The sequence below is a fragment of the Lampetra fluviatilis genome, chromosome 6, assembly GCF_964198595.1.
Source record: "Lampetra fluviatilis chromosome 6, kcLamFluv1.1, whole genome shotgun sequence".
In the NCBI taxonomy this organism is placed as follows: Eukaryota; Metazoa; Chordata; class Hyperoartia; order Petromyzontiformes; family Petromyzontidae; genus Lampetra; species Lampetra fluviatilis.
This window is the reverse complement of record NC_136280.1, coordinates 18,067,978-18,644,693: the sequence shown is the minus strand read 5'-3', so window position 1 is coordinate 18,644,693 and position 576,716 is coordinate 18,067,978. Positions and strand designations below refer to the sequence as shown.

Here is a 576,716-nt window from a genome sequence, read left to right as displayed (position 1 = left end):
AAAAAACCTAAGAAGATATTTTCACAACCTGTGCAGGAAATTTGGCTGTGCCTGAGTCTACAGGGGGAATGAATCAATGTAGGTGAGGCTAGGGTCGAGGTAAGACGCAATTCAAGATCCATAAACTCCATGGTATTCCACAACAGAGGGTGAGATTGAATGGTCGGCTTTATCCATGGGCATAAATTACACCGTGACATGCATTTGGCAGTCTTCTAATGCCACACAATTTGAATGACAGACTGGTGTAAAAACATTATCATAAAAAACGGGAAATTAGATTTGCTGATAATTACCACTTACAAAACTCTCCAGTAAAACATTAAATTAACAAAAAGTGCTCCATTGATGAACACGATTTCAGATGAAAATGTACGCTGAAATTACTTTCGCACCATATGCAGCCAACCATTCTAATCAGAGGTGCGGGGGAAGGACAGAAAACTATTCCTAAAAAGCATTTCGAAATGAATTAGTTTTCAATATATATTTAAAAGTGCGTAGCTCCAGTGGCTTCCTAATATCGGAAGACTGTTCAAGAAGGCCGCAAAAACGGATCTGAAAGCGTGTGATACAGTGACTGTCTTTCTAAATGGTTGGCCAAAAGCAACTGTGTGAATGACTGGAGTTTGCAAGATGGTTTATTCTCCTTAGCGAGATCAGCAAGGTATTGTGGTTAATTTGTAACAAGCACTTTGTGTGTATAATAAGTACAACATTATAATGTATCGTTCAGCAATCGGAAGCCAATGCAGCTCAGTGAGCACTGGACAGACATAATTTAATCTTGCAGTACCCATCACAACACATGCCAAATTATTTTATACACGCTGCAGTTTGGTAATGTGTTTTCCGGACGTCCCATAGAGTAGTGAATTGCAATAATCAAGCCTTGTCGATATTGTAATACACGCCACCCGTGTTGTTTGTGTCACGATTCAATCGTGTTAGAATGTGTCATAGAGCCTTCATATGCAGATTGTAGGACCTAACAATATTTTGCACGTGGTGATCAAACGGCATATTCTGGTCGAGTATGGTGCCAAGGCACTTTAGATAAGCAGAAAACTGAATCCTGAAGTCTGCGACCGCCATACCTCATCCTCCCACATTTGTTTCCCCTGAGCTTGAGTGCCAACCCGCAGAACCTCCTCTCTTTCTGGATTAAGCAGTATTTTGTTTCATACAATCTACACATGCACAGCTCACGTGGAATCTTTGACTTCACTGCAGTGTACAATTGCGTATCATCAGCATATTGATGGAACTTGATGTCATAAGATGAGGTGACATCAGCGATCGGAGAGACGTATGTTGAAAATAGGAAGAGTCTGAGGATGGACCACTGTGGTACGCCAAATAGACATGGCATAGGCGACGACTGTTCGTTACCCAGCTTGACGAACAATGATCGACCATGTATGTATGACTCAATCCACCCCAGTGCCATACCCAATACATCGAACTTTTACCATAGCAACCCGATGAGTATGTCATAGTCGATGGTGACAAAGGTGGCTGAGAGATCAAGGTCAACCAACGCTGCAGCACACCGGTCATCAATGATCTTGTAGAGGTCATCAGTGATCTTTAGCAAAGCTGTATCAGTGCTGTGGAACTTCTGGTATGCCTACTGCAATGGGTTGAATCTGCCCCTCGCAGCGACGGAGGGAAGTAACCTCTTCAGACATAGGCGCATTTTAAATTGTACTCAGGTTTGAGATCGGGCGATAGTTTGCAGGGTCACTATGGCTCTAGACAACTTTTTTTTCAGGCGCGGTGTTACCTGTGCCATTTTGAACCAGTCTGGGAAACAGCCCTTGCTCAAAGAAAGATTTGCCAGTTGGTCAATAAATGTCGCAGGCACGTCCAAGCATGATTTGAGAATCAACATGTGGATGTAGTTGAGTGCAAAATATTATTTGGCAGCTGTGTGATGAACATCAACACCTCTGCCATCCACGTTGGTGCCAGGGTCTCGAGTTCTGCATTGGTTCTAGGTTGATGAAACTGAGATGGCAGACCAGGAGAATGCGTTGTCTTCAAGTTATAAACTGCCATCTTGATCGTCACTATTTTATTGCTGAAGAATGTCGCAAGTACTGTGCACATACTAGGTTGACTAGTTTATGGGTGGTTGAAGTACAGCAGGACCCTTCACGATGCGTCACAGAGCACAGGGGTCAAGAGCCAACTCATTGACTCACAGAGCATAGAACGATCTGTGAGACTCAATAATAAGTCGGTTGTCAGATCTGCAGGCTGCTCTGTAAGTGAGTCAGACAGTTTCAAAACCAATTTTGTTCCAAAGATGCTCCAGCCCACTCATTGTCTGCTTTGCAGCGATCGCCTCTGGTGATAGCAAGTTACTGTGCGCTTTCCCCGTTCTCTTTGTGCTTGTTCAGATGGGCAAGAGTTTATCAAGAACAGCAGTGATGACATTTTTAAATTGAGCTGCAAATTAATCGACCATCGATGCAGGATTTAGACATACCGATGATGACCAGATCTCGTGATGGAAAGCATCGTGATCCAGTCACGAGACTGTGATCTGAAATACCCATGTCTTCAATAACACTTTAGGTCACAGTTACGGCATTGGCAGATGTGAAGATGTTATCTGGTATATTTTCCCAGTTATGTTTCGCTGCTAACGTGCTGGGTTAAACTGTGACTCTTAGCAAGATCACTAGCTGTTGATTTTACCACAATAACCAGTCGGTCCGGGACAGTTCAGCTCACCACAGATGATGTAGCGACTCTAGCGAGAGCCAAGTGATCCACACTCCAGCAGACCAGAAAGCTCGGGAAAGAATTTCCACAGTAGTGAAAACGGCGGTCGATAGATGACAACGAACTTAAGCCCCAGTATGCTGTTTGTTATTTTCACAAGCAGCAGCTGGAATAATGTGGTTGTTCATTAGTCGCTCAGAACTTTCACGCAGATGTCTTCATGGTGAATCAGAGCGATCCCACCACCATGCGGGTTTCTGGTGCCAGGCTTCCCACGACGGTGCTGATGTACAATAACATATCCGTTAGGTGCAGCCTCACGCTTAATTACGTCCGGTGAGTCGTCATATACCCAGGTTTCGCAAAAGGCCAATATTGTCGATTCCACAATTGTTGATAAGATCGTGGATCAGCACCGTCTTGTTGACTTTTGAGCGTGCAATGACAAATCCAAAATTGAGGAGCCCTGGTCCGAGGTTTGGCTCGATACCCAACATCAGCAGCATTATGGTGATGAAGCTGCTCTTTTCCATGATCGTGTGGATGTAGGGCAAAAAGAAGAACTGACCAGATCTGCAGCACAACCATGTGTGAGGCATTACAACAAGTGACTAAAACGGTCGGGTAGTGGTCAGCATTTCCACAGACGATCGTAGCACAGTGGGAGCAGAATTCGAGTCGCTTGAAGTGTAAAATTCAGCCAATCAGCACTGCCTTCTGCACGTTGGATGCTGGGCCGAGTCTGCTGGCGAGTTCCATCGCAGTATCGGCAACGTTTTGGTGAAATGGAACTGGTTTTTCGATCCAAGCCAAGAGAAGTTCCCGGTATGCCCCCCATTCTCCAGGAAGGAGTGGAGGCATCACTTTACCAGACCGCTCAGCTCACTTAGCCGGAGTCCCGCGAGAGCAGGGCCCAGCCGCAGACAGCCGGGCAGCAGCAGAAGCAGCAGAAGCAGTCGCAGCGTCGCCATCGCAAGGTGTTGTTGTTCTTGTTGTTGCTGTTGTTGCTGCTGTTGTTGTTATTGTTTTTGTTACTGTTGTTGCTGCTGTTCTTGTTGTTGCTGCTAGTCTTGTTCTTACTGCTGTTGTTGCTATTGTTGCGACTGTTGCTACTGTTGTTGCCGTTGTTGTAGCTACTGCTGCCGCTGTTGGTGCTGTTAGTGTGATTGGAATGCTTGTGTGTGATTGGAATACAGTGAGTTCTCAGAATGTTGTGAGTGATCGGAATGCTGTGTAAATGAAATGCCGTGTGATTGGAATGCTGCGTGTGATGGAAATGCTTGTGTGAATAATGGGCAAGTGATCACTTACTCAGCAGAGCTATTGTCTGATATCCAGCTACTTCCCAGCTCAGTTGAGGAAGCAGCTACCATCCCATCCGACATTAGGTAGTCATCCCCAGCATCACCATTAAAGTTTCCTGTTGAAAAGAAGACTAAATTCACATGATCCATAAAACAAATGGGTAAATAATAAAGGTACAGCCCTGTAATTCCTTGCTCATGCCAATGCTGGAAGCTGTACTAGGAACAGCTGGATTTTCAACGAGAGATTTCTCATGGATTCATCACACCGGTTGCACAAAGTACTTTGTCAAATTTTCATGTAACAAAATAATAACGACATCTTCAGGGCAGGGTCTCACCGCAGAGTCCACAGAGCTGCCCAGCGTACTCCATTGGTACAGACACCTCCACTTGATGGTTCCCATCGAATCGAACCGTGAGGCTGAAGTTGGTCATGAGCACGAGGTATGAGCCGCTCAGAGACACGTGCATCCCCGGTAACACCAGTGGGGGCGTCACCCGCTCCCCATCCAACTGTAGATCATAGCACATGAGTGATTCAAGCGTTAAGCAAATAATGATTCCCCTTTATAATGCTTGTATATCCCAGTGGTCTTTGGTTTAATATACGTTTGATTATTTCTGGTAAAAAAGTATTTTCATGACTTCTGCTCAAGAATTGGGCTTTCGAGACCTAAGTATTGTACCCTATTCTCTTATTGAGAATTTGTGTATAATTGAAGCCAAATCACATCAAGCCACATTCGATTAACACAAAACCTCACATTACTTTTGAGGCTGGATTCCTTGTCTCTCTCATCTATTAATAATTCTAAATATATTAATGGAAATTATTTATCAAAAACAACCTTGATTCATCTTTTAGTTTCGGAGGATCCTGCGTTGAGATGTTTGAACAGTTATATAAATAAGGAAACCAGAGAAACGGACCTGCCATCTATTGGCCACCTCACAGTGCCATGCCTACAGCACCTGGCAATCCCTATGGGTCACCCATCAAAATGCTAACCAGGCTCAAGCTAAATCCAGGCCTGCCACACCCACTTCCACTTATGCTCGTCTCGTCTGTCCTCCCCAATATTAGTTTGTTCCATCACCTCTGCTTGAGTCCACACAATGTGTATGCATAATGGTATTTTACATTTAACTCATTTGTTACTATAATCTCGGCGCTAACACGAGGTGTAATACTAACCAGGAGGGCGTGCTGTAAAGACAAGGTGACCCTGTGTCCGTACACGTCCACGTGAACATCTCGGACATAAGACACGCTTGTAGAGCCACGGCGGTCGTTTTTCGTCTCCACGTTGAAGTGGGGCAGGGAGGAGGAGATGTTGCACAGCTTGGCTGTTGTGTAGATGCATGCGCCCATGAAGTCGTAATAGAGTCCATCAAACGTCATGTAATGTGGGTCTCCCTGTATCACGCATCTTGTAGTGACTGAAAGAGATTTTAGAATTTTATGTTCACTTCCCGGTGACCATTCTCCCATTCTCTCCAAAGTGATGACCAACTTACCCGTGCAGCCATTTTAATTATCCCGAAGGGGTGGTTCGAAACATCGATCAATGTGATCCTTATGCTCAACAATATACACATTGAATCGTGTTTGTAAAAATGTATGTTTTTCTATTCGTGTATGCTTAATGTAATGGGTTCGCATCATCCCTACAGTAACGAGTGGTAGGCAATAGCATTCACTGTAGTGTTAAATAAAAAGTATCTATAAACAAATGGAATTGCAACCATGAATCTGGGCAAGTCATGGAATCGCAGGGGTTGAATCATTCAACCCTTATCCGTGGTGTCAGGAGGTTGATTTTATTTTTCCACCTCCATCACTGATTTAACGAGGCTGCAACCGCCATTTGGTTTGAATGCAGCCGCAGGACACAACATTCAAGGATCATAAATTACAAACGCTGTGAAAAAGGTAAGATAATTTCAGTAAAAATGTACCACTATAACTTGCAACTCAAAGAGAAGTTTGAAAACCACATCTTTCCTGTGATATCGACCACATAGTAGCACACTGCTATTTGTGTGTTTTAAATTAAATGAGGTCTGTATGCACTTTCCATAGGAGAAGGTATGAGTTAAAAGGTATGAATATGAAATGTAAATATCCACTCAAATAACAAAAATGTTTCTAATTCATAAAGAATACTGATTTTACATATTAACTACGAATGCGCAGGGGCGGTTTCTTCATTAGGGCGATTGGGCGACGCACCACCAATGTCATTCAACCACAGAGTCACGCTAGCCGTCACTGTCAGCCTCTGGATATAGTCCAATCAGCGTCATGTCACGTTCTGTGGAGTACCGCCTCTTTTGGGGCGATTTCACTCCGGCTGAGAATCGCCCCGAGTGGCCCCATAGACTTACATTCAAAGATGTTTTTTTTCGAACGGGGGCGCTCCAATGCATTCTCTATGGCTTCCGGGAGGGCATGCACTAACGTGCTTACGTCATCATACGTGCTAACGTCATTATACGTAAGCACGTTTCATCCAACAATATAATTTATCGCTACCTAGTGGAATCTTTAATAAAATAAACTTGAGTGGTTTGTTTTAATAGTGAGTATATAAACAAACAAGATGTATTGTAAGAGTCACTTTATTTTTCATTAATATTAAAGAAGTGAAGTTGCCTTTACATGCTTAAGCTGTTAATTTATTCATTGCATGGGTGGACCTTATCCTTATCAATCATCCAGACATTTTCCCGCCCTGAGAGATTTTGCAGGAGCCGCCACTGCGAATGCGTATTTATAATTGTTTTAAAGTGGGAAATGTTAAAACATCAATCTATAATATTTTATATTTATCTCAAGATATTACATTTATTGACAATCATCAGCCATTGTCTATCCACTACTGGATGAAGGCCTCCCCCCGCCATCACCAGCCCTCATAGTGCAGTGCTGCCACCATCCATCTCACGAATGCACCATGAGCTCATCGCTCCATCTCTGCTACGATCTTCTGCTTGGCCAACTTCTCTCATTTGGCTCGCCCACCAGCCATGCAGGGATGTGTCTTGCCCTAACCCATTTACTTTTCTTAATTTAACAAATTAATGTCTCCAATTTGTTTATTCCCTGATCCACTGTGTGCCTTTATGTATCTCAGTATTCTAACTATGCAGCTCTCCGTGTTTCTCTGTACATTTTACATTACCAATGAGGGTTTCTATGGAAGCACATGCATAGTTTTAACAATGAACATTTTAGTTAAGAGGAAATTATATGTAGTCTCGAATTACCAGGACGTGGCAGAGCTACTGTTGCTGTCGTCGTTGTTGTTATATCTGTGATAAAATAAGAAAAAAAAGACATCAAGTCACAAAAGATTTCCACTGATATAAAAATAAAGTTACCTTTTGCTAAGTCAGAAGATGAATTTTTCAACATTAGATTAGAAAAATTAGGGCATAAACATCATACATTACAAACCATCTCAGAGTTATTCTTTAAATTAACAAATAAAGTTGCAAAATGGGCCAAAGTTAAATATTAACAAAATAAAGATTATACAATTGCTTCCAATTATTGTTGGAGAGGTAAAACTAGAAACGAGAAAACAAAGTATATTTATGGCAACTGCTGAAGGTGGATCATGTTTCAAAATGATATGAAGAGAGTGCTTAGAAGCCAAAGAGCCAGAGCAGCATGGAGAGGTTTTGGAAATTTTATGTTGTCAGTATTGCCTATCTTGACATGTATTGGAAACATGGACCCATTGACAAACAAACATAACAAAAGCTGAAAAGTGTGCAAAGGACGGAGAGATGCATGCTGGAAATGTTACACTGAGAAATAAAAAGAGGGACACATTTATGAGAGAACAAACTTAAGATGAAAACAGGATATGGGCTTTATTTTATGGATATATGATTAATTTCTGAGTGAGATGGATATGAAGATGGAGATGTATGAAATATTAAAATGCACACGTCATTACAAGTACCCTTATTGTAACATGTAATACATTTTCAGGATATGGACGTAAATAAATACCTAAATGGATAATCTGAAAACTTAGCGCATATTGTAAACTAAAGATGTTGGGTTACTCTGAGGTAGCAGTGAATGTTGCAGTGAAAACTGGAGTTGACTGCTGTTTCATAACATAATCCCACGTAACAATAGTTAATAAAAAAAACATGCAACGTAAGTATTAGTGAAATATCATAACAATGATCAAGTGAGCACTGAGGTAGTGATATTTTTTACAGCATTAACAATTCCACATTCCAACGGAAGGGGCCAGTCTCAAAAAGTTACAAGTACGGTCGATTTTCCACCTTCTGAATGTGAATCGCATGGCCTGGTGATGCGTAGAATGAAAAGAAGAAATGTATCAAAACTTACAGTTTTTCCCACATAGAAAGCGAACTTTGTAGTTGAGACATTGACCATCCACTTGATGTGCATTGAAACACTGAATTCCATTGTCTGCGTCATAATATGCCAATACTTGTCCTGTTTCCTCAGCAGGAATACCTTCCACTGTCATGCCCTATTTGTTTGCAGAGTATACATGAGGAGATAATGCATCAATTAGTGACATAAATGTGTTTTTCTTGAAAAATATGATCATGAAAGAGTTTTGTATATACTTTGCACACACCTCTATTTTTATGCGATTAGAGCAGGGTTGACCCGGATAATGGTATTCGATCGATACAACATCTTCAAAGTCACCAACCCCAGATGGCCGATCACCGTTAAACCACTGTGTCCACTCCCCATCTGCAATGTAAGATCCATTACAAGCATATGTTGCAGTAACCATTATTTATTATTTTATTACCAGTCCAGTCTTTATGGGATACAGTGTTTCCGCTTCACACGCATAGATTTTTTTCTGGGTGCTCTGGTTTCATTCTACACGTAAACACTCATTAATTGGCTGATACTGCCTTAATATATAGAGGTCCGCAGAGCTTGGACAATTGTTGGCACCAGCTCACTGCTGCCTTGCCGCTTGGCTGTGGTTCTTCACGCCTCTGAGTCGTTCTTAATTCGAGAGCGAGTGAATATGATGTGTGCCGCGTTACAAGTTGAAATTATTTATTAGTATTACCATCATCATTATGAGCCATGATAAATATACTGGTAGATAAAGGGCACAAGGCATCACCGTCTCTCATTCCTGCAACGCAAAAATCTCTCAATCTTCACCGTGGACATCGTCTCAGGCGCATTCCCTCCCTTGGCCACCACTCCATCATTAATCTTGACTATCGGCCATCAAACCTTTTCGTGATGTGTCCTGCCCAAGCCTGTTTACTCTAATGAGTGCAGTATGTCTCTGATCTGTATATGTTCTCTAATACACGTGCTCAATTTTCTCATCCAGCAGTGGATTTACAAAAAGGCTGTAAATGTGCACACTGAATCTATGCGAGAGAACTACATTTTCAAACTATCACACCATTACCTCTCCTAAGTTGCCATCCAATCAATGATAAACCATATCTTCATAAAATCATTTTCATCATATATGATTGGATGTGGACAGTCCGAAAACATATATGACAAATCTTACCAGGAGGTTTTGGAGTAGTTTTTGAAGTAGTGGAAAAAGTTGTTGTGTCAACAGCTGTGTGGAAGAAACAGAAATAAGAAATAAATAATTGCTAATGGGTGGCACGCACCTCAAAAAGCCACCTGTCTGAATAAGTTCCACTTTCTGGAAGTGTAGAAGAGCGGGCCAACTTGAAGGGTTATCTCGAGTTCCCTCAACTGAGGGCCCTTCTACCCGCAGTCGCGTGAGTATGTAATGTCAGGGCTGCACTTCAATACTACTAATTCTGGAAAGATAAAATCAACATTGGTGATTCTGGTCCAATGGTAACTCTATAAGCATAAGTGATATCGGTTATCCCGTGGATGGTAAGTTGGTAGATAAATCTGCTGGCTCCCATGTTTGGTTAGCCTTTGTTATTTTGTTATTCTGTTCCCAATTATCTTTGGGGATAATTGATACATGTGCAATAAAAGGAAAACAGGTCTGTAGTCAGTTTTAAATAAGGAAATGAGACATTATTCTAACTTCAAGTCCTTTTTTAGTTTTTAGTCAGGTCTCAAAGCATGGCAAAGGAATTCTGAAAATGAGCACTGCTTATGAGAAGAGGATGTGCTCTTAGTTGGTTGCATATTTCATATTTTGAGTAAGGTGTGAAGGTGTATTTTGAAGAGGCATTTTGTAAGATGCCCTGTATTAGCTCGTCAATGAAATGTGCACTTTGAATGTATTGTAATTATTGTACACAATTCCTTTATTGGATTACCATAAGATGGGGAAGCAGTTATTGTTGAAGTGGAGACTGGAGTTGTTGTCTCGACAACTGTGATTCAGAATATGCAAATAACACATTAGTAAATTATAAAAAGTAATGTTTAGTCAAATATCAAATCAAATTTCCAAAATGAGCATTTAGGTAGTGCTGACCTGTCTAGGGCACATCGATCAGGGGACTCCAATCCTTTGGTTTAAGGCATGCCTCAAAGCGTACCTATTTCTTAACGACGTCTCAAAATTAGCTTTGCGTATGAGAAGGGGATGTGGTCTTTTTTGATTGGATGTGCGTTTCAGTTTCGAATTAGGTATTAAGATGTATTGTAATGTACCTTGTAGTGGTTCTTCAATTGAATTTGCAATTTAAACGTGTATTGTACTTGTTATGCTCAATTACAATAATTAATATTTCCCTTATTGTAGCATGGAATACATTTTCAGCAAATGGGCTTTTATAAAAAAGTAAATGCATAAAGATTCTACTGAGTGCACATTGGAAATTAGCTAATGATGTAAAGTTTTGGATCACCTTGAAATGAGGTGGCAGTAATTGCTGAAGTGAAGACTTGAGTTGTTGTGTCAACAGCTGTAATTCGCGAAATAATTCGAAATAACAACAGTTAGAAAATAAAACATCCAGAGTGTACTGGCAGTCTATAATGTAGACTGTAGCCTAGTTTTTAAGCTTGGTGAGCGTATTGGCTACAGCCTACATTATAGACTGCCAGTACGCTCACCGAGGTTAAGAACCAGGCTACAGTCTACATTGTAGACTGCCAGTACACTCACCCAGCTTAAGAACCCGGCTCCAGTCTACATTAGTGTTTTTATTTTTTTATTTACTTTCTTTTTTATTATTCTTTTTTTATCTACGTGACTTTACCGAAAGAACCAAAGAGTATGAATTCCTGCAGTCACGAAAGTTTTAAGTCATAATGTAAGTCAATGTATTTCGAGGACGATCTTGCATATAAGAGTCTGCCATTTTGATTGTCGCGTAGGTTTCCCTGAACGTCTTTATAAAGTAGAAAATGTAATGTTAAATAAAGTTAAATATTTAAAATATGAAAAAAATATGCATTTCACATCGTTTTGGTAAATACATATGTGAGGACTCTTTAATAAACTAAATTCATTGGGTTGATTTTTGACAAGTTGTGGACCGAGTGAGAGTAGTCACCTCCATAGTAAGAGATGAGGATGCACTGGAGCACAAGTAGAAGCAGTGCCCTCATGCCGTGCGAAGCGGTGGACGAGTGACTCAGACGATAGCTGCATATCGCACAATCCAGCACACAGGACAATGGATGTTTAAGAAATATGACTTAACTGAAAGTAGAAATCTTCTTGGTTCTTTCGGTAAAGTCACGTAGAAGGGAAAAAATAAAATAATAAAAATAAAACAGGGAAATATTAATATTATTTCCCTTCTACGTGACTTTACCGAAAGAACCAAGAACCAACAAGATGAATCCCTGCAGTCACGAAAGCTTTAAATTGAAAGTAGAAACTAAGTTTCACCACCTACACTGAGCCAAGGCATTTGTTTTAAAGCGACTGTCAGCCCGCAAAAAATATTCACGCACTGCCACTTACCAACAACATGTTTATCAAAATTATAACTTTTAACACCTAAATTTTGAAGAAATAAAAATGTATAACTTGCCTTTAATTGCCTAATAAGTTATGCAATGGGCAGTAAAAACACAAGGTGTGCTGTAATATAATTGCGTCTCCAACGGTTCCTCAGCCTTATAAAGAGATCTGTCTTTAATCTGAAAATATTTCAAGAAACTAGGATAAGTCTCATTTGCAAGAGTAGCCTGGGTAACCGAATAATTATAAAAGAAAAAAAAAGAAAATCAAAGAAGCCTCTACTTTAATTGCATATGAAGAGAGAAGCAGAAGAAAAAATAGATTCACTGTCACAGTAACATTAAAATAGATTTCCTGAAAGCTTTATTGGATAATTAATGCCATACAATGCAGACAGATTAACTATAGAGTATTTTCCGATAACATGGTCACCATAACAATTATAATAATTTTCACAATTTACTGTCTTCATACCTGGGTTGCTACAAATTTATTTTTGCACGACACGATCTTCATGTTTACGATATGACAATTATCATTCATTTCGGTTTCCTAAAGCTTTGTAATTGTATTTAGAATTATTAATATTTTGGTATTTTTAGGTTTTTCCAATACTGTACTTTCAATACATACGAAAGTTATTCGAAAGATCTTACTCAACATTACTCTCCCATAATTCCTCTAATTATAGTAACTTTACGATACATAAAGCTTACGTTGTCAGTTATACGAGAAAGCATAAAAAAACAAGACCCACAAAATCATGCCAATTATTGCAGAAAACGTTTTGTAAAGTACTGCTTTAATTGCTGAAATCTACGTATGTTGTACATTTATAACTGTTGTGTGTTTTCAGAAATACAGGTATTGTGAAATAAGTTTTTTTTTATATAATAGCAATGATAATCACATGAAATTATAATTTACAAAATGGAAGATATGATTATCGTCGAAGATTTGTTATAACATTAATTGTCGTTTTTCCTTATCACCGCAACCCAAATGAATACTATGGACAGATTTAGATGCTGTGCAGAAATAACTAGTTACATAAATGAATATAGAGGAAACATCAATGCAAATTCTGAGATTAGCCAAAATTACTAAGCACATATACAAGTAAAATAGAAACGGAGAAATATTGTTAGCCAATGACAGTGAAATATGGGAAATGGTTGAAGTATTCTACGTAAAAAACATTATCCTCATAATTGCATGTCTTGGATAATAATAATCAGAATAATAGTGAGTCATGTTCTAATTTAATCCTGTCATCCGCAACTCCTTGAGTCATACACATAAGCAGGACCAGTGCATTGTGTGCAATACTGTAGTTGCACAAAAGACGCTCTGTTTATGTCTTTCCTGTCAGGATATGGTCACGAAAACACATTCCAGTGATAATATGAAAAATGTAATGATTTTCATTGCTCAAATATGCTTTGAAAGTCTGCTGCATTACTTTATTTTATATCCAAGTTACAGTCAGGGAGGAAAATTAATAACATATTTTAATATAAGAGACGCAAGGAACTAAATTCCTTCCCTTAGCTGGCATATAATGTGTAAGTGATGAACATGTAAGATGTGTTGTGTTGTCTACAGGATTAAACTTCTTCACAAATTTTCTTATCTGCATCCACATCCATCACTTTCTTCATTTATTGCATACAAGAGGAGTTTCACTGCATACTTTGGGTCAACAGTTACATTGAAACATTTTGTTTTATCTAAAGGTGTATAACATTATTTCACAATGGCTTTTTACCGTATTTCGATTGATGCAATGTCCTTTAACTGCCACTTTTTACAGTGTAACCATAAGGTTTTATTTAAAACAACGGTGTGTCATCTAAACAGTGTACCTTTTGTACCATAACCAGACAGATGGCGTTCAAGTATTGCCCTTCAATTGCTACTTTGTTCCCCCCTCTCGTAGATCAGTTGGTTAGTTAGTAGCTTGGTCCAATATTGAAAGTGTCACAGACATTTGGAGAATCATTCATACGGTTTGAAGTAAACTAAAATATATAATTTCAACATTTTGTTATGAATATGTGTTATTTATGTACTTATTACTTTAAATTGTGCATTCTTAAATGTGTTGTTATAGCGATAAGTCAAATAAATATCTATGTCTGTGCTCTCCGGTTGCTATGGTGTTGCCCAATCGTGGCCAGCTGGCTCCCAAACTCAATCACAAAGCTTTGGAGAGGCACCGCACCACCCACCAACCCTGCCTCGAGCACAGTATTATCGGCGTGCACTCACGCACAAGAGTTCGAGTTGTATGCTGGTGAAACACATCGCAATTTCATGAACATTATTTTACAGAACACAACCATAATTAGCAGCAAAATTGTTTTTTTATTGTAATCTAAATGCAGAGTATAACTGTGACATAAGCCTTCATAGCAAAACATCAATACGTGACACGTTTCAGCAGACTGTTAATTCAGAAAACTGAGAAAAATGTACTTACCTATGCACTTTTCCAACAATACTGACCAAATGCCTTTGCAATCACGACTGCTTTTTAAGCGAAATGTCCGCGACTTATATTTACACTTGAGCGGTTTGTGAACCACACCCTCCTGGTTATTGCACACCATAAAACTGACGTGAAAGATAAACATGCAAATTATTGTGCAATCCTCATGTGGACATCTTACACACGTCAACCGCAAAAGGGGTCAAAGTGGCGAGGCACCTTCTGAATAACCCAAAAACTAAGAGAGAAACCCACGAAGTGAGGCACAGAAACATTAGCAATTAACTGGTGAAGACATCGCGGTTATCATGAGTTTTTTTTCTAGCAGAAACAGGCTACTTTACACTTGATAGTGATAACCCACATCGTAAATTAAATACCATATAATATGTATCTTATATAGTTATGAGTTTCCCGCTTACTCCTTATAGAAATGCTGTACATAAAGACACCCCTTGTTGAGCTTGACACATACACACACGTCCTGAACCAACGGCAGAAGCCGCTGCACGAAAACAAATTGGACCGAATGAGATATTTTCAGGTAAGCAACAAAAATTATATTTAAAACTACTTTTAAAAATACGCTTTAATGAAATGTACCGTACGAGTAATGGCAGAACTCCAGGAAGTGGCCACGAACCTTGCCATAACGTAAGGGACCGTGGTGATTTACAGCCAACGTGAGTTGAGCGTGGACAAATAAACATATACAAATATTCTTTAAAAATACTGTATATATATTTTTTATGATAGAATATAGTATTGTCATCAGTATGACATACGTATACCAAGTTTGCAGTCGATACATTGGGAAGTGGGTTAAAATTGAGTTACAAGAGTTGAGGATACGACAACAGGGTGAGTTAAATAAAAGCGTGTAAAATAATAATAAAAAACGTGAACATCCTTTGCCACGAGACACGCAGAAATATGCAAAACGGAGAATTGCGAGTGATACTGGAGACTTGTATGGATTTCAGTGCAGTACATATTATCAATGTGATATCAATTACGTTTGTCAAGAGCGAGGATTGTAAGATGTCTTCATTTCAATGTATATGAGTCTAGCAAATTAGACTCATATGAATAATAATATGAATAATATTGGTTGCGGAAGCCTTCGTGTTAAACATAATAGAGGTAGACTGTTGTGGGTTTACTCTCCAACACTCCGGTGTGCTGAACTAGTAAAGAATAGGATTGTTTTGCTTACGTGACAAACCTTACTAATTGGCTGTGTCGGGTGGTGGCGGGTTTAACGACATTCATATTTACATGATCTAACCCAAAAACCTTTAATATGGATCGACTCACGTTGTGTTGTAAGGTGCTGTGTTGTAAGGCGCTCTAGCTCGTGCCCAGCCACCGCATGCCAAATTAGCTTCTGTTCGGCTGGATAGAGGTGGCTAAATTGCTGCAGCACAGGCTAGAGAAGAGATGAACTGATGTGGTACAGAAGGATGTGGAGCTGATTGGACTTGCGGATGACCGGTACCAGCAATGAAGGAGGTTCGTGAAGGACGCTGCTGATGCGTTGGAGGCAGTCACCCTCCAACAACAACGGAGGGCAGAGGAGCGACCCTCACAAAAAGTATGGAGCGCCGGGTGGATAAAACGCAAAGTTGGCACAGTGGGGAGCACAGTTGGTGAATCTGCCAAGTCATCTCAGTCAACCCATGGCACCTGAGTCTGTTCCCGTACGTGCCAGCGTGCCGTTGACACTTCATGTGGCTTCAAAGTGCACCTCGCATGCCACAAGCGCCGTGGTGACATCACCACCCATGAGCGGTGAACAGCGGCTGATGTTCTTGGAAGGGGAAAGTGTAGCACGCAGCAGCCGTGGACAAGAAGTAACGATGGAGCGACTTTACAATGTCCAAACTCTGAGAGTAATCTAAGATTGCAAATAACAGCTTAACTGTTAAGACAGGTGCTGCGTTTGTTTTTTTGAGTTGTTTCTACATTGCACGTTAATCTCAGCTGCAGGCCGTGACAAAAATAACCGTTCTTCAGTCACTCATGCTTCCTGCCCTGACTTAGGAGTTGAATTACATAACCTTGACCTTCACACAGCCCAATACAACCTCTGTGTTATGAGAATAGGGTTCCCATTTTTCTGGCAACAAAACAGGTGTGAAGATGTTAAAACACCAAACTGAAACCTTTTAAGGGAATCATGTCTGCATTAACCACAATACTTGTGGTCAGAATCAGTGGCGGCTCCTGCAAAATCTCTCAGGGGGGGCAAATGTCTGGATGATTGATAAGGATAAGGTTCACCCATGCAATGGATAAATTAACAGCTTAAGCATGTAAAGGCAATTTCACTTCTTTAATATTAATGAAAAATAAAGTGACTCTTACAATACATCTTGTTTGTTTCTATCTCACTATTATTACAATCCACTCAGTTTTTTTTATTAAAGATTCCACTAGGTGGCGACAAATAATATTGTTGGATGAAACGTGCTTACGTATGATGACGTAAGCACGTTAGTGCGAGCCCTCCCGGAAGCCATAGAGAATGCATTGCAGCGCCCGCCGTTCGAAAAAAAACATCTTTGAATGTAAGTCTATGGGAACACTCGGGGCGATTCTCAGCCGGAGTGAAATCGCCCAAAAAGAGGTGGTACTCCACAGAACGTGACATGACGCTGATTGGACTATATCCAGAGGCACAGTAACGGCTGAGATTGGCGGTGCGTCGCCCAATCGCCCTAATGAAGAAATCGCCCCTGGTATATAGTAATGCAGTATTTAATTTAAAGTTGGGTTTGTCTATGGCAGTATATAGTACGGGGTAGATCCGTGTGATGTAAGGAAAAAGTTTAGCTGGAGGCATATTATATTTTTTGCGACATATAATTGTAATGTATGACTTATTGTTAGTAGCTCAGCTTATTGGAGAGTATATTTAGTATATTGATGATATTGATGTAGTTTATATTTTAGTTTTTTACGTGGTGGTTTGGCTGCTGCTGCTCCTTACTATAAAAATTCCTTCCCTTAATTACTTCTAACCCTACCTCCTCCCTTTGTTGCTGCTAATCCTACATAATGCACGGGCATAATATGACTTTGAGACCCCCCCCACCTCCTACGCATTCCACAAGTAGTGACTAATCCCATATCTGAATTTTCCATAAATATGCTAAATTCATCTGTTGATATGCAAATTCCTTTGTCAAGGCGCCCTTCCTCCCCTAACCCAGCTTAAATATACGCTGCCAAGCTTGGTGGTGTTCATTCAGATGCTGTCTTTCCGACAGACCTGTTCTTCACCTGAGGACGGCTGCTTGCGTTGTGGCCGAAACGTCGTGAGAATTGTATTTTATGTTTTATTTGTATTATTTTATTATTTCCCTTCTACGTGACTTTAACGAAAGAACTAAGAAGATTAATCCCTGCAGTCACGAAAGCTTTAAATCGAAATATATGCAGTCTTTGAAACTGATTGGTCCACATCAGTGACAGCTTTCTTTTGAGCCTCAGTGTTAGTGAAAGGGGTCTATTTACGACACTGACGTTTCAACTTTGCATTTCCATTTTTAAAATGTAACAAATTTTAGAGACTATAAGCACTTTCAGCTGATTTCTATGTATGGTTGTGTAGCTTGTAAGGGACGGTGCAATAAAAATGGTGCCCTGTGCGAACATTGTATTCAGACCCTGTGCTTTTAATGGTTTCAAGAATGGCAAGGCATACAATTTTCAAAATAAATATTCCATTTATATTTTTTAAATGTTTTCCAGAAATATTGAAAAGGAGACTTTGTTGCCGCAAATTCTTATATCGCATGTAAATTCCAATATCGCCCATATATTGATATGGGCATCATCATGCCTGGAATGCCCCACAGCACACCCGCACGGAGCTGAAAGACACTCATGTATACATGTCTAGTACATGTGTAGAGATACTTACATGAGATGAGGTAGAGTTACTTACATGATATGAGGTCCCCACGAGGGTCTGACGTCATCAGGGAAAAGGGGAGAGAGGGGTGACGTCAGCGGGAGAGGCGGAGGCTGGGGGCGTGAGAGTGCCGCGAATAAAGTAACGTTGTACTCACTTTATTTACGAGACATGTTCACTCGAACAGATGGAGACCCCACTGCAACAGCCCCGAGTCTCCCGCGCATCTCCCTTGATACGGACCGAGGCCACACCCCCTTCCCGAACCTTCTCGCTGGCTCTGGACGCTCGCTCCACCAGCAGACTCGACCGTCCTCTTCCGTCACCTGACCACGCTCCAATTCTCGATCATTCCCGTAGCCACCAGTCCCTTGGTACTGTAGGATGACTCCCCTGTCATTACCTCCCACAGCCACTTGTCCACTCACACCGCGGGTAGACTCTACTGTCATTACATCACTCCCCACCCTTCTTAAAAATGTAGCCGCCCTGGCTAATACCAAGACTTAAGAGACATGTTTTTTCAACAATTAGGGCAGAATGACAAACATCCGCATCGAAAAGAACCTGCCGCTCGACTATAGAAACCAACAATAACAATACAATATGACGAGTGAGTGGTGCAAGCCACTTCACACGAACAACAACTGCACTGGGGTACACGTAAAACAAAAATTTTGGCTTTAGAAATTGAGAGTTCACTTCGTGGTTTGGAGAGCCGCTATCGCAGCCGTAAAGTTCTCTCGACCGAGTTCTTGACACTGGACCATTGCACGTGTTGGAGTCTTGTGGGCCTCTGAGACTCAGATGGTCGCATACTGTGGGCGGCACAATGCATTCCCCGGGTTGCACGACTGCCCTAGCATGTCGAACACACCATACCCCAGCCACACAGTAGTATTTTCCCTCGCCACAGCATGTGCCTCCGACACCCACCCGAGCGTAACCTGCAGCAGCACGGGTACGTCCTGTCTTTGTTTCTTTGAAGCCATACCCAGTTGAACCTCTATGGGGGGCTCGTGCTCCCGCCCGTACATTAACAAAATGGGGAAAACCCCATAGAGGCGTGTGGAGCCATCCTGTACGCTGCCAGGACCTCTGGGACATGCAAGTCCCAGTCCGTGTGTGCCTGATTTACTGCTTGACAGAGCATGGATGTTATCGTCCTGTTCAAGCGTTCTACCATTCTATCCGTTTGAGGATGGTTTGGTGACATTCAAATATTTTTAGTACCCAAAGCGTCAGACACCTCCGTGCAGCAGCTGAGATGAAAAATTTCGACCCTGGTCAGTGAGAAGCTGCTGTGGGGCATCCTTGTCCAAAACGTAGCCTTGTAGGAACGCGTCAGCAAAGGACGCAGCTGTTTGGTCCGGTAACAGCCAAGCCATTGGCCACCTGGTAAAATATTCCACCCCACAAGGAGATATTTGTTTTCCTTTTGTGAACAAGGAAAGGGGCCTAGGATATCTAGCGCGGCCAATTCGTTGATGCAGGACACCGTGATGGACTGCAACGGGGGCTGAGACTTTTGCAACGGGGGATTCCAGCTTGTGCACTCCGCACAACCGCGACCAGGTGATGGACATCGGCCGACATTCCAGGCCAGTAAAAATCCTGTTGCAAAGTTAACAGCGTCTTACGACGTCCAAGGTACAGCAGCTTAGTGTCATGCACCGCACACATCAGCTTACCCCATAGGAAAGTGGGGAGCACCAGACATCAATGTTGGGTGACCTAATCCCACCGCATCAAAAGTCCCTCATGGATAACAAACCGTGAGACTCCCGCAGAGGCAGGGGTATCCTGGTTTGTTTCTGCGTGACGCCGCAAAGCCAACAATGAACCGTCCTCCATCTGCAGCTGTCCCCATTCTGCATGTGTGAGCCCCAGTGTGCTGTCTCTATGCACATCCACCCCGGTGGGTTCTGCCTCCCCCAGCAAAGCCGCGACTGCCGGCGACACAGATGCAGGTGATTTATACTGCATCCTGCCCGACGCACAGTTCCCCACGAGGCAGCCAATTTAACGCGTCCGCGTTACTGTGTCTCGCGCCCTTCCTATAGACCACATGGAAGGAGTACTCCTGCAGTATTTCCAGCCATCGTGAGAGCTGGCTGGCAGATTGGTCTACACTATGGAAGTACTGCAGGGCCGCATGGTCAGTGCGGACCGCAAAGTCCCTGCCATATAGGTTGGGCACTTGGGCTGTACTATTGTATAAAGCAGACCGTTGCCAGCAGCTCCCTCCAAGTAACACAATGCCACTGTTCAGCCAGTGTCAGAACGCGACTACCATAGACAATGACCCTCTCGACTCCTGAGATAGGACAGCCCCTATACCCAGGTCACTCACGTCCATGTCTAAGATGAAGGGCAGGGAGAAATCAGGATAGGCCGAAGGGGGTGCGTTGGAGAGGCAGTCGCATAGTTAGAGGGGTCGGCGGCAGGAGGAGAGAGAGGGGGGACAGCAGCAGGAGAGAGAGGGGGGGCAGCAGGAGGAGAGAGAGGGGGTGGGGAATAGATAAACGGTGGCAGGGGGAGAGAAAAGATGTGTTAGTGAATGTGACTCAGAGAGCCGAGAGAAGCTGCTAACATAGGCGGGCAGGAAGGGGACATCACAGCCAGTTATGACCTAAACTGGTTAATAACGTCCTTCCAATGATTGCTCAGTTTGTACCCATCTTTTCGGTTGAAATTGTGCCTGTGTTTATATATCTGGATGGCTTCATGGACAAATCTTTGATGGTAGCCCGAAGGTTTGCAAAGTACCTTGGTCTTGGAAAAAACAATATCATGTGAACACACCGCGTTAAAACAGTGATCAGCCACGGCAGAGGTGTTAGTTCTTCCGTGTTTCAAATCTGCCTTGTGTTCGCGAACACGGTCCAAGACACGTTTCGTTTCCCCAATGTAACTGCTGCCGCAGACACAACTTAGTTTGTAGACACCAGGGTATAGAGTCAGCATGTACTACTGTAGTGATAGCAGGTACCACCACAGTCGGTATGCACTGCTGTCATCATAGCAGGTACCACCACAGTATGCATTGCTGCAGTGAAAGCAGGTACCACCACAGTATGCACTGCTGTAATCATAGCAGGCACCACCACAGTCAGTACGCACTGCTGTTAGATTTTTAAGGGTAGTTTTGAAATATTTTTAAGACCCAGGCAACGTCCGGTACTTCCCGCTCGTATAATATAAAACGATGCAATTCACAGTGATTTACTCCGCTACACCTGATGCGGTTATTGGGCTTGACCACCTAAATGTGAAATTGTAGTTGCTCTGCATATACATCAGGCATAAGAAAGAATAAGACATCAATTTCATCTCAAGACAAAACTTTATGCACTGTGGCACTCACGCCCAATGGTTGCCCCTGTTACTTGAATGTTAATGATTCACCATTAAGGTGTCTGTTGAATGTCCTAAACGGCAGAATGGTTAGGTGCATGTGGCAATGTGTAACATTTGGGTTTTGCCATTGTGAGTGTTGAGCGTGATACATTATCATACAAAACAAACATTGTAATAAAAAGTTTTCACAGTATATTCATTCCCACCTTCCAACGGATTTAGAACTGTCATGGTACTACCTTTTTACCGTGGAGATAAGAATCTTAGCAGCATTAAACCGCGTACAGCCAAAACATCACCCCGTGTTCCGGAAAACAGACCTCATCAAGTACACCTTGTATAGCTGAAACACGCATTCATTAAAGCCGCGTTGGGCAAGGTGTTCCTGTATTTTCGATTTCTCATATTATTCAGTTGTTATTGTGCTAATTTCCATTTGCTTCATTTTAGCATTCATTTTATGTTTTTTGGTTACCTTGGTCACTCTTGCAATAAGACTATCCTGGTCTCTTGAGTTCTCACCCAGTTAAAATAAATTTACATTACTAGTTATATCAGGCCCCCCAGAACATCCCCACACCATCAGAATCTAGATCAGATGGCCCCCAGGAGAGTCCTCAAGCTGCCAAGATACAACACAGCCCCCCACCCTGGGAAGCACCACAGACTCTGGGAGAATGGCATCAACGGCATCAACGGATATAATAAGGTGAAACAGGCAGGAGGAAATGGTCACGGGTGGGAGATAAAAGGTGTAATGACAGGGAACGTTTAAAAAAAATACTAAATGTTAACATTGCAAAACAACTAAAATGAACCTTATGGCGGTACCCCGGAGTACCATAATACTCAGCTCTCGCATAATGTTCGTGATGCAGTCATATTTAGTCTGTTTCTGGTCGGCGATGTGGAAATCGACTCATCTCGACGAGCTGCACATGATGCACTATTCAAAGTTGAATTTTTCGATAACGGATTTTTTTATGCGAATGTTTGGCGTTTCGACATCGCGGAGTAGCACTAATTTCGGATTGATTGGTACCCCAGTCGCGGAGTTAAGTACACCCCAGAAATAAAATGTTTAATTTTCTCAGCCATTTTGTATTATTTGGTACCCCGGGGTACTGCCATAAGGATCAAATAAGGGGTAGTGGGTGGGGGAGGGGTAGATCATTGGGCAAGATAGTCGTAATTTAAGATCCACAGCACCATGATACAATTAAATAGGGTATATAAAGGCTGCAGGGAGCGGGGGTACCCTCAGCATGCCCAATTTTCTCAATATGCATCCCCCTACTCATATCCCCCGACTCATACCCCAATATGCATCCCCCTACCCACACACTTTAAATATCATACGCCAGCAAACCAAGGTACTCTACAAAGGCTGGTGGACATGTGGTTTTGAATTGATTGTGGGACAATGTTCAGGAAGGGAGTTCTATAATATGGGGGAAATGTTTTTGAAAACAGGTGGCGGCAGTACCAGACATCAGAGACATCAATTGTAATGAGCTAACCCTAAACAGTTGGGGTATTGACAGAATACTTTGATTGCTGAAGCAAGGGCACAGAAGTAAAGCGAGATGAGATAGGCATTTTGCAAAAAACCCAATGGAGAACCTTGAAGATTGCAAGAGCGATTCTATTATTGATCAAGGGTTAGATTGAGAACCTGTGGATGAGACTAAGGATTGTGTGACATTCCAACATAGGGTACCACTCTATTAATGGGATTACCAACGTTGCAATGGGATTCAGAGCTGCAGGATGAAGGCCATTGCACCATATATGCGTGATGCCTTGGTACAAAGGTCAGGGAGAGGACGTACTGGACAATGGTACAAGATACGATTTTATGCACGTAAAGCAAAGTACACAGAGTGGTGTTAGAAATGTAAATGTATGCAAATCTCTCACCTTGTCAGCAGTACTCACAGTTTAAAATATTATTGAGGATACTAGCGGTTAGTACCCGGCGTTGCCCGGGTGAAAAAGGCAGACATGTAGTTACACACGCAAATCCATTGATACACACACATAGAGTTACACGCACAAATGGACTCACACATACATATATAGACTGAACAACAACCGCCAATCGCCACTAAGTGGCGGTGACATCACAATAATGCTTGTGCCAGGCTATGTGCACCTTGAGGCCACGTGAAGTGTCGAACGCCCGCTGGCAAGAGGTCACGGGGCACAGGTCGACTGACTGAGACGACTGGCTGATGCACCACCTGTGGCCCCTACTGTGGCAACTTTCTGTGCTTTAGCCACCCGGCGCTCCGCTCGTTGTTGTGAGCGTCGCTCCACCGCCCTCCGTTGTTGTTGGAAGGTGACTGCCTCCAACTGGCCAGTAGAGTCCTTCAGGAGCCTCCTCCACAGTGGCCGATCTTGACACGTCTGGTACTAGTCATCCGCAAGTGGACTCAGCTCCAAGTCCTCCTGTAGCACATCACTCCATGTCTTCTCCAGCCCGTGCCGAGCCCGTTTAGCCCCCTCAATCCGGCGGAACAAAAGCTGTTTAGGCATGCGGTGGCTGGCCATGTGGGCTACATGACTCAGGCAATGCAGCCTTGCCTGCCGGAGGTCACCGATGGGACTTTGTCCACATCTTTCAAGGATTTGTGAGCTCCTCACACAATGCAGCCTGGTTAAACCCAGGATGGATCGTAGGCAGGCCAGCCTAAATGTTTCTAACCGGCGAAGATGTTCCATTAGGGGGGTCCAAGTTTCGCAAGCGTAGAGAAGGGGTGGAATGACCGTGGCCGAGAAGACCTGAAGCTTCGTACGGAGTGATAGACCAGGTAGCTTCCACACAGCGTTACGCAGCCAATGAAAAGATACTGCAGCTCGACTGATTCGGCGTGAGACCTCTGCTGTTAAACCGGAGCCGGTCATTAGCACACTGCCCAGGGAAACTCTCCACTGTCTCCACATCTGCCCCATCACCAATTGGGAGTTGTGGGGGTGGAGTGTCCGATGGTACAAAAAAGCCAGGCAGGTGCTTAGCTTTGGTTGGGCTGATAGTAAGGCCCCACCTGTTGGTGGCAAGCTCCAGGTTTAGCAGCAGCACCTCAAACTCCTCATCCGAGTGAGCAGCCATTAGCAGATCATCGGCATACATAACGTGGTTGAGCAATAGGGAGCCATCCCTTGACCGCACCCGGGCATCGATCAGCTTCCCCATTGTATCTGTAGCAGATGGGAATTCTTCCAGTACAGGCATTGAAGGCTCGACGAACTACGTGGTCCAATGTGGGAGTCAGAGGACATCCCTGTTGCACCCCAAGGTGTAAAGGGAATGGCTCTGACTCACGGCCACGTAGTTAAGATGCAGGGCCGCTCACCATCATGAAGGTCCTTAAGGATGGTGATGAGTGGGTTCGGGACTCGGAAAGCACAAAGAGCAACCCAGAGGCCAGGCCTACTGATGGTATCATAGGCCTTGAGCAGGTCAATAAAGTACACGCATGGACTAAGATGCACACATGGACCTACAGACACGCAAAGAAATGGAGTTATACTGACTAACATGGAGGCATGCACACACAGCGACTAACACACACGCACATGGACTGAGACACACACACACATATGGACTGACACACACACACAAATCGATTTACAGACAGACACACATATGGACTCACACACACATAGACATGCACTTGAGATACGCACACATGGAGTTACACACACATATCGACGTACACACATACAGCGACACACACACACATACATAGAGTGACACACACATTGCCTTACACACACATACACATGTGGACTGTCACACAGACATCCACTTGAGATATACACACATGGAGTTGTACACACATATATGGACGTACACACATACAGTGACTCACACACACACACCGACTCGCACACGGCAATACGTGGATTAAAACACACATTGACGTAAACACACATATGTACTTACACACACATGAACTTACACATACATGGACTGACACACACATAGCCCAACACACACATATGGACTGTGACACACAGATATCTACTTTAGATACACAGACATGGATTAACACACATATGGACTCACACACAGACGCATTGACTTACACACACACATCGAGTGACACACACATGTATAGACTTACACACACATGTGGACTAACACACACACATATGGACTGACATACACATCGACGTACACGCACACAGATCGACTGACACACACATGGACTCACACACACACATCGACGGGCACAGCAATCCCCGATGATGACACAGCTATCAGTATCGCAGTACTACGTATGAGTAAATAGCGTGACGTGAGCGATGGAAACAATAGAAATGCATTTAAGAAATAAGCAGAAATCATAGACTGGCAGTAGACTGTGGCAGCGTTATAAAAGCGCACCAAAAAAAGGGGAAATTGAGCAGCCCAAAAATCTAAAAAGAGTTTTGTGTACACAAACATAATTATTGTAACATGTCAACTTGTTTCATAATGGTGTAATACACGACTGGACCACGATGTCTGGCTCAGTGTCCTTTATTCGGTTCGTGCTGTACACCCACACGGCTGTCTTTACTCTGTAGCTTCTCCACGGTGCTGACTCCAATGTCGGCCCGATCCACAACAGCAGCCCCGCTGCTGTTTCTCTCACACAGCCCCCCTTGGCTGTACTCGCTGCAACTCCTCTCTCTCCACAGCTCTGACAGCCTCGTGCCGTCTCTCTCTCTCTCCGCAGCTCCTCCTGGCAGCCACACCGCTGCCTCTAACACGCAGCCCTTCTGGCTGTCTCCTCTGCAGCTGCACACCACTCCGCAGCTTCCTCTTGTTTTCGGGGTTGGCTCCCGATGGCCGTCGGGCCCCCCCCTCTTCTCACTCGCCCGCGTGGCCTCACTCTTTTCCGCTCACACCCCGACTGCCTTCCCCTTCCGGTTTACCCGCTTAAGGACCCGAACCTTCCACCCACGTCACATGACTCCACCCCCCGTGACGTCACATCCGGAAGGTCGCTTACGCCCGCATTACACCACCCTCCCCCGTAGAAAAATCCCAGCCGACCTCGGCTGACCAATAGCAAATCGTAATGCGGCGAACCGAGCTTCCCCCCCTAAAGGACACTAAGCATACAATGTAACAGCAAGAACAACAACAACAACGCAATTAACATCAACGAACGTACAAAAAGCATGCAATAAATACAACTGTAAGAAAAAAAATAACAAGACAGCAACAATCAACGAAACGTAAGCGATTTGGAACGTGTGCGGGTCGCCGGCCCGTCCCGGACGGTCGGCGGCCCACTCGCAGAACGGGAACGCGATGAAAGTCGAGGAATGACAGGGGGTAATCCCCCTGTCGCAGCTGGAAGTCCACCGACGTCCCGTGTCCCTAAAGAGTTAGTCTTGGGCTTGTCCTGTGACCGTGCCCGCAGCTGGGTCGGAAGGGCTGCAGGGCTCGAAGGTCCCGCAGACCTGGCAGGCGTCCTCCGAGCAGGGCCCCTCGTCCCCCGCAATGTCACGGCCGGCCTGTCTGGAACAGGTACGACAGGCGCTCTAGCAAGATCAATGGACGCAGGCAGGGGAGAGTCAGCAGCAACAGACCCCGGCAAGGCAACATTGGGGGATGACGCATCATGTAAGGGAGCAACATATGGTTTCAAGCGCGACGTATGCACAACCCAGCGACGAGACCCAATCTGGACGCGTGCTGACTGTGGGTTGGGAACCGCAATGAGGCGTACGGGACCATGCCAGGGTTTGTGCAATTTCGGCGAGGTCCCCGGACGTACCTGTGGACAATGAAGCCAGGCTAGGTCCCCAACCTTCCAAGGGCACTCCCCCTCAGACCGTCGCGCATATCGCTCGTTCCGGGCCTGGGCTTTGGCCGTAGCCACGCGGGCATTCTCCCGCGCCTCCGTGACTCGGCGAACCGTGTCCTGAATGTATTCAGGAAGTGGTTTACGAGGTCCCTTCACCCCAGTTCCCAATTGCACATCCACCGGCGGCACGTTTTCCCGACCATACATAAGGTAAAACGGCGAATATCCTGTAGCTGCATGAGGCGTCATCCTGTACGCCGAAAGCACCCCGGGGATGTGCAGATCCCAATCTGATTGTTGTTCACTCACGGTATGGCAAAGCATGGCAGACAATGTCCTGTTCAGCCGTTCAACCATACCATCCGTCTGCGGATGGTATGGGGATGTCCGTACTTTCTTAGTCCCAAGGCCCGCGCACACTTCCGCCAATAATTTAGAAGAGAAATTCCTGCCCTGGTCCGTGAGGAGTCTCTCAGGCGCCCCCTTATCCATAATATACCCAAACAAAAAGGCGTCGGTAATGGCCGCGGCCGACTGATCGGGCAACGGCCAGGCCATCGGCCAACGGGAGAGGTACTCAACCCCTACCAGCAAATATTTATTACCCCTCGCCGATGGTGGAAAAGGTCCCAATATGTCCAGTGCCACCAATTCATTGACTCGAGACACCTGAATCGACTGGAGAGGCGGCACGTAAGGATGTTTCGGCGGCTTACGTCGTGCACACGCAGGGCACGCGCGCACGTGCCCTACGACATCTGTCGCCATGCCGTGCCAAAAATAATGACGTTGCAACGTCAACAAGGTCTTCTGCACCCCTAAATGTAAGAGAGTGTCACAATGGAGGGTTCTAATCAACTCGAATCGCAAGGACGTTGGTACCACCAGGCGCCAACGTTCCTGGAACCCCTCCCGCCACATAAGCAGACCATCTCGGAGCGCGGTTTGTGGCCCCATAGCCGTACTCGGACTCCCATTGTCCCTAGCAGACCGCTTCCGCAAGGACACCAATGACTCATCCATCATCTGTTCCCGGATCCAGACAGACCGCGGCAGATTCAAAACCCCGTCAGCCGGTCCCGGTTCCATCGGAGTGTCCGACTTCTCGACGGCCAACGTAAGCGGCTGAGGGGGGTTTGGAATCGGCGAACACCTATGCGTCCCCGACTCACATTTACAAGGGGCGCGCCCCGGTAATCTGGAAAGTGCGTCAGCGTTCGCATGGCGCACTCCCTTCCGATGTTGAATTTGGAAGGAAAATTCCTGTAGCGTGTCCAACCAACGTGCCAACTGTCCGGATGGCTGGTCAATTTTAAGGGCATATTGCAAGGCCGCATGATCCGTACGCACAATAAAAGAACGACCGTAGAGGTATGGTCGAAATTGCCGTAGGAAAAAAACAACCGCCAATAGTTCTCTGCGAGTGACACAGTAGCGGGTTTCCGCAGGAGACAAGACTCGGCTACCATACGCCACAACACGCTCTACACCCCCTTTAGACTGTGATAACACCGCCCCAATACCTGTGTCACTCGCGTCCGTATCAAGAATGAATGGGTGATCGAAATCGGGATAATCCAATGTTGGGGCCGTGGCCAATAGATCACGCAGACTCCGAAAAGCCGCCTCCTCCGGCTGTCCCCAAACAAACTTCCGTCCTTTACCCGTAAGGAGATGCAAGGGCCTCGCAATCGTCGCAAAACCCGGCACAAATCTTCGGTAATACGAGGCAAATCCCAAAAACCGCCGAACATCCCCCACGGTGGCCGGAGTCGGCCAATCCCGGACGCACGCCGTCTTTTCCGGATCCGTGGACACTCCCTCAGCACTCACAATGTGCCCCAAATAGCGGACGGACCGTTGCAGTAGGTGACATTTCTTTGGTTTGAATTTCAATTTGGCAGAACGCATCCTCGTGAACACTGTCTCCAGCCGCGTCAAATGTTCATCAAATGTGCGGCTGAAGACAATAATATCGTCCAAATATATAAGACACGTCTCCCACTGCAACCCCGTCAAAACGAGCTCCATCAATCTTTGAAATGTAGCAGGGGCCGCATTCAATCCCATCGGGAGACAGTTGAATTGAAATAACCCCTGCGGCGTACGGAATGCGGTTTTCTCCCGTGAGGACTCGTCAAGGGGAAGCTGCCAAAATCCCGAAGAGAGGTCCAGTGTGGAAAAGAACTTAGCCCCCGACAATGCGTCGAGGGAGTCATCCATACGCGGCAGGGGGTACGCATCTGCCACCGATATCTTATTCAATTTGCGGAAATCAACACAAAATCGCAATTTGCCATCCTTCTTCTTAACCAAGACGACTGGAGCGCCCCATGGGCTGTTAGATGGCGATATAATGTCCGCGGCCAACATGTCTTCCACTGCCCCCCGTACGTGTTCTCGCTCCGCAGGACTCATCCGATGCGAATTTAATCGAATAGGGGCAGCATCGCCCGTCTCAATGTGATGGTAAAGCAACGAAGTGCGGCCCAAATCCAAATCATCGGAGCTGAACACATCGGAATATGTCAACAACAATTTACGCAGCGCACCACGTTGCTCCATGGACAGGGAAGAATTTCCGTCACATAATTGAGCAACCCAACGATCATCCGAACTCCTTGGCTCGGAAACCCCAGCAACAACTCCCCGGCTATGTGGACAATCATGGGTCGCAAACGCCGTAGTGGCATGTGCCACAACCGTACCGGCCGGGACACAGACGTTTTCTCCCCCCGCATTAAGCACCTGTAAAAACGGTAATTGATCCGGCCGGACGATGGTCTGTGCCCCCACTAACGCCAACCCGGTTGTTATCGTGGCGGACGGTGACAACAAGACCCCTACTGCTCCTAGCCGATCAGGCAGGGGCTTCCGATACCGCAAGGGTATAAGCATCTGTGTACCAGGTGGGATGTCCACAGATGCGACGGACAGCGCCTGCACTTGTACGGCCGAAGCAGGTCGCCCCCAGGGCGACGGCAGAAACGAGATTTGACGGCCCCCCGGCAGCTCAATACAATTCTCATTGATTTTGATCAAAATGGGCATCTTAGCCAAAAAATCGGTGCCTAACAAACAAGGAACCGCCAAAGTTCTCGATATCAACACAACACCCGAGGCCGACACATCCCCAATAGATATCTTAGCATCCACCTGACCCACGATACCCATGCTACCCCCGTTCGCAGCGACGCACGACCCATAAACCGGACGCACAGCCCCCGGCGGGATGCCCAACAGATGGAAAATGACATCCGAAATAATAGTCGCAGACGCGCCGGAGTCGACCAAAATGCGTACGTCCACCCCTTGTATAGACCCCGGTACAGTGGACGAGCCCGTAGCGGCCGCGACGACTCTCCGTGCCAACTTGCGCCACTGCGTGACCGAGCGACAAGGCCCCGTCGAAGGGCATGCTTTAACCACAACGTTAGGATGGCGCAACGACGGTGATGGGTGAGGTGTAAAGCCTTGCCGAGTGTCTGGTGCGTGCCGACATGCCTGTTTCGGAGGATCCTTAGCCGACTTGACCGGTGCCGAGGCCTCCTGCTGCGGCGGAGCCGGGAAGCGGGCCCAGCAGTCTCTGGCGTAGTGGCCCCTACGCCCGCAGCGGAAACATTCGGCCTCGTTGCGCCGAAGCGCAGGCCTCGCCTCCTGACGGCCCCGTTCTGGTAGCGCCGCGCGCGGTCTCGGCCCGCCGCGTCCCGTCCATGGAGCGGAGGCGGCCGTCAGTTGTTGAGGGCCCCGGTCATCCGGAACATAGACAGCCTGCGCAGGGTTCCACCCCAGCGCATCCCCTTCTTTGACGGGCCCCCCCGTCCACGCCGTCACTTGTTTCCAGCGACGGAGGTTGAATTGCGCATCGAGACACTTAGCAGCCGTCCGGGAAGTTAGCTTCTCATGCCCACACACAGGCATGGGGATCCCTAGATCCCGAGACAGCTCCAACATTTTCCCTAATATGAGAGGCTCGAGCAGGTCCTGTGGCGTCTCAGGATAAGCTGCCATGGCCAGCTCCAGCACCGCACCCCTGAACGCCACGGGCGACTCCTCTGGTGCTCGTTGTCGTTGAGCGAATCGCCGATGCGCATCATCTGGTGGCTCATAAGCATCGGCCATTTCTTGAAAAACACCACATAAAGTTGCCTTCTTATCGGTCGTTATGGAACGGAAGAATCGGACAGATTCGTCGTCCAGGAGAGTCGGCAACACCTCCAAAGCCTCCGCATCGGTCCATCTTGCCGTGCGTACCGCCGCCAAGAAGCGGCAGGCGAACGCGCTCCAGTCCCCACCGACGGAAAATTCTTTAACCGTTGTAAGGTGGCGACTCCGACTCCTCTTCCCGCCGTCTTCCAATGGTGGTGGTTGTGATGGCAAATTCAAAATGGCGTCGGCCCGCGGCGTGGCCAAGATGGCGGTTTGGCGCCACGGAGCGCGCAAAATGGCGGCCTCTTGCAGCGTGGGCAATGGCGGCGGCAGGACAGGCAACGTGGCGGCCCGCGGAGCACCACTTGCATCATCCATCGTCCCTGGCGCGACGAGATGGCATAGATGCGCCAGGACGTCCTTAAGTGCCTCCAGTTGTACCGCCATCGCTTGCCATCGTTGATCCGCGTCTGATGATGTCGACGGACCCGCCACCCCGCCAACATCCTCCACTCCCGTTCCCGTGGTCGCCTCAGCCTGGCTCTCCTCCACCACCCCAACAGGATCCGTGGTTGGAGGGAGTTCGTCGTCGTCGGACGAAGAAGCCGATGCAGGCGCCGGATTAACTTTCTTCCTCACTTGTTTCGACATGCCGTTGCACTTCCGACACCAGTGTAATAAACGACTGGACCACGATGTCTGGCTCAGTGTCCTTTATTCGGTTCGTGCTGTACACCCACACGGCTGTCTTTACTCTGTAGCTTCTCCACGGTGCTGACTCCAATGTCGGCCCGATCCACAACAGCAGCCCCGCTGCTGTTTCTCTCACACAGCCCCCCTTGGCTGTACTCGCTGCAACTCCTCTCTCTCCACAGCTCTGACAGCCTCGTGCCGTCTCTCTCTCTCTCCGCAGCTCCTCCTGGCAGCCACACCGCTGCCTCTAACACGCAGCCCTTCTGGCTGTCTCCTCTGCAGCTGCACACCACTCCGCAGCTTCCTCTTGTCTTCGGGGTTGGCTCCCGATGGCCGTCGGGCCCCCCCCTCTTCTCACTCGCCCGCGTGGCCTCACTCTTTTCCGCTCACACCCCGACTGCCTTCCCCTTCCGGTTTACCCGCTTAAGGACCCGAACCTTCCACCCACGTCACATGACTCCACCCCCCGTGACGTCACATCCGGAAGGTCGCTTACGCCCGCATTACACCGGTAAACAATGAACCTGAGTAGTTGTCTTCACAAAAACATAATTATTGTAACATCTGTGAACTTGTTTCATAATGTTGAACAATGAAGCTGAGTTTTTATCCGCACACAAACATTATTATTGTAATGTTTGTCAAGTAATGTGTTTAACAATAGTAAGCAATGGACTTGAGTTGTTAGCGTAAGAAGCAAGGAACTTTGTACTTAACCATAGGCATGTTAAGGCCTTGTGCCATGCGTAGCCCCCATCATGGCCTACATTGGCGAGGCGGCGGAGTTGGCACGTTGCCAGGCTAGGGGCTGGGCCGCTACCCCCCCCTCCCCAGCATCCCCTGCCCGTGCAAGAATAATGCTATGTAAGCAGTAAAATATTATTATCTACGGAGTCTGTAGCATAAACTGGACGCATCGTGTTGGGGGGGGGGGGGCGAAGAGGACATGCCACTGTGAATAAATATCTGCAGCGTGATGGGTGTATGTGTTGGCTGTAAAACGCGAAAAATAAAATGTCCCCCGTGAGCTGGAGCGAACGCGCATCACTTGGTAGGGTCCGCCCCCCCTACGCAATTGGCGTCACTTGGTACGGTCGATGTCGTGCAATAAGTAAATAATGAATAATAGAAACGGCACAAATGTGTTAATTAAACTACTTTAAATTTTACGGATGGGAAAACGGAATAGCTTATTCCCACCACGGGGCTTAGGGCGTGCCGCCTGGCAAAATATTTCGGTCTTAAACCCCACCGTCCGAGAGCCAAATCCCCCGCAAGCGCGAGCGCACGGAGATTTTGATATATAAGAACTAGCGGTTGGTACCCGGCGTTGCCCGGGCGAAAAAGGCAGACATGTAGTTACACACGCAAATCCATTGATACACACACATAGAGTTACACGCACAAATGGACTCACAAATACATACATAGACTGAACAACAACAACCACCATTCGCCACTAAGTGGCGGTGATGTCACAACAACGCTTGTGCCAGGCTATGTGCACCTTGAGGCCACGTGAAATGTCGAACGCCTGCTGGCAGGAGGTCACGGGGCAGACCCAGGTGCCACGGGTCGACTGACTGAGACGACTGGCTGATGCACCACCTGTGGCATCTACTGTGGCAACTTTCTGTATTTTAGCCACCCGGCGCTCCGCTCGTTGTTGTGAGCGTCGCTCCTCCGCCCTCCGTTGTTGTTGGAGGGTGACTGCCTTCAACTGGCCAGTAGCGTCCTTCGGGAGCCTCCTCCAGTGGCCGATCTTGACACGGCTGGTACCAGTCATCCGCAAGTGGACTCAGCTCCAAGTCCTCCTGTAGCACATCACTCCATGTCTTCTCCAGCCCGTGCCGCACCCATTTAGCCCCCTCGATCCGGCGGAACAAAAGCTGTTTAGGCATGCGGTGGCTGGCCATGTGGGCTACATGACTCAGGCAATGCAGCCTTGCCTGCCGGAGGTCACCGATGGGACTTTGTCCACATCTTTCAAGGATTTGTGAGCTCCTCACACAATGCAGCCTGGTTAAACCCAGGATGGATCGTAGGCAGGCCAGCCTAAATATTTCTAACTGGCGAAGATGTTCCATTAGGGGGGTCCAAGTTTCGCAAGCGTAGAGAAGGGAGGGAATGACCGTGGCCGAGAAGACCTGTAGCTTCGTACGGAGTGAATAAGCAGGTAGCTTCCACACAGCGTTACACAGTCAATGAAAAGATACTGCAGCTCGACTGATTCGGAGTGAGACCTCTGCTGTTAAACCGGAGCCATTAGCAGATCATCGGCATACATTACGTGGTTGAGCAACAGGGAGCCATCCCTTGACCGCACCCGGGCATCGATCAGCCTCCCATTGTATCTGTAGCAGATGGGAATTCTTCCGGTACAGGTATTGAAGGCTCGACGAACTACGTGGTCCAATATGGGAGCCAGAGGACATCCCTGTTGCACCCCAAGGTGTACAGGGAATGGCTCTGACTCACGGCCACGTAGTTTAGACGCGGGGCCGCTCACCATCATGAAGGTCCTTAAGGATGGTGATGAGTGGGTTCGGGTCTCGGAGAGCACGAAGAGCAACCCAGAGGCCAGGCCTACTGATGGTATCATAGGCCTTGAGCAGGTCAATAAAGCACACGCATGGACTAAGATGCACACATGGACCTACAGACACGCAAAGAAATGGAGTTACACGGACTAACATGGAGGCATGCAAACACAGCGACTAACACACACGCACATGGACTGAGACACACACACACACACACATATGGACTGACACACACAAACACATCGACTTACAGACACACACACTTATGGACTCACAAACACATAGACATGCACTTGAGAAACGCACACATGGAGTTACACACACATATCGACGTACACACATACAGCGACACACACACACACATAGAGTGACACACACATTGCCGTACACACACATACACATGTGGAAAAAGACACCCACATGGAGTTAAAGACACGCATGGCTCTACAAGCACACACATATGGACTCAAAGACACACACATGGACTCACACACACACATCGACGGGCACAGCAATCCCCGATGATGGCACAGCTATCAGTATCGCAGTACTACGTATCAGAGGTGTGGACTCGAGTCATGTGACTTGGACTCGAGTCAGACTCGAGTCATGAATTTGATGACTTGCGACTCGACTTGGACTTGCATAACAATGACTTTGTCCCACCTCTGCTACGTATGAGTAAATAGCGTGACGTGAGCGATGGAAACAATAGAAATGCATTTAAGAAATATGCAGAAATCACAGACTGGCAGTAGACCGTGGCAGCGTTATAAAAGCGCAGCAAAAAAAGGGGAAATTGAGCAACCCAAAAATTCAAAAAGAGTTTTGTGTACACAAACATAATTATTGTAACATGTCAACCCGTTTCATAATGGCAAACAATGAAGCTGAGTTGTTATCTTCACGCAAACATAATTATTGTAACATCTGTGAACTTGTTTCATATTGGTAAACAATAAAGCTGAGTTTTTATCTGCACACAAACATTATTATTGTAATGTATGTGTAATGCGGGCGTAAACGACCTCCCGGAAGTGACGTCATGGGGGGAGGAGCTACGTCACGTGGGGGAGAGGGTTCAGGGCTATAAGGGGAGAAACCGGAAGCAGTAGGGGAGTGAACGGAGACTGGGAAAGTGTGAGGCCACGCAGGGCGGGGTGTAAGAGAGAGAGTGGCGAGATCGCCACACATACGGAGGGAGAGTGGCGAGATCGCCACACACACGGACCACGAGGATCGGCACCGTCGGCCAACGGTGACCGACCCCCGGGGCAGCAGGAGCAGCGAGGAGGCTGCAGAGAGCAGCGGGTCTGCAAGGGCGGAGTTGGGCAGCGTGAGTCTGCACGACGAGACAGCAGCGGGGCTGCTACGAGGGGCTACGTGAGCGACAGCAGCCTGGGGCTGCAGAGTGAAGAGTATATAGAGGAGTGAGGTGGCTACGTGAGCGACAGCAGTCTGAGGCTGCAGAGTGAAGAGTATATAGGGGAGTGCCGTGAGGGAAAAGAGATCGAACCCAAATAAAGGACACAGGACAGAGAGAAGCGTCCGAGTCTTTTATTACATATGTCAACTAATGTGTTTAACAATAATAAACAATGGACTTGAGTTGTTAGCGTAAGAAGCAAGGAAATTTGTACTTGGCATAGGCGTGTTGAGGCCTTGTGCGATGCGTAGCCCCCGTCCTGGCCTACATTGGCGAACAACGGAGTTGGCACGTTGCCAGGCTAGGGGCTGGGCCCCTACCCGCCCCCCCCAACATCCGCTGTCCGTGCAAGAATAATGGTATGTAAGCAGTAAAATATTATTATCTACGGAGTCTGTAGTATAAACTGAACGCATCGTGTTGGGGGGGGGGCGAAGAGGACATGACACTGTGAATAAATATCCGCGGCGTGATATGTGTATGTGTTGACTGTAAAACGCGTAAAAGAAAATGTCTCCCGTGAGGTCGAGCGAACGCGCATGACTTAGCAGGGTCCGCACCCCCCCACGGAATTAGCGTCACTTGGTACGGTCGATGTCGTGCAATAAGTAAATAATGAATAATAGAAACGGCACAAATGTGTTAATTAAACTATACTTTAAAGTTTACGGACGGGAAAACGGAATAGCCTATTCCCACCACGGGGCTTAGGGCGTGCCGCCTGGCACTCCGAGAGCCAAATCCCCCGCAAGCGCGGGGGATTTGGATAAGAAAAGAAAAGATTAGTATGCACTCTTCTGTATTAAGAAACTTTAATATCTAAAAAAACCATAACATTCTAACATGCGAACTCTTATGCTAGGAATGCCAACACAGTACCCCTGGAGATGTCCTCCTCACTGATCCGTACATTTAACCCTCAATAGTTGCGTTTGTTAACTGGGTAACAGAACAATCGGCTAAATCCTCAGAGTAAATTGACCGTACATGGCGACAGGAAAACGTCCTTAAAAATGAATGTGACAATATTCATACGAATGTAGTGGTGGTGTTGACATGCGCCGACTGTGACAGTGATGGATCACGGGGCGGCGCGGGGTGCGGGGTTGGGCACGCGTTGTGGGCGTGGTGTGGACGCGCGCGCCGGGAGTGACAGATGACGGGGCGGCGCGGCGTGGGTGGTGAGGCACGCTGAGATGTGGGAAAACAGGATCGTAGCCAGCGCCAAGTGATTGGTCGAATAGGATGGGTGCTCGCAGCGACGTCCGCAGGTGGGGTATAAAGGGGGACGCGCGAGAGCACTCGGGGAGAGTTACCCAGTTGAAGACCAGAAGACGGAGCTGAAGACCTAGTGCCCCGAGACCCCTAGTCCCGCCGTCCTTGTAGGGACCGGGGCCCTGTGTGGCTCGGAGGCGAGACTGTGGGACCCAGGGTCCGACGCCCACGTGGGTCGGGCTGGGGACCCACAGTCAAGACGGACACCCCGGGCAGGGAGTGTCCCGAGTAGCTCAGTGGGCGTTAGTTGCCAGGGTAGCTAAGTGGGTGTTGGTCACCCGAGTAGCTCAGGGGCGTTAGTCGCCGAGTAGCTAAGTGGGTGTTGGTCACCCGAGTAGCTCAGTGGGCGTTAGTCGCCGAGTAGCTAAGTGGGTGTTTGTCACCCGAGATACTAAGTGGGTGTTTGTCACCCGAGATACTAAGTGGGTGTTTGTCACCCGAGATACTAAGTGGGTGTTTGTCACCCGAGATACAAAGTAGGTGTTAGTCACCTGTGAACGAGTTTGGTAAAATATAGAGTGTGTTACCCGTGAAGTCGTCTCCCGCCGAGTTACTACATTACAACTGGCGTCAGAAGTAAACCTGTCTTCAAGAAGTATGGACACGAGGAAGACTACCCGTACCCACGAGCGAGGTCGGGACGACGACGGCGTACCGGGGACACCAACCTCGGGAGGAGAGGACGAGGAGTTGCCGCCGATGCAGCACTTCGCGGTGATGGCCGACGCTCCGCTCGCCTCCGACACCAGCCTCCAAGATGCACACTCCCGGTTGGCGGAGTTGCTACTCGCCGCCGCCGCTGTCTTAGCGGACATCTCCGTTCCGGCGAGCGGAAAAACGGCTGCGGGGTTGGTGGAGAAAGCGACGTTGGAGGGATCCCGCCAAAAGGCGCTTCGCGCCAAAAGTCTGGAAGTTGCCGCCGTTTTTGAGGGGCCGCCATCGATTGGCGGGAAGCACGGACACCACGTGGCCGGAGACCTCCGCTCAGCGCAGCCCACGTCATCAGCGCGCGCCGGAGCTCTCCATTTTGCGCCTGACAACCGAGCCGACATTTTACACAACTACAGCGGAGCGCGGGAAAATCTCTCCGACGTCGACGACGATCGGGTCCTCCAGCAAAGATTGCCCGCGCTGTCGGCGTTCAAGGCGGATGGGGGCGACTGGGGAGCCTTCAAACGAAGGTTCCTCGCTCATCAGGAAATGTCGGGGTGGTCCGACACCACTGCCCTGCGTGCGTTGCCAGCGATGCTCGACGACGACGCGCTTGCAGCCTTCACATCTGCTGCAAGGTCGTCCCGCTCTACGCTCCAGGCCGCACTACACCTGATGGCGAAGGTGTTCGGACCGCCCTCCACCTGTCGCCACCAGTTCTACGATCGGCGGAAGGTGGCTGGAGAAACGACGCTCGCCTATCGCACGGCACTGCTCGCCTTGGCGGACGCAGCTTTTCCCCGCATGGACAAGGAGGGGAAGGACGCCATGGTGACGGAGCAGCTGCTGGCGTTGGCCCACGAGTTGGGGGTCCCCATCAATGTGGCGGACGAAATGGATATCTGCTCCCTGGCGATCGCCACGAGCATTCACGCGTACGAGGTCCTCAAACGCAAGCCGGGGGTCGTCTGCAAATGGGCGGGGAACGCGGCACTGGCCGCCACGATCGCCGAACCTCAGCCAGCTGCGGATCAGGAGCAGGCCTTCGCTGCATCGCGTCCGGGGGAGTGGAGAACGGGAGGTCGTTCGCCCACACGTTCATCCCGCAAGCTGGAGCAACCGAAACCTACGACGTCCCTCGTCGTCTGCTACAACTGCGGCCTTCGGGGTCACGTCGCAGCCGGGTGCCGGGTCCCGCGTCAGCGCGCCACAGGACCACGTCGGGACGACGACCAGGCCCACAAGTCATCCCAACAAAACCCGGCAAGTCGCGGCACCTCACACGTTCGGTCCACAAACACGGCACATTCGGGTCGCCGCTTGGCGGTGGGGGGTTCGCGGCTGGGTGCCGGGGGTTCACTTCGGCGAGGGGGGTCCGTACACGGCCCGCAAGCAGTCGAGTGGTCCGAATTGACCCACAGGATAGTGGCTGCGTCGGCCGGGTCGTCCGTGGTAACGGGGTTTATTGACGGGGTTGAGGTCCGGGTGCTTGTGGACACGGGTGCGTCGGCCACTATCATCTCGGACCTTATTTATAACATTCTTCCCGTCCAAAGTAGACCCCTTCTGCCAGTGGACGTGCCATTTTATGCGGCGAATGGGGGATCCCTGGGGATCATCGGCCAGATTCGGGCGACTATTTGCATTGGTGACATCAAATTGGCGGGCCCTATTTTTGTATCATCATCGCTGGCCGTTCCCTGTTTGCTAGGTACGGACTTTTTGTCCAAAATGCCCATCAAAATTCTCATAGATCAGGCCTGCATTGAGCTTCCGTCAGGTCGGCGGGTTGCGTTCTTGACGAGCCCTACCAAAATACGCACGGTTTGTGCGACGGTGCAGGCGCTGGCAACTCAGACTGTACGGGTGCCCCCGGGATCGCAAATGTTGGTACCCCTTCGGTTGAGGAAACCACTCGAGGTGGGTGCGGAGGCACAGGGGGTGCTGTTGGGGCCGTCTAACAGGGCCAGAAGGGGCCTCGACTTAGCGGTTGCTCAGACCATGGTGAGAGGGGACAGTGAGCCGTTCGTAATGGTCCTGAATACGGGGTCGCGGCCGGCCGTAATTGCGCAGGGAACGGTGCTGGCTCACGCCGCGCCGCTACCCGTTGAGGAACGGCTCGTGGCTCAAGCAGATTTCACTGTCGAGTCGCATCCTCCAAGTGATGAGGGGACAGAGTGGTTGGACTCGTTGTGTGCCGGTTCTGCTAACTTGTCCAAAGTGCAATTGGGAGCATTGAGGGGTTTGCTACTCGAGTTTGCTGACGTGTTCAGCAAACATAAATACGATATCGGCTGCACGGACCTGTTGCGCCACCACATAGCTACAGGGGACGCGGCCCCTATTCGTCAGAATCCCTTCCGGCTCAGCCCAGCCGAGAAGGAGCATGTGCAATCGGCGGTTAATGATATGTTGGCGGCCGATATCATTTCGCCTTCTTCTAGTCCGTGGGGTGCTCCTATTGTCCTAGTTAAAAAACAGGACGGGTCCTTGGGGTTTTGTGTCGATTTCCGCCGCTTAAACAAAATCTCGATGGCGGATGCGTATCCGCTCCCCAGGATGGATGAGTCGCTGGATGCCTTGGCGGGAGCACAGTTTTTTTCCACACTCGATCTGCTTTCCGGATTTTGGCAATTGCCACTCGATAACGAGTCTAAACCTAAAACCGCTTTCCGGACACCTGGTGGCCTATTTGAATTCAACCGTTTGCCCATGGGCTTACATTCCGCTCCCGCCACGTTCCAGAGACTCATGGAATTGGTTTTGTCGGGCCTCCAATGGGATAGTTGTTTGATTTATCTCGACGATATCATCGTCTTCAGTCGGACTTTTGAGGAGCACCTCCAGCGACTGAGAGCGGTGTTCCTCAGGATGCGTTCCGCTAAGCTTAAATTTAAACCGGCTAAATGTTTTCTGCTTCGGGAATCGGTCAGGTATTTGGGCCATATCGTGAGTCGTTCAGGGATCTCGACGGACCCTGCTAAGACGCACTGCGTCAGCTCATGGCCAACGCCAACCTCGGTCACGGAGGTTCGCAGTTTTATTGGTTTCGCCTCCTATTACCGTCGTTTTGTCAAGCAGTTTGCCACCATAGCCAGGCCCCTGCACGCTTTGACGGCTAAGGGTGTGCGGTTTCACTGGGGGGTGGAAGAGGAGGCTGCGTTCTGCTCCCTTCGTGACGCCTTGGTGCAGGCTCCCCCCTTGTGTTACCCCGATTTCACACTACCGTTTTTGCTGGACACAGATGCCAGCAACACGGGTATCGGGGGGGTGCTCTCACAGGTGGTCGGGGGGGTTGAACGGGTGGTCGCCTACGGTAGTAGAGTTCTTTCCCCCGCCGAACAACGCTATTGCGTGACTCGTCGTGAATTGTTAGCGATTGTGTTTTTTACACAGCAATTCAGGCCGTATCTTTACGGCCGTCATTTTACGGTCCGTACGGACCATGCGGCTCTACAATACGCTATGCGCGTGGCACAGCCATCGGGCCAATTGTCCCGATGGTTGGAGGTCCTTCAGGACTTCCAATTCACGACGATTTACCGCAAGGGATTGCGACACTCAAATGCGGACGCCTTGTCGCGGTTGCCACCGTGCACGGACTGCACATGTTTGTTGGGATCGGCGCGGTGCAAACCCCCGGTCGCCGGCACCCCGGGAGTTGCGCTCGCCGCCACTGACACCCCGGGAGTCGACGCCCCCACGGGGAGGGATTCGCTGTTGTCGTTGCCCCTCATTGAGTGGGGCCGTCTCCAAATGTCCGACAGCTCCCTACTTGCGCTACGTCGAAAAGTTGGCGCTCCCGAGGTAGGGGATGCGCGGGTCGGTTCCTGGGTGTGCAGACAGGGCCTTTTGATGAAGTGGGACAACATGTCCCGGCGTCACATGCTCGTTGTGCCTGTTGCTATGCGGGGTAGGGTCGTTCTGGCAGCTCATGAACGGCTCATGCATCTGGGTTTTCACAAAACGCTCGCCCTAATCCAGCGAGACTATTATTGGCCGGGGATGGGTAACGACGTGGCGAATATTCTTAAGGGATGCGTAGGGTGCGCCAAAAAAAAACCGCCACCATTGGCAGCTAATCCACCGCTGCAATCCATTCAAGTTTCGCGCATAAACGAATTGGTTGCGTTGGACATCTTGGGGCCCTTTCCTGCTACACCAAGGGGAAATAGGTTCCTGCTGGTTGGCGTAGAATACTTCACCCGATGGCCCATGGCATGGCCACTCGCCAACCAGTCGGCTGCAGCGGTGGCGGACGCCTTCGTCCAGGGTTATGTTTTGGACAAGGGCGCCCCCGAACGCTTGCTGACGGATCAAGGAAAGAATTTTTCGAGCGTTTTGTTGCACGAGGTGTGCGACCTGTTGGGTACAAAGAAAGTGCGTACTTCCCCCTATCACCCGCAGACTGACGGGATGGTTGAGCGTCTGAACAGGACGATTACGTCTATGTTGTGCCAACAGGTCTGCGACGATCAGGTTGATTGGGACTTACAGGTGCCGGGGGTACTCGCGGCCTATCGAATGGCCCCTCATGCGGCGACGGGGTTTTCCCCATTTTTTCTTATGTATGGGCGGGAGGCCGATCCGGCCATGGACGTCCAACTGGGGATTTCCCAGCCACGTGCAAAATCAAAATTGGCAGACCACATCAAATTTAATATCGCCAAATTGACTGAAGCGCGGGAGGCGGCGAGGTTGAATTCGCGGTCTCGGCAAATCGCGAACGAGAGATTGCATGGGCGGAGGGTGCATACGCATGATTGGAAACCAGGCGATAAGGCCTGGCTGCATTGTCCACATGCACCGTTGGCTACGTCCCCCAAGTTGTTGAGACCTTGGAGGGGACCGGTGGAAATTGTGCGGGTTGCACGACCCCAGAGTATACAGATTAAATGGGAAAAACGCCGTTGGTACGTGCACCCCTCCCGACTGAAGCCCTATGCGGCACCGTGTGACCCCGTTCTGTGCCGTAACGACCGGGCGTGTGATGTGACCGTCGACTCGGGGAGGGAGGTGTCGCAGGCTGATCCTCACGTGTCACCACCTGACCCACCCCCAGGTGCCTCGGGCTTGACGGCTGCTGACCGTCGGGAACCTGAACCCCGCGGCACGCACGGGTCCTCGATGCCTGGCCGATGTCTTCCTGAACTGCCGGCACCACCGGACGTTCAACCGCGTCTGGTGCCGTACGACGGACCGGCAAGGCGGACTCGGGCTAGGGCACAACAATTTTCATGAAGACATTTTTTTTTCGACACCGAGCTCGCCCGGTGTTCCCCTCTGCCGGGGTAATGTCCCGTTGTAGGGACGCTCGGAAAGAATGGGACGCTGCACGAGTCGAGAAAAAAAAAAAAAATTTCCATTTATTTTTCTTTCTGCATACACATTGCTATTGTCACTCGCCGGATTGTATATATTGTTCTATTGTCGCGGTGGCATTGGTTGATGGTTGCGGATGGTAGTGTTCGCGTCGTGTTGTGTTGTGTTACGGGGCACACAGGGGGGTTTGTATATTTTTATAGCAGCCGGGTCGGCTGCGAGCTATGTGGTAGGGGGTGATGTAGTGGTGGTGTTGACGTGCGGCGACTGTGACAGTGATGGATCACGGGGCGGCGCGGGGTGCGGGGTTGGGCACGCGTTGTGGGCGTGGTGTGGACGCGCGCGCCGGGAGTGACAGATGACGGGGCGGCGCGGCGTGGGTGGTGAGGCACGCTGAGATGTGGGAAAACAGGATCGTAGCCAGCGCCCAGTGATTGGTCGAATAGGATGGGTGCTCGCAGCGACGTCCGCAGGTGGGGTATAAAGGGGGACGCGCGAGAGCACTCGGGGAGAGTTACCCAGTTGAAGACCAGAAGACGGAGCTGAAGACCTAGTGCCCCGAGACCCCTAGTCCCGCCGTCCTTGTAGGGACCGGGGCCCTGTGTGGCTCGGAGGCGAGACTGTGGGACCCAGGGTCCGACGCCCACGTGGGTCGGGCTGGGGACCCACAGTCAAGACGGACACCCCGGGCAGGGAGTGTCCCGAGTAGCTCAGTGGGCGTTAGTCGCCAGGGTAGCTAAGTGGGTGTTGGTCACCCGAGTAGCTCAGGGGCGTTAGTCGCCGAGTAGCTAAGTGGGTGTTGGTCACCCGAGTAGCTCAGTGGGCGTTAGTCGCCGAGTAGCTAAGTGGGTGTTGGTCACCCGAGTAGCTCAGTGGGCGTTAGTCGCCAGGGTAGCTAAGTGGGTGTTTGTCACCCGAGATACTAAGTGGGTGTTTGTCACCCGAGATACTAAGTGGGTGTTTGTCACCCGAGATACTAAGTGGGTGTTTGTCACCCGAGATACAAAGTAGGTGTTAGTCACCTGTGAACGAGTTTGGTAAAATAAAGAGTGTGTTACCCGTGAAGTCGTCTCCCGCCGAGTTACTACATTACACGAACATCAATAAAGAAACGTGTGCCTAAGGCAAAAGCAGACCTCAATGAATGTATTGGTAATATTATGCAATTAACGAAATGCCTTGGACCAATGGTGTGCCTGCTTGTCTAACAAATGTATATCAATTGGCTAAGAGCTTTAATAAATTCGCGGGCAAGATGCTGTGATCAAAATAAATATTTTAACACAATATTATCTCTGTGTGTGTAGATTCGTAACATAGATGTTTATAAATATTTAGTTTCATCAATGAATTCATTGGTACAGATTATGCAATTAACAACAAGAATGACTAAAATACTTCTAAACGACCGTATCGACGTAACTCAATGGGCAGCAATGCTTTCCACGATCAGCTAATAGTTGACCACCCTTTTTGAAACACAAGGAGAACTTTGTATTGTTTCCGTGCTCCACTTTTTGAGATAAGGAGTTCCCTGCCAGGCGGTGGGTCTCTTTCTTGGCTGCAGTTGCAGGCCTCTCTTGCATGCACGTTGCTCGTCTTTGAAGGTTCCCGATTGCGCTCGCAGCTCGTCTGCTGCTCGCCAGCACCGACACTTTTCCTCGGTTGCGCCGGTCACGTGCTCTCTCTCCTTCTCCATGCTGTCCTTCGGCGGTGCATGATTGTGCTCGCAGCTCATCCGTTGGTCGCTGTTCCTCACTCTTGTCTTGGTTCTCTGCTGACGCTCGTCGGTGTGTGTGTGGGTCGAACCCTCGGTGCTCTCGCAAGCGCTGACACTTTACCTCTTGGCTACGCTATTCAGGATATTTTCGTTGCTCCGTTCTCTCTCCCTTGGCGGCAGCTGCCAGCTTCGCACAGGCACCCGGTGGTGCCTCTCCCGCTCTTACTTCAGGCTGCTCTGGGTCAGGATCTTTCCACGTGCTATCTCCGGCGGTGCACGTTTGCGCTCGCAGCTCCTCACTTACTCTCAGATTTCATAAATTGTATTCACACACTTCTTAGTTTATCGCAACTCTTATCGCTTAGTACAATACAACTTATCGAAATCCTTGACTCTGCAAACGACTCAAAACATCAGGATGAATTTAGAATACAACTTTCAGTGATACTCTATCGATCAGTGCCGAACTCAGCACCTAGCAACACCTCGCCCCTCTTCTCTGCGAGATACGACACCCATGGTTGATCTCGAGGCAATGCCCTGGAGCCTGCCCCTCGCAGTACTAAGTTGCATGATCTGTGTTCTTTCTTATATGTGAAATTCGCCCACCTCAGCTTGCCTTCTCGCTCTCAGCCTGTGGGAACAGCTGTTTGTTCGGTGTGTGTGTTTGTTCTAATTTTATTGAAGTAATCTAAGTCTCATCAAGGCCTGGTTCCTGTCACCTTCCTCAAGCCATCTCACCATCTGTGGAAACAGATTGCCCCTAAGTCTGTTTTTCTAGTTTTTCAACTTTCTGCAATAATTAATTGAGAAGGAGGGTGTTGTATATGTCGGGTCTTGAAAAATGTATAAAAAATAATAAAAATTAAATGAAGATTGGAAAAATGCGTAATTATCGGAAATTATGCTAGTTTATATAATGATGTTCATATATTATGATAATTAGGGAGGTGATCGTATTTAGTTATGCAAATGTATGCGATTATACTAATGTATTCGGTTATTATAATTAGGCTTAGCATCGTTGTCTAGGGTCGTATTATCAATCGGGACAATACAATTAGTTGTATGAAGTTATCCAAGTGTGATGTAATTATGATAAATTATGCTCGGCTTCATTGTCTAGGGTAGTATTATCAATCGGGACAATACAATTATTCTCGATTTAACATTTGCTGATTATGTCTTAGTGTGTTTATGTCAGGTCTCCAAATTCAAATCTCAACGCAGGATACAGTTCTTATAAATAAGATTATTAAGCATGAACTCAGGAAGGAACCACTCATACACTTGTGTTAAGCAATTTTCATTTCTAAACCAAAACATAACAACTCTAATACGCAAACTCTCATGCTTGGAATTATCCACAGTAAATTTAACCATCAACGATTACGTTGTCAAACTGGGCAACCGAACAATTGATTAATTCCACTGGGTAACGTGAGCATATACGGCGATAGGGAAAGTCCTTAAAACATCCATGCGACGATATTCATACGAAAGGCAATAAAAAGCAAATTATTATATCCCGAAGGCAAAAGTATACGTCAATAGATTAATCGTCAAGAGTATATAATTAACACAATGTCTTGGAACAATGGTGTGCGGCGGTGTGTGTGCCCGCATGCTTATCTTTTGGCAAGGCTTCAATTATTTCGTGGGCAAGATTCAGTAATCAAAATAAAGGTTTAGCACAATATTCTCCCTGTGAGCGTGTAGATTCATAACAAAGGTTTCAAAAGTTTAGTTTACATTGATGAATCTATTGGTAATTATTATGCGATTAAAATTAAACAAAAATTCATATAACGACTAATGTGCTTATAATGACCGTATTCGTATCACTCGATGAGCACCAATGTCCTCACGATCAGCTAATGGTTCATGCACTCCTATAATGAGTCTTTTTATTAATGGCCCAGGTTTGGTTCCTGTGTGTGTGTGGATTGTCCCTTGATAAATTATTTGTATTAAGCAGACGCCGGGCGCTGCGTCGTGAGCTTGTGAGGGTGGGGAGCGGCATACAAACAGCTGCTTGCTCTCTCTCTCGCTCGTATCCGCTGCTGGATGACAAGTCGGCACGACGCTCGCCGTCGGCGGTGCGCGATCATTCCGTCGTTAGATAGCGCGCACAGCTCGTCCGCTTGCAGCTGACACCCTTGCTCGATGGCGCGGCTGGCGCTGTGATGCTGGCTTGGTCGATGTTTGGCGCTTTCTGCCCTTTCTCGAGGATGATTGCTGGAATTCTCGTCAGCTCAACTCGAACTGCAGCGGCTCGTGGGAGCTTGCACTCAGGGCAGAATAGCTTTCGAGTGATACTTCTTCAGTCAGCGCTGAATTCGCACTGGGTAGCACATCGCTACTCAGTGAGCCTCGCCATCCTGGTTGATTGCTGGACCTTCTTCTGTTGCTGGAGTCTTCTTCTGCTGGCAAGCTTCTTCTCTCTCAAGGCTTCTGTGTTGGTGGTTTGTGTGGTCGAGGCCACGGCACTCTCTCTGGCGCTGCTTGTCCGCTGGCACTCACTCTCAAAATTTGTGAATTGTATTCGCACACCTCTTAAACAACTGTGAAAGCTTACTACAATACAACTTGTCGCAATCCTTGACTTTGCGAGTGACTCAACACATCAAGATAAATCTTTTATCTTATATATAAAAGTCTCCATGCGCTCGCGCTTGCGGGGGATGTGGCTCTCGGACAGTGGGGTTTAAGACCGAAATAATTTGCCAGGCGGCACGCCCTAAGCCCCGTGGTGGGAATAGGCTATTCCGTTTTCCCATCCGTAAAATTTAAAGTAGTTTAATTAACACATTTGTGCCGTTTCTATTATTCATTATTTACTTATTGCACGACATTGACCGTACCAAGTAACGCCAATTGCGTGGGGGGGGGGGTGGACCCTACCAAGTGATGCGCGTTTGCTCCAGCTCACGGGGGACATTTTATTTTTCGCGTTTTACAGCCAACACATACACACATCACGCTGCAGATATTTATTCACAGTGGCATGTCCTCTTCGCCTCCCCCCCCCCCAACACGATGCGTCCAGTTTATGCTACAGACTCCGTAGATAATAATATTTTACTGATTACATAGCATTATTCTTGCACGGGCAGGGGATGTTGGGGAGGGGGGGGGTAGCGGCCCAGCCCCTAGCCTGGCAACGTGCCAACTCCGCCGCCAATGTAGGCCAGGACGGGGGCTACGCATGGCACAAGGCCTTAACATGCCTATGGTTAAGTACAAAGTTCCTTGCTTCTTACGCTAACAACTCAAGTCCATTGTTTACTATTGTTAAACACATTACTTGACAAACATTACAATAATAATGTTTGTGTGCGGATAAAAACTCAGCTTCATTGTTCAACATTATGAAACAAGTTCACAGATGTTACAATAATTATGTTTTTGTGAAGATAACAACTCAGGTTCATTGTTTACCATTATGAAACAAGTTGACATGTTACAAAAATTATGTTTGTGTACACAAAACTCTTTTTAGATTTTTGGGTTGCTCAATTTCCCCTTTTTTTGCTGCGCTTTTATAACGCTGCCACAGTCTACTGCCAGTCTGTGATTTCTGCTTATTTCTTAAATGCATTTCTATTGTTTCCATCGCTCACGTCACGCTATTTACTCATACGTAATACTGCGATACTGATAGCTGTGTCATCATCGAGGATTGCTGTGCCCGTCGATGTGTGTGTGTGAGTCCATGTGTGTATCTTTGAGTCCATATGTGTGTGCGTGTAGAGCCATGCGTGTCTTTAACTCCATGTGGGTGTCTTTTTCGAACGGATAACGTCAAAGTGTTTATGTGTGTGTTAGTCCATGTGTGTGTGTGTCAGTCGATCTGTGTGCGTGTACGTCGATGTGTATGTCAGTCCATATGTGTGTGTGTTAGTCCACATGTGTGTGTAAGTCTATACATGTGTGTGTCACTCGATGTGTGTGTGTAAGTCAATGCGTCTGTGTGTGAGTCCATATGTGTGTTAATCCATGTCTGTGTATCTAAAGTAGATATCTGTGTGTCACAGTCCATATGTGTGTGTAGGGCTATGTGTGTGTCAGTCCATGTATGTGTAAGTTCATGTGTGTGTGTCTTAGTCCATATGTGTGTGTGTAAGTACATATGTGTGTTTACGTCAATGTGTGTTTTAGTCCACGTATTGCCGTGTGCGAGTCGGTGTGTGTGTGTGAGTCACTGTATGTGTGTACCTCCATATATGTGTGTACAACTCCATTTGTGTATATCTCAAGTGGATGTCTGTGTGACAGTCCACATGTGTATGTGTGTGTAAGGCAATGTGTGTGTCACTCTATGTATGTGTGTGTGTCGCTGTATGTGTGTACGTCGATATGTGTGTGTAACTCCATGTGTGCGTATCTCAAGTGCATGTCTATGTGTGTGAGTCCATATGTGTGGGTGTGTGTGTCTCAGTCCATGTGCGTGTGTGTTAGTCGCTGTGTGTGCATGCCTCCATGTTAGTCAGTATAACTCCATTTCTTTGCGTGTCTGTAGGTCCATGTGTGCATCTTAGTCCATGCGTGTACTTTATTGACCTGCTCAAGGCCTATGATACCATCAGTAGGCCTGGCCTCTGGGTTGCTCTTTGTGCTTTCCGAGTCCCGAACCCACTCATCACCATCCTTAAGGACCTTCATGATGGTGAGCGGCCCTGCATCTTAACTACGTGGCCGTGAGTCAGAGCCATTCCCTTTACACCTTGGGGTGCAACAGGGATGTCCTCTGACTCCCACATTGGACCACGTAGTTCGTCGAGCCTTCAATGCCTGTACTGGAAGAATTCCCATCTGCTACAGATACAATGGGGAGGCTGATCGATGCCCGGGTGCGGTCAAGGGATGGCTCCCTATTGCTCAACCATGTTATGTATGCCGATGATCTGCTAATGGCTGCTCACTCGGATGAGGAGTTTGAGGTGCTGCTGCTAAACCTGGAGCTTGCCACCAACAGGTGGGGCCTTATCATCAGCCCAACCAAAGCTAAGCACCTGCCTGGCTATTTTGTACCATCGGACACTCCACCCCCACAACTCCCAATTAGTGATGGGGCAGATGTGGAGACAGTGGAGAGTTTCCCTGGGCAGTGTGCTAATGACCGGCTCCGGTTTAACAGCAGAGGTCTCACGCCGAATCAGTCGAGCTGCAGTATCTTTTCATTGGCTGCGTAACGCTGTGTGGAAGCTACCTGGTCTATCACTCCGTACGAAGCTTCAGGTCTTCTCGGCCACGGTCATTCCACCCCATCTCTACGCTTGCGAAACTTGGACCCCCCTAATGGAAGATCTTCGCCGGTTAGAAATATTTAGGCTGGCCTGCCTACGATCTATCCTGGGTTTAACCAGGCTGCTTTATGTGAGGAGCTCACAAATGCTTGAAAGATGTGGACAAAGTCCCATCGGCGACCTCCGGCAGGCAAGGCTGCATTGCCTGAGTCATGTAGCCCACATGGCCAGCCACCGCATGCCTAAACAGCTTTTGTTCCGCCGGATCGAGGGGGCTAAACGGGCGCGGCACGGGCTGGAGAAGACATGGAGTGATGTGCTACAGGAGGACTTGGAGCTGAGTCCACTTGCGGATGACTGGTACCAGACGTGTCAAGATCGGCCACTGTGGAGGAGGTTCCTGAAGGACGCTACTGGCTAGTTGGAGGCAGTCACCTTCCAACAACAACGGAGGGCGGTGGAGTGACGCTCACAACAACGAGCGGAGCGCCGGGTGGCTAAAGCACAGAAAGTTGCCACAGTAGGGGCCACAGGTGGTGCATCAGCCAGTCGTCTCAGTCAGTCGACCTGTGCCCCGTGACCTCTTGCCGGCGGGCGTTCGACACTTCACGTGGCCTCAAGGTGCACATAGCCTGGCACAAGCGTTGTTGTGACGTCACCGCCACTTAGTGGCGAATGGCGGTTGTTGTTGTTCAGTCTATAGATGTATGTGTGAGTCCATTTGTGCGTGTAACTCTATGTGTGTGTATCAATGGATTTGCGTGCGTAACTACATGTGTCTGCCTTTTTCACCCGGGCAACGCCGGGTACTAACCGCTAGTATAGAATAAAACTTTCAGCGATACTCTGTCGGCTCGTGCCGAGCTCAGCTCTTAACAACACATCGCCTCTTCTTTCTGTGAGACACGACACCCATGGTTGATGTCGGTGCCTGCTCCCTTGCAAGACACCCTCGCAAGCCTCCGTCGCAAGACTGCTGCCCCTGCTCCCTCGCAAGACTCCCTCGCAAGCCTCCATCGCAAGACTGCTGCCCCTGTTCCCTTGCGAGACTCCCTCGCACGCCTCCGTTGCGAGATCTGTGTTCGTGCTTAAAAATGTATAATTCCCTCCCCTCTTCCTCTCTTTTCTCACAAAGGACCCGAATTTCCTTTGATGTCGCTTTGCTGTGGGGCTGTGGGGGGTGTGTCCGTGGGTGTTCTGATTCATTAAGCCATCTGTTAAGTCTCCTTCCCCAAGCCATCTTTTCATCCGTGTGTAGTGGTGTTAACTACTCGTTGTTCGCAAACTGTGATCGTAAACAAGGTTCTCCCGCTCAATCAAACGGTCAGGGTCAAATGGGGTGAGGTAGGATCCAAACGCCAGATTGGGAAGGACCAATTGGAGGGTTACACAAGGTGGCCGGGGATTGGACAACCCGGCCACGAACAGGTATAAAAGCCAGAGCGCTGAGAGCTCTTGGCCCGTTCTGCTACACGAAGACCCAAGTCGGCCGAAGATAAATAGGACCCTGGACCAAGCCTTCCAGCCCTTCTCAGGGCTGGGGCTCAGAGTAACCAGTGGTCAGGGGAGATAGGTCCTGGATAGGACCCTGAATTCCCAGCCTTCCCGTCCTTGTGAGGGCGAAGGTCCTGAGCGACCAGAGGTCGGGGACCCGCTGGGCCAGCGGCGGGTCAGTGTGCCTCCCCTAGGTCCAAGCCGGAGGACGCTAGGCTAGCGGGGAGATTAGATAGACAGCAGGTCCGGAGGCTGGTCCTCCTTAGAATAGGACCTAAGCGTGAGTGTGGAGCTGTACAAGGTCCGGAGGCTGTATCTCCTCAGGGTAACGGGTGAGGGGACCATATACCCCTTTTTATGATAAGGACTGTGTAATAAGACAATAAACAGTGTGTGCCATAAGAAGTTATATGTCCGTCCTTTACAACACTACAACTGGAGTTAGAAGATGGAAACAGACGAACGAACCGCACGCGAAGTCCGGACGACGCAAGCTCCAACTCGCCCGTGGGTGCTGAGGGCGGCGCTGAAGACGCCGGCGTGCCGACAGCTGCCCCACCACCAGCGGTGCAGCCGATCGCCGCGAGCGGCGGCATCCAGGCTGCTCACGCCCGTCTCGCCCAGCTGCTGCATGCTGCAGCGGCCATCCTGGAGGAAATTATCTTGGGGGCTGCGGGCGGAGCGGAGCGGCCGACGGCAGACATTCCCGCCATCACAAACCCGGAACAGGTCGATTCTCCCGCCGATGGGTCACGTGGTTCCGCCGGAAACGGAAGCCACGTGCATGCTGGGAACTCCGGTGGCCAATCACGGCACACCGCATCATCACAGCGCGACGCTGCCTCTGCGAGACACTCCAGCAACGCCACGTCATCACGGCTGCGACGCCGTACAGTAAATGTCGTGGATCAAGCGATCGCCGCGTTCGGGACCGAGTCCGACCTAGATGAAGAGGACGACATGGCTGCTCTACAGCAACGTCTGCCCGTCTTCCGTGAATTCTCGTCCACAGGGGGCGATTGGGGGGCATTTGAGTGTCGCTTCCTCAGCCACCAGGAGATGGTGGGCTGGTCAGATGCACAGGCACTACGTGCACTACCAGCCACCTTGGACGACGACTCTCTCGCTGCGCTCATTTCCATTCCCAAGCGACAAAGAGCGACACTACAAGTGGCACTTCGGCGGCTGTCCGATGTCTACGGACCTCCTTCCACCACACGCCACCAGTTTTACGAGAGACGGTGCAAGCCAAGAGAATCGCCATTGGCGTTCCGCACCGCGCTACTCGCCATGTCAAGAGCGGCTTATCCCCGCATGGACGATGAAGCCATAGACAATCTTGTCCTACAGAAGCTGGTGGAGATGGCGCGGGGACTGCGCCTTGTCATCCAAGCCGTGGATGATGAAGACATGTGCTCATTGTGAGCTGCCCGGAGCATCCATGCTCACTTGATGCTCGACCAGGACGAGCCCATCACCGCATCGGCTACGACATCAGGGCCTGCCAGCAGGGACGACGATCGCTCTTCAGATCGGGTCTTCTCAACGTCCAGGGCGACAGGCCGGCGATCACCGGATCGCACCAGATGCCACGACGACCAGGAGCGGGGACGGGCCTTCCCCCACAGCGACGTGACGTGTTTCAACTGTGGCCGCTGAGGCCACATCTCTTCCGACTGCCGTGCACCTCGTCGGCGCTCCTTCGGATCCCAAGACCGGGACCACAGGGCACCCAGCGCACAGCGGCATAAACAGGCGAGTCGCGGCACCCCTCACACTCGGCCCTCACTCACACCTTACACACCACAACGCACCGTTGACTTCGCTCGGGTGACTTCACGGCCAATTCGACCTGGGCAGTGGTCGGAGCTGGCCCATAGAGTGGTCGCAGCGACAGCGGGTTCCTCGGTGGTTTTTGGTTCAATCGAGGGTGTAGAGTTTCGTGTGCTCATCGATACCGGTGCATCTGCCACTATCATTTCCGATTTGATTTATAACATACTGCCAGTGCAATGTCGACCATTGCAAAAGGTCTCTGTTCCGTGTTTTGCCGCAAATGGAAGTTCTCTGGGAATTATCGGGCAAATTCGGGCGCAAATTGCAATTGGTGATATTAAATTGGCCGGTCCTGTTTTGGTCTCTTCTTCCCTCGCGGTGCCATGCCTCCTGGGAACTGATTTTCTTGCCAAAATGCCCATTAAAATACTCATCGACCAGGGATGTATTGAACTCCCGTCGGGCCGCTGGATGGCATTTTTACCCGCAGCCACGTATTCACAGACGGAAAATGCCTCCATGCAGGCTTTTACGGCTTGCGCTGTACGCATTCTGCCAGGGGCACAAATGCTTGTACCCTTGCGGTTACAAAAACCGCTCGCTCCCACCGCCTCGGTAAATGGCATTCTGTTGGGGCCCTCCAACACAGCAGTTAAGAGCCTATCATTGGTGGCCGCACAGACTCTCGTAGCAGGCGACAGGGAGCCATTTTTACAATTTTTAAATGTTGGTCTGTCCGAAACCGTCATTCCACAGGGGACAGTGCTCGCTCATGTGACAGTGGCGCCTCTGGGGACCGAGGTTGTTGGACAAGTATCTGACAGTCGGCAGCCTCGCCCTCCTCCTAAGTTAGACGACGCCCTCTGCGCGGATGCCGGCGATTTATCCGGTTCACAGCAGATTAAATTGCGGGCTCTTTTGCGGGAATTCTCGGATGTGTTCAGCAAATCACAATTTGATATTGGCTGCACCAAGCTGCTGCATCACCACATTGATACTGGTGACGCTGCCCCTATCCGCCAAAACCCGTTTCGGCTCAGCCCGGCGGAGAAACACCATGTGAAATGGGCAGTTGACGACATGCTGGCGGCTGATATAATTTCTCCTTCAACCAGTCCCTGGGGTGCTCCGATAGTGCTGGTCAAAAACACGATGGCAGTATATTTCGATTTAAAGCTTTCGTGACTGCAGGGATTCATCTTCTTGGTTCTTTCGGTAAAGTCACGTAGAAGGGAAGTAATAAAATAATAAAAATAAAACATAATAAAATAAAATTATTCTCATGACGTTTCGGCCACAACGCAAGCAGCCGTCTTCAGGTGAAGAATGAGACACTGCCAAGCTAGGAGCTTATATATAAGCTGGGTTGGAGGTGGAAGAAGAGCACCTTAACAAAAAGAATGTGCATATCAAGAGGAAATTAGCATATTCATGGGAAATGCGTAGGAGGTGGGCGGGGGGGTTTCAAAGTCATATTATGCCTATGCATTATGCAGGATCAGCAGCACCAAAGGGAGGGTGCAGGGAGTAGCATTAACAAAGGAAAGGAATGTTAATAGTATGTAGCTGCAGTTACTAACCAACCACGTAGAAAACTAAAGTATAAACTACATAAAAAACTAAAGTATAAACTGCATAGCATCATCAGTATACTTACTATACCCTAAAATAAGCTGAGTTACTAACAGTAAGTAATACATTACAATTCTACGTCGTAAAAATTATATAATATGCTTCCATCTAAACTTTATTCTCTTACATCACACGAGTATACACCGTACTATATACTGCCATAGACAAACCCAACATTAAATTATATACTGTATTGCTATAAACCACCCTATACCTTATACATTTTAATATAACACTATGTATTATTCTACCCACCCTAATGTGTATCATACTGCTATATGTTTACTATACAATTACGATACCATATATTACTTTTTACATTGTATTAAGCATATAAATGTTATACTATTTGTTATTATACACTGTACCATTGACCGTCGTGTCAATGGGTGAGTCGTGGGGCGAAACTTGCAGCGGAGCAAAGAATCCATTCCCTGCGGAGAATACAATGCCAGTGAGTGGAACGCGGTTTGAAAGTCACCGTAAACGTGAACACAATCAGTTAAGATCCGAAATGGTTTATTACGTCCTTCCAATGATTGCTAAGCCAGAATAAAATTTCCGTGGCTGACGCCTATCCTCTTCCATGTATGGATGAGTTATTGGATGCTCTGGCAGGAGCACGTTATTTTTCCACGTTAGACCTTCTGTCGGGGTTTTGGCAACTTCCCCTCGACGAAGCGTCAAAACAAAAGACTGCTTTTCGGACACCACAGGGCCTTTTCGAGTTTAATAGATTGCCCATGGGTCTCCACTCGGCCCCAGCGATGTTTCAGAGGCTCATGGAGCTGGTCCTCGCTGGGCTCCAGTGGCACTCATGTCTAATCTATCTTGACGACGTTATCGTCTTTGGCCGCACGTTCAACGAACACATTGAACGGTTGCGCGCTGTTTTCGAAAAGATGCGAGCTGCTAACCTGAAATTCAAACTGCATAAGTGCCACCTTCTGCGTGAGTCTGTGTGCTATCTGGGCCACATAGTCAGTCGCTCGGGAATTTCCACAGACCCTGAAAAGACAAAATGTGTCAGCCAATGGCCTACCCCCACCTCTGCGGGGGATGTTCGCAGCTTTATCGGATTTGCGTCGTATTACCGACGGATTGTGGCTGGTTTCGCTACAATCACCAAGCCACTGCATGCTTTTACGGTGAAAGGGGTCAAATTTAATTGGGGAGACGCTGAACAGGCCGCATTTGACTCCTTGCGGAACGCTCTCGTAGCAGCACCGCCCTTAGTTTACCCCGATTTTGCGAAACCATTTATTCTGGACACTGATGCCAGTAACACCGGAATCGGCGTGGTACTATCCCAAACCATAAATGGCGTTGAGAGGGTCGTTGCCTATGGAAGCAGGGTCGTGTCCCCTGCAGAGCAACGCTATTACGTGACCCGACGTGAGTTGCTGGCCATTGTTTATTTCATACAGCAATACAGGCCATACCTGTACGGTCAACGGTTTACCGTTCGCTCCGATCACTCTGCGTTCCAATACGCTTTGCGCGTTGACCAACCGTCTGGCCAGCTCTCCCGATGGCTCGAAGTCCTCCAGGATTACAATTTTATGGTTATTTACCACAAGGGTACACAGCACAATAATGCCGACGCGCTATCTCGTCTTCCGCCAGAATAAAAATGCGCGTGCTTTACGGGTTCTGGCCGCTGCAAGCCGCCAATGGTACAGCCGGTTGCACCTCCTGAAACATTTTCTGCCGCATTTCCCTCCGATTCTGTGCTGGAGGCGGACCACGAAAGTCCGCCAGCGAGTGACGACTTGCTGGGGATAACGCTGGACGAATGGGGTCGGCACCAAATGAACGACGCGTCATTGTTGCCTCTGCGTTGTTGCGCATGTGATACGACCTCACGTTTGGGTAAATTGAACTCTTTTGCTATACGGCGCGGTCTGCTCATGCATTGGGATGCTGATTCCTGCCAGTACAAAATTGTGGTGCCTTCGGCTATGCGGTGTACGGCCGTGTGCGTGGCACATGAGCGATTGTCGCACCTGGGTGTGCACAAAACCATGGGTTTGCTAAGATTGCAATTTTACTGGCCGGGCATGCTTCGCGACGTGACTGATATTTTAATGGGCTGCACCCAATGTGTGCAACGAAGCCGCCAGCGAAGCCGGCATGCCCACCACTGCAGCCCATCTCGGTATCCCGTGTGAACGAGCTGATTGCTCTTGACATTTTGGGGCCTTTCCCTACAACGCCTCGTGGTAACAAGTACCTTCTGGTTGGAGTTGAGTATTTTACACGGTGGCCTATGGCCTGGGCCCTCCCCAACCAGTCGGCAGCAGCTGTCGTGGACACCTTTGTTCAACAGATGGCATGGTGGAGCGGCTGCATAGAACCCTCACCTCTATGCTGTGCCATCAGGTTGATGAATCCCACGTAGACTGGGACTTGCAGATCCCAGGGGTCCTCGCTGCTTACCACATGGCGCCACATGCAGCGACGGGGTTCTCCCCGTTTTTCCTAATGTATGGCAGGGAGGCCATTCCCCCACTGACGTTCGGCTTGGGATAGAGCAGCTTCCACGGTCATCGAAGCTCGCTGATCATTTACGCTTCAATCTCCGGAAGCTGTCTGAGGCACGTGATGCGGCGATTGAAAATTCCGCCTCCCGCTAGCGGGCCAATTCGAGGTTGCAAGCCCCTCGCACGTCCATGCATCGGTGGGCACCAAGTGATAGGGCATGGCACATTTCCCCCAGGTACCGGTGTCCACATCGGCAAAGCTCCTTAAACCATGGCGGGGTCCGGTTGGAGTCGTCGAGATTGTACGACCACAATGTATTAAAATCCGTTGGGGACGGCGTCGCTGGTTTGTGCACCCTTCTCGCCTGAAGCCATTTGTTGCTCCGCGTGGCTCTGCGTCAAACTCACAACACGAGGGCCGAGCGTGTGATGTGTCCGACGACCCGGATGTCGCCCCATTGGTACCTAATCCACGGCGCAGACGTGTCATTTCTTCCGCAGATGATGCGGGACTGATGGAGTCGTGCGAGCCGCGTTCTGCCGCTGGGAACTGGGGGGCGCCACGAGTCTCCGCAGAGAGGCCTCAGGACCCACCCAAAATTTTATCAGGCTGCCTGACCTGCCCGACATTTTTGCCAGGCTGCCTCACCCGCCTGCGCCTAGAGTCTCCGCAGAGAGACCTCCTGACCCACCCAACATGTTTGCCAGGCTGCTTGACCTGTCTGCACCAAGAGGCTCCGCAGAGAGGCCTCCTGACCCACCCAACATGTTTGCCAGGCTGCCTGACCCGTCTGCACCAAGAGGCTCCGCAGAGATGCCTCCTGACCCACCCAACATGTTTGCCAGGCTGCCTGACCCGTCTGCACCAAGAGTCTCCGCAGAGAGGCCCCCTGTCCCTACCGACATTTTTGCCAGGCTGCCTAACCAGCCTGCAACCCGGATGAGGACACCCATCCCCTACGATGGGGCCGCGAAATATACGCGGGCTAAATCGCGTCGGTTTTCATGATTGACCATCGTTTTTTTCTGTAGCGGAACACTGCATGGGTTGTTGCGTCGCGAATGTCGTTATTGGTGATTTTCTCTCACCGTGTACATATGTTGTGTTATTGGGGGGGGGGTATTTATATTGGGTGTTCTTGTGGTTCTTGTTGTTTTTTTAGCACACACATCGATTCATTGATGGGGGTTTTTTTCTTTGTAACAGCCGGGACGGCTGAGGCTTCCGAAGGGGGGGGGGGGGGGGGGGGTGGGGGTGATGTAGTGGTGTTAACTACTCGCTGTTCGCAAACTGTGAGAGAGCGGATCGTAATCAAGGTTCTCCCGCTCAATCAAACGGTCAGGGTCAAATGGGGTGAGGTAGGATCAAAACGCCAGATTGGGAAGGACCAATCGGAGGGTTCCACAAGGTGGCCGGGGATTGGACAACCCAGCCATGAACAGGTATAAAAGCCAGAGCGCTGAGAGCTCTTGGCCAGTTCTGCTACACGAAGACCCAAGTCGGCCGAAGATAGATAGGACCCTGGACCAAGCCTTCCAGCCCTTGTCAGGCCTGGGGCTCAGAGTAACCAGTGGTCAGGGGAGATAGGTCCTGGATAGGACCCTGGCTCCCAGCCTTCCCGCCCTTGTGAGGGCGAAGGTCCTGAGCGACCAGAGGTCGGGGACCCGCCGGGCCAGCGGCGGGTCAGTGTGCCTTCCCTAGGTCCAAGCCGGAGGACGCTAGGCTAGCGGGGAGATTAGATAAACAGCAGATCCGGAGGCTGGTCCTCCTTAGAATAGGAGCTAAGCGTGAGTGTGGAGCTGTACAAGGTCCGGAGGCTGTATTTCCTCAGGGTAACGGGTGAGGGGACCATATACCCCTTTGTGTGATAAGGACTGTGTAATAAGACAATAAACAGTGTGTGCCATAAGAAGTTATAAGTCCATCCTTTACAACACTACACGTGGAAAACAGATGCCCAACTGCAATAAAACCCTCTGTGAGAGCCACTTCCTTTGCCCCGAGTTTATTATTTAATGGCATTTTACGACCGCCAGATGCTTGGTGCTTGTGAGGGGTAGCGAGGTTAAATGTTTTGGTTTTATTATTTATTATTTTAAAATATATATATATTGGCCGAAATATTCTTAATATGAATTTCGGGAAAAGGCCCATATATACAACATTCCGCCCTTTTAAAAATGATCAGTGGTCAATTTGGCCACGGGTTATTTCTAAACAAAATAAATGCCTTTTTCAATTACGAACTCTCAATTGTCAAGTTTTGGCTGCTATTTTCCTTACAATGCGTGCGTGCGTATCACAAACTTAGCATGGTTACATTTGAAATAAGAAAGAAAAACATCAAGGCAACATGTTATCCCTCATAGCTACTGTGATTTTTGTTTTAGTTCCTGGGAAACGCTAGGTAGCGGTTTCGAACATAATTGTGCGTTGTCTTTCTCATGTTACCTCCTTGCCACAGTTTTACCAAGTTATGAGTGTCTGTTTTGCTACTTTTGATTAAGGGTTTTGATTTCCACACAATGTCTTTCAGACTTGATTCGTTTATGGCATTTTCATGATTATTAACAATATTCTCATGGCCCGATATTTTAGAGCAACCATTTACCCTTTTACGCAACATCACAACATTATCATCCTGGTTCATCGTTTTTATGGCTTTTGTCAATTTATCACGAATTGCTTGTTTGTTTTTGTAGTTTCTCATGTCACTCTTTTTCGCTGTGGGACTGTGTGGCGTGAAGTTGGGTTGTACATAACCAGAATTCGCACACGCCACTAGTTTCTGTGCTCGATTGTCAGTGGCAATTGCCCTCCCCGCGACAACATGCACATTTGTTGACTCATTGAGTCGATTCGATTCCATGCCCCGTTGTGTCTCCCTTTTTGTGCTTGTGAGTGTGCTGGGTTTCAACACAATTTCTGATACGTCATGGATCTTCATCTCCTCCATTTCAGCACTCCGATCTACATCCATCCTCAATGTGCCAATGCACAATTTTTCATTCAAAGGCTGACGCCCGCATTCCTCAGGGAGTGTCTCTGTGGCACATTCCCCTGCACCCTCCGGAGTACAATCGCGCAATTTTGCGACACACTGGGCGGCTTTTCCCATTACCTGGCGATCCGTTTTTTTCCTCCTCCCTGCGGTTTGTTATCATCTGTCCGATCACACCTCAATGCAGTTATGTTTTTACGTTCGATAGGTGTGTCAATTACGGGAGCAATGCTTGCGTTTTCTACAACATTATCAGAATTGGTACTCGATGCATTTAGAGTTTCCCAATTATTATTACTCTTTTGGTGTGCCTTTCCACTAGCAGCCTGCTTGTGTTTTCCACGGGGCTGTGATCTTGCTTTAATTCAGCGGGTAGTGCGCTCACTGGCAGCTCATTCTCAATTAATGTGGGTGATTCATCACGTGTTTGTGCCGCATTTTGTATCTCAGTTAAGCCCATTTGTTTTTCCTTATTTCTTGTTTCTCTACTCGGAAATGGGCAGATTGTGTTTGACCTTCCGTGTGCCGTCGCATTGGGTACTGATATGATTTTGCTCTTGACCTCCACATCCTGCGATTCTCGTAAATACTTGGCTTTGTGGTCGCCTCCAATTTGTGTGCTACCCTCTCGCTGGATTGTTATCTGGCCATCTGTGCGTGGGTGCTTGCTCCTCTCTGCATTGTGGGGCTCGGTGCATTGAATGCCTCACGTGATTTTATTTCCCTCTGAAAGGCTGGGTTCATTATCCCTCTCCCTGTGTGTTGGATCCGAATTATGACTCCTAGTTTTATGTAGCATTGTCATGTAAGCCCTATTCTCTATGCGGTGTAAGGAGGCTGTCTCTGGGTCCAAAACAATTCCCACAATTTCTGTAATCTCTGGACTCACGGATTAAAAAAACATAATTTTTAACATTTTGTCACCTTCGTGATACTGATCCACATCGCCTGCGTAGTACGCTATTTTAAATCGTAAGAGCTAATCTCGTGGCTCCTCGTCTAAGCACTGGGTCATCGATTTGACAGCATTAAACCCCTCAGACAGTGTTGAATATTCTCCAAACTTCCGAATCATTGCCAGGCTCAGTTGTTTGAAATCATTCCTAACCTTGTATGGTAGCGACCCATGGTATAGAATGTTCATGAAAACTTCTCTTCAGCAAACTTGCTTTCTCATCCCTTCTCTTCAGACCTCTGATCATTGCCTCCGCTTCTTCTGTTGCGATGTGAGTGTGTATATCTCTGTTCCTATTGTGTGGATCAAAATATGGAATTCTGACGAGAGCTTTGTCCATCAATTTCAGAGTCTTACCACTGAATGAGTATTCGGAAAGTTGGTCGTCGTCAGAGGAGACAGCGTCAGATGAACTATCACTCCAATTGTGACGCTGCTTAAAATAACTTCTGTAGTGTATTTTTGCGCCTATAATGTGTGTCAACTTTGCTTGGTGATTCCTGCCTGTCTCGTGGCTTGTGTTCCTTAGGTTTTCTATGTTAGTCTCGTGATCCTTGCTCATGTGTTGGTGTGTGCCGTCCCTTCGGCCTGTGCTTATGTGGTGAGTGTTTTTGAGCTCGGCTTTCCTGTCGCACACTGTGTGTATGGTGTCTGCTAGGTGTGGCGCTTCCGTTCCGAGGCCCTTATTTGATGCTTGATTTATATTTGTCTCGTGCCTCGTGCCTGTCGTGATGTCTGTGTCTGTCAACTGTGTTGCGGATTGTTTTGTGTTGGTGGTTTTTTTAACACGTAGGTTTTCGCCACCAATATTATTCATAATCACCGTTTTTGGGTTTAAATCATGTTATTTATAAATGTGTCGTAACCCTCCACCACCATTCTGGCGAATTGCCCGATGATGCTGGATGCAATTACCAGCGAAACGTCGTACTCAAATTGTAAATATTGTGGTTTCACGCTTCAACACACCGGTGGGCTAAAGCAGTGAACTATTTGTCTTTTGTCAACGTGACACTTTTTTACTGATTGGCCGTGTCGGGTGGTGGAGAGTTACGACACATTTATAAATAACGCGATCTAAACCCAAAAACGGTGATTATGAATTGGTGATTTTTGCGTAGCATGCGTCTCTCTGGAGGGCTGTCCCTGATATCTGTGCTGTGTTGGTCGTGTTTGAGTGGTGTGCGTCTTTCTAGTGAGCTGTCTCTGCTGTCGTGCTCGTGTTGCCAAGTTTCCGCAACTTTGAAGATGTTGTCTCCTTCTGACTTCGGGGTGGTCAGTCCCACTTGTTGCCTGCTGCATCTGTATTTCTCCATCCCTTCTCTCGAGTTGCGAGGGGGTTTCTTTGTCAAAGTTATTTTGATTGATAACCATACTTTTTGTGTAGTCTGTTCCTGTACTACGGTCACATGCCCAAGAATGTGGTGCACTGCTACCTTCGTATTTGTTCTGTTAATCAAGGTCTGTGAGTTTCGCTGGTGACACTAGCAACGATTCCTTCTCCCTTACAAGGGTGTGAGGACATATTACCTCGTCTATCAGAGACAGTTTCTCGCCCGTTTCCTTTTCGAATTTTTCCTCATTCCACAATCTCTGTCTGCCTGTATGAGAAGGTATGAATCCTGTCCTGCTTTTTTTGCAGTTTTTACATCGTGTTCGCCTTCGTCACATTTTATCCAGTCCTTAAGTAGTTCCTCTCAATGTGTCTCAATGTCATCGATACAGCTCCCCTCCCATGTGTCTCTCTGCCTTGTCTGCTCTGTAGCAAACCGGCCTGTACGTTTTAATACGAGTTCCCAATATTCCGCAATCCATTCAAAAATTCCTCTTAATCCTAGCATGTCATGTGTGGCATAAGCTACTCTGGTATTCCACTTCAGAGTGCATATAAAAACAATTGTATCACAGAATGCAGTCATTTCGACTCGAGCTACTCTGGTATTCCGCCTCAGAGTGCGTATATAACTTTCTTATCACAGGATGCAGTCAGTTCGACTCGAGAAAATCATCTTAATCCAACTGTCTTTATTCTAACCTGCTACTCTGGAATTTCGCCTTAGAGTGCGTTTTTTTGTTTTGTTTTATGCCCGTTTACAATCACAAGGCAATGTTATATCACAATACTCTGGTTAACACAACAGTGATGCATTCCTTAATTCATGCATAAACTGTCTGTGAGAGATGCCGGACGAGCCAACCCCATTATGTTGCATATGTCGGGTCCTGTAAATATTTATAAAAATAATAAAATTTAAATGAAGATTGGAAAAATGCGTAAGTAGCGAAAATGACGCTAATTTATGTAAAATATATTCATATGCATTGATGCGAATGTATGTGATTATGCAAATGTCAGGAGTTATGATAATTACGCTTAGCTTCTTTTTCTAGGGTCGTATTATCAATCGGGATAATACAATTATTCTCACTTTAACATTTACTGATTATTTCTTAGTGTGTTTATGTCAGGTCTCCAAATTCATATCTCAACGCAGGATACAGTTTTTAGAAATAAGATTATTATGCATGAACGCAGGAAGGAAGCACTCAGATTCTTCTGTGTTAAGCAATTTTAATTCTAAACAAAAACGTAACACTCTAATATGCGAATTCTCATGCTTGGAATTATCCACAGTACCACCGGGGAAGTTTCCCTCATTGTTATCCGTACATTTAACCATCAACGATTACGTTGTCAAACTGGACAACCGAACAATTGATTAATTCCACCGGGTAACGCGAGCATATACGGCGATAGGGAAAGTCCTTAAAACATGCACGCGACGATATTCATACGAAAGGCAATAAAAAGAAAATTATTATATCCCGAAGGCAAAGCCTGGGGTTGTCATTCAGACTCTGTCTTCTCGACAGACCTGTTCTTCACCTGAGGACGGCTGCTTGCATTGTGGCCGAAACGTCGTGAGAATTATTTTATTATGTTTTATTATTATTTTATTATTTCCATTCTACGTGACTTTACCGAAATAACCAAGGAGATGAATCCCTGCAGTCACGAAAGCTTTAAATCGAAATTTAACCGCCACTATGGGGTGGGATTCCACAAAACTTTAAGATCCTTCAACAAGCTCCGGGATAAGAAGGCTCAGCTAATCGAGTCTCTCACCTTTCTGAAGAGATGCCGCGACTCTAAGGTAATACCAATCGCATTTACACTAACTTCTGCTGCTGTAACTTCTTCTAATGCTAAACGAATTCTGTCTAGAACTAGCTTAGCTCTTATCTCAGAGAAAATCAGACTTACGATCACCGAACTAGATCAGTTAGATAAGACACTCTACAAATCACACTTATCGTTGACTGCAACAATGTCCACATCGGATTGGGAACATGTAGACAAAATGACTGCCTCTTCAGCTGCCGCTATGTCGACCAAATGTAAGGACAACTTGATTTCCAAATTCAACCGCCTCTCAAACAAGAGACCGGACCCACACACTGAAAAGCTAGACGTTAACAAAGTTGTAATTAATCGCAGTAACAGTTCGATTTCTGATGGTCTGAAATCCGTTTTAGCCAAAGGACTAAACTTTGCAGTCACACGTAGACACATACCAGTTAATGATATCATTGCCCGAGTAGATGTGGCTCTCAAGGGCCTGAGTCACATCGCTGCAGACGTAGCAAGATCTGAAATCGCTGCAACCCTCAACGCTAAGATGCCAGCTAGTAACATCAGCAAAGATGAGCGTTTTGAATTAGTTCAATTAAAAAAGAGGGATGACATTGTCATCCTCTCAGCCGACAAACGCAATGCCACTGTCATCATGGACAAAATAGAATACAACAACAAATTCAAGAACTACTCAACGATGGCAGCTATACAAAAATAAAAAGAGACCCCACCAATAGCCTCGTCATTATAACCAACAAAATCATTTCTGTTTCAACCGCATTAATTGATCAAACCAAACAGTTCTCGTTGAAACCTTCTGCAGCCAGGCCACCAAGATTATATGGCTTGCCAAAGATACATAAAGAAGATACACCTCTTCGTCGCATTGTCTCGACTATCAACTCCCCCACCTACAAACTGGCTCGTTTTTTGTCTGAAATCCTGCGGCCTTTCACTGGAAAAACCACCTCTGCGGTACTAAACTCTACTGACCTGGTATCGACAATCAAGGGAATTTCCCTGTCCCCAGACGACCTGCTTGTCAGTTTTGATGTGGTTTCCTTATTCACCAAAGTTCCTGTACCTGACACCATCGCAATCATTGAAGACTTGGTTAATCAAGGACTGAATACGGGGGTACCCCCTCTGGTGAGACACTGCTTAACCAATACATACTTCACCTGGAATGGAACTTTCTACAAACAAACTGAGGGCACCCCAATGGGCTCCCCCCTATCTCCGGTTATAGCCAACGTTTTCATGGAGAAATTTGAGACTGACGCCATCCAGACTGCCACTCTACGCCCGACCTTATGGAAGAGGTACGTAGATGACACTTTTGTCATCTGGCCACATGGCCGGCCTGCTCTAGACCAATTCCTTGACCACTTCAATTCCATACACCCAGCCATCAGATTCACCATGGAAGTCGAAAAAGATGGCAAGCTACCCTTTATGGATGTTGTGCAGAATCACGAACATCATTGCTTTCGTCGAGTGCCAAGGAAAAATAGGAAGGTTTTTTTGTGGAGTTTTGCAAATGCTGATGCAAATTGTCTCCCATTTCTTCAATCCTCCGTGTAATTGTAGGTCCTGAAAGACTCACTTTACTAAATAAATCGGCCTTCTCTGGACACATCTCTTTGGCAACAGAAAGAAGGCATTCTTTAACAAATTCTCCCTCTACGAATGGTCTGCCAGTGCACGCTATTAGCTTGGCAACTTGAAAACTTGCTCGCAGTGATGAAATATTTAGCTGCTTCTGCTTCACAAAAGTATTTTGCTGAGTTGTTAATGTATTTTTCAGTTTTAATATTTTATCTTTTCTCACTTCACAATCATATTTATCTTTATGTTGAGTTTCATAGTGTTGACGTAAATTGTATTCTTTGAACACAGACACTATATTCTGGCATATCAGACACACAGCTCTTTCCTTGTACTGCATGAAAAAGTAATCATAAGTCCACTGTTCTTTGAATATCCTACACTCCGAGTCAATCTTTCTCTTTCTTGACATCACTGTTTCCTAGGGAGTCAAAATTGCTATTAGTAAAATACCATATATATACAGCGCTACAAAAACAATATACCAGCAATAACTTTGCCCACACAGAGACATACAGACTGCACTGCCCATCAATGAAGTCTGATTGGGGGAACTCCGCTTTTACCCCAGGCTCACACTGGTGCGGCTGCCATTAAAAAGTTAATTACACCTGCAGTTTTGTTCACAGATCGCAGTGCGATCTGCGAACTCGCATAGGAATCTGATCGCATGGGGGAGAAGACCCATGCGATCCGATTCCACTGCAGGAAAAAAGAAGGCACGTGCCTTTTTTCTTCCGAATCTAATGCAAGTTCAGCCATACAAGCATATGGCTGAACTCGCACTGCTCAGAGATCGCAACAGTATGAACCGGAGCTTACACAACATACAACATATAACCTCATACAACTGAATAGCAATCAGTATATAAATGCACTTACTGTCATTTAAATTGGGTTTCCTACTCCTCGGCTGTCTGTCACTGACCAGCACGGGAAAACAGCAGGCAGCCCCTCCAGAGATCAGAGATCACTCTGTTATTACCCCTCTATCATTTACTCAGCGGTGCGTGTGCTGGGGATCTACATCCCCAGCACACAGGAATATCACTGGGAGTGGAGCCGAGGGGCAAGAGAGGGAGCTGAGGGAGGGAGAGCCAGTCAAGCGCAGCCAGGGGAGGGCTGGCAGCCTTAGGCCTGGGGGGCAAGTCCAGTCAATTGGCCCATTGAACCATTCACCAGCGCAGCCCAATGAGTGCCCACCGCCGCAGCTCAATCAGTGCCCACCGCCGCAGCTCAATCAGTGCTCACCAGCGCAGCCAAATCAGTGCTCGCCACCGCAGCCCAATCAGTGCCCACCACCGCAGCCCAATCAGTGCTCACCAGGGCAGCCCAATTAGTGCTCACCAGCGCAGCCCAATTAGTGCTCACAAGCGCAGCCCAATTAGTGACCATGGGCCGGATAAATTTCCTCGGCGGGCCGCCTGTGGCCCGCGGGCCGTAGTTTGAGGACCCCTGCTCTATACCATAGAGCCCAATGCATCTCCGACCAGGAACACATTGCCAGTGAACTCAAACACGTACGCCAAGCTCTTAAGGCTAATGGTTACTCCGACTATACAATCCGCAAAGCCATCACTCCAAGCATCGAGAAGGATCCTAATAGGGGTTTTCCCCTTTTTTCTGGCAACAAAACTGATACCTTTTGCAAGGAATCATGCTTACATTAACCACAATACTTGCAGTCAAATGCAAACAAAAAACAATATTCGGATAATTTATGCATTGTCTTTGAATCTGATTGGTCCACACCAGAGACAGATTTCTTTGGAGCCTCGTCTCATATGGTGTTCGACGTTTTGGCGTCATCTGGTCGAACACCATATGAGACGAGGCTCCAAAGAAAGCTGTCTCTGGTGTGGACAAATCAGTTTCAAAGACAATGCATAAATTATCAGAGTATTGTTTTTTGTTTGCATTTGACTGCAAGTATTGTGGTTAATGTAAGCATGATTCCTTACAAAAGGTATCCGTTTTGTTGCCAGAAAAAAGGGGAAAACCCCTATTAGTATATTTTGGTACTGGCAAAGGAGGTCCCATGATGAGAAGGATCCTGTTGAGGAGCGTTTCAAAACCATCACCTTACCCTACATTGCTGGGGTCACAAAAAAGATCTCCAAAATCCTGATAAATCACAAGATCCAGGTTTGATTCAACACAGTACATAAAATCCGTGATCTGGTCCCGTCTGTAAAAGATGTGGTTCCAGACATACAGTACCCTGGCGTCTACAAACTAAGTTGCCTCTGTGGTAGCAGTTACATTGGAGAATCCAAACGACATGTCTCGGACCGCATCCGTGAACATAAAGCAGACTTGAAACACGGTAGGACAAACAACTCAGCCGTGTCAGATCACTGTTACAATTCAGTGGGCTCACGTGATATTGACTTCTCCAAGACAGAAGTTCTCTGCAAGCCATCTGGCTACCATGAGAGATTCGTTCATGAGGCGATCCACTTATACAAACACAGAGAGAATTTCAACCGAGAAGATGGATTCTGGCTCAGCAATCATTGGAAGGACGTAATAAACCATTTCGGATCTTAACTGATTGTGTTCATGTTTACGGTGACTTTCAGACCGCAGTCCACTCACTGGCATTGACTATATATCTTGTATTCTCCGCAGGGAATGGATTCTTTGCTCCGCTGCAAGTTTCCTACCACCACTCTCCTATTGACATATTTCGTTGCTTCCTCTTAGTATCTTTCACGCGACGGTCAGTGGTATAGTGTATAGCGGATTGTATAATAATAAATAGTATAAAATTGTAATGTTTTATACAAGGTATAAAGTAATATATAGTATCGTAATTGTATAGTCAATATACAGCAGTGTGATATACAGTAGGATAGGTAGAATAATACATAGTGTAATATTACAATGTATAAGGTGGTGTATAATAATACAGTATATAATTTAATGTTGGTTTTGTCTATGGCAGTATATAGTACGGGGTATACCCGTGTGATGTAACAGAGTAAAATTTAGCTGGAAGCATATTATATTTTTTGCAAAGTAGAATTGTAATGTATGACTTACTGTTAGTAGCTCAGCTTATTGAAGAGTATATTTAGTATACTGATGATACTATGTAATTTATACTTTAGTTGTTTACGTGGTTGTTTAGTTACTGCAGCTACATACTATTAACATTCCTTCCCTTTATTAATGCTGCCCCTACCCCCTCCCTTTGATGCTGTTAATCCTGCATAATGCACGGGCATAATGACTTTAAACCCCCCACCAAACCTCCTACGCATTTCACAAGTAGTACTAATCGCATATCTGCATTTCCCATAAATATGCTAAATTCCTCTTGATATGCAAATTCTTTTGTCAAGGCGCTCTCCCCCCCCTCCAACCCAGCTTAAATAGACGCTCCAAGCCTGGGGTTGTCATTCAGACTCTGTCTTCTCGACAGACCTGTTCTTCACCTGAGGACGGCTGCTTGCGTTGTGGCCGAAACGTCGTGAGAATTATTTTATTATGTTTTATTTTTATTATTTTATTATTTCCATTCTACGTGACTTTACCAAAAGAACCAAGAAGATGAATCCCTGCAGTCACGAAAGCTTTAAATCGAATTTCAAAAGTATACGTCAACAGATTCATCGGCACAATTATATAATTGTAATAAAGGACTCTCTCTCAGATGTCGATCTCCGTTGTCCTTTATTGGGTTCGTTGAATCTCGATACCACGGCGTCTCGCTCGGGATCGCATCCCGCTCGATGACCTCTCCACAGCCCTCGGCTGCTCCCGTTATACAGTCTCCCTGCTGCTCCAATATGCAGTCTCCCTGCTGCCCCGTCAGGCAATCCTTGCAGCCACACCGCTGCCCCGCTATCTAGCGTCACTGCTGCCCCTTTCACAGCTAGCCTCTGTTGTATGTGTTGGGTTATGAAATTTAGATAAAAATAATAAAAATTATTAATTTTCCGAAAAATGCGCAAATCGCATTAATTATGTTAATGTATGTATTAACATGCATAAATTATGATAATGTGTGTAATTATATGCATAAATTATGATAATCACGGAGATAATCGTAGTAATTTATGCAGATGCTTGCGATTATATTACTGTGAGCAGTTATGATAATTAAGCTCAGCTTCGTTTATCCAGTGTTATATCAATCAGGATAACACGATTATCATCGATTAAACGTTTACTGATTATCTTAGTGTGTTTATGTTATTTTAGGTCTCCATTTTCATATCTCATCGCAGGTAACAGCTCTTATGAATAAGACAGTTTTGCATGGACTTGGAAAGAAGCACTCGAACAGTTGGTGTTAAGCAATTTTAATTCTAAACAAACACATGACACTCTTATCCGAAAGCAAGTATACGTCAATAAATTCATGGGCAAGATTATGCGATTAACGAAAATGAATGACTAAAATACTTCTTCATTGGCGAGATTATGCAGTTAACGAAAATGAATGACTAAAACATTTCTTATTCATGTAACTCGACGGCAGCAACTGCTTTGCACGATCAGTTGATATTGAACGCACCACCTCGAAATGGCAACCCTTTTTGAAATGCAAAGACAATTTTTTTTGAAAGTCTTATTCGTGTGCGTGCTGTGTGTGCGTTGTCCCCTTTTAAAATTAATGATTTCTTAGAGCCGGGAGTTGTGTCGTTAGCTTGTGTGGTGTGGGAGGATACAAACAGCGGCCAGAAGTTTTCTCTGGGTTTGGCGTGGCCGCATCAAGTTGTGCTGCTCCCTCGCTCGGCGTGTCTCTGCTTGTGCGCTCTCTCTCTCTCCACTGCTGGACGACGAGTAGGCACGACGCTCGGTGATGCCCGGTGACGTCCGAGTCGTGCTGCTCTTGCGCTCTCTCTCCCTCTACTGCTAGATGACGAGTTGGCACGACGCTCGGTGACGCCCGGTGACGTCCGAGTCGTGCTGTGTTGTGGCTCTCTCCTTGATCGTTGCCAACTTCACACGGACACTCGCCCTTGCTTCAGGCTGTGTTGACTTGTGGCTCTGGACGACGCGGCTGTGCTCACTGGGTGGTGGTCGGTCTGAGTATCAAACACACTGCGCATTCGATGGCGCTTTCTCTCTCTTGGTGGCAGCCCCCGGCTTCTCCACTGCTCGATTGATTGTTGAGTCGGCACGATGCTCGCCGTCGCTCTGGACGTCTTGTCTGTTCACACTGGTCGTTGGTCGGTGTGCCCTCAAACACACGGCGCATTCGATGGCGCTGTCCTCTTCCTCACAGCCGTTTGACCAGGCTTTCTCCACTGCTTCGCGCTCTCTGCTTTGCTCGCTTGGTCGACGCTTGGCGATCTCCGCCCTTTTACAGGTTGATTGCTTGTCGTCACTCGTCACTCTCTCTGCTCCGTGCTTCCCTTGTTCGTGCAGCTGCCAGCTTCACTCGCACTTAACTTCGTTCTGCGAGAAGCGACACCTGCTATCGGCATCGGTGTTTCTTTTCCTCACGACGCTCCGCCATCCGGAGCACGGCTGAAACCCAGCCCCGACCCAGGTTGAACTCAGACTTCTGCGACTCGAACGACCCCTCCTCGTTCCATCTCTCCTCGAGGCACGATCTGTCCCCGCTCTCTTGCGAGCCCCGTCGCAACGCCGCGTCGCAAGCCGAGTTGCGAGACTGAGCGCGACTCGGACAGACTGCTCATTCAGGCTGTCACCTTAACGATGTCTCGTCGTCCCATCTCTCCTCGAGGCACGATTTGCCCCAGCTCTCTTGCAAGCCCTGTCGCAACGCTGCGTCGCAAGCCGAGTTGCGAGACTGAGCACGACTCGACCCAGACTGCTCTCAGACTGTCACTTTAACGACGTCTCGTCGTCCCATCTCTCCTCGAGGCACGATCCGCCCCCGCTCTCTTGCGAGCCCCGTCGCAACGCTGAGCGCGACTCGGACAGACTGCTCATTCAGGCTGTCACCTTAACGATGTCTCGTCGTCCCATCTCTCCTCGAGGCACGATTTGCCCCAGCTCTCTTGCGAGCCCTGTCGCAACGCTGCGTCGCAAGCCGAGTTGCGAGACTGAGCACGACTCGACCAGACTGCTCGTTCGCTATGTGCGCCCGTGCCTAACTCAAAACGTGACTCCCCTCTCTGCGCATTCTTTGCGAGAGAAAACAAACAGAAAAAAACAGATGTCTTTGGAATGTCAGGCACCGATTCCCTCCTGTGACCTTTTTGCTCCCTCCTTGCTTGCCAGACCCCGCTGGAAGACAAAGGTGGCTGAGGAGATGTTTGCAATACATTTATGTGGTCCTGTGTGTCATATTTATTCTTGAATTATATTTTATGAGTTCCTTCGGTCTTAGTATCGTGGTTATCATTCGTCTATGTTTAATGAATATTCGTAATGATCCTCGTCACATCATTATTTTGGGGCTTCGCCAAGTTTAGTTCTCCAGAGATTGGTGTTTTATTCTGAGTTATATTTTAATGTCCTGAGGTTAAGTGTAACTATGTTTCCACTTAAGCTTTCTGGAATTCGTACTCTTTAGTTTTTAGGAAGGTCATGTAGATAGGAAACATATAATTCTAAATAATATGTATGCGGTGAATACGAGTAATATAAGATAATTACTAATAAAAAAACCTATGGTTTGTAGGTTAATTCTCTTTGTTAAGTTTCTACTTTTCGGTAAGGAAAATGTTAAGAAAACGCGAGTGGCAAAAGTAGTTTTTTTCTGCTCAGCACCCCCTCCGTGCATCTCAAGATGTCTTGGGAGGTCAGGCCATCGGTCTTTGTCCATCTGGATGTCTCTGACCTCTCTGTGACCGACTTCTTACCAGTTTAATGGCCGTTTCACAGATTCCTGGTGTGCTTGTAGTGGGTTGTTTTCATTATTTAATTAAAAAAAATATATATATATATAGATATAATAAAAAAAATATTATTTTTTCTTAATTATTCTTAATATTAATAACGGAAAACAGGGCATAGATACAACACCTCTCACTGCTCCCGTTAGCTCTCTTTGTCTGACACCGATGGCTGTCAGTGTCGACGTCTCCCACCACGTGGCGACCGCGCCACACTCTCCGTCTTGCCCAGCGTGGCCTCCTCGTATTTCACTCCGTCTCCACTCCCCCTTCCCCTTCCGGTTCTCTCCCTAATTCCTCTCCCCCACGTGACCCTAACTCCACCCACTCCCCACGCGACCCAGACTCCGCCCCCCCTCAATCCTTGCTCGCATTACACGACCCCCCCCCCCCCTTAATGAAAACCCAGCCGTCCCCGGCTGCAATAATTACAAGAAAATAATGCGAGCAATATTGGAACCATCTGGCATCACTGGACAACGGAGAATATAAAACGATAACAAGAACAAGAACAATAACAATCAACGAAAGGAAAGGGATTTGGAATGCGTGTGGGTCGCCGGCCCGTCCCGAACAGGCGGCGGTACCCCCACGGACCGAGAAAGCGACGGGGTCTTAAGATCGACGGGAGTAGAACCGCCCGCCGCTGTTGGAGGCCCATCAACGCCAAGGTCCCGTCCCCCAGGGAGACCCAAGTCCGGGGTCTCTGGCAACCGTGTCTGTGGTGGAGTTGGAAGGGCAGCGGGGCCAAGTGGCCCCATCGCCATGGTAGGCCCACCCAGAGCAGGACTCGCCACATCCGCCTGCGTCACGGCTGGTTCATCTGTAGAAGGCACGACAGGCGCGCTTGCAGAGTCAACAGGCAAGGGCAGAGGTGCGTCGGGCGCAACAGACACCGGCAAGGCAACATCAGGGGATGACGCATCCATCCGCGGGGCCACGTAGGGCTTCAGCCTAGACGTATGAACGTACCAGCGCCGCGATCCGAACCGAACTCGTGCGGATTGCGGGTTAGGGACTTCAATAAGCTTAACCGGCCCCTGCCATGGTTTGTGAAGCTTAGGGGAGGTCCCCGGCCGCAACTGCGAGCAGTGCAGCCATGCCATGTCCCCCACTCGCCAGGGGCATGTACCGGTCGAGCGCCGGGCGCAACGCTCGTTTCGCGCCTGAGTCTTGGCAGTAGCCAACCGGGCTCCCTTCCGTGCCTCGGCGACGCGTCGAACCGTGTCCTGAATGTATTCGGGGAGGGGTTTAACAGGACCCTTCGCCCCCGTACTCAGCTGTACTTCCACCGGCGGCACATTCTCGCGGCCGTACATGAGAAAAAATGGAGAATACCCAGTGGACGCATGAGGCGTCATCCGATACGCGGAGAGTACCCCAGGTATATGCAAGTCCCAATTAGCTTGTTTCTCGTCAACCGTGTGACATAGCATGGCCGACAGCGTCCGATTAAGGCGTTCCACCATGCCATCCGTCTGCGGGTGGTAAGGAGACGTACGAACCTTCTTGGTTCCCAGAGCAGCGCACACTTTCGCCAACAATTTGGAAGAAAAATTTTCGCCCCTGATCCGTGAGTAGCCTCTCTGGCGCCCCTTTGTCCATCACATATCTAAATAGGAAGGCGTCCGTGATAGACGCCGCTGACTGGTCGGGTAAGGGCCAAGCCATCGGCCAGCGGGAAAGATATTCCACCCCGGCCAGCAAATATTTATTACCCCTAGCGGATGGCGGGAAAGGTCCCAAAATATCCAGCGCCACCAACTCATTGATTCGAGACACTTGTATAGACTGCACCGGCGGCACGGAAGGGTTTTTAGGTGGCTTCCGCCGGGCACACTCGGGACACGCACGAATGTGTCCGACGACATCCGTCGTCATGCCGTGCCAGAAGTAGTCTCGCTGTAATGTTAACAAAGTCTTCTGCACCCCGAGATGTAATAAAGTGTCGCCGTGCAGAGTCCGAATCAATTCGTACCGTAGCGACGACGGTACCACCAGACACCAGCGGTCATGCAATCCCTCTCTCCACATGAGCAAACCATCTCGGAGATCGGCCCCTGGCGTTCCACCGGACAGCAATCTCCCCGCCCCCTTCGCAGCCCGACTCCGTAAAGCCCCCAACGAGTCGTCAAGCAATTGTTCGCGAATCTATACCGAGCGCGGCAGGTTCAGAACCCCATCGGCCGGTCCTGGGCACACGGGAGCCTCGGGCCCCTCGACAGCTGACACGACAGGCCGAGGGGGTAGCTGAACGGCGTACACCTATTCGTACCCGACGCGCAAGCGCAAGGGGACCCCTGCGGTAATCTGGAAAGTGCGTCCGCATTCGCGTGACGCGACCCCTTCCGATATTGTATGTCGAAGGAAAATTCCTGCAGGGTCTCCAACCATCGTGCCAGTTGGCCAGATGGTTGGTCAACCCTCAGGGCATATTGCAGAGCCGCATGGTCCGTGCGCACAATAAATGACCGGCCGTAAAGATACGGCCGATATTGGCGGAGAAAATGGACAATAGCCAATCATTCGCGGCGAGTGACGCAGTAGCGGGTTTCTGCCGGGGACAGCACATGGCTACCGTAGGCTACCACGCGCTCCACGCTGCCTTTGGAATGTGACAGAACGGCCCCAATCCCAGTGTCACTAGCGTCCGTATCCAGAATAAACGGTCTATCAAAATCCGGATAGTCCAATGTCGGCGCCGTTGCCAACCGATCGCGTAGGCCCTGAAACATCGCTTCCTCCGGCGGACCCCAACTGAACCTCCGACCCTTACCCGTAAGGAGGTGCAAGGGCCTAGCGATCATAGCAAAGTTCGGGACGAACCTGCGATAGTATGAGGCGAACCCCAAGAAGCGACGTACGTCCCCAACCGAGGCCGGGGTTGGCCAGTTACGGACGCATGCCGTCTTCTCCGGGTCCGTGGCCACCCCGTCCGCACTGACTATGTGTCCCAAATAACGCACGGATCGTTGCAGTAGGTGACACTTTTTTGGTTTGAATTTTTAATTTGCGGAGCGCATCCTAACAGAAACCGTCTCCAATCTCTGCAAATGTTCATCGAATGTGCGGCTAAAGACGATGACATCGTCTAAATAAATCAAACATGTCTCCCACTGCAAACCCGTTAACACCAGCTCCATCAACCGCTGAAAAGTGGCGGGAGCCGCATTCAAGCCCATCGGAAGGCAAATAAACTGAAACAGTCCCTGCGGCGTGCGAAAAGCCGTCTTTTCCCTCCAGGACTCGTCAAGGGGAAGCTGCCAGAATCCCGAATAGAGATCCAATGTTGAAAAAAACTTCGCCCCAGACAAGCATCGAGGGAATCATCCATACACGGAAGTGGGTGCGCGTCTGCGATGGACACCTTATTCAATTTACGAAAATCGACGCAAAATCGCAGTTTCCCATCCTTCTTTTTCACAAGGACTACCGGCGCGCCCCATGGACTGTTAGACGGGGATATAATATCAGCGGCTAGCATGTCCTCCACTGCCCTGCGAACCTGATCCCAATCCGTCGGGCTCTACCGATGCGAGTTCAACCGAATCGGAGCGGCATCCCCCGTATCAATGTGGTGGGAAAGCAGGGAGGTGCATCCCAAGTCAAAATCATTCAAGCTGAACACTTCGGAATAACTTAGCAACAGCGCGCGAAGCGCAGACCGTTGCTCTCTGGTCAGGGTTGAATTCTCCCCGCATAACTCGGCAACCCAACGGTCATCCTGCCCCATTGGCCCCGAAACTCCCCCTACCATGTCCCGGCAGACCCGGTTGTCATGGGTCGTGAACGCGGTCGTGGCGTGAGCCACAACCGTTCCGGCCGGGACACTGACATTCTCTGCACTCCCATATAGCACCTGTAAGAACGGGGGCTGGCCCGGCCGGACAATTGTTTGTGCCCCAACCAGCGCCGAGCCGCCCGTTATAGCCGTGGACGGCGATAACAGAACCCCCGCCGCTCCCTCAATGCCAGGTACTGGCTTCCGATATCTCAACGGGATAAGCATCTGCGAACCAGGTGGAATGTCAACAGATACCTCGGACAGCGCCTGCACCTGGCAAACAGGGGCAGACCGGCCCCATGGCGACGGTAGGAACGAAATTTTACGCCCCCCCCCCGGTAATTCAATGCAGTTTTGATCAATCCTTATTTGAATGGGCATTTTTGCCAGGAAATCAGTCCCCAACAAATAAGGTACCGCGAGGGACCTAGAGATCAACACGGTCCCTGAAGCCGACACCCCCCCGATGGATATGTTGGCGTCCACCTGGCCCACAATGCCCATACTTCCCCCATTTGCCGCTATGCATGAATCATAAACCGCTCGCACTCTCCCTGGCGGAATGCCCAAAAGATGGAAAATGACATCCGAAATAATGGTCGTGGACGCACCGGAGTCCACCAAAATATGCACCTCGACCCTCTGAATGGAACCCGGTACCGTGGACGACCCCGTAGCGGCCGCAACTACCCTGCGTGCCAATCGGCACCATTGCGTCAGCGAGCGACACGGGTCAACCGGAGGCACCTTGTTGTTAACGACACACGGACCGCGCGGCGATGTTGATGCATGAGGTGACAGGCCTTGCCGGGTGTCTGGTGCGCACCGACTTGCCTGTACTGGTGGGTCTTTTTGCGCGGCGTCCGTGGTCGAGGCCTCTTGCTGGGGCGGCCCCGGGATGCGAGCCCAACAGTCCCTGGCGAAGTGGCCCTTACGGCCGCAGCGGAAACACTCCACGTCTTTTCGACGCGCGGCACCCCCCCTGTCCCGACGCTCCCGCGCCGGCGGCGCGGACCTCGGCCCCGTCCCCCCCCGAGCAGGCCACTGGGCGGAGGCGGCCATCAACTCCTGCGGACCCTTGTCGTCAGGAACGTAGATCGCCTTCGTAGAATCCCACCCCGTAGCACTGCCTTCAATGACGGGCCCCCCCGTCCAAGCCGACACCTGCTTCCAAGATGGCAAGATGGCGGCTTCCCGCCGTTCTTCTTTGGCCACGCCCAAGATGGCGTCTTTGTGCTGCGTGGTCGAGAGGGCTGATGGCAATGGCAAGGCCCCGGCCCGTTGTTCCTTGCCGGGCCTCCCCGAAGTCGTCGCCGGCGTCACGAGAACGCACAATTGTGCCAACACCGTCTTCAGCGCCTCCAGTTGCGCCGCCACCTTTCGCCATCCCTCGTCAGCGTCCAGTCGCGCGGATGGGCCCACCGAGGCGGCCACGTCCTGCACGGCTGGAACCCCGCTCGTCCCCGCTCCACTTTCCTCCTCCATCGTGGGTAGCGCCACCGCTGGAGGGAGGTCGTCGGAAGATGTTGCCGAAGATGGTGCAGGGACGGTCTTCTTCCTGAGCTGTTTTGACATGCCGTTTCACTTCTGACACCAATTTAATAAAGGCCTCTCTCTCAGATGACGATCTCCGTTGTCCTTTATTGGGTTCGTTGAATCTCGATACCATGGCGTCTCGCTCGGGCCTGCGTCCCGCTCGACGACCTCTCCACAGCCCTCGGCTGCTCCCGTTATACAGTCTCCCTGCTGCTCCAATATGCAGTCTCCCTGCTGCCCCGTCAGGCAATCCTTGCTGCCACACCGCTGCCCCGCTATCTAGCGTCACTGCTGCCCCTTTCACAGCTAGCCTCTCACTGCTTCCGTTAGCTCTCTTCGTCTGACACCGATGGCTGTCGGTGTCGACGTCTCCCACCGCGTGGCAACCGCGCCACACTCTCCGTCTTGCCCAGCGTGGCCTCCTCGTATTTCACTCCGTCTCCACTCCCCCTTCCCCTTCCGGTTCTCTCCCTAAATCCTCTCCCCCACGTGATCCTAACTCCACCCACTCCCCACGTGACCCAGACTCCGCCCCCCCTCAATCCTTGCTCGCATTACATAATTAACTAAATGTCTTGGGACAATGTGTGCGGCCGTGTACACCTGCTGATGCGAGATGCTTATCTTGCACTAAGGCTTCAATTAATTCGTGGGCAAGATTCTGAGATCAAAAGAAAGGTTTAACACAATATTATCCCAGTGAGCGTGTAGATTCGTAAAAAAGGTTTCAAACATTTAGTTTACATCGATGAATCTATTGGTAATTTTGATACGATTAAAAAGAAGAATAACGACTGAGGTACTTATAAACGACCGTATTCATATCACTCGATGAGCACCAATGTCTTCACGATCAGCTAATGGTTCATGCACTCTTATAATGAGTCTTTTTATTATTGGCCCAGGGGCATACAAACAGCTGCTTGCTCTCTCTCGCTCTCTCGTCCGGGCTGGTTTGCTGTTAGCTGCCGTCTCTCTCCGCTGCTGGATGACGAGTCGGCACGACGCTCGCCGTCGGCGGTGTGCGATGATTTCGTCGTCAGATAGCGCGCACAGCTCGTCCGCTGGGCCGCCGTTTCTCACTCTTGCTCATTCTCTTTGAGACAGCAGCAGCAATATTGCGTGTCCGCTGCCGGATGTCTTGGTTCCCAGCTGGTGCAGGTCGGTGTGTGTGGTCGAACACACGGCGCTCTCGCTGGCGCTGAAACTCTTGCTCACGGGCGGCTGGTTGAGCTCTTTCCACTGCTCTGTGCCCTCTCTTTGATCGTGCTGCTGCCAGCTTCATACGGACACCCGCCCTTACTTCAGGGCTGCGCTGGCTCAGGCTCTTTCCACTGCTCCGTTCTTCTCTGCGAATGCACGATGGCTCTCGTCGCTCGTCTGCTGGTTGCTGGTCTTATGCGATGATCGCTTGGTTGATGCTTGGCGCTTTCCGCCCTTTCTCCCGGATGATTGCTCCCGGGGGCTCGTTAGCGCAACTCCAGCTGCAGCTGCTGGCATTCACTCTCAAAACTTGTAATTGTATTCGCACACCTCTTAGACGACTGTGAAAGCTTAGTGCAATCCAACTTATCGCAATCCTTGACTTTGCGAGCGACTCAACACATCAGGATAAATGTAGAATAATACTTTCAGCGATACTCTGTCGAATCATGCCGAACTCAGCTCTTAACCGCACATCGTCCCTTCTCTCTGCGAGACACGACACCCATCGTTGATCCCGAGACCGTGCCCTGGAGCCTGCCCCTTGCAAGCCTCCTTCGCAAGCCTCCGTCGCAAGACTCCCTCGCAAGCCTCCGTCGCGAGAATACTGAGACTGCACAATCTGTGTTCGTGCTTAAACAAAAACGTGAAATTCCTTCCCCTCTTCGCGCGTCTTCTCACAAAGGACCCGAATTTCCTTGGATGTTGCTTTGCTGTTGGGGAGGGGGGAGTGGTATGTGTGTCTGTGTGTGTGTTTGTTCTACTTTATTGGGGGTAATAATTTGCTTCCTCGAGCCATCTTTTCATCCGTGGAAAAAAGATGCCCAACTGCAATAAAACCCTCTGTGAGAGCCACTTCCTTTGGCCCGAGTTTATTATTTAATGGCATTTTACGACCTCCAGATGCTTGGTGCTTGTGAGGAGTTGCGGGGTTAAATGTTTTAGGTTCATTATTTATTATTTAAAAAAATATATATATTTGCCGATTTATTCTTAATATGAATTTTGGAAAAAGGCTCATATATACAACAGGGGGGTTCCCCCTGTCTGGTTGCGTCCCCCCCCCCTCTTCCTTCACGGTCGGGGGTGTAACATTTTTTCTCTCTCAAAGAGGAGCGCTGTGGCCTTTGAAGTCGTGGAAGTAAAAAATATGATTTAATCTCTTATAGCTTGATATTGTACTACTTTTCGCAGTTTTAACTCTGTAAGTGACTCAAGGTATGTTTTGGGCAATGTTTATAGTGCTTCCGTCGTGGTTTGGAATTCTTTCATGGTGTTTGATATCTCAAGGGGAGGCGCCCTCCCTGCATCTGTAATTTATTGCTACCATGTGCTGCTGGGAGACAAAGGCGGTTTGGAGACTCTGATTTTATGGAATACACTAGCGGTTAGTACCCGGCGTTGCCCGGGTGAAAAAGGCAGACACATGTAGTTACGCACGCAAATCCATTGATACACACACATAGAGTTACACGCACAAATGGACTCACACATGCATATATAGACTGAACAACAACAACCGCCATTCGCCACTAAGTGGCGGTGACGTCACAACAACGCTTGTGCCAGGCTATGTGCACCTTGAGGCCACGTGAAGTGTCGAACGCCCGCTGGCAAGAGGTCACGGGGCACAGGTCGACTGACTGAGACGACTGGCTGATGCACCACCTGTGGCCCCTACTGTGGCAACTTTCTGTGCTTTAGCCACCCGGCGCTCCGCTCGTTGTTGTGAGCGTCGCTCCACCGCCCTCCGTTGTTGTTGGAAGGTGACTGCCTCCAACTGGCCAGTAGCGTCCTTCAGGAGCCTCCTCCACAGTGGCCGATCTTGACACGTCTGGTACCAGTCATCCGCAAGTGGACTCAGCTCCAAGTCCTCCTGTAGCACATCACTCCATGTCTTCTCCAGCCCGTGCCGTGCCCGTTTAGCCCCCTCAATCCGGCGGAACAAAAGCTGTTTAGGCATGCGGTGGCTGGCCATGTGGGCTACATGACTCAGGCAATGCAGCCTTGCCTGCCGGAGGTCACCGATGGGACTTTGTCCACATCTTTCAAGGATTTGTGAGCTCCTCACACAATGCAGCCTGGTTAAACCCAGGATGGATCGTAGGCAGGCCAGCCTAAATATTTCTAACTGGCGAAGATCTTCCATTAGGGAGGTCCAAGTTTTGCAAGCGTAGAGAAGGGGTGGAATGACCGTGGCCGAGAAGACCTGAAGCTTCGTACGGAGTGATAGACCAGGTAGCTTCCACACAGCGTTACGCAGCCAATGAAAAGATACTGCAGCTCGACTGATTCGGCGTGAGACCTCTGCTGTTAAACCGGAGCCGGTCATTAGCACACTGCCCAGGGAAACTCTCCACTGTCTCCACATCTGCCCCATCACTAATTAGGAGTTGTGGGGGTGGAGTGTCCGATGGTACAAAATAGCCAGGCAGGTGCTTAGCTTTGGTTGGGCTGATGGTAAGGCCCCACCTGTTGGTGGCAAGCTCCAGGTTTAGCAGCAGCACCTCAAACTCCTCATCCGAGTGAGCAGCCATTAGCAGATCATCGGCATACATAACGTGATTGAGCAATAGGGAGCCATCCCTTGACCGCACCCGGGCATCGATCAGCCTCCCCATTGTATCTGTAGCAGATGGGAATTCTTCCAGTACAGGCATTGAAGGCTCGACGAACTACGTGGTCCAATGTGGGAGTCAGAGAACATCCCTGTTGCACCCCAAGGTGTAAAGGGAATGGCTCTGACTCACAGCCACGTAGTTAAGATGCAGGGCCGCTCACCATAATGAAGGTCCTTAAGGATGGGGATGAGTGGGTTCGGGACTCGGAAAGCACGAAGAGCAACCCAGAGGCCAGGCCTACTGATGGTGTCATAGGCCTTGAGCAGGTCAATAAAGTACACGCATGGACTAAGATGCACACATGGACCTACAGACAGGCAAAGAAATCGAGTTATACTGACTAACATGGAGGCATGCACACACAGCGACTAACACACACGCACATGGACTGAGACACACACACACATATGGACTGACACACACAAACAAATCGACTTACAGACACACACACATATGGACTCACACACACATAGACATGCACTTGAGATACGCACACACGGAGTTACACACACATATCGACGTACACACATACAGCGACACACACACACACACACATAGAGTGACACACACATTGCCGTACACACACATACACATGTGGACTGTCACACAGACATCCACTTGAGATATACACACATGGAGTTGCACACACATATATGGACGTACACACATACAGCGACTTACACACACACACACCGACTCGCACACAGCGATACGTGGACTAAAACACACATTGATGTAAACACACATATGTACTTACACACACACATGAACTTACACATACATAGACTGACACACACATAGCCCTACACACACATACACATATGGACTGTGACACACAGATATCTACTTTAGATACACAGACATGGATTAACACACATGTGGACTCACACACAGACGCATTGACTTACACACACACATCGAGTGACACACACATGTACACACATGTGGACTAACACACACACACATATGGACTGACATACACATGGACGTACACACACAGATCGACTGACACACACACATGGACTAACACACATACAAAAACACTTTGACGTTGTCCGTTCGAAAAAGACACCCACATGGAGTTAAAGACACGCATGGCTCTACAAGCACATACATATGGACTTACACACACACATCGACGGGCACAGCAATCCCCGATGATGGCACAGCTATCAGTATCGCAGTACTACGTATGAGTAAATAGCGTGACGTGAGCGATGGAAACAATAGAAATGCATTTAAGAAATAAGCAGAAATCACAGACTGGCAGTAGACCGTGGCAGCGTTATAAAAGCGCAGCAAAAAAAGGGGAAATTGAGCAACCCAAAAATCCAAAAAGAGTTTTGTGTACACAAACATAATTATTGTAACATGTCAACTCGTTTCATAATGGTAAACAATGAACCTGAATTGTTATCTTCACGCAAACATAATTATTGTAACATCTGTGAACTTGTTTCATATTGGTAAACAATGAAGCTGAGTTTTTATCTGCAACACAAACATTATTATTGTAATGTATGTCAACTAATGTGTTTAACAATAATAAACAATGGACTTGAGTTGTTAGCGTAAGAAGCAAGGAAATTTGTACTTGGCATAGGCGTGTTGAGGCCTTGTGCGATGCGTAGCCCCCGTCCTCGCCTACATTGGCGAGCCACGGAGTTGGCACGTTGCCAGGCTCGGGGCTGGGCCCCTACCCGCCCCCCCCAACATCCGCCGTCCGTGCAAGAATAATGGTATGTAAGCAGTAAAATATTATTATCTACGGAGTCTGTAGTATAAACTGAACGCATCGTGTTGGGGGGGGGGGGGGCGAAGAGGACATGACACTGTGAATAAATATCCGCGGCGTGATATGTGTATGTGTTGACTGTAAAACGCGTAAAAGAAAATGTCTCCCGTGAGGTCGAGCGAACGCGCATGACTTAGCAGGGTCCGCACCCCCCCACGGAATTAGAGTCACTTGGTACGGTCGATGTCGTGCAATAAGTAAATAATGAATAATAGAAACGGCACAAATGTGTTAATTAAACTACTTTAAAGTTTACGGACGGGAAAACGGAATAGCCTATTCCCACCACGGGGCTTAGGGCGTGCCGCCTGGCAAATTATTTCGGTCTTAAACCCCACCAACCGAGAGCCAAATCCCCCGCAAGCGCGAGCGCATGGAGACTTTTATATATAAGAAGATATTATCTTGGTCGTGTGTGAGTGACCTGTTTCGCATTGTATTTCTTCTGGATGACCCTCGGTCTAATACTTCATCATTATTATTTGGTTTATGTTTAACCAAGATTTGTGATCTACCATAGTTGTTACCACAGGTATTCCGAGGGTTTTGTTAACCTTTGTTCCCCGTCTGTATCCAGGGATCTGTGCTTTTATTCTGGAGTTATATTTTGATATCCTGAGGTTGGGGATATAACTGAGCTTTGATTTAAGCTTTCGTGGCTGCCGGAATTCATGTTCTTTCGTTCTTTCGGTAAAGTCACATCGATAGAAAGTAATAATCAAAGCCACTAATGTATACTGCAGTCTGGTTATTAATCTGAGAGTGTACTGGCAGTCTATAATGTCAATTTATTCTTGTCGCTAAGTTTCGAACTTTACCGTTGTAAAAATAATCACGCCAGTTGTAATGTCCGATTGCCCTGCTCTGCGTCCATGGAGATCTGAAGGGGGTGGTGCAACGACCATGTCAGCAAGTTTCAATTTGTGACCAAGCTGTTCCTCCCACGCCAGCTAGTCTGGAGATTTGTTTGTGAAACTGTCCAAAACGTCTGTGGAGGTCGTGTCATATGATCATTTGACAATCTGGAGATTTCCCAGATTGTCATTAACCTCTCTTTACACTGAGGTTTATTATTTAATCGCTCTTTATGACCTCCTCCCTCCAGTTGCTTGAATGTGGCAAGGCAGCTGGGGTGTGAGGGGTGGGGGTGTGCCTCACCCTATCATGCCCTATGCTACACCCTGATTGATTATTATTTTTGTAATGCGAGCGTAAATGGGAAGGCCGGATGTGACGATCTGGAAGGGAGGAGTCAGGGTCACGTGGGAGAGAGGTTATAGAGGGGACCCCGGAAGAGATCAGGGCCAGTCGATGGAGTGAAGAGGCGAGACCACGTTGGGTGGCCACCGCGCCATCAGCCACGTGGCTGATGGGGCTTGGCACACCGTCAGTCAGCAGTGTGCGGAGCGAGGGCAGAGTGTGCGGGGCACACGGAGCTAGCGGAGCGGCCAGCGGAGCGTGCGGGGTGCACGGGGCTAGCGGAGGGGCTAGCAGGGCGTGCGTGGCACGCGAGAGGAGACGCTGGTCCCTTGTCGGGACCAGCGGGGTGAAGGATGAGTGGAGGAGCTGAGGAGAAAGGGAGTGCGCGGGGCTCGTGAGAGACGATGCTGGTCCGAGGAGGAGGCCAGCGGGGTGCGGAGGAGAAGAACCCAAATAAAGGACGAACGGAGACTTACATCGCCTAAAGAGTCCTTTATTACATTTTTAAAACATATTGACAGAATTATTCTTAATATATATATTTTTAAAAAGGCCTATATATACAACAGAATTAGCTCCTTGGAGGTTCCGGAGGGAACTTGAAAATGGCCTCACCTCCTTAGACGAAAAAATTTGGCCCTGATCGGTAAGGAGGTGCTCCGGGGCCCCCTTATCCAACACATAGACGTTAAGGAATGCCTCGGTAATAGCCACAGCTGACTGGTTTGGAAGCGGCCAGGCCATTGGCCATCGAGAAAAATATTCGACCCCCACCATTAAATATTTATTTCCTCGTGGTGTGGTCGGAAAGGGTCCGAGGACGTCGAGCACGATGAGTTCGTTTATGCGGGACACAGCAATCGATTGCAATGGCGGACAGCACATTCTCAGTGGGGGTTTCCAGCGAGCGCATTGCAAACACCCCTTCAGCACGTTGTATACATCTCCCAACATTCCGGGCTTGAAGAAGTCGAGTCTGAGGGTTGCGAGTGTTTCTGTACACCAAGGTGCATCAGCCATTCGTGTACCGCCAAAATGACCCTACCCTTCAGGACAGTGGGCACCATGATACTGTAGCGGCGCAACCCGCCATCCCAACGCATTAATAGACCCCCTTTAAGGATCACAGGGGCCAAACCGCGTCGGTTCATCCCCTCTTTAGCGTTCGCAACACGGTGCCTTATCTTAAACAAGGAGGCATCCTCCACCTGGAGGTGTCCTGTGGGGGTCGCTGGCCCCCGAGATCCCTCCCTCTGTACCGCTAACAGCCGGGTTAACCTCATTACTCGCCCCCTCGCTGCTAGGCGAACCGCTGCTGGGTTCTTCACCCATGGGGTGAGAGCCGTCGCTCGAGGATTCCCCTCCCCCGCGGGTCCACGTAGTAGGCATGGTTAATTACGTACGCGCACACCCACACACAGTTCTGCGCGGCACTCACTCAACACTGACCACTCACGTTAAGATCGCGCACCTGTATTATACACGTAGTGAACGTGCGCGCACACACGCATACAGCTCCACACGCGATACCCACTCTTGCGGCGCTCTGCGCAGCGCTCGCCGCCCGCTGGCCACTCACGTTAGGATCGCGCACCTGTATTATACACGTAGTGAACGTGCGCGCACACACGCATACAGCTCCACACGCGATACCCACTCCTGCGCCGCTCTGCGCAGCGCTCGCCGCCCGCTGGCCGCTCACGTTAGGATCGCGCACCTGTATTATACACGTAGTGAACGTGCGCGCACACACGCATACAGCTCCACACGCGATACCCACTCTTGCGCCGCTCTGCGCAGCGCTCGCCGCCCGCTGGCCGCTCACGTTATGATCGCGCACCTGGGGTACGCCGATTACGCACGCCGCGAGCTTACGCATACACAGTACCACACGCGTTCACACTTATAACACGAGATCACACGAGGCCACGATCAGCTATTAATGATGTATTGTCTGCTACCTGGGACTGGTTGTTGAGTCAGTATGAATCGACGAGGCTGCCTACTCTACTATCCCCGGGACCTATTCCCTATTTATCGTTCACGAAATACTTTTACCTCCTTACTCACGGTTTGAGGCACTCGACGTTCCATGGGTTTTCCTCGCTGCTTGCCTCGACACGTCGCAAGGACGTCCGGAGGGCAGAGCTGGGGCCGTCTTGGACGCTGGCTTCTCGGAGTAAGAGAGAGCTCTACCTCGCTATGCTCCCTTTTATCCTAATTCCCGGACCCAGGCCCCTACCCCCTTCCCACGTACCGTGCGCCTTCGGTATGCTAATTAATCCTCTGTCCGCGCGGCGTAAACTCTAAACAATGGCTCGCGCCCCCCTTGCACGAGCACGGCGGCTCCGCGGCGCCTCCACGGCGCTTTTGTTATGCTAATCAATGAGCGACCTGCGCGGCGCAAATTCCAATCAATCCCTTTCTCACGCAGGCCCCCCCATTATTGCAGTTCATACGGCGGCGTCCGTCACAAAGGTGCGCCGTGGGAATTTGTGCACGGCTCCCCGCGTGACCCCACTCTCCCGATTACTCATACTAACAGCCTTATCCTTTAACTCCCCTAACAATGGTGCCTGCGTGCCCGAGCGTAATTATTCCGTCCCTCCGCTGCCTGTGCGGGGGGTGCCTGATTATGCAATTCAGATGCGCTGCGTGTTTTCTAATGATGCTCCTCCATCACAATGCTTATTCCCTCTGCCTGCCCCGTCGATACTTGCGTGTGTGGGGTGTGTGGGATGCGTTTCACCCGCGGTGGCCGAGTGGCCCCTCGCTGCGACCTTGCAATCTTAAGGCCGGTCGCAGCGCCGCGGTGCAAAGTAGCGTCGGGGGAGGTCGTCCAATTCCCTGGTCGCCGGAAACCGTGAAAGTTTAATCCCGATAAGGGCTTCTCGGATAAAAACCGGTCGGCCAGGTGACCTCCCCTCGGAGCTCTATGGGGGGGGGGGGAAATGCGTGCGGGTGTGTTCATGTGAGGTGAGGTGAGGGGGACGCGGGGTCGGCTCCGTCGCTTGGTGGTGGCGAGGTCGTAGATGGGGCGCCTGCTGAACGGCTTCGTGGCGGCGGCATCACATAGCCCCCCGAGGTGCTGGTCCCCGTCCCGGGATGACTGGAGCACCTTGCTTGAGCCGCGCCCACGAGGAAACGCTGCGGGGTCCGGGGGGTCCGTCCGGACCTCGTGGCTGGTCTCGGGGCGGGTGGCTCCGTCCTCTGCAGCTCCTGCGGCGGCCTCCTCCTCCACTCCAGCGGCTCTCCCTGTCCCTCGGTACCTGCGGGCTGGGGTACAAACTCAGAAGCGGAGGGGTTTAGGGGCCGTCGTCCGCGCCGTCCCCTGGCGGGGTCGGGGCGCCTCGGGACTGAGGGTCCGGCGGGGCCCATGTAGTGCGCGAGGCCCTCGAGCCCGGGTGGGGGTCCCGTGGGTCCGCGGTACTCCAGCGGCGGGGATCTCCTCCGCCGGAGCTGCTCTCCATGATTTTAAACGGCGGACGTTGACCACCGTTTCGCGTCCTCTCTCTCCACCTTGGATCAATACCGTCCAGGGGGAGATTTTCCGCACCACGGTCCACGGTCCCCGCCAGTAGGTCGTCAGCTTCCCCACCTGTCCGGTCCCGACGCGAGGGGTGGGTAGCCATACCTTTTCGCCTGTCGAGAAGAGGGGGGGCTCCATGCGGGGGCGGGTGCTCTGCTCCTGTCGCCGATGCGCAGCCTCCCCGTGCGGGTAGGCCCGGCCCCGGACCCCTCGTAGGGTCTCCATCAGGTGCTCGATGGGGCGGCTCCCTTCCTCCGTTTGGGGTGGGGGAACGCCGAACAGCAGATCTGCGGGTAAACGAGACTCACGACCAAACATCATTAGGAACGGGGTTTGTCCCGTCGATGTGTGCACAGTGGTGGTGTAGGCGAACAGGGCGTAGGGGAGGTGTTCGTCCCAATCCCGTTGATGTGCGGCCGTCATACGTTTGAGCTTCCCCGCTAAGGTCTGATTCATGCGCTCCACCATACCGTTCGCCTGGGGGTGGTAGGCTGTGGTTCGGTCCTTCTGGATTCCGAATTCTCGGCACAGCGCTTGAAACAACTCAGCCTCGAACTCGCTACCCTGGTCGGTGAGGACTCGTTCGGGGATCCCATGCTTAAGTACGTAATGCTCTACGAATGCTCGGGCCACCACCAAGGCCGTTTTATCAGGGATGGCCACTGCCACGGGGTAGCGGGTGAAATACTCCACCGCTATGAGGATATACCGGTTGCCTCGATGGGATCGTGGGAATGGTCCCTGTAGGTCGATCCCGACCAGCTGATTCGTGCGGCTGACGCGGAACGGCCTTAGGGGTACCTGGTATTGTGCCGGTTTCGGCCCGCACTGCTGACAGGCGCGGCAGCCCTGTACCCAGGCGGCCACGTCTTGTGCCAATTTGGGCCAGAGATACTGGCGACGCAGGATCTCTCGAGTGCGTCGTTCCCCGTCATGGCCCCCGAGCGGGTGGTTATGCACCAGCCGTAGCAGCTGGGGTCGCACCTGGGCAGGAACACAGACGCACCCCTGCTGGCCGGCCTCGGTTAACTCCCGTACCACTCCGTTCCGCACACACAACCGGGCATACAAACCGCTCCAGGGTCCTGGTAGGGCGCTCTTCTCCTCCCGCAGCGCCGCCTCCACCGCCGCCAGATCCAGATCCCGCTGTTGGGTCTGTCTCAGCTGCTCGTCGTTCAGGCCCGGGAAGGCGCAGCCGACGTCCTCTTGGATCCGTCCGATCAGGGCGGGGTGGTTCGCCGGGCCCCGAGCCGGGGGTCCCGCGCTTGCCGGGCGGCCGACGGGATCCTCGGTGCCACCTGCGGGGGTCTCTGTGGCGCACACTGCACTCTCTCTCGCTGGGGGGGGATCAGTGGCCGCGGCCTCTTGGGGGTCCGTTGCCTGCAGGCAGCGTCCCCCCGTGAAACACGGGCAGGCCTCCTCCGCCCTTGTCTCGGCGTACACCGTGGGCCGCCTCGACAAGGCGTCCGCGTTTGCATGCGTCCGGCCAGCCCGGTACTCGATTTGCAGGTTGTACTCCTGCAACTGCGCCAGCCACCGAGCCATCTGCCCCTGCGGCTCCTTGAATGTAAGAAGAAACTGCAGAGCATAATGGTCAGTGCGTACGCGACATTTCCTGCCATACAAATACGGCCGGAACTGCTTACATGCGAAAATCACGGCGTACAACTCTTGGCGGGTCACACAATAGTTCAGCTCGGCCCCACTCAAGGTCCGGCTGAAGTACGCGATTACTCGTTCCGTTCCGTCCTGCACCTGTGATAACACCGCGCCCAGCCCGCTGCTGCAGGCGTCGGTGTCCAAAATAAAATCGGTGGTAAAATCGGGGAAAGCGAGGGTGGGGGCGTGGGTGAGGTGGTTTTTGAGAGTGGTGAAGGCCGTCTGGCAGGCCCCCGTCTACTGATAGGGGTGCTGAGGGGAAGTGAGTTGGGTGAGGGGGCGTGCAATCTCGCTGAATCCCTTTACAAATCGACGATAATAGGTGGCAAGCCCCAAAAATGATCTGATCTCCGTCAGATTCCTTGGCCGTGGCCACTCCACTACGGCGCGTACCTTCTCCGGATCGGTGTGCACGCCTGCCTCGCTGACGCGATGCCCGAGGTACCCCACCTCGCGTTGTGCGATGTAACACTTACGTGGCTTGAGCTTGAGATGAGCCGCTCGCAGTCGCTGGAACACCTCTCGTAACCTGGACCAGTGCTCAGACAAAGATCTACTGAACACTATCACATCATCCAAATAAATCAGGCACTGTTCCCATTGCAAGCCCCGCATCACCAACTCCATCAGCCGCTGGAACGTCGCGGGCGCATTGGTGAGTCCGAACGGGAGTACTCGAAACTAGAATAGTCCCATCGGGGTGGTGAATGCGGTTTTCGGCCGATCCTCCTCCGCCATCTCCACCTGCCAGTACCCGGACGCGAGGTCGAGGGTGGAAAAATATCGCGCTCCGGCGAGGCTGTCAAAAGTGTCGTCGATGCGGGGTATGGGGAAGGCGTCGCCGAGCGTGACTGCATTTAATTTACGGTAATCGACGCAGAACCGCGTTGACCCATCCTTTTTCGTTACTAGTACCACCGGGGCTGACCAGGGGCTCGCCGAGGGCTGAATTATGTTATCACGAAGCATGTCCCCAACCGCCTCTTTGATCTGGGCGCGTTCGGGTGCGCCCACTCAGTACGCAGGGAGTTTGATGGGTCGGGCTGCACCGGTGTCAATTTGGTGCTTAACAAGGTCAGTCCGACCCACGTCCGAGTCGTGTTCACTGAACACGTCGGCATACTCCTGCAGTAACTCGCGCAGCCGATCGGCCTCTCCCTTAGGTAAATCTGCCCATGGTACATGTAACGCGTCGAGTAGGGAAACGACCTCGGCTCGGGGAGTCGGGCCGACTCGCCAGGCCAGGTCCTGGTCACCCTCAGGACGACCGGGGTCCTCAGCTCAGCCCAGAGTGCGAACACCGAGTCGTCAGAGTGGCGTGCGTGCAGGGGGTGTACGGTGGCTATCGGGGTGCGCCGTCGCAGTATCGCTGGGGTACTGTGAGGGTTAAACATCCGCATAAACAATCGGTCCCCATCTGCGTTTACCAACGTGGCGGATCCCACGACCCCATACCGTTTTGCCAACTCCGGGTGAGGGGTTAGCATTACCTCCCCTGATGGTCGGAGCGCGGGGTCGGTGAGGGATGTTGCCACCGGCACCAGCATCTCGGTGAGCGGCCCGATGGTGACTGCCGTCGCCAGGATAGCGGCCACAGGTGCGAAGCGGGGGCGCGTTGGTTCTCGTCCCAGGAATGGAATCCGCTAGCCGTTGCTCTCCATGGTGGCGCATTGCTGGCGGGTTGCACGTTGAGTCCCAGCTTTTCTAAGAGGTCGGTACCTGCAATACACTCGTGACACAACGCACTCGACACGTAGAACTCCTGGGTGCACACCTGGCTGCCTATGCGGACCTCTAGGGTGGCTCTCCCCAGCAGCCCCATTCCGGCTCCGCTCGCCGTGTGCAGCGCGCGGTCCGGGGCCTGCAGGTGACGCACGTCGACCCCGATCGCGCTGCAGTGCGCTGCACTCACGAGCGAGGCCACCGCCCCCGTGTCCAGCAGGATTCGGGTACGCACTCTGTTTACCTCCCCTTCCACCAGCGACGTGGCCCCCGTGATCCCCGCTACCAGCTCCCGTAGCCAGTCGCCAGGAGTCACCGTTTCTGTGGGCGTTGTTGCTGGAACCTGTGTGGAGATCACTCGCTCGCCATTATTCTCATTATCGTCTATTTGTATCGGGAACGCGTCGATTGCACCCCTAGTTGGTCCGCTCACTAGGAGGTGTTGGAGTTTAACCCCCGCGTCTGCCTAGCTCGGGTGATTTCAGGACAGTCTCTCACTAAATGCCCTCGGCGATCGCACATATAACATGCCCGAGGAGGGGGGGCAGCTCCGTAGTGGGCCCCCTGCCCACTCCCTCCCCCCCCATTATGCCGCTGTCCACCCTCCTCCTCTAGTCGGGCTACCCTTCCAGATAACCCTCCCACCGTGGCGCGTAGGTCCCCCATTTCGGATCGGATGGTCTCAACGGAGGATTGCAGTTTGGTCATATTTTTATTCGTTTCCTCGCGTGCTTGGGTTATCATATCTCCCACACCGGCCTGTAACCCGGCTACCCACCCCGGGGTGGTCTCGCTGGGTCTCTGGGGCTCCCTTGCCCATCCCCTTACTGCGACGGCGGGCTCTTCCTCCTCGTCGGAGAGTAGGCTCACTACGGCGCACTCTCGTCCCCTCCCTCGAGGATGCGCGCGCTCACCCGAGAGTTTCTCGCATTTGCGCGCGCGCTCGACGAGGGTGTTAAAGGAGAGGCGTGCACCGTCTACATTTGGTTGCCACCATGGGGTGCGTGCCAAATATCGCTGGATTTTACCGGCGGCGAGGCCCTCAATTATTTTGGCCTCGTACTCTGGGTATGCGAGCTGCGTCAACATGCGTACATCCTCGGCGTAATCTTGTAGATCCTCGCCGGGTTGGCGACGGCGTGCCTCTAAGGCCGTCTGCACATCCTCCTCGTCATAGGCGCCGAAGCGCCGTTCGAGTTCGCACATTAATTTTTCCCACTGAGTTTGTGCGCTTGCGGGCAAAGCTTCCACAAAGTCAGCTGCCCGCCCATCTAAATGTATCTCTAACTGCTGCAACGCCTCCTCATCCGACCACCCATTAACCTTTTTAGCCCCCCTGATGCTGCGGGCAAACGATTTCCATGATGGAATTCCTTTGCCCGTAAATGTGCATTTGATTTTAACCTGGGTTGGGGGGCCTCTTTCCCTTGGGGGTGCGGGGGATCGTCCCGTTTCTGACACCATTATGTGGGGGTCGCTGGCCCCCGAGATCCCTCCCTCTGTACCGCTAACGGCCGGGTTAACCTCATTACTCGCCCCCTCGCTGCTAGGCGAACCGCTGCTGGGTTCTTCACCCATGGGGTGAGAGCCGTCGCTCGAGGATTCCCCTCCCCCGCGGGTCCGCATAGTAGGCATGGTTAATTACGTACGCGCACACCCACACACAGTTCTGCGCGGCACTCACTCAACACTGACCACTCACGTTAGGATCGCGCACCTGTATTATACACGTAGTGAACGTGCGCGCACACACGCATACAGCTCCACACGCGATACCCACTCTTGCGCCGCTCTGCGCAGCGCTCGCCGCCCGCTGGCCACTCACGTTAGGATCGCGCACTTGTATTATACACGTAGTGAACGTGCGCGCACACACGCATACAGCTCCACACGCGATACCCACTCTTGCGCCGCTCTGCGCAGCGCTCGCCGCCCGCTGGCCGCTCACGTTAGGATCGCGCACCTGTATTATACACGTAGTGAACGTGCGCGCACACACGCATACAGCTCCACACGCGATACCCACTCTTGCGCCGCTCTGCGCAGCGCTCGCCGCCCGCTGGCCGCTCACGTTATGATCGCGCACCTGGGGTACGCCGATTACGCACGCCGCGAGCTTACGCATACACAGTACCACACGCGTTCACACTTATAACACGAGATCACACGAGGCCACGATCAGCTATTAATGATTTATTGTCTGCTACCTGGGACTGGTTGTTGAGTCAGTATGAATCGACGAGGCTGCCTACTCTACTATCCCCGGGACCTATTCCCTATTTATCGTTCACGAAATACTTTTACCTCCTTACTCACGGTTTGAGGCACTCGACGTTCCGTGGGTTTTCCTCGCTGCTTGCCTCGACACGTCGCACGGACGTCCGGAGGGCAGAGCTGGGGCCGTCTTGGACGCTGGCTTCTCGGAGTAAGAGAGAGCTCTACCTCGCTACGCTCCCTTTTATCCTAATTCCCGGACCCAGGCCCCTACCCCCTTCCCACGTACCGTGCACCTTCGGTATGCTAATTAATCCTCTGTCCGTGCGGCGTAAACTCTAAACAATGGCTCGCGCCCCCCTTGCACGAGCACGGCGGCTCCGCGGCGCCTCCACGGCGCTTTTGTTATGCTAATCAATGAGCGACCTGCGCGGCGCAAATTCCAATCAATCCCTTTCTCACGCAGGCCCCCCCATTATTGCAGTTCATGCGGCGGCGTCCGTCACAAAGGTGTGCCGTGGGAATTTGTGCACGGCTCCCCGCGTGACCCCGCTCTCCCGATTACTCATACTAACAGCCTTATCCTTTAACTCCCCTAACAATGGTGCCTGCGTGCCCGAGCGTAATTATGCCATCCCTCCGCTGCCTGTGCGGGGGGTGCCTGATTATGCAATTCAGATGCGCTGCGTGTTTTCTAATGATGCTCCTCCATCACAATGCTTATTCCCTCTGCCTGCCCCGTCGATACTTGCGTGTGTGGGGTGTGTGGGATGCGTTTCACCCGCGGTGGCCGAGTGGCCCCTCGCTGCGACCTTGCAATCTTAAGGCCGGTCGCAGCGCCGCGGTGCAAAGTAGCGTCGGGGGAGGTCGTCCTATTCCCTGGTCGCCGGAAACCGTGAAAGTTTAATCCCGATAAGGGCTTCTCGGATAAAAACCGGTCGGCCAGGTGACCTCCCCTCGGAGCTCTATGGGGGGGGGGGGGGGAAATGCGTGCGGGTGTGTTCATGTGAGGTGAGGTGAGGGGGACGCGGGGTTGGCACCGTCGCTTGGTGGTGGCGAGGTCGTAGATGGGGCGCCTGCTGAACGGCTTCGTGGCGGCGGCATCACAGTCCCGCATCCAAAACGTTGAAACCACCGGGGGGTCGAGCGTCAACTGACGCCACGACAGAGGGAGGTAACCCCGTGTCAACCAGCTTATATCGCCCCGCACCCGTGAGACATGCACACCCGTCACTCAGTGGCAGTCGCGACAGCGCATCAGCATATACGTGATGAAGACCCTTCCAATAAGAAACATTAAATGAGTAGTCCTGAAGGACCTCCATCCATTGAGAGAGCTGGCCAGATGCAGATGGCTGTTCAATATGCAGAGTGTACTGGAGAGCCACATGGTCCGTGCATACCTCAAAACTCCTACCATAGAGGTACGGACGGTACTGTTGGACGAAAACCACTATAGCCAGCAATTATCGGTGCATCACGCAGTAATGCTGCTCGGCCGGCAACAACACTTTACTCGCATATGCTACCACGTTCTCCACCCTGTCCATGACCTGGGATAACATAACGCCATTTCCGATGTTACTGGCGTCCATGTCTAGGACGAAAGTTAAGGAAAAATCATGGTATAGAAGAGGAGGTTCGTTGACAAGACCATCCTGAAGCATGACAAAAACAGCCTCCTCTCCCCCATTGAAATTTCTGTCCCTTGGCCGTAAGAGCGTGGAGAGGTTTCATGAAATGGTGATAGTAAGAGGCGAACCAAACAAAACTACGCACGTCACCCACCGACTTGGGTGTCGGCCATGTGCATAAGCGCACACAGCCTTCTCTGGGTCCCAGGTACCGCACTGACCATTGCAGCAAATGGAATTTCTGTGGCTTAAATTTGAGGTTCACAGCCCGCATTTTAAGAAAAAGTGCACGCAACCGTTGCAAATGCTCCTGGAACGTACAGTCAAAAACGATAAGGTCGTCCAAGTAGATCAGACAGGAGTCTCCTTGGAGCCCTGCCAACATCAGCTCCATGAACCTCTGGAATGTGGCTGAAGCCGAGTGGAGACCCATCGGAAGCCGGTTAAATTCAAACAACCCTTGCGGTGTTCGAAACGCGTTTTGAACTCTCATTTAGAGGCAACTGCCAGACCTCCAACAGCAAGTGAAGGGTAGAGAAAAACAGCGCCCCCGCCAGAGCGTCCAACGAATCATCCATTCGTGGGAGCGGGCACGCGTCAGCCACGGAGATCTTATTGAGTTTGTGGAAGTCAGATGTCAAACCACAAACTCTCATCCTGTTTTTTTGACAAGAACAAGCACCACGACCTAGCAAATGGCCAGGACAGCCTTGGACAACCATCCCTGCTGCTGCCCATCAGCGCAAATCCAAGTTAAATACTGTAGACAGTGAGAGTAGGCCTTTTGCATTTACTCAACCAGATGCAACACCTCCTCTGTCAGCCAAGGTCTCTGGGGACGATTGGACTGTGCACCAAAAGCAGCCATTACAGCTACACGAGCAACAGTCCTAAACCTCGCCTATTTACCCTTGTTATCAGGAGAAGTTGGGAACGATGCCAAAACGAACTGCAAGTGATGATGAAATTCTCACTTGCAACTTTCATCAGTAAAGTCACGTAGGTATAAAATGAAATAAATTACGACGTTTCGGGTGCAACACAAGCGCCTGTCATCAGGTGGGACAACCACAGCAAGAAACAATTGCTGAAGTGGGCAAAAGGGCTGCTGTAACAAGAGGCTATATAGGTAAGAGAGGGGGGAGGAGCCAGGGAGGAGAGATAGAAAGGGGGTGTGGGGTAGAGGGATTAAAGGGCGAGCATGGCAAAATGCCAGGGGGGGGGGGGGGAGCAGGGCTGGGAATGGGAGGCTGAAGAAGCTGGAGATGCGGATATGAAGGCAACACCATAAAGCAGTTAAGGTTTTACTTGGTTAATAACATCCTTCCAATGATTGCTCAATTTGTATCCATCTTCTCTGTTGAAGTTATGTCTATGTTGAAATATCTGGATGCCTTCATGACCAAACCTTTCATAGTAGCCGGAAGGTTTGCAGAGTACTTTGGTTTCAGAAAAAACAATAACATGAGACCCACCCACACAGATTCATATCTGAAACCTGATTCCCACCACCATCCAGCACAGAAGAATGTCCTCATCAAAACACTACACCATAGGGCCCACTGCATTTCTGACTAACACCACCTAGCCAGCAAACTGGAACACGTACACCAGGCCCTCAAGATGAATGGGTACTCGGACCGCATTATTCGCAAAGCTGTTTCTCAAACCATGGAGAAACCATGAAGAAACAACCTCCTGAGACGCCGATCAAAACCATCACGTTACCATATATAGCAGGCGTTATTAACCAGGTAAAACCTTAACTGCTTTATGGTGTTGCCTTCATATCTGCATCTCCAGTTTCTTCAGCCTCCCACTCCCAGCCCCGCTCACTTCCCCCACCCCCCCCCCCCCGGCATTTGGCCGTGCTCGCCCCTTAATCCATCTACCCCACACCCCCCTCTCTATCTCTCCTCCCTGGCTCCTCCCCCCTCTCTTACCTATATAGCCTCTTGTTACAGCAGCCCTTTTGCCCACTTCAGAAATTGTTTCTTGCTGTGGTTGTCCCACCTGTTGATGGACGCTTGTGTTGCGCCCGAAACGTCGTGATTTAATATATTTTATTTTATACCTATGTGACTTTACCGAAAGAACCAAAGAGTATGGATCCCTGCAGCCACGATAACTTCAAATCTAGATTGAACTTTCATCAGCTAGCAGAGATCAGGCCACTGTGAGTTTCAATGAGGTCCTGGATGTACACCCACATCTGGAGTGGAATAATGCTAGGCGCATCTTACAGATAAGAAGGGCGTATCAGCTCCACTGTAGGTCCTGGTGTCAAGGACATGGGCCTGCATATGCTCTTTCGTCACTTGCTTGGACCCGGCGTGCATCCATTATGTAGTGTCGATATGCCGATGCCAGAACAGCGTGTTGGTAATTACCAGTCCATGGGCTGTACAAAGGTCTAGCAGCCTCCTACAGTTGTTATTAAGCTTATTTTCGACAATTTATTAATGTGTTTGCCTGTTCGGCAACTGGCAGCATCATGTCACAAACAAAAAGATAGAAAAATCGGCCAAGATGTTCCTAATGCAAACCGCCCAGGGGGGGGGGGGGGGGCAGGATATTTATGAAATGTGCGCATGTGGTAAACACAAACATAACACCAACACATATTTAATTACAAAGCAACATATTTTATCTCCTGATACATGACATCAGCATCCAAATAAATCACTAACAGATGGAGCAACATCTTAAGGGGGATGACGCACGACTTACCATACAAAACCGTAACGTTTTCCCTGAGTCAACCTTGCAATGTTCATTACAAGCTATGCCTCCATTACATTGTTCACCTTCAGTATGCCTCCCAGAAAAAAAAGACTATGCGCAACAAAACTTCGTGCCACTCATCGAATAACAACAGTCACATCAAGAGCTGATGAAAATACAGAGCAGCAACAAGCAAAACAACAAAAAAGCAGAGCAGCTATGGCTGTGAGCAGAGCTAAGTATACCTCAGAACAGCAACATGCAAGGCGGGACAATAACAGAGCGGCTATGGCACCAGCACACGGAAATACAACTCTTGAAAATAAATAAGCAGGACGGGAGACTAACAGAGCAGCAATGGCTGCAGGCAGACGTTATGAAACGCCTCTACACCAATATCAGAATTTATGGTAAGCGTCGCCACAGTTTGAGTGATAGTTCATCTGACATTGACTCCTCTGACGATGCCCAACTTTCAGAATACGCCTTCAGTAGTAAAACTCTTAAATTGATGGACAAAGCTCTCGTTAGAATTCCCTATTTTTATTCACATAAATAGAACAAAGACATACACACCCATATCGCAACAGGAAGTTGGACGAGAAAGCAAGTCTGCTGAAAAGAAGTTTACATGAACATTCTACACCATGGGTAAAGTCGCTACCATACAAGGTTAGGAATGATCTTAAACACCTGAGCCTGGCAGTGATTAGGAAGTTTTGTGAATATTCAACTCAGTGCGTAGACGAGGATCCGCGAGATTACTTCCTACAGTTTAAAAGAGCATATTATGCAGGTGATGTTGATCAATACCATGAAGGTGACAAAACGTTCGAGACTATGTTTTTTGAATCCTTGAGTCTAGAGATTACAGAAATTGTGGGAATGGTGTTGGACCCAGAGATGGCCTCCTTATGCCACATAGAGAATAAGGCTCACATGGCATGTCTATATATAATTAGGAGCAAAAACCCGGGCAAAACACACAGGGAAATCAGAGACAATGAACTCAGCCATCTCGAGGGAAGTAAAAATCCCGTGAGCAGCTACAGCACCCCACATGTGAGGCATCGAATACACCAGGTACGACAATACAGACAGGAGCAAGCACCCACGAACTACCAACAGAATTACACTCACAGGTGGCAAGGTAACAATCCAGCTAAAGGGTGGCACACAAATTCTAGGGGACCACAGAGCACAAAAACAGGTAATTATAGGAATCGCAGGGTGTAGAGAACAGGCAGGAAATCATTCCAGGACCCCATGCCACAACCCACTCAAGGTCAAACACAATCTGCCCATTCCCCATTGATACTCCCACCGGCGATACCAGGAGGGAGTACAGAAACAGGAAAAAAAAATTGGCTCAACTGAGATCCAAAATGTGGCACAAACACGAGGTGAATCACCCACATTAATTAAGAATGAGCTGCCAGTGAAAGCACTGCCCACTTAATTACTGCAAAATGGCAGCTTCCTTAGAGAATATTTTCAGGCTCGTGGCAAGACAAACCAGGAGGATAGCAATGATTGGGAAACTTTAAATGCATCGGGCATCAATTCAGATAATGTGGTGGAGAACGCAAGCATCACTCCAGTAATTGACATACCTATCGAACATAAAAACACATCTGCATTGATGTGTGATCCAACAGTGGATGATGACAAACAGGCGGTAGTGGGAGTTAAACCTGATCACCAGAGGGACGCAAAACACAAAAACATAACTATCATAACACACACATAGAACATGATGAGCGTGGGTTCAAAGGAAAACATAACTCACACACACAGAACATGATGAGCGTGAGTTGAAACACAACAAACACATCTCACACAGCAACCACACAGAACATGATGAGCGGGAGTTCAAAAGGAAGAATTCCCCAACCCACACACACACAGAGGATGGAAACTGCATGTCGAGCAGGCTAATTGGAAAAGTCGCCCATTGTCTCGCGGATTTGCACGATTGTACTATGGATGGGGCCAAGAAACGTGTTACAGGGACATGCCCTGAGCAAAGCAGGCCTTTGGATGAAAATATTTGCACTGACACCTTGATGATGGATATAGATCGGCGTGCTGAAATGGAGGAATGGAAGATTCATGACGGATCAAGCCAGCACTCAAAAGCACAAAAGCGGGGACCCAATGGGGCACAAAATAAAATCGACGCGTCCACAAATGCGCATATTGCCCCGGGGATGGCAACTGACAGTCGAGTACAGAAAACCGTGGTGTGCGCCGATTCTGGTTATGTGCAACACAACTTCACGCCACATAGTCCCACCTGGAAAGAGAGTGACATAAGAAAATACAAAAACTAACCAGTGAACCGTGGGCAATTGATCAAATCCATAAAAACGATGATCCAGGAGAACGATGTGATGATGTTGTGGGAAAAGGTAATGGGTTACTCTAAAGTGCCTGGCCATTGGAATGTTGGTAAAGAACAGGAAAATGCCATATAAAATGGAAGTCTGAGAGACGTTGCGTGGAAATTAGCATGTCAAATTAAATCTACAGAGGATGAAAAGAAGAATCCCAAGCATGCAACACTCATAACCAAAAGTGGCAGACTCGGCCGACACTCAACTTGGTAAACATGTGAGGTGACATAGAATCGGTCACGTAGCAGCATAGCGCTGGCTGCTGGCAGGGAAGGGATCTGCAGCTTACAGCAGCCCTGACTGACAGCAGGCCACGTAATAGACCAGAGAGGGATCTAGGGGAAAGGTTACGGAAGGGGCATATCGAGAACCCGCTAGTAGGTTCCAGAAGGGGGCGTGGCCGAGGGCGCATGCTGACAGTATAAGAGGGGCCCTGGGAGGTGATCTCGTGGCTGTCGTTTGGAGTGGGATCCCGTCGTGCTTCTGGAGTCTTCACCATCGTCGCCGTCTTCACCATCTCGGCGTCGCCAGTCAGGCAGTCTACCAGCTGTCCTGACTGGGAAACGTAGTTACTAAATGTTACTGTAAGGCCATGTTAATAAACAGAGTGCCTCCTACTCTTAGTGTCTCTACGATATCCCCAACCTTACTACAGCTTTGGAGACCTTCGGGTACTCGTTTCTCCAAATTCTTAACAAACATGCTCCATTTAACACGTAGGCTTTCGCGACCAATATTATTCATAATATAGGTTTTTGGGTCAGATCGCGTTATTTATAAATGTGTCGTAACCCTCCACCACCGACACGGCCAAACAGTAAAAAATCTGTCACGTTTTCAAAGGACAAAATAATTCACTTCTTTAGCCTACCGATGTGCTGAAGAGAGGATCAACAGCATTTTTTTATTTGAGTACGACGTTTCGCTGATAATTACAATCAGCTTCATCAGGCAAGAATGGTGAAGCTCTCCTGTTGATTCCCTTCTTAAATAGAACAGCCTCAGGGTGACGTCATCATTTAATTCAATTCAATCTGGTACAGTGATTCGAGGCAAGGAGGGGGGGTATTGTAATTATATAGATTGGTAATCATTCAATTGTTACTCATTGGTATTTGTTTCCCTTATAAGGAATTGTAATTGTATTTATTAGATAATACGCTTCCAGGTCGCACTAAGCCTGTAGCTGTCAGAGCGATTGAAGTTATTTCTGTTTCTCTCAATTTCAATGGATTTCTCTAATTAGTCTTGGCCAGTAATAATTAAATTTCGATTTTGGCTTAGCAATCATTGGAAGGACGTAATAAACCATTTCGGATCTTAACTGATTGTGTTCACGTTTACGGTGACTTTCAGACCGCGTTTCCACTCACTGGCATTGTATTTCGATTTAAAGCTTTCGTGACTGCAGGGATTCATCTTCTTGGTTCTTTCGGTAAAGTCACGTAGAAGGGAAGTAATAAAATGATAAAAATAAAACATAATAAAACAATTCTCACGACGTTTCGGCCACAACGCAAGCAGCCGTCCTCAGGCGAAGAATGAGACATTATCAAGCTAGGAGCTTATATAGGTGTAGCGAGGAGGAGCGCCTTAACAAAAGAATGTGCATATGAAGAGGAATTTAGCATACCAATGGGCAACGTGTAGGAGGTGGGCGGAGGGGTTTCAAAGTCCCATTATGCCCATGCATTATGCAGGATCAACAGCACCACGGGGGGGCGCAAGGAACAGCGTTAATAAAGGAAAGGAATGTTAATGATATGTAGCTGCATTTACCAAACAACCACGTAGAAAACCAAAGTAAAAACTACATAAAAAACTAAAATATAAACTGATACTTACTATACTCTACAATAAGCTGAGTTACTAACAACAAATAATAAATTAAAATACTACGTCGTAAGAAGTATAAAATATACTTCCATCTATACTTTATTCTCTTAGCATATACAGTACTATATACTGCCATAGATAAACCCAACGTTAAATTATATACTGTATTGCTGTAAACCACCTTATACTTTATACATTTTAATATAACACTATGTATTATTCAACTCACCCTAATGTGTATCGAAATGGTTTATTACGTCCTTCCAATGATTGCTAAGCCTGAATCCATCTTCTCGGTTAAAATTGTCTGTTGGCTGGAGACTTGCAGCGGAGCAAAGACTCCATTCCCTGAGGAGAATACAAAAGATATATAGTCAATGCCAGTGAGTGGACTGCGGTCTGAAAGTCACCGTAAACGTGAACACAATCAGTTAAGACCCGAAATGGTTTATCACGTCCTTCCAATGATTGCTGAGCCCGAATCCAACTTCTCGGTTGAAATTGTCTCTGTGTTTGTATATGTGGATCGCCTCATGAACGAATCTCTCATGATAGCCAGATGGCTTGCAGAGAACCTCCGTCTTGGAGAAGTCAATGTCATGTGAGCCCACTGAGTTGTAACAGTGGTCTGCCACGGCTGAGGTGTTTGTCCTACCGTGTTTTAGATCAGCTTTATGTTCACAAATGCGGTCTGAGACGTGTCATTTGGTTTCCCCAATGTAGCTGCTACCACAGAGGCAACTTAGTTTGTAGACGCCAGGGTACTGTATGTCTGGAATCACATCTTTTACAGATGGTACCAGATCACGGATTTTATGTACTGTGTTGAATCGGACCTGGATCTTGTGTTTAATCAGGATTTTGGAGATCTTTTTTGTGACCCCAGCAATGTAGGGTAAGGTGATGGTCTTGAAAGGCTCCTCAACCTGATCCTTCTTGATGGTTGGAGTGATGGCTTTGCGGATTGTGTAGTCGGAGTAACCATTAGCCTTAAGAGCTTGGCGTACGTGTTTGAGTTCACTGGAAATGTGTTCATGGTCGGAGATGCATTGGGCTCTATGATATAGAGTCTTGATGAGGGAATTCTTCTGGGATGGATGGTGGTGGGAATCCGGTTTTAGATAAGCATCCGTGTGGGTGGCTTTCCTGTAGACAGAGTGGCTCATTGAACCATCAGGTCTCCTTTTGATTAGGACATCCAAAAAGGGTAGCTTGCCATCATTTTCGACTTCCATGGTGAATCTGATGGCTGGGTGTATGGAATTGATGTGGTCGAGAAATTGGTCTAGAGCAGGCCGGCCATGTGGCCAGATGACAAAAGTGTCGTCTACGTACCTCTTCCATAAGGTCGGGCGTAGAGTGGCAGTCTGGATGGCGTCCGTCTCAAATTTCTCCATGAAGATGTTGGCTACAACCGGAGATAGGGGGGAGCCCATTGGGGTGCCCTCAATTTGCTTGTAGAAGGTTCCATTCCAGGTGAAGTATGTATTGGTTAAGCAGTGTCTCACCAGGGGGGGTACCCCAGCATTCAGTCCTTGATGAACCAAGTCTTCAATGATTGCGATGGTGTCAGGCACAGGCACCTTGGTGAACAAGGAAACCACATCAAAACTGACAAGCAGGTCGTCTGGGGACAGGGCAATCCCCTTGATTGTCGATACCAGGTCAGTAGAGTTTAGTACTGCAGAGGTGGTTTTTCCAGTGAACGGCTGTAGGATTTCGGACAAAAAACGAGCCAGTTTGTAAGTGGGGGAGTTGATAGTAGAGACAATGGGACGAAGAGGTGTATCTTCTTTATGTATCTTTGGCAAGCCGTACAATCTTGGTGGCCTGGCTGCAGAAGGTTTCAACGATAACTGTTTGGTCTGATCAATTAATGCGGTTGGAGCAGAAATGATGTTGTTGGTTTTGGAGACGAGGCTGTTGGTGGGGTCTCTTTTTATTTTTGTATAGCTGCCATCGTTGAGTAGTTCTTGAATTTTGTTGTTGTATTCTATTTTGTCCATGATGACAGTGGCATTGCCTTTGTCGGCTGAGAGGATGACAATGTCATCCCTCCTTTTTAATTGAGCTAATTCAAAACGCTCATCTTTGCTGATGTTGCTAGCTGGCATCTTAGCGTTTTTGAGGGTTACAGAGATTTCAGATCTTGCTACGTCTGCAGCGATGTGACTCAAGACCTTGAGAGCTACATCTACTCGAGCAATTATATCATTAACTGGTATGTGTCTAGGTGTGACTGCAAAGTTTAGTCCTTTGGCTAACACGGATTTCAAACCTTCAGAAATAGGACTGTTACTGCGATTAATTACGACTTTGTTAACATCTAGCTTTTCAATGTGTGGGTCCGGTTTCTTGTTTGAGAGGCGGTTGAATTTGGAAATCAAGTTGTCCTTACATTTAGTCGACATAGCGGCAGCTGAAGAGGCAGTCATTTTTTCCACGTGTTCCCAATCCGATGTGGACATTGTTGCACTCAAAGATAAGTGTGATTTGTAGAGTGTCTTGTCTAACTGATCTAGTTCGGTGCGCATAAGTCTGATTTTCTCTGAGATAAGAGCAAAGCTAGTTCTAGACAGAATTCGTTTCGCATTAGAAGAAGTTACAGCAGCAGATGTTAGTGTAAATGCGTTTGGTATTACCTTAGAGTCGCGGCATCTCTTCAGAAAGGTGAGAGACTCGATTAGCTGAGCCTTCTTATCCCGGAGCTTGTTGAAGGATCTCAAAGTTATGTGGAAACCCTCCCCGTAGAGGCGGTTAAATTTCGATTTAAAGCTTTCGTGACTGCAGGGATTCATCTTCTTGGTTCTTTCGGTAAAGTCACGTAGAAGGGAAGTAATAAAATAATAAAAATAAAACATAATAAAACAATTCTCACGACGTTTCGGCCACAACGCAAGCAGCCGTCCTCAGGCGAAGAATGAGACATTATCAAGCTAGGAGCTTATATAGGTGTAGCGAGGAGGAGCGCCTTAACAAAAGAATGTGCATATGAAGAGGAATTTAGCATACCAATGGGCAACGTGTAGGAGGTGGGCGGAGGGGTTTCAAAGTCCCATTATGCCCATGCATTATGCAATACAGTATATAATTTAATGTTGGGTTTATCTATGGCAGTATATAGTACGGTGTATGCTCGTGTGATGTAAGAGAATAAAGTTTAGATGGAAGCATATTATATAATTTTTTACGACGTATAATTGTAATGTATTACTTGCTGTGAGTAACTCAGCTTATTGTAGAGTATAGTAAGTACACTGATGGTGCTATGCAGTTTATACTTTAGTTTTTTATGTAGTTTATACTTTAGTTTTCTACGTGGTTTAGTAACTGCAGCTACATACTATTAACATTCCTTTCCTTTGTTAATGCTACTCCGTACACCCTCCCTTGGTGCTGCTGATCCTGCATAATGCATGGGCATAATATGACTTTGAAACCCCCCCGCCCACCTCCTACGCATTTCCCATGAATATGCTAAATTCCTCTTCATATGCACATTCTTTTTGTTAAGGCGCTCTTCTTGCACCTTCAACCCAGCGTATATATGTAATGTAGTAACTCGGCGGGAGACGACTTCACGGGTAGCACACTCTTTTATTGAACCAACTGTATTTACACGGGTGACCAACACCCACTTAGCTACACGGGTGACCAACACCCACTTAGCTACTCGGGCGACTAACGCCACTTAGCTACCCGGGCGACTAACGCCCACTTAGCTACTCGACTTATCTACTCGGGCGACTAACGCCACTTAGCTACCCGGGCGACTAACGCCCACTTAGCTACTCGGGCGACTAACGCCACTTAACTATTCGGGCGACTAACGCCCACTTAGCTACTCGGGTGACCAACACCCGCCTAACCCTACACAGTTCTCCGGCTACACCGACATGGGCTCTTACGCCCCGTAGCCTCTCGGAACACACCCAGCTGGGGTGTCCGTCTCGACCCTGGGTCCCACAGTCCCGACCCACATGGGCGTCGGACCACGGGTCCCACGGTCTCGCCTTCGAGCCACACAGGCCCTACCCCTTCCACTCCGTCTTTAATCTCTAACTGGTTAACCACCCCGAGTGCTCTCGCGCATCACCCTTTATACCCCTCCTGCGGACGTCGCTGAGAGCACCTATCCCACTTAACCAATCACCGGGCGCTGGCTACGATCCTCTTTTCCCCACCTCGTGTCAGCGCCTTCACACCCACGCCGCGCCGCCCGTCATCCCTCACTCTCGGCGCGCGCGTCCACACCACGCCCACATGGCGTGCCCAACCCCGCACCTCGCGCCGCCCCGTGATCCATCACTGTCGGCGCACTCAACAGCACCACTACATCACCCCCTACCACATAGCTCGCAGCCGACCCGGCTGCTATAAAAACAACAACACTTCCTTATCCCCCATGTGTGCCCCGTAACACAACAACAAGCATAACCACACAACACAACACGAACACCGCAGTCCGCAAGGATCGGCAAATGCCACTACAGCAACAAGAACAATATGTACAATCCGGCGAGTGACAACAATAAATGTGTATGCGGAAAAAAATGTGTTTCTTCGGCTCGTGCAGCGTCCCCTTCCTTCCGAGCGTCCCTTGAACGGGACATTACCCCGGGAGAGGGGGAACACGGTGGCGAGCTCAAGTTTGAAGAAGAGGGAACAAAACATTTTTTTTTTTTTTTTTTTCTCGTGTCGTGTCCTAGCCCAAGTCCGCCTAGCCGGTCTGTCGTACGGCACCCGACGTGGTTGACCGCCCGATGGTGCCGGCGGTTCAGGAAGGCACGGGCCAGGCATCGGGGATCCACGCGTGCAGCGGGGTTCCGGCTCCCGACGGTCAGCAGCCGTCAAGCCCGAGACACCTGGGGGTGGGTCAGGTGGAGACACGTGAGGATCAGCCTGCGACACATCCCCCCCCGAGTTGACGGTCATGTCACACGCCCGGTCGCTACGGCACAAAGCGGGGTCAGGTGGCGCCGCGTAGGGTTTCAGTCGGGAGGCGTGCACGTACCAACGGCGTTTTTCCCATTTAATCAGTACACTCTGGGGTCGTGCAACCCGCACAATTTCCACCGGTCCCCTCCATGGTCTCAACAATTTGGGGGACGTAGCCAACGGTGCATGTGGACAATGCAGCCAGGCCTTATCGCCTGGTTTCCAATCGTGCGTATGCACCCTCCGTGCATGTAACCTCTCGTTCGCGATCTGCCGAGACCGCGAATTAAATCTCGCAGCCTCACGCGCTTCAGCCAATCTGGCGATATTAAACTTGATGTGGTCTGCCAATTTTGATTTTGCACGTGGCTGGGAAATCCCCAGCTGGACGTCCATGGCCGGATCGGCCTCCCGCCCATACATAAGAAAAAATGGGGAAAATCCCGTCGCCGCATGAGGGGCCATTCGATAGGCCGCGAGTACCCCCGGTACCTGTAAGTCCCAATCCACCTGATCGTCGCAGACCTGTTGGCACAGCATAGACGTAATCGTCCTGTTCAGACGTTCAACCATTCCATCAGTCTGCGGGTGGTACGGGGATGTACGCACCTTCTTCGTACCCAACAGGTCGCACACCTCGCGCAACAAAACGCTCGCAAAATTCTTCCCTTGGTCCGTCAGCAAGCGTTCGGGGGCGCCCTTGTCCATGACATAACCTTGGACAAAGGCGTCCGCCACCGCCGCAGCCGACTGGTTGGCGAGTGGCCAAGCCATGGGCCAGCGTGTGAAATACTCAACGCCAACCAGCAGGAACTTATTTCCCCTGGGTGTAGCGGGAAAGGGCCCCAAGATGTCTAACGCGGCCAATTCGTTAATGCGCGAAACCTGAATGGATTGCAGCGGCGGATTAGCCGCTATCGGTGGCGGTTTTCTTTGGTTGCACCCTACACAACCCTTAAGAATGTTCGCCACGTCGTTGCCCATCCCCGGCCAATAATAGTCTCGCTGGACTAGGGCGAGCGTTTTGTGAAAACCCAGATGCATGAGTCGCTCATGGGCAGCCAGGACGACCCTACCCCGCATGGCAAAAGGCACAACGAGCGCATGACGCCGGGACATGCTGTCCCACTTCATCAAGAGGCCCTGCCTGCACACCCAGGAACCGACCCGCGTTTCCCCCCCTTCGGAAGCGTCAACCTTCCGACGTAGCGTGAGTAGGGAGCTGTCGGCCATTTGGAGACGGCCCCACTCGGTGAGAGGTAACGCTAACAGCGAGTCCCTCCCCGTGGGAGCGTCGACCCCCGTAGTGTGAGTGGCGGCGAGCGCAACTTCCCCGGGAACGGCGACAGGAGGTTTACACCGCGCCGATCCTAGCAGACATGCGCATTCCGTGCGCGGTGGCAACCGCGACAAGGCATCCGCATTCGAGTGGCGCAATCCCCTGCGGTAAACCGTCGTAAATTGGTAGTCCTGAAGGACCTCCAGCCATCGGGACAATTGGCCGGACGGCTGCGCCACCCGCATTGCGTATTGGAGAGCCGCATGGTCCGTACGAACCGTAAAATGACGCCCGTAAAGATACGGCCTGAATTGCTGTATGAAAAATACAATCGCCAGCAATTCACAACGTGTCACGCAGTAGCGTTGTTCCGCAGGGGACAGGACTCTGCTACCGTAGGCGACCACCCGTTCGACTCCCCCGACCACCTGTGAGAGCACTCCCCCGATACCCGTGTCACTGGCATCCGTGTCAAGCAAAAACGGCTGCGTAAAATCGGGGTAACACAGGGGGGGAGCCTGCACCAAGGCGTCACGAAGGGAGCGGAACGCAGCCTCCTCCTCGGGCCCCCAGTGAAACCGCACACCTTTAGCCGTCAAAGCGTGCAGGGGCCTGGCTATGGTGGCAAACTACTTAACAAAACGCCGGTAATAGGAGGCGAATCCTATGAAGCTGCGGACTTCAGTGACCGAGGTTGGCGTTGGCCATGAGCTTACGCATTTCGTCTTAGCAGGGTCTGTCGATATCCCTGTTCGACTAACTATATGGCCCAAGTACCTGACTGATTCCCCCGCATCCACCCCGAGGGGTTTCCTCAACCGAAGGGGTACCAACATTTGCGATCCCGGGGGCACCCGTACAGTCCGAGTCGCCAACGCCTGCACCGTCGCACAAATCGTGCGTATCTTAGTAGGACTCGTCAAAAACGCAACCCGCCGACCCGAAGGAAGCTCGATGCAGGCCTGATCTATGAGAATTTTGATGGGCATTTTAGACAAAAAGTCCGTGCCTAGCAAACAAGGAACGGCCAGCGATGATGATACAAAAATAGGACCCGCCAATTTGATATCGCCAATACAAATAGACGCCCGAATCTGGCCGATGATTCCCAAGGAACCCCCGTTCGCCGCGTAAAATGGCACGTCTACTGGCAGAAGGGGTCGACATTGGACGGGAAGAATGTTATAAATAAGGTCCGAAATGATAGTGGCCGACGCACCCGTATCCACCAGCACCCGGACCTCAACCCCGTCAATAAACCCCGTTACCACGGACGACCCGGCCGACGCAGCCACCATCCTATGGGCCAATTCGGACCATTGAACTGCATTCGGGCCGTGAACGAACCCCCCTCGCCGGACCGAACCCCCGGTGCCCCCACGCGGGTCCCCCAACCCCAAGCGGCGACCCGAACGTGCCCCGTACGTGGACCGAGCGTGTGAGGTGCCGCGACTTGCCGGGTTTAGCTGGGACGGCTTGTGGCCCTGGTCCTCGTCTGGACGTGGTCCCGCGGCGCGCTGACGCCGAGCCCGGCACCCGGACGCGACGTGACCCCGAAGGCCGCAGTTGTAGCAGACGACGGGGGACGTCGTAGGTTTCGGTTGCTCCAGCTTGCGGGATGAGCGTGTGGGCGAACGACCTCCCGTTCTCCACTCCCCTGGTCTCGATACGCAGCAGGCTGAGGCTCGGCGACCGTGGCGGCCGGTGCCGCGTTCCCCGCCGATGCACAGATGACCGTCGACTTCCGCTTGAGGACCTCGTAGGCGTGAATGCTCGTGGCGATCCCCAGGGAACAAATGTCCATCTCGTCCGCCACATTAATGGGGACTCCCAAATTGTGAGCCAACGCCAGCAGCTGCTCCGTCACCATGGCGTCCTTCCCCTCCTTGTCCATGCGGGGAAAAGCTGCGTCCGCCAGGGCTAGCAGCGCCGTACGATAGGCGAGCGTTGTTTCTCCAACCGCCTTTCGCCGATCGTAGAACTGGTGGCGACAGGTGGAGGGCGGCCCGAACACCTTTGCCATTAGGTGTAGTGCGGCCGGCAGCGTTGAGCGGGACGACCTTGCAGCCGATGTGAAGACTGCAAGCGCGTCGCCGTCGAGCATCGCCGGCAGCGCACGCAGGGCAGTGGTGTCGGACCACCCCGACATTTCCTGATGTGCGAGGAATCTTCGTTGAAAGGCTCCCCAGTCGCCCCCATCCGCCTTGAACGCCGACAGCGCGGGCAATCTGTGCTGGAGGACTCGATCGTCGTCGATGTCGGGGAGATTTTCCCCCGCCCCGCTGCGGTTGTAGAAAATGTCGGCTCCGTCTGCAGGCGCAAAATGGAGAGCTCCGGCGCGCGCTGATGACGCGGGCTGCGCTGAGTGGAGGTCCCCGGCCACGTGGTGTCCGCGCTTCCCGCCAAACGATGGCGGACCCTCAAAAACGGCGCCAACTTCTAAACTTTTGGCGCGAAGCGCCTTTTGGCGGGATCCCGCCAGCCTCGCTCCTTCCTCCAACCCCGCAGCCGTTTTCTCGCCCGCTGGAACGGAGATCTCCGCCAAGATTGCAGCGGCGGCGAGTAGCAACTCCGCCAAACGGGAGTGTGCGTCCTGCAGGCTGGTGTCGGAGGCGAGCGGAGCATCGGCCATCACTGCGAAGTGCTGCATCGGCGGCAACTCCTCGTCCTCTCCTCCCAAGGTTGGTGTCCCCGGTACGCCGTCGTCTTCCCGACCTCGCTCGTGGGTACGGGTAGTCTTCCTAGTGTCCATTCTTCTTGAAGACAGGTTTACTTCTGACGCCAGTTGTAATGTAGTAACTCGGCGGGAGACGACTTCACGGGTAGCACACTCTTTTATTGAACCAACTGTATTTACACGGGTGACCAACACCCACTTAGCTACACGGGTGACCAACACCCACTTAGCTACTCGGGCGACTAACGCCACTTAGCTACCCGGGCGATTAACGCCCACTTAGCTACTCGACTTATCTACTCGGGCGACTAACGCCACTTAGCTACCCGGGCGACTAACGCCCACTTAGCTACTCGGGCGACTAACGCCACTTAACTACTCGGGCGACTAACGCCCACTTAGCTACTCGGGCGACTAACGCCACTTAACTACTCGGGTGACCAACACCCGCCTAACCCTACACAGTTCTCCGGCTACACCGACATGGGCTCTTACGCCCCGTAGCCTCTCGGAACACACCCAGCTGGGGTGTCCGTCTCGACCCTGGGTCCCACAGTCCCGACCCACATGGGCGTCGGACCACGGGTCCCACAGTCTCGCCTTCGAGCCACACAGGCCCTACCCCTTCCACTCCGTCTTTAATCTCTAACTGGTTAACCACCCCGAGTGCTCTCGCGCATCACCCTTTATACCCCTCCTGCGGACGTCGTTGAGAGCACCTATCCCACTTAACCAATCACCGGGCGCTGGCTACGATCCTCTTTTCCCCACCTCGTGTCAGCGCCTTCACACCCACGCCGCGCCGCCCGTCATCCCTCACTCTCGGCGCGCGCGTCCACACCACGCCCACATGGCGTGCCCAACCCCGCACCTCGCGCCGCCCCGTGATCCGTCACTGTCGGCGCACTCAACAGCACCACTACATATATAAGCTCCTAGCTTGGTAGTGTCTCATTCTTCACCTGAAGACGGCTGCTTGCATTGTTGCCGAAACGTCGTGAGAATTATTTTATTGTTTTATTTTTATTATTTTATTACTTCCCTTCTACGTGACTTTACCGAAATAACCAAGAACAGTAATAATTAGTTTTACACAACACTTCAACGTTATCAAAATCAATTGAGTGTCCTTGTTGACAAGCATGCTCTGCCACTGCCGACAGTTGTATTTGAGATAATTTAATGTTTCTTTGGTGTTTAGTCTTACACTGATGTTGCGTCCCGTCTGGCCAATATAGCATCTGCCACATAAACAATTAATCCGATATACACCTTCTGTTGATAATTTAGGCAATTCGTATTTTGTGCCAGATACCATCTTCTTTGTTCTTTCGGTAAAGTCACGGTGAAGGGAAATAATAAAATAATACAAATAAAACATAATAAAATAATTCTCACGACGTTTTGGCCTCAACGCAAGCAGCCGTCCTCAGGTGAAGAACAGGTCTGTCGGAAAGACAGCGTCTGAATGGGCACTACCAGGCTTGGCAGCATATATTTAAGCTGGATTGGAGGGGGAAGGGGCGCCTTGACAAATGAATTTGCATATCAAGAGAAATTTAGCATATTTATGGGAAATGCAGATATGGGATTAGTCACTACTTGTGAAATGCATAGGTGGGGGGGGGGGTTCAAAGTCATATTATGCCCGTGCATTATGCAGTGTGCAGGATTAGCAGCATCAAAGGGAGGGAGTAGGGTTAGCAGTAATAGAGGGAAGGAATTTTAATAGTTAGGGGCTGCAGCAGCTAAACCACCACGTAAAAAACTAAAATATAAACTACATCAGGATCAATCTTAATTTTAGAGCTTTCGTGACTGCAGGAATTACTATTTGGTTCTTTCGGTAAAGTCACGTATAAAGATAAAATAAAAAATTAAATAATAGCATACGACGTTTCAATTGCAACACAAGCAATCATCATCAGGTATAAATGAAATAGCAACAAAAAATCTAACCAGAAAACTATAGACAGACATATAAGCAGACAGATATCACCAAGATACATAGAGAGAGAGTAACACCGGCACAGAGAGGGAGATCGTCTCTGTGGCGAGGCCTTAAATAGACAGAGGGGGGCGGGGGCAGAGAGGGAGGGGTTAGAGAAAAAATAAACATGTCAATGAGTACGGCGACGCGTGGTAGTAAAGTACGCAAGCTGAACATTAAGAGAGAGGGAGAATGAACACACTAAATTAAATAAACTAGCAAAATATCGAAATGTTATGTAATACAACACAGAGAGTCGGTCAACACACAATTAACGCATAGCCTGGTCGATTACGTATTTCAAAGATTGCTAAGTTAGAATTTAAGTGTCAAAATTCCAAAGAAAGACAAAACATAAAACAAGAGGAACGGAGACACACAGACAGAGCAGAACATAAGAACGACAAAAAACGAGTGGAGACAGAAAAAGTACACTAAATACACAGGCAGAGAGAGAAAAAAAACCCAGAGAGAGAGAAAAAGATAAACTTGGAACTTCCCCGTAGAAGTGGTTCAATCTTAATTTTAGAGCTTTCGTGACTGCAGGAATTACTCTTTGGTTCTTTCGGTAAAGTCACGTATAAAGATAAAATAATAAATTAAATAATAGCATACGACGTTTCGATTGCAACACAAGCAATCATCATCAGGTATAAAAGAAATAGCAACAAAAATCTAACCAGCAAACTATAGACAGACATATAAGCAGACAGATATCACAAAGATACACAGAGAGAGAATACGTATCGGCACAAAGAGAGAGGTCGTCTCTGTGACGAGGCCTTAAATATAGAGAGGGGGCGGGGGCGGAGAGAGGGAGGGGGCAGAGAAAAAAAAAATTAGCATGTCAATGAGTGGACGACGACGTGGTACGGTACGCAAGCTTGAAAATTAGGAGAAAGACACACTAAAATTTAATAACCTAGTAAAATATCGAAAAGTAGCGGTTTATCCGCCAATTTATGACATTGTCATCCTCTCCGCCGAGAAGGGCAATGCCACTGTCATCATGGATAAAACCACTTACAACAAAATTCAGGACCTTCTTAATGATGGCAGCTATACCAAAATCAACAGAGATCCCACCAACAGCCTAGCTACAAAAACCAACAATATCACTAAATCGACTTCTCTAATCGATCAGTCCAAGCATAGCTCCCTATCCACCTGATGATGGAAGCTTGTGTTGGGCCCGAAACGTCGTGATTTATTTGATTTTATACCTACGTGACTTTACCGAAAGAACCAAAGAGTATGGATTCATGCAGTCACGAAAGCTTCAAATCAAGATAGTGAAATATGTTTCGAATCGTCGCCATACCCATTCGTCGCTGATTCTGACTCGATTCCATGTGACCGTTGCTGACCTCACACGTGGCACCGACGTGAGATGCCTAGTGGTGTATTGTCTTCGTATATTTGTGCCACACGTATCTGCTGCGTTGCCAAAACATTGCGATTTGTGTTTTGCTTCACAGTTGATGCGATATGAGAGCACATACAACGCAGGAGTCCAAAGATTATTTTCTAATCTATTTGATTTTATTAAATGAGAAAATCAAGAATATTCATAAGTACGTCACAGTAAACGGTGATGAAGAATGAAAAAAATCAATCACTGATTAATATCTGCCACTAGAACATTCGGCTATTAAGATTAAAACGAAATACAAATCATCCCTTCACCATCCTTTTCATGTCATTCCAAAGGTTAATTAAAGCGTGGACTTGCAGAGCTGTGGCTTGTATCGGAGTTACGTTTTTTTGTCAACGTCCAATGTAAATTTGCTGTTATAAAATGGGACCTTTGTAGCTGCTGACCCCGAGCTATAAATGCTCTGATAGTGTATTGTCTTTGTACTGCTCGCCTTTTGGCGTTCTCTGGTCTGACACTGGTGTAGACCAATCAGTTTCAAAGACAATGCATATATTATCAGAGCATGTTTGTGTGCATGTTTACCACAAGTGTGTGTGGTTAATACAAACTTGATTCCTTGCAAAAGGTTTCTATTTGGTGGTTGAACATCTTAACACCTGTTTTATTTCCAGAAAGGGTAAAACCTATTTTTTAATCTTTATAGTTCTCAAGTTGGGATGCAGTGACTCATTAAACTACAATTTGACGAATTACGGTTATAATCCTCATTTGATGATCATGATGCAGTTATTGTGGTGGTAATCTAGAGTAATGGAATATAGATCTATAGGCGCCACTTTTTTATGAAACTAATATTTCGGTGAGATAAAATAAACATTACACTATATTAATTGTAAATAATGCATACTGTTAAAGTGAACTGTATCATGATGAAGACACATTTAAATGCACAACGTTTCTGACTGTATTGTGTCACCTGTTTCTTTAGATGTGGAGGGGAGTACCAAAGTTTGAGTCCATATCAATGGCCCCTATATTTTCTAAATTTAGATATCAGCACCAAATAATAATTTGGAGTTCTTGTTTCACGCGGATAACATTTTCCAACTTCCAATGTGCCATAATAGATTTAGATTTTTCCTCTAAGGACGTTATTTATGACCCTTCGTGGTAAAAGTTTTAATCACATTGGGACTGGCAATTCAAGCACTCAGCTCAAACTGATATTTAATTACGCCTTTAATGAAATGATTAATATCTGGACAACCTGTATTATTACGATATATGCAATGCATATATTTAGAGCATATGTATCGATTCTAATTGATAAATTAATTGATCATCACATCCCTATTCAAGAGTACCTCTGCTGTTCTCCTAGAATGAGGCACAAGTCCACAAGCAATGCTTTCAGAAATCTATGCTACACTATGTATCGTGCTAAAGCATTAAAATAAATTTGTTAATAACAAAAAAAACTATGAACCAGGTATGATGCTTGACAAGTGTAATGAATGTCAAGCAGAGAACAAATAAACTGCTCACCACCTTGGCGTCAAGGTATCATTGAGAGAAAGAGTAAACCTAACAATCCACTGGGTTGACTGTTTTGTGCACAAATATACCGAGGTTGTCTCCTGCATGAGTTGAGTTTGATGCTGTCGTAAAAGTGAGAGCATATAACGTTCAGGAACGCCGCCATGGCGCCCTATAATGGCATCACTGTGATCTGACAGGCAAACACGTAACGCTCCAGTATTGCGCACAGAGGGATTTGAAATCCATAATAGTTGGACGCGGTAGTCAGAAGACCAAATGTGGGCGGTATATTGGCCGAGTCATGTTAAGCAGATGTTGAATTCAACTGCCGCAGCTTATTTTATTCAGATTTATTTCTTCCTTTCCATAGATTTTAAACTTTGGAGTGGTATACAGTAACGGAATATATGTTCCAAATTCGTATTAAATGTGTAACCTTGTGGTGCTAATTAATTGCAGACGTGGTATACTTAGAAGTTGGAGAGCCTTATATAATGTGTATATTCTTAACGTGATTATATAATTAATATTGATTCATATATAAACATTTCGTAAAGCATGCATAAAATTTCACCACCAAGTATAATGAATGTGATTATATGATTACTTGCTATAAGTCAAAGGTTCAAACAGGATACATATAAACCTATCAGAAATTGGGAAAATAAATGTTGCAACGTTGGCTACATTCTCCTCCACACACTCAGAGACCCAATGAAGGGAAGCTCCATTCAGTTTCACTAAACACTCTAATTGAGCGCAGCAGTAGCCCTAATGTGGGCATTATGGGAATTATTAGATTAGGAAATAGGCAGGCGTCAGTGTGTGCATCACAGTCGGAAAGCCGCCGAGTTCAATTCCTAATCAGGGATTAGAAACGACATTTTGTGTTTAGTCGGCAGTGATTATCCTGTGGATAGACCTGGCTCTGCCATGGGAATGTGGAAGTTCCACCACTGGCTCATTACTGCCAGCAGAGATGAGCAGCGCCCCATGCTGGTTTGCACAGAGAAACTCCATGGTTTTGCCTTGACAACAAACCGACCTCAATGAGAGTGGATAGTGCACAGTCGCCAAAATGTAGCAAGGTTGCAAGATTTCGTTGTTCCCATGAATAATTACCAGTCCTTTATTTATGCAATCGGACATGGATAAAGAAAAATAATGTTGGGCACATGATTGAGATTAGATATGATTACGTGACATTTAAGAACCTATTTAACTGTAAATTGTTATCCTTAGGTGGCCTCGATTGATCTCTGAAGAACATCAGTTCAATACCAGCCTCTGGCAATAATCTATTTATCTGATAAGTAAACGTGTTATTGCTAAACATTAATAATTGCGTACAAAGGAGTTGTTTAATATGAAAATTAGTTTTACTTCAATCCCATGTGCCTCGCATATCAAGTGTATGCTTAAAAAAATCTAGTGAGAGACAAATTTAGCGATGGTTATCAAATTCAATTCAAAGTATACAAAGGTTGATCAAAAAGTACCGGGACTACTTTTTGCCATATGTGCCTGCTTTTTGCCATATGTGCCTGCTAAATGTCAATCCATTGCTTCAGAGGTGCTTCACTGCTTTTACTGCTGTCACTGCTTTCCTTGTTTGCCTTTTCAGCCTTTTCACCGGCTCGACGTAGACCACGGCCTGTGTGACAGATTGTAGTGAGGAGGGGATGCAACAAATCAATGAGACAATAAAAGTTAGGGCAACACAAACACCTGAAATTTGTAGTGAGGCCTCGTTTAACGTGCTCGTAGATGCGTTCTTGAATTGTTTGCGCTTAACGAAAAATGCGTTAAGCGCAAACAATTTCCCCTTCAATAATATCACGATAACGTTTGGCGAGATACAATGTACAAGAAAGTAGTTCGTCGTCGTCGACCACTCAGAAACCGCATAATAACGGTGGGCGTTCCACGTTATAGTGGTGCGTGTTTTGCCTTATAACGGTGCACTCTCCACGTTATAACAGTGCGCGTTTCACGTTATAATGGTGCGCTTTCCGTATTTTAATGGTGCGCATTCCGAGTGATCATGTTGTGCGTTCTGCGTTATAATGGTGCACATTCCATGTTGTGTGAAAAGTGTTCCCTCGTAATTACCGTGTTATAGTGAAAACGCCTCATAATGTTAACACCACGCATTCAGCTCGGACTTACTGTACTTCAGTAGGCTCATCATTCATTAAATGATTCTTATTACTTCAAAATATGTTCGGCATCGTTTTTTAAGCGATTGGATGGGCTGCAATAATAATTTCCACGCATAAAATAGTTCACAAAATACGAGGCGTAATGGTGTTTGAATTGCATTAAATTATTTTGAAAGAAAAATAACGTATTGATGCTAAAGTATGAATGTCATTGTTAAGACATCAAAGTTTAAAATCAGCAGAGTCGCCAATGTTCACTGTGGCAAAGCTGCCTCTAGCATCCTCATAATCAGTGGAATTTTCATATCCACTCTATGGGGCCCATTGGCTTGATTAATGCCAACAAAAGTGTTGTTGGGAAGGCCTCAACAGTAACAATAACATAACTCTTAACGATGGTGATGATGGGTTGGAAAAGTGTCATGTTGGTTTACGGTGTTATAGCCTCACAGTGTATTGTTTATCACATCATCATGGCCTGTTTTCTTTTTGGTTTAACCTCCTTTAAAAATTACAAAATCCTTACTTTTCTTCAAGACAATCATTCCAACCACAACTCCTCCGAGGACGACCAATGCTGCAACAACAGCACCAACAAGTGGTGTTATCTTCATCCCATTCTTCGAATTAGCGGGATTGTCCAGTTCAGTCCACGGTGTTCGAGTACTTGGAGTTGATGTGGCTATCGTAGCAGGTTTGGTCACTTCTGAAAACGTAAAATACAAGGAATATAAAATATCAGTAATATCATGCATGGATTACGTAATGCTTTCCAAAACCCCGTTGTCTTCTAAAGTATTTTTGTTAACAATATGGTAGTGTACCGGTATATTCGAGTGCAAAAAAGCATTTTTATATTTGTAAACATTCATTTTTGCAGTCGTTTATGACTCACAGTTTTGGGCAAAACATTTGACAACAAATGTATTTAGCTCTCAATGGGCTAAAAATTTAATAGAAACACAACTTAATACTAAACCATTGGTAATATTGGATCACCTTTACAATTGAGTGGACAAAGAAATTTCATTAATATGTTCAACCTTTGTTGAAAAGCGTTAATAACGTAAATCTACCCTTAAATTATTACAGCTCTTGTATACAGATGGCAACTGGATGGTTTCAAACTTTGCCCATGTACTCAACCAATAATTAATATGAAACCCTATTACACATGGCAGGCACCTTCACAAGATGGGAATTTCCTACTACGTTCCAGATTTGAAGCTTTAGTGACTGCAAGGATTCATATTCTTAGGTTTTTTCGGTAAAGTCACGTAGGTAAAAAATAAAAATAAATAAAAGTAAAATAAAAAATAAAATAAAAATCACGACGTTTCGGAGGCAACACAAGCTTCCGTCTTCAGGTGGAACCGTCACAGCACGATAGCTGTATCAAGTGAGAGAAATTCCAAGAACACAGTATTTGTATATATACTGGTTGAGGGTGGGAGGAGCCAAGGTAGGCCCTGAATATTATTTTTGTGAGGTTCGGTGCGGCTGAAGCACGCTGTTAGGAATGAGCCTTTGTTGTGTAAACTAGGTGTGGACGATGTAAAGGTGCGTGTAAAAGGGACTGAGCCTTTTTGTTATGTAGAGATGATGCGGCTGAAATCGCTGCCAGGAAATGAGTCGTTGTTGTGAAGAATGGTTGACTGAGCCTATTATTATGTAGAGGTGGTGCGGCTTAAATCGCTGTCAGGATATGAGTCTTTGTTGTGTAGAATGGTTGACTGAGCCTATTATTATGTAGAGGTGGTGCGGCTTAAATCGCTGCCAGGAAATGAGTCTTTGTTGTGTAGAATGGTTGACTGAGCCTATTATTATGTAGGGGTGGTGCAGCTGAAATCGCTGCCAGGAATGCTCCAAATATGTGTAGTTATATATTTTTTGCATGGTTAATAACATCTTTCCAATGATTACTAAGTTTGTACCCATCATCACGGTTGAAATTATGTCTGTGTTTGTATATTTGGATGGCCTCGTGTACAAACCTTTGATGGTAGCCAGGAGGCTTGCAGAGCACCTTAGTCTCGGAAAAGACAATTTCATGAGAGCCCACAGCGTTGTAGCAATGATCGGCAACGGCGGAAGAATCAGTTTTGCCGTGCTTCAGATCTGACTTGTGCTCGCGGACACGATCAGAGATATGACGTTTCGTTTCTCCAATGTAGCAATCACCACAACTGCAACTCAGTTTGTAGACTCCAGGGTATTGTAAGTCAGGAATGACATCTTTCACAGATGGAATTAGATCACGGATTTTATGTACTGTACTGAATCGGACTTGAATCTTATGTTTGTTTAGAATTTTGGAGATCTTTTTGGTCACGCCTGCTATGTATGGTAACGTGATAGTTTTGATCGGAGTTTCATGTGGCTGTTTCTGTATGGTGGGAGAAACAGCTTGGCGGATGGTGCGGTCAGAGTATCCGTTCATCCTGAGGGCCCGATGTACATGTCTTAATTCACTGGCCAGGTGGTGTTGGTCAGAAATGCCATGAGCTCTGTTGTATAGCGTTTTGATGAGAGAATTCTTTTGAGATGGGTGGTGGTGGGAATCGGGTTTCAAGTAGGAATCTGTGTGGGTGGCTTTCCTGTAGACAGAATGTCCCAAGGATCCGTCAGGTCTCCTCTTAAACAGAATATCTAAGAATGGTAGTTTACCATCTTTCTCCATTTCCATGGTGAATCTGATGGATGGGTGTCTGGAATTGATGTGGTCCAAGAAGTGGTTCAATGCTGGGAGGCCAAGTGGCCAAATGACGAAAGTGTCATCCACAGGGAAGGACGCAGGGTGGATGTCTGGATGGCGTCTGATTCAAACTTTTCCATGAACATGTTGGCTCTCACTGGTGACAAGGGGCAGCCCATAGGGGTACCCTCATTCTGTTTGTAGGTGCCATTCCAGGTAAAATAAGTGTTGGTGAGGCAATGCCTAACCAGCGCAGGTACATCCGAATTCAATCCATGTTGGACCAAGTCCTCAATTATTGTTAGGGTGTCAGGTACTGGGACCTTGGTAAACAGAGATACTACATCAAAACTGACGAGGATATCATCAGGAGATAGTACCATGTCCTTGACCATAGAGACTAATTGGGTTGAATTGAGTACTGCCGAAGAGGTCTTGCCTGTGACTTTACCGAAAAAACCTAAGAATATGAATTCCTACTCCGTGATAGGGGAACCTTCTTGATTTAGTCACGAGGTCACAAAGGGTAGAGATCAGTAGGGATCAGGGCTATGATGTGTCATTATGGATGTTTGAGAGTAGCAATGCATACATAATGTGACGTGGCCTGTAAAAACGTATAGGCCTCCAGTTGATTGCCTTTGGCATGGCCTCAAAAGACCCACTCATAGGTAAAACCGAAGATCTCAGAGGATTCTCACTCATTGCCCCAATGTGGCCTTCATGAAATTATTGTCAATGAGACCAAACGCTTTAGGTGGGTTCTTGGAGGTTTGGGTTGGTTCAGAAACACTGGCAAATAATGTTATTCCTATAGGAGGCATATGATACCAAAATATTAAAAGTAAAATTTAGGTGATCTATTTACTTTCTACTTGAAAGTCCCCATAAATAAAACTGCTTAACCCGAGCAATTAATGCTTTTGCGTTTGCATTGACCTGGTACTGTTTACCTTTTGGTGTTTTTTGCTTTGTAGCACTGGCGAGACAATGCAATAAAGGAGGCTGTTTCTGGTGTTGGCCGATCAGATTAAAGGACTGCGTACAGTATCAAATCATGTTCGTTTGCATGTTTTACCACAAGTCTGTGTAGTGAATGCAGACTTGATGCCTTGTTATAAAAAGGCGTATATTTGGTGCTTGGACATCTTAACACCTCCTGTATTATTGCCATAAAAGATACCTCCTTTTAGATTTGAATAATCTTGATACCAAAAAATAATTCGCCAGAACTACTATAACTATTCCTATGATTACTACAATGTCATTATTGTAACTCTAAATATACCAGGAGAGTTGCTATGAATGTTATACTCATGGCTGTACAATAACTATATGGTACGTTTGACATTTGCACTAGGTAAATGACTAAAATATTTAAATGTGCTACATAGGTAGTGCTGAACTTTACGCGGACAACTTCTTTTTCCGTCGTCACTTTATTTTATCAAATTCAGCACATTCCGCCACCCAGACTCCAGCGCGTTCTCCGCTCGCTCGCCGCGCTCCGCTGGCCTCGTTCGCTCCATTCCTCCCTCTCTCTCCGTCTCTTTCTCCCCCGACTCGCCTCTCTGCTTCGCTCACTCTCCCTTGGCTTCTCCGTCTCACTCCGACTGTCTCTCTCTCGCCTCCGTCTCACTCCAGCTGTCGCTCTCTCTTGGCTTCTCCGTCTCACTCCGACTGTCTCTCTCTCACCTCCGTCTCACTCCAGCTGTTGCTCTCTCTCGGCTTCTCCGTCTCACTCCGACTGTCTCACTCGTTCCCGTTCCACTGTTAGCCTATCCTTCCTCTCTTCTCCTCTTCTTCTCCTGCTCCACGCTACTCTATTCTATCTCTCATATCTTCTTCGTCTCCGTCTCTACTGCTACTCTATTCTTCATCTTCTGCTCCACTGCTACCCTATTCTATCTCTCATATCTTCTTCTTCTGCTCTGACCGTCTCCGTCCAGCTCCCAGCACAACTCCCCGTCTCACTCTCACGCTCCCGTATTTATCCCCGTCCTCATTAATTACCAATTAATTAACCGGCGTCCCCACCGACGCCCCGAGCCCTCGGCCCCTGCCGCCACCTGCTCCCACCCCCAGACTTACTGGCGCCACCTCGTCCCTGACAACAACAACCGGCCAATCACTGCCCTGCATCCCATAATTACCTAACGAGCCGTCTTTATCTGGCCGTTGTCCCCCAGCAACACCTGCTTGTCCTGATACGACCCCACTGTCCACAACCCACACGTGTTTACAATTTCCCCCCTTGGCACGCGTTAAACCATTACACATATGTGAAAAAGGCATACGTCGTGAAAATCGATATTAATAAAGCCTCACATCCTACTCTTACCAGCTGGCACAGTCACGTTGCAGCGGTTTGAGATAAGTCTTCCTGTGAACACCTCCACGATGAAGCCGTCCGTCTGGTCTCGCATTGAATAAATCAACCCTTGTGGTCCATTCCAGTCATCCACGCAGAGCTTCAGGTTCGTGTAAAGGGATTTGCAGATCTCTGTTCCAATTGTGATGCAACTGGCCTAAAAGCACAGGCAGAGACGCAACTTACTAGAGTGGATGGTCTCACAGGGGAGATATTGTTACAAACATTGTATTTACCAAGGATTACAGCCCATGTCAAACCCTCTCATGCACTGTTTGTAATGATCATTGTGAGTAGTGGAGCGATAGTGTAGCAGTTAGCGCACTGCGCTACGAACCCAGCGACAGGAATTCTATTCTCGCTCATGGCCAACACCAGTGACGATGATCTGAACCGGTCCTGGGCCTCCCCTAGGTCGTAATAACCTCAAATGAGTACCTGGCGCAGTGTGTAACATCGCCACTGGAAAGACAAAGGCGGTCGGGCGTGGCGATGGCCACCCACCCACCCCCTCGTTTATTGTGCTGGCCACCATAGGTACTCGATAACAGCACTTCCTCCCAGAGTCTGCTAAGGCTAGACGGGGATCGTTGTCGGGGGATTTGTTGTCTGGGTAGTGGAAATTCCTGTCCAACTGCCTACATTGTGCCACTAACAGGAGCTGGCGGATCGTGCGCATAAATAACGTGTCATATTTCCAATGTAGGCAGTACAACAAGTAGGCCACTACTTCATATATTCAGGTTTCTGAGTGCTAGTGTAACAGGTGTGTATTTTTACACGCTTTTATTTAACTCACTACGTCTGTTGTGGTATCCTCAAAAAATATTGTAAGTCAATTTTTACCCACTTCCCAATGTACTATCGACTGCAAACCTGAAATACCTATGTCATACTGATGACAAGACTATATTCTATCATTAAAAATATATATTTTAAAACATTTTACATGCTTTTATTTAACTCACTCTATCTGTTGTATCCTCAAATCTTGTAACTCAATTTCAACAGGCTTCCCAATGTTGTATCGACTGCAGACTTGGTATAGGAATGTCATACTGATGACAATACTATATTCTATCATAAAAAATTAAAAAAATATATTTTTAAACGATCTTTTTTACGGGTCTAATTGTCCACGCTCAACTCACGTTGGCTGTAAATCACCACGGTCCCTTACGTTATGGCAAGCTTCGGGGAGCCACGCCGAGGGGCGGAGGATGTGGAAGGAGGGGAGGGGCGATGGGGGAAGGGGGCAGGGGGAGGGGCAGCTCGGACAGTACATTTTATTAAAGCGTGTTTAAAAAAAAAGTATTTTAAAATATTTTACTCCACAATGACTTGTGCGTAGGATCTCGCCCTCTAGTGAGAATTGCACAGTGGTAACATGGATAGGACGGAGTCGCGATTGGCTCAGAGAAGGACGACTGTAAAATAAGGCTTCGCCACCCCTGACGGGAATGCTTCAACACATTTTCACACAATAAGCCATTTTGTTGAGCTACCATTTGTAGCCAGGTCACTTCTGAAAAAGAGCTATATAGCTCAGTGGGCTTTACCTGGTAAAATAGAGAAGAGTTAAGCCACAGTCACAACTGCAAGGATACAACACCACCGATAAAGATCGAGAGATGGTGAAGAACTGGTCACAGGCAAATCAGCTGAACCTGATTCACGACCCCAAACACCCAAGCGCCATTAAACAGTGGACGGTGGAACAGGGGTTACAACCCTGACCTCAAGTTTGTGGATGACAACCCTCCAGCTCTAAGCTGCAAGATGGTCATGGATCCTACTCCACATTCCCTGCACCTCCGATTACCATGGTTGGCTATGTACAGTGCGAGGGAAGTTCAACTTACATACGTACATTTCGAACACTGCCCCTTCACAGTCCAAATACACCAAACTGTAATGTCAAAGGCAGTACCATTCCATCGTCACTTCAACTTTAAAAAAGAAAACTAGCAGGAATTCACAGCAAACGTCAACAGAGTGGTAACAGGCATTGAGCCCAAACAAGAATACTACGAACGCTTCATAAATGCAGTGAAAAAAAAAACAATTCACCTACCCTGGGGCAACAAATTACTCCAGAACAAGGTTGTTACTGACCTGTAAAGTCCTGCACTGGCCAGGTTCTAAACCTCACCCAGTACATAAAATATGGTTTAAAGAACAACCAAATCACCGGTGTCACCTTGGTCGACTGATCAGAGGGACAATCACCTGGTCAGAATGATCGTGACTTTAATCGAAAAAAATTAGACTTTTATGTCAGACTTTTAGCAAAGAGTTCAGCCTCTGGCAGCTGCAGAAGAATGAACTCCCATATGGAGGTGTTCTAATACCACTCCTCTTGAACATCCATACAAAATGATCAAAACCAATCCACCCATGCACGCGCAGCTTCATCTACGCTGATGACCTGGAAATTGCAACGCATGCAGGAGGCTTCAACAAAATAGAGCACACCCTGACAGCTGTACTTGTTAGGATAACTCTCTGCCCAAACCGAAGCAGGACACAGGTTGCCCTCTTCTATCTACACAACCATGATGGCAACAAAATACTATGAAAGATCACCTGGAATGGTATTCCAGACTCACTGCAGCAACCCAGTCTACCGTGGAGTGACCCTGGACCCCACACTCTGCTTCAGGACCCACACTGAGGATCAAGATGAAATCTTGATTTGAAGCTTTCGTGACTGCAGGAATCCATACTCTTTGGTTCTTTCCATAAAGTCACATAGGTAGAAACGTCGTGATTTGTTTCATTTTATTTTATTTCTAACTATGTGACATTACCAAAAGATCAAGATGAAAATAAGGAACTAGAGAGGAAAACGAGAGCAGGTTGAAGAGCTTTAAAAAAAAAGCTTGATCATTAAAAGCAAAAAAGCAAAAAACCAACGTAAAGAAAGTGTTTTAAGTCAGCGTGATGACGTACGGATCAGAAATATAGACAAAGGCAAAGTGGCAACCAAAGGAGCGGGCATACTCGAGAGAATGGAACAGGTCATCATCCAGTAGTGGATGATCATGATGAATGCAATGTCAGGCAATCATGTCCCAGTGACGTCACTCGAGGGTGTGATGTCAGCATTAAAATATCAACTTACCACCTCTAGTTGGTTTTGGTAGAGACGGATTGTTGTAGCACCAGCCAACGGGCAAGTCCAAGTGATTGGTTCTTGGTGGCCAACTCGTTGGGCATTCAAACCTGTGTACATAGAAAAAAGAGATCACTGTCACAAATTATCATGAAAATGGCCGGGTGACTGAGCAGTTCTTAAGTAATCAAGTTTTTTTCTGTTTTGATTTCAACCGTTCACTTGTCTTCCCCTCCCACCTCCATCTGCCAAGGAAGGAAGACGCCAACTTGATAATATCGATTAAATCTGCCAATATTGTTGATGTTAAATTAGGTGATAGCGATCACGAACACAAACGGGTTGAACCCCCAGCCCTTTTAAGTGGTTTGATGTCAAGGCGCACAACAAATGGGGTTCATATTCTTGGTTCTTTTGGTAAAGTCACGTAGAAGGGAAATAATAAAATAATAAAAATAAAACATAATAAAAATTCTCACGACGTTTCGATTGCAACACAAGAAATCATCATCAGGTGTGAAAACTACAGCAATAAAATTTTAGCTGAAGTGAGAGAGATGCTGTGGTAAGGGAGTTATATAAGTTAGAGAGGGGGGAGGAGCAAGGGAGGGGGGGGAGTAGGGGAAGGGTAGCATTGCGTGAAATGCTACTGGACGGGGGGGGGGGGGAAGTGGGCAGGGCTAGAAAGGTGCAGAAAACCAATGCTACTTCAGCAAAGCCAATGAAAGACAACAAAGCAACAGTAGCAGACGTTGGAGAAGTACAAAAAAGCGAACACCACGACAGTAAAGTCAATGAAAGACAACAAAGCAACAGTAGCAGTACTGACAAAAATGATGGAAAAACCATAGACAGTTAACGTTTTACTTGGTTGATAACATCCTTCCAATGATTGCTCAATTTGTATCCATCTTCTCGGTGGAAGTTATGTCTATGTTTATGTATCTGGATGGCTTCATGGACAAACCTTTGATAGTAGCCAGAAGGTTTGCAGAGCACCTAGTCTCATTACGCTATTATACTATTTATTATTATACAATCTAATATACACCATACCATTGACCGTCCCGTGAAAGGTACTCAGAGGAAGCAAATAAATATGTCAATGGGAAAGTGGTAGCAGGAAACTTGCAGCGGAGCAAAGACTCCGATCCGTGAAGAGAATACAAAAGCTATATAGTCAATGCCAGCGAATGGAATGGGGTCTGAAAGTCATCGTAAATGTGAACACAATCAATCAAGACCCGAAATGGTTTATCACGTCTTTCCAATGATTGCTGAGCCAGAATCCATCTTCTCGGTTGAAATTGTCTCTGTGTTTGTATATGTGCATGGTCTCATGAACGAATCTCTCATGTTAGCCGGATGACTTGCAATGTGAGCCAACTGAATTATAACAATGGTTGAGGTGTTGGTCCTACCGTGTTTCAGGTCTGCTTTGTGTTCACGGATGCGGTCCGAGACATGCCGTTTGGTTTCCCCAATGTAACTGCTACCACAGAGGCAATTTAGTTTGTAGACGCCAGGGTACTGTATGTCTGGAATCACATCTTTTACAGACGGGACCAGATCATGGATTTTATGTACTGTGTTGAATCGGACCTCGATCTTGTGTTTATTCAGGAATTTGGAGATATTTTTTGTGACCCTCAAAATGTAGGGTGAGGTGATGGTTTTGAATGGTTCCTCAAGAGGATCCTTCTTCATGGTTGGAGTGATGGCTTTGCAGATTGTGTAGCCAGAGTAACCATTAGACTTGAGAGCTTGGTGTACGTGCTTGAGTTCACTGGAAATGTGTTCCTGGTCGGAGATGCATTGGGCTCTATGGTGTAGAGTCTTGATGAGGGAATTCTTCTGGGATGGATGGTGGTGAGAATCCGGTTTTAGGTAAGCATCCGTATGGGCAGCTTTAATGTAGACAGAGTGGCTCATTGAACCATCAGGTCTCTTTTTTATTAGGACATTCAAAAAAGGTAGCTTGCCATCTTTTTCGACTTCCATGGTAAATCTGATGGCTGGGTGTATGGAATTGATATGGTCGAGGAATTGGTCTTGAGCAGGCCGGCCATGTGGCCAGATGACAAAAGTGTCATCCACGTACCTCTTCCATAAGGTCGGGCCTAGAGTGGCAGTCTGGATAGCGTCAGTCTCAAATTTCTCCATGAAAACGTTGGCTACAACTGGATATAGGGAAGAGCCCATTGGAGTGCCCTCAGTTTGTTTGTAGAAAGTTGTATTCCAGGTGAAGTATGTATTGGTTAAGCAGTGTCTAACCAGGGGGGGTACCTCAGTGTTCAGTCCTTGATGAACCAAGTTTCAATGATTGCGATGGTGTCAGGTACAGGAACTTTGGTGAATAAGGAAACCACATCAAAACTCTTCTTGGTTCTTTCGGTAAAGTCACGTAGAAGGGAAGTAATAAAATAATAAAAATAAAACATAATAAAACAATTCTCACGACGTTTCGGCCACAACGCAAGCAGCCATCCTCAGGCGAAGAATGAAACACCCCAAGCTTGGAGCGTATATTTAAGCTGGGTTAGAGGGGGGGGAGGTGGGAAGAAGAGCGCCTAAACAAAATAATTTGCATATCAAGAGGAATTCAGCATATGGAAAATGCGTAGGAGGTGGGCGGGGGGGGTTCCAAATCAATACTATGCCCGTGCATTATGCAGGATTAGCAGCATCAAAGGGGGGGGGGGAAGGGGGGGAGCATTAACAAAGGAAAGGAATGTTAATAGTATGTAGCTGTAGTTACTAAACAACCACGTAAAAAACTACAGTATAAACTGCATGACAAACTAAAGTATAAACTACATAGCATCATCAGTAAACTTACTATACTCTACAATAAGCTGAGTTACTAACAGTAAGTAATACATGAAACATTCTACGTTGTAAAAAATTATATAATATGCTTCCATCTAAACTTTATTCTCTTACATCACACGCGTCTATACCGTACTATATACTTCCATAGGCAAAACCAACATTAAATTACATACTGTATTGCTATAAACCACCCTATACCTTATACATTTTTAATATAAACACTATGTATTATTCTACCCACCCTAATGTGTATCAAAATGGTTTATTACGTCCTTCCAGTGATTGCTAAGCCAGAATCCATCTTCTCGGTTAAAATTGTCTCTGTGTTTGTAAATGTGGATCGCCTCATGTACGAATCTCTCATGATAGCCAGATGGCTTGCAGAGAACCTCTGTCTTGGAGAAGTCAATGTCATGTGAGCCCACTGAGTTGTAACAGTGATCTGCCACGGCTGAGGTGTTTGTCCTACAGTGTTTCAGGTCAGCTTTATGTTCACGGATGCGGTCCGAGACATGTCGTTTGGTTTCCCCAATGTAACTGCTACCACAGAGGCAACTTAGTTTGTAGACACCAGGGTACTGTATGTCTGGAACCACATCTTTTACAGACGGTACCAGATCACGGATTTTATGTACTGTGTTGAATCGGACCTGGATCTTGTGTTTAATCAGGATTTTGGAGATCTTTTTTGTGACCCCAGCAATGTAGGGTAAGGTGATGGTCTTGAAAGGCTCCTCAACAGGATCCTTCTTGGTGGTTGGAGTGATGGCTTTGCGGATTGTGTAGTCGGAGTAACCATTAGCCTTAAGAGCTTGGCGTACGTGTTTGAGTTCACTGGAAATGTGTTCATGGTCGGAGATGCATTGGGCTCTATGATATAGAGTCTTGATGAGGGAATTCTTCTGGGATGGATGGTGGTGGGAATCCGGTTTTAGATAAGCATCCGTGTGGGTGGCTTTCCTGTAGACAGAGTGGCTCATTGAACCATCAGGTCTCCTTTTGATTAGGACATCCAAAAAGGGTAGCTTGCCATCATTTTCGACTTCCATGGTGAATCTGATGGCTGGGTGTATGGAATTGATATGGTCGAGAAATTGGTCTAGAGCAGGCCGGCCATGTGGCCAGATGACAAAAGTGTCGTCTACGTACCTCTTCCATAAGGTCGGGCGTAGAGTGGCAGTCTGGATGGCGTCCGTCTCAAATTTCTCCATGAAGATGTTGGCTACAACCGGAGATAAGGGGGGCCCATTGGGGTGCCCTCAAGACTCTATATCATAGAGCCCAATGCATCTCCGACCATGAACACATTTCCAGTGAACTCAAACACGTACGCCAAGCTCTTAAGGCTAATGGTTACTCCGACTACACAATCCGCAAAGCCATCACTCCAACCACCAAGAAGGATCCTGTTGAGGAGCCTTTCAAGACCATCACCTTACCCTACATTGCTGGGGTCACAAAAAAGATCTCCAAAATCCTGATTAAACACAAGATCCAGGTCCGATTCAACACAGTACATAAAATCCGTGATCTGGTACCGTCTGTAAAAGATGTGGTTCCAGACATACAGTACCCTGGTGTCTACAAACTAAGTTGCCTCTGTGGTAGCAGTTACATTGGGGAAACCAAACGACATGTCTCGGACCGCATCCGTGAACATAAAGCTGACCTGAAACACTGTAGGACAAACACCTCAGCCGTGGCAGATCACTGTTACAACTCAGTGGGCTCACATGACATTGACTTCTCCAAGACAGAGGTTCTCTGCAAGCCATCTGGCTATCATGAGAGATTCGTACATGAGGCGATCCACATTTACAAACACAGAGACAATTTTAACCGAGAAGATGGATTCTGGCTTAGCAATCACTGGAAGGACGTAATAAACCATTTTGATACACATTAGGGTGGGTAGAATAATACATAGTGTTTATATTAAAAATGTATAAGGTATAGGGTGGTTTATAGCAATACAGTATGTAATTTAATGTTGGTTTTGCCTATGGAAGTATATAGTACGGTATAGACGCGTGTGATGTAAGAGAATAAAGTTTAGATGGAAGCATATTATATAATTTTTTACAACGTAGAATGTTTCATGTATTACTTACTGTTAGTAACTCAGCTTATTGTAGAGTATAGTAAGTTTACTGATGATGCTATGTAGTTTATACTTTAGTTTGTCATGCAGTTTATACTGTAGTTTTTTACGTGGTTGTTTAGTAACTACAGCTACATACTATTAACATTCCTTTCCTTTGTTAATGCTCCCCCCCTTCCCCCCCCCCCCCCTTTGATGCTGCTAATCCTGCATAATGCACGGGCATAGTATTGATTTGGAACCCCCCCCGCCCACCTCCTACGCATTTTCCATATGCTGAATTCCTCTTGATATGCAAATTATTTTGTTTAGGCGCTCTTCTTCCCACCTCCCCCCCCTCTAACCCAGCTTAAATATACGCTCCAAGCTTGGGGTGTTTCATTCTTCGCCTGAGGATGGCTGCTTGCGTTGTGGCCGAAACGTCGTGAGAATTGTTTTATTATGTTTTATTTTTATTATTTTATTACTTCCCTTCTACGTGACTTTACCGAAAGAACCAAGAAGATGAATCCCTGCAGTCACGAAAGCTTTAAATCGAAATTCACATCAAAACTGACAAGCAGGTCGTCTGGGGACAGGGAAATACCCTTGATTGTCGCTACCAGGTGAGCAGAGTTTAGTACTGCAGAGGTGGTTTGCCAGTGAAAGGCCGCAGGATTTCAGACAAAAAACGAGCCAGTTTGTAGGTGGGCGAGTTGATAGTAGAAACGATGGGACGAAGGGGTGTATCTTTTTTATGTATTTTTGGTAAGCCATATAATCTTGGTGGCCTGGCAGCAGAAGGTTTCAACGAGAACTGTTTGGTTTTATCAATTAATGCGGTTGAATCAGAAATGATTTTGTTGGTTTTTAATGACAAGGCTGTTGGTGGGGTCTCTTTTTAAATCCTTTATATTAAGTTCACTTGCTTGCTTACGACCGTGCAAATCTTTCGGTCGTTTTTTAATCCACTTCCCGTGATCCAATCGAGCTGACATTTTGCACAGACTCGTTGTGCGTGACAATGTATTTTCGTGAAAACTTTTTTCAAAAATTTTACACTTTTTAGGAAAAATTAATTATATTTAATTACCAATTGCTTAATGGTGGCAGGCATTCATCTGACCCATAGGTGGCATCCATCTCAAGCCAGAGGACGAGAGGACTCTAGCCGCCACGCATATAAAGGATTTATAGTGAAAAACTTTGTTTTTACGGGTTAATTTTTTATTTTTGTATAGCTGCCATCGTTGAGTAGTTGTTGAATTTTGTTGTAAGATTCTATTTTATCCATGATGACAGTGGCATTGCCCTTGTCGGCTGAGAGGATGACACTGTCATCCCTCTTTTTTAATTGAGATAATTCAAAACGCTCATCTTTGCTGATGTTGCTAGCTGGCATCTTAGCGTTTTTTAGGGTTGCATTTTAAATCTATGTATATTGTGTAGATAGTAGCGTTTTACTCATAAATTGTAAACCTAGGTCTTTGCATGTGTTTATGGTTGCTTTACATGATAACATGTCACCTGTCCTGTTCATGTAAGACTTTAAAAATCAGCAAAAGGGTGAAATAAATAAAAAGGATTATAAAACAAAAGGCTAAAAACGTATGTATATGAAAGTACATAGTTTAATTCCTTATTCAGTGCCTACTCGGTGCTTCTTGGCTTGTCTCTTGTATTCATTAAATGGAGCATCTCTTGTGACTGTCCAGCAATAGTCTGCAAGTATTGATGGGCTCTATTTGCCCTCATAAAGACACCTTCCTTTATCTTAGCTTCACTTAACCTTGGAAATTTTCCACGGCGGTACTTGAAAGCAGCTCGTGTTTTGTCCCTGGCTTTGACAAAGTTTTTCACCAGACCCAGCTTGATATGTACGGGTGGTAACAAAATCTTCCTTGATTCAACAAGTGGTGGATGTTAAAAACTTTTCCTCCCAGGCTCCAATGGTTGTCGGAGTGGCCAATCTATCTTGATGTAGTGGGAATCTCTCGCGCAACTATCACATTTGCTAGAGGAAACAGCAGTACTTTGTGTATCCAGTCTAGAGACCAAGCAAAAGAGCAACAACCTTCAATTTGCCACAAAGTTGCCACTAATGTTGGTCATAGTTGATGCACCTCAAAAGTTGTTTCATGTTGTCATATGTTTCCTTCACATGGACTGCATGACCAACTAGAATTGATGGAAAAACATTGGCATTATGCAGCAAAACAGCTAAGACTCATCTTCGATGAATCAATGAACAGTCTCCACTCATCTGGATGATGAACGATGTTGAGGGCTACCATCACACCATCGATGTTGTTCAAAGCTACAAGATCACCTTCCATGAAGAAGAATGAGACAAGATCCTTTTGATGGTCACGGAAAATGGAAACCCTAACATCACCTGCCAGTAGATTACATTGCTGCAGTCTGGAGCCCAACAGCTCTGCCTTACTCTTGGGTAGTTCCAAATCCCTGACAAGGTCTTTCAGTTCACCTTGTGTTATGAGGTTTGATTCAGAAGAGGATGGGAGAACATCTGAGTCAAGTGACATTTATGATTCAGGACCAGAAGTTTCATCCTCTTCCTCGTCTGACTCAAGTGAAAATGATTCTGGTGCATCAAGAACCAACAGTCCTTCTCCCTGGGGTACTGGGCATATAGCTGATGGAATGTTTGGATAACATACAGTCCACTTTTTCTTCTTAAGAAACACCTTACCCAACTAGAGGCGCCATGTAGAAGTAAAAATTGCTGATATCTGTTGGTTCTCTCCAAATCATTGGCACTGCGAAAGGCATATATTTCATTTTCCTGTTCAACCACTGGTGAAGATTTGTTGCACAGGTTTTGCAGCATATGTGTGGGGCCCACATCTTGTCCTGATCTCCCAATTTTGCAGCCAAAAACCATAGTCCTTATATTGCGCTTTTGTGATGCAAAAGTCACTTCACCTCAAACATACCAGAAGTTATCTGCTTTGTTCACACAAGTACGAGGCATCTCTGCTCACTTTGGCTAAACAGAAATGTGTCCACTATGAGATCTCTTTTACCAGTGGCAAAATATGATAGGAGGTTTTTACCCTTTTAACTGGTACAAAACTGACACCTTTATTCAAGGCATCATGTTTGCAATGACCACAACACAAGTAGTCAAAAAAGCAAACAAAAAGAAGCAACTCTGATAAGGATGATAATATGCACTGTCCTTGAAGTTGATTGGCCCACACCCGAGACGGCTTTCTTTAGAGCCTAGTCCCCATTGGTGTAGGGCCAGATGACACCAGAAGGCGTAGTACGCCAGATGACACCAGAAGGCGTAGTACGCCTTCTGGTGTCATCTGGCCCTACACCAATGGGGACTAGGCTCTAAAGAAAGCCGTCTCGGGTGTGGGCCAATCAACTTCAAGGACAGTGCATATTATCATCCTTATCAGAGTTGCTTCTTTTTGTTTGCTTTTTTGACTACTTGTGTTGTGGTCATTGCAAACATGATGCCTTGAATAAAGGTGTCAGTTTTGTACCAGTTAAAAGGGTAAAAACCTACTATCATATCAGAAATGTGTCCCTTTGCCAAATCAAACACTGACAAATAAGAGAGGACGACACTGTATGATTTCTAGAGCTGATATAGGGCAATTTGTTCAGCAGAAGGATGTAAGCCTAGTAATGATTGCATCATCCATGACTTCTAGGAATAACATGATGCAATTCATATCATGTATGATGCAATGCCAAGTTCAGATTGCATTATTAATAGTTTTGCTCAAAAAGCAAGTACTGTCCAAACCCATTCATATATTTATTAATAGATCCAGTTAAATATGTATTTTAGTAATTTCTGGTTAAAATTGAGATCCCTTCCCTTTATAACTCACTTATCCTCCGCCATTCCCAAGTCAAGGGTCGTATATACTGACCCAGTAGCACATCTGAGCTTGGATGGAAGCTTGAAAAATGAATTGGGAGAGGAAGACGTAGTGAAAGAGAAACCATTCAAGGCCACCTGTGGATGGTTTTACAGATTTCAGGCACAATAGTTTAAAGAACGTAAAAATGCAGTCAGCAAATGCCGATGTAGATGGTGCAGAAACGTTTCCACAAAAACTTAAGAAAATAATTGAAGGTACGGGTGTTTAATCTTCTCCCATACACCTCCAATCAAGCACAACTCCACTCCTCAAGTTAAGACCATAATAATTATAGGTCAAAGTATATCATTTTTAAATGCTGTTTAGGATTGTTTTATCACACAAAATGGTTTAATGTTTGATACATTTCTTTAAAATGTCACAAATACGTTTTATATTAAAAAAGTAAAATGTTTTAAAGTGTACAGGATCTGCTTTGAAATGCTCATAAAATTGGGTTTAATTAAGTGATAAGTGTTAATGCGCCCGATTATCCGGCTGTTTCCAACATTATCCGGCGACCGATCCAGTGAAACCAGAAAGCTGATCCAAAGGCTGTAACTAGTTCGGCGATCGTCACCATGTGCGTGACAAAACAAAGTAGTATTCATATTCTTGGTTCTTTCGGTAAAGTCACGTAGAATGGAAATAATAAAATAATACAAATAAAACATACCATAATAAAATTCTCACGACGTTTCGGCCACAACACAAGCAGCCTTCTACGTGACTTTACCGAAATAACCAAGAATATGAATCCCTGCAGTCACGAAAGCTTTAAATCGAAACACAAAGTAGCTTCGCTTGACTTCAGTGTCAAATATTATATACTGTTAATGATACACTAAATACAACTTAAACACTGAAAATACTGCCCGTATATAGATGTTTCATGACTAATAACTACAGTAATAAAATATATATACAGTGCAATCTGGTGAAAAGTGCGTGTTCTTCAGCGTTCGCCGGTGCACCGGTCTAAAGGCTGCATCAGTTTGGCAATTGTCAAACACAAGCTGCAGGGTCTTCGAGATTGGAGCAGTGAGTACAATACAGTGAATACTGTAATCTTTTAGGGTATATTTTGTCCATTTGTACGTTTATTTACGCCAATTTCATAAACATCTAAAACCAAAAAATACATACAACACCTACAAATCTTGATTTGAAGCTTTCATGACTGCAAGAATCCATACTCTTTGGTTCTTTCAATAAAGTCACGTAGATAGAAAATTAATAGAACACGACGTTTCGATCGCAACACAAGCGACCGTCTTCAGATGAGAGAAAGCTACTGAAACAAGGTCTTATATAGGCCTGAGATGGGAGCAGCCTCATGGTAAGAGGACAGGGATAGAGATGGTTTCCCTGAGGCTGTGGAAGTGGCTACTGTATTGTGAGAGATTAGCATGTCAATGTATGAGCGTAGTATGTCGCAGCATCGGTGACTGAGCGAGAAGGACATCCAGCCCGTAAATACGAAGACATCCAACCTAATAATGCAACTCATAGAGTCAGCTAAAATCGCAGGAAGGATGGAAACATCACAGCAGGTTAAGACTTTACCTGGTTAATCACGTCCTTCCAATGATTGCTCAATTTGTAACCATCTTCTCGGTAATGATAGACATCTCACTGTCTCCAGATTATTTGCTTGTCAGTTTCGATGTAGTCTATCTGTTCACCAAGGTACCTGTGCCTGACACCATTGCAATCATTGAAGACTTGGTCCAACAGGGACTGCATTTTGAAGTGCCAACTTTGGTGAGGCGCTGCCGTACCAATACTTACTTCACCTGGAATGGTACATTATAAAAACAAGAGGGTACCCCAATGGGTTATCCCTTATCACCAGTGGTAGCGAATCTTTTCATGGAGAAATTTAAGACAGATGCCATCCAGACATCCACCCTACTTCCCTACTTGTGGAAGAGATACGTAGATGACACATTCGTCATCTGGCCACATGGTCAGCCAGCACTAAATGCATTCTACAACCACATACATTCCATACACCCAGCTATCTAATTCATCATGGAAGTGGAAAAGGATGGCAAGTTACCATTCCTGGATGTTTTGATTGAGAAGAGACCTGATGGCTCGTTGGGACATTGTGTACAAGAAAGCCACCCACACGGATGCCTATCTAAAGCCTGACTCCCACCACCATCCAGCCCAGAAGAATTCCCTCGTCAAAACACTACACCATAGGGCCCATTGCATCTCCAACTAGCACCACCTAGCCAGTGAGCTGGAGCACGTACACCAAGTCCTCAGGATGAATGGATATTCTGACCATACAATCCGCAAAGCTGTCTCCCCAGGCCATGGGGAGACAACCATCTGAGGACCCAATCAAAACCATCACCTTGCCATACATTACAGGGGTTACCAAAAAGATTTCCAAAATCTTAAACAAACACAAGATCCAGCTTCGTTTCAACACTACACAAAATCCGTGATTTGATCCCATCTGTAAAGGATGTGATTCCTGACATGCAATATCCTGATGTCTACAAACTAAGTTGTGGCTGCGGCAGCAGTTACAATGGGGAAATGAAACGACATGTTTCGGACCGTGTTCGTGAACACAAGGCAGATCTGAAGCACGGTAGGACCAATACCTCTGCCGTTGCTAATCATTGTTTTAACACTGTGGGCACACACTAAATTTATTTTTCTAAGACGAAGGTACTCTGCAAACCCACTGGCTATCATCAGAGATTTGTTCATGAAGCCATCCAGATATAAAAACACAGACACAACTTCAACCGAGAAGATGGGTACAAATTGAGCAAGCATTGGAAGGACGTGATTAACCAGGTAAAGTGATGTTTCCATCCTTCCTGCGATTTTAGCTGACTCTCTGAGTTAGGTTGGATGTCATTATTAGGTTGGATGCCTTTGTATTGACAGGCTGGATGTCCTTCTTGCTAAGTCACTGATGCTGCGACATACTAGGCAAGTCACCGATGCAGCAACATACTAAGCTCGTACATTGACATGCTAATCTCTCACAATACAATGGCCACTTCCACAGCATCAAGGAGACCATCTCTAGCCCCGCCCTCTTACCCTGAGGCTGCACCCATCTCAGGCCTATATAAGACCTTGTTTTATTTTTCGATTTAAAGCTTTCGTGACTGCAGAGATTCATCTTCTTGGTTCTTTCGGTAAAGTCACGTAGAAGGGAAATAATAAAATAAAACATAATAAAATACAATTCTTACAACGTTTCGGCCACAATGCAAGCAGACGTCCTCAGGTGAAGAACAGGGCTGTTGGAAAGACAGCGTCTGAATGAACACCACCAAGCTTGGCAGCGTATATTTAAGGTGGGTTAGAGGAGGAGAGCGCCTTGACAAAGAAATTTACATATCAACAGAGGAATTGACTATATTTATGGAAAATGCAGATATGGGATTAGTCACTACTTGTGGAATGTGTAGGTGGTGGGCGGGTCTCAAAGTCATATTATGCTCGTGTATGATGTAGGATTAGCAGTCATAAAGGAAGGAAGTAGGATTAGCAGTAATAAAGGGAGGGCAATTTTAATAGCAAGGAGCTGCAACAGCCAAACACCACATAAAAAACTAAGATATAAACTACATCAATATCATCAATGTACTCAATATACTCTCCAAAAAGCTGAGCTACTAACAGTAAGTCATACATTACACTTCTATGTCGCAAAAAATATAATATGCTTCCAGCTAAACTTGTTTCTTTACATCACACGGATATACTCCGTACTATACACTGCCATAGATAAACCCAACATTAAATTATACACTGCGTTACTATACACCACCCTATACCTTAGACTATACATTGTAATATTACACTATGTATTATTCTACACACCCTACTGTATACCACACTGCTTTATATTCACTATACAATTACGATACTATATATTACCTTATACATTATATTAAACATTACACTTTTATACTATTTATTATTATACAATCTGCTGTACACTATACCATTGACCGTCGCGTGAAAGGTACTAAGAGGAAGCAATGAAATATGTCAATGGGAGAGTGTTGGCTGGAGACTTGCAGCGGAGCAAAGACTCCATTCCCTGAGGAGAATACAAAAGATATATAGTCAATGCCAGTGAGTGGACTGCGGTCTGAAAGTCACCGTAAACGTGAACACAATCAGTTAAGACCCGAAATGGTTTATCACGTCCTTCCAATGATTGCTGAGCCCGAATCCAACTTCTCGGTTGAAATTGTCTCTGTGTTTGTATATGTGGATCGCCTCATGAACGAATCTCTCATGGTAGCCAGATGGCTTGCAGAGAACTTCTGTCTTGGAGTAGTCAATGTCATGTGAGCCCACTGAATTGTAACAGTGATCTGCCACGGCTGAGGTGTTCGTCCTATCGTGTTTCAGGTCTGCTTTATGTTCACGGATGCGGTCCGAGACATGTCGTTTGGTTTCTCCAATGTAACTGCTACCACAGAGGCAACTTAGTTTGTCTGGAACCACATCTTTTACAGACAGGACCAGATCACTGATTTTATGTACTGTGTTAAATTTGACCTGGATCTTGTGTTTATTCAGGATTTTGGAGATCTGTTGATATGTAAATTCCTTTGTCAAGGTGCTCTCCTCCTCTAACCCAGATTAAATATACGCTGCCAAGCTTGGTGGTGTTCATTTGAATGCTGTCTTTCCGACAGCCCTGTTCTTCACCTGAGGACGGCTGCTTGTGTTGTGGCCGAAACGCCGTGAGAATTATATTTTCTGATGTTTTATTTTTATTATTTTATTATTTCCCTTCTACCTGACTTTACCGAAATAATCAAAAAGAAGACCTTGTTTCAGTAGCTTTCTCTCACTCACCTGAAGACAGTCGCTTGTGTTAGGATCGAAACGTCGTGATCTATTCATTTTCTATCTACGTGACTTTACCGAAGGAACCAAAGAGTATGAACACCTAAAAACATAATGTCATACAAGAATGTGCAAAAATCATCTATTTTAAATCATGATTAGTGATTATTCAGCGTTTAAAAAAATATGGCGCCCCCCCCCCCCACCCCCCATGCTGCCGGAAAATACATGATCGACTGTGGTTATAAATATATGTAAATTGTGTTGTACAGTTTGGAACTGGTATTTATATGTACTGCACATGTACAGTACCTGGTTTTCTGTTAATGTCCAGTACGTATTTTAGTTGCCAGGTATGGAACATGTTACCCTAAGTTACGGTCACTATCCCTATTTATTCCATTGTTTATGGGAGAAATTGCCCCGATTTGCGTCGCATAGGCAATGTTGACGCTCTTTCAGTCCCTACCCCCCCCCCCCCCCATTAACATGGCATAGTATTTCTATTGGGGAAAAGTACCCGTTATGCATTGTTTCATTAAAAGTCGCAACTTTCTGGTTTCTAACCCCGACATATATCGGGGACCCCTGTAAAGTGTTTTTTTTGTCAAGTTCATAATGGCCATGTCAAAGTTATTAATATTGCATCAATGAGGTTCTGGCCATGGCCCCACGTTATTGGGATCCCTATTAAGTGTATCATTATGGCTGTGTTCAAATTCTCAATTAAGTCATCAACCCTAGTTCCCACGTTGCTAAACATTTTTTGCAAAATGCATAAAAAACTGTACGAGTTGTCTGATTAGGAGCAGGTTACATGGTTAAAGTTCCCTGCATTCTATAACACATTCCTGCGGAGGGAGCGAGTAGGAACGTTGGGTTGCTCGGTCAATGGCCAGGGTCAACGGCGGCTTGGTGTATTCCGCAAATATGCCCGACTGTGATGGTGGGCACAAGCCGGCGTGAGTAGGTTAAACATTGAGTTTTATAAGGGCACCACGGGGTGACCAGCCCCTCCCCACCCAGCCCCACCGCTCCCACCCCCCACCCAGCCCCTCCCCACCCAGCCTCTCCCCACCCTCCCCACCCAGGCCCTCCCCACCCTCCCCTCTCTACCCAGCCCCACCCCTACCATTTTTGGATGCACGACGGACGGACGGACACAATAATCCCCTGTGGGCTGGTGGAACCAGGTGGTTCCTACCAGTAAGAATCGGTTTTATACTTTGAAACTGGCAAGTGAGGTCCGATGATGTTCCCTGCATTCTGTTTGTACTTGCGCTGTCTCCTTCAGTCAAATCGCATCTAACATTCATTTTACAGTTTTCTGCAGCAAGCCTTCTCCTTTGAAATATAATTTGCCCACTCTAGATATGTTGTTTACTCTGAATTGTTACAATCGGACATCTCTAATCCTGAATGCAACTCCTCATTTCTCTTCCTCGGAATCTATAACTTGCCACACATTAAACAATTCCAATACTACTGTAATAAAAAACTTGACCACGATATCTGGCTCAGTGTCCTTTATTCGGTCCGTACTGCGTCCCCACACGGCTGTCTCTCTTATTCTCTCTGTGCTGGTTCCGATGTCACTCCAGTCCACATCAGCAGCCCCGCTGCTGTTCTTGTCGCTCTTGCAGCCCCACAGCAGCTCCGCTGCTGTACTCTCACACAGCTCCCTTGGCTGTTCCTGCTGCAGCTCTGACGGCCTCGTGCTGTCTCGCCTTCTCGTCGCTCCCGCGACTCCTGGCAGCCACCCCGCTGCTCCTCGCACACAGCCTTACTGCCTATCTCTATCTGCAGCTTTACACCTCCCAGTAGCTCCCTACTGTTCCCAGGGTTGGCTCCCGCTTCTGACGGTGCCCCCTCGGCTCGTACGCCCGCGTGGCCCCACACCTTTCCATTCACACCCCGACTGCCTTCTCCTTCCGGTTTACCCGCTTAAGGACCCCCTACCTTTCACCCACGTCACCTGGCTCCGCCTCCTCGTGACGTCACATCCGGAAGGTCGCTTTCGCCCGCATTACACCACCCTCCCCCATAGAAAAAACCCAGCCGACCTCGGCTGAACAACACCAAAGCGTAATGCGGTGAACCGACCTTCCCCCTTAAAGGACACTAAGCATGCAATATAACAACAAGAACAACACACAAGTAACATCGACGAACGTACGAAAGCATGCGATAAATACGACGGCAAGAACAAGAACAATAACAACATACAATCAACGAAACGTAAGCGATTTGGAACGAGTGCGGGTCGCCGGCCCGTCCCGGACGGTCGGCGGCCCACTTGTAGAACGGGGACGCGATGGAACACGAGAAATGACAGGGGGTAATTCCCCTGCTGCGATTGGAAGTCCACCGACATCTCGTGTCCCTGACGAATCAGTCTTGGTCATATTCGGCGAATGCGCCTGCAGCGGGGTCGGAAGGGTCGCCGGGCTTGAAGGTCCCGCAGCCTTGGCAGGCGCCCTCCGAGCAGGCCCACTCCTCCCCCGCGGTGTCACGGTCGGCCTGTCTGGAACAGGTACGACAGGCGCTCTAGCAAGATCAATGGACGCAGGCGGGGAAGAGTCAGAGTCAGCAGCAACAGACCCCGGCAAGGCAACATTGGGAGATGACGCATCACGTAGGGGAGCAACATATGGTTTCAACCGCAACGTATGGACAAACCAACGGCGAGAACCAAACTGAACGCGCGCCGACTGTGGATTGGGAACCTCAATGAGGCGCACAGGACCATGCCAAGGTTTGTGCAATTTAGGAGAGGTCCCCGGCCGCACCTGCGGGCAATGGAGCCAGGCCAGGTCTCCCACCTTCCAGGGGCACTCCCCCTCAGACCGCCGAGCATACCGCTCGTTCCGGGCCTGGGCTTTGGCCGTAGCCACGCGGGCGTTTTCCCGCGCCTCCGTAACCCGGCGAACCGTGTCCTGAATGTATTCAGGGAGTGGTTTACAAGGTCCCTTCACCCCAGTACCCAATTGCACATCCACCGGAGGCACGTTTTCCCGACCATACATAAGGTAAAACGGCGAATACCCTGTAGCCGCATGGGGCGTCATCCTGTACGCCGAAAGCACTCCGGGGATGTGCAGATCCCAATCCGATTGCTGTTCACTCACAGTATGGCAAAGCATGGCAGACAATGTCCTGTTCAGCCGCTCAACCATACCATCCGTCTGCGGATGGTATGGAGATGTCCGTATCTTCTTGGTCCCAAGGCCTGCGCACACTTCAGCCAATAATTTAGAAGAGAAATTTCGGCCCTGGTCCGTGAGGAGTCTCTCCGGCGCCCCCTTGTCCATAATGTACCCAAACAAAAAGGCGTCGGTGATGGCCGCGGCCGACTGATCGGGCAACGGCCAGGCCATCGGCCAACGGGAGAGATACTCGACCCCTACCAGCAAATATTTATTTCCCCTCGCCGATGGTGGGAAGGGTCCCAATATGTCCAGTGCCACCAATTCATTGACTCGAGACACCTGAATCGACTGGAGAGGCGGCACGTAAGGATGTTTAGGCGGCTTACGCCGGGCGCATTCAGGGCACGCGCGCACGTGCCCTACGACATCTGTCGCCATGCCGTGCCAAAAATAATGACGTTGTAACGTCAACAAGGTCTTCTGCACCCCTAAATGCAATAGTGTGTCACAATGGAGAGTTCTAATCAACTCAAATCGCAAGGACGTTGGTACCACCACACGCCAGCTTTCCTGGAACCTTTCTTGCCACATAAGCAGACCATCTCGGAGAGCGGTTCGCGGCCCCACAGCCGAACTCGGACTCCCCTTGTCCCTCATAGACCGCTTCCGCATGGACAACAACGACTCGTCCATCATCTGTTCCCGAATCCAGACAGACCGCGGCAGATTCAAAACCCCATCAGTCGGTCCCGGTTCCATCGGAGTATCCGACTTCCCGACGGCCAACGTGAGCGGCTGAGGGGGGTTGAGAATCGGCGAACACCTATGCGTCCCCGACGCACATTTACAAGGGGCGCGCCCTGGTAATCTGGAAAGTGCGTCAGCGTTCGCATGGCGCACTCCCTTCCGATGTTGAATTTGGAAGGAAAACTCCTGCAGCGTGTCCAACCAACGTGCCCACTGTCCCGATGGCTGGTCCATTTTAAGTGCATATTGCAAGGCCGCATGATCCGTACGCACAATAAAAGAACGACCGTAAAGGTACGGTCGAAATTGCCGTAGGAAAAAAACAACCGCCAAAAGTTCCCTACGAGTGACACAGTAGCGTGTTTCCGCAGGCGACAAGACTCGGCTACCATACGCCACGACGCGCTCTACGCCCCCTTTAGACTGTGATAATACCGCCCCAATACCTGTGTCACTCGCGTCCGTATCGAGAATGAAAGGGCGATCAAAATCGGGATAATCCAATGTCGGGGCCGTAGCCAATAGATCACGCAGACTCCGAAAGGCCGCCTCTTCCGGCTCTCCCCAAACAAATTTCCGTCCTTTACCCGTAAGGAGATGCAAGGGCCTCGCAATCGTCGCAAACCCCGGCACAAATCTTCGGTAACACGAGGCAAATCCCAAAAACCGTCGAACATCCCCCACAGAGGCCGGAGTCGGCCAATCCCGGACACACGCCGTCTTCTCCGGATCCGTGGACACCCCCTCGGCACTCACAATGTGCCCCAAATAACGGACGGACCGTTGCAGTAGGTGGCATTTCTTTGGTTTGAATTTCAAATTGGCAGAGCGCATCCTCGTGAACACTGTCTCCAGCCGCGTTAAATGTTCCTCAAATGTGCGGCTGAACACAATAATATCGTCCAAATATATAAGACACGTCTCCCACTGCAACCCCGTCAAAACGAGCTCCATCAATCTTTGAAACGTAGCAGGGGCCGCATTCAATCCCATCGGGAGGCAGTTGAATTGAAATAACCCCTGCGGCGTACGGAATGCGGTTTTCTCCCGTGAGGACTCGTCAAGGGGAAGCTGCCAAAATCCCGAAGAGAGGTCCAGTGTGGAAAAGAACTTAGCCCCCGACAATGCGTCAAGGGAGTCGTCCATACGCGGCAGGGGGTACGCATCTGCCACCGATATCTTATTCAATTTCCGGAAATCGACACAAAATCGCAAGTTGCCATCCTTTTTCTTAACCAAGACCACAGGAGCGCCCCATGGGCTGTTAGATGGCGATATAATGTCCGCAGCCAACATGTCTTCCACCGCCCCCCGAACGTGTTCTCGCTCCGCTGGACTCATCCGATGCGAAATTAACCGAATAGGGGCAGCGTCGCCCGTCTCAATGTGATGGGAAAGCAACGATGTGCGTCCCAAATCCAAATCGTCGGAGCTGAATACATCCGAATACGTCAGCAACAATTTACGCAGCGCATCACGTTGCCCCACGGACAGGGAAGAATTTTCGTCACATAAGGTAGCGATCCAACGATTATCCGAACCCCTTGGCTCGGAAACACCAGCGACCACTCCTCGGCGATGCGGACAATCGTGCGTCGCAAACGCCGTAGTGGCATGTGCCACAACCGTACCGGCCGGAACACGGATGTTTTCCACCCCCGCATTAAGCACCTGTAAAACCGGTAATTGATCCGGCCGGACGATGGTCTGTGCCCCAACTAACGCCAATCCCGTTGTTATCGTGGCGGATGGTGACAACAAGACCCCTAATGCTCCTAGCCGATTGGGCAGGGGCTTCCGATACCGCAAGGGTATAAGCATCTGTGAACCAGGTGGGATGTCCACAGATGCGACGGACAGCGCCTGCACCTGTACGGCCGAAGCAGGTCGCCCCCAGGGCGACGGCAGAAACGAGATTCGACGGCCCCCCGGCAATTCAATACAATTCTCATTGATTTTAATCAAAATGGGCATCTTAGCCAAAAAATCCGTGCCTAGTAAGCAAGGAACCGCCAAAGATCTCGATATTAACACAACGCCCGAAGCCGACACATCCCCTATAGATATCTTAGCATCCACCTGGCCCACAATCCCCATACTACCCCCGTTTGCAGCGACGCAAGACCCATAAACCGGACGCACAGCCCCCGGCGGAATGCCCAACAGATGGAAAATGACATCCGATATAATAGTCGCAGACGCTCCCGAGTCGACCAAAATGCGCACGTCCACACCTTGTATGGACCCCGGTACAGTGGACGAACCCGTAGCGGCCGCGACAACTCTCCGTGCCAATTTGCGCCACTGCGTAACTGAATGACAAGGCCCCGTCGATGGCCTTTCTTTAACAACAACAATAGGATCGCGCAACACAGGTGGTGGGTGAGGTGTAAAGCCTTGCCGAGTGTCTGGTGCGTGCCGACATGCCTGTTTCGGAGGTTCCTTGGTCGGCTTGTCCGGTGTTGTGGGCTCCTGCTGCGGCGGACCCGGGAAGCGGGCCCAGCAATCTTTGGCGTAATGGCCCCTACGGCCGCAGCGGAAGCAATCGGCCTCGTTGCGCCGAAGCGCAGGTCCTGCATCCCGGCGGCCCCGTCTCGATGGCGTAGCGCGCGGCCCCGGCCTTCCGCGTCCCGGCCATGGAGAGGAGGCAGCCGTCAGCTCCTGTGGACCCCGCTCATCCGGCACATAGATCGCCCTTGTGGGGTCCCACCCCATCGCGCCTCCTTCCTTGACGGGCCCACCCGTCCATGCCGCCACTTGCTTCCAGCGACGGAGATTAAACTGCGCGTCCAGACACTTTGCTGCCGCCCGGGACGTGAGCTTCTCATGCCCACACACAGGCATGGGGATCCCCAGATCCCGAGACAGCTCCAGCATTTTTCCCAATATGAGGGGCTCGAGCAGATCCTGTGGCGTGTCAGGATATGCTGCCATGGCCAGCTCCAACACCGCACCCCTGAACGCCACGGGCGATTCTTCGGGTGCTCGTTGTCGTTGAGCGAATCGCCGATGCGCGTCGTCAGGTGGCTCATAGGCGTCGGCCATTTCCTCAAAAACTCCACATAAAGTCTTCTTCTTATCGGCCGTTATGGAACGGAAAAATCGCACAGATTCGTCGTCCAGTAGAGTCGGCAACACTTCCAAGGCCTCCGCATCGGTCCATCTTGCTGAACGAACCGCCGCCAAAAATCGGCAGGCGAAAGCGCTCCAATCGCCCCCGATAGAGAATTCCTTAACTGTAGTAAGGTGGCGACTCCGACTCCTCTTCACGCCGTCTTCCAATGATGGTTGTTGTGGAGGTAAATTCAAAATGGCGTCGGCCCGCGGCGTGGCCAAGATGGCGGTTTGGCGCCGCGGAGCGCGCAAGATGGCGTCTTCTTGCCGCGTGGCCAATGGCGGCGGCAGGGCAGGCAACGTGGCGGCCCGTGGAGCACCTTCTCGTTCCATCGTCGTCCTTGGCGTAACAAGGTGACACAGATGCGCCAGGACGTCCTTGAGTGTCTCCAGTTGTTCTGCCACCTGTTGCCATCTTTGCTCAGCGTCCGATGTTGTTGACGGACCCGCCATCGCGCCGACATCTTCCACGCCCGTCCCCGTGCTCGCCTCAGCAGGGCTCTCCTCCACCACCCCAGCAAAATCCGTGGTCGGAGGGAATTCGTCGTCGTCGGACGAAGAAGCCGATGCTGGCGCCGGGGGAATTTTCTTCCTTACTTGCTTAGACATGCCGTTTCACTTCTGACCCCAGTGTAATAAAAGACTTGACCACGATATCTGGCTCAGTGTCCTTTATTCGGTCCGTACTGCGTCCCCACACGGCTGTCTCTCTTATTCTCTCTGTGCTGGTTCCGATGTCACTCCAGTCCACATCAGCAGCCCCGCTGCTGTTCTTGTCGCTCTTGCAGCCCCACAGCAGCTCCACTGCTGTACTCTCACACAGCTCCCTTGGCTGTTCCTGCTGCAGCTCTGACGGCCTCGTGCTGTCTCGCCTTCTCGTCGCTCCCGCGACTCCTGGCAGCCACCCCGCTGCTCCTCGCACACAGCCTTACTGCCTATCTCTATCTGCAGCTTTACACCTCCCAGTAGCTCCCTACTGTTCCCAGGGTTGGCTCCCGCTTCTGACGGTGCCCCCTCGGCTCGTACGCCCGCGTGGCCCCACACCTTTCCATTCACACCCCGACTGCCTTCTCCTTCCGGTTTACCCGCTTAAGGACCCCCTACCTTTCACCCACGTCACCTGGCTCCGCCTCCTCGTGACGTCACATCCGGAAGGTCGCTTTCGCCCGCATTACACTACTAACCATGCAAAAGCCAGCTAGAGATTGGCACTGGCATCTGCTGATAGTGAAGCAGGTGGGAATCGGCTCGGAATATTCAGAATCAAATAATTTAATGTAAGCTGAAGATTGGGGATCATTAAGGTGGAAGCAACCAGAGTTGATTGCTAAGTGGACAAAATTACTGTGATTGTGTAATGGCATCGCGGGTAGTTACCACTGAAGAAGAAGCAGGTCAAGATCAATATTGTCTTGGTAAGACAGTTTAAATCATCCATGAAAGAACCCTGCAAACACAGAAAATATTACCATTATCACACGGGGGCTTTTTCTATAATACTACAGGCATGAATAAACACATCTTATAAATCGTGCAACATTAGAACACCTAATTTTCCTTAATGGTAAGAAACAGAAAAAAAGTAACGCAAAGCAATGTGCAGAAATATTGCATATATCCTTCTGAAAACATCCAGTTATAAAAAGAAGAACCAGAAGTGTACGTTCTTTTCGTGAACATAAAGTGAGAGGCAGCCCATGGCTCCACACAAAGTAGAGGGCGATCGTGGATTTTGGAGGTAATAAGCATGCATGTTTGGTGGGATATAGAGTATTTTATGTTTTTCATTTTAAATCCAAAATTTTTGTTCCATTCAACCATTATCCCTTTTAGTTCTGCCAGTCCCATTTGTCCTAAACCATCCTGCTGGGAATTTAAATGCAAAACAAAGACATGCTAGAAGAAATGCGCTTTTTTATTTCAGAGTACAGAGGTTAATGTTTTGTTGTTTTGTCATACAAACTCTGGTCGCTCAACCCATTGCATAATGCATTTGCACACATTCCGTACACGCAACATTGGAGATCGCAAACAATGGGCGTGAGGCAGTGGTTGCTAGAGATTGTCATCACTCCCACTGCACCAGCGGATCAGCTGCAAGAGCGCAGCTAATCAGCTGCAAGGGTGATTTCAGCCAATGAGCTGCAAGAGTGATTGCAGGTTGGTGTCAGGTGTTATGGAGTGGTTGCAGTTCCAATGAGAAGAGTGAACTTCACGGTTGAAGAGGTGGACACCTGTGTGAAGTTAACTCTCAATTTAGTGGCACCAGCCATTAGGCGACTTACTGCTGGTAAATAAGTTATTGGAATGTATCAGTGAGTGAAGTTCTTGGGAGCGGTCACCATGGTAGTAGTGACAGAAGAGTGACACGAGGATTACTGACCGCCGGTGAGTGAGGACATTGCCGAAAATGTGAGTTCTATGCGTCTTTGTGGCTGCGTGGTCTAGGTAAATCAGTGTTATAAATAATGTGAAACATGTTAAGAATGTTATTCATATTATTTTAAATGATTTTTGTAGTCGCATCAGTAATGGCAGAGTTAAAGGTGGTCCCAACCATGCCTAATTTCTTTCCTGACACATTTTTTTCAATTACGTAAGGTAAGATTTGTCCTAACCCCGATTACCTTATAGTTATTTGGATCTTAGGTCTGCAGGCACTAAAAGTGCTTTGAAATTGAAACCCCACACATGGAAAACAGAAAATGCACATCTGAATGAGCATCAACCACACATTATGTATGCATTTATTGAACTTCATTGGCACTGTACGTAGCCAACCATGCTAATCAGAGGTCCGAGGGAAGGAAAACAAACTAAACATAAAAAAACTGTTCTAAAGAAATGAGTTTTCAATTTAGATTTAAAAGTTTATAGCTCCAGTTCTGAATATCGAAAGAGAGTTCCAGATGGCCACAGAAGTCCATCCAAAAGTGCACGATGCAGTGACCATCTTTGTCCGATGGTTATATAAAAGCCACTGAGAGGATAACCTGATGTTGGAAGCAGCCAGATAATCACACTCCGAATAATCCATGTCCAACTGTACATTGAATTTAACGCGCTTGTAGTAGATGTGCTCCTGAAAAGTTCCACGTTAAACAAAAAACGCATTAAGCAAAAAACGAATTTCGCACAAGAAATAATGTAACGGTAAAATATGGCATGTTTGGCAAGATACGATTTATAGTATGCACATGCACAGTGAAATGGCAGGACAAAGAAATGAGATGAGGGTACGCGGGGGTGTACTGTATCATTCCACGTACTGCATCATTCATACACTCATACACATACGCACATGTACAAACTCAAACACGTGGATATAGAAAAATAAACACCACGTAAAAAAACTCCATACACAAACTATTTACAATACACGCTGGTTAATTACACAAGTACAGTTTCAAATAAAACACCAAACTAAAAAAATATTTGTGGTGAAAATAATAATCTAACCTATATAATTCATTTTTTGTCCGTCCGTCCGTCCGCGTACGCTCCCTACCGGGGGATTTAGCTCTCGGACCGTGGGGTTCGGCGAGATTAAATTTTGCAGGTGGGCACGCCCCCGGCCCCGCGGAAAACTTAGGCATTTCCGATTTTTCGTCTCTAAACTTTAAATCGGACCGATTATCGATTTAGTGCGCTTTATTTTTATTTATTTATTTAACGCTTTATTTATTCATTTACTCTCGCCGGCCGGCGCGGACCACGGCGGTTGCCCCTGGCAACGAGTAGCGACGCATTCGCTGCGGGGTGGACGCCATTTTTAATTCCCGTTATAAATATGCACACGCATTAACACGCGATTCTGAGGTAAATTCATCAAAGTTTCACGTCCTCTTCACTCCCCCCCCCCACCCCAATGTGTGCAATTACTATTATAGGGTCGGTAGATAATAAAATTATAGCGATTAGACAGTATTATTGTAGCGTGGGGGGGGGGGGGGTTAACGGCCCCAGCACCCAGCCTCAGCCGGGTGGGCAATCTAGGTGAGGCCGGAGGCTCTGCACAGTACTAGGCCTCGACACGCAACTCTGTCAGGCGACGACTTTGTGGTATAAACTCGATATACCCAGCGTTGCCCGGGGGAAAAATACATTTAAATCTTCTGAAAACTTTAAAACATAACATTCCAATGAAAATACAACTGTGTAATTAAAACTCTAAACCCGACCGCGCCAAGAATCGATTCTCTGAATCGCGAAAAGCAATCGACGGTTGTAGATTAATTTAGAATCGCCTTATTTCCGTTTAATATTAGTTGGTTATAGAGTTGATATAAACTGCTACGAATGGGAAATATCCGGCGTTGACCGGGGCTAAAATATAATTAAAAACTCCTGAAAACTTTAAAACATAACATACGAATGAAAATAAAACTCTGTAATTAAAAATGGAAACCTCCTATGCGCCAGGAATCGATTCTTTGAATCGCGCAAAGGAATCATCGAAGGTTGTAGATTCCTTTAGGAGCGCCCTTAACATGTGGTGAGGGGGAGAGTGAGTCGTGACGGGGAGAGTGGTGAGGGGGAGAGTGGTGAGGGGGAGAGTGGTGAGGGGGAGAGTGGTGAAGGGGAGAGTGGTGAGGGGGAGAGTGGTGAGGGGGAGAGTGGTGAGGGGGAGAGTGGTGAGGGGGAGAGTGGTGAGGGGGAGAGTGGTGAGGGGGAGAGTGGTGAGGGGGAGAGTGGTGGTGGTGTGGGTGAGTGGTGAGGGTGAGGTTGAGTGGTGAGGGTGAGGTTGAGTGGTGAGGGTGAGGTTGAGTGGTGAGGGTGAGTTTGAGTGGTGAGGGTGAGGTTGAGTGGTGAGGGTGAGGTTGAGTGGTGAGGGTGAGTGGTGATTGGTGAGGGTGAGGGTGAGTGGGGAGGGTGAGTGGCGGTTGTTAGTGGTGATTAGTGAGGGGTGAGTGGTGAGGGTTAGTGGTGAGCATGAGTGGTGAGGGTGAGTGTTGAGCGTGAGTGGTGAGGGTGAGTGGTGATTGGTGAGGGTGTGATTGGTGAGGATGAGTGGTGAGTGGTCAGGGTGAGTGGTGAGGGTGAGTGGTGAGCGGTGAGGGTGAGTGTTGAGGGTGAGTGGTTAGGGTGAGTAGTGAGGGTGAGTGGTGAGCGTGAGTGGTGAGTGGTGAGCGTGACTGGTGAGGGAGAGTGGTGAGGGAGAGTGGTGAGGGAGAGTGGTGAGGGAGAGTGGTGAGGGTGAGTAGTGAGTGGTGAGGGTGAGTGGTGATTGGTGAGGGTGAGTGGTGAGGGTGAGTGGGGAGGGTGAGTGGCGGTTGTTAGTGGTGATTAGTGAGGGGTGAGTGGTGAGGGTGAGCGTGAGTGGTTAGGGTGAGTGGTGAGGGTGAGCAGTGAGGGTGAGCAGTGAGGGTGAGTGGTGATTGGTGAGGGTGTGATTGGTGAGGATGAGTGGTGAGTGGTCAGGGTGAGTGGTGAGGGTGAGTGGTGAGCGGTGAGGGTGAGTGTTGAGGGTGAGTGGTGAGTGGTTAGGGTGAGTAGTGAGGGTGAGTGGTGAGCGTGAGTGGTGAGTGGTGAGCGTGACTGGTGAGGGAGAGTTGTGAGGGAGAGTGGTGAGGGAGAGTGGTGAGGGAGAGTGGTGAGGGAGAGTGGTGAGGGAGAGTGGTGAGGGAGAGTGGGGAGGGAAAGTGGTGAGGGTGAGTAGTGAGTGGTGAGGGTGAGTGGTGATTGGTGAGGGTGAGTGGTGAGGGTGAGTGGGGAGGGTGAGTGGCGGTTGTTAGTGGTGATTAGTGAGGGGTGAGTGGTGAGGGTGTGGTGAGGTTGAGTGGTGAGCAGTGAGGGTGAGTGGTGAGGATGTGATTGGTGAGGATGAGTGGTGAGTGGTCAGGGTGAGTGGTGAGCGGTGAGGGTGAGTGTTGAGGGTGAGTGGTGAGCGGTGAGGGTGAGTGTTGAGGGTGAGTGGTGAGTAGTGAGGGTGAGTGGTGAGCGTGACTGGTGAGTGGTGAGGGTCAGTGGTGAGGGAGAGTGGTGAGGGAAAGTGGTGAGGGTGAATGGTGAGGGTGAGTGGTGAGGGTGAATGGTGAGGGTGAGTGGTGAGGGTGAGTGGTGATTGGTGAGGGTGAGTGGTGAGGGTGAGTGGGGAGGGTGAGTGGCAGTTGTAAGTGGTGATTAGTGAGAGGTGAGTGGTGAGGGTGAGCGTGAGTGGTGAGGGTGAGGTTGAGTGGTGAGCGGTGAGGGTGAGCAGTGAGGGTGAGTGGTGATTGGTGAGGGTGCGATTGGTGAGGATGAGTAGTGAGGGTGAGTAGTTGTTGTGAGGGTGAGTGGTGAGGGTGAGTGATGAGGGTGAGTGGTAAGAGTGAGTGGTGAGGGTGAGTGACGGTTGTGATAGGTGATTAGTGAGTGGTGAAGGTGAGTGGTGAGGGTTAGTGGTGAGCATGAGTGGTGAGGGTGAGTGTTGAGCGTGAGTGGTGAGGGTGAGTGGTGATTGTTGAGGGTGTGATTGGTGAGGATGAGTGGTGAGAGGTGAGGGTGAGTGTTGAGGGTGAGTGGTGAGTAGTGAGGGTGAGTGGTGAGCGTGACTGGTGAGTGGTGAGGGAGAGTGGTGAGGGAGAGTGGTGAGGGTGAATGGTGAGGGTGAGTGGTGAGGGTGAGTGGCAAGTGGTGAGGGTGAGTGGTGATTGGTGAGGGTGTGATTGGTGAGGATTAGTGGTGAGTGGTGAGGGTGAGTAGTGAGGGTGAGTGCTGAGCGGTGAGGGTGAGTGGTTGTTGTGAGGGTGAGTGGTGAGAGTGAGTGGTGAGGGTGAGTTGTCAGGGTGAGTGGTGATTGTTGAGGGTGTGATTGGTGAGGATGAGTGGTGAGTAGTGAGGGTGAGTGGTGACGGTAGTGGTGAGGGTGAGTGTTGAGGGTGAGTGGTGAGTGGTGAGGGTGAGTGGCGGTTATGAGTGTTGATTAGTGAGGGGTGAGTGGTGAGGGTGAGCGTGAGTGGTGAGGGTGAGCAGTGCGGGTGAGTGGTGATTGGTGAGGGTGTGATTGGTGAGGATGAGTGGTGAGTGGTCAGGGTGAGTGGTGAGGGTGAGTGGCGTTTGTGAATGGTGATGGGTGAGTGGTGAGCGGTGAGGGGTGAGTGGTGAGGGTGAGTGGTGAGGGTGAGTGGTGAGGGTGAGTGCTGAGTGGTCAGGGTGAGTGGTGAGAGAGTGGTTAGTTTTGAGGGTGAGTGGTGAGGTTGAGTGGTGAGGGTTAGTGGAGAGTGGTGAGTGGTGATTGGTCAGTGGTGATTGGTGAGGATGAATGGTGAGTAGTGAGGGTGAAGTTGAGTGGTGAGGGTGAGTGGTGGTTGTGACGGTGAGTGGTGAGGGTGAGTGGTGAGTGGTGAGGCTGAATGGTGAGGGTGAATGGTGAGAGTGAGTGGTGAGTGGTGAGGGAGAGTGGTGAGTGAGAGTGGTGAGGGTTAGTGGTGAGGGTTAGTGGTGAGAGTGAGTGGTGAGGGTGAGTGGTGAGTGGTGAGGGTGAGTGGTGAGGGTGAGTGGTGAGGGTGAGTGGTGAGGGTGAGTGGTGAGGGAGATTGGTGAGGGAGGTTGGTGAGTGGTGAGTTGTGAGGGTGAATGGTGAATAGTGAGTGGGAGTGGTGAGTGGTGAGGATGAGTGGTAAGGGTAAGTTGTGAGTGGTGAATGGTGAGGGTGAATGATGAGTACAGTCAATATGCACTGCTGTTATCATACCAGGTACCACCACCACAATATGTACTCCTCTCATCATAGCAGATACCACCACAGCAGTATGCACTGCTGTAATCATAGCAGGTTCCACCACAATATGCACTGCTGTCATCATAACAGGTACCAACACAGCAGTATGCACTGCTGTAGTGATAGCAGGTACGACCTCAGTCGGTATACACTGCTGTAGCGATAGTAGATACTGCTATCGAGTTGGTAGATACCGCTATAGTAAATACTAAAACAGTCAGTATATACCGCTACAGTCAGTCAATACTGCTACAGTCAGTATATACTACTATACAGTCAGTACATACTACCACGGTGAGTAGCTACTAGAGTCAGTAGATACTATTATAGAGTGAGTAGATACTGCTATAGATTTTGTAGTTACTACTATAGTCAATGGATACAACTATAGAGTCAGCAGATACTATACAGTTAGTCGTTACGAGTATATAGTCGGTAGATTCTACTGTAGGCCCAGTAAATACTACTATGGTCAGTAGTTATTACAGTCACTAAATACTACTACACAGTCAGTAGCTACTACTGGCTCAGTAGATACTACGGTAAAGTCAGTAGATACTACTACAGAGTCAATAGATACCACTTCCTCTGTTGTATGTAAGGTGTTGTTAGTATATATACCTACGAGGGGTAAAGATATTTTTGAGGGGGGGGGGGGGGGGAGACCGCAATTTTCGGAAACCTTTTGACATCAACTATTTACCCCACACTTTCTACAACTTTTTGGACTTGTGAAAGCCTCTTATATATTTGTTGGTGGAGAAATGTACAAACAACCCACCGGGCTTTGACAATACCTTAGTATCTGTGTATATATATGTAAGGTTTTCAAGAAATATATTTTTCACCCGGGCAAAGCCGGGTACTTCCGCTAGTAAATGATAAAATGAATATACATCAACATTTGATGCGTCGTGATAGGTATCTATTTCTTATTTGAACATCTTAACACCAACTGTATTCAAAACCGGTCTAGCTTCATACTCGGGTTGATCGGTGAGGGGGAAACCTGTAAAGAAAATTTTTGTTTGTTTTGTCTATACGTCATAGTGCTTTGACATACATGTTATGCACAACTGTAATACAGCACTGTGGAGGCAGCCAGGGTTGGTGGATCATATCACAGTCTCCACCTCAACTCCTCGTGATGGGGCAGTTGTAGAGAGAGTGGAGAAGTTTCAGTATCTAGGTGACATCCTTATAACCAGCTCTGGTTTGGCAGTGGAGGTCTTATTGGGAATAAGTTGAGCGGCATCTTTTCATCGGCTAAGTAACTCTGTGTGGAAGCTATCTGGTCTGTCACTCAACACGAATCTCTGGGCCTTCTCATTCACATTTATGCCCTCTCATCTCTATGCTTGTAAAACATTGAGCTTTTTAAAAGAACATCTGTTCCAGGTTGAAACATTCAGGCTGACCTTGGTTTAACCAGGCTGGATTTTGTGAGGAGCTCATAAATCCTTGAAAGATCTGGATACAGTCCCCATCATTAGTGAGCTCCTCTTGCAGGCAAGGCTGCATTGGCTGGGTCATGTAGCCCGTCTACCAAACAATCAAATGCCCCCAAGCAGCTTATGTTTGGCTGGATAGAGAGGGGGTTAAACGGGCACGGCATGGGCTGCAAGATATATGGGCTGATGTACAAGAAGATGTGGGGCTGAGTGGACTTGTGTAAGGACAGTACGGGGCCTAGTGGCCGTAAATAATTATTGCAGCGATGAGAATAGACAGGGTCAAGTGAGGTAACTGGGTGAGGAGTCAACGCGGGGGTAGAGATGGTACCCCCGGTGGTGTTATAGTGATGCAAAGGAGAGAGTTCGGGAAAAGGGGCGTCGCAGAGGTGAGGAGAAATAAAAGGCAGCGCGGAGCGGGGCTCGTGGCTGCTGTGGGGATTAGGGGGTCTGGACCGTCGTCGCTGTCATCACGGTGGATCGCCCCCATTGTCTTGGAAGGCTGGGAAAGAAGTTATATATCTTTGCCGTGGCTACTACATCGATGGTTCCTATATAGTCAGTCAGCTATACAGTGAGCGTCGCGTAGTAGCAACATAGAGTCATCCAGTTATATATAGTCAACCTGCATCCACCTGATAACGTCATTGAGTCGGGTGGACTGTAATATATAATAAATATATATAACTTAAGCAAGACAGCATCTCCGAGTGCTACATTACAGTGGTGTCAGAAGTGGCCATTAGAAAATCGAAGAGAGGGAGGTGCGGGAACCCACCGTTGGAATCTTCAGAGTAGGTGAACGACCAAGAGACCCCCCAGGCAGCCCCGAGAGCCAGGGTCCCAGCGACAGATCCCACAGGCACGGGATGACCCGCGCCGGTGACATCACAAGTGAGGAACAATCGTGCCTAGAGGGACGGGTGAGGTTCAGGACAGTGGCTCATGCAGCTGCTGTTTAAACACAGACGGCACACACGGGCTGTACACACACAGGGTGTACATACACATACACACATACACGGGTGCATACACACCCACACAGGGTGCACACGCACCCACACGGGGTGTACACACGGGATTGGTGGCAGTGACGCGGTTCAGCGGTAGTGCGTTCACCATTTCATGGGCAATTCGTGGTGGGAATTCTGCAGGCCGCCCTGGTTATTTCTGTGGGTGTGTTACACTTAAAATACCTGCCGTGTGCTTCAAGTGGATGTTAAAGATCCCATAATGTTTTTTGCAAAGCGCTGGCCATTGTGTGTTTTATGTCACGGTTGAAATTTGCCTAATTCGAAAAAATACATAAGAGTTACTTCGTTGGGATTACAGAGTAACCACCACACCTACTGGTCGAACAATGACCACTTTCAGGCCAGAAGCCGAGTCACCTTATTATGCACTGGGGCTGTCCTATATGATATGTGAGATGAGATGCGGTGTGAGTTACTTACAGGAATTTTGGTTTTGGTGACATCGGTGGAATGGGCTATCAAAAACAATCCGTTACCATTAACGTTCACACACACGCACAGATATATAACTTAAGCAGATTTGTTCAAAACGAATAATGCGTGGTGAGGCTGAGAAGCGAGGTGGTGATGCTTCTAGTGGCCAGAATTGGTTCATCATTTTGATCGCGATTGTTCCGATATTTTTCTTTATTTACTTAACTAAAATGTTTAATTCATACTTACAGTTAAAAACGTTAACATTCTGAATGTGTTATTCGTGGACAAAAGTGTTAGAATTTGTTAAAAGTGTAATGCGGGCGTAAACGACCTTCCGGATGTGACGTCATGAGGGGAGGAGTTACGTCACGTGGGGGAGAGGGGTCAGGTCTATAGGGAGAGAAACCGGAAGAGGAAGGGGAGTGATTGGAGACTAGGAACGAGTGAGGCCACGTAGGGCGGGAGTGGGAGAGTGGCGCGATCGCCACATACACGGGGAACGAGGTTCGGCACCGTCGGCCAACGGTGACCGACCCCGGAGCAGCAGGAGCAGCGAGGAGGCTGCAGGTGGCAGCGGGGGTCTGCACACGGAGTTGGCAGCGGGGGTCTGCACACGGAGTTGGCAGCGGGAGTCTGCACATGGAGTTGGCAGCGGGGGTCTGCACACGGAGTTAGCAGCGGGTCTGCAAGGAGAGGAAGGAGGCTACAATAGTGACAGCAGCCTGGAGCTGCAAGCAGAGGGTCTCTAAGGGAGTGCCGTGAGGGAAAAGACAAGAACCCAAATAAAGGACACGGAGTCAGAGAGAAGCGTCCGAGTCTTTTATTACACTGGAGTCAGAAGTGTAACGGCATGGCAAAACAACTGAGAAAAAAAAATATTCCGTCTCCGGCATCGGCTTCATCTTCCGACGACGATGACCTTCCTCCTGAAGTCGGCCTGACTCTGGCAGAGGAAGAGATCCGTGCTGGGACGAGTGCGGGTCCGGGGGTCCAAGAGGTCGCCGTGTCGGCGGACCCGTCTGCTCCAAAGGACGCGGATTCAAGATGGAGCCAGATGGCGGAGCAACTTGAAACTCTCAAGAACGTCATTACACAGTTGTGTGAGCTTGTCACGCCGAGGGCGGCGTCGGAAGGAGATGTTGGTGGTCCGCAGGAGTCCGGGTTGTCTTCGCTGTCGCCGCCATTGGCGCACGACGAAAAGCGGGAAGCCGCCATTTTGGGACCTCCGCGACGGTCGGCCGCCATCTTGTCGACACCACGTTGCGACGCCATGTTGAATTTGCCACCGGAGGAGTCAGCGGCTGGAGGGAGCAGGCCAAGGAGTCGCAGTCGTCACCTAACAACTGTCAAGGAATTCTCCATCGGGGGCGATTGGAGTGCGTTCGCCTGCAGATTTCTGGCAGCGGTACGCTCAGCGAGGTGGACGGACGCCGAGGCACTAGAAGTTCTTCCGACTCTTCTCGATGATGAGTCCGTTCGATTTTTTCGCTCTATAAAAGCCGCAAAGAAGAAGACTGCGAGGTGTGTTCGACGAAATGGCGGACGCGTACGAGCCGCCGGATGATGCCCATCGCCGGTTTGTGCAACGACAACGCGCACCCGAGGAGTCACCGGTGGCGTATAGGGGCGCGGTGTTGGAGCTAGCTATGGCCGCTGACCCGGAGACGGAGCCTGACCTGCTGGAACCTCTCATCCTGGGGAAAATGTTGGAGTTGTCCCGGGATCTCGGCATTCCTATGCCGGTGTGTGGTCATGAGAAGCTCACATCCCGGGCCGCGGCGAAATGTCTGGACGCCCAATTTAACCTTCGCCGCTGGAAACAAGTTACGGCGTGGACAGGTGGGCCTATCGTCGAGGGGGGTGCCGTAGGGTGGGACCCTAAAAAGGCCGTGTACGTGCCGGATGGGAGCAGCCAGCAGGAGCTGTCAGCTGCCTCCGCTCCGTGGCCGGCCCGGAGTGGGCCGGGGCCGCGGGCTGCGCCGCCGATACGGCCGCGTCGGGACGGGGTACCCGCTGCGCGCCGCAACGACATCGAGTGCTTCCGCTGCGGGCGTCGGGGCCATTATGCCAGGGACTGCTGGGCCCGCGTTCCGGGTCCGCCCCAGCAGGAGGCCTCGACAGCGGACGTTCCCAAGAAAGATTCTACAGCACAGGCAAGTCGGTGCGCACCAGACACCCGGCAAGGCTTGACACCTCACTCATCGCCGTTGTCATGCGAGGCGGATGTTGTTAATAACGGGAGGCCATTATCTGCGCCTTGTCGCTCGGTAACGCAGTGGCGCAAGTTGGCTCGGCGGGTTGTCGCGGCCGCTACCGGTTCGTCCACTGTACCCGGGTCGATCCAAGGGGTGGACGTACGTATTTTGGTGGATTCCGGTGCGTCCGCGACCATCATTTCGGACGTAATATTCCACCTTTTGAACATCCCACCAGGGGCCGTGAGGCCGGCTTACGCTTCCTGCGTCGCTGCGAACGGGGGTAGCATGGGCATCGTGGGCCAGGTGGACGCTAACATATCTATCGGGGGAGTGTCGGCTTCGGGAATTGTGTTAATTTCGAGGTCCCTTGCGGTTCCTTGCCTGTTGGGTACTGATTTTCTGGCCAAAATGCCCATTCTAATTCGAATCAATGAAAACTGCATTGAATTACCGGGGGGCCGTAAAATGGCATTTTTACCGTCCGCCTGGGGGCGACCTGTTCCTGTCGCCCAGGTGCAGGCGTTGTCGGAAGTTTCTGTTGATATTCCACCTGGCTCACAGATGCTCATTCCCTTACGATATCGGAAGCCGGTGCCTGGTCGGCAGGGAGCTTTTGGGGTTGTGTTGTCGCCGTCCGCCGCTATTACGGGCGGATCGGCGCTGGTGGGGGCGCAAACTATTGTCCGGCCAGATCAGCGGCCGTTTTTGCAGGTGCTTAACGCGAGTACCGAAAGCGTGTGTGTGCCGGCTGGTACCGTTGTGGCACATGCCACTACGGCGTTACGGCTCAGGGTGATCTGTCCAGCGGGGGGCTGGTTGGGGGTGTTTCACACGATGGAGCGGTGGATGATCGCTGGATCGCTGAATTGTGTGGGGAGAATTCGGCCCTTTCCGGCGAACAACGTTGTGCGATTTGTAAATTATTATCGAGTTATTCGGATGTGTTTAGCTCCGACGATTTGGACTTGGGACGCACCTCGCTGCTTTATCATCATATCGACACAGGGGACGCTGCCCCTATTCGGTTAAACTCGCGTCGGATGAGTCCGGCTGAGCGAGAGCATGTTCGAGGGGCAGTGGACGACATGTTGGCTGCGGACATAATATCTCCGTCTAACAGCCCATGGGGCACGCCTGTTGTGTTGGTTAAAAAGAAGGATGGCAAATTGCGATTTTGTGTAGATTTTCGTAAGTTGAATAAAGTGTCGGTAGCAGATGCGTACCCCCTGCCGCGTATGGACGATTCTCTCGACGCCTTGTCGGGGGCGAAGTTCTTTTCAACGCTAGATCTCTCTTCGGGCTTCTGGCAGCTCCCCCTTGACGAGCCCTCGCGAGAAAAGACTGCTTTCCGTACGCCGCAGGGGTTATTCCAATTTAACTGTCTTCCGATGGGGTTGAATGCGGCCCCTGCCACTTTTCAGAGGTTGATGGAGTTGGTATTAACGGGGTTGCAGTGGGAGACATGTCTGATATATTTAGACGATATTATCGTCTTCAGCCGCACATTTGATGAGCATTTACTGCGGTTGGAGGCTGTATTCACCAGGATGCGTTCTGCTAATTTGAAATTCAAGCCAAAAAAATGTCACCTACTGCAACACTCCGTTCGATACTTGGGGCACATTGTTAGTGCGGACGGGGTGGCCACAGATCCGGAGAAAACAGCGTGTGTCCGTGACTGGCCAACCCCGGCCACGGTGGGTGATGTGCGTCGGTTTTTGGGGTTCGCCTCTTATTATCAGAGGTTTGTTCCAAATTTTGCTACGATCGCGAGGCCTTTGCATCTCCTTACGGGGAAAGGACACAAATTTGCTTGGGGACCGCCGGAGGAGGCGGCGTTTCGAAGCCTGCGCGATCTATTGGCTACGGCACCGACGTTGGATTATCCGGATTTTGAACATCCCTTCATTCTGGATACGGATGCGAGTGACACTGGCATTGGGGCGGTGTTGTCTCAGTCAAAAGGTGGGGTTGAACGTGTGGTGGCGTATGGTAGTCGGGTTTTGTCTCCCGCGGAAACCCGCTACTGCGTCACTCGCAGGGAACTTTTGGCTATTGTTTTTTTTCTCCGCCAATTTCGACCGTATCTGTACAGTCGGTCGTTTATTGTCCGCACGGACCATGCGGCCTTGCAGTATGCTCTTAAGATGGACCAACCATCCGGCCAATTGGCAAGGTGGCTGGACACGCTGCAAGAATTTTCCTTTCAAATTCACCATCGGAAGGGTGTGCGTCACGCTAATGCGGACGCGCTTTCCAGGTTGCCGCAGCGATCCCCTTGCGCGTGTGCGTCGGGGACGCATAGGTGTGGACCGATTCAGCACCCCCCTCAGCCTGTCGCGCTGGCAGTTGAAGTGCCTGAAGCTCCGCTTGAGCCGGGACCGGTTGATGGGGGACCGGCTGATGGGATTTTGCGTCTCCCGAGGTCTGTGTGGATTCGGGAGCAAATGTTGGACGATTCCTTGGTAACGTTACGTAAGCGACCGGGGAAGGCAAGTGGGGGACTCGGTGCGGGGGGTGTGCCGGAAACCGCTCTCCGAGATGGGTTGCTGATGTGGAGGGAAGGGATACAGGAACGCTGGCGTCTTGTTGTACCGGCATCATTGCAGTACGAATTGATTAGGACTCTGCATTGTGACACACTTTTACATCTGGGGGTGCAGAAGACCCTATTGACGCTGCAGCGAGATTACTATTGGCACGGCATGACGACAGATGTCGTCGGTCACGTTCGCGCGTGTCCCGATTGTGCCCGCCGGAAGCCACCTAAACATCCATATGTGCCGCCGATACAATCTATTCAGGTATCTCGAGTTAATGAATTGGTGGCGTTAGATATTTTAGGACCCTTTCCGCCATCCGCTAGGGGAAATAAGTATTTGCTAGTAGGCGTGGAGTACCTCTCCCGCTGGCCGATGGCGTGGCCCTTGCCCGACCAGTCAGCGGTGTCCATTACAGACGCCTTTCTATTTGGGTACGTTATGGACAAGGGGGCGCCGGAGAGGCTTCTCACGGATCAAGGCCGAAATTTCTCTTCGAAATTGCTTGGAGAAGTGTGTGCGGCTCTCGGAACTAAGAAGATATGGACATCCCCCTACCACCCACAAACGGATGGTATGGTGGAATGGTTAAATCGGACCCTGTCCGCCATGCTGTGTCACACAGTCAGTGAAAAACAATCAGATTGGGATTTGCATATCCCTGGGGTGCTTTCGGCGTATCGAATGACGCCGCACGCGGCTACTGGATATTCGCCGTTCTTTCTTATGTACGGGCGTGAAAACGTGCCGCCAATCAATGAGCAGTTGGGAACCGGAGCGAGGGAACCTGCTAAACCTCTTCCTGATTATATTCAGGACAACGTTCGCCGTGTCACTGAGGCGAGGGAGGGAGCCCGCATGGCTACGGCCAAAGCCCAGGCCCGGAACGAGCGGTGTGCTCGACGTTCAAAGGGGGAGTGCCCCTGGAAAACGGGGGACCTGGCCTGGCTTCATTGCCCACAGGTGCGGCCAGGTACCTCTCCTAAATTACATAAACCATGGCAAGGGCCGGTCCGCCTCATCGAGGTTCCCAACCCACAGTCGGCGCGTGTTCGGGTTGGATCGCGGCGTTGGTTCGTACACACATCTCGGTTGAAGCCATACGTTGCCCCGCGACCTGATGCGTCATCTCCCGAGGTTGCCTTGCCGGGGTCTGTTGCTGCCGACTCGCCCTTGCCTGTGCCTGCTGACCTTGCAAGAGCGCCTGTCGTACCCCTTACAGACAAGCCGGCCGTGACGCCGCAGGAGGGAGGACGCTCCGCTCGCGGGGTGCCGACCAGGGCTGCGGAATCTCCGGGACCTGCAGCCCTTCCTACCCCGCCACGGACGCGATTACGGGACGCCTCTGAACGGGACCGGGACGGTGGCAGGCCTCCAATGGCGACGGACGAACTTGATCCTGTCGCCCTTAAAACCCTGCCACGTTCCCGCTCGGCGGGTGGGCCGCCGACCGTCCGGGACGGCCCGGCGACCCGCACTCGCTCGAAATCCCTCACATTTCGTTAACTTTTGTGTTGTGTTCTTGTTTATATTGTTGTTGTATGCTTCGTGTCCTTTAACGTATTGGTCTTTTACACTCGCATTACTTGTTAAGTTGTTGTTCAGCCGAGGTCGGCTGGATTTTCTCTACGGGGGAGGGTGGTGTAATGCGGGCGTAAACGACCTTCCGGATGTGACGTCATGAGGGGAGGAGTTACGTCACGTGGGGGAGAGGGGTCAGGTCTATAGGGAGAGAAACCGGAAGAGGAAGGGGAGTGATTGGAGACTAGGAACGAGTGAGGCCACGTAGGGCGGGAGTGGGAGAGTGGCGCGATCGCCACATACACGGGGAACGAGGTTCGGCACCGTCGGCCAACGGTGACCGACCCCGGAGCAGCAGGAGCAGCGAGGAGGCTGCAGGTGGCAGCGGGGGTCTGCACACGGAGTTGGCAGCGGGGGTCTGCACACGGAGTTGGCAGCGGGGGTCTGCACACGGAGTTGGCAGCGGGGGTCTGCACACGGAGTTAGCAGCGGGTCTGCAAGGAGAGGAAGGAGGCTACAATAGTGACAGCAGCCTGGGGCTGCAAGCAGAGGGTCTCTAAGGGAGTGCCGTGAGGGAAAAGACAAGAACCCAAATAAAGAACACGGAGTCAGAGAGAAGCGTCCGAGTCTTTTATTACAAAAGGAAAAGAAATTGAATCAGTGAAATACACATCTTCTGTACTTATTATCCGTTTTCTGTTCTTATGTTTTCTCTCTCTCTCCACTCCACCCATCACAGTTCATAGGCGCAGACTACAGCATTCTCTACTTTAGGTTGCCTTCATCATTATTTATTTCCTTTTTAAATGTTATTCATGCATAAAATATACGCAAAAAGGCAACAATTAAAAGCACTAACCAAAATAGTCCTAATAAACGAGTAATAATATTTTGATTTAAAGCTTTCTTGACTGCAGGGATTCCTATTATTGGTTATTTCGGTAAAGTCACGAAGAAAGGAAACGTTAGCACCACGGACAGCGATTTGGAAGTTGTTTAGATGGACGAGTCCATCCTTGTTCGGAAAAGAGGGGAGAGAGGAAGAGAATGGAATGCGGTCTGAAAGTCACCGTGAGCGTGAACACAATCAATTAAGACCCAAAATGGTGTATCAAAGGTTTATCAAATCCTTCCAATGATTGCTAAGCCAGAATCCATCTTCTCGGTTGAAATTGTCTCTGTGTTTGTATATGTGGATAGCCTCATGAACGAATCTCTCATGGTAGCCAGATGGCTTGCAGAGAACCTCTGTCTTGGAGAAGTCAATCTCATGTGAGCCCACTGAATTATAACAGTGATCTGCCACGGTCGAGGTGTTGGTCCTGCCGTGTTCCAATGTAACTGCTACCACAGAGGCAACTTAGTTTGTCGACGCCAGTGTACTGTATGTCCGGAATCACATATTTTACAGACGGAACCAGATCACGGATTTTATGTAATGTGTTGAAACAGACCTGGATCTTGTGTTTATTCAGGATTTTGGAGATCTTTTTTGTGACCCCCAAAATGTAGGGTAAGATGATGGTTTTGAATGGCTCAAGAGGGTCCTTCATGGTTGGAGTGGTGGCTTTGCGGATTGTGTAGTCGGAGTAACCATTATCCTTAACAGCTTGGTGTACGTGCTTGAGTTCACTGGCAATGTGTTCCTGGTCGGAGATGCATTGGGCTCTATGGTGCAGAGTCTTGATGAGGGAATTCTTCTGGGATGGATGGTGGTGGGAATCCGGTTTCAGGTAAGCATCCGTATGGGTAGCTTTCTTGTAGACAGATTGGCTCATTGAACCATCAGGTCTCTTTTTTTATTAGGCCATCCAAAAAAGGTAACTTGCCATCTTTTTCGACTTCCATGGCAAATTTGATGGCTGGGTGTATGGAATTGATGTGGTCGAGGAATTGGTCTGGAGCAGGCCGGCCATGTGGCCAGATGACAAATGTGTCATCCACGTACCTCTTCCATAAGGTTGGGCGCAGAGTGGCAGTCTGGATGGCATCAGTCTCAAGTTTCTCTGTGAAAACGTTGGCTACAACCGGAGATAGGGGGGAGCCCATTGGGGTGCCCTCAGTTTGTTTGTAGAAAGTTCCATTCCAAGTGAAGTATGTATTTGTTAAGCAGTGTCTTACCAGGGGGAGTACCTCAGTGTTCAGTCCTTGATGAACCAAGTCTTCAATGATTGCGATGGTGTCAGGTACAGGAAATTTGGTGAATAAGGAAACTACATAAAAACTGACTGGGGACAGGGAAATACCCTTGATTGTCGATACCAGGTGAGTAGAGTTTAGTACCGCAAAAGTGTTTTTTCCAGTGAAAGGCCGCAGGATTCAGACAAAAAAAATTCAGTGGGCTCACGTGAGACTGACTTCACCAAGACAGATGTTCTCTGCAAGCCATCTGGCTACCATGAGAGATTCGTTCATGAGGCTATCCACATATACAAACACAGAGGCAATTTAAACCGAGAAGATGGATTCTGGCTTAGCAATCATTGGAAGGATTTGATAAACCATTTCGGGTCTTAATTGATTGTGTTAACGCTTACGGTGACTTTCAGACCGCATTCCATTCTCTTCCTCTCCCCCCTCATATTTTCCGAACATGGATGGACTCGTCCATCTGAACAACTGCCAAATCGCTGTCCGTGGTGCTAACGTTAAGAAAAAAACGCCACTTTTTTAAAATTTTCTTGCCGTGGTTTTCACACCTGATGATGATTGCTTGTGTTGCAGTCGGAAGGTCGTGATAATTTTATTGTTTTATATTTTTATTATTTTATTGTTTCCCTTCTTTGTGACTTACCGAAAGAACCAAGAATATGAGTAATAATATATTTGTTGATCGAGTTGGGGGTTTGGTACGCAACCCCCTCTATTGACATAATCTTATGGGATGTCACCTTCGACCAAGATTTTCAAGAATGCATCTGTCTTGTTAACCGATGACTACATGTGTAGTGAGCAGCTTCCGAGACACGTTGTGTAGAAGGCTTCTTATTTATTAGTAACACACTGGGCAATACATTTATATAACGCAGCTACACATAGCCAACCCTATCACACAACCCCATCGTTGGCGACCAACTACGCAGCTGTCTGACTAGTGCAGCGACGGCAACGATGAGAGCCTTGTAGAAAATCGGCCACGTGGTCGGACAACGAAGAGAGATGATGGCGAGCAGCGACGCAGCCAGGACCCAGGACCCGCAACAGCACCAAACCTTTGGTTCAGTCCCCCTTATATACACCCTAGTGCGGGCAAGCCCTGACTCCGGCCACGCCCCCTTCCAGAACCTTCAAGCAGGTTCCCGGAGCTTCGACAGACTCCGCCTTTCACCTTTACCCCAGATACGCCCTCGTCATAATTAGGCATCACGTAATATACCCATAACCGCGATTACCCCTTGAGGCCGACATGTGGAACCCTGTCATTACACATTTTAAAGCACGCTCTGAGAGGCTCCAGCACAAACGATGTGTAGTAAACATGCGCATACACTCACATGCTAGAGATCCAAGAGATCCAATAGTCCCTTGGCAGCAAATCCTTTCCTGCAATGACCGTGATAAGAAATGTAATTTATTAACATTCTCCTCACTGCTGTTGCTGTGATCAGAGCTACAGTCACAATAAGAAGGTCTCAACTGTAATTATCAACAGGAGTTGACTCCACAACATCTTCAGTATTATCAATCATCCCTCTGGAGATTATAAAGTAAGTACCACTGCACCATTGGTGACTTCTCTAATCCATTATTATCCTCACACAATAATTGGAGATAAACACAGATATTTGATACATTTATCAACAATTCGCGTTAAATCAGGGGTGAAATCAGAGGAGTGCCACATGAATGCACAGCCTACATGCTGGGGACCAAGTGGTGTGAGGTTGTGGGCCCTCATTTGGGCCATCTCGAATATAAACCAGGTAGAAAACGTGGTATGGGCCTTCATTGTAAAACTGCACTCAGTTACAACTGGAGGCAATGCAGGTGCATTCCAGTGGTAGGCTGGACGATGGAAGGTCGCCTCTTAATTCAGTTCTGGTTCTTACGTAGATGGATATGGTTAAATACGCTTCAAGGGCATGACGTAGAGCTGCGTGATGCCATAGTGTCACAACGAGCAAACTGCTCAGCAAGCGGAAGCCACCGAGACTGCACTTCCCTTGCTGCAGCTTAGAAGCATTCAGGGGAAGAGGGGGAGTTAATTGAGCTGGGATGGAGAGATCTTGAACAATGGACCTGCTATTGAGCAGATAACTCAATATGTAGATTTAAGACAATGTACTTAGAGACGCAAATTTTTACAGAAAGGCCCATAGACTTACACATAGACCAAAGCCTCAAATAGTAATTCATAGATTAGACGACGAACAATATAACTACATGGCGACCAAAGACTAAAATTAAGGACCCATAACCTTGCATAGGGATCTATAACTTGTTTTGGAGGTGCATAGAAACCCATACACCTACAAAGCAACCCTCATCCTGGCTTTGATGTTGACCTGCATCTGTTGATGTCACTTAATGTATATTTTATCACAGTTAGCATAAAGTACAATGAACAGGTCTCAAACGAGCTAATTTTGATGCCATCTTTGACTACAGCAGTCCTTTCTGAACTGACTTTTGGCAATACAATGTCAAGTGAATAGGGAAAACAATCCAGAGCAGTGCTCACTTGCACGTTGCATTTCATCGTGGATTTCTTCAAAGCTGCAAAACAATTTCAGAAGCCAGGATCACATTGGTTGTGTGCATGTGTGTGGGAATTCATGTGTACGTGGGCCGCAGCAGTGCAATGGTTAGTATACAGTGCTAAACACCCAGTCGTCTGAGTTTTATTCCTGCCCATGGTCATTAACATTTGGGAATATATTTTAACTGGTCCTGGGACTCTCCTATGTTGACTCAGCCTTAAAAGAGTAGCTCATATCATGAGAAGACTTCAGCCCCGGGGAAGCAAAGGCGGCCGGGTGTGGTGTTGGCCACCAACCTGCTGCTGTGACGCTCGTCTTCTCCCAATGTGGCTCCGAGCCCGTCGAGCCATGCATGCACTGGCTTGCCGACGGTGTGCTGCCTGTAAAACGCGAGCACACCGCACACGATGACCCTGCCACAACTTGCATGAAAAGATAACCGCACCCAGATGACCTCTACGTCAATCCACAACCGGACGAGCGCCTCCACGACTATCTGTTTGTAAATGGTTAATCTTTCTTTTGCTCTTCATGGAGGGTATAAAACCTCATCGCAGTCCTAATATTACTACTACATTGTTTGCTTCTGATTTCATGAAGAAAAGAAGATTCGGATTCATGTATGTTAATATATGAGAGATATTATGCAAACTTGATCAGCTAAAGCAGGAGGTGAACAGTCTAGACCCCAATGTCATTTGCCTGACAGAGACGCTGCTCTCTCCGGTTACAAAAATGATCGGATTGCAATTGAAAACTACAATCTCTTTCGTCTTGATAGAGAAACTAAAGGTGGTGGGACAGCCATTTATATTCAAAGTAATATTAAAAGCACTCGGATTAGTGCAGTCAAAGCAAAAGGGTCTCTTGAAGGGTTGGTGATAAATGTATCCTTAAATAATAATCAGAACGACTTCATAATGTGATAATATAGACCTTCTTAAGGTAGCAGTAAAGAGGCTGAAACTATTATCAAGGAGTTTATTTCTTTTACACCATTGGAACCTCATTTGCCAGTAAAAATATGATAATTGGTTTTTTACCCTTCTATCTGGCAATAAAACTGACACATTTTTACAAGGAGTCATGTTTGCATAGACCACAATACCTGCAGTCATAATGCAAACAAAAAACACAACTCTGATAATGTGCACTGTCCTTGAAGTTGATTGGTCCACACCAGAGACAGCTTTCCTTAGAGCCTAGTCTCACATGGGTTGGACCAGATGACGCCAAAAGGCGCAAAACTCAAAGACAATGCACCATCAGAGTATGAGAGCTCGGGGTAAGCATTTACACCATTGGAACCTCATTTGCCAGTAAAAATATGATAATTGTTTTTTTACCCTTCTATCTGGCAACAAAACTGACACCTTTTTACAAGGAGTCATGTTTGCATAGACCACAATACCTGCAGTCATAATGCAAACAAAAAACACAACTCTGATAATGTGCACTGTCCTTGAAGTTAATTGGTCCACACCCGAGACAGCTTTCCTTAGAGCCTAGTCTCACATAGGTTGGACCAGATGACGCCAAAAGGCGCACAACTCAAAGACAATGCACCATCAGAGTATGAGAGCTCGGGGTAAGCATTTACACCATTGGAACCTCATTTGCCAGTAAAAATATGATAATTGGTTTTTTACCCTTCTATCTGGCAACAAAACTGACACCTTTTTACAAGGAGTCATGTTTGCATAGACCACAATACCTGCAGTCATAATGCAAACAAAAAACACAACTCTGATAATGTGCACTGTCCTTGAAGTTGATTGGTCCACACCAGAGACAGCTTTCCTTAGAGCCTAGTCTCACATGGGTTGGACCAGATGACGCCAAAAGGCGCAAAACTCAAAGACAATGCACCATCAGAGTATGAGAGCTCGGGGTAAGCATTTACACCATTGGAACCTCATTTGCCAGTAAAAATATGATAATTGGTTTTTTACCCTTCTATCTGGCAACAAAACTGACACCTTTTTACAAGGAGTCATGTTTGCATAGACCACAATACCTGCAGTCATAATGCAAACAAAAAACACAACTCTGATAATGTGCACTATCCTTGAAGTTGATTGGTCCACACCCGAGACAGCTTTCCTTAGAGCCTAGTCTCACATGGGTTGGACCAGATGACGCCAAAAGGCGCAAAACTCAAAGACAATGCACCATCAGAGTATGAGAGCTCATGGTGTAAATGCTTACCCCGAGCTCTCATACTCTGATGGTGCATTGTCTTTGAGTTGTGCGCCTTTTGGCGTCATCTGGTCCAACCCATGTGAGACTAGGCTCTAAGGAAAGCTGTCTTGGGTGTGGACCAATCAACTTCAAGGACGGTGCACATTATCAGAGTTGTGTTTTTGTCTGCATTATGACTGCAGGTATTGTGGTCTATGCAAACATGACTCCTTGTAAAAAGGTGTCAGTTTTGTTGCCAGATAGAAGGGTAAAAAAACAATTATCGAGTTTATTTCTGCTCTACCGAAGGATGAATTGACCATAATGGGCGATTTAAATTAGAACTGGATCGACCCTCCAGTAGAGGCGCTATCATTTGCAAGTGAATTTAACCTTTCTCAACCAATAAATTCACATACTCGTCCTAACCTAAAAAATGTGGATCACTATACTTAGATGTATTACAGACCAATGCACCACGCAAATTTTGCCTCACTGGTGTGTTGAAAAGCCACTTAAGCGACCATTTAATTATTTGCATTAGATCTTCAAATAGGGCTAAAGTTTCACTTAAAAGTCTTGTTGAACAATCTTTGAAAAAGCATTTAACCATGATATTGTATCATGCTAATTTAGATATAGTGAGAAAAATCCCTCTTTTTGACATAGCTTGGACATTTTTCAACCCTAAACTGTCCAGTGCTTTTGTAGTGTGGAACTAACTCTGAGGCAAGGTAACGTAACACCTGCTCAATCTTTATGAATCTCCATACACGCCAGTTGTGAGCGCACACTACATTTCACGCATAACACTATGCGTGGCACACCTTAATCCCTACTAGCTACCCCTACTCTCTCCTACACCGCCCACACCTGCTCAAGACAAAGAAGAAGAATCCCTACTCTTTAATTCTTTCGGTAAATTCACGTAGGGGATAAATAAATAAATGTCATAAAACAAAAATGAAAACAACTAAATTAAATCACGACGTTTCGGAGGCAACACAAGCTTCCTTCATCAGGTGTAAATAGCCACAGCAAAATTACTGCAGAGAGAGATATTTGTGATGAGAGATTGTTGTATAGGGTAAGAGGAGGAGGGAGGAGCCAGGGAGGACGGAAGCAGGGTGGGGGGGGGGAGCCAGGAAGGGAAAGCTGCTCCTACTGAGCCTCCTGTACCACGGATGGGGTGGGGGGGGGGGACGCGGAGCGGGGGAGAGTGGCGGCTAAAGTTTAACATGGTTAATAACATATTTCCAATGATTGCTCAATTTGAAGAATCCATTTCTCGGTTGAAATTATGTCTATGTTTGTATATCTGTATGGCTTCATGGACAAATCTTTGGTGGTATCCAGACGGCTTGCAGAGTACCTTGGTATCGGAGAACCCAATATCATGAGAGCCCACCACGTTATAGCAATGGTCAGCCACGGCAGAAGTGTTCGTCCTGCCGTATTTCAAATCTGCCTTGTGCTCGCAGATGTGGTCAGATACATGCCGTTTCGTTTCCCCAATGTAAAAATCACCACAAATGCAACTCAGTTTTTGTAGACCCCAGGGTAATGTAAGTCAGGGATGACATCCTTTACGGATGGGATCAGATCACAACATGTATCTGACCGCATTCGCGAGCACAAGTCAGATTTGAAATACGGTAGGAAGAATTATTCTGCCGTGGCTGATCATTGTTTACCTACGTGGCTTTACCAAAAGAACCAAAGAGTATGGATCCTTGCAGTCACGAAAACTTCAAATCTAGAAAGAAGAATCGCGTGCGTTCCCGCACGCCGGCTTTTATTCCCCCAGCTAGACTCCGCCCACGTTCCAGGATCTGCCCAACAGCCAACCCGTAGCCCACACACAGACGCTTCTCCTGAGCTGCACGTGCGTCACTCAATTACCACACGTTCCTCTCATCAGCTGTGCGTGTGCCACTCCATTACACACCTGCCTCTCATCAGCTTCGCGTGCAATACTACACTACACTTTCAATATCTCGGGGTGAATCTCGTCCACCTCAGCAGCTTTGCCGCTACGAAGGCCCTCGACCACCACAGCGAATTAAGTAGCTGTGATAGATTCGCTGTTTCTAGGGTTGAGGAGGTCCTTAAAGTGTTCCTTCCACGTCTCAACTATCTAATTAGTTGAGTTCAATGTTACGCTACCCTTACTGAGAATAGCCTGAACCATGTCTCGTCAACCTCTTCTAAGGCGTTGGATGGTATGGCAGTATATCTTTGAGGCTTACCGATAGTCCCTCTCCATGGCCTCTCCAAACTCCTCTCATGCTTGGGCTTTCGGATCAGCGACTACTATCCCTGCCGCCCTCTTGGCAAGCCGGTACCTCTCAATTGAGCTCAGAAAGTATCCTTCTTCAACTTGAAAGCTTCCTGCACTACTGGTGTCCACGAGCAGGTCCTAGGGTTAGTCCTCGGCAAGGTAAGGTAATTTACACTTTTTACCGGGTAAAAGGGTAAAGGGTAAAGGTGTAGACATGCAAAGGGGTAAGGTAAAGGGTAGGGTAAAGGTAGCTCAGAAGTATTACCCGGTAGGGTAAAGGTAGCACAAAATGTTTTCCTGTTAAAAGTTCCGTGGAGCAGTCCGTGGCCTCCATTTACTGAGTAATATAAAAAAAAAACTTTTTATAACACGCTTTTATGAAATGTACTAGTAATGGCAGAACTCCACGACTCCAGCAAGTGGCCCCGAAGCTTGCCATAACGTAAGGGACCGTGGCCAATTACAGCCAACGTCAGTTGAGCATGGACAATTAGACCCAAGCCGAAACATAACATATAAAAAAGAATGTTTAAAAATAGTAATTTTTTAATGATAGAATATAATATTGTCATCAGTATGGCATATCTATACCAAGTTTGCAGTCGATACCACACTGGGAAGTGGGTTAAAATTGAGTTACAAGATTTGAGGATACAACAACAGACATAGTGAGTTAAAATAAATTGTGTAAAATTGGAATCATCGAGAGTATTCTATATGAATAAAGCGCTCTACCTAGCATTTACCGTTATAAACCTTTTTCATGTGTAGTACCCCAGTAATTACCCTCTAATCGGGTATTTTGTATGGGGTAAGGTAAAAGGTATGGTAAAGGTAGGCTTGTTGTTTTTACCTTTTACCTCTTACCTTACCTTGCCGAGGCCTACCTAGGGTTGCTGCCATGACAGGCACCAACTGCCTTTAGACCAGAGTTTTCCACAGCTGCATCGACAATCGAGGTCCTGAACATTGTCCACTCGGACCCAATGTCCATGACCTCGCCTGGAGTGCAGGATAAGTTTTTTTCTGAAGGTAGAAGTTCAAATCTTTCTACACTGGGTCTTCAACCAGACATTCCCAGAAAACCCGCACTATTCGTGTGGGCCTACCACCTCTATCTGGTCGGTGCCCCAAGCTTCGGATCCAACTTACCACCAGGTGGTGATCAGTTGAGAACTCTGCCCCTCAATTCACACGAGTATCCAGAACATACTTTCATTAAGTCCAATGATACAACTATAAAGTCAATCATTGACCTTCAGCCAAAGGTGCTCTGGTACGGAGTCCACTTATGAGCATTGTTGTGTCCGAAAATGGTGTCTGTTATTGACATTCTGTGACTAGCACATAATTCCAATCACATATCACCATTCGGGTTCAAATCAGGGCAGCCATTCCTTCCATCACGCCTCTCCAAGTATCTACATTATTTCCCACGTTAGCATTGAATTTGCCTAGTAAGACTATTGAGTCGATAGACGGCACTCTATCGACCACTGCACCTACCGTCTCCAAGAAGGCCGAATACTCTGAACTGCTGTTTGGTGCATAAGCACAGGCAACAGTCAATAGTTTTCCTTTCTGAGACCGGAAGTCTTATGGAGGCAACCCTCTCATCCACTGGGACAAACTACAACTGAACAGCACCCAGGCGGGGGCTTGTGAGTATCCCTACACCTGACCAGGGCCTCTCACCAGGGTTTACTCCGGAATAGGAGAGAGACCACCCCCGACCGAGAAGGCTTGCAATTCCTTAATTGGCTAAAACTTTTAAAAGATAAATATTATATTTGAAATTACCAGATTGTTTGTATTACACTGTGTAACAATCTTTGTTTGATCCTGGATAGTAAGTGTTATTTTCTAATTGCTTATGCCTCAAAAGTATTGAAAATGGTTATTATTCCCCACAAACTTGATTTGAAGCTTTCGTGACTGCAGGAATCCATACTCTTTGGTTCTTTCAGTAAAGTCACGTAGTTAGAAATAAAAAAATCACAATGTTTCGATCGCAACACAAGCGGTCGTCATCAGGCAAAGGAGTCAGCCTCTAAAGGCAAACTGTTTATTAAGGTTTGGGGATGGGCGTAGCCCACGTGTATCAACAGCACCAGGAGCATGGGCAGTGCACGAGTGCCAATGCAGCAACAATGCCAATGCAGTAGGCGATAGAGCTGCCGTGGCAAGAGGTTATATAGGTAAGAAAGGGGAGGAGGAGCAAGGGGGGAGAGAGAGAGAGTGGGGGTGTGGGGTAGGGGGATGTGGGGGGGGCGCTACGTGAGCGTTAGGGAGAGAGAGGATGTGAAGCTGGGGGGGGGAAGTGGGCGGGGCTGTAAGTGGGAGGCTGCGAACGCTGGGTTTGCGGGGGGGGGGAATTAACTCGGAAAAATAGACTAATACCCGGGAGATATGATGGAACAACCATAAACAGTTATGGTTTTACCTGGTTAATAACATGCTTCCAATGATTGCTCAATTTGTATCCATCTTCTCGGTTGAAGGTATGTCTATGTTTATATATCTGGATGGCTTCATGATCAGTTGAGAACTCTGCCCCTCTATTCACGCGAGTATCCAGAATATACTGCCTTAAGTCCGATGATACAACTTCGGCCCAAGGTGCTCTGGTACCAAGTCCACTTATGAGCATCGTTGTGTTTGAAAATGGTGTCTGTTATTGTCATTCTGTTTTGCTTTTGTGACCAGGACGGTGTTATTGAGAAATGTGCCTATTTTCCAGGATATTCCTGATAGATTCAGTCCAAAGTAAACTTGGAGTAACTTCTAGAACAGTCTAGAACTTTCCAGTAATATAAATAGTAGTATAAATACGGGGGCCTTAAATCCACCAGTTCAGTTTAGTTCCAGCTGCTAAGTGGATACATATCTGCATTTTTCTGAGATGGCATCAAGAGGCTGCAAGCATCCAACAGACGCATTTTGCTAAAACTGCGGCCAATGTATCAAGACAAGAGCGAAAAAGTACTCAGTGGAAGCATCTGCTAAGATGTGTGAGGCCTACAAGGCATATTTCGGCATGCCTGTGGGGGATTAAGACAAACCCTGGGCACCTCATTTCACGTGGCGCAATGCAAAAAAATCTGGAAGGTAAGATGGACAATTGTTGCTCGGAATTTTATGTTATGAAATTTGTAAAAAATAAAAAAAATTGTAAAAGTTTTTAATTTTAGAATGTTTTACAATTTTCAACGTTACACTTTAGTCATGGGTAAAATAAATGTATGTTTGTAGGATGGTACAGAGGGAAAAGAGAGCCATGAAGTTCGCTATCCCAAGAATTTGGCGGGAACCCACTGACCACTCAAGCAACTGCTACTTCTGCATGGTGGACCCTTCCAAACGTCGGACTGGCAAGAATGCTCCTGCTATCACGTATCCGGACCGTCCTTCATCCATTGCCCTGGTGTCATACTGCCATGAGCTCCCCGTACCCACTCCTCCGGAGAGAGAGCTTTAAAAGAGAGCAGCAATTCAGAGAGCGAGGATGACGTTGTAAATCCAGATGACAATTTCAGAGATAGAGCTGAGGAGAGAAACCCATACTACCCCAACCAAAAAGACCTCAACAACTTGATCAGAGATCTTGGTCTCACCAAGTCCAATGCCAAGCTTTTGACGTCTAGGCTCAAGCAGTGGAACTTATTGAATGCAAGTGTGCTAGTCGCAGATCAGAGGAAGCGTCGCCAATCTTTTTCCAGCTTCTTCACCTGTCAAGATAGGCTCTGCTTCTGCCACAATGTGACCAGTCTGTTCGAGGCAATCGAAATCGCCTGTAACCAGAATGAGTGGTGCCTCTTCCTTGACAGCTCATCCAGGTGCCTCAAAGCTGTGCTGCCCCATTAATGGTAACAAGTACCAGTCTCCCCTCCTGACTCACTCGGTGCACCTCAAAGAGGATTACAACAGCATCAAGACCTTGCTGGACGCCTTTAATTATGATGAGTACAGCTGGGAGGTCAGCGAATACTTCAAAATGGTGGCATTCCTGATGGGTCTCCAAGGCGGTTTTACCAAGTTTCCCTGCTATCTTTGCCTTTGGGACAGCAGGTACACCAATGCGCATTACCACAGGGAGGACTGGCTACAGCGGACCAAGTTCTCTATGGAGAGGAACAATGTCAAGTGGGAGCCACTGGTGGACCCCCGGAAGGTGCCGATGCCACCACTTCAAATCAAAATGGGCCTTAGGAAACAATTTGTCAGAGCTGTAGATAAGGAGTCGGCAGCCTTCAAGTACCTTCAAGACTTCTTCCCTAAGCTGTCTGAGGCAAAGGTCAAAGCCGGTGTCTTTGTCGGACCACAGATAAAGAAGATCTGGAGTGCAATGAATTCCCCAAGAAGCTCACTAGGAAGAAGAAAGCAGCTTGGCACAGCTTTGTCGCAGTCATTCGAGGCTTCCTGCTCAATCATGAGGTCAAAAACTATGTGGAGCTGGTTGAGTCTCTGGTGAAGATTTACGGCACAATGGGCTGTAGGATGTCCCTCAAAGTCCATATCCTTGATGCTCATCTTGATAAATTCAAGGAGAACATGGGAAGCGTACTCGGAGGAGCAAGGCGAGCACTTCCACCAGGATATACTGGACTTTGAACGCCGCTACCAAAGACAGTATAACGAGAACATGATGGGAGACTACATTTGGGGGCTGATTTGTGAAAGTGATTTACAGTATAATCGTAAATCTCACTTCTAAATATTTAGTAGTAAATTTTGTATTACTTTAGTATAAATATATGTTAATTTTGATTCATATGTTTATTTTTTCTCACTTTATGTGCCTGAAAACACACAAATTCGCCCGTTTTCTCATTGAAAATAGGTACACTTCAAATTATCACTGTCCTGGTCACAAAAACAAAGTTTGTGGTGAATAATAGCCATTTTCTATACTTTTTAGGCATAAGCAATTATGAAATAACACTTACAACCCAGGAACAAAAATTGTGTTACATAATGATATTCATTACATTTTCTCTGAAAACTGACCGAAAAGCTTCTTAGCTCACTGGGTACTTCAAAATTAACTGAACGAACTCAACACCCCTCGTGTGCCGTGCAGCCTTCATAGGTTCTTGCTAAGAGCACTTGCACCAACTTTCTGTTCGAGGCTACACGCTGGATCTTGAGACTTAACCACATACACACACCAAAGTATGGATGTATATAGAATTTATTTTGCACCATACGCAGCCAAACATTCTAATTGGAGGTGGGGGGGGATGGACAACAAAGCTGTTCTAAAGAAATCAGTTTAAACACAATCTGTAAATCTTCATGGCTGAGTGGGGCAGTGAGCAAGTACAAAACAAATGCGAAATCGCACATCGGTGTAATTTGTGGAAATTTGGGGAATTAATTGAAACGAGTAAGTAAACCAGCAGCATGGTGGTGACATCCAAAGAGAGACCGGTCTATCCACAACCGTGAATCATATGCAGAGTTAATGGACAATGGCTGGGAATGGCATCTGTCCCATCTCCTGCTGATGCCAAAAGGGACTGGGTGATCTTCAGGCCATTGGCTAATGCAGCTGCTTTTTAAACAAAGATGGCACACACGTGGTGCACATGTAGTGGTGGTATTGACGTGCGCCGACTGTGACAGTGATGGATCACGGGGCGGCGCGGGGTGCGGGGTTGGGCACGCGTTGTGGGCGTGGTGTGGACGCGCGCGCCGGGAGTGACAGATGACGGGGCGGCGCGGCGTGAGTGGTGAGGCACGATGAGATGTGGGAAAAGAGGATCGTAGCCAGCGCCCGGCGATTGGTCGAATAAGTGGGTGCTCGCAGCGACGTCCGCAGGTGGGGTATAAAGGGGGACGCGCGAGAGCACTCGGGGAGAGTTACCCAGTTGAAGACCCGAAGACGGAGCTGAAGACCTAGTGCCACGAGACCCCTAGTCCCGCCATCCTTGTGGGGACAGGGGCCCTGTGTGGCTCGGAGGCGAGGCTGTGGGACCCGGGGTCCGACGCCCCCGTGGGTCGGGCTGGGGACCCACAGTCGAGACGGATACCCCGGGCAGGGAGTGTCCCGAGTAGCTCAGGGGCGTTAGTCGCCGAGTAGCTAAGTGGATGTTGGTCATCCGAGTAGCTCAGTGGCGTTAGTCGCCGAGTAGCTAAGTGGGTGTTTGTCACCCGAGATACTAAGTGGATGTTGGTCATCCGAGTAGCTCAGTGGGCGTTAGTCGCCAAGTAGCTAAGTGGGTGTTTGTCACCCGAGATACTAAGTGGATGTTGGTCATCCGAGTAGCTCAGTGGGCGTTAGTCGCCAAGTAGCTAAGTGGGTGTTTGTCACCCGAGATACTAAGTGGGTGTTTGTCACCCGAGATACAAAGTAGGTGTTAGTCACCTGTGAACGAGTTTGATAAAATAAAGAGTGTGTTACCCGTGAAGTCGTCTCCCGCCGAGTTACTACACTACACACACACGCACACGGGGTGTAGATACACGCGGGGTGTACGCACACATGGGGTGTAGACACACAGTATTGGGGGCATTGTCGCGGTTCAGCAGTAGTGCGTTCACCGCTTAGTGAGGAATTCACGGTTGGAATACTGCAGGCCGCCTGGTTATTACTGTGGGTGTGTTACACTTAAAATACCTGCCATGTGCTTCACAGTGGATGTTAAATATCACCTGATGCTGTTTGTAAAGTGCTGGCCATTGCATGTTTCATGTCACGGTTGAAATTTGCCAAATTCGATACAATCCATAAGAGTTACTCCGTTGGGATTACAGAGTAACCACCACACGCACTGGTAGAACAATGACCACTTTCAGGCCAGGAGCTGAGTCATCTTATTGTGCACAGGGTCAGCTGCCACTGGGGCTGTCCTTTATAATGTGTAAGATGAGATGCGGTGTGAGTCACTTACATGTTTTCTGCTTGTAGAGACATGGGCACAAACGGCTCCCTATCAAAAACAATCCATTACCATTACCGTTGACACACACACGTACAGATAGTCCCTTATGAACACGAATCCGTTTTCAAACGACTTACAAGTAGGGGACAGAGCTCGATTAACACGCTCCACTTAACATGATTTTTGTGGAATTTTTACAGAAGCAGAATTTTCAGCCACGTTCCCGCGTACATTACAAAACGAGCATCAAGAAGAACAGCAGCAGCGAGCGACCCATTCGGTCTTTGTTCCTCCTCGTGCTAGGTTCAGGATAGTTTCTCATGCAGCTGCATGGACGGCGCACAAGGGGTGTACGTGCACAAACAAACACACACACAGGCTGTATGAGAACAAACACACACGCAGGCCGTACATGCAAACACACACATGGGTTGTACACGCGCACACAAACACACACGGGCTTTACGCGCACACAGACACACAGTGTATACGCGTGCACACACGGGATGTAAGCGAGCACACACGGGCTGTATGCGCGCACACACACACGGGCTGTACGTATACACACACACATACGGGGAGTACTGCGCATACACGGAGTCTACACGCGCGCACACACACGGGGTGTACGCACAAACACGCAGGGTGTATGCACACACACACGGGGTGTACGGACACACACATACGGGGTGTATGCACAAACACACACACACGGGGTGTACGCACAAACACACACACACACGGGGTGTATGTGCGCGCAAACACACACGGGGTGTACCCACGCATACACACACGGGGTATACGCACGCATACACACACGGGGTGCACACACACAGACACTGGGTGTATGCGCGCACAGACACGCGGGGTGTACGCGCACACACGGGGGGTGACCTCGTGCAGACACATGGGGTGTACGCACACACATACGTGGGTGCATGCACACACACACCGGTTGTACGTGTGCACATACACACACACATGCGGGCTGTATGAGCACAAACACATACGCGGGCTGTACACACACACACACACGGGTTGTACACGCGCACACACACACACGGGCTGTACGAGCCCACATACGGGGTGTACGCACACACACATACGGGGAGTACGTGCGCACACACGGGGTGTATGCGCGCACACACGGGGTGTACGCGCACACAGCAGAGGGTCAGGGACTCTGAAAGCACGAAGAACAACCCACACCCAGGCCTACTGATGGTATCATAGGCCTTGAACAGGTCAATAAAGCAGAGATGTAGGTCTTGTTGGAATTCCCTACACCTCTGCTGTAGCAGATGGCCAGAAAATATGGCATCTGTGTAGGACCACCCTTTCCTGAAACTGCATTGGGGCTCCGCAAGCCTCTCCTCAGCGTGCCTAGCAAGGCGATGTTGATAAATCCTTGCCAGGACCTATCCCGGCACACTGAGTAGTGAAATGCCCCTGTAGTTGTTACAGTCTGCGCGGTCCCCTTCTTAAAGAGGGGGACCACCACGGCATCCTTCCAATCCTGCGGAACCCGTCCAGTGGTCAAGACTGTTGTTATGCTGTCATGTAGGGCAGTCTGTGCACAAACGCCCCCCTCTCAGCATTTCGCTTGGGAGAACATCTCTGCCCGGTGCCTTTCCTGGTCTCAGACTCCAGATCGCCTTCAGTACTTTCTCAACAGATGGCACCTCAGCCAGCCACTCACAGGGGGTGACTTCTTCTTCCAATATTTGAGGCACCGCAACCTTAGCAGGATCATCCCCACTTTGTGCCACGATGTTTTCCTGGCTGAGGGATTTCCCCTCCCCCAGGACCTCACAGAAATGTTCAGCAAATCTGCAAACCTGTTCCTGGGGTCGGAGATTGGATCACCGGTTTTTCCCCTAATGATGGTAATAAGTGTGGCGCTGCAGGTTACTTTTTTGATGGAGTTAAATAGGGATTTGTGATCGCGGGCCACTGAGGCAGACTTCATCTCCTCAGCAACACGGCTCTCCGAACCTCCGAGCGAAGGCTGCAGTAAGCCTCCTCATTCTCTGACGTGGGATGCTGTAAACAATTAGAGTGGACCTACCACTTTTTCTCAACCATCCTGAACACCTCCTCTGTCAGCCAGGGTCTCTGGGGAGGTTTTGTCCACGTACCCAAAGCAGCCATTGCAGCTGCTGAGTCACAGACCTAAACCTCACCCATTTACCCTCGACATCAGGAGGTGTGGGTGATGATGCCAACCCCAGCCGCAAGTGCTGATGAAATTCTCGCTTGCAACTTTCATCAGCTGAGACCAGGCCACCTTAGGTTGGAACGGGGTCCTGGGTGTACACCCACCACCGGAGTGGAAGAATGGCAGGCGCATCTTACAGATGACTAGTCGATGGTCAGAGGGAAGATCAGCTCCACGGTAGGTCCTGGTGTCAAGGTCATGGGCTCGCATCCACTGATCCGTCACTATGTAGTCCACCAGATGTTCTTGCTCGGACCCGGCATGCATCCATGATGTTGTGTGGATGCGCCGATGCTGTGACAGCGTGTTGGTAATTACAAGCCCATGGGCTGCACAAAAATCTAGCAGCCTCCTACCGTTGTTATTGAGCTGATCTGGCCCATGCCTTCCAATCACTCTAGACCAGGTGCCAGCATCATGACCAACTCGGGCATTGAAGTCACACAACAAGATGACTCTATCCCGATCGCAAAAACACACATACACACACACGGGGTGCACGCGCACACACACAAACACAGGGTGCATGCGCGCACACACACAGGGTGCACGCGCACAAACACACACGGGGTGTATGTGCATACACACACAGACACGGCGTGTATGCGCGTGTTGTGTATGTACCCCCTTTTTATATTTTTTTAATATTTTCTTTTTAAGAATTATTCTGCCAACATAGATAATATCGTTTTTTAATAGACACGCGGCAACGTGGGAACAAACACGCCCCCACACTCCCACAGCTGCGCATACCTCAGATCAAAAGACTAGCGGACATGAAAGGGGGCAATAAAGGTAATAAAAACTCCCCGAATTTCACACAAGAGGAACAAGGGAGGGGGGAATTGCAGGCAGGGGGGGGGGTCAGGAGGACATCCTTTTGTTAAAAAAACCTCACAAAACCAGGCACCACGGAGGAAGAGATAATTATATTCTTAACAAAGAAACAGCATTGACGACAAAAAGCACAGACGGGTCTTTGAACCATGTTAGATACACAAAGTTACCAACTTAGCCATGAAGTAAGCAAACAGTATCCATCCTCACTCCAATTGAAAACCAGACTACAGTCTGCACCAGAATCGCGACCCATCATTGTTAATTAAATACTGACATTATTTACCTTTAAAGAATATCTACACGGCCGGGCCGAAGCATCAAAGAATAATTATGGCATCTATTTCGCTCCAAAACAAAATTCCTAGCCGGGATATCAGATTAAATAATCACAAGAAGTCAAATAATAAGTACGGAATTAAAGTGGATATCCCCTAGGAGAATTAAGGGCGGGGAAGCCTCTCATAATCAACCAAACGCAACACCCCATGAGAAGCGAGCAACTCACGGCCATCTTTGTCTTCCCGAGAGGATCTCTACACTCACACAACAAAGCCAGGAAATGACACCAATAAAACTCCCGGGCAATGGCTCAAAGGAAATTAACACGTCTTCGGAAAATAAATAAATAAGCGCATGCACCGGGTGCTCCCACCGTGGAAACAACCGTCTTTGTCTCCCCACAACACGGACAGCAAAAATTGCACACGCGAGGAAATAACATTTACATGAGAGATCGGGTCACGATGAAACATCGTGAACACGGTTTCGGCATAACTTGGGCATAATGGAAATAAGTCGCATTTCAACTTCCAAACCAAAAACAACTTAAGCTGTGTGAGACAAAAGATATGATCCCCGAGCAAGGGAGGGAATAAATAAGCTCGCTTAACGCGTAGGTTTTCGCGACAAATATTATTCAGTAACAAAAACATGGATTCGAATATTTTTTATATATATAACTCGAGGCGAACGCGAATCATCGGTCTGGTTAATGGATAACTCAGGTGGCGCCGTCACGACGCCTCCCCCCACCCCTTCCTTCCAGAACGACACACAGCTGTGTCTTCAAAGCTAATAAACACACGGACGGACACGCACACGACACACACACGGACGCAGATGGTCCACACCCACAGGAATGTTTTATGACAGACTTTGAACAACTCGGGAAACTGAGTGGAATTTTCCCATATAAACCGAAGGAAAATCCATCCAAAGCAGATCGCCAGGGCTCTGAGCCCCATCTCGTCGCCAGGGCTTCGGCTCCACCACAGATCTTCACGAGCTCCGGCCTACATCTCATCTCGTCTCCGGGCTAAGGCCCCACCAGAGATCTCCAGGGCGACAGCCATCTCTCCTCGTCGCCGCCAACGAAGAAGCTCTCGTCATCCAGAAGGACAAGGCTCGTGGGGTGGCGACGTGCGTCGCCTTGACGTGCATCGCCTTGACGTGCATCGCCGAGGTGCTCGCCTGCCGCACACGAGTGAACGAGCCAGCTCCCTTGCCGCCACCACACACGTGCTCGCCTGACCACGCAAACGAGCGCAGCCGCGCCGTCAATCTTCGTACGGGCTCAGCCGAGGGAGGAGTCTGAAGCGGCCGATCACCGCAGCCGCGACAAAGAGGGCCCTTCTCCGAAAGTCGTTCGTACCCACAACTTCCCTCACGTAGGCTCACACGCGCTCGCGTCGACGCCCACCCCCCTTTAGACTATCTATTTCGTCCTTACCATCATATCAACCCTACACAATTATCGGAAGACTGATTATCAACTACATGAACCATCAGCTGGCCATGAGGAATCGTGGCCCATCGAGTGTTTAAGAGTCCGTCGGTTATAAGAGTGAGGTTGTTTTCCGTGCCTTTCCCTTGTTCCGCTCATCACATAGGCGATCAATAGACTCGTCGAGGCAAACTCAACCTCTCGAAATCCTCATTACGAATCGACCGTACACAGAAAGAGAAAATCTTGTCAAACCAGTTTCCTTTGTCATAGAGTCTCGCCGAAGCATTAATTAAAACAGAGACAGATTCGCCCTCCCACACACACGCCCTCACCCACCATTATATCAAACATTCCGTTAAAAGTATTTTATACTTGCCGATGAATCTATTGACATATACTTTCGCCTCTGGGATACAATAAGTGCTTTATTACCGCCATAGGAAGTGTGTCATGCTTGTTTTCAAACTCGGCCAGTCGCCGAATGTGATCGATACATGGGCGAACTAATGAGATGTCTGGTGGAAAGGTAGAGGTTACGATTGTTAGGAGGGTTTTTAGTCATTCAGTACGTTAAATGCATAATGTCGCAAATGCATAAGTGTTTATTCATTCATATTAGTTAATGCATAATATCGCAAATGCATAAGAGCTTTGAGTTATTCAATTTAGTTAAATGCATAGTCTCGCAAATGCATAAGTGTTTATTCATTCATATTAGTTAATGCATAATATCGCAAATGCATAATAGTTTTGAGTTATTCAATTTAGTTAAATGCATAGTCTCGCAAATGCATAAGTGTTTATTCATTCATTTTAGTCAAATGCATAGTCTCGCAAATGCATAAGTGTTTATTCATTCATTTTAGTCAAATGCATAATCTCGTAATTGCATAAGAGTTTTAGTTATTCATATTAGTCGAATGCATAATCTCGCAAATGCATAAGAGTTTGGTTATTCAATTTAGTTAAATGCATAGTCTCGCAAATGAATTATTGACGCATGTTTGACCTGCATGATAGAATGTCACATGCTTGTTAGAATAAAATTGTTATCACAGAAGCATATCGAGTGTTCCTTCCAAGTCCATGCAAAACTGTCTTATTCATAAGAGCTGTTACCTGCGATGAGATATGAAAATGGAGACCTAAAATATTATAACACACACTAGGATAATCGGTAAATGAATCTATGATAATCGCGTTATCCTGATTGATATAACTCTGGATAAACGAAACTAAGCAAATTATCATAACTGCACACATTAACATAATCGCAAGCATCCGCATCAATTACTACGATTATCTCCGCGATTATCATAATGTATGCATATAATTACACGCATTATCATAATTTATGCATATTAATACACACATTAACATAATTAATGCGATTTGCACATTTTTTGGAAAATTATTAATTTTTATTATTTTCATCAAAATTTCATAACCCAACATATACAACATAATGGGTGGCTCGCCCGGGATCTCTCGCAGACAGTGTTTTGCATGGATGATGGAATGAATCACTACGTGTTAACTAGAATATCGGGATCGAACATTGCATGGTGATTGTAAACGGGCGTAAAACAAAACAAAAAAACGCCCTCTAAGGTTAAAACCCAGAATAGCAAGTTGAAACAGAGACAGTTGAATTAAGATAATATCGTATCAAACCGACTGCATCCTGTGATAAATGGGGTTAGAGGTACGCACTCTGAATCGGAAAATAACAGATAGCTCGAGTCAAATTGACTACACTCTGTGAGATAATTGTTTTATATGCACTCTGAAAGGGAATGTCAAAGTAACTCCCGCCACACTTTTGAGATGCTGGGATTAAGAATAATTTTTGAATGGGTTACGGGGTACTGGGAACTCGTATTAAAACGTACTGACCAATCTGTTACAAAGCAGTGCAGTCAGAGAGACATATGGGAAGGGAGCTGTATCGATAACACGAACACACCTCGGGGGAAACTAATTGACTGGATAAAATGTAACGAAGGCGAACACGATGCAAAAACTGCAGAGAAGGCAGGACAGGACTCATGCCTTCCCACACAGGCATACAGACAGGGATTGTGGAATGAGGAAAATTGTGGAAAAGAAACGGGAGACAAATCGTCTCTAATAAACGAGGAGAAATGTCCTCACACCCTCGAGAGGGAGGAGAAATCAGTGCTCGCGACACCAGCGAAACTCACAGACGTTGATCCACAGAATAAATATGGAAGTAACAGTAAATCACACTCTTGGGTACGTGGACAGAGTCCAGGGACTGATCGCACAAAAATTATGGATATCGAACAAAAAATCCTTGACAAAGGGAAACCCTCACAATTAGAGAGAAGGGATGGAGAGATACATATGCAAACAAAAACATGTGAGACTGACAACTTCACAGATAGAGGGAGGAAAAATGTTAAAGTAAAGTCGACAGGACATGCTCCACTAAGGGCAGAGGCAAAAACTGAAGGGAAATGGCAACACGCCCGACACAGCACAGACCAAAGTGACAGATTGCCTGATGGTAACTTGTTTGATGATGACGCTGTCGGCAATCAACTTTCGGAATACCTATTCACCAGTAAAACCCTTAAATTGATGGACAAGGCTCTAGTCAGAATTCCCGATTTTGACCCCCACAATAAGTCCATGGATATACACACACATATCGCAACAGTAGAAGAGGAGGCAATGATTAGAGGGCTGAGGAGACGGGATGAAAAAGCGAGTTTGTTGAAACGAAGCTTACATAAAGAATCTATACCATGGGTAAATTCACTACCACACAAGGTTAGAAATGATTTTAAACAACTGAGCCTGGCAGTGATTCGGAAGTTTGGAGAATATTCGACACTCACTGAGGGGTTTTATGCTGTAAAATCGATGACCCAGGGCATGGACCAAGATCCACGTGACTACCTTTTACAATTTAAAAGAGCGTATTACGCAGGCGATGTGAATCAATACCACGAAGGAGATAAAATGTTCAAAATTATGTTTTTTGAATCCTTGAGCCCAGAGATTACAGAAAGGGTGAGAATGGTTTTGAATCCAGAAACCGCATCCTTACGCCGCATAGAGAGCAAGGCGTACATGGCATGGTTATACAGAGCTAAGAATCGTAATTCGGATCCAGAACACAGGGAGAGGGATAAGGAACCCAGCCTCTCAGAGAGGAATAAAAATCACCGAGCAGTCCCACAATGCAGGGAGGAGCAAACACGCACGCACCTGTGGCAAAATAAACCAGAGAGAGGTTGGCACGAGAATGAGAGCGGCACAAAGCCGAAATATTCAGGAGAATCGCAGAATGTGGGGGCCAAGGGCAGAATCATATCAACACCCCATGCCCCGACATACGCAAGGTCAAAATTACCCACAAAGATGGCGAAGTAACGATCCAGGAAAAATTTGGCACCCAAATGGAAGAAACTCTGGGCCAAAAATGTACGAGAATCGCAGGAGGGAGAGGTTCAGAAAAGAACCATATCAACACCCCATGCCCCGACATACGCAAGGTCAAAATTACCAACAAAGATGGCGAAGTAACAATCCAGGAAAAATTTGGCACCCTAATGGGAAAAACACTGGGCCAAAAATGTACGAGAATCGCAGGAGGGAGAGGTTCAGAACAGAACCATATCAACACCCCATGCCACGACACACGCAAGGTCAAAATTACCCACAAAAATGGCAAAGTAACAATCCAGGAAAAATTTGGCACCCAAATGGGAGTAACACTGGGCCAAAAATGTACGAGAATCGCAGGATGGGAGGTCAAACACAATCAGTCCAATTACGACCAATTCCTCCACCGGCTATACCAGGAGGGAATAGAGGAATAACACAGAATGCGGTCCAAATACATGATGGACCACCCACAGTGAGTGCAAGCGAGCGGCCAACACGCGCCCCACCCGCCGAGGTTTTGTTAAACCCTGAGCCCAATGGGAAATACAAGCAGGCTGCAAGTGACAGGGCGGGCAGATACCGCCACACCCGGGAAAAACCAAATGCATACGACGCGGTAAGAAACGCGGACAGTGCTCCCGTAAATGACGCGCAAATCGAATGCAAGGACAGGTTTGAATTGAAGTGTGATCGGACAGTAGATAACAGACAGCAGAGACAAAGAGAGAACACAGAGACACACCCTGAGGAGCGCAGGCGTGAGCCTTTGAATGAAAAATATCCAAGGGAAACCAAAATTTATGTGGATCGGAGTGCTAAAATGGAGACGAATGTTCATGACATATCGGGAATGGTGTTGGAATCTAACACACTCGTAAAAACAAAGAGGGCAACATTACGAGGCACAGAATTAAATCGACACACTGACTCGGCAAATGTGCATGTAATCGCAGAGAGAACGAATGCCATGAACCAAGTGTCAAAGTGGGTCGTATGCGCGAATTCTGGTTATGTGCAGCACAATTTTTCACCACACACTCCCACGACGCGAGAGAGTGAGAGAGGAAACTACAAAAACGAACCCGAAAACCGTGATCGAATTATCAAAGTGATAAGTGGTAAACCAGGCAACATGAGGAAGGTAACGCATAAATGCGTTCGAAACCGCTACCTAGCGTTTCCCAGGATTTAACAAAAACAAAAATGAATATTCGTCGGAGTTATGATGTATGAGAACCGATGTAACGCAATATCGATGTTTAACGTGTTGTTATTTTCTTTGCTTAATTCAAATGTAACCATGTTAAGCAAAAACAAAAATGAATATTCGCCGTAGTTATGATGGATGAGAACCGATGTAACGCAATATCGATGTTTAACGTGTTGTTTATTTTCTTTGCTTATTTCAGATGTAACCAGGTTAAGATTGTAATACGTGCACGCGCGTTCTTAAGAAATAACCGCCGAGAGTAAGGGCGGCTGATGGGATTCATGACAAAAAGGGGGCATTACTTTGTTTGAAAATTCGCCAGTGGCCAAATCGACCCCTGATAATTTTCAAAAGGGCGGACTGTTGTGTATGTACCCCCTTTTTATATTTTTTAAATATTTTTTTTTTAAGAATTATTCTGCCAACATAGATAATATCGTTTTTTAATAGACACGCGGCAACGTGGGAACAAACACGCCCCCACACTCCCACAGCTGCGCATACCTCATATCAAAAGACTAGAGGACATGAAAGGGGGCAATAAAGGTAATAAAAACTCCCCGAATTTCACACAAGAGGAACAAGGAAGGGGGGAATTGCAGGCGGGGGGGGGGGGTCAGGAGGACATCCTTTTGTTAAAAAAACCTCACAAAACCAGGCACCACGGAGGAAGAGATAATTATATTCTTAACAAAGAAACAGCATTGACGACAAAAAGCACAGACGGGTCTTTGAACCATGTTAGATACACAAAGTTACCAACTTAGCCATGAAGTAAGCAAACAGTATCCATCCTCACTCCAATTGAAAACCAGACTACAGTCTGCACCAGAATCGCGACCCATCATTGTTAATTAAATACTGACATTATTTACCTTTAAAGAATATCTACACGGCCGGGCCGAAGCATCAAAGAATAATTAATGCATCTATTTCGCTCCAAAACAAAATTCCTAGCCGGGATATCAGATTAAATAATCACAAGAAGTCAAATAATAAGTACGGAATTAAAGTGGATATCCCCTAGGAGAATTAAGGGCGGGGAAGCCTCTCATAATCAACCAAACGCAACACCCCATGAGAAGCGAGCAACTCACGGCCATCTTTGTCTTCCCGAGAGGATCTCTACACTCACACAACAAAGCCAGGAAATGACACCAATAAAACTCCCGGGCAATGGCTCAAAGGAAATTAACACGTCTTCGGAAAATAAATAAATAAGCACATGCGCCGGGTGCTCCCACCGTGGAAACAACCGTCTTTGTCTCCCCACAACACGGACAGCAAAAATTGCACACGCGAGGAAATAACATTTCCATGAGAGATCGGGTCACGATGAAACATCGTGAACACGGTTTCGGCATAACTTGGGCATAATGGAAATAAGTCGCATTTCAACTTCCAAACCAAAAACAACTTAAGCTGTGTGAGACAAAAGATATGATCCCCGAGCAAGGGAGGGAATAATTAAGCTCGCTTAACGCGTAGGTTTTCGCGACAAATATTATTCAGTAACAAAAACATGGATTCGAATATTTTTTATATATATAACTCGAGGCGAACGCGAATCATCGGTCTGGTTAATGGATAACTCAGGTGGCGCCGTCACGACGCCTCCCCCCACCCCTTCCTTCCAGAACGACACACAGCTGTGTCTTCAAAGCTAATAAACACACGGACGGACACGCACACGACACACACACGGACGCAGATGGTCCACACCCACAGGAATGTTTTATGACAGACTTTGAACAACTCGGGAAACTGAGTGGAATTTTCCCATATAAACCGAAGGAAAATCCATCCAAAGCAGATCGCCAGGGCTCTGAGCCCCATCTCGTCGCCAGGGCTTCGGCTCCACCACAGATCTACACGAGCTCCGGCCTACATCTCATCTCGTCTCCGGGCTAAGGCCCCACCAGAGATCTCCAGGGCGACAGCCATCTCTCCTCGTCGCCGCCAACGAAGAAGCTCTCGTCATCCAGGACGAGGCTCGTGGGGTGGCGACGTGCGTCGCCTTGACGTGCATCGCCTTGACGTGCATCGCCGAGGTGCTCGCCTGCCGCACACGAGTGAACGAGCCAGCTCCCTTGCCGCCACCACACACGTGCTCGCCTGACCACGCAAACGAGCACAGCCGCGCCGTCAATCTTCGTACGGGCTCAGCCGAGGGAGGAGTCTGAAGCGGCCGATCACCGCAGCCGCGACAAAGAGGGCCCTTCTCCGAAAGTCGTTCATACCCACAACTTCCCTCACGTAGGCTCACACGTGCTCGCGTCGACGCCCACCCCCCCTTTAGACTATCTATTTCGTCCTTACCATCATATCAACCCTACACAATTATCGGAAGACTGATTATCAACTACATGAACCATCAGCTGGCCATAAGGAATCGTGGCCCATCGAGTGATTAAGAGTCCGTCGGTTATAAGAGTGAGGTTGTTTTCCGTGCCTTTCCCTTGTTCCGCTCATCACATAGGCGATCAATAGACTCGTCGAGGCAAACTCAACCTCTCGAAATCCTCATTACGAATCGACCGTACACAGAAAGAGAAAATCTTGTCAAACCAGTTTCCTTTGTCATAGAGTCTCGCCGAAGCATTAATTAAAACAGAGCCAGATTCGCCCTCCCACACACACGCCCTCACCCACCATTATATCAAACATTCCGTTAAAAGTATTTTATACTTGCCGATGAATCTATTGACATATACTTTCGCCTCTGGGATACAATAAGTGCTTTATTACCGCCATAGGAAGTGTGTCATGCGTGTTTTCAAACTCGGCCAGTCGCCGAATGTGATCGATACATGGGCGAACTAATGAGATGTCTGGTGGAAAGGTAGAGGTTACGATTGTTAGGAGGGTTTTTAGTCATTCAGTACGTTAAATGCATAATGTCGCAAATGCATAAGTGTTTATTCATTCATATTAGTTAATGCATAATATCGCAAATGCATAAGAGTTTTGAGTTATTCAATTTAGTTAAATGCATAGTCTCGCAAATACATAAGTGTTTATTCATTCATATTAGTTAATGCATAATATCGCAAATGCATGAGAGTTTTGAGTTATTCAATTTAGTTAAATGCATAGTCTCGCAAATGCATAAGTGTTTATTCATTCATTTTAGTCAAATGCATAGTCTCGCAAATGCATAAGTGTTTATTCATTCATTTTAGTCAAATGCATAATCTCGTAATTGCATAAGAGTTTTAGTTATTCATATTAGTCGAATGCATAATCTCGCAAATGCATAAGAGTTTGGTTATTCAATTTAGTTAAATGCATAGTCTCGCAAATGAATTATTGACGCATGTTTGACCTGCATGATAGAATGTCACATGCTTGTTAGAATAAAATTGTTATCACAGAAGCATATCGAGTGTTCCTTCCAAGTCCATGCAAAACTGTCTTATTCATAAGAGCTGTTACCTGCGATGAGATATGAAAATGGAGACCTAAAATATTATAACACACACTAGGATAATCGGTAAATGAATCTATGATAATCGCGTTATCCTGATTGATATAACTCTGGATAAACGAAACTAAGCAAATTATCATAACTGCACACATTAACATAATCGCAAGCATCTGCATAAATTACTACGATTATCTCCGTGATTATCATAATGTATGCATATAATTACACGCATTATCATAATGTATGCATATTAATACACACATTAACATAATTAATGCGATTTGCGAATTTTCCGGAAAAATATTAAGTTTTATTATTTTCATCAAAATTTCATAACCCAACATATACAACACGCGCACACACACGGGGTGGTCGCACGTATACACACACAGGGTGTACGCACGCATACACACACGGGGTGTACGCACACACACACGGGGTGTACGTGCACACGCACACATACACAGGGTGTATGTGCCCACACACACGGGGCGTACACACACACAGGAGTGTACACATACACGGGGTATACACAGACACACACACACGGGGTGTACACAAACACACACGGGGTGTACGCAGACACACACACGTGGTGTATGTGTAGCGACATCGTGTATGTCACTGTAATGCCGGCTCTAGCGAAGCACGGCGTGCAACGCATTGTCATCGCGGACACCCCTTAGGTGGGTGTAGTACCAGCCCTAGGGGGGGGGGGCTCAGTGAGCGCTGGAATTGCGCAGTGGCACCACGCGTGGTGTGTAGTGCTGACTCCTACAGGAGGGAGTGTGGGAGTGTCAGCCATGGGATGAGGTTAACCTAGGCCAGGGGTCTGCAACCTTTAAGACATAAAGAGCCACTTGGACCCGTTTCCGAAGGAAAAAATAAACTGGGAGCCGCAAAACCATTGCAACTATTAAAACAAATATAACACTGCATATATTGTTTCTTACCTTATTGCTATATACAGGATCGTGCAGTCAGCTGTCAATCTGAATAAAAAAAGGACTTTTTCACTTAACAATGTAAAATATATTTTTGCAAATTAATAGCTAAATTACCTGGTTAATGGGATTTTTGCTCCTGAACCTCAGTGCACAGTGTCTGCACATCAGGGCTGTAAGACGTCACCTTCATTTTCACACAGGCTTGCAAGCTGTCATCTGTGAGGCGTGATCGATGTTTGTTTTTAATATAGTTCATGTTGGAGAAGACCTGCTCACATACATATGTGGAGCCGAAGATCGACAGGACTCCAAATGCATACTTTTTCATGTTTATATAAGTGTTGGGGATGGCATTCCATGTTTCGAATACAAGTTTGTCCTGTTTGGGAAGGTTTTCAATATCACTCCATTTATGATTCTGAGCCAGAATGGCCTTCTGACGGGCAACATCCTCAAGAGTAGCGGTCAAGCATTTGAACTTGGACACCCATATATCTTTGTCAGCTATATCGGCCAGTTCCATCTCAAGATCAGGTTGACTTACACCTGCAAATGCAGTCATATTCAATAGGGATGGATCGATCGCCATGGGAGTGACAGGGAAAGATAATGTCGTTTTTTCCTCTCTGAACTCACAGAATCGTTTCCCAAACGAACTTTGCATTGTGGTGATTGCAGACTTGAAATATTCCAAATTTATCGTATCATGACTTTGTTTGAACTCTCTCAAAGAGGGAAAGTGAGACAGTGTACCTCTCTGTAAATCTTTGACAAACACTGTCAACTTGCGCTCGAATGCCAAAACCTCCTCCAGCATGTGCAGGGCTGTGCCTCCTTTCCCCTGAAGGGTTGTATTTAGCGTGTTTAGATGTGCTGTCATGTCTACCATAAAATGTAATTTTTCCAGCCACTCTGGCTGTTCCAGCTCAGCAAAGGTGAGCTCTTTGCTGCCCAGGAAGGTTTTTACTTCTTCCAAACATGTGACAAAGCAACGGCAACGTTATTGCCTGTCACCGGGCGGGCAGTGTGGAGCGGAGCGGCGACCTGTCAGCAGCGGCAACGCCAGAGCAGGTGTCACAGTGCGCCTCCTCCCCTCGCTAGCATCCGCCCCGGAGCCGCGGTCAAGGTTCAAAAGAGCCGCATGCGGCTCCGGAGCCGCAGGTTGCCGACCCCTGACCTAGGCCATGACACTCTGGCTGACCCTGGAAGGCACGTGACCAGTAAGATCTATACAAGGGCTCCATGTGGGGGCTTGGGGGTGGTCACGTGTCAGGGTAGATCCTATGGGAAGGGTCGAGAAACGACAAGCGGTTTCTCGAAGGTGGTTGTGGCCAAGGGCGGGGCCAGCCACGACCCAGCAGCATATAAACCGGGTCCGCACAGGGACCGGGGTTCAGCTGTCGTCATCTGAAGATCTACGTTCTACGTCCGAGAAGAAGTCACCAACACGTGGACGAGGACCCAAGCTAGGGTCCTGTCCGTTGTAGCTACTCCCAGTAACTAGCGTAGTCAGCCTGGTGGTCCACCACCATAGGTTATCTGGTAAAGGGGCAGTAACCCCTTTGTGTTATGTGTTGGTGTTAATAAATGTGTTGCCTCCAAGAAGTACGTCTGCGACTCAGTTGAATCCACAACATATGCACACACACACGGGGTGTATGCACACACACGGTGTACGCACACACACATGGTGTACACACATACACACGATATATACACACGCACACACACGGGGTGTACGCACACACACACAAAGGGTGCACACACATGGGGTGTACGCACACACATACAGGGTGTACACACACACACACGGGGTGTACGCACACGGTTTGTACACAAACGGTTTGTACGGACGCACACACGGTGATGCACACACACGGTGTACAAGTACACACGGTGTACGCACACACACGGGTTGTACGCACACACACACGGGGTGTACGCACACACACAGGGGGTGTACGCACACACACGGTGTACGCACACACACGGGTTGTACGCACACACACGGTGACGCACACACACGGTGTACGCACACACACGGGGTGTACGCACACACACAGGGGGTGTACGCACACACACGGTGTACGCACACACACGGGTTGTACGCAACAACACAACAACAACCGCCATTCGCTACTAAGTGGCGGTGACGTCACCACGACGCTTGTGCCAGGCCATGTGCACCTTGAGGCCACGTGAAGTGTCGAACGCCCGCTGGCAGGAGGTCACGGGGCAGACCCAGGTGCCACGGGTCGACTGACCGAGATGACCGAGATGACTGGCTGATGCACCACCTGTGCCCCCTACTGTACCAACTTGCTGTGCTTTAGCCACCCGGCGCTCCGCTCGTTGTTGTGAGCGTCGCTCCTCCGCCCTCCGTTGTTGTTGGAGGGCGACTGCCTCCAACTGCCCAGTAGCGTCCTTCACGAGCCTCCTCCACTGAGGCCGATCTTGACACCGCTGGTACCAGTCATCGGCAAGTCCACTCAGCTCCACGTCCTCCTGTACCACATCACTCCATCTCTTCTCTAGCCCGTGCCGCGCCCGTTTAGCCCCCTCGATCCGGCCGAACAAAAGCTGTTTAGGCATGTGGTGGCTGGGCATGCGGGCTACATGACCCAGCCAACGCAGCCTTGCCTGCCGGAGGAGCTCACTGATGGGACTTTGCCCAGATCTTTCAAGGACTTGTGAGCTCCTCACACAATCCAGCCTGGTTAAACCCAGGATGGATCGTAGGCAGGCCAGCCTAAATGTTTCCAACCGGCGAAGATGCTCCACTGGGGGGGTCCACGTTTCGCAAGGGTAGAGAAGGGAGGGAATGACCGTGGCCGAGAAGACCTGAAGCTTCGTGCGGAGCGACAGACCAGGTAGCTTCCACACAGCGTTACGCAACCGATGAAAAGATATTGCCGCTCGACTGATTCGGAGTGAGACCTCTGCTGATAAACTGGAGCCAGTCATAAGCACACTGCCCAGGTATGGGAAACTCTCCACTCTCTCCACAACTGCCCCATCACCAATTGGGAGTTGTGGGGGTGGAGTGTCCGATGGTACAAAATACCCAGGCAGGTGCTTAGTTTTGGTGGGGCTGATGGTAAGGCCGCACCTCTTAGTGGCACGCTCCAGTCTCAGCAGCAGCGTCTCCAACTCCTCTTCTGAATGAGCAGCTATTACCAAATCATCGGCATACATAACGTGGTTGACCAATAGGGAGCCATCCCTTGATCGCACCCGGGCGTCGATCAGCCTCCCATTATATCTGTACCAAATGAAAATTCCCCCGGTACAGCTATTGAAGGCTTCACGAACTACGCAGTCGAAATAGATGTTAAATAATGTGGGAGCCAGAGGACATCCCTGTCGCACCCCAAGGTGTACAGGGAAAGGCTCCGACTCCCGGCCACGTAGTTTTACCCGGGCCCGCTCACCATCATGAAGGTCCTTAATGATCGTGAGCAGAGGGTCAGGGACTCCGAAAGCACGCAGAACAACCCAGAGCCCAGTCCTACTGATGGTATCATAGGCCTTGACCAGGTCAATAAAGCAGAGATGTAGGTCTTTTTGGAATTCCCTACACCTCTGCTGTAGCAGATGGACAGAAAATATGGCATCTGTGCAGGACCGCCCTTTCCTGAAACCGCATTGGGGCTCCGCAAGCCTCTCCTCAGCGTGCCTAGCAAGGCGATGTTGAATAATCCTTGCCAGGACCTAACCCGGCACACTGAGAAGTGAGATGCCTCTGTAGTTGTTACAATCGGTACGGTCCCCTTTCTTAAAGAGGGGGACCACCAGGGCATCCTTCCAGTCCTGCGGAACCCGTCCAGTGGTCCAGACTGTTGTTATGATGTCATATAGGGCAGTCTGTGCACAAACGCCACCCTCCCTCAGCATTTCGCTTGGGAAATCATCTCTGCCCGGTGCCTTCCCTGGTCTCAGACTCCGGATCGCCCTCAGTACTTCCTCAACAGCTGGCACCTCAGCCAGCCACTCACAGGGGGTGACCTCTTCCAATATTTGAGGCGCCGCAGCCTCAGCAGGGTTATCCCCACTTTGTGCCATGATGTGTTTCTGGCTGAGAGATTTTGCCTCCCCCAGGACCTCACAGAAATGCTCAGCAAATCTGCAAACCTGTTCCTGGGGGTCGGAGATTGGATCACCGTTTTTTCCTCTAATGATGGTAATAGGTGTGGCGCTGCAGGTTACTTTTTTGATGGAGTTAAATAGTGATTTGTGATCACGGGCCACTGAGGCAGACTCCATCTCCTCAGCAACCCGCGACCACCACCCATCCTTACAGCGCCTTACGGCTCTCCGAACCTCCGAGCGAAGGCTGCGGTAAACCTCCTCATTCTCTGACGTAGGATGCTGTAGGCGATGAGAGTGGGCCTGTCGCTTTTTCTCAATTAACCTGAACACCTCCTCTGTCAGCCAGGGTTTCTGGGGAGGTCTGGACCGCGTACCCAAAGCAGCCATTGCAGCTGCATGAGTCACAGTCTTAAACCTCGCCCATTTACCCTCGACATCAGGTGGAGTGGGGGACGATGCCAACCCCAGCTGCAAGCGATGATGAAATTCTCGCTTGCAACTTTCATCAGCTAACTGAGACCAGGCCACTTTTGGTTGGAATGGGATCCTGGGTGTACACCCACCACCGGAGTGGAAGAATGGCAGGCGCATCTTACAGATGACTAGTCGATGGTCAGAGGGCAGATCAGCTCCACGGTAGGTCCTGGTGTACGCACACACACGGTGACGCACACACACGGTGTACGCACACACACGGGTTGTACGCACACACACACACAAAGGGTGCACACACATGGGGTGTACGCACACACATACAGGGTGTACACACACACACACGGGGTGTACGCACACGGTTTGTACACAAACGGTTTGTACGGACGCACACACGGTGATGCACACACACGGTGTACGCACACACACGGTGTACGCACACACACGGGTTGTACGCACACACACACGGGGTGTACGCACACACACAGGGGGTGTACGCACACACACGGGTTGTACGCACACACACGGTGACGCACACACACGGTGTACGCACACACACGGGGTGTACGCACACACACAGGGGGTGTACGCACACACACGGTGTACGCACACACACGGGTTGTACGCACACACACGGTGACGCACACACACGGTGTACGCACACACACGGGGTGTACGCACACACACAGGGGGTGTACGCACACACACGGGTTGTACGCACACACACGGTGACGCACACACACGGTGTACGCACACACACGGTGTACACACACACATGGGGTGTAGGCACACACACAGGGGGTGTACGCACACACACGGTGTACGCACACACACGGGTTATACGCACACACACGGTGTACGCACACACACGGGTTGTACGCACACACACACGGGTTTTACGCACACACACACGGGGTGTACGCACACACACACTCACTTGACACATCTTGGACATTTTTCAGGAACCAATTCCTTCAAATACATGACAAACATGCTTCTTTAACTAAGGAATGTTTTTTTTTAAATACTTGCGTTAACCCACAAATTTCCAAATTAATGAATTATAGAAATACAGCGTGGTGTTTAACCTGGTTGAACCCAGGATGGCTCGTAGGCAGGCCAGCCTGAACGTTTCAAACTGGCGCAGATGTGTAGTAAACATGCACATACACTCACATGCATATTTCATTAGGTGGCTGGAGCGCAGATCTCACGATCCCAGAGATGCAAGAGTTCTCTTGCAGCAACTCTTTACCTGTGATCAGAAATGTAATTTATTCAATTATCCTCATTGCTGTTGCTGTGATCAGAGCTACAGACTCAATATTAAGGTCTCAACTGCAATTACCAACAGGAGTTGACTAGATTTGAAGCTTTCGTGACTGCAAGGATTAATATTCTTAGGTTGTTTCTGTAAAGTCTTGTAAGTAAAAATTGTATTCAAAATTAATAAAAGTAAAATAACTTACTTGATACAGCTATCGTGCTGTGACGGTTCCACCTGAAGACGGAAGCTTGTGTTGCCTCCGAAACGTCGTGATTTTTATTTTATTTTTTATTTTACTTCTATTAATTTGAAGTTGAATTTTTTACCTACGTGACTTTACCGAAAAAACCAAAAAATAGGAGTTGACTCGACAACAACTTAAGTATTATCAATCATCACTCTGGAGATTATAAAGTAAGTACCACTTCGTGGGAGCACCATGGGTGACTTCTCTTATCCATATTTATCCTCACAATAATTGGAGATAAAGACAGATATTTAATACATTTGTAGACAATTCGCGTTAATTCAGAGGAGTGCCACATCAATGCACAGCCTACATGCTGGGGATCAGGTGGTGTGAGGTTGTGGGCCCTCATTTGGGCCATCTCTAATATAAACCGGGTAGAAAACGTGGTATGGGCCTTCATTGTAAAACTGCACTCAGTTACAACTGCAGGCAATGCAGGTGCATTCCAGTGGTACGCGGGATGGAAGGTCGCCTCTTAATTCAGTTCTGGTTCTTACATAGATGGATATGGTTAAATACGCTTCAAGGGCATGACGTAGAGCTGCGTGATGCCATAGTGTCACAACGAGCAAACTGCTCAGCAAGGGGAAGCCACCGAGACTGCACTTCCCTTGCTGCAGCTTAGAAGCATTCAGGGGAAGAGGGGGAGTGAATTGAGCTGGGATGGAGAGATCTTGAACAATGGACCTACTATTGAGCAGATAACTCAATATGTAGATTTAAGACAATGTACTTAGAGACGCAAATTTTTACAGAAAGGCCCATAGACTTACACATAGACCAAAGCCTCAAATAGTAATTCATAGATTAGACGACGAACAATATAACTACATGGCGACCAAAGACTAAAATTAAGGACCCATAACCTTGCATAGGGATCTATAACTTGTTTTGGAGGTGCATAGAAACCCGTACACCTACAAAGCAACCCTCATCCTGGCTTTGATGTTGACCTGCATCTGTTGATGTCACTTAATGTATATTTTATCACAGTTAGCATAAAGTACAATGAACAGGTCTACAACGAGCTACTTTTGATGCCATCTTTGACTACAGCAGTCCTTTCTGAACTGACTTTTGGCAATACAATGTCAGGTGAATAGGGAAAACAATCCAGAGCAGTGCTCACTTGGACGTTGCATTTCATCGTGGATTTCTTCAAAGCTGCAAAACAATTTCAGAAGCCAGGATCACATTGGTTGTGTGCATGTGTGTGGGAATTCATGTGTACGTGGGCCGCAGCAGTGCAATGGTTAGTATACAGTGCTAAACACCCAGTCGTCTGGATTTTATTCCTGCCCATGGTCATTAACATTTGGGAATATATTTTAACTGGTCCTGGGACTCTCCTATGTTGACTCAGCCTTAAAAGAGTAGCTCATATCATGAGAAGACTTCAGCCCCGGGGAAGCAAAGGCGGCCGGGTGTGGTGTTGGCCACCAACCTGCTGCTGTGACGCTCGTCTTCTCCCAATGTGGCTCCGAGCCCGTCGAGCCATGCATGCACTGGCTTGCCGACGGTGTGCTGCCTGTAAAACGCGAGCACACTGCACACGATGACCCTGCTACAACTTGCATGAAAAGATAACCGCACCCAGATGACCTCTACGTCAATCCACAACCGGACGAGCGCCTCCACGACTATCTGTTTGTAAATGGTTAATCTTTCTTTTGCTCTTCATGGAGGGTATAAAACCTCATCGCAGTCCTAATATTACTACTACATTGTTTGCTTCTGATTTCATGAAGAAAAGAAGATTCGGATTCATGTATGTTAATATATGAGAGATATTATGCAAACTTGATCAGCTAAAGCAGGAGGTGAACAGTCTAGACCCCAATGTCATTTGCCTGACAGAGACGCTGCTCTCTCCGGTTACAAAAATGATCGGATTGCAATTGAAAACTACAATCTCTTTCGTCTTGATAGAGAAACTAAAGGTGGTGGGACAGCCATTTATATTCAAAGTAATATTAAAAGCACTCGGATTAGTGCAGTCAAAGCAAAATGGTCTCTTGAAGGGTTGGTGATAAATGTATCCTTAAATAATAATCAGAACGACTTCCTAATGTGATAATATAGACCTTCTAAAGGTAGCTGTAATAAGGCTGAAACTATTATCAAGGAGTTTATTTCTATTACACCATTGGAACCTCATTTGCAAGTAAAAATATGATAATTGGTTTTTTACCCTTCTATCTGGCAACAAAACTGACACCTTTGTATAAGGAGTCATGTTTGCATAGACCACAATACCTGCAGTCAAAATGCAAACAAAAAACACAACTCTGATAATGTGCACTGTCCTTGAAGTTGATTGGTCCACACCAGAGACAGCTTTCCTTAGAGCCTAGTCTCACATGGGTTGGACCAGATGACGCCAAAAGGCGCAAAACTCAAAGACAATGCACCATCAGAGTATGAGAGCTCGGGGTAAGCATTTACACCATTGGAACCTCATTTGCCAGTAAAAGTATGATAATTGGTTTTTTACCCTTCTATTTGGCAGCAAAACTGACACCTTTTTACAAGGAGTCATGTTTGCATAGACCACAATACCTGCAGTCATAATGCAAACAAAAAACACAACTCTGATAATGTGCACTGTCCTTGAAGTTGATTGGTCTACACCCGAGACAGCTTTCCTGAGAGCCTAGTCTCACATGGGTTGAACCAGATGACGCCAAAAGGCGCACAACTCAAAGACAATGCACCATCAGAGTATGAGAGCTCGGGGTAAGCATTTACACCATTGGAACCTCATTTGCCAGTAAAAATATGATAATTGGTTTTTTACCCTTCTATCTGGCAACAAAACTGACACCTTTTTACAAGGAGTCATGTTTGCATAGACCACAATACCTGCAGTCATAATGCAAACAAAAAACACAACTCTGATAATGTGCACTGTCCTTGAAGTTGATTGGTCCACACCCGAGACAGCTTTCCTTAGAGCCTAGTCTCACATGGGTTGGACCAGATGACGCCAAAAGGCGCACAACTCAAAGACAATGCACCATCAGAGTATGAGAGCTCGGGGTAAGCATTTACACCATTGGAACCTCATTTGCCAGTAAAAATATGATAATTGGTTTTTTACCCTTCTATCTGGCAACAAAACTGACATCTTTTTACAAGGAGTCATGTTTGCATAGACCACAATACCTGCAGTCATAATGCAAACAAAAAACACAACTCTGATAATGTGCACTGTCCTTGAAGTTGATTGGTCCACACCCGAGACAGCTTTCCTTAGAGCCTAGTCTCACATGGGTTGGACCAGATGATGCCAAAAGGCGCACAACTCAAAGACAATGCACCATCAGAGTATGAGAGCTCATGGTGTAAATGCTTACCCCGAGCTCTCATACTCTGATGGTGCATTGTCTTTGAGTTGTGCGCCTTTTGGCGTCATCTGGTCCAACCCATGTGAGACTAGGCTCTAAGGAAAGCTGTCTCGGGTGTGGACCAATCAACTTCAAGGACAGTGCACATTATCAGAGTTGTGTTTTTGTCTGCATTATGACTGCAGGTATTGTGGTCTATGCAAACATGACTCCTTGTAAAAAGGTGTCAGTTTTGTTGCCAGATAGAAGGGTAAAAAAACAATTATCGAGTTTATTTCTGCTCTACCGAAGGATGAATTGACCATAATGGGCGATTTAAATTAGAACTGGATCGACCCTCCAGTAGAGGCGCTATCATTTGCAAGTGAATTTAACCTTTCTCAACCAATAAATTTACATACTCGTCCTAACCTAAAAAATGTGGATCACTATACTTAGATGTATTACAGACCAATGCACCACGCAAATTTTGCCTCACTGGTGTGTTGAAAAGCCACTAAAGCGACCATTTAATTATTTGCATTAGATCTTCAAATAGGGCTAAAGTTTCACTTAAAAGTCTTGTTGAACAATCTTTGAAAAAGCATTTAACCATGATATTGTATCATGCTAATTTAGATATAGTGAGAAAAATCCCTCTTTTTGACATAGCTTGGACATTTTTCAACCCTAAACTGTCCAGTGCTTTTGTAGTGTGGAACTCACTCTGAGGCAAGGTAACGTAACACCTGCTCAATCTTTATGAATCTCCATACACGCCAGTTGTGAGCGCACACTACATTTCACGCATAACACCATGCGTGGCACACCTTAATCCCTACTAGCTACCCCTACTCTCTCCTACACCGCCTACACCTGCTCAAGACAAAGAAGAAGAATCCCTACTCTTTAATTCTTTCGGTAAATTCACGTAGGGGATAAATAAATAAATGTCATAAAACAAAAATGAAAGCAACTAAATTAAATCACGACGTTTCGGAGGCAACACAAGCTTCCTTCATCAGGTGTAAATAGCCACAGCAAAATTACTGCAGAGAGAGATATTTGTGATGAGAGATTGTTGTATAGGGTAAGAGGAGGGGGGAGGAGCCAGGGAAGACGGACGCAGGGTGGGGGGGGGGGCCAGGAAGGGAAAGCTGCTCCTACTGAGCCTCCTGTACCACGGATGGGGTGGGGGGGGGGGGGGACGCGGAGCGGGGGAGAATGGCGGCTAAAGTTTAACATGGTTAATAACATATTTCTAATGATTGCTCAATTTGAAGAATCCATTTCTCGGTTGAAATTATGTCTATGTTTGTATATCTGTATGGCTTCATGGACAAATCTTTGGTGTTATCCAGACGGCTTGCAGAGTACCTTGGTATCGGAGAACACCATATCATGAGAGCCCACCACGTTATAGCAATGGTCAGCCACGGCAGAAGTGTTCGTACTGCCGTATTTCAAATCTTCCTTGTGCTCGCAAATGTGGTCAGATACATGCCGTTTTGTTTCCCCAATGTAAAAATCACCACAAATGCAACTCAGTTTTTGTAGACCCCAGGGTACTGTAAGTCAGGGATGACATCCTTTACGGATGGGATCAGATCACAACATGTATCTGACCGCATTCGCGAGCACAAGTCAGATTTGAAATACGGTAGGAAGAATTATTCTGCCGTGGCTGATCATTGTTTACCTACGTGGCTTTACCAAAAGAACCAAAGAGTATGGATCCTTGCAGTCACGAAAACTTCAAATCTAGAAAGAAGAATCGCGTGCGTTCCCGCACGCCGGCTTTTATTCCCCCAGCTAGACGCCGCCCACGTTCCAGGATCTGCCCAACAGCCAACCCGTAGCCCACACACAGACGCCTCTCCTGAGCTGCACGTGCGTCACTCAATTACCACACGTTCCTCTTATCAGCTGTGCGTGTGCCACTCCATTACACACCTGCCTCTCATCAGCTTCGCGTGCAATACTACACTACACTTTCAATATCTCGGGGTGAATCTCGTCCACCTCAGCAGCTTTGCCGCTACGAAGGCCCTCGACCACCACAGCGAATTAAGTAGCTGTGATAGATTCGCTGTTTCTAGGGTTGAGGAGGTCCTTAAAGTGTTCCTTCCACGTCTCAACTATCTAATTAGTTGAGTTCAATGTTACGCTACCCTTACTGAGAATAGCCTGAGCCATGTCTCGTCAACCTCTTCTAAGGCGTTGGATGGTATGGCAGTATATCTTTGAGGCTTACCGATAGTCCCTCTCCATGGCCTCTCCAAACTCCTCTCATGCTTGGGCTTTCGGATCAGCGACTGCTATCCCTGCCGCCCTCTTGGCAAGCCGGTACCTCTCAATTGAGATCAGAAAGTATCCTTCTTCAACTTGAAAGCTTCCTGCACTACTGGTGTCCACGAGCAGGTCCTAGGGTTAGTCCTCGGCAAGGTAAGGTAATTTACACTTTTTACCGGGTAAAAGGGTAAAGGTGTAGACATGCAAAGGGGTAAGGTAAAGGGTAGGGTAAAGGTAGCTCAGAAGTATTACCCAGTAGGGTAAAGGTAGCGCAAAATGTTTTCCTGTTAAAAGTTCCGTGGAGCAGTCCGTGGCCTCCATTTACTGAGTAATATATAAAAAAAAACGTTTTATAACACGCTTTTATTAAATGTACTAGTAATGGCAGAACTCCACGACTCCAGCAAGTGGCCCCGAAGCTTGCCATAACGTAAGGGACCGTGGCCAATTACAGCCAACGTCAGTTGAGCGTGGACAATTAGACCCAAGCCGAAACATAACATATAAAAAAGAATGTTTAAAAATAGTATTTTTTAATGATAGAATATAGTATTGTCATCAGTATGGCATATCTATACCAAGTTTGCAGTCGATACCACACTGGGAAGTGGGTTAAAATTGAGTTACAAGATTTGAGGATACAACAACAACAGACATAGTGAGTTAAAATAAATCGTGTAAAATTGGAATCATCGAGAGTATTCTATATGAATAAAGCGCTCTACCTAGCATTTACCGTTATAAACCTTTTTCATGTGTAGTACCCCAGTAATTACCCTCTAATCGGGTATTTTGTATGGGGTAAGGTAAAAGGTATGGTTAAGGTAGGCTCGTTGTTTTTACCTTTTACCTCTTACCTTACCTTGCCGAGGCCTACCTAGGGTTGCTGCCATGACAGGCACCAACTGCCTTTAGACCAGAGTTTTCCACAGCTGCATCGACAATCGAGGTCCTGAACATTGTCCACTCGGACCCAATGTCCATGACCTCCCCTGGAGTGCAGGATAAGTTTTTTTCTGAAGGTAGAAGTTCAAATCTTTCTACACTGGGTCTTCAACCAGACATTCCCAGAAAACCCGCACTATTCGTTTGGGCCTATCACCTCTATCTGGTCGGTGCCCCAAGCTTCGGATCCAACTTACCACCAGGTGGTGATCAGTTGAGAACTCTGCCCCTCAATTCACACGAGTATCCAGAACATACTTTCATTAAGTCCAATGATACAACTATAAAGTCAATCATTGACCTTCGGCCAAAGGTGCTCTGGTACGGAGTCCACTTATGAGCATTGTTGTGTCCGAAAATGGTGTCTGTTATTGACATTCTGTGACTAGCACAGAATTCCAATCACATATCACCATTCGGGTTCAAATCAGGGCAGCCATTCCTTCCATCACGCCTCTCCAAGTATCTACATTATTTCCCACGTTAGCATTGCATTTGCTTAGTAAGACTATTGAGTCGATAGACGGCACTCCATCGACCACTGCACCTACCGTCTCCAAGAAGGCCGAATACTCTGAACTGCTGTTTGGTGCATAAGCACAGGCAACAGTCAATAGTTTTCCTTTCTGAGACCGGAAGTCTCATGGAGGCAACCCTCTCATCCACTGGGACAAACTACAACTGAACAGCACCCAGGCGGGGGCTTGTGAGTATCCCTACACCTGCCCAGGGCCTCTCACCAGGGTTTACTCCGGAATAGGAGAGAGACCACCCCCGACCGAGAAGGCTTGCAATTCCTTAATTGGCTAAAACTTTTAAAAGATAAATATTATATTTGAAATTACCAGATTGTTTGTATTACACTGTGTAACAATCTTTGTTTGATCCTGGATAGTAAGTGTTATTTTCTAATTGCTTATGCCTCAAAAGTATTGAAAATGGTTATTATTCCCCACAAACTTGATTTGAAGCTTTCGTGACTGCAGGAATCCATACTCTTTGGTTCTTTCAGTAAAGTCACGTAGTTAGAAATAAAAAAATCACAATGTTTCGATCGCAACACAAGCGGTCGTCATCAGGCAAAGGAGTCAGCCTCTAAAGGCAAACTGTTTATTAAGGTTTGGGGATGGGCGTAGCCCACATGTATCAACAGCACCAGGAGCATGGCAGTGCACGAGTGCCAATGCAGCAACAATGCCAATGCAGTAGGCGATAGAGCTGCCGTGGCAAGAGGTTATATAGGTAAGAAAGGGGGGGAGCAAGAGGGGAGAGAGAGAGAGTGGGGGTGTGGGGTAGGGGGATGTGGGGGGGGGGGCGCTGCGTGAGCGTTAGGGAGAGAGAGGATGTGAAGCTGGGGGGGGGGAAGTGGGCGGGGCTGTAAGTGGGAGGCTGCGAACGCTGGGTTTGCGGGGGGGAAATTAACTCGGAAAAATAGACTAATACCCGGGAGATATGATGGAACAACCATAAACAGTTATGGTTTTACCTGGTTAATAACATGCTTCCAATGATTGCTCAATTTGTATCCATCTTCTCGGTTGAAGGTATGTCTATGTTTATATATCTGGATGGCTTCATGATCAGTTGAGAACTCTGCCCCTCTATTCACGCGAGTATCCAGAATATACTGCCTTAAGTCCGATGATACAACTTCGGCCCAAGGTGCTCTGGTACCAAGTCCACTTATGAGCATCGTTGTGTTTGAAAATGGTGTCTGTTATTGTCATTCTGTTTTGCTTTTGTGACCAGGACGGTGTTATTGAGAAATGTACCTATTTTCCAGGATATTCCTGATAGATTCAGTCCAAAGTAAACTTGGAGTAACTTCTAGAACAGTCTAGAACTTTCCAGTAATATAAATAGTAGTATAAATACGGGGGCCTTAAATCCACCAGTTCAGTTTAGTTCCAGCTGCTAAGTGGATACATATCTGCATTTTTCTGAGATGGCATCAAGAGGCTGCAAGCATCCAACAGACGCATTTTGCTAAAACTGCGGCCAATGTATCAAGACAAGAGCGAAAAAGTACTCAGTGGAAGCATCTGCTAAGATGTGTGAGGCCTACAAGGCATATTTCGGCATGCCTGTGGGGGATTAAGACAAACCCTGGGCACCTCATTTCACGTGCGCGCAATGCAAAAAAACTCTGGAAGGTAAGATGGACAATTGTTGCTCGGAATTTTATGTTATGAAATTTGTAAAAAATAAAAAAAATTGTAAAAGTTTTTAATTTTAGAATGTTTTACAATTTTCAACGTTACACTTTAGTCATGGGTAAAATAAATGTATGTTTGTAGGATGGTACAGAGGGAAAAGAGAGCCATGAAGTTCGCTATCCCAAGAATTTGGCGGGAACCCACTGACCACTCAAGCAACTGCTACTTCTGCATGGTGGACCCTTCCAAACGTCGGACTGGCAAGAATGCTCCTGCTATCACGTATCCGGACCGTCCTTCATCCATTGCCCTGGTGTCATACTGCCATGAGCTCCCCGTACCCACTCCTCCGGAGAGAGAGCTTTAAAAGAGAGCAGCAATTCAGAGAGCGAGGAAGACGTTGTAAATCCAGATGACAATTTCAGAGATGGAGCTGAGGAGAGAAACCCATACTACCCCAACCAAAAAGACCTCAACAACTTGATCAGAGATCTTGGTCTCACCAAGTCCAATGCCAAGCTTTTGACGTCTAGGCTCAAGTAGTGGAACTTATTGAATGCAAGTGTGCTAGTCGCAGATCAGAGGAAGCGTCGCCAATCTTTTTCCAGCTTCTTCACCTGTCAAAATAGGCTCTGCTTCTGCCACAATGTGACCAGTCTGTTCGAGGCAATCGAAATCGCCTGTAACCAGAATGAGTGGCGCCTCTTCCTTGACAGCTCATCCAGGTGCCTCAAAGCTGTGCTGCCCCATTAATGGTAACAAGTACCAGTCTCCCCTCCTGACTCACTCGGTGCACCTCAAAGAGGATTACAACAGCATCAAGACCTTGCTGGACGCCTTTAATTATGATGAGTACAGCTGAGAGGTCAGCGAATACTTCAAAATGGTGGCATTCCTGATGGGTCTCCAAGGCGGTTTTACCAAGTTTCCCTGCTATCTTTGCCTTTGGGACAGCAGGTACACCAATGCGCATTACCACAGGGAGGACTGGCTACAGCGGACCAAGTTCTCTATGGAGAGGAACAATGTCAAGTGGGAGCCACTGGTGGACCCCCGGAAGGTGCCGATGCCACCACTTCAAATCAAAATGGGCCTTAGGAAACAATTTGTCAGAGCTGTAGATAAGGAGTCGGCAGCCTTCAAGTACCTTCAAGACTTCTTCCCTAAGCTGTCTGAGGCAAAGGTCAAAGCCGGTGTCTTTGTCGGACCACAGATAAAGAAGATCTGGAGTGCAATGAATTCCCCAAGAAGCTCACTAGGAAGAAGAAAGCAGCTTGGCACAGCTTTGTCGCAGTCATTCGAGGCTTCCTGCTCAATCATGAGGTCAAAAACTATGTGGAGCTGGTTGAGTCTCTGGTGAAGATTTACGGCACAATGGGCTGTAGGATGTCCCTCAAAGTCCATATCCTTGATGCTCATCTTGATAAATTCAAGGAGAACATGGGAAGCGTACTCGGAGGAGCAAGGCGAGCACTTCCACCAGGATATACTGGACTTTGAACGCCGCTACCAAAGACAGTATAACGAGAACATGATGGGAGACTACATTTGGGGGCTGATTTGTGAAAGTGATTTACAGTATAATCGTAAATCTCACTTCTAAATCTTTTGTAGTAAAATTTGTATTACTTTAGTATAAATATATGTTAATTTTGATTCATATGTTTATTTTTTCTGACTTTATGTGCCTGAAAACACACAAATTCGCCCGTTTTCTCATTGAAAATAGGTACACTTCAAATTATCACTGTCCTGGTCACAAAAACAAAGTTTGTGGTGAATAATAGCCATTTTCTATACTTTTTAGGCATAAGAAATTATGAAATAACACTTACTACCCAGGAACAAAAATTGTGTTACATAATGATATTCATTACATTTTCTCTGAAAACTGACCGAAAAGCTTCTTAGCTCACTGGGTACTTCAAAATTAACTGAACGAACTCAACACCCCTCGTGTGCCGTGCAGCCTTCATAGGTTCTTTTTAAGAGCACTTGCACCAACTTTCTGTTCGAGGCTACACGCTGGATCTTGAGACTTAACCACATACACACACCAAAGTATGGATGTATATAGAATTGATTTTGCACCATACGCAGCCAAACATTCTAATTGGAGGTGGGGGGATGGACAACAAAGCTGTTCTAAAGAAATCAGTTTAAACACAATCTGTAAATCTTCATGGCTGAGTGGGGCAGTGAGCAAGTACAAAACAAATGCGAAATCGCACATCGGTGTAATTTGTGGAAATTTGGGGAATTAATTGAAACGAGTAAGTAAACCAGCAGCATGGTGGTGACATCCAAGGAGAGACCGGTCTATCCACAACCGTGAATCATATGCAGAGTTAATGGACAATGGCTGGGAATGGCATCTGTCCCATCTCCTGCTGATGCCAAAAGGGACTGGGTGATATTCAGGCCATTGGCTAATGCAGCTGCTTTTTAAACAAAGATGGCACACACGTGGTGCACACACGCACACGGGGTGTAGATACACGCGGGGTGTACGCACACATGGGGTGTAGACACACAGTATTGGGGGCATTGTCGCGGTTCAGCAGTAGTGCATTCACCGCTTAGTGGGGAATTCACGGTTGGAATACTGCAGGCCGCCTGGTTATTACTGTGGGTGTGTTACACTTAAAATACCTGCCATGTGCTTCACAGTGGATGTTAAATATCACCTGATGCTGTTTGTAAAGTGCTGGCCATTGCATGTTTCATGTCACGGTTGAAATTTGCCAAATTCGATACAATCCATAAGAGTTACTCCGTTGGGATTACAGAGTAACCACCACACGCACTGGTAGAACAATGACCACTTTCAGGCCAGGAGCTGAGTCATCTTATTGTGCACAGGGTCAGCTGCCACTGGGGCTGTCCTTTATAATGTGTAAGATGAGATGCGGTGTGAGTCACTTACATGTTTTCTGCTTGTAGAGACATGGGCACAAACGGCTCCCTATCAAAAACAATCAATTACCATTACCGTTGACACACACACGTACAGATAGTCCCTTATGAACACGAATCCGTTTTCAAACGACTTACAAGTAGGGGACAGAGCTCGATTAACACGCTCCACTTAACATGATTTTTGTGGAATTTTTACAGAAGCAGAATTTTCAGCCACGTTCCCGCGTACATTACAAAACGAGCATCAAGAAGAACAGCAGCAGCGAGCGACCCATTCGGTCTTTGTTCCTCCTCGTGCTAGGTTCAGGATAGTTTCTCATGCAGCTGCATGGACGGCGCACAAGGGGTGTACGTGCACAAACAAACACACACACAGGCTGTATGAGAACAAACACACACGCAGGCCGCACATGCAAACACACACATGGGTTGTACACGCGCACACAAACACACACGGGCTTTACGCGCACACAGACACACAGTGTATATGTAGTGGTGGTGTTGACGTGCGCCGACTGTGACAGTGATGGATCACGGGGCGGCGCGGGGTGCGGGGTTGGGCACGCGTTGTGGGCGTGGTGTGGACGCGCGCGCCGGGAGTGACAGATGACGGGGCGGCGCGGCGTGGGTGGTGAGGCACGCTGAGATGTGGGAAAACAGGATCGTAGCCAGCGCCCAGTGATTGGTCGAATAAGATGGGTGCTCGCAGCGACGTCCGCAGGTGGGGTATAAAGGGGGACGCGCGAGAGCACTCGGCGAGAGTTACCCAGTTGAAGACCAGAAGACGGAGCTGAAGACCTAGTGCCCCGAGACCCCTAGTCCCGCCGTCCTTGTGGGGACCGGGGCCCTGTGTGGCTCGGAGGCGAGACTGTGGGACCCGGGGTCCGACGCCCACGTGGGTCGGGCTGGGGACCCACAGTCAAGACGGACACCCCGGGCAGGGAGTGTCCCGAATAGCTCAGTGGGCGTTAGTCGCCAGGGTAGCTAAGAGGGCGTTAGTCGCCAGGGTAGCTAAGAGGGTGTTTGTCACCCGAATAGCTCAGTGGGCGTTAGTCGCCAGAATAGCTCAGTGGGCGTTAGTCGCCAGGGTAGCTAAGAGGGCGTTAGTCGCCAGGGTAGCTAAGAGGGTGTTTGTCACCCGAATAGCTCAGTGGGCGTTAGTCGCCAGAATAGCTCAGTGGGCGTTAGTCGCCAGAATAGCTAAGTGGGTGTTTGTCACCCGAGATACTAAGTGGGTGTTAGTCACCCGAGATACTAAGTGGGTGTTTGTCACCCGAGATACTAAGTGGGTGTTGTCACCCGAGATACAAAGTAGGTGTTAGTCACCTGTGAACGAGTTTGGTAAAATAAAGAGTGTGTTACCCGTGAAGTCGTCTCCCGCCGAGTTACTACACTACATATACGCGTGCACACACGGGATGTAAGCGAGCACACACGGGCTGTATGCGCGCACACACACACGGGCTGTACGTATACACACACACATACGGGGAGTACTGCGCATACACGGAGTCTACACGCGCGCACACACACGGGGTGTACGCACAAACACGCAGGGTGTATGCACACACACACGGGGTGTACGGACACACACATACGGGGTGTATGCACAAACACACACACACGGGGTGTACGCACAAACACACACACACGGGGTGTATGTGCGCGCAAACACACACGGGGTGTACCCACGCATACACACACGGGGTATACGCATGCATACACACACGGGGTGCACACACACAGACACTGGGTGTATGCGCGCACAGACACGCGGGGTGTACGCGCACACACGGGGGGTGACCTCGTGCACACACATGGGGTGTACGCACACACATACGTGGGTGCATGCACACACACACACCGGTTGTACGTGTGCACCTACACACACACACGCGGGCTGTATGAGCACAAACACATACGCGGGCTGTACACGCACACACACACGGGTTGTACACGCGCACACACACACACACGGGCTGTACGCGCACACACACACACGGGGTGCACGCGTGCACACACGGGCTGTACGAGCCCACATACGGGGTGTACGCGCACACACACATACGGGGAGTACGTGCGCACACACGGGGTGTATGCGCGCACACACGGGGTGTACGCGCACACAGCAGAGGGTCAGGGACTCTGAAAGCACGAAGAACAACCCACAGCCCGGGCCTACTGATGGTATCATAGGCCTTGAACAGGTCAATAAAGCAGAGATGTAGGTCTTGTTGGAATTCCCTACACCTCTGCTGTAGCAGATGGCCAGAAAATATGGCATCTGTGTAGGACCACCCTTTCCTGAAACTGCATTGGGGCTCCGCAAGCCTCTCCTCAGCGTGCCTAGCAAGGCGATGTTGATAAATCCTTGCCAGGACCTATCCCGGCACACTGAGTAGTGAAATGCCCCTGTAGTTGTTACAGTCTGCGCGGTCCCCCTTCTTAAAGAGGGGGACCACCACGGCATCCTTCCAATCCTGCGGAACCCGTCCAGTGGTCAAGACTGTTGTTATGCTGTCATGTAGGGCAGTCTGTGCACAAACGCCACCCTCCCTCAGCATTTCGCTTGGGAGAACATCTCTGCCCGGTGCCTTTCCTGGTCTCAGACTCCGGATCGCCTTCAGTACTTTCTCAACAGATGGCACCTCAGCCAGCCACTCACAGGGGGTGACTTCTTCTTCCAATATTTGAGGCACCGCAACCTTAGCAGGATCATCCCCACTTTGTGCCACGATGTTTTCCTGGCTGAGGGATTTCCCCTCCCCCAGGACCTCACCGAAATGTTCAGCAAATCTGCAAACCTGTTCCTGGGGTCGGAGATTGGATCACCGGTTTTTCCCCTAATGATGGTAATAAGTGTGGTGCTGCAGGTTACTTTTTTGATGGAGTTAAATAGGGATTTGTGATCGCGGGCCACTGAGGCAGACTTCATCTCCTCAGCAACACGGCTCTCCGAACCTCCGAGCGAAGGCTGCAGTAAGCCTCCTCATTCTCTGACGTGGGATGCTGTAAACAATTAGAGTGGACCTACCACTTTTTCTCAACCATCCTGAACACCTCCTCTGTCAGCCAGGGTCTCTGGGGAGGTTTGGACCACGTACCCAAAGCAGCCATTGCAGCTGCCTGAGTCACAGACCTAAACCTCACCCATTTACCCTCGACATCAGGAGGTGTGGGGGATGATGCCAACCCCAGCCGCAAGTGATGATGAAATTCTTGCTTGCAACTTTCATCAGCTGAGACCAGGCCACCTTAGGTTGGAACGGGGTCCTGGGTGTACACCCACCACCGGAGTGGAAGAATGGCAGGCGCATCTTACAGATGACTAGTCGATGGTCAGAGGGAAGATCAGCTCCACGGTAGGTCCTGGTGTCAAGGTCATGGGCTCGCATCCACTGATCCGTCACTATGTAGTCCACCAGATGTTCTTGCTCGGACCCGGCATGCATCCATGATGTTGTGTGGATGCGCCGATGCTGTGACAGCGTGTTGGTAATTACAAGCCCATGGGCTGCACAAAAATCTAGCAGCCTCCTACCGTTGTTATTGAGCTGATCTGGCCCATGCCTTCCAATCACTCTAGACCAGGTGCCAGCATCATGACCAACTCGGGCATTGAAGTCACACAACAAGATGACTCTATCCCGATCGCAAAAACACACATACACACACACGGGGTGCACGCGCACACACACAAACACAGGGTGCATGCGCGCACACACACAGGGTGCACGCGCACAAACACACACGGGGTGTATGCGCATACACACACAGACACGGCGTGTATGCGTGCGTACACACACGGGGTGTACGCACGTATACACACACAGGGTGTACGCACGCATACACACACGGGGTGTACGCACACACACACACACCGGGTGTACGCACGCATACACACATGGGGTGTGTGCACACACGCACGGGGTGTACGCGCACACACGCACACATACACAGGGTGTATGTACCCACACACACGGGGCGTACACACACACAGGAGTGTACACATACACGGGGTATACACAGACACACACACACGGGGTGTACACAAACACACACGGGGTGTACGCAGACACACACACGTGGTGTATGTGTAGCGACATCGTGTATGTCACTGTAATGCCGGCTCTAGCGAAGCACGGCGTGCAACGCATTGTCATCGCGGACACCCCTTAGGTGGGTGTAGTACCAGCCCTAGGGGGGGGGGGCTCAGTGAGCGCTGGAATTGCGCAGTGGCACCACGCGTGGTGTGTAGTGCTGACTCCTACAGGAGGGAGTGTGGGAGTGTCAGCCATGGGATGAGGTTAACCTAGGCCATGACACTCTGGCTGACCCTGGAAGGCACGTGACCAGTAAGATCTATACAAGGGCTCCATGTGGGGGCTTGGGGGTGGTCACGTGTCAGGGTAGATCCTATGGGAAGGGTCGAGAAACGACAAGCGGTTTCTCGAAGGTGGTTGTGGCCAAGGGCGGGGCCAGCCACGACCCAGCAGCATATAAACCGGGTCCGCACAGGGACCGGGGTTCAGCTGTCGTCATCTGAAGATCTACGTTCTACGTCCGAGAAGAAGTCACCAACACGTGGACGAGGACCCAAGCTAGGGTCCTGTCCGTTGTAGCTACTCCCAGTAACTAGCGTAGTCAGCCTGGTGGTCCACCACCATAGGTTATCTGGTAAAGGGGCAGTAATCCCTTTGTGTTATGTGTTGGTGTTAATAAATGTGTTGCCTCCAAGAAGTACGTCTGCGACTCAGTTGAATCCACAACATATGCACACACACACGGGGTGTATGCACACACACGGTGTACGCACACACACATGGTGTACACACATACACACGATATATACACACGCACACACACAGGGTGTACGCACACACACACACAAAGGGTGCACACACATGGGGTGTACGCACACACATACAGGGTGTACACACACACACACACTGGGTGTACGCACACGGTTTGTACACAAACGGTTTGTACGGACGCACACACGGTGATGCACACACACGGTGTACAAGCACACACGGTGTACGCACACACACGGGTTGTACGCACACACACACACGGGGTGTACGCACACACACAGGGGGTGTACGCACACACACGGTATACGCACACACACGGGTTGTACGCACACACACGGTGACGCACACACACGGTGTACGCACACACACGGGGTACGCACACACACGGGGTGTACGCACACACACAGGGGGTGTACGCACACACACGGTGTACGCACACACACGGGTTGTAAGCACACACACGGTGACGCACACACACGGGTGTACACACACACACGGGGTGTACGCACACACACAGGGGGTGTACGCACACACACGGTGTACGCACACACACGGGTTGTACGCACACACACGGTGACGCACACACACGGTGTATGCACACACACGGGTTGTACGCACACACACGGTGTACGCACACACACGGGTTGTACGCACACACACACGGGTTTTATGCACACACACACGGGGTGTACGCACACACACACGGGGTGTACGCACACACACACTCACTTGACACATCTTGGATATTTTTCAGGAACCAATTCCTTCCAATACATGACAAACATGCTTCTTTAACTAAGGAATGTTTTTTTTAAATACTTGCGTTAACCCACAAATTTCCAAATTAATGAATTATAGAAATACAGCGTGGTGTTTAACCTGGTTGAACCCAGGATGGCTCGTAGGCAGGCCAGCCTGAACGTTTCAAACTGGCGCAGATGTGTAGTAAACATGCACATACACTCACATGCATATTTCATTAGGTGGCTGGAGCGCAGATCTCACGATCCCAGAGATGCAAGAGTTCTCTTGCAGCAACTCTTTACCTGTGATCAGAAATGTAATTTATTCAATTATCCTCATTGCTGTTGCTGTGATCAGAGCTACAGACTCAATATTAAGGTCTCAACTGCAATTACCAACAGGAGTTGACTAGATTTGAAGCTTTCGTGACTGCAAGGATTAATATTCTTAGGTTTTTTCTGTAAAGTCTTGTAAATAAAAATTTTATTCAAAATTAATAAAAGTAAAATAACTTACTTGATACAGCTATCGTGCTGTGACGGTTCCACCTGAAGACGGAAGCTTGTGTTGCCTCCGAAACGTCGTGATTTTTATTTTATTTTTTATTTTACTTCTATTAATTTGAAGTTGAATTTTTTACCAGTAGATGAGGCTTATGAGCGAAAACATCTGCGCTATGCCGATCTAGCTGCCGAAGCACGACATCATGGCTGGAACACAGAAGTCCGACCAGTGGAGGTGGGCTGCAGAGGTTTTGTGGCAACATCTACAACCAGACTGCTTAGAGACCTGGGAATTAAGGGCCAGAGCCAGCGTTCGGCAATCAAAGCTGTATCGGAGGCGGCAGAAGGCAGCAGTCAGTGGCTCTGGATGAAGAGGAAAGACCCCAGCTGGGCCCCAAAGTGAGAGGGCCAGGAGGTATGCAGTCAACAATGCTTGACTCAGGGAGGAGGACGCCCCTGCCATGCATAGTCCCATGGGATGTTGGCTACCAACAACAAGGCAACTCCTATGACTAATTGGGAATGGGACGCAAGCGTAGGATTGATCACCCTGTCGCTGGCCGCCTTTGGGGAGGGTGTATAGTATGAAAGGCCGAAACACCCTAGGAACCAAAGGGTCACTACTGACGATGCGCTCCCCAAATTTCACCAGGCTCACTGTTCATGAACTCTTGGAAGTGCTTGCACAAAGGATAGTAACATCTCATCCTGTGTTCTTTGGAATCTGAATATCTGGACTTGTCCAGTGACTGCTGAGAAAGATCAGCTGACAACAGGGGAAAGTCCTTGTGGCGGCACGGAGAGACGGCTGACAGGAGGGAATAGACCCCACTGGGACAGTCATGGGTTAGCTTCCCATTTCTGTAGTTTCCCATGCTTCGCAGTATGTTGGAAACACCCGATTTAGCTACAGAAAGTCAACATACGAGAATACCCCTAGAGTCTGCGAGAGCGGGGGCGGAAGATGACTCATCGACTGACAACATGGTAACGACTGGACCGGAAACGACTACGAGTAATGAGAGCACAGCACAAGAGAACACCACAGCAACTGTCACAAGTTCCGCTGCAACAGCAGGCCACAAACAGATGCAGGTATGTGTCTGTGGTTGGAGGAAAGTTACATCACACCATGGGTTGAGGATCCACCAGGGGAAGAAGGGGTGTTGGGTAAAGAGAGACAGAGGCCTCGCATTGATTACTTTCTGCGAAAGCGATCAAATCAGTCGAATGAAGCACAGCAACTGGACGCAAACCATAGTTTGCAGTGCATCAGTACCACTGTCATGGAGGACGTAAACTCAAGCACCGAAGTAACAACTGAGGTGGAACCAACAACAGGAGTGGAACTCACCCAGCCTCCGAGACCTGCAATCGAGAGGAGACTACCAGGGCACAGACCGTATGTGAAGTGGCCTGGCGCCAGTGACAAGAAGTTGTGGGAAACAGTGAATACTGACCTTACCTTGACCCTCGAGAAACTTCGAGGCACAGTGGAGAAGAAGTTGGAGAGGATGGGGGACATCATCTATGAGTACGGGGCAGAAAGCTTTGGAGTGCAAGAGGCAAAAGGCGGGAGAAAGGTTCCAACCCCACCAGTTTCCAGGAGGCAACAAGAAATCAAGCGCCTCGTTCAAGAAAGGAGACAGCTTAAGAAACAGTGGAAGAAAGCCTCGGAAGTGGAAAAGGAGGGCATAGAGGCACTTCAGGCTGACATCAAAACCCGGTTGGCATCCCTCCGTAGAGCAGAGAACCTACGGAAGCGCAGAAGGAAGAAAGAACAAACTAGAACTCGATTCTATAAAGATCCCTTCAAGTTCCTTAAAAGTCTCTTCACGAAGGAAAAAAGTGGAGTTCTAAAAACAACAAAGAAAGACCTAGAAGAGCACCTGAGAACAACAAACTTTGACTCAAAGCGACATGAACATCTGGCCATCCCATCAGATATCCCACCCATTGAACCCCCGGAACATCATATTGAGACCAGCCCTCCGACATGGAAAGAGGTGGAAAACACAGTTCGAAGGGCAAGAACAGCATCAGCCCCGGGGCCAAATGGAGTCCCGTACAAAGTGTATAAGAACGCACCAGACGTCCTGAGGTTCCTCTGGAGGCTTATGAGAACAGCTTGGCAAAAGAAGATAATACCCAAAGTGTGGCGTAGGGCAGGCGGGGTCCTGATCCCTAAGGAGAAGGATGCAGTGAACATCAGCCAATTCCGCCCAATCTCCTTACTGAATGTCGAGGGTAAAATCTTCTTTAGGATCATTGCCCAGAGGATGGCCGAGTACCTGCAAAGGAATGCGTACGTCGATACATCTGTACAGAAGGCAGGAATATCAGGGTTCTCTGGCTGCTTGGATCATTCCAGCATGATCTGGCACCAGATCCAAATGGCCAAGGTGGAGAAAAGGGACCTCCATGTAGTCTTCCTCGACCTCGCCAATGCATTTGGCTCTGTGCCCCATGAACTCCTGTGGTCTGCCTTCAGATTTTTCCACATACCGGACACCATCACAACCCTGGTGAAGTCGTACTTTCAGGATCTGCAGTTCTGCTTCACCACCTCAGAGTTCACCACCTCATGGCAATGCCTGAATGTAGGTATAATGGCGGGATGTACCATTTCTCCATTGGCATTCATAATGGCAATGGAGGTTATCATCAGATCCTCAAAATGGGTTGCTGGTGGACAGCGAGTCGACTCTGGTTTTCGCCTCCCTCCACTCAGAGCCTACATGGACGACATTACAACATTGACCACCACTGTCCCATGCACCAGGAGACTGCTCAGAAAACTCGAGGAGAACATCAGCTGGGCCCGTATGAAGATTAAACCATCCAAGTCACGCAGCATCTCGATTGTGAAGGGAGTACTCTGTGACCTGAAATTCTTCATCGGAGATGACCAAATCCCAACAGTGTCTGAGCAGCCGGTAAAAAGCCTTGGAAGGTGGTATGATGCAAGCCTGAAGGACAAAGACCAGGTGCAACAGCTGCGCAAAGACATCAGTAGTAGCCTACAGTCCATCGACAACACCCAGCTACCTGGAAAGTTAAAGGCCTGGTGTCTGCAGTTTGGTCTCCTACCCCGGGTGTTGTGGCCCCTAGCAGTGTATGAGGTTCCAATCTCAACAGTGGAGAAGATGGAAAGAGGAGCCACGAGCTACTTAAAGAAGTGGCTCGGAGTTCCACGATGCCTTACCACCATAGGCCTCTATGGAGATGGTGTCCTCAAGCTGCCCCTCGCCAGTCTAACCGAGGAATTCAAGTGTGCAAAAACCAGGCTCCAGATGACACTGAATGAATCTCGAGACCCAGTGGTTTGCAACAACGCGCCGACCTTGGCAACTGGGCGCAAATGGAGGCCAGGAAAAGCAGTCCAGGAGGCAACAGCAGCCCTCAGACATGCTGACATTGTGGGTCATGTTCAGCAAGGGAGAGGAGGCCTTGGGCTAACTAGCCGTGCTGCTTGGAGTAAGGCCACTGCACCAGAGCGGCGGAAGATGGTAGTGCAGGAAGTACGCCATCAGGAGGAGGCTGCAAGGTGGGCCAAGGCAGTCTCTCTTGCCAAACAAGGACAGTGGACTCGATGGGACAGTGTGGAGAAGAGGAAGATCAGCTGGAAGGATCTGTGGGCCATGGAAGCGAGGCGGTTGAGCTTTTCCATCAGAGCAACATATGACATCCTTCCAACACCAGTTAATCTTCACCAATGGTATGGTGAAGATCCGGACTGTGCCCTCTGTTCCATGCCAGCCAACCTCAGGCACATTCTCACAGGGTGTAAAACAAGCCTCACCCAAGGACGCTACACTTGGCGTCACAACCAAGTCCTTAAAAACCTTGCGTCCGCCCTGGAGGACAAGCGAGCTGCCACCAACTCCCTACCACCCCCAGCAGCATCACACCCCTTACGGACGACCTTTGTCCGCGAAGGGGCTAAACCACCGAAGAGCGGCTCTACACCAATAGAGCGAGACTAGCTGCGCTTGGCCCGCGACTGGAAAATGCTAGCTGACATTGGCCGGCAACTTGTGTTTCCTCCGGAGATCGCAACCACCACCCTAAGACCTGACATGGTGCTCTGGTACCGTTCGCTCAAGAAGGTCTTCATCATTGAGCTCACAGTACCCTGGGAGGACTCAGTAGATGAGGCTTATGAGCGAAAACATCTGCGCTATGCCGAACTAGCTGCCGAAGCACGGCATCATGGCTGGAACACAGAAGTCCGACCAGTGGAGGTGGGCTGCAGAGGTTTTGTGGCAACATCTACAACCAGACTGCTTAGAGACCTGGGAATTAAGGGCCAGAGCCAGCGTTCGGCAATCAAAGCTGTATCGGAGGCGGCAGAAGGCAGCAGTCAGTGGCTCTGGATGAAGAGGAAAGACCCCAGCTGGGCCCCAAAGTGAGAGGGCCAGGAGGTATGCAGTCAACAATGCTTGACTCAGGGAGGAGGACGCCCCTGCCATGCATAGTCCCATGGGATGTTGGCTACCAACAACAAGGCAACTCCTATGACTAATTGGGAATGGGACGCAAGCGTAGGATTGATCACCCTGTCGCTGGCCGCCTTTGGGGAGGGTGTATAGTATGAAAGGCCGAAACACCCTAGGAACCAAAGGGTCACTACTGACGATGCGCTCCCCAAATTTCACCAGGCTCACTGTTCATGAACTCTTGGAAGTGCTTGCACAAAGGATAATAACATCTCATCCTGTGTTCTTTGGAATCTGAATACCGAAAAAACCTAAGAATAGGAGTTGACTCGACAACAACTTAAGTATTATCAATCATCCCTCTGGAGATTATAAAGTAAGTACCACTTCGTGGGAGCACCATGGGTGACTTCTCTTATCCATATTTATCCTCACAATAATTGGAGATAAAGACAGATATTTAATACATTTGTAGACAATTCGTGTTAATTCAGAGGAGTGCCACATCAATGCACAGCCTACATGCTGGGGATCAGGTGGTGTGAGGTTGTGGGCCCTCATTTGGGCCATCTCTAATATAAACCGGGTAGAAAACGTGGTATGGGCCTTCATTGTAAAACTGCACTCAGTTACAACTGCAGGCAATGCAGGTGCATGCCAGTGGTACGCGGGATGGAAGGTCGCCTCTTAATTCAGTTCTGGTTCTTACATAGATGGATATGGTTAAATACGCTTCAAGGGCATGACGTAGAGCTGCGTCATGCCATGGTGTCACAACGAGCAAACTGCTCAGCAAGGGGAAGCCACCGAGACTGCACTTCCCTTGCTGCAGCTTAGAAGCATTCAGGAGAAGAGGGGGAGTGGATTGAGCTGGGATGGAGAGATCTTGAACAATGGACCTGACATTGAGCAGATAACTCAATAAGTAGATTTTAGATTTAAGACAATGTACTTAGAGATGCAACACAGAAAGACCCATAAACTTACACAGAGACCACAGCTTGAAATAGTAATCCATAGATTAGAAGACAAACAATATAACTACATGGCGACCAAAGACAAAAATTAAGCATCCATAACCTTGCATAGGAATATATAAACCATTCTAGATTTGAAGCTTTCGTGACTGCAAGGATTCATACTCCCAGGTATTTTCGGTAAAGTCACGCAGGTAAAAATACAATTAATAAAAGTAATAATAGAAATAAAATAAAATAAATCACGCCGTTTCGGAGGCAACACAAGTCTCCGTCATCAAGTGGGACCGTCACAGCTAGATTTACTGTATCAAGTGAGGCGAAGATTCCAAGGTACCTTACTGGTCATGGGACTCTCCTGTGTTGACTCACTTGCAATGCAAGCCCCACTATTGACATTACACGAATATTTTCAAGAACTCGTCTATCTTGTTAATCGATGACTGTGAAGATCGCTCTGAGAGGTTCCAGCACAAACGATGCTCCAAGCCACTTCAATGATGTAGTTCACCTCTGTGCCATGGCTGGTCCCGCCCTTAGCCACGGCCACCTTCTAGAATCCTCGAGCAGGATCTCGACCCTGACACGTGACCACCCCTAGCCCCCACTTGGGGACCTGTGTAGACTTTACCGGTCACGTGTTCTTTGGGGTCAACCAGAATGCCATGGCCCATAGTAACCCCATTCCCATGGCCGGCACTCTCACACCCTATGCTGTAGGGGTCGGCACTGCACGCAGAGCGTGGTGCCATCCAGCACTGCCAGTCAGCGCTCTCTAGGGTCGGCATTACACAGTGACATTCGCGATGTCACTACATCACCCCCCCCCCCCCGACCCCCTTCGTAGCACTCAGCCATCCCAGCTGTAAACTCCCCCTTTAAAACGAAACCAGTAACAAAGCGAATAAAGTGAGTAAAAAGTGAGTAAAACCCCTATGCGTGCCTCAACGATAACAATTAATAAATACCCCAGCCCAGCTATCTTACCTATAAAATGTGTTTTTTGTCTGTCTGTCTGTCCGTCTGTCTGTCTGCGCACGCGTGCTTGCGAGGGATCTGGCTCTCAAACGGTGGAGTTTACATAAACGCCGTAATCCTCGCGGTGGGCAAGCACTATTTCTTTTTCCCGTCCGTCACTTTTAAATTAGTTAAAATAGCGTTTTATTGCGATTTCCCTATAATTATTTATTTTGTTTCACTATTAATGATTTATTTCCCTTCACCGCTCTTGGCGCGACAACGCAACAAGCTGCGCATGCGCACAATGCTCATCACGGTTAGACGCGCCATCGCCGGAGGTGTGCGGCCTTTTTTATTCGCCTGCAGACTCTGCAAGGTAAGTCGCACACATTAGTATGACAGTACTTATAAAATTACACTTTGCACTGCTGACAGGGGTTGCCCCTAGCGACGCACACATGATCGGAACAAATTTTCATTCACGTTAAACATGCAACTAAAGCACACACAACGCTGAGGTTATTTCTTCACAGTGTGATGTCCTCTTCTCCCCACCCTCACCCAATGCGTCCTGTTACTACTATAGAGCCCCTAGATATTCTTATTATAGCGCTTAAATAGTATTATTGTAGCGCGGCCGGCGGGAAAGGCCCAGCCCCCAGCCTGCCAAGGTGACACCTCGGCCGGCTGCGCACTCTAAGCGAGGGTGGGTGCTCTGCACGGGACTAGGCCTCACCACGGCAATGATAAGTACCATTTCCTTGATTCTTTCCTTAACCTCACCATGATAGAAACCCAGTTGTTTTTATAATCACCTTGCTAATATTACATTACCTTTGTTTGTGTGCAGACTATTATTTTTGTTTTCCTGCTTACAACTAATCTTTTAACAGTCACTTTGTCATTTTTTTTAATTTGTCAACTCACCTTTATATAAAAAAATTTTCTATAACCACCTTGATAATATTACATTAATACTGTTTGTGTGCAAAAACTAATATTTCTCGTCCTTGCTTCTTTCACTAAACTCACATATCATTCTGTTATTTTAATAATCACCTTCAAAATATAAAAAAAATGTGTGCTCACAACTAAAATGTTTTCAATACCATGGTCATTAACAATATTCTTATTAACTTTGACAGAAACCTGAATCTTAAAGAATCACCTTGCAAATATTACATTCATAATGTTTGTGTGCTGACAACTATGATTTCTAAATTTACTTGGTCAATATTCATATATTTTTCATTGTGTCTAAGTCCTTGTGTGTGTGTGAGTCTATGTGTGTGTCTGCTACCATGTGTGTATGTCTACGTCCGTGTATCAGTCGATTTGTGTGCCACTCGATGTGTGTGTGCATAAGTTGATATCTCTGTGTGTCAGTCGCTGTGTGTGTGTTAGTCAATGTGTGTGCGTGGTGTGTGTGTGTGTAGAAAACTAAGATTTACAATTAAAATCATATTTTTTTATATTTATGTGTGTCTAAGTACATGTGTGCGTGCGAATCGATGTGCGTGTCTGCTTCGGTTGTGTAAGTCGATGTGTCTGTGTGTGTGCGTCGATGTGTGTGTGTGGCTCCATGTGAGTGTGTACGTACATTTTTTTGTGCGTGTGTAGGTTCATGTGTGTGCGTGTAGGTTCATGTGTGTGTGTGTAGGTCTGGCAAAACAACCCCCTACCTCCTCGCGGTGCCGGACGGGCAACTCTGTCGTGGACAGTGCTGTGGGGGGAGGGCCAATGCCGATTGGCCTCTCCCCTCACGACGTCTGTGACCACCACAGTGGCTAAACAGGGGCTCTGGAGGGTGCGAGGGAATGGTAACCTCTCCATCTTCAATTAATTACTACTAAATCACGAATTAAATATGTAACTAATAAGCTTGTGCCGGAGGCCCCGGGGGGAAAGGCGTCTATGACGTCTCCTGGCCAAACCCCAATTGGCGGAGCCAGGAGATTGAATCTTTACCCTCGGGGCTCCTCCAGAAACAACGAAAAACCACTTTGTGTGGCCACGTGGAATGTTCGAATGCTCACTGCGGAGGAGAGGCTGCCACTCCTGTCGGGAGCTGGACCGGTGCCGCCTGCATCTCTGTGATATTCAGGAGGTCCGGTGGACCGGTTCTGGCTCCTGCCACCATGAGGGGTGGACAGTCCTCTACAACAAGGTGTGGCTCTTCTTCTGAACAAAAGAATGAAGGGGGAGCATGGCAGTGAGGTGTGGGAAGCTGTAAGCCCCAGGCTACTTTGGGCTCGCCTTCCCATCAACCGGAGGCGAGGAGTGGTGGTCGTGGTTACTTATGCCCCCAACGAAGACGAACATCCGTGGAGGAATGCAGGCAAAGCCAATGAGTCAGATGCCTTCTATGACCTCCTGTCACAGGTGCTGGCTAAAGTGGCCACTCGGGATAGAGTCATCTTGTTGGGTGACTTCAATGCCCGAGTTGGTCATGATGCTGGCACCTGGTCTGGAGTGATTGGAGGGCATGGGCCAGATCAGTTCAATAACAACGGTAGGAGGCTGCTAGATTTTTGTGCAGCCCATGGGCTTGTAATTACCAACACGCTCTTCCGGCATCGGCGCATCCACACAACATCATGGATGCATGCCGGGTCCAAGCAAGAACATCTGCTAGACTACATAGTGACGGACCGGCGGATTCGAGCCCATGTCCTTGACACCAGGACCTACCGTGGAGCTGATCTGCCGTCTGACCATCGACTAGTCATCTGTAAGATGCGCCTGCCATTCTTCCACTCCGGTGGTGGGTGTACACCCAGGACCCCATTCCAACCTAAAGTGGCCTGGTCTCAGTTAGCTGATGAAAGTTGCAAGTGAGAATTTCATCATCGCTTGCGGCTGGGGTTGGCATCGTACCCCACTCCTCCTGATGTCGAGGGTAAATGGGCGAGTACCAGTTAAAAGGGTAAAAACCTACTATTATATTTTGCCACTGGTAAAAGAGATCTCATAGTGTAAATGGGCGAGGTTTAGGACTGTGAGCCATGCAGCTGCAATGGCTGCTTTGGGTACGCGGTCCAGACCTCCCCAGAGACCCTGGCTGACAAGAGGTGTTCAGGATAGTTGAGAAAAAGCGACAGGCCCACTCTCATCGGCTACAGCATCCCATGTCAGAGAATTAGGAGGCTTACCGCAGCCTTCGCTCGAAAGTTTGGAGAGCCGTAAGGCACTGCAAGGATGGGTGGTAGTCGCGGGTTGCTGAGGAGATGGAGTCTGTCTCAGTGGCCCGCGATTCCAAATCACTATTTAACTCCATCAATATAGTAACCTGCAGCGCCACACCTATTACCATCATTAGGAGAAACAACGGTGATCCAATCTCCGACCCCCAGGAACAAGTTTGCAGATTTGCTGAGCATTTCTGTGAGCTTCTGAGGGAGGGGAAATCCCTCAGCCAGGAAAACATCATGGCACAAAGTGGGGATAACCCTGCAGAGGCTGCGGTGCCTCAAATATTGGAGAAAGTCACCCCCTGTGAGTGGCTGGCTGAGGTGCCATCTGTTGAGGAAGTACTGAAGGTGATCCGGAGTCTGAGACCAGGAAAGGCACCGTGCAGAGATGATCTCCCAAGCAAAATGCTGAAGGAGGAGGGTGGCGTTTGTGCACAGACTGCCCTATATAAAATCATAACAACAGTTTGGACCACTGGATGGGTTCCGCAGGATTGGAAGGATGCCCTGGTGGTCCCCCTCTTTAAGAAGGGGGACCGCACAGACTGTAACAACTACAGGGGCATCTCACTCCTAAGTGTGCCGGGAAAGGTCCTGGCAAGAATTATTCAACATCGCCTTGCTAGGCACGCTGAGGAGAGGCTTGCGGAGCCCCAATGCGGTTTCAGGAAAGGGCGGTTCTGCACAGATGCCATATTTTATGTCAGTCTGCTACAGCAGAGGTGTAGGGAATTCCAACAAGACCTACATCTCTGCTTTATTGACCTGGTCAAGGCCTATGATACCATCAGTTGGCCTGGGCTGTGGGTTGTTCTTCGTGCTTTCAGAGTCCCTGACCCTCTGCTCACGATCATTAAGGACCTTCATGATGGTGAGCGGGCCCGGGTAAAACTACGTGGCTGGGAGTCAGAGCCATTCCCTGTACACCTTGGGGTGCGACAGGGATGTCCTCTGGCTCCCACATTATTTAACATATATTTTGACCACGTAGTTCGTGAAGCCTTCAATAGCTGTACCGGAATAATTTCCATTTGGTACAGATATAATGGGAGGCTGATCGATGCCCGGGTGCGATCAAGGGATGGCTCCCTATTGGTCAACCACATTATGTATGCCGATGATTTGGTAATAGCTGCTCATTCAGAGGAGGAGTTGGAGACGCTGATGCTGAGACTGGAGCGTGCCACTGTAATGTAGTAACTCGGCGGGAGACGACTTCACGGGTAACACACTCTTTATTTTACCAAACTCGTTCACAGGTGACTAACACCTACTTTGTATCTCGGGTGACAAACACCCACTTAGTATCGCGGGTGACAAACACCCACTTAGTATCTCGGGTGACAAACACCCACTTAGCTACCCTGGCGACTAACCCCCACTGAGCTACTCGGGTGACCAACACCCACTTAGCTACTTGGCGACTAACGCCCACTGAGCTACTCGGGTGACCAACACCCACTTAGCTACTCGGCGACTAACGCCCCTGAGCTACTCGGGTGACCAACACCCACTTAGCTACCCTGGCGACTAACGCCCACTGAGCTACTCGGGACACTCCCTGCCCGGGGTATCCGTCTTGACTGTGGGTCCCCAGCCCGACCCACGTGGGCGTCGGACCCCGGGTCCCACAGTCTCGCCTCCGAGCCACACAGGGCCCCGGTCCCTACAAGGACGGCAGGACTAGGGGTCTCGGGGCACTAGGTCTTCAGCTCCGTCTTCTGGTCTTCAACTGGGTAACTCTCCCCGAGTGCTCTCGCGCGTCCCCCTTTATACCCCACCTGCGGACGTCGCTGCGAGCACCCATCCTATTCGACCAATCACTGGGCGCTGGCTACGATCCTGTTTTCCCACATCTCAGCGTGCCTCAGCACCCACGCCGCGCCGCCCCGTCATCTGTCACTCCCGGCGCGCGCGTCCACACCACGCCCACAACGCGTGCCCAACCCCGCACCTCGCGCCGCCCCGTGATCCATCACTGTCACAGTCGGCGCACGTCAACACCACCACTACATCACCCCCTACCACATAGCTCGCAGCCGACCCGGCTGCTATAAAAATATACAAACCCCCCTGTGTGCCCCGTAACACAACACAACAACAAGAACAACAACTAACGTAACAACCCAACACAACGCGAACACTACCATCCGCAACCATCAACCAATGCCACCGCGACAACAGAACAATATATACAATCCGGCGAGTGACAATAGCAATGTGTATGCAGCAAGAAAAATAAATGGAAATTTTTTTTTTTTTCTCTCTCGACTCGTGCAGCGTCCCATTCTTTCCGAGCGTCCCTACAACGGGACATTACCCCGGCAGAGGGGAACACCGGGCGAGCTCGGTGTCGAAAAAAAAACGTCTTCATGAAAATTGTTGTGCCCTAGCCCGAGTCCGCCTTGCCGGTCCGTCGTACGGCACCAGACGCGGTTGAACGTCCGGTGGTGCCGGCGGTTCAGGAAGACATCGGCCAGGCATCGAGGACCCGTGCGTGCCGCGGGGTTCAGGCTCCCGACGGTCAGCAGCCGTCAAGCCCGAGGCACCTGGGGGTGGGTCAGGTGGAGACACGTGAGGATCAGCCTGCGACACCTCCCTCCCCGAGTCGACGGTCACATCACACGCCCGGTCGTTACGGCACAGAACGGGGTCACACGGTGCCGCATAGGGCTTCAGTCGGGAGGGGTGCACGTACCAACGGCGTTTTTCCCATTTAATCTGTATACTCTGGGGTCGTGCAACCCGCACAATTTCCACCGGTCCCCTCCAAGGTCTCAACAACTTGGGGGACGTAGCCAACGGTGCATGTGGACAATGCAGCCAGGCCTTATCGCCTGGTTTCCAATCATGCGTATGCACCCTCCACCCATGCAATCTCTCGTTCGCAATTTGCCGAGACCGCGAATTCAACCTCGCCGCCTCCCGCGCTTCAGTCAATTTGGCGATATTAAATTTGATGTGGTCTGCCAATTTTGATTTTGCACGTGGCTGGGAAATCCCCAGTTGGACGTCCATGGCCGGATCGGCCTCCCGCCCATACATAAGAAAAAATGGGGAAAACCCCGTCGCCGCATGAGGGGCCATTCGATAGGCCGCGAGTACCCCCGGCACCTGTAAGTCCCAATCAACCTGATCGTCGCAGACCTGTTGGCACAACATAGACGTAATCGTCCTGTTCAGACGCTCAACCATCCCGTCAGTCTGCGGGTGGTAGGGGGAAGTACGCACTTTCTTTGTACCCAACAGGTCGCACACCTCGCGCAACAAAACGCTCGAAAAATTCTTTCCTTGATCCGTCAGCAAGCGTTCGGGGGCGCCATTGTCCAAAACATAGCCCTGGACGAAGGCGTCCGCCACCGCTGCAGCCGACTGGTTGGCGAGTGGCCATGCCATGGGCCATCGGGTGAAGTATTCTACGCCAACCAGCAGGAACTTATTTCCCCTTGGTGTAGCAGGAAAGGGCCCCAAGATGTCCAACGCAACTAATTCGTTTATGCGCGAAACTTGAATGGATTGCAGCGGTGGATTAGCTGCCAATGGTGGCGGTTTTCTTTTGGCGCACCCTACGCATCCCTTAAGAATATTCGCCACGTCGTTACCCATCCCCGGCCAATAATAGTCTCGCTGGATTAGGGCGAGCGTTTTGTGAAAACCCAGATGCATGAGCCGTTCATGAGCTGCCAGAACGACCCTACCCCGCATAGCAACAGGCACAACGAGCACGTGACGCCGGGACATGTTGTCCCACTTCATCAAAAGGCCCTGTCTGCACACCCAGGAACCGACCCGCGCATCCCCTACCGCGGGAGCGCCAACTTTTCGACGTAGCGTAAGTAGGGAACCGTCGGACATTTGGAGACGGCCCCACTCAATGAGGGGCAACGACAACAGCGAATCCCTCCCCGTGGGGGCGTCGACTCCCGGCGTGTCAGTGGCGGCGAGCGCAACTCCCGGGGTGCCGGCGACCGGGGGTTTGCACCGCGCCGATCCCAACAAACATGTGCAGTCCGTGCACGGTGGCAACCGCGACAAGGCGTCCGCATTTGAGTGTCGCAATCCCTTGCTGTAAATCGTCGTGAATTGGTAGTCCTGAAGGACCTCCAACCATCGGGACAATTGGCCCGATGGCTGTGCCACGCGCATAGCGTATTGTAGAGCCGCATGGTCCGTACGGACCGTAAAATGACGGCCGTAAAGATACGGCCTGAATTGCTGTGTAAAAAACACAATCGCTAACAATTCACGACGAGTTACGCAATAGCGTTGTTCGGCGGGGGAAAGAACTCTAATACCGTAGGCGACCACCCGTTCAACCCCCCCGACCACCTGTGAGAGCACCCCCCCGATACCCGTGTTGCTGGCATCTGTGTCAAGCAAAAACGGTTGTGTGAAATCGGGATAACACAAGGGGGGAGCCTGCACCAAGGCATCACGAAGTGAGCAGAACGCAGCCTCCTCTTCCGCCCCCCAGTGAAACCGCACACCCTTAGCCGTCAAAGCGTGCAGGGGCCTGGCTATGGTGGCAAACTGCTTGACAAAACGACGGTAATAGGAGGCGAAACCAATGAAACTGCGAACCTCCGTGACCGAGGTTGGCGTTGGCCATGAGCTGACGCAGTGCGTCTTAGCAGGGTCCGTCGAGATCCCTGAACGACTCACGATATGGCCCAAATACCTGACCGATTCCCGAAGCAGAAAGCATTTTGCCGGTTTAAATTTAAGCTTAGCGGAACGCATCCTGAGGAACACCGCTCTCAGTCGCTGGAGGTGCTCCTCAAAAGTTCGACTGAAGACGATGATATCGTCGAGATAAATCAAACAGGTATCCCATTGGAGGCCCGACAAAACCAATTCCATGAGTCTCTGGAACGTGGCGGGAGCGGAATGTAAGCCGATGGGCAACCGGTTGAATTCAAATAGGCCACCAGGTGTCCGGAAAGCGGTTTTAGGTTTAGACTCGTTATCGAGTGGCAATTGCCAAAATCCGGAAAGCAGATCGAGTGTGGAAAAAAACTGTGCTCCCGCCAAGGCATCCAGCGACTCATCCATCCTGGGGAGCGGATACGCATCCGCCATCGAGATTTTGTTTAAGCGGCGGAAATCGACACAAAACCGCAAGGACCCGTCCTGTTTTTTTACTAGGACAATAGGAGCACCCCACGGACTAGAAGAGGGCGAAATGATATCGGCCGCCAACATATCATTAACCGCCGATTGCACATGCTCCTTCTCGGCTGGGCTGAGCCGGAAGGGATTCTGACGAATAGGGGCCGCGTCCCCTGTAGCTATGTGGTGGCGCAACAGGTCAGTGCAGCCGATATCGTACTTATGTTTGCTGAACACGTCAGCAAACTCGAGTAGCAAACCCCTCAATGCTCCCAATTGCACCTTGGACAAGTTAGCCGAACCGGCACACAACGAGTCCAACCACTCAGTCCCCTCATCACTTGGAGGATGCGACTCGACAGTGAAATCTGCTTGAGCCACGAGCCGGTCCTCAACGGGTAGCGGCGCGGCGTGAGCCAGCACCGTTCCCTGCGCAATTACGGCCGGCCGCGAGCCCGTATTCAAGACCATTACGAACGGCTCACTGTCCCCTCTCACCATGGTTTGAGCAACCGCTAAATCGAGGCCCCTTCTGGCCCTGTTAGACGGCCCCAACAGCACCCCCTGTGCCTCCGCACCCACCTCGAGTGGTTTCCTCAACCGAAGGGGTACCAACATTTGCGATCCCGGGGGCACCCGTACAGTGTGAGTTGCCAGCGCCTGCACCGTCGCACAAACCGTGCGTATTTTGGTAGGGCTCGTCAAGAACGCAACCCGCCGACCTGACGGAAGCTCAATGCAGGCCTGATCTATAAGAATTTTGATGGGCATTTTGGACAAAAAGTCCGTACCTAGCAAACAGGGAACGGCCAGCGATGATGATACAAAAATAGGGCCCGCCAATTTGATGTCACCAATGCAAATAGGCGCCCGAATCTGGCCGATGATCCCCAGGGATCCCCCATTCGCCGCATAAAATGGCACGTCTACTGGCAGAAGGGGTCTACTTTGGACGGGAAGAATGTTATAAATAAGGTCCGAGATGATAGTGGCCAACGCACCCGTGTCCACCAGCACCCGGACCTCAACCCCGTCAATAAACCCCGTCACCACGGACGACCCGGCCGACGCAGCCACTATCCTGTGGGCCAATTCGGACCACTCGACTGCTTGCGGGCCGTGTACGGACCCCCCTCGCCGAAGTGAACCCCCGGCACCCAGCCGCGAACCCCCCACCGCCAAGCGGCGACCCGAATGTGCCGTGTTTGTGGACCGAACGTGTGAGGTGCCGCGACTTGCCGGGTTTTGTTGGGATGACTTGTGGGCCTGGTCGTCGTCCCGACGTGGTCCTGTGGCGCGCTGACGCGGGGCCCGGCACCCGGCTGCGACGTGGCCCCGAAGGCCGCAGTTGTAGCAGACGACGAGGGACGTCGTAGGTTTCGGTTGCTCCAGCTTGCGGGATGAACGTGTGGGCGAACGACCTCCCGTTCTCCACTCCCCCGGACGCGATGCAGCGAAGGCCTGCTCCTGATCCGCAGCTGGCTGAGGTTCGGCGATCGTGGCGGCCAGTGCCGCGTTCCCCGCCCATTTGCAGACGACCCCCGGCTTGCGTTTGAGGACCTCGTACGCGTGAATGCTCGTGGCGATCGCCAGGGAGCAGATATCCATTTCGTCCGCCACATTGATGGGGACCCCCAACTCGTGGGCCAACGCCAGCAGCTGCTCCGTCACCATGGTGTCCTTCCCCTCCTTATCCATGCGGGGAAAAGCTGCGTCCGCCAAGGCGAGCAGTGCCGTGCTATAGGCGAGCGTCGTTTCTCCAGCCACCTTCCGCCGATCGTAGAACTGGTGGCGACACGTGGAGGGCGGTCCGAACACCTTCGCCATCAGGTGTAGTGCGGCCTGGAGCGTAGAGCGGGACGACCTTGCAGCAGATGTGAAGGCTGCAAGCGCGTCGTCGTCGAGCATCGCTGGCAACGCACGCAGGGCAGTGGTGTCGGACCACCCCGACATCTCCTGATGAGCGAGGAACCTTCGTTGGAAGGCTCCCCAGTCGCCCCCATCCGCCTTGAACGCCGACAGCGCGGGCAATCTTTGCTGGAGGACCCGATCGTCGTCGACGTCGGAGAGATTTTCCCGCGCTCCGCTGTAGTTGTGTAAAATGTCGGCTCGGTTGTCAGGCGCAAAATGGAGAGCTCCGGCGCGCGCTGATGACGTGGGCTGCGCTGAGCGGAGGTCTCCGGCCACGTGGTGTCCGTGTTTCCCGCCAATCGATGGCGGCCCCTCAAAAACGGCGGCAACTTCCAGACTTTTGGCGCGAAGCGCCTTTTGGCGGGATCCCTCCAACGTCGCTTTCTCCCCCAACCCCGCAGCCGTTTTTCCGCTCGCCGGAACAGAGATGTCCGCCAAGACAGCGGCGGCGGCGAGTAGCAACTCCGCCAACCGGGAGTGCGCGTCTTGGAGGCTGGTGTCGGAGGCGAGCGGAGCGTCGGCCATCACCGCGAAGTGCTGCATCGGCGGCAACTCCTCGTCCTCTCCTCCCGAGGTTGGTGTCCGAGGTACGCCGTCGTCGTCCCGACCTCGCTCGTGGGTACGGGTAGTCTTCCTCGTGTCCATACTTCTTGAAGACAGGTTTACTTCTGACGCCAGTTGTAATGTAGTAACTCGGCGGGAGACGACTTCACGGGTAACACACTCTTTATTTTACCAAACTCGTTCACAGGTGACTAACACCTACTTTGTATCTCGGGTGACAAACACCCACTTAGTATCGCGGGTGACAAACACCCACTTAGTATCTCGGGTGACAAACACCCACTTAGCTACCCTGGCGACTAACGCCCACTGAGCTACTCGGGTGACCAACACCCACTTAGCTACTTGGCGACTAACGCCCACTGAGCTACTCGGGTGACCAACACCCACTTAGCTACTCGGCGACTAACGCCCCTGAGCTACTCGGGTGACCAACACCCACTTAGCTACCCTGGCGACTAACACCCACTGAGCTACTCGGGACACTCCCTGCCCGGGGTATCCGTCTTGACTGTGGGTCCCCAACCCGACCCACGTGGGCGTCGGACCCCGGGTCCCACAGTCTCGCCTCCGAGCCACACAGGGCCCCGGTCCCTACAAGGACGGCGGGACTAGGGGTCTCGGGGCACTAGGTCTTCAGCTCCGTCTTCTGGTCTTCAACTGGGTAACTCTCCCCGAGTGCTCTCGCGCGTCCCCCTTTATACCCCACCTGCGGACGTCGCTGCGAGCACCCATCCTATTCGACCAATCACTGGGCGCTGGCTACGATCCTGTTTTCCCACATCTCAGCGTGCCTCAGCACCCACGCCGCGCCGCCCCGTCATCTGTCACTCCCGGCGCGCGCGTCCACACCACGCCCACAACGCGTGCCCAACCCCGCACCTCGCGCCGCCCCGTGATCCATCACTGTCACAGTCGGCGCACGTCAACACCACCACTACACCACTAAGAGGTGGGGCCTTACCATCAGCCCCACCAAAACTAAGCACCTGCCTGGGTATTTTGTACCATCGGATACTCCACCCACACAACTCCCAATCGGTGATGGGGCAGTTGTGGAGAGAGTGGAGAGTTTCCCATACCTGGGCAGTGTGCTTATGACCGGCTCCAGTTTAACAGCAGAGGCCTCACTCCGAATCAGTCGAGCGGCAATATCTTTTCATCGGTTGCGTAACGCTGTGTGGAAGCTACCTGGTCTGTCGCTCCGCACGAAGCTTCAGGTCTTCTCGGCCACAGTCATTCCCTCCCTTCTCTACGCTTGCGAAACGTGGAACCCCCTAATGGAGCATCTTCGCCGGTTAGAAACATTTAGGCTGGCCTGCCTACGATCCATCCTGGGTTTAACCAGGCTGGATTGTGTGAGCTCACAAATCCTTGAAAGATATGGGCAAAGTCCCATCGGTGAGCTCCTCCGGCAGGCAAGGCTGCATTGGCTGGGTCATGTAGCCCGCATTCCCAGCCACCGGATGCTTAAACAGCTTTTGTTTGGCCGGATCGAGGGGGCTAAACGGGCGCGGCACGGGCTAGAGAAGAGATGGAGTGATGTGGTACGGGAGGACGTGGAGCTGAGTGGACTTGCCAATGACTGGTACCAGCGGTGTCAAGATCGGCCTGTGTTGGTGGTTGTGGTGGCGGTGGTGCTGCTGGTGGTGGCAACTGCAAGAACGGCAGCAGCAGCAGCGGCAACAACGGCAGTGGTGGTGGCGGTGAAGGCGGCTTCAGCTCCCACGAGCAGGAGTTGTTCCCAACCCTCGACTGCTGTCTCTTCGGATTTACTCGTCCGGGCCCCGAGGAAGCGGCTCGACGGACCCTGCTCGCCAAGGGCCTCAGGTACTACAACTATTTGGTGCACAAGTGCGAGGGGAAGGCGGACCCCCGGGTGTTCTGTCAACTGGGCCACCTCAACCTGCTGCTGGAGGAGTACTACAAAACTCTCTATGCGTATCAGAAGTACTACACGACTCACCCCGACTACTGGAAGAATGCTGCCTTTCTCTATGGCCTCGGTCTCGTCTACATCCACTACAATGCGTTCGACTGCAAGAAAAATCTGCTGCAGATCGGTGAGGCGCAATGGCAGAGCCCGTCACCGCCATGCGCAGGCTGAGGGCATAGAGAGGCACGGCCCGGGTGCACGCTCACCGCGCTGTGCTCGCTTACAACAGCGCCTTCTTTCGCTCGATGTACGCCGGCGGGCTGGAACACACGGACGGGGCGGTGCGCCTATGCTTCGTGGCTGAGGCGGCCTTGCACGCCATCGTGACCTTCGCCTACACGGGCTCCGTGTGCGTGTCAGAGGACACGGTGGAGTCACTACTTATGGCCGCCAACCTCCTGCAGGTGCGGCTGGCGCTTAAAGAGTACTGCGAGTTCCTCGAGTACGAGCTCGGCCTAGCCAACTGCATCGGCATTGCGCGCTTCACCGACGCTCACGGCTGCCCCAAGCAATGCCTAGCGGCGTGGCTCTTCCAGCAGCAGCACTTCGAAGAGTTCCGCTGCACCGAGGTGTTCCTCGAGTCCAGCAGAGCTGCACGAGGTTATGTCAAGCAACAACCTCGCATGCACCTCCAAGGAGTCAGAGTTCGGGACCCTCGAGAGCTGGGTGAAGGCCGCTCCCCGCGAGCGCCAGGCCCACCTCCCGGCTCTTAAGTGCTGCATGCTGCTGTGCCTGCTCATCATCAAGTCGCTAACATGGCTGTACGAGGCAAACCAACAAATGCGGGATGACCACGCAATCAAACAGCTGCCCAGCGCCACCACCGCCGCCGCCACTGCAGAAACGCTGCTGATCGGTAGCGGGCCCAACGGAGAGCGGTCAAGCAAAGAGGGCCGGAATCGCACTAGCACGCCTTCGGGGACTGAGGGCCTCTGGCCTCTCAAACACCATAGCCTCTCACACACCACAGCCTCTCACACACCACAACCCTTTACACACCACAGCCTCTCTTACACCGCAGCCTCTTACACACCACAGCCTCTCACACACCACAACCTCTCACACACCACAACCCTTTACACACCACAGCCTCTCTTACACCGCAGCCTCTTACACACCACAACCTCTCGCACAACACAGCCTCTCACACACCACAGCCTCTCACACACCACAACCTCTCGCACAACACAACCGCTCACATACCACAGCTTCTCGCACGCCACAGCCACTTGCATACCAAAGCCTCTGGCAAACCAAAGCATCTTTCACACACAACAGCCACTTATACACCACAGCCTCTACAACACATACTAAAGCCTCTCCAACACCAGAGCATCTCAAAAACCACACACTCTTACACACCACAGCCTCTCACACACCGAAGCCTCTCAAACACCCGGGCCTCTCGTTCACCACAGCCACTAACACACTACAGCCTATCACACACCATAACCTCTCAAACAACACAACCCGTCACACACCACAGCCACTTACACACCACAGCCTCTCGCACACCGCAACCTCTCACACATCACAGCCTTTCACACACCGCAGCCTTTTAAAGATGGAAATTCTCCTGCTATGTACCCTATTGCTATACTTCCCGGTCAGATCTAGTGCCACATTCAACTCTTACACCAGATACCCACGTTACTTCTCGTCCATACTTGTTGCTCACTATGCCACTGCACCAACAAATGAAACAGCGTATCATCACTTCTACACTTCATCATTGCATCTTTTTAAACCCTATCTCTGTCCCATTACTAAACCGGCACTCCTTCCAAACTTCATTCTTCTCTTAAAAATATCGCCATCTACGAGTTGCTGTTATTTGTCTAAGGTTCGCCGCTCTACATACTTTCACAGAAAATACCTGCGAAAACTGTTAATTCTACTTTTATTATTTTTGGGAAGTATAGGGCATCATCCAGGCCCAAATGTAAAAACATCGTTTAATTCTGTAGATTTTTCTAGCAAAAAAAGTGTTGGTATTCTACCTGTCAACATCAGAGGCCTCGTAAATAAATTAAGTCAACTAAAACTTGAAGTGGCAAATATAGACCCAGACATTTTTTGCCTAACAGAAACGTTTCTCACTCCGGCCAATGACGATTGACAACTACAACCATTTTCGGCTTGATCGAGGGTCTAAAGGAGGTGGAATGGCCATCTATGTTCGTAATACTATAGCATGTTCACCAGCTCACTCCGTGTTAAAAAATATTGCTTTGAAGGTCGGGCTATTAAAATAACTCTCCCGAATAATGAACAGATATTAGTAGTGTGCTGCTATAGACCGCCTAGTAGTAAGGATGTTGAAGCTGAGTCTGCACTGAGAGAGCTTCTTGGGGGCCTTTCTAAAGGTGAAATAGTTTTAGTGGGAGATCTAAATTTGAATTGGCTAAATCCACCGGCTGTGGCCTCACATTTTACAGATTAATTTAACCTGTTTCAATTAATAAATGTCCCAACAAGACCCAACCTAAAAAATTCGGGACATTCATCACTGCTGGTGTTCTGGGTAATAACCTTAGTGATCACTCCTTCATATTTGGGGAGAGAATAATCGGCCAAACCCAATGTCCCCCCCCTAAATTGGTTGAAAAGCACTCCCTCAGACACCTCAGCATACAGGCATTTACAAATTATGTACTTCAATCGGATATTGACAAGGTCTGTGATATTCCCAACCTGACAACGACTTGGGAGACCTTCAGATCCACATTTCTCAAAATTCTTAACAAACATGCTCCATTGGTTAGATTTAAAATTAAAGGCAATCGCCCACCATAGTTTGATCCTCAAATTAATAAGCTCATGAAAACTAGGGACAAGGCTTGGGCATCTGCTCATGAAAGTAACTTGGTAAATTACTGGATAGAATACAGTATTTTAAGGAATAGATGCGTCAAAAGAATACGACATGCAAAAAATGCTTACTTTTCATCCGCGCTCCTGGAACCACATGGCAATGCCAAGATTTTCTGGAAAACAATGAAATGTATCGAAAAAACATCTAAAACAGATAATCTGCCTGTTACGCGAAACCGAAATGGGGACTGTTTTTCAGATCCCCAAAAAATAGTCGACAATTTTAACCATATTTTTCTGAAGCTGGTGACCTTTACAGTGAGGGAAAAATATTTAATCCCCTGCTGATTTTGTACGTTTGCCCACTGACGAAGAAATGATCAGTGTATAATTTTAATGGTATGTTTATTTGAACGGTGAGAGACAGAATAACAACAAAAATCCAGAAAAACGCATGTCAAAAATTTTATGAATTGATTTGCATTTTAATGAGGGAAATAAGTATTTGAACCCTCTGCAAAACATGACTTAGTACTTGGTGGCAAAACCCTTGTTGGCAATCACAGAGGTCAGACGTTTCTTGGAGTTGGCCACCAGGTTTGCACACATCTCAGGAGGGATTTTGTCCCACTCCTCTTTGCAGATCTTCTCCAAGTCATTAAGGTTTCGAGGCTGACGTTTGGCAACTCGAACCTTCAGCTCCCTCCACAGATTGTATATGGGATTAAGGTCTGGAGACTGGCTAGGCCATTCCAGGACCTTGATGTGCTTCTTCTTGAGCCACTCCTTTGTTGCCTTGGCCGTGTGTTTTGGGTCATTGTCATGCTGGAATACCCATCCACGACCCATTTTCAATGCCCTGGCTGAGGGAAGGAAGTTCTCACCCAATATATGATGGTACATGGCCCTGTCCATCGTCCCTTTGATGCGGTGAAGTTGTCCTGTCACCTTAGCAGAAAAACACCCCCAAAGCATAATGTTTCCACCTCCATGTTTGACGGTGGGGATGGTTTTCTTGGGGTCATAGGCAGCATTCCTCCTGCTCCAAACACGGCGAGTTGAGTTGATGGCAAAAAGCTCCATTTTGGTCTCATCTGACCACAACACTTTCTACCAATTGTCCGCTGAATCATTCAGATGTTCATTGGCAAAACTTCAGACGGGCATGTATATGTGCTTTCTTGAGCAGAGGGACCTTGCGGGCGCTGCAGGATTTCAGTCCTTCACGGCGTAGTGTGTTACCAACTGTTTTCTTGGTGACTATGGTCCCAGCTGCCTTGAAATCATTGACAAGATCCTCCCGTGTAGTTCTGGGCTGATTCCTCACCGTTCTCATGATCATTGCAACTCCAGGAGGTGAGATCTTGCATGGAGCCCCAGGCCGAGGGAGATTGACAGTTCTTTTGTGTTTCTTCCATTTGCGAATAATCGCACCAACTGTTGTCACCTTCTCACCAAGCTGCTTGGCGATGGTCTTGTAGCCCATTCCAGCCTTGTGTATGTCTACAATCTTGTCCCTGACATCCTTGGAGAGCTCTTTGGTCTTGGCCATGGTGGAGAGTTTGGAATCTGATTGATTGATTGCTTCTGTGAACAGGTGTCTTTTATACAGGTAACAAGCTGAGATTAGGAGCACTCCCTTTAAGAGTGTGCTCCTAATCTCAACTCGTTACCTGTATAAAAGACACCTGGGAGCCAGAAATCTTTCTGATTGAGAGGGGGTCAAATACTTATTTCCCTCATTCAAATGCAAATCAATTTATAACATTTTTGACATGCATTTTTCTGGATTTTGCTGTTGTTATTCTGTCTCTCACTGTTCAAATAAACCTACCATTAAAATTATAGACTGATCATTTCTTTGTCAGTGGGCAAACGTACAAAATCAGCAGGGGATCAAATACTTTTTTCCCTCACTGTATGACATCGTTTTGGGAGTAACCCCAGCTCAAGCAATTTCAGAAACCACTGACCAAACCTTAAACAAATTTAATTTCTTGCCTATACACGAAAATAATGTTCTAAAACAACTGTCTAACCTCAAAGGGTCTTCCGCTACATGAGCGGATAGTATTCCCGTTTTTGCTCTCCTTACTGTTGGTCACCTAATATACCTACAAAACCAATATGCTATGCTTCTCACCAGGACTAAAGCAGGACGTTATTTTTCCCCATTTATATTAAAAAAATTATGATGAAATAGAGCAAGTCAAGATCTATAAGTATCTTGGGGTCATCCTTGATTAAAAACTGAATTTTCAGGAACACATTGATTATATTGGTAAAAAGACCTATGCTCCGTTTGGAATTGATAAAAGCTACCATAATGCCTCTACCTGATTACTGTGACATCGTATATAAATCAGCACCCAGTACTGTTCTGAAGAAGCTTGACTCAATATATCACTCGGCCTTAAAATTTGCATTGAACTGCCCATATAGGACTTACCACTGCGATCTCTACATTGGGTCAAACTTAACATCTCTTAATGATCGACGGCTTATGCATCAGATATTATTTATTTACGATGTACTTGCAAAAAAATCCGCAGATTACCTGCTGGATCTCCTCATTGTTTCAGAAAACAAATGTGAGCTAAGATCTTCGCTCATTTACCAGCTTCGCATTCCTTATTGCCGTACAAATACTGGAGGAAGGGCTTTTGCTATAGATGCTCCCAGGGTCTGGAATGCTATCGCAAATAAACTCCAGCTTGGATCACTACCTACAAGACCATCACTCAAAACTGCTCTAGAGGAGTCGTACAACCCCAGCTGCCACTGCTATCCAGTGGCCTGAAATCAAATATATCGCTACAGATGACCTATGCGAGGAATTATCATGTATTTTGATTATAGTGTGCTGCTACTACTATTAATACTCCTGCTATTATGGATTGACTCATGCAGCTAGCTAAGGTTGCTAGGTTTAGTAATATGTTATGTATGTTTTATTTTTATTATTTTATTACTTGTTACATTATCTTTATAGCATTATTTTAGTGATTTCTAGAAAGGTTTAGTTTAGCCATATTTGTTTAATGTAGTATAGAGTTAGACTTAGAATTTTCATCTAAATTGTATTATGATTGTTATTGTGATCTAACATCCAAACGGGATTTTTGCACATTTTTGTAAGGAGCATAAACAAATGGTGCTTTTTCTGGAAGATTTTATTGTTTTTGTACGGGATGTTTCAATTTGCGTGCTGTAAATTTTAAATGTATCTTGTAATTTTATTGTTTGTTGCAGTTGCACCCGAATCAAGAGCCGAAGGGCTCACAGGGTTATTCCAAATAAATGAAACTGAAGGACATAGAACGTAGATTTCTTCAGGATGAACAACAGCAGCCGGTCCCTCTCGGGGACCCGGCTTATATCCTCTGTGCCATGGCTGGCTCCGCCCTTAGTCACGACCCCCTTCTAGAATCCTCGAGCAGGATCTCGGCCCTGACACGTGACCACCCCTCCACCTAGGGACCTTGCGTAGACTTTGCCGGTCACGTGTCCTTCGGGGACAACCAGAGTGCCATGTCCCTGAGTAACCCCATTCCCATGGCTGGCACGCTCACACCCTATCCTGTAGGGGTCGGCACTGCACGCAGAGCGTGGTGCCATCCAGCACTGCCAGTCAGCGCTCACCGAGCCCCTCTAGGGCCAGTACTGCACCCACATGTACGTGGTGCCCGTGATGTCAATACATCGCACGCGGTGCCTCTGCAGGGCCGGCATTACACAGTGACATCCGCAATGTCACTACATATGGACGACACACACGGGGTGTACGCGCACAAACACGCATACACGAAGTGTACGCTCACACACAAACACACCGGTGTACGCACGCACACACTCACGAAGTGTACGCACACACACAGGGGGTGTACGCACACACACACGGAGTGTACGCACACACACACGGAGTGCACACACACACACGGGGTGTACTCGACCGCACACACATGGGGTGTACTCGACCGCACACACACGGGTTGTATGAGCACATATATACGGTGTACGCGCACACAAACGGGTTGTAGACACGCACTCACACACACGGGGGGGGGTATGCGCGAAAACACACTTACGGGGTGTGTACTGGCTGTAGTAGTAGCAATGCTAACTCTATAGCAGTGTGTACTGGCTGTAGAAGTAGCTATACTAACTCTATAGCAGTGTGTACTGGCTGTAGTAGTAGCTATACTAACTCTACAGCAGTGTGTACTGGCTGTAGTAGTAGCTATACTAACTCTATAGCAGTGTGTACTGGCTGTAGGAGTAGCTATACTAACTCTATAGCAGTGTGTGCTGGCTGTAGTAGTAGCTATACTAACTCTATAGCAGTGTGTACTGGCGGTAGTAGTAGCTATACTAACTCGATAGCAGTGTATACTGGCTGTAGTAGTAAATATACTAACTCTATAGCAGTGTGTACTTGCTGTAATAGTAGCTATACTAACTCTATAGCAGTGTGTACTGGCGGTAGTAGTAGCTATACTAACTCTATAGCAGTGTATACTGGCTGTAGTAGTAGCTATACTAACTCTATAGCAGTGTATACTGGCTGTAGTAGTAAATATACTAACTCTATAGCAGTGTGTACTCGCTGTAGTAGTAGCTATACTAACTCGATAGCAGTGTATACTGGCTGTAGTAGTAAATATACTAACTCTATAGCAGTGTGTACTTGCTGTAATAGTAGCTATACTAACTCTATAGCAGTGTGTACTGGCTGTAGTAGTAGCTACACTAACTCTATAGCAGTGTATACTGGCTGTAGTAGTAGCAATGCTAACTCTATAGCAGTGTGTACTGGCTGTAGAAGTAGCTATACTAACTCTATAGCAGTGTGTACTGGCTGTAGTAGTAGCTATACTAACTCTACAGCAGTGTGTACTGGCTGTAGTAGTAGCTATACTAACTCTATAGCAGTGTGTACTGGCTGTAGGAGTAGCTATACTAACTCTATAGCAGTGTGTGCTGGCTGTAGTAGTAGCTATACTAACTCTATAGCAGTGTGTACTGGCGGTAGTAGTAGCTATACTAACTCGATAGCAGTGTATACTGGCTGTAGTAGTAAATATACTAACTCTATAGCAGTGTGTACTTGCTGTAATAGTAGCTATACTAACTCTATAGCAGTGTGTACTGGCGGTAGTAGTAGCTATACTAACTCTATAGCAGTGTATACTGGCTGTAGTAGTAGCTATACTAACTCTATAGCAGTGTATACTGGCTGTAGTAGTAAATATACTAACTCTATAGCAGTGTGTACTCGCTGTAGTAGTAGCTATACTAACTCGATAGCAGTGTATACTGGCTGTAGTAGTAAATATACTAACTCTATAGCAGTGTGTACTTGCTGTAATAGTAGCTATACTAACTCTATAGCAGTGTGTACTGGCTGTAGTAGTAGCTACACTAACTCTATAGCAGTGTATACTGGCTGTAGTAGTAGCTATACTAACTCTATAGCAGTGTATACTGGCTGTAGTAGTAAATATACTAACTCTATAGCAGTGTGTACTCGCTGTAGTAGTAGCTATACTAACTCTATAGCAGTGTGTACTGACGGTAGTAGTAGCTATACTAACTCTAGAGCAGTGTGTACTGGCTGTAGTAGTAGCTATACAAACTCTATAGCAGTGTGTACTGGCTGTAGTAGTAGCTACACTAACTCTATAGCAGTGTGTATTGGCTGTAGTAGTAGCTATACTAACTTTATAGCAGTGTGTACTTGCTATAGAAGTAGCTATACTAACTCTATAGCAGTGTGTACTGGCTGTAGTAGTAGCAATACTAACTCTATAGCAGTGTGTACTGGCTGTAGTAGTAGCTATACTAACTCTATAGCAGTGTGTACTGGCTGTAGTAGTAGTTATACTAACTCTATAGCAGTGTGTACTTGCTGTAGTAGTAGTTATACTAACTCTATAGCAGTGTGTACTGGCTGTAGTAGTAGCTACACTAACTCTATAGCAGTGTGTACTGGCTGTAGAAGTAGCTATACTAACGCTATAGCAGTGTGTACTGGCTGTAGTGGTAGCTACACTAACTCTATAGCAGTGTGTACTGGCTGTAGTAGTAGCTACACTAACTCTATAGCAGTGTGTACTTGCTGTAGTAGTAGCTATACTAACTCTATAGCAGTGTGTACTGCTGTAGTAGTAGCTATACTAACTCTATAGCAGTGTGTACTTGCTGTAGTAATAGCTATACTAACATTATAGCAGTCTGAACTGGCTGTAGTAGTAGCTACACTAACTCTATAGCAGTGTGTACTGGCTGTAGTAGTAGCTACACTAACTCTATAGCAGTGTGTACTGGCTGTAGAAGTAGCTATACTAACTTTATAGCAGTCTGTACTGGCTGTAGTAGTAGCTATACTAACTCTATAGCAGTGTGTACTTGCTGTGGTAATAGCTATACTTACTTTATAGCAGTGTTGGCCTTCATATGTGCTCGCTCACAGCACTTGCTGACAGTTTGTATGTATGTAGAACTTATGTGGCACTGTACGTAGCCAACCGTGCTAATCGGAGGCGCGGGGGAAGGACAGAAAACTAAACAAAAAATCAGTTGTAAAGAAATGAGTTTTAAAATCTAGATTTAAAAGTGCACAGCTCCAGTGGCTTCCTATTATAAGGAGAAAGAGCGTTCGAGACAGCCGCAGAAGCGCATCTGAAAGTGCACAATACGTGGGATCTTTGTCTTCGTCATCTATGAGTATGACACACAGCACCCCGTTCGTACGCTGTGCCGGTCATGGTAGGTGCTCCTCCAAACAGTAAGCTACATGGGCATTCTTCGTCGTTGTGTACGCGTGCGTGTGTGTATGTGCGTCCCTTTTCGCACACTCACCCCTCGGCCACTGCATACTCAGAGAAGTAGCTCTTGAAATCCGACTTGTAGCATCGGTAAATGTTTTCTCCCAGGATGGCCAGCTGCCTCCCGACGTGCTTGGACGGGCTGCGGACACACAGCATCATTATCATCCAAATCCACAATAGGATCATCCGCATCAATAGCAGCAGCATCTTCGATTACACCCTCACTATTATCATCAATCGTCTTATCAAAAATAATATTACTGGTATCAACGGAACCACCGTTAACGGCATCATTGATAGGATCGTCAACAGTCAATTCTTCAGCATGAGAGGCAACAGCATTATCATCATCATCAGCAGCAGCATGATCTTCGTTTCAGCATTATTGGCATAATTATTAGCAATATCTTCAGCATCAGGAGAAGCAGCATCATCAGCAATATTTTATTATCAACAGCATCACTAACATTACCACCATCATCAAAAAGGGTCAATCATTTAACACTCAGGTAACAGATGTAACTTATAAAGCAAAACAAGAAACGTAAATGGAGTTTGGAAGAACATCAAGCTAGCACCTCCGATTAGCACGGTTGGCTACATACTGTGCGAAAGAAGTTCAACATGCATACATACAGATGGGAAATATTAACAATGCAATGGAGGCCGATGAAGGGAAGGAGGAAGAAAAGTAGACAGAAGATGAGATGGTGGAACAAGAACTTAAATTAAAAAAAAATATTACCAGGTCAGGCCCACTGAGCTATAAAGCTCTTTTTCAGATGCGATCTGGCCACAAATGATAGCTCAAGAAAAGTGACTTATCACGTGGAAAATTATAGCAGCAGCTAAATGCACGTTGCTTATAAATTTGTAAGGAAAAAACAGAGGACCCAGAGAAAAATCCACACGACCACGGGGAGAGACATGCAAACTCAAAATATACACGAGTCAAGGTCGGGATTCAACCCACAGCCTCCTATATACTAGGCAAGGTATTTAACTTTCGCACCTCCAATTGGCACGGTTGGCTACGTACAATGCGAAAGAAGTTCAACACACACATACATACATAGCATATCACACCACCGCAGAGTAATAATCATAAAAAGGCAGGTGACGGATCAGCGGGTGTACCTGAGTGGATTCTGCTGACACTCCATGATCTTGGGCACGGCTGGTGTGAAGAGGCCATTCTCGGTATCGTGCTGAGCTTCGGTCTGGAAGCGGTGGTATCCGTAGCTACGGAACACATCCTCCGCTTGCTGGGTCACACTCTCTTCTGGCACGGGCAGGGATCAGAGGCGGGGAAATTTTTATTACGAGCAGTAGTGTCGCTATCATCGTAATCATCAAATGTGTTAAACGTAGCATCACTGTCGTCGTCGTCATCGACTGCATTACTATCGTAACCGTCGTCAAAAGTTAAACGAAGCATTACTGTCATCATCATTATCATCAATAGCATCGCTATCATTCATTTAATGTGCTTTTTACTTTGGAGGCCAGTAGCTGCGCTTTATGGGAAGTCAACATTGTATGTAACAAGTGTTTAATGTGGAACGAGATGGAATGCTTTGATGTTGCTTTCATGTTGCCTGCCGGCCGAATCGCCCTTGAAAAGCAGCTTCTTAGCGCAATGGACTTTACTCTTACAATAAGCTTCTGATTCTGATCAAGGGATTTCTCACTGCTGCTGCTGTTGTTGCTGGTGGGGTCATTACCAGTGTCCAGAAACATGGTGGACGGACGGCGCGTTTTCTGGAATGGCTGCGTCGGTGGCGGGAAAAACCCATCGTCCCCATCTCCATCGCCTCCACTCTCCATGTCACATCTTGAGATCAGGAAATACGGCTCCATACTGGGGACAAGGGAGGTGGTGGGGAACAGGGGACAAGGGTGATACGGTGAGACGTGCAGAAGTGCGAGACGCACATGCATACAAAGTCAGACAAGACACAGATGTTGACAAAGCAACAAGGAAGAAAGAGTCTTGGTGGAAATGTGGACAGAGACAAAGGGGACAGCAGGATGACGGTGGTTAGACCATGGGAACCCCCGGCCCGACGTCCTTGTAAGGGCCGGGTCCGAGTGGGCCAGTGGTCGGAACCCGCACCTTGGCTGGGTCAGGTTAGTGCAGCCTCCTTTAGGGCATCCGTAACCGGAGGACCCAGAGCTGTAGCCCCGTGACAGGGCACGTTAGCCCAGAGGCAGTACCTCCCCAGGCAGTAGTCAGAGGGGCCGTTGCCCTGTGTGAGACTGGGACTCTACTGCCGAATATATGTATGGAATAAAGTGTCGCCTCCAAAGATCCGTCTCCGACGTCAAGTGAACCCACAACATATGCGCATACAAACACACATGGGGTGTACGCACGCACACACACACGAAGGGTACGCTTGCACACATACGGGGGGTACGTGCAAGCACACATGGGTTGTACGCGCACACACACACATGGGGTGTATAGGCACACACACACAGAAGGTGTACGCGCAAACACTAACACGGGGTAGACGTGCACACACACACACATGGGGTGTACCCGCAGACACGCACGGAGTGTACACACACAGACGGGGTGTACGCACGCACACACACACTGAGTGTATTCACACGCACACACACAAGGGGTGTACTCGCGCACACACACACACAGATACGGGGTGTGTACTGGATGTAGTAGTAGCCATACAAACTCTATAGCAGTGTGTACTGGCTGTAATAGTAGCTATACAAACTCTATAGCAGTGTGTACTGGACATAGTAGTAGCTATACTAACTCTATAGCAGTGTGTACTGTCTGTAGTAGTAGCTATACTAACTCTATAGCAGTGTGTACTAGCTGCAGTAGTAGCTATACTAACTCAAGAGCAGTGTGTACTGCTGTAGTAGTAGCTATACTAACTCTATAGCAGTGTGTACTTGCTGTAGTAATAGCTATACTAACATTATAGCAGTCTGTACTGGCTGTAGTAGTAGCTACACTAACTCTATAGCAGTGTGTACTGGCTGTAGTAGTAGCTACACTAACTCTATAGCAGTGTGTACTTGCTGTGGTAATAGCTATACTTACTTTATAGCAGTGTTGGCCTTCATATGTGCTCGCTCACAGCACTTGCTGACAGTTTGTATGTATGTAGAACTTATGTGGCACTGTACGTAGCCAACCGTGCTAATCGGAGGCGCGGGGGAAGGACAGCAAACTAAACAAAAAATCAGTTGTAAAGAAATGAGTTTTAAAATCTAGATTTAAAAGTGCACAGCTCCAGTGGCTTCCTATTATAAGGAGAAAGAGCGTTCGAGACAGCCGCAGAAGCGCATCTGAAAGTGCACAATACGTGGGATCTTTGTCTTCGTCATCTATGAGTATGACACACAGCACCCCGTTCGTACGCTGTGCCGGTCATGGTAGGTGCTCCTCCAAACAGTAAGCTACATGGGCATTCTTCGTCGTTGTGTACGCGTGCGTGTGTGTATGTGCGTCCCTTTTCGCACACTCACCCCTCGGCCACTGCATACTCAGAGAAGTAGCTCTTGAAATCCGACTTGTAGCATCGGTAAATGTTTTCTCCCAAGATGGCCAGCTGCCTCCCGACGTGCTTGGACGGGCTGCGGACACACAGCATCATTATCATCCAAATCCACAATAGGATGATCCGCATCAATAGCAGCAGCATCTTCGATTACACCCTCACTATTATCATCAATCGTCTTATCAAAAATAATATTACTGGTATCAACGGAACCACCGTTAACGGCATCATTGATAGGATCGTCAACAGTCAATTCTTCAGCATGAGAGGCAACAGCATTATCATCATCATCAGCAGCAGCATGATCTTCGTTTCAGCATTATTGGCATAATTATTAGCAATATCTTCAGCATCAGGAGAAGCAGCATCATCAGCAATATTTTATTATCAACAGCATCACTAACATTACCACCATCATCAAAAAGGGTTAATCATTTAACACTCAGGTAACAGATGTAACTTATAAAGCAAAACAAGAAACGTAAATGGAGTTTGGAAGAACATCAAGCTAGCACCTCCGATTAGCACGGTTGGCTACATACTGTGCGAAAGAAGTTCAACATGCATACATACAGATGGGAAATATTAACAATGCAATGGAGGCCGATGAAGGGAAGGAGGAAGAAAAGTAGACAGAAGATGAGATGGTGGAACAAGAACTTAAATTAAAAAAAAAATATTACCAGGTCAGGCCCACTGAGCTATAAAGCTCTTTTTCAGATGCGATCTGGCCACAAATGATAGCTCAAGAAAAGTGACTTATCACGTGGAAAATTATAGCAGCAGCTAAATGCACGTTGCTTATAAATTTGTAAGGAAAAAACAGAGGACCCAGAGAAAAATCCACACGACCACGGGGAGAGACATGCAAACTCAAAATATACACGAGTCAAGGTCGGGATTCAACCCACAGCCTCCTATATACTAGGCAAGGTATTTAACTTTCGCACCTCCAATTGGCACGGTTGGCTACGTACAATGCGAAAGAAGTTCAACACACACATACATACATAGCATATCACACCACCGCAGAGTAATAATCATAAAAAGGCAGGTGACGGATCAGCGGGTGTACCTGAGTGGATTCTGCTGACACTCCATGATCTTGGGCACGGCTGGTGTGAAGAGGCCATTCTCGGTATCGTGCTGAGCTTCGGTCTGGAAGCGGTGGTATCCGTAGCTACGGAACACATCCTCCGCTTGCTGGGTCACACTCTCTTCTGGCACGGGCAGGGATCAGAGGCGGGGAAATTTTTATTACGAGCAGTAGCGTCGCTATCATCGTAATCATCAAATGTGTTAAACGTAGCATCACTGTCGTCGTCGTCATCGACTGCATTACTATCGTAACCGTCGTCAAAAGTTAAACGAAGCATTACTGTCATCATCATTATCATCAATAGCATCGCTATCATTCATTTAATGTGCTTTTTACTTTGGAGGCCAGTAGCTGCGCTTTATGGGAAGTCAACATTGTATGTAACAAGTGTTTAATGTGGAACGAGATGGAATGCTTTGATGTTGCTTTCATGTTGCCTGCCGGCCGAATCGCCCTTGAAAAGCAGCTTCTTAGCGCAATGGACTTTACTCTTACAATAAGCTTCTGATTCTGATCAAGGGATTTCTCACTGCTGCTGCTGTTGTTGCTGGTGGGGTCATTACCAGTGTCCAGAAACATGGTGGACGGACGGCGCGTTTTCTGGAATGGCTGCGTCGGTGGCGGGAAAAACCCATCATCCCCATCTCCATCGCCTCCACTCTCCATGTCACATCTTGAGATCAGGAAATACGGCTCCATACTGGGGACAAGGGAGGTGGTGGGGAACAGGGGACAAGGGTGATACGGTGAGACGTGCAGAAGTGCGAGACGCACATGCATACAAAGTCAGACAAGACACAGATGTTGACAAAGCAACAAGGAAGAAAGAGTCTTGGGGGAAATGTGGACAGAGACAAAGGGGACAGCAGGATGACGGTGGTTAGACCATGGGAACCCCCGGCCCGACGTCCTTGTAAGGGCCGGGTCCGAGTGGGCCAGTGGTCGGAACCCACACCTTGGCTGGGTCAGGTTAGTGCAGCCTCCTTTAGGGCATCCGTAACCGGAGGACCCAGAGCTGTAGCCCCGTGACAGGGCACGTTAGCCCAGAGGCAGTACCTCCCCAGGCAGTAGTTAGAGGGGCCGTTGCCCTGTGTGAGACTGGGACTCTACTGCCGAATATATGTATGGAATAAAGTGTCGCCTCCAAAGATCCGTCTCCGACGTCAAGTGAACCCACAACATATGCGCATACAAACACACATGGGGTGTACGCACGCACACACACACGAAGGGTACGCTTGCACACATACGGGGGGTACGTGCAAGCACACATGGGTTGTACGCGCACACACACACATGGGGTGTATAGGCACACACACACAGAAGGTGTACGCGCAAACACTAACACGGGGTAGACGTGCACACACACACACATGGGGTGTACCCGCAGACACGCACGGAGTGTACACACACACACGGGGTGTAAGCACGCACACACACACTGAGTGTATTCACACGCACACACACAAGGGGTGTACTCGCGCACACACACACACAGATACGGGGTGTGTACTGGATGTAGTAGTAGCCATACAAACTCTATAGCAGTGTGTACTGGCTGTAATAGTAGCTATACAAACTCTATAGCAGTGTGTACTGGACATAGTAGTAGCTATACTAACTCTATAGCAGTGTGTACTGGCTGTAGTAGTAGCTATACTAACTCTATAGCAGTGTATACTGGCTGTAGTAGTAGCTATACTAACTCTATAGCACTGTGTACTGGCTGCAGTAGTAGCTATACTAACTCTATAGCAGTGTGTACTGGCTGTAGTAGTAGCTATACTAACTCTATAGCAGTGTGTACTTGCTGCAGTAGTAGCTATACTAACTCTAAAGCAGTGTGTACTTGCTGTAGTAGTAGCTATTCTAACTCTATAGCAGTGTGTACTGGCTGCAGTAGTAGCTATACTAACTCTATAGCAGTGTGTACTGGATGCAGTAGTAGCTATACTAACTCTATAGCAGTGTGTACTGGCTGTAGTAGTAGCTATACTAACTTTATAGCAGTGTGTACTTGCTGTAGTAGTAGCTACACTAACTCTATAGCAGTGTGTACTAGTTGTAGTAGTAGCTATACTAACTCTATAGCAGTGTGTACTGGCTGTAGTAGTAGCTATACTAACTTTATAGCAGTCTGTACTGGCTGTAGTAGTAGCTATACTAACTCTATAGCAGTGTGTACTTGCTGTGGTAATAGCTATGCTTACTTTATAGCAGTGTCGGCCTTCATATGTGCTCGCTCACAGCACTTGCCGACAGTTTGTATGTATGTAGAACTTATGTGGCACTGTACGTAGCCAACCGTGCTAATCGGAGGCGCGGGGGAAGGACAGCAAACTAAACAAAAAATCAGTTGTAAAGAAATGAGTTTTAAAATCTAGATTTAAAAGTGCACAGCTCCAGTGGCTTCCTATTATAAGGAGAAAGAACATTCCAGACAGCCGCAGAAGCGCATCTGAAAGTGCACAATACGTGGGATCTTTGTCATCTATGAGTATGACACACAGCACCCCGTTCGTACGCTGTGCCGGTCATGGTAGGTGCTCCTCCAAACAGTAAGCTACACGGGCATTCTTCGTCTTTGTGTACGCGTGCGTGTGTGTATGTGCGTCCCTTTTCGCACACTCACCCCTCGGCCACTGCATACTCAGAGAAGTAGCTCTTGAAATCCGACTTGTAGCATCGGAAAATGTTTTCTCCCAGGATGGCCAGCTGCCTCCCGACGTGCTTGGACGGGCTGCGGACACACAGCATCATTATCATCCAAATCCACAATAGGATCATCCGCATCAATAGCAGCATCTTCGATTACACCCTCACTATTATCATCAATCGTCTTATCATAAATAATATTACTGGTATCAACGGAACCACCGTTAACGGCATCATTGATAGGATCGTCAACAGTCAATTCTTCAGCATGAGCGGCAACAGCATTATCATCATCATCAGCAGCAGCATGATCTTCGTTTCAGCATTGTTGGCATAATTATTAGCAATATCTTCAGCATCAGGAGAAGCAGCATCATCAGCAATATTTTATTATCAACAGCATCACTAACATTACCACCATCATCAAAAAGGGTTAATCATTTAACACTCAGGTAACAGATGTAACTTAGAAAGCAAAACAAGAAACGTAAATGGAGTTTGGAAGAACATCAAGCTAGCACCTCCGATTAGCACGGTTGGCTACATACTGTGCGAAAGAAGTTCAACATGCATACATACAGATGGGAAATATTAACAATGCAATGGAGGCCGATGAAGGGAAGGAGGAAGAAAAGTAGACAGAAGATGAGATGGTGGAACAAGAACTTAAATAAAAAAAAAATATTACCAGGTCAGGCCCACTGAGCTATAAAGCTCTTTTTCAGATGCGATCTGGCCACAAATGATAGCTCAAGAAAAGTGGCTCATCACGTGGAAAATTATAGCAGCAGCTAAATGCACGTTGCTTAAAAAGATCCGTCTCCGACGTCAAGTGAACCAACAAGATATGCGCATACAAACACACATGGGGTGTACGCACGCACACACACACGAAGGGTACGCTCGCACACATACGGGGGGGTACATGCAATCACACATGGGTTGTACGCGCACACACACACATGGGGTGTATAGGCACACAAACACAGAAGGTGTACGCGCAAACACTAACACGGGGTAGACGTGCACACACACACACATGGGGTGTACCCGCAGACACGCACGGAGTGTACACACACACACACACGGGGTGTACGCACGCACACACACACTGAGTGTACTCACACGCACACACACAAGGGGTGTACTCTCGCACACACACACACACAAACGGGGTGTGTACAGACTGAAGTAGTAGCTATACAAACTCTATAGCAGTGTGTACTGGGCATAGTAGTAGCTATACTAACTCTATAGCAGTGTGTACTGGCTGTAGTAGTAGCTATACTAACTCTATAGCAGTGTGTACTGGCTGCGGTAGTAGCTATACTAACTCAACAGCAGTGTGTACTGGCTGTAGTAGTAGCTATACTAACTCTATAGCAGTGTATACTGGCTGTAGTAGTAGCTATACTAACTTTATAGCAGTGTGTACTTGCTGTAGTAGTAGCTACACTAACTCTATAGCAGTGTGTACTGGCTGTAGTAGTAGCTATACTAACTCTATAGCAGTGTGTACTGGCTGCAGTAGTAGCTATACTAACTCTATAGCAGTGTGTACTGGCTGTAGTGGTAGCTACACTAACTCTATAGCAGTGTGCACTGGCTGCAGTAGTAGCTACAGTAACTCTATAGCAGTGTGTGCTGGCTGTAGTAGTAGCTATACTAACTCTATAGCAGTGTGTACTGGCAGTAGTAGTAGCTAAACTAACTTTATAGCAGTGTGTACTGGCTGTAGTAGTAGCTATACTAACACTATAGCAGTGTGTACTGGCTGTAGTAGTAGCTACACTAACTCTATAGCAGTGTGTAATGGCTGTAGTAGTAGCAATACTAACTCTATAGCAGTGTGTACTGGCTGCAGTAGTAGCTATACTAACTGTATAGCAGTGTGTACTGGCTGTAGTGGTAGCTATACTAACTCTATAGCAGTGTGTACTGGCTGCAGTAGTAGCTATACTAACTCTATAGCAGTGTGTACTGGCTGTAGTAGTAGCTATACTAACTTTATAGCAGTGTGTACTGGCTGTAGTAGTAGCTATACTAACTCTATAGCAGTGTGTACTTGCAGTAGTAGTAGCTACACTAACTCTATAGCAGTGTGTAATGGCTGTAGTAGTAGCTATACTAACTCTATAGCAGTGTGTACTGGCTGCAGTAGTAGCTATACTAACTGTATAGCAGTGTGTACTGGCTGTAGTGGTAGCTATACTAACTCTATAGCAGTGTGTACTGGCTGCAGTAGTAGCTATACTAACTCTATAGCAGTGTGTACTGGCTGTAGTAGTAGCTATACTAACTTTATAGCAGTGTGTACTGGCTGTAGTAGTAGCTATACTAACTCTATAGCAGTGTGTACTTGCCGTAGTAGTAGCTACACTAACTCTATAGCAGTGTGTACTGGCTGTAGTAGTAGCTATACTAACTCTATAGCAGTGTGCACTGGCTGCAGTAGTAGCTATACTAACTCTATAGCAGTGTGTACTGGCTGTAGTAGTAGCTATACTAACTCTATAGCAGTGTGCACTGGCTGCAGTAGTAGCTATACTAACTCTATATCAGTGTGTACTGGCTGTAGTAGTAGCTATACTAACTCTATAGCAGTGTGTACTGGCTGTAGTACTAGCTATACTAACTCTATAGCAGTGTGTACTGGCTGTAGTAGTAGCTACACTAACTCTATAGCAGTGTGTACTGGCTGTAGTAGTAGCTACACTAACTCTATAGCAGTGTGTACTGGCTGTAGAAGTAGCTATACTAACTTTATAGCAGTCTGTACTGGCTGTAGTAGTAGCTATACTAACTCTATAGCAGTGTGTACTTGCTGTGGTAATAGCTATACTTACTTTATAGCAGTGTTGGCCTTCATATGTGCTCGCTCACAGCACTTGCTGACAGTTTGTATGTATGTAGAACTTATGTGGCACTGTACGTAGCCAACCGTGCTAATCGGAGGCGCGGGGGAAGGACAGCAAACTAAACAAAAAATCAGTTGTAAAGAAATGAGTTTTAAAATCTAGATTTAAAAGTGCACAGCTCCAGTGGCTTCCTATTATAAGGAGAAAGAACATTACAGACAGCCGCAGAAGCGCATCTGAAAGTGCACAATACGTGGGATCTTTGTCTTCGTCATCTATGAGTATGACACACAGCACCCCGTTCGTACGCTGTGCCGGTCATGGTAGGTGCTCCTCCAAACAGTAAGCTACACGGGTATTCTTCGTCTTTGTGTACGCGTGCGTGTGTGTATGTGCGTCCCTTTTCGCACACTCACCCCTCGGCCACTGCATACTCAGAGAAGTAGCTCTTGAAATCAGACTTGTAGCATCGGTAAATGTTTTCTCCCAGGATGGCCAGCAGCCTCCCGACGTGCTTGGACGGGCTGCGGACACACAGCATCATTATCATCCAAATCCACAATAGGATCATCCGCATCAATAGCAGCAGCATCTTCGATTACACCCTCACTATTATCATCAATCGTCTTATCATAAATAATATTACTGGTATCAACGGAACCACCGTTAACGGCATCATTGATAGGATCGTCAACAGTCAATTCTTCAGCATGAGCGGCAACAGCATTATCATCATCATCAGCAGCAGCATGATCTTCGTTTCAGCATTGTTGGCATAATTATTAGCAATATCTTCAGCATCAGGAGAAGCAGCATCATCAGCAATATTTTATTATCAACAGCATCACTAACATTACCACCATCATCAAAAAGGGTTAATCATTTAACACTCAGGTAACAGATGTAACTTAGAAAGCAAAACAAGAAACGTAAATGGAGTTTGGAAGAACATCAAGCTAGCACCTCCGATTAGCACGGTTGGCTACATACTGTGCGAAAGAAGTTCAACATGCATACATACAGATGGGAAATATTAACAATGCAATGGAGGCCGATGAAGGGAAGGAGGAAGAAAAGCAGACAGAAGATGAGATGGTGGAACAAGAACTTAAATAAAAAAAAAATATTACCAGGTCAGGCCCACTGAGCTATAAAGCTCTTTTTCAGATGCGATCTGGCCACAAATGATAGCTCAAGAAAAGTGGCTCATCACGTGGAAAATTATAGCAGCAGCTAAATGCACGTTGCTTAAAAAGATCCGTCTACGACGTCAAGTGAACCCACAAGATATGCGCATACAAACACACATGGGGTGTACGCACGCACACACACACGAAGGGTACGCTCGCACACATACGGGGGGGTACATGCAATCACACATGGGCTGTACGCGCACACACACACATGGGGTGTATAGGCACACAAACACAGAAGGTGTACGCGCAAACACTAACACGGGGTAGACGTGCACACACACACACATGGGGTGTACCCGCAGACACGCACGGAGTGTACACACACACACACGGGGTGTACGCACGCACACACACACTGAGTGTACTCACACGCACACACACAAGGGGTGTACTCTCGCACACACACACACACACAAACGGGGTGTGTACTGGCTGTAGTAGTAGCTATACAAACTCTATAGCAGTGTGTACTGGGCATAGTAGTAGCTATACTAACTCTATAGCAGTGTGTACTGGCTGTAGTAGTAGCTATACTAACTCTATAGCAGTGTATACTGGCTGTAGTAGTAGCTATACTAACTTTATAGCAGTGTGTACTGGCTGTAGTAGTAGCTATACTAACTCTATAGCAGTGTGTACTGGCTGCAGTAGTAGCTATATTAACTCTATAGCAGTGTGTACTGGCTGTAGTGGTAGCTACACTAACTCTATAGCAGTGTGCACTGGCTGCAGTAGTAGCTACACTAACTCTATAGCAGTGTGTACTGGCTGTAGTAGTAGCTATACTAACTCTATAGCAGTGTGTACTGGCTGTAGTAGTAGCTATACTAACTCTATAGCAGTGTATACTGGCTGTAGTAGTAGCTATACTAACTTTATAGCAGTGTGTACTGGCTGTAGTAGTAGCTATACTAACTCTATAGCAGTGTGTACTGGCTGCAGTAGTAGCTATATTAACTCTATAGCAGTGTGCACTGGCTGCAGTAGTAGCTACACTAACTCTGTAGCAGTGTGTACTGGCTGCGGTAGTAGCTATACTAACTCTATAGCAGTGTGTACTGGCTGTAGTAGTAGCTATACTAACTCTATAGCAGTGTATACTGGCTGTAGTAGTAGCTATACTAACTTTATAGCAGTGTGTACTGGCTGTAGTAGTAGCTATACTAACTCTATAGCAGTGTGTACTGGCTGCAGTAGTAGCTATATTAACTCTATAGCAGTGTGTACTGGCTGTAGTGGTAGCTACACTAACTCTATAGCAGTGTGCACTGGCTGCAGTAGTAGCTACACTAACTCTATAGCAGTGTGTACTGGCTGTAGTAGTAGCTATACTAACTCTATAGCAGTGTGTACTGGCTGTAGTAGTAGCTACACTAACTCTATAGCAGTGTGTACTGGTTGTAGTAGTAGCTACACTAACTCTATAGCAGTGTGTACTGGCTGTAGTAGTAGCTACACTAACTCCATATCAGTGTGTACTGGCTGTAGTAGTAACTACACTAACTCTATAGCATTGTGTACTGGCTGCAGTAGTAGCTATACTAACTCTATAGCAGTGTGTACTGGCTGTAGTAGTAGATATACTAACTCTATAGCAGTGTGTACTGGCTGTAGTAGTAGCTATACTAACTCTATAGCATTGTGTACTGATGTAGTAGTAGCTACACTAACTCTATAGCAGTGTGTACTGGCTGCAGTAGTAGCTATACTAACTCTATAGCAGTGTGTACTGGCTGCAGTAGTAGCTATACTAACTCTATAGCAGTGTGTACTGGCTGCAGTAGTAGCTATACTAACGCTATAGCAGTGTGCACTGGCGGTAGAAGTAGCTATACTAACTCTATAGCAGTGTGTACTGGCTGTAGTGGTAGCTACACTAACTCTATAGCAGTGTGTACTGGATGTAGTAGTAGCTATACAAACTCTATAGCAGTGTGTACTGGGCATAGTAGTAGCTATACTAACTCTATAGCAGTGTGTACTGGCTGTAGTAGTAGCTATACTAACTCTATAGCAGTGTGCACTGGCGGTAAAAGTAGCTATACTAACTCTATAGCAGTGTGTACTGGCTGCAGTAGTAGCTATACTAACTCTATAGCAGTGTGTACTGGCTGTAGTAGTAGATATACTAACTCTATAGCAGTGTGTACTGCTGTAGTAGTAGCTACACTAACTCTATAGCAGTGTGTACTGGCTGCAGTAGTAGCTATACTAACTCTATAGCAGTGTGTACTGGCTGCAGTAGTAGCTATACTAACTCTATAGCAGTGTGTACTGGCTGCAGTAGTAGCTATACTAACGCTATAGCAGTGTGCACTGGCGGTAGAAGTAGCTATACTAACTCTATAGCAGTGTGTACTGGCTGTAGTGGTAGCTACACTAACTCTATAGCAGTGTGTACTGGATGTAGTAGTAGCTACACTAACTCTATAGTAGTGTGCACTGGCGGTAGTAGTAGCTACAATAACTCTATAGCAGTGTGTACTGGCTGTAGTAGTAGCTACACTAACTCTATAGCAGTGTGTACTGGCTGTAGTAGTAGCTATACTAACTCTATAGCATTGTGTACTGGCTGTAGTAGTAGCTACACTAACTCTATAGCAGTGTGTACTGGTTGTAGTAGTAGCTATACTAACTCTATAGCAGTGTGTACTGGCTGTAGTAGTAGCTATACAAACTCTATAGCAGTGTGTACTGGCTGTAGTAGTAGCTACACTAACTCTATAGCAGTGTGTACTGGCTGTAGTAGTAGCTACACTAACTTTATAGCAGTGTGTACTGGCTGTAGTAGTAACTACACTAACTCTATAGCAGTGTGTACTGGCGGTAAAAGTAGCTATACTAACTCTATAACAGTGTGTACTGGCTGTAGTAGTAGCTACACTAACTCTATAGCAGTGTGTACTGGCTGTAGTAGTAACTACACTAAATATATAGCAGTGTGTACTGGCTGCAGTAGTAGCTATACTAACTCTATAGCAGTGTGTACTGGCTGCAGTAGTAGCTATACTAACTCTATAGCAGTGTGTACTGGCTGCAGTAGTAGCTATACTAACGCTATAGCAGTGTGCACTGGCGGTAGAAGTAGCTATACTAACTCTATAGCAGTGTGTACTGGCTGTAGTGGTAGCTACACTAACTCTATAGCAGTGTGTACTGGATGTAGTAGTAGCTACACTAACTCTATAGCAGTGTGCACTGGCGGTAGTAGTAGCTATACTAACTCTATAGCAGTGTCGGCTTTCATATGTGCTCGCTCACAGCACTTGCCGACAGTTTGTATGTATGTAGAACTTATGTGGTACTGTACGTAGCCAACCGTGCTAATCGGAGGCGTGGGGAAAGGACAGCAAACTAAACAAAAAATCAGTTGTAAGCAATGAGTTTTAAAATCTAGATTTAAAAGTGCACAGCTCCAGTGGCTTCCTATTATTAGGAGAAAGAGCGTTCCAGACAGCCGCAGAAGCGCATCTGAAAGTGCATAATACGTGGGATCTTTGCCTTCGTCATCTATGAGTATGACACACAGCACCCCGTTCGTACGCTGTGCCGGTCATGGTAGGTGCTCCTCCAAACAGTAAGCTACACGGGCATTTTTCATATTTGTGTGCGTGCGTGTGTGTATGTGCATCCCTTTTCGCACTATCCCCCCTGGGGCACTGCATACTAATATAAGAACCTGTTGAATCTAAACTCGTAGCGTCGGTTAATGTCTTCCCCCAGGATGGCCAGCTGCCTCCCGACGTGCATGGATGGGCTGCGGACACACAGCATCATTATCATCCAAATCAACAATAGGATAATACGCATCAATAGCAGCAGCATATTTGATTACACCCTCACTATTATCATCAATCGTCTAATCATAAAAAACATTAATGGAATCAACGGAACCACCGTTAACGGCATCATTGATAGGATCGTCAACAGTCATATCTTCAGCATGAGCGGCAACAGCATTATCATCATCATCAGCAGCAGCAGCATAATCTTCGTTTCAGCATTATTGGCATAAGTATTAGCAATATCTTCAGCAGCAGGAGAAGCAGCATCATCAGCAATATTTTATTATCAACAGCATCACTGACATTACCACCATCATCAAAAAGGGTCAATCATTTAACACTCAGGTAACAGATGTAACTTAGAAAGCAAAACAAGAAACGTAACTGGAGTTTGGCAGAACATCAAGCTAGCACCTCCGATTAGCACGGTTGGCTACATACTGTGCGAAAGAAGTTCAACATGCATATATACAGATCGGAAAAATTAACAATGCAATGGAGGCCGATGAAGGTAAGGAGGAAGAAAAGTAGACAGAAGATGAGATGGTGGATCAAGAACTTAAACTTTAAAAACAACTATTACCAGGTCAGGCCCACTGAGCTATACAGCTCTTTTTAAGATGCGATCTGGCCACAAATGATAGCTCAAGAAAAGTGGCTTATCACGTGGAAAATTATAGCAGCAGCTAAATGCACGTTGCTTATAAATTTGGAGGTAAAAATAGAAGACCCAGAGAAAAATCCACATGCACCACGGGGGGAGACATGCATACTCAAAATATACAGGAGTCAAGGTCGGGATTCAGCCCACAACCTCCTATATACTAGGCAAGGTATTTAACTTTCGCACCTCCAATTGGCACGGTTGGCTACGCACAATGCGAAAGAAGTTCAACACACACATACATACATAGCATATCACACCACCGCAGAGTAATAATCATAAAAAGGCAGGTGACGGATCAGCGGGTGTACCTGAGTGGATTCTGCTGACACTCCATGATCTCGGGCACGGCTGGTGTGAAGAGGCCATTCTCGGTATCGTGCTGAGTTTCAGTCTGGAAGTGGTGGCATGCGAAGCTACGGTACACATTCCCCGCTTGCTGGGTCACACTCTCTTCTGGCACGGGGCGGGGATCAGAGGCGGAGAAATTTGTATTATGAGCAGAAGCGTCGCTATCATCGTAATTATCAAATGCGTTAAACGTAGCATCACTGTCGTCGTCATCGACTGCATCACTATCGTCACCGTCGTCAAGAGTTAAACGAAGCATTACTGTCATAATCATTATCATCATCAATAGCATCGCTATCATTCATTGAATGTGTTTTTTACTTTGGAGGCCAGTATCTGCGCTTTATGGGAAGTCAACATTGCATGTTTAATGTGGAACGAGATGGAATGCTTTGATGTTGCTTTCATGTTGCCTGCCGGCCGAGTCGCCCTTTAAACGCAGCTTCTTAGTGCAATGGACTTTACTCTTACAATAAGCTTCTGATTCTGATCAAGGGATTTCTCACTGCTGCTGCTGTTGTTGCTGGTGGGGTCATTACCAGTGTCCAGAAACATGGTGGACGGACGGCGCGTTTTCTGTAATGGCGGCGTCGGTGTCAGGAAAAACCCACCGTCCCCATCTCCATCGCCTCCATTCTCCACGTCACCTCTTAATAGGTCAACGTCGGCCATACTGGGGACAAAGGAGGTGGTGGGGGACAAGGGACAAGGGTGATACGGTGAGACGTGCAGAAATGCGAGACGCACATGAATACAAAGTCAGACAAGACACAGATGTTGACAAAGCAACAAGGAAGAAAGAGTCTTGGGGGAAATGTGGACAGAGACAAAGGGGACAGGAGGATGACGGTGGTTAGACCCTGGGAACCCCCGGCCCGACGTCCTTGTAAGGGCCGGGTCCGAGTGGGCCAGTGGTCGGAACCCGCACCTTGGCTGGGTCGGGTTAGTGCAGCCTCCCTTAGGGCACCCGTAGCCGGAAGACCCAGAGCTGCAGCCCCGTGACAGGGCACGTTAGCCCAGAGGCAGTACCTCCCCAGGCAGTAGTTAGAGGGGCCGTTGCCCTGTGTGAGACTGGGACTCTACTGCCGAGTATTTGTATGGAATAAAGTGTCGCCTCCGAAGATCCGTCTCCGACGTCAAGTGAAACACATGGGGTGTACGCACGCACACACACACGAAGGGTACGCTCGCACACATACAGGGAGGGGGGGGGTACGTGCACGCACACACGGGTTGTACACGCACACACACACGGGGTGTAAAGGCACACACACACACAGAAGGTGTACGCGCAAACACTAACACGGGGTAGACGTGCACACACACACACATGGGGTGTATCCGTAGACACGCACGGGGTGTACACACACACACGGGGTGTACGCACGCACACACACACTGAGTGTACTCACAGGCACACACACACTGAATGTACTCGCGCACACACACACATACGGGGTGTGTACTGGCTGTAGTAGTAACTATACAAACTCTATAGCAGTGTGTACTGGCCGTACTAGTAGCTATACTAACTCTATAGCAGTGTGTACTGGTTTTAGTAGTAGCTATATAAACGATAAAGCAGTGTGTACTGGCTGTAGTAGTAGCTATACTAACTCTATAGCAGTGTGTATTGGCTGTAGTAGTAGCTATACTAACTCTATAGCAGTGTGTACTGGCTGTAGTAGTAGCTATACTAACACTATAGCAGTGTGTACTGGCTGTAGGAGTAGCTATACTAACTCTATAGCAGTGTGTACTGGTTGTAGTAGTAGCTATACAAACGATATAGCAGTGTGTACTGGCTGTAGTAGTAGTAGCTATACTAACTCTATAGCAGTATGTACTGGCTGTAGTAGTAGCTATACTAACTCTATAGCAGTGTGTACTGGCGGTAGTAGTAGCTATAATAACTCTATAGCAGTGTGTACTTGCTGTAGTAGTAGCTAGCCTAACTCTATAGCAGTGTGTACTGGCGGTAGTGGTAGCTATACTAACTCTATAGCAGTGTGTACTGGCTGTAGAAGTAGCTATACTAACTCTATAGCAGTGTGTACTTGCTGTAGTTGTAGCTATACTAACTCTATAGCAGTGTGTACTGGTTTTAGTAGTAGCTATATAAACGATAAAGCAGTGTGTACTGGCTGTAGTAGTAGCTATACTAACTCTATAGCAGTGTGTACTGGCTGTAGGAGTAGCTATACTAACACTATAGCAGTGTGTACTGGCTGTAGTAGTAGCTATACTAACTCTATAGCAGTGTGTACTGGCTGTAGTAGTAGCTATACTAACTCTATAGCAGTGTGTACTGGCTGTAGGAGTAGCTATACTAACTCTATAGCAGTGTGTACTGGTTGTAGTAGTAGCTATACTAACTCTATAGCAGTGTGTACTGGCTGTAGTAGTAGCTATACTAACTCTATAGCAGTATGTACTGGCTGTAGTAGTAGCTATACTAACTCTATAGCAGTGTGTACAGGCGGTAGTAGTAGCTATACTAACTCTATAGCAGTGTGTACTTGCTGTAGTAGTAGCTAGCCTAACTCTATAGCAGTGTGTACTGGCGGTAGTGGTAGCTATACTAACTCTATAGCAGTGTGTACTGGCTGTAGAAGTAGCTATACTAACTCTATAGCAGTGTGTACTTGCTGTAGTTGTAGCTATACTAACTCTAGAGCAGTGTCTGCCTTCATATGTGCTCGCTCACAGCACTTACCCCGACAGTCTGTTAAGGCTATGTATGTATGTATGTAGAACTTATGTGGCATGTACGTAGCCAACCGTGCTAATCGGAGGTGGGGGGGGAAGGACAGCAAACTGAACAAAAAATCAGTTGTAAAGAAATGAGTTTTAAAATCTAGATTTAAAAGTGCACAGCTCCAGTGGCTTCCTATTATAAGGAGAAAGAGCGTTCCATAGAGCCGCAGAAGCGCATCCAAAAGTGCACAATACGTGGGATCTTTGTCTTCGTCATCTATGAGTATGACACACAGCACCCCGTTCGTACGCTGTGCCGGTCATGGTAGGTGCTCCTCCAAACAGTAAGCAACACGGGCACATTTCGTCTTTGTGTACTTGAGCGTGTGTGTATGTGCATCCCTTTTCGCACTATCCCCCCTGGGGCACTGCATACCAATATAAGAACCTGTTGAATCTAAAATTGTAGCGTCGGTAAATGTCTTCCCCCAGGATGGCCAGCTGCCTCCCAACGTGCATGGATGGGCTGCGGACACACAGCATCATTATCATCCAAATCAACAATAGGATAATCCGCATCAATAGCAGCAGCATCTTTGATTACACCCTCACTATTATCATCAATCGTCTTATCATAAACAAAATTAATGGTATCAACAGAACTACCGTTAACGGCATCCTTGATAGAATCGTCAACAGTCATATCTTCAGCATGAGCGGCAACAGCATTATCATCATCAGCAGCATAATCTTCGTTTCAGCATTATTGGCATAATTATTAGCAATATCTTCAGCAGCAGGAGAAGCAGCATCATCAGCAATATTTTATTATCAACAGCATCACTGACATTACCACCATCATCAAAAAGGGTCAATTATTTAACACTCAGGTAACAGATGTAACTTAGAAAGCAAAACAAGAAACGTAACTGGAGTTTGGCAGAACATCAAGCTAGCACCTCCGATTAGCACGGTTGGCTACATACCGTGCGAAAGAAGTTCAACATGCATACATACAGATCGGAAAAATTAACAATGCAATGGAGGCCGATGAAGGTAAGGAGGAAGAAAAGTAGACAGAAGATGAGATGGTGGATCAAGAACTTAAACTTTTAAAAACAAATATTACCAGGTCAGGCCCACTGAGCTATACAGCTCTTTTTCAGATGCGATCTGGCCACAAATGATAGCTCAAGAAAAGTGGCTTATCACGTGGAAAATTTTAGCAGCAGCTAAATGCACGTTGCTTATAAATTTGGAGGGAAAAATAGAAGACCCAGAGAAAAGTCCACATGCACCACGGGGAGAGACATGCATACTCAAAATATACAGGAACACAAGGTCGGGATTCAACCCACAGCCTCCTATATACTAGGCAAGGTATTTAACTTTCGCACCTCCAATTGGCACGGTTGGCTACGTACAATGCGAAAGAAGTTGATAATAGTTTTTTTACCCTTCTATCTGGCAACAAAACTGACACCTTTTTACAAGGAGTCATGTTTGCATAGACCGCAATACCTGCAGTCATAATACAAACAAAAGACATAACGGAAAGCTGTCTCGGGTGTGGAACAATCAACTTCAAGGACAGTGCACATTATCAGAGTTATGTCTTTTGTTTGTATTATGACTGCAGGTATTGCGGTCTATGCAAACATGACTCCTTGTAAAAAGGTGTCAGTTTTGTTGCCAGATAGAAGGGTAAAAAAACAATTATCATATTTTTACTGGCAAATGAGGTTCCCATAATGCGAAAGAAGTTCAACACACACATACATACATAGCATATCACACCACTGCAGAGTAATAATCATAAAAAGGCAGGTGACGGATCAGCGGGTGTACCTGAGTGGATTCTGCTGACACGCCATGATCTCGGGCATGGCTGGTGTGAAGAGGCCATTCTCGGTATCGTGCTGAGCTTCGGTCTGGAAGCGGTGGTATGCGTAGCTATGGAACACAACCACCGCTTGGTGGGTCACAATCTCCTCTGGTAAGGGGCGGGGATCAGAGGCGGGGAAATTTTTATTATGAGCAGAAGCGTCGCTATCATCGCAATGATCAAACGCGTTAAACGTAGCATCACTGTCGTCGTTGTCATCGACTGCATCACTATCGTCACCATCATCAAGAGTTAAACGAAGCATTTCTGTCATCATTATCGACATCAATAGCATCGCTATCATCCATTTCATGTGCTTTTTACTTCGGAGGCCAGTAGCTGCGTTTAATTGGTAAATCAACATCGCATATAACAAGTGTTTCATGTTGAACGAGATGAAATCCTATGATGTTGCTTTCATGTTGCTTGCCGGCCGAGTCCCCCTTGAAAAGCAGCTTCTTAGCGCAATGGACTTTACTCTTACAATAAGCTTCTGATTGTGATCAAGGGATTTCTCACTGCTGCTGCTGTTGTTGCTGGTGGGGTCATTATCAGTGTCCAGAAACATGGTGGACGGACGGCGTGTTTTCTGGAATGGCTGCGTCGGTGTCGGGAAAAACCCACCATCCCCATCTCCATCGCCTCCACTCTCCATTTCACGTCTTGAGATCGGGACACACTGGGGCATACTGGGGACAAGGGAGGTGGGGGACAGGGGACAAGGGTGATACGGTTAGAAGTGCAGAAGTGCGAGACGCACATGCATACAAAGTCAGACAAGACAATTCTAGATTTGAAGCTTTCATGACTGCAAGGAATCATATTCTTAGGTTTTTTTCGGTAAAGTCACGTAGGTAAAACATCAAAATTAATTTTGATGTTTTACCTACGTGACATCAAAATAAATTTTGATGTTTTACCTACGTGACTTTACGGAAAAAACCTAAGAATATGAATCAGACAAGACACACATGTTGATATGGCAACAAGGAAGAAAGAATCTTGGGGGAAATGTGGACAGAGACAAAGGGGACAGGAGGATGACATACTCTTAGTTTTTTTCGGTAAAGTCACGTAGGTAAAAATAAAAAATAAATATAAAAAATTATAGAAATAAAATAATAAATCACGACGTTTCGGAGGCAACACAAGTCTCCGTCATCAGGTGGAACCGTCACAGCTAAAATTTACTGTATCAAGTGAGGCAAAATTCCAAGAGACAAGCTCTTAAATACAAGTTAAGGGGGGGGAGGGGCTTATCTGAATGTGGTAGCCAGTGAATGGAACGTGTTGGGTGGGGGGCGGGACTAAAAGAGAACAATCGGTATACCTCGACTTCGGGTTGTAACTGGTGTTGGCTGACAATCCAAATACAAAAAAGGCAGTACTGTTAAACGCTGGGGATGTCAACACTCGGTAAAGTAGAATAGTACCTGTCAAATAAGATGGTACAAATATGCGTAGTTAAATCTTTTTTACATGGTTAATAACATCTTTCCAATGATTACTCAGTTTGTACCCATCATCACGATTGAAGTTATGTCTGTGTTTGTATATCTGGATGGCTTCGTGTACAAATCTTTGATGGTAGCCAGAAGGTTTGCAGAGCACCTTGGTCTCGGAAAAGACAATATCATGAGAGCCCACAGCGTTGTAGCAATGTTCGGCAACGGCGGAAGACTCAATTTTTGCCGTGTTTCAGATCTGACTTGTGCTCGCGGACACGATCGGAGACATGACGTTTCGTTTCCCCAAAATAACAATCACCACAGCTGCAACTCAGTTTATAGACTCCAGGGTATTGAAAGTCAGGAATGAAATCTTTTACAGATGAGATTAGATCACGGATTTTATGTACTGTACTGAATCGGACTTGGATCTTATGAACGCTAAGAAACCCACTAGCAACATTAGCAAAAACGAATGCTCTGAACTCGCGAACCTAAAAAAGAGAGATGATATAGTCATCCTCTTGGGCCGACAAGGGCAATGCTACGTCACCATGGATAAAGGCTCATACAACAACAAAATCCTGGACCTACTCAATGATGGTGAGGGTGAGTAGTGAGTAGTGAGGGTGAGTAGTGAGGTTGAGTGGTGAGGGTGAGTGGTGAGGGTGAGTGGTGAGTGTAGTGAGTGGTGGGGGTGAAGGGTGAGTGGTGAGGGTGAGGAAGAGTGGTGAGTGGTGAGGGGTGAGGGTGAGGAAGAATGGTGTGTGGTGAGGGTGAGTGGTGAGGGTGAGTGGTGAGAGTGAGTGGTGAGGGTGAGGGGTGAGTGGTGAGGGTGAGTGGTGAGGGAGAATGGTGAGTGTAGTGAGTGGTTAGGGTGAGGGTGAGTGGTAAGTGTTGAGAGTGAGTGGTGAGGGTGAGTGGTAAGGGTGAGTGGTGAGTGTAGTGAATGTTGAGGGTGAGTGGTGTGAGTGGTGAGGGTGAGTGGTGAGGGTGAATGGTGAGGGTGAGTGGTGAGCTGAAGTGGTGAGTGTGGATGGTGAGTGGTGAGGGTGAGGGGTGAGTGGTGAGGGGTGAGTGGTGAGGGTGAGTGGTGAGGGAGAGTGGTGAGGGTGAGTGGTGAGGGTGAGTGGTGAGTAGTGAGTGGTGAGGGTGAGTGGTGAGGATGAGTGGTGAGGGTGAGTAGTGAGGGTGAGTAGTGGGGGTGAGGGGTGAGGGTGAGTGATGAGGGTGAGTGGTGAGTAGTGAGGGTGAGTGGTAAGTGTTGAGGGTGAGTGGTGAGGGTGAGTGGTGAGGGTGAGTGGTGAGAGTGAGTGGTGAGGGTGAGTGGTGAGTGTTGAGGGTGAGCAGTGAGGGTGAGTGGTGAGGGTGAGTGGTGAGGGGTGAGAGTGAGTGGTGAGTTGTGAGGGTGAGTGGTGAGTAGTGAGGGTGAGTGGTGAGCGGTGAGGGGTGAGTGGTGAGGGTGAGTGGTGAGGGTGAGTGGTGAGTGGTGAGGGTGAGTGGTGAAGGTGAGTGGTGAGGGTGAGTGGTGAGGGTCAGTGGTAAGTGGTGAGGGTGAGTGGTAAGGTAGATTGGTGAGGGTGAGTGGGAGTGGTGAAGAAGAGTGGTGAGGGTGAGTGGTGAGGGTGAGTGGTGAGGGTCAGTGGTGAGGGTGAGTGGTGAGGGAGAGTGGTGAGTGGGAGTGGTGAGGAAGAGTGGTGAGGAAGAGTGGTGAGGGTGAGTGGTGAGGCTGAGTGGTGAGTGTAGTGAGTGGTGAGGGTGAGTGGTGGTGGTGAGGGTGAAACGTGAGGGTGAGTGGTGAGCGTGAGTGGTGAGTGGTGAGGGGTGAGTGGTGAGGGTGAGTGGTGAGGGAAAGTGGTGAGGGGTGAGGAAGAGTGGTGAGTGGTGAGGGTGAGCGGTGAAGGTGAGTGGTGAGAGGTGAGGGTGAGTGGTGAGAGTGGTGAGAGGGAGTGTTGAGTAGTGAGGGTGAGTGGTGAGGGAGAGTGGTAAGTGTTGAGGGTGAGTGATGAGTGGTGAGTGGTGAGGGTGCGTGATAAGAGTGAGTGGTGAGTGTAGTGAGTGGTGAGGGTGAGTGGTGAGGGTGAATGGTGAGGGTGAGTGGTGAGTGTTGAGGGTGAGTGATGAGTGGTGAGGGTGCGTGGTAAGAGTGAGTGGTGAGTGTAGTGAGTGGTGAGGGTGAATGGTGAGGGTGAGTGGTGAGCATGATTGGTGAGTGTGGATGGTGAGTGGTGAGGGGTGAGTGGTGAGGGGTGAGTGGTGAGGGTGAGTGGTGAGGGAGAGTGGTGAGGGTGAGTGGTGAGGGTGAGTGGTGAGTAGTGAGGGTGCGTAGTGAGGGTGAGTAGTGAGGATGAGTGGTGAGGGTGAGTAGTGAGTAGTGAGGGTGAGTGGTGAGGGTGAGTGGTGAGTGTAGTGATTGGTGGGGGTGAGGGGTGAGGGTGAGTGGTGAGGGAGAGTGGTGAGTGGTGAGGGGTGAGGGTGAGGAAGAGTGGTGAGGGGTGAGGAAGAGTGGTGAGTGGTGAGGGTGAGTGGTGAGGGTGAGGGAGAGTGGTGAGTGAAGTATGTGGTGAGGGTGAGTGGTGAGTAGTGAGGTTGTGTGGTCAGGGTGAGTGGTGAGCGGTGAGGGGTGAGTGGTGAGGGTGAGTGGTGAGGGTGAGGGAGAGTGGTGAGTGAAGTGAGTGGTGAGGGTGAGCGGTGAGGGTGAGCAGTGAAGGTGAGTGGTCAGTGTTGAGGGTGAGCGGTGAGGGTGAGTGATGTGTGGTGAGGGTGAGTGGTGAGTGATGAGGGTGAGTGGTGAGTGATGAGTGGTGAGGGTGAGTGGTGAGGGTGAGTGGTGAGTGATGAGGGTGAGTGGTGAGAGTGAGCGGTGAGGGTGAGTGGTGAGGGTGAGTGGTGAGTGATGAGGGTGAGTGGTGAGAGTGAGCGGTGAGGGTGAGTGGTGAGTGGTGAGGGTCAGTGGTGAGGGTGAGTGGTGAGGGTGAGTGGTGAGGGTCAGTGGTGAGGGTCAGTAGTAAGTGGTGAGGGTGAGTGGTGAGGGGTAAGGTCGAGTGGTGAGGGTGAGTGGGAGTGGTGAGGGTGAGTGGTGAGGGTGAGCGGTGAGGGTGAGTGGTGAGGGTGAGTGGTGAGTGGTGAGGGTCAGTGGTGAGAGCGAGTGGTGAGGGAGAGTGGTGAGGATGAGTGGTGAGGATGAGTGGTGAGGAAGAGTGGTGAGGGTGAGTGGTAAGGGTGAATGGTGAGGGTGAGTGGTGAGGGTGAATGTTGAGGGTGAGTGGTGAAGGTGAGGGAGAGTGGTGAGTGTAGTGAGTGATGAGAGTGAGCAGTGAGTGGTAAGTGTTGAGGGTGAGTGGTGAGGTTGAGTGATGAGTGGTGAGGATGAGTGGTGAGGGTGAGTGATGAGGGTGAATGGTGAGGAAGAGTGGTGAGGGTGAGCGTGAGTGGTGAGTAGTGAGGGTGAACGTGAGTGGTGAGTGGTGAGCGTGAGTGTTGAGTGGTGAGGGTGAGTGGTGAGGGTCAGTGGTGAGTAGTGAGGGTGAGTGGTCAGGGCGAGTGGTCAGGGCGAGTGGTGAGTGGTGAGGGTGAGTGGTGAGGGTGAGCAGTGAGGGTGAGTGGTCAGTGTTGAGGGTGAGCGGTGAAGGTGAGTGATGTGTGGTGAGGGTGAGTGGTGAGTGATGAGGGTGAGTGGTGAGTGATGAGTGGTGAGGGTGAGTGGTGAGTGGTGAGGGTGAGTGGTGAGTGATGAGGGTGAGTGCTGAGAGTGAGCGGTGAGGGTGAGTGGTGAGGGTGAGTGGTGAGTGATGAGGGTGAGTGGTGAGAGTGAGCGGTGAGGGTGAGTGGTGAGTGGTGAGAGTGAGTGGTGAGGGTGAGGGGTAAGGTAGAGTGGTGAGGGTGAGTGGGAGTGGTGAGGAAGAGTGGTGAGGAAGAGTGGTGAGGGTGAGTGGTGAGGGTGAGTGGTGAGGTTCAGTGGTGAGTGGTGAGGGTGAGTGGTGAGGGAGAGTGTTGAGTGGTTAGGGTGAGTGGTGAGTGGGAGTGGTGAGAAAGAGTGGTGAGTGTAGTGAGGGGTGAGGGTGAGCAGTGAGGGTGAGTGATGAGTGGTGAGGTTGAGCGGTGAGGGTGAGTGGTGAGGGTCAGTGGTGAGTGTGAGTGGTGAGGGAGAGTGGTGAGGGTGAGTAGTGAGTAGTGAGAGTGAGTGGTGAGGGTGAGTGGTGGGGGTGAGTGGTGAATATAGTGAGTGGTGAGGGTGAGTGGTAAGTGGTGGTGGTGAGGGTGAGTCGTGAGGGTGAATGGTGGGCGGTGAGTGGTGAAGGTGAGGGGTGAGTGGTGAGGGTGAGGGGTGAGTGGTGAGGGTGAGTGGTGAGGGAGAGTGGTGAGGGAGAGTGGTGAGGGGTGAGGGTGATGAAGAGTGATGAGTGGTGAGGGTGAGTGGTGAGGGTGAGTGGTGAGAGTGAGTGGTGAGGGTGAGAGTGAGTGGTGAGGGTGAGTGGTGAGTAGTGAGGGTGAGTGGTCAGGGCGAGTGGTCAGGGCGAGTGGTCAGGGCGAGTGGTGAGCGGTGAGGGTGAGTGGTGAGGGTGAGTGGTGAGGGTGAGTGGTGAGAGTGAGCAGTGAGGGTGAGTGGTCAGTGTTGAGGGTGAGCAGTGAGGGTGAGTGATAAGTGGTTTGGGTAAGTGGTGAGTGATGAGGGTGAGTGGTGAGTGATGAGTGGTGAGGGTGAGTGGTGAGTGGTGAGGGTGAGTGGTGAGTGATGAGGGTGAGTGGTGAGAGTGAGTGGTGAGGGTGAGTGGTGAGGGGTGAGAGTGAGTGGTGAGGGAGAGTGGTGAGTGGTTAGGGTGAGTGGTGAGTGGGAGTGGTGAGGAAGAGTGGTGAGTGTAGTGAGGGGTGAGGGTGAGCGGTGAGGGTGAGTGATGAGTGGTGAGGTTGAGCGGTGAGGGTGAGTGGTGAGGGTCAGTGGTGAGTGTGAGTGGTGAGGGAGAGTGGTGAGGGTGAGTAGTGAGAGTGAGTGGTGAGGGTGAGTGGTGGGGGTGAGTGGTGAGTATAGTGAGTGGTGAGGGTGAGTGGTAAGTGGTGGTGGTGAGGGTGAATCGTGAGGGTGAATGGTGGGCGGTGAGTGGTGAAGGTGAGGGGTGAGTTGTGAGGGTGAGGGGTGAGTGGTGAGGGTGAGTGGTGAGGGAGAGTGGTGAGGGAGAGTGGTGAGGGGTGAGGGTGATGAAGAGTGATGAGTGGTGAGGGTGAGTGGTGAGTGAGTGGTGAGGGTGAGAGTGAGTGGTGAGGGTGAGTGGTGAGTAGTGAGGGTGAGTGGTCAGGGCGAGTGGTCAGGGCGAGTGGTCAGGGCGAGTGGTGAGCGGTGAGGGTGAGTGGTGAGGGTGAGTGGTGAGGGTGAGTGGTGAGAGTGAGCAGTGAGGGTGAGTGGTCAGTGTTGAGGGTGAGCAGTGAGGGTGAGTGATAAGTGGTTTGGGTGAGTGGTGAGTGATGAGGGTGAGTGGTGAGTGATGAGTGGTGAGGGTGAGTGGTGAGTCGTGAGGGTGAGTGGTGAGTGATGAGGGTGAGCAGTGAGGGTGAGTGATAAGTGGTTTGGGTGAGTGGTGAGTGATGAGGGTGAGTGGTGAGTGATGAGTGGTGAGAGTGAGTGGTGAGGGTGAGTGGTGAGGGGTGAGAGTGAGTGGTGAGGGTGAGTGGTGAGTAGTGAAGGTGAGTGGTGAGTAGTAAGGGTGAGTGGTGAGCGGTGAGGGGTGAGTGGTGAGGGTGAGTGGTGAGGGTCAGTGGTGAGTGGTGAGGGTGAGTGGTGAGGGTGAGTGGTGAGGGTCAGTGGTAAGTGGTGAGGGTGAATGGTGAGGGGTAAGGTAGAGTGGTGAGGGTGAGTGGGAGTGGTGAGGAAGAGTGGTGAGGAAGAGTGGTGAGGGTGAGTGGTGAGGGTGAGTGGTGAGGGTCAGTGGTGAGTGGTGAGGGTGAGTGGTGAGTGTAGTGAGTGGTGAGGGTGAGCGGTGAGGGTGAGTGATGAGTGGTAAGGTAGATTGGTGAGGGTGAGTGGGAGTGGTGAGGAAGAGTGGTGAGGGTGAGTGGTGAGGGTGAGTGGTGAGGGTCAGTGGTGAGGGTGAGTGGTGAGGGAGAGTGGTGAGTGGTGAGTGGGAGTGGTGAGGAAGAGTGGTGAGGAAGAGTGGTTAGGGTGAGTGGTGAGTGGAAGTGGTGAGGGTGAGTGGTGATGGAGAGTGGTGAGTGGGAGTGGTGAGGAAGAGTGGTGAGGAAGAGTGGTGAGGGTGAGTGGTGAGGCTGAGTGGTGAGTGTAGTGAGTAGTGAGGGTTATTGGTGGTGGTGAGGGTGAGTCGTGAGGGTGAGTGGTGAGCGTGAGTGGTGAGGGTGAGCGGTGAAGGTGAGTGGTGAGAGGTGAGAGTGAGTGGTGAGGGGGAGTGTTGAATAGTGAGGGTGAGTGGTGAGGGTGAGGGGGAGTGGTGAGTGTAGTGAGTGGTGAGGGTGAGCGGTGAGGGTGAGTGGTAAGTGTTGAGGGTGAGTGATGAGTGGTGAGTGGTGAGGGTGCGTGGTAAGAGTGAGTGGTGAGTGTAGTGAGTGGTGAGGGTGAGTGGTGAGCATGATTGGTGAGTGTGGATGGTGAGTGGTGAGGGGTGAGTGGTGAGAGTGAGTGGTGAGGGAGAGTGGTGAGGGTGAGTGGTGAGAGTGAGTGGTGAGTAGTGAGGGTGAGTAGTGAGGATGAGTGGTGAGGGTGAGTAGTGAGTAGTGAGGGTGAGTGGTGAGGGTGAGGGTGAGTGGTGAGTGTAGTGAGTGGTGGGGGTGAGGGTGAGTGGTGAGGAAGAGTGGTGAGTGGTAAGGGGTGAGGGTGAGGAAGAGTGGTGAGGGGTGAGGGTGAGGAAGAGTGGTGAGTGGTGAGGGTGAGTGGTGAGTAGTGAGGTTGTGTGGTCAGGGTGAGTGGTGAGCGGTGAGGGTGAGGGGTGAGTGGTGAGGGGTGAGGGTGAGGGAGAGTGGTGAGTGAAGTGAGTGGTGAGGGTGAGCGTGAGTGGTAAGTGTTGAGGGTGAGCGGTGAGGGTGAGCGATGAGTGGTGAGGGGGAGTGGTGAGGGTGAGTGGTGAGAGTGAGAGGTGAGGGTGAGTGGTGAGTAGTGAGGGTGAGTGGTGAGGGTGAGTGGTGAGTGGTGAGTGGTGAGGGTGAGTGGTGAAGATGAGTGATGAGTGGTAAGGTAGATTGGTGAGGGTGAGTGGGAGTGGTGAGGAAGAGTGGTGAGGGTGAGTGGTGAGGGTCAGTGGTGAGGGTGAGTGGTGAGGGAGAGTGGTGAGTGGGAGTGGTGAGGAAGAGTGGTGAGGAAGAGTGGTGAGGGTGAGTGGTGAGGCTGAGTGGGGAGTGTAGTGAGTGGTGAGGGTGAGTGGTGGTGGTGAGTGGTGAGGGTGAGTGGTGAGAGAAAGTGGTGAGTGGTGAGGGGTTAGGAAGAGTGGTGAGTGGTGAGGGTGAGCGGTGAAGATGAGTGGTGAGAGGTGAGGATGAGTGGTGAGAGTGGGTGGTGAGGGGGAGTGTTGAATAGTGAGGGTGAGTGGTGAGGGTGAGGGAGAGTGGTGAGTGTAGTGAGTGGTGAGGGTGAGCGGTGAGGGTGAGTGGTAAGTGTTGAGGGTGAGTGATGAGTGGTGAGTGGTAAGGGTGCGTGGTAAGAGTGAGTGGTGAGTGTAGTGAGTGGTGAGGGTGAGTGGTGTGAGTGGTGAGGGTGAATGGTGAGGGTGAGTGGTGAGCATGATTGGTGAGTGTGGATGGTGAGTGGTGAGGGGTGAGTGGTGAGGGGTGAGTGGTGAGTAGTGAGGGTGAGTAGTGAGGGTGAGTAGTGAGGATGAGTGGTGAGGGTGAGTGGTGAGGGTGAGTGGTGAGGGAGAGTGGTGAGTGAAGTGAGTGGTGAGGGTGAGCGGTGAGGGTGAGTGGTAAGTGTTGAGGGTGAGCGGTGAGGGTGAGCGATGAGGGGTGAGGGGGAGTGGTGAGGGTGAGTGGTGAGAGTGAGAGGTGAGGGTGAGTGGTGAGTAGTGAGGGTGAGTGGTGAGGGTGAGTGGTGAGTGGTGAGGGTGAGTGGTGAGGGTGAGTGGTGAGGGTGAGGGAGAGTGGTGAGTGAAGTGAGTGGTGAGGGTGAGCGGTGAGGGTGAGTGGTACGTGTTGAGGGTGAGCGGTGAGGGCGAGCGATGAGTGGTGAGGGGGAGTGGTGAGGGTGAGTGGTGAGAGTGAGAGGTGAGGGTGAGTGGTGAGTAGTGAGGGTGAGTGGTGAGGGTGAGTGGTGAGGTTGAGTGGTGAGAGAAAGTGGTGAGTGGTGAGGGGTTAGGAAGAGTGGTGAGTGGTGAGGGTGAGCGGTGAAGGTGAGTGGTGAGAGGTGAGGATGAGTGGTGAGAGTGGGTGGTGAGGGGGAGTGTTGAATAGTGAGGGTGAGTGGTGAGGGTGAGGGAAAGTGGTGAGTGTAGTGAGTGGTGAGGGTGAGCGGTGAGGGTGAGTGGTAAGTGTTGAGGGTGAGTGATGAGTGGTGAGTGGTAAGGGTGCGTGGTAAGAGTGAGTGGTGAGTGTAGTGAGTGGTGAGGGTGAGTGGTGTGAGTGGTGAGGGTGAATGGTGAGGGTGAGTGGTGAGCATGATTGGTGAGTGTGGATGGTGAGTGGTGAGGGTGAGGGGTGAGTGGTGAGGGGTGAGTGGTGAGTAGTGAGGGTGAGTAGTGAGGGTGAGTAGTGAGGATGAGTGGTGAGGGTGAGTGGTGAGGGTGAGTGGTGATGGTGAGTGGTGAGGGTGAGGGAGAGTGGTGAGTGAAGTGAGTGGTGAGGGTGAGCGGTGAGGGTGAGTGGTAAGTGTTGAGGGTGAGCGGTGAGGGTGAGCGATGAGTGGTGAGGGGGAGTGTGAGGGTGAGTGGTGAGAGTGAGAGGTGAGGGTGAGTGGTGAGGGTGAGAGTGAGTGGTGAGGGTGAGTGGTGAGGGTCAGTGGTGAGTGTAGTGAGTGGTGAGGGTGAGTGGTGGTGGTGAGGAAGAGTCGTGAGGAAGAGTGGTGAGGGTGAGGCTGAGTGGTGAGTGTAGTGAGTGGTGAGGGTGAGTGGTGGTGGTGAGTGGTGAGGGTGAGTGGTGAGAGAAAGTGGTGAGTGGTGAGGGGTTAGGAAGAGTGGTGAGTGGTGAGGGTGAGCGGTGAAGGTGAGTGGTGAGAGGTGAGGATGAGTGGTGAGAGTGGGTGGTGAGGGGGAGTGTTGAATAGTGAGGGTGAGTGGTGAGGGTGAGGGAGAGTGGTGAGTGTAGTGAGTGGTGAGGGTGAGCGGTGAGGGTGAGTGGTAAGTGTTGAGGGTGAGTGATGAGTGGTGAGTGGTAAGGGTGCGTGGTAAGAGTGAGTGGTGAGTGTAGTGAGTGGTGAGGGGTGTGAGTGGTGAGGGTGAATGGTGAGGGTGAGTGGTGAGCATGATTGGTGAGTGTGGATGGTGAGTGGTGAAGGTGAGGTGTGAGTGGTGAGGGGTGAGGGTGAGTGGTGAGGGAGAGTCGTGAGGGTGAGTGGTGAGTAGTGAGGGTGAGTAGTGAGGGTGAGTAGTGAGGATGAGTGGTGAGGGTGAGTGGTGAGGGTGAGTGGTGAGGGTGAGTGGTGAGTGTAGTGAGTGGTGGGGGTGAGGGTGAGTGGTGAGGGAGAGTGGTGAGTGGTAAGGGTGAGCGGTGAAGGTGAGTGGTGAGAGGTGAGGATGAGTGGTGAGAGTGGGTGGTGAGGGGGAGTGTTGAATAGTGAGGGTGAGTGGTGAGGGTGAGGGAGAGTGGTGAGTGTAGTGAGTGGTAAGGGTGAGCGGTGAGGGTGAGTGGTAAGTGTTGAGGGTGAGTGATGAGTGGTGAGTGGTAAGGGTGCGTGGTAAGAGTGAGTGGTGAGTGTAGTGAGTGGTGAGGGTGAGTGGTGTGAGTGGTGAGGGTGAATGGTGAGGGTGAGTGGTGAGCATGATTGGTGAGTGTGGATGGTGAGTGGTGAGGGGTGAGTGGTGAGGGGTGAGTGGTGAGTAGTGAGGGTGAGTAGTGAGGGTGAGTAGTGAGGATGAGTGGTGAGGGTGAGTGGTGAGGGAGAGTGGTGAGTGAAGTGAGTAGTGAGGGTGAGCGGTGAGGGTGAGTGGTAAGTGTTGAGGGTGAGCGGTGAGGGTGAGCGATGAGTGGTGAGGGGGAGTGGTGAGGGTGAGTGGTGAGAGTGAGAGGTGAGGGTGAGTGGTGAGTAGTGAGGGTGAGTGGTGAGGGTGAGTGGTGAGTGGTGAGGGTGAGTGGTGAGGGTGAGTGGTGAGGGTGAGGGAGAGTGGTGAGTGAAGTGAGTGGTGAGGGTGAGCGGTGAGGGTGAGTGGTAAGTGTTGAGGGTGAGCGGTGAGGGCGAGCGATGAGTGGTGAGGGGGAGTGGTGAGGGTGAGTGGTGAGAGTGAGAGGTGAGGGTGAGTGGTGAGTAGTGAGGGTGAGTGGTGAGGGTGAGTGGTGAGTGGTGAGGGTGAGTGGTGAGAGAAAGTGGTGAGTGGTGAGGGGTTAGGAAGAGTGGTGAGTGGTGAGGGTGAGCGGTGAAGGTGAGTGGTGAGAGGTGAGGATGAGTGGTGAGAGTGGGTGGTGAGGGGGAGTGTTGAATAGTGAGGGTGAGTGGTGAGGGTGAGGGAGAGTGGTGAGTGTAGTGAGTGGTGAGGGTGAGCGGTGAGGGTGAGTGGTAAGTGTTGAGGGTGAGTGATGAGTGGTGAGTGGTAAGGGTGCGTGGTAAGAGTGAGTGGTGAGTGTAGTGAGTGGTGAGGGTGAGTGGTGTGAGTGGTGAGGGTGAATGGTGAGGGTGAGTGGTGAGCATGATTGGTGAGTGTGGATGGTGAGTGGTGAGGGTGAGGGGTGAGTGGTGAGGGGTGAGTGGTGAGTAGTGAGGGTGAGTAGTGAGGGTGAGTAGTGAGGATGAGTGGTGAGGGTGAGTGGTGAGGGTGAGTGGTGAGGGTGAGGGAGAGTGGTGAGTGAAGTGAGTGGTGAGGGTGAGCGGTGAGGGTGAGTGGTAAGTGTTGAGGGTGAGCGGTGAGGGTGAGCGATGAGTGGTGAGGGGGAGTGGTGAGGGTGAGTGGTGAGAGTGAGAGGTGAGGGTGAGTGGTGAGGGTGAGAGTGAGTGGTGAGGGTGAGTGGTGAGGGTCAGTGGTGAGTGTAGTGAGTGGTGAGGGTGAGTGGTGGCGGTGAGGAAGAGTGGTGAGGAAGAGTGGTGAGGGTGAGTGGTGAGGCTGAGTGGTGAGTGTAGTGAGTGGTGAGGGTGAGTGGTAAGTGTTGAGGGTGAGTGATGAGTGGTGAGTGGTAAGGGTGCGTGGTAAGAGTGAGTGGTGAGTGTAGTGAGTGGTGAGGGTGAGTGGTGTGAGTGGTGAGGGTGAATGGTGAGGGTGAGTGGTGAGCATGATTGGTGAGTGTGGATGGTGAGTGGTGAGGGTGAGGTGTGAGTGGTGAGGGGTGAGGGTGAGTGGTGAGGGAGAGTCGTGAGGGTGAGTGGTGAGTAGTGAGGGTGAGTAGTGAGGGTGAGTAGTGAGGATGAGTGGTGAGGGTGAGTGGTGAGTGTAGTGAGTGGTGGGGGTGAGGGTGAGTGGTGAGGGAGAGTGGTGAGTGGTAAGGGGTGAGAGTGAGGAAGAGGGGTGAGGGTGAGGAAGAGTGGTGAGTGGTGAGGGTGAGTGGTGAGGGAGAGTGGTGAGTGAAGTAAGTGGTGAGGGTGAGTGGTGAGTAGTGAGGTTGTGTGGTCAGGGTGAGTGGTGAGCAGTGAGGGTGAGGGGTGAGTGGTGAGGGTGAGTGGTGAGGGAGAGTGGTGAGTGAAGTGAGTGGTGAGGGTGAGCGGTGAGGGTGAGTGGTAAGTGTTGAGGGTGAGCGGTGAGGGGTGAGTGGGGAGGGTGAGTGGTGAGGGTGAGGGAGAGTGGTGAGTGAAGTGAGTGGTGAGGGGGAGTGGTGAGGATGAGTGATGAGTGGTGAGGGTGAGCGGTGAGGGTGAGTGGTGAGGGTGAGTGGTGAGGGTGAGTGATGAGTGGTGAGGGTGAGCGGTGAGGGTGAGTGGTGAGGGTGAGTGGTGAGGGTGAGTGGTGAGGAAGAGTGGTGAGGGTGAGTGGTAAGGGTGAGTGGTGAGGGTGAGTGGTGAGGGTGAGTGTTGAGGGTGAGTGGTGAAGGTGAGGGAGAGTGGTGAGTGTAGTGAGTGATGAGAGTGAGCGGTGAGTGGTAAGTGGTGAGGGTGAGTGGTGAGGGTGAGTGATGAGTGGTGAGGATGAGTGGTGAGGGTGAGTGATGAGTGGTGAGGGTGATCGGTGAGGGTGAGTGGTGAGGGTGAGTGGTGAGGGTGAGTGGTGAGGGTGAGTGGTGAGTAGTGAGGGTGAGTGGTGATTAGTGAGGGTGAGTGGTGAGGATGAGTGGTGAGGGTGAGTAGTGAGTAGTGAGTGGTGAGGGTGAGTGGTGAGGGTGAGTGGTGAGGGTGAGTGGTGGGGGTGAGGGGTGAGTGGTGAGGGTGAGTGGTGAGGGTGAGTGGTGAGAGTGAGTGGTGAGGGTGAGGGAGAGTGGTGAGTGAAGTGAGTGGTGAGGGTGAGAGGTGAGGGTGAGTGATAAGTGTTGAGGGTGAGCGGTGAGGGTGAGTGATGAGTGGTGAGGGTGAGTGGTCAGGGTGAGTAGTGAGGGTGAGTGGTGAGGGTGAGTGGTGAGGGAAAGTGGTGAGTGGGAGTGGTGAGGGTGATTGGTAAGGGTGAGTGGTGAGTGTAGTGAGTGGTGAGGGTGAGCGGTGAGTGGTAAGTGTTGAGGGTGAATGGTGAGGGTGAGTGATGAGTGGTGAGGATGAGTGGTGAAGGTGAGTGATGAGTGGTGAGGGTGATCGGTGAGGGTGAGTGGTGAGGGGTGAGGGTGAGTGGTGAGGGTGAGTGGTGAGGATGAGTGGTGAGGGTGAGTGATGAGTGGTGAGGGTGATCGGTGAGGGTGAGTGGTGAGGGGTGAGGGTGAGTGGTGAGGGTGAGTGGTGAGGGTGAGTGATGAGGGTGAGTGGTGAGGGTGAGTAGTGAGGGTGAGTAGTGAGGGAGAGTGGTGAGGGTGAGTGGTGAGGGTCAGTGGTGAGTGGTGAGGGTGAGTGGTGAGGGAGAGTGGTGAGTGGTGAGGGTGAGTGGTGAGGGAGAGTGGTGAGTGGTTAGGGTGAGTGGTGAGTGGAAGTGGTGAGGAAGAGGGGTGAGTGGTGAGGGTGAGTGGTGAGGGTGAGGGAGAGTGGTGAGTGAAGTGAGTGGTGAGGGTGAGGGTGAGTGCTAAGTGTTGAGGGTGAGCGGTGAGGGTGAGCGATGAGTGGTGAGGGGGAGTGGTGAGGATGAGTGGTAAGAGTGAGAGGTGAGGGTGAGTGGTGAGTAGTGAGGGTGAGTGGTGAGGGTGAGTGGTGAGTGGTGAGGGTGAGGATCAGTGGTGAGGGTGAGTGATGAGTGGTGAGGGTGAGCGGTGAGGGTGAGTGGTGAGGGTGAGTGGTGAGGGTGAGTGGTGAGGAAGAGTGGTGAGGGTGAGTGGTAAGGGTGAGTGGTGAGGGTGAGTGGTGAGGGTGAGTGTTGAAGGTGAGTGGTGAAGGTGAGGGAGAGTGGTGAGTGTAGTGAGTGATGAGAGTGAGCGGTGAGTGGTAAGTGTTGAGGGTGAGTGGTGAGGGTGAGTGATGAGTGGTGAGGATGAGTGGTGAGGGTGAGTGATGAGTGGTGAGGGTGATCGGTGAGGGTGAGTGGTGAGGGTGAGTGGTGAGGGTGAGTGGTGAGGGGTGAGGGTGAGTGGTGAGTAGTGAGGGTGAGTGGTGAGGGTGAGTGGTGAGGATGAGTGGTGAGGGTGAGTAGTGAGTGGTCAGGGTGAGTGGTGAGGGTGAGTGGTGAGGGTGAGTGGTGGGGGTGAGGGGTGAGTGGTGAGGGTGAGTAGTGAGGGTGAGTGGTGAGAGTGAGTGGTGAGGGTGAGGGAGAGTGGTGAGGGAGAGTGGTGAGTGAAGTGAGTGGTGAGGGTGAGAGGTGAGGGTGAGTGGTAAGTGTTGAGGGTGAGCAGTGAGGGTGAGTGATGAGTGGTGAGGGTGAGTGGTGAGGGTGAGTAGTGAGGGTGAGTGGTGAGGGTGAGTGGTGAGGGAGAGTGGTGAGTGGGAGTGGTGAGGGTGAGTGGTAAGGGTGAGTGGTGAGTGTAGTGAGTGGTGAGGGTGAGCAGTGAGTGGTAAGTGTTGAGGGTGAGTGGTGAGGGTGAGTGATGAGTGGTGAGGATGAGTGGTGAGGGTGAGTGATGAGTGGTGAGGGTGATCGGTGAGGGTGAGTGGTGGGGGTGAGGGGTGAGTGGTGAGGGTGAGTGGTGAGGGTGAGTGGTGAGAGTGAGTGGTGAGGGTGAGGGAGAGTGGTGAGTGAAGTGAGTGGTGAGGGTGAGAGGTGAGGGTGAGTGCTAAGTGTTGAGGGTGAGCGGTGAGGGTGAGTGATGAGTGGTGAGTGTGAGTGGTGAGGGTGAGTAGTGAGGGTGAGTGGTGAGGGTGAGTGGTGAGGGAGAGTGGTGTGTGGGAGTGGTGAGGGTGAGTGGTAAAGGTGAGTGGTGAGTGTAGTGAGTGGTGAGGGTGAGTGGTGAGTAGTGAGGGTGAGTGGTGAGTAGTGAGGGTGAGTGGTGAGGATGAGTGGTGAGGGTGAGTAGTGAGTAGTGAGTGGTGAGGGTGAGTGGTGAGGGTGAATGGTGAGGGTGAGTGGTGAGCGTGAGTGGTGAGTGGTGAGGGGTGAGTGGTGAGGGTGAGTGGTGAGGGAAAGTGGTGAGTGGTGAGGGGTGAGGAAGAGTGGTGAGTGGTGAGGGTGAGCGGTGAAGGTGAGTGGTGAGAGGTGAGGGTGAGTGGTGAGGGTGAGTGGTGAGGGTGAGGGAGAGTGGTGAGTGAAGTGAGTGGTGAGGGGGAGCGGTGAGGGTGAGTGGTAAGTGTTGAGGGTGAGCGGTGAGGGTGAGTGGTGAGTGTAGTGAGTGATGAGAGTGAGCGGTGAGTGGTAAGTGTTGAGGGTGAGTGGTGAGGGTGAGTGGTGAGAGTGAGCAGTGAGGGTGAGTGAGCAGTGTTGAGGGTGAGCAGTGAGGGTGAGTGATGAGTGGTGAGGGTGAGTGGTGAGTGATGAGGGTGAGTGGTGAGTGATGAGTGGTGAGGGTGAGTGGTGAGGGTGAGTGGTGAGTGGTGAGGGTGAGTGGTGAGTGATGAGGGTGAGTGGTGAGAGTGAGTGGTGAGGGTGAGTGGTGAGTGGTGAGGGGTGAGAGTGAGTGGTGAGGGTGAGTGGTGAGTGGTGAGGGTCAGTGGTGAGTGGTGAGGGTGAGTGGTGAGGGTGAGTGGTGAGGGTCAGTGGTAAGTGGTGAGGGAGAGTGGTGAAGGGTAAGGTAGAGTGGTGAGGGTGAGTGGGAGTGGTGAGGAAGAGTGGTGAGGAAGAGTGGTGAGGGTGAGTGGTGAGGGTGAGTGGTGAGGGTCAGTGGTGAGAGTGAGTGGTGAGGGAGAGTGGTGAGTGGTGAGGGTGAGTGGTGTGAGTAGTGAGGGTGAGTGGTGGTGGTGAGTGGTAAGTGTGCATGGTGATTGGTGAGGGGTGAGTGGTGAGGGTGACTGGTAAGGGAGTGGTGAGGGTGAGCGTGCGTGGTGAGTAGTGAGGGTGAGGGAGAGTGGTGAGTGGTAAGTGTTGAGGGTGAGTGGTGAGGGTGAGTGATGAGTGGTGAGGGTGAGTGGTGAGGGTGAGTGGTGAGGGTGAGTGAGTGGTGAGGGTGAGTGGTGAGGGTGAGTGGTGAGGGTGAGTGGTGAGGAAGAGTGGTGAAGGTGAGTGGTAAGGGTGAGTGGTGAGGGTGAGTGGTGAGGGTGAGTGGTGAGGGTGAGTGTTGAGGGTGAGTGGTGAGGGTGAGGGAGAGTGGTGAGGGTGAGTGGTGAGGGTGAGTGGTGTGGGTGAGTGGTGAGTGGTGAGGGTGAGTGGTGAGTGTGAGTGGTGAGCGAGAGTGGTGAGGGTGAGTGGTGAGGAAGAGTGGTAAGGGTGAGTGGTGAGTGTAGTGAGTGGTGAGGGTGAGTGGTGTGAGTGGTGAGGGTGAGTGGTGGTGGTGAGTGGTGAGGGTGAGTGGTGAGCGTGAGTGGTGAGTGTGCATGGTGATTGGTGAGGGGTGAGTGGTGAGGGTGAGTGGTAAGGGAGAGTGGTGAGGGTGAGCGTGAGTGGTGAGTAGTGAGGGTGAGTGGTGAGGGTTGAGTGGTGAGGGTGAGTGGTGAGGGTGAGTGGTGAGGAAGAGTGGTGAGAGTGAGTGTGAGTGGTGAGTAGTGAGGGTGAGCGTGAGTGGTGAGTAGTGAGGGTGAGTGGTGAGGGTGAGTGTTGAGTGGTGAGGGTGAGTGGTGAGGGTGAGTGGTGAGGGTGAGTGGTAAGTGTTGAGGGTGAGCGGTGAGGGTGAGTGATGAGTGGTGATGGTGAATGGTGAGGGTGAGTGGTGAGGGTGAGGGAGAGTGGTGAGTGGTAAGTGTTGAGGGTGAGTGGTGAGGGTGAGTGTTGAGTGGTGAGGGTGAGTGGTGAGTGGTGAGGGTGAGTGGTGAGGATGAGTGGTGAGGGTGAGTGGTGAGGGTGAGTGGTGAAAGTGAGGAAGAGTGGTGAGGGTGAGCATGAGTGGTGAGTAGTGAGGGTGAGCGTGAGTGGTAAGTGTTGAGGGTGAGCAGTGAGGGTGAGTGATGAGTGGTGAGGGTGAGTGGTGAGGGTGAGTAGTGAGGGTGAGTGGTGAGGGTGAGTGGTGAGGGAGAGTGGTGAGTGGGAGTGGTGAGGGTGAGTGGTAAGGGTGAGTGGTGAGTGTAGTGAGTGGTGAGGGTGAGCAGTGAGTGGTAAGTGTTGAGGGTGAGTGGTGAGGGTGAGTGATGAGTGGTGAGGATGAGTGGTGAGGGTGAGTGATGAGTGGTGAGGGTGATCGGTGAGGGTGAGTGGTGGGGGTGAGGGGTGAGTGGTGAGGGTGAGTGGTGAGGGTGAGTGGTGAGAGTGAGTGGTGAGGGTGAGGGAGAGTGGTGAGTGAAGTGAGTGGTGAGGGTGAGAGGTGAGGGTGAGTGCTAAGTGTTGAGGGTGAGCGGTGAGGGTGAGTGATGAGTGGTGAGTGTGAGTGGTGAGGGTGAGTAGTGAGGGTGAGTGGTGAGGGTGAGTGGTGAGGGAGAGTGGTGTGTGGGAGTGGTGAGGGTGAGTGGTAAAGGTGAGTGGTGAGTGTAGTGAGTGGTGAGGGTGAGTGGTGAGTAGTGAGGGTGAGTGGTGAGTAGTGAGGGTGAGTGGTGAGGATGAGTGGTGAGGGTGAGTAGTGAGTAGTGAGTGGTGAGGGTGAGTGGTGAGGGTGAATGGTGAGGGTGAGTGGTGAGCGTGAGTGGTGAGTGGTGAGGGGTGAGTGGTGAGGGTGAGTGGTGAGGGAAAGTGGTGAGTGGTGAGGGGTGAGGAAGAGTGGTGAGTGGTGAGGGTGAGCGGTGAAGGTGAGTGGTGAGAGGTGAGGGTGAGTGGTGAGGGTGAGTGGTGAGGGTGAGGGCGAGTGGTGAGTGAAGTGAGTGGTGAGGGGGAGCGGTGAGGGTGAGTGGTAAGTGTTGAGGGTGAGCGGTGAGGGTGAGTGGTGAGTGTAGTGAGTGATGAGAGTGAGCGGTGAGTGGTAAGTGTTGAGGGTGAGTGGTGAGGGTGAGTGGTGAGAGTGAGCAGTGAGGGTGAGTGAGCAGTGTTGAGGGTGAGCAGTGAGGGTGAGTGATGAGTGGTGAGGGTGAGTGGTGAGTGATGAGGGTGAGTGGTGAGTGATGAGTGGTGAGGGTGAGTGGTGAGGGTGAGTGGTGAGTGGTGAGGGTGAGTGGTGAGTGATGAGGGTGAGTGGTGAGAGTGAGTGGTGAGGGTGAGTGGTGAGTGGTGAGGGGTGAGAGTGAGTGGTGAGGGTGAGTGGTGAGTGGTGAGGGTCAGTGGTGAGTGGTGAGGGTGAGTGGTGAGGGTGAGTGGTGAGGGTCAGTGGTAAGTGGTGAGGGAGAGTGGTGAAGGGTAAGGTAGAGTGGTGAGGGTGAGTGGGAGTGGTGAGGAAGAGTGGTGAGGAAGAGTGGTGAGGGTGAGTGGTGAGGGTGAGTGGTGAGGGTCAGTGGTGAGAGTGAGTGGTGAGGGAGAGTGGTGAGTGGTGAGGGTGAGTGGTGTGAGTAGTGAGGGTGAGTGGTGGTGGTGAGTGGTAAGTGTGCATGGTGATTGGTGAGGGGTGAGTGGTGAGGGTGACTGGTAAGGGAGTGGTGAGGGTGAGCGTGCGTGGTGAGTAGTGAGGGTGAGGGAGAGTGGTGAGTGGTAAGTGTTGAGGGTGAGTGGTGAGGGTGAGTGATGAGTGGTGAGGGTGAGTGGTGAGGGTGAGTGGTGAGGGTGAGTGAGTGGTGAGGGTGAGTGGTGAGGGTGAGTGGTGAGGGTGAGTGGTGAGGAAGAGTGGTGAGGGTGAGTGGTAAGGGTGAGTGGTGAGGGTGAGTGGTGAGGGTGAGTGGTGAGGGTGAGTGTTGAGGGTGAGTGGTGAGGGTGAGGGAGAGTGGTGAGGGTGAGTGGTGAGGGTGAGTGGTGTGGGTGAGTGGTGAGTGGTGAGGGTGAGTGGTGAGTGTGAGTGGTGAGCGAGAGTGGTGAGGGTGAGTGGTGAGGAAGAGTGGTAAGGGTGAGTGGTGAGTGTAGTGAGTGGTGAGGGTGAGTGGTGTGAGTGGTGAGGGTGAGTGGTGGTGGTGAGTGGTGAGGGTGAGTGGTGAGCGTGAGTGGTGAGTGTGCATGGTGATTGGTGAGGGGTGAGTGGTGAGGGTGAGTGGTAAGGGAGAGTGGTGAGGGTGAGCGTGAGTGGTGAGTAGTGAGGGTGAGTGGTGAGGGTTGAGTGGTGAGGGTGAGTGGTGAGGGTGAGTGGTGAGGAAGAGTGGTGAGAGTGAGTGTGAGTGGTGAGTAGTGAGGGTGACCGTGAGTGGTGAGTAGTGAGGGTGAGTGGTGAGGGTGAGTGTTGAGTGGTGAGGGTGAGTGGTGAGGGTGAGTGGTGAGGGTGAGTGGTAAGTGTTGAGGGTGAGCGGTGAGGGTGAGTGATGAGTGGTGATGGTGAATGGTGAGGGTGAGTGGTGAGGGTGAGGGAGAGTGGTGAGTGGTAAGTGTTGAGGGTGAGTGGTGAGGGTGAGTGTTGAGTGGTGAGGGTGAGTGGTGAGTGGTGAGGGTGAGTGGTGAGGATGAGTGGTGAGGGTGAGTGGTGAGGGTGAGTGGTGAGAGTGAGGAAGAGTGGTGAGGGTGAGCATGAGTGGTGAGTAGTGAGGGTGAGCGTGAGTGGTGAGTAGTGAGGGTGAGTGGTGAGGGTGAGTGTTGAGTGGTGAGGGTGAGTGGTGAGGGTGAGTGGTGTGAGTGGTGAGGGTGAGTGGTGGTGGTGATTGTGCATGGTGATTGGTGAGTGTTGAGTGGTGAGGGTGACTGGTAAGGGAGTGGTGAGGGTGAGCGTGCGTGGTGAGTAGTGAGGGTGAGGGTGAGGGAGAGTGGTGAGTGGTAAGTGTTGAGGGTGAGTGGTGAGGGTGAGTGATGAGTGGTGAGGGTGAGTGGTGAGTGGTGAGAGTGAGTGGTGAGGGTGAGTGAGTGGTGAGGGTGAGTGGTGAGGGTGAGTGGTGAGGGTGAGTGGTGAGGGTCAGTGGTGAGAGTGAGTGCTGAGGGTGAGTAGTGAGGGTGAGTGGTGAGGGTGAGTGGTGAGCGGTGAGGGTGAGGGGTGAGTTGTGAGTGGTGAGGATGAGGGAAAGTGGTGAGTGGTAAGTGTTGAGGGTGAGTGGTGAGGGTGAGTGATGAGTGGTGAGGGTGAGTGGTGAGGGTGAGTGGTGAGGATGAGTGGTGAGGATGAGTGGTGAGGGTGAGTGATGAGTGGTGAGGGTGAGTGGTGAGGGTGAGTGGTGAGGGAGAGTGGTGAGGGGGAGTGGTGAGGAAGAGTGGTGAGGGTGAGTGGTAAGGGTGAGTGGTGAGGGTGAGTGGTGAGGGTGAGTGGTGAGGGTGAGTGGTGAGGGTGAGGGAGAGTGGTGTGTGTAGTGAGTGATGAGAGTGAGCGGTGAGTGGTAAGTGTTGAGGGTGAGTGGTGAGGGTGAGTGGTGAGAGTGAGTGATGAGTGGTGAGGGTGAGCGGTGAGGGTGAATGGTGAGGGTGAGTGGTGTGGGTGAGTGGTGAGTGGTGAGGGTGAGTGGTGAGTGTGAGTGGTGAGGGAGAGTGGTGAGGGTGAGTGGTGAGGACGAGTGGTAAGGGTGAGTGGTGAGTGTAGTGAGTGGTGAGGGTGAGTGGTGTGAGTGGTGAGGGTGAGTGGTGGTGGTGAGTGGTGAGGGTGAGTGGTGAGCGTGAGTGGTGAGTGTGCATGGTGATTGGTGAGGGGTGAGTGGTGAGGGTGAGTGGTAAGGGAGAGTGGTGAGGGTGAGCGTGAGTGGTGAGTAGTGAGGGTGAGTGGTGAGGGTTGAGTGGTGAGGGTGAGTGGTGAGGATGAGTGGTGAGGAAGAGTGGTGAGAGTGAGTGTGAGTGGTGAGTAGTGAGGGTGAGCGTGAGTGGTGAGTAGTGAGGGTGAGTGGTGAGGGTGAGTGTTGAGTGGTGAGGGTGGGTGGTGAGGGTGAGTGGTGAGGGTGAGTGGTAAGTATTGAGGGTGAGCGGTGAGGGTGAGTGATGAGTGGTGATGGTGAGTGGTGAGTGGTGAGGGTGAGTGGTGAGGGTGAGGGAAAGTGGTGAGTGGTAAGTGTTGAGGGTGAGTGGTGAGGGTGAGTGATGAGTGGTGAGGGTGAGTGGTGAGGGTGAGTGGTAAGGATGAGTGGTGAGTAGTGAGGGTGAGCGTGAGTGGTGAGTAGTGAGGGTGAGTGGTGAGGGTGAGTGTTGAGTGGTGAGGGTGAGTGGTGAGGGTGAGTGGTGTGAGTGGTGAGGGTGAGTGGTGGTGGTGAGTGGTGAGTGTGCATGGTGATTGGTGAGGGGTGAGTGGTGAGCGTGACTGGTAAGGGAGTGGTGAGGGTGAGCGTGCATGGTGAGTAGTGAGGGTGAGTGGTGAGGGTGAGGGAGAGTGGTGAGTGGTAAGTGTTGAGGGTGAGTGGTGAGGGTGAGTGATGAGTGGTGAGGGTGAGTGGTGAGGGTGAGTGGTGAGGGTGAGTGGTGAGGGTGAGTGAGTGGTGAGGGTGAGCATGAGTGGTGAGTAGTGAGGGTGAGCGTGAGTGGTGCGTAGTGAGGGTGAGTGGTGAGGGTGAGTGTTGAGTGGTGAGGGTGAGTGGTGAGGGTGAGTGGTGTGAGTGGTGAGGGTGAGTGGTGGTGGTGAGTGGTGAGTGTGCATGGTGATTGGTGAGTGGTGAGGGTGACTGGTAAGGGAGTGGTGAGGGTGAGTGTGCGTGGTGAGTAGTGAGGGTGAGTGGTGAGGGTTGAGATGTGAGGGGAGTGGTGAGGGTGAGTGGTGAGGAAGAGTGGTGAGGGTGAGTGGTGAGTAGTGAGGGTGAGCGTGAGTGGTGAGTAGTGAGGGTGAGTGGTGAGGGTGAGTGTTGAGTGGTGAGGGTGAGTGGTGAGGGTGAGTGGTGAGGGTGAGTGGTGAGGGTGAGTGGTGAGGGTGAGTGGTGAGAGTGAGTGGTGAGGGTGAGTGGTGAGTAGTGAGGGTCGGTGGTGAGGGTGAGTGGTGAGTTGTGAGGGTGAGGGTGAGTGGTGAGTAGTGAGGGTGAGTGGTGAGGGGTGAGTGGTCAGGGTAAGTGTTGAGGGTGAGTGGTGAGGGTGAGGGAGTGTGGTGAGTGTAGTGAGTGATGAGAGTGAGCAGTAAGTGATGAGTGGTGAGGGTGAGTGGTGAGGATGAGTGGTGAGGGTGAGTGATGAGTGGTGAGGGTGAGCGGTGAGGGTGAGTGGTGAGGGTGAGTGTTGAGTGGTGAGGGTGAGTGGTGAGGGTGAGTGGTGAGGGTGAGTGGTAAGTGTTGAGGGTGAGCGGCGAGGGTGAGTGATGATTGGTGATGGTGAGTGGTGAGGGTGAGTGGTGAGGGTGAGGGAGAGTGGTGAGTGGTAAGTGTTGAGGGTGAGTGGTGAGGGTGAGTGATGAGTGGTGAGGGTGAGTGGTGAGTGGTGAGGGTGAGTGGTAAGGATGAGTGGTGAGGGTGAGTGGTGAGGGTGAGTGGTGAGGGTGAGGAAGAGTGGTGAGGGTGAGCATGAGTGGTGAGTAGTGAGGGTGAGCGTGAGTGGCGAGTAGTGAGGGTGAGTGGTGAGGGTGAGTGTTGAGTGGTGAGGGTGTGTGGTGAGGGTGAGTGGTGTGAGTGGTGAGGGTGAGTGGTGGTGGTGAGTGGTGAGTGTGCATGGTGATTGGTGAGGGGTGAGTGGTGAGCGTGACTGGTAAGGGAGTGGTGAGGGTGAGCGTGCGTGGTGAGTAGTGAGGGTGAGGGAGAGTGGTGAGTGGTAAGTGTTGAGGGTGAGTGGTGAGGGTGAGTGATGAGTGGTGAGGGTGAGTGGTGAGGGTGAGTGGTGAGGGTGAGTGGTGAGGGTGAGTGAGTGGTGAGGGTGAGCATGAGTGGTGAGTAGTGAGGGTGAGCGTGAGTGGTGAGTAGTGAGGGTGAGTGGTGAGGGTGAGTGTTGAGTGGTGAGGGTGAGTGGTGAGGGTGAGTGGTGTGAGTGGTGAGGGTGAGTGGTGGCGGTGAGTGGTGAGTGTGCATGGTGATTGGTGAGGGGTGAGTGGTGAGGGTGACTGGTAAGGGAGTGGTGAGGGTGAGCGTGCGTGGTGAGTAGTGAGGGTGAGTGGTGAGGGTTGAGTGGTGAGGGGAGTGGTGAGGGTGAGTGGTGAGGAAGAGTGGTGAGGGTGAGTGGTGAGTAGTGAGGGTGAGCGTGAGTGGTGAGTAGTGAGGGTGAGTGGTGAGGGTGAGTGTTGAGTGGTGAGGGTGAGTGGTGAGGGTGAGTGGTGAGGGTGAGTGGTGAGGGTGAGTGGTGAGAGTGAGTGGTGAGGGTGAGTGGTAAGTAGTGAGGGTCGGTGGTGAGGGTGAGTGGTGAGTTGTGAGGGTGAGTGGTGAGGGGTGAGTGGTCAGGGTAAGTGTTGAGGGTGAGTGGTGAGGGTGAGGGAGTGTGGTGAGTGTAGTGAGTGATGAGAGTGAGCAGTAAGTGATGAGTGGTGAGGGTGAGTGGTGAGGATGAGTGGTGAGGGTGAGTGATGAGTGGTGAGGGTGAGCGGTGAGGGTGAGTGGTGAGGGTGAGTGTTGAGTGGTGAGGGTGAGTGGTGAGGGTGAGTGGTGAGGGTGAGTGGTAAGTGTTGAGGGTGAGCGGTGAGGGTGAGTGATGAGTGGTGATGGTGAGTGGTGAGTGGTGAGGGTGAGTGGTGAGGGTGAGGGAGAGTGGTGAGTGGTAAGTGTTGAGGGTGAGTGGTGAGGGTGAGTGATGAGTGGTGAGGGTGAGTGGTGAGGGTGAGGATGAGTGGTGAGGGTGAGTGAGTGGTGAGGGTGAGTGGTGAGGGTGAGTGGTGAGGGTGAGGAAGAGTGGTGAGGGTGAGCATGAGTGGTGAGTAGTGAGGGTGAGCGTGAGTGGTGAGTAGTGAGGGTGAGTGGTGTGAGTGGTGTGAGTGGTGAGGGTGAATGGTGAGGGTGAGTGGTGAGGGTGAGGGAGAGTGGTGAGTGTAGTGAGTGATGAGAGTGAGCGGTGAGTGGTAAGTGTTGAGGGTGAGTGGTGAGTGGTGAGGGTGAGTGATGAGTGGTGAGGGTGAGCGGTGAGGGTGAGTGGTGAGGGTGAGTGTTGAGGGTGAGTGCTGAGTGGTGAGGGTCAGTGGTGAGTGTGAGTGGTGAGGGAGAGTGGTGAGGGTGAGTGGTGAGGAAGAGTGGTAAGGGTGAGTGGTGAGTGTAGTGAGTGGTGAGGGTGAGTGGTGTGAGTGGTGAGGGTGAGTGGTGGTGGTGAGTGGGGAGGGTGAGTGGTGAGCGTGAGTGGTGAGTGTGCATGGTGATTGGTGAGGGGTCAGTGGTGAGTGGTAAGGGAGAGTGGTGAGGGTGAGCGTGAGTGGTGAGTAGTGAGGGTGAGTGGTGAGGGTTGAGTGGTGAGGGTGAGTGGTGAGGGTGAGTGGTGAGGAAGAGTGGTGACGGTGAGTGTCAGTGGTGAGTAGTGAGGGTGAGCGGTGAGTAGTGATGGTGAGTGGTGAGGGTGAGTGTTGAGTGGTGAGGGTGAGTGGTGAGGGTGAGTGGTGAGGGTGAGTGGTAAGTGTTGAGGATGAGCGGTGAGGGTGATGATGAGTGGTGAGGGTGAGTGGTGAGGGTGAGTGGTGAGGGTGAGAGTGAGTGGTGAGGGTGAGTGGTGCGTAGTGAGGGTCGGTGGTGAGGGTGAGTGGTGAGTGGTGAGGGTGAGTGGTGAGGGTGAGTGGTGAGTAGTGAGGGTGAGTGGTGAGGGGTGAGTGGTGAGGGTGAGTGGTGAGGGAAAGTGTTGAGGGTGAGTGGTGAAGGTGAGGGAGTGTAGTGAGTGATGAGAGTGAGCAGTAAGTAATGAGTGGTGAGGGTGAGTGGTGAGGATGTGGTGAGGGTGAGTGATGAGTGGTGAGGGTGAGTGGTGAGGGTGAGTGGTGAGGGTGAGGAAGAGTGGTGAGGGTGAGCATGAGTGGTGAGTAGTGAGGGTGAGTGGTGAGGGTGAGTGTTGAGTGGTGAGGGTGAGTGGTGAGGGTGAGTGGTGAGGATGAGTGGTGAGGGAGAGTGGTGAGGTTGAGCGTGAGTGATGAGTAGTGAGGGTGAGTGGTGAGGGTGAGTGGTGAGGGTGAGTGGTGAGGAAGAGTGGTGAGTGGTTAGGGTTAGTCGTGAGTAGTGAGGGTGAGTGTTGAGTGGTGAGGGTGAGTGGTGAGGGTGAGTGGTGAGTAGTGAGGGTGAGTGGTGAGGATGAGTGGTGAGGGTGAGTGGTGAGTAGTGAGGGTGTGGTGAGTAGTGAGGGTGAGTGGTGAGGGTGAGTGGTGGTGGTGAGGATGAGTGGTGAGGGTGAGTGGTGAGGGTGAGTGGTGATGAAGAGTGGTGAGTGGTTAGGGTTAGTGGTGAGTAGTGAGGGTGAGTGTTGAGTGGCGAGGGTGAGTGGTGAGAGTGAGTGTTGAGTAGTGAGGGTGAGTGGTGAGGATGAGTGGTGAGGGTGAGTAGTGAGTGGTGAGGGTGAGTGGTGAGGGTGAGTGGTGAGTAGTGAGGGTGTGGTGAGTGGTGAGGGTGAGGGTGAGTGGTGAGGGTGAGTGGTGGTGGTGAGGATGAGTGGTGAGGGTGAGTGGTGAGGTTGAGTGATGGTGGTGAGGGTGAGTGGTGAGGGTGTGGTGAGTAGTGAGGGTGAGTGGTGAGGGTGAGTGTTGAGTGGTGAGGGTGAGTGGTGAGGGTGAGTGGTGTGAGTGGTGAGGGTGAGTGGTGGTGGTGAGTGGTGAGTGTGCATGGTGATTGGTGAGGGGTGAGTGGTGAGGGTGACTGGTAAGGGAGTGGTGAGGGTGAGCGTGCGTGGTGAGTAGTGAGGGTGAGTGGTGAGGGTTGAGTGGTGAGGGGAGTGGTGAGGGTGAGTGGTGAGGAAGAGTGGTGAGGGTGAGTGTGAGTGGTGAGTAGTGAGGGTGAGTGTGAGTGGTGAGTAGTGAGGGTGAGTGGTCAGGGTGAGTGTTGAGTGGTGAGGGTGAGTGGTGAGGGTGAGTGGTGAGGGTGAGTGGTGAGGGTGAGTGGTGAGAGTGAGTGGTGAGGGTGAGTGGTGAGTAGTGAGGGTCGGTGGTGAGGGTGAGTGGTGAGTGGTGAAGGTGAGGGTGAGTGGTGAGTAGTGAGGGTGAGTGGTGAGGGGTGAGTGGTGAGGGTAAGTGTTGAGGGTGAGTGGTGAGGGTGAGGGAGTGTGGTGAGTGTAGTGAGTGATGAGAGTGAGCAGTAAGTGATGAGTGGTGAGGGTGAGTGGTGAGGATGAGTGGTGAGGGTGAGTGATGAGTGGTGAGGGTGAGCGGTGAGGGTGAGTGGTGAGGGTGAGTGTTGAGTGGTGAGGGTGAGTGGTGAGGGTGAGTGGTGAGGGTGAGTGGTGAGGGTGAGTGGTAAGTGTTGAGGGTGAGCGGTGAGGGTGAGTGATGAGTGGTGATGGTGAGTGGTGAGCGTGAGTGGTGAGGGTGAGGGAGAGTGGTGAGTGGTAAGTGTTGAGGGTGAGTGGTGAGTGATGAGTGGTGAGGGTGAGTGGTGAGGGTGAAGATGAGTGGTGAGGGTGAGTGAGTGGTGAGGGTGAGTGTGAGTGGTGAGGGTGAGGAAGAGTGGTGAGGGTGAGCATGAGTGGTGAGTAGTGAGGGTGAGCGTGAGTGGTGAGTAGTGAGGGTGAGTGGTGAGGGTGAGTGTTGAGTGGTGAGGGTGAGTGGTGTGAGTGGTGTGAGTGGTGAGGGTGAATGGTGAGGGTGAGTGGTGAGGGTGAGGGAGAGTGGTGAGTGTAGTGAGTGATGAGAGTGAGCGGTGAGTGGTAAGTGTTGAGGGTGAGTGGTGAGGGTGAGTGGTGAGGGAGAGTGGTGAGTGGTAAGTGTTGAGGGTGAGTGGTGAGGGTGAGTGATGAGTGGTGAGGGTGAGTGGTGAGTGGTGAGTGGCGAGGGTGAGTGGTGAGGATGAGTGGTGAGGGTGAGTGATGAGTGGTGAGGCTGAGCGGTGAAGGTGAGTGGTGAGGGTGAGTGGTGAGGGTGAGAGGTGAGTGGTGAGGGTCAGTGGTGAGTGTGAGTGGTGAGGGAGAGTGGTGAGGGTGAGTGGTGAGGAAGAGTGGTGAGGGTGAGTGGTAAGGGTGAGTGGTGAGGGTGATTGGTGAGGGTGAGTGGTGAGGGTGAGGGAGAGTGGTGAGTGTAGTGAGTGATGAGAGCGAGCGGTGAGTGGTAAGTGTTGAGGGTGAGTGATGAGGGTGAATGGTGAGGGTGAGTGGTGAGGGTGAGGGAGAGTGGTGAGTGTAGTGAGTGATGAGAGTGAGCGGTGAGTGGTAAGTGTTGAGGGTGAGTGCTGAGTGGTGAGGGTCAGTGGTGAGTGTGAGTGGTGAGGGAGAGTGGTGAGGGTGAGTGGTGAGGAAGAGTGGTAAGGGTGAGTGGTGAGTGTAGTGAGTGGTGAGGGTGAGTGGTGTGAGTGGTGAGGGTGAGTGGTGGTGGTGAGTGGGAAGGGTGAGTGGTGAGCGTGAGTGGTGAGTGTGCATGGTGATTGGTGAGGGGTCAGTGGTGAGTGGTAAGGGAGAGTGGTGAGGGTGAGCGTGAGTGGTGAGTAGTGAGGGTGAGTGGTGAGGGTTGAGTGGTGAAGGTGAGTGGTGAGGGTGAGTGGTGAGGAAGAGTGGTGACGGTGAGTGGTGAGTAGTGAGGGTGAGCGGTGAGTAGTGAGGGTGAGTGGTGAGGGTGAGTGTTGAGTGGTGAGGGTGAGTGGTGAGGGTGAGTGGTGAGGGTGAGTGGTAAGTGTTGAGGATGAGCGGTGAGGGTGAGTGATGAGTGGTGAGGGTGAGTGGTGAGGGTGAGTGGTGAGGGTGAGAGTGAGTGGTGAGGGTGAGTGGTGCGTAGTGAGGGTCGGTGGTGAGGGTGAGTGGTGAGTGGTGAGGGTGAGTGGTGAGGGTGAGTGGTGAGTAGTGAGGAAGAGTGGTGAGTGGTTAGGGTTAGTGGTGAGTAGTGAGGGTGAGTGTTGAGTGGCGAGGGTGAGTGGTGAGAGTGAGTGTTGAGTAGTGAGGGTGAGTGGTGAGGATGAGTGGTGAGGGTGAGTAGTGAGTGGTGAGGGTGAGTGGTGAGGGTGAGTGGTGAGTAGTGAGGGTGTGGTGAGTGGTGAGGGTGAGTGGTGAGGGTGAGTGGTGGTGGTGAGGATGAGTGGTGAGGGTGAGTGGTGAGGTTGAGTGATGGTGGTGATGGTGAGTGGTGAGGGTGAGTCGTGAGTAGTGAGGGTGTGGTGAGTAGTGAGGGTGAGTGGTGAGGGTGAGTGTTGAGTGGTGAGGGTGAGTGGTGAGGGTGAGTGGTGTGAGTGGTGAGGGTGAGTGGTGGTGGTGAGTGGTGAGTGTGCATGGTGATTGGTGAGGGGTGAGTGGTGAGGGTGACTGGTAAGGGAGTGGTGAGGGTGAGCGTGCGTGGTGAGTAGTGAGGGTGAGTGGTGAGGGTTGAGTGGTGAGGGGAGTGGTGAGGGTGAGTGGTGAGGAAGAGTGGTGAGGGTGAGTGTGAGTGGTGAGTAGTGAGGGTGAGTGTGAGTGGTGAGTAGTGAGGGTGAGTGGTGAGGGTGAGTGTTGAGTGGTGAGGGTGAGTGGTGAGGGTGAGTGGTGAGGGTGAGTGGTGAGGGTGAGTGGTGAGAGTGAGTGGTGAGGGTGAGTGGTGAGTAGTGAGGGTCGGTGGTGAGGGTGAGTGGTGAGTGATGAAGGTGAGGGTGAGTGGTGAGTAGTGAGGGTGAGTGGTGAGGGGTGAGTGGTGAGGGTAAGTGTTGAGGGTGAGTGGTGAGGGTGAGGGAGTGTGGTGAGTGTAGTGAGTGATGAGAGTGAGCAGTAAGTGATGAGTGGTGAGGGTGAGTGGTGAGGATGAGTGGTGAGGGTGAGCGGTGAGGGTGAGTGGTGAGGGTGAGTGTTGAGTGGTGAGGGTGAGTGGTGAGGGTGAGTGGTGAGGGTGAGTGGTAAGTGTTGAGGGTGAGCGGTGAGGGTGAGTGATGAGTGGTGATGGTGAGTGTTGAGTGGTGAGGGTGAGTGGTGAGGAAGAGTGGTGAGGGTGAGTGGTAAGGGTGAGTGGTGAGGGTGAGTGGTGAGGGTGAGTGGTGAAGGTGAGGAAGAGTGGTGAGGGTGAGCATGAGTGGTGAGTAGTGAGGGTGAGCGTGAGTGGTGAGTAGTGAGGTTGAGTGGTGAGGGTGAGTGGTGAGGGTGAGTGGTGTGAGTGGTGAGGGTGAATGGTGAGGGTGAGTGGTGAGGGTGAGGGAGAGTGGTGAGTGTAGTGAGTGATGAGAGTGAGCGGTGAGTGGTAAGTGTTGAGGTTGAGTGGTGAGGGTGAGTGGTGAGGGAGAGTGGTGAGTGGTAAGTGTTGAGGGTGAGTGGTGAGGGTGAGTGATGAGTGGTGAGGGTGAGTGGTGAGTGGTGAGTGGTGAGGGTGAGTGGTGAGGATGAGTGGTGAGGGTGAGTGATGAGTGGTGAGGGTGAGCAGTGAAGGTGAGTGGTGAGTGGTGAGGGTGAGAGGTGAGTGGTGAGGGTCAGTGGTGAGTGTGAGTGGTGAGGGAGAGTGGTGAGGGTGAGTGGTGAGGAAGAGTGGTGAGGGTGAGTGGTAAGGGTGAGTGGTGAGGGTGAGTGGTGAGGGTGAGTGGTGAGGGGTGAGAGTGAGTGGTGAGTTGTGAGTGGTGAGGGAGAGTGGTGAGGGTGAGTGGTGAGGAAGAGTGGTGAGGGTGAGTGGTAAGGGTGAGTGGTGAGGGTGAGTGGTGAGGGTGAGTGGTGAGGGTGAGGGAGAGTGGTGAGTGTAGTGAGTGATGAGAGTGAGCGGTGAGTGGTAAGTGTTGAGGGTGAGTGATGAGGGTGAGTGGTGAGGGTGAGTGTTGAGGGTGTGGTGGTGAGGGTGAGGGAGAGTGGTGAGTGTAGTGAGTGATGAGAGTGAGCGGTGAGTGGTAAGTGTTGAGGGTGAGTGGTGAGGGTGAGTGATGAGTGGTGAGGGTGAGCGGTGAGGGTGAGTGGTGAGGGTGAGTGTTGAGGGTGAGTGCTGAGTGGTGAGGGTCAGTGGTGAGTGTGAGTGGTGAGGGAGAGTGGTGAGGGTGAGTGGTGAGGAAGAGTGGTAAGGGTGAGTGGTGAGTGTAGTGAGTGGTGAGGGTGAGTGGTGAGGGTGAGTGGTGAGGAAGAGTGGTGAGTGGTTAGAGTTGGTGGTGAGTAGTGAGGGTGAGTGTTGAGTGGCGAGGGTGAGTGGTGAGAGTGAGTGTTGAGTAGTGAGGGTGAGTGGTGAGGATGAGTGGTGAGGGTGAGTAGTGAGTGGTGAGGGTGAGTGGTGAGGGTGAGTGGTGAGTAGTGAGGGTGTGGTGAGTAGTGAGGGTGAGTGGTGAGGGTGAGTGGTGGTGGTGAGGGTGAGAGGTGAGGTTGAGTGATGGTGGTGAGGGTGAGTGGTGACGGTGAGTGGTGAGTAGTGAGGGTGTGGTGAGTAGTGAGGGTGAGTGGTGAGGGTGAGTGTTGAGTGGTGAGGGTGAGTGGTGAGGGTGAGTGGTGTGAGTGGTGAGGGTGAGTGGTGGTGGTGAGTGGTGAGTGTGCATGGTGATTGGTGAGGGGTGAGTGGTGAGGGTGACTGGTAAGGGAGTGGTGAGGGTGAGCGTGCGTGGTGAGTAGTGAGGGTGAGTGGTGAGGGTTGAGTGGTGAGGGGAGTGGTGAGGGTGAGTGGTGAGGAAGAGTGGTGAGGGTGAGTGTGAGTGGTGAGTAGTGAGGGTGAGCGTGAGTGGTGAGTAGTGAGGGTGAGTGGTGAGGGTGAGTGTTGAGTGGTGAGGGTGAGTGGTGAGGGTGAGTGGTGAGGGTGAGTGGTGAGGGTGAGTGGTGAGAGTGAGTGGTGAGGGTGAGTGGTGAGTAGTGAGGGTCGGTGGTGAGGGTGAGTGGTGAGGGTGAGTGGTGAGTAGTGAGGGTGAGTGGTGAGGGGTGAGTGGTGAGGGTAAGTGTTGAGGGTGAGTGGTGAGGGTGAGGGAGTGTGGTGAGTGTAGTGAGTGATGAGAGTGAGCAGTAAGTGATGAGTGGTGAGGGTGAGTGGTGAGGATTAGTGGTGAGGGTGAGTGATGAGTGGTGAGGGTGAGGGTGAGTGGTGAGGGTTGAGTGGTGAGGGTGAGTGGTGAAGGTGAGTGGTGAGGGTGAGTGGTAAGTGTTGAGGGTGAGCGGTGAGGGTGAGTGATGAGTGGTGATGGTGAGTGGTGAGTGGTGAGGGTGAGTGGTGAGGGTGAGGGAGAGTGGTGAGTGGTAAGTGTTGAGGGTGAGTGTTGAGGGTGAGTGGTGAGGGTGAGTGGTGAGTGTAGTGAGTGATGAGAGTGAGCGGTGAGTGGTAAGTGTTGAGGGTGAGTGATGAGGGTGAGTGGTGAGGGTGAGTGTTGAGGGTGTGGTGGTGAGGGTGAGGGAGAGTGGTGAGTGTAGTGAGTGATGAGAGTGAGCGGTGAGTGGTAAGTGTTGAGGGTGAGTGGTGAGGGTGAGTGATGAGTGGTGAGGGTGAGCGGTGAGGGTGAGTGGTGAGGGTGAGTGTTGAGGGTGAGTGCTGAGTGGTGAGGGTCAGTGGTGAGTGTGAGTGGTGAGGTAGAGTGGTGAGGGTGAGTGATGAGGAAGAATGGTAAGGGTGAGTGGTGAGTGTAGTGAGTGGTGAGGGTGAGTGGTAAGGGTGAGTGGTGAGGAAGAGTGGTGAGTGGTTAGGGTTAGTGGTGAGTAGTGAGGGTGAGTGTTGAGTGGCGAGGGTGAGTGGTGAGAGTGAGTGTTGAGTAGTGAGGGTGAGTGGTGAGGATGAGTGGTGAGGGTGAGTAGTGAGTGGTGAGGGTGAGTGGTGAGGGTGAGTGGTGAGTAGTGAGGGTGTGGTGAGTAGTGAGGGTGAGTGGTGAGGGTGAGTGGTGGTGGTGAGGATGAGTGGTGAGGGTGAGTGGTGAGGTTGAGTGATGGTGGTGAGGGTGAGTGGTGACGGTGAGTGGTGAGTAGTGAGGGTGTGGTGAGTAGTGAGGGTGAGTGGTGAGGGTGAGTGTTGAGTGGTGAGCGAGAGTGGTGAGGGTGAGTGGTGAGGAAGAGTGGTAAGGGTGAGTGGTGAGTGTAGTGAGTGGTGAGGGTGAGTGGTGTGAGTGGTGAGGGTGAGTGGTGGTGGTGAGTGGTGAGGGTGAGTGGTGAGCGTGAGTGGTGAGTGTGCATGGTGATTGGTGAGGGGTGAGTGGTGAGGGTGAGTGGTAAGGGAGAGTGGTGAGGGTGAGCGTGAGTGGTGAGTAGTGAGGGTGAGTGGTGAGGGTTGAGTGGTGAGGGTGAGTGGTGAGGGTGAGTGGTGAGGAAGAGTGGTGAGAGTGAGTGTGAGTGGTGAGTAGTGAGGGTGAGCGTGAGTGGTGAGTAGTGAGGGTGAGTGGTGAGGGTGAGTGTTGAGTGGTGAGGGTGAGGGTGAGTGGTGAGGGTGAGTGGTAAGTGTTGAGGGTGAGCGGTGAGGGTGAGTGATGAGTGGTGATGGTGAGTGGTGAGGGTGAGTGGTGAGGGTGAGGGAGAGTGGTGAGTGGTAAGTGTTGAGGGTGAGTGGTGAGGGTGAGTGTTGAGTGGTGAGGGTGAGTGGTGAGGGTGAGTGGTGAGGATGAGTGGTGAGGGTGAATGGTGAGGGTGAGTGGTGAGAGTGAGGAAGAGTGGTGAGGGTGAGCATGAGTGGTGAGTAGTGAGGGTGAGCGTGAGTGGTGAGTAGTGAGGGTGAGTGGTGAGGGTGAGTGTTGAGTGGTGAGGGTGAGTGGTGAGGGTGAGTGGTGTGAGTGGTGAGGGTGAGTGGTGGTGGTGATTGTGCATGGTGATTGGTGAGTGTTGAGTGGTGAGGGTGACTGGTAAGGGAGTGGTGAGGGTGAGCGTGCGTGGTGAGTAGTGAGGGTGAGGGTGAGGGAGAGTGGTGAGTGGTAAGTGTTGAGGGTGAGTGGTGAGGGTGAGTGATGAGTGGTGAGGGTGAGTGGTGAGTGGTGAGAGTGAGTGGTGAGGGTGAGTGAGTGGTGAGGGTGAGTGGTGAGGGTGAGTGGTGAGGGTGAGTGGTGAGGGTCAGTGGTGAGAGTGAGTGCTGAGGGTGAGTAGTGAGGGTGAGTGGTGAGGGTGAGTGGTGAGCGGTGAGGGTGAGGGGTGAGTTGTGAGTGGTGAGGATGAGGGAAAGTGGTGAGTGGTAAGTGTTGAGGGTGAGTGGTGAGGGTGAGTGATGAGTGGTGAGGGTGAGTGGTGAGTGGTGAGGGTGAGTGGTGAGGATGAGTGGTGAGGATGAGTGGTGAGGGTGAGTGATGAGTGGTGAGGGTGAGTGGTGAGGGTGAGTGGTGAGGGAGAGTGGTGAGGGGGAGTGGTGAGGAAGAGTGGTGAGGGTGAGTGGTAAGGGTGAGTGGTGAGGGTGAGTGGTGAGGGTGAGTGGTGAGGGTGAGTGGTGAGGGTGAGGGAGAGTGGTGTGTGTAGTGAGTGATGAGAGTGAGCGGTGAGTGGTAAGTGTTGAGGGTGAGTGGTGAGGGTGAGTGGTGAGAGTGAGTGATGAGTGGTGAGGGTGAGCGGTGAGGGTGAATGGTGAGGGTGAGTGGTGTGGGTGAGTGGTGAGGGTGAGTGGTGAGTGTGAGTGGTGAGGGAGAGTGGTGAGGGTGAGTGGTGAGGACGAGTGGTAAGGGTGAGTGGTGAGTGTAGTGAGTGGTGAGGGTGAGTGGTGTGAGTGGTGAGGGTGAGTGGTGGTGGTGAGTGGTGAGGGTGAGTGGTGAGCATGAGTGGTGAGTGTGCATGGTGATTGGTGAGGGGTGAGTGGTGAGGGTGAGTGGTAAGGGAGAGTGGTGAGGGTGAGCGTGAGTGGTGAGTAGTGAGGGTGAGTGGTGAGGGTTGAGTGGTGAGGGTGAGTGGTGAGGATGAGTGGTGAGGAAGAGTGGTGAGAGTGAGTGTGAGTGGTGAGTAGTGAGGGTGAGCGTGAGTGGTGAGTAGTGAGGGTGAGTGGTGAGGGTGAGTGTTGAGTGGTGAGGGTGGGTGGTGAGGGTGAGTGGTGAGGGTGAGTGGTAAGTATTGAGGGTGAGCGGTGAGGGTGAGTGATGAGTGGTGATGGTGAGTGGTGAGTGGTGAGGGTGAGTGGTGAGGGTGAGGGAAAGTGGTGAGTGGTAAGTGTTGAGGGTGAGTGGTGAGGGTGAGTGATGAGTGGTGAGGGTGAGTGGTGAGGGTGAGTGGTAAGGATGAGTGGTGAGGGTGAGTGAGTGGTGAGGGTGAGTGGTGAGGGTGAGTGGTGAGGGTGAGGAAGAGTGGTGAGGGTGAGCATGAGTGGTGAGTAGTGAGGGTGAGCGTGAGTGGTGAGTAGTGAGGGTGAGTGGTGAGGGTGAGTGTTGAGTGGTGAGGGTGAGTGGTGAGGGTGAGTGGTGTGAGTGGTGAGGGTGAGTGGTGGTGGTGAGTGGTGAGTGTGCATGGTGATTGGTGAGGGGTGAGTGGTGAGCGTGACTGGTAAGGGAGTGGTGAGGGTGAGCGTGCATGGTGAGTAGTGAGGGTGAGTGGTGAGGGTGAGGGAGAGTGGTGAGTGGTAAGTGTTGAGGGTGAGTGGTGAGGGTGAGTGATGAGTGGTGAGGGTGAGTGGTGAGGGTGAGTGGTGAGGGTGAGTGGTGAGGGTGAGTGAGTGGTGAGGGTGAGCATGAGTGGTGAGTAGTGAGGGTGAGCGTGAGTGGTGCGTAGTGAGGGTGAGTGGTGAGGGTGAGTGTTGAGTGGTGAGGGTGAGTGGTGAGGGTGAGTGGTGTGAGTGGTGAGGGTGAGTGGTGGTGGTGAGTGGTGAGTGTGCATGGTGATTGGTGAGTGGTGAGGGTGACTGGTAAGGGAGTGGTGAGGGTGAGTGTGCGTGGTGAGTAGTGAGGGTGAGTGGTGAGGGTTGAGATGTGAGGGGAGTGGTGAGGGTGAGTGGTGAGGAAGAGTGGTGAGGGTGAGTGGTGAGTAGTGAGGGTGAGCGTGAGTGGTGAGTAGTGAGGGTGAGTGGTGAGGGTGAGTGTTGAGTGGTGAGGGTGAGTGGTGAGGGTGAGTGGTGAGGGTGAGTGGTGAGGGTGAGTGGTGAGGTTGAGTGATGGTGGTGAGGGTGAGTGGTGAGGGTGTGGTGAGTAGTGAGGGTGAGTGGTGAGGGTGAGTGTTGAGTGGTGAGGGTGAGTGGTGAGGGTGAGTGGTGTGAGTGGTGAGGGTGAGTGGTGGTGGTGAGTGGTGAGTGTGCATGGTGATTGGTGAGGGGTGAGTGGTGAGGGTGACTGGTAAGGGAGTGGTGAGGGTGAGCGTGCGTGGTGAGTAGTGAGGGTGAGTGGTGAGGGTTGAGTGGTGAGGGGAGTGGTGAGGGTGAGTGGTGAGGAAGAGTGGTGAGGGTGAGTGTGAGTGGTGAGTAGTGAGGGTGAGTGGTGAGTAGTGAGGGTGAGTGGTGAGGGTGAGTGTTGAGTGGTGAGGGTGAGTGGTGAGGGTGAGTGGTGAGGGTGAGTGGTGAGGGTGAGTGGTGAGAGTGAGTGGTGAGGGTGAGTGGTGAGTAGTGAGGGTCGGTGGTGAGGGTGAGTGGTGAGTGGTGAAGGTGAGGGTGAGTGGTGAGTAGTGAGGGTGAGTGGTGAGGGGTGAGTGGTGAGGGTAAGTGTTGAGGGTGAGTGGTGAGGGTGAGGGAGTGTGGTGAGTGTAGTGAGTGATGAGAGTGAGCAGTAAGTGATGAGTGGTGAGGGTGAGTGGTGAGGATGAGTGGTGAGGGTGAGTGATGAGTGGTGAGGGTGAGCGGTGAGGGTGAGTGGTGAGGGTGAGTGTTGAGTGGTGAGGGTGAGTGGTGAGGGTGAGTGGTGAGGGTGAGTGGTGAGGGTGAGTGGTAAGTGTTGAGGGTGAGCGGTGAGGGTGAGTGATGAGTGGTGATGGTGAGTGGTGAGCGTGAGTGGTGAGGGTGAGGGAGAGTGGTGAGTGGTAAGTGTTGAGGGTGAGTGGTGAGGGTGAGTGATGAGTGGTGAGGGTGAGTGGTGAGGGTGAGGATGAGTGGTGAGGGTGAGTGAGTGGTGAGGGTGAGTGTGAGTGGTGAGGGTGAGGAAGAGTGGTGAGGGTGAGCATGAGTGGTGAGTAGTGAGGGTGAGCGTGAGTGGTGAGTAGTGAGGGTGAGGGTGAGTGTTGAGTGGTGAGGGTGAGTGGTGTGAGTGGTGTGAGTGGTGAGGGTGAATGGTGAGGGTGAGTGGTGAGGGTGAGGGAGAGTGGTGAGTGTAGTGAGTGATGAGAGTGAGCGGTGAGTGGTAAGTGTTGAGGGTGAGTGGTGAGGGTGAGTGGTGAGGGAGAGTGGTGAGTGGTAAGTGTTGAGGGTGAGTGGTGAGGGTGAGTGATGAGTGGTGAGGGTGAGTGGTGAGTGGTGAGTGGCGAGGGTGAGTGGTGAGGATGAGTGGTGAGGGTGAGTGATGAGTGGTGAGGCTGAGCGGTGAAGGTGAGTGGTGAGGGTGAGTGGTGAGGGTGAGAGGTGAGTGGTGAGGGTCAGTGGTGAGTGTGAGTGGTGAGGGAGAGTGGTGAGGGTGAGTGGTGAGGAAGAGTGGTGAGGGTGATTGGTGAGGGTGAGTGGTGAGGGTGAGGGAGAGTGGTGAGTGTAGTGAGTGATGAGAGCGAGCGGTGAGTGGTAAGTGTTGAGGGTGAGTGATGAGGGTGAGTGGTGAGGGTGAGTGGTGAGGGTGAGGGAGAGTGGTGAGTGTAGTGAGTGATGAGAGTGAGCGGTGAGTGGTAAGTGTTGAGGGTGAGTGGTGAGTGGTGAGGGTGAGTGATGAGTGGTGAGGGTGAGCGGTGAGGATGAGTGGTGAGGGTGAGTGTTGAGGGTGAGTGCTGAGTGGTGAGGGTCAGTGGTGAGTGTGAGTGGTGAGGGAGAGTGGTGAGGGTGAGTGGTGAGGAAGAGTGGTAAGGGTGAGTGGTGAGTGTAGTGAGTGGTGAGGGTGAGTGGTGTGAGTGGTGAGGGTGAGTGGTGGTGGTGAGTGGGAAGGGTGAGTGGTGAGCGTGAGTGGTGAGTGTGCATGGTGATTGGTGAGGGGTCAGTGGTGAGTGGTAAGGGAGAGTGGTGAGGGTGAGCGTGAGTGGTGAGTAGTGAGGGTGAGTGGTGAGGGTTGAGTGGTGAAGGTGAGTGGTGAGGGTGAGTGGTGAGGAAGAGTGGTGACGGTGAGTGGTGAGTAGTGAGGGTGAGCGGTGAGTAGTGAGGGTGAGTGGTGAGGGTGAGTGTTGAGTGGTGAGGGTGAGGGTGAGTGGTGAGGGTGAGTGGTAAGTGTTGAGGATGAGCGGTGAGGGTGAGTGATGAGTGGTGAGGGTGAGTGGTGAGGGTGAGTGGTGAGGGTGAGAGTGAGTGGTGAGGGTGAGTGGTGGTGGTGAGTGGTGAGTGTGCATGGTGATTGGTGAGTGGTGAGGGTGACTGGTAAGGGAGTGGTGAGGGTGAGTGTGCGTGGTGAGTAGTGAGGGTGAGTGGTGAGGGTTGAGATGTGAGGGGAGTGGTGAGGGTGAGTGGTGAGGAAGAGTGGTGAGGGTGAGTGGTGAGGGTGAGCGTGAGTGGTGAGTAGTGAGGGTGAGTGGTGAGGGTGAGTGTTGAGTGGTGAGGGTGAGTGGTGAGGGTGAGTGGTGAGGGTGAGTGGTGAGGGTGAGTGGTGAGGTTGAGTGATGGTGGTGAGGGTGAGTGGTGAGGGTGTGGTGAGTAGTGAGGGTGAGTGGTGAGGGTGAGTGTTGAGTGGTGAGGGTGAGTGGTGAGGGTGAGTGGTGTGAGTGGTGAGGGTGAGTGGTGGTGGTGAGTGGTGAGTGTGCATGGTGATTGGTGAGGGGTGAGTGGTGAGGGTGACTGGTAAGGGAGTGGTGAGGGTGAGCGTGCGTGGTGAGTAGTGAGGGTGAGTGGTGAGGGTTGAGTGGTGAGGGGAGTGGTGAGGGTGAGTGGTGAGGAAGAGTGGTGAGGGTGAGTGTGAGTGGTGAGTAGTGAGGGTGAGTGTGAGTGGTGAGTAGTGAGGGTGAGTGGTGAGGGTGAGTGTTGAGTGGTGAGGGTGAGTGGTGAGGGTGAGTGGTGAGGGTGAGTGGTGAGGGTGAGTGGTGAGAGTGAGTGGTGAGGGTGAGTGGTGAGTAGTGAGGGTCGGTGGTGAGGGTGAGTGGTGAGTGGTGAAGGTGAGGGTGAGTGGTGAGTAGTGAGGGTGAGTGGTGAGGGGTGAGTGGTGAGGGTAAGTGTTGAGGGTGAGTGGTGAGGGTGAGGGAGTGTGGTGAGTGTAGTGAGTGATGAGAGTGAGCAGTAAGTGATGAGTGGTGAGGGTGAGTGGTGAGGATGAGTGGTGAGGGTGAGTGATGAGTGGTGAGGGTGAGCGGTGAGGGTGAGTGGTGAGGGTGAGTGTTGAGTGGTGAGGGTGAGTGGTGAGGGTGAGTGGTGAGGGTGAGTGGTGAGGGTGAGTGGTAAGTGTTGAGGGTGAGCGGTGAGGGTGAGTGATGAGTGGTGATGGTGAGTGGTGAGCGTGAGTGGTGAGGGTGAGGGAGAGTGGTGAGTGGTAAGTGTTGAGGGTGAGTGGTGAGGGTGAGTGATGAGTGGTGAGGGTGAGTGGTGAGGGTGAGGATGAGTGGTGAGGGTGAGTGAGTGGTGAGGGTGAGTGTGAGTGGTGAGGGTGAGGAAGAGTGGTGAGGGTGAGCATGAGTGGTGAGTAGTGAGGGTGAGCGTGAGTGGTGAGTAGTGAGGGTGAGTGGTGAGGGTGAGTGTTGAGTGGTGAGGGTGAGTGGTGTGAGTGGTGTGAGTGGTGAGGGTGAATGGTGAGGGTGAGTGGTGAGGGTGAGGGAGAGTGGTGAGTGTAGTGAGTGATGAGAGTGAGCGGTGAGTGGTAAGTGTTGAGGGTGAGTGGTGAGGGTGAGTGGTGAGGGAGAGTGGTGAGTGGTAAGTGTTGAGGGTGAGTTGTGAGGGTGAGTGATGAGTGGTGAGGGTGAGTGGTGAGTGGTGAGTGGCGAGGGTGAGTGGTGAGGATGAGTGGTGAGGGTGAGTGATGAGTGGTGAGGCTGAGCGGTGAAGGTGAGTGGTGAGGGTGAGTGGTGAGGGTGAGAGGTGAGTGGTGAGGGTCAGTGGTGAGTGTGAGTGGTGAGGGAGAGTGGTGAGGGTGAGTGGTGAGGAAGAGTGGTGAGGGTGATTGGTGAGGGTGAGTGGTGAGGGTGAGGGAGAGTGGTGAGTGTAGTGAGTGATGAGAGCGAGCGGTGAGTGGTAAGTGTTGAGGGTGAGTGATGAGGGTGAGTGGTGAGGGTGAGTGGTGAGGGTGAGGGAGAGTGGTGAGTGTAGTGAGTGATGAGAGTGAGCGGTGAGTGGTAAGTGTTGAGGGTGAGTGGTGAGTGGTGAGGGTGAGTGATGAGTGGTGAGGGTGAGCGGTGAGGATGAGTGGTGAGGGTGAGTGTTGAGGGTGAGTGCTGAGTGGTGAGGGTCAGTGGTGAGTGTGAGTGGTGAGGGAGAGTGGTGAGGGTGAGTGGTGAGGAAGAGTGGTAAGGGTGAGTGGTGAGTGTAGTGAGTGGTGAGGGTGAGTGGTGTGAGTGGTGAGGGTGAGTGGTGGTGGTGAGTGGGAAGGGTGAGTGGTGAGCGTGAGTGGTGAGTGTGCATGGTGATTGGTGAGGGGTCAGTGGTGAGTGGTAAGGGAGAGTGGTGAGGGTGAGCGTGAGTGGTGAGTAGTGAGGGTGAGTGGTGAGGGTTGAGTGGTGAAGGTGAGTGGTGAGGGTGAGTGGTGAGGAAGAGTGGTGACGGTGAGTGGTGAGTAGTGAGGGTGAGCGGTGAGTAGTGAGGGTGAGTGGTGAGGGTGAGTGTTGAGTGGTGAGGGTGAGGGTGAGTGGTGAGGGTGAGTGGTAAGTGTTGAGGATGAGCGGTGAGGGTGAGTGATGAGTGGTGAGGGTGAGTGGTGAGGGTGAGTGGTGAGGGTGAGAGTGAGTGGTGAGGGTGAGTGGTGCGTAGTGAGGGTCGGTGGTGAGGGTGAGTGGTGAGGGTGAGTGGTGAGGGTGAGTGGTGAGTAGTGAGGAAGAGTGGTGAGTGGTTAGGGTTAGTGGTGAGTAGTGAGGGTGAGTGTTGAGTGGCGAGGGTGAGTGGTGAGAGTGAGTGTTGAGTAGTGAGGGTGAGTGGTGAGGATGAGTGGTGAGGGTGAGTAGTGAGTGGTGAGGGTGAGTGGTGAGGGTGAGTGGTGAGTAGTGAGGGTGTGGTGAGTGGTGAGGGTGAGTGGTGAGGGTGAGTGGTGGTGGTGAGGATGAGTGGTGAGGGTGAGTGGTGAGGTTGAGTGATGGTGGTGATGGTGAGTGGTGAGGGTGAGTCGTGAGTAGTGAGGGTGTGGTGAGTAGTGAGGGTGAGTGGTGAGGGTGAGTGTTGAGTGGTGAGGGTGAGTGGTGAGGGTGAGTGGTGTGAGTGGTGAGGGTGAGTGGTGGTGGTGAGTGGTGAGTGTGCATGGTGATTGGTGAGGGGTGAGTGGTGAGGGTGACTGGTAAGGGAGTGGTGAGGGTGAGCGTGCGTGGTGAGTAGTGAGGGTGAGTGGTGAGGGTTGAGTGGTGAGGGGAGTGGTGAGGGTGAGTGGTGAGGAAGAGTGGTGAGGGTGAGTGTGAGTGGTGAGTAGTGAGGGTGAGTGTGAGTGGTGAGTAGTGAGGGTGAGTGGTGAGGGTGAGTGTTGAGTGGTGAGGGTGAGTGGTGAGGGTGAGTGGTGAGGGTGAGTGGTGAGAGTGAGTGGTGAGGGTGAGTGGTGAGTAGTGAGGGTCGGTGGTGAGGGTGAGTGGTGAGTGATGAAGGTGAGGGTGAGTGGTGAGTAGTGAGGGTGAGTGGTGAGGGGTGAGTGGTGAGGGTAAGTGTTGAGGGTGAGTGGTGAGGGTGAGGGAGTGTGGTGAGTGTAGTGAGTGATGAGAGTGAGCAGTAAGTGATGAGTGGTGAGGGTGAGTGGTGAGGATGAGTGGTGAGGGTGAGTGATGAGTGGTGAGGGTGAGCGGTGAGGGTGAGTGGTGAGGGTGAGTGTTGAGTGGTGAGGGTGAGTGGTGAGGGTGAGTGGTGAGGGTGAGTGGTAAGTGTTGAGGGTGAGCGGTGAGGGTGAGTGATGAGTGGTGATGGTGAGTGTTGAGTGGTGAGGGTGAGTGGTGAGGAAGAGTGGTGAGGGTGAGTGGTAAGGGTGAGTGGTGAGGGTGAGTGGTGAGGGTGAGTGGTGAAGGTGAGGAAGAGTGGTGAGGGTGAGCATGAGTGGTGAGTAGTGAGGGTGAGCGTGAGTGGTGAGTAGTGAGGTTGAGTGGTGAGGGTGAGTGGTGAGGGTGAGTGGTGTGAGTGGTGAGGGTGAATGGTGAGGGTGAGTGGTGAGGGTGAGGGAGAGTGGTGAGTGTAGTGAGTGATGAGAGTGAGCGGTGAGTGGTAAGTGTTGAGGGTGAGTGGTGAGGGTGAGTGGTGAGGGAGAGTGGTGAGTGGTAAGTGTTGAGGGTGAGTGGTGAGGGTGAGTGATGAGTGGTGAGGGTGAGTGGTGAGTGGTGAGTGGTGAGGGTGAGTGGTGAGGATGAGTGGTGAGGGTGAGTGATGAGTGGTGAGGGTGAGCAGTGAAGGTGAGTGGTGAGTGGTGAGGGTGAGAGGTGAGTGGTGAGGGTTAGTGGTGAGTGTGAGTGGTGAGGGAGAGTGGTGAGGGTGAGTGGTGAGGAAGAGTGGTGAGGGTGAGTGGTAAGGGTGAGTGGTGAGGGTGAGTGGTGAGGGTGAGTGGTGAGGGTGAGGGAGAGTGGTGAGTGTAGTGAGTGATGAGAGTGAGCGGTGAGTGGTAAGTGTTGAGAGTGAGTGATGAGGGTGAGTGGTGAGGGTGAGTGTTGAGGGTGTGGTGGTGAGGGTGAGGGAGAGTGGTGAGTGTAGTGAGTGATGAGAGTGAGCGGTGAGTGGTAAGTGTTGAGGGTGAGTGGTGAGGGTGAGTGATGAGTGGTGAGGGTGAGCGGTGAGGGTGAGTGGTGAGGGTGAGTGTTGAGGGTGAGTGCTGAGTGGTGAGGGTCAGTGGTGAGTGTGAGTGGTGAGGGAGAGTGGTGAGGGTGAGTGGTGAGGAAGAGTGGTAAGGGTGAGTGGTGAGTGTAGTGAGTGGTGAGGGTGAGTGGTGAGGGTGAGTGGTGAGGAAGAGTGGTGAGTGGTTAGAGTTAGTGGTGAGTAGTGAGGGTGAGTGTTGAGTGGCGAGGGTGAGTGGTGAGAGTGAGTGTTGAGTAGTGAGGGTGAGTGGTGAGGATGAGTGGTGAGGGTGAGTAGTGAGTGGTGAGGGTGAGTGGTGAGGGTGAGTGGTGAGTAGTGAGGGTGTGGTGAGTAGTGAGGGTGAGTGGTGAGGGTGAGTGGTGGTGGTGAGGGTGAGAGGTGAGGTTGAGTGATGGTGGTGAGGGTGAGTGGTGACGGTGAGTGGTGAGTAGTGAGGGTGTGGTGAGTAGTGAGGGTGAGTGGTGAGGGTGAGTGTTGAGTGGTGAGGGTGAGTGGTGAGGGTGAGTGGTGTGAGTGGTGAGGGTGAGTGGTGGTGGTGAGTGGTGAGTGTGCATGGTGATTGGTGAGGGGTGAGTGGTGAGGGTGACTGGTAAGGGAGTGGTGAGGGTGAGCGTGCGTGGTGAGTAGTGAGGGTGAGTGGTGAGGGTTGAGTGGTGAGGGGAGTGGTGAGGGTGAGTGGTGAGGAAGAGTGGTGAGGGTGAGTGTGAGTGGTGAGTAGTGAGGGTGAGCGTGAGTGGTGAGTAGTGAGGGTGAGTGGTGAGGGTGAGTGTTGAGTGGTGAGGGTGAGTGGTGAGGGTGAGTGGTGAGGGTGAGTGGTGAGGGTGAGTGGTGAGAGTGAGTGGTGAGGGTGAGTGGTGAGTAGTGAGGGTAGGTGGTGAGGGTGAGTGGTGAGTGGTGAGGGTGAGTGGTGAGTAGTGAGGGTGAGTGGTGAGGGGTGAGTGGTGAGGGTAAGTGTTGAGGGTGAGTGGTGAGGGTGAGGGAGTGTGGTGAGTGTAGTGAGTGATGAGAGTGAGCAGTAAGTGATGAGTGGTGAGGGTGAGTGGTGAGGATTAGTGGTGAGGGTGAGTGATGAGTGGTGAGGGTGAGCGGTGAGGGTGAGTGGTGAGGGTTGAGTGGTGAGGGTGAGTGGTGAGGGTGAGTGGTGAGGGTGAGTGGTAAGTGTTGAGGGTGAGCGGTGAGGGTGAGTGATGAGTGGTGATGGTGAGTGGTGAGTGGTGAGGGTGAGTGGTGAGGGTGAGGGAGAGTGGTGAGTGGTAAGTGTTGAGGGTGAGTGTTGAGGGTGAGTGGTGAGGGTGAGGGAGAGTGGTGAGTGTAGTGAGTGATGAGAGTGAGCGGTGAGTGGTAAGTGTTGAGGGTGAGTGATGAGGGTGAGTGGTGAGGGTGAGTGTTGAGGGTGTGGTGGTGAGGGTGAGGGAGAGTGGTGAGTGTAGTGAGTGATGAGAGTGAGCGGTGAGTGGTAAGTGTTGAGGGTGAGTGGTGAGGGTGAGTGATGAGTGGTGAGGGTGAGCGGTGAGGGTGAGTGGTGAGGGTGAGTGTTGAGGGTGAGTGCTGAGTGGTGAGGGTCAGTGGTGAGTGTGAGTGGTGAGGTAGAGTGGTGAGGGTGAGTGATGAGGAAGAATGGTAAGGGTGAGTGGTGAGTGTAGTGAGTGGTGAGGGTGAGTGGTAAGGGTGAGTGGTGAGGAAGAGTGGTGAGTGGTTAGGGTTAGTGGTGAGTAGTGAGGGTGAGTGTTGAGTGGCGAGGGTGAGTGGTGAGAGTGAGTGTTGAATAGTGAGGGTGAGTGGTGAGGATGAGTGGTGAGGGTGAGTAGTGAGTGGTGAGGGTGAGTGGTGAGGGTGAGTGGTGAGTAGTGAGGGTGTGGTGAGTAGTGAGGGTGAGTGGTGAGGGTGAGTGGTGGTGGTGAGGATGAGTGGTGAGGGTGAGTGGTGAGGTTGAGTGATGGTGGTGAGGGTGAGTGGTGACGGTGAGTGGTGAGTAGTGAGGGTGTGGTGAGTAGTGAGGGTGAGTGGTGAGGGTGAGTGTTGAGTGGTGAGCGAGAGTGGTGAGGGTGAGTGGTGAGGAAGAGTGGTAAGGGTGAGTGGTGAGTGTAGTGAGTGGTGAGGGTGAGTGGTGTGAGTGGTGAGGGTGAGTGGTGGTGGTGAGTGGTGAGGGTGAGTGGTGAGCGTGAGTGGTGAGTGTGCATGGTGATTGGTGAGGGGTGAGTGGTGAGGGTGAGTGGTAAGGGAGAGTGGTGAGGGTGAGCGTGAGTGGTGAGTAGTGAGGGTGAGTGGTGAGGGTTGAGTGGTGAGGGTGAGTGGTGAGGGTGAGTGGTGAGGAAGAGTGGTGAGAGTGAGTGTGAGTGGTGAGTAGTGAGGGTGAGCGTGAGTGGTGAGTAGTGAGGGTGAGTGGTGAGGGTGAGTGTTGAGTGGTGAGGGTGAGTGGTGAGGGTGAGTGGTGAGGGTGAGTGGTAAGTGTTGAGGGTGAGCGGTGAGGGTGAGTGATGAGTGGTGATGGTGAGTGGTGAGGGTGAGTGGTGAGGGTGAGGGAGAGTGGTGAGTGGTAAGTGTTGAGGGTGAGTGGTGAGGGTGAGTGTTGAGTGGTGAGGGTGAGTGGTGAGTGGTGAGGGTGAGTGGTGAGGATGAGTGGTGAGGGTGAGTGGTGAGGGTGAGTGGTGAGAGTGAGGAAGAGTGGTGAGGGTGAGCATGAGTGGTGAGTAGTGAGGGTGAGCGTGAGTGGTGAGTAGTGAGGGTGAGTGGTGAGGGTGAGTGTTGAGTGGTGAGGGTGAGTGGTGAGGGTGAGTGGTGTGAGTGGTGAGGGTGAGTGGTGGTGGTGATTGTGCATGGTGATTGGTGAGTGTTGAGTGGTGAGGGTGACTGGTAAGGGAGTGGTGAGGGTGAGCGTGCGTGGTGAGTAGTGAGGGTGAGGGTGAGGGAGAGTGGTGAGTGGTAAGTGTTGAGGGTGAGTGGTGAGGGTGAGTGATGAGTGGTGAGGGTGAGTGGTGAGGGTGAGTGAGTGGTGAGGGTGAGTGGTGAGGGTGAGTGGTGAGGGTGAGTGGTGAGGGTCAGTGGTGAGAGTGAGTGCTGAGGGTGAGTAGTGAGGGTGAGTGGTGAGGGTGAGTGGTGAGCGGTGAGGGTGAGGGGTGAGTTGTGAGTGGTGAGGATGAGGGAAAGTGGTGAGTGGTAAGTGTTGAGGGTGAGTGGTGAGGGTGAGTGATGAGTGGTGAGGGTGAGTGGTGAGTGGTGAGGGTGAGTGGTGAGGATGAGTGGTGAGGATGAGTGGTGAGGGTGAGTGATGAGTGGTGAGGGTGAGTGGTGAGGGTGAGTGGTGAGGGAGAGTGGTGAGGGGGAGTGGTGAGGAAGAGTGGTGAGGGTGAGTGGTAAGGGTGAGTGGTGAGGGTGAGTGGTGAGGGTGAGTGGTGAGGGTGAGTGGTGAGGGTGAGGGAGAGTGGTGTGTGTAGTGAGTGATGAGAGTGAGCGGTGAGTGGTAAGTGTTGAGGGTGAGTGGTGAGGGTGAGTGGTGAGAGTGAGTGATGAGTGGTGAGGGTGAGCGGTGAGGGTGAATGGTGAGGGTGAGTGGTGTGGGTGAGTGGTGAGTGGTGAGGGTGAGTGGTGAGTGTGAGTGGTGAGGGAGAGTGGTGAGGGTGAGTGGTGAGGACGAGTGGTAAGGGTGAGTGGTGAGTGTAGTGAGTGGTGAGGGTGAGTGGTGTGAGTGGTGAGGGTGAGTGGTGGTGGTGAGTGGTGAGGGTGAGTGGTGAGCGTGAGTGGTGAGTGTGCATGGTGATTGGTGAGGGGTGAGTGGTGAGGGTGAGTGGTAAGGGAGAGTGGTGAGGGTGAGCGTGAGTGGTGAGTAGTGAGGGTGAGTGGTGAGGGTTGAGTGGTGAGGGTGAGTGGTGAGGGTGAGTGGTGAGGAAGAGTGGTGAGAGTGAGTGTGAGTGGTGAGTAGTGAGGGTGAGCGTGAGTGGTGAGTAGTGAGGGTGAGTGGTGAGGGTGAGTGTTGAGTGGTGAGGGTGAGTGGTGAGGGTGAGTGGTGAGGGTGAGTGGTAAGTGTTGAGGGTGAGCGGTGAGGGTGAGTGATGAGTGGTGATGGTGAGTGGTGAGGGTGAGTGGTGAGGGTGAGGGAGAGTGGTGAGTGGTAAGTGTTGAGGGTGAGTGGTGAGGGTGAGTGTTGAGTGGTGAGGGTGAGTGGTGAGTGGTGAGGGTGAGTGGTGAGGATGAGTGGTGAGGGTGAGTGGTGAGGGTGAGTGGTGAGAGTGAGGAAGAGTGGTGAGGGTGAGCATGAGTGGTGAGTAGTGAGGGTGAGCGTGAGTGGTGAGTAGTGAGGGTGAGTGGTGAGGGTGAGTGTTGAGTGGTGAGGGTGAGTGGTGAGGGTGAGTGGTGTGAGTGGTGAGGGTGAGTGGTGGTGGTGATTGTGCATGGTGATTGGTGAGTGTTGAGTGGTGAGGGTGACTGGTAAGGGAGTGGTGAGGGTGAGCGTGCGTGGTGAGTAGTGAGGGTGAGGGTGAGGGAGAGTGGTGAGTGGTAAGTGTTGAGGGTGAGTGGTGAGGGTGAGTGATGAGTGGTGAGGGTGAGTGGTGAGGGTGAGTGAGTGGTGAGGGTGAGTGGTGAGGGTGAGTGGTGAGGGTGAGTGGTGAGGGTCAGTGGTGAGAGTGAGTGCTGAGGGTGAGTAGTGAGGGTGAGTGGTGAGGGTGAGTGGTGAGCGGTGAGGGGTGAGTTGTGAGTGGTGAGGATGAGGGAAAGTGGTGAGTGGTAAGTGTTGAGGGTGAGTGGTGAGGGTGAGTGATGAGTGGTGAGGGTGAGTGGTGAGTGGTGAGGGTGAGTGGTGAGGATGAGTGGTGAGGATGAGTGGTGAGGGTGAGTGATGAGTGGTGAGGGTGAGTGGTGAGGGTGAGTGGTGAGGGAGAGTGGTGAGGGGGAGTGGTGAGGAAGAGTGGTGAGGGTGAGTGGTAAGGGTGAGTGGTGAGGGTGAGTGGTGAGGGTGAGTGGTGAGGGTGAGTGGTGAGGGTGAGGGAGAGTGGTGTGTGTAGTGAGTGATGAGAGTGAGCGGTGAGTGGTAAGTGTTGAGGGTGAGTGGTGAGGGTGAGTGGTGAGAGTGAGTGATGAGTGGTGAGGGTGAGCGGTGAGGGTGAATGGTGAGGGTGAGTGGTGTGGGTGAGTGGTGAGTGGTGAGGGTGAGTGGTGAGTGTGAGTGGTGAGGGAGAGTGGTGAGGGTGAGTGGTGAGGACGAGTGGTAAGGGTGAGTGGTGAGTGTAGTGAGTGGTGAGGGTGAGTGGTGTGAGTGGTGAGGGTGAGTGGTGGTGGTGAGTGGTGAGGGTGAGTGGTGAGCGTGAGTGGTGAGTGTGCATGGTGATTGGTGAGGGGTGAGTGGTGAGGGTGAGTGGTAAGGGAGAGTGGTGAGGGTGAGCGTGAGTGGTGAGTAGTGAGGGTGAGTGGTGAGGGTTGAGTGGTGAGGGTGAGTGGTGAGGGTGAGTGGTGAGGAAGAGTGGTGAGAGTGAGTGGTGAGTAGTGAGGGTGAGCGTGAGTGGTGAGTAGTGAGGGTGAGTGGTGAGGGTGAGTGTTGAGTGGTGAGGGTGGGTGGTGAGGGTGAGTGGTGAGGGTGAGTGGTAAGTATTGAGGGTGAGCGGTGAGGGTGAGTGATGAGTGGTGATGGTGAGTGGTGAGTGGTGAGGGTGAGTGGTGAGGGTGAGGGAAAGTGGTGAGTGGTAAGTGTTGAGGGTGAGTGGTGAGGGTGAGTGATGAGTGGTGAGGGTGAGTGGTGAGGGTGAGTGGTAAGGATGAGTGGTGAGGGTGAGTGAGTGGTGAGGGTGAGTGGTGAGGGTGAGTGGTGAGGGTGAGGAAGAGTGGTGAGGGTGAGCATGAGTGGTGAGTAGTGAGGGTGAGCGTGAGTGGTGAGTAGTGAGGGTGAGTGGTGAGGGTGAGTGTTGAGTGATGAGGGTGAGTGGTGAGGGTGAGTGGTGTGAGTGGTGAGGGTGAGTGGTGGTGGTGAGTGGTGAGTGTGCATGGTGATTGGTGAGGGGTGAGTGGTGAGCGTGACTGGTAAGGGAGTGGTGAGGGTGAGCGTGCATGGTGAGTAGTGAGGGTGAGTGGTGAGGGTGAGGGAGAGTGGTGAGTGGTAAGTGTTGAGGGTGAGTGGTGAGGGTGAGTGATGAGTGGTGAGGGTGAGTGGTGAGGGTGAGTGGTGAGGGTGAGTGGTGAGGGTGAGTGAGTGGTGAGGGTGAGCATGAGTGGTGAGTAGTGAGGGTGAGCGTGAGTGGTGCGTAGTGAGGGTGAGTGGTGAGGGTGAGTGTTGAGTGGTGAGGGTGAGTGGTGAGGGTGAGTGGTGTGAGTGGTGAGGGTGAGTGGTGGTGGTGAGTGGTGAGTGTGCATGGTGATTGGTGAGTGGTGAGGGTGACTGGTAAGGGAGTAGTGAGGGTGAGTGTGCGTGGTGAGTAGTGAGGGTGAGTGGTGAGGGTTGAGATGTGAGGGGAGTGGTGAGTGGTGAGGAAGAGTGGTGAGGGTGAGTGGTGAGTAGTGAGGGTGAGCGTGAGTGGTGAGTAGTGAGGGTGAGTGGTGAGGGTGAGTGTTGAGTGGTGAGGGTGAGTGGTGAGGGTGAGTGGTGAGGGTGAGTGGTGAGGGTGAGTGGTGAGAGTGAGTGGTGAGGGTGAGTGGTGAGTAGTGAGGGTCGGTGGTGAGGGTGAGTGGTGAGTTGTGAGGGTGAGTGGTGAGTAGTGAGGGTGAGTGGTGAGGGGTGAGTGGTCAGGGTAAGTGTTGAGGGTGAGTGGTGAGGGTGAGGGAGTGTGGTGAGTGTAGTGAGTGATGAGAGTGAGCAGTAAGTGATGAGTGGTGAGGGTGAGTGGTGAGGATGAGTGGTGAGGGTGAGTGATGAGTGGTGAGGGTGAGCGGTGAGGGTGAGTGGTGAGGGTGAGTGTTGAGTGGTGAGGGTGAGTGGTGAGGGTGAGTGGTGAGGGTGAGTGGTAAGTGTTGAGGGTGAGCGGCGAGGGTGAGTGATGATTGGTGATGGTGAGTGGTGAGTGGTGAGGGTGAGTGGTGAGGGTGAGGGAGAGTGGTGAGTGGTAAGTGTTGAGGGTGAGTGGTGAGGGTGAGTGATGAGTGGTGAGGGTGAGTGGTGAGTGGTGAGGGTGAGTGGTAAGGATGAGTGGTGAGGGTGAGTGAGTGGTGAGGGTGAGTGGTGAGGGTGAGTGGTGAGGGTGAGGAAGAGTGGTGAGGGTGAGCATGAGTGGTGAGTAGTGAGGGTGAGCGTGAGTGGCGAGTAGTGAGGGTGAGTGGTGAGGGTGAGTGTTGAGTGGTGAGGGTGTGTGGTGAGGGTGAGTGGTGTGAGTGGTGAGGGTGAGTGGTGGTGGTGAGTGGTGAGTGTGCATGGTGATTGGTGAGGGGTGAGTGGTGAGCGTGACTGGTAAGGGAGTGGTGAGGGTGAGCGTGCGTGGTGAGTAGTGAGGGTGAGGGAGAGTGGAACGTGTTGAGGGTGAGTGGTGAGGGTGAGTGATGAGTGGTGAGGGTGAGTGGTGAGGGTGAGTGGTGAGGGTGAGTGGTGAGGGTGAGTGAGTGGTGAGGGTGAGCATGAGTGGTGAGTAGTGAGGGTGAGCGTGAGTGGTGAGTAGTGAGGGTGAGTGGTGAGGGTGAGTGTTGAGTGGTGAGGGTGAGTGGTGAGGGTGAGTGGTGTGAGTGGTGAGGGTGAGTGGTGGTGGTGAGTGGTGAGTGTGCATGGTGATTGGTGAGGGGTGAGTGGTGAGGGTGACTGGTAAGGGAGTGGTGAGGGTGAGCGTGCGTGGTGAGTAGTGAGGGTGAGTGGTGAGGGTTGAGTGGTGAGGGGAGTGGTGAGGGTGAGTGGTGAGGAAGAGTGGTGAGGGTGAGTGGTGAGTAGTGAGGGTGAGCGTGAGTGGTGAGTAGTGAGGGTGAGTGGTGAGGGTGAGTGTTGAGTGGTGAGGGTGAGTGGTGAGGGTGAGTGGTGAGGGTGAGTGGTGAGGGTGAGTGGTGAGAGTGAGTGGTGAGGGTGAGTGGTAAGTAGTGAGGGTCGGTGGTGAGGGTGAGTGGTGAGTTGTGAGGGTGAGTGGTGAGGGGTGAGTGGTCAGGGTAAGTGTTGAGGGTGAGTGGTGAGGGTGAGGGAGTGTGGTGAGTGTAGTGAGTGATGAGAGTGAGCAGTAAGTGATGAGTGGTGAGGGTGAGTGGTGAGGATGAGTGGTGAGGGTGAGTGATGAGTGGTGAGGGTGAGCGGTGAGGGTGAGTGGTGAGGGTGAGTGTTGAGTGGTGAGGGTGAGTGGTGAGGGTGAGTGGTGAGGGTGAGTGGTAAGTGTTGAGGGTGAGCGGTGAGGGTGAGTGATGAGTGGTGATGGTGAGTGGTGAGTGGTGAGGGTGAGTGGTGAGGGTGAGGGAGAGTGGTGAGTGGTAAGTGTTGAGGGTGAGTGGTGAGGGTGAGTGATGAGTGGTGAGGGTGAGTGGTGAGGGTGAGGATGAGTGGTGAGGGTGAGTGAGTGGTGAGGGTGAGTGGTGAGGGTGAGTGGTGAGGGTGAGGAAGAGTGGTGAGGGTGAGCATGAGTGGTGAGTAGTGAGGGTGAGCGTGAGTGGTGAGTAGTGAGGGTGAGTGGTGAGGGTGAGTGTTGAGTGGTGAGGGTGAGTGGTGTGAGTGGTGTGAGTGGTGAGGGTGAATGGTGAGGGTGAGTGGTGAGGGTGAGGGAGAGTGGTGAGTGTAGTGAGTGATGAGAGTGAGCGGTGAGTGGTAAGTGTTGAGGGTGAGTGGTGAGTGGTGAGGGTGAGTGATGAGTGGTGAGGGTGAGCGGTGAGGGTGAGTGGTGAGGGTGAGTGTTGAGGGTGAGTGCTGAGTGGTGAGAGTCAGTGGTGAGTGTGAGTGGTGAGGGAGAGTGGTGAGGGTGAGTGGTGAGGAAGAGTGGTAAGGGTGAGTGGTGAGTGTAGTGAGTGGTGAGGGTGAGTGGTGTGAGTGGTGAGGGTGAGTGGTGGTGGTGAGTGGGGAGGGTGAGTGGTGAGCGTGAGTGGTGAGTGTGCATGGTGATTGGTGAGGGGTCAGTGGTGAGTGGTAAGGGAGAGTGGTGAGGGTGAGCGTGAGTGGTGAGTAGTGAGGGTGAGTGGTGAGGGTTGAGTGGTGAGGGTGAGTGGTGAGGGTGAGTGGTGAGGAAGAGTGGTGACGGTGAGTGTCAGTGGTGAGTAGTGAGGGTGAGCGGTGAGTAGTGAGGGTGAGTGGTGAGGGTGAGTGTTGAGTGGTGAGGGTGAGTGGTGAGGGTGAGTGGTGAGGGTGAGTGGTAAGTGTTGAGGATGAGCGGTGAGGGTGATGATGAGTGGTGAGGGTGAGTGGTGAGGGTGAGTGGTGAGGGTGAGAGTGAGTGGTGAGGGTGAGTGGTGCGTAGTGAGGGTCGGTGGTGAGGGTGAGTGGTGAGTGGTGAGGGTGAGTGGTGAGGGTGAGTGGTGAGTAGTGAGGGTGAGTGGTGAGGGGTGAGTGGTGAGGGTGAGTGGTGAGGGAAAGTGTTGAGGGTGAGTGGTGAAGGTGAGGGAGTGTAGTGAGTGATGAGAGTGAGCAGTAAGTAATGAGTGGTGAGGGTGAGTGGTGAGGATGTGGTGAGGGTGAGTGATGAGTGGTGAGGGTGAGTGGTGAGGGTGAGTGGTGAGGGTGAGGAAGAGTGGTGAGGGTGAGCATGAGTGGTGAGTAGTGAGGGTGAGTGGTGAGGGTGAGTGTTGAGTGGTGAGGGTGAGTGGTGAGGGTGAGTGGTGATGAGTGGTGAGGGAGAGTGGTGAGGTTGAGCGTGAGTGATGAGTAGTGAGGGTGAGTGGTGAGGGTGAGTGGTGAGGGTGAGTGGTGAGGAAGAGTGGTGAGTGGTTAGGGTTAGTCGTGAGTAGTGAGGGTGAGTGTTGAGTGGTGAGGGTGAGTGGTGAGGGTGAGTGGTGAGTAGTGAGGGTGAGTGGTGAGGATGAGTGGTGAGGGTGAGTGGTGAGTAGTGAGGGTGTGGTGAGTAGTGAGGGTGAGTGGTGAGGGTGAGTGGTGGTGGTGAGGATGAGTGGTGAGGGTGAGTGGTGAGGGTGAGTGGTGATGAAGAGTGGTGAGTGGTTAGGGTTAGTGGTGAGTAGTGAGGGTGAGTGTTGAGTGGCGAGGGTGAGTGGTGAGAGTGAGTGTTGAGTAGTGAGGGTGAGTGGTGAGGATGAGTGGTGAGGGTGAGTAGTGAGTGGTGAGGGTGAGTGGTGAGGGTGAGTGGTGAGTAGTGAGGGTGTGGTGAGTGGTGAGGGTGAGTGGTGAGGGTGAGTGGTGGTGGTGAGGATGAGTGGTGAGGGTGAGTGGTGAGGTTGAGTGATGGTGGTGAGGGTGAGTGGTGAGGGTGTGGTGAGTAGTGAGGGTGAGTGGTGAGGGTGAGTGTTGAGTGGTGAGGGTGAGTGGTGAGGGTGAGTGGTGTGAGTGGTGAGGGTGAGTGGTGGTGGTGAGTGGTGAGTGTGCATGGTGATTGGTGAGGGGTGAGTGGTGAGGGTGACTGGTAAGGGAGTGGTGAGGGTGAGCGTGCGTGGTGAGTAGTGAGGGTGAGTGGTGAGGGTTGAGTGGTGAGGGGAGTGGTGAGGGTGAGTGGTGAGGAAGAGTGGTGAGGGTGAGTGTGAGTGGTGAGTAGTGAGGGTGAGTGTGAGTGGTGAGTAGTGAGGGTGAGTGGTGAGGGTGAGTGTTGAGTGGTGAGGGTGAGTGGTGAGGGTGAGTGGTGAGGGTGAGTGGTGAGGGTGAGTGGTGAGAGTGAGTGGTGAGGGTGAGTGGTGAGTAGTGAGGGTCGGTGGTGAGGGTGAGTGGTGAAGGTGAGGGTGAGTGGTGAGTAGTGAGGGTGAGTGGTGAGGGGTGAGTGGTGAGGGTAAGTGTTGAGGGTGAGTGGTGAGGGTGAGGGAGTGTGGTGAGTGTAGTGAGTGATGAGAGTGAGCAGTAAGTTATGAGTGGTGAGGGTGAGTGGTGAGGATGAGTGGTGAGGGTGAGTGATGAGTGGTGAGGGTGAGCGGTGAGGGTGAGTGGTGAGGGTGAGTGTTGAGTGGTGAGGGTGAGTGGTGAGGGTGAGTGGTGAGGGTGAGTGGTGAGGGTGAGTGGTAAGTGTTGAGGGTGAGCGGTGAGGGTGAGTGATGAGTGGTGATGGTGAGTGGTGAGGGTGAGTGGTGAGGGTGAGGGAGAGTGGTGAGTGGTAAGTGTTGAGGGTGAGTGGTGAGGGTGAGTGATGAGTGGTGAGGGTGAGTGGTGAGGGTGAGGATGAGTGGTGAGGGTGAGTGAGTGGTGAGGGTGAGTGTGAGTGGTGAGGGTGAGGAAGAGTGGTGAGGGTGAGCATGAGTGGTGAGTAGTGAGGGTGAGCGTGAGTGGTGAGTAGTGAGGGTGAGTGGTGAGGGTGAGTGTTGAGTGGTGAGGGTGAGTGGTGTGAGTGGTGTGAGTGGTGAGGGTGAATGGTGAGGGTGAGTGGTGAGGGTGAGGGAGAGTGGTGAGTGTAGTGAGTGATGAGAGTGAGCGGTGAGTGGTAAGTGTTGAGGGTGAGTGGTGAGGGTGAGTGGTGAGGGAGAGTGGTGAGTGGTAAGTGTTGAGGGTGAGTGGTGAGGGTGAGTGATGAGTGGTGAGGGTGAGTGGTGAGTGGTGAGTGGCGAGGGTGAGTGGTGAGGATGAGTGGTGAGGGTGAGTGATGAGTGGTGAGGCTGAGCGGTGAAGGTGAGTGGTGAGGGTGAGTGGTGAGGGTGAGAGGTGAGTGGTGAGGGTCAGTGGTGAGTGTGAGTGGTGAGGGAGAGTGGTGAGGGTGAGTGGTGAGGAAGAGTGGTGAGGGTGAGTGGTAAGGGTGAGTGGTGAGGGTGATTGGTGAGGGTGAGTGGTGAGGGTGAGGGAGAGTGGTGAGTGTAGTGAGTGATGAGAGCGAGCGGTGAGTGGTAAGTGTTGAGGGTGAGTGATGAGGGTGAGTGGTGAGGGTGAGTGGTGAGGGTGAGGGAGAGTGGTGAGTGTAGTGAGTGATGAGAGTGAGCGGTGAGTGGTAAGTGTTGAGGGTGAGTGGTGAGTGGTGAGGGTGAGTGATGAGTGGTGAGGGTGAGCGGTGAGGATGAGTGGTGAGGGTGAGTGTTGAGGGTGAGTGCTGAGTGGTGAGGGTCAGTGGTGAGTGTGAGTGGTGAGGGAGAGTGGTGAGGGTGAGTGGTGAGGAAGAGTGGTAAGGGTGAGTGGTGAGTGTAGTGAGTGGTGAGGGTGAGTGGTGTGAGTGGTGAGGGTGAGTGGTGGTGGTGAGTGGGAAGGGTGAGTGGTGAGCGTGAGTGGTGAGTGTGCATGGTGATTGGTGAGGGGTCAGTGGTGAGTGGTAAGGGAGAGTGGTGAGGGTGAGCGTGAGTGGTGAGTAGTGAGGGTGAGTGGTGAGGGTTGAGTGGTGAAGGTGAGTGGTGAGGGTGAGTGGTGAGGAAGAGTGGTGACGGTGAGTGGTGAGTAGTGAGGGTGAGCGGTGAGTAGTGAGGGTGAGTGGTGAGGGTGAGTGTTGAGTGGTGAGGGTGAGTGGTGAGGGTGAGTGGTGAGGGTGAGTGGTAAGTGTTGAGGATGAGCGGTGAGGGTGAGTGATGAGTGGTGAGGGTGAGTGGTGAGGGTGAGTGGTGAGGGTGAGAGTGAGTGGTGAGGGTGAGTGGTGCGTAGTGAGGGTCGGTGGTGAGGGTGAGTGGTGAGTGGTGAGGGTGAGTGGTGAGGGTGAGTGGTGAGTAGTGAGGAAGAGTGGTGAGTGGTTAGGGTTAGTGGTGAGTAGTGAGGGTGAGTGTTGAGTGGCGAGGGTGAGTGGTGAGAGTGAGTGTTGAGTAGTGAGGGTGAGTGGTGAGGATGAGTGGTGAGGGTGAGTAGTGAGTGGTGAGGGTGAGTGGTGAGGGTGAGTGGTGAGTAGTGAGGGTGTGGTGAGTGGTGAGGGTGAGTGGTGAGGGTGAGTGGTGGTGGTGAGGATGAGTGGTGAGGGTGAGTGGTGAGGTTGAGTGATGGTGGTGATGGTGAGTGGTGAGGGTGAGTCGTGAGTAGTGAGGGTGTGGTGAGTAGTGAGGGTGAGTGGTGAGGGTGAGTGTTGAGTGGTGAGGGTGAGTGGTGAGTGGTGTGAGTGGTGAGGGTGAGTGGTGGTGGTGAGTGGTGAGTGTGCATGGTGATTGGTGAGGGGTGAGTGGTGAGGGTGACTGGTAAGGGAGTGGTGAGGGTGAGCGTGCGTGGTGAGTAGTGAGGGTGAGTGGTGAGGGTTGAGTGGTGAGGGGAGTGGTGAGGGTGAGTGGTGAGGAAGAGTGGTGAGGGTGAGTGTGAGTGGTGAGTAGTGAGGGTGAGTGTGAGTGGTGAGTAGTGAGGGTGAGTGGTGAGGGTGAGTGTTGAGTGGTGAGGGTGAGTGGTGAGGGTGAGGGTGAGTGGTGAGGGTGAGTGGTGAGAGTGAGTGGTGAGGGTGAGTGGTGAGTAGTGAGGGTCGGTGGTGAGGGTGAGTGGTGAGTGATGAAGGTGAGGGTGAGTGGTGAGTAGTGAGGGTGAGTGGTGAGGGGTGAGTGGTGAGGGTAAGTGTTGAGGGTGAGTGGTGAGGGTGAGGGAGTGTGGTGAGTGTAGTGAGTGAGAGTGAGCAGTAAGTGATGAGTGGTGAGGGTGAGTGGTGAGGATGAGTGGTGAGGGTGAGTGATGAGTGGTGAGGGTGAGCGGTGAGGGTGAGTGGTGAGGGTGAGTGTTGAGTGGTGAGGGTGAGTGGTGAGGGTGAGTGGTGAGGGTGAGTGGTAAGTGTTGAGGGTGAGCGGTGAGGGTGAGTGATGAGTGGTGATGGTGAGTGTTGAGTGGTGAGGGTGAGTGGTGAGGAAGAGTGGTGAGGGTGAGTGGTAAGGGTGAGTGGTGAGGGTGAGTGGTGAGGGTGAGTGGTGAAGGTGAGGAAGAGTGGTGAGGGTGAGCATGAGTGGTGAGTAGTGAGGGTGAGCATGAGTGGTGAGTAGTGAGGTTGAGTGGTGAGGGTGAGTGGTGAGGGTGAGTGGTGTGAGTGGTGAGGGTGAATGGTGAGGGTGAGTGGTGAGGGTGAGGGAGAGTGGTGAGTGTAGTGAGTGATGAGAGTGAGCGGTGAGTGGTAAGTGTTGAGGGTGAGTGGTGAGGGTGAGTGGTGAGGGAGAGTGGTGAGTGGTGTTGAGGGTGAGTGGTGAGGGTGAGTGATGAGTGGTGAGGGTGAGTGGTGAGTGGTGAGTGGTGAGGGTGAGTGGTGAGGATGAGTGGTGAGGGTGAGTGATGAGTGGTGAGGGTGAGAGGTGAAGGTGAGTGGTGAGTGGTGAGGGTGAGAGGTGAGTGGTGAGGGTCAGTGGTGAGTGTGAGTGGTGAGGGAGAGTGGTGAGGGTGAGTGGTGAGGAAGAGTGGTGAGGGTGAGTGGTAAGGGTGAGTGGTGAGGGTGAGTGGTGAGGGTGAGTGGTGAGGGTGAGGGAGAGTGGTGAGTGTAGTGAGTGATGAGAGTGAGCGGTGAGTGGTAAGTGTTGAGGGTGAGTGATAAGGGTGAGTGGTGAGGGTGAGTGTTGAGGGTGAGTGGTGAGGGTGAGTGATGAGTGGTGAGGGTGAGCGGTGAGGGTGAGTGGTGAGGGTGAGTGTTGAGGGTGAGTGCTGAGTGGTGAGGGTCAGTGGTGAGTGTGAGTGGTGAGGGAGAGTGGTGAGGGTGAGTGGTGAGGAAGAGTGGTAAGGGTGAGTGGTGAGTGTAGTGAGTGGTGAGGGTGAGTGGTGAGGGTGAGTGGTGAGGAAGAGTGGTGAGTGGTTAGAGTTAGTGGTGAGTAGTGAGGGTGAGTGTTGAGTGGCGAGGGTGAGTGGTGAGAGTGAGTGTTGAGTAGTGAGGGTGAGTGGTGAGGATGAGTGGTGAGGGTGAGTAGTGAGTGGTGAGGGTGAGTGGTGAGGGTGAGTGGTGAGTAGTGAGGGTGTGGTGAGTAGTGAGGGTGAGTGGTGAGGGTGAGTGGTGGTGGTGAGGGTGAGAGGTGAGGTTGAGTGATGGTGGTGAGGGTGAGTGGTGACGGTGAGTGGTGAGTAGTGAGGGTGTGGTGAGTAGTGAGGGTGAGTGGTGAGGGTGAGTGTTGAGTGGTGAGGGTGAGTGGTGAGGGTGAGTGGTGTGAGTGGTGAGGGTGAGTGGTGGTGGTGAGTGGTGAGTGTGCATGGTGATTGGTGAGGGGTGAGTGGTGAGGGTGACTGGTAAGGGAGTGGTGAGGGTGAGCGTGCGTGGTGAGTAGTGAGGGTGAGTGGTGAGGGTGAGTGTTGAGTGGTGAGGGTGAGTGGTGAGGGGAGTGGTGAGGGTGAGTGGTGAGGAAGAGTGGTGAGGGTGAGTGTGAGTGGTGAGTAGTGAGGGTGAGCGTGAGTGGTGAGTAGTGAGGGTGAGTGGTGAGGGTGAGTGTTGAGTGGTGAGGGTGAGTGGTGAGGGTGAGTGGTGAGGGTGAGTGGTGAGGGTGAGTGGTGAGAGTGAGTGGTGAGGGTGAGTGGTGAGTAGTGAGGGTCGGTGGTGAGGGTGAGTGGTGAGTGGTGAGGGTGAGTGGTGAGTAGTGAGGGTGAGTGGTGAGGGGTGAGTGGTGAGGGTAAGTGTTGAGGGTGAGTGGTGAGGGTGAGGGAGTGTGGTGAGTGTAGTGAGTGATGAGAGTGAGCAGTAAGTGATGAGTGGTGAGGGTGAGTGGTGAGGATTAGTGGTGAGGGTGAGTGATGAGTGGTGAGGGTGAGCGGTGAGGGTGAGTGGTGAGGGTTGAGTGGTGAGGGTGAGTGGTGAGGGTGAGTGGTAAGTGTTGAGGGTGAGCGGTGAGGGTGAGTGATGAGTGGTGATGGTGAGTGGTGAGTGGTGAGGGTGAGTGGTGAGGGTGAGGGAGAGTGGTGAGTGGTAAGTGTTGAGGGTGAGTGTTGAGGGTGAGTGGTGAGGGTGAGGGAGAGTGGTGAGTGTAGTGAGTGATGAGAGTGAGCGGTGAGTGGTAAGTGTTGAGGGTGAGTGATGAGGGTGAGTGGTGAGGGTGAGTGTTGAGGGTGTGGTGGTGAGGGTGAGGGAGAGTGGTGAGTGTAGTGAGTGATGAGAGTGAGCGGTGAGTGGTAAGTGTTGAGGGTGAGTGGTGAGGGTGAGTGATGAGTGGTGAGGGTGAGCGGTGAGGGTGAGTGGTGAGGGTGAGTGTTGAGGGTGAGTGCAGAGTGGTGAGGGTCAGTGGTGAGTGTGAGTGGTGAGGTAGAGTGGTGAGGGTGAGTGATGAGGAAGAATGGTAAGGGTGAGTGGTGAGTGTAGTGAGTGGTGAGGGTGAGTGGTAAGGGTGAGTGGTGAGGAAGAGTGGTGAGTGGTTAGGGTTAGTGGTGAGTAGTGAGGGTGAGTGTTGAGTGGCGAGGGTGAGTGGTGAGAGTGAGTGTTGAGTAGTGAGGGTGAGTGGTGAGGATGAGTGGTGAGGGTGAGTAGTGAGTGGTGAGGGTGAGTGGTGAGGGTGAGTGGTGAGTAGTGAGGGTGTGGTGAGTAGTGAGGGTGAGTGGTGAGGGTGAGTGGTGGTGGTGAGGATGAGTGGTGAGGGTGAGTGGTGAGGTTGAGTGATGGTGGTGAGGGTGAGTGGTGACGGTGAGTGGTGAGTAGTGAGGGTGTGGTGAGTAGTGAGGGTGAGTGGTGAGGGTGAGTGTTGAGTGGTGAGGGTGAGTGGTGAGGGTGAGTGGTGTGAGTGGTGAGGGTGAGTGGTGGTGGTGAGTGTGCATGGTGATTGGTGAGGGGTGAGTGGTGAGGGTGACTGGTAAGGGAGTGGTGAGGGTGAGCGTGCGTGGTGAGTAGTGAGGGTGAGTGGTGAGGGTTGAGTGGTGAGGGGAGTGGTGAGGGTGAGTGGTGAGGAAGAGTGGTGAGGGTGAGTGTGAGTGGTGAGTAGTGAGGGTGAGCGTGAGTGGTGAGTAGTGAGGGTGAGTGGTGAGGGTGAGTGGTGAGGGTGAGTGGTGAGGGTGAGTGGTGAGAGTGAGTGGTGAGGGTGAGTGGTGAGTAGTGAGGGTCGGTGGTGAGGGTGAGTGGTGAGGGTGAGTGGTGAGTAGTGAGGGTGAGTGGTGAGGGGTGAGTGGTGAGGGTAAGTGTTGAGGGTGAGTGGTGAGGGTGAGGGAGTGTGGTGGGTGTAGTGAGTGATGAGAGTGAGCAGTAAGTGATGAGTGGTGAGGGTGAGTGGTGAGGATGAGTGGTGAGGGTGAGTGATGAGTGGTGAGGGTGAGTGGTGAGGGTGAGTGGTGAGGGTGAGTGGTAAGTGTTGAGGGTGAGCGGTGAGGGTGAGTGATGAGTGGTGAGTGGTGAGTGGTGAGGGTGAGTGGTGAGGGTGAGGGAGAGTGGTGAGTGGTAAGTGTTGAGGGTGAGTGTTGAGGGTGAGTGGTGAGGGTGAGGGAGAGTGGTGAGTGTAGTGAGTGATGAGAGTGAGCGGTGAGTGGTAAGTGTTGAGGGTGAGTGATGAGGGTGAGTGGTGAGGGTGAGTGTTGAGGGTGTGGTGGTGAGGGTGAGGGAGAGTGGTGAGTGTAGTGAGTGATGAGAGTGAGCGGTGAGTGGTAAGTGTTGAGGGTGAGTGGTGAGGGTGAGTGTTGAGTGGTGAGGGTGAGTGTTGAGTGGTGAGGGTGAGTGGTGAGGGTGAGTGGTGTGAGTGGTGAGGGTGAGTGGTGGTGGTGAGTGTGCATGGTGATTGGTGAGGGGTGAGTGGTGAGGGTGACTGGTAAGGGAGTGGTGAGGGTGAGCGTGCGTGGTGAGTAGTGAGGGTGAGTGGTGAGGGTTGAGTGGTGAGGGGAGTGGTGAGGGTGAGTGGTGAGGAAGAGTGGTGAGGGTGAGTGTGAGTGGTGAGTAGTGAGGGTGAGCGGTGAGTAGTGAGGGTGAGTGGTGAGGGTGAGTGGTGAGGGTGAGTGGTGAGGGTGAGTGGTGAGAGTGAGTGGTGAGGGTGAGTGGTGAGTAGTGAGGGTCGGTGGTGAGGGTGAGTGGTGAGGGTGAGGGTGAGTGGTGAGTAGTGAGGGTGAGTGGTGAGGGGTGAGTGGTGAGGGTAAGTGTTGAGGGTGAGTGGTGAGGGTGAGGGAGTGTGGTGAGTGTAGTGAGTGATGAGAGTGAGCAGTAAGTGATGAGTGGTGAGGGTGAGTGGTGAGGATGAGTGGTGAGGGTGAGTGATGAGTGGTGAGGGTGAGTGGTGAGGGTGAGTGGTGAGGGTGAGTGGTAAGTGTTGAGGGTGAGCGGTGAGGGTGAGTGATGAGTGGTGAGTGGTGAGTGGTGAGGGTGAGTGGTGAGGGTGAGGGAGAGTGGTGAGTGGTAAGTGTTGAGGGTGAGTGTTGAGGGTGAGTGGTGAGGGTGAGGGAGAGTGGTGAGTGTAGTGAGTGATGAGAGTGAGCGGTGAGTGGTAAGTGTTGAGGGTGAGTGGTGAGGGTGAGTGATGAGTGGTGAGGGTGAGCGGTGAGGGTGAGTGGTGAGGGTGAGTGTTGAGGGTGAGTGCTGAGTGGTGAGGGTCAGTGGTGAGTGTGATTGGTGAGGGAGAGTGGTGAGGGTGAGTGGTGAGGAAGAGTGGTAAGGGTGAGTGGTGAGTGTAGTGAGTGGTGAGGGTGAGTGGTGAGGGTGAGTGGTGAGGAAGAGTGGTGAGGGTGAGTGTGAGTGGTGAGTAGTGAGGGTGAGCGTGAGTGGTGAGTAGTGAGGGTGAGTGGTGAGGGTGAGTGGTGAGGGTGAGTGGTGAGGGTGAGTGGTGAGAGTGAGTGGTGAGGGTGAGTGGTGAGTAGTGAGGGTCGGTGGTGAGGGTGAGTGGTGAGGGTGAGGGTGAGTGGTGAGTAGTGAGGGTGAGTGGTGAGGGGTGAGTGGTGAGGGTAAGTGTTGAGGGTGAGTGGTGAGGGTGAGGGAGTGTGGTGGGTGTAGTGAGTGATGAGAGTGAGCAGTAAGTGATGAGTGGTGAGGGTGAGTGGTGAGGATGAGTGGTGAGGGTGAGTGATGAGTGGTGAGGGTGAGTGGTGAGGGTGAGTGGTGAGGGTGAGTGGTAAGTGTTGAGGGTGAGCGGTGAGGGTGAGTGATGAGTGGTGAGTGGTGAGTGGTGAGGGTGAGTGGTGAGGGTGAGGGAGAGTGGTGAGTGGTAAGTGTTGAGGGTGAGTGTTGAGGGTGAGTGGTGAGGGTGAGGGAGAGTGGTGAGTGTAGTGAGTGATGAGAGTGAGCGGTGAGTGGTAAGTGTTGAGGGTGAGTGATGAGGGTGAGTGGTGAGGGTGAGTGTTGAGGGTGTGGTGGTGAGGGTGAGGGAGAGTGGTGAGTGTAGTGAGTGATGAGAGTGAGCGGTGAGTGGTAAGTGTTGAGGGTGAGTGGTGAGGGTGAGTGTTGAGTGGTGAGGGTGAGTGTTGAGTGGTGAGGGTGAGTGGTGAGGGTGAGTGGTGTGAGTGGTGAGGGTGAGTGGTGGTGGTGAGTGTGCATGGTGATTGGTGAGGGGTGAGTGGTGAGGGTGACTGGTAAGGGAGTGGTGAGGGTGAGCGTGCGTGGTGAGTAGTGAGGGTGAGTGGTGAGGGTTGAGTGGTGAGGGGAGTGGTGAGGGTGAGTGGTGAGGAAGAGTGGTGAGGGTGAGTGTGAGTGGTGAGTAGTGAGGGTGAGCGTGAGTGGTGAGTAGTGAGGGTGAGTGGTGAGGGTGAGTGGTGAGGGTGAGTGGTGAGGGTGAGTGGTGAGAGTGAGTGGTGAGGGTGAGTGGTGAGTAGTGAAGGTCGGTGGTGAGGGTGAGTGGTGAGGGTGAGGGTGAGTGGTGAGTAGTGAGGGTGAGTGGTGAGGGGTGAGTGGTGAGGGTAAGTGTTGAGGGTGAGTGGTGAGGGTGAGGGAGTGTGGTGAGTGTAGTGAGTGATGAGAGTGAGCAGTAAGTGATGAGTGGTGAGGGTGAGTGGTGAGGATGAGTGGTGAGGGTGAGTGATGAGTGGTGAGGGTGAGTGGTGAGGGTGAGTGGTGAGGGTGAGTGGTAAGTGTTGAGGGTGAGCGGTGAGGGTGAGTGATGAGTGGTGAGTGGTGAGTGGTGAGGGTGAGTGGTGAGGGTGAGGGAGAGTGGTGAGTGGTAAGTGTTGAGGGTGAGTGTTGAGGGTGAGTGGTGAGGGTGAGGGAGAGTGGTGAGTGTAGTGAGTGATGAGAGTGAGCGGTGAGTGGTAAGTGTTGAGGGTGAGTGGTGAGGGTGAGTGATGAGTGGTGAGGGTGAGCGGTGAGGGTGAGTGGTGAGGGTGAGTGTTGAGGGTGAGTGCTGAGTGGTGAGGGTCAGTGGTGAGTGTGATTGGTGAGGGAGAGTGGTGAGGGTGAGTGGTGAGGAAGAGTGGTAAGGGTGAGTGGTGAGTGTAGTGAGTGGTGAGGGTGAGTGGTGAGGGTGAGTGGTGAGGAAGAGTGGTGAGTGGTTAGGGTTAGTGGTGAGTAGTGAGGGTGAGTGTTGAGTGGCGAGGGTGAGTGGTGAGAGTGAGTGTTGAGTAGTGAGGGTGAGTGGTGAGGATGAGTGGTGAGGGTGAGTAGTGAGTGGTGAGGGTGAGTGGTGAGGGTGAGTGGTGAGTAGTGAGGGTGTGGTGAGTAGTGAGGGTGAGTGGTGAGGTTGAGTGATGGTGGTGAGGGTGAGTGGTGACGGTGAGTAGTGAGTAGTGAGGGTGTGGTGAGTAGTGAGGGTGAGTGGTGAGGGTGAGTGTTGAGTGGTGAGGGTGAGTGGTGAGGGTGAGTGGTGTGAGTGGTGAGGGTGAGTGGTGGTGGTGAGTGGTGAGTGTGCATGGTGATTGGTGAGGGGTGAGTGGTGAGGGTGACTGGTAAGGGAGTGGTGAGGGTGAGCGTGCGTGGTGAGTAGTGAGGGTGAGTGGTGAGGGTTGAGTGGTGAGGGGAGTGGTGAGGGTGAGTGGTGAGGAAGAGTGGTGAGGGTGAGTGGTGAGTAGTGAGGGTGAGCGTGAGTGGTGAGTAGTGAGGGTGAGTGGTGAGGGTGAGTGTTGAGTGGTGAGGGTGAGTGGTGAGGGTGAGTGGTGAGGGTGAGTGGTGAGAGTGAGTGGTGAGGGTGAGTGGTGAGAAGTGAGGGTCGGTGGTGAGGGTGAGTGGTGAGGGTGAGTGGTGAGTAGTGAGGGTGAGTGGTGAGGGGTGAGTGGTGAGGGTAAGTGTTGAGGGTGAGTGGTGAGGGTGAGGAGTGTGGTGAGTATAGTGAGTGATGAGAGTGAGCAGTAAGTGATGAGTGGTGAGGGTGAGTGGTGAGGATGAGTGGTGAGGGTGAGTGATGAGTGGTGAGGGTGAGCGGTGAGGGTGAGTGGTGAGGGTGAGTGTTGAGTGGTGAGGGTGAGTGGTGAGGGTGAGTGGTAAGTGTTGAGGGTGAGCGGTGAGGGTGAGTGATGAGTGGTGATGGTGAGTGGTGAGTGGTGAGGGTGAGTGGTGAGGGTGAGGGGTGAGTGGTAAGTGTTGAGGGTGAGTGGTGAGGGTGAGTGATGAGTGGTGAGGGTGAGTGGTGAGTGGTGAGGGTGAAGATGAGTGGTGAGGGTGAGTGAGTGGTGAGGGTGAGTGGTGAGGATGAGTGGTGAGGGTGAGGAAGAGTGGTGAGGGTGAGTGGTGAGGGTGAGTGGTGAGTAGTGAGGGTGTGGTGAGTAGTGAGGGTGAGTGGTGAGGGTGAGTGGTGGTGGTGAGGATGAGTGGTGAGGGTGAGTGGTGAGGTTGAGTGATGGTGGTGAGGGTGAGTGGTGAGGGTGAGTGGTGAGTAGTGAGGGTGTGGTGAGTAGTGAGGGTGAGTGGTGAGGGTGAGTGTTGAGTGGTGAGGGTGAGTGGTGAGTGGTGTGAGTGGTGAGGGTGAGTGGTGGTGGTGAGTGGTGAGTGTGCATGGTGATTGGTGAGGGGTGAGTGGTGAGGGTGACTGGTAAGGGAGTGGTGAGGGTGAGCGTGCGTGGTGAGTAGTGAGGGTGAGTGGTGAGGGTTGAGTGGTGAGGGGAGTGGTGAGGGTGAGTGGTGAGGAAGAGTGGTGAGGGTGAGTGTGAGTGGTGAGCAGTGAGGGTGAGCGTGAGTGGTGAGTAGTGAGGGTGAGTGGTGAGGGTGAGTGTTGAGTGGTGAGGGTGAGTGGTGAGGGTGAGTGGTGAGGGTGAGTGGTGAGGGTGAGTGGTGAGAGTGAGTGGTGAGGGTGAGTGGTGAGTAGTGAGGGTCGGTGGTGAGGGTGAGTGTTGAGGGTGAGTGGTGAGTAGTGAGGGTGAGTGGTGAGGGGTGAGTGGTGAGGGTAAGTGTTGAGGGTGAGTGGTGAGGGTGAGGGAGTGTGGTGAGTGTAGTGAGTGATGAGAGTGAGCGGTGAGTGGTAAGTGTTGAGGGTGAGTGATGAGGGTGAGTGGTGAGGGTGAGTGTTGAGGGTGAGTGGTGAGGGTGAGTGTTGAGTGGTGAGGGTGAGTGGTGAGGGTGAGTGGTGAGGGTGAGTGGTGAGGGTGAGTGGTGAGAGTGAGTGGTGAGGGTGAGTGGTGAGTAGTGAGGGTCGGTGGTGAGGGTGAGTGTTGAGGGTGAGTGGTGAGTAGTGAGGGTGAGTGGTGAGGGGTGAGTGGTGAGGGTAAGTGTTGAGGGTGAGTGGTAAGGGTGAGGGAGTGTGGTGAGTGTAGTGAGTGATGAGAGTGAGCGGTGAGTGGTAAGTGTTGAGGGTGAGTGATGAGGGTGAGTGGTGAGGGTGAGTGTTGAGGGTGTGGTGGTGAGGGTGAGGGAGAGTGGTGAGTGTAGTGAGTGATGAGAGTGAGCGGTGAGTGGTAAGTGTTGAGGGTGAGTGGTGAGGGTGAGTGATGAGTGGTGAGGGTGAGCGGTGAGAGTGAGTGGTGAGGGTGAGTGTTGAGGGTGAGTGCTGAGTGGTGAGGGTCAGTGGTGAGTGTGAGTGGTGAGGTAGAGTGGTGAGGGTGAGTGATGAGGAAGAGTGGTAAGGGTGAGTGGTGAGTGTAGTGAGTGGTGAGGGTGAGTGGTGAGGGTGAGTGGTGAGGAAGAGTGGTGAGTGGTTAGGGTTAGTGGTGAGTAGTGAGGGTGAGTGTTGAGTGGCGAGGGTGAGTGGTGAGAGTGAGTGTTGAGTAGTGAGGGTGAGTGGTGAGGATGAGTGGTGAGGGTGAGTAGTGAGTGGTGAGGGTGAGTGGTCAGGGTGAGTGGTGAGTAGTGAGGGTGTGGTGAGTAGTGAGGGTGAGTGGTGAGGGTGAGTGGTGGTGGTGAGGATGAGTGGTGAGGGTGAGTGGTGAGGTTGAGTGATGGTGGTGAGGGTGAGTGGTGACAGTGAGTGGTGAGTAGTGAGGGTGTGGTGAGTAGTGAGGGTGAGTGGTGAGGGTGAGTGTTGAGTAGTGAGGGTGAGTGGTGAGGGTGAGTGGTGTGAGTGGTGAGGGTGAGTGGTGGTGGTGAGTGTGCATGGTGATTGGTGAGGGGTGAGTGGTGAGGGTGACTGGTAAGGGAGTGGTGAGGGTGAGCATGCGTGGTGAGTAGTGAGGGTGAGTGGTGAGGGTTGAGTGGTGAGGGGAGTGGTGAGGGTGAGTGGTGAGGAAGAGTGGTGAGGGTGAGTGTGAGTGGTGAGTAGTGAGGGTGAGCGTGAGTGGTGAGTAGTGAGGGTGAGTGGTGAGGGTGAGTGTTGAGTGGTGAGGGTGAGTGGTGAGGGTGAGTGGTGAGGGTGAGTGGTGAGGGTGAGTGGTGAGAGTGAGTGGTGAGGGTGAGTGGTGAGTAGTGAGGGTCGGTGGTGAGGGTGAGTGGCGAGTGGTGAGGGTGAGGGTGAGTGGTGAGTAGTGAGGGTGAGTGGTGAGGGGTGAGTGGTGAGGGTAAGTGTTGAGGGTGAGTGGTGAGGGTGAGGGAGTGTGGTGAGTGTAGTGAGTGATGAGAGTGAGCAGTAAGTGATGAGTGGTGAGGGTGAGTGGTGAGGATGAGTGGTGAGGGTGAGTGATGAGTGGTGAGGGTGAGTGGTGAAAGTGAGTGGTGAGGGTGAGTGGTAAGTGTTGAGGGTGAGCGGTGAGGGTGAGTGATGAGTGGTGATGGTGAGTGGTGAGGGTGAGTGGTGAGGGTGAGGGAGAGTGGTGAGTGGTAAGTGTTGAGGGTGAGTGTTGAGGGTGAGTGGTGAGGGTGAGGGAGAGTGGTGAGTGTAGTGAGTGATGAGAGTGAGCGGTGAGTGGTAAGTGTTGAGGGTGAGTGATGAGGGTGAGTAGTGAGGGTGAGTGGTGAGGGTGAGTGTTGAGTGGTGAGGGTGAGTGGTGAGGGTGAGTGGTGAGGGTGAGTGGTGAGGGTGAGTGGTGAGAGTGAGTGGTGAGGGTGAGTGGTGAGTAGTGAGGGTAGGTGGTGAGGGTGAGTGTTGAGGGTGAGTGGTGAGTAGTGAGGGTGAGTGGTGAGGGGTGAGTGGTGAGGGTAAGTGTTGAGGGTGAGTGGTGAGGGTGAGGGAGTGTGGTGAGTGTAGTGAGTGATGAGAGTGAGCGGTGAGTGGTAAGTGTTGAGGGTGAGTGATGAGGGTGAGTGGTGAGGGTGAGTGTTGAGGGTGTGGTGGTGAGGGTGAGTGGTGAGTGTAGTGAGTGATGAGAGTGAGCGGTGAGTGGTAAGTGTTGAGGGTGAGTGGTGAGGGTGAGTGATGAGTGGTGAGGGTGAGCGGTGAGGGTGAGTGGTGAGGGTGAGTGTTGAGGGTGAGTGCTGAGTGGTGAGGGTCAGTGGTGAGTGTGAGTGGTGAGGTAGAGTGGTGAGGGTGAGTGATGAGGAAGAGTGGTAAGGGTGAGTGGTGAGTGTAGTGAGTGGTGAGGGTGAGTGGTGAGGGTGAGTGGTGAGGAAGAGTGGTGAGTGGTTAGGGTTAGTGGTGAGTAGTGAGGGTGAGTGTTGAGTGGCGAGGGTGAGTGGTGAGAGTGAGTGTTGAGTAGTGAGGGTGAGTGGTGAGGATGAGTGGTGAGGGTGAGTAGTGAGTGGTGAGGGTGAGTGGTGACGGTGAGTGGTGAGTAGTGAGGGTGTGGTGAGTAGTGAGGGTGAGTGGTGAGGGTGAGTGTTGAGTGGTGAGGGTGAGTGGTGAGGGTGAGTGGTGTGAGTGGTGAGGGTGAGTGGTGGTGGTGAGTGTGCATGGTGATTGGTGAGGGGTGAGTGGTGAGGGTGACTGGTAAGGGAGTGGTGAGGGTGAGCATGCGTGGTGAGTAGTGAGGGTGAGTGGTGAGGGTTGAGTGGTGAGGGGAGTGGTGAGGGTGAGTGGTGAGGAAGAGTGGTGAGGGTGAGTGTGAGTGGTGAGTAGTGAGGGTGAGCGTGAGTGGTGAGTAGTGAGGGTGAGTGGTGAGGGTGAGTGTTGAGTGGTGAGGGTGAGTGGTGAGGGTGAGTGGTGAGGGTGAGTGGTGAGGGTCAGTGGTGAGAGTGAGTGGTGAGGGTGAGTGGTGAGTAGTGAGGGTCGGTGGTGAGGGTGAGTGGTGAGTGGTGAGGGTGAGGGTGAGTGGTGAGTAGTGAGGGTGAGTGGTGAGTGGTGAGGGTAAGTGTTGAGGGTGAGTGGTGAGGGTGAGGGAGTGTGGTGAGTGTAGTGAGTGATGAGAGTGAGCAGTAAGTGATGAGTGGTGAGGGTGAGTGGTGAGGATGAGTGGTGAGGGTGAGTGATGAGTGGTGAGGGTGAGTGGTGAGGGTGAGTGGTGAGGGTGAGTGGTAAGTGTTGAGGGTGAGCGGTGAGGGTGAGTGATGAGTGGTGATGGTGAGGGGTGAGGGTGAGTGGTGAGGGTGAGGGAGAGTGGTGAGTGGTAAGTGTTGAGGGTGAGTGTTGAGGGTGAGTGGTGAGGGTGAGGGAGAGTGGTGAGTGTAGTGAGTGATGAGAGTGAGCGGTGAGTGGTAAGTGTTGAGGGTGAGTGATGAGGGTGAGTGGTGAGGGTGAGTGTTGAGGGTGTGGTGGTGAGGGTGAGGGAGAGTGGTGAGTGTAGTGAGTGATGAGAGTGAGCGGTGAGTGGTAAGTGTTGAGGGTGAGTGGTGAGGGTGAGTGATGAGTGGTGAGGGTGAGCGGTGAGGGTGAGTGGTGAGGGTGAGTGTTGAGGGTGAGTGCTGAGTGGTGAGGGTCAGTGGTGAGTGTGATTGGTGAGGGAGATTGGTGAGGGTGAGTGGTGAGGAAGAGTGGTAAGGGTGAGTGGTGAGTGTAGTGAGTGGTGAGGGTGAGTGGTGAGGGTGAGTGGTGAGGAAGAGTGGTGAGTGGTTAGGGTTAGTGGTGAGTAGTGAGGGTGAGTGTTGAGTGGCGAGGGTGAGTGGTGAGAGTGAGTGTTGAGTAGTGAGGGTGAGTGGTGAGGATGAGTGGTGAGGGTGAGTAGTGAGTGGTGAGGGTGAGTGGTGAGGGTGAGTGGTGAGTAGTGAGGGTGTGGTGAGTAGTGAGGGTGAGTGGTGAGGGTGAGTGGTGGTGGTGAGGATGAGTGGTGAGGGTGAGTGGTGAGGTTGAGTGATGGTGGTGAGGGTGAGTGGTGACAGTGAGTGGTGAGTAGTGAGGGTGTGGTGAGTAGTGAGGGTGGGTGGTGAGGGTGAGTGTTGAGTGGTGAGGGTGAGTGGTGAGGGTGAGTGGTGTGAGTGGTGAGGGTGAGTGGTGGTGGTGAGTGGTGAGTGTGCATGGTGATTGGTGAGGGGTGAGTGGTGAGGGTGACTGGTAAGGGAGTGGTGAGGGTGAGCGTGCGTGGTGAGTAGTGAGGGTGAGTGGTGAGGGTTGAGTGGTGAGGGGAGTGGTGAGGGTGAGTGGTGAGGAAGAGTGGTGAGGGTGAGTGGTGAGTAGTGAGGGTGAGCGTGAGTGGTGAGTAGTGAGGGTGAGTGGTGAGGGTGAGTGTTGAGTGGTGAGGGTGAGTGGTGAGGGTGAGTGGTGAGGGTGAGTGGTGAGAAGTGAGGGTCGGTGGTGAGGGTGAGTGGTGAGTGGTGAGGGTGAGGGTGAGTGGTGAGTAGTGAGGGTGAGTGGTGAGGGGTAAGTGGTGAGGGTAAGTGTTGAGGGTGAGTGGTGAGGGTGAGGGAGTGTGGTGAGTGTAGTGAGTGATGAGAGTGAGCAGTAAGTGATGAGTGGTGAGGGTGAGTGGTGAGGATGAGTGGTGAGGGTGAGTGATGAGTGGTGAGGGTGAGCGGTGAGGGTGAGTGGTGAGGGTGAGTGTTGAGTGGTGAGGGTGAGTGGTGAGGGTGAGTGGTGAGGGTGAGTGGTAAGTGTTGAGGGTGAGCGGTGAGGGTGAGTGATGAGTGGTGATGGTGAGTGGTGAGTGGTGAGGGTGAGTGGTGAGGGTGAGGGGTGAGTGGTAAGTGTTGAGGGTGAGGGTGAGTGATGAGTGGTGAGGGTGAGTGGTGAGTGGTGAGGGTGAAGATGAGTGGTGAGGATGAGTGGTGAGGGTGAGGAAGAGTGGTGAGGGTGAGTGGTGAGGGTGAGTGGTGAGTAGTGAGGGTGTGGTGAGTAGTGAGGGTGAGTGGTGAGGGTGAGTGGTGGTGGTGAGGATGAGTGGTGAGGGTGAGTGGTGAGGTTGAGTGATGGTGGTGAGGGTGAGTGGTGAGGGTGAGTGGTGAGTAGTGAGGGTGTGGTGAGTAGTGAGGGTGAGTGGTGAGGGTGAGTGTTGAGTGGTGAGGGTGAGTGGTGAGGGTGAGTGGTGTGAGTTGTGAGGGTGAGTGGTGGTGGTGAGTGGTGAGTGTGCATGGTGATTGGTGAGGGGTGAGTGGTGAGGGTGACTGGTAAGGGAGTGGTGAGGGTGAGCGTGCGTGGTGAGTAGTGAGGGTGAGTGGTGAGGGTTGAGTGGTGAGGGGAGTGGTGAGGGTGAGTGGTGAGGAAGAGTGGTGAGAGTGAGTGTGAGTGGTGAGTAGTGAGGGTGAGCGTGAGTGGTGAGTAGTGAGGGTGAGTGGTGAGGGTGAGTGTTGAGTGGTGAGGGTGAGTGGTGAGGGTGAGTGGTGAGGGTGAGTGGTGAGGGTGAGTGGTGAGAGTGAGTGGTGAGGGTGAGTGGTGAGTAGTGAGGGTCGGTGGTGAGGGTGAGTGGTGAGTGGTGAGGGTGAGGGTGAGTGGTGAGTAGTGAGGGTGAGTGGTGAGGGGTGAGTGGTGAGGGTAAGTGTTGAGGGTGAGTGGTGAGGGTGAGGGAGTGTGGTGAGTGTAGTGAGTGATGAGAGTGAGCAGTAAGTGATGAGTGGTGAGGGTGAGTGGTGAGGATGAGTGGTGAGGGTGAGTGATGAGTGGTGAGGGTGAGCGGTGAGGGTGAGTGGTGAGGGTGAGTGTTGAGTGGTGAGGGTGAGTGGTGAGGGTGAGTGGTGAGGGTGAGTGGTAAGTGTTGAGGGTGAGCGGTGAGGGTGAGTGATGATGGTGAGTGGTGAGTGGTGAGGGTGAGTGGTGAGGGTGAGGAAGAGTGGTGAGTGGTAAGTGTTGAGGGTGAGTGGTGAGGGTGAGTGATGAGTGGTGAGGGTGAATGGTGAGGGTGAAGATGAGTGGTGAGGGTGAGTGAGGGGTGAGGGTGAGTGGTGAGGGTGAGTGGTGAGGGTGAGGAAGAGTGGTGAGGGTGAGCATGAGTGGTGAGTAGTGAGGGTGAGCGTGAGTGGTGAGTAGTGAGGGTGAGTGGTGAGGGTGAGTGTTGAGTGGTGAGGGTGAGTGGTGAGGGTGAGTGGTGTGAGTGGTGAGGGTGAATGGTGAGGGTGAGTGGTGAGGGTGAGGGAGAGTGGTGAGTGTAGTGAGTGATGAGAGTGAGCGGTGAGTGGTAAGTGTTGAGGGTGAGTGGTGAGGGTAAGTGTTGAGGGTGAGTGGTGAGGGTGAGGGAGTGTGGTGAGTGTAGTGAGTGATGAGAGTGAGCAGTAAGTGATGAGTGGTGAGGGTGAGTGGTGAGGATGAGTGGTGAGGGTGAGTGATGAGTGGTGAGGGTGAGCGGTGAGGGTGAGTGGTGAGGGTGAGTGGTGAGGGTGAGTGGTAAGTGTTGAGGGTGAGCGGTGAGGGTGAGTGATGAGTGGTGGGTGGTGGTGGTGAGGATGAGTGGTGAGGGTGAGTGGTGAGGGTGAGGGTGAGTGGTGAGGGTGAGGATGAGTGGTGAGGGTGAGTGAGTGGTGAGGGTGAGTGGTGAGGGTGAGTGGTGAGGGTGAGGAAGAGTGGTGAGGGTGAGTGGTGAGTGGTGAGGGTGAGTGGTGAGGATGAGTGGTGAGGGTGAGTGATGAGTGGTGAGGGTGAGCGGTGAAGGTGAGTGGTGAGGGTGAGTGGTGAGGGTGAGAGGTGAGTGGTGAGGGTCAGTGGTGAGTGTGAGTGGTGAGGGAGAGTGGTGAGGGTGAGTGGTGAGGAAGAGTGGTGAGGGTGAGTGGTAAGGGTGAGTGGTGAGGGTGAGTGGTGAGGGTGAGTGGTGAGGGTGAGGGAGAGTGGTGAGTGTAGTGAGTGATGAGAGTGAGCGGTGAGTGGTAAGTGTTGAGGGTGAGTGATGAGGGTGAGTGGTGAGGGTGAGTGTTGAGGGTGTGGTGGTGAGGGTGAGGGAGAGTGGTGAGTGTAGTGAATGATGAGAGTGAGCGGTGAGTGGTAAGTGTTGAGGGTGAGTGGTGAGTGGTGAGGGTGAGTGATGAGTGGTGAGGGTGAGCGGTGAGGGTGAGTGGTGAGGGTGAGTGTTGAGGCAGAGTGCTGAGTGGTGAGGGTCAGTGGTGAGTGTGAGTGGTGAGGGAGAGTGGTGAGGGTGAGTGGTGAGGAAGAGTGGTAAGGGTGAGTGGTGAGTGTAGTGAGTGGTGAGGGTGAGTGGTGTGAGTGGTGAGGGTGAGTGGTGGTGGTGAGTGGGGAGGGTGAGTGATGAGCGTGAGTGGTGAGTGTGCATGGTGATTGGTGAAAGGTCAGTGGTGAGTGGTAAGGGAGAGTGTTGAGGGTGAGCGTGAGTGGTGAGTAGTGAGGGTGAGTGGTGAGGGTTGAGTGGTGAGGGTGAGTGGTGAGGGTGAGTGGTGAGGAAGAGTGGTGAGGGTGAGTGTGAGTGGTGAGTAGTGAGGGTGAGCGGTGAGTAGTGAGGGTGAGTGGTGAGGGTGAGTGTTGAGTGGTGAGGGTGAGTGGTGAGGGTGAGTGGTGAGGGTGAGTGGTAAGTGTTGAGGATGAGCGGTGAGGGTGAGGATGAGTGGTGAGGGTGAGTGGTGAGGGTGAGTGGTGAGCAAGAGTGGTGAGTGGTTAGGGTTAGTGGTGAGTAGTGAGGGTGAGTGTTGAGTGGTGAGGGTGAGTGGTGAGGGTGAGTGTTGAGTAGTGAGGGTGAGTGGTGAGGATGAGTGGTGAGGGTGAGTAGTGAGTGGTGAGGGTGAGTGGTGAGGGTGAGTGGTGAGTAGTGAGGGTGTGGTGAGTAGTGAGGGTGAGTGGTGAGGGTGAGTGGTGGTGGTGAGGATGAGTGGTGAGGGTGAGTGGTGAGGTTGAGTGATGGTGGTGAGGGTGAGTGGTGAGGGTGAGTGGTGAGTAGTGAGGGTGTGGTGAGTAGTGAGGGTGAGTGGTGAGGGTGAGTGGTGGTGGTGAGGATGAGTGGTGAGGGTGAGTAGTGAGTGGTGAGGGTGAGTGGTGAGGGTGAGTGGTGAGGGTGTGGTGAGTAGTGAGGGTGAGTGGTGAGGGTGAGTGGTGGTGGTGAGGATGAGTGGTGAGGGTGAGTGGTGAGGGTGAGTGGTGAGGAAGAGTGGTGAGTGGTTAGGGTTAGTGGTGAGTAGTGAAGGTGAGTGTTGACTGGTGAGGGTGAGTGGTGAGGGTGAGTGGTGAGTAGTGAGGGTGAGTGGTGAGGATGAGTGGTGAGGGTGAGTAGTGAGTGGTGAGGGTGAGTGGTGAGGGTGAGTGGTGAGTAGTGAGGGTGTGGTGAGTAGTGAGGGTGAGTGGTGAGGGTGAGTGGTGGTGGTGAGGATGAGTGGTGAGGGTGAGTGGTGAGGTTGAGTGATGGTGGTGAGGGTGAGTAGTGAGGGTGAGTGGTGAGTAGTGAGGGTGTGGTGAGTAGTGAGGGTGAGTGGTGGTGGTGAGGATGAGTGGTGAGGGTGAGTAGTGAGTGGTGAGGGTGAGTGGTGAGGGTGAGTGGTGGTGGTGAGGGTGAGTGGTGAGGGTGAGTGGTGAGGGAGAGTGGTGAGGGTGAGTAGTTGGCCTCGGGTCCCTGGTGTATGGTGTCCGCAGTGTTCATATGTACAGGTGGGTTGGGGTAAATTATTGCAGGTGTTGTTAGTTTATTGTGTTGTTGTTACTGTTGCGTTGAGGCTCACGAATTTTCTGGTTCACATTGTTTTTTTGTTTTTGTTGTTGGTTGTTGTTGCAGCCGGGACGGCTGCGTGCTGTACAGGGGGGGGGGGATGCGTACGATCCCACAGAACCCCGCCCAAGCCAGAAGCCCGCCTGGAGACAAGACCCTGGACCCCAAGCCACCGACGTCCTTTTTAGGGCCGGGGCTCAGTGCGGTGCCAGTGGTCGAGAGGTTAGAACCCTGAGGTTTCCTCGGCCTGATGTCCTTCTGAGGGCCAGGTACGGACGGGCCAGTGGTCAGGGACCCACCGGACCAGCGGTGGGTCAGCCTCCCCTAGGTCTAGCCAGCCGGAGGGCTAGAGGAGTCAGAGTGACTAGGTACGATAGCCCAGAGGCTGTACCTCCCCAGGTTGTGGGTGAAAGGGGCCACTACCCCTTTGTGTAAGGGATTAAGTGTACCTTGTTATGTTATAAATAAACCGTGTTGCCTCTACGACGACTCCGTCTCCATACAAGAACATTACACATGGACTTACACAGATACATGGACTTACACACATACATAGACTCACACACACATTGACCTACACACACATATGCACTTACACACACACATATTGACTAGCACACACGCACACACACATGGACTTACACACACATGGGCCCACCCACACACATCGACTCGCACATGTGTAGTGGTTTAACACGCGCCAAGGGGGGAAATTGCACACGCGTCCGTGTGGGGTACAGTGGGGGCATATCGGGACACGCGGCTGTTACCAGGGGCCGTAGGGTGAGTCGGAGACGGCCCGTTGGGCAATTATGGATGCAGGGCTGTGATTGGTTGGTTGTTGTTGTTGTGTGTGAAGTGGCGCCTCCAAGTCTGGAAATGGAGACAGGTGGCAGCAGGGGCTGGGGGCGAGGGGCGTGGGGGGGAAGCCAACTAATTAATTGGGAATGAATAGGGGCGGGGATAAATAGAGGGGAGTTTGAGAGTTGAGGGGAGTTGGAGTGGAGTCGTGCCTGGGAGCGGATGCAGACGGTCGGAGCTGAAGACAAGGAGTAACGGAAGAAGTATAGAGTAGCAGTGGAGTAACGGAAGAAGTATAGAGTAGCAAGGAGTAAAGGAAGAAGTATAGTGTAGCGGCTGGAGTGAGACGGAGAAGCCGTGAGAGAGCAGCTGGAGTGAGACGGAGAGACCGCGAGAGAGCGGCGGGAGTGAGACGGAGGAGCGGAGAGGAGAGTCGGGAGAGATGGCAGAGCGGAGCGAGCGAGACCAGCGGAGCGCGGCGAGCGAGTGAAGAACGCGCCGGAGAATGATACTGAAATGTGCTGCCTTAGTAGAAATAAAGTGACAGAAAAGCAAGAAGTTGTCCGCGTAAAGTACAGCAATACACATGCACATAGAGCCACACACACATCCACTTACACGATGACACATCGACGTACGCACACACAGCGACTCACACACACGTACTTCCACACACATGGACTTACACACACATCGACGTACACACACACAAACACATCGACTTGCACACACACATGGACGCACACATACATCGAATTACACGCATACATGGACTTAGACACACACATTACTATTGCAAAAATTACGAAATTAATTGTTAAATATTAGTTGTCTACACACACACCACGCACACAGATTGACTAACACACACACACAGACTCACACACACATGGACTTACGCACACACATCGACACACACACATACATCAACACACACACAGCGACTCGCACACACGCATCGACTTACACACACACATGGACTTAAACACACATAGTCACACACATCGACTTACACACACACATATGGACTTACACAAACACACATATCGACTAACACATACACACACATGGACTCACACACACACACATATCGCTGTACACACACACACATCGACCCACACACGCACATGGACTAACACAGACACACTTTTCGACGTACACACACATCGACTGACACACATGGACCCACACACACACACACATCGACTAACACACACAAACATATCGACTTAAACACACACATACATAGACTCACACTCACATGGAACTACACACACACATATGGACTTACACACACACACACATGGAGTAATACACACACACATCGACTTGAACGCACACCGCGCACACACACATCGACTTGAACGCACACCGCACACACACACACATGGACGTACACAAACAGAGTGACTGTCACACACACATTGACGCACACACACGGACTTGCACAGACACAACGCACACACGTACATGGACTCATATGCACACATGGACATACACACTCTAACTTTATATAGACTAAATCTTTTCTATGTATGTGACTTTAGCGAAAGAAGCAAGGGAGAAGGGAAATGCACGCGTGTATAAGAATTAGGAGCAACTGCGAGGGTGATCCGCTATTTTGGTGCAAACATTTGCCACGAGCAAGAGCGGAAAAAAATGAAAGTCAATGAAGACAAAATGAACCTAACCTACCTGTTACTATGAGCAGATGCGCACCAATCAAGTGTAATTGACATAACGTCACTGCTCAACCCCCCTACTGAGGGGGCATGTGTAAATATGATAGAAGACGTAATTGAGTATATTTATTGGTTTGCCCCTGCGTAGTAAGTGATATTACATGGCTGCTTATGCCTCAAGAGTACAGAAAAAGGCTATTCTTCATAAACATTGATTCATCCCTGTCATTAAATGTAACCTAGGAAAGGCAATTTGAAATGAGTAAACAGTCATGGTAATATTTGAAGGGAGCTGTAAATCTGTGTGTTACCTTGCGCAGTGTCCACACGAAAGAGAAATCCCCTCTCACCCCCACCGAACTCGTGTGACTTGGTAGGGTCCCTCCCCCCCACCGAACGCGTGTGAGTTGGTAAGGTCGAGCATGTTCTATTTAAGAAATGAATAACCGAAAATAGCACTAGATCGCTAATTAAAATACTCTAAAGGTACTCTTTAGTTCTTTCGGTAAAGTCACAAAGGTAGAAATAAGTAATATTTTTAAAAAAACGTTTTTAAAAACACGCTTTAATGAAATGTACCGTACTCGTAATGGCAAAAACTCCACGAATCCAGGAAGTGGCCCCGAGGCTTGCAACGTAAGGGACCGTGGTGATTTACAGCCATTGTCAGTTGAGAGTGGACAATTAGACCCAAGCCGAAACATAAAGAATATGATAGAATACAGTATTGTCATCAGTATGACATAAGTATACCAAGTTTGCAGTGGATAGCACATTGGAAAGTGGGTTAAAATTGAGTTACAATATTTGAGGATACAACAGAGTGAGTTAATAGAAAGTGTGTAAAAAGATTGTATACAAATATAGTTTTACGATAGAATATAGTATTGTCATCAGTAAAACATAAGTTTGCAGGCGATACCACATTGGGAAGTGGGTTAAAATTGAGTTACAAGATTTGAGGAAACGACAACAACAACAACAGACAGAGTGAGTTAAATAAAAGCGTGTAAAATAAAACAAAATAAAAATAATATCACAACGTTTCGATCGCAACACAAGCGGTCGTCCTCAGGTGGAATAAAAAATCCAGCAGTGGAACTGCTGAACCAGCGAGAGAGCTGTTACAACAAGGTTATATATGTGGCGATGGGCAAGCAAGCGGGATCTGAGCCTGAGGACGACCACTTGTGTTGCGATCGAAACGTCGTGATATATTATTTATATTTGGTTTTATTTTTCTACCTACGTGACTTTACCGAAAGAACCAAAGAGTATGGATACCTGCAGTCACGAAAGCTTCAAATCAAGATTACTTTAAAGGTGATGGACGCAAAATCGGAATAGTGCTGGCTCAGCACGGGGCTTATGACATGCTACCAGTTTGCGAGCCAAATCCTTCGCAGACAGACAAACCATGACATTTTTAGGTACAAATAATTTTGGCAACGACAGCCTATGTGTTAAAGCGGTCCGATTCTCTGCGGTTGAGGTCTCACCTTGGTTAAAATATTACATTATCCAGCTGCAGCATATACAAAATTAACTGGCAGGTGTTGTGATGTTACAGGTACTGCAAGATCGGACCATGTCTGTCCAGTGCTCACTGAGCTGCATTGACTTCCAGTTGTCGAATGAATACATTATGAGGTCGCACTCATTACACACAACGTGCTTGCCACAAATGAACCACAATACCTCGCCGATCTTGTCAAGGAGCATCAACTATCACGCGAACTCCGGTCACCCTCACAGCAGCTTTTGGCTGGCCATCAAAACAAAGACAGTCACTGCATCGCGCGCTTTCAGATGCTATGTACACTCCACTATATATTACACTACTATACACTACTATACATTATACTACATTATACGCTATAATATTATACACTACACTATATACTCCACTTTGGGCTGGCCATCGAACAATGAAGGTCAAACGCATCATGCGCTTTCAGATGCGCTTCTGAGGTCGTCTAGAACGCTCTCCCTTCCAATATTGGGAAGCCACTGTAGCTGTGCACTTTTAACTGATCTAGATTGAAATCTCATTTCTTTAAAACTACCTTTTGTGTTTAGTTTGTTGTCCTCCCCCTCACCTCCGATTGGCTATGTACGGTGCTATTGAAATTCTACATACGTGTGTATATTGACAAATGGGAGCTGTTGGTTTAACGTATAGGTATCACTAGCGGTAAGTACCCGGCGTTGCTCGGGCGAAAAAGGCAGACACACACATGGACTTACACACAGACATTGACCCACACACATAGAAACACATCGACTTAGACGCACACACATATATGGTTAAACCCAGGATGGATCGTTAGCAGGCCAGCCTAAATGTTCCATTGGGGGGGGTGTACATTTCGCAAGCGTAGAGAAGGGAGGGAATTACCGTGGCCGAGAAGACCTGGTGCTTCATGCGGAGCGAGAGACCAGGTAGCTTCCACACAGCGTAACGCAGCCGATGAAAAGATAATGGCACTCGACTGATTTCGAGTGAGACCACTGCTGTTAAACCGGAGCCGGTCATGAGCACACTGGCCAGGTATGGGAATCTCGGCAATCTCTCCACAACTGCCGCATCACTAATTGTGAGTTGTGGGGGTGGATTGTTCCATGGTACAAAATACCCAGGCAGGTGCTTAGTTTTGGTGGGGCTGATGGTAAGGCCCCACCTCTTAGTGGCAAGCTCCAGGTTCAGCAGTAGTGAGCAGCAATCACCAAAGCATCAGCATACATAACATGGTTAAGCAATAGAGAGCCATCCCTTGACCGCACACGGGCATCGATCAGCCTCCCATTGTATCTGTACCATATGGTAATTCCTCCGGTACAGCCATCGAAGACTTCACGAACTACGTGGTCAAACGATATGTTAAATAATGTGGGAGCCAAAGGACATCCCTGTCACACCCCAAGGTGTAGAGGGAATGGCTCTGACTGACGGCCACGTAGTTTGACGTGGGGCCGCTCACCAGCAGGAGGGTCCTTAAGGATCGTGAGCAAAGGGTGAGGGACTCCGAAAGCACGAAGAACAACCCAGAGCCCAGGCCTACTGATGGTGTCATAGGCCTTGAGCAGGTCAATAAAGCACACAGATGGACTAAGACGTACACATGGACCTACAGACACGCGAAAAAAATGACTTACACTGACTAACATGGAGGCATGCACACAGTGACTAACACACACGCACATGGACTGAGACACACACACACACATATCGACTTACACACAAACACATCGACTCACACGCACATATGGACTCACACACACATAGACATCCACTTGAGATACACACACATGGAGTTACACACACATATCGACGTACACACATACAGCGACTCACACACATACATCGACTCACACACAGACATACGTGGACTCACACATTGACGTAAAGACACATGTACTTACACACACACACACACACATCGACTAAGACACACACACATGGACTTACACACACATACATAGACTGACCCACACATTGCCCTACACACACATACACATATGGACTGTGACACGCAGACATGTACTTTAGATACACATGGATTAACAGGCACATAGACTCACACACACGCATTGACTTACACACACACATCGAGTGACACACACACATGTTTGGACTTACATACACATGTAGACTAACACACACACAGCGACTGATACGCACACAAATGTACTGACACACACACACACTTGTACGTACACACACACACATTGGGCGTTGTCCGTTTGAAAAAGACAGACACACACATGGACTTATACACAGACATGGACCCACACACGTAGAAACCCATCGACTTACACGCACACACACACACATACATATGGACTCACACACACAGACATCGACTTTAGGGACACATGTAGTTTCTGCACAGGAACATTATAATTGTAATATTAGGCAACTTATTAGTTTCATAATAGTAAACAATTAAGCAGAGTTGTTATGTGCACACAAACATCATTGTAATATTTGTAAACTTATTTGTTTAATAATAGTAAACAATAAACCTCAGTTCTTAGCGAAAGATGCAATAAAATTGTACTTTAGATTGGCGTGGTGACGCCTCGTCCCATGCAGAGCCCGTGGCCTCGCCTAGATTGCCAAGCCGGAGGAGGTGAGACATTGCCAGGCTGCGGGCTGGGCCGCTACCCCCCCCCCCCACCATCCCCCCGCCCGAGGCAGAAAAATACTATGTAAGCGCTTTAAGAATTTTAAGTTAATATCTAAGAACTTTATAGCAGTAACTGCACGCATTGGGGTGGTGGGGGGGAAGAGGACATCACACTGTGAAGAGAAATCGGCAGCGTAATGTGGATATTTATTCCATGTTAAACGCGTAATATAAAATGTCCCCCGTGAGCTGGAGCGAACGCGCATCACTTGGCAGGGTCCGCCCCCCCCACGCAATTGGCGTCACTTGGTACGGTCGACGGCGTGCAATAAGTAAATAATTAATAATAGAAACGGCACAAATTTGTTAATTAAACTACTTTAACGTTTACGGATGGGAAAACGAAATAGCCTATTCCCACCGTCCGAGAGCGAAATACCCCGCAAGCGCGAGCGCGCGGAGACTTTTATATAACAGGACCCTGCGGGGTGGGCTGGTAGGAACGAATAACCAAAGAATATAAACAAAATGTATTATTACACTTGTTTAGCCAGGAAAGCCCCACTGAGTCAAAAGGTTTTTGTAGGGTCCTGCCAAGTGTTTGCAGTAGGGGGCGATGTTGCTACACCAAATCGGACGATACGAAGGGAGAGTGTGAGGCCTATTTCTAGGCTTTAGGCCTAGCTGTAGGCGTTAGGCCGCTGTGAGTTAATTTTTAATTTAAATGTTTTTATTATTTATGTAAAAGCTTTAAGTGTAAATGTTTCTATTTAAAAACATCAGGGAATGTAACATTGTTAAACATTAACTCCCTTTCACACACGCGGGGGTACGATACGAAGGGAGAGTTTGAGGCCTAGTTCTAGGCTTTAGGCCTAGCTGTAGGCTTTAGGCCGCCATGAGTTAATTTTAAATTTAAATGTTTTTATTATTTATGTAAAAGCTTTAAATTTAAATGTTTCTATTTAAAAGCATCAGGGAATGTAACATTGTTGAACATTAACTCCCTTGCACACACGCGGGGGTACGATACGAAGGGAGAGTTTGAGGCGTAGTTTGAGGCTTTAGGCCTAGCTGTAGGCTTTAGGGCGCTGTGAGTTAAATTTTAATTTAAAAGTTTTAATCAAAAGCTATCTCAGGGAATTATAAGGGAATGTTACACTTGTTTAGCCAGGAAAGCCTCATTAATTTAAATGTTTTAATTAAAAGCTATCTGAGGGAATTATAAGGGAATGTTACACTTGTTTAGCCAGGAAAGCGTCACTGAGTCTAAAGGTTTTTGTAGGGTCATGCCAAGTGTTTGCAGTAGGGGGCGATGTTGCTACACGGACAGACGGACGGACAAACGGACGGACGATATAATCTATTGTAGGCTGGTCCACTTCGTTCCTACCAGTATAAGAAGATTATTGTGAGGGTCGGGTCTGTCAGGACCTCTCTCAAACCTTTCTTGAAACAATCCAGCCAACCCGAGTTCCCAGTGCACCGCATCACCCCGAGGCACAGCCAGCATCCACTAATGGTGGGTGATGAGGCACTTGCTTCATGATCCAAAGGGGCGGAACAAGGGAAAAGGGGCAGGGGAAGAGGAGCGGCTCGCAAGGGTCGCTACGTTGTTTTTGAAAGCAACGGTCAGGATGGACGCACCATTGATTTATATGGGCAGTCCTTGACTTATGAACGGGTTCTGCTCCTGAGAGACGAACTGTTCATAAGTCGGAACACTACGGTACTTTGTTTAAAATACCCATACGGTCAGTGCAATGCAATGTGTTATGGTTCAACAAAAAGAGAAGCGTTGTTAAACTTTTAAAAAAGAAGAAATATTGTACATTTGTATGTAACACTAAAAAAATACTGTATAGTAAACATAACATACAATGAAGTGAAATTTATATTAAAAAATCTGTTTTATCTGCACTTACCTTGATTCTGGCTTTCTTGTCAGACAGGGGCACAATGAGTCACCACAATTGCACAAACACACAAAGACAACGACCCCGGTATAACCTTAGAAAACTGTTGGGGCAAGCGCTGTTAGCGAACAACTATGAAGGCCAGCACGGCCCATGAGGGAATGAGTGACCAACACCAAGCCTGGCCGCCTTTGTCTCCCCAGTGATGTTTACAACACACTGCGCCAGGTACTCATTTGAGGCTTAGTCAACCTAGGGGAGGCGGAGATAATCGTCGGTGGTTGTGGCCGTGAGCAGCAATCAAACTCGGTCACCGTTCCAAAACATGCACACACAGGGCACTAACCACTGCCCCACCGCTCCCCACATATACAGAGTGCACTATAACCACTGTGCCACCGCTTCCCACATACACACACACACAAATATACATACGGAGAGGTTGTTCCATGTTACGCATGTACTTACAGGTACATGTGTGGTGGACTATACATTGGACAAAACAGCAGCGTAGGTGAGTCACGGAACACCCAGGCCAACAATGACTGGTTGCTTACCTACGTGCACACACACACATTTAACAAAGATCCCCCGTATAGATTTAACAGACTGTTGGGAAAAGTGCTGTTCGTGAGTAGCACCTATGAAGGCCGGCACTGTGGCATACGAGGGCGTGGGGGGCCAGCACCACGCCTGCCCGGCCGCCTTTGTCACTAGTGATGATGTTTACTACACACCACCGCACCAGGTACTCATTTGAGGCTGAGTCGACCTAGGGGACGCCCAGAACCGGTTCAGATAATCGCTGCTGCTGGTAGTAGCCGTGAGCGCGAATCGAACTCGGATCCACCGGGTTCGTAGCGCAGCGTGCTAACCACTACGTCACACACGCACACATACACGTAGACACACACAGAATCAGTCACATACACACACAAACACGCGATGTCGCAAACTCGTGAATACCTGGACTCCCGCTTCCCCATTGTCATTCACTCCTGGCAACCAGAGCCTGATTAAGGTCTGAGGCTCATCATGTCGCGTTACACGAACTAAAACGAAACTTTTTTTCATTTTACCAGGTAAGGACCACGGAGCTGCTATGTAGTTATTTTTCAGAGTCTTCCCGGCGACAAATGATAACTCAGCCAAGTTGCTTATCATTATCGTGTGTACATTTACAGCAGCAGGCAAATATTATAAAGGCTTGATTTTTATATTAAATGTGGAGGGAAAAATCGGAGAGCTTGGAGAAAAATCTATGGCGACCACCACAGGGAGAGAGACGCAAACTGCAAATATACAGAGTCGGGATCGAACCAACGACCTCCTGCATACCAGGAGAGGTAGTTAACATCTAGCTACCGCAGAGAGAGAGACGCAGACTCCAAATATACAGCAGCAGGCATCGTCAGGGTGGGAATCTAACCCATTGTTGTATATATGTAGTGGTGATACGCGCTGGCAGGAGGGATCGTGAGGCAGCGCATGGTGATTGGTTACATCGAGTGGGTGCTCATGTAGTGGTGATACGCGCTGCCAGGAGGGATCGTGAGGCAGCGCATGGTGATTGGTTACATCGAATGGGTGCTCACATCGCGGTCCGCATAGGCTCCGCCCCCTCGGGAGCGGAGGGCTATGTAAGGCGGTGCACGCTGGCACTCGGGGAGTTGGTAACCAGAGAAGACGGAAGACGGAGGAAGAGATAGGCCCTGGGACCCCTAGCCCCGCTGCCCTTGTAAGGGCCGGGGTTCTGAGAGGCTCAGAGGCGAGGCCTTGGGATTCACGGTCCGACGCCCTTGTAAGGGCTCGGGCTGTGTAGCCCAGTGGTCGAGACCCGTAGTCTGACAAGAGGGGTCTGATAGCTCCCCGTAGGGAGAGTGTAGCTGGAGAGCCTGAGTCAAGGCAGAGCTAGGCACGCGTACCCTACGGGGGAGACTGAGTACGGCCCGAGCCGAGTGCGCGTAGGAGTCTGATAGCTCCCCGTGGGGAGAGCGTAGCCAGAGAGCCTGAGTCGAGGCAGAGATAGGTACACGTACCCCATGGGGAAGACGGAGTACGTGGCCGAGTCAGGCACGTGAGAGATAGGTGTTATCTCGGTTGGGACTGTTACGTGTGCAACCGTTGTGAATAAAAGAGTGCTGACCCGTCAACTCGTCTCCCGCCATTATTGAAGATATTACATATATATAGGCCTTTTTCCAAAATTAATATTAAGAATAATTCGGCCAATATTTTTTTAAAAATAATAAATAAATTAAACCAACACTCAACCCCGCTACCCCTCATAAGCCACACCAAGCATCTGGAGGTCATAACAAAAAAAAACATTAAACAACAAACTTCGGGGCAAAGAGGGGTTAGCAACTATCTGGAAATCTCCAGGCTGGCAGATGACCATATTACATGACCTCCCCACACAGAGCCATAAAAAAACCCATGCACAAACGGACGTTACAACCCGCATTTTCTTTAAAGGTAAAAATTTGAAACTCAGCAAAAGAACAAATCAACGCTATAGACTGCAGTCTATATTAGTGGCTTTATTATTGTTACTTATTTTATTTCACCCTTATTCAACTCATATATTATTTTGTATTGTATCTTTCTATCCATGTAACTTCACCAAGAGAACCAAGGAATGTGAATTCTGGCAGTCAGGAAAGTGAGGGCTTGGTTATATCTCGATCCCCGGTGACACAGACTTACAACAAAGCTTGGCAAACCCTCAGAATGGTGGTGGTAACAACGAGGGGCATTACGAATATTGATTAAACATGAACCAAATAATAACCACGAGATATTAGACCGGGGGTAACTCATAAGAGATACAAGAAATAGGTCCAACACACACAACACCAGATAGTATGTATTCCATGGAATCAAAGCCTCCCCGGCCACCTTCGTCTTCCAACAATTTGACACAAACACATGGCAGCCATAAATACATATGAAGGGTGTCTGGTCTCGAGATAACAAACACTACGAAGAAGGGGGGGGGGGATGCAAACAAGCATAAACTTGACGGAAAACAGCCCGTTCGGGGTCACCAAGGGAAGAGGGGGGGCAATCAGGCACGGCCGCGGAGAGAGGACGGTGACAGTGGGCATCTGTTTTTTTTTCTCTCGCAAGAGACGCGCAGAAAGGGGAGAGAATTTCAGATATAACCAACGACACAGATCATGCAATTCAGTCTTGCAAAGGAGCAGGCTGCGGGGCTTGGCCTCAACATTAGCAATGGGTTTGGTGTCTCGCAGAGAGAAGGGACGATGTGTTGTTAAGAGCTGAGTTCGGCATGGACTGACAGAGTATCGCTGAAAGTTTTATTCTACATTTATCCTGATGTTTTGAGTCGCTTGCAGAGTCAAGGATTGCGACAAGTTGTATTGTACTAAGCTTTCACAGTTGTTTAAGAGGTGTGCGAATACAATTCCCAAATTTTGAAAGGGAGTGCCAGCTCCCACGAGCAGCTGCGATCGGCAGGCTCCGGGAACCTGCCCCCGTGACTGGCACATCGTCAACAAGCTGCACCAGCAGAAGCCACGAGTCTACGAAGTCAACGCAAAGAGTTGAGTACTGCAAGCGGCAGGCTCCGGGGTGAGCTCTGCAATCGCACAAGGATGGCGAGGCTTGCCGAGTAGCGATGGGTCACCGAGTACGAGTTCAGCGCTGACAGAAGAAGTATCGTTATTCTACACTGAGTGCCAGCTCCCACGAGCAGCTGCAGTACGAATTGAGCTCACGAGCAACGACAAGCAATCAACCTGGAGAAATGGCGGAAAGCACCAAGCATCGACCAAGCGAGCATCGCACAGGACCAGCAGCAGACGACATGCTGCAAGCGCAATCGTGCATCGCCAGAAAGCACAGAGCAGGAGAGAGAGCGCACAACCAGCGCCACCAAGCAAGAGTGTCGGCACCGGCAACCAGCGGACGAGTGACGAGAGCCATCGTGCATCACCAGAGAGAACGAAGCAGTGGAAAGAGCCTGAGCCAGCGCAGCCCTAAAGTAAGGGCGGGTGTTCGTGTGAAGCTGGCAGCTGCACGATCAAAGAGAGAGCACGGAGCAGTGGAAAGAGCCTGACCAGCCGCCTGTAAGCAGGAGTGTCAGCGCCAGCGAGAGCGCCGTGCGTTCGACCCACACACACACCGACAAGCACCAGCTGGGAACCAAGTAAGAGTGAGGAGCGGCGACAAGCAGATGAGCTGCGCGCGCTATCTGACGATGGATACATCGCGCACGGCCGATGGCGAGCGTCGTGCCGACTCATCATCCAGCATCGGACAAGCAACATTGCTCCAGCTGCCGCCAAGCGAGAGAGAGAGCAACAAGCTGTTTGTATGCCCCTCCCCCACCCCCACAAACTCACGACGCATCGCCCGGCGTCTGCTGAACACAAATAATTTATCAAGGAGACAATCCACACACACATGAAACCCGAGCCAATAATAATAAGACTAATTATAAGAGTGCATGAACCATTAGCTGATCGTGAAGACATTGGTGCTCATGGAGTGATATGAATACGATCGTTTATAAGTACATTAGTCGTTAATTCTAGATTTGAAGCTTTCGTGACTGCAAAGATTCATATTCTTAGGTTTTTTCGGTTAAGTCACGTAAGTAAAACATCAAAATAAAAATAAAATAAAAATAAAATAAAAAATCACGACGTTTCGGAGGCAACACAATTCTCCGTCATCAGGTGGGACTGTCACAGCCGAATTAGCTGCATCAAGTGAAGCAATCATTCAAGATGTAATCCCTTATAAGCAAGTTGAAGGGGGGTGGAGAGGGGGGGGTGGAGAGCTTATCAGACTGTGGTAGCCAATGAATGGAAACGTATCGGGAGGGAGGAGGAGCGGTGATCAAAGACTGCACGTAGTGCTCAACACAATGAATGGACACGTGTCGGGAGGGAGGAGGAGCGGTGATCAAAGACTGCACGTAGTGCTCAACACAATGAATGGAGACGTGTCGGGACGGAGGGTGAGCGGTGATCAAAGACTGCACGTAGTGCTCAACACAATGAATGGAGATGTGTCGGGACGGAGGGTGAGCGGTGATCAAAGACATCACGTAGTGCTCAACACAATGAATGGAAACGTGTCGGGACGGAGGGTGAGCGGTGATCAAAGAACAATGAAGAGATTACTGTTAAACACTGGGGATGTTAACACTCGGTGAAGTAAATTAAAATAGTGCCTGTCAGATAAGATGGTCCAAAAAGTGTAATTAAGTCTTTTTTGCGTGGTTAATAACATCTTTCCAGTGATTACTAAGTTTGTACCCATCATCACGGTTGAAATTATGTCTGTGTTTGTATATTTGTATGGCTTCGTGTACAAACCTTTGATGGTAGCCAAGAGGTTTGCAGAGAACCTTGGTCTCGGAAAAGACAATTTCATGAGAGCCCGCCGAGTTGTAGCAATGATCGGCAACGGCCGAAGAATGAGTTCTGCCGTGTTTCAGATCTGACTTGTGCTCGCGGACACGATCAGCAACATGACGTTTTGTTTCTCCAATGTAGCAATCACCACAAATGCAACTCAATTTGTAGACTCCAGGATACTGTAAGTCAGGAACGACATCCTTCACAGATGGAATCAGATCACGGATTTTATGCACTGTACTGAATCGGACTTGGATCTTATGTTTGTTTAGAATTTTGGAGATCTTTTTGGTCACGCCTGCTATGTATGGTAACGTGATAGTTTTGGTCGGAGTTTCAGAAGAAACAGCCACATGAAACTCCGACCAAAACTATCACGTTACCATACATAGCAGGCGTGACCAAAAAGATCTCCAAAATTCTAAACAAACATAAGATCCAAGTCCGATTCAGAACAATGCATAAAATCTGTGATCTGATTCCATCTGTGAAGGATGTCGTTCCTGACTTACAGTATCCTGGAGTCTACAAATTGAGTTGCATTTGTGGTGATTGCTACATTGGAGAAACAAAACGTCATGTTGCTGATCGTGTCCGCGAGCACAAGTCAGATCTGAAACACGGCAGAACTGATTCTTCGGCCGTTGCCGATCATTGCTACAACTCGGCGGGCTCTCATGAAATTGTCTTTTCCGAGACCAAGGTTCTCTGCAAACCTCTTGGCTACCATCAAAGGTTTGTACACGAAGCCATACAAATATACAAACACAGACATAATTTCAACCGTGATGATGGGTACAAACTTAGTAATCACTGGAAAGATGTTATTAACCACGCAAAAAAGACTTAATTACACTTTTTGGACCATCTTATCTGACAGGCACTATTTTAATTTACTTCACCGAGTGTTAACATCCCCAGTGTTTAACAGTAATCTCTTCATTGTTCTTTGATCACCGCTCACCCTCCGTCCCGACACGTTTCCATTCATTGTGTTGAGCACTACGTGATGTCTTTGATCACCGCTCACCCTCCGTCCCGACACGTCTCCATTCATTGTGTTGAGCACTACGTGCAGTCTTTGATCACCGCTCACCCTCCGTCCCGACACGTCTCCATTCATTGTGTTGAGCACTACGTGCAGTCTTTGATCACCGCTCCTCCTCCCTCCCGACACGTGTCCATTCATTGTGTTGAGCACTACGTGCAGTCTTTGATCACCGCTCCTCCTCCCTCCCGATACGTTTCCATTCATTGGCTACCACAGTCTGATAAGCTCTCCACCCCCCCCTCTCCACCCCCCTTCAACTTGCTTATAAGGGATTACATCTTGAATCATTGCTTCACTTGATGCAGCTAATTCGGCTGTGACGGTCCCACCTGATGACGGAGACTTGTGTTGCCTCCGAAACGTCGTGATTTTTTATTTTATTTTTATTTTATTTTAATTTTGATGTTTTACTTACGTGACTTAACCGAAAAAACCTAAGAATACATTAGTCGTTATTTTTCTTTTAAATCACATAAAAATTACCAATAGATTAATCGATGCAAACTAAGCGTTTGAAACCTTCGTTACGAATCTACACGCTCACAGGGAGAATATTGTGTTAAACCTTTCTTTTGATCACAGAATTTTGCCCACGAATTAATTGAAGCATTAGCCAAAAGATAAGCATCTACGTAAGCAGGCATACACTGCTGCACACCATTGCTCCAAGACATTTAGTTAATTGTATAATCTTGCCGATGTATACTTTTGCCTTCGGGATATAATATATTTTTTTAATTGCCTTTCGTATGAATATCGTCACATGCATGTTTTAAGGACTTTCCCTATCGCCGTATATGCTCGCGTTACTCGGAGGAATTAATCACTTGTTCGGTTGCCCAGTTTAACAACATAATCATTGATGGTTAAATGTACGGATCAATGAGGGGAACTTCCCCAGTGGTACTGTGTTGATAATTCCAAGCATAAAAGTTCGCATATGAGAGTGTTATGTTTTTGTTTAGAAATTAAAATTGCTTAACACAGAAGAGTTTGAGTGGTGTCTTCCTAAGTCCATGTGTAATAATCTCAATTATGAGAACTGTATCCTGCGATGAGATTTGAATTTGGAGACCTGACGTGAACACACTAAGACATAATCAGTAAATGTTAAAGCGAGAATAATTGTATTATCCCGATTGATAATACAACCCTAGACAACGAAGCCGAGCTTAATTTAGCATAATTACATCACACTTGCATAACTTCATACAATTCATTGTATTATCCCAATTGATAATACGACCCTAGACAACAAAGCTAAAGCATAATTATCAGAACTACATACATTAGCATAATCGCATACCTGTGCATAACACAAAACGAGCACCTACATAATGTGCATAATTACAAATTAGCATAATTCTCCATAATTACGCATTTATACAATCTTCATTTCATTTTTATTATGTTTTACTAATTTTTCAAGACCCGACATATACAACACCATTACCTCCTGCATACCAGGCGAGGGTGTTACAATCGCCTAGCCACCATGGCGTCCCCGCATATATTCGTAGCAGCAACGACGAACATTTTTTGCAACATAATTATTCATAATTTACCGTCGGCAAAAATAACAAATGTATTCGACTCAATGTACATTTTTTTTATTCTTTACACGTAAATAAGTCGCTACACCCATGTATGTGTAATGACACAGCGCCCACTGTTGTACAGCAGCAACTGCAGTGGACGCTTCGCGCACACGCCGTTGAGCATATCCACGGGTGTGACAGCAGGGCGGAGGAACTGGGGCAAGGGTCACGGTAGACCTCATAGGGAGGCCCCTGGAACGCTCTGGTGGGTTCGAGAAGGGAGGTACGGCTAGGGCAGAGCGAGAGCTCCGGGCTGTCGGTTCTGGGAGTGGACTCGTCTCATCATCGCTGTCGTCGTTGCCTTTGTCGCTGCCACCTTCGCCCGATCATTGCGTGGCCGGACAGTAGTTGGCTATCCCGGTCGACACCGTCGGTGGAACACGAGCAGAGTCGTGTCAAGGCTGGTTGTATGGCAGCGTGGTCGAAAGAGCGGAGGCCGGAGTGGTGTAAACGGATAATCGAGAGAGACGGTGCCTCCTGCAACTACCTCGTCTCCGACTTAGTGTGTGTGCCGCACACCACAAGCACATACATGCCTTGAGAAAGGAGGACACTAGATATGTATGCGTGATGAACCTCTTTCGTACCGTAAGTAGCCAACCACGCTAATTGGAGGTGCGGGCGAAGGACAACAAACTAAACAAATGGTAGTTCTAAAGAAGTTAGTTTTCAATACAGATGTTTTAAAAGTGCATATCTCCAGTGGCTTCCTAATATCGGAAGGGCGTTCCAGACAGCGGCAAAAGTGCATTATAAGTTCTTAATATTACCCACCTCAATTAAAGCCACCCATTGACCCTTTGCCTATTACGACTTCAAAAGTGCAGATTATTCTTAGTGGATGCATGACCCATTTAACCTTTGATATGAACAGTTGTAGCCGATCACATAGCTGGCTAGAGGCACCTCCTGGTAATAGTGTTTACATGTAATATAAGTATTTTATAATCTAGGGCAGCCGGTTTAAATTGATCATCGGTGCAGAAAGTCAGAACCAGTAACCGTTTATCTTCATATCTAATATAGATTTAAATAGCAGCGCATTTTCCCAAGGTGCTTAACAGCGATTATACAATTGTACGCAAGATGGTTGAGATAAAGAGTGGTGGGGTTAAATATTGACTTAAAGCTTTCGTGACTAAAGGAATTCATATGCCGTGGGTCTTTCGGTAAAGTCACGTAAATAGGTTCAAAGAAAATAACCAAAAAATTCCAAAAAACTGCATTTCGATCACAACTCAAGCGATCGTCATCAGGAGTTGTGATCGAAACGTCTATGTTTTTTGTTATTTTCTTTGAACCTATCTACGTGACTTTACCGAAAGACCCAAAGAATAGTGGTGGGGTTGCCGTTAGTAAAAGTGATGGTGTAATTACGGTGACAGCACAGACCAGATTGGTTAAGGTATGGTTGAGGAAGAGTTAGGGATAGTTATATTATCTTCACGTAAAATTTTGTTTAAGATTTTATTTGGCTGCCTGGAGCCGCAGGTTCCTGACCCCTGCCCTAGCCAAATGAAAATAAATGACAGATGCTTGCCAGAATTACAGAGCAAATTCACAATGTTTACAATTGAGTACACGTTTTCTTGGTGATTAAAACAACAGGAATTTTGCCAGAAATGCAAACATCTTTTTTGTTGCTCTTAAATAGGGGGTGGTGACGTTATCACTGTGTGCTCACAAGTGAGAATGACCCACGGGTGGTGAATGTATTATTTTAAAAATATATATTATGTTAATATGGCAATATACACATAATCGGTTAGGTTAGTCACAGTTAATAAACGTACTGAGATTATTCGTTCTATTGAATAGTCGACGGTGTAGCATTAACGGTGTTTGTGTTGTGTGCAGGGAACGTGTTGTCTGATTGTTTATGTTCATGTCAATATTGTGCTGTGTGCTTGGCACATGGTCGCGTCTGTTTTAAATAAGGTAAGGGTGTTTTGTGCATGGCATGCGGTGTGTGTTGTGTGCAAAATACTAAATGGTTAGTATTACAGATATCCTGTGTCAATTTCAATTAAAGAACATTAACTATTATTGCCGTCATGACTCAAAAATATGCTTCCATGCAGCACAGCCTATAGCTACCAGAACGGTTGAAATTATCTTTATTCCAATACATTTGAAATATTCTGTAATTAGTCTTGACCAGTAATAATTAGTTTGACACAAACCATCAACGTTATCAAAATCAATTGAATGTCCTTGTTGTCAAGCATGTTCTGCAACTGCCGACAGTCGTGTTTTTGTGAGTATTTGATGTTCCTTTGGTGTTGTTTAAGTCGTGCTAATCTTTTGTCCCGCCCAGGAGCAAGTAATCCGGTAAACGCCTTCTGTTAAGAGCTTTGGTAGTTCATCTTTAGTATCAGATATAAGTTTTCTTCTTTCTTCACTGTGCCAAATCTCATTCTTCCAAAAATCTAGCCAGCTTATCAGTTAGACCTTACCGAAACAGCATTATTATGAATAATATTGGTCGCGAAAACCTACGTGTTAAATGATTCGTACAGTTTTTGGGTCAGATCGCGTCAGTAACAAGTATAACCCGTAAAAACAAAGGTTTTCACTATAAATCCTTTATATGCGTGGCGGCTAGAGTCCTCTCGTCCTCTGGCTTGAGATGGCTGCCACCTATGGGTCAGATGATTGCATGGCAGCATTAAGCAATTGGTAATTAAATATATTTTGTCCTAAAAAGTGTAAAATTTTGGGAAATTTTTTTCACGAACATTAATTGTCACGCACAACGAGTCTGTGTGGAAAATGTCAGCTCGATTGGATCACGGGAAGTGGGTTAAAAAACGACCGAAAGATTTGCACGGTCGTAAGCAAGCAAGCAAGCACGCAAGCACGCAAGCAAGCAAGAAAGCGAACTTAATATAAAGGATTTAAAAATGGAAACCCTCCTCCACCCTACACAGCCAATTTATATAAAGTTGTCACGTGATGAACAAACATGCCGCTTTATTAGGGCTTCAGCACCACCAGTAGTGTTGGAGATACATTCAAACAACAGTTGGATTTGATAAAGACGTGTCACTGGTTGGAGTGATGAGTCGAACGCTCACAACATTGATCAGAGTACAGGAAAGCTAAATGCGACCTCCTGCCAGCGGGCATTTGACACTTAACGTGGCCTCGAAGTGCACCTAGCCTGGTACAAGTGACATGGTGACGTCACTGCCACTAAGTGGTGAACGGCGGTTGTTGTTTTTTAGTTCGATTCCCACTCACGGCCACCAAAAACGGTGACAGCAATTATCTAAACCTGTTATGACCCTCCACTAGGTCGACTCAGCCCTCACATGAGTAGCCAGTGCAGTTTGCCGGCTCGCAAACAGCACTTGCCCAAAGTCTGTTAAGGACACATGGGTAAAGTATGTAAGTGTGCTGAACTTCTTTCGCTCCGTACGTAGCCAACCGTGCTAATCGGAGGTGCGGGGGAAGATAACAAACCAAACACAAAAAGCAGTCCTAAACAAACGAGTTTTAAATTTAGATGTTTTTAAAGTGCATAGCTCCAGTGGCTTCCTAATATCGGAAGAGCGTTCCAGACGGCCGCAGACCCCGCATCTGAAAGCGCCGGGCGATGCGGTGACCGCCGTCTTTGATCGATGGCCGAGCCAAAAGCCGCTGCTGCTGCGATAATTATCGGAATTCGCGTGATTTATGGTTTATGCTCCTTGCTGACGAAATCAGCAGAGGTGTATTGTGGTTCATTTGTGTCAAGCGGACTGTGTGTGTGTAATGAACTTAGCCTTCGTCTTGGGTGCGTGTCTTTGAGGAATTGCTCGAGTTGTGCTTAGTGTGGTGGAAAGCCCCGGCCCGAGGGCGGTGCAGGGCGAGTGGCGGGGGGAGTCAAATGCGCGCTGCTTGCTGTAGTGCGGCGGCAGGCTGAGCAGACTGAGCCCTGGCAACTTCCTCGTGTGAATCGAGCAGTTGTAGCCTGTTTTCAAAATACTGTACACTTTACACGCACATCGAGTGTTTAGCACAGCCTGTCGAGTAGCATTTTTTACAAGACCCCTCGGTGGCTTCGTGTGAATAGCTGATGGATGAATTGTGTTTGTTTGCTTCGCCTGAGGTTGTGATTCGACGACACAAAGACAAATATCCCCCCTCCACCCCGTGTCGCCTCGAGCAGGCTGAAGGGGCAATTACTGTCAGAATCGAGTAGCAGCAGCGCCTATGAAGGCCGGAACTGTGGCACACGAGGCGCGATGGGTGGCCAGCACTACGCAACTGGTGCTAGACACAATATGTATGTGGGTTTCACGCAATATTCTTAGTCTTGATATGTACGTCTTATGTGCAGGTGATGTGGAAGCAATGCTGTTATTTTTACGCTAAGGGACAGATGTGTAAAGGAGGGGAATTTGTCTCTTTCGAGTTCGCGTATATTCTTGACAACGACGCTAATTATTACGTTGTGGTAAATATATTTTCCTTCATGTGTGTATTTTTACGTGTGTATATCGGCGGCGTTGAGTGTGTTTTAGTGTGTGCGTGTACATTCGCGTGTGTGGTTGGGTAAACTCTACAGTACACACTTCCTCATTCGTTTGATAATTTGAAAAACAACCGAAAACATCGTCACAGCTCCATGTTGAGTTTGGGAATCCATTCAGTGTGCAGCAAGAGCTGCTTAATACAGCGTTCGTATTGTCTGATCATTTAATTGTATTTGTATTCTCCACTACGACGCTGGTTATTCTTTCGTCATGTACATACGTATGATTGTGTCATTTGGCATCGGCTCAAGCCATCACCCCACTACTTACTTTTTTAAACCACTCGATTAATTAAACTCGCACTGTCAATTACCCAACGTCTACCCTGATTACTATAGCAATCGCCACCACTCACTCATCGCTTATTAAAACTTGATCCTCAGTTTTTGAACAGAACCTTCGTTTTACGATGGCACGTACTATAGTTTCGTTTTGAATGCGCGCGCACACAATGGTTGACTCACTTCGGTCCGCGAAGGCAGCTTGACAGTCAAACCCTGGATCTCGATGCGGTGTCTCTCCTTCCGTGTGATGTGTGTTTGTGTGATGTGTTTGTGTTTAGGTGTCTTTGTATTATCGTGTACTAGTACTAGATCTCTAATTCACTGATGTTAGTTGAATAAAAGGCTCCTTGAAAGTCGAGGAACACCTGCACTCACAAATCGGGTTGTGAAACTGCTCACTTGTCCCAGCGCACAACGCTAGAGGGGCGGGGTTTACATTTTGATTCGGGACGTGGTCTCGACTTCCAGAGCATGTCATTTGTATGTTCATAAACACATAATGCAGAACTTCATTCTGTCCCTCCACATACAAATAAGCTTGCTTCCACTGGTTTTAACAATGTCGTTGCTTTCTTTGTGTCTCATTTTCAACATCGTATGCATTATTTATGAAAATATTTTACCTTTATTATTCATTGAAAGCGTAAACATCTCGTTACAGATTGTCGGGGGGGGGGGGGGGGCAGTGCTGAAAGGGGGTTCAGATTGTCAAGTGACACAGACATAGCAAACACGAAATGTGACGTATACACAAACATTTTAGAATGTATGACTCAAACAGTAAACATTACACAGTCTATAATATAGTGTCAAAAACACGAACAAGACAGCCAAAGCGCTGCGCGGGAATGTAAAACTAGAATGTTATTTATTATATTATAGAATCTATATATAAAAGGGAAATTTGTGAATGTATGTTCAAAATGTTTAGCGTACTTCCCGACATGCAACACACTTGAAATTTGCCATGTGGTTACTTTCCAGACTGTACACCATGCAAAAATTATAAAAAAAAATATACTTTTTTGGGGAGGGCGGGGGCGCAATAATGCATATATGTTGCACGCAAGTGAGCGGTGACGTCACATGGCTGTCATGTCACCCGCATGCAGCAGCGTGACGCAGGGTGCCTGCTGACGTCACCCCCCCAACCCTCCGCGGAGGCCGTGTATCCCGCACAAATGCGCGGCTGGGGGGAGGGAAATAGGTTGCTTTTTCAGTATAAATATACCAAGTCTACAGCTGATGTTTATCACGGCAGACACTATTAAAAAAAAGTTGCGGATCAACCGATACACGTACAGTGAGGGAAAATAAGTATTTGATCCCCTGCTGATTTTGTACGTTTGCCCACTGACAAAGAAATGATCAGTCTATAATTTTAATGGTAGGTTTATTTGAACAGTGAGAGAGAATAACAACAACAAAATCCAGAAAAACACATGTCAAAAATGTTATCAATTGATTTGCATTTTAATGAGGGAAATAAGTATTTGACCCCTCTGCAAAACATGACTTAGTACTTGGTGGCAAACCCCTTGTTCGCAATCACAGAGGTCGGACGTTTCTTGTAGTTGGCCACCAGGTTTTCACACATCTCTGGAGGGATTTTGTCCCACTCCTCTTTGCAGATCTTCTCCAAGTCATTAAGGTTTCGAGGCTGACGACGTTTGGCAACTGGAACCTTCAGCTCCCTCCACAGATTTTCTATGGGATTAAGGTCTGGAGACTGGCTAGGCCACTCCAGGACCTTAATGTGCTTCTTCATGAGCCACTCCTTTGTTGCCTTGGCCGTGTGTTTTGGGTCATTGTCATGCTGGAATACTCATCCACGACCCATTTTCAATGCCCTGGCTGAGGGAAGGAGGTTCTCACCCAAGATGAGACGGTACCTGGCCCCGTCCATCGTCCCTTTGATGCGGTGAAGTTGTCCTGTCCCCTTAGCAGAAAAACACCCCCAAAGCATAATGTTTCCACCTCCATGTTTGACGGTGGGGATGGTGTTCTTGGGGTCATAGGCAGCATTCCTCCTCATCCTCCAAACACGGCGAGTTGATGCCAAAGAGCTCCATTTTGGTCTCATCTGACCACAACACTTTCACCCAGTTGTCCTCTGAATCATTCAGATGTTCATTGGCAAACTTCAGACGGACATGTATATTTGCTTTCTTGAGCAGGGGGACCTTGCGGGCGCTGCAGGATTTCAGTCCTTCACGGAGTAGTGTGTTACCAACTGTTTTCTTGGTGACTATGGTCCCAGCTGCCTTGAGATCATTGACTAGATCCTCCCGTGTAGTTCTGGGCTGATTCCTCACTGTTCTCACCTTCTCACCAAGCTGCTTGGCGATGGTCTTGTAGCCCATTCCAGCCTTGTGTAGGTCTACAATCTTGTCCCTGACATTCTTGGAGAGCTCTTTGGTCTTGGCCATGGTGGAGAATTTGGAATCGGATTGATTGATTTTTTCTGTGAACAGGTGTCTTTTATACTCCCTTGGAGTGTGCTCCTAATCTCAGCTCGTTACCTGTATAAAAGACACCTGGGAGGCAGAAATCTTTCTGATTGAGAGGGGGTCAAATACTTATTTCCCTCATTAAAATGCAAATCAATTTATAACATTTTTGACATGCCTTTTTCTGGATTTTTGTTGTTGTTATTCTGTCTCTCACCGTTCAAATAAACCTACCATTAAAATTATAGACTGATAATTTCTTTGTTAGTGGGCAAACGTACAAAATCAGCAGGGGATCAAATACTTTTTTCCCTCACTGTACATATTAACATTCATTGACATTTTCGAGAGATTGTTAAGTAGTTTTTGTGTTGATCACTCGTGGAAGCCAGCCTTTGCCTCCAAACCAGTACCATGCAGACGGCTTTATTGCCATTAATGATTGATTACATTTTATGCCATTGGTAATTAGATTATGTGGGATAGTGTTCTATGTTATTCAAATTAGAAAACAGATTGATTAGATCAGTAGAATGTTTCGTACTGTAGTACAGTATTATATCATCACCATCCAGGTGAGTGTTGGAAATGTATGTCTTTTGTGTGCCAATTAATTATGAGATTAAACACCAACACGGCCCCCAGTGTAGGGCGCTGGGGAGCACGTATTGTTATTTCCATGGATTGTGAGTCGGCACCATTGATCGAGACAAATTATATTCTTTCAGTAAGATAGGACTAACCGCATTAATACATATTTTTTTAGTTTCTTCAAGAGCAGCACGTGATGTACAATTTTTATACATCTGGCCAAAAATATTTGTCAGTGTTAATAGATTGCAGCTAAACTGCAATTCGCAGGTTCAAATTATAAAGATGCTTAAGGCATTAGTGTACGATTTATGAGGGATTTGGGATCTGTGGAAATACTATTCCATGAAGGAGCGAAGTTTATAAAATCTTAATCAAATCACTTTACTCCTTTTCACTGATGGCCCCTTAGACTGGAATGAACTCCCTCTCCCATCCACATCAGACTCCCCCCCCCCCATCGCTTTCCTCATTTCGCACTGCCCTCAAGTCCTATCTATTTTCTCTTGCCTTTTCCCTTCCTCTTCCAATATCCCTACCAGCACCACCTAACGCCATTAATGCCTCCACTGCCGCAGCCTCCACCTCGCTCCCTCCACCCGAGTGACTGCCCGATGCCCATCCATTATCTTGCATTTTTGTACTGTAGTGAGTAAGCATTGTGAAGCACGTTGCTGAATGGTGCTTTATAAATACAAAATAGAATAGAAGCTGGTTGTAATCACCATCGAAACGTCGTACTGAAATTGTAAATGTGGGTTTACTCTCCCACACACCGGTGTGCTGAAGTAACTAATTGGCACATTTAGTTTTAACCTTACTAATTGGCTGTGTCGGGTGGTGGTGGGTTTATGACATTTATATTCACACGATCTAACCCAAAAACCTTCATTATGAGAGAGAGGAGAGTTCTATGCCAGTCCCCAAGGAGGGGGGGGGGGGTTCATGGTTTTCCAGTTTTCCTTGCCACTATATAGAAGGTCTGGAGTAGAGAATGCTGGTGCATGGATGCTCATTTTTATTTTAAGCCCCACAGCGTTGAGTCTATACTGAAGGCCTCACCGCTGTGCCACAGATCCTGTTAAAGTAGTCTGTAATATGGAAAAAACTTGAGATATCAGGGCATGTCCCGAATTTGTGCAAGTATGTCTGCCCCGTGCCCTGTGGGAAATTATGAAACGAAACTATTTGTATTTTACCATGTAAGGCCCACTGAGCTATATAGCTCTTACTCCTAGGTTTTTTCGGTAAAGTCACGTAGGTAAAAATTTTAAATTAATAAAAGTAAAATAAAATAAATATCACGACGTTTCGGAGGCAACACAAGCTTCCGTCTTCAGGTGGAACCGTCACAGCCACGACAGCTGTATCAAGTAAGTGAGAGATTACAAGAGCTACCACTCCGTATATATAATGGTTGAAGAGGGGAAGGGCCAAGTACGGCACACTTTTTATTAATATGGTAAGGTGAGGCTTAAGACTAAGAATAGACTGCATAACAAAAGACTGAGCCTTTGTTATGGAGAGGTACGGTTTGTGACTACGCCTAGCCTACATAACAAAAGTGTGAAAAAAGAAAAAACTAAACCTGGTAAAACAAGACTGGCTGTCTATCAATAACCTGTAATAGTTGTCTGTCAAATAAGATGGTCCAAATAAGTGTAGTTAAATCTTTTTTGCATAGTTAATCACCTCTTTCCAATGATTACTCAGTTTGTAACCATCATCACGGTTGAAATTGTGTCTGTATTTGTATATTTGTATGGCTTCGTGTACAAACCTTTGATGGTAGCCAGGAGGCTTGCAGAGCACCTTGGTCTCGGAAAAGACAATTTCATGAGAGCCCACAGAGTTGTAGCAATGATCAGCAACGGCTGAAAAATCAGTTCTGCCGTGTTTCAGATCTGACTTGTGCTCGCGGACACGATCAGAAACATGACGTTTCGTTTCTCCAATGTAGCAATTACCACAACTGCAACTCAATTTGTAGACTCCAGGATACTGTAAGTCAGGAACGACATCCTTCACAGATGGAATCAGATCACGAATTTTATGCACTGTACTGAATCGGACTTGGATCTTATGTTTGTTTAGAATTTTGGAGATCTTTTTGGTCACGCCTGCTATGTATGGTAACGTGATAGTTTTGATCGGAGTTTCATGTGGCTGTTTCTGTATGGTGGGAGAAACAGCTTGGCGGATGGTGCGGTCAGAGTATCCGTTCATCCTGAGGGCCCGATGTACATGTCTTAATTCACCGGCCAGGTGGTGTTGGTCAGAAATGCCATGGGCTCTGTGGTATAGCGTTTTGATGAGATAATTATTTTGAGATGGGTGGTGGTGGGAATCCGGTTTCAAGTAGGAATCTGTGTGGGTGGCTTTCCTGTAGACAGAATGTCCCAAGGATCCGACAGGTCTCCTCTCAAACAGAATATCCAATAATGGTAGTTTACCATCTTTCTCCACTTCCATGGAGAATCTGATGGATGGGTGTCTAGAATTGATGTGGTCCAAGAAGTGGTTCAATGCTGGGAGGCCATGTGGCTAGATGACGAAAGTGTCATCCACATACTTCTTCCACATGGAAGGACGCTGGGTGGATGTCTGGATGGCGTCTGATTCAAACTTTTCAATGAACATGTTGGCTATAACTGGTGACAAGGGGGAGCCCATAGGGGTACCCTCATTCTGTTTGTAGAAGGTGCCTATCACAAATGATAGCTCAATGAAGTGACTTATGACATGGACATTTCTAGCAGCAGATTGTGGAGGTGGTGGTGGATGTGTGTTTTCCATTCACGTGCGTGGACGTATATCCTTATTTGCTGACATTGTACTTTCAATATTCGAGTCTGGATGACATGGTCAGTCTGTACAACTTAATTATATATAACGCACTGAAAGCTCTGGCTATACTCAAGACACGTGTTGATACTACGCCCATCGATTGCCTTGGTATAATGACCTTTTCCGTTGTCTGAAGTCACAAGGGTGTAAGTTAGTACGCAGACGGAAGGACACAAACCTTGAGTTTAAGCGCCAGATCTGGAAATATCACCAGTTAATTTATAGGGATGCATTAAATAAGGCCAGATCATGGTTTTATTCAAGCCTCATTAATAATGGTGTTGGTAAACCTAGAACTATCTTCTCTACCCTTGAGCAGATGCGGAAATCATCCACTAGTGTTAACCACACTGGTCCCAGTGCCCAATGTAATGTTTTTTTGGCGTCCTTTCAGTCCAAGATTGAGTAATATTGTTTGCCCTGTTGTCACCGAGCCTCAGTTGACCTCTTCTTGTGAGTTCTCGGGCTCTGTATTAAGTCTGTTTACCCCATCTTTACCATCTCAATGTTGTGATCGTTTTTCTAAACTAAAGACGACGTCCTAGTGTCCTTGATCCAATCCTTTTATTTATCGTTGGCTCGATATTTCATGTTCTGTGTCCATTGGTTTCTTCCTTAATAGATACCTCTCTTTTTACTGGAGTCTCGCTTGTGTCAATTAAACTGGTTTCAATTTCACCATTATTAAAGTAGCCCGGTCTTGACTCCAATGTTATGTTAAACTATGGGCCGATTTCACACCTCTTGTTTCTGTCAAAAATCTTGGAACGTGTGGTAGTACAGCAGTTACCGGTTCATCTTACAAATCACAAACTCTTTAAGCCATTTTAGTCTGTGATTAGGCCACTGCACAGTAATGAGACAGTACTTGTTAAGGTGGTCAATGATATTTTCATGACTGCTGATTCGGGGTTTCGATCCTGGTGCTGTTGGATCTTGGTGCAGCGTTCAATGCAATTAGCATCATATTCCATCCAAGCGCATAGAGACCCTGGTTGGAATCAGTGGTGCAGCTTTTTCCTGGCTTAGCTCCTATCTGACTGATCGGAAACAGTTTGTTACATTGGTGAGCCATGTATCTGAAACTCGCCCAGTTGTCACTGGTGTCCACCAGAGGTCTATTTTAGGGCCTTTGTTTTTTTGTCATTTATTTGTTGCCATTTGGGAGCATTTTCCTTTGTCATGGTCTTAATTATAATTGTTATGCTTACACCCAGATATATCTACAAAGTAAGCCTGGTATTGATGCTGCTGTTTCAGTCCTGTCTCAGTGTCTCTGAGATCAGGTTGTGGATGAATCGAAATTTCCTGAAGCATAACTGTAACCTGCTTCATCAAGTAAATGGTTTCAGTATGAAGACTGTTGATCTTGAAATCATATCATCATCAATGTCGTGGTAAAATGTATAAATAGCTGGGCATGTCCAGAATACATTTAGGTACGTCTGCACTATGCGCTGTCGGCATTTAGGGAAGTCTGGGGAAGAGTTGGTGAATTTGGCTCTACTGGTGTTAGTCACATAGGTCCCATGTTTGCATTTAAACTGGATGAGTTTCAGCGGCAGTAATATGGGGCCTGTAGTTAGGGCCGACCATATCCGGGTCCAATTATGTTAGGGAATGTCTTGTCCTGTAAGCCTTTCCCCAAATATTTATAATGTTACGTCGTATCCAGTCCCCATCTCCAACAATCAGGTTGTATGCCTCTGCCAGACTGTATTTTTTCCTTTTCTCTACCAGCCAGTTCAGGATAGGATTGGCAGAATCATCCAGATTCTTGTCCGGGGCTTGGTGATGGCATCCCTGATATGTAGGTATCTGAAGACATGTTACTGTGGGATATCGTGGTGCACCCGTAGCTGTTTGAATTTTCTTGGTAAAGAAGTCGCTTTACAACTGGGCCGGTTAATTCCCAAACCTCCAATTTTCCATGAGCGGTTACCCCAAAGTAGGGATGGCATATGTGTAATAAAGGACTCTTCCACGTTGTCTGTCTCCGTTGTCCTTTATTTGGGTTCTTACAACTTTGCCCCGCACGGCCCTCGCTCAGAGCCTTCCGCTTGGCAGCTTGACAGCTGCCGTCGCTCACGTAGCCTTTTCCCCGCTCCCGATGCAGCTCCGCTGCAGGCGTCACTCACGTAGCCTTTTCCCCCTTGTGCAGTCTCTCAGCTGCTCTCGCTGCAGCCTCACAGCTGCTCTCCGTTCCACCCGTGCCCGGACACCGCTGGCCGACGGTGCCGAGTCCCACCGCGTGGCGATCGCGCCACCCTCCACCCTCTGCCCTGCGTGGCCTCCTCCTGTCTTTATTCTCTCACTCTCTCCCCGTCTCTTCCGGTTACCGCCCTTAAGAGCTTACCCCTCTCTCTCACGTGACCTAACCCCTCCCCCCGTGACGTCATATCCCCGAGGCCGTTTACGCCCGCATTACATATGTATATAAGTGTGAAAATGTGCCTATCCTTGTGTAGTGACGCCAAGACACATTCGTGCTTTACTTAGAGGCTTTATTTCGGAAACAACACTATTCCTAGGCCCGGGCATTGTTCTTGATGCTTGAACTTAGTATTCTCTCCAACCGTCCCCTCCCCTTGTGCTATCCCCATTAATATCCTCCGAGCCCCTTTCTGGAAGTTTTGCTCACCCCATATCCCTCAGCCCATCCTCGTCCTCATCCTCCAACGGTTGTCAACCGTCGTTTCCCGCCTTTAAGTCTGAGGCTAATCTTTTATCCTAACCAATCGTCTTTGAGACCTCCCTGCACCGGAGACCTTGATTGACTTCCTGACTGTCCGTTCGCATGTGCGCTATGTCAGGGTAAGTGGTCTGTTGCCTCGGTCATTACACTTACATGTCTCCAAGGTGCTGGTGACCGTCCATGAAGGTTGAATGTCCCACGGCCTGTCTTTATTGGGGGAGGTGATCCCAGCCAGTGACCACAGGCTCACGGAACCTTCCTCCCATGATTTTTCTACAACGGATTAATCAGGTTGTTTGATGTTCTGAATGACAATTGCTTTGTGGTAGAGGAATGCCTCGCCAACAGCGGGGATTAGGTTCCTGAAAACCCCCATGTTTGGCAAAACCGTGGTTGGCAAATAAGGGGTTATGTTCCGCGGCCGTGGTTAACACTAATCAAAGTCTAACTATGCATCTTATGCATTCAGTAAACGTGATAAATATCTACAGTACAATATAACATACAAACATATCTTTACTATTAAAAGTCAACAAAAATATTGGAAGGGAAGTAATAAAATAATAAAAATAAAACATAATAAAATAAAATAATTCTCACGACGTTTCGGCTACAACGCAAGCAGCCGTCTTCAGGTGAAGAATGAGACACTACCAAGCTAGGAGCTTATATATAAGCAGGGTTGGAGGTGGAAGAGCGCCTTAACAAAAATAATGTGCATATGAAGAGGAATTTAGCATATTCATGGGAAATGCGTAGGAGGTGGGTGGGGGAGTTTCATAGTCATATTATGCCCATGCATTATGCAGGATCAGCAGCACCAAAGGGAGGGTGCAGGGAGTAGCATTAACAAAGGAAAGGAATGTTAATAGTATGTAGCTGCAGTTACTAAACAACCACGTAGAAAACTAAAGTATAAACTACATAAAAAACTAAAGTATAAACTGCATAGCACCATCAGTATACTTACTATACTCTACAATAAGCTGAGTTACTAACAGCAAGTAATACATTACAATTCTACGTCGTAAAAATTATATAATATGCTTCCATCTAAACTTTATTCTCTTACATCACACGAGCATACACCGTACTATATACTGCCATAGATAAACCCAACGTTAAATTATATACTGTATTGCTATAAACCACCCTATACCTTATACATTTTAATATAACACTATGTATTATTCTACCCACCCTAATGTGTATCACACTGCTATATGTTTACTATACAATTACGATAATATATATTACTTTGTACATTGTATATAAATGTTATACTATTTGTTATTATACGCTGTACCATTGATCGTCGTGTCAATGGGTGAGTCTTGGGGGGAAAACTTGCAGCGGAGCAAAGAATCCATTCCCTGCGGAGAATACAATCCCAGTGAGTGGAACGCAGTCTGAAAGTCACCGTAAACGTGAACACAATCAGTTAAGATCCGAAATGGTTTATTACGTCCTTCCAATGATTGCTAAGCCAGAATCCATCTTCTCGGTTAAAATTGTCTCTGTGTTGGTATATGTGGATCGCCTCATGAACGAATCTCTCATGATAGCCAGATGGCTTGCAGAGAACCTCTGTCTTGGAGAAGTCAATGTCATGTGAGCCCACTGAGTTGTAACAGTGATCTGCCACGGCTGAGGTGTTTGTCCTACCGTGTTTCAGGTCTGCTTTATGTTCACGGATGCGGTCCGAGACATGTCGTTTGGTTTCCCCAATGTCACTGCTACCACAGAGGCAACTTAGTTTGTAGACGCCAGGGTACTGTATGTCTGGAACCACATCTTTTACAGACGGTACCAGATCACGGATTTTATGTACTGTGTTGAATCGGACCTGGATCTTGTGTTTAATCAGGATTTTGGAGATTTTTTTTGTGACCCCAGCAATGTAGGGTAAGGTGATGGTCTTGAAAGGCTCCTCAACAGGATCCTTCTTGATGGTTGGAGTGATGGCTTTGCGGATTGTGTAGTCGGAGTAACCATTAGCCTTAAGAGCTTGGCGTATGTGTTTGAGTTCACTGGCAATGTGTTCCTGGTCGGAGATGCATTGGGCTCTATGATATAGAGTCTTGATGAGGGAATTCTTCTGGGATGGATGGTGGTGGGAATCCGGTTTTAGGTAAGCATCCGTATGGGTGGCTTTCCTGTAGACAGAGTGGCTCATTGAACCATCAGGTCTCCTTTTGATTAGGACATCCAAAAAGGGTAGCTTGCCATCTTTTTCGACTTCCATGGTGAATCTGATGGCTGGGTGTATGGAATTGATGTGGTCGAGAAATTGGTCTAAAGCAGGCCGGCCATGTGGCCAGATGACAAAAGTGTCATCTACGTACCTCTTCCATAAGGTCGGATGGCTGCTTGCGTTGTGGTCGAAACGTCGTGAGAATTATTTTATTATGTTTCATTTTTATTATTTTATTACTTCCCTTCTACGTGACTTTACCGAAAGAACCAAGAAGATTCACTTGCTTGCTTGCTTGCGTGCTTACGACCGTGCAAATCTTTCGGTCGTTTTTAACCCACTTCCCGTGATCCAATCGAGCTGAAATTTTGCACACAGACTCGTTGTGCGTGACAATTAATGTTCGTGAAATTTTTTTTCCAAAATTGTACACTTTTTAGGACAAAAATATTATATTTAATTACCAATTGCTTAATGGTGGCATGCAATCATCTGACCCATAGGTGGCAGCCATCTCAAGCCAGAGGACGAGAGGACTCTAGCCGCCACGCATATAAAGGATTTATAGTGATAAACTTTGTTTTTACGGGTTATACTTGTTTATCAACTCGCTCCATATTCTTCATACAGTTTAAAATTGACCCGCTTGCTTTATAACCATAACATCAAAGACAACGATCCCCCGTATAGCCTTAACAGACTGTAGGGGCAAGTGCTGTTAGCAAGCACCTATGAAGGCCGGCACGGTTTACGAGGGGTGGATGTCCAGCACCACGCCCAACCGCCTTTGTCTCCCTATTGGAAATGTTTTCACACCGCAGCAGGTACTTATTTTAGGCCGAGTCGACCCTAGGAAAGGCCCAGGACTGGTTAAAATAATCGTCACTGGTGTTGGCTGTGAGCGGGAATCGAACTCGGGTCGCAGGAATTCATAGCGCCACCGCTCCCTACGCAAAGACACGCTCTCATACACACCGGCACGCACATCCACCGAGAGCAGCGATTCCGAGCATACGGGCACGATAAGCAAACACACAGACAAAACACTCGTTCGACCACGTTGATTGATGGTGGGTGGGGGTTGGATTTCAACAACTCAACAAACAGCATTCCTTCTTTGACTTAGAGCGTATCTGGCTAAGGTGAGGGATCCAAGGTAAAATAAGCTCAACATTGCCACGACACAGTCTTGGTGTGCAGTGACGGGGGAGGGGGGTGTTCTGGTCTCGTGGTGAGTATGGAAGATATTGGATGCACGTCGTGTTGACAGCTAAATAAGTTAGCTAGGCTAGAAAATGTTCGTAAATGTGCATATTTAGCTGTGTTTCTGGCGAGTAATTATGTTGAGTGATGCCAGGTTGTTGGGTTGAGTGCTGCCAGGTTGTTGGGTTGTGTGATGACAGGTTGTTGGGTTATGTGGTGCCAGGTTGTTGGGTTGTGTGATGCCAGGTTGTTGGGTTGTGTGTTGCCAGGTTGTTGGGTTGTGTGAAGCCAGGTTGTTGGATTGTGTGATGCCAGGCTGTTGGATTGTGTGATGCCAGGTTGTTGGGTTGTGTGTTGCCAGGTTATTGGGTTGTGTGATGCCAGGTTGTTGGGTTGTGTGATGCCAGGTTGTTGGGTTGTGTGATTCCAGGTTGTTGGGTTGTGTGATTCCAGGTTGTTGGGTTGTGTGTTGCCAGGTTGTTAGGTTGAGTGTTGCCAGGTTGTTGGGTTGTGTGATGCCAGGTTATTGGGTTTTGTGATGCCAGGTTGTTGGGTTGTGTCATGCCAGGTTGTTGGGTTGAGTGTTGGTAAATTGTTGGTTTGCGTGATGCCAGGTTGTTAGGTTGAGTGTTGCCAAGTTGTTGGGTTGTGTGGTGCCAGGTTGTTGGGTTGAGTGTTGGTAAATTGTTGGGTTGTGTGATGCCAGGTTGTTAGGTTGAGTGTTGCCAGGTTGTTGGATTGAGTGTTGCCAGGTTGTTGGGTTGTGATGCCAGGTTGTTGGGTTGAGTGTTGCCAGGTTATTGGGTTTTGTGATGCCAGGTTGTTGGGTTGAGTGTTGCCAGGTTGTTGGGTTGTGTGGTGCCAGGTTGTTAGGTTGAGTGTTGCCCCGTGTGCTCTTAATAAATAAGAAGCCTTCTACTCGACATGTCTCGGAAATCGCTCACTATACATGCATTGAGATTATTTAGATGATTTCGCTGCTATACATTTCCACATGATAAGCCGCATCGTTGAGCTATCAGTGGGCCTTGCTTGGTAATATAAAACAATTTGTTCATAGATTAGGTTTTGTTTGTACGGCCAGCTCACATGCAAAAAAAACAACGGTAATTCCGCCATAGCTGATTTATCACGGCTCACAGAACTCACCACAGGGCCGAATGGGTGGCCAGTGGGGGGAGTGGGTGAAGGTGGTCAGGGTGGGGGTGGCGGTGGGTGGCCAATGGGGGGTGGGGTTATGGTGGGGGGGGGTGACTGGTGGTAGGTGAGGGTGGGGGGTGACCAGTCGGGGAGGGGGCTAGTGGGTGGTCAATGGGGGCTAGTGGGGGTGGCGGCTAGCCGGTGGCCGGTGGGTGTAAGTGGGTGGCCAATGGTGGGTGGAGGCTAGTGGGGGGTGGGGCTAGCAGGTGGTCGGTGGGGGTTAGTGGGTGGCAACTGGGGGGTGCGGGTAGTAGGTAGCGTGTGGCCAGGTGGGGGTTAAGGCCGCTTGGGGGAATGGGGAGTGGGCCACTGCATAATCTTGATCTTGAACATTTGTAAATGATGATTATACAGAAGATGACGAGAAGGAAAACTAAGGAAAGAGACACCACGGCTGCAGTAGTGACTCGACTGTGGAGGGTCGGCTGCGACGCTGAAGCCTCAGGTGCAGACGAGGTGTGGAAGAGAAGCCTTGGCACGCTTTTCATCTGAGATTGAGAAGCGTCGCTGGGCTCTGAAAGACAAAACAAAAATCGGGAACGCAAATTAATCCAAACGAGGCTCTCTGCATTTTGCACACAGAATGGCAATATCATGTGCCATAGAAGCAGAACCGGATTAACCAACGGGCTAATAAGGCCTTAGGCCCTCATATTTTGGAGGCCCTCCTTATAGGCCCTCCTCCATTCCACATTGAAGTAACAGCTGAGCGATGGGTAGCATTGCCAGCAGAAATGGTTTGTCTTTGAATAACGATGATATCATTCGTGACTTTGAATTACGATAACATAATTCGTGACTTTGAATTACGATGACATAATTCGTGACCTTGAATCATGATGACATCATTCGTGACCTTGACGTATGATGGTGTTTGAAGAAATGAGTGCAGTGAGTGCTTTAATCTTTAATGACTTCCCTTGAGTCGAATTTATGTGTTAATTTACATCGAAATCAAGTATGTTTGAAAATTGTTATTTTTTGCAATATATACTCAACATACCTAGGCACTTACCTCCCATTAGACCTAGGCCCCTTATAACCTTAATCCGGCCCTGCATGTAAAGCATAACAGAAGAACTGATCCTATAGTCACAATTGCACTTATTGCTGTCTACAAGTGACCTGTTGCGACTCGAGTAAACCAGAATTGGGGTTAAACATCCGACCGGAACACTGTGGACTCATTGACCTGGACAATCATCATAATTAGTGCTGGTCATGTACGGAATATTTGAGAGGTTCTTTCCAACACTGGTTCATGTCAGACGCTATCCTCCGAACAGTGTTACAATAATTCGTAATCATATTCACCATTGAATTAAACAAATATAGTTTATAGTCTCATTCATGCAAACTACATCTCACAATATCGCTGATGCAAACATTTCCACAAACCACCCTGCTGCTCCCCACCCCTGGTGACACAACACATTCACTTCTCTAACTAAATACCACTCATACTACAACACGATTCGTAAAATAACACATGTTTAAACGCAGCTATAAGGTTTTGTTATAGCATTGGCATTTACTGTTACTAATATTGTTATGTTACCAGGTAAGTCCCAAATAAGCAGTGTTGCTCTTTTTCAGAAGCGACCTGGCCATCACAAATGATAGCTCAACGAAGTTGCTTATCAAGTGGAAATTTGCAGCAGTCAAATACACGAAATAGAGTAGTTTAATGAAGGTAATGTACCTACATTCATTTTAAAATTAAATATCAGTAAAATATCAATTAATATCCAAAACAAAATGTGTCCATTTTGTCATGTTTACAGATAAACTTGCAATTGCAGTTTTGAGTCTATAGATGGTGTTGATATTCTTAGGTTTTTTCGGTAAAGTCACGTAGGTAAAACATCAAAATTAATAAAAATAAAATAAAATAAAAATCACGACGTTTCGGAGGCAACACAAGTCTCCGTCATCAGGTGGGACCGTCACAGCCAGATTAGCTGCATCAAGTGAGGCAATGATTCAAGATGTAATCCCTTAAAAGCAAGTTGAGGGGGGAGGAGAGGGGGGGGCTCATCAGAATGTGGTAGCCAATGAATGGAACGTATCGGGAGGGAGGGGGGCGGGGCTCAAAGACGGCACGGAGTGCCACGTACAACGCATCGGGAGGGGGAGGGGGGCGGGGCCAAAAGGATGGACGACGGCGTGGACGCGGTTGTGCGCAAGCAACTACTGCTGCACACGCCAACGCATTGGACAGAGAGGGAGAGGGGAGGCCTGATACACATGATAGAAAAGAACGAAAATGCCCATGTTTATACCAATGCTGGCTGAACAATGAAGAGAGTACTGTTAAACACTGGGGATGTTAACACTCGGTAAAGTAAAGTAAAATAGTGCCTGTCAGATAAGATGGTCCAAAAAAGTGTAACTAAGTCTTTTTTGCGTGGTTGATAACATCTTTCCAATGATTACTAAGTTTGTACCCATCATCACGGTTGAAATTATGTCTGTGTTTGTATATTTGTATGGCTTCGTGTACAAACCTTTGATGGTAGCCAGGAGGTTTGCAGAGAACCTTGGTCTCGGAAAAGACAATTTCATGAGAGCCCACCGAGTTGTAGCAATGATCGGCAACGGCCGAAGAATCAGTTCTGCCGTGTTTCAGATCTGACTTGTGCTCGCGGACACGATCAGAAACATGACGTTTCGTTTCTCCAATGTAGCAATCACCACAAATGCAACTCAATTTGTAGACTCCAGGATACTGTAAGTCAGGAACGACATCCTTCTAAACAAACATAAGATCCAAGTCCGATTCAGTACAGTGCATAAAATCCGTGATCTGATTCCATCTGCAACTCTTGCCAGTTCTCCTGGCATCTTCCGACGTCGCCTAATTATTCTGTCCACATCGATCCCCCAGGCTGTGCATCTTGTTTTGGCGTTTTCTACAGCAACTTGGCTCAAATCATCACGAAGCTTGACAAATTCATGCTCCAAAGATTCAAGATCAGTTGCTTCTTCCTTGAAATTCATAGTAGGATCCTGTAAGCGCTTCTGAACACGATACATTTTTCCAAGAATGACATTCCAGAAATGTAATAAAACTATGAAGTTAAAATTTAATACGCATGCAAGTAACTGCATCACTTCTGGTTTCAGGTGTCATAGTTACGTCCTCTGATAATTTGTCTAGCAGCCCTACTAGTTCATCCAGTCCTTCATAGATAGCTTTAACAGCTTCTGACCGTGCACTCCAGCGTGTTTCAGAGTCCCGCTTTACTGTGATGGGCACAGCTTTTTTAAACTCTTCCCAACGAATTGTTGAACGAGAGAAAAACAAATATATACGTTCAACTGTTACAAAAAATGTGAAGACAAGTGGATCCTGTTTAGCTGAGTGTACTCCTGCTAAGTTTAAGCTGTGGTTGTCACAGTTGACAAACAATGCTCTGTGATTTTTGTCACATATTCGTTGTTGAAGGCCGGATATATGCCCAGTCATCACAGCAGCATTGTCATAACATTGTGCTGCTAAATGAAGGCCACGCTATGTTGACGTGCGTGGGCTGCTCCGGCTGCTGCAGCCGCCTGGAGCGTGGTGTCACTAATAAGAACTAAAAATAGGCCGTCGTAGTTTCCGCCACCAAAAAACAGGCCAGTGACTAAGGCTGAAAGACTGCGCCTGTCTGTTGTTTGGGACGTTCTTCCATGTAAATTCTTAATAGGCGCGCGTACAAACATGTAATTACATGACATGTAGGCTGTGTGTGGCGGGATATAAAAACTTTTAGGTTGAGGTGTAATTTTGTGCAGTAGTTTCAGGCTGCCGCGCCCGCCGCAATAAGTTATAATGTAACGTTGTAAGCCTCATTTTGGCGCCCCTTTACCTTGGCGCCCGGGGACATATGTACCCCCCTGCCCCCCCCTAGCTACGCCTCTGGGACTCGACCCGGTGCCGCTGACGACGCCACCATAGGCAGCTCCCAACACAAGCGAGTGCAACACTCCCTTAGGGGCCGTCCATAAATGACGTCACGCACCTAGGGGGGGGAGGGGGTCAGACATTTGTGACAATGTGTGACGAGAGGGGGGGGGTTGAGAAATGTGACGTCACATCAAAATGCGCAACTTTAAATATAGACAACACGTTCTACTTAATTAAACACATTCCTGCGGAGGGAGCTGGTAGGAACGTTGGGTTGCTCGGTCAATGACCAGGGTCAACGGCGGCGTGGTGTATTCCGCAAATATGGCCGACTGTGAGGGCGGGCACAAGCCGGCGTGAGTAGGTTAAACGGTGCGTTTTATAAGGGCACCACGGGGTGACCAGCCCCTCCCCACCCAGCCCCACCTCTCCCACCCCCCCACCCAACCCCACCCTCCCCACCCAGCCCCTCCCCACCCTCCCCACCCAGCCCCTCCCCGCCCTCCCCACCCAGCCCCTCCCCACCCAGCCCCTCCCCACCCAGCCCCTCCCCACCCAGCCCCTCTCCACCCTCCCCTCCCTCCCCACCCAGCCCCTCCCTGCACGACGGACGGACGGACACAATAATCCCATGTGGGCTGGTGTAACCAGGAGGTTCCTACCAGTAATAGACTTTTTTAATGTTTTCTCTTACAACATAATAGTGCAGCGCCACATTAAATACGCACTACAATGAAAATAGTTTAAAGCTATTTGAAGCATGTTTTATTATTTTTTTAGGGGGGGGGGGGCAGAGCCTTGTGACGTCATATTTGAGGGGGGGGGGTCTGACTTTTTGTGACGCCGTGTGACAAGGGGGAGGGGGTCAAAAATCGTCCAAAATCGCTTGACGTCATTTATGGACGGCCCCTTAGCTCTGAGTTAAGATTTCCACTTTACGTGATGTATGCAACTGGTGTATCCGCCCATAGTTGACCTGACACACTGTGATCCAATTGTATTTGAATGCTCAAAACATTTCAATGCTCAATGCTTTGAACACTCAAAGGACAGCCCCGTAGGGTCAGTGAGCCCAGGAGAGGGCGGAGGCGGGCACCACGAGCCGTAGTGGCAGCGTTAGCAGGGAGACCCTTGCCGTGCTTGACGAGTGCGTTCGTGCGTGACCACGCTCTTTGTAAACAAACACGCGCCGAATCGAGAGCAGAGTCTGGGCCTCCTCGTGTCTGGGGTTACCGTGCCAAGCAGAGGCGTAGCTAGGATATTTTGCGCCCGGGGACGAACTATAAAATTGGCGCCCCCCACCCCCCCCCGTTTAATCACATTTTCCTAATACATCGAATAAGGAATAACAATACAAATTTTAATGAAACATTGTATTTAAAGAAGCAAATTTATAGAAATTATATTACATGGCTCACTCAGTCACTGTTGTAGACTGGTTGACATAGTCTACAAAAGATAATTTTTTCTTGATTTGATTGTCGCAAACTGGTCAATCACGTAATCAAAATCTGTTTTTCCCAATGTTTCTCTTTCAACGCTAAGAAGAGCAAGATCGCTGAAACGATCTTGTCCCATTGAAGCACGCAAATACGATAAAATAAGTTTCAATTTTCTTGGTTCTTTCGGTAAAGTCACGTAGAAGGGAAGTAATAAAATAATAAAAATAAAACATAATAAAACAATTCATTCAGACGCTGTCGCCTCGACAGACCTGGTTTTCACCCGAGGACGGCTGCTTGCGTTGTGGCCGAAACGTCGTGAGAATTGTTTTATTTTTAATATTTTATTACTTCCCTTCTACGTGACTTTACCGAAAGAACCAAGAAGATGAATCCCTGCAGTCACGAAAGCTTTAAATCGAAATTTAAGTTTCAATTTGCTGAACGACCGCTCACAGCTTGCAATTGAAACTGCTATTGTTAATACAATTTGCATTGAAATTCGCAAATTCGGAAATATGTTGTCTCCATAAAACACAATAAAACCAAGATGATCCAAAGGAGTTTCTGGTAGAACTTAATTCCGGTTACTGAGCAGCATTTTGCAATCTCCAATTTCTGTGAAAAGTTCGTGGCCATTGATGTCGGTGTCATAGAAATTTCCAAAATCTGTGCAATTTCGACGAATTGCATCGACATCTGTGTCGGATAGAAGAGTTTTGACGTCCAGCAGAAATCAAAATTTTGTGTTCAGGTCTTTTAGTCGTAAAAACCGTGTTGATAAAATACGCTCTTCATAACGCGCACAATTTCTTCTTCTCCTGAAAGTCCTGCAACTCTTTTGCTAGTTCTCCTGGCATCTTCCGACGTCGCCTAATTATTCTGTCCACATCGATCCCCCAGGCTGTGCATCTTGTTTTGGCGTTTTCTACAGCAACTTGGCTCAAATCATCACGAAGCTTGACAAATTCATGCTCCAAAGATTCAAGATCAGTTGCTGCTTCCTTGAAATTCATAGTAGGATCCTGTAAGCGCTTCTGAACACGATACATTTTTCCAAGAATGACATTCCAGAAATGTAATAAAACTATGAAGTTAAAATTTAATACGCATGCAAGTAACTGCATCACTTCTGGTTTCAGGCGTCATAGTTACGTCCTCTGATAATTTGTCTAGCAGCCCTACTAGTTCATCCAGTCCTTCATAGATAGCTTTAACAGCTTCTGACCATGCACTCCAGCGTGTTTCAGAGTCCCGCTTTACTGTGATGGGCACAGCTTTTTTAAACTCTTCCCAACGAATTGTTGAACGAGAGAAAAACAAATATATACGTTCAACTGTTACAAAAATTGTGAAGACAAGTGGATCCTGTTTAGCTGAGTGTACTCCTGCTAAGTTTAAGCTGTGGTTGTCACAGTTGACAAACAATGCTCTGTGATTTTTGTCACATATTCGTTGTTGAAGGCCGGATATATGCCCAGTCATCACAGCAGCATTGTCATAACATTGTGCTGCTAAATGAAGGCCACGCTATGTTGACGTGCGTGGGCTTCTCCGGCTGCTGCAGCCGCCTGGAGCGTGGTGTCACTAATAAGAACTAAAAATAGGCCGTCGTAGTTTCCGCCACCAAAAAACAGGCCAGTGACTAAGGCTGAAAGACAGCGCCTGTCTGTTGTTTGGGACGTTCTTCCATGTAAATTCTTAATAGGCGCGCGTACAAAAATGTAATTACATGACATGTAGGCTGTGTGTGGCGGGATATAAAAACTTTTAGGTTGAGGTGTAATTTTGTGCAGTAGTTTCAGGCTGCCGCTCCCGCCGCAATAAGTTATAATGAAACGTTGTAAGCCTCATTTTGGCGCCCCTTTACCTTGGCGCCCGGGGACATATGTACCCCCCTGCCCCCCCTAGCTACGCCTCTGGCGTGCTCCATCTCTCATTGGCTCAGAACTACACAGGGGAGAAGCTGACGATGTAGAGCGTGCGTTCAGAGCTGATTAGTCATCAGGGTGCTTTTGAAAGAGACCAAGAAAAAATAAATACAAATTAGGGTTTGGTTGGGAGAGCGTGGGGAGGAGAGACGGAAGGGATTGTGTGGAGAGGCAGGGAAAGCTCCAGAAAGGATGAGGAAGTGGATAAAAGGAGCATAGAGAAAGGGTTCATGGCGCCTGAACGGAGTGATATCTTGATGCGTTACTACTCGCAGCGCTTAGGATAGAATAAAGGTCCAAGTTCAAGACTTACCTGAGCTGGAACACCTTAACATTAGTGTGTCCATATATATGTATGTTGATGTGCCAATGCTTACCATTTCCTCCAGTTCTCTAAAGAGGAAGATTTGTGAAGCTCCATGGATGGAACAATTCCAGTGAAGATCGCTTCTTTGTGACGCAGAATGAGCCGTCCTCGGACTGAATTGTAACGTCAGATCAAATAAATCTGCGAAACATCATCACCCGTGTCACTCTTCTATCACTTCCATGGCTATTGTTGCCACGAATGCCACTCACTCACCCACACGCTCACTCACAACATTTACTCACCCGATCACTCACTTACCCACACACTTACCCACTCTATATTAGCTTATATATTTAAACGTGTTACATAACATCTTTTTGTGTGTTTTTTCTTATCGTTATTGGTTCTTATTTTATATTTTGACGTCATAAACACAATGGTGGATAGGCTTTGATTTACAATAATACCCTAAAATGCAGTAAGTTGGCACAGTAGAGGGCACAGGTGGTGCATCTGCCAGTCATCTCAGTTAGCCAACTAATGGCACTTGGTTTTGTCCCCGTGACTTGTCGGCGAGCCTTCGACAGTTCACGTGGCCTAAAAGTGCACCTAACCTTGCACAGGCGCCGTGCTAGCGGTGGTGACATCACACACTCACAGATCCACGCACACAGATTAAAAAAATACAAAGATCCTCAGTATAGCCTTAACATACTGTTGCGGAAGTGCTGTCAGTGAGCACCTATGAAGTCCGGAACTACGTTCGACTGCAATTATCTCCACCAATGACGATGTTTACACACCACATTAGGTACTAATTTGAGGTTGAGTCAATCTAGCGGAGGCCCAGGACTGGTTAAAATAATCGTCACTGGTGTTGGCCATGAGCGGGAATCGAACTCGGGTTCATAGCGCAACGCGTGTGGGTGAGTGAGTGGCACTACACTACAACAACAACCGCCATTCACCACTAAGTGGTGGTGACGTTACCACGACGCTTGTGCTAGGCTTTGTGCACGTTGAGGCACGTGTAGTGTCACGGGGCAGACCCAGATGCCACAGGTCGACTGACTGAGACGACTGGCTGATGCACCACCTGTGCCCCCTAGACCCCTACTGTACCAACTTGCTGTGCTTTAGCCACCCGGCGCTCCGCTCATTGTTGTAAGCGTCACTCCTCTGCCCTCCGTTGTTGTTGGAGGGCGACTGCCTCCAACTGCCCAGTAGCGTCCTTCACGAGCCTCCTCCACAGAGGCCGATCTTGACACCGCTGGTACCAGTCATCGGCAAGTCCACTCAGCTCCACATCATCCTGTACCACATCACTCCATCTCTTCTCTAACCGGTGCCGCGCCCGTTTATCCCCCTCGATCTGGCCGAACAAAAGCTGTTTAGGCATGCGGTGGCTGGGAATGCGGGCTACATGACCCAGCCAATGCAGCCTTGCATGCCGGCGGAGCTCACCGATGGGACTTTGTCCAGATCTTTTAAGGATTTGTGAGCTCCTCACACAATCCAGCCTAGTTAAACCCAGGATGGATCTTAGGCAGGCCAGCCTAAATGTTTCTAACCGGCGAAGATGTTCCATTAGGGGGGTCCACGTTTCGCAAGCATAGAGAAGGGAGGGAATGACTGGTCTGAGATGACCTGAAGCTTCGTGTGCAGCGACAGACCAGGTAGTTTCCACACAGCGTTACGCAACCTATGAATAGATAATGCCGCTCGACTGATTCGAAGTGAGACCTCTGCTGTTAAACTGGAGCCGGTCATGAACACACTGCCCAGGTATGAGAAACTTTCTACTCTCTCCACAACCGCCCTATCACCAATTGGGAGTTGTGGGGGTGGAGTGTCTGATGGTACAAAATACCCAGGCAGGTGCTTAGTTTTGGTGGGGCTGATGGTAACGTCCCACCTCTTAGTGGCAAGCTCCAGGTTCAGCAACAGCGCCTCCAACTCCTCCTCTGAGTGAGCAGCAATTGCCAGATCATCGGCATACATGGTTGCGCAATAGGTAGCCATCCCTTGACCGCACCCAGGCATCGATCACCCTCCCATTGTATGTGTACCAGATGGAAATTCCTGCAATACAGCTATTGAAGGCTTCATGAACTACGTGGTCGAAATAGATGTTAAATAATGTGGGAGCCAGAGGAACTCCCTGACGCACCCAAGGTGTACAGGGAATGGCTCTGACTCCCGGCCACTAAGTGACTCCGAAAGCATGAAGAACAACCCAAAGCCCAGGCCTACTGATGGTAATCATAGGCCTTGACCAAGTCAATAAAGCAGAGATGTAGGTCTTGTTGGAATTCCCTACACCTCTGCTGAAGGAGACGGACAGAAAATATGGCATCTGTGCAGGACCACCCTTTCCTGAAACCGCATTGGGGCCCCGCAAGTCTCTCCTCAGGACCTTTCCCGGCACACTGAGGAGTGAGATGCCCCTGTAGTTGTTAAAGTATGTGCGGTCCCCCTTCTTCAAGAGGGGGACCACCAGGGCATTGTTCCAGTCTTGCGGAACCCGTCCAGTGGTCCAGACTTGTTATGATGTCATGTAGGGCAGTCTGTGCACAAACGCCACACTCCATCAGCATTTCGCTTGGGAGATCATCTCTGCCCGGTGCCTTTCGTGGTCTCAGACTCTGGATCACCCGCAGTACTTTCTCAACAAATGGCACCTCAACCAGCCACTTACAGGGGTGACTTCTTCCAATATTTGAGGCACCGCAGCCTCAGCAGGGTCATCCCCACTTTGTCCCACGTTATTATCCAGGCTGAGGGATGTCCCCTCCCCCAGGACCTCACATAAATGCTCAGCAAATCTGCAAACCTGTTCCTCGGGGTCGGAGATTGGATCACCGTTCTTTCCCCTAATGATGGTAATAGGTGCGGCGCTGCAGGTTACTTTTTTGATGGAATTAAAGAGCGATTTGTGATCACGGGCCATTGAGGAAGACTCCATCTCTTCAGCAACCCGCGACCACCACCCATCCTTGCAGCGCCTCACGGCTCTCCGAACCTCCGAGTGAAGTCTCCTCATTCTCCGATGTGGGATGCTGTAGCCGATGAGAGTGGGCCTGTCGCTTTTCTCAGCTAGCTTGAATACCTCCTCTGTCAGCCAGGGTCAGGGTCTCTGGGGAGGTCTGGACCATGTGTAATAGTGTTCCAGGAGACTTGGACGCCGGGGTTGGAGGCACACGTATTTATTCCGTGTCGGTACAGCACAACACTGACATACAACACTGGAGGGGGTATCGGCCCCCTCACCCGTCTAACTAGGGATACACTCTCTAGCTACGCCTAGCCTACCTCTGGGTCCTCCACTAACGGGCTAGGGGAGGCTAGCTAGCCCGACACTGGTAAGTCGGGCTCACGGTACCCGGAGTCCCAGACCAGCTCTTACAAGAGCACCGGCTCTGGCTCTCGGGACCACGCCGCTGGCTCGATCCTGTTCGGCCCTGATAAGGGCGGCGATCCAGGGGAGTCCAGGGCTCTATCTACGACGTACTTCAGCCTTCACTGGTTAGCTTCAACATCTCTCCCTGAGCCCTCCGGCTCATCCCCTTTTATACCAAAACCCCCGCTGAGGGGTGGGGCCCCGGGGGATCCCAGCTCCGAGTCAGCCCCCCAGGCTGCCCGATGCGGACGTCGCTGGGAGCACCTTCCCGTGCACCGACATAGCCACGCCCACTGTGTTTCTTTCCCATCTGATCCCATTCTATAACAGCCCCCCCGTAACACCCCTACACATGTACCCAAAGCAGCCATTGCAGCTGCATGAGCCACAGTCCTAAACCTCGCCCATTTCCCCTCGACATCAGGAGGAGTGGGGGATGATGCCAACCCCAGCTGTAAGCGATGATTAAATTCTCACTTGCAACTTTCATCAGCTTGCTGAGACCATGCCACTAAGGGTTTGAATTGGGTCCTGGGTGTACACCCACCACTGGAGTGGAAGAATGGCAGGCGCATCTTACAGATGACAAGTCGATGGTCAGTGGGCAGATCAGCTCCATGGTAGGTCCTGATGTCAAGGACATGGGCCCGCATCCGCTGTTCCGTCACTATGTAGTCCAGCAGATGTTCTTGCTTGGACCCGGCATGCATCAATGATGTTGTGTGGATGCGCCGATGCCGTAACAGCGTGTTGGTAATTACAAGCCCATGGGCTGCTCAAAAATCTAGTAGCCTCCTGCCCTTGTTATTGAACTGATCTGGCCCATGCCTTCCAATCACTCCAGACCAGGTGCCAGCATCATGACCCACGGGAATTGAAGTCACCCAACAAGATGACTCTATCCCGAGGGGCCACTTTAGCCAGCACCTGTGACAGGTCATAGAAGGCATCTGACTCATTGGCCTTGCCTGCATCCCTCCACAGATGTTCGTCTTCAGTGGGGGCATAAGTGACCACGACCAGCACTCCTTGCCTCTGTTTGATGGGTAGGCGAGTCCAAAGTAACCTGGGGCTTACAGCTTCCCACACCTCACCGCCATGCTCCCATACTCTCTTCATTATTTTGTTCAGAAGAAGCGCCACTCTCTGTTGTTTGGCAGTCTCCTTCTCCAAGAAGAGGACTGTCCACCCCTCATGGTGGCAGGAGCCAGAGCCAGTCCACCGGACCTCCTGAATACCAGAAATCCAGACGGTACCGGTCCAGCTCCCGACGGTATGGCAGCCTCTCCTCGAACATTCCACGTGGCCACACGTAGTGGTTTTTTGTTGTTTCTGGAGGAGCCCCGAGGGTATGGAAACACTCTCCTTGCTACCCCAAATGGAGTTTGGCCAGGAGACGTCATAGATGCCTGTTCCCCTGGGACCTCCGGCACAAGCTTATTAATAAAACATTTCCGTCGTAGTGTAGCGGTAATTGATTAAAGGTGGAGGGGTTACCAGTCCCTCGCACCTGTCCAAAGCCTCCTTTTGGCCGCTGTGGTGGTCACAAACGCCATGAGGAGAAAGGCCAATCGGAGTTAGACCTCCCCCCACAGCACTGCCCACGACAGCGTTGCCGTCCGGGACCACGAGGAGGTAGGCGGTTGTTTTGCTGGACTACACTACTCACACATTCATACACTCACCCATAGGAGTGTACGTGTGTCTCGTCTCACCGGCGCCACCAATTAATATCTAATTTCACTCATACGGTATGTGACACATTTACTCTGCCTCTTAGTCACAGATACACCCATGTCACTTACAATACGCTGAGGAGGTGCGATGCTTAATGATCGCATACCCACAACAATGTTACATTACAATTACTACAAATATTCAACTCAACACTCGTGTACAGCACTGAACTTTAACACAAGGCCAAGGTGACGGATGGTGTCAGTGACGTATGTGTGGGTTGAGGAAATGCAAATCAAGTAGTGGTATTACGAAAGTGACAACACCTTTTTTTATTGCCAGAAAGATTAAAACCTATTATGTTTTCATCATATTGCACTGGCAAAATGGTCCCAAAGATATAACTGCTTGATCTGAGTTAAAAGTGTTCTGATACTTGTGTTGTGGGTATAAACTTCGTGGAGACATCTTCTAGAGGAAACTCGTTTATTTCAATCAAACATCTAACAGTAGCAGTAACACTAAGGGGTACGGCCCCTTCACCCGATAACCTAAGGGAAGTACAGCCTCCCTTCTAGTGGGGCTCTACAGACTCGGGGCTACGCTCTCACGGGTCCTCCACTATGGGACCTAGGGGAGGCTAGGCTGACCCGACCTCGCCAGGGTGTACGGGTCTCACCGCTGGTCTGCTACAACTTAGCTCTTAAAAGAGCCTCGGTTGAGGGTCCCAGGGTCTAGTCTTCAGACGTCTTCGGGTCTTGAGTGGACGAACACTGCCAGTCCCGTTGAGAGGACCGGCTTTTATACGCAAGTTGGGGCTTACCCCGCCCCCAGCCACTCGTCCCCTCTCGAACCTTCCGGAGGGTTCTGGAAGGGTCAGGAATGAACGTTAGACCCCATCCCCCACCCCTTAGGGGTCTGGGGTCTCCACCTCCGGTCACGAGATACCCAAAGTACCCAGGGGGAGTTAACTTAGGTTAACCGTCATTCATCCCGTTCACCCTTCCAGCTGCCCCCTATCGGCCTGTGAGCGTGGTGGCAAGTAAGGTGACATACAACGCCCTGGTAACGGCGCAACACTTGCATTGTCTTTGTAGTGTTCGACTTTTGGCGTTCTCCGGTCTAAAACAGTGGGTGGTGAGACAAGGCCATAAATAAGTCTGTCGGACAATCAGATTCAAAGGCAATGCGTACATTATTATTATCAGAGCATGTTTGTTTGCATATTTTGCTATGTGTGGTTAATGCAGACTTGATGCCTTACAAAATGTATCTATTTGGTGTTGGAACATCTTAACACAACTCTTGTTTTATTGCCAGAAATGGTAAAACATATTCTTATTTTTTTCACCAAAGTGACAACATATTTGCGAAACAACATAAAAGGGGGAAACATAAAATCGAGGTATTACTGTATGTACATTTTTGCAGATTTTCAACATCAAATGTAAGCTTGCTCACTGGGAGGGTGAGGGAGGGGCAGTATTAGCGTCTGCCACACCCCCTGTGGGCCATTCAACGTAGTAAGGAATCAAACGTAATAACGAATCAAATGAGACGAGGAGACTGGGAGGATAGGCGATTATGTACAGTATGTACAGTCCACCGCATCATTTTAATAACGCCATCTGCATGTACCCCAGGAATTTTCTTTTTTTATTCTTCCGCGTGAAAAAAAATATGATTTACAATAAAAAAACATAATCAAACAGGATGTAAATCGAACGTAATTTTTTAGATAATGGCGGACGTAATAACAACACATCAACGAAGAGTATAACAGGTATACTTCAATGTCGTGTTACTCGCCGATTATTACTCCGAAGATAATGACTGCGCGGATTCTTTTGCGCCATTTCATCTGTCAACGGAGCAACGTAAAAGGGGACGTTAGCTATTCCACAATGCAGCTGAAAGGGACTGTGCGTGAGTCATCCCGGCAAAGGGAACCCCCATTGTTCCGTTAAACCAGGGTCAGCAACCAAAATAACAAAAAGATACATTTTATTCGAATTCGGTAATAAAATAAAACCGAAATATTTGAAGAGCCGCAATGACACGTGGAGCATACGAAATGGTGAGTCCATAATAAAAAATGTGACGAAGCAGCAATCCTTAATGGGCTGAGATGGTGAGTCCAGGTTGCCGAACTGTGCTCATCATAAACTGGACTTCCATTGTAAACTGGACTTCCATGGTCAGCTGTCAGCAATCAAAATAACAAGAATAACAAATTTTTTTCATTTCAATAGCCGTACTGCAGTCCTTAAAGAGCTGCAGGTTGCTGTCCCGTGAGTTAAAGTACAACTTTAACATTTTTTTTACTTTATCGGGAAACGCCCACTGAGCTAATTAGCTCTTTTTCAAAAACGACCCGGCCATCACAAATAATAGATCAACGAAGTGGCTTATTATCACGTAGAAATTTATAGCAGCAGCCAAATACTCTAAACGTGTGACGTTGATTAAAAAATGTGGAGAAAATGCACGCGACCACACGGAGAGAGAAAGAACATGCAAACTTCAAATATACAGCAGGCATAGTCAGGGTCGAACCCACGACCTGCATATCAGGCGAGGGAGTTAAGATCTCCTAGCCACCGTGGCGCCAAGACTCCTAAGAGAACACCGGTTAAACACCGACACAGAGACCTGCAGCACCTCCTACAAGACATTCTGGGAACACGGTCATATGCCTTTTTCAAGTATGCAAAGCAGAGGTAGACTGGAGAAACATACTCCCATGACCCCTCAAATATCTGTGAGAGGGAAAAGAGCGTGTCCATTGTTCCACGACCGTGACGGAATCTCCATTGTTCCTCCTGAACCTGAGGCTCGACCACCGGGCGCTGCCTCCTCTCCAGGACGCTGGCATCGGTTTTGCCTGGGATGCTGAGGAGTGTGAGCGCTCTGTAGTTGGAGCACACCCTCTGGTCTCCTTCCTAGAAAATGGGGACTACGACCCCAGTTTGCCAATCCAGAGGAACTGTACTAGCCTTCCATGCAACATTGAAGAGGTGTGTTAACCACGATACTCCTATACTGTCCAGCGCTTTCATCCACCCCAGCAGCTTTGCCGCTACGAAGGCCCTCGACCACCACAGTAAATTCAGCAGCCATGATGGATCCGACCTATCCCCTCCTCAGCTGTTTCTAGGGCTGCCTCCTGAGAGGAGGGCATGTCCACCGGGTCAAGGAGCTCCTCAAAGTGTTCCTTCCACCTCTCGACTATCTCCTTTGTTGAGTGTAAGGTTATGGCACCCTTACTGAGAACAGCCTGGGCCACGTCCCGTCGACTCCTCCTAAGGCGTCGGATGGTTTTCCAGAACATCTTGGAGGCTGCCCGGTAGTCCCTCTCCATGGCATCTCCAAACTCCTCCCATGCCTGGGCTTTCACTTCAGTGACTACTTGGCAAGCCCAACCCTCTCAATTGAGTCGGGAGATGTTTCTCCGAGCATAACTCGGAAAGCTTCCTTCTTCAACTTGACAGCTTCCCTCACCACTGGTATCCACCAGCAGGTGCTAGGGTTGCTGCCATGACAGGCACAAATTGCATTAAGGCCACAGCTTATCGCAGCTGCATCGACAATCACGGTCCTGAGCATCGTGCACTTGGACTCAATGTCCATGGCCTCGCCTGGAGTGTAAGACAAGTTTTTCCAGAGGTGAAAGTTAAAATCTTTCTGCATTGGGTCTTCCGCCAGATGTTCCCAGAAACCCCGAACTATTAGTTTGGGCCTTCCACGTCTATCTGGTCGGTGACCCAATCGTCAGATACAACTTACTGCCAAGTGGTGATCAGTTGACAGCTCTGCTCCTCTCTTCACCCGAGTGTCCAGATGATACAACTATGAAGTAAATAATTAACCTTCGGCTCAAGGTGTTTTGTGACCAAGGACACTTATGAGCATCTTTGTGTTTGAACATGGTGTTTATAATTGAAATTCTGTGACTAGCGCAACATTCCAATAATATCTCACCGTTCGGGTTCAGATCGGGGGGCCATTCCTACCAATCACGCTTCTCCAGGTATCTCCATGATTTCCCACTTGAGCATTAAAGTCACCCAGTAAGACTATGGAGTCGGTCGGCAGCACTCGAGCACTGTTGTTAGCAGAGAGTAGCAGCATTGCCCATAAAGGAGACAAATACAAAGGTTGCCCGTATAGCCTCTAGCAGGCTGTAGGGGTAAGTGCTCTTAGTGTGCAACAGCAGCGACTATGAAGGACGGCATTTTGGTACACGAGGAGGTGGTTGGTCAGCACCATCCCCGCCCGCCCAGCCGCCTTTGTCTCCCGATGGGCGATGTTTATTACACACGGCACCAGGTACTCATTTTGCACCTCCAATCACCACAGTTGGTTACATACGGTGTAAAGGAAGTTCAAGATACACGCACTTGTATGTGAGACTGAGTCGACCGAGGGGAAGAGTCCCTGAGAAGACCGGTTGTTCAGACAATCGCTGCTATCACTGGTGGTGACCCAGCGCACACAGCCAGCGGCGACACTATGGGGGTGTGTGCAGCATATGTGATGCATAGGGACCATCAGGCTACAAGAGGGCCCAGAATCAACAGATGAACAAGTAAAACATGTAAAGAAAATGTATTTATGAAAAATGACCTGCGGTCTACCATGGACCAAGCCTGATTAACGCATCTGGCTATCGAATCAATAGAGCAGCATCAAGTTGCGCGATCAATCCCCTGTGAGGAAATCCTAGAGCGATGGGACCGACTTGAAATCAAGACGCGTGATAACTAAATTGTGAATATTGTACCTTTAAATCTGCGTATTAATACTGTCACTTTGAGACTATCTTCCTCTAAATCCAATACAGGTTTCAACTGAAGTAATATATAGTTATTGCCTACGTATTATTGTATACAGGTTAGACACATCCGTCGCTATTTCAGTAAAAGTGAGTCTCGAAAAGGAAAGCGGCCCACAGTCGAATATTGGAAATCCCCCTCGTAAGAGGTCGTGCACACAGCCAAAAGTGTCGCGAGACAACTCACAGTTCTGAAATGTTCCATTTCGAACCGCATTGTAGGCACCATGCATGCATACGAGACGCGAAGGCAAAGCACGCGAAGGAGAGACAACCCTGGGAACTCACAGCCGTGCGACTGTTCAATCATGTCCATGCGCCGCACTACGCACAGAGTCGCTGCACATCAAGAAAGTGAAGAAAAGTGGAAATCCCCACGCCAAGAATCCGCCTTGGGGAACCCCCTTTGGGAACCCCCCTCCACATCTTCACCTCGCCCATATTTACATCCGTTTCGCCAGCTCTGGGTTGGGAGAACCATGATGAACATTGAACTCCATTACCACTGCACCCAATGGGAGTATCAGTGATTCACCCTAAACCCTAATGGAGCCCAAATGAGTAACACTGAAGTTTATTGGAGCCTCAGTGATTAACAATCTAACCTATATAATTCATTTTTTGTCTGTCCGTCTGTCTGTCCGTCTGCGTACGCTCGCTTCCGGGGGATTTAGCTCTCAGACCGTGGGGTTCGCCGAGATAAAATTTTGCCGGTGGGCACGCCCCCGGCCCCGCGGTGAACTTAGGCATTTCCGATTTTTCGTCTCTAAACTTTAAAGCGGACCGATGATCGATTTAGTGCGATTTCTCTTAATTTATTTATTTACTATTGCCGACCGGAACGTAACGAAGCACGCCGTTGCGCATGCGCGAAGGCGGTTGCCCCTGGCAACGGGCGGTTGGCCCCTGGCAACGGAACGCCGTCGCTGCGGGGTGGACGCCATTTTTAATTCCCGTTAAAATATGCGCATGCATTAACACGCGACGCTGAGGTCAATTCATCAAAGTTTCACGTCCTCTTCACTCCCCCCCCACTCCAATGTGTGCAATTACTATCATAGGGTCGGTAGATAATAAAATTATAGCGATTAGACAGTATTATTGTAGCGCGGGGGGGGGGGGGGTAACGGCCACAGCACCCAGCCTCGGCCAGGTGGGCAATCTAGGCAAGGCCGGAGGCTCTGCACGGTACTAGGCCTCGACACCCCACACGTCTCAGGCGACGACTTTGTGGTATAAACTCGATATACCCAGCGTTGACCGGGGCAAAAATACATTTCAAATCTTCTGAAAACTTTAAAACATAACATACCAATGAAAATAAAACTCTGTAATTAAAAATGGAAACCTCCTACGCGCCAGGAATCGATTCTTTGAATCGCGCAAAGGAATCATCGAAGGTTGTAGATTCCTTTAGAATCGCCCTATTCCCATTAAATATACTTACGTGTCGCCACGTTTGCTTAACATTTCCGACACACACATTCACACATTTAGCTTTTACATTTAACATACAAAACGTCAGCATGTACTGCTGTCATCATAGGCAAAAATATATACACCTTCACCACTCTCCCTCACTCACCATCACCACTCACCACTCACTATCACTGACCACTCACCACTCACACTCACCCTCACCACTTACCCTCACAACTCACCCTCACCACTATTCCTCACTACTTACCCTCACCACTCTCCCTCACCAATCACCAATCACCCTCAAGCATACTTGGCGACACGTAAGTAAGTTTTTAAAACGGGAATAGGGTGAGTGGTGGTGGTGAGTGTTGAGGGTGAGTGGTGAGTGGTTAGGGTGAGTAATGAGGGTGAGTGGTGAGCGTGAGTGGTGAGCGTGACTGGTGAGGGTGAGTGGTGAGGGAGAGTGGTGAGGGAGAGTGGTGAGGGAGAGTGGTGAGGGAGAGTGGTGAGGGTGAATGGTGAGGGTGAGTGGTGAGGGTGAGTAGTGAGTGGTGAGGGTGAGTGGTAAGTGGTGAGGGTGAGTGGTGATTGGTGAGGGTGAGTGGTGAGGGTGAGTGGTGAGGGTGAGTGGCGGTTGTTAGTGGTGATTAGTGAGGGGTGAGTGGTGAGGGTGAGCATGAGTGGTGAGGGTGAGTGGTGAGGGTGAGCAGTGAGGGTGAGCAGTGAGGGTGAGTGGTGATTGGTGAGGGTGTGATTGGTGAGGGTGAGTGGTGAGTGGTCAGGGTGAGTGGTGAGGGTGAGTGGTGAGCGGTGAGGGTGAGTGTTGAGGGTGAGTGGTGAGTAGTGAGGATGAGTGGTGAGCGTGACTGGTGAGTGGTGAGGGTGAGTGGTGAGGGAGAGTGGTGAGGGAGAGTGGTGAGGGAGAGTGGTGAGGGTGAATGGTGAGGGTGAGTTGTGAGGGTGAATGGTGAGGGTGAGTGGTGAGGGTGAGTAGTGAGTGGTGAGGGTGAGTGGTGAGGGTGAGTGGTGAGGGTGAGTGGTGATTGGTGAGGGTGAGTGGTGAGGGTGAGTGGGGAGGGTGAGTGGCAGTTGTGAGTGGTGATTAGTGAGGGGTGAGCGTGAGTGGTGAGGGTGAGGTTGAGTGGTGAGCGGTGAGGGTGAGCAGTGAGGGTGAGTGGTGATTGGTGAGGGTGTGATTGGTGAGGATGAGTGGTGAGGGTGAGTAGTGAGGGTGAGTGGTTGTTGTGAGGGTGAGTGGTGAGGGTGAGTGATGAGGGTGAGTGGTAAGAGTTAGTGGTGAGGGTGAGTGACGGTTGTGAGAGGTGATTAGTGAGTGGTGAGGGTGAGCGGTGAGGGTTAGTGGTGAGCATGAGTGGTGAGGGTGAGTGTTGAGCGTGATTGGTGAGGGGGAGTGGTGATTGTTGAGGGTGTGATTGGTGAGGATGAGTGGTGAGTAGTGAGGGTGAGTGGTGAGGGTGAATGGTGAGGGTGAGTGGCGGTTGTGAGTGGTGATTAGTGAGGGGTGAGTGGTGAGGGTGAGCGTGAGTGGTGAGTGGTGAGGGTGAGTGGTGAGGGTGAGCAGTGAGGGCGAGCAGTGAGGGTGAGTGGTGATTGGTGAGGGTGTGATTGGTGAGGATGAGTGGTGAGTGGTCAGGGTGAGTGGTGAGGGTGAGTGGTGAGGGTGAGTGGTGAGCGGTGAGGGTGAGTGTTGAGGGTGAGTGGTGAGTAGTGAGGGTGAGTGGTGAGCGTGACTGGTGAGTGGTGAGGGAGAGTGGTGAGGGAGAGTGGTGAGGGTGAATGGTGAGGGTGAGTGGTGAGGGTGAGTGGCAAGTGGTGAGGGTGAGTGGTGATTGGTGAGGGTGTGATTGGTGAGGATGAGTGGTGAGTAGTGAGGGTGAGTGGGGAGGGTGAGTGGCGGTTGTGAGTGGTGATTAGTGAGGGGTGAGTGGTGAGGGTGAGGTTGAGTGGTGAGGGGAGGTTGAGTGGTGAGGGTGAGTGGTGAGCGGTGAGGGTGAGCAGTGAGGGTGAGTGGTGATTGGTGAGGGTGTGATTGGTGAGGATGAGTGGTGAGGGTGAGTAGTGAGGGTGAGTGGTGAGCGGTGAGGGTGAGTGGTTGTTGTGAGGGTGAGTGGTGAGGGTGAGTGGTGAGGGTGAGTGGTGATTGTTGAGGGTGTGATTGGTGAGGATGAGTGGTGAGTAGTGAGGGTGAGTGGTGAGGGTGAGTGGTGAGGGTGAATGTTGAGGGTGAGTGGTTAGTGGTGAGGGTGAGTGGCGGTTATGAGTGGTGATTAATGAGGGGTGAGTGGTGAGGGTGAGCGTGAGTGGTGAGTTGTGAGGGTGAGCAGTGCGGGTGAGTGGTGATTGGTGATTGGTGAAGGTGTGATTGGTGAGGATGAGTGGTGAGTGGTCAGGGTGAGTGGTGAGGGTGAGTGGTGAGCGGTGAGGGTGAGTGGTTGTTGTGAGGGTGAGTGGTGAGGATGAGTGGTAAGGGTGAGTGGCGGTTGTGAGTGGTGATGGGTGAGTGGTGAGCGGGGAGGGGTGACTGGTGAGCGTGAGTGGTGAGGGTGAGTGGTGAGGGTGAGTGGTGAGGGCGAGTGCTGAGTGGTGAGGGTGAGTGGTGAGCGGTGAGGGTGAGTGTTGAGGGTGAGTGGTGAGTAGTGAGGGTGAGTGGTGAGCGTGACTGGTGAGTGGTGAGGGAGAGTGGTGAGGGAGAGTGGTGAGGGTGAATGGTGAGGGTGAGTGGTGAGTGGCAAGTGGTGAGGGTGAGTGGTGATTGGTGAGGGTGTGATTGGTGAGGATGAGTGGTGAGTAGTGAGGGTGAGTGGGGAGGGTGAGTGGTGAGCGGTGAGGGTAAGCGGTGAGGGTGAGTGATGATTGGTGAGGGTGTGATTGGTGAGGATGAGTGGTGAGGGTGAGTAGTGAGGGTGAGTGGTGAGCGGTGAGGGTGAGTGGTTGTTGTGAGGGTGAGTGGTGAGGGTGAGGTTGAGTGGTGAGGGGAGGTTGAGTGGTGAGGGTGAGTGGTGAGCGGTGAGGGTGAGCAGTGAGGGTGAGTGATGATTGGTGAGGGTGAGTAGTGAGGGTGAGTGGTGAGCAGTGAGGGTGAGTGGTTGTTGTGAGGGTGAGTGGTGAGGGTGAGTGGTGAGGGTGAGTGGTCATTGTTGAGGGTGTGATTGGTGAGGATGAGTGGTGAGTAGTGAGGGTGAGTGGTGAGGGTGAGTGGTGAGGGTGAGTGGTGAGGGTGAGTGTTGAGGGTGAGTGGTGAGTGGTGAGGGTGAGTGGCGGTTATGAGTGGTGATTAGTGAGGGGTGAGTGGTGAGGGTGAGCGTGAGTGGTGAGTGGTGAGGGTGAGCAGTGCGGGTGAGTGGTGATTGGTGATTGGTGAGGGTGTGATTGGTGAGGATGAGTGGTGAGTGGTCAGGGTGAGTGGTGAGGGTGAGTGGTGAGCGGTGAGGGTGAGTGGTTGTTGTGAGGGTGAGTGGTGAGGATGAGTGGTGAGGGTGAGTGGCGGTTGTGAGTGGTGATGGGTGAGTGGTGAGCGGTGAGGGGTGAGTGGTGAGCGTGAGTGGTGAGGGTGAGTGGTGAGGGTGAGTGGTGAGGGCGAGTGCTGAGTGGTGAGGGTGAGTGGTGAGAGAGTGGTTAGTTTTGAGGGTGAGTGGTGAGGTTGAGTGGTGAGGGTTAGTGGAGAGTGGTGAGTGGTGATTGGTCAGTGGTGATTGGTGAGGAAATGATGGTGAGTAGTGAGGGTGAGGTTGAGTGGTGAGGGTGAGTGGTGGTTGTGACGGTGAGTGGTGGGGGTGAGTGGTGAGGGTGAGTGGTGAGGCTGAATGGTGAGGGTGAATGGTGAGAGTGAGTGGTGAGTGGTGAGGGAGAGTGGTGAGGGAGAGTGGTGAGGGTTAGTGGTGAGGGAGATTGGTGAGTGGTGAGTAGTGAGGGTGAATGGTGAATAGTGAGTGGGAGTGGTGAGTGGTGAATGGTGAGGGTGAATGATGAGTACAGTCAATATGCACTGCTGTAATCATAGCAGGTACCACCACCACAGTATGTACTGCTCTCATCAGAGCAGGTACCACCACCACAGTATGTACTGCTGTCATCATAGCAGGTACCACCACAGTATGTACTGCTGTCGTCATAGCAGGTGCCACCACACTCGGTATGTACTGCTGTTATCATACCAGGTACCACCACCACAATATGTACTCCTCTCATCATAGCAGATACCACCACAGCAATATGCACTGCTGTATTCATAGCAGGTTCCACCACAATATGCACTGCTGTCATCATAACAGGTACCAACACAGCAGTATGCACTGCTGTAGTGATAGCAGGTACGACCTCAGTCGGAATACACTGCTGTAGTGATAGTAGATACTGCTATCGAGTTGGTAGATACCGCTATAGTAAATACTAAAACAGTCAGTATATACCACTACAGTCAGTCAATACTGCTACAGTCAGTATATACTACTATACAGTCAGTACATATTACCACGGTGAGTAGCTACTAGAGTCAGTAGATACTATTATAGAGTGAGTAGATACTGCTATAGATTTTGTAGTTACTACTATAGTCAGTGGATACAACTATAGAGTCAGCAGATACTATACAGTTAGTCGTTACGAGTATATAGTCGGTAGATACTACTGTAGGGCCAGTAAATACTACTATGGTCAGTAGTTATTACAGCAGTGGCGGCTCCTGCAAAATCTCTCAGGGGGGGCAAATGTCTGGATGATTGATAAGGATAAGGTCCACCCATGCAATGAATAAATTAACAGCTTAAGCATGTAAAGGCAACTTCACTTCTTTAATATTAATGAAAAATAAAGTGACTCTTACAATACATCTTGTTTGTTTATATACTCACTATTAAAACAAACCACTCAAGTTTATTTTATTAAAGATTCCACTACGTGGCGATAAATTATATTGTTGGATGAAACGTGCTTACGTAGGATGACGTTAGCACGTATGATGACGTAAGCACGTTAGTGCATGCCCTCCCGGAAGCCATAGAGAATGCATTGCAGCGCCCCCGTTCGAAAAAAAACATCTTTGAATGTAAGTCTATGGGGCCACTCGGGGCGATTCTCAGCCGTAGTGAAATCCCCCAAAAAGAGGCGGTACTCCACAGAACGTGACATGACGCTGATTGGACTATATCCAGAGGCTGACAGTGACGGCTAGCGTGACTCTGTGGTTGAATGACATTGGTGGTGCGTCGCCCAATCGCCATAATGAAGAAACCGCCCCTGTATTACAGTCACTAAATACTACTACACAGTCAGTAGCTACTACTGGCTCAGTAGATACTACGGTACAGTCAGTAGATACTACTACAGAGTCAATAGATACCACTTCCTCTGTTGTATGTAAGGTGTTGTTAGTATATATACCTACGAGGGGTAAAGATATTTTTGAGGGGGGGGGGGGGAGACCACAATTTTCGGAAACCTTTTGACATCAACTATTTACCCCACACTTTCTACAACTTTTTGGACTTGTGAAAGCCTCTTATATATTTGTTGGTGGAGAAATGTACAAACAGCCCACTGGGCTTTGACAATACCTTAGTATCTGTGTATATATATGTAAGGTTTTTAAGAAATATATTTTTCACCCGGGCAAAGCCGGGTACTTCCGCTAGTGAATCATATGGGAGTCTCAGTGATTAATACTGAACCCTGTGGGAACCCCAGTCATTAACACTGCACCTTATGGGAGTATCAGTGATTAACAATGAACGCTATGGGAGGTTCAATGATTAACATTGAACCATATACGACTCTCAGTGATTCATCCTGAACCCTAAGGGAGCCCAAATGAGTAACACTGAAGCATGTTGGAGCCCCAGTGATTGACATTGAACGCAATGGGAGTTTAAGTGAGTACCACTGAAAGCTATGGGAATCTCAGTGATTAGCACACGAACCCTATTGGAAACTTTCTTTGGCTCTGTAACTTAGGGGCCGTCCATAAATGACGTCACACAATTTTGGATGATTTTGACCCCCCCCCCCCTCGTCACATGGCGTCACAAAAAGTCAGACCCCCCCTCAAATATGACGTCCCAAAGCTCTGCCCCCACCCCCCCCAAATAAAACATGCTTCAAATCGCTTTAAACTATTGTCATTATAGTGCGTATTAAATGTGCCGCTGCACTCTGATGTTGTAGGAGAAAACATTTATCAAAAAGTATATTTAATTAAGTAGAACGTGTTGTCTATATTTATTTAAAGTTGCGCATTTTGATGTGACGTCACATTTCTCAACCCCCCTCCCTCCCCTCGTCACACATCGTCACAAATGTCTGACCCCCCCCCCACCCCTAGGTGCGTGACGTCATTTATGGACGGCCCCATAGTGATTAATACTAACCCCTATGGGAGCCTCAGTGATTAACCAAGAACCCTATGGGAGTCTCAGTGATAAATACGGAACCCTATGGGAACCCCAGTGATTAACATTGAAACCTCTGGGAGTCTATGGGCAGTGTTGAGTCTGTGGGTAGTGTTAGTCTCTGGGTAGTGTGAGTCCGTGGGTAGTGTGAGTCTGTGGGTAGTGTGAGTCTATGGGTAGTGTGAGTCTGTGGGTAGCGTGAGTCTTCTTCTTCCGTTCAGCTTTTTTAGATGTAGAGCTACAACTACGATTTCACATCAAGATGGCCAAGCCACATGAGCGCGTCAGGAACATCGGAGAGTATTGCTGTGATGTCTCCTTCGTATTTATGGATCGAGGCATTGCGTCGTTATACGTGGTACGATCTGTTCTACATGACCAAAGTCGCACACTGGGCAGAGAGTTTAACATGTTCAGTTTGTGCATCAGGTATCCGCATCTAATGCTATGGTTTGTGTAGTAGATGCTGTTTAGGGTAGACCATGAACTTCGTAGAAGATCAAACCCAGTGATCTTCTGCGTTGGGTCTTTCACAATTTGTCAATACGTGAGATTATAACGTACGGCATTTCTCGATACACAAGACTCCCACTGTTGTTAAGCTTCCACAGACAAAGAAACCAAGACAAAGGTTCCCCTTGTAGCCTTTGATAGACTGTTGGGGCGAGTGCTATTAGTAACGAGTAAGTAACAGAAGCAGCAGCGCCTATGATGGAGACAAAGACAAAGATCTCCCGTGTTGCCTTTAGCAGGCTGTAGGGCAAGTGTTGTTCAGGCCGGAATTATGGCACACTATGGGGTGGGTGACCAGCATCACGCCTGGCTGCCTTTGTCTCCCGAGTGGCGATGTTTACGCACCACACCAGGTACTCGTTTGAGGCTGAGTCGACCTAGGTCCGGTTCAGATCATTGTCACTGGTGTTGGTTGAGCGTGCGGGGAATCGACCACGGGTCACTGCCGGTTTCGTAGCGCAAGCGCCGTAGCGCTAACCACTGCGCCACCACTCCCCACTTACTCACTCTCACACACGAACAGCGGCGGCACTCTGAGGGTGTATGCAGCAGATGCGACGAGAAGGGGCCGATTTGGCCACACGAGGGCCCCGAATCAACAGATGAACAAGTAAAACATGTTAAGAAAATGTATTTATACAAATTTACCTGCGGTCTACCAGGGAGTCTATGGGTAGTGTGAGTCTGTGGGCACTGTTAGATTGGGGGGGGGGGGGATTCATCTGTGGGCCATGCGCTTATTGCTCTTCCGTTCACCTATTTTAGATGCAGAGCTACAACTGCAATTTCATATCCAAATGGTCAAGCCAGATGACCGCGTCAAGAGCAACGGAGTGTATTGCTGTAGTGTCTCCTTCATATTTATGGATCGGGGCATTGGGTCGTTGTACGTGGTACGGTCTGTTCCGGATGCAATGGTTTGTGCAGTGGATGCGGTTTAGGGTGGACCATGAACTTCGCAGAAGCTCAAACCCAGTGATCTGCTGCGTTGGGTCTTTCACAATGTGTCAATATGTAAGAATATAGCGTACGGTATTTATCGATACACAAGACTGTTAAGCTTCTGCATACGTAAAAAAACTAAGACAAATGTCCCTCGTGTAGCCTTTAATATACTGTTTAGGCAAGTGCTGTTATTAGCGAGTAGCAGAAGCAGCAGCGCCTATGAAGGAGACAAAGGTCCCCCGTGTGAGCAGGCTGTAGAGCAAGTGTTGTTAGCCAGCAACAGCAGCGCCTATGAAGAGCAAGTGTTGTTAGCCAGCAACAGCAACGCCTATGAAGGCCGGCACTGAGGCACACTCCCGCCCGCCCGGCCGCATTTGCCTCCCGAGTGGCGTTGTTTACACACCGCACCAGATACTCATTTAAGGCGAAGTGGATTTAGGGGAGGCCCAGTACCGGTTCAGATAATCAATACTGGTGTTGACTGTGAGCGGGAATCGAAATCAGATCCCCGGGTTCGTCGCCCAGCGCGATAACCGCTCTAGTACCACTAACAGCGACACACACACATTTGTATTTCACATGACGTTTAAAAAAAATAACTTTTGCTGTATTTCACTTTCTTGTTAAGTATATGCTGTACTGAAAACCTGCCATCTCATTAGGTGTCGAATCTCTTATCAAAATAAAAAATAATTCACTCTGCATCACCACAGATTATGCCAGCGAATTTTATTTATCCATACTTGACACATCTCCCACCATGGCGATATGTCTCCTTAATTTTCACCCCGGCTTATTGTATGTAACTATAAATGTTATTTTTGTAAGTATACCTGCACAATCAGCCGTAAAAAAAAATCACCAATCCTAGTATCACCGATTTCCAATAAAAAAACATATGGTATGACATGAGGATTATATATTTTAAACATAGCAATAACGGAACATATAGTAAAAAAATGAGTGTCATCACAAGTTTTGGTGGGAATATCACTGTGCTTTTGCCTTGATTATTTTATCTGTCAATAAAGAATGATATGACCAAATTTACATTGAACGATTATCCCATGACAGATTGATAATAACCCAATGTTGCCTGCTCTGACCTATAGATCTAAAACGTGAATACTGGACAAAAACTATTAAACAACATGCTGAAAAGTGTGCAACGAACACGGAGTCGCGCATGTTTGGAATGATGTGATAAGAGGAGTGCGTGGATTAGAGGCCATTTACTCATGAGGGATCTCACATTGACTGGAAAAGAAAATCAAGTGGGTCCTGGGCAAGACACGTTGCTGGAAATTAGTAAATTGGCTTCCGGTTGCCGAACGAGTACATTCTGAGGTCGCACTCATTACACAAAAAGTGCTTGCCACAAATGAACCACAATACATTTGCTGATCTCGTCAAGGAGCATAAGCCATCACGCGAATTCCGATCATCCTCACAGAAGCTTTTGGCTTGCCATCGAACAAAGACGGTCACTGCATCGTGCACTTTCAGATGCGACATACACTACACTAAACTACACTATACATTACACTACTATATACTGCACTACTATACACTACTATACACTCATTAACAATGTACTATACAATACAGTATAGACAACACTATACACACTACACTGCACTCTACACTACCCTACTATCACGCTACATTATATACTACACTATACACCACACTATAAACTACCATGCACTATACTACTATACCCTACACTATACATTACAGTATACACTGCACTTTTGGCTGGCCATCGAACAAAGACGGTTACTCCATAATAGAGGTTTTTTTGGGTTGGACCACGTAAATATATAAATGTGTCGTTAAAACCCGCCACCACCCGACACAACCAACTAGTAAGGGTTGTCACGTAAACAGAACATGCTAATCCGTCACTAGTACAGCACACCGGTGTGTTGGAGAGCCAAGCCACAACAAATACAATCTGAGTACGACGTTTCGCCAGTAATTACAATTAGCTTCATCAGGCGACAGCCAGATTTGTGGAGATGTCTAACTGTTTCGTTCCTTATATAGAGGCGTAGGTGTGATCAGGCTTCTGCGCTCCTGCTCAAAGTGGGGGGGGGGGGGTGGATTACGGTTACTGCATCGCGCGCTTTCAGATGCGCTTCTGCAGTCAACTGGAACGCTCTTCCTTCCGATATTATAAAGCCATTGGGGCTACACACTTTTATATAATCTAGATTGAAAACTCATGTCTTTACATTTGCTCTTTGTATTTTGTTCGTTTTCATTGACCCGCACCTCCGATTAGCACGGTTGGCTAGGTATGGTGCGAAAGAAAGTCAACATACATACATATGATGAAGAATAATGCCAGAGTGGCAGACGAAGCACAATGAGCAATGAAAGCAGCTGGTGTGCAACTCCAGCATGGATTGTTGCATCTGGCAAACCCTGAGGGATGGTGACTTTCTGGCTTAGGGGTAGATAGATCACGGCTGATGATGAAGATGACGAATGAATATCAATTATATATATATATACATTTATACTAAAATGCAACGCACATTTTTAGCGTTAATTTCAGATAAAACTAAATTTGCTTTTCACGTATATAAACATAAATGATTGAGCGAGGCAGCATTATTTTCATATTGGGCAAACCTCTTCAAAATTAGTGGCATTATATCACTACGGAATATTACCTAATGGCCCCTGAGATGTAGATTTATTCAACAAACCTTTACGACATTTCATAGTGAGGAAACATTGTGAAAGTAGCACTGCAATACGCCTCTGCAGTGGGAAACGCTGGCTGGAGGTGAGAAATTACGGGAAAAAATGCTCGGGGTTTCCCACTTCTGCAGAGGCATAATCCCCGCCTGACCCGACGGGAAATCGCCTCTTCTTTCTAGGTGTTCGCGCTCATGAGGTCGACACGTTGAGACGCAGCATCTGAGAACATCAGAGGGCATCATGTTAATGTTAAGGGAACCATCGGCATTTTTGTTAAGGGCACCGTGTTGTTGTTACGGAAACCGTGTTGTTGATAAGGACACCGTGTTGTTGTTATGGACACCGTGTTGTTGTTAAGGACACCGTGTTGTTGTTAAGGACACCGTGTTGTTGTTGTTGTTAAGGGGTTTGTATTGTTCTAGATTTGAAGCTTTCGTGACTGCAAGGATTCATACTCTTTGTTTTTTTCGGTAAAGTCACGTAGGTAAAACAATCAATAAAATAAAAAAAACTAAATTAAATCACGACGTTTCGGAGGCAACACAAGCTTCCTTCATCAGGTATAAAAAAGGCACAGCAAAATAACCGTTACAGTTATTTTAACCGCTACAGCTATTTTGCTGTGCCTTTTTTACACCTCATGAAGGAAGCTTGTGTTGCCTCCGAAACGTCGTGATTTAATTTAGTTGTTTTCATTTATTTTATTTTATTGATTGTTTTACCTACGTGGTTGTCTTGTTGTTGTAGACGCCGTGTTGTTGTTAAGGACGCCGTGTTGTTGTTCAAGACAGCGTGTTGTTGTTTAGGACAACGTGTTGTTGTTTAGGGTATCATGTTGAACGGTATTTGGCGTCCTCTGGTCTAACACCGTTTGAGACGAGGCTCAAAAGAAAGCTGTCTTTGGTGTGGACCAATCAGTTTCAGTTTCAAGGACAATGCATATATTATCAGAGTATGTTTTTTGTTTGCATTCTGACCACAAGCATTGTGGTTAATGCAGACATGATTCCTTGTAAAGGTTTCAGTTTGGTGTTTTAACATTTTAACATCTGTTTTGTTTCCAGAAAAAAGGGGAAAAACCTATTATCATATCATGTTGTTGTTAAGAGGATCGTGTTGTTGTTAAGGACACCGAGGTGTTGTTGTTAAGTGTATCATCTCTCCCAGGGTCTGATAAAACCAATAAATAAAATAATACCTGCAGACTGGCGATTTCTCTCCAACGGAACCTCCTCCGGTACCTCCTCATTACGTCCTTCATTTCCTGGAGCTGAAAATAGAAGTACCCAAACTGAGACAGGTACAGCTTTCCTTGTGCGTGTGCAGCCCTCTGTCAATCCACTTCTGGATGAGGATCTCCCCACGCCAAGCTGTTTACCTGGGCTATGTGTTTACATGTACACACTGCTCAGTGCATAAACAAACGAGCATAAGAGTACAGTAATTACTCGTCTAATGCGGTGGTGGTAGATGCGTTCATGAAAAATGCTCGCGTTAAGCAAAAACGCGTTTAGCGAGGACATATTCTATAGGGTATACATTGCGGGGCCTATTTTTTTTTTACTATGAAAATTTGAATCACATTGCACTGTAAAATCAGCCTGCAGCCATTCCATGGCGGGGCAAAGATGTGAGATGAGGGTAAGCCACCATGTACTGTTTCGATCATTCCACGTGGAAATCCAGAATTCCCATACCTCTCAGAAACCAAGCTATAACGCGGCGCATACCACATTATAACGGAGTGCATTCCATATTGTGTGAAAAAGTGTTACCAAATGTGTAATAAAGGACTCTTTCACTGTGTCTGTCTCCGTTGTCCTTAATTTGGGTTCGTACAACTTCGCCCCGCACGGCCCTCGCTCAGAGCCTTCTCCACCTCCCGCTCGGCAGCCCTTCTGCTGCCGTCGCTCACGTAGCCTTTTCTCCTGGCTCCCGATGCAGCTCCGCTGCTGGCTTCCTCTCAGCCTCTCCGCCCGTTCTGCAGTCTCTCGGCTGCTCTCTCTGCAGCCCCACCGCTGCTCTCCGTCTCCCCCGTGCCCGGACATCGCTGGCCAACGGTGCCGAGTCCCGTCCTGTGGTGATCACGCCACTTTCCACCCCCTGCCCTGCGTGGCCTCCTCCCGTCTCTATTCTTACACTCTCCTCCCGTCTCTTCCGGTTCCCGCCCTTAAGATCTTTCCCTTCTCCCCACGTGACCCAACTCCTCCCCCCATTACGTCATATCCGCGAGGCCGTTTACGCCCGCATTACAAATGGAAGAACCGTCTTAGAGCGAAAACACCTCGTGTGTGAACACACATTAAGCGGCGACTTACCGTACAGCACAATATTGCTCCACTGACATATTTAAAAGAACTACCTAGGCTCAGCCCTGCACAGCTCATGGCGTACCAGTGTTATCACTAATCACTCGTTTTACATCGCCTGCAGAGAACTATGTTTGAGCGATACCCCATGTTCCAGTAGCATGTAGACGTTTATGTTATCCACGGCTGTAGGTGTTAACAAGACAATGCGATGCAGTATTGAGTTTCTTACCTTGTATGGATAGGTTTACATTTCTTAGTTCTAAAACAAGGGAAAACGCACAGATGTGTCCATAAAATTCTAATGTATGGAAAATGTATGAAATTAGTCACCCAGTTTATTCCTGGGTCCTTTAACTTAAACTTTGGTGTTCATAAATATGTAAGTATATAGAATTTATTTCGCATTGTACATAGTCAATCATGCTAATCAGATGGACAACAAACTAAACACAAAAAGCAATTCACAATAAATGAGTTTTCAATTTAGTCAATGCAATGATCTATATTTAACATCAAACTATAACATCTTACTATTACTCCATATGACATCATCACTTCGAGAAGCATCACAGTTAAAATATGTACGTCTTCAATAGTCAGTGCCCCCAATAGATCTTGGGGATCCTACGTTGGCAAGACATAGTTTTGAATGCCTCCATCCATGATATTAACAGCCAACCGAACATAACCAGGGTATTAAGCACAGATGCATATTGCTCACAATGGGTCTCCAGATCCTACATGGAGTGTCCAGGTCATATATGGAGTGGGTGTCTAGATTATATACATGAAGTTGGTGTCTAGATCTCTCATCGACTGGGTGTCTAGATCACACTCATGGAGAAGGTGTATAGATCACACAAATGACGTGGGTGTCTTTGTCACTCATTGAGTGCGTGTATATATGAATTGTTGCAGGGGAGAGGCTGCCATTTCTCGGTCAGGAGATGGACCAGTATTACCTGGAACTCTGTGGAATAGGGGAGGTCCAGTGGACCGGCCCTGGTTCCGGTCATCATGAGGGGTAGATAGTTTGCCACTCGGAGCAGGAATCTGCTAATCACCTCTTTTGAACAAAATAATGAAGGAGGTGTGGGAGAACGGAGGTGAAATGTGGAAATAATGAGTCCCAGGCTCCTGTGGGCTTGCCTCCCTATCACCAAGAGGTGAGGAATGGTCACGGTTGCTTAGACCCTACAGAAGATGAACATCAGTGGAGGGATGTATTAAAGGCTGATGACCTCCTGTTTCAGGTACTAGCTAAAGTGGCCCCTTGGGATACAGTCATCCTGTTTGGTGACTTCAATGGCCAAGTGGGTCATGACGCAGACACCTAGGCCGGAGTCTTTTTCTTTCGTATGGCATTTTTTGGGGATTGCAACAGATTACAAATTAACCCTGAGATTTGATATCCATCCGACTTCTTCAGGAGTAACTGTGTGGATATGTTTCAAATTGCCGCTGAATGATCTGATTGGGCAGCCGTTAAGGGTATGTTGCACAGTCTGAGATGTTGCACCACAGTCACAAACCGGACTCTCGTAAATGTTTAATTCAAGGAGAAAGTGTCCACATCTTCCATCGAGTGTCCGCATCTGATTCAGGGATGACCATATCTTCCTCGATAGGTCAGATCCAGGTTGGAGGAATCTGGGATCGCTTATGATGGATTTCTGTAGCAGGTTGGTGTTTTCCCAGGCTTCGCTCCATCGTGCTTTGATGGTATTATAGTCATGGAGGTTCTTTGCAGATTGCCAGATAGGTTTACTGCATTTGAGCATGTGTGGTGGTGGCATGGAGATGTCCTTGTTTATTGGTAGGTTTGGATTTCTGATGGCCTTGCGGTACTCCCTCACACATGTGACATTGCGGCAGAGCTGCGGAGGAGCGATATATGTGAAGACCAGAAGACACGGCAACGGTGTGCTCTTTAGCGACTCTCAGATGATCCTCATGGCTGCATTTAGGTGCATATCCACCAGTTTCGTGTGCACGCTTTTGTTCCAAGCTGGGGCACAATATTCTGCAATGCAGAAAACTAGTGCTGTGGTGGCCTTTAAATTTGTCATTGTGTTTGCTCCCCATGTTGTTCCGGCCAGTTTATGCACGAGATTAACTCGTGCGGATAGTGACAGGGCACTTGTTAAAAATTTCCGGAGCAAGTACTGCTGGCTTCTGATGAGCTTCGACACCTTTTGCATGAGGCCCTCGCGCCATACTGTGTCGCATGCTGCTGATAGGTCGATAAAAGCAGCTCCTGTGATATCCTTGCGCTGGTAGCTATGTTCAATGTGCGTGTTGAGTACCAACACTTGGTCACATGTAATGCGGCCAGGGTGGAAACCAGCCTATTTAGTTGGTATAGCCTCCATAAAGATCAGTGACATGTGAGTCAGAAGCATCCTCTCCAGGAGTTTGCACACCATACTAAGCAGGGATATGGGGCGGAAGTTATTTGGGTTTGCGGTTGATTTTACAGGCTTCAGAATGGAAATTACTTTTTTTGCTGCCAATTTTCTCGGAATTTTGCCCGAGGCCATTATGTCCGCAAAAAATCTGGCAAGCCAGCAGCATCCTTTTTGGCAAAGGTGTTTCAGGAACTCGGAATAAATCCCACCTAATCATGTGGCTTTCCCTGATCTGGTGGCTTTCATGGCATTAATAACCTTTTCTTCAGTCAAGGGGGATGATAAGGCTGTTATCGGTGCATATTCTGCTATTGATTGGTGGAGTTGTGCCTTCACTTGCTGTCTTGTGTGCCAATCTGTAGGGATCTTTCCATTCAGTAGCATTTGTACAGCAATGGCATTAATGGGCACATTGGCCATCTTGTTTGTTGGTGGTGGTGCCGCTCCGAGGTGTCTCAGGAGGTGCCAGATTTTACGGATTGAGTGAAATCAAATTACTTCATCGCTTCTGTTCACCTTTGTTTTATGGATTTATTTAGGGAGTCCAGAAGAGCTTTTCCACATTCTAGGTTTCCTCATTCTGTGTATTTCTTGAGCAGGGACTCACTTTGTTTGCTCTAGCATGAAGTGTATTCCACCCAGTAAACCTGTGGGATGTGTGAGTGGGCCACCTTCTGGCTTTGGTGAAATCCGGGAGACAATGCGCTTGATTTCTTCAGTAAAAGGTTTCCTGTTGGCCTGTCTTAAGTTATATTGAGGCACAGGGGTGGACGTGATCATCGGGATTTCAACCCCAATATACACCAGCGTGTACTGACTCTTCGGGAAATTGTTCAGAACCATTCTGGAAGCACACAACGGTTCACCTGAACTGGCACATGACACAAAGCACAGGTCAGGGTTTGAATTCTTCCTCCCTCGTGCAGAATGAAAGGTGCCTCGATCTTCAACATCTAACAGTAAGAACAGGTTACCAGTTACTGCCCAGTCAATGACTTGTTCTCCGCAGGTTTCATCGGTTGCATAGCCCCAGGCTGTGTGATGGCTGTGGAAGTCACCAGCTAAAACCGTGAGATGGGTCACGGTAGGCAGCATGTTTGGGCTCCATGCAGTGCTTGGAGGTTTATATACATTTATGACAGATATATCCTCGATTTTTATGATAGCTGTCGGTGTGTTGTTTTATGGGTTCGTTGTGGTGAGGTCCTTGAGATGGGGATTCACGTACGTTGCTGGTCTGTGCTTGGGTTGGTGGTGGCTGGCAGCTCGCATAAATCCAGGGAAAACATTTTTTGAGGCTCTTTCGTCATTGGCTGTATGGGTTCTTGGAGCAGGAGCACGTCGACTTTGTGGAGTTCGAGGAAACATCTCAGGAAGTCACACTTGGGCCTTGATAGGCCATCTACATCTAAATGGCACAAATGTAGTGATGGCCCCACATTGCGGTAAGTTTGTCCCTGAAAGGGACCTTTGGTGTTGCAATCCTAATCGGAAGGCCATTTTTGTGTATTCGATTGCCGTGTTGATGACATTAGTTTGTGACAAGCACGTAACAATGGAGACCACGGGAAGGTTGTCATCTTCTCCACCTGAGCCAGAGTTATTGGAAGGTATGGGCCAGATCAGTTCAATAACAGTAGTAGGAGGTTGCTGGAGTTCGGCATGTATGTATACATGTTGAACTTATTTAGCACTACATGTAGCCAACCGTGCTAAGCAGATATTTGGGGGAAGGACAACAAACTAAACACAAAAAGCAGTTATAGGCAGCCCATGAGCCTGTAGTTACCAACACACTTTTCCAGGATCAAATATATAGTGACAGAACAGCGAATATGGGCCCATGTCTTTGACACCAGGGCCTACCGTGGAGCTGATCTGCCCACTGGCCATCGGCTTGTCATCTGTAAGGTATGCCTGCCATTCTTCCACTCCAGTAGTGGGTGTCCACCTAAGACCCTATTAAAACCCACAGTAGCCTGGCCTTAGCTAGCTGAGGATAGTTGCAACCAGGAATGTCAACATCGATTGCAGCTGGGTTTTGCATCCCCCCTCCCCCTCCTGATGCTGAAGGGAAATGGGTGATGTTCAGGACTGTGGCTCATGCAGCTGCAATTGCTGCATTGCGTATGCAGTTCAGACCTCCCCAGAGACCCTGGTTGAAAGAGGGGTTCAAGCTGGTTAAGAGCACATGATAGGCCCACTCCCATCATCGACAACATCCAACATTCAGAGAGTTGTGCAGTGCTGCAAGGATGCGTGGTGGGAACGGGGTGATGATGAGAGGAATCTGCCTCGGTAGCCCACAATCACAAATCACTATTTAATTCCATCTAAAAGGTATCTTGCAGCACCTCACCTATCACCATCCTTGAGGGAAAGTATGGTGATCCGATCACCGAGCCCCAGTAACTGGTCTACAAGTTTGCAGAGGATTTCAATTAGGTCTTGGGGAGGGGAATTAGCCCAGACAACATCGTGGGGAAATATGGAGATGACCCCGCTGGGGCTGCACTTCCTCAAATATTGCCAGAATTAGCTACCCGTTGTGAGTAATTGGCTGAGGAGCCATTTGTAGACAGAGTACGAGGGGCAATGCAGAGTCTGAGACCAGTAAAAGCACCAGGCAGAGATCATCTCCCAAGTGAAATGCTGAGGGAAGATAGCACCTGTATACAGACCGGCCTACATAACATCATCACGTATTTTCAAGAAAATAGGACGGGTTCCGTATGATTAAATGTACGTATGTTGAACTTCTTATCTTTTCATCGGCTGTGTACCACTTTGTGGAAGCTACCTTGTCTGTCCCTCCACATGAAGCTTCCAGTCTTCTTGGCCAGTCATGTCCTCCCTTCTCGATGCTTGCAAAACATGGACCCCTCTAATAGAACATCTACGCCGGTTAGAAACATTAATGCTGGCCTGCCTACGATCCATCTTGGGTTTAACCAGGCTGGATAATGTGAGCTCACAAATCCTCATCTGGCCAAAATCCCATCGGTAAGCTCCTTTGGTAGGAAAGCCTGCATTAGCTGAGTCATGCAGCCCACATGCCCAGCCACTGGCATGCCGAAACAGCTTTTGTTTGCCCAGATAGAGGGCGTTAAATGGTCGCGGCATGGGCTAGAGAAGAGATGGAATGATGTGATATGAGAGGATGCGGAGCTGAGTGGACTCGCACATGACAGGTACCAGCGGTTTCAAGATCAGCCTCTATGGAGGAGGCTCGTGAAGGACGGTATTGGGCAGTTGTAAGCAGTCGCCCTCCAGCAACAACTGAGGGCAGAGGCATGACACTCACAACAACGAGCGGAGCATCAGGCGGCTAAAAGACAGCAAGTTGGCACAGTAGGGGGCACAGCTGGTGCATCTGCCAGTCATCTGAGTCAGTCAACCCATGGCACCTGGGTCTGTCCCGTGACCTCCAGCCAGTGGGCGTTTGACACTTCACATGACCTTAAAGTGCACTTAGCCTAGCACAAGAGCCATGGTGACATCACAGCCACTTAGTGGCAAATAGTGAATGTTGTGGCATAGATCACACACATGTAGTAGGTGTAAAGATCACACACATCGATTAAGTGTATAGATGACACACATGGAGTGGGTGTATAGATCACACATATGGAGCATCACATTGTATAAAAAACATGTAAAACATACTGTAATTGAATACATGTGCGCCAATGTACTTACGACCTGTGTTGTTCCTTTGTTCCCTTCGTTTTCTTTACATACAAAGACAATATATCACAAGCGATTTGCAACACAGCCGCGATGCATACCATGTACAAAAATACAAAATTGTGTAATTTGTTCTGTCATAGTTCATTTCCACTGGTTGCTGTAATGACCAAGCTGATCAATGCTTGAATAACTTCAAACAGTTTACACTTAATCGCGCATCATAACGCATACAAGCTAGACATAGAGATATATGAAATACATTATCTTTTCTAGGATATAACTGCGAGCATACGTGTCACAATGGTTGAAAACCCTTTTCTCGATCCAGCTTGATAGCTCACAGATAATGTTTGTCTTGACGAATTCCATTCTTAATTCCCATATGCTAATCCATTGTCGAAGTCAGTGCGTGCAAAATTGTGCAAATGAATTTTTAATTTTTCAAGTCTGAAATTCTCCCTTTTTGTAAAGGGGAAGGATGTAAGCATGAATTATTGCTTACTGTATTTCATTTGTTTGCAAACATTTGGTAAAGATGCTTTCACAACTGATGACGGACGCTTGTGTTGCGCCCAAAACATCGTGATTTATTTTATTTTATACCTACGTGACTTTACCAAAAGAACCAAAGAGTATGGATTCCTGCAGTCACGAAAGCTTAAAATCAAGATTTGGTAAAGAGATCCACTAGGGTTGTTCTGACAGCTGTTCACATTGATTCATTTAATTATGTTTTCATAAATGGTCACAGATATTCCGTCTGGTCAAAGAGTCGTTTTCTATTCATACTATGAAGGACAGTGATTAGTTCTTCAAGTATTGCCCCTCGAAATTCCTCCACTTGATCTGACATGTTATTTGTCATTGCGGATGTATGATTTATGTATAGCTCTGTTTGTATTTCCAGAGAGAACTGCTCACGTTATCGCTTTACTGTTAAACTCGTCTGTTTTCTCAGTTATTAACTACTTTCTTTCGCGTGACAGCAAAACGCTATTTTAGTTAAGCGGTAGGTGCGTCGACAGAGGTTCCTTGTGATGATTATGTACAATTGTTTAACTTATTTCGCAACGTATGTATCCATCCATGCGAACTGGATGGTGCGGGGGAAGGACAACAAACTTAACACGAAAAGCAGTTATAAAAGAAATAAGCTTTCAATCTAGATATGAAAGTGCATAGCTCCATTTGCTTCCTAATATCGGAAGGAAGAGCGTTCCAGGTGGCTGCAGAAGTGCATCTGAATGCACGTGATGTAATACCCGTCTTTGTTCGATGGCCAGCCAAAATCTGCTGTGAGGATGAATGGAGTTCGCTTGATGGTTTATGCTGCTTGACAAGATCAAAAAGGTGTTGTTGTTTTAATTTGTGACAAGCATTTATTTTGATTTAAAGCTTTCGTGACTGCAGGGATTCATCTTCTTGGTTCTTTCGGTAAAGTCACATAGAAGGAAAATAATAAAATAAGAAAAATAAAACATAATAAAATAATTCTCACGACGTTTCGGCTACAATGCAAGCAACCGTCCTCAGGTGAAGAATGAAACACCACCAAGCTTGGAGCGGATATTTAAGCTGGGTTGGAGGTGGAATAAGAGCGCCTTGACAAAATAATTTGCATATCAAGAGGAATTTAGCATATTTATGGGAAATGCGTAGGAGGTGAGCGGGGGGGTTTCAAAGTCATATTATGCCCATGCATTATGCAGGATTAGCAGCATCAAAGGGAGGGGGTAGGGGGTAGCATTAATAAAGGGAGGGAATGTTAATAGTATGTAGAAGCAACGAAACATGTCAATGGGAGAGCAGGGAGAGGAGACCCGCAACGGAGCAAATAATCCATTCCCTTAGAGTCGCGGCATCTCTTCAGAAAGGTGAGAAACTCGATTAGCTGAGCCTTCTTATCCCGGAGCTTGTTGAAGCATCTTAAAGTTTTGTGGAAACCCACCCCGTAGTGGCGATTAAATATCGATTTAAAGCTTTCGTGACTGCAAGGATTCATCTTATTGGTTCTTTCGGTAAAGTCACGTATAAGGAAAATAATAAAATAATAAAAATAAAACATAATAAAATAATTCTCACGACGTTTCGGCTACAACGCAAGCAGCCGTCCTCAGGTGAAGAATTAAACACCACCAAGCTTGGAGCGTACATTTAAGCTGGGTTGGAGGTGAAAGAAGAGCGCTTTGACAAAAGATGACTTTTTCAAAGTCATATGACTTTGAAACCCCCCCGCCCACCTCCTACGCATTTCCCATAAATATGCTAAATTCATCTTGATATGCAAATTCTTTTGTCAAAGCGCTCTTCTTCCACCTCCAACCCAGCTTAAATATACGCTCCAAGCTTGGTGGTGTTTCATTCTTCACCTGTGGACGGCTGCTTGCGTTGTAGCCGAAACGTCGTGAGAATTATTTTATTATGTTTTATTTTTATTATTTTATTATTTTCCTTCTACGTGACTTTACCGAAAGAACCAAGAAGATTGTGACAAGCACTTTGTATGTAATGAATGCAACCTTGACAAGAGGGTTCTGGCTGTTTGTACCAGTTAACACGCCACCGAGAGTTTACGGCACGCTCAAGTACAACCAAATTTGGCTCTGAATGTCACCAAGTCTTTGGCACACCCATCATCTCTGCCCCCCCCACCTCCTGGGACAAGTTCTATTCATTAATAGTTTTGTGTTCTCTAAACTTGATTATCTTTTGCTTCTTCTAAGCCAAAAGTCCCATTGTTCCATAGAGTTGGCTGCTCAGATGATTATTTTCCATGCACTCATTATTTGTCTCATTCCACTGCATCTTTTAATCCCCCCCTTGGGTTTCCCTCTACTCATTCAGCCCTGCACCAGCGGTATCTCGTTAGCCATTCTCATTGCATCCTCTCAACACATTCCCAAAACCATGAAAGTCTCGCCTCCCTTCTGTTCTCCAGAATATAACCCTCACCTCCGTTCCATCTATTTTTCTCCTATAAATTTCCCCAATAACCCTCTTCCATAGTGTCCACATTAGTTAGTTAGTTTGTTTTTTAAATTTGTTGAGCCAGTTGTCCAGGATTGGGCAAACCTTCGCCCATTATTCACCCAGCCAACTGGAGAGCACGTAATATGTGCAACTAACCTAATATTACAACTAAAAATACATTATTTAAGAATCACCGTTAAAAGACAGACAACATATATACTCTTAAAATAATATCGTAGTAACTCTTTTAGATGTTTATCTTTCAGTTTTAGTGCCATATTTCAAATTCGTACACTTTCTGGAACCTCTCTCCATTCGTCATCCCACCGTTTCTTACCTCCACCCAGCACTCTCCCCACCCACTTACTATTGCACCTAAATACTTAAGACTACTGACCTTGTTTTCCATCCCTCTCTCTGTACACAATGATAATGTCCTTCATTCACCCATCCATAATATATATCACTGTTATCTACTGAGTATTGGCTTGTAATTCTCCCATTCTCTGGACATTTCTGTCCTCACCCAAACCTGGCGTGCAGTGCCCCTTGTGAATTGGCCATGAGCGCGAAATAAACTAAAAATAAACTTTTTTGTATTTTACCAGGTAAGGGCCACTTAGCTATATAGCTATTTTCAGAAGCGACCTTGCCATCACAAATGATAGCTCAACGAAGAGGCTTGCGACGCGGAAATTTATATCAGCCAAATACTTTGAAAACAAGTTTCTAATGTGGAGGGAGAAAGCAGAGGACCCGGAGAAAAATCCACGCGATCACGGGGAGAGCATACAATCTCCAAATATGGAGCAGGCATCAGGGTTGGGATCGAACCCACGACCTCCTGCATACCAGGCGAGGTAGTTAACATCTCGCCACCGTGGTGCCCAAATCATAGGGAAGTGAAAGCTCGCATAGCAGCATCTTCTATATCTAATATGGCACCCATCAGCATCGCGAGGAAGCACGAGTAATCTCGGCAGAGATACAAATTGTCAAATTGACAAATTTGTATCTCAATAACAACAATTAATTACTGTATTGAGCATTCTTCATATGCAATTGATTATCGCACCACCACAACGATTGTGTATGGGGGGAAAACGCATTCATATTATTGCTGAAACTATTAAAATTTTACATGAATATGCTGAAATCTAACAAAGGGCAATGAGAAGAATGATGTTGACCGTAACAAGGAGGGGCACGAATAGAAATTAAGATTTGAGAATCGAAACTCATGTAAACCCAAGTAATTTACTGAAATGGAGTTGAGCAGGACATCCAGATGGGGTTTCAATGCTACATTTACACAACTAACCATCGGATGCAGGAGGATGGCTTCCGATTGCCAAACGAATATGTTAACAGGTAGTAGCACTCATTACACACAAAGAGCTCCCCGCAAATTAACCACAAAACCTTGCTGATCTCGTCAAGGAGGATAAACTATCATCACGCGAACACCGGTCATCCCCACAGTGGCTTTTGGCTAGCCATCAAACAAAGATGATCACTGCGTTGCACGCTTTCAGGTGCGCTTCTGAGGCCGTCTGGTATGCTCTTCCTTCCGATATTAGGAAGCCACTGGAGCTATGCACTTTTAAATAATCTAGATTGACAAACTGATTTCTTTAGAACGGCTTTTTTTGTCCTTCCCCGCACCTCCTATAAGCACAAATGGCTACGTATGGTGCGAAAGAAGTGAAAAACACATACATGGAGGCAAGGAGAAACCGAGTCGGACACAAACTACGTCAGCAGTCGGGTTGAGGCGAGATTTGGAGGAGTGCACTGGATGGTGGTTGGCAAGATGACTAAGAAAGGAGAAAGAAACAGAGGCGATGAACTCACCGGCCTCGTTGTAAAACAAATTTCCAAATTCCCAAGCCCAGCAAAGCGCAGGCGACGAGAAGAAGCAATACTACTATAACGACAATAACTGTGATCTGTGGAATCGAGTCGTTGTTTGTTGAATTTATTCTGGTCGTTGTTTGAAAAGTTGTATCTGCACAAAAAGGAAAAATAAAAACACCACCATACATTATTGTCGCTTGTCATCATCGCTACCATCATCATCAAAATGGCCCGAAAACGTCCACCATACGTGCAGGGAGAGTGTGGACGAACCTGGTGGCTCCTGCACGTTGAGACGCATCACCTTCCTGCCTTGTTTGTACGACGGGATGTAAGTGACCTCGCAGCGGTACTGGGCCGTGTCACTGAGGCTTGCTTTTTTTATGGAAATGGACGCGTCGCACGACGTCTCGTTCCCACGCCACGCGAACCGCGAGTCGACGATGTGATCTTGGCCGTTTTTTGTGAAGATCTTTTTGACTCAGACAGAGGGACGGACATCTCTGATTCTGCTTGTACTCGACAATCATTTGTTCACAATTTAACTATTTTACCTACGTATCAAATATTTGCCAAGGAAACGTAACCATAACATACCCTTGGCTAGAAACTGCCTGTGCATTTTTCCAAAAGCAATTTTTTAAAATCACGAATGAACAGCGGCATCTCTGATTAACCCGGTCGGCTGCGTACCGTGCGAAAGAAGTTCAACATACACAGAACATTAACAGACTTTTGGGGAAATTGCTGTTAGCAACCACCTATGACGACTGGCACAGCACACGAGGGAAATGGTGGCTAGCGGCGATGTTTACACAGCACACCAGGAACTTATTTGAGGCTGAATCGACCTAGGGGAGGCCCAAGACCGGTTCAGATTATAGCGGGAATAAAACTCGGGACGCCGGGTTCATAGCCCAGCGCGCTACCCGCTACATACTACTCCCCAAACATTAATACCTATATACAAATATATATATACACAAACACCACCCCCTACCCCACCCACTAAATAAATGTATGTTTAAAGCAAGCAACCACCATGGTCCAACCCGGACGCTGCTCATCTCATTAGAACCCTCAATATTGCCTGGAGAATTGCAAGGTGCACAAAACTTAAGGTCGCCACAGTGGCGAGATGTTAACTACCTCGTTTTGTATACAGGTCATGGGTTCGATCCTGACCCTGACGCCTGTATATTTGGAGTTTGCATGTTCTCCCCGTGGTCGCATGCATTTTTCTCCGGGTCCTCCGGTGTTCCCTCCACATTTAGAATCAACATCACGCGGAGTATTTGGCTGTTATAAACGTACACGTGATACGCCACTTAGTTGAGCTATCCATTTATGGCCAGGTCGCTTCTGAAAAAGAGCTATTTATATCAATGTTGACCGTAACCTTTTGTTCAAACATAAAAATTGGAAAACATGATGCTGGTACGCATTGACTGACTTTTTATTGTTTTTTTAAAGAATGTCAACGGGATTTTCATTTTTACAACTACTGTAAAGTAGCGATAGCAAATGTGTTCACTTAACCCTTTCCTATTCCGAGACGACTGCAAGTTGCAGGGTGTAGGTGTCCCGCTCACCTATGAATCTCGGAACGTGCAAGTGGCTCAGTCAATTTTATTTAGAGAACCGTAGCGATATGACCGCACCTTATGATATAGCTGGCGCCAAATTGTGCCACACACCCTCCTGGCATGGCCTTGTGGAAGGATCTGTACCGAAAAAGGTATTAAAAACAAATCTTCCGGCTTAATTTGTATGATGTCCACGTACATTATCGGAACAAACAAGTAAACCCGTAAAAACAAAGTTTTTCACTATAAATCCTTTATATGCGTGGCGGCTAGAGTCTTTTCGTCCTCTGGCTTGAGATGGCTGCCACCTTATGGGTCAGATGATTGTCTGCCAGTATTAAGCAATTGGTAATTAAATATTTAATTTGTTTTCCCTAAACAGTGTAAAATTTTGGGAATTTTTTTTCCACGAACATTAATTGTCTCGCACAACGAGTCTGTGTGGAAAATGTCAGCTCGATTGGATCACGGGAAGTGGGTTAAAAAACGACCAAAAGATTTGCACGGTCGTAAGCAAGCAAGCACGCACGCAAGCAAGCAAGCAAGCGAACTTAATATAAAGGATTTAAAAAGAGTGAACACAACCACATTATTACTCAGGAAGGTCAGTGCATCGAACCGTCAACCTCTGCTACAAGTTGCAAACACACGAACCTTAACTCTGATGTCAATAAAGTTCAACATTCCCTTATTTGGCCACGCGAAGACACTACCTTCTCGTCCTTGCCGTCTCTAATTCTCCACCACTGCACCAGCGTGAACTTGTCCCTGGGGCCTTTGCAGAAGTAGGAGCACTTGAGAAGAACATCGTTTCCAAAAATGGTGGTCTCTTCAGTTGGTGCGTAGATGATGAGATCTTCACAAGAACAGGTACACACGTGACAACAACATTGCTTAGGTTTGAACGTAAGATAAAAACAAAAGTATTGTTTATCTTAATGTTCATCTGTTTTTCTCCACTGTTACCATAATTGTGCTATTGTTTGTAAGTAACATTTATTTTGCACCGTACATAGCCAACCGTGCTAATCAGAGGTGCGGGGTAGGACAACAACTTAAACACAATAACAACCAGTTCTAAAAAAATCAGCTTTCAAACTAGATGATATAAAAGTGCAAAGCTTCGGTGACTTCCTAATATCGGAAGAGCGTTCCAGTTGGCCGCAGAAGCGTATCTGAAAGTGCACGATGTGGTAACCCTCTATGATTTTGACTTAAAGCTTTCGTGAAAGCAGGCATTCATATTCTTTGGTTCTTTTGGTAAAGTCACTTAGATAGAAAAATAATAAAAATAAAGTGATAAAAATAAAAACCATTAATGTAGACTGTAGCGTGGTTCTTAATCGGAGTGAGTGTACGGGCAGTATATAATGTAGACTGGAGCCTGGTTATTAAGTTTGGTGAGTGTACTGGCAGTCTATCATGTTGACTGTAGCCTAGTTATTAAGCTGGGTGAGTGTACTGGCAGTCTATAATGTATATTGTAGCCTGATTCGTAACCTCAGTGAACGTACTGGCAGTCTATAATGTAGACTGTATCCTGATTCTTAACCTCAGTGAGCGTACTGGCAGTCTATAATGTAGACTGTAGCCTGATTCTTAACCTCAGTGAGCGTACTGGCAGTTTATAATGTAGACTCTATCCTGGTTCTTAACCTGCATGTTCTGTGATTCACATTGGTGCTCTCTGACCCCAGGGCACATTTGCGCCCCCCCCCCACTTCGTTGCGCCGCAGGAGTTCGTGCTCTTGTACCACGCCCATCATTGAAACCTTTATAAACGGTTGCCTTCGGTGACCTTCCCCCTCTTTCCTCCTGAAGACGATCGCTTGTGTTGTGATTGAAATGTCGTGGTTTCTATTTTATTTTTTATTACCGAAAGAACCAAGAATAAGTTTACATTATAGACTGCCAGTACGCTCACCGAGGTTAAGAACCAGGCTACAGTCTACATTATAGACTGCCAGTACGCTCAACGAGGTTAAGAACCAGGCTACAGTCTACATTATAGACTGCCAGTACACTCCCCAAACTTAATAACCAGGCTACATTCTACATTATAGACTACCAGTACACTCACCAAACTTAATAACCAGGCTACAGTCTACATTATAGACTACCAGTACACTCACTCCGATTAAGAACCATGCTACAGTCTATATTAATGTTTTTTATCGTTTTATTTTTATTCACTTTATTTTTATTTTTCTATTTAAGTGACTTTACCGAAAGAACTAAAGAATATATTCCTCTTTGCTTGATGGCATAATTTAATTGGACGACTTACCGATTCTGATCTCTCACTGAGAATTGCAACCCTTTTGTTTCTCAAAGATGTTGCCACGAAAAAGGCGATTGCAGATCTACTCCTGAGATCGCTTCAAGTGGTCCCTGGTTCTCCCAGTAGGGAAAAAACACTTTTCCACCTGCACTTATAAAGAGCAATCATTGTCAAATGACAGGCAAAGTGATACACGTAATTTGTTTCAAAATTTTCAAGGAAAAAATATACTATAATCACGTAACCAAGTTTATGAAAGTATCTGAATCTCTGGGTGAGTAAATGGACGTCTGTGAGTCTATGGTTCTCTACGTGAGTCTATGAGTCACTGTTATTATTTGTGACCAATCTTTAGAACCATAACTCGATACATTTAAGAACCTGGTTTAATCACCTAAGGCTGTCTAAATTTGAACCTATGATCCCGGTGGTAACCAGCTCGCCACTCTGGTGTCAGTGCCACCAGGCCACTATTCCTGCACAAGGTGGTCCCAGAAGTCTTGTGACACCCGATAAATTTACCCCTAAAATGTGTTTCCTTTGCTCACTCACTTTTGCTTTCACACCCATTGGTATACCACAAATATATTATGTTTTAGAGAATTAAATGGGGGACACAAGACATATGGACCAGCCTGTAAAGTAATTCCTCGTTTCGAGCAGTAGATGAGTTCCTCAAAATTGCCACGTTCAGAGAAAAAGCGCTAAGTAAGGAATTACTGTGCTGAATCACAGCTACATTGTAAACCAATCGGCCCGCAGTCATCCTATGGCGGCACAGATAATGAGATGAGGGTTACACAGCTACTGCGTTACTGTATCGTCCGGCGTTACTGTATCGTCCGGCGTTACTGTATCACTGCATCACTCAGCTGCCAGGCTCAAGAAAGGAGTTAATCATGGACTGCTCAGAAACCGTGTTATAACGGTGAACATTCCGTGTTATAACGATGTGTGCCGTGTTATAACGTGCACATCTCGCGTTATAACGGTGTGTGTACATTGATATAATGGTGCACATTCCGCGTTATAACAGCGGGCAAATTTTACATTATAATGAAGCGCTATCTGTGTTATAACGACCACACGTTCCGTGTCATAATTGTGCGCATTCCGCGTTACAGTGAAAAGGCATTGTGTGAATACCGCTAGTTAAGCGAGGACTTACCGTAGTGTGTTGTGTATCATTTGGTACTCTGACAAAGATACAATATGAGAGATGAAGCAATTAAGACAATTATGATGTTGGCAGTGATTGGTAGTAGTGGTCTTGTAGGGAGTGATATAGTAACTACGTTATCAGCTCAGGGGGTGCGGCAATCCGTGGGGCCCCAATATTTGATTTGTCTCGCACTGTCGCACCCAGGGTATTCTATCGCGGCTCCTCTTGCACTAATCACAAAATCGTTATGCCCACGGTCTTGAAACATTTAACACCATAGGGGTGCTCCGTCTTCACAAAATGCAGCCACTATAGCTCCGTAGTAGCACCTCGTTGCAATATTACGTTACTGCTCTAACTGAATTAAGATCAAATGTGGTACGTAAATAAAATAATTTTCATAAAAAATACATTTAAACCGCGTTTTAAATGTGTTGTTTTTTTACACTGTTGTTGTAAACATATATCATGGTGGTTGTGAAAAGGGCCCCAACTCGTAGCTTTAGCCACCAGGGGGAGGGTTGTAGGTGATGATGATAAGGACGATGATGACTCAGTAGGTCACCTTTGGAGGGTAACGTGTGCAGCTCCACCACGCTGCGCCCCTCGTTGTAGGAGGGGATGCGGAAGACCTCGCAGCGATAATGAGACGAGTCTTCCAACAGCACCTCGCGCATCACTATGGAAGCGTTGCACGCGGCCAGGTTGCCCGTCCATTGGACTCGGGAGTGGTTGTTCACCTCCTTGCCGTTCCTGATGAAAATCTGCGAATGGAAAGGGAAAACGGGAAATAGAACGAACAGCGAACTCTTGTCAGACATCAGCAGCCATGTTCAGAAACAATGACGTCATGCAAATGTAATGATATTATGCTGCAATACAATGATGCAACACACCAGTAATTACTTTATCAGGCCACTGCTGATGGAAGGGCCTTTGTATGTATCTTGAACATATTTTGCACCGTACATAGCAAACCGTGCTAATCGGCCTTTAGTGGTGCGAGCTATAGAAAGCCCCTCTCGAGGGTATTTGGTTTCCTCTTCCACGCTGATCAGATGGCTTGGAAAAGGCTGGAGTACCCAGACTATCCCACCATATGCTACAAATTAATGTACCCTTTTATATTGACGGGTGGACAGAGGAGGGGTAGAGTTGTATTAACTGTTCATTATTTCAATTGTCGCACGGGGAGAACAAAACTGACCTATGGATTGCAAGTCCAGTGTGCTAACTATCGCCGCACCTCCGATTTAGCACAGGTGACTACGTACGGTGCGAAAGAAGTTCAACATGCACAAGTACATTGCATCTCAACAGCATACAGTGAGGGAAAATGTATTTGATCCCCTGCTGATTTTGTACGTTTGCCCACTGACAAAGAAATGATCAATCTATAATTTTAATGGTAGGTTTATTTGAACAGTGAGAAACAGAATAACAACAACAAAATCCAGAAAAACGCATGTCAAAAATTTAATAAATTGATTATAATTTTAATGAGGGAAATAAGTATTTGACTCCTCTGCAAAACATGACTTAGTACTCGGTGGCAAAACCCTTATTGGCAATCACAGAGGTCAGACGTTTTTTGTAGTTGGCCACCAGGTTTGCACACATCTCAGGAGGGATTTTGTCCCACTCCTCTTTGCAGATCTTCTCCAAGTCATTAAGGTTTCGAGGCTGACGTTTGGCAACTCGAACCTTCAGCTCCCTCCACAGATTTTCTATGGGATTAAGGTCTGGAGACTGGCTAAGCCACTCCAGGACCTTAATGTGCCTCTTCTTGAGCCACTCCTTTGTTGCCTTGGCCGCGTGTTTTGGGTCATTGTCATGCCGGAATACCCATCCACGACCCATTTTCAATGCCCTGGTTGGGGCAAGGAGGTTCTCACCCAAGATTTGACGGTATATAGCCCCGTCCATCGCACCTTTGATGCGGTGAAGTTGTCCTGTCCCCTTAGCAGAAAAACACCCCCAAAGCATAATGTTTCCACCTCCATGTTTGACAGTGGGGATGGTGTTCTTGGGGTCATAGGCAGCATTCCTCCTCCTCCAAACACGGCGAGTTGAGTTGATGCCAAAGAGCTCCATTTTGGTCTCATCTGATCACAACACTTTCACCCAGTTATCATTCAGATGTTCATTCAGACGGGCATGTATATGTGCTTTCTTGAGCAGGGGGACCTTGCGGGCGCTGCAGGATTTCAGTCCTTCACGGCGTAGTGTGTTACCAACTGTTTTATTGGTGACTATGGTCCCAGCTGCCTTGAGATCATTGACAAGATCCTCCCGTGTAGTTCTGGGCTGATTCCTCACCGTTCTCATGATCATTGCAACTCCACGAGGTGAGATCTTGTATGGAGCCCCAGGCCGAGGGAGATTGACAGTTATTTTATGTTTTTTACATTTGCGAATAATCGCACCAACTGTTGTCACCTTCTCACCAAGCTGCTTGGCGATGGTCTTGTAGCCCATTACAGCCTTGTGTAGGTCTACAATCTTGTCCCTGACATCCTTGGAGAGCTCTTTGGTCTTAGCCATGATGGAGAGTTTGGAATCTGATTGATTGATTTCTTCTGTGAACAGGTGTCTTTTAAACAGGTAACGAGCTGAGATTAGGAGCACACTCTTAAAGGGAGTGCTCCTAATCTGAGCTTGTTACCTGTATAAAAGACACCTGGGAGCCAGAAATCTTTCTGATTGAGAGGGGGTCAAATAATTATTTCCCTCATTAAAATGCAAATCAATTTATAACATTTTTGACATGCGTTTTTCTGGATTTTTTGGTTGTTATTCTGTCTCTTACTGTTCAAATAAACCTACCATTAAAATTATAGATTGATAATTTCTTCGTCCGTGGGCAAACGTACAAAATCAGCAGGGGATAAAATACTTTTTTCCCTCACTGTATCTAGAACGGGCATAGAGAGGTTATGTAAGGATGAGCACCAGCCTGTCACTTTACCTGTACATAGTACCAGCAGAAAGCCTGTGACCGCCTCATGCTCTCTCTCACTCCTTCTCTCAAAAAAAGGTCTGTCTTATTTTGTTATTGAGTTTTGATTTAATTTCCACACTCCCGCGGTGTTCGAAGGATCGGGAAAGTGGTAGAAGCAAAGGGAATGTGAAGCGGAATCTCCTGATGGAGGATATCTCCACATTTTAAGGGCTGTAACATTGTTGTTCCACAATGGTGCAGGATGATGTCATAGGAAACTATTTGTGATGTAAATTGTGATCTAATGAAAACACTGTTGTATACTAAACCCTTCTTCCAAACTTGATATTTTTTATATATTATCTTTTTACTTGATATATAATGAATGAAAACACCCCAAAGCGCAGCAAACTGCAAAACACCAGGTGTTGTTAAGTGATGAACTGGAGGAGGGCTGGGATGACAGAATTTGCAACCTTGCCTCAAGGAAAGATAAATCCAGGGTGAGTGGTCAAACGAAGTGGGTCAGCTCAAGACTGTGTACACAGGGGGGATGATTTAAACAACCCTGCACGGCTGAACGTGAGGGGGCCTTTGACCTGAAATTAAGAATAACACTCCCAGAGCAGAAGGTTGGATGGCCACAGTGAGACGAATAAGAGCGTTGTATATCTCAAGGATGCAGACTCAGCTGAATAACAAGGCTGCGGAGGTCACCAGAAGTTCGCGTTCGCCTAGTTAAGACGAAAAGCTCAATTATTATGTATTGCTATTAAAGTAACGTTAAAGTCAGAATTTAACAACAGGGTAGGCTAAAGTTATTGATATTCACACCCACTCCAATTAAACCAGGCCACAAGTTACGCCTACTGAACCATCACCATCATTAAGTCAATATGAAATGTTATTTCCATACTTTAATATACAACTCGACCCGAAGTCGAAATTGAATCGCACCCAGACAGGAGCGAATAGTCGATATAAGGTTGAAGAGGGAAGGAAATTAAGAGCACGGCGAACTGCAAACGTAAGCAAAAAAGCCGGGAACACACCAACCCAGCGACCCACCAGCCCAGCAACAGCGAGTCGGGCTTCGACAGGCCATAAAAGTAGAAATAATAACTCCCGGGGTCAGGGGACATCAGAAGAAGCAGGCAGACAAAAACCAGAACTGACTCCAAGGTTCAACCGCCCTCACCTACAAGGAGTGACGGAAATTAATGAGGCCTTGAGTTAACGGCGTCAGCTGGACAGCAACAACAACGGCGAGCAGAGACAGAGTGAGGCAAATACTGCGAGGCTATGAAATGCAACTTCATGTCAGTAAAGCCCTGACCAACAAGTTAAGTTAAAGACATCACAATACATAATATCGTACATAACATCAATGTTAACGCTATTCACCGTCAACTATATTCCGCTTATATAACCATGCAGACACCAAGGAATACGAATTCCTAGGATCAAGAAACTTACCCCTTAACCTAAGATATCGGAAATAAATTAATAATAATAAGCCTATGCATGAAAGGACAAAAGTAAAACTTATGAAAAGCCAGGATAGCGGGATAAATCACCACCAGGTCGAAATAAAATACATAATAAAAGAGCGATGTTAAACCCAGGGTCGGAGAGAAAGGGAGATCCCGGCCGTCTTTGTATCCCCGCAGCGCGGGATGGGAGTGTGTATGTGCTCGGGGAGGCACCTCCACTTGGGTCAAGCACCACGATGGGAAACGACACACCTTAGGTTACATACAGAATCATAACTGGGAAATGGTAAGGGACAAATGTTAATTTAAAACTTTTTAACCATGTCTGTGTGCGTCTGTGAGGGTCGGAGGGAGTGTGCCCCTCCCTCCAGGTCGTGCAACACGGACAGAGGCGCCTGTGAGACGATTTGTAACGTCTGTGTTTTGGTTCATGAAGAAGGCCAGACAAGAGATAATATTGCACCCAGACAGAGAGACGATTTCGAGGCAATTTGTAACATCTGATTGTTTGCTCATGGATTTTATGGAGGGAGTATGACAACGGAATATACCGTGGGTGATGCACACAAGGACACGGACGTACGGACACACACATGGACACACCTACCTACGGACAGATCCTGACACAGCAAAAATCGAAAGAAACCCCGCCTTGTGGGCAGGACCCAAAGGGATTTTTCGGCATAAAAGAAAGGACCCTGAGCATTGGAAACCAGTTCGACCAGGAGGGTCAACTCATCAGCCGAGTTCGACCAGGAGGGTCAACTCATCAGCCGAGTTCGACCAGTGGGTCGGCTCAGGAGTTCGACCAACAGGGTCGGCTCAGGAGTTCGACCAGGAGGGTCGACTCATCAGCCGAGTTCGACCAGGAGGGTCGACTCATCAGCCGAGTTCGACCAGCGGGTCGGCTCAGGAGCGAGCTGCGACCAACGGGTCGGCTCGACTCTTCAACTCGTCTGGGACTCAGCCGAGTTCAGCCGGCTCTCGGGGCTCGACTCAAGCGGCTCCCCATCTCCTCTGCAGGCGGGCAAGACCCGCTTGACAGCTCAACTCGGCCTGCGTGGGTCAACCTCTGCCGAGTCGGAGGTCTCTCTGCAGCTGAAGGTCGCGGTTTGGCGACGAGGCGACGACCCAACACTGCACGCTGCGAGCGAGCTGTGGGCACCACCTACCGACCGGGTTCCGAACTACGACAGCGTATCAACAGGCATCCAACCAATTCACCACGGCGACAGGGGAGCGACTGATACGTATGACGCGCACCGCCCCCTCACCACACGACCACCAGGCGTCTGTTTGACATAAAGAACCGACTCCGAACATTGACTATTCAAGACCACTCTTACCACTCAAACACACTCGAACCCATAAGCCATCCGTGGCTGTGAAGAAAACACTCGAGACCGAGTGATGGCCATCCGTCGTTTATAAGAGTATTCGTAATTTTATCTTTAATATTTAGTGGGCTGTACTCTTAATCGCATAAATTCCCAACAGATCCATCAATACGAATTGATTCTTGGCACCTCCTTCCGCCGAGCCACGCTCACGTGGGGAGTGGTGGCCGTGATCCAGATCCTTATCAGGTGATCTGGTCCCCAATTAGTAAACTTGATAAGATAACGATCTTCGGAAAAGGAGCACCGTCGCAGGCCCTTACTCCGAGCCATTCTGTTGTCAGATAACCTGCCGATGTATCTGTTGAGATTGGTGCCTTTAAGAATAATAACTGTTTTTGATTGTGTTTTTTTTATCGCCGTATAATCTTTCAAGTATCTTTCAGTCATAATCGCCGCACGTACTCGCATCCTATCAATAAGGAGTACGGTACTGCGTGAATAATATTGAGTAATCATTCATTAACGTTAAGGTTTTTCTTAGCATAGTATTTGCATGTTTTAACGACTCTCTCTCTCACTAACAACCATCGCGTTATGCGGGATCTATGTGCCGTTGTCAAAGTGAAATCAGACAATCATTGATGATACTGTATTGATGCCGTGTTGACGTTCCGGGATTGAGAGTTCGCATACTATATCATAGTTGAGGTTGAATTAGTAATAAATTGATTAATACAGGAGTGGTTGTGTGATTCCTTCCTGAAATCTATGCATAAGATCTGCTTCTGCGTTGAGATCTGAACTTGGTGACCTTAATAAACACACATACATACTCAGTAAATGTTAAAGCGATAACGGGGTGAACCGGGGACCTAAAGATAAGCGAGAATGAGACGAACCTAGACAACGATGCCGAGTTAATCTAAGTTAATCTTGCATACTTACACCACACCTGCATAACTGCATACGATTAATTGCCTTATTCCGATCGATAACCCACCCTCGTCACCGAGGCGGGGTCTGGTTATCATAACGACTTGCATTATCATAATTACACCCACTCGCATAATTACTACGATTACCTCTCGAATTGGCATAACTAAATGTGCATAATTACATAAATTAACATATTTCCGGATAATTACACATTTGGCCAAATTTCATTTGATTATTATTATTTTCACTGAATATTCATAACCCACATATACAACATAATAATTTCACTCACGCACGCATACAACACATCAAAATTTTGATACCCAACATATACAACAACACCCAATGGGTGGGAGGGCTGATTAAGGGTCCCAGGCTGCACCCATAACTGGGAATATCTACCCTATTGAGCCTGCGTGTCAGGCCCAATATTTTATCAAAAATTAGTTGGTTTTAATAATTTACTTTCTTGTTTTCGTTTATTTATGTTACTAGAGACCTATAACGTTATCCTAACATTATTTTCCATTAAATATGTTCCTATAATATTATGTCGTGTCGTACGTTTTTAAAATTATTTTTTATAATAAATACTTACAATTACGTTAGCTGTAAATATGTCACCGAGAAAAAATGCCTGGCTAACCTTACAGCAACCACCATTTGCCAGGCTAGATGGGCTTTGAGGTCACGTGAAGCATCGAAGGCTCGCTGACAGGAGACCCAACAGCTGCAATGGGTTGACTGAGATGATTGGCAAATACACCACCTGCGCCAACTTTCTGTGTTTTATGTGCACGGCGCGATGCTCGCGATGCTCACCTCTGATCTAGTGAATGTAGTGGGAGCCGCGTCATTGATATAGAGATGCAACAACAACAACCACCATTCACCACTATCTGGCGGTGACATCACCACGACGCTTGTGCCAGGCAATATGCACATTGAGGCCACGTGAAGTTTCGAACGCCTGCTGGCAGGAGGTCACGGGGCAGACCCAAGTGCCACGGGTCGACTGACTGAGATGAGTGGCTGATGCACCATCTGTGCCCCCTACTGTGCCAACTTGTTGTGCTTTAACCACCCGGCGCTCCGCTCGTTGTTGTGAGCGTCGCTCCTCCGCCCTCCGTTGTTGTTTGAGGGCGACTGCCTCCAACTGCCCAGTAGCGTCCTTCACAAGCCTCCTTCACAGAGGCCGATCTTGACACCGCTGGTACCAGTCATCGGCAAGTACACTCAGATCCACATCCTCCTGTACCACATAACTCCATCTCTTCTCTAGCCCGTGCCGCGCCCATTTAGTCCCCTCGATCTGGCCGAACGAAAGCTACATGGCCCAGCAAACGCTGCCTTGTCTGTCGGAGGAGCTCACCGAATGGACTTGTCCAGATCTTTAAAGGATTTGTGAGCTCCTCACACAATCCAGCCTGGTTAAACCCAGGATGGATCGTAGACAGGCCAGCCTAAATGTTTCTAACCGGCGAAGATGTCCCATTAGGGGGTCCACGTTTTTCAAGCGTAGAGAAGGGAGGGAATGACTGTGGCCAAGAAGACCTGAAGCTTCGTGTGGAGCGACAGACCAGGTAACTTCCACACAGCGTTAAGCAACTGATGAAAAGACAGTGCCGCTCGACTGATTCGGACTGAGACCTCTGCTGTTAAACCGGAGCCGGTCATAAGCACACTGCCCAGATATGGGAAACTCTCCACTCTCTCCACAACTGCCCCATCACCAATTGGGAGTTGTGGGGGTGGAGTGTCCAATGGTACAAAATACCTTAGCAGGTGCTTAGTTTTGGTGGGGCTGATGGTAAAGCGCCACCTCTTAGTGGCAAGCTCCAGGTTTAGCAGCAGCGCCTCCAACTCCTCCTCTAAGTGAGCAGCGATTACCAGATCATCAGCATACATAACATGATTGCGCAATAGGCAACCATCCCTTGACCGTATCCGGGCATCGATCAGCGTCCCATTATATCTGTACCAGATGGAAATTCCTTTGGTATAGCTATTCAAGGCCTCATGAACTACGTGGTCAAAATAGATGTAAAATAATGTGGGAGCCAGAGGACATCCCTGTCGCACCCCAAGGTGTACAGCGAATGGCTCCAACTCCCGGCCACGTAGTTTTACCCAGGCCCACTCACCACCATGAAGGTCCTTAATGATCGTGACCAGAGGGTCAGGGACTCCGAAAGCACCAAAACAACCCAGAGCCCAGGCCTACTGATGGTATAATAGGCCTTGAACAGGTCAATGAAGCAGAGATGTAGGTCTTGTTGGAATTCCCTACACCTCTGCTGTAGCAGACAGACATAAGATATGGCATCAGTGCAGGACCGCCCTTTCTTGAAAGCACATTGAGGCTCCGCAAGCCTCTGCTCAGCGTGCCTAGCAAGGCGATGTTGAATAATCCTTGCCAGGACATTTCCCGACACACTGAGGAGTGAGATGCCCCTGTAGTTGTTACAGTCTGTGCGGTCCCCCTTCTTAAAGAGGGGGGCCACTAGGGCATCCTTCCAGTTCTGTGGAATCTGTCCAGTGGTCCAGACTGTTGTTATGATGTTATGTAGGGCAGTCTGTGCACACACACCACCCTCCCTCAGCATTTCGCTTTGGAGATCATCTCTGCCCGGTGCCTTTCCTGGTCTCAAACTCTGGATCGCCTTTAATACTTCCTCAACAGATGGAACCTCAGCGAGCCACTCACAGGGGGTGACTTTTTCAAATATTTGGGGCACTGCAGCCTCCGCAGGGTCATCTCCACTTTGTCCCACGATGTTTCCCATGTCGAGGGATTTTTCCTCCCCCAGGACTTCACAGAAATGCTCCGCAAATCTGAAAACCTGTTCCTGGGGGTCGGAGATTAGATCACCGTTCTTTCCCCGTAATGATGGTAATAGGTTTTGCGCTGCAGGTTACTTTTTTGATGGAGTTAAATAGGGATTTGTGATCGCGGGCCATTGAGGCAGACTCCATCTCTACAGTAACCCGCGACCACCACCCATCCTTGCAGCGCCTTACGGCTCTCCGAACCTCCGAGCAAAGGCTGCGGTAGGCCTCCTCATTCTCTGTCGTGGGATGCTGTAGACGATTAGAGTGGGCCTGTCGCTTTATCTCAACTATCCTGAACACCTCTTCTGTCAGCCAGGGTCTCTGGGGAGGTCTGGACCGCGTACCCATTCTTACACCGGAGTGGAAGAATGGCAGGCGCATCTTACAGATGACAAGTCGATGGTCAGAGGGCAGATCAGCTCCACGATAGGTCCTAGTGTCAAGGACGTGGGCCCGCATCTGCTGATCCGTCACTATGTAGCCCAGCAGATGTTCTTGCTTGGACCCAGCATGCATCCATGATGTTGTGTGGATGCGTCGATGCCTGATCAACGTGTTGGTAATTACAAGCCCATGCGCTGCACAAAAATCTAGCAGCCTCCTACCGTTGTTATTGAGCTGATCTGGCCTATGCCTTCCAATAACTCCTGACCAGGTGCTAGCATCATGACCAACTCAGGAATTGAAGTCACACCGTACGTAGCTAACCGCGATAATCAGAGGTGCGGGGGAAGGACAAAAACTAAAGACAAAAAGCAGCTTTAAAACAATCTAGCTTTTAAAGTGCACAGCTCCAGATGCTTCCTAATATCGGAAGGAATAGTGTTACAGATTTCAGCAAAAGCGCATCTAAAAGTGCGATGGTTATCCAAAAGCCGCTGCTGCAAGGATGACCAGAGTCTGCGTGATGATGGTTTATGCTTCTTGATGAGATCAGCAAGGTGATTGTGGTTCGTTTGTGGAAAGCACTTTGTGTGTAATGCGTGCGAGCCATAACAATGTATTCGTTCGGCAACCAGAAGCCGATGGAGTTCAGCGAGCATTTGGACGCTTTCAGTGAGGCTTCAGGGCTGGGAACCACGAGACAATGCCTTGCCTGTTCATCTTTACCCTCTTTAACTTTCCACCACTGCACCACCGTGTGGTTGTCCCCGTGGGGCGTGCAGTCGTAGGTGCACGACAGGAGAGCGTCGCTGCCCTCCTTGATGGCAACCTCCGTGTCTGTGTGGACGGCGATTTCTCCTTCAGCGTGGGCATCTGTGGGCAGTAGGAGTCAAATACTCGGCCTATGCAGTACTTTTATGCAGACGGACAGCCACCACAACTGCATCACGTTCGTCCTGATGCATCATCATCATCTATATAGAAGATATTATCATTCATGTAATAGCATCATCAAAATATATCATCATACATCATTAGCAAAATACATCATCATCAGCAGCATCATTATCATCATCTATATACATCATACATTATCAGCAACATCTCAATACGTAATTGGCATCAGCACCATCTATATATATCATCGTGAGCGTTATCATCGTCATATATATGCTCCATCAGCATCTATGTATACATACATTATAATCGTCAATCAAACACACAGTATGTGCTTATAGCAAACACACTGACACATCATCAGGATCACCATCAGAATATACATACATCAGCAGCATCACTGCAAGCAGCAGGACCATCGGCAATATCACCACCACACTCTATTCACTGTGACAGATACCGCATCCGCACCATGCTACCTGGTGTCTCTCTCAGTAAACGTATGTAAAAGGTACAACAATGTGACCGAATGTGGTCTACGTACATCTTACAAGGAATGCTATCAGCAGCGCGATGATCTTGCTCCAGGGTGACATGCCAATTTCCATTCAAGAATTCACGATTTCAATAATTGTTTTGTTTTATTTCAGTTCTGAAAAAAAGAAAACAACCCAAAACAACAAGATGAATGCAATAGAGTGTGTTTCTCATCCGTTATATCCCAGGCTCCGTTGATTCCGAGAACGCTTGGTGAAGCAAACCGCTTTATGAAGCTGGCATATCACCTGATGAACTTGATTGCAATCACCAGCGAAACGTCACAGTACTCAATGTAAATGTCGTGGGTTTTACTCTCCAACACACCTATGTGCTGAACTAGTAACTAATTGACGCGTTTTGTTCACGTGAAAAACCTTACTAATTGGCTGTGTCGGTGGTGGTGTGTTAACGACACATTTATATTCATGCAATCTAACCCAGAAACCTTTATTATTAATAATTTTGGAAACGACAGCCTATGTGTCAAAGCGGTCCGAGTCTCTGCGGTTGAGGTCGCACCTTGGTTAAAATATTACATTATCCAGCTCCAGAATATAAAACATTCACTGGCAGGTGTTGTGATGTGACGGGTACTGCAAGATCCGACCATGTCCGTCCAGTGCTCACTGAGCTGCATTGGCTGCTAGTTGTCGAACGAATACATTATAACGTCGCACTCATTACACACAAAGTGCTTGCTACAAATGAACCACAATACCTCGCTGATCTTGTCAAGGAGCATAAACCATCACGCGAACTCCGGTTACCCTCACAGCAGCTTTTGGCTGGCCATCGAAACAAAGACAGTCACTGCATCGTGCACTTTCAGATGCTAAGGACACTCCACTATATATTACACCAGGGGCGGTTTCTTCATTAGGGCGATTGGGCGACGCACCACCAATGTCATTCAACCACAGATTCACGCTAGCCGTCACTGTGCCTCTGGATATAGTCCAATCAGCGTCATGCTACGTTCTGTGGAGTACCGCCTCTTTTTGGGCGATTTCCCTCCGGCTGAGAATCGCCCCGATTGGTCCCATAGACTTACATTCAAAGATGTTTTTTTTCGAACGGGGGGGCGCTGCAATGCATTCTCTATGGCTTCCGGGAGGGCTCGCACTAACGTGCTTACGTCATCATACGTAAGCACGTTTCATCCAACAAAATTATTTGTCGCCACCTAGTGGAATCTTTAATAAAAGAAACATGAGTGGATTGTATTAATAGTGAGTATAGAAACAAACAAGATGTATTGTAAGAGTCACTTTATTTTTCATTAATATTAAAGAAGTGAAGTTGCCTTTACATGCCTTAAGCTGTTAATTTATCCTTTGCATGGGTGGACCTTATCCTTATCAATCATCCAGACATTTGCCCCCCCTGAGAGATTTTGCAGGAGCCGCCACTGTATTACACTACTATACACTACACTACTATACATTATACTACATTATACGCTACAGTACATTACACTACACTATATACTCCACTTTGGGCTGGCCATCAAACAATGACGGTCATTTCATCATGCGCTTTCAGATGCGCTTCTGCGGTCGTCTGGAACGCTCTCCCTTCCAATATTAGGAAGCCACTGTAGCTGTGCACTTTTAACTGATCTAGATTGAAATCTCATTTCTTTAAAACTACCTTTTGTGTTTAGTTTGTTGTCCTCCCCCAGCACCTCCGATTAGTACGGTTGGCTACGTCCGGTGCTAATGAAATCCAACATACATACGTGTGTATATTGACAAATGGGAGCTGTTGGTTTAACATATAGGTATCATATTTGATTTGCAGCTTTCGTGACTGCAGGAATTACTCTTTGATTCTGTCGGTAAAGTCACGTATATTACACTACTATACACTACACTGCTATACATTGTGAGGGTCGGGTCCGTCAGGACCTTTCTCGAACCTTTCTTGAAACAGTCCAGCCAACCCGAGTTCCCAGTGCACCGCGTCACTCCGAGGCGCAACCAGCATGCACTAAGGGTGGGTGATGAGACACTTGCCTCGTGATCCAGAGGGGCGGAACGAGGGAGGGGGAGGCAACGGTCAGAATGGACGCACCATTGATTTATATGGGCATTCCTTGACTTATGAACGGGTTCCGCTCTTGAGACACGTTCGTAAGCCGAACTGTTCATAAGTCGGAACATTACTGTACTGTACTCTTAGGTTTTTTCGGTAAAGTCACGTAGGTAAAATTATAGAAATAATAATAGAAATAAAAAAATAAATCACAACGTTTCGGGCGCAACACAAGCATCCGTCATCAGGTGGGACAACCACAGCAAGAAACAAATGCTGAAGTGGGCATAAGAGCTGCTGTAAAAAGGGGCTATAGAGGTAAGAGACGGGGGAGGAGCCAGGGAGGAGAGATAGAGGAGGGGGGGGAGAAGTGGGCGGGGCTAGGAGTGGGAGGAGGAAGACACTGGAGATGCGGACATGAAGGGGGCTTTTGGCTGAATTTAGGGGGCTTTTGGCTGAGTTTAGGGGGGTTTTGGCTGAGTTTAGGGGGTTTTGACTGAGTTTAGGGGGGTTTTGGATGAGTTTAGGGGGGTTTTTGGCTGAGTTTAGGGGGGTTTTGGCTGAGTTTAGGGGGGTTTTGGATGAGCTTAGGGGTTTTTTTTGACTGAGTTTAGGGGGTTTTTGGCTGAGTTTAGGGGGGTTTTGACTGAGTTTAGGGGGGTTTTGGATGAGTTTAGGGGGGTTTTTGGCTGAGTTTAGGGGGGTTTTGGCTGAGTTTAGGGGGGTTTTGGATGAGTTTAGGGTTTTTTTTGACTGAGTTTAGGGGGTTTTTGGCTGAGTTTAGGGGGTTTTTGGCTGAGTTCAGGGGGGTTTTGGCTGAGTTTAAACTCAGCCAAAACTTCCCTAAACTCAGTTTAAACTCAGCCAAAACCCCCCTAAACTCAGCCAAAACCCCCCTAAACTCAGCCAAAACCCCCCTAAACTCAGCCAAAACCGCCCCTAAACTCATACGGTGAGAACAATGAAATGTGTTACGGTTCAACAAAAAGAGCATTGTTCAAATTATTAAAAAAAAAGACATTGTACATTTGTACGTGACACTAAAAAATACTGTATAGTAAACATAACATACAATAAAGTGACATTAATATTTTTTTAAAATCCGTTTTATTTTCATTTACATTGAGTCCTGATTCTGGCTCTCTTGTCGGAAGGGGCACAATGAGTCACCACAATTACACAAACACAGACACACGAAGACAACGACCCCTGTATAACCTTCAAAAACTGTTGGGGCAAGCGCTGTTAGCGAGCAACTATGGAGGCCAGCACGGCCCACGAGGGATTGGGTGACCAACACCAAGCCTGGCCGCCTTTGTCTCCCCAGTAACGGTGTTTACTACACAACGCACCAGGTACTCATTTGAGGCTGAGTCAACCTAGGGGAGGCGGAGATAATCGTCGGAGGTCGTGGCCGTGAGCGGCAATCAAACTCTGTCACCGTTCCAAAACATGCACACACAGGGCACTCACCACTGCACCACCGCTTCCCACATATACAGAGTGCACTAACCACTATGCCACCGCTTCCCACATACACACACACAAATATACGTACGGAGAGGATGTTCCAAGTTACGCATGTACTTACACGTACATGTGTGGTGGACTATACATTAGACAACACAGCAGCGTAGGTGAGTCACGGAACACCCAGGCCAATAATGACTGGTTGCTTACCTACGTGCACACACACACATTTAACAAAGATCCCCCGTATAGATTTAACAGACAGTTGGGGAAAGTGCTGTTCGTGAGTAGCATCTATGAAGACCGGCACTGTTGCATACGAGGGCGTGGGGGGCCAGCACCACGCCTGCCCGGCCGCCTTCGTCTCCCTAGTAGCTATGTTTACTACACACCACCGCTCCAGGTACTCATTTGAGGCTGAGTCGACCTAGGGGAGGCCCAGGACCGTTCAGATAATCGCTGCTGCTGGTGGTAGTGGCCGTGAGCGCGAATCGAACTCGGATCCACCGGGTTCGTAGTGCAGCGCGCTAACCAATGCGTCACACACGCACACATACACGTAGACAAACACATAATAAAAGTCACATACACACACAAACACGCGATGTGCAAACTCATGAATACCTGGACTCCCGCTTCCCCCATTGTCATCCACTCCCGGCAACCAGAGCCTGGTTAAGGCTATGAGGGGGGTCTGAGGCTCGTCATGTCGCGTTATGCGAACTAAAACGAAACTTTGTTTTTCATTTTAACAGGTAAGGATCACGGAGCTGCTATGTAGTTATTTTTCAGAATCGACCCGGCCACATATGATAGCTCAATCAAGTGGCTTATCATCATCGTATGTACATTTATAGCAGCAGGCAAATACTCGAAAGGCTTGATTTTGATAGTAAATGTAGAGGGAAAAATCGGAGGACTTGGAGAAAAATCTATGGCGACCACTACAGGGAGAGAGACGCTAACTCCAAATATACAGCAGTAAGCATCGTCAGGGTCGGGATTGAACCCCACGACCCTTCTGCATACCAGGCGAGGGTGTTAAAATCGCCTAGCCACCGTGGCGTCCCCGAATATATTCGTAGCAGCAACAACGACGAAAATTCAACAAAGTCATCAAACATAAATATTCATAATTTACCGTCGGTAAAATTAACAAATGTATTCGACTCAATGTAATTTGTTTAGGGGCCGTCCATGAATGACGTCACGCACCTAGGAGGGGGGGAGCAGACATTTGTGACGATGTGTGACGAGGGGGGGAGGTGAAAAATGTGACGTCACATCAAAATGCGCCACTTTAAATATATATAGAATTGTTATAACAACACTAATTTTGATTAATTTTCATTATTAACTATTTGATTATAAAAATTTACTTAGGTCACCTTTTATTTATTCCATGAAGGAGCATTTTGCTTCTCCATGGGAGAATGGAGAAGCATACATTTTGAACATTTTTTTAATGATTGTTATTAAATATTTTGATTCTAATGATTCTACCAGGGCTTTTCATTCTGTGGAATGAATATATGATTGTTATAATTGTATTCTCCATTTTGCTTCGTTCCACTACAAAGTTTCAAGTATTTTTTTTATAGTTATAATTACTTTTAATATTTTATAATTATAAGATAATTTCAATCTAATATTCTGAACATCTGCAGTTTTAGTTAGAAGTTGACTATTTTCAAGTTAATTTTATGCTAAATTTAAGCTTTCCAACGCCTCCTTTTTAATACGTGTTTTCTCCTACAACATAAGTGCAGCGCCACATAAAATACGCACTACAATGACAATAGTTTAAAGCGATTTGAAGCATGTTTTATTTTCAAAACGGAAATATGGTTTGCGGGGGGGGACAGAGCTTTGCGACGTCAAAATCGTCCAAAATCGCGTGAAATCATTTATGGACGGCCCCTTAATTCTTCACACGTAAATAACTCGCTACACCCATGTATGTGTAGTGACACTACTAACTGCTGTACAGCAGCAGCAACTGCAGTGGATGCTTAGCGCACACGCCGTTGAGCATATCCACGGGTGTGCCGGCAGGTCGGAAGGACTGAGAAAAGTTAGACCTCATCAGGAGGCCCCTGGAACCCTCTGGTGGGTTCGAGAAGGGAAGTGCGATTATGGCAAAGTCAAGCCACGCCGAAGGGAATATAAGCAGTGGAGAGCGAGAGCTCTGGGCTGCCGGTTCTGGGAGTGGACTCGTCTCATCGTCGCTGTCGTCGTCGCCGCCTTCGACGCTGCCAGTAGTTGGCTGTCCCGGTCGATGCCGTCGGTGCAACGAGAGCAGAGTCGTGTCAAGGCAGGTTGTACGGCAGCGTGGTGGAAATAGCGGAGGCCGAAGTGATGTAAACGGATAATAAAGAGAGACGGCGCCACCTGCAACTACCTAGTCTCCGGCTGAGTGCGTGTGCCGCACACCACTGGCACACACGCCTCGAGGAAGAAGGAGGACACTATATATGTATGCATATTGGAACCTCTTTCCTACCGTACGTCGCCAACCACGCTAATTGGAGGTGCGGGCGATGGACATCAAACCAAACACAAATGGTAGTTCTAAAGAAGTTAGTTTTCAATAAGTGACTTCCTAATATCGGAAGGGCGTTCCAGATGGCGGCAGAAGTTAATTTTAAGTTCTTAATACTACCCACCTCAATTAAAGCGACCCATTGACCCTTTGGCTATTACGACTTCAAAAGTGCACATTCTTCTTACTGGATGCATGAGCCATTTGACCTTTGATATGAGCAGTTGTAGCCGATCACATAGCCGGCTAGAGGCACCTCCTGGTAAGAGTGTTTAGATGTAATATAAGTATTTTATAATATAATCTAAGACTGGCGGTTTAAATTGATCATCGGGGCAGAAAGTCGGAACCAGTAACCGTTTCTTATCTTCATATCTAATGTAGATTTAAATAGCAGCGCCTTTTCCCAAGGTGCTTAACAGCGATTATAAAATTGTACGAAACATAATAGTGGTTGAGATAAAGAGTGGTGGGGTTGCAGTTACTAAAAGTGATGGTGTAATTACGGTGACAGGAGAACAGTCTGGATTGGTTAAGGTATGGCTGGGGAAGAGATAGGGAAAGTGATAGGGGTAGTGATCGAGGAAGCGATAGGGGTAGTGATAGGGGTAGTGATTGGGGTAGTTATAGGCGTAGTGATCGGGGAAGTGGTCGGGGTAGTGGTAGTGATAGGGGTAGTGATAGTGATAGGTGTAGTGTTTCTACGTCTGATATCTGTGTGATGAGTCTATAGGTCTCTGTGTGGTGCGCCTATCTGTCTCTGTATGACGAGTCTATGTGTATACAGTGAGGGAAAAAAGTATTTGATCCCCGGCTGATTTTGTACGTTTGCCCACTGACAAAGAAATGATCAGTCTATAATTTTAATGGTAGGTTTATTTGAACAGTGAGAGACAGAATAACAACAACAAATCCAGAAAAACGCATGTCAAAAATGTTATAAATTGATTTGCATTTTAATGAGGGAAATAAGTATTTGACCCCCTCTCAATCAGAACGATTTCTGGCTCTCAGGTGTCTTTTATACAGGTAACGAGCTGAGATTAGGAGCACACTCTTAAAGGGAGTGCTCCTAATCTCAGCTTGTTACCTGTAAAAAAGACAGCTGTTCACAGAAGCAATCAATCAATCAGATTCCAAACTCTCCACCATGGCCAAGACCAAAGAGCTCTCCAAAGATGGCAGGGGCAAGATTGTAGACATACACAAGGCTGGAATGGGCTACAAGAACATCGCCAAGCAGCTTGGTGAGAAGGTGACAACAGTTGGTGCGATTATTCGCAAATGGAAGACACACAAAAGAACTGTCAATCTCCCTCGGCCTGGGGCTCCATGCAAGATCTCACCTCGTGGAGTTGCAATGATCATGAGAACGGTGAGGAATCAGCCCAAAACTACACGGGAGGATCTTGTCAATGATCTCAAGGCAGCTGGGACCATAGTCGCCAAGAAAACAGTTGGTAACACACTACGCCGTGAAGGACTGAAATCCTTCAGCGCCCGCAAGGTCCCCCTGTTCAAGAAAGCACATATACATGCCCGTCTGAGGTTTGCCAATGAACATCTGAATGATTCAGAGGACAACTGGGTGAAAGTGTTGTGGTCAGATGAGACCAAAATGGAGCTCTTTGGATCAACTCAACTCGCCATGTTTGGAGGAGGAGGAATGCTGCCTATGACCCCAAGAACACCATCCCCACCGTCAAACATGGAGGTGGAAACATTATGCTTTGGGGGTGTTTTTCTGCTAAGGGGACAGGACAACTTTACCGCATCAAAGGGACGATGGACGGGGCCATGTACCGTCAAATCTTGGGTGAGAACTCATTCCCTCAGCCAGGGCATTGAAAATGGGTCGTGGATGGGTATTCCAGCATGACAATGACCCAAAACACACGGCCAAGGCAACAAAGGAGTGGCTCAGGAAGAAGCACATTAAGGTCCTGGAGTGGCCTAGCCAGTCTCCAGACCTTAATCCCAAGGAGCTGAAGGTTCGAGTTGACAAACGTCAGCCTCGAAACCTTAATGACTTGGAGAAAATCTGCAAAGAGGAGTGGGACAAAATCCCTCCTGAGATGTGTGCAAACCTGGTGGCCAACTACAAGAAACGTCTGACCTCTGTGATTGCCAACAAGGGGTTTGCCACCAAGTACTAAGTCATGTTTTGCAGAGGGGTGAAATACTTATTTCCCTCATTAAAATGCAAATCAATTTATAACATTTTTGACATGCGTTTTTCTGGATTTTGTTGTTGTTATTCTGTCTCTCACTGTTCAAATAAACCTACCATTCAAATAATAGACTGATCATTTATTTGTCAGTGGGCAAACGTACAAAATCAGCAGGGGATCAAATACTTTTTTCCCTCACTGTATGTGTGGTGAGTCTATTGGTCTCTGTTTGGTAAGTATATGGGTTTCTGTATGGTGAGTGTATGTGTCTCTCTGTGATGAGTCTATGTATGTCTGTGTGGTGAGTCGATGGGTCTCCGTGCGGTGAGTTTATGGGTCTCTGTGTGATTAGTCGATGGGTCTCTGTTTGGTAAGTCGACAGCTCTCTATATGATGCGTCTATGGTTCTCTGTTTGGTGAGTCTATGGGTAACTGTGCGGTTAGTATATTGGTCTTTATGTGGTGAGTATATGGGTTCTATGTATGATGGGTCTATGAGTCTCTGTGTGGTGAGTCTATGGGTTTTTGTGTGATGAGTCTATGGGTCTGTGTGATGAATATATGGGTCTCTGTGTAATGAATCTATGGGTCATTGTGGGGTGAGTATTTGGTTTCGTGATAACGTTTTTGTTTTGATCGTGTAAAGGTAACACCCTCCTCCACCCGAGAGCCAATCAGTCAGGCTTGTCACGCGAATCACTGGTGCTGAAGTGCTCACTAATAGGGCACGTTTTATTCACTTCACAAACCTTACTGATGGGCTGTGTCGGGTGGAGGTGGGTGTACCACACATTTACATTCACGCGATCTGATCCATAAAACACTTTATGTTGGCAAGTACTGTGATTCGGAATTATTATTGCAACGCTGTGTTTACGGCTCTAGACATTCCTGTATGTTGTGGCACTATTCAGTAACCTGCCATCTCACTGGTGTTTGTTTTTGTATTCTTCCTGTTTGCTAGGAACGCAAGCAATTATGTTTAAAGCCAATCAATTCAACCTGTCAAACCTTCCGTGTGTCTGTGCTGTGGGTGTGTTGTCCTGTGTGTCCGATGTGTGTTTTGGTCTCCTGTGTGCAGCAGTTAGCGCACTACGCTGCGCTACGATCCCAGCAGAGACCCGAGTTCAATTCCTGCTGACGGCCACCAACATCATTGACGATTATCTCAACCGGTCCTGGGCCTCCCCTTGGTCGACTCAGTCTTAAATGAGTACCTGGTGCAATGTGTAAACTCGCCACTGGGGAGAGAGAGAGGCGGCCGGGGGTGGTGCTGGCCACCCACTCCCTCGTGTACCGTTCAAGCCTTCGTAGGTGCTACTCGCTAACATCCCTTGCCCAAACAGTCTGTAAAAGCTACACGGGGTCTTTGTCTTTTTGTTGTTGTCAAAACGTGAGTATACTTTTCTTGGGTGTGTAAAGGAGAGCCGACACAAAATTGCAGGGGTCTCGTCCTTTAATCCTTTTCTTCCATCCACACCTGTCCCCAGCCGTCCCAATATCGTTCCAGCCAAAGGCCCCCTCTTCCCGCCCGTTCACTCCTTATATCTCCTCGATCACCCCTCCCACTAACCCACCTATTGGTGGGAATCCTTCCCCTGACACCCCTACATCACCCCCCCCCCCCGGAGAAAAAATAACCGTCCTCGGTTCTGCCTCCCCCATGGACCATTTAAGTCTCCCCATGCCTCCCACCACTGACAGTGACGACAACCCTTACCCCCCCCACAACCATACAATGCAATATAACACAACGAAATCAATTGCGCGGCCTGCCCAGGTCTCCAGCCAGCATCCCGTAACAGCCCGGACATCCACAGGCAGCAGATGACCGTGGCGGCCCCCTCCTTCGAAGGCCCTCTCGTCGCGGTCCCTGGTTCGGTGGTGCCGGTGTCGCCTTGCCTGGCGCCGCTGTCTCTCCGGCCCCCGCTCGTGCCGCCGCTCTGTCAGGCCTCACATGGGGTGCTGTAGGTGACAAGGGAACACAGGGCACCGAACCCCCTGCCGGTCGGCGCGTGGTGGTCGGCGACCTTGGCCTGGGTAGGGATGATGATGATGTTGGCAGTGATGTTGGTGGTGATGTTGGTGAAGATGACGGTGGAGAGATGTATGGCTTAAGGCGGGTGGGGTGTACAAACCATCGTCGCTTACCCAGTTGGACCTGGACGCACTGCGGTCGGAGTGCTTTAATGACCTCGACCGGCCCTTTCCAGGGTCGGTGCAGCTTTGGTGAGAGGCCAACCGGCACCTGAGGACAGTGTAGCCATGCCTGGTCCCCGACTTTAAAGGGCTTGGCTGTCACTGTCCTCTCCCGTATCCGTACATTACTCTCTTGGCTCGTGGCCGATGCGGCCTCGGCTGCTTGGCGGGCCTCTCTCAAATAAATGAGGGAGGTCTTTAGTGCCTTCGGCCATGCGTCGGCTCTTGCGGGAATGTCCGTCAGCTGCACCTCAATAGGCAGAACGGGATCCCGTCCGTACATCAGGAAAAATGGCGAGAACCCCGTCGCCGCGTGTGGGGCCACCCTGTACGCCGCTAAGACCGATGGAATGTGGAGGTCCCAGTCGGAATGGTTTTCGTCCACCACTTGGGACAGCATGGCCGCTATGGTGCGGTTAAGCCGCTCTACCATCCCATCGGTCTGGGGATGATACGGAGATGTTCGGACCTTTTTAGTGCCCAGGATAGAGCAGACATCCTTCAATAGCTGTGAGGAGAAATATCTGCCCTGATCCGTGAGCAACCGCTCCGGTGCCCCCTTATCAAGGACATAGCCTCCCACGAAGGCATCGGCGATGGTCTGTGCCGTTTGGTCCGGGAGGGCCCACGCCATCGGCCACCTCGTGCAGTACTCGACTCCGACCAACAGGTATTTATTTCCCCGTGGCGTGACCGGCAGTGGTCCCAGGATGTCCAACGCAACCAATTCGTTGACCCTGGTCACCGTGATGGGCTGTAGGGGCGCCCGGCTTACCCGGGGTGGCGGCTTTCGCCGCGCACATTCGACGCAGGTAGCGACCCATCGATGCACGTCAGCGGTCAAACCTGGCCAGAAGTACCGACCCTGTAATGTGTACAGTGTCTTCCGCCCCGCCAGGTGCAGCAGCTGTCGGCCGTGTACGTCCATAACCAATTGTTGACGCAGCGACTCCGGAACTACCAGGCATCGCTGGCGCCCTGTCGGGTCCCATCGCATGAGGAGGTCCTCCCATACGATGTACTCCTCCCCCCCTGCCTCTGCTGAGGCGCGTAGCGTTCGCAGTGGGGCTTCCTCCAGCTGTAGCCGTCTCCAATCGTCCAAGGTCAGCCCCAGGTCGTGGTCGGTCAGCTGGACCTCACCCTGTGCGCCCTCCGCAGTGCGTACGGGAGCGATGACCGTCCCCTCCGGCCTCGCCTCCTTGCAGCGTGCCCCGCCTGTGGTGCATGCACAAGGGCCCTGGGGCACCAGTCGGGACAATGCGTCTGCGTTGGCATGTCTGGTCCCTTGCGATGCACTACTTGGTACCTGTACTCCTGCAGGCGCTCTATCCATCTGGCCAGCTGGCCCGAAGGCTGGTCGATGCGGAGCGAATATTGCAAGGCCGCGTGGTCAGTGCGGACCGTAAATTTGCGACCATACAGGTAGGGTCGGAATTGCTGCACGAAGTGAACGACTGCCAGGAGTTCCCTACGTGTGACGCAGTAGCGCTGCTCCGCTGATGAAAGCACGCGACTACCATAGGCGATAACCACCTCCCGACCCTGCTGGACTTGCGACAAAACACTGCCGATGCCCACATCGCTGGCGTCCGTGTCCAGGATAAAGGGGAGGCCAAAATCCGGAAAGGCCAATGGTGGTGCATCTGTCAGACGTGAGCGCAGCTGCTGGAATGCCTCTTCCTCCAGAGGGCCCCAATAAAACCTCTGGTTCTTCGCCGTCAACACGTGCAAGGGCTTGGCAATGGTTGCGAAGTTGGGCACAAACCGGCGGTAGTAAGAAACGAAACCCACAAACCGGCGTACCTCTGGAACCGTTGTGGGAACAGCCCAGGCCCTCACGCAGGCCGTCTTTTCCGGGTCTGTAGCCACTCCAGACTCACTGACGACGTGGCCCAAGTAGCGTACCGACGACTGCATAAGGTGGCACTTCGACGGCTTGAGCTTCAAGTTCGCGTTCCGGAACCGCAGGAATACCTGACATAATCGGTCAATGTGTTCCTCGAATGATCGGCTGAAAACAATGACGTCATCCAGGTAGATGAGGCACGTTTCCCATTGGAGGCCTGCTAAGGCCAACTCCATTATGCGTTGGAACGTCGCCGGCGCAGTCTGGAGGCCCATAGGCAGGCAGTTGAACTCGAACAGGCCCTGTGGTGTCCGGAACGCTGTTTTAGGCCGGGAGTCTGCGTCTAGTGGGACCTGCCAGAACCCGGACAATAAATCCAGCGTACTGAAAAATGTTGCTCCCGCCAGTGCATCCAATGAGTCGTCGATACGTGGTAGGGGATATGCGTCGGCCAGCGTGACGGCATTGAGGCGTCGGAAGTCCACACAGAATCTCAGTGACCCATCTGACTTCTTGACTAGGACCATCGGTGCCCCCCAGGGATTCGAGGATGGAGAAATTATGTCGGCCCGCAGCATCTCCTGCACCGCTTGTTGAATGTGCCCTTTTTCCATTGGGCTCATTCTATATGTGTTTTGGTGCAGGGGTGCGGCATCTCCCGTGTTGATGTGGTGCTGCGACAGATGTGTGCGCCCTAGGTCGAACGGCCCCCGGCTGAACACGTCCGAGAACTCCTGCAATAACGAGTGCAGCTGCTGTTTCTGGTCGGGCGGCAATCCCGGCTCAGGCCCCGCCAGCTGGTCCATCCACGATTCGGCCCCTCTGTCCTCGGACTGGCTGATGCTGCCTACAAGCTCGGGCTCTGTCCCTGGGGCTCCTAGTGACAAGGGACTAATGTGGGCCAGAACTGTTCCCTCCTGCACCGTCGCTGTTCTATCGGAGGTGTTCAGCACCTGAATGAACAGATGCTGGTTCCTCTGTACAATAGTTTCGGCTCCCACCAGCGCATGGCGATCCATGGCAGCTGATGCCGGAGACACCAGGATGGGTGAGTCTGGTCGGGCTGTCACGAGGGGGGACCGATATTGCAGCGGAATTAGCATCTGGGCTGCCGGGGGAATGGAGACAGACTTACTGACCAGAGCCTGCACGTAGGGTACACCCTGGCTGGCCCCCTCCGCCTTTAGGAAATGGAGATGCGTTCCCTGGACTTCCACCCGCCCATTGGCCAGATCGATTTTCATTGGCTTCCGCCCGCGACGTCACTTCTAGATGCAATGTCACGTCCGTTCGCGACACCACTCCGGGTCGCGACGCCACTTCTGGTCGCAACGCAATCACCGGCCCCGGCGCTATCCCCGGCGCGATCCCCTTCCCCTGACCCGGACAATGGGGACCGGGGAACGACACCGACGGCGCCCACCCCGAGGAGACTCCCGGTAAGTTCGCGGCGTCGGAATTGTAATTGCTCGGCCCGACCGAGAGGCCGGGCGAGACGGCGTCACTCGCCTGGATCCTGTCGGCGTTCGGCCCCGGCGGGTTCCAGGTGACGTTGGCGGCCTCCGGCTCCGTGCGGCACCCCCTCACCACATGCCCCTCTCGACCACAACGGTGGCAGACCCACGGGGCGTTCCGTCGGGGGGGCTCGGCGCGATGTTGTAGAGGCGGCTGCCAGCGACGTGGCGGCTGATCGCGCCCCTGGTCCCTCTGCTCCGCCAGTCCCTGGATCACCGCGTACACCTCCCACAGCGATGGCTCCATCTCAGACGTCGGGGGTCCGTTCCCAGCTGCCCCACAGGCAGCCTGTGGCGACGGTGCAGGTTCGGCGGTTGGTGTCGCTAGACCCAGTAGCGCCGCGGCAACGGCTCGGCTGTTCCCCCCCGCCGCGCCAGCCACCCGGCCCACGGGTGGCGCCCGGCCCATGACCTGCTCGTGGGCTTGGATGGTCCGGGCAACCCACAGCGAGGTGCGTTCCCCCGGCGTCACCACGGGCATTACAACGCCGGCGCGGCAAGCGTAGGCGATGAGGTGCTCGACCACGAGGTCCTCGAGCGCTTCTTCAGCCAGGCGAGGGAAAGCTTTCCTCGCCAACACGAGCAGCGCACCCCTGTAGGCTAAAGGGGATTCTTTAGCCCCTCGCTGGCGATCCTGGAACCGTTTAAAGGCTCCTTCCGCCGGGCAATAGATCTCCCCCAAAGCCTCGTAGGCTGCCTGTAGCGTGGACTTGCTGTGCGAGGGAAGGGAGGTGTAAGAGGAAAGTGCTTCTTCACCCAGAATGGATGGCAGCGCTCGTAGTGCCTCTTCGTCTGTCCACTCGAGAGCGTGGAAGGCAGCCTCGAATCGGCGGACAAACCCCTCCCAATCTTCTTCCTCAGCCACGAACTTGTCGACGGGCCCCAGCCGACGCGGCCGTCCGGCCACCTGCTCTTCGTGTTGGGTGTTTAGCCCTGGGGGTTTTGGCGGGAGCGGCGGCGGCTGGCGTGACGAGGTTGGTTGCGGCACCTGCCCGGCCGGCTGGTCGGCCTCCGGGTCCCGTGGCCTCTCCTCCCATAGTACACGTGGGGGTGGGGGTCCCGGTGCTGGCGGGCCCCCCATAGGGAGCCTCTGCAGTAGCTCCTGGAGTGCCCTCTCCACGCGGGCCATGCGGTCCTCCACGGGGTCCTCCAGGCGATCCGGGCCCCCTGCTGCTGCTTCTGATAGCAGGCCCCCGTGTTGCCCGGGATGGGAAGGATCCCCGGCCCCTGCTTCCTCTTCCCTTGGCTCTTTTCCGCGGGGATTCTTCTTTATAGCCATTTTGATCCCACCGCTGCCACCAGATGTAAAGGAGAGCCGACACAAGATTGCAGGGGTCTCGTCCTTTAATCCTTTTCTTCCATCCACACCTGTCCCCAGCCGTCCCAATATCGTTCCCGCCAAAGGCCCCCTCTTCCCGCCCGTTCTCTCCTTATATCTCCTCGATCACCCCTCCCACTAACCCACCTATTGGTGGGAATCCTTCCCCTGACACCCCTACAGGTGTATTGTGCGTGTGTTGTTTGTGTGTCTGTACTTTTTGTATACTACGTGTATGTATACTGTCTATAGTGAGTGTGTGTCTACATTGTGTCTATCGTGTCTGTCTATGTTGTATGTCTATAGAAAGCGTATATACTGTGTGTCTGTAGTGTGTGTCTATAGTGTATGTCTATACTGTGTGTCTATAGTGAGTGTGTCTATACTGTGTGTCTATAGTGTGTCTATAGTGTATGTCTTTACTGTGTGTATATACTGTGTATATACTGTGTGTCTATACTGAGTGTGTGTCTATACTGTGCGTCTATAATAAGTGTGTATATAGTGCGTGTGTCTATACTGTGCGTCGATAGTGAGTGTGTGTGTCTATAGTGAGTGGTTGTCTATAGTGAGTGTACGTCTATGGTAAATGTGTCTATATTGTGTCTACAGTGATTGTGTCTGTGCTGTCTATAGTGAGTGTGTATGTATAATAAGTTTGTGTCTATAGTGTGTCTATACTGTGTGTCTATAGTTTGTCTATACTGTGTCTATAGTGTGTCTATAGTGAGTGTCTATACTGTCTGTCTATCGTGAGTGTGTGTATTCTTTGTATCTACAGTGAGTGTGTGTCTATACTCTGTCTACAGTGAGTGTGTGCTGACATTATCGAGAAAAATAACCGTGGTATATAGCGAGAGAAGAGTGATAAGGAGGCGACTGACCGCCGCTGAGTGAGCGAGTGACCCCAGAGAATCGGTAAGTGACGGGTCACCAATCACCATGAACCACGACCGCTGCCCCATTATGCATTCTTCCGGGGGTAGCATTAAAGCAGGAACTGAGAGTTATTTGGGTCTTTCGGTAAAATCACGTAGATAGGTTCAAAATGAATGAAAAATAAGTAATATTTTTGAAAAATATTTAAACACGGCTTTTATGAAATGTACCGTACGAGTAATGGCAGAACTGCATGACTCCAGGAAGTGGCCCCCAAGCTTGCTATAACGTAAGGGGGCTGTGGTGATTTACAGCCAACGTGAGTTGAACGTGAACAATTAGACCTAAGCCGAAACATAACATAAAAAGATTGTTTTAAAATATATATCTATTTTTAAATAGAACATAGTATTGTCATCAGTATGACATACGTTTACCAAGTTTGCAGTCGATACCACATTGGGAAGTCGGTAAAACTTTAGTTACAAGATTTGAGGATACAACAACAGACAGAGTGAGTTAATAGAAAGCGTGTAATAAAAAAAACCACGAGGTTTCGATCGCAACACAAGCAGCTGTCTTCAGGAAGACGACTTTACCGCAAGACCCAAAGAATATGAATTTCTATAGTCACGAAAGCTTTAATTCAAGATAGGAACTGAGAGCTTAACCCCAGAGATAATAAAGCTGCACGGCCTGCACCAGTACAGAGTTAAAACAACGCTGGCGCTGGAAGTGAAAGATCCAAGCTCTCCGCAATGCCCTCAGCCACCAGATACTTGACAGAAGCCGTTCCTTGACAGGTCGGATTAGATTCTCGTGACGTGAGCAACCATCAGCTACACAGACAAAGCCACCCCACGCCCGTATAGCCCTTAACAGACTGTTGGGGCAAGTGTGGTTAGCGAGAAGCACCTTAAAAGGCCAGCACTGTGGCACACGAGGGGGTGGTGTGGCCAACTACACGCCCGTCCACCTTTGTCTCGCGAGTGGCGATGTTTCACACACACACCGCACCATGTACTCATTTGAGGCCGACTTGACCTAGGGAAAGCCCAAGACCGGTTCAGATAATTGCCACTGGTGTTGGCCGTGAGCGGGAGTCGAACTCGGGTCACGAGGTTCGTAGCCCAGCGTGCAAACCGTTGCGCTACCGCTCCCCACACAGACACAGACTCACATCTATACACCAACACACCCGCCATTCGCCACGAAGCGGCGGTGACGTCACCACGGCGCCTGTGCCAGGCCAGGTGCACTTTGAGGCCACGTGAAGAGTCGAAGGACACACACACACACCTACACACATACACAAATCTACAAACACCTACACACAGACACACATCTACACAAAGACACACATCGACACACATCGACATACACAGACTGTTGAGGCAAGTGCTGTTAGCGAGCAGGTCGGAACGGCACACAAGGTGGTTGGTGGCAAGCACCACGCCCGGCCACGTTTTTCTCTTTAGTGGCGATGCTTACACATCGCATCAGGTACGCATTTGAGGCTGGGTCGACCTAGGGGAGGTCCAGGACCGGTCTAGATAATCGTCACACAAGTGTTGGCCTTGAACGGGAATCGAACACGAGCGCGCTAGCTGCTACACTATCACTCCCCAGTCACACATCTACACGTACACACAGAAGCACACACACATATCTACACACATCTACACACAAATACACACACACAGACACACATCTACACACACGAAACACTTGGCGCATGCCACCTCTGCCCACGTGCTTGTTGTAAAGCAACCCTCTTCAAGCCACCCGTTTTGGATTGTTAAGACCACTCGACCTATTTACAGAACTGCTGAGTGATGGTGATAAATACACCACACAGGCAGGCGCGTGGGGTTATTATACTGGGTGGCAAAACAAATTAGGACACGTTGGGTTAATGTACAGGGTCGCCCAAAAAGTCAGGACACATAGGTTTATTATACAGTACATGATGGACCAAGAAGTCATGACACAGGATTATTATACAGTATAGCCCAAAATTCAGGACACATAGCATTGTTTTATAAGGTGGCCCAAAAAGGTAGGAGACATAGGGTTATTGTACAGGGTGGCCCAAAAGTCAGGACACAGGGTTATCATACAGGGTGGCCCAAAAAGTCAGGACACATAGGGTTATTGTACAAGGTGGCCCAAAAGCCAGGACATATGGTTATCATAGAGGGTGTCCCAAAAAGTCAGGACATATGGGCTTATTATACAGTATGGCCCAAAAGTCAGGACACATAGGATTGTTTAATAAGGTGACCCAAGAAGCAAGGACACATAGGGTTATAATTATACAGGGTGGCCCAAAAAGTCAGGACACAAACGGGTATTGTACAGGGTGGCCCAAAAAGTCAGGACACAGAGCGCGATTGCACATGGTGGCCAAAAAAATCGGAACACATAGGGTTATTATAGACGGTGGTCCAAAAGTCAGGAAACAGAGTTATTGTACAGGGTGGCCCAAGAAGTCAGGTCACAGGATTAGTATACAGTATGGCCCAATTCAGGACACATAGCATTTTCTATAAGTTGGCCCAAGAGACCAGGGCACATAGAGTTATTATACAGGGTAGCCCAAAAGTCAGGACACAAATGGTTATTATACAGGGTGGCTCAAAAAGTCCGGACATTTGGGCTTATTTACAGTATAGCCCAATAAGTCAGGACACATATGATTGCTTTATAAGGTGACGCAAGAAGCAACGACACATAGGCTATGTTTTCCAGGGTGGTCCAAAAGCCATAAATGATCTCTGACCATCAGCCGCTCGCTAGAGGATCTCCCCCACCCCTCAATTTGTGTTGAAATACTAGACAGAAGATACGGACATTGTACTCACATAGTCCTCGCGTGTGTCGCTCCTTCTCTCTCTCTCTCCCCGTCTTTCTCTCCTCCTTTCTGGGTACCGCAGCTTCGAGTCTTTAACGATGGCGTATAATGTTTCGTGACGTGGAAATGAGACAGACGCATTTGCAGCATCGACTAACGTCACGAATACAAAGTGCAGCACCTGTTTGTGGCATCTGGAAATTCCAGTGTATGAACTCTGTACTCACTGTTTAAATGTATGCAAGTAACCCAAAAAATGTCATGAATGATAAAAATGCATTGGGCGTTGTCAGTGGCGGTAGTTTCGGTAGTGGTGGTGTTGTTGGCGGTGGTGGTGGTGGTGGTGGCGGTGCGTGGCCTAGAATCGTCCAGCGCTTTTGTGGAGGCTGTAACGAGGGTTGGAGGATCGCACACTGATGTGTTGTGACACTCCATCCCTTGGCGTCGAGGAGAAGCCGTAACCCTGGTTCTGCCAGGTGAAGGTCCAAAGTGTGTGGACTAATCTCCATCTGGTCCACACTCCCTTCCCAATTGGAATTTTAATGGTATCGCTATGTTCCCAGTCGTGCAAAAACACAAAGAGCGACAACAACTCAACCAATTCCGTGTCATATTTTTTGGGTCTTTCGGTAAAGTTACGTAGACAGGTTCAAAGAAAATAACAAACAATAGCAAAAAACTACGATGTTTCGATCGCAACACAAGCATTCGTCATCAGGAAGAACGCTTGTGTTGCGATCGAAACGTCGTAGTTTTTTGCTATTGTTTGTTATTTTCTTTGAACCTATAAACGTGACTTTACCGAAAGACCAAAGAATATGAATTCCTGCAGTCACAAAAGCTTTAATTCAAGATTTAAGTTCCGTATTAGTAACACCACCGTAGGCTGGCTATACGGGGAATGTTTGTGCTTGCATGTTTCCTTAAAAGGAAAAAAAACATGTAAAGGGTGACGTTCTGACCATTGACCCGTATTCATGGAACGTGCACAAACAGGTTATTATCATTGTTGTGCAAACTGCTTTTAAGAATTGGGAAGGCAATCTTACTTTATAAATATCTCACGGAATGCACGTGCGTTTCTAGTATTGGCCTAAAAATAGCCACATACGAACACCTTCTGCAATGAACCATTTGCATGAGGAACAAACATGTTCTGGTTTTTGACAAGACAAAGATCCCCTGTATAGTCTTAGTAGGCTGTTGGGGCAAGTGCTGTTAGTGAGTAGAAACGCCATATGAACGACGACATGACACACGAGGGGGCGGTGTTGTCAGTGCCACGGCCGTCCTTCTTTGTTTCCCCAGTGGCGATGTTTCAGACAGACCACACGGGAACTAATTTGAAGCTTAGTCTACCTAGGGGAGGCCAAGGTAACGGTTGTTCCGATAATCGTTACTGGTGTTGGTGGCCGTGAGCGGGAATCCAACTCGGGTCTTCAGTGCTAATACCTTGCTGTCTATGCTCAGGTGTTATATTTTTACCCCCCTGATTCCACTCGATATTCCCTTTTCATACCTCCTTCTTGTCTCATCGTTCTCGAGTGCCTCTATGTTCCTCTTCTCATATTCGGTTCTCAATGCACGTTTTAGTTTTAGTCGTAGGTTGTATCGAAACAAAGCTGTTGGCCGAAGAGACATTGGCTCCTTGGAATGTTCTGTAAATTTGAAGTGATGTTTTCCAGCATCTTTTGGTCATAAACAGATCTGTCGTATTCGTATGTTTTACATCCGGTACTCTTCATGTCAATTTTCTGCACTCCTTTTGTTTGAACTATTATATATAGGTATGTCATCTTTTGAACCGAATTCTAGTAGTTGCTCACCTCTTTAATTTATTTTTCCATACCCATACCTTTGCATATGATCTAGTGGAACCAGCGTTGCCTACCAGATGATAGAGAGTCCTCACGAGTTGTCCTAGCAAATGTATTAATTTGGTTATTGTTCGATAACTTAAATAAATTGTCAGTCGATTGTTGTGTAATTGTGTCGAATATATTCAAATCATCATGGCTTGGCTTCGCGAACGAAGATCTAGGAAGGACATCCACGTCTTCTGCAGGCACGCTGGTGGCTGAAGAGGCCTATGCGGGACAAGCAGGTCCTGCCACAACAGCTGCAAGTATAGGTCTGATCTGGGATGGGTGCTGAGGGATCATGGTTCTTCCTCCTCCTTTTGTCCTCCATACGGGCCCTGCGGGTATCTTCGAAGAAGGAGGTGGCCTGGTGGACTGTGTGCCGCCAGGAGTTGCGATCAGCTGCTTGTGTTGCCCACTGATGCAGCAAGCAGTGAGGGACTTCTTCAGGGAGTCTTTGTATCGGTTTCGTGGTGCCCCTATGTCGCGATGGCCAGAGGACAGTTCCCCATACAGCACAATCTTAGGTAAGCGGTGGTTCTCCATCCTGGCGATGTGCCCTGCCCAACGAAGCTGTGTCTTGAGGACCATGGCCTCGATGCTGATGACCTTCGCTGACTTGAGGACTTCAGTGTTGGCGACGAAGTCACTCCAGTGAATATTGAAGATTGTGCGGAGGCAGCGCTGATGGAAACGCTCGAGGAGACTCAGGTGACGACGGTACGTGACCCAGGACTCAGCGCCATACAGGAGAGTGGTCAGCACAACAGCTTTGTAGACGTTGACCTTTGTGGCTCTTTTAAGGTTGCTGTTGTTCCAGACACGTTTGTATAGTCTGCCAAATGCACTGTTTGCCTTGGCCAGCCTGTTGTCGACTTCGTTGTCGATCTTGGCGTCAGACGAGATCACGCACCCCAAGTAGTTGAACTGGTGGACAGCTTTCAGTTCTGTTTGTTCAATGAAGATGCTTGGTGGATGGTGCTCCTCATGGGGTGCGGACTGATGAAGAACTTTAGTCTTCCTCAGGCTGACTTCAAGGCCGAAGATCTGAGCTGTTTTCGCGAAACAGGACGTAATTCGCTGCATAGCTGCCTCTGTGTGAGCAAGGAGGGCGGCATCATCAGCAAAAAGCAGCTCCCTGATCAGTTGCTCCATGGTCTTTGTGTGGGCCTGCAAACGCCTCAGGTTGAACACGCTCCCGTCGAGACGAAAACGGATGTATACGCCATCAGCGTCGTCGAGGTCCTCTGTGGCCTGCTGGAGCATCATGCTGAACAAAATGGTGAACAGCGTGGGAGCAAGAACACAGCCCTGTTTCACGCCGTTTGCAATAGGGAAGGGCTGCGAGAGATCGTTGTTATGTCTGACTTGTCCAAGCTGGTCTCCATGAAGTTGGACGATCATGGTGAGGAACTTCGGTGGGCAGCCTAGCTTTTCCAGGATTTTCCAAAGTCCCTGTCTGCTCACGGTGTCAAACGCTTTTGTCAGGTCCACAAAGGTGACGTACAGCGCTTTATTTTGCTCCCGGCACTTTTCCTGAATCTGCCTCAGGACAAACACCATGTCTGTGGTTCCCCGGTTGGCTCTAAAGCCACACTGTGTCTCTGGGAGGTGATCTTCAGCTATTGCGGGTACCAGTCTATTCAGCAGTACTCTTGCGAGGATTTTGCCGGCGACGGACAGAAGTGTTATGCCACGATAATTGGAACAGTCTGATTTCTCCCCTTTGTTCTTGTACAGGGTGATGATGACTGCATCTTTGAGATCTTGAGGGAGTTTACCCTGCTCCCAGCAGCAGACGAAGAATTCATGGAGTTTGGTGTGCAGTGCTGGGCCTCCGTTCTTCCATACTTCAGGAGGGATGCCATCAACTCCTGCAGCTTTACCACTCTTCAGCTGTTAATGGCTTCCTCAGTTTCTTGTAATGTTGGTGCCACATCCAGTTCGGTTTTCACTGGTTGTTGTGGGATGCGGTCAATCGCTGGTTCTTGGACTGAGCGGCTAGCGTTGAAGAGCGTGTAGAAGTGCTCAGACCAGCGGTTCAGGATTGAGTCCTTTTCGGTGAGCAGTTCTTTCCCGTCTGCACTCCGCAGGGGGCTCAGGATTTGGTACGAGGGGCCATATACCGCTTTTAGAGCTTCGTAGAATCCCCTGTAGTCGCCAGTATCAGCGCAAACCTGAGTTTTTACAGCGAGGTTGGTCCACCACTCGTTCTGAATCTCTCGAAGCTTGCGCTGGATGGTGCTGCATTCCAGGCGGAAGGCTGCTTTTTGTGCGGGCAGGATGGTCGGGCCAGGTGGGCCTGGTGTGCTGATCTCTTCTTTGACAGCAGCTCCTGGACTTCTAAGTTGTTCTCATCGAACCAATCTCTGTTTTTCTTCGTGGAGAATCCGAGGGTATCTTCAGATGTTTGCAGAACAACAGTTTTGATGCGGTCCCACAGCACTTCAGGAACCGGAGGCGAGTCTCCTAGGCAGCTCGGTTCCTCTAGCCTAGATCGTAGGCTTTTCTGGAAAGCTACTTTGACCGCGGCAGACTGAAGGCTGCAGACTTTGAGCTTCTTCCTCAGGGCGCCACCTTTCCTTGGTCTGGGTTTAAAGTGAAAGCTGAGTTTGCAGCGGACAAGACGGTGGTCTGTGTGACACTCGGCGCTGGACATTACCCTGGTGTGAAAGACATATTTTAGGTCACGCTGGCGCACAAGGATGTAGTCTATGAGATGCCAATGTTTTGACCGAGGGTGCATCCAGGTTGTCTTCAGACTGTCTTTCTGCTGGAAGATGGTGTTGGTAATGGAAAGCTGCTGTTCCGCACAGAGTTCAAGTAACAAGCGCCCATTGTCGTTGCAGCTGCCCACACCGTGCCTTCCAAGTACGCCTTTCCAGGTTTCCGAGTCTCTGCCCACTCTGGCGTTGAAGTCGCCAAGGATGACAATCTTGTCGTCAGCTGGGATATCCTGCAGAAGGCTGCGTAGGTCGGAGTAAAACTTGTATTTATCAGCGGGATCTGCCTGGAGAGTTGGAGCGTACACACTGAGCAGCGTTGCGTGTTGTTGGTCACGAAGTGGTAGACACATTGAGATGATGCGGTCAGAGTGACCAGTTGGCAGGCTTGCAAGCTTGGTAGCGATAGAGTCCCTGATCATGAAGCCGACACCTGAACGGCGTCTCTCTGTCGCTGGTTTACCTGACCAGTAGAGAGTGTAACCTGCGCCATGCTCCCTCAGACTGCCTTCCTCTGAAAAGCGGATTTCGCTGAGGGCGGCGATGTCAACATCCAGCCGAGCGAGTTCGTGTGCAATTAAAGCAGATCGTCGCTCAGGTCGAGTGCTGTCAGCTGAGTCTAGCATGGTTCTGATGTTCCAGCATGCGAGTTTGAGTCCTTTACCACCTTTTAAGGCGAGTGGGATGCGCCGTCGATTCTTTGATGTAATTCGACCGCATACGAAGATGCCCGTTGACCGCGGTAAGCCAACTAAGGGAGGAGGAGACGAGCTTTGTTTAGGCCACCTTTTCTAGGCCCCTCTCCGTGTGGAGCAAGCAGTGCTGTCCCTAGAAAAGGCTGCTTGGTCGCTCAGGGTGCTGCCGGGTGATGATGTCGTTTCCAGGTCATCATCAGACGACCACTTGCGCCTGAGCCGCCTGCATGCAGGATTGAGACTGCGGCTGCCAGTGTCATCTTACACCTGCCGAGTTCGCCCCTTTCCCATCGCTACAGGACTTAGTGAGACCGGGTGGGGGGGTAGACGTGAAGATTTCCTTCTTGCCTGCGCAAAGGAGCTTTCAAGTGGAGTGCAGTGTGCGCAGAACTGACCCCACCCTTTAAACCCGGGGTTTGTCTGCCATGGCCTAGCAAGCTGGGACGGTGACAGAGAGGTCCTCGGGCCGTAGGTTTTACATCAGAGTTTCCTTTTCCTAGGTAGACGGCCTTCCAAGGCTGAAGAGATCCACCTTCCCTGCTATTTCAAACCATAGCTGGTAGGCCACAGCCGCAGTCCACAGTAACGAAGTGGCGCGCCTTAGTCCCGAACACTTGGCCGTTGGGTCCTAACGAGACCCTTCCGCCCTGACCGGTGATTCCGTCGTGGGAGTTCATTCGCCCAGTGATGCAGTGTTGACATCACCCCCTCACGTCGTTTAGCCCGCCAGCTGAAGCGGTTTACCGGGGTGTGGCACTAGGAGCCAGACGTCAGAGATTTAGGAGATGGATGAGGACCAGTGTTTCCATCCACTCAAAAATTGAGTGCAGCTACCAGAAAACAAAGGTACTACCTCTACCCAGAGCTCCCTACACCCCTATTCCAATAATCCGTAGATATAGTGTTAGTTATTTGTAAGTGTAAGTACAAGTACTGATCTACAAATGCTAATTAGTTCATTCTTTTCACAATAACACAATATGTAGCATTTAATTAGCTTTAAGATACTTAATGTTACGTGTTAGTTTAACTGTGTTTTGTAGTACCTTTGAATCTCTGGATGTTTTGAGGAACGACAGCGAAGACATCAGTTTCAACTGCTTGAAATGAGGATTAATGTCGAAAAAAACATGTATCTATACATAAATACAATGAATATATAAGTGTAATACAAATATAACACGAATGTAAATCCATATGATATGAACATATATGACAGTATATAAATAAATGCATATATATATAAGCTGGTGCTTATGGGTGAATGGCTTATGCTCCCCATATCTGATCTAATCTGAACGTGACTAGGCATACCATTACATACCAATCCACGTGAGGTGCTGTGAGTCTATGGCTCTCTTTTTGAGTATGCAGGTCTCTGTGTGAGTCGATGGATCTCATTGTTAGTATGTAGGTCTATCAGTGTAGGTTTTACCCTTTCTGGAAATAAAACAGGTATTAAGATGTTAAAACACCAAACTTAAACCTTTTGCAAGGAATCATGTCTGCATTAACTACATATACTTGCAGTGAACATGCAAACAAAAAACATGCTCTGACAGTGTATGCATTGTCTTTGAAACTGATTGGTCCACACCAGAGACAGCTTTCTTTAGAGCCTAGTCTCAAACAGTGTTAGACCAGAGGACGCCAAAAGGCAAACAGCACAAAGACAATGCACTATCAGGACATTAAGAGCTCGGGGTGAGCAGTTACATCATGGGACCTCCCTTGCCAGTATCAAAATATAAGAATAGGTTTTACCCTTTCTGGCAATAAAACAGGTGTTAAGATGTTAAAGCACCAAACTGGAACCTTTTGCAAGGAATTATGTCTGCATTAACCACATATACTAGTGGTAATCATGCAAGCAAACAAAAAAATATGCTCTGACATGATTCCTTGCAAAGGTTTAAGTTTGGTGTTTTTACATCTTAACACCTGTTTTATTGCCCGAAATGGTAAAACCTATTCCTATATTTTGATACTGGCAAGGGAGGTCCCATGGTGTCGTTTGTTGGTATTTGTGTGAGTTTATGGGTCTTCGAGTCTGTGGGTCTCTACGAGTCTATGTGTCTCTATTTGAGTATGTGGGTCTCTCCGTGAGTCTGTGAGTCTCTGTGTGAGTTTATCGGTCTCTGAGTCTGTGGGTCTCTAAGAGTCTATGCGTCTCTGTTTGAGCATGTGGGTATCTGCGTGAGTCTATGGGTCTCTGTGTGAGTCTGTGTGTCTCTGTGTGAGTTTATGTGTATCTATGTGAGATTGAGTGTTCAAATGAGTCTGTGGGTCTCTGTTTATGTATATATGTTGAACTTCTATCGCACCATATGTAGCCAAATGTGCTAATATGACGTGCAGGGGAAGGACAACAAACTAAACACAAAAAGCTGTTCTAAAGACATTAGTTTTCAATCTCGATAGAAAATGCTGCTGTGGCTTGGTCCTCAGGGACGCTTTTGACTCAATGTGGAGAAGTCCTTAACTCCAGCAATACTTATAAATGGTGATCGAAATGCTTTGCTGCTGAGGTCGCCTGTCTGCGAGTTGCCCTTGAAAAATATCTTTATAACTCAATGGACTTTATACGGCTTATAAACTTCTAGGTAATAAACGTCGGGGAAATAAACTTGCAGGTAATAAACTTCCGAGAGTGGACATGCTGCACGTAAATGTTGTGGGTTTACTCTTCAACACACCATTGTGCTGAACTAGTAGCTAATTGGAATATTTTATTTACTTGCCAAACCTCACAAATTGGCTGTGTCGGCTGGTGGCGGGTATAACGACTCATTTATATTTATACGATCTAACAAAAAAAAACTTCCGTTATGGGTAAATAATTTGATATGTTTCCATGACGATATCAGTAAGTTATTGTGGTTAATTCGTGGCAAGCACTTTCTGTGTAATGAGTGTGAATTAATAATGTATTCGTTAGGAAACCAGAAGCCAATGCAGCTCGGCGAGATCTGGACGGACACGGTCAGATCTTGCAGTACCCATTATGACACGTGCCAGAGGGAAGAAGGAGGGACAGAGAGACAGAGAGAAGATTGTGAATGAATAGATGAGGCGAGATAAGGTGGGGGAGAAAGCCCATGGAGAGATATTAAGACGGGCATCAGAAGAAACATCAACCAAGCCCAGACTGGCCATAGGGCAGCAGTCCCTGCGCCAATGCCTCATGGGCCGATCGGTGTGCGGACATTACAAATGAAATCAGAGTAATATATGTGTAATAAAAGACTTGACCACGATCTCTGGCTTAGTGTCCTTTATTTGGTCCGTACTGTATTCCCACACGGCTGTCTCTCTTATTCGTTCAGCCCCCACAGTGCTGGCTCCGATGTTGCTCCAGTCACCATCAGCAGCCCCGCTGCTGATCCTTGTCGTACTCGTAGCCCCACAGCAGCTCCGCTGCTGTTATCTCACACAGCCCCCTTGGCTGTTCTTGCCGCAGCTCTTCTCTCCCTCTCTGCTACTCCGCAGCTCTGACAGCCTCGTGCTGTCTCTCCTCGTCGCTCCTGCGACTCTTGGCAGCCACACCGCTGCCTCTCACACACAGCCTTACTGGCTTTACTATCTGCAGCTTTACACCTCCTAGTAGCTCCCTACTGTTCCCGGGGTTGGCTCCCGCTCCAACGGTGCCCCCTCCTCTTGTACGCCCGCGTGGCCTTCTCCTTTTCCATTCACAACCCGACTAACTTCTCTTTCCGGTTTACCCGCTTAAGGACCCCCAACCTTTCACCCACGTCACCTGGCTCCGCCTGCCCGTGACGTCACATCCGGAAGGTCGCTTACACCCGCATTACACCACCCCCCCCCGTAGAAAAAACCCAGCCGACCTCGGCTGAACAATACCAAAGCGTAATGCGGTGAACCGACCTTCTCCCTTAAAGGACACTAAGCATGCAATATAACAACAAGAACAACAACACAAGTAACATCGACGAACGTACGAAAGCATGCGATAAATACAACGGTAAGAACAAGACAATAAACAACATACAATCAACGAAACGTAAGCGATTTGGAACGAGTGCGGGTCGCCAGCCCGTCCCGGACAGGCGGCGGCCCACTTGTAGAACGGGGACGCGATGGAACACGAGGAATGACAGGGGGTAATTCCCCTGCTGCGATTGGAAGTCCACCGACGTCTCGTGTCCCTGACGAATCAGTCTTGGTCGTGTTCCGCGAATGCGCCTGCAGCGGGGTCGGAAGGGTTGCAGGGCTCGAAGGTCCCGCAGACCTGGCAGGCGCCCTCCGAGCAGGGCCACTCCTCCCCCGCTGTGTCACGGTCGGCCTGTCTGGAACAGGTACGACAGGCGCTCTAGCAAGATCAATGGACGCATGCGGGGAAGAGTTAGAGTCGGCAGCAACAGACCCCGACAAGGCAACATTGGGAGATGACGCATCACGTAGGGGAGCAACATATGGTTTCAACCGCGACGTATGAACAAACCAACGGCGAGAACCAATCTGAACGCACGCCGACTGTGGATTGGGAACCTCAATGAGGCGCACAGGACCATGCCAAGGTTTGTGCAATTTAGGAGAGGTTCCCGGCCGCACCTGCGGACAATGGAGCCAGGCCAGGTCTCCAACCTTCCAGGGGCACTCCCCCTCGGACCGCCGAGCATACCGCTCGTTCCGGGCCTGGGCTTTGGCCGTAGCCACGCGGGCGTTTTCCCGCGCCTCCGTGACCCGGCGAACCGTGTCCTGAATGTATTCAGGGAGTGGTTTACGAGGTCCCTTCACCCCAGTACCCAATTGAACATCCACCGGAGGCACGTTTTCCCGACCATACATAAGGTAAAACGGCGAATACCCTGTAGCAGCATGAGGCGTCATCCTGTACGCCGAAAGCACTCCGGGGATGTGCAGATCCCAATCTGATTGCTGTTCACTCACAGTATGGCAAAGCATAGCAGACAATGTCCTGTTCAGCCGCTCAACCATACCATCCGTCTGCGGATGGTATGGGGATGTCCGTATTTTCTTAGTCCCAAGGCCCGCGCACACTTCAGCCAATAATTTAGAAGAGAAATTTCGGCCCTGGTCCGTGAGGAGTCTCTCAGGCGCCCCCTTGTCCATAATGTACCCAAACAAAAAGGCGTCGGTGATGGCTGCGGCCGATTGATCGGGCAACGGCCAGGCCATCGGCCAACGGGAGAGGTACTCAACCCCTACCAGCAAATATTTATTTCCCCTCGCCGATGGTGGAAAGGGTCCCAATATGTCCAGTGCCACCAATTCATTGACTCGAGACACCTGAATCGACTGGAGAGGCGGCACGTAAGGATGTTTAGGCGGCTTACGTCGGGCGCACTCAGGGCACGCGCGCACGTGCCCTACGACATCTGTCGCCATGCCGTGCCAAAAATAATGACGTTGCAACGTCAACAAAGTCTTCTGCACCCCTAAATGCAAAAGTGTGTCACAATGGAGAGTTCTAATCAACTCGAATCGCAAGGACGTTGGTACCACCACACGCCAGCTTTGCTGGAACCCTTCTCGCCACATAAGCAGACCATCTCGGAGAGCGGTTCGCGGACCCACAGCCGAACTCGGACTCTCATTGTCCCTCATAGACCGCTTCCGCATGGACAACAACGACTCATCCATCATCTGTTCCCGAATCCAGACAGACCGCGGCAGATTCAAAACCCCGTCAGTCGGTCCCGGTTCCATCGGAGTATCCGACTTCTCGACGGCCAACGTAAGCGGCTGAGGGGGGTTTAGAATCGGCGAACACCTATGCGTCCCCGACGCACATTTACAAGGGGCGCGCCCTGGTAATCTGGAAAGTGCGTCAGCGTTCGCATGGCACACTCCCTTCCGATGTTGAATTTGGAAGGAAAATTCCTGTAGCGTGTCCAACCAACGTGCCCACTGTCCCGATGGCTGGTCCATTTTAAGTGCATATTGCAAGGCCGCATGATCCGTACGCACAATAAAAGAACGACCGTAAAGGTACGGTCGAAATTGCCGTAGGAAAAAAACAACCGCCAAAAGTTCTCTACGAGTGACACAGTAGCGTGTTTCCGCAGGCGACAAGACTCGGCTACCATACGCCACGACGCGCTCTACGCCCCCTTTAGACTGTGATAATACCGCCCCAATACCTGTGTCACTCGCGTCCGTATCAAGAATGAAAGGGCGATCAAAATCGGGATAATCCAATGTCGGGGCCGTAGCCAATAGATCACGCAGACTCCGAAAGGCCGCCTCTTCCGGCTGTCCCCAAACAAATTTCCGTCCTTTACCCGTAAGGAGATGCAAGGGCCTCGCAATCGTCGCAAAACCCGGCACAAATCTTCGGTAATACGAGGCAAATCCCAAAAACCGCCGAACATCCCCCACGGAGGCCGGAGTCGGCCAATCCCGGACGCACGCCGTCTTTTCAGGATCCGTGGACACCCCCTCAGCACTCACAATGTGCCCCAGATAACGGACGGACGGTTGCAGTAGGTGGCATTTCTTTGGTTTAAATTTTAAATTCGCAGAGCGCATCCTCGTGAACACTGTCTCCAGCCGTGTTAAATGTTCCTCAAATGTGCGGCTGAAGACAATGATATCGTCCAAATATATAAGGCACGTCTCCCACTGCAACCCCGTCAAAACGAGCTCCATCAATCTTTGAAATGTGGCAGGGGCCGCATTCAATCCCATCGGGAGGCAGTTAAATTGAAATAACCCCTGCGGCGTACGGAAAGCGGTTTTCTCCCGTGAGGACTCGTCAAGGGGGAGCTGCCAAAATCCCGAAGAGAGGTCCAGTGTGGAAAAGAACTTAGCCCCTGACAATGGGAGTCGTCCATACGCGGCAGGGGGTACGCATCTGCCACCGATATCTTATTCAATTTCCGGAAATCAACACAAAATCGCAAGGTGCCATCCTTTTTCTTAACCAAGACCACAGGAGCGCCCCATGGGCTGTTAGATGGCGATATGATGTCCGCAGCTAACATGTCTTCCACCGCCCCCCGAACGTGTTCTCGCTCCGCTGGGCTCATCCGATGCGAATTTAATCGAATAGGGGCAGCGTCGCCCGTCTCAATGTGATGGGAAAGCAACGATGTGCGGCCCAAATCCAAATCATCGGAGCTGAACACATCCGAATACGTCAGCAACAATTTACGCAGCGCATCACGTTGCCCAACGGACAGGGAAGAATTTTCGTCACATAAGTTAGCGATCCAACGATTATCCGAACCCCTTGGCTCGGAAACACCAGCGACCACTCCCCGGCTATGCGGACAATCGTGCGTCGCAAACGCCGTAGTGGCATGTGCCACAACCGTACCGGCCGGAACACGGATGTTTTCCACCCCCGCATTAAGCACCTGTAAAAACGGTAGTTGATCCGGCCGGACGATGGTCTGTGCCCCAACTAACGCCAACCCTGTTGTTATCGTGGCGGATGGCGACAACAAGACCCCTACTGCTCCTAGCCGATTAGGCAGGGGCTTCCGATACCGCAAGGGTATAAGCATCTGTGAACCAGGTGGGATGTCCACAGATGCGATGGACAGCGCCTGCACCTGTACGGCCGAAGCAGGTCGCCCCCAGGGCGACGGCAGAAACGAGATTCGACGGCCCCCCGGCAATTCAATACAATTCTCATTGATTTTAATCAAAATGGGCATCTTAGCCAAAAAATTCGTGCCTAGTAAGCAAGGAACCGCCAAAGATCTTGATATTAACACAACGCCCGAAGCCGACACATCCCCAATAGATATCTTAGCATCCACCTGGCCCACGATACCCATACTACCCCGTTCGCAGCGACGCACGACCCATAAACCGGACGCACAGCCCCCGGCGGAATGCCCAACAGATGGAAAATGACATCCGATATAATAGTCGCAGACGCTCCCGAGTCGACCAAAATGCGCACGTCCACACCTTGTATAGACCCCGGTACAGTGGACGAACCCGTAGCGGCCGCGACAACTCTCCGTGCTAATTTGCGCCACTGCGTAACTGAACGACAAGGCCCCGTCGATGGCCCTTCTTTAACAACAACAATAGGATCGCGCAACAAAGGTGGTGGGTGAGGTGTAAAGCCTTGCCGGGTGTCTGGTGCGTGCCGACATGCCTGTTTCGGAGGTTCCTTGGTCGGCTTGTCCGGTGTTGTGGCCTCCTGCTGCGGCGGACCCGGGAAGCGGGCCCAGCAATCCTTGGCGTAATGGCCTCTACGGCCGCAGCGGAAGCAATCGGCATCGTTGCGCCGAAGCGCAGGTCTTGCATCCCGACGGCCCCGTTCCAATGGCGTAGCGCGCGGCCCCGGCCTTCCGCGTCCCGACCATGCAGAGGAGGCGGCCGTCAGCTCCCGAGGACCCCGCTCATCCGGCACATAGATCGCCTTTGTGGGGTCCCACCCCATCGCGCCTCCTTCCTTGACGGGCCCACCCGTCCATGCCGCCACTTGCTTCCAGCGACGGAGATTAAACTGCGCATCCAGACACTTTGCTGCCGCCCGGGACGTGAGCTTCTCATGCCCACACACAGGCATGGGGATCCCCAGATCCCGAGACAGCTCCAGCATTTTTCCCAATATGAGAGGCTCGAGCAGATCCTGTGGCGTCTCAGGATATGCTGCCATGGCCAGCTCCAACACCGCACCCCTGAACGCCACGGGCGATTCTTCGGGTGCTCGTTGTCGTTGAGCGAATCGCCGATGCGCGTCGTCAGGTGGCTCATAGGCGTCGGCCATTTCCTCAAAAACTCCACATAAAGTCTTCTTCTTATCGGCCGTTATGGAACGGAAAAATCGAACAGATTCGTCGTCCAGTAGAGTCGGCAACACTTCCAAAGCCTCCGCATCGGTCCATCTTGCTGAACGAACCGCCGCCAAAAATCGGCAGGCGAAAGCGCTCCAATCGCCCCCGATGGAGAATTCCTTAACTGTAGTAAGGTGGCGACTCCGACTCCTCTTTATGCCGTCTTCCAATGATGGTTGTTCTGGAGGCAAATTCAAAATGGCGTCGGCCCGCGGCGTGGCCAAGATGGCGGTTTGGCGCCGCGAAGCGCGCAAGATGGCGTCCTCTTGCCGCGTGGCCAATGGCGGCGGCAGGGCAGGCAACGTGGCGGCCCGTGGAGCACCTTCTCCTTCCGCCGTCGTCCTTGGCGTGACGAGGTGACATAGATGCGCCAGGACGTCCTTGAGTGTCTCCAGTTGTTCTGCCACCTGTTGCCATCTTTGATCAGCGTCCGATGTTGTTGACGGACCCGCCATTGCGCCGACATCTTCCACGCCCGTCCCCGTGCTCGCCTCAGCATGGCTCTCCTCCACCACCCCAGCAGAATCCGTGGTCGGAGGGAATTCGTCGTCGTCGGACGAAGAAGCCGATGCTGGCGCCGGAGGAATTTTCTTCCTTACTTGCTTAGACATGCCGTTTCACTTCTGACACCAGTGTAATAAAAGACTTGACCACGATCTCTGGCTTAGTGTCCTTTATTTGGTCCGTACTGTATTCCCACACGGCTGTCTCTCTTATTCGTTCAGCCCCCACAGTGCTGGCTCTGATGTTGCTCCAGTCACCATCAGCAGCCCCGCTGCTGATCCTTGTCGTACTCGTAGCCCCACAGCAGCTCCGCTGCTGTTATCTCACACAGCCCCCTTGGCTGTTCTTGCCGCAGCTCTTCTCTCCCTCTCTGCTACTCCGCAGCTCTGACAGCCTCGTGCTGTCTCTCCTCGTCGCTCCTGCGACTCTTGGCAGCCACACCGCTGCCTCTCACACACAGCCTTACTGGCTTTACTATCTGCAGCTTTACACCTCCTAGTAGCTCCCTACTGTTCCCGGGGTTGGCTCCCGCTCCAACGGTGCCCCCTCCTCTTGTACGCCCGCGTGGCCTTCTCCTTTTCCATTCACAACCCGACTAACTTTTCTTTCCGGTTTACCCGCTTAAGGACCCCCAACCTTTCACCCACGTCACCCGGCTCCGCCTCCCCGTGACGTCACATCCGGAAGGTCGCTTACGCCCGCATTACATATGTACTATAAGGAAGTACCCGGCTTTTCCCGGGCCAAAAATACTTAAAATTGTATCTTTTCTTAAAAAAACATAACATATACATACGCAAATACTCAGCTATCATAAAAGCCCAGCATACCATTTGTCCGTAAAACATTTTTTAAGAGCCTTTCAGAAGGCCTGAATAAAAAAAGTTATGGAAAGTGGGAGTAAAAAGTTGATCCAACAGGTTTACAAAAATTGTCAACCCCCCTCAAAATTTGTTTTACCCCCACCACCCAATTTTATTTAGTAGGCATATATACCTACACACCCTAAATGCAATAGAATCGGTAGTATCGGCTGACTCTACAGTAGTATCTAGCGACTCTACAGTAGTATCTATTGACTCTATAGTATCTACTGACTCTATAGTAGCATCTACTGACTATAGTAGTTTCTACTGACTCTGCAGTAGTATCCTGCCGAGTCTACAGTAATATCTACTGACTATACATTCGTAACTACTGACTACAGTAGTAACTACTGACTCTGCATTAGTATCTACTGGCTATACAGTAGCAACTACTGATTCTACAGTAGTATCTACTGAATCTACAGTAGTATCGAGTGACTACAGAAGTATCTCGTGAATCTATAGTAGTATCTATTGACTATAGTAGTATCTACTGACTTTATAGTAGTATCTACTGACTCAACAGTGAGTATCTACTGACTATAGTTGTATCTACTGACTCTAAAGTAGTAACTATTGATTCTATAGTAGTATCTACTGAGCCTATAGTAGTGGAATGACAATAGAGCCTGCATGCGGTATGAGGGCCCTAGTGGCCACGGGAGGTAATGACAAGAGTTTCAGTTGTGAGTGCGAAGGGACTAGTGGCTACGGGTATGTTCGAAAAGGAAGCGTGGTCAGGTGACGGAAGAGGACAGTAGAGTCGAGAATGATCGAGAAGGGGGGCCTGGCCTCATGTTGAGATATGAGGGAGATGTGTGGGAGACTCTAGGCTGTTGCAGTGGGATCTCCGCCTGATGTAAAGTGAACGTGTCTTCAATAAAGTGCCATCTCAAGAGAGGTGTGTCAAGTTGTCATTACAGTAGTATCTTCTGATTCTATAGTAGTATCTACTGACTCTATAGTAGTAGCTACTGAGTCTATTGTAGTATCTACTGACTCTATAGTAGTATCCACTGACTCTAAAGCAGTATCTACTGACTCTCCAGTAGTATCTACTGACTATAGCATGGGTGGGCAAAGTTTTTGACTCGCGGGCCACAATGGGTTCTAAAATTTTACAGAGGGGCGAGCCAGGAACAGATGGATGGAGTGTTTGTGTGAACTAATATAAATGACATGTAAAAATCATTACATGAAAGGATTTGGCCTTTAACAGGTAGCAAAGCAATTATTTGCAAGGCAATTTAACAAATTGCACGAACATGAACAATACAAAAACATGTTGTAACGTGACTGATCAAACATCATGAGAAAATCTGAGGCCTGCGCCCAAACCAATTACCTCACTTGAACTTATAATCTACATTAACAGGTTAGAGCAGCCACGCAGGCTGTGTGTCGGAGATTTGGCTCCAACCTCGTTGCAGCAACACATCCTCACTTTTAGTTTCAGTGGGAACAGTGTTGTTGATCTCCAATTTTTGCCAGTGCATCCACGTCTGGAGTTATTGTGGTTGTGGCAATTCTCAGGATAGATCTGAGGTGCTGATCCGTTAACTTTGATCTGTGACGGGCTTTGTTGGCGTTCATGACGCTGAATGTCTGCTCACACACATAAGTCGAGCCAAACAAAGTCAGTATCTTCTGTACAGTCCTCCGGAGGTTTGAAAACGTGGCTCTGTTAAGTGAAGCATAAAAGTCATTCAGTTTAACAGAGTTGAACTTCTCCTTTAGGACGGAGTCAGACTGAAGATCTATCAGTTCCAGCTGCAGCTCCTGTGGTGCTATTTCAGGGTCTTGTGACAGGGGACAGGACACCAGCTGAAGTGACTGTTCAATGTTTTCGAAATCAGAGAACCTATGACAGAATTCTCCGTGCAGGTCCTCAAGTGATTTTCTGTATTTTTTTGCGTTTCGCGGTGCCTCTTCCTGCATGGCAAATGTGGGGAAATGAGCGAAAGATTTGATCACAATTTGTCCGGAGAACAAAGTGAGCTTGGATTTGAAGGCGTTCACATGTTTGTACATGTTGTGAACAAACTGATTTTTCCCCTGCAGTTTCACATTCAGCTCGTTCATGTGTGAAAATATGTCCACAGCAAACGCAAAGTCACTAAACCAGTTCTTGTCGCTTAGCTCAGGGAATTCGTCAGATTTCCCCATCAACTCCAAAAATGCGATGATATCTTCTTTCAGCTCCCACACTCGTTGTAACACTTTCCCCAAACTTAACCAGCGGACACGAGAGTGGTACAGCAAGTCCTGATGATCCGCATCAGTTTCCTCCAGGAACGTAATAAACTGACGGTGCTGAAGTCCCCTTTCTCGTATAAAGTTCACAAGTTTTACGACTGGATTCACGACATGATTAAGCTCCAATACAGACTTACACAGGGATTCCTGATGGATGATGCAGTGAAGGAAAATAAGATCCTGGACAGGGTTTTCCTCTTTCACTTTATCCTGGATTCTTTTCAGCAGCCCAACATTTTTTCCAGTTAAATTTGGCGATCCATCCGTTGTGACATTGACAAGTTTCCTCCAAGGTAGCGTCATTCTTTCGATGACAGCAGATACCTGGTTATACAAGTCCTCTCCTCGCGTTGTTCCTTTCAGGGACTCCATGGCCAAAAACTCCTCTGTTATCGCAAAACTGTCGTCAATGCCTCGGATAAAAATGAGGAGCTGAGCAGTGTCTTTTACGTCCGTACTTTCATCCAGTGCTAGTGAATATAATTCAAAGGAATCAGACTTTTGTTTAATTGACTGGATATATTTTTATCAATCAGTTCCACACGGCGAGTCACAGTCCTGCGTGATAAACTGACTTTTTCAAATTTGCTTTTGATCTCCGGACACAAGATGTCTGCTGTCTGTACCATGTATTATTTTACAAACTTGCCTTCGGAGAAAGTGGTAATGAGTGGTAATGTTGGTGAGAAGAAGTTTTTAAAGAAAATTGAAATAGAAGTGAAGAAGGAAATTATTGAAAAGTTTGTATTAGTAATGATTTTTCAAACGTTAATTATGTTTTCTGTGCTTAAAACTCTTTAAAAAGCTGTGGGGTCTAGAACGGACTCGTGAAATTCGGAGAGAAGTTAAGTTTCGTTTGTTTTGTTGAATTACACAAAGCGTAACAGTTATATATATAACTTTTGTTATATAAAATTCCGAATAAGATATTAATTTTGTGATGTAGTCATACCCCTCCCCCTCATTCAAGCCGTAATTTAGAGAACAAAAGCGCCGAGTACGTAAATCGCTAACATAAGAACCCGTTAATCTCTGCTCGCATCATTCATACGATGATGCGGTGAAGTGAACGTTCATACGATATTACAGTGAATGCTTCCAAAAACAATACTGTACCCAAATATTACTGTTAACTTACTTTCAATAGAAACATGAATTGCTCATACGAATATTCTCTCTCTCCCGGTCAAAGTGCGCCATCTATTGGGGACATGGGGGCATTACAGGAGGAAAATTTAATTTAATCATGATATTTGGACAAGTTCAGCAGCCGGAATAAAAAGCCCAACGGGCCGTATACGGCCCGCGGGTCGTACTTTGCCCATGTCTGGACTATAGTAATAACTTGTATACAGTAGTATCTACTGACTCTACAGTAGTATATACTTACTCTGCAGTAGCATCTACTGACTCTATATTAGTACAGTGAGGGAAAAAAGTATTTGATCCCCTGCTGATTTTGTACGTTTGCCCACTGACAAAGAAATGATCAGTCTATAATTTTAATGGTAGGATTATTTGAACAGTGAGAGACAGAATAACAAAAAAATCCAGAAAAACGCATGTCAAAAATGTTATAAATTGATTTGCATTTTAATGAGGGAAATAAGTATTTGACCCCTCTGCAAAACATGACTTAGTACTTGGTGGCAAAATCCTTGTTGGCAATCACAGAGGTCAGACGTGTCTTGTAGTTGGCCACCATGTTTGCACACATCTCAGGAGGGATTTTGTCCCACTCCTCTTTGCAGATCTTCTCTAAGTCATTAAGGTTTCGAGGCTGACGTTTGGCAACTCGAACCTTCAGCTCCTTTCACAGATTTTCTATGGGATTAAGGTCTGGAGACTGGCTAGGCCACTCCAGGACCATAATGTGCTTATTCTTGAGCCACTACTTTGTTGCCTTGGCCGTGTGTTTTGGGTCATTGTCATGCTGGAATACCCATCCACGACCCATTTTCAATGCCCTGGCTGAGAAAAGGAGGTTCTCACCCAAAATTTGACGGTACATGGCCCCGTCCATCGTCCCTTTGATGCGGTGAAGTTGTCCTGTCCCCTTAGCAGAAAAACACCTCCAAAGCATAATGTTTACACCTCCATGTTTGACGGTGGGGATGGTGTTCTTGGGGTCATCGGCTGCATTCCACCTCCTCCAAACACGGCGAGTTGAGTTGATGCCAAAGAGCTCCATTTTGGTCTCATCTGACCACAACACTTTCACCCAGTTGTCCTCTGAATCATTCAAATGTTCATTGGCAAACTTCAGACGGGCATTTATATGTGCTTTCTTGAGCAGGGGGACCTTGCGGGCGCTGCAGGATTTCAGTTCTTCCCAGCGTAGTGTGTTACCAACTGTTTTCTTGGTGACTATGGTCCCAGCTGCCTTGAGATCATTGACAAGATCCTCCCGTGTAGTTCTGGGCTGATTCCTCACCGTTCTCATGATCATTGCAACTCCACAAGGTGAGATCTTGCATGGAGCCCCAGGCCGAGGGAGATTGACAGTTCTTTTGTGTTTCTTCAATTTGCGAATAATCGCACCAACTGTTGTCATTTTCTCACCAAGCTGCTTGGCGATGGTCTTGTAGCCCATTCCAGCCTTGTGTAGATCTACAATCTTGTCCCTGACATCCTTGGAGAGCTCTTTGGTCTTGGCCATGGTGGAGAGTTTGGAATCTGATTGATTGATTGATTGCTTCTGTGAACAGGTGTATTTTATACAGGTGTTGAGGAGTGGAGTGCTAACGTCAGGTCACACTCGCCTCGGGGGAATGCCGTCAGGGTAAAGTGACGTCATGCCCCCGGGGTATTTGAGGGGAGACCCGTGACGTGGACGGGGTCTTCGCCGAGAGTCAGAGGAGTGAGTGGTTAGGAAGTAGGGGGCTCCGGGATAGAGGGTAGAGAGCCAGGCTAAGGGGCTACTTTACCCGGCCGGCCGAGTTGGATGAACCCTTGGTCAGTGCTGTGGGAAGAGCCCGATAGCCTGGTGGGGTGTAGGGAACTCCCAGTACCCTTCCCCTGGGGAGCTTAGTTAATAACCGTTGTGTTAACCCCTTCCCCCGAGTTAGGCGTAAGCCCTAAATAAACAGTTTGGCGTCAGCCCCTACACGACCGGCTTCAGCGTCCTTTTCTATCACGCAACACAGGTAACAAGCTGAGATTAGGAGCATTCACTTTAAGAGTGTGCTCCTAATCTCAGCTCGTTACCTGTATAAAAGACACCTGGGATCCAGAACTCTTTCTGATTGAGAGGGGGTCAAATACTTATTTCCCTCATTAAAATGCAAATCAATTTATACCATTTTTGACATGCGTTTTTCTGGATTTTGTTGTTATTCTCTCTCTCACTGTTTAAATAAACCTACCATTAAAATTATAGACTGATCATTTCTTTGTCAGTGGGCAAACGTACAAAATCAGCAGGGGATGAAATTCTTTTTTCTCTCACTGTATCTACTGACACACAATAGTATCTACTGACTCTATAGCAGTATCTACCGACGCTATAGTAGTAGCTACTGACTGTATAGTAGTATATACCGACTCTATAGTAGTATCTGTCGACTCTACAGTAGTAACTACTGACTATAGTAGTATCTACTGACTATAGAGTAGTATCTACTTACTCCGCAGTAGCATATACTGACTCTATATTAGTATCTACTGAAACACAATAGTATCTACTGACTCTATAGTAGTATCTACCGACTCTATAGTAGTAGCTACTGACACGATAGTAGTATCTATCGACTCTACAGTAGTAACTACTGACTATAGTAGTATATCTTCTTGGTTCTTTCGGTAAAGTCACGTAGAAGGGAAGTAATAAAATAATAAAAATAAAACATAATAAAATAAAATAATTCTCACGACTTTACCGAAAGAACCAAGAAGATGAATCCCTGCAGTCACGAAAGCTTTAAATCGAAATATAGTAGTATATATTGACTCTACAGTAGTATCTGCTGACTCTACAGTACTTACTACTGACTCTGTAGTAGTAGTCTATTGATTTAACAGTAGTATCTACTGACTACAGTAGTATCTACTGACTCTATAGTAGTAGCTACTGACTCTATAGTAGTATCTATCGACTCTACAGTAGTAACTACTGACTATAGTAGCATATATTGACTCTACGGTAGTATCTGCTGACTCTACAGTATTTACTACTGACTCTGTAGTAGTAGTCTATTAATTTAACAGTAGTATCTACTGACTACAGTAGTATCTACTGACTCTATAGTAGTAGCTACTGACTCTATGGTAGTATCTGATGACTATATAGTAGTATCTACTGACTCTATATTAGTATCTACTGATTATATTAGCATAGTGAGCGACTTCCGACACACGTCTAGTAGAAGGCGTCTTATTTATTAAGAGCACACAGGGCGATACACTTTGTAATGCGGCTTCACCTTGGCTGTCCAAATACGCAGTACATTTCCGTCCTGCACTACGCTGGCTGGTTGACCAGCGTAGCGGTGGCGACGGAGCTGGTCTCGCAGAAGAACAGCCACGTGGTCGAAGATGAAGAGATGACGATGAGCAGCAACAACGCAACCAGGACCCAGACCCCACACTAACAGCACTGAACCTTTGGTTTGGTGCCACGCCCCCCTTCTAGAACCCCCGAGACCCTTCGGGATGGTTCCCGGAGCTTCTTGACTTACTCCACCCTTGACCCTTACCCCAAATACGCCCCTTCATAATAAGGCATTATGTAATGCAGCTATAACCGTAATTACCCCTTCAGACCAGCAGATGCCACCCTGCCATTACATCAGTATCTGTTTAACACGTAGGCTTTCGCGACCAATATCATCCATAAGAGGTTTTTGCGTTAGATCGTGTAAATATATGTGTCGTTAAAACGCACCACCACCCGACACAGCCATCTAGTAAGGGTTGTCACGTAAACAACATGCCAATTCGTCACTAGTACAGCACACCAGTGTGTTGGAGAGCCAAGCCACAACATTTACAAACCGAGTACGACGTTTCGCCAGTAATTACAACTAGCTTCATCAGGCAACAGCCAGATTTGTGGAGAAGTCTTACTGTTTTGTTCCTTATATAGAGGCGTAGATGTGTTGACCACCCTTTTGCGCTATTTAAGTACGCTGCCCTTTGTAGACATGCATTTAAACAATGTATTAATTGATGATTCGCTTCCATGCAGCACTAAGACGGTAGCTATCCGAACGGTTAAAGTTATTTTGATTTCTTCCAATTTCGATAGATTCTCTAATTAGTCTTAGCCAGTAGTAGCTAGTTTTGCACACAACTTCAACATTATCTAAAACAATTGAGTGTCCTTGTCGGCACGCGGTTCTGCTACTGCTGACAGTTGCATTTGGGATAATTTAATATTTCTCTGATGTTCATTTAGTCTCGTACTGATCATTCATCCTGTTTGCCCAACATAACATTTACCACACGTGCAGTTAATCCTGTACACACCTTCTGTTGATAGCTTCGGTAATACATCTTTTGTACCAGATATTAGATTCTGTATTGTATGTACCGTGCCAAATCTGACTCGGATGTTTTGTTTTTCCAAACATCTGGCTAGTTTATCAGTGACTCCCGCAATGTACAGTATTTTGATCGTTTTAATTACTTGGGCAGTTTCAATGCTCTTGTTTGTTTATTTGTTTTTGGTATTCAATGCCCTGTTGATTTGTGGATCATTATAACCATTAATTTGCAGCGCTTCTTTAACATGTTGAATTTCACTTCTCAGACTGTCATCATCTAACACTTTCTTAGCTCGATGAATGAGCGTCTTGATAAGAGCAGATTTCTATGCGGGGTGATGGTGTGACTGCATTCAGATAGGCGTCAGTATGTGTTTTATTTCGGTAAACACCGTGTGTTATTTTACCATTTCCATCCCGTCCGTGCAGAATATTCAGAAATGGTAGAGTTCTGTCAGCTTCCACTTCCATGGTGAACTGGATGGATGAGTTTTGCGAGTTGAGATGATTTATAAATGCGTTCAGTGTATCGTTGCCTTGTGGCCAGACCACAAATGTGTCATCCACATATCTAAACCAAGCAGATTATTTTAGTGTGCTTGAAGCTATTGTTTTTGTTTCAAAATCTTCCATGTACAAATTCGCTACCACAGGAGACAAGGGAGAGCCCATTGCTGCTCCTTTTATGTTTATAGAAGTCACCTTGCCACAAGAAGTAGGTCATCTTTAGACAGTGTTCAGCTAGTCTTGGGATATCTTTGGCTAAACCTTTGTTCGTTTTCAGAGTGTCGAGCAATTTAATTGACTCGTTGACCAGAACTCTCGTGGACAGAGGTCACATACAAACTTACGAGAATACCATTAGGATTAAGCTTAATATCTTTCATTATATTTACGAGATGTTCAGAGTTTTTTTTACGAAGAGGTCCTACCGATGTAGGGCTGTATTTGTTTCGTTACGTATTGTGCTAATTTGTACGTGGCAGAGCCTATTGTACTATGGGTCTTAATAGGACATCAGGTTTGTGAATTTTTGGTAGCCCATAAAGTCTTGGTGGTGTGTATGTGTTGAACTTCTTTCGTACCGTATGTTGCCAACCGTGCTAATCAGAGGTGTGGGATCCAACTTGTTAGTCCATTAAATGTTGCCACAGATGAATGAGCATATAACAAATCAACATGCTTGTAGCAGAAGATAGGAATTGCTTAGCAGGACAGTGTAAGCAAATTTGATGTTGGAGCAAGAACGTGTAACAAAGACATGTCAAAGATGTAGCTGGGAGGCGAGGCAGTGATGGATGTTTCACTCTTGCAGGATTGAAGAGGTAACCTTATTGAGACAATCATGGGACTGGGACCCAGTGGTGAGTGACCAAGCGGAAGACCTAACACCAGAAGATGGTGGTGAGACTGAGAGTGGTCCTGGAGTAACGAGTTTAACGAGAGTTTTTTCTACAATTCGCTTTGACTTTAGACCCATTTTTTTGCAAAACGAGAAAAAAAATCACATATCGATCGATAAATATGCATCCCGTGACGGCAGAGGGCGCACAGTGGCCCGCAGCTGTTTGTTTACCAGCTGTGCTCTACTCAGTGCAGCATGTTTTGTCGTGTGGGGGAGGCGGGCCTCGTTGTGGCACTGTAATGGGTGGGTGACGGGAGGGCTGGGGGGCAGGAGGGATTAGTGGGTGTGGGGAGAAGTAGTGTAGTGGTTTGCCCGCGGTGTTTCGGATCCGGCCTTCAGAGTTAGATTCCCGCTAGCGGTCAACACCAGTGACAATCATCTGAACGGGTGCTGGGCCTCCCTTAGGTCGATAATGCTTCCAATGGGTACCTGGTACGGTGTGGCAACATCGCCACTAGGGAGATAAAGGCGGCAGGGCGTGGTGCTAGCGCCCCAAAGGTTGTTCAAGAGTGGAACATTATTTGGCTGAAACGTAGCCCATCTTTTAACATGAGAGTCATCGGGAAAACGATGATCGTCTAACCACTTTTCACTTACTGAGCAATTTTCGCGGAATGTATCTCGCTCGTTAAGTGAGACACGCCTGTATTGCCTTTATTGTATGTTCAACTTATTTCACACCGTGCCTAGCGAACCGGGGTGATCAGAGGGGCGTCGGAGAGATAAGATACGCGAGCGGTGTTGGGGCACGGGGGGCACATGGACTCAGAAGCAACAACCCCGTCCCCGCCTTCCAAGTGATGGACATATTTTCAAAATACACAGATCGACGACGCTCGTGAAAATAACATCTAGTTATCGCAATGCTGGTCTGATTGTCATCGGTAACGTACACGTCAACTCTCAATTGCGTCCGGGTTTGGAATTAACCGACCGTTTTTGCGAAGAGAGAGAGAGAAACATATAATCACGACATTATCTTTGTACAGCCGTAATGCTCAGCTAATTTAATGATTTGCTGCTTCTCACTCGTCGAGGGTTGGCCCTGAGCTTGACTGCAAACGCGTCGGCAAGTGAACTTCCTGAGTGAAAATAATTATCAGATAAGGCTTGACGAGTAGTCCTTGGTGCTGTGACTGCGCCACTGCTGTTGGATATGGCTGTTAGGAATGAAGTGATGGCGAGATGTGGTTGCATCAACATCATCATCGGATGTAATGACGATTTCTTGTTCTTGACCTCACTTGCCGACCTTTAAACTCGAAGCGTCAATTTACTCTTGCCCCCTTTATACATTGGAAGTAAGAGGACGTCACAGCGATACGTCCCCGAGTCAGAGTCCGTGACTCCCGTTATTATGATGGACGCGTTGCAGGTACTGACATTCCCCGATCACTTGGAGTGCTCGTTGCACAGCCGCGTTGCACTGTCCATCACCAGCACCTGCACATGAACAGAGACAGACAGATTGATAACCTAGAAGGAGGCAAGAAGATAGACAAGAAAATAATAGGGTAGAGAACAAAACATTCCAACACAGGTTCATGTTAATTGGTTTAGACTGATATTGACAACTAGCCAGTTACCAATCACCCAGTGTCAGCCTAATCCCATCACTGGTAAACACCCTGCCTGATTAGTTGTCACCAGTGGTGAAGTAACGACATTATCAGCTCAGGGAGTGCTGACAATAGGTCAAGTGAGGCCCCGATATTTGATTTGTCACGCCCAGTCGTACCTAGGCTATTATATATGCCGGCTCCTCTTGCCTAATCACACTGTAGGGGCTGATGCCCACCTCCTCCACTCCCCCCTCCTCCTCGGCCACTTCTCACCGGGCCCCCGCCGATCGAGTGATCACCCCCCCCACACCAGCGCCCTCTCTGAGGGACATGGTTAAGTGGGTGGCTCACCACCGCCCGGAGTTATCCCACACACTACCCACGTACAACACCACTAATGCGGAGGTGGCTGCGTGCATGCGCGTGCCCATGCAGGCGCACGTCGCCCACCACGGCTAGTGCCAAAAATAGCCGTGTGAATATGCACGCGCCCCTCTCCCCTCCTGTGGGTCGGCCTTAATCCGCTGTGCAAACAGATGCTAATGCTAGCGGGCAGGGGACGGCTAGAACAGGGCTGTATGAATATGCACCCCTACCCTACCACTACTGATGTAAACGAAAAGAAGGAGATGACCTGCGGCGGGACCCTGGGTGCACGTCTCGCTGTTAAGGCTATTTTTAAATCCTTTATATTAAGTTCACTTGCTTGCGCGCTTACGACCGTGCAAATCTTTCGGTCGATTTTAACCCACTTCCCGTGATCCAATCGAGCTGACATTTTGCACACAGACTCGTTGTGCGTGACAATTTCTTTTCGTGAATTTTTTTTCCAAAATGTTACACTTTTTAGCTAAAAAATAATAATATTTCATTACCAATTGCTTAATGGTGGCAGGCAATCATCTGACCCATATGTGGCAGCCATCTCAAGCCAGAGGACGAGAGGACTCTAGCCGCCCGTTTCAAAGACCAATGTGGGCTGGGTTGTGGCCTATTGAACACGCATATAAAGGATTTATAGTGAAAAACTTTGTTTTTACGGGTTAAAATTTTACCGTGTAAACGCGCCGCATAAAGTGCGCTGTGCAAACACGCACGCAAGCGGAAGCACGCGTAAACGATGATGGTCGTATAGATGGTAATAGATGCGCACCTGACACACCAACCTCGCGCTGACACCGTGCAGCCCCGCGCTCGCTCTCCCACGCACCCTTCCCCGCACGCAGTCGCTCCAATCAAAAATCACAGACACCACGCCGAAGTTCACCCACACACACAGAAATCACACTACACCGATCTTCTGAACTGAAGTTTATTAATGGCCCATCTATGGAAAACCCTGTGCGGCCCGGAGTAAATATTCTGCGAGCAGCGCCTAGCCTATCCCTATTCAATCCCTGCATGTACCCTCACTCTACTTCTCACCTCGCAGACGCACTCGCGGTGTCGCACGGACGCGGTTGGAGTCGTAGGGACGAGGATCCGAGAGGTCTCTACCTGTGGTCGAGTCATAGCAGCACTCGCCAGCGTCTCTCGGACGCTGCGAGTGGCTGGGAGTCGGACCGGGCAGCTGAACGGCTGGAGGAGAACTACTCAACGTTTTTCCACCCCCTCCTTTTATGTACTCGGAATCCAAAGATCCAGGGTCACGTGGTGTTATCCTGCACAGCTAGTCAGGCACCTACCTTTCGATTTTAAATCAATGCCCCGCCCCTGCCTGGAGCGTTGCTTCCCATTATGCCTTGATCCATTGTCTACGCCCCCGTCGGGGTGGCCGTCCCGCGGAATACACAGCTGTAGTCATCCAGGAATTTCCCTCCCACCTCCTCTTATGCGCTGCTTGCGGAGTGTTTGCCCTCGAGGCCCTATCTCCCTGTGATGTGAGCATCTCATTGCAGTTAGCCCAGTGAGCTTCGTTGCGCCCATACAATTTTAAGCCAATTCACGTGGGCCGCAATGTAATTTGGCCTGGGGGGGTCGGCCAATCTCCTGGCAATGGGAAACCATGGGACATCCCCGCTAGGGGCCCCTCGGGTAAAAACCCATGGTAGCAGGTGACCACCCCACGAGACCCTACGTGGGTGCGTGTGTGTGTTTAGTGGGGGTTGTCTGGCAAAACAACCCCCTACCTACTCGCGGTGCTGGATGGGCAACACTGTCGTGAACAGCGCTGTGGGGGGAAGGCCAATGCCAATTGGCCTCTCCCCTCATGGCGTCTGCGACCACCACAGTGGCTAAACGGGGGCTCTGGACGGGTGCGAGGGGCTGATAACTCCTTCACCCTCAATTCATTACCACTAAACTATGAATGAAACGTAAATATGTAACAAATAAGCTTGTAAATTTCGATTTAAATCGAAATTTAAATCGAAATTTAACCGCCTCTACGGGGAGGGTTTCCACATAACTTTGAGATCCTTCAACAAGCTCCGTGATAAGAAGGCTCAGCTAATCGAGTCTCTCACCTTTCTGAAGAGATGCCGCGACTCTAAGGTAATACCAAACGCATTTACACTAACATCTGCTGCTGTAACTTACGTGGTTGTTTAGTAACTGCAGCTACATATCATTAACATTCCTTTCCTTTGTTAATGCTACTCCCTGCACCCCCCCTTGGTGCTGCTGATCCTGCATAATGCATGGGCATAATATGACTTTGAAACCCCCCCGCCCACCTCCAACGCATTTCCCATGAATATGCTAAATTCCTCTTCATATGCACATTCTTTTTGTTAAGGCGCTCTTCCACCTCCAACCTAGCTTATATATAAGCTCCTAGCTTGGTAGTGTCTCATTCTTCACCTGAAGATGGCTGCTTGCGTTGTAGCCGAAACGTCGTGAGAATTATTTTATTTTATTATGTTTTATTTTTATTATTTTATTACTTCCCTTCTACGTGACTTTACCGAAAGAACCAAGAAGAAAAATAAGCTTGTGCTGGAGGCCCCGGGGGGACAGGCTTCTATGACGTCTCCTGGCCAAACCCCAATTGGCGGAGCCAGGAGATTGAATCTTCACCCTCGGGGCTCATCCAGAAACAACGAAAAACCACTACGGATGGCCACGTGGAATGTTCGAATGCTCACTGTGGAGGAGAGGCTGCCACTCCTTTGTCGGGAGCTGGACCGTTACCGCCTGGATCTCTGTGGCATTCACGAGGTCCGGTGGACTGGTTCTGGCTCCTGCCACTATGAGGGGTGGACAGTCCTCCACTCGGGGCAGGAGACTGCCAAACAACAGGGTGTGGCTCTTCTTCTGACCAAAAGAATGAAGGGGGCGTGGGAGCGTGGCGGTGAGGTGTGGGAAGCTGTAAGCCCCAGGATACTTTGGGCTCGCCTTCCCATCAACCGGAGGCGAGGAGTGGTGGTCGTGGTTACTTATGCCCCCACCGAAGACGAACATCCATGGAGGGATGCAGGCAAAGCCGATGAGTCAGATGCCTTCTATGACCTCCTGTCACAGGTGCTGGCTAAAGTGGCCACTCGGGACAGAGTCATCTTGTTGGGTGACTTCAATGCCCGAGTTGGTCATGATGCTGGCACCTGGTCTGGAGTGATTGGAAGGCATAGGCCAGATCAGCTCAATAACAACAGTAGGAGGCTGCTAGATTTTTGTGCAGCCCATGGGCTTGTTATTACCAACACGCTCTTCCAGCATCGGCGCATCCACACAACATCATGGATACATGCCGGGTCGAAACAAGAACATCTGCTGGACTACATAGTGACGGACCAGCGGATGCGAGCCCATGTCCTTGACACCAGGACTTACCCTGGAGCTGATCTGCCCTCTGACCATCGACTAGTCATCTGTAAGATTCGCCTGCCATTCTTCCACTCCGGTGGTGGGTGTACACCCAGGACCCCATTCCAACCAAAAGTGGCCTGGTCTCAGTTAGCTGATGAAAGTTGCAAGCGAGAATGTCATCATCGCTTGCAGCTGGGGTTGGCATCGTCCCCCACTCCTCCTGATGTCGAGGGTAAATGGGCAAGGTTTAGGACTGTGACTCATGCAGCTGCAATGGCTGCTTTGGGTACGCGGTCCAGACCTCCCCAGAAACCGTGGCTGACAGAGGAGGTGTTCAGGTTAGTTGAGAAAAAGCGACAGGCCCACTCTCATTGGCTATAGCATCCTACGTCCGAGAATGAGGAAGTTTACCGCAGCCTTCGCTCGGATGTTCGGAGAGCCATAAGGCGCTGCAAGGATGGGTGGTGGTCGCGGGTTGCTGAGGAGATGGAGTCTGCCTCAGTGGCCCGCGATCACAATTAACTATTTAACTCCATCAAAAAAGTAACCTGCAGCGCCACACCTATTACCATCATTAGGGGAAAAGACGGTGATCTAATATCCGACCCCCATGAATAGGTTTGCAGATTTGCTGAGCATTTCTGTGAGGTCCTGGGGGACGGGAAATCCCTCCGCCAGGAAAACATCATGGCACAAAGTGGGGATAACCCTGCTGAGGCGCCTCAAATATTGAAAGAGGTCACCCCCTGTGAGTGGCTGGCTGAGGTGCCATCTGTTGAGGAAGTACTAAAGGCGATCCGGAGTCTGAGACCAGGAAAGGCACCGGGCAGAGATGATCTCCCAAGCGAAATGCTGAGGGAGGGTGGCGTTTGTGCACAGACTGCCCTATATGACATCATAGTCTGGGCCACTGGACGGGTTCCGCAGGATTGGAAGGATGCCCTGGTGGTCCCCCTCTTTAAGAAGGGGGACCGCACAGACTGTAACAACTACAGGGGCATCTCACTCCTCAGTGTGCCGGGAAAGGTCCTGGCAAGGATTATTCAACATCGCCTTGTTAGGCACGCTGAAGAGAGGTTTGCGGAGCCCCAATGCGGTTTCAGGAAAGGGCGGTCCTGCACAGATGCCATATTTTCTGTCTGTCTGCTACAGCAAAGGTGTAGGGAATTCCAACAAGACCTACATCTCTGCTTTATTGACCTGGTCAAGACCTATGATACCATCAATAGGCCTGGTCTCTGGGTTGTTCTTCGTGCTTTCGGAGTCCCTGACCCTCTGCTCACGATCATTAAGGACCTTCATGATGGTGAGTGGGCCCAGGTAAAACTACTTGACCGGGAGTCGGAGCCATTCCTTGTACACTTTGGGGTGCGACAGGGATGTCCTCTGGCTCCCACATCATTTAACATCTATTTTGACCGTGTAGTTCGTGAAGCCCTCAATAGCTGTACCGGGGGAATTTCCATTTGGTACAGATATAATGGGAGGCTGATCGACGCCCGGGTGCGATCAAAGGATGGCTCCCTATTGGTCAACCACGTTATGTATGCTTATGATTTGGTAATAGCTGCTCATTCAGAAGAGGAGTTCCAGATGCTGCTGCTGAGACTGGAGCGTGCCACTAAGAGGTGGGGCCTTACCATCAGCCCCACCAAAACTAAGCACCAGCCAGGCTATTTTGTACCATCGGACACTCCACCCCCACAACTCCCAATCGGTGATGGGGCAGTAGTGGAGAGAGTGGAGAGTTTCTCATACCTGGGCAGTGTGCTTACGACCGGCTCCAGTTTAACAGCAGAGCTCTCACTCCGAATCAATCGAGCGGCAATATCTTTTCATCGGTTGCGTAACGCTGTGTGGAAGCTACCTGGTTTGTTGCTGCGCATGAAGCTTCAGGTCTTCTCGGCCACAGTCATTCCCTCCCTTCTCTACGCTTGCGAAACCTGGACCCCCCCTAATGGAGCATCGTCACCGGTTGGAAACATTTAGGCTGGCCTGCCTACGATCCATCCTGGGTTTAACCAGGCTGGATTGTGGGTGAAGCTCACAAATCTTTGAAAGATCTGGGCAAAGTCCCATCGGTGAGCTCCTCCGGCAGGCAAGGCTGCGTTGGCTGGGTCATGTAGCCCGCATGCCCAGCCAACGCATGCCTAAACAGCTTTTGTTCGGCCGGATCGAGGGGGCTAAATGGGCGCGGCACGGGCTAGAAAAGAGATGGAGTGATGTGGTACAGGAGGACGTGGAGCTGAGTGGACTTGCCGATGACTGGTACCAGCGGTGTCAAGATCAGCCTCTGTGGAGGAGGCTCGTGAAGGACGCTACTGGGCAGTTGGAGGCAGTCGCCCTCCAACAACAACGGAGGGCGGAGGAGCGATGCTCACAACAACGAGCGGAGCGCCGGGTGGCTAAAGCATAGCAAGTTGGTACAGTAGGCGGCACAGGTGGTGCATCTGCCAGTCATCTCGCTCAGTCGACCCGTGGCACCTGGGTCTGCTTCGTGACCTCCTGCCAGCGGGCGTTCGACACTTCACGTGGCCTCAATGTGCACATGGCCTGGCACAAGCGTGGTGGTGACGTCACTGCCACTTAGTGGCGAATGGCGGTTGTTGTTGTTGCTAGTGGGGGTGTGCGTGCGTTTGTTTGGAGGTGTGCGAGGGGATGGCGGCGCCGGCGGAGTTGCTCCGTTGCTGTGGCACCACAACATCCTCACGCTCACGTGGAACGTAAATGAAAGCATTTTCATTAAAAAATATAATTTAAACCGAGTTTTAAATGTTATTGGTCTTTTCACTGTTGTTAAAAACATATTTCAAAGTGGTTATCAAGGAGGCCCCAACTCGTAGCTTGGCCACCAGAGAGTGGGGGGCAATGCACCCCCTGACTTGGCGCTCGTTCCCCCGCTACTGGTCGTCACATCTTACACGACACAACTCCCTGCCTTCTCGCTGTTGGTGCCGCTGTCCTTCCACCACTCGACCACCGTGTCCCGCACTCTGTCCATGCCGCAGGAGTAGGAGCAGTTGAGCAGCGCGGAGGCGCCCAGAGGAGAGATGTCCTCATGGGAAGTCCTCACGCGCAGACTCTGAACGTCGGGCAGCACTAGGGCAAAACAAACACACAGGGCACACTCATGCATACACAAGCCCCCGCTCACACCAAGACACGAATTACAACAGCAATGGACATGCATATGGCACAATAGATATCGGTCCCCCCCTTCCCCCCAAAGGTGGAGAGATGTTAACAGCCTCGTCTGGTATACAGGAGCTCGTGGGTTCGATCCCAACCCTGACGCCTGTATAATTTGGAGTTTTCATAATCAACGTTTTTGGGTTAAGATCGTGTTATTTATAAATGTGTCGTAACCCTCTACCACCCGACACGGCCAATCAGTAAAAAAGTGTCACGTTGACGAAAGACAAGTAGTTCACTGCTTTAGCCCACCGGTATGTTGAAGAGTGAATCCACAACATTTACCATTTTTGAGTACGACGTTTCGCTGGTAATTACATCCAGCATCATCGGGCAATTTGCGAGAATAGTGAAGCCCTCACTTGCTCCCGGTCTTAAATACAGCAGCAGGGTGACGTTATCATTTAACTCATTCAGGTGCAGTGATTTGAGGCGGGGGGGGGGGGTATTGTAATTATATAATAGATTAGTAATCAGTCAATTGTTATGATTAGTAGTTCGTTGTAATGTGTATTATTTAATAACTGAACCCAATTACTATAACCACTGAAGTGATTGCTAAGCCAGAATCCATCTTCTCGGTTGAAATTGTCTCTGTGTTTGTATATGTGCATCGCCTCATGAACGAATCTCTCATGGTAGCCAAATGGCTTGCAGAGAACCTCTGTCTTGGAGAAGTCAATACCATGTGAGCCCACTGAATTGTAACAGTGATCTGCCATGGCTGAGGTGTTTGTCCTACCGTGTTTCAAGTCTGCTTTATGTTCACGGATGCGGTCCGAGACATGTCGTTTAGTTTTTCCAATGTAACTGCTACCACAGAGGCAACTTATTTGTAGACGCCAGGGTACTGTATGTCTGGAACCACATCTTTTACAGACGGGACCAGATCACGGATTTTATGTACTGTGTTGAATCAGACCTGGATCTTGTGTTTTATCAGGATTTTGGAGATATTTTTTGTGACCCCAGCAATGTAGGGTAAGGTGATGGTCTTGAAAGGCTCCTCAACATGATCCTTCTTGATGGTTGGAGTGATGGCTTTGCGGATTGTGTAGTCGGAGTAACCATTAGCCTTAAGAGCTTGGTGTACGTGTTTGAGTTCACTGGCAATGTGTTCCTGGTCGGAGTTGCATTGGGCTCTATGGTATAAAGTCTTGATGAGGGAATTCTTCTGGGATGGATGGTGGTGGGAATCCGGTTTTAGGTAAGCATCCGTATGGGTGGCTTTCCTGTAGACAGAGTGGCTCATTGAACCATCAGGTCTCCTTTTAATTAGGACATCCAAAAAGGGTAGCTTGCCATTTTTTCGACTTCCATGGTGAATCTGATGGCTGGGTGTATGGAATTGATGTGGTCGAGAAATTGGTCTAGAGCAGGCCGGCCATGTGGCCAGATGACAAAAGTGTCATCTACGTACCTCTTCCATAAGGTCGGGCGTAGAGTGGCAGTCTGGATGGTGTCAGTCTCAAATTTCTCCATGAAAACGTTGGCTACAACCGGAGATAGGGGGGAGCTCATTGGGGTGCCCTCGGTTTGTTTGTAGAAAGTTCCATTCCAGGTGAAGTATGTATTGGTTAAGCAGTGTCTCACCAGGGGAGGTACCTCAGTATTCAGTCCTTGATGAACCAAGTCTTCAATGATTGCGATGGTGTCTGGTACAGGAACTTGGTGAATAAGGAAACCACATCAAAACTGACAAGCAGGTCGTCTGGGGACAGGGAAATCCCCTTGATTGTCGATACCAGGTCAGTAGAGTTTAGTACCGCAGAGGTGGTTTTTCCAGTGAAAGGCCGTAGGATTTCAGACAAAAAAATGAGCCAGTTTGTAGGTGGGGGAGTTGATAGTAGAGACAATGGGACGAAGAGGTGTATCTTCTTTATATATCTTTGGCAAGCCCTATAATCTTGGTGGCCTGGCTGCAGAAGGTTTCAACGAGAACTGTTTGTTCTGATCAATTAATGTGGTTGAATCAGAAATGATTTTGTTGGTTTTAGTGACGAGGCTGTTGGTGGGGTCTCTTTTTATTTTTGTATAGCTGCCATCGTTGAGTAGTTCTTGAATTTTGTTGTTGTATTCTATTTTGTCCATGATGACAGTGGCATTGCCTTTGTCGGCTGAGAGGATGACAGTCATCCCTCTTTTTTAATTGAGCTAATTCAAAACGCTCATCTTTGCTGATGTTGCTAGCTGGCATCTTAGCGTTTTTGAGGGTTGCAGAGATTTCAGATCTTGCTACGTCTGCAGCGAGGTGACTCAGGCCCTTAAGAGCCACATCTACTCGGGCAATTATATCATTAACTGGTATGTGTCTAGGTGTGACTGCAAAGTTTTTTGTCTGAAATCCTACGGCCTTTCACTGGAAAAACCACATCTGCTTGTGTTGCCTCCGAAACGTCGTGAATTTTATTTTATTTTTTATTTAACTTTTATTAATTTAATTTTTTTACCTACGTGACTTTACCGAAAAAACCTGAAAGATACAGTATACGAAATGATAAGGTACACATAATTATACAGTATGCGGAATGATACAATATACGGAATTATACTGGTATGTGGAATGATACAGTACACATTAATATAGAGTATATTGAATGATACAGTATACAATATGATACCTACATGGAATGATACAATACACGGAACGATACAGTATACGCAATGATACAGTGCATATAATTATACAGTACACGAAATGATATAGTAAACGGAACAATACAGTATGCGGAATGGTACAGTATTCAGAACGATATAGTATGCAGAACGATACAATATACGGAATGATACAGTATATTGAACAATACAATACACGGAACAGTATAGTATATGGAATTATACAGTATACAGAATTAGAGTATGCAAAATGATTCAGTATACGGATTGATATAGTACGCAGTGGTGTATCCTCATCTCAGTTATTTATACCACCATGGGACGACTGCAAGCAAAGAGTTTTCATTGGAAATGTGAATCAAATTTTCATTGATTTAATTTATTCATGCACTAGCTTTACAACCCGGCTTTTCCCGGGACTTGGATTTACGACGCCCGGCCGCCTTTGTCTCCCCAGTGGCGATGTTCACACACCACAGCAGTTACTCGTTTGAGGCAGAGTCGACCTCTGGGAGGCCCAGGACCGGTTCAAATAATCGTCACCGCTAGTGGCCGTGAGCCGGAATTGAACTCGGGTGGCAGGGTTTGTAGCGCAGCGCACGAACCACTAAACTACCGCTCTCCCCACACACACGCGCGCGCGTCCATAGGTATACATACACGCGCTCGCTGCAGACACACACAACTTTCTGGGTGCGTACGGCAGTAAACGACTGAAATAATAAAGCAATGCTGCGCGAATAACGCCTTAGACCTGCAACACATTTCTATTTCACTTTATCCGCGATCAGCAGGCACACTCCGATACGCTTCCGCACATGACAGATGTGACGTCACAGCTCACTTGCCGTGCAACATATATGCATAACTAGCGGTTAGTACCCGGCGTTGCCAGGGCAAAAAAGGCAGACACATGTAGTTACACACGCAAATCGACTGACACGCACACATAGAGTTACACACACAAATGGACTCACACATACATACATAGACTGAACAACAACAACCGCCATTCGGCACTAAGTGGCGGTGACGTCATGACAACGCTTGTGCCAGGCTATGTGCACCTTGAGGCCACGTGAAGTGTCGAACGCCCGCTGGCAAGAGGTCACGGGGCAAACCCAGATGGCACAGGTCGACTGACTGAGACGACTGGCTGATGCACCACCTGTGGCCCCTACTGTGGCAACTTTCTGTGCTTTAGCCACCCGGCGCTCCGCTCGTTGTTGTGAGCGTCGCTCCTCCGCCCTCCATTGTTGTTGGAGGGTGACTGCCTCCAACTGGCCAGTAGCATCCTTCAGGAGCCTCCTCCACAGTGGCCGATCTTGACACGGCCGGTACCAGTCATCCGCAAGTGGACTCAGCTCCAAGTCCTCCTGTAGCACATCACTCCATGTCTTCTCCAGCCCGTGCCGCGCCCGTTTAGCCCCCTCGATCCGGCGGAACAAAAGCTGTTTAGGCATGCGGTGGCTGGCCATGCGGGCTACATGACTCAGGCAACGCAGCCTTGCCTGCCGGAGGTCACCGATGGGACTTTTTCCACATCTTTCAAGCATTTGTGAGCTCCTCACACAATTCAGCCTGGTTAAACCCAGGATGGATCGTAGGCAGGCCAGCCTAAATGTTTCTAACCGGCGAAGATGTTCCATTAGGGGGGTTCAAGTTTCGCAAGCATAGAGAAGGGAGGGAATGACCATGGCCGAGAAGACCTGAAGCTTCGTACGGAGTGATAGACCAGGTAGCTTCCACACAGCGTTACGCAGCCAATGAAAAGATACTGTAGCTCGACTGATTCGGAGTGAGACCTCTGCTGTTAAACCGGAGCCGGTCATTAGCACACTGCCCAGGGAAACTCTCCACTGTCTCCACAACTGCCCCATCACCAATTGGGAGTTGTGGAGGTGGAGTGTCCGATGGTATAAAATAGCCAGGCATGTGCTTAGCTTTGGTTGGGCTGATGGTAAGGCCCCACCTTTTGGTGGAAAGCTCCAGGTTCAGCAGCAGTACCTCGAACTCCTCCTCCGAGTGAGCAGCCATTAGCAGATCATCGGCATACATAACGTGGTTGAGCAATAGGGAGCCATTCCTTGACCGCACCCGGGCATCGATCAGCCTCCCATTGTATCTGTAGCAGATGGTAATTCTTCCGGTACAGGCATTGAAGGCTCGACGAACTACGTGGTCCAATGTGGGAGCCAGAGGACATCCCTGTTGCACCCCAAGGTGTAAAGGGAATGGCTCTGACACAAAGCTTTCGTGACTGCAGGGATTCATATTCTTGGTTCTTTCGATAAAGGCACTTGAGATAGGCACACATGGAGTTACACACACATATCGACGTTAACACATACAGCGACACACACACATACATACAGTGACACACACATTGCCGTACACACACATACACATGTGGACTGTCACACAGACATCCACTTGAGATATACACACATGGAGTTGCACACACATATATGGACGTACACACACACAGCGACTCACACACACACACCGACTCGCACACAGCAATACGTGGACTAAAACACACATTGATGTAAACACACATATGTACTTACACACACACATATGGACTAAGACACACACACATGAACTTACACATACATAGACTGACACACACATAGCCCTACACACATACACATATGGACTGTGACACACAGATATCTACTTTACATACACAGACATGGATTAACACACATATGGACTCACACACAGACGCATTGACTTACACACACACATCGAGTGACACACACATGTATAGACTTACACACACATGTGGACTAACACACACACATATGAACTGACATACACATCGAGGAACACGTACACAGATCGACTGACACACACACATGGACTAACACACACACATAAACACTTTGACGTTGTCCGTTCGAAAAAGACACCCACATGGAGTTAAAGACACGCATGGCTCTACACGCACACACATGTAATAAAGGACTCGACCGCTTGTATCTGTCTCCGTGTCCTTTATTTGGGTTCGTATACTTTTCCCACACGGCCCTCGCTCAGAGTCTCCCCCGCTTGGCAGCTCGACCTCTGCCTTCGCTCCCGTAGCCTTCCGCGCTCCTGCAGCTCCGCTGCAGGTCCTTGGTGCAGCCTCCGGCTGCTCTCACAGCAGCTCCACCGCTGCTCCCCGTTCCTCCGTGCTCGGTCACCGCTGGCTGGCGGTGCCGAGTCTTACCGTGTGTGGCGATCTCGCCACTCCTCAACCTCAGCCCTGCGTGGCCTCTGTGGCGATCTCGCCATCTCCAACCTCAGCCCTGCGTGGCCTCTGTGGCGATCTCGCCACTCTCTCTGTCTCTATCCCCAACTCTCTCTTCCACCCCGCTGGCTGGCGCCGTCATGAGCCCCTCAGCCACCAGGCTGAGGCACGGCGACCACCCAACGTGTTCTCCACTCTTCACTCCCCCGACTGACCCAGATGTCTTCCTGTCTCCCCGCTATAACATCTCCCCCCACGTGACCCTGACTCCTCCCTCTCGGATCGTCACATCCGACCCGCCCATTTACGCCCGCATTACACCAACCTCCCCCGTAGAGAAAATTCCAGCCGTCCTCGGCTGAAACAGAACAAAATAATGCGGGCGAAGGCATCACAAGCAGGAGTCCCCCAGACACAACGGAGATTATAACAACACAAGTAACGAAAGGGGAGGGATCAGGAACCGGAACAGAACAACAAGAATAATAATAGCACAAAGCACAACAACGGCAACCGACACGCAAGAATGGCACACGCGCACAACCCAGAAATGTGGTGTCTTAGAGCGTGTCCATGTTGTTGTTCCATCCGCTCGGCTCAAATCCAACATCAAAGAGCAAGTGGTAGAGCAGAATGACGAACGGGCGCTCAATTGCTCCTTTAAGTCCTCATCCAGTTAGCACACCAGGTAACACCCAGTGTGGCAGGCGCCGAAAATCTGTGACGAGAAGGAGAATCCAATCCCCTGAGGCACAGCACAACAACGCACATCCGCATGTCGTACACGACAGCCACCCGGCCCCAGGGTAGTGGAGATGATGTAAATCCCGCCCGCTTAAGAAAACCCCAATAATTACCCAAAATAACCGCGATGGATGCCCCAGTATTTACATTTTAACAACAATATTATTTACACGTGACAACAACAACAACAAAAAATTCCTGCTCTTGCCCACCAGCAGTCCTCCCTTGAGGACCAGCACAGACATCACACGTACACAGCATGTACCCATGGTCACTCTCAACAAAACCCCCAGTCGCACACCCTCGCGTGGAGAGAGCCACGCTCCCCAGCGGTAACGTTTAACTCGCCCTAACCCTCACCGTGGTCGTCAAACCACAGCAACATCCACTGATCATACTCTCGGCTAGTGCTATTCCCTTACTATCCCATCAGCGATGGACACACACCAGCATCTTATAGTCTGACGCTTTATAGCCAAGGGAAGATCAATCCCTCGGCAAGGCCAGACACCAACGACCCCCCCCCACGGGGTAATGTTCTCTTATAGAGACAATAACAGCCTAACCCAGATCCCGTGAGCCCCCGGCACACCAGGTTCAGTCTGCCACCGCACAACTTAACCATGACTCCCCGAGCCATATGAGCACACGGCCCATTAGTTTGAGACATACCACGGAGGTTTCGCCTCCGGGCTGTCAGGTCAGCCATCGGCCATAGGCCGATGTGACCACAACTCGTGCATCACCCAATCAACAATGGCAGGCATAACAGATGGAATATTTGCCCCACCGAGGTTTTTCCCGCGCGCTCAAAATGGTGGCCCCCTTCGCCAAGCGCGTTCTCGCAATATCTCGCGCGCACTCAAAATGGCGGCCCTTTGCGCAAAGCGCATCGTCGCCATACCCCGCGTGTGTGCAAAATGGCGGCCCAACGTGCGAACACGTGGCCAGTTTTCTCCGTGCGTGCACCCCAGCTGCCATTTGCTGGGGGTCACAAGACGCATCCCCCGTCACGTTGTAACAACCCCACCAATGATAGACGCACAGCCCCAGCTTGCTGCGCACAGCAGTCATATCGGGGAAATTTTAACCAATATTTTACCAAAACACATTGGTTACACACACCAACCCGCAAAGCAACTCCTGGCTGCCTGCAATCAACCGAATGAGCGACGCCACTTGGCGCCAATTTACGGTCCCATCACCCTTAACATCTGAGCCACCCACAACGGCGTCATCGCGCACCCTCATTTAAAAAAAAACTCAATTACCTATAATATACACGCAATTTCGTGTGCACAACACCCATACAACCAAATTTTTGGGTCCCCCTCGAATTTGTTACCAATTTCCAAACAGGTACACACAAATAATAACAATCCCAACCCCAATAGTCAACCACTGCATCGCACCCCATAACCGTACAGAACAGTGTAACAGCACATGCAGTCAGCATATCGCGATCACACGCGTACATTTAAGCACAATAGCAAGCAGATCTGCAGGCAACCAACACACCATTAATCTTGTCGTAACTTTGCAGCAACAACACACATATTCTCTCTCTTGCAAACAAACACATCGCACACAGCACCTCGCAGCACAATACACCAAAAAAAAAATATTTTTCAATTAAGCCCGTCGCACACGGTAACCCACGAGATGGTACAGCGCAGGATACCCGACGCCATCAAGATAACAACTCCACGCCGCAGCGTACACACACACTATTTGACACTCAGCAAGCACAGCAGACTCTCCTTCCATCCTCAACACACACACATACATACTAATTGACACCGAGCAACAAGCAAATAGCGCGTTCATCCAGAACACACACACACACAGCCCGAACCGCGCTCCGCACGCTCGAGACATGACAAAAATCGCCCCCCGGCACACGAAAGATGGGTGAGGTGTGTGTTAAGGCCGGGTGCGTATCGTTACGACTCGCCCGGGGCTGCAGCAAGCAGAGGACGGCAGGGTGGTAACTTGAGACGCCTCACAGAACTCGTTCAGCGACTTGACTGCTCCGTTGTCTCGCACCCGAGCCAGGACGGGAGAGCTCCCGCCCCAGCAGCTGCAGCGTCGGCGTCCTCTCCTCGCAGCTCCTCCTCGCAAAACAGCAGCTCACAGCAGGCTGCTCACCCCGCGGCACCTCCAGATTGCAGTGCAAGGCTGCCTCTCCACCGCGATGTTGAAGATGGCGGCGTTTTCCCGCCGCGGTGAAGACAAGATGGCGGCTTCCCGCCGTTTCTCCCCTGCCACGCCCAAGATGGCGTCTTCGTGCCGCGTGGCAGATGGCGCTGGCAGCGCAGGAAAGGCGGACGCCTGCGGATCACCACCGGGCCTCCCCGACGCCGTCCTCGGCGTGGTGAGCTCACACAGTTGCGCCAGCACGATTTTCAAGGTCTCCATCTGCGCCGCCATCTGTCTCCATCGTAAGTTGGCGTCCTCCGGCGCAGACAGGTCCACCGACGCGGCGACATCTTGCTCACCCGGACCCGTACTCATTCCAGCACGGATCTCCTCTTCCATCGCAGGCAGGTCCACCGTCTGAGGAAGGTCGTCGTCGTCGGATGATGTAGCAGATGATGGCGCAGGAATATTCTTTCTTCTGAGCTTGTTTGACATGCCGTTTCACTTCTGACACCAGTGTAATAAAGGACTCGACCGCTTGTATCTGTCTCCGTGTCCTTTATTTGGGTTCGTATACTTTTCCCACACAGCCCTCGCTCAGAGTCTCCCCCGCTTGGCAGCTCGACCTCTGCCTTCGCTCCCGTAGCCTTCCGCGCTCCTGCAGCTCCGCTGCAGGTCCTTGGTGCAGCCTCCGGCTGCTCTCACAACAGCTCCACCGCTGCTCCCCGTTCCTCCGTGCTCGGTCACCGCTGGCTGGCGGTGCCGAGTCTTACCGTGTGTGGCGATCTCGCCACTCCTCAACCTCAGCCCTGCGTGGCCTCTGTGGCGATCTCGCCATCTCCAACCTCAGCCCTGCGTGGCCTCTGTGGCGATCTCGCCACTCTCTCTGTCTCTATCCCCAACTCTCTCTTCCACCCCGCTGGCTGGCGCCGTCATGAGCCCCTCAGCCACCAGGCTGAGGCACGGCGACCACCCAACGTGTTCTCCACTCTTCACTCCCCCGACTGACCCAGATGTCTTCCTGTCTCCCCGCTATAACATCTCCCCCCACGTGACCCTGACTCCTCCCTCTCGGATCGTCACATCCGACCCGCCCATTTACGCCCGCATTACACCAACCTCCCCCGTAGAGAAAATTCCAGCCGTCCTCGGCTGAAACAGAACAAAATAATGCGGGCGAAGGCATCACAAGCAGGAGTCCCCCAGACACAACGGAGATTATAACAACACAAGTAACGAAAGGGGAGGGATCAGGAACCGGAACAGAACAACAAGAATAATAATAGCACAAAGCACAACAACGGCAACCGACACGCAAGAATGGCACACGCGCACAACCCAGAAATGTGGTGTCTTAGAGCGTGTCCATGTTGTTGTTCCATCCGCTCGGCTCAAATCCAACATCAAAGAGCAAGTGGTAGAGTAGAATGACGAACGGGCGCTCAATTGCTCCTTTAAGTCCTCATCCAGTTAGCACACCAGGTAACACCCAGTGTGGCAGGCGCCGAAAATCTGTGACGAGAAGGAGAATCCAATCCCCTGAGGCACAGCACAACAACGCACATCCGCATGTCGTACACGACAGCCACCCGGCCCCAGGGTAGTGGAGATGATGTAAATCCCGCCCGCTTAAGAAAACCCCAATAATTACCCAAAATAATCGCGATGGATGCCCCAGTATTTACATTTTAACAACAATATTATTTACACGTGACAACAACAACAAAAAATTCCTGCTCTTGCCCACCAGCAGTCCTCCCTTGAGGACCAGCACAGACATCACACGTACACAGCATGTACCCATGGTCACTCTCAACAAAACCCCCAGTCGCACACCCTCGCGTGGAGAGAGCCACGCTCCCCAGCGGTAACGTTTAACTCGCCCTAACCCTCACCGTGGTCGTCAAACCACAGCAACATCCACTGATCATACTCTCGGCTAGTGCTATTCCCTTACTATCCCATCAGCGATGGACACACAGCAGCATCTTATAGTCTGACGCTTTATAGCCAAGGGAAGATCAATCCCTCGGCAAGGCCAGACACCAACGACCCCCCCCCACGGGGTAATGTTCTCTTATAGAGACAATAACAGCCTAACCCAGATCCCGTGAGCCCCCGGCACACCAGGTTCAGTCTGCCACCGCACAACTTAACCATGACTCCCCGAGCCATATGAGCACACGGCCCATTAGTTTGAGACATACCACAGAGGTTTCGCCTCCGGGCTGTCAGGTCAGCCATCGGCCATAGGCCGATGTGACCACAACTCGTGCATCACCCAATCAACAATGGCAGGCATAACAGATGGAATATTTGCCCCACCGAGGTTTTTCCCGCGCGCTCAAAATGGTGGCCCCCTTCGCCAAGCGCGTTCTCGCAATATCTCGCGCGCACTCAAAATGGCGGCCCTTTGCGCAAAGCGCATCGTCGCCATACCCCGCGTGTGTGCAAAATGGCGGCCCAACGTGCGAACACGTGGCCAGTTTTCTCCGTGCGTGCACCCCAGCTGCCCTTTGCTGGGGGTCACAAGACGCATCCCCCGTCACGTTGTAACAACCCCACCAATGATAGACGCACAGCCCCAGCTTGCTGCGCACAGCAGTCATATCGGGGAAATTTTAACCAATATTTTACCAAAACACATTGGTTACACACACCAACCCGCAAAGCAACTCCTGGCTGCCTGCAATCAACCGAATGAGCGACGCCACTTGGCGCCAATTTACGGTCCCATCACCCTTAACATCTGAGCCACCCACAACGGCGTCATCGCGCACCCTCATTTAAAAAAAAACTCAATTACCTATAATATACACGCAATTTCGTGTGCACAACACCGATACAACCAAATTTTTGGGTCCCCCTCGAATTTGTTACCAATTTCCAAACAGGTACACACAAATAATAACAATCCCAACCCCAATAGTCAACCACTGCATCGCACCCCATAACCGTACAGAACGGTGTAACAGCACATGCAGTCAGCATATCGCGATCACACGCGTACATTTAAGCACAATAGCAAGCAGATCTGCAGGCAACCAACACACCATTAATCTTGTCGTAACTTTGCAGCAACAACACAAATATTCTCTCTCTTGCAAACAAACACATCGCACACAGCACCTCGCAGCACAATACACCAAAAAAAAAATATTTTTCAATTAAGCCCGTCGCACACGGTAACCCACGAGATGGTACAGCGCAGGATACCCGACGCCATCAAGATAACAACTCCACGCCGCAGCGCACACACACTATTTGACACTCAGCAAGCACAGCAGACTCTCCTTCCATCCTCAACACACACACATACATACTAATTGACACCGAGCAACAAGCAAATAGCGCGTTCATCCAGAACACACACACACACAGCCCGAACCGCGCTCCGCACGCTCGAGACATGACAAAAATCGCCCCCCGGCACACGAAAGATGGGTGAGGTGTGTGTTAAGGCCGGGTGCGTATCGTTACGACTCGCCCGGGGCTGCAGCAAGCAGAGGACGGCAGGGTGGTAACTTGAGACGCCTCACAGAACTCGTTCAGCGACTTGACTGCTCCGTTGTCTCGCACCCGAGCCAGGACGGGAGAGCTCCCGCCCCAGCAGCTGCAGCGTCGGCGTCCTCTCCTCGCAGCTCCTCCTCGCAAAACAGCAGCTCACAGCAGGCTGCTCACCCCGCGGCACCTCCAGATTGCAGTGCAAGGCTGCCTCTCCACCGCGATGTTGAAGATGGCGGCGTTTTCCCGCCGCGGTGAAGACAAGATGGCGGCTTCCCGCCGTTTCTCCCCTGCCACGCCCAAGATGGCGTCTTCGTGCCGCGTGGCAGATGGCGCTGGCAGCGCAGGAAAGGCGGACGCCTGCGGATCACCACCGGGCCTCCCCGACGCCGTCCTCGGCGTGGTGAGCTCACACAGTTGCGCCAGCACGATTTTCAAGGTCTCCATCTGCGCCGCCATCTGTCTCCATCGTAAGTTGGCGTCCTCCGGCGCAGACAGGTCCACCGACGCGGCGACATCTTGCTCACCCGGACCCGTACTCGTTCCAGCACGGATCTCCTCTTCCATCGCAGGCAGGTCCACCGTCTGAGGAAGGTCGTCGTCGTCGGATGATGTAGCAGATGATGGCGCAGGAATATTCTTTCTTCTGAGCTTGTTTGACATGCCGTTTCACTTCTGACACCAGTGTAATAAAGGACTCGACCGCTTGTATCTGTCTCCGTGTCCTTTATTTGGGTTCGTATACTTTTCCCACACAGCCCTCGCTCAGAGTCTCCCCCGCTTGGCAGCTCGACCTCTGCCTTCGCTCCCGTAGCCTTCCGCGCTCCTGCAGCTCCGCTGCAGGTCCTTGGTGCAGCCTCCGGCTGCTCTCACAACAGCTCCACCGCTGCTCCCCGTTCCTCCGTGCTCGGTCACCGCTGGCTGGCGGTGCCGAGTCTTACCGTGTGTGGCGATCTAGCCACTCCTCAACCTCAGCCCTGCGTGGCCTCTGTGGCGATCTCGCCATCTCCAACCTCAGCCCTGCGTGGCCTCTGTGGCGATCTCGCCACTCTCTCTGTCTCTATCCCCAACTCTCTCTTCCACCCCGCTGGCTGGCGCCGTCATGAGCCCCTCAGCCACCAGGCTGAGGCACGGCGACCACCCAACGTGTTCTCCACTCTTCACTCCCCCGACTGACCCAGATGTCTTCCTGTCTCCCCGCTATAACATCTCCCCCCACGTGACCCTGACTCCTCCCTCTCGGATCGTCACATCCGACCCACCCATTTACGCCCGCATTACACACACATGGACTCAAAGACACACACATGGACTCACACACACACATCGAGGGGCACAGCAATCCCCGATGATGGCACAGCTATCAGTATCGCAGTACTACGTATGAGTAAATAGCGTAACGCGAGCGATGGAAACAATAGAAATGCATTGAAAAAATAATCAGAAATCACAGACTGGCAGTAGACCGTGGCAGCGTTATAAAAGCTCAGCAAAAAATGGGGAAATTGAGCAACCCAAAAATCCAAAAAGAGTTTTGTGTACACAAACATAATTATTGTAACATGTCAACTTGTTTCATAATGGTAAACAATGAAGCATATTTTTGATCAGCACACAAACATTATGATTGTAATGTTTGTCAACTAATATGTTTAACAATAGTAAACAATGGGCTTGAGTTGTTAGCGTAAGAAGCAAGGAAATTTTCACTTACCATAGGCGTGTTGAGGCCTTGTGCCACGCGTAGCCCCCCGTCCTGGCCTACATTGGTGAGGCAGCGGAGTTGGCACGTTGGCAGGCTAGGGGCTGGGCCGATACCCCCCCCCTCCCCAGCATCCCCTGCCCGTGCAATAATAATGCTATGTAAGCAGTAAAATATTATTATCTACGGACTCTGTAGTATAAACTAGACGCATCGTGTTGGGGGGGGGGGGGGGGCGAAGAGGACATGACACTGTGAAGAAATGTCCGAGGCGTTATGTGTGTATGTGTTGGCTGTTAAACGCGTAAAAGGAAATGTCCCCGTGAGCTGGAGCGAAGGCTCATGACTTGGCAGGGTCCGCCCCCCCCCTCCCACGCAATTCGCGTCAGTTGGTACGGTCGATGTCGCGCAATAAGTAAATAATTAATAATAGAAACGGCACAAATGTGTTAATTAAACTACTTTAAAGTTTAGGGATGGGAAAACGAAATAGCCTATTCCCACCGCGGGGCTTAGGGCGTGCCGCCTGGCAATAATTTTTCTACATATAGCCCACCGTCCGAGAGCCAAATCCCCCGCAAGAGCAAGCACGCGGAGACTTTTATATATAGGATTGCGCCCCCCCCCCCCCCCCCAAATACAAAAGTCTATTTTTATAATTTTTTAATGTGTACAGTCTGAAAAATACCCACATGCCAAATTTCAAGTTTGTTGCATATCGGGAAGTACGCTAAACATTTTGAACAGACACACATAATCACAAATGTCTCTTTTATATATGTAGATTATAATGTAAGTACTTGTATAGTAATTACTCGCTTAACACAATTTTGCTTAGCACTTTTCACGAACGCATCAACTACTCTAAACGATGAATTATTGTATTTGTAAAATTCACAGTTCCCAGAAGCCTCACTATTATTTAAATTAGATGAAAAGCTTCTATTGATAGAAAATGTCAGTATTATTATTATAGCATAACGCCGGGAGTGGTGAAACTTACCTGTGATTCATAACTTGGCATAAATAATGCAATGACGCACAGAAAGCGTGGTATGAGGTGAAGTTTCTAATACATGTACCATGAAGGAGGGTCATTGGCCAAAATACCCCCTCCTACATACATTTCCCTTTAAAGCACGCATAGTTATTGATCTCCTCAGCTGGTCATATGTTATTGTGCTCCTGTATCCATTTATGCTGAAGTTCTTTGGCACCATATGCAGCCAACCACGATAATCGGAGGTGCGGGGAAAGGACAACAAACGAAGCACAAAAAGCAGTTCTATGGAAATTAGTTTTCAGTCTAGATTAAAAAGTGCATAGCTCTAGTGGCTTAATTCTAGATTTGAAGCTTTCGTGACTGCAAGGATTCATATTCTTAGGTTTTTTTCGGTAAAGTCACGTAAGTAGTGGCTTCCTAATATCAGAAGATAGACGGCCGCAAAAGCGCTTCTGAAAGCACGTGTTGCAGTAGCCGTCTTTGTTCGATGGTCAGCCAAAAGCTGCTGTGAGAATTGGAATTCGCGAGATTGTTTATGCTCCAGGGTAGCCTACGTAACTTCATTTTTTTAAATGTAATATCACGAGTAAATTAGTTTCAACGTCCGAAATAAAAGGTATAAACGTTGTCATTATTTCCGAATGAAGCAACTGGACATGTGACCGACTGGACATCTGTGAAAAAAAGTTTAATAGGTCATCGAATTCCTCCAGTATAGATACATATTCTTATTCTGAACTTGCATTTGCATCACAGCCCCGCGGACCTACTTGGTACGCTGAAGTCGAATCCTACGCAGTTGCTCCCAGTGCTCACCGACATCGCTTACCCTCAAATCTGTCATGAAATAGGAGCCGTCCGGGGGTGCCAAAAAATTATCAACCCACACATTGCAATACATCGGGACATAAACCCAGCACCGCTTGTTCACCTAAAATAACGCCACTCCTTCTGGATCACAGTAGAAGCCTCACTCCAAACCACAAATACAAATGAATGCGAGTTATGTAAGCGAGACTGGCCTGTGGCTGACGTAAAAAAAAAAAAATCTCATACATGACCCCGACCATCGAACCTCCCGGTTTCAACCTTCTGTAATGTGAGGATATATCCGGCTCAATGAAGTATCACAACTCGTCATGATGATTGGCTCTGCCGGTCCCGGGTTATAGCCAATGGGGGGAAGCCTAGGGGCATGGCCCTGACGTAATGGAAAGGTGACAGCTGTAAGTAAGGGATTGGTTCTGCTGGCTTTGGCCACAGCCAATGGGGAGATGAGTCAGGGGCGTGGTCCCGGCAGCTTACGAGGGGGCCTGGAATATTCCATGGAGGCTAACCAGGATTGGTGGAAACGTACCACATGACCCGGGTATTAAATAGGGGTGGAGACGAACGACACGTGGTCGGAACGAGAATGAACAGAGCAAGGGGGCCACACGGGAGCGGGGCTCTGGGTTGCCACGTGGTCCTCTCACGCTGCCTGCCAGCAGTGTGAAGGAAAGCTGTAATACAAGTTGAATAAAAGACGGATTCCAGAAGTCGCCTCAACGATCTTTATTACATTGGTGTCAGAAGTGGGGTTCGAACCCACACCTCCATTCGGAGACCAGATGTGCGACGGCCCGTACGCAGGCAAGGAATGAGAGGTATGCGCGTCGATCGCGTACTGACATGCCCTGGTCGGTGGGCGATATGGAATGGCTCCATTGCCCTCAGGTGCCGGTGGGTATGTCCCCTAAACTGCACAAGCCTTGGTGGGGGCCTGTGAGGCTGGTGGACATTTGGAATCCCCAGAGTATTCGCATCCAGTACGGCCAATGTCGTTGGTATGTCCATTCGTCGCGACTCAAACCCTACGTTGACCCGCGTGCTGGCCCTTCATCTCCACTTGTTGACCTGCCGGGGTCTGGCGTGCCGAATGTGCCACTTGCCTTGCCCGTTGATCCCCAGCGGGGCTGTGTTATACCCCCCGCAGATTAACAGATTTTGAGGGACGATGCGACCCCGGACGTCCCTCCTCCAACGGGACCTGTCCCAGATACAACGGAAACCGAACATTATTCTTCTTCTCCACGGCGACCACCTCCTGCTGATCAGTCGGCAAGGCAACCACGCGTGAACAACGGAGAGGGTCCGGCGTCGCGCACGCGGTCGAAATCTCTCCCGTTTCGCTAATATTGATTGCCTTGCGCTCTGTCACCCTGTTGTTACTGTGCTACAGGGGCGCCCTAATGTATGTCTGTTGTTAAATGTTTTGAATTTCCCGGCACGTAGACGCCTACTCCCCCCTTACCTTGTTAATGCGTCTTAGACGCCCTAATAATTTTCCTAATGGGATTCGGCTTGTCACCCTTTTCCCAGCCGAGACGGCTGACTTTTTACACCGGGGGGGGAGGTGGGTGATGTAATGTTAGGATATATCCGGCTCAATGACATATCACAACTCGTCATGATGATTGGCTCTGCCGGTCCTGGGTTATAGCCAATGGGGGGAAGCCTAGGGGCGTGGCCCTGACGTAATGGAAAGGTGACAGCTGTAAGTAGGGGATTGGTTCTGCTGGCTTTGGCCACAGCCAATGGGGAGATGAGTCAGGGGCGTGGTCCCGGCAGCTTACGAGGGGGCCTGGAATATTCCATGGAGGCTAACCAGGATTGGTGGAAACGTACCACGTGACCCGGGTATTAAATAGGAGTGGAGACGAACGACACGTGGTCGGAATGGGAACGAACAGAGGAAGGGGGCCATGTGGGAGCGGGGCTCCGGGTTGCCACGTGGCGGTGCGTCTCTCTCTATCTATCCTCTCACGCTGCCTGCCAGCAGTGTGAAGGAAAGCTGTAATACAAGTTGAATAAAAGACGGATTCCAGAAGTCGCCTCAACGACCTTTATTACACTTCCATGCCGCCAATGGCGGACCATCAACCGAATCCGGAGACATGGCCGATGCGGCCACGTGATGCAAAAATGGCACGTAAAATAGTTGGTAGCTTGTGAGTGCGGCCACGAATCCCAACCCTATCGACCGCATCGTAAACTCTCCGCTGCTGATGCTGCTGTCTTTACTCCTTTAAAAGGAATGGACGAGATCCGCTCTGCTTCTAAACAAATAATTGATAGGATAACAAATCTAAAAGGACATCTTCTAATCTGCTGTTATTAATCCATACGAAAGAAGAATATTTTTCGATTTAAAGCTTTCGTGACTGCAGGGATTCATCTTCTTGGTTCTTTCGGTAAAGTCACGTAGAAGGGAAATAATAAAATAATAAAAATAAAACATAATTAAATAATTCTCACGACGTTTCGGCCACAACGTAAGCAGCCGTCCTCAGGTGAAGAACAGGTCTGTCGGAAAGACAGTGTATGACACTATCTTTTCGATTTAAAGCTTTCGTGACTACAGGGATTCATCTTCTTGGTTCTTTCGGTAAAGTCACGTAGAAGGGAAATAATAAAATAATAAAAAAATCAACATAATAAAATAATTCTCACGACGTTTCGGCCACAATGCAAGCAGCCGTCCTCAGGTGAAGAACAGGTCTGTCGGAAAGACAGTGTCAGACACGAAGAATACTTCGATAAGTCTAGCATTGTGTATATCACATCACGTACAATACGCTGTGTACAGTATCTTCCATATATGTGTTCAAAGGTCTTCATCAAAGGCATAGATCGTGACATAGCCAACACGGTGGCATGTAGATTAGTATCGACAAGGCTTGGAATTTGCAACTCACTACTCTATGGGATATTTGCCATAAACGTTACCAATCTGCAGCATGTACAACATTGATTTGAAGCTTTCGTGATTGCAGGAATCCATACTCTTTGGTTATTTCGGTAAAGTCACATAGGTAGAAAGATAAAACAAAATAAAAAATAATATATCACGACGTTGCGATCGCAATCGCAAAGTGTCGGTGGTAATGGGTCAGTGGGTTGAAAGATTATCAAGGACTCGCTCTCTACAATATCGACGCTTGTGTCTTTGTTGTTGCTGTGCTAACACAGCACCATGTATCGCCCGTGTAAAATAGCCGGGCGACTTGGCTAAACGTAACCATCATCATCATCAACCGGGTAACAAATCAAAATAAACTCGACCTTCACCGTGCGTCTTGTGTGCAGTGATTGAGAGACAATGGCCAAAATGACTTCCTTCCGTCTACACCGGGGTGGGAAATTGTATGAATGTGGGTGTGAGGAGGGGGTGGCGGTAGTGTAACAGTTAGCGCGCTGCACCATGAGCTCGGCGACCCGAGTTTGATTACAGCTCACGGCCCTCACCAGTGACGATTATCTGAAGCGGTCATGGGCATCCCCTAGGTCGGCTCAGCCTCAAATGAGTACTTGGTGTAGTGTATAAAAAAAACACCACTGGGGAGACAAAGGCGATCGGGCGTGGTGCTGGCCACCCACCCCCTCGTGTGCCGTACCGACCTTCATAGGTGCTCGCAAACAGCACTTTCCCCACCAGTCTGTTAAGTCCATATGGGGGATCTTTGTATTTGTTATGTACCCACCAAGCATATCAGGGGCTATCCGTGCTGACTTTTCTCCGAGGTTCCCCCGCACCTCGGATTAGCACGTGTGGCAACGTATGGTCTAAAAAGAAGTTCAGCATCCATTAATACATACTCACACAGAGACATATAGACGCACACAGACACCCATAGATTCACACAGCAGATACCTTTAGTTTGTTGTCCTCACCGCACTTCCGAATAGCATGTTTGGCAACGTACGGTGCAAAAGAAGTTCAACAACAGACCTACATACACCTGTCACAATCCTACATTTAAATATATCACTTCACTTATATACGTGATTAGCTAACCTGGGCGTGTTAACGTAAATTTTCTGTGCTACTTGCCAAGATCACTTGAATGTTTTTTTTGCAAGAATGCGTCTGCAAAGTTGGGATCAGTTAGCTGCTGAAACTTTGTGTTTTTCTCCACGGTCATCCGCCGGGCATTCTTGTTAAAGAGTTGAAGGCTAAAGGTTTTTTCTTCTTTTTTTCGAGTAAAAACAAATGGAATGAGCGTGCTCCATTGTGAACATGCTCAATTGTTCGTCTCTCCTCGCCCCGTGTGGGTCATGGGGATTTTTTTTACCATACCTCGCCGTGCTGGTCAATGCGGGTTAGCGAAAGGGCGGGGATGTCACCAAACCCTATCCTGGCGGAGAGCATCGACTGAGGTGCATAGAAGTGCAGCGGCAACAGAAACGCGTACTGCTGCACTGCCCTCTGCTGCCTGCGACTCATGCTCACGGCAGCATGGGCAGCCGAGAGCACCCCGCTACGCCCGGTAGGCATCCAAACTGCACCACCATCCAGGCTTTCTCCTGCTCAGCTCTTGTGATTTCGCGAGGTAGATGGCGTATTCGGATCACAATAATGCACTGTATTTAAATGCCCATACGTGTCAGTGTTATTAAATGGGTTACGGTTCAATAACAAACGGGAAGCGTTGTTAAACTCATAATTAAAAATTAACCCGTAAAAACAAAGTTTTTCACTATAAATCCTTTATATGCGTGGCATCGGTTTTATTTTATTATTCATTTCTGTTTTTCTTGAGTAAGAGTTTCATTTTTATCACATTGGTATTTTAAATTAAATATGAAAAAAAAAATGTCCTAAAAAGTGGAAAATTTTGGAAAAAATTTTTCACGAAAATAAATTGTCACGCACAACGAGTCTGTGTGCAAAATGTCAGCTCGATTGGATCACGGGAAGTGGGTTAAAAAACGACCGAAAGATTTGCACGGTCGTAAGCGCGCAAGCAAGCAAGCAAGTGAACTTAAATTTCGATTTAAAGCTTTCGTGACTGCAGGGATTCATCTTCTTGGTTCTTTCGGTAAAGTCACGTAGAAGGGAAGTAATAAAATAATAAAAATAAAACATAATAAAACAATTCTCACGACGTTTCGGCCACAACGCAAGCAGCCGTCCTCAGGCGAAGAATGAGACATTATCAAGCTAGGAGCTTATATAGGTGTAGCGAGGAGGAGCGCCTTAACAAAAGAATGTGCATATGAAGAGGAATTTAGCATACCAATGGGCAACGTGTAGGAGGTGGGCGGAGGTGTTTCAAAGTCCCATTATGCCCATGCATTATGCAGGATCAACAGCACCACGGGGGGGGGGCGCAAGGAACAGCGTTAATAAAGGAAAGGAATGTTAATGATATCTAGCTGAATTTACCAAACAACCACGTAGAAAACCAAAGTAAAAACAACATAAAAAACTAAAATATAAACTGATACTTACTATACTCTACAATAAGCTGAGTTACTAACAACAAATAATAAATTACAATTCTACGTCGTAAGAAGTATAAAATATACTTCCATCTAAACTTTATTCTCTTAGCATATACAGTACTATATACTGCCATAGATAAACCCAACGTTAAATTATATACTGTATTGCTGTAAACCACCTTATACTTTATACATTTTAATATAACACTATGTATTATTCAACTCACCCTAATGTGTATCGAAATTGTTTATTACGTCCTTCCAATGATTGCTAAGCCTGAATCCATCTTCTCGGTTAAAATTGTCTCTGTGTTTGTATATGTGGATCGCCTCATGAACGAATCTCTCATGATAGCCAGATGGCTTGCAGAGAACCTCCGTCTTGGAGAAGTCAATGTCATGTGAGCCCACTGAGTTGTAACAGTGGTCTGCCACGGCTGAGGTGTTTGTCCTACCGTGTTTTAGATCAGCTTTATGTTCACGAATGCGGTCTGAGACGTGTCGTTTGGTTTCCCCAATGTAACTGCTACCACAGAGGCAACTTAGTTTGTAGACGCCAGGGTACTGTATGTCTGGAATCACATCTTTTACAGACGGTACCAGATCACGGATTTTATGTACTGTGTTGAATCGGACCTGGATCTTGTGTTTAATCAGGATTTTGGAGATCTTTTTTGTGACCCCAGCAATGTAGGGTAAGGTGATGGTCTTGAAAGGCTCCTCAACAGGATCCTTCTTGATGGTTGGAGTGATGGCTTTGCGGATTGTGTAGTCGGAGTAACCATTAGCCTTAAGAGCTTGGCGTACGTGTTTGAGTTCACTGGAAATGTGTTCATGGTCGGAGATGCATTGGGCTCTATGATATAGAGTTTTGATGAGGGAATTCTTCTGGGATGGATGGTGGTGGGAATCCGGTTTTAGATAAGCATCCGTGTGGGTGGCTTTCCTGTAGACAGAGTGGTTCATTGAACCATCAGGTCTCCTTTTGATTAGGACATCCAAAAAGGGTAGCTTGCCATCATTTTCGACTTCCATGGTGAATCTGATGGCTGGGTGTATGGAATTGATGTGGTCGAGAAATTGGTCTAGAGCAGGCCGGCCATGTGGCCAGATGACAAAAGTGTCGTCTACGTACCTCTTCCATAAGGTCGGGCGTAGAGTGGCAGTCTGGATGGCGTCCGTCTCAAATTTCTCCATGAAGATGTTGGCTACAACCGGAGATAGGGGGGAGCCCATTGGGGTGCCCTCAATTTGCTTGTAGAAGGTTCCATTCCAGGTGAAGTATGTATTGGTTAAGCAGTGTCTCACCAGGGGGGGTACCCCAGCATTCAGTCCTTGATGAACCAAGTCTTCAATGATTGCGATGGTGTCAGGCAACGGCACCTTGGTGAACAAGGAAACCACATCAAAACTGACACGCAGGTCGTCTGGGGACAGGGCAATCCCCTTGATTGTCGATACCAGGTCAGTAGAGTTTAGTACTGCAGAGGTGGTTTTTCCAGTGAAAGGCCGTAGGATTTCGGACAAAAAACGAGCCAGTTTGTAAGTGGGGGAGTTGATAGTAGAGACAATGGGACGAAGAGGTGTATCTTCTTTATGTATCTTTGGCAAGCCGTACAATCTTGGTGGCCTGGCTGCAGAAGGTTTCAACGAGAACTGTTTGGTCTGATCAATTAATGCGGTTGAAGCAGAAATGATGTTGTTGGTTTTGGAGACGAGGCTGTTGGTGGGGTCTCTTTTTATTTTTGTATAGCTGCCATCGTTGAGTAGTTCTTGAATTTTGTTGTTGTATTCTATTTTGTCCATGATGACAGTGGCATTGCCTTTGTCGGCTGAGAGGATGACAATGTCATCCCTCTTTTTTAATTGAGCTAATTCAAAACGCTCATCTTTGCTGATGTTGCTAGCTGGCATCTTAGCGTTTTTGAGGGTTACAGAGATTTCAGATCTTGCTACGTCTGCAGCGATGTGACTCAAGCCCTTGAGAGCTACATCTACTCGAGCAATTATATCATTAACTGGTATGTGTCTAGGTGTGACTGCAAAGTTTAGTCCTTTGGCTAAAACGGATTTCAAACCTTCAGAAATAGGACTGTTACTGCGATTAATTACGACTTTGTTAACATCTAGCTTTTCAATGTGTGGGTCCGGTTTCTTGTTTGAGAGGCGGTTGAATTTGGAAATCAAGTTGTCCTTACATTTAGTCGACATAGCGGCAGCTGAAGAGGCAGTCATTTTTTCCACGTGTTCCCAATCCGATGTGGACATTGTTGCACTCAAAGATAAGTGTGATTTGTAGAGTGTCTTGTCTAACTGATCTAGTTTGGTGCGCGTAAGTCTGATTTTCTCTGAGATAAGAGCTAAGCTAGTTCTAGACAGAATTCGTTTCGCATTAGAAGAAGTTACAGCAGCAGATGTTAGTGTAAATGCGTTTGGTATTACCTTAGAGTCGCGGCATCTCTTCAGAAAGGTGAGAGACTCGATTAGCTGAGCCTTCTTATCCCGGAGCTTGTTGAAGGATCTCAAAGTTATGTGAAAACCCTCCCCGTAGAGGCGGTTAAATTTCGATTTAAAGCTTTCGTGACTGCAGGGATTCATCTTCTTGGTTCTTTCGGTAAAGTCACGTAGAAGGGAAGTAATAAAATAATAAAAATAAAACATAATAAAACAATTCTCACGACGTTTCGGCCACAACGCAAGCAGCCGTCCTCAGGCGAAGAATGAGACATTATCAAGCTAGGAGCTTATATAGGTGTAGCGAGGAGGAGCGCCTTAACAAAAGAATGTGCATATGAAGAGGAATTTAGCATACCAATGGGCAACGTGTAGGAGGTGGGCGGAGGTGTTTCAAAGTCCCATTATGCCCATGCATTATGCAGGATCAACAGCACCACGGGGGGGGGGGGGGGGGCGCAAGGAACAGCGTTAATAAAGGAAAGGAATGTTAATGATATGTAGCGGCATTTACCAAACAACCACGTAGAAAACCAAAGTAAAAACTACATAAAAAACTAAAATATAAACTGATACTTACTATACTCTACAATAAGCTGAGTTACTAACAACAAATAATAAATTACAATTCTACGTCGTAAGAAGTATAAAATATACTTCCATCTAAACTTTATTCTCTTAGCATATACAGTACTATATACTGCCATAGATAAACCCAACGTTAAATTATATACTGTATTGCTGTAAACCACCTTATACTTTATACATTTTAATATAACACTATGTATTATTCAACTCACCCTAATGTGTATCGAAATTGTTTATTACGTCCTTCCAATGATTGCTAAGCCTGAATCCATCTTCTCGGTTAAAATTGTCTCTGTGTTTGTATATGTGGATCGCCTCATGAACGAATCTCTCATGATAGCCAGATGGCTTGCAGAGAACCTCCGTCTTGGAGAAGTCAATGTCATGTGAGCCCACTGAGTTGTAACAGTGGTCTGCCACGGCTGAGGTGTTTGTCCTACCGTGTTTTAGATCAGCTTTATGTTCACGAATGCGGTCTGAGACGTGTCGTTTGGTTTCCCCAATGTACACAAACGCATTTACACTAACATCTGCTGCTGTAACTTCTTCTAATGCGAAACGAATTCTGTCTAGAACTAGCTTAGCTCTTATCTCAGAGAAAATCAGACTTACGCGCACCGAACTAGATCAGTTAGACAAGACACTCTACAAATCACACTTATCTTTGAGTGCAACAATGTCTACATCGGATTGGGAACACGTGGAAAAAAATGACTGCCTCTTCAGCTGCCGCTATGTCGACTAAATGTAAGGACAACTTGATTTCCAAATTCAACCGCCTCTCAAACAAGAAACCGGACCCACACATTGAAAAGCTAGATGTTAACAAAGTCGTAATTAATCGCATTAACAGTCCCTTTTCTGAAGGTTTGAAATCCGTTTTAGCCAAAGGACTAAACTTTGCAGTCACACCTAGACACATACCAGTTAATGATATAATTGCTCGAGTAGATGTAGCTCTCAAGGGCTTGAGTCACATCGCTGCAGACGTAGCAAGATCTGAAATCTCTTTAACCCTCAAAAACGCTAAGATACCAGCTAGCCATCCAGACTGCCACTCTACGCCCGACCTTATGGAAGAGGTACGTAGACGACACTTTTGTCATCTGGCCACATGGCCGGCCTGCTCTAGACCAATTTCTCGACCACATCAATTCCATACACCCAGCCATCAGATTCACCATGGAAGTCGAAAATGATGGCAAGCTACCCTTTTTGGATGTCCTAATCAAAAGGAGACCTGATGGTTCAATGAGCCACTCTGTCTACAGGAAAGCCACCCACACGGATGCTTATCTAAAACCGGATTCCCACCACCATCCATCCCAGAAGAATTCCCTCATCAAAACTCTATATCATAGAGCCCAATGCATCTCCGACCATGAACACATTTCCAGAGAACTCAAACACGTACGCCAAGCTCTTAAGGCTAATGGTTACTCCGACTACACAATCCGCAAAGCCATCACTCCAACCATCAAGAAGGATCCTGTTGAGGAGCCTTTCAAGACCATCACCTTACCCTACATTGCTGGGGTCACAAAAAAGATCTCCAAAATCCTGATTAAACACAAAATCCAGGTCTGATTCAACACAGTACATAAAATCCGTGATCTGGTACCGTCTGTAAAAGATGTGATTCCAGACATACAGTACCCTGGCGTCTACAAACTAAGTTGCCTCTGTGGTAGCAGTTACATTGGGGAAACCAAACGACACGTCTCAGACCGCATTCGTGAACATAAAGCTGATCTAAAACACGGTAAGACAAACACCTCAGCCGTGGCAGACCACTGTTACAACTCAGTGGGCTCACATGACATTGACTTCTCCAAGACGGAGGTTCTCTGCAAGCCATCTGGCTATCATGAGAGATTCGTTCATGAGGCGATCCACATATACAAACACAGAGACAATTTTAACCGAGAAGATGGATTCAGGTTTAGCAATCATTGGAAGGACGTAATAAACCATTTCGATACATATTAGGGTGAGTTGAATAATACATAGTGTTATATTAAAATGTATAAAGTATAAGGTGGTTTACAGCAATACAGTATATAATTTAACGTTGGGTTTATCTATGGCAGTATATAGTACTGTATATGCTAAGAGAATAAAGTTTAGATGGAAGTATATTTTATACTTCTTACGACGTAGAATTGTAATTTATTATTTGTTGTTAGTAACTCAGCTTATTGTAGAGTATAGTAAGTATCAGTTTATATTTTAGTTTTTTATGTAGTTTTTACTTTGGTTTTCTACGTGGTTGTTTGGTAAATGCAGCTACATATCATTAACATTCCTTTCGTTTATTAACGCTGTTCCTTGCGCCCCCCCGTGGTGCTGTTGATCCTGCATAATGCATGGGCATAATGGGACTTTGAAACACCTCCGCCCACCTCCTACACGTTGCCCATTGGTATGCTAAATTCCTCTTCATATGCACATTATTTTGTTAAGGCGCTCCTCCTCGCTACACCTATATAAGCTCCTAGCTTGATAATGTCTCATTCTTCGCCTGAGGACGGCTGCTTGCGTTGTGGCCGAAACGTCGTGAGAATTGTTTTATTATGTTTTATTTTTATTATTTTATTACTTCCCTTCTACGTGACTTTACCGAAAGAACCAAGAAGATGAATCCCTGCAGTCACGAAAGCTTTAAATCGAAATTTAACCGCCTCTACGGGGAGGGTTTCCACATAACTTTGAGATCCTTCAACAAGCTCCGGGATAAGAAGGCTCAGCTAATCGAGTCTCTCACCTTTCTGAAGAGATGCCGCGACTCTAAGGTAATACCAAACGCATTTACACTAACATCTGCTGCTGTAACTTCTTCTAATGCGAAACGAATTCTGTCTAGAACTAGCTTAGCTCTTATCTCAGAGAAAATCAGACTTACGCGCACCGAACTAGATCAGTTAGACAAGACACTCTACAAATCACACTTATCTTTGAGTGCAACAATGTCCACATCGGATTGGGAACACGTGGAAAAAATGACTGCCTCTTCAGCTGCCGCTATGTCGACTAAATGTAAGGACAACTTGATTTCCAAATTCAACCGCCTCTCAAACAAGAAACCGGACCCACACATTGAAAAGCTAGATGTTAACAAAGTCGTAATTAATCGCAGTAACAGTCCTATTTCTGAAGGTTTGAAATCCGTTTTAGCCAAAGGACTAAACTTTGCAGTCACACCTAGACACATACCAGTTAATGATATAATTGCTCGAGTAGATGTAGCTCTCAAGGGCTTGAGTCACATCGCTGCAGACGTAGCAAGATCTGAAATCTCTGTAACCCTCAAAAACGCTAAGATGCCAGCTAGCAACATCAGCAAAGATGAGCGTTTTGAATTAGCTCAATTAAAAAAGAGGGATGACATTGTCATCCTCTCAGCCGACAAAGGCAATGCCACTGTCATCATGGACAAAATAGAATACAACAACAAAATTCAAGAACTACTCAACGATGGCAGCTATACAAAAATAAAAAGAGACCCCACCAACAGCCTCGTCTCCAAAACCAACAACATCATTTCTGCTTCAACCGCATTAATTGATCAGACCAAACAGTTCTCGTTGAAACCTTCTGCAGCCAGGCCACCAAGATTGTACGGCTTGCCAAAGATACATAAAGAAGATACACCTCTTCGTCCCATTGTCTCTACTATCAACTCCCCCACTTACAAACTGGCTCGTTTTTTGTCCGAAATCCTACGGCCTTTCACTGGAAAAACCACCTCTGCAGTACTAAACTCTACTGACCTGGTATCGACAATCAAGGGGATTGCCCTGTCCCCAGACGACCTGCTTGTCAGTTTTGATGTGGTTTCCTTGTTCACCAAGGTGCCGTTGCCTGACACCATCGCAATCATTGAAGACTTGGTTCATCAAGGACTGAATGCTGGGGTACCCCCCCTGGTGAGACACTGCTTAACCAATACATACTTCACCTGGATTGGAACCTTCTACAAGCAAATTGAGGGCACCCCAATGGGCTCCCCCCTATCTCCGGTTGTAGCCAACATCTTCATGGAGAAATTTGAGACGGACGCCATCCAGACTGCCACTCTACGCCCGACCTTATGGAAGAGGTACGTAGACGACACTTTTGTCATCTGGCCACATGGCCGGCCTGCTCTAGACCAATTTCTCGACCACATCAATTCCATACACCCAGCCATCAGATTCACCATGGAAGTCGAAAATGATGGCAAGCTACCCTTTTTGGATGTCCTAATCAAAAGGAGACCTGATGGTTCAATGAGCCACTCTGTCTACAGGAAAGCCACCCACACGGATGCTTATCTAAAACCGGATTCCCACCACCATCCATCCCAGAAGAATTCCCTCATCAAAACTCTATATCATAGAGCCCAATGCATCTCCGACCATGAACACATTTCCAGTGAACTCAAACACGTACGCCAAGCTCTTAAGGCTAATGGTTACTCCGACTACACAATCCGCAAAGCCATCACTCCAACCATCAAGAAGGATCCTGTTGAGGAGCCTTTCAAGACCATCACCTTACCCTACATTGCTGGGGTCACAAAAAAGATCTCCAAAATCCTGATTAAACACAAGATCCAGGTCCGATTCAACACAGTACATAAAATCCGTGATCTGGTAACGTCTGTAAAAGATGTGATTCCAGACATACAGTACCCTGGCGTCTACAAACTAGGTTGCCTCTGTGGTAGCAGTTACATTGGGGAAACCAAACGACACGTCTCAGACCGCATTCGTGAACATAAAGCTGATCTAAAACACGGTAGGACAAACACCTCAGCCGTGGCAGACCACTGTTACAACTCAGTGGGCTCACATGACATTGACTTCTCCAAAACGGAGGTTCTCTGCAAGCCATCTGGCTATCATGAGAGATTCGTTCATGAGGCGATCCACATATACAAACACAGAGACAATTTTAACCGAGAAGATGGATTCAGGCTTAGCAATCATTGGAAGGACGTAATAAACCATTTCGATACACATTAGGGTGAGTTGAATAATACATAGTGTTATATTAAAATGTATAAAGTATAAGGTGGTTTACAGCAATACAGTATATAATTTAACGTTGGGTTTATTTATGGCAGTATATAGTACTGTATATGCTAAGAGAATAAAGTTTAGATGGAAGTATATTTTATACTTCTTACGACGTAGAATTGTAATTTATTATTTGTTGTTAGTAACTCAGCTTATTGTAGAGTATAGTAAGTATCAGTTTATATTTTAGTTTTTTATGTAGTTTTTACTTTGGTTTTCTACGTGGTTGTTTGGTAAATGCAGCTACATATCATTAACATTCCTTTCCTTTATTAACGCTGTTCCTTGCGCCCCCCCGTGGTGCTGTTGATCCTGCATAATGCATGGGCATAATGGGACTTTGAAACACCTCCGCCCACCTCCTACACGTTGCCCATTGGTATGCTAAATTCCTCTTCATATGCACATTCTTTTGTTAAGGCGCTCCTCCTCGCTACACCTATATAAGCTCCTAGCTTGATAATGTCTCATTCTTCGTCTGAGGACGGCTGCTTGCGTTGTGGCCGAAACGTCGTGAGAATTGTTTTATTATGTTTCATTTTTATTATTTTATTACTTCCTTTCTACGTGACTTTACCGAAAGAACCAAGAAGATGAATCCCTGCAGTCACGAAAGCTTTAAATCGAAATTTAACCGCCTCTACGGGGAGGGTTTCCACGTAACTTTGAGATCCTTCAACAAGCTCCGGGATAAGAAGGCTCAGCTAATCGAGTCTCTCACCTTTCTGAAGAGATGCCGCGACTCTAAGGTAATACCAAACGCATTTACACTAACATCTGCTGCTGTAACTTCTTCTAATGCGAAACGAATTCTGTCTAGAACTAGCTTAGCTCTTATCTCAGAGAAAATCAGACTTACGCGCACCGAACTAGATCAGTTAGACAAGACACTCTACAAATCACACTTATCTTTGAGTGCAACAATGTCCACATCGGATTGGGAACACGTGGAAAAAATGACTGCGTCTTCAGCTGCCGCTATGTCGACTAAATGTAAGGACAACTTGATTTCCAAATTCAACCGCCTCTCAAACACGAAACCGGACCCACACATTGAAAAGCTAGATGTTAACAAAGTCGTAATTAATCGCAGTAACAGTCCTATTTCTGAAGGTTTGAAATCCGTTTTAGCCAAAGGACTAAACTTTGCAGTCACACCTAGACACATACCAGTTAATGATATAATTGCTCGAGTAGATGTAGCTCTCAAGGGCTTGAGTCACATCGCTGCAGACGTAGCAAGATCTGAAATCTCTGTAACCCTCAAAAACGCTAAGATGCCAGCTAGCAACATCAGCAAAGATGAGCGTTTTGAATTAGCTCAATTAAAAAAGAGGGATGACATTGTCATCCTCTCAGCCGACAAAGGCAATGCCACTGTCATCATGGACAAAATAGAATACAACAACAAAATTCAAGAACTACTCAACGATGGCAGCTATACAAAAACAAAAAGAGACCCCACCAACAGCCTCGTCTCCAAAACCAACAACATCATTTCTGCTTCAACCGCATTAATTGATCAGACCAAACAGTTCTCGTTGAAACCTTCTGCAGCCAGGCCACCAAGATTGTACGGCTTGCCAAAGATACATAAAGAAGATACACCTCTTCGTCCCATTGTCTCTACTATCAACTCCCCACTTACAAACTGGCTCGTTTTTTGTCCGAAATCCTACGGCCTTTCACTGGAAAAACCACCTCTGCAGTACTAAACTTTACTGACCTGGTATCGACAATCAAGGGGATTGCCCTGTCCCCAGACGACCTGCTTGTCAGTTTTGATGTGGTTTCCTTGTTCACCAAGGTGCCTGTGCCTGACACCATCGCAATCATTGAAGACTTGGTTCATCAAGGACTGAATGCTGGGGTACCCCCCCTGGTGAGACACTGCTTAACCAATACATACTTCACCTGGAATGGAACCTTCTACAAGCAAATTGAGGGCACCCCAATGGGCTCCCCCCTATCTCCGGTTGTAGCCAACATCTTCATGGAGAAATTTGAGACGGAGGCCATCCAGACTGCCACTCTACCCCCGACCTTATGGAAGAGGTACGTAGACGACACTTTTGTCATCTGGCCACATGGCCGGCCTGCTCTAGACCAATTTCTCGACCACATCAATTCCATACACCCAGCCATCAGATTCACCATGGAAGTCGAAAATGATGTCAAGCTACCCTTTTTGGATGTCCTAATCAAAAGGAGACCTGATGGTTCAATGAGCCACTCTGTCTACAGGAAAGCCACCCACACGGATGCTTATCTAAAACCGGATTCCCACCACCATCCATCCCAGAAGAATTCCCTCATCAAAACTCTATATCATAGAGCCCAATGCATCTCCGACCATGAACACATTTCCAGTGAACTCAAACACGTACGCCAAGCTCTTAAGGCTAATGGTTACTCCGACTACACAATCCGCAAAGCCATCACTCCAACCATCAAGAAGGATCCTGTTGAGGAGCCGTTCAAGACCATCACCTTACCCTACATTGCTGGGGTCACAAAAAAGATCTCCAAAATCCTGATTAAACACAAGATCCAGGTCCGATTCAACACAGTACATAAAATCCGTGATCTGGTACCGTCTGTAAAAGATGTGATTCCAGACATACAGTACCCTGGCGTCTTCAAACTAAGTTGCCTCTGTGGTAGCAGTTACATTGGGGAAACCAAACGACACGTCTCAGACCGCATTCGTGAACATAAAGCTGATCTAAAACACGGTAGGACAAATACCTCAGCCGTGGCAGACCACTGTTACAACTCAGTGGGCTCACATGACATTGACTTCTCCAAGACGGAGGTTCTCTGCAAGCCATCTGGCTATCATGAGAGATTCGTTCATGAGGCGATCCACATATACAAACACAGAGACAATTTTAACCGAGAAGATGGATTCAGGCTTAGCAATCATTGGAAGGACGTAATAAACCATTTCGATACACATTAGGGTGAGTTGAATAATACATAGTGTTATATTAAAATGTATAAAGTATAAGGTGGTTTACAGCAATACAGTATATAATTTAACGTTGGGTTTATCTATGGCAGTATATAGTACTGTATATGCTAAGAGAATAAAGTTTAGATGGAAGTATATTTTATACTTCTTACGACGTAGAATTGTAATTTATTATTTGTTGTTAGTAACTCAGCTTATTGTAGAGTATAGTAAGTATCAGTTTATATTTTAGTTTTTTATGTAGTTTTTACTTTGGTTTTCAACGTGGTTGTTTGGTAAATGCAGCTACATATCATTAACATTCCTTTCCTTTATTAACGCTGTTCCTTGCGCCCCCCCCGTGGTGCTGTTGATCCTGCATAATGCATGGGCATAATGGGACTTTGAAACACCTCCGCCCACCTCCCACACGTTGTCCATTGGTATGCTAAATTCCTCTTCATATGCACATTCTTTTGTTAAGGCGCTCCTCCTCGCTACACCTATATAAGCTCCTAGCTTGATAATGTCTCATTCTTCGCCTGAGGACGGCTGCTTGCGTTGTGGCCGAAACGTCGTGAGAATTGTTTTATTATGTTTTATTTTTATTATTTTATTACTTCCCTTCTACGTGACTTTACCGAAAGAACCAAGAAGATGAATCCCTGCAGTCACGAAAGCTTTAAATCGAAATTTAACCGCCTCTACGGGGAGGGTTTCCACATAACTTTGAGATCCTTCAACAAGCTCCGGGATAAGAAGGCTCAGCTAATCGAGTCTCTCACCTTTCTGAAGAGATGCCGCGACTCTAAGGTAATACCAAACGCATTTACACTAACATCTGCTGCTGTAACTTCTTCTAATGCGAAACGAATTCTGTCTAGAACTAGCTTAGCTCTTATCTCAGAGAAAATCAGACTTACGCGCACCGAACTAGATCAGTTAGACAAGACACTCTACAAATCACACTTATCTTTGAGTGCAACAATGTCCACATCGGATTGGGAACTCGTGGAAAAAAATGACTGCCTCTTCAGCTGCCGCTATGTCGACTAAATGTAAGGACAACTTGATTTCCAAATTCAACCGCCTCTCAAACAAGAAACCGGACCCACACATTGAAAAGCTAGATGTTAACAAAGTCGTAATTAATCGCAGTAACAGTCCTATTTCTGAAGGTTTGAAATCCGTTTTAGCCAAAGGACTAAACTTTGCAGTCACACCTAGACACATACCAGTTAATGATATAATTGCTCGAGTAGATGTAGCTCTCAAGGGCTTGAGTCACATCGCTGCCGACGTATCAAGATCTGAAATCTCTGTAACCCTCAAAAACGCTAAGATACCAGCTAGCAACATCAGCAAAGATGAGCGTTTTGAATTAGCTCAATTAAAAAAGAGGGATGACATTGTCATCCTCTCAGCCGACAAAGGCAATGCCACTGTCATCATGGACAAAATAGAATACAACAACAAAATTCAAGAACTACTCAACGATGGCAGCTATACAAAAATAAAAAGAGACCCCACCAACAGCCTCGTCTTCAAAACCAACAACATCATTTCTGCTTCAACCGCATTAATTGATCAGACCAAACAGTTCTCGTTGAAACCTTCTGCAGCCAGGCCACCAAGATTGTACGGCTTGCCAAAGATACATAAAGAAGATACACCTCTTCGTCCCATTGTTTCTACTATCAACTCCCCCACTTACAAACTGGCTCGTTTTTTGTCCGAAATCCTACGGCCTTTCACTGGAAAAACCACCTCTGCAGTACAAAACTCTACTGACCTGGTATCGACAATCAAGGGGATTTCCCTGTCCCCAGACGACCTGCTTGTCAGTTTTGATGTGGTTTCCTTGTTCACCAAGGTGCCTGTGCCTGACACCATCGCAATCATTGAAGACTTGGTTCATCAAGGACTGAATGCTGGGGTACCCCCCCTGGTGAGACACTGCTTAACCAATACATACTTCACCTGGAATGGAACCTTCTACAAGCAAATTGAGGGCACCCCAATGGGCTCCCCCCTATCTCCGGTTGTAGCCAACATCTTCATGGAGAAATTTGAGACGGACGCCATCCAGACTGCCACTCTACGCCCGACCTTATGGAAGAGGTACGTAGACGACACTTTTGTCATCTGGCCACATGGCCGGCCTGCTCTAGACCAATTTCTCGACTAGATCAGTTAGACAAGACACTCTACAAATCACACTTATCTTTGAGTGCAACAATGTCCACATCGGATTGGGAACACGTGGAAAAAAAATGAATGCCTCTTCAGCTGCCGCTATGTCGACTAAATGTAAGGACAACTTGATTTCCAAATTCAACCGCCTCTCAAACAAGAAACCGGACCCACACATTGAAAAGCTAGATGTTAACAAAGTCGTAATTAATCGCAGTAACAGTCCAATTTCTGAAGGTTTGAAATCCGTTTTAGCCAAAGGACTAAACTTTGCAGTCACACCTAGACACATACCAGTTAATGATATAATTGCTCGAGTAGATGTAGCTCTCAAGGGCTTGAGTCACATCGCTGCAGACGTAGCAAGATCTGAAATCTCTGTAACCCTCAAAAACGCTAAGATACCAGCTAGCAACATCAGCAAAGATGAGCGTTTTGAATTAGCTCAATTTTAAAAGAGGGATGACATTGTCATCCTCTCAGCCGACAAAGGCAATGCCACTGTCATCATGGACAAAATAGAATACAACAACAAAATTCAAGAACTACTCAACGATGGCAGCTATACAAAAATAAAAAGAGACCCCACCAACAGCCTCGTCTCCAAAACCAACAACATCATTTCTGCTTCAACCGCATTAATTGATCAGACCAAACAGTTCTCGTTGAAACCTTCTGCAGCCAGGCCACCAAGATTGTACGGCTTGCCAAAGATACATAAAGAAGATACACCTCTTCGTCCCATTGTCTCTACTATCAACTCCCCCACTTACAAACTGGCTCGTTTTTTGTCCGAAATCCTACGGCCTTTCACTGGAAAAACCACCTCTGCAGTACTAAACTCTACTGACCTGGTATCGACAATCAAGGGGATTGCCCTGTCCCCAGACGACCTGCTTGTTAGTTTTGATGTGGTTTCCTTGTTCACCAAGGTGCCTGTGCCTGACACCATCGCAATCATTGAAGACTTGGTTCATCAAGGACTGAATGCTGGGGTACCCCCCCTGGTGAGACACTGCTTAACCAATACATACTTCACCTGGAATGGAACCTTCTACAAGCAAATTGAGGGCACCCCAATGGGCTCCCCCCTATCTCCGGTTGTAGCCAACATCTTCATGGAGAAATTTGACACGGATGCCATCCAGACTGCCACTCTACGCCCGACCTTATGGAAGAGGTACGTAGACGACACTTTTGTCATCTGGCCACATGGCCGGCCTGCTCTAGACCAATTTCTCGACCACATCAATTCCATACACCCAGCCATCAGATTCACCATGGAAGTCGAAAATGATGGCAAGCTACCCTTTTTGGATGTCCTTATCAAAAGGAGATCTGATGGTTCAATGAGCCACTCTGTCTACAGGAAAGCCACCCACACGGATGCTTATCTAAAACCGGATTCCCACCACCATCCATGCCAGAAGAATTCCCTCATCAAAACTCTATATCATAGAGCCCAATGCATCTCCGACCATGAACACATTTCCAGTGAACTCAAACACGTACGCCAAGCTCTTAAGGCTAATGGTTACTCCGACTACACAATCCACAAAGCCATCACTCCAACCATCAAGAAGGATCCTGTTGAGGAGCCTTTCAAGACCATCACCTTACCCTACATTGCTGGGGTCACAAAAAAGATCTCCAAAATCCTGATTAAACACAAGATCCAGGTCCGATTCAACACAGACCATAAAATCCGTGATCTGGTACCGTCTGTAAAAGATGTGATTCCAGACATACAGTACCCTGGCGTCTACAAACTAAGTTGCCTCTGTGGTAGCAGTTACATTGGGGAAACCAAACGACACGTCTCAGACCGCATTCGTGAACATAAAGCTGATCTAAAACACGGTAGGACAAACACCTCAGCCGTGGCAGACCACTGTTACAACTCAGTGGGCTCACATGACATTGACTTCTCCAAGACGGAGGTTCTCTGCAAGCCATCTGGCTATCATGAGAGATTCGTTCACGAGGCGATCCACATATACAAACACAGAGACAATTTTAACCGAGAAGATGGATTCAGGCTTAGCAATCATTGGAAGGACGTAATAAACCATTTCGATACACATTAGGGTGAGTTGAATAATACATAGTGTTATATTAAAATGTATAAAGTATAAGGTGGTTTACAGCAATACAGTATATAATTTAACGTTGGGTTTATCTATGGCAGTATATAGTACTGTATATGCTAAGAGAATAAAGTTTAGATGGAAGTATATTTTATACTTCTTACGACGTAGAATTGTAATTTATTATTTGTTGTTAGTAACTCAGCTTATTGTAGAGTATAGTAAGTATCAGTTTATATTTTAGTTTTTTATGTAGTTTTTACTTTGGTTTTCTACGTGGTTGTTTGGTAAATGCAGCTACATATCATTAACATTCCTTTCGTTTATTAACGCTGTTCCTTGCGCCCCCCCGTGGTGCTGTTGATCCTGCATAATGCATGGGCATAATGGGACTTTGAAACACCTCCGCCCACCTCCTACACGTTGCCCATTGGTATGCTAAATTCCTCTTCATATGCACATTCTTTTGTTAAGGCGCTCCTCCTCGCTACACCTATATAAGCTCCTAGCTTGATAATGTCTCATTCTTCGCCTGAGGACGGCTGCTTGCGTTGTGGCCGAAACGTCGTGAGAATTGTTTTATTATGTTTTATTTTTATTATTTTATTACTTCCCTTCTACGTGACTTTACCGAAAGAACCAAGAAGATGAATCCCTGCAGTCACGAAAGCTTTAAATCGAAATTTAACCGCCTCTACGGGGAGGGTTTCCACATAACTTTGAGATCCTTCAACAAGCTCCGGGATAAGAAGGCTCAGCTAATCGAGTCTCTCACCTTTCTGAAGAGATGCCGCGACTCTAAGGTAATACCAAACGCATTTACACTAACATCTGCTGCTGTAACTTCTTCTAATGCGAAACGAATTCTGTCTAGAACTAGCTTAGCTCTTATCTCAGAGAAAATCAGACTTACGCGCACCGAACTAGATCAGTTAGACAAGACACTCTACAAATCACACTTATCTTTGAGTGCAACAATGTCCACATCGGATTGGGAACACGTGGAAAAAATGACTGCCTCTTCAGCTGCCGCTATGTCGACTAAATGTAAGGACAACTTGATTTCCAAATTCAACCGCCTCTCAAACAAGAAACCGGACCCACACATTGAAAAGCTAGATGTTAACAAAGTCGTAATTAATCGCAGTAACAGTCCTATTTCTGAAGGTTTGAAATCCGTTTTAGCCAAAGGACTAAACTTTGCAGTCACACCTAGACACATACCAGTTAATGATATAATTGCTCGAGTAGATGTAGCTCTCAAGGGCTTGAGTCACATCGCTGCAGACGTAGCAAGATCTGAAATCTCTGTAACCCTCAAAAACGCTAAGATGCCAGCTAGCAACATCAGCAAAGATGAGCGTTTAGAATTAGCTCAATTAAAAAAGAGGGATGACATTGTCATCCTCTCAGCCGACAAAGGCAATGCCACTGTCATCATGGACAAAATAGAATACAACAACAAAATTCAAGAACTACTCAACGATGGCAGCTATACAAAAATAAAAAGAGACCCCCCCAACAGCCTCGTCTCCAAAACCAACAACATCATTTCTGCTTCAACCGCATTAATTGATCAGACCAAACAGTTCTCGTTGAAACCTTCTGCAGCCAGGCCACCAAGATTGTACGGCTTGCCAAAGATACATAAAGAAGATACACCTCTTCGTCCCATTGTCTCTACTATCAACTCCCCCACTTACAAACTGGCTCGTTTTTTGTCCGAAATCCTACGGCCTTTCACTGGAAAAACCACCTCTGCAGTACTAAACTCTACTGACCTGGTATCGACAATCAAGGGGATTGCCCTGTCCCCAGACGACCTGCTTGTCAGTTCTGATGTGGTTTCCTTGTTCACAAAGGTGCCGTTGCCTGACACCATCGCAATCATTGAAGACTTGGTTCATCAAGGACTGAATGCTGGGGTACCCCCCCTGGTGAGACACTGCTTAACCAATACATACTTCACCTGGAATGGAACCTTCTACAAGCAAATTGAGGGCACCCCAATGGGCTCCCCCCTATCTCCGGTTGTAGCCAACATCTTCATGGAGAAATTTGAGACGGACGCCATCCAGACTGCCACTCTACGCCCGACCTTATGGAAGAGGTACGTAGACGACACTTTTGTCATCTGGCCACATGGCTGGCCTGCTCTAGACCAATTTCTCGACTAGATCAGTTAGACAAGACACTCTACAAATCACACTTATCTTTGAGTGCAACAATGTCCACATCGGATTGGGAACACGTGGAAAAAAATGACTGCCTCTTCAGCTGCCGCTATGTCGACTAAATGTAAGGACAACTTGATTTCCAAATTCAACCGCCTCTCAAACAAGAAACCGGACCCACACATTGAAAAGCTAGATGTTAACAAAGTCGTAATTAATCGCAGTAACAGTCCTATTTCTGAAGGTTTGAAATCCGTTTTAGCCAAAGGACTAAACTTTGCAGTCACACCTAGACACATACCAGTTAATGATATAATTGCTCGAGTAGATGTAGCTCTCAAGGGCTTGAGTCACATCGCTGCAGACGTAGCAAGATCTGAAATCTCTGTAACCCTCAAAAACGCTAAGATACCAGCTAGCAACATCAGCGAAGATGAGCGTTTTGAATTAGCTCAATTAAAAAAGAGGGATGACATTGTCATCCTCTCAGCCGACAAAGGCAATGCCACTGTCATCATGGACAAAATAGAATACAACAACAAAATTCAAGAACTACTCAACGATGGCAGCTATACAAAAATAAAAAGAGACCCCACCAACAGCCTTGTCTCCAAAACCAACAACATCATTTCTGCTTCAACCGCATTAATTGATCAGACCAAACAGTTCTCGTTGAAACCTTCTGCAGCCAGGCCACCAAGATTGTACGGCTTGCCAAAGATACATAAAGAAGATACACCTCTTCGTCCCATTGTCTCTACTATCAACTCCCCCACTTACAAACTGGCTCGTTTTTTGTCCGAAATCCTACGGCCTTTCACTGGAAAAACCACCTCTGCAGTACTAAACTCTACTGACCTGGTATCGACAATCAAGGGGATTGCCCTGTCCCCAGACGACCTGCTTGTCAGTTTTGATGTGGTTTCCTTGTTCACCAAGGTGCCTGTGCCTGACACCATCGCAATCATTGAAGACTTGGTTCATCAAGGACTGAATGCTGGGGTACCCCCCCTGGTGAGACACTGCTTAACCAATACATACTTCACCTGGAATGGAACCTTCTACAAGCAAATTGAGGGCACCCCAATGGGCTCCCCCCTATCTCCGGTTGTAGCCAACATCTTCATGGAGAAATTTGAGACGGACGCCATCCAGACTGCCACTCTACGCCCGACCTTATGGACGAGGTACGTAGACGACACTTTTGTCATCTGGCCACATGGCCGGCCTGCTCTAGACCAATTTCTCGACTAGATCAGTTAGACAAGACACTCTACAAATCACACTTATCTTTGAGTGCAACAATGTCCACATCGGATTGGGAACACGTGGAAAAAAATGACTTCCTCTTCAGCTGCCGCTATGTCGACTAAATGTAAGGACAACTTGATTTCCAAATTCAACCGCCTCTCAAACAAGAAACCGGACCCACACATTGAAAAGCTAGATGTTAACAAAGTCGTAATTAATCGCAGTAACAGTCCAATTTCTGAAGGTTTAAAATCCGTTTTAGCCAAAGGACTAAACTTTGCAGTCACACCTAGACACATACCAGTTAATGATATAATTGCTCGAGTAGATGTAGCTCTCAAGGGCTTGAGTCACATCGCTGCAGACGTAGCAAGATCTGAAATCTCTGTAACCCTCAAAAACGCTAAGATACCAGCTAGCAACATCAGCAAAGATGAGCGTTTTGAATTAGCTCAATTAAAAAAGAGGGATGACATTGTCATCCTCTCAGCCGACAAAGGCAATGCCACTGTCATCATGGACAAAATAGAATACAACAACAAAATTCAAGAACTACTCAACGATGGCAGCTATACAAAAATAAAAAGAGACCCCACCAACAGCCTCGTCTCCAAAACCAACAACATCATTTCTGCTTCAACCGCATTAATTGATCAGACCAAACAGTTCTCGTTGAAACCTTCTGCAGCCAGGCCACCAAGATTGTACGGCTTGCCAAAGATACATAAAGAAGATACACCTCTTCGTCCCATTGTCTCTACTATCAACTCCCCCACTTACAAACTGGCTCGTTTTTTGTCCGAAATCCTACGGCCTTTCACTGGAAAAACCACCTCTGCAGTACTAAACTCTACTGACCTGGTATCGACAATCAAGGGGATTGCCCTGTCCCCAGACGACCTGCTTGTTAGTTTTGATGTGGTTTCCTTGTTCACCAAGGTGCCTGTGCCTGACACCATCGCAATCATTGAAGACTTGGTTCATCAAGGACTGAATGCTGGGTTACCCCCCCTGGTGAGACACTGCTTAACCAATACATACTTCACCTGGAATGGAACCTTCTACAAGCAAATTGAGGGCACCCCAATGGGCTCCCCCCTATCTCCGGTTGTAGCCAACATCTTCATGGAGAAATTTGACACGGATGCCATCCAGACTGCCACTCTACGCCCGACCTTATGGAAGAGGTACGTAGACGACACTTTTGTCATCTGGCCACATGGCCGGCCTGCTCTAGACCAATTTCTCGACCACATCAATTCCATACACCCAGCCATCAGATTCACCATGGAAGTCGAAAATGATGGCAAGCTACCCTTTTTGGATGTCCTAATCAAAAGGAGATCTGATGGTTCAATGAGCCACTCTGTCTACAGGAAAGCCACCCACACGGATGCTTATCTAAAACCGGATTCCCACCACCATCCATGCCAGAAGAATTCCCTCATCAAAACTCTATATCATAGAGCCCAATGCATCTCCGACCATGAACACATTTCCAGTGAACTCAAACACGTACGCCAAGCTCTTAAGGCTAATGGTTACTCCGACTACACAATCCACAAAGCCATCACTCCAACCATCAAGAAGGATCCTGTTGAGGAGCCTTTCAAGACCATCACCTTACCCTACATTGCTGGGGTCACAAAAAAGATCTCCAAAATCCTGATTAAACACAAGATCCAGGTCCGATTCAACACAGTACATAAAATCCGTGATCTGGTACCGTCTGTAAAAGATGTGATTCCAGACATACAGTACCCTGGCGTCTACAAACTAAGTTGCCTCTGTGGTAGCAGTTACATTGGGGAAACCAAACGACACGTCTCAGACCGCATTCGTGAACATAAAGCTGATCTAAAACACGGTAGGACAAACACCTCAGCCGTGGCAGACCACTGTTACAACTCAGTGGGCTCACATGACATTGACTTCTCCAAGACGGAGGTTCTCTGCAAGCCATCTGGCTATCATGAGAGATTCGTTCATGAGGCGATCCACATATATAAACACAGAGACAATTTTAACCGAGAAGATGGATTCAGGCTTAGCAATCATTGGAAGGACGTAATAAACCATTTCGATACACATTAGGGTGAGTTGAATAATACATAGTGTTATATTAAAATGTATAAAGTATAAGGTGGTTTACAGCAATACAGTATATAATTTAACGTTGGGTTTATCTATGGCAGTATATAGTACTGTATATGCTAAGAGAATAAAGTTTAGATGGAAGTATATTTTATACTTCTTACGACGTAGAATTGTAATTTATTATTTGTTGTTAGTAACTCAGCTTATTGTAGAGTATAGTAAGTATCAGTTTATATTTTAGTTTTTTATGTAGTTTTTACTTTGGTTTTCTACGTGGTTGTTTGGTAAATGCAGCTACATATCATTAACATTCCTTTCGTTTATTAACGCTGTTCCTTGCGCCCCCCCGTGGTGCTGTTGATCCTGCATAATGCATGGGCATAATGGGACTTTGAAACACCTCCGCCCACCTCCTACACGTTGCCCATTGGTATGCTAAATTCCTCTTCATATGCACATTCTTTTGTTAAGGCGCTCCTCCTCGCTACACCTATATAAGCACCTAGCTTGATAATGTCTCATTCTTCGCCTGAGGACGGCTGCTTGCGTTGTGGCCGAAACGTCGTGAGAATTGTTTTATTATGTTTTATTTTTATTATTTTATTACTTCCCTTCTACGTGACTTTACCGAAAGAACCAAGAAGATGAATCCCTGCAGTCACGAAAGCTTTAAATCGAAATTTAACCGCCTCTACGGGGAGGGTTTCCACATAACTTTGAGATCCTTCAACAAGCTCCGGGATAAGAAGGCTCAGCTAATCGAGTCTCTCACCTTTCTGAAGAGATGCCGCGACTCTAAGGTAATACCAAACGCATTTACACTAACATCTGCTGCTGTAACTTCTTCTAATGCGAAACGAATTCTGTCTAGAACTAGCTTAGCTCTTATCTCAGAGAAAATCAGACTTACGCGCACCGAACTAGATCAGTTAGACAAGACACTCTACAAATCACACTTATCTTTGAGTGCAACAATGTCCACATCGGATTGGGAACACGTGGAAAAAATGACTGCCTCTTCAGCTGCCGCTATGTCGACTAAATGTAAGGACAACTTGATTTCCAAATTCAACCGCCTCTCAAACAAGAAACCGGACCCACACATTGAAAAGCTAGATGTTAACAAAGTCGTAATTAATCGCAGTAACAGTCCTATTTCTGAAGGTTTGAAATCCGTTTTAGCCAAAGGACTAAACTTTGCAGTCACACCTAGACACATACCAGTTAATGATATAATTTCTCGAGTAGATGTAGCTCTCAAGGGCTTGAGTCACATCGCTGCAGACGTAGCAAGATCTGAAATCTCTGTAACCCTCAAAAACGCTAAGATGCCAGCTAGCAACATCAGCAAAGATGAGCGTTTTGAATTAGCTCAATTAAAAAAGAGGGATGACATTGTCATCCTCTCAGCCGACAAAGGCAATGCCACTGTCATCATGGACAAAATAGAATACAACAACAAAATTCAAGAACTACTCAACGATGGCAGCTATACAAAAATAAAAAGAGACCCCCCCAACAGCCTCGTCTCCAAAACCAACAACATCATTTCTGCTTCAACCGCATTAATTGATCAGACCAAACAGTTCTCGTTGAAACCTTCTGCAGCCAGGCCACCAAGATTGTACGGCTTGCCAAAGATACATAAAGAAGATACACCTCTTCGTCCCATTGTCTCTACTATCAACTCCCCCACTTACAAACTGGCTCGTTTTTTGTCCGAAATCCTACGGCCTTTCACTGGAAAAACCACCTCTGCAGTACTAAACTCTACTGACCTGGTATCGACAATCAAGGGGATTGCCCTGTCCCCAGACGACCTGCTTGTCAGTTTTGATGTGGTTTCCTTGTTCACAAAGGTGCCGTTGCCTGACACCATCGCAATCATTGAAGACTTGGTTCATCAAGGACTGAATGCTGGGGTACCCCCCCTGGTGAGACACTGCTTAACCAATACATACTTCACCTGGAATGGAACCTTCTACAAGCAAATTGAGGGCACCCCAATGGGCTCCCCCCTATCTCCGGTTGTAGCCAACATCTTCATGGAGAAATTTGAGACGGACGCCATCCAGACTGCCACTCTACGCCCGACCTTATGGAAGAGGTACGTAGACGACACTTTTGTCATCTGGCCACATGGCTGGCCTGCTCTAGACCAATTTCTCGACTAGATCAGTTAGACAAGACACTCTACAAATCACACTTATCTTTGAGTGCAACAATCTCCACATCGGATTGGGAACACGTGGAAAAAAATGACTGCCTCTTCAGCTGCCGCTATGTCGACTAAATGTAAGGACAACTTGATTTCCAAATTCAACCGCCTCTCAAACAAGAAACCGGACCCACACATTGAAAAGCTAGATGTTAACAAAGTCGTAATTAATCGCAGTAACAGTCCTATTTCTGAAGGTTTGAAATCCGTTTTAGCCAAAGGACTAAACTTTGCAGTCACACCTAGACACATACCAGTTAATGATATAATTGCTCGAGTAGATGTAGCTCTCAAGGGCTTGAGTCACATCGCTGCAGACGTAGCAAGATCTGAAATCTCTGTAACCCTCAAAAACGCTAAGATACCAGCTAGCAACATCAGCAAAGATGAGCGTTTTGAATTAGCTCAATTAAAAAAGAGGGATGACATTGTCATCCTCTCAGCCGACAAAGGCAATGCCACTGTCATCATGGACAAAATAGAATACAACAACAAAATTCAAGAACTACTCAACGATGGCAGCTATACAAAAATAAAAAGAGACCCCACCAACAGCCTCGTCTCCAAAACCAACAACATCATTTCTGCTTCAACCGCATTAATTGATCAGACCAAACAGTTCTCGTTGAAACCTTCTGCAGCCAGGCCACCAAGATTGTACGGCTTGCCAAAGATACATAAAGAAGATACACCTCTTCGTCCCATTGTCTCTACTATCAACTCCCCCACTTACAAACTGGCTCGTTTTTTGTCCGAAATCCTACGGCCTTTCACTGGAAAAACCACCTCTGCAGTACTAAACTCTACTGACCTGGTATCGACAATCAAGGGGATTGCCCTGTCCCCAGACGACCTGCTTGTCAGTTTTGATGTGGTTTCCTTGTTCACCAAGGTGCCTGTGCATGACACCATCGCAATCATTGAAGACTTGGTTCATCAAGGACTGAATGCTGGGGTACCCCCCCTGGTGAGACACTGCTTAACCAATACATACTTCACCTGGAATGGAACCTTCTACAAGCAAATTGAGGGCACCCCAATGGGCTCCCCCCTATCTCCGGTTGTAGCCAACATCTTCATGGAGAAATTTGACACGGATGCCATCCAGACTGCCACTCTACGCCCGACCTTATGGAAGAGGTACGTAGACGACACTTTTGTCATCTGGCCACATGGCCGGCCTGCTCTAGACCAATTTCTCGACTAGATCAGTTAGACAAGACACTCTACAAATCACACTTATCTTTGAGTGCAACAATGTCCACATCGGATTGGGAACACGTGGAAAAAAATGACTGCCTCTTCAGCTGCCGCTATGTCGACTAAATGTAAGGACAACTTGATTTCCAAATTCAACCGCCTCTCAAACAAGAAACCGGACCCACACATTGAAAAGCTAGATGTTAACAAAGTCGTAATTAATCGCAGTAACAGTCCTATTTCTGAAGGTTTGAAATCCGTTTTAGCCAAAGGACTAAACTTTGCAGTCACACCTAGACACATACCAGTTAATGATATAATTGCTCGAGTAGATGTAGCTCTCAAGGGCTTGAGTCACATCGCTGCAGACGTAGCAAGATCTGAAATCTCTGTAACCCTCAAAAACGCTAAGATACCAGCTAGCAACATCAGCAAAGATGAGCGTTTTGAATTAGCTCAATTAAAAAAGAGGGATGACATTGTCATCCTCTCAGCCGACAAAGGCAATGCCACTGTCATCATGGACAAAATAGAATACAACAACAAAATTCAAGAACTACTCAACGATGGCAGCTATACAAAAATAAAAAGAGACCCCACCAACAGCCTCGTCTCCAAAACCAACAACATCATTTCTGCTTCAACCGCATTAATTGATCAGACCAAACAGTTCTCGTTGAAACCTTCTGCAGCCAGGCCACCAAGATTGTACGGCTTGCCAAAGATACATAAAGAAGATACACCTCTTCGTCCCATTGTCTCTACTATCAACTCCCCCACTTACAAACTGGCTCGTTTTTTGTCCGAAATCCTACGGCCTTTCACTGGAAAAACCACCTCTGCAGTACTAAACTCTACTGACCTGGTATCGACAATCAAGGGGATTGCCCTGTCCCCAGACGACCTGCTTGTCAGTTTTGATGTGGTTTCCTTGTTCACCAAGGTGCCGTTGCCTGACACCATCGCAATCATTGAAGACTTGGTTCATCAAGGACTGAATGCTGGGGTACCCCCCCTGGTGAGACACTGCTTAACCAATACATACTTCACCTGGAATGGAACCTTCACCAAGCAAATTGAGGGCACCCCAATGGGCTCCCCCCTATCTCCGGTTGTAGCCAACATCTTCATGGAGAAATTTGAGACGGACGCCATCCAGACTGCCACTCTACGCCCGACCTTATGGAAGAGGTACGTAGACGACACTTTTGTCATCTGGCCACATGGCCGGCCTGCTCTAGACCAATTTCTCGACCACATCAATTCCATACACCCAGCCATCAGATTCACCATGGAAGTAGAAAATGATGGCAAGCTACCCTTTTTGGATGTCCTAATCAAAAGGAGATCTGATGGTTCAATGAGCCACTCTGTCTACAGGAAAGCCACCCACACGGATGCTTATCTAAAACCGGATTCCCACCACCTTCCATCCCAGAAGAATTCCCTCATCAAAACTCTATATCATAGAGCCCAATGCATCTCCGACCATGAACACATTTCCAGTGAACTCAAACACGTACGCCAAGCTCTTAAGGCTAATGGTTACTCCGACTACACAATCCGCAAAGCCATCACTCCAACCATCAAGAAGGATCCTGTTGAGGAGCCTTTCAAGACCATCACCTTACCCTACATTGCTGGGGTCACAAAAAAGATCTCCAAAATCCTGATTAAACACAAGATCCAGGTCCGATTCAACACAGTACATAAAATCCGTGATCTGGTACCCTCTGTAAAAGATGTGATTCCAGACATACAGTACCCTGGCGTCTACAAACTAAGTTGCCTCTGTGGTAGCAGATACATTGGGGAAACCAAACGACACGTCTCAGACCGCATTCGTGAACATAAAGCTGATCTAAAACACGGTAGGACAAACACCTCAGCCGTGGCAGACCACTGTTACAACTCAGTGGGCTCACATGACATTGACTTCTCCAAGACGGAGGTTCTCTGCAAGCCATCTGGCTATCATGAGAGATTCGTTCATGAGGCGATCCACATATACAAACACAGAGACAATTTTAACTGAGAAGATGGATTCAGGCTTAGCAATCATTGGAAGGACGTAATAAACCATTTCGATACACATTAGGGTGAGTTGAATAATACATAGTGTTATATTAAAATGTATAAAGTATAAGGTGGTTTACAGCAATACAGTATATAATTTAACGTTGGGTTTATCTATGGCAGTATATAGTACTGTATATGCTAAGAGAATAAAGTTTAGATGGAAGTATATTTTATACTTCTTACGACGTAGAATTGTAATTTATTATTTGTTGTTAGTAACTCAGCTTATTGTAGAGTATAGTAAGTATCAGTTTATATTTTAGTTTTTTATGTAGTTTTTATTTTGGTTTTCTACGTGGTTGTTTGGTAAATGCAGCTACATATCATTAACATTCCTTTCCTTAATTAACGCTGTTCCTTGCGCCCCCCCGTGGTGCTGTTGATCCTGCATAATGCATGGGCATAATGGGACTTTGAAACACCTCCGCCCACCTCCTACACGTTGCCCATTGGTATGCTAAATTCCTCTTCATATGCACATTCTTTTGTTAAGGCGCTCCTCCTCGCTACACCTATATAAGCTCCTAGCTTGATAATGTTTCATTCTTCGCCTGAGGACGGCTGCTTGCGTTGTGGCCGAAACGTCGTGAGAATTGTTTTATTATGTTTTATTTTTATTATTTTATTACTTCCCTTCTACGTGACTTTACCGAAAGAACCAAGAAGATGAATCCCTGCAGTCACGAAAGCTTTAAATCGAAATTTAACCGCCTCTACGGGGAGGGTTTCCACATAACTTTGAGATCCTTCAACAAGCTCCGGGATAAGAAGGCTCAGCTAATCGAGTCTCTCACCTTTCTGAAGAGATGCCGCGACTCTAAGGTAATACCAAACGCATTTACACTAACATCTGCTGCTGTAACTTCTTCTAATGCGAAACGAATTCTGTCTAGAACTAGCTTAGCTCTTATCTCAGAGAAAATCAGACTTACGCGCACCGAACTAGATCAGTTAGACAAGACACTCTACAAATCACACTTATCTTTGAGTGCAACAATGTCCACATCGGATTGGGAACACGTGGAAAAAATGACTGCCTCTTCAGCTGCAGCTATGTCGACTAAATGTAAGGACAACTTGATTTCCAAATTCAACCGCCTCTCAAACAAGAAACCGGACCCACACATTGAAAAGCTAGATGTTAACAAAGTCGTAATTAATCGCAGTAACAGTCCTATTTCTGAAGGTTTGAAATCCGTTTTAGCCAAAGGACTAAACTTTGCAGTCACACCTAGACACATACCAGTTAATGATATAATTGCTCGAGTAGATGTAGCTCTCAAGGGCTTGAGTCACATCGCTGCAGACGTAGCAAGATCTGAAATCTCTGTAACCCTCAAAAACGCTAAGATGCCAGCTAGCAACATCAGCAAAGATGAGCGTTTTGAATTAGCTCAATTAAAAAAGAGGGATGACATTGTCATCCTCTCAGCCGACAAAGGCAATGCCACTGTCATCATGGACAAAATAGAATACAACAACAAAATTCAAGAACTACTCAACGATGGCAGCTATACAAAAATAAAAAGAGACCCCACCAACAGCCTCGTCTCCAAAACCAACAACATCATTTCTGCTTCAACCGCATTCATTGATCAGACCAAACAGTTCTCGTTGAAACCTTCTGCAGCCAGGCCACCAAGATTGCACGGCTTGCCAAAGATACATAAAGAAGATACACCTCTTCGTCCCATTGTCTCTACTATCAACTCCCCCACTTACAAACTGGCTCGTTTTTTGTCCGAAATCCTACGGCCTTTCACTGGAAAAACCACCTCTGCAGTACTAAACTCTACTGACCTGGTATCGACAATCAAGGGGATTGCCCTGTCCCCAGACGACCTGCTTGTCAGTTTTGATGTGGTTTCCTTGTTCACCAAGGTGCCGTTGCCTGACACCATCGCAATCATTGAAGACTTGGTTCATCAAGGACTGAATGCTGGGGTACCCCCCTGGTGAGACACTGCTTAACCAATACATACTTCACCTGGAATGGAACCTTCTACAAGCAAATTGAGGGCACCCCAATGGGCTCCCCCCTATCTCCGGTTGTAGCCAACATCTTTATGGAGAAATTTGAGACGGAGGCCATCCAGACTGCCACTCTACGCCCGACCTTATGGAAGAGGTACGTAGACGACACTTTTGTCATCTGGCCACATGGCCGGCCTGCTCTAGACCAATTTCTCGACCACATCAATTCTATACACCCAGCCATCAGATTCACCATGGAAGTCGAAAATGATGGCAAGCTACCCTTTTTGGATGTCCTAATCAAAAGGAGATCTGATGGTTCAATGAGCCACTCTGTCTACAGGAAAGCCACCCACACGGATGCTTATCTAAAACCGGATTCCCACCACCATCCATCCCAGAAGAATTCCCTCATCAAAACTCTATATCAAAGAGCTCAATGCATCTCCGACCATGAACACATTTCCAGTGAACTCAAACACGTACGCCAAGCTCTTAAGGCTAATGGTTACTCCGACTACACAATCCGCAAAGCCATCACTCCAACCATCAAGAAGGATCCTGTTGAGGAGCCTTTCAAGACCATCACCTTACCCTACATTGCTGGGGTCACAAAAAAGATCTCCAAAATCCTGATTAAACACAAGATCCAGGTCCGATTCAACACAGTACATAAAATCCGTGATCTGGAACCGTCTGTAAAAGATGTGATTCCAGACATACAGTACCCTGGCGTCTACAAACTAAGTTGCCTCTGTGGTAGCAGGTACATTGGGGAAACCAAACGACACGTCTCAGACCGCATTCGTGAACATAAAGCTGATCTAAAACACGGTAGGACAAACACCTCAGCCGTGGCAGACCACTGTTACAACTCAGTGGGCTCACATGACATTGACTTCTCCAAGACGGAGGTTCTCTGCAAGCCATCTGGCTATCATGAGAGATTCGTTCATGAGGCGATCCACATATACAAACACAGAGACAATTTTAACCGAGAAGATGGATTCAGGCTTAGCAATCATTGGAAGGACGTAATAAACCATTTCGATACACATTAGGGTGAGTTGAATAATACATAGTGTTATATTAAAATGTATAAAGTATAAGGTGGTTTACAGCAATACAGTATATAATTTAACGTTGGGTTTATCTATGGCAGTATATAGTACTGTATATGCTAAGAGAATAAAGTTTAGATGGAAGTATATTTTATACTTCTTACGACGTAGAATTGTAATTTATTATTTGTTGTTAGTAACTCAGCTTATTGTAGAGTATAGTAAGTATCAGTTTATATTTTAGTTTTTTATGTAGTTTTTACTTTGGTTTTCTACGTGGTTGTTTGGTAAATGCAGCTACATATCATTAACATTCCTTTCGTTTATTAACGCTGTTCCTTGCGCCCCCCCGTGGTGCTGTTGATCCTGCATAATGCATGGGCATAATGGGACTTTGAAACACCTCCGCCCACCTCCTACACGTTGCCCATTGGTATGCTAAATTCCTCTTCATATGCACATTCTTTTGTTAAGGCGCTCCTCCTCGCTACACCTATATAAGCTCCTAGCTTGATAATGTCTCATTCTTCGTCTGAGGACGGCTGCTTGCGTTGTGGCCGAAACGTCGTGAGAATTGTTTTATTATGTTTTATTTTTATTATTTTATTACTTCCCTTCTACGTGACTTTACCGAAAGAACCAAGAAGATGAATCCCTGCAGTCACGAAAGCTTTAAATCGAAATTTAACCGCCTCTACGGGGAGGGTTTCCACATAACTTTGAGATCCTTCAACAAGCTCCGGGATAAGAAGGCTCAGCTAATCGAGTCTCTCACCTTTCTGAAGAGATGCCGCGACTCTAAGGTAATAGCAAACGCATTTACACTAACATCTGCTGCTGTAACTTCTTCTAATGCGAAACGAATTCTGTCTAGAACTAGCTTAGCTCTTATCTCAGAGAAAATCAGACTTACGCGCACCGAAATAGATCAGTTAGACAAGACACTCTACAAATCACACTTATCTTTGAGTGCAACAATGTCCACGTCGGATTGGGAACACGTGGAAAAAATGACTGCCTCTTCAGCTGCCGGTATGTCGACTAAATGTAAGGACAACTTGATGTCCAAATTCAACCGCCTCTCAACCAAGAAACCGGACCCACACATTGAAAAGCTAGATGTTAACAAAGTCGTAATTAATCGCAGCAACAGTCCTATTTCTGAAGGTTTGAAATCCGTTTTAGCCAAAGGACTAAACTTTGCAGTCACACCTAGACACATACCAGTTAATGATATAATTGCTCGAGTAGATGTAGCTCTCAAGGGCTTGAGTCACATCGCTGCAGACGTAGCAAGATCTGAAATCTCTGTAACCCTCAAAAACGCTAAGATGCCAGCTAGCAACATCAGCAAAGATGAGCGTTTTGAATTAGCTCAATTAAAAAAGAGGGATGACATTGTCATCCTCTCAGCCGACAAAGGCAATGCCACTGTCATCATGGACAAAATAGAATACAACAACAAAATTCAAGAACTACTCAACGATGGCAGCTATACAAAAATAAAAAGAGACCCCACCAACAGCCTCGTCTCCAAAACCAACAACATCATTTCTGCTTCAACCGCATTAATTGATCAGACCAAACAGTTCTCGTTGAAACCTTCTGCAGCCAGGCCACCAAGATTGTACGGCTTGCCAAAGATACATAAAGAAGATACACCTCTTCGTCCCATTGTCTCTACTATCAACTCCCCCACTTACAAACTGGCTCGTTTTTGTCCGAAATCCTACGGCCTTTCACTGGAAAAACCACCTCTGCAGTACTAAACTCTACTGACCTGGTATCGACAATCAAGGGGATTGCCCTGTCCCCAGACGACCTGCTTGTCAGTTTTGATGTGGTTTTCTTGTTCACCAAGGTGCCTGTGCCTGACACCATCGCAATCATTGAAGACTTGGTTCATCAAGGACTGAATGCTGGGGTACCCCCCTGGTGAGACACTGCTTAACCAATACATACTTCACCTGGAATGGAACCTTCTACAAGCAAATTGAGGGCACCCCAATGGGCTCCCCCCTATCTCCGGTTGTAGCCAACATCTTCATGGAGAAATTTGAGACGGACGCCATCCAGACTGCCACTCTACGCCCGACCTTATGGACGAGGTACGTAGACGACACTTTTGTCATCTGGCCACATGGCCGGCCTGCTCTAGACCAATTTCTCGACCACATCAATTCCATACACCCAGCCATCAGATTCACCATAGAAGTCGAAAATGATGGCAAGCTACCCTTTTTGGATGTCCTAATCAAAAGGAGATATGTTGGTTCAATGAGCCACTCTGTCTACAGGAAAGCCACCCACACGGATGCTTATCTAAAACCGGATTCCCACCACCATCCATCCCAGAAGAATTCCCTCATCAAAACTCTATATCATAGAGCCCAATGCATCTCCGACCATGAACACATTTCCAGTGAACTCAAACACGTACGCCAAGCTCTTAAGGCTAATGGTTACTCCGACTACACAATCCGCAAAGCCATCACTCCAACCATCAAGAAGGATCCTGTTGAGGAGCCTTTCAAGACCATCACCTTACCCTACATTGCTGGGGTCACAAAAAAGATCTCCAAAATCCTGATTAAACACAAGATCGAGGTCCGATTCAACACAGTACATAAAATCCGTGATCTGGTACCGTCTGTAAAAGATGTGATTCCAGACATACAGTACCCTGGCGTCTACAAACTAAGTTGCCTCTGTGGTAGCAGTTACATTGGGGAAACCAAACGACACGTCTCAGACCGCATTCGTGAACATAAAGCTGATCTAAAACACGGTAGGACAAACACCTCAGCCGTGGCAGACCACTGTTACAACTCAGTGGGCTCACATGACATTGACTTCTCCAAGACGGAGGTTCTCTGCAAGCCATCTGGCTATCATGAGAGATTCGTTCATGAGGCGATCCACATATACAAACACAGAGACAATTTTAACCGAGAAGATGGATTCAGGCTTAGCAATCATTGGAAGGACGTAATAAACCATTTCGATACACATTAGGGTGAGTTGAATAATACATAGTGTTATATTAAAATGTATAAAGTATAAGGTGGTTTACAGCAATACAGTATATAATTTAACGTTGGGTTTATCTATGGCAGTGTATAGTACTGTATATGCTAAGAGAATAAAGTTTAGATGGAAGTATATTTTATTCTTCTTACGACGTAGAATTGTAATTTATTATTTGTTGTTAGTAACTCAGCTTATTGTAGAGTATAGTAAGTATCAGTTTATATTTTAGTTTTTTATGTAGTTTTTACTTTGGTTTTCTACGTGGTTGTTTGGTAAATGCAGCTACATATCATTAACATTCCTTTCCTTTATTAACGCTGTTCCTTGCGCCCCCCCGTGGTGCTGTTGATCCTGCATAATGCATGGGCATAATGGGACTTTGAAACACCTCCGCCCACCTCCTACACGTTGCCCATTGGTATGCTAAATTCCTCTTCATATGCACATTCTTTTGTTAAGGCGCTCCACCTCGCTACACCTATATAAGCTCCTAGCTTGATAATGTCTCATTCTTCGCCTGAGGACGGCTGCTTGCGTTGAGGCCGAAACGTCGTGAGAATTGTTTTATTATGTTTTATTTTTATTATTTTATTACTTCCCTTCTACGTGACTTTACCGAAAGAACCAAGAAGATGAATCCCTGCAGTCACGAAAGCTTTAAATCGAAATTTAACCGCCTCTACGGGGAGGGTTTCCACATAACTTTGAGATCCTTCAACAAGCTCCGGGATAAGAAGGCTCAGCTAATCGAGTCTCTCACCTTTCTGAAGAGATGCCGCGACTCTAAGGTAATACCAAACGCATTTACACTAACATCTGCTGCTGTAACTTCTTCTAATGCGAAACGAATTCTGTCTAGAACTAGCTTAGCTCTTATCTCAGAGAAAATCAGACTTACGCGCACCGAACTAGATCAGTTAGACAAGACACTCTACAAATCACACTTATCTTTGAGTGCAACAATGTCCACATCGGATTGGGAACACGTGGAAAAAATGACTGCCTCTTCAGCTGCCGCTATGTCGACTAAATGTAAGGACAACTTGATTTCCAAATTCAACCGCCTCTCAAACAAGAAACCGGACCCACACATTGAAAAGCTAGATGTTAACAAAGTCGTAATTAATCGCAGTAACAGTCCTATTTCTGAAGGTTTGAAATCCGTTTTAGCCAAAGGACTAAACTTTGCAGTCACACCTAGACACATACCAGTTAATGATATAATTGCTCGAGTAGATGTAGCTCTCAAGGGCTTGAGTCACATCGCTGCAGACGTAGCAAGATCTGAAATCTCTGTAACCCTCAAAAACGCTAAGATGCCAGCTAGCAACATCAGCAAAGAAGAGCGTTTTGAATTAGCTCAATTAAAAAAGAGGGATGACATTGTTATCCTCTCAGCCGACAAAGGCAATGCCACTGTCATCATGGACAAAATAGAATACAACAACAAAATTCAAGAACTACTCAACGATGGCAGCTATACAAAAATAAAAAGAGACCCCACCAACAGCCTCGTCTCCAAAACCAACAACATCATTTCTGCTTCAACCGCATTAATTGATCAGACCAAACAGTTCTCGTTGAAACCTTCTGCAGCCAGGCCACCAAGATTGCACGGCTTGCCAAAGATACATAAAGAAGATACACCTCTTCGTCCCATTGTCTCTACTATCAACTCCCCCACTTACAAACTGGCTCGTTTTTTGTCCGAAATCCTACGGCCTTTCACTGGAAAAACCACCTCTGCAGTACTAAACTCTACTGACCTGGTATCGACAATCAAGGGGATTGCCCTGTCCCCAGACGACCTGCTTGTCAGTTTTGATGTGGTTTCCTTGTTCACCAAGGTGCCGTTGCCTGACACCATCGCAATCATTGAAGACTTGGTTCATCAAGGACTGAATGCTGGGGTACCCCCCCTGGTGAGACACTGCTTAACCAATACATACTTCACCTGGAATGGAACCTTCTACAAGCAAATTGAGGGCACCCCAATGGGCTCCCCCCTATCTCCGGTTGTAGCCAACATCTTCATGGAGAAATTTGAAACGGACGCCATCCAGACTGCCACTCTACGCCCGACCTTATGGAAGAGGTACGTAGACGACACTTTTGTCATCTGGCCACATGGCCGGCCTGCTCTAGACCAATTTCTCGACCACATCAATTCCATACACCCAGCCATCAGATTCACCATGGAAGTCGAAAATGATGGCAAGAATTATTCTTTGGTTCTTTTCGGTTAAGTCACGTCTAAAAATAAAATAATAAATTAAAATAACATATTACGACGTTTCGATTGCAACACAAGCAATCATCATCAGGCATAAAAGAAAACAAAATCTAACTAGAAAACTATAGACAGACATACAAGCAGACAGACATCACAACGTCACACAGAGAGAGGACACAAATCGGCACAAAGAGAGGGGTCGTTTCTGCGACGATCCCTTAAATATAGAGAGGGGGGGCGGGGACGGAGAGAGGGAGGGGGCAGAGAGAATTAGCATATCAATGAGTGTACGGCAACGTGTTGTATGTAAGATGACAACGTGCAACGGGCACGCAAGCTTGAAAATTAGGAGACAGGCACACGAAAATTAAATAACCTAGCAAAATATCGAAATGTGATGTAATACAACACAGAGAGTCGGTTAACACACAATTAACGCATAGCCTGGTTGATAACGTGTTTCAAACTTTGCTAAGTTAGAATTTTAAGTGTGAAACTTCAAAGAAAGGACACAGGCAGAGAGAACAAATAGCCAGAAAGAAAAAGGATAAGCTTAAAACTTCCCCGTAGAAGTGGTTCAATCTTAATTTAGGAGCTTTCGTGACTGCAGGAATTATTCTTTGGTTCTTTTCGGTTAAGTCACGTCTAAAAATAAAATAATAAATTAAAATAACATATTACGACGTTTCGATTGCAACACAAGCAATCATCATCAGGCATAAAAGAAAACAAAAATCTAACTAGAAAACTATAGACAGACATACAAGCAGACAGACATCACAACGGCACACAGAGAGAGGACACAAATCGGCACAAAGAGAGGGGTCGTTTCTGCGACGATCCCTTAAATATAGAGAGGGGGGGCGGGGACGGAGAGAGGGAGGGGGCAGAGAGAATTAGCATATCAATGAGTGTACGGCAACGTGTTGTAAGTAAGATGACAACGTGCAACGGGCACGCAAGCTTGAAAATTAGGAGACAGGCAAACGAAAATTAAATAACCTAGCAAAATATCGAAATGTGATGTAATACAACACAGAGAGTCGGTTGACACACAATTAACGCATAGCCTGGTTGATTACGTGTTTCAAACTTTGCTAAGTTAGAATTTTAAGTGTGAAACTTCAAAGAAAGGACACAGGCAGAGAGAACAAATAGCCAGAAAGAAAAAGGATAAGCTTAAAACTTCCCCGTAGAAGTGGTTCAATCTTAATTTAGGAGCTTTCGTGACTGCAGGAATTATTCTTTGGTTCTTTTCGGTTAAGTCACGTCTAAAAATAAAATAATAAATTAAAATAACATATTACGACGTTTCGATTGCAACACAAGCAATCATCATCAGGCATAAAAGAAAACAAAAATCTAACTAGAAAACTATAGACAGACATACAAGCAGACAGACAGCACAACGGCACACAGAGAGAGGACACAAATCGGCACAAAGAGAGGGGTCGTTTCTGCGACGATCCCTTAAATATAGAGAGGGGGGGCGGGGACGGAGAGAGGGAGGGGGCAGAAAGAATTAGCATATCAATGAGTGTACTGCAACGTGTTGTAAGTAAGATGACAACGTGCAACGGGCACGCAAGCTTGAAAATTAGGAGACAGGCACACGAAAATTAAATAACCTAGCAAAATATCGAAATGTGATGTAATACAACACAGAGAGTCGGTTAACACACAATTAACGCATAGCCTGGTTGATTACGTGTTTCGCAGAAACGACCCCTCTCTTTGTGCCGATTTGTGTCCTCTCTCTGTGTGCCGTTGTGATGTCTGTCTGCTTGTATGTCTGTCTATAGTTTTCTAGTTAGATTTTTGTTTTCTTTTATGCCTGATGATGATTGCTTGTGTTGCAATCGAAACGTCGTAATATGTTATTTTAATTTATTATTTTATTTTTAGACGTGACTTAACCGAAAAGAACCAAAGAATAATTCCTGCAGTCACGAAAGCTCCTAAATTAAGATTGAACCACTTCTACGGGGAAGTTTTAAGCTTATCCTTTTTCTTTCTGGCTATTTGTTCTCTCTGCCTGTGTCCTTTCTTTGAAGTTTCACACTTAAAATTCTAACTTAGCAAAGTTTGAAACACGTAATCAACCAGGCTATGCGTTAATTGTGTGTTAACCGACTCTCTGTGTTGTATTACATCACATTTCGATATTTTGCTAGGTTATTTAATTTTCGTGTGCCTGTCTCCTAATTTTCAAGCTTGCGTGCCCGTTGCACGTTGTCATCTTACTTACAACACGTTGCCGTACACTCATTGATATGCGAATTCTCTCTGCCCCCTCCCTCTCTCCGTCCCCGCCCCCCTCTCTATATTTAAGGGATCGTCGCAGAAACGACCCCTCTCTTTGTGCCGATTTGTGTCCTCTCTCTGTGTGCCGTTGTGATGTCTGTCTGCTTGTATGTCTGTCTATAGTTTTCTAGTTAGATTTTTGTTTTCTTTTATGCCTGATGATGATTGCTTGTGTTGCAATCGAAACGTCGTAATATGTTATTTTAATTTATTATTTTATTTTTAGACGTGACTTAACCGAAAAGAACCAAAGAATAATTCCTGCAGTCACGAAAGCTCCTAAATTAAGATTGAACCACTTCTACGGGGAAGTTTTAAGCTTATCCTTTTTCTTTCTGGGTATTTGTTCTCTCTGCCTGTGTCCTTTCTTTGAAGTTTCACACTTAAAATTCTAACTTAGCAAAGTTTGAAACACGTAATCAACCAGGCTATGCGTTAATTGTGTGTTAACCGACTCTCTGTGTTGTATTACATCACATTTCGATATTTTGCTAGGTTATTTAATTTTCGTGTGTCTGTCTCCTAATTTTCAAGCTTGCGTGCCCGTTGCACGTTGTCATCTTACTTACAACACGTTGCCGTACACTCATTGATATGCTAATTCTCTCTGCCCCCTCCCTCTCTCCGTCCCCGCCCCCCCTCTCTATATTTAAGGGATCGTCGCAGAAACGACCCCTCTCTTTGTGCCGATTTGTGTCCTCTCTCTGTGTGCCGTTGTGATGTCTGTCTGCTTGTATGTCTGTCTATAGTTTTCTAGTTAGATTTTTGTTTTCTTTTATGCCTGATGATGATTGCTTGTGTTGCAATCGAAACGTCGTAATATGTTATTTTAATTTATTATTTTATTTTTAGACGTGACTTAACCGAAAAGAACCAAAGAATAATTCCTGCAGTCACGAAAGCTCCTAAATTAAGATTGAACCACTTCTACGGGGAAGTTTTAAGCTTATCCTTTTTCTTTCTGGCTATTTGTTCTCTCTGCCTGTGTCCTTTCTTTGAAGTTTCACACTTAAAATTCTAACTTAGCAAAGTTTGAAACACGTAATCAACCAGGCTATGCGTTAATTGTGTGTTAACCGACTCTCTGTGTTGTATTACATCACATTTCGATATTTTGCTAGGTTATTTAATTTTCGTGTGCCTGTCTCCTAATTTTCAAGCTTGCGTGCCCGTTGCACGTTGTCATCTTACTTACAACACGTTGCCGTACACTCATTGATATGCTAATTATCTCTGCCCCCTCCCTCTCTCCGTCCCCGCCCCCCCTCTCTATATTTAAGGGATCGTCGCAGAAACGACCCCTCTCTTTGTGCCGATTTGTGTCCTCTCTCTGTGTGCCGTTGTGATGTCTGTCTGCTTGTATGTCTGTCTATAGTTTTCTAGTTAGATTTTTGTTTTCTTTTATGCCTGACGATGATTGCTTGTGTTGCAATCGAAACGTCGTAATATGTTATTTTAATTTATTATTTTATTTTTAGACGTGACTTAACCGAAAAGAACCAAAGAATAATTCCTGCAGTCACGAAAGCTCCTAAATTAAGATTGAACCACTTCTACGGGGAAGTTTTAAGCTTATCCTTTTTCTTTCTGGCTATTTGTTCTCTCTGCCTGTGTCCTTTCTTTGAAGTTTCACACTTAAAATTCTAACTTAGCAAAGTTTGAAACACGTAATCAACCAGGCTATGCGTTAATTGTGTGTTAACCGACTCTCTGTGTTGTATTACATCACATTTCGATATTTTGCTAGGTTATTTAATTTTCGTGTGCCTGTCTCCTAATTTTCAAGCTTGCGTGCCCGTTGCACGTTGTCATCTTACTTACAACACGTTGCCGTACACTCATTGATATGCTAATTCTCTCTGCCCCCTCCCTCTCTCCGTCCCCGCCCCCCCTCTCTATATTTAAGGGATCGTCGCAAAAACGACCCCTCTCTTTGTGCCGATTTGTGTCCTCTCTCTGTGTGCCGTTGTGATGTCTGTCTGCTTGTATGTCTGTCTATAGTTTTCTAGTTAGATTTTTTTTTTCTTTTATGCCTGACGATGATTGCTTGTGTTGCAATCGAAACGTCGTAATATGTTATTTTAATTTATTATTTTATTTTTAGACGTGACTTAACCGAAAAGAACCAAAGAATAATTCCTGCAGTCACGAAAGCTCCTAAATTAAGATTGAACCACTTCTACGGGGAAGTTTTAAGCTTATCCTTTTTCTTTCTGGCTATTTGTTCTCTCTGCCTGTGTCCTTTCTTTGAAGTTTCACACTTAAAATTCTAACTTAGCAAAGTTTGAAACACGTAATCAACCAGGCTATGCGTTAATTGTGTGTTAACCGACTCTCTGTGTTGTATTACATCACATTTCGATATTTTGCTAGGTTATTTAATTTTCGTGTGCCTGTCTCCTAATTTTCAAGCTTGCGTGCCCGTTGCACGTTGTCATCTTACTTACAACACGTTGCCGTACACTCATTGATATGCTAATTCTCTCTGCCCCCTCCCTCTCTCCGTCCCCGCCCCCCCTCTCTATATTTAAGGGATCGTCGCAGAAACGACCCCTCTCTTTGTGCCGATTTGTGTCCTCTCTCTGTGTGCCGTTGTGATGTCTGTCTGCTTGTATGTCTGTCTATAGTTTTCTAGTTAGATTTTTGTTTTCTTTTATGCCTGACGATGATTGCTTGTGTTGCAATCGAAACGTCGTAATATGTTATTTTAATTTATTATTTTATTTTTAGACGTGACTTAACCGAAAAGAACCAAAGAATAATTCCTGCAGTCACGAAAGCTCCTAAATTAAGATTGAACCACTTCTACGGGGAAGTTTTAAGCTTATCCTTTTTCTTTCTGGCTATTTGTTCTCTCTGCCTGTGTCCTTTCTTTGAAGTTTCACACTTAAAATTCTAACTTAGCAAAGTTTGAAACACGTAATCAACCAGGCTATGCGTTAATTGTGTGTTAACCGACTCTCTGTGTTGTATTACATCACATTTCGATATTTTGCTAGGTTATTTAATTTTCGTGTGCCTGTCTCCTAATTTTCAAGCTTGCGTGCCCGTTGCACGTTGTCATCTTACTTACAACACGTTGCCGTACACTCATTGATATGCTAATTCTCTCTGCCCCCTCCCTCTCTCCGTCCCCGCCCCCCCTCTCTATATTTAAGGGATCGTCGCAGAAACGACCCCTCTCTTTGTGCCGATTTGTGTCCTCTCTCTGTGTGCCGTTGTGATGTCTGTCTGCTTGTATGTCTGTCTATAGTTTTCTAGTTAGATTTTTGTTTTCTTTTATGCCTGATGATGATTGCTTGTGTTGCAATCGAAACGTCGTAATATGTTATTTTAATTTATTATTTTATTTTTAGACGTGACTTAACCGAAAAGAACCAAAGAATAATTCCTGCAGTCACGAAAGCTCCTAAATTAAGATTGAACCACTTCTACGGGGAAGTTTTAAGCTTATCCTTTTTCTTTCTGGGTATTTGTTCTCTCTGCCTGTGTCCTTTCTTTGAAGTTTCACACTTAAAATTCTAACTTAGCAAAGTTTGAAACACGTAATCAACCAGGCTATGCGTTAATTGTGTGTTAACCGACTCTCTGTGTTGTATTACATCACATTTCGATATTTTGCTAGGTTATTTAATTTTCGTGTGCCTGTCTCCTAATTTTCAAGCTTGCGTGCCCGTTGCACGTTGTCATCTTACTTACAACACGTTGCCGTACACTCATTGATATGCTAATTCTCTCTGCCCCCTCCCTCTCTCCGTCCCCGCCCCCCCCTCTCTATATTTAAGGGATCGTCGCAGAAACGACCCCTCTCTTTGTGCCGATTTGTGTCCTCTCTCTGTGTGCCGTTGTGATGTCTGTCTGCTTGTATGTCTGTCTATAGTTTTCTAGTTAGATTTTTGTTTTCTTTTATGCCTGATGATGATTGCTTGTGTTGCAATCGAAACGTCGTAATATGTTATTTTAATTTATTATTTTATTTTTAGACGTGACTTAACCGAAAAGAACCAAAGAATAATTCCTGCAGTCACGAAAGCTCCTAAATTAAGATTGAACCACTTCTACGGGGAAGTTTTAAGCTTATCCTTTTTCTTTCTGGGTATTTGTTCTCTCTGCCTGTGTCCTTTCTTTGAAGTTTCACACTTAAAATTCTAACTTAGCAAAGTTTGAAACACGTAATCAACCAGGCTATGCGTTAATTGTGTGTTAACCGACTCTCTGTGTTGTATTACATCACATTTCGATATTTTGCTAGGTTATTTAATTTTCGTGTGCCTGTCTCCTAATTTTCAAGCTTGCGTGCCCGTTGCACGTTGTCATCTTACTTACAACACGTTGCCGTACACTCATTGATATGCTAATTCTCTCTGCCCCCTCCCTCTCTCCGTCCCCGCCCCCCCTCTCTATATTTAAGGGATCGTCGCAGAAACGACCCCTCTCTTTGTGCCGATTTGTGTCCTCTCTCTGTGTGCCGTTGTGATGTCTGTCTGCTTGTATGTCTGTCTATAGTTTTCTAGTTAGATTTTTGTTTTCTTTTATGCCTGATGATGATTGCTTGTGTTGCAATCGAAACGTCGTAATATGTTATTTTAATTTATTATTTTATTTTTAGACGTGACTTAACCGAAAAGAACCAAAGAATAATTCCTGCAGTCACGAAAGCTCCTAAATTAAGATTGAACCACTTCTACGGGGAAGTTTTAAGCTTATCCTTTTTCTTTCTGGCTATTTGTTCTCTCTGCCTGTGTCCTTTCTTTGAAGTTTCACACTTAAAATTCTAACTTAGCAAAGTTTGAAACACGTAATCAACCAGGCTATGCGTTAATTGTCTGTTAACCGACTCTCTGTGTTGTATTACATCACATTTCGATATTTTGCTAGGTTATTTAATTTTCGTGTGCCTGTCTCCTAATTTTCAAGCTTGCGTGCCCGTTGCACGTTGTCATCTTACTTACAACACGTTGCCGTACACTCATTGATATGCTAATTATCTCTGCCCCCTCCCTCTCTCCGTCCCCGCCCCCCCTCTCTATATTTAAGGGATCGTCGCAGAAACGACCCCTCTCTTTGTGCCGATTTGTGTCCTCTCTCTGTGTGCCGTTGTGATGTCTGTCTGCTTGTATGTCTGTCTATAGTTTTCTAGTTAGATTTTTGTTTTCTTTTATGCCTGACGATGATTGCTTGTGTTGCAATCGAAACGTCGTAATATGTTATTTTAATTTATTATTTTATTTTTAGACGTGACTTAACCGAAAAGAACCAAAGAATAATTCCTGCAGTCACGAAAGCTCCTAAATTAAGATTGAACCACTTCTACGGGGAAGTTTTAAGCTTATCCTTTTTTTTTCTGGCTATTTGTTCTCTCTGCCTGTGTCCTTTCTTTGAAGTTTCACACTTAAAATTCTAACTTAGCAAAGTTTGAAACACGTAATCAACCAGGCTATGCGTTAATTGTGTGTTAACCGACTCTCTGTGTTGTATTACATCACATTTCGATATTTTGCTAGGTTATTTAATTTTCGTGTGCCTGTCTCCTAATTTTCAAGCTTGCGTGCCCGTTGCACGTTGTCATCTTACTTACAACACGTTGCCGTACACTCATTGATATGCTAATTCTCTCTGCCCCCTCCCTCTCTCCGTCCCCGCCCCCCCTCTCTATATTTAAGGGATCGTCGCAAAAACGACCCCTCTCTTTGTGCCGATTTGTGTCCTCTCTCTGTGTGCCGTTGTGATGTCTGTCTGCTTGTATGTCTGTCTATAGTTTTCTAGTTAGATTTTTTTTTTCTTTTATGCCTGACGATGATTGCTTGTGTTGCAATCGAAACGTCGTAATATGTTATTTTAATTTATTATTTTATTTTTAGACGTGACTTAACCGAAAAGAACCAAAGAATAATTCCTGCAGTCACGAAAGCTCCTAAATTAAGATTGAACCACTTCTACGGGGAAGTTTTAAGCTTATCCTTTTTCTTTCTGGCTATTTGTTCTCTCTGCCTGTGTCCTTTCTTTGAAGTTTCACACTTAAAATTCTAACTTAGCAAAGTTTGAAACACGTAATCAACCAGGCTATGCGTTAATTGTGTGTTAACCGACTCTCTGTGTTGTATTACATCACATTTCGATATTTTGCTAGGTTATTTAATTTTCGTGTGCCTGTCTCCTAATTTTCAAGCTTGCGTGCCCGTTGCACGTTGTCATCTTACTTACAACACGTTGCCGTACACTCATTGATATGCTAATTCTCTCTGCCCCCTCCCTCTCTCCGTCCCCGCCCCCCCTCTCTATATTTAAGGGATCGTCGCAGAAACGACCCCTCTCTTTGTGCCGATTTGTGTCCTCTCTCTGTGTGCCGTTGTGATGTCTGTCTGCTTGTATGTCTGTCTATAGTTTTCTAGTTAGATTTTTGTTTTCTTTTATGCCTGACGATGATTGCTTGTGTTGCAATCGAAACGTCGTAATATGTTATTTTAATTTATTATTTTATTTTTAGACGTGACTTAACCGAAAAGAACCAAAGAATAATTCCTGCAGTCACGAAAGCTCCTAAATTAAGATTGAACCACTTCTACGGGGAAGTTTTAAGCTTATCCTTTTTCTTTCTGGCTATTTGTTCTCTCTGCCTGTGTCCTTTCTTTGAAGTTTCACACTTAAAATTCTAACTTAGCAAAGTTTGAAACACGTAATCAACCAGGCTATGCGTTAATTGTGTGTTAACCGACTCTCTGTGTTGTATTACATCACATTTCGATATTTTGCTAGGTTATTTAATTTTCGTGTGCCTGTCTCCTAATTTTCAAGCTTGCGTGCCCGTTGCACGTTGTCATCTTACTTACAACACGTTGCCGTACACTCATTGATATGCTAATTCTCTCTGCCCCCTCCCTCTCTCCGTCCCCGCCCCCCCTCTCTATATTTAAGGGATCGTCGCAGAAACGACCCCTCTCTTTGTGCCGATTTGTGTCCTCTCTCTGTGTGCCGTTGTGATGTCTGTCTGCTTGTATGTCTGTCTATAGTTTTCTAGTTAGATTTTTGTTTTCTTTTATGCCTGATGATGATTGCTTGTGTTGCAATCGAAACGTCGTAATATGTTATTTTAATTTATCATTTTATTTTTAGACGTGACTTAACCGAAAAGAACCAAAGAATAATTCCTGCAGTCACGAAAGCTCCTAAATTAAGAATGATGGCAAGCTACCCTTTTTGGATGTCCTAATCAAAAGGAGACCTGATGGTTCAATGAGCCACTCTGTCTACAGGAAAGCCACCCACACGGATGCTTATCTAAAACCGGATTCCCACCACCATCCATCCCAGAAGAATTCCCTCATCAAAACTGTATATCATAGAGCCCAATGCATCTCCGACCATGAACACATTTCCAGTGAACTCAAACACGTACGCCAAGCTCTTAAGGCTAATGGTTACTCCGACTACACAATCCGCAAAGCCATCACTCCAACCATCAAGAAGGATCCTGTTGAGGAGCCTTTCAAGACCATCACCTTACCCTACATTGCTGGTGTCACAAAAAAGATCTCCAAAATCCTGATTAAACACAAGATCCAGGTCCGATTCAACACAGTACATAAAATCCGTGATCTGGTACCGTCTGTAAAAGATGTGATTCCAGACATACAGTACCCTGGCGTCTACAAACTAAGTTGCCTCTGTGGTAGCAGTTACATTGAGGAAACCAAACGACACGTCTCAGACCGCATTCGTGAACATAAAGCTGATCTAAAACACGGTAGGACAAACACCTCAGCCGTGGCAGACCACTGTTACAACTCAGTGGGCTCACATGACATTGACTTCTCCAAGACGGAGGTTCTCTGCAAGCCATCTGGCTATCATGAAGATTCGTTCATGAGGCGATCCACATATACAAACACATAGACAATTTTAACCGAGAAGATGGATTCAGGCTTAGCAATCATTGGAAGGACGTAATAAACCATTTCGATACACATTAGGGTGAGTTGAATAATACATAGTGTTATATTAAAATGTATAAAGTATAAGGTGGTTTACAGCAATACAGTATATAATTTAACGTTGGGTTTATCTATGGCAGTATATAGTACTGTATATGCTAAGAGAATAAAGTTTAGATGGAAGTATATTTTATACTTCTTACGACGTAGAATTGTAATTTATTATTTGTTGTTAGTAACTCAGCTTATTGTAGAGTATAGTAAGTATCAGTTTATATTTTAGTTTTTTATGTAGTTTTTACTTTGGTTTTCTACGTGGTTGTTTGGTAAATGCAGCTACATATCATTAACATTCCTTTCCTTTATTAACGCTGTTCCTTGCGCCCCCCCGTGGTGCTGTTGATCCTGCATAATGCATGGGCATAATGGGACTTTGAAACACCTCCGCCCACCTCCTACACGTTGCCCATTGGTATGCTAAATTCCTCTTCATATGCACATTCTTTTGTTAAGGCGCTCCTCCTCGCTACACCTATATAAGCTCCTAGCTTGATAATGTCTCATTCTTCGTCTGAGGACGGCTGCTTGCGTTGTGGCCGAAACGTCGTGAGAATTGTTTTATTATGTTTTATTTTTATTATTTTATTACTTCCCTTCTACGTGACTTTACCGAAAGAACCAAGAAGACAAGTGAACTTAATATAAAGGATTTAAAAAAGGAATAATGTACATTTGCATGTAATACTGTAAACACATAATGCACAGGCAGCAGGGTCTGTGTCTTCACAGCGAGTATAGCGGAATGAATGCCACGACTGGGCTACCCCCTGTCCAATTTGCGCACAAACAAAAGAAAGAATAACAGCTTATTTGGAACCCTTGCTGCTAATGAAAATAATATTCCAAACATATTCAAAAAGTAAGCAGAACAAAAACCGTTACGAATGCCTTCATTTATTCATATAAAGCCCTCGCTTGTTAACGCTACCACGTTGTCTAAAGCAATAACGGTCGAGATGAAGATGACCAAACACACAACACGTGGTGTACGTCACGACGCTTCTGAACGGGCCAATCAGAGCTGGAGTGCGATGTTTAAGTGACGTTGCGCAATTTAAACGGCCGCCTCGACAAACACTGAGCAGCTGCAAATGCGTGCGGCAGTTTGTTCAGCGACACGCGCAGTGGACTATGACCACCACCACCCCCGCCGGAGCTGCTATGAGGCTGATGGAGCGAGTTGCACGGTGCGGAAATGTTTAACTTATTTCGCACCAGAGGTAGCCAATCGTGCTAAAAGGACAATAAACTAAAGACAAAAATCAGTTGTAAAGAAATGAGTTTGTCAAGATGAATATTTATTTTTAAGTGCATAGCTCCAGTGTGTTTCTAATAGCGGAAGGAAGAGTGTTCCAGACGGCCGGACAGGATGGGGTGGGCATGGTCAGGACCACGCCCGGACGTCTTTGTCTCCCCAGCAGTGATGTTTATTACACAGAGCACAAGGTGCTGGGCCAGTGCAGATATTATTCTACACTTAGGTTTGGCCCGGAATGTAACTCATGTGGTCACTTTAGTCGTTCGGTTCACAAATCACTGCGCCACTCACACACAGTTTACTCAGACAAAGTTCCCCCGTGTAGATTTAAGGTACAAAGTCACAAGTTATCTTGCTTTCATGCCGGCCTTATCGCTCTAGGATTTCCTCAAAGCGAATGAATCGCGCAACTTGATGCTGCTCTATTGATACGATAGCCATATGTGTTAGTCGGGCTTGGTCCACGGTAAACCGCAAGTCATTTTTAACGAAGACATTTTTTGTAATATTTTTTTTGAACATTTTTAACTTGATTATCTGTTGATTCGGGGCCCCGTTGTGGCCGACTTGGGCCCCTATGTGTCGCATAACACTGTCACATACACCAACAACCATAGTTGCGCCCCTAGGGTAGGGCCCTCATCCCAACCAGGTTCACAGTTCCCTGGTGTTGTAATCTCTTTTTGAACAAAGCCAACTTTTTTTTTTATTTCCCACACAGAGCCCTGATTGGTCCGCGCCGGAGCTGAGCTGTTGGCGCGAATCCTTTAAAAATGCTCTGCCCACAGGAAGAGCGACAGTTCAACAACTCCACTCGCCTCTCGCTTTTCACCCGTCGTTTTATATTTTTACACACTTTTATTGTAAGTCAAATTTTCCGCTACAAAATGCTGCTTCTCTTCGCCTGGGCTACCTACACCGCCGCGTTCATACCAGGTACGGTGCATCACGTCACAGCAATGATACAATTTGCTGTGGTTACGTTAATTTCTTTTTAAATCTGGAATTGTGGAATACGTTGATGTTTTCTGCGGGCCCGAGTAGCCAATTAAAAAAAAATATTCTTAGCTGCATGGGCTTTATCTCCGATTAGCACGGTTGGCTATGTACAGTGCTGAATAAGTTTAACATACATACATATACATACCGTGCATTGCTTACCGTGCTAATCAGATGTGCGGGGGGGGGGGCAAACTAAACAGCAAGCAGTTTAAATGAAATTAGTTTTCAACCTCGATTTTAAAGTGCTTAGCTCCAGTGGTTTCATAACATCGGGTGTTCCAAACGGCCGCAAAAGCCGCAATACAGTGGCAGTATTTATTCGACGGTCAACCAAAAGCCGGTGCTGCAGGGATGACCGGAATTTCATTGTATTTGTGCTGCATTCATTGGTCAATATCTTATTTTGTATTTTATTGTGGAGCCAGCAGCCCGCAAGATTGATCTTGCATGAAGAGTGCTCCTAAAAGCTATGTGCATTGTAGAACTGTGGAATAACGGGCATAGTAGATGTGTACAATTAGTACCATTATAGCGATCCGCATACATTGTTTAATATTCTTTGGGTCTTTCGGTAAAGTCACGTAGATAGGTAAAAAAAATAACCAAAAACTACGACGTTTCGATCACAACACAAGCGACCGTCATCAGGAGGAAAGAGGAGAGCATTACAGATTGTGTTGCTAACTTAACATTAAAACTACACATGTATAAGAATTGCAATTAAGACAAAAACATATGCACATTTTTTTGAAAAAGAACATTACATTGAACGTAATGCATCTGCTTGATCCCTGTGCCTTCGCAGTTCGCGCATCCCCAGTTAGAGCCCAGGTCGAGGTGACGGGGCTTCTCGGCGATTGGGTGTCCCTTCCGTGCCAGTTCCCTGCACCCACACCGGGGGAGAAGGTGGACGTTGACTGGTTCTACAAGGACTCGGTGAGATGTTAACTACTTCGTCTGGTATACAGGAGGTCGTTGCGTTCGATCCCGACCCTGACGCCTGTATATTTGAAGTTGGCATGTTCTCCTTGTGGTCGTATGGATTTTTTCCGGGTCCTCCGGTTTTTCCCTTCACATTTAGAATCAACATCACACGTTTATAGTATTTGGCTGCTATACATTTCTACATGTTGAGCTATCATTTGTGATGGCCAGGTCGCATCTGAAAAAGCGCTACATAGGTCAGTGGGCTTTACCTAGTAAAATAAAAAAAAGTTTAGTGTTCAGTGGAAGGTAGCGGTTTGCCGTGGTTCAGTGGAGTGAGGAAACTGCAGGAGAGGTGTTTTACAGCAATAGATTTACCCTTTGCACCGAGAGGAAATTTGGGGACGCAATTTTGCTTCCCCTGTGTGCATGACACAGCGCAGCATGGGGGAATTTACCAGCGCCTCTTGCTTTATACGTAAAAGCTTCATCATGATTTACTGCAGCTACTTCTACATCTTCCTCTTTGTTACTTCAAACCAAACTGAATCACGCTGTGTGGGCCTGCGTCGGAACGTTTGGTCAACTCCCTCGACGCGTGTTCATGAATGTGAGGAGGAAACCCAAGCTACCCGGACACAACCAACGCCTTTCACAGGGGATTCAACTCGTTCCACATGAAGATGGCATTAACAATATGGGAATTAATAGACTTGCTGTACTGCCATACCATAGTATTTTTGTTTTATATACATCATTTTATTTTACCAGATAAGGCCCACTGAGCTATATAGCTCTTCAGAAGTGACCTGGCTATAACAAATGATAGCTCGACGGCGTGGCTTATCACGTGGTAAATTATAGTACCAGCCAAATACTCTAAACGCATATTTTTAAATGTGGAGGAAAAAACCGGAGGATCTGGAGGAAAATCCATGCGACCATGGAGAGAACACGCATACTCCAAATATAGAGGCGCCAGGGTCGGGGTCGAACCCATGACCTGCTGTATACCAGGCAAGATAGTTTGCATCTCACCACTGTGAGCACCTTCTTAGGATACAAAGTCACAGTCCGTATTAAGTGAAGTAGCAGGACGTATTTGGCCCAACAGATACAGTATAGGTTCCTTTCCCATAATGTAGGGTATAACCTCTTCTCTCCTCCATCCTCTGCTGTCCAGTTTGAGAGCTGTAAGGAGCTGCCCCTGGTCTTCAGCAGGTTGCACTGCGCGCTGGACCTCGCGCAAGGCCAGGCCAAACTCGTGATCATGAACCTGGGTCAGGAGGATGAGGGCCCCTACCAGTGCAAGGTGCAGCGACTGTTTAGTGGTGAAGTGACAAGTTCAACCACCAGGCTCGTGGTGAAAGGTGGGTGTGCAGACATATATGGCAATCCCATGCGATTACATGCAATCGTGTAACAGAACACATCCCATTCTAAAATAAGAATAATTATGTATCACTTTTCTAGCGTCTCACAAAGTATAAAACAAGTCCCGATGTGCCACCATGAAATTAGCACAAGTAAATGGAGGTCTGCACATAGTGCAATGAACCTGATAAATCACACATTTCCAAGGCAGTTACAATTCTATGTTTTTACTATTACTGCTATTTTATTTTACCAGGTAAGGCCCCACTGAGCTATGAAGCCCTTTTTCAGAAGCGATATGGCTATCACAAATAATTAGGGGAAATGTATCACAGCCATATAGTCTAAATGCATAATGATGATTGTAAACTTGGACGGGAAAAACCGGAGGACACAGAAAAAATCCACACCACAAGGAGACACGTAAACTCCAAATATACAGGCGTCAGGGTCGTGATTGAACCCATGACCTCCTATATAACGGGCGAGGTAGTTAATATCTCGCCGCTGGAGCGTACATAATCTAATACGTTTGTAGTGAGTGCAACTGAGTCGCAGACGTTGTGTTAGGAGAAACACTTTTATTTAACTATTAACACAACATACTCTCGGGTGAAAAAATCCACACCACAAGGAGACACGTAAACTCCAAATATACAGGCGTCAGGGTCGTGATTGAACCCATGACCTCCTATATAACGGGCGAGGTAGTTAATATCTCGCCACTGGAGCGTACATAATCTAATACATTTGTAGTGAGTGCAACTGAGTCGCAGACGTTGTGTTAGGAGCAACACTTTTATTTAACTATTAACACAACATACTCTCGGGTGATCACCCAACTAAACACGCTATGGCGGAACTAGACACGGTTTCACTATCCCGGTCCGGACCACAAGTTGGGTCCCAGACTGTGTGGCTGGAGGCTTCTTCAAGCTTGACATGGATCTCCTGCCTCTCCAACAGTAAGAACCCCGAGCCCCTCTCGGAGCCCCCCTTATATCTGGCCAGGCTGGGGCTGGCTCCACCTCTCGCCCCGCTCACCTCCTCGATCTCTCTCGCCCTTGCTCGAAGGCTCTCGAGAGTTCTTCCCGGACCACGTGACCACCCATTGGCCCCCTCCACAGGTGGCCCCCCTCCGGTATCATCCGGTCACGTGTCCCCAGGTCAGCCAGAGTATCATGCCCCCAAAGTGACCCTAGCTGGCTGATACTCTCTTGCTCTCTCCACGGGAGCCCGCACCGCATGCTGTGCGTGGTGCCACCGCGCTTAACCAGCGCTCACCCAAGCCCCCACTAGGGCTGGTACTGCACCCCGTATCCGGGGTGTATACACAACAATATGACTCCCGCCGTGGCCTCGCAGGCGTGGCACCACACAGTGACATTCCCAGTCACTACACATTAAATGGAATGCGAGACAATATAATGCATTGTATTGTACAATGCACCACCACCTTGCGCATAGCCCCCCATTCTGGCCAGATTGCCCTGGATCAGGCTTAATAGGCCATCTGTTTGGTGACTTTACACGCTGAATTGGCACCGTTTTGGTACACGCACCTTAAGGGATTAATGTCATGCCACCATCTGACCATGTTAGTGACCTGGGAAATGTTTCCAAAATTGGCACACCGCATCCAGTATACCTCTTGCTATGGCTACTGAAGCACATGACCGACTCCTACCAGTCTACTCTCAGCGACCCTGACAAATATTCAGTGAGAAATTAAATCGATTGCACGTGGGTGCTGTCGGTCATGTCAGTTAACCCATAACACTTGGAGGATCAATCCTGTGATCTGCCAGCAGCGAGCCTTGGACACTTCACGCGAAGGCCTCCAAGTGCACCTAGCATGGCACGAGCACAGTGGTGTAATCGTCACCGCCACTAAGCGGTGAACGGCTGCTGATGCTGCTTTTGTGTGGATGCGCGAATTTGTCTCCTCGCTCAGACGAACCTCGTCAAGATTCAGACGCAGAGGAAAGCGGATCGCAGTGGCTGTGGCTGTTAATGCTACTGGTTGTGCCGGTCATTGTGATTGCTGTTTTATGTTATTTCTGGAGGCAACATCACAATAACAGGTGAGTGGTCGTGCACATCGCCATCCCCAACGTATTGGGGTGCCACAGTGGTTAAGCGATGTTAACTACCTTGCCTGGTATGCAGGAGATTGTGGGTTCGATTCCGACCTTGACGTATATTTGGAGTTTACAGTGTCTCGCCCCGTAGTCGTGTGGATTTTTCTCCGGGTCCTCCGGTTTTTCCCTTCACATTTAGAATCAACATCACACGTTTATAGTATTTGGCTGCTATACATTTGTACATGTTGAGCTATCATTTGTGATGGCCAGGTCGCTTCTGAAAAAGAGCTATATAGCTCAGTGGGTCTCAGATGGTAAAGTAAAAATAGTTTATAGTTTAGTTTATTATTTCGTGGTTTATACTACACAATAGCAATCTGGTACAATCAATATACACGCTATACTATGTAAACATATTATTATGCTCTTCGTGGGAATTATGACGTACATCAATTGGTCTAGTGCATCTCCTACTGGACATCTGTGAAAAATATATTTAAAGATCATCTGATTCTGATGTGCATTTCATACTCCATACATGTACTACATAATGTATTATTCCATTTAAACTGCGTCTTAAATATGTATGCGTCTCCAGATTTGGTTTTAGCAGGCAGTATAATGACACGTGTCTAGTCAGGATCATCATCATCGTCACGATCCATGGGCAGATGGCCCGTAGGTGCCCACTGCACATTTTATAATTTGTTTATACTTTCTTCTGTCTTGTGCAAATATGTTCAAGTAGTGGCCACATATTTCTGGAACCAATATCTGGTGCATCTGGCAGCAGTCATCTCAGTCAGTCAACCCATGACACCTGCTGGGTCTGTCCCGTGACCTCCTGCTGTCAGCAGCGAGCCTTTGACACTTCACGTGGCCTCAAAATACACCTGGTCTGGCACAAGCCCCGTGGTGATGTCACCGTCACGTAGTGGCAAATGGCAGGTGTTGATGTTGGTATTTATAACAATCGACACACCTATTGCAAAGCATCAAAATTAGGTGCGTCTATTTGGTGTTTGCACATCTTAACGCCTCCTGAATTATTGCTCGAAAGGGTAAAACGCCTTTTATTTTTTTCATCATCTTGATACTGGCAAAAAAGGCTCCCGTAATCTTGCCAATAATTTTCAGGATTGTTTGGGCCAATGCCAGTCACATTATGTGTTTTTTTTTGTTATAGTAATAAACTGGAAAACTCAGAGGAAACCCATGTGGAACACGGGGAGAACATACAGTTAAACTAAGCATTTTTTTTGTTTTACCATGTAACGGCCACTTAGCAACGTAGCTCTTTCTAAGAAGTGACCTGGCCACAAATGATAGCTCAACGAAGTTGACTAATCACGTGAAAATTTATAGTAGCAGCGAAATAATCTAAATACGTGATGTCTATTCTAAATGTGGAGCCAGAGAAACATCCACACAACCATGGGGAGATAGAACCTGCAAACTCCAAATATACAGCAGGTGTACATGGTTGGGATCGATCCTACCACCTGTATACCAAGCGATCTAGTTAACATCTCCTAGCCACCGTAGTGCCCCACTTTACAAAGCAGGGCAACAGAATCGCGAATGTAGCCCAGGCTTTTCTTGCTGCTCTGAGCAACACTTTTTGTCAGCATCTAACCCGAGAGACTGTTGCTCTGGTTACTGAAAGCTAGTTTTTGTTGTTGCTCCCAATTTTTTTTGATAAAACTATTGAATTGTTTAATAGCGACTGATTTACTGTTATTCACCTATTTATCGTTGAGACCCATCCCGAGTGTAATCACCTGAATATACTTAATGAGTAATGTCCCGAGGAATAAAGAATCATAGACAGCGCTAAGGTGCAGGTAGAGTGATGTGCAGGACTAGAACATTTCTACAGCATCTAGTCCACTAAATGTGTTCATTTTGCCAGTATATCGCACCATCCTCTGGTTATCAGTAAGCACAGTAGTTTATGCCACCCTGACTTCAACCACTATTCCAAAGGTAAGTGGTTGGTGCTCCGTGTTATCAGTTATATTATCCTGCTCTGCCATGTCACCAGGGAAGTGGCAGAATTGCGAAGCTGTAGCGAGTTTTTGCCGCTGGTTGTGTAAGGTCACGGTTTGGTCCCAGGGACCTCCCTGGTTAATCATGTAGGTGTATTCATCGTAGACAGAGACAAAGATAACGATCCCCCATTATAGCCTTGACAGACTGTATGAGCAAGCGCTGTTAGTTGAGCACCTATGAAGGCTGGCACAGTACACGGAGGTGGGAGGGGGGGGTACAAAGACAAAGATTCCCCATATAGCATTAACACAATGTCACACACCATGTACACACTCTCTGTCACACACTGTCACACATCACGTCACACAGTGTCACACACCACGTCACACACCATGTTGCACAGTGTCACACATCATGTCACACTGTCAGACACCACATCACAGTGTCACACATCATGTCACACAGTGTCACACACATCACACACCACGTCAAACACTGTCACACATGCTCTCGCACATATTCACCATAGAATACAATGCACCACCTGCATCAGATAGGATGTTCCAGATCCCTGTAATAATAATAATCATCTCTATTTTATAAAGCGCTTTCATTTCGAAGTATCTCAAAACACTACGTAAAAATAAAACTACACTCACAAGTATAGATACAATGTAAGCAAAACAGAGAGCTAATAACAATATCAATGACTCTCCAAATTCCAATACAATAAAGAACTATGATAAAAGTGAAAAATGATTGGAGTAATCCAATCAGACAAGATTATTGTTTTTTTTTATCCTAAGTTACAGAGAAAGCCCGTTGTACAAATAGGTGAGTTTTAAGACCTGATTTAAAAAATGACACAGGCCTCAGAATCCCGAATGGACTGAGGAAGGGGATTCCACAATGATATTCTAAAACGAGCGCTAGCCACGTGTGCTGGCGTCACGGTGCACATTTACTAAACTTCATCGAATTATGCACAAACGACTGAATTGGGGGGAGAAAAAAAACCCAGATGCCAACTGTGCCCAATACTGGCAGATCAATGGGCACACTTGAAGGCCGGTGCTGTGTACACCTTGTGGTGCGCAGGGGGACAGCTGCCATTGGGATAATTTTGGGGAGATCGCAGCAGGGTAATGATGGAATGGTTGAGATGAGATGTGATATAAAGGCTCTCCGAGTTGCTCAGGATAGTAAGCAAGTGGTCCTTCGCTTGCAAAATCCTTACCCTTATGAACTCCGTCTGAGCCAGAGTCCAATGCGCTCGTTTGGATTGGTAGACCTGGTTAAGCGAAATAAAGATTCTATTGACGATGTGTTTTTCTTCTCCTTGTGCTAGCCAAAAAAATCAATGTCGACAGAGCCCAGTGAAGACCCTAATCAAGACCCTTTCACAAGCCTTGTGATGAATGACAGTGAAGATCACGCTTACTGGTTTTCAGAATGATGACGATGGATCTTCTGCTGCGAGGACTGAAATGCACAGGGTGATCCACTTTAGACACCCCAATGATTTCTGACTCATTTCAACAAATGTTTAAATAATGTTAAACGACGTCTTATTTAACTTAAATGCTACATTACACATCTACAAGGAGTCGTGTTCTATGAATGTATGTTGAACTTATTTATCACTGTATGTAGCCAACCGTGCTAATCAGATGTGCCGGGGAAGGAAAACAAACTAAACACAACAATTAGTTCATTCTAGATGATTTAACAGTGCATAGCTCCAGTGGATTCCTAATATCAAATGGAAGAGTATTCCAGACGTCCGCATCCTAAAGTACGCGATGCAGGGACCATCTTCGTTTGATGGCTAGCCCAAAGCCGCTGCGAGGATGACTGGAGTTCCCGTGATGATTTTTGCTCCTTGACGTAACTTGTAAATCTCTAAGAGGGTTTGCAGTTTCATATAACTTGACCTGTAAATATCACATCCTTTGCTTTCTTTATTTTTTTGTCCAATATTATGCAAATGTCAATCGTATGTTTTTATTGACAAAAATGTCAAATATTGGTTTTCTTTGTAGCTGCTTTTAGTTTTCAGCTCAATGTGTATATAGGGATACCTTGACTTTCGTCCACTGGACTTTCGTCGCTTCGCTCTTTCGGCCGTTTTCAATTATAACCACATTTCAAATTTCGTCCACGTGCTTTCCTCTTTTGTCAGATTTCATCCAACCTTCCACGATGTTCGCGCCACGTGCCATTTTTTTCGTTCAATCTTGGAATAAAAGTCGTTTAGTGAGCATCTCATATTTGTGTTTATTAATATATTATGAATACTGTACTTGTGATTATACTGTAAACAATTAATAGTTATTTTGTGATAACAGTATCATACTACAGTGTTCATAGTTCTTTTCATGATTATAAAACACGTGGTTATATTTGTGATTACTGTGAAATACTTATTTTTGTGCTTGAATATATTCATAATGGGTGCTAAGTGTGGTGATAGTAAATCTAAAAGCCCATAAGGTTTTCAATTTGCAAGAAAAGCTTGACATAATCAAACTTAATGAGCAAGGCTAAATAAAGGCTCTGCTTTGATATTCGTCCATGCTCTGGTCCCTAACCAGACGAAAGTGCATGGTATTCCTGTACAAGGTGTTTTTCACTGACTTTTTTACATTTAATATTTAAAAAAAGAAATCTACAACTGATTTGCCAGTGTCCACGTGTGTATGCTTTGTGTTACGATGAAACGCCGCAATTCCTAGCAACATTCCGATTGAAGATAATATATTTTGTCTGGTTTTGTTTCTGCCGCGTCATGGGTTATTTCATTTTCGCTCTGCTATCCTGAAGCAGCATTGGCATCACATGTGCTTAAATTTTCAAGTAGAGTTTGTTCTATAACGTGCTAGTTTAATTCCTGAAGAACACCACGTTATGGGACAAATCGCGTTCTCATAAATAATATAGGGGTAAAGCACAGTCCACCATAACATGTGAGAAGTGTACGCAGGCTGAACAAAGACTGAGGCGCGTGGGTAGCAAATAGAAGCATCCAGCAACATGCTCCCTTGTGCAATGCGACGCCGAGGCAGCCGTACAACCACTTTTATTCCTACTCGCGTGACGTAGTTCCATTCATGCAATTGCGTTATATCCAATTCGCATCCGTGTTCGAAAAAACATGTTCTCCAATGCATTCATCGTATTATATCCAATTCGCGTTGTGAAAACGAGTTATAGCAAAATGGACTAGATTTGAAAATGTAATTTCTTACAACAACTAGAAACCTCGCAAACTAAAATTAATCGAGGTGGTTCAGAGGTCACAGATGTTGAACTGAGACCACTGAGATTCTCGGGGCCTGAGTTCGAGTAAAATGTGTGTAACATGTCACGGGCAGTCATAGAATTCGAAATGGCGCGGGTCAAAGCTTTCAAGCATTCACACACGTCCTAGCCAGATCAAAACTACTGGGGTGGTTGCTATAAATTAAATCGCCCTCACACCGCATTAGCCAATCGGCTTGCAATAGGGTAGCAAAATCGGCTTGCAAAGGCTGATTACAGCCAATCAGCTGCAAGAATGCCACCAAAGGGCCCACGCTGAATTCTGCAGCACGATGGAGATCAGCGACCTTCGCGTCTGATAAAAAAAATACTATATTCAAGAAAAGATAAATTAAAGGAATATAAATAGAAAAAAAAAATCTGTTTTATTTTTACTTACCTTGATCTGATGTTGGTTTGCATGTCCAGAGGCACAATGAGTCACCACAATTGCACACACACCAAAGAAAATAGCCACAGACACACAAAACAACAGTTGCCATTCGCCACAAAGTGGCGATGACGTCACCACGGCGCTTGTGCCATGCCAGGTACAATTTGAGGCCACGTGAAATGTCAAAGGCTTGCTAACAGGAGGTGACGGGACAGACCCAGATGCCACGGGTTCCTGACTGAGATGACTGGCAGATGCACCAACTGTGCCCCTAATATGCAAACTTAGCTAATTTTAGCCATCCCTTCATTGAGACTCATCTTGAAACATCTGGTACCGGTCTTTGGCAAATCCACTCGGCTCCACATCTTCAGCTACCGCATCCGCCCATGTCTTCTCCAGCCCGTGACATGCCCATTTACTCACCTTTATCTGGTCAAACAAGCTGCTTGGGCATGCGGTCTTCATAACTCAGCTAACGCAGCCTTGCCTGCCAGAGGAGCTCACTGATGGGAATGTGTTCAGATCTATGAAGGATTTTTTAACTCCTCACAAAATCCAGCCTGGTTTAACCCAGGATGGATTGTAGGTAGGACCGGCTTGAATATTTCTAACCGGCACAGATGTTCCGTTAGAGGGGTCCACGTTTCACAAGCATCGGGAAGGAAGGGCATGCTTGGCAGAGAAGTCGCTGAGCTTCGTGTGGAGTGACATACCAGGTAGCTTCCACGCAACATTACTCTGCAGATGAAAATTAAATGCTGCCCGACTGATTGGGAGTAAGACCTCTCCTGTCAAATCGGAGCTGGTCATGAGTACACTGCCCAGGTAGAGAAAACTTTGTACTCTCTCCACAATTTCTCCATCACCAATGGGCAGTTGAGGGGGTGAAGTGTTGATGGCAAAAAGTACCCAGGCACGTGCTTAGTTTTAGTTGGGTTAATTGTAAAGACTACACCTCTTAGTGATACACTCCAGGTTCAGCAGTAGCACCTCTAACTGCTCCTCTGAGTGAGCAGCAATTAGCATATCATCAGCATACATTACATGGTTGACCAATAGGGAGCCATCTCTCGACCGCACCAAGGCATCAATCAGGATCCCATTGAATCTGTACAAGATGGAAATTCCTCAGATACAGCCATGGAAAGCTTCCCGAACTGAATAATTAAAGACGATGTTAAAATTACTGCTGGCAAGTATCCTTAGCTAGCTGAGACCAGGCTACACTGTACCATTGACCGCCTCTCAAACAAGAGACCGGACCCACACATTGAAAAGCTAGACGTTAACAAAGTCGTAATTCATCGCAGTAACAGTTCTATTTCTGAAGGTCTGAAATCCGTTTTAGCTAAAGGACTAAACTTTGCAGTCACACCTAGACACATACCAGTTAATGATATAATTGCCCGAGTAGATGTGGCTCTCAAGGGCCTGAGTCACATCGCTGCAGACGTAGCAAGATCTGAAATCTCTGCAACCCTCAAAAACGCTAAGATGCCAACTAGCAACATCAGCAAAGATGAGCATTTTGAATTAGCTCAATTAAAAAAGAGGGATGACATTGTCATCCTCTCAGCCGACAAAGGCAATGCCACTGTCATCATGGACAAAATAGAATACAACAACAAAATTCAAGAACTACTCAACGATGGCAGCTATACAAAAATAAAAGAGACCCCACGAACAGCCTCGGCATTAAAACCAACAAAATCATTTCTGATTTAACCGCATTAATTGATCAGACCAAACAGTTCTCGTTGAAACCTTCTGCAGCCAGGCCACCAAGATTATACGGCTTGCCAAAGATACATAAAGAAGATACACCTCTTCGTCCCATTGTTTCTACTATCAACTCCCCCACCTACAAACTGGCTCATTTTTTGTCTGAAATCCTACGGCCTTTCACAGGAAAAAACACCTCTGCGGTACTAAACTCTACTGACCTGGTATCGACAATCAAGGGGATTGCCCTGTCCCCAGACGACCTGCTTGTCAGTTTTGATATGGTTTCCTTATTCAACAAAGTTCCTGTACCTGACACCATCACAATCATTGAAGACTTGGTTCATCAAGGACTGAACGCTGGGGTACCCCCCCTGGTGAGACACTGCTTAACCAATACATACTTCACCTGGAATGGAACTTTCTACAAACAAACTGAGGGCACCAAAATGGGCTCCCCCCTATCTCCGGTTGTAGCCAACGTTTTAATGGAGAAATTTGAGACTGACGCCATCCAGACTGCCACTCTACGCCCGACCTTATGGAAGAGGTATGTAGATGACACTTTTGTCATCTGGCCACATGGCCGGCCTGCTCTAGACCAATTTCTCGACCACATCAATTCCATACACCCAGCCTTCAGATTCACCATGGAAGTCGAAAAAGATGTCAAGCTACCCTTTTTGGATGTCCTAATTAAAAGGAGACCTGATGGTTCAATGAGCCACTCTGTCTACAGGAAAGCCACCCATACAGATGCTTACCTAAAACCGGATTCCCACCACCATCCATCCCAGAAGAATTCCCTCATCAAGACTCTATACCATAGAGCCCAATGCATCTCCGACCAGGAGCACATTGCCAGTGAACTCAAACACGTACGCCAAGCTCTTAAGGCTAATGGTTACTCCGACTACACAATCCGCAAAGCCATCACTCCAACCATCAAGAAGGATCCTGTTGAGGAGCCTTTCAAGACCATCACCTTACCCTACATTGCTGGGGTCACAAAAAAGATCTCCAAAATCCTGATAAAACACAAGATCCAGGTCCGATTCAACACAGTACATAAAATCCGTGATCTGGCACCGTCTGTAAAAGATGTGGTTCCAGACATACAGTACCCTGGCGTCTACAAACTAAGTTGCCTCTGTGGTAGCAGTTACATTGGAGAAACCAAACGACATGTATCGGACCGCATCCGTGAACATAAAGCCGACTGGAAAGACGGTAGGACAAACACCTCAGCCGTGGCAGATCACTGTTACAATTCAGTGGGCTCACATGATATTGACTTCTCCAAGACAGAGGTTCTCTGCAAGCCATCTGGTTACCATGAGAGATTCGTTCATGAGGCGATCCACATATACAAACACAGAGACAATTTCAACCGAGAAGATGGATTTTGGCTTAGCAATCATTGGAAGGACGTAATAAACCATTTCGGATCTTAACTGATTGTGTTCACGTTTACGGTGACTTTCAGACCGCGTTCCACTCACTGGCATTGTATTCTTTGCAGGGAATGGATTCTTTGCTCCGCTGCAAGTTTCCTACCACTACTCTCCCATTGACATATTTCGTTGCTTCCTCTTAGTATCTTTCACACGACGGTCAATGGTACAGTGTAGAATAACAAATAGTATACAATTTACATGCTTCGATTTAAAGCTTTCGTGACTGCAGGGATTCATCTTCTTGGTTCTTTCGGTAAAGTCACGTAGAAGGGAAGTAATAAAATAATAAAAAATAAAACATAATAAAATTATTCTCACGACGTTTCGGCCACAACGCAAGCAGCCGTCATCAGGTGAAAACCAGGCCTGTCGAGGCGACAGAGTCTGACTCTGCGTTGTGGCCGAAACGTCGTGAGAATAATTTTATTATGTTTTATTTTAATTATTTTATTACTTCCCTTCTACGTGACTTTACCGAAAGAACCAAGAAGATGAATTTATATGCTTAATACAATGTACAAAGTAATATATAGTATTGTAATTGTATAGTGAATATACAGCAGTGTGATATACATTAGGGTTGGTAGAATAATACATAGTGTAATATTACAATGTATAAGGTTTAGGGTGATTTATAGCAATACAGTATATAATTTAATGTTGGGTTTGTCTATGGCAGTATATAGTACGGTGTAGACTCGTGTGATGTAAAAGAATAAAGTTTAGATGGAAGCATATTATATTTTTTACGACGTAGAATTGTAATGTATTACTCAATGTTAGTAACTCAGCTTATTGTAGAGTATATTTAGTATACTGATGATACTATGTAGTTTATACTTTAGTTGTTTACGTGGTGGTTTTAGTTACTGCAGCTACATACTATTACAACTCCTTCCCTTTATTAATGCTACCCCTATCCCCTCCCTTTGATGCTGCTAATCCTGCATAATGCACGGGCATAAGTAGTACTAATCACATACCTGCATTTCCCATATCCCCTCCCTTTGATGCTGCTATTCCTGCATAATGCACGGGCATAAGTAGTACTAATCACATACCTGCATTTCCCATATATATGCTTAATTCCTCTTGATATGCAAATTCTTTTGTCAAGGCGCCCTTTCCCCCCCTTCCAACTCAGCTTATATATATGCTCCAAGCACGTGTGCTGTTTCATTCAGACTCTGTCGCCTCGACAGACCTGGTTTTCACCTGAGGACGGCTGCTTGCGTTGTGGCCGAAACGTCGTGAGAATTATTGTATTATGTTTTATTTTTATTATTTTTTTACTTCCCTTCTACGTGACTTTACCGAAAGAACCAAGAAGATGACTCTCCAAGGATGTCAGGGACAAGATTGTAGACCTACACAAGGCTGGAATGGTCTACAAGACCATCGCCAAGCAGCTTGGTGAGAAGGTGACAACAGTTGGTGCGATTATTCGCAAATGGAAGAAACACAAAAGAACTGTCAATCTCCCTCGGCTTGGGGCTCCTTGCAAGATCTCACCTCGTGGAGTTGCAATGATCATGAGAACGGTGAGGAATCAGCCCAGAACTACACGGGAGGATCTTGTCAACGATCTCAAGGCAGCTGGGACCATAGTCACCAAGAAAACAGTTGGTAACACACTACGCCGTGAAGGACTGAAATCCTGCAGCGCCCGCAAGGTCCCACTGCTCAAGAAAGCACATATACATGCCCGTCTGAAGTTTGCCAATGAACATCTGAATGATTCAGAGGACAACTGGGTGAAAGTGTTGTCATCAGATGAGACCAAAATGGAGCTCTTTGGCATCAACTCAACTCGCCGTGTTTTGAGGAGGAGGAATGCTGCCGATGACCCCAAGAACACCATCCTCACCGTCAAACATGGAGGTGGAAACATTATGCTTTGGGGGTATTTTTCTGCTAAGGGGACAGGACAACTTCACCGCATCAAAGGGACGATGGACTGGGCCATGTACCGTCAAATCGTGGGTGAGAACCTCCTTCCCTCAGCCAGGGCATTGAAAATGAGTCATGGATTGGTATTCCAGCATGACAATGACCCAAAACACACGGCCAAGGCAACAAAGGAGTGGCTCAAGAAGAAGCACATTAAGGTCCTGGAGTGGCCTAGCCAGTCTCCAGACCTTAATGCCATAAAAAATATGTGGAGGGAGCTGAAGGTTCGAGTTGCCAAACGTCAGCCTCGAAACCTTAATGACTTGGAGAAGATCTGCAAAGAGGAGTGGGACAAAATCCCTCCTGAGATGTGTGCAAACCTGGTGGCCAACTACAAGAAACGTCTGACCTCTGTGATTGCCAAAAAATGTTTTGCCACCAAGTACTAAGTCATGTTTTGCAGAGGGGTCAAATACGTATTTCCCTCATTAAAATGCAAATCAATTTATAACATTTTTGACATGCGTTTTTCTGGATTTTTTTGTTCTTATTCACAAAACCCCCATCTCCAATATTCTTCACACACCGTGGTATTCACGCCCTACGTTTGCCCTTAACACTGAATTCACAGCCCCGAAGCTTGCCCCGAACACTGCCACTTGGACGTTAAGGATTCGCCATCCAGGTGTCCATCTGACTGACCTCCTGAACGACTAGAAGGCTGCATGCGTGCGGTTTAACGTGTGGCCATTGCGTTCTGCCATTGTGCATTTTGAACGCGTTAGATTATCACTCAAAAACGTACATACGCAACAGCACGTGATAAAAAAAATACTGTATTTCGTTCTCACAGTCGAGTCATTCACCCCTTGTGTTCTTCCAAAGTGACTATTGCAACGCATTACTGATTGGGATTCCGAATAAGGTGCTCGGTAGATTTCAGCTCATTCAGAATGCTGCTATAATGGTTACGTGAACACCATTTCCTGAGCACATCACACTCGTTCTTTTGTCGTTTCATTGGCCACCAATCAAATATCGAATTTATTATAAGGTCCTGCTAGTTACCTACACGGCTGTCAATGGGTTAGCCCCACATTACTTACAGGAACTGTTTCACGTTTTTACACCAATGAGGTCCTTGAGATCTTCTGATCTTCTTAGTATTCTGAGGTCAAGGCTCCGTTCCTGGGGTGATTGGGCTTTTGCCAGTGCAGCTTCAAGACTATCGAACACGTTCCCTCTGAAAATATGACAATCAGAATATTTAGTGATATTTAAATCGGCACCGAAACCTTACCCTTTTAAAATAGCTCTTTCCCCATAGTCTTGGTCGTTTACACTGGCTCTATCTAATTTCCTGCTTTCCTCCATTGGGATCCTAATGATGAAATGCGCCTTACAAATGTAAAGTATTAGATTAATATTTCAAGACAGGACCTAAACAGCTCCCACGGCTCTGATGGTCTCGTTACCAAAAGTACAAATAGATGTTCCAGTCTGGGAGCTGCAGTGGCAACAGCCTCATCATTCACTCACCCACCCACTTACTCACCCACAAGACAGGACATAAATTGCTATAATGGCTCTGATTATTGTCTTGTTAGCAAAGGCAAAAAGCGATGTTCCATAGTCTGGGAGCTGCACAGTGGCAACAGCCTCATCATCACCCCATCACACAATGTCGGAAACTGATGTATATATCCCTGAGTTGTTAGAACCAAGTTTAGACGTAACCGCCTTGTCTTATTTTCATTTTTATTCATAGAGCGCCGCAGCTCAAGGTGCTTTACATAGTTTTAAAGCGATAACAAAAATTGTGTGGTTGAGATGGCAAGGGCATGCAAGGGCCGAGGGTTGAATGATCGTAACAGAGGTCACGTGGGGGTCACGAAAGGGCTATAGGGGAGGGACGGGACTGACTGTCGGGGTAAAGGGAGAGAATAGAACGGGCAATGGAGAAGAGTTGAGGTTTTAAAAGAGGTGGAGAAGGAGGATTTGTGTCACAGTAAAACGAAACTATGTTTATTTCACCAGGCAAGGCCCATTGAGCTATTTGGCTTTTCAGATGCGACCTGGCCACAAATAATTGCTCAACGAAGTGGATTATCACGTGAAAAATTATAGAAGAGCCAAATACTCTAAACGCACGTTTATGATTGGAGGGAAACAATGGAAGACCCGAAGAAAACTATACACGATCTTCCCAGACGTCTGGACGACCGTTCTCGCATTCCCAACCTCTAAGCAGCCTACCCTATCCTGACCACGCGATTCCTAGCGTCATGCACGTGTCCCTGTATGCACCATAACAGGGGGCTTCATTCCTGCCTCAAGGACCCGATTCACGAAGCAAAATCACCTTTCATGCCATAACGAACACACGAAACGAATATGGAGATCCCCCCCCATGATGTAGCCTTGACCAGTCTGTTGAAGCAAGTGCTGTTAGCGAGAAGCAGCACCTATTAAGGCCGGCACGATCGCGACGGTGATCTGGCCAGCACCATGCCCGACCTCCTTTTTCTCACCAGTATTGGTGTTTACACCCCGCAACGCAGGTCGCTGGTTCATAGCGCAATGCGCACACACACACATACACGACGAATGACTGATGAGAGTGGCTCCTGCTTCATGCCTTTTTTGCTCTTGCCTGATCTCGCTCCTGCATCGTATCCAACTGCGTTAATTTACTCTAGTTCGTGTTCCCTGTTGAGAGAGAAATAGACACGCGTCGATCACACATCTACACCCTCGCTCACATGCAGACTGTGTCACTGGCATGGCTTGGAGTCTAATCCAGGCGACAAACCTGTTTGGCACCCTCATAGAACCATTGACCATAGCAATCACGACCCCTGATTTGACTAAAATAATGTATTTAACTACGTGAGAGCTCATTGAGATCATTGTCTGTTGTGAATAATTCACCATCTGCTATGATTGACGCAGTCTCACATCACCAAACAACTCATATGGAGCCTCTGTCACTGACAGCAGCCACGCCTGGGAGTCTAACTCTGAGGTAGCAGTTGCCAGAAGTTTACACAGGCTACAATGAGCACAGCTCTGAGTCAAGGCCAGGTGGGGGGCTGAAGTCAAACTCAGGGCCTTGGAGAGGGCCGGATAAGGGTCTCTGACATGGCCATCATGAGCCATGTACTATCACTCACTGTGAGGTTCTGGTGCAGGTGCGGTTGGTACTCACTGGGCTACTGGTAATGTTTAGTCTCCTCGCTGACATGGTCTATTTCTCCAGCAGTAAAAAAACCTCCAGCAACATCAATTGCAACCAGAGCAGCAATGACTCCAAGGGAAATACAAACTACAGGTAGTTCAGGTGGAACTGAGGTTGGCGTGGGAATGGTGTCTGTTAGTTCTATTAAACAAAAAACGCACAAAGGCATGCATATCCATCATCATCACCATCTTACTGCCATTTCCTCCTCGTCTTGTTTGGAGCTCTGCTCATTGCTGTCTTGGGCCGCGTCCACTCCCCAGTCCCTCGAATCCACATTCACCACTTCTACTCTGCTCACTCTAGGCCTGCTGCTTTCTCTCTGCCCTGGTGCCTCCACGTTCATAATCCTTATTCTGTCCATGCGGTTGCCCCCTCTTTTGTTAAGGCAGCCCCAGCTGTGTGGGCCGACTCTCTTTCTGCTCGAGTAAGATGGGCACCAGCACTCCCGCCTCCTTCGTCGGCTTTTCAGTTCAGACCGGTTAGGTGATCAAGTTTCAAGTTTCATTTATTAGGTATAGCCCTCGGAGCCATTCGGCTCTTGAATCGGGTGCAACCGCAACAAACAAAAAACTAAAACATGAAAAAAAACATCTTAAAGTGAATGTGACTGAGTGCAAACAGAAAATCCAAGAAAAGACAGCAAAATATTGCAGAAAAAGCACCGTACACCAACACTGTGTGCAAAAATCCCAGTGGGATGCAAGTCAAACAACAACAACCACAAGACAACTTAGATTAAGGCTATCAGTCTAACTCTGTACTACAACAAACAAACATGGCCAAACCAAAAAACTTTTCGAAAATCACCAAAATAAAGCCATAAAAGCAATGAAACAGTGATCATAGGAACTGTGACCGAATTTTCACAATAAACGACGTCAACAACATGTACTACCAAACTCTACAGCCATACCTGGCTGCATGAGTCACTCCACAACAGTAGGAACATCAGTCGGAGTATCAACATTTTTCAATGCACCTTTAAGATCAGCACACTAAATCAAAACACAGATCATACTTTGATCACTGAGATCTATCGCACATTCATTGTTTCTGTGTTGCCCAACGTCTGCTCCTCCTGGTTTCAAGAGGAGCTGACCCTGTGGATTCATCAAACGTGCGATCTGGCTCTACACGGTGTACCTGATGAGGCCTGTTATCCGGAACACGAGGGTGATGTTTCGGCTTGACGCTGCTAAGATTCTCATCTCCTTGTGGAAAAGTAGTGCCGTGAGAGTGCTGCATGCATTGGAAGGTGTGAAGGAATCGACTGTAAAACGATGTATTTACCAAGTATGTTTGTATGTGTTATCGTGTGAAAATATAAAACATTCAACGTGCATATGCTTACACATTGTAGCATGCATCTAGCCGTCCATTCATTGAAGACTTTAGATCAGTGGTTCTTAACCTTGTTGGAGGTACTGAACCCCACCAGTTTCATATGCGCATCCACCGAACCCTTCTTAATTGGAAAAATAAAATATGATTTTTTTTACTGGTGCACAAAATGAACCGTGCATCAACATCACTGTGTTCAAAGAACAAAACCAGCAAAACATGAATTTCACATAAAACATAATAATGAATACTTACTGCAAATCAGTGTGACTTCTGCTGTTGCCTTTCAGAGACCAGTTCAGAAATGCGCGGCTTCACCTTGGCAAGTGCCACTCTCATGTCATTTTCGCAACAAAGTCTGTTCCTTTTCTTCGTTTTTATTTACAGCATCCTCGAAAAGGATTGCTCGCAAAGATATGTTGTAACAAACGGTATGAAAATCTCCAGGGCTTTCTTAGCAATAACAGGGTACGTTACCATTTGTTGACACCAAAACGTTGAGAGCGTTGTTGTTCTGAAGAGTTGCTGTTGAACCTGGCTCTGCTGAATTTCAATGATTTCGTCCAGGTATTCATCATTGACATCTGCTGTCTCAACACTAAACGTGAACGGCTGTCTCACCCATGCTGGATATGACTCTCTTGTAGGGAAGTATCCATCGAGAGACTTTGCAAGCTCATCTAAGTGCGTGGCAATTGCTTGCTTCAGTTTCGCGGGTACAGAAATGTCTCCGATTCCAGATACATCTTTGATCTTACTTACATAGTCGTCCAGCAGGGGAAAGTTTGCGAAGTTATCGTTCTCTGTTCGTCGTTTCCATAACGGTAGCTTTTTTTGAAAAGCCTTCAGGTTTTCTTCCGCGTCAATGATGTTGACTCCACCGCCCTGCATCTGCTGATTGAGATTATTGAGAGCTGCGAAGATATCAGCCATGTACGCTAAAATGAGAATGAACTCAGAATTTTTGAAGCAATCTGCATGACAATGTTGGTGCTCTTGCAAAAACAGGGCTAATTCCACACGCATGGCAAAAACACGATTCAGCACATGTCCCCGGGATAACCACCGAACATTAGAATGGTACAGAAGTACCTCGAATTCAGAGCCCATTTCTTTACACAGCTCACTGAAGACGCGGTGCCTCAGAGCACTATTTCGCACATAGTTCACGCATTCCACTATAATTTTTAATACTTCTGTCAGTTTTGGAGGCAAGGTTTTTGTTGCCAACGCATGCCTGTGCAGAATACAATGCGTAACAATGATGTGTGGTGCATCGGCTTTAACTAGCG

The 576,716-nt window shown here is 48.6% G+C and overlaps 3 protein-coding genes across 14 annotated transcripts in view; 1 reads left to right on the top strand and 2 right to left on the bottom strand.

The window, feature by feature from the left end:
• The window catches only part of LOC144932968 (zonadhesin-like), a 16,681-nt gene extending 11,269 nt beyond the window's left edge, over window positions 1–5,412 (bottom strand). Inside the window, exons 1-3 of the mRNA XM_078857370.1 lie at window positions 5,236–5,412; window positions 4,379–4,553; window positions 4,045–4,153 (exon numbers count right to left, since the gene is read on the bottom strand). Coding sequence (XP_078713496.1) covers window positions 4,045–4,153; window positions 4,379–4,553; window positions 5,236–5,412 — 461 coding nt within the window. The remainder of the gene's footprint in view (window positions 1–4,044; window positions 4,154–4,378; window positions 4,554–5,235) is intronic.
• A 110,315-nt stretch (window positions 5,413–115,727) lies between these two features.
• LOC144933218 (uncharacterized) lies at window positions 115,728–363,495 on the bottom strand. 11 transcript variants are annotated; one of them, XM_078857879.1, is made up of 31 exons: window positions 363,273–363,495; window positions 268,644–268,708; window positions 267,983–268,127; window positions 266,571–266,660; window positions 263,977–264,110; window positions 263,398–263,542; window positions 262,317–262,394; window positions 257,858–257,965; window positions 254,561–254,668; window positions 252,492–252,628; window positions 251,905–252,049; window positions 250,798–250,905; window positions 249,018–249,154; window positions 248,431–248,575; window positions 247,325–247,432; window positions 240,593–240,636; window positions 218,283–218,361; window positions 212,509–212,547; window positions 202,308–202,409; window positions 201,993–202,027; window positions 200,523–200,601; window positions 181,050–181,088; window positions 169,991–170,074; window positions 169,676–169,710; window positions 168,489–168,537; window positions 158,063–158,195; window positions 149,509–149,578; window positions 127,466–127,566; window positions 124,312–124,498; window positions 119,802–119,981; window positions 115,728–118,767 (listed from the first exon to the last, which is right to left on the bottom strand). In XM_078857879.1, the coding sequence occupies exons 2-31, from the start codon at window positions 268,705–268,707 to the stop codon at window positions 118,661–118,663; spliced, it is 3,015 nt and encodes a 1,004-aa protein (XP_078714005.1). In that variant the 5' UTR covers window position 268,708; window positions 363,273–363,495; the 3' UTR covers window positions 115,728–118,660. The 11 variants fall into 11 exon arrangements, with proteins under 11 accessions (XP_078714005.1, XP_078714011.1, XP_078714010.1 ...); XM_078857885.1 differs by having other exon boundaries at window positions 202,308–202,391; XM_078857884.1 differs by having other exon boundaries at window positions 248,431–248,572.
• Window positions 363,496–504,023: 140,528 nt separating this feature from the next.
• LOC144932938 (uncharacterized) lies at window positions 504,024–564,017 on the top strand. 2 transcript variants are annotated; one of them, XM_078857338.1, is made up of 6 exons: window positions 504,024–504,328; window positions 555,422–555,636; window positions 556,508–556,638; window positions 557,810–557,996; window positions 559,955–560,084; window positions 563,425–564,017. In XM_078857338.1, exons 2-6 carry the CDS (start codon window positions 555,474–555,476, stop codon window positions 563,489–563,491), a joined length of 678 nt encoding a protein of 225 aa, XP_078713464.1. In that variant the 5' UTR covers window positions 504,024–504,328; window positions 555,422–555,473; the 3' UTR covers window positions 563,492–564,017. The 2 variants fall into 2 exon arrangements, with proteins under 2 accessions (XP_078713464.1, XP_078713463.1); XM_078857337.1 differs by having other exon boundaries at window positions 504,024–504,359.
• Window positions 564,018–576,716: the final 12,699 nt, after the last annotated feature.

Excerpts from the sequence above, each read along its gene's own strand:
- LOC144933218 (XM_078857879.1), bottom strand. The coding sequence starts at position 268,707 with ATGCCCCAGTGTGTCCCGATCTCAAGACGTGAAATGGAGAGTGGAGGC. Across the intron at positions 212,548-218,282 it reads CCACCTAATGAAATATGCAT|GGAGCCGTTTGTGCCCATGT; the intron begins GTGAGTGTATGT and ends TGTTTTTGATAG. Across the intron at positions 124,499-127,465 it reads ACCAAAACCAACTAGAGGTG|GCCAGTTGCATCACAATTGG; the intron begins GTAAGTTGATAT and ends CTGTGCTTTTAG.
- LOC144932938 (XM_078857338.1), top strand. The coding sequence starts at position 555,474 with ATGCTCTGCCCACAGGAAGAGCGACAGTTCAACAACTCCACTCGCCTC. Across the intron at positions 555,637-556,507 it reads CACCGCCGCGTTCATACCAG|TTCGCGCATCCCCAGTTAGA; the intron begins GTACGGTGCATC and ends GTGCCTTCGCAG. Across the intron at positions 556,639-557,809 it reads ACTGGTTCTACAAGGACTCG|TTTGAGAGCTGTAAGGAGCT; the intron begins GTGAGATGTTAA and ends TCTGCTGTCCAG.